The following is a 500,204-nucleotide window of genomic DNA, read 5'->3' as shown; positions in this document are numbered from 1 at the left end:
AAACTTTCTATTACAAAAGAAAAAAAAAGATTTCCCCAGGAAGCATATTTTGGTTCCACTATAAATTAACATGACCAGAATTACACTGGCTTCTAAGGTTTTATACAGGGAAAAGTTTTCATGAAAAATAAAAAGTCAGAAAGCAACATCTTTCCCTCAGGTGTTTCTTAGTAGCCTCTCAGCTTCTGCACCTCGGAAATCACATGCCTTGTGCTAAGATTCCGACTGTTTGCCAAAAGTTGAGTTTCCTCTCTTTTTGGTTCCTATTTTTGGCCAGCCTGCCTTTCCATCACCAACGACCTCTGGTATCTTGGTCACATACACCTCACAGCAAGAAGCTGACTAATCCTAAAGCTGGAGCGGCTTATTAAGCAATCTTTCACATGGTGCCCATTGCTACTCATTGCACAATATATTTGACTAGGGATGATAAATGCCATAGTTTACATTTGACTCCAGTCACCTTGTCAGTGCCAGCCACTGAAGTGTGTAAATATCACCCACTGCCTTTAGAAAGACACTGACATTATGTTCCGGGCTTCCTAATGTTGTGTAACATGAGAGAGGGAACCCGGGGAGAACATATGAGGGAGAATCAGAAGCAGATGAGGATATTAATCACTTTCTGCTTTATTTCTGAAAGAAACAAAAAGCTGGACGCTTGTGAGTTGTAGCTACAAATACACTTATTTCTAAGATGTAGAATTTAAGAACTAGAACAAGTAAACAAATCAACATTCTTAATATGTTTCTATTAACCCATTAACAAGAAGAAATAAGTAAGTCTGTTTGAGGAAGGAATATTTTTTCAGTGACTAAAATAGGTCAAATGGGGAAAAGCAATTGTCCTATTATTAAAAATTTTATCGTAATTTTATCTATGTTACAATACAGAATGCATTTGACTGAAGAAATCACTATGAAAAGAAGGTTCTGTGTTTTGTTTCTTGAGACTACAAGTTGCCTCTTAAAAAAAACCCTACAGCCATTCTCAGGTTGGAGGGGAAAAATGTAAATGAGAGGAGAATAAGAGTTTCAGGTGTGATTTGTCCTCAGAATAAATACTATCTTACCCAGATCGTTAAGTCTGTGGGAATATGCAGCACATATAGTTTGGTACATTTACTGAAGCTAGATTAGTTATTCTATCTCCCTGATGTACACAGTATAACAGTAAAGCTAATATAAAAGCCACATGCAAATTTTGTTTGCTAATAAGATTCCAGACTACTAATGAAAGGCCATGGGGTTCTTTAGCTAAAGAAAACAAGAATATCTACCTATAGGTTCTTTTGAGTATGAAAGAAGAGCAAATCTACTTCTTCTTTATTTGGTTACAAATGTGTTTTTAAATAGTGTAAGAGAGTAAGGCAAAGGCTAGCTTCCCTCTGATAAGGTAGGATCATATGGAAAGTTATGCAATGGTTAGCAAGATTACACTCCAGTCAGTCTAGCCACAATCCTCAAGATTGAGATGGAGTAAGTCCTTTAGAATAAGTACCTTGGCATAATAGGTGTGAATCATATCAGGACACACTAACCAAATCTCCTACTTTGACCTATTCATTAATATTCAGAAATTACCATGGTCAGAACCTCATCAACCAACAAAATCTGAGTGTAGAAGGTGTTTCCAGCTCAGATTTGTTTCCAACAGAAGCCAAGGGCCAAAACTCACCTACTACTTGATGACTCACCAGTAACTACCTTATTCTAGGTATAACTGGTATCACTGCTAAAATTCAATCCTTAAATTAAATGTCTATGACAAAGAATTTCACCTTTGACCCCTGGGTATACAGGAATTATTTTCAACCTCATTTTATCACAGTTATTATTGTTTTTTTAGTGAGGCCAAAGAAAATGGCCAAAATAGATTTTACGGGTCATACCCTAAATGATGGTGATTCTGGTTCTGGCTCATTCAAAATCACTTACAAGGTGAATATGATTATTTTCTTCCCTAAAACCAAAAAACAAAACAAAAAACTGATAGGAAGAGTAGATCTCACACCTAGGGTAACAGGAGGCTAAGACAACATATTAAATCTGCTCTAAAGACCCAGATATTCCTATTTTTCTCCCAAACACATTTCAAATAGCTGATTGACTAAAGTATTCCTGACCTTTACACTGGACTATGACTGGATTTTTTTAAATGAATTTAGCTGAAGAACAGGTATTTACAATATTGTTGGGAGTCTTCATAAGATCATTATTTTATTTGTATTTTCTTCATAGAAATATACCTATGAAGTAATTTGCAAGTTGAAGGATTTTTTTTTACAAACCATATTACAAACAGCAATAGATCATCTGAAGTAGTTTTCATAATTTTTTATTTATTCTCAGTCATTTTCTCTCTCTTATTGGAATACTAGCCTATAATATTATAAAGGTTTTGACCTTCTTTCTGCACATTAGCTGCTTAGACTAGAATTACAAGAGAATGTCTCTCCTCTGTGGTAGGACCTATACTTGGGAGAGTGGCACATTTAAAATCAGCAGTCAAGTACTGCCAAATGCTATTCTCTTCATTTCTGAATTAAGGAAATTGAAGCCCAGGTCGTGACTAAATTACAAAATTATTCAATGGGTAGCAATCCATTAATAGATGCTAAGACTTTTGATTCAAAACTCAGTCCTTCCATTAAACCATATTATTTTAGATAATCACAGTATTAATAACTATTAAAAAGGGAAAATATCTGAGGGAAATAGAAGCTATAAACTGAATACTTTGAAAAATTTTAATAATAGCTTAAAATGAGCCAATATATGATGTACAGAGCAATGATAAAGGTAAATACATAGGTAAATGTAAAAGACAGTATAAAAGTTATTTTTGTTTGTAACTCTTTTATTCTCATATCTGATTTTAGAGACAACTGCATAGAGCAAGGATTATAAAACTGAGTTGATGGGTTACAATGTATAAAGATGTAATGGGTATGTCAATAATAGCACAAAGGAGAAGAGAGGAAACAGAGCTATATGGAATAAAAATTTTGTATACTATTGAAATTCAGTTGGTATTTATCCAAACTTGATTGTTTTCAAGATGTTAACTGTAATCCCTAGCACAAACAGTAAGAAAAGGACTCAAAAACATACAATAAAAGAAACAACAAAGGAATCAAAATGGTATACCAGAAAATATCTATTTAACACAAAAGTAGTAATGGAGAAATGGAGGAAGAAAGTTGACACAAAACAAAAAACAAAATGGCAAATGTAAAAACATCATAATTATATTAATTGTAAATGGATCAAACACTCCAATGAAAAGGCATAAATTTGCAGAATGGATAAAAAATGATTCAACTATATGCTGTCTCTAAAAGGCAAATTGGATTCAAAGACACAAATAACTTGAAAGTAAAATAATGGAAAAATATATATAATACAAAGACAGTACCCAAAAGAGAGCTGGAGTGGCTATTTTAATTTCAGACAAAATAGATTTTAAGACAGAAATTGTTAATAGAGGCAACAAAAGATATATTATAAAGATAAAAGGGTCAATCTGTTAGGAAGATGTAACAACTATAAATGTATCTGCACCTAACAAAAGAGCCCTAGAATACATGAAGTAAAAACTAAATAAATAAATAAATAAATAAATAAAACTTAAATAAAACTAAAAGGAGAAATTGACAATTCAACAATAATGGTTGGAGACTTCACTATTCCACTTTCAATGATGGCTAGAATAACCAAACAGATGATCAATGAGGAAAAAGAAGACTTGAACAATACTATAAACCAACTAGACCTAAGAGGCAATCACCTGACAAAAGCAGAATGCACAATCTTCTCAAGTATATATGGAAACATCTCTATGACTTAACAAAATAAGCACAAAACTTATACACTGAAAACTATAAAATATCATTGAAAGATTAAAGAAGAATTAAATAAATGAAAAGATACCTCATGTTTATAAATCAGAAAACAGTATTAAAATGGCAATACTCTCCAAGGATAGAAATTCAGATCAATGAAACATACTTGAGGATGTGGATAAATCTTCATATTTATGGTCAGTTGATTTTCAACAAGGGTGCCAAGGTAAGTTATGGAGAAAGAACAGTCTTTCCAACAAACAGTGCTGAGACAACCGGATATTATATGCAAAGAAGAATGAATTTGGCCTTCTACATCACAATGTATACGAAAATTAATTCAAAATGGATCATAAACTTAAATGAAAGAGCTCAAAAAATTCTTAGAAGGAAAATCATTTTAAAAAAGGGGAAAAAACAAAAAATTTAAAAAGAAATAATAAAACTCTTAGAAGAAAACATAAACATAAATCTCTACCATCTGAGATTAGGCAATGATTTCTTAGATTCTGAAAGCACCTGTGACAAAAGAAAAAACAGATAAATTGGACTTCATAAAAATTTAAAACATAACATTTCTGCGCTTCAAAAAACACCAGCAAGAAATTGAAAAGGCAACCCACATGATGAGAGAAAATATTTGCAAATTATATCTCTGACAAGGGACTTATATCCAGAATATGTAAAGAACTCTTACAACTCAACAATGAAGAGACAAATAACCTAGTTTTAAAATATGCAAAGGATTTGAATAGACATTTCTTTAAAGAAGGCATATGAATAGCCAATAAGCACATAGAAGACACTCAACATCATTAGTTATTAGGGAAATGCAAATCAAAATCACATGATACTACTTCACACTTACTAGGATGGCTATAACAAAAAAGACACTTTTGGCTGGAACTGCCATCTTCCAGTAATTTGCCAAAATGACCAACAAAAAGGGGAAAGAGGAGAAGGACCTGTTATATGTTCTTTAGGCCTTTAAGAAAACATGTTTCTCCTTTCATGTACATGCAAACCTGTACAGAAGGTAATATTGCAGACCTGACGGGAATGGGCACTCTTCAAAAAAGAATGCCTCACAAACATTACCATGGCAAAATTTTAAAAGTCTACAATATTACTCAGCAATGTTGGAATTGTAAACAAATGAGTTATGGGCAAGATTCTTGCTAAGAGAACTAATGTTCTTGCTAAGAGAACATATCGAGTTTATCAAACACCCTAAGAGCCAACACAGCTTCCTGAAACATGTGAAGGAAAATGATCAGTAAAAGAAGGAACCCAAAGAGAAAGGTACTTGGGTTTAACTAACTTGCCAGCTCGTTCTACCCAGAGAAGCACACTTTGTAAAAGCCAATGGAAAGAAGCCTGAGCTACTGGAACCCATTCTCTATGAATTTATGGCATGATAGGTACAAAGAAAAAAGGCTTCTGGACTGTTTAAAATATAAAGACAGATAACAAATATAGAACCCTCATATACTGTTGGTGGGGATGTAAAATGGTACTGCTGCTTTGGAAAACATTTGTAAGTGCCTCCAAAAGTTAAAGTATATGGCTCAACAGTTCCACTCCTATGTATATATCCCAGAGAACAGAAAACATGTATGTCTACCAAAAATTCTGTACATGAAGGAGCATTATTTATAATAGCCAAAACCTAGAAACCCAAATGTCCATGAGCTGATGAATAAAGAAAATACTGTATATTCATACAATGGAATATTATACAACCATAAAAGGGATGAAGTTCTGATATACGCTGCAATATGGATGAACCTTGAGCACATAATGCTGAATGAAAGAAGCCAGATATAAAAGGCCACATGTTGTATGATATCATTTATACAAAATATCCAGAGTAGGCAAATTCATAGAGAAAGAAAATAGATTAGGTTTCTAGGGACTGAGAGCTGGAGAGGACATGGAGCGACTTCTAATGGATACAGGATTTCATTTTTAGGGTGATAAAATATATTGGAATTTGATAGCGGTAACTGCTGCACAACTTTGTGAATATACTAAAAACGACTGAACTGTACTCTTTTAAAGGATGAATTTTATATGAAGTATATTTCAATAAATTTATTATTAAAAGTATATATACACATAAATAATGTATACATGTATGTATATATAAACTCTATACATAAAAAGGTATACACATATGTATGTATGTATGATATATATGATGCACACACATCAGAAAACTGAATATAAACCCAAAGAAAAGGAATAATAAAAAATCTTAAAATCATATAATCATGATGATTTTCAAAGAAAAACTAGTATAGATAACATTTCCTTGAAAGATTAGTGGTTCATTTCCTTGGTCATGAATCTCCCTGCCTTAATCTCTAGAATACCTCAGCATACCCACATTCCCATATTAATAATACATATATACAGTCTGCAGGTGTTATCAAGTAATTGGCACTTACCTAGTAAATCTAACAACCTGGGCTCCAAATTCATATTAAATTCTGATTTACCTTCCTAGGTGTTATAAACAAGGATTCAGATAATCTATGGCAAATGACCTCCAGAGAAGTAAAAGATAATTTCAGTTTTGAATGACCTAGATAGATTTTTCTGCTAAGCAGCTTTACTTCAATAACTGCTCACCTCTTTCACTGCAATGGCAGACACACTGATCTCTGAGAGTAGAAGTTTAATCTTCAAGGCTGAAGGAAAGCAGCTAGTTTTCCTGGCTCAGCTAATCAAAGCCTGGCCCTCAGTCTTCTTTAGTTAGCTGATGAAAGGGATAAAAACACTCCTTAAATAACACATGAGTTGGGATGGTGATGGGTAGATGAAATTTGGACTGTGGTGATATAAGAAGGTCAAGAAAATAGCTTAAGAATTGTTCAAGGTCATATTAACTTCATATTATTTAATATGATTACAATCTCTAATGTATATGACTTTTATATGCTTATATTTATGTTTAGAAAAAGGCCATATAAATGTTATTGCAATGTTAATAATAATAATAGCCTCAAGGTAATGGGTGATTATTACTGTTTTTTCTTTTTATTCTTTTGGACTTTAAAATTTTTCTGCTGTACATTAAAAACATTTTTTTACTTGCAAAAGTGATTGTAAGAGAAAATCAAACACTGAAAAGAAGTATAAAACAATTGAAGTGCTCTCCCTATTCCCTTTATTCTAATCCACTTTTCAGGGGAAACTAACAGTTTGATGTATATTCTTTTATTTATTTATTTATTTATTTATTTATTTATTTAACATTTTTTATTGAGTTATAGTCAGTTTACAATGTTGTTGATGTATATTCTTTTAAACTTCTCCTTTTATTCATACTATATATAGAGTTTTAAAATGGGATCTTAATGTGTTTATGATTCTGCAACTTTTTATTCTAGTTTAAAATATCTGTCATTTCTCTAAGTCAGTCTTCCTTTAAACATCTGCACAGATTAAATTAATCTATGCATATTTGTTCACTTTGCTATTGATGGGGCATGTGGGCTGTTTCCAATATTTAATAAGTATAAAAATGTTGCAATAAACATCCTGCTGTATTTATTTTTCTGCACTCACACTACCATTTCTATGGACTTGATTCCTCAAGGTGTATTTCTCTTTATCATGGTGTTGGAGGAGAGAGTAGGGGATCATTTAACCCAAAGAGATAGTGCTTCTGCAGCCAGGCTTTCTGGATTCAGAACCTTTGTTGTTTACCAGCTGTATGACTTTATACAGATTACTTAACCTCTATAGGCCTTGACTTCCCCATCTGTAAAACGGAGGCAATAACATTATCTCTCTTGTGGGGTTGTTAAGAGGATTAAATGAGTTAGTAACTATAAAGCACTTAAGGGAGGCAGGGTATATATAGCTCAGTGGTAGAATGCCTGCTTGGTGTGCCTGGTGTCCTCAGTTGAATCACCAGTACCTCCATTAAAAATAAATAAACCTAATTACCTCCCCTGTAAAAATTTAAAAAATTTTAAAAAGCACTTAAAGGGTGCCTGCACATAGTAAGCTCTTAAACACATAAGTAAATATACAAGTTACTTGTGTTTGTAAATTAATTTTTAAAATATCTGTTCCTTTTACTATCCCCTAGAATGTTACCTCTATAATTTATTATATAACAAAACATAAAAGAACTTACTTAAACTATTTTAAGTTTTAAAAAATTTAAGTAAATAACTACAGTAAATCTCTCCATAGACATTAGGTTAAATGATGCCACAATTTAAAATTAAGAAACATTTCCATAAGATTGTCTCAAAATACTGTATGTCAGTATTGCTTTATTTATCTCCCTAGACCGCCCATATATTAAAAAAAATCATTTCTATTATGAGATTTTCAAATACAAAGCACAGATAGTGGCATAATGAACCTCCATGTACTTATTACCCAAATTCAGTAGTTATCCTCAATACATGGCCAATTGTGGTTCATCTGTACTCTACCCACTATCGCCTCAAATTATTTTGCAGTAAATCCTAGTTACCATATTATTTCATCTGTAAATATTTTAGTATGCTTCTCTAAGCGATAAGGACTCTTTTTTGTTTTTTAGGAAATATAACCATTATACCATTATCAAAGATCAATAAAATTAACAATAATTCCTTAATAGTAAATATCCAGAAGGAGAAATTTCTAATATATATTTCTATATAATTACTGTTTTCCTCTAATACACATTTTAAAATATGTGATAAGAAAATAGAATTCTTTACAGAACTTAGGTTCTTGAAAGTTTTATATTCAGTGAATTTTTGTAAATCAGATCCTGCTTTTCCTTTCACTAAGTTATAAAGTACTTATTATGTACCTGAGTATGCTAACGAAGAGTAACAACATTTTTTTTTTAGCCTTGGAGCAAGAACAACTAACTAGGAACATAAAGCACACAAGCTTTACAACTATTACTTGTTTTTTGTCTTCAATACCAAGGGATATATTGTGGATACAGTGAATGCTGTAAAAAATTGTCAAAATTCTAGAATTTATTTTTAAATATATCATTTTTGAAATCTCTAGAAAAGAATGATTCCAAGAAGATGGCATTACTAAGAATTAGTCATCTCAAGCTAAACTTACTATCTTGTTTTTTAGCTTTCAATTTTGAAATAAGTTTGCTCACAAAAAGAAACTGCAAAAAAAATAAAAAGAATTCTTATTTATGTCCTTTACCCAACATCCCCAAATGCTATTATTGGGATGCCACAGCTGAAGTAAGTGGATTTCAAAAAGGCATTTGACAGTATTTTCTTTAAAATCTTGGATACAAATATGTCCATTCTGTACTATAAGACTTAATTTTGGTTTTAATTTTCTTAGTGTTGTCACTTTTTAAAATAAAAATATGTTAAAATTCTTGTTGCCAAGAAGGAGATAAGTGGGTCAGGTGATCAATACTGTTAAGTAAAGTCACAGTTACCTAAACAACTGCACCAAGAGAATGTTAGTTAATGGATAAATAACTGCTTGGTGAAAGGTTTGTGATGTGCCAGAGCCTTTGTTTTGGCCATGTTCTGTCCAATATCTTTATCTAATTGACCACCAACAAAGAATTTGGAGGGATAGTTGATACATTTCACTACTCAATCAGGATTCAAAGAGATTGCCACAGGATGCGGCACTGAGACAGAACCAACAAGATGAAATTTAATAAGTCTAAACATTAAGGACAAAAATACCAACTGCTAAATTAAAAGACTGAAGGAAAGCTGGCTTGGCAGTTTAGGAAGAAAGAAGTGAGGGCTTTCGTTTACTGCAAACTCTGTGTGAGCCAAAAGAGTGATGTGACTACCGCCCTCCCAAACTAATGCAACAGAAGACTGCATTCCTCTGTTCTGGTCTGACCAATCTGAAGCACCGTTTTAGGCTTAGGAATCAGTTAATGAATGTCAGGAGAAACTGGAACATGCTCAAGGAGGGTAAAGCTATTGAAGGAACGAGATTTATTTTGCCTGGAGAAGAGGGGACATGGGAACATGACTGTTGTCTTCAATTGTTTGGTGACCTATCCTATGGAAGAAGGAGCAGACCTAGCACCCTAGAGAGCAGAACTAACAGTGCAATAACATTAACAGCTGGCACTTTTGAGTGTTTAATACGTGGTAGGCATTTACATGCATTATCTTGTTTCATATAATTATTCTAGGGGTTAGTTTCTATTAATACCTTAGTCTTACAGATTAGAAAAACAAAACTCAGAGAGGCCAAGGCCATACAGACAGTAAGTCAAAGTAGCCAATATCCATAATGAATTAATACTTATAATACATTTAGAAGATGTTAGGACATGATAAATGCCTAATAAAATTTAGCTGCAATAATAATAAGTATTATTATAATTATATTTAAATATTATTACTATTGTATTGATGTAGGCCAGTGGTTCTCAGCCTTGACACATTAGAGTCACTTCGAGCACTTCGAAAAGTCCTGATATCTGGATCCTACCTTTAGAGATTCTCACTGAAGTGGTCTGAGGTATGGCCTGAGCATCTGACATTTTAAAAGTTCCCTACGTAGAGAAAATACTTGCAAAAGACATCTGATAAACACTATTATCAAAATCTACAAAGAATTCTTAAATTCAACAAGAAGAAAATGAACAATCTGCTTAAAAAATGGGCAACAGATCTGAACAAGCACCTCATCAAAGAAGACATACAGATAGCATAATTATATGAAAAGATGCTCCACATCACATGTCATTAGGGAACTGCAAATTAAAACAATATGATACACCTATTAGAATGGGCAAAATCCAAAACCAAATGCTGACAAGAAATGTTGAGCAACAGAAACTCTCATTCACTGCTTCTGGAAATGCAGAAATGGTACAGCTACTTTGGAAGATAGTTTGGCAGTTTCTTGCAAAACTGACAGCTAAGGTTGAGAACTACTGGCCTAGGTTCTTTGCATACATAATCTCCTTCAACTCTTCTAACACTCATCTGATTATGTAGCTGTTGTTATCCCATATTACACAGGAGGAAACTGGGGTTTGGAGGGACCAAATAATTAAACCAAGTTGACCCAGCTAGTAAAATGGGAACAGGATCTCACACATTGGTCTGCCAGCTCTCATGTGTCTAGTCTTTTTTTTACCATACCACTTCTTAATAACTGGAGCTGGTAGATCAAAGTAAAATGCATTTCCTCATGAATTATTCCCCAATACTGGAAGTAACATAGAAGAGGTTGGATAACAAGTCAGGGATGGCACAGAGATTACTACATTGTTTTTTTCATCATGAGGGAAGATAGAGTCAGTTATCTTTAACATTTCTTCAGACTCTAAGAGCCAAAGAGTTGAAGGCCTGGGTTTTGAGAACCAGACCTGTCCCTTAGAAGCTGTGAGACCCTGAGCAAGTCACGTAACTTCCCTGAGCTTTCCTTTTATGTAATGATACCTATGCTGTTAGATCATTTTTATACATAATATTATTATGTGAGGATTAAATAATAATATATGTTAAAGTCTTTTGCAAACTGTAAAGCTTTATAGAAATCCATTTTAAGTTTAAGATGGCTAATCATCCTAAAACCTGCATCACATCACAGCACTTCTTTGTTTATAACAACCAAAGTCTCTTCATCGCCCAGAGAGTAGCACTGTTCACCCAAAGTTTGGACTCCTTAGCATGGTGTACAAGGCCCTTAGTTAACTGCTTCCAATTAATCTCAGTGCTCTCTTCCAGCCACTATGTCCACCCTAGGTTCCAGCCAAATTTAATTTCCTACTCTTCCAAAATGACAGGCCACATTCTTTCATACTCAGAGCCTCACAGAAATTCAGGGAAGACAGAGGCACTTCCATTTCCAATTAAAAGTTGAAGAAATGCCCAGGTAGACATCTTTTTTTGTAGAGTGTTTGAAATGTTGACAGCTAACAATGCTTTTGATACATTAAAAAAAAAGTAATGCCATATAACTGTGTTATTCATAAGATAACAATATTTGTTTCAAAAGTAATTCATTGCCATGCCAACTAGTGGGATAAGAGTTTAAATCTGAATGATGAGTATTTCCCTTTTTGATCCTGTGAATGGATCCCAGTGACTGTGTATATATTGAAGATCCTTCATGAAAGTGGGGCCTACACTAAAAGGCAATCTGTTCCCTCTGCTCCCCCCAGAGGAGCCCTCTCCACATCGCTGTGCCTTTCCATGTGGTCTACCTCATCAGCTCCAATTCAATGTCTGAGATCTAGTTCACACACTATTTTTGAAGCCTTCCAAGATGTCATCCCCTTCATGATGTTTCCAGTGTACTTGACAAAATTATGAGATAAGTACAATCATAGAGGCAGAAACGGTAGAGGTAGTCACATCTACTTTCCCCTAGACTTATAGTTTAGTTTATTGAAGATGAGGTCTGTGGTGACTCATTCATTGTACCTTGCACTGTGCCTGGCACATGGTAGTTCTCAAATGTTCATTATTCTTCGATTCTGACATCAAAGTGAAATTGTAACATGTAAATATACCTTGGTTTCTTGGGACACATATTTAAGTATGGTCAGTTGCTTTCATCTAGATCTTCTGTTTTCTTCAGGGATTTATTCCTTTTTTTTTTAATGTTATTATTCTGAAATCTCATATCTGAATTTTAAAAAATGATAATAACAAAATCACAATAAAATTCATAGCATTTTTGGATAAGGTTTCTTTAAAGCATACAACAACATACTCATTAATTTTGGGGGTAGGAAGTGGGTGATATAGATAGAGGGAATAAAGGAAAATACACCTTAAAATCTTAGTACAGTGTAGTCTCTTTTTCTAATTTTTCTATTTTCTGTTAATAGCATCAAAAAAAAAAAAAAAAAACCCTAACTGGAGTTAATCATTTAAATTCTGATATCTTTTAAAAAACTATTTTAAAGACTTATTTCTTATTCATTCTTATTGCCAATAACTAGGCCCTTCCTTCCTCCACTATTGGAGGATTTTAACAATCTCCCAGTTAATCTCTTTGTCTAGGTAGCCCCTTTTAGGCATTCTGACACTCTTGCCCTGTACATCTTTCTAAGACTCTTAGAACTTCTCCAGTCAATGTTCTAGTCCAGAACTTGTACTTGAGCCTAAATTCTGCATCCCACACATTTAAGTCTCTGCTTACTTTAGGTCCTACCTTTTCCCTCTATCATTGCTTAATGCTGGTTCTTTGCTTGGGGCACAGGTTCTTTCTTTTGTCTCAGAACATACCAGACTTTGCTTGTATTATTCCTCCTCCCTTGCAGTGTTCACATTCTAACTATTCTTCAAGGTCCACAAGGAACGCCACTTTCTCCTTGAAGATTTTCCTGGCAGTTGCAAGTCACTTTCAAAGTTCGCAAATAATTATTCTCATGTGTTATAGTTGTGTCAAGATAGTGGAATTCTGTACTGTTTTCTCTTAATTTGATCTGATTGATAACAGGAGACCTAGGGACCCTTACCTGCGACAGTGGGATATTATCTACAGATATCTGAAGTGTAAATCTGTAATTTCCAAAATACTACTTCTTATTTAGCAGCTCCTCTGATTGCTTAAAGGAACACGTCTCAAATATTATCATGTAATATTCATTTTTGTTTAAAAGATTTAAAAGTGAGAAAGTGAGAGTACAGTGGGTGTCTGGGGCATGGGTTTACTTTTCTCACAAACCAAGGGATTCATTATTGATGATAAAAAAAAAAGAAAGCTATATTCACATTTTCAATTAATTACATCCTAAATATCTCCAAGTACGTCCCATAAACAGGTATATTTTGTTTTCAATGCGTGTGACATTAAACGTTTGAAGGGAATTATTACGGACATACTTAGACCACAAACCACAGGAAAAAGTCCAAAGCACACTCGTGGTGCTGCTGCTTACTGGGGATGCCACTGCTCTTGAATTTACGAATTTTGGAGCCTCAGTTCTCTGGTCTGTACAATGGAGATAATAATACTTGATAATATTTACCTTCTAGGGTTGTGGTGAAAGGTTTTCTTTCTCGTGAACTGCGGGGCGGTTTGCCTCCCGGGACCGAAGGGAGGCGCTTTTCCTCCCGCGACGCACTTCCGTGCGCGAGGACAGGTGGCCAGGGGGTTCGCCGGGCAGGGGCGGGAAGCCAGGCGAGGGCAGGTCGGGCCTCAGCTTTGACGTGCAGCGCGGGGGGCCTTCAGCAGGAGCACGCTAAGTCTGTACACACCGTGCAAAAGACGCTGAGCGTGCGTGCACCCGTGTGCGCGGGGTATTGGGAGCGCGCTGGGGTTGACAGCGAAACGTGAATGCGCAGGGGGCACCACAGAAAAGCGACAGGGGACCAGGCTGAGGCAGTCCGAGGCCCGAGTGGGCCAGAGCGCCCGCGTAGCGGCGGCAACGCGTCTCGGGTTGGGGGGAGGGGGTGTCTCCTCAGCGCCCCACGTGGCGGCTGGCGGGATAGCAGCTGGGAAAGCCCGTTTGCTCCGCCTCCGCCGCGCACGGCTGCCCTCCGCAGCTTCCCCGCCTGGTTCTCACCCGTCCCTCCTCCCTTCCCCCTCCCGGTTCGCGATGGACGCGGCCTCCCCCCGCCGCCGCCGCCGCCGGCAGCGCCGCGCGGGCTTCTGAGCTGCTGGGCCTGAGGAGCCGCGTGCCGGGGACGGGACGTGCTGCCGCCGGTCCGGGGAAACTATCGCTTCCCTGTCACCAGGTCCCCGCGGAGGAAGGGGAGGGACGAGGTGCGGCTTTTCCTGTGCCGCCTGCCCGGCTCGACCTGCGCGGCCTGCGGCTTCCTGGGAACTCGAGGGCCGCGGCCGGGCCTGGCTCTGCCCGCGGCCTGCTTGGAGCTGGACCGGAGTCGTTTGGAACGACAAGCCCGGGTAAGAGCTTGAGGGAAGGGGAGTCGGGAGCGCCGTGGGCGGTGGGAAGGGCCAGGCCTGGTTCTGGGATTAGGGATGCTCCGCGGCGGGCTGGGAGCGAGACCCCCGGCCCCTGGTGAGGTCGGCGGGGCTGCTGCCGACTCACCGTTTAGACCCTTTGTTCCCCGCCCCCGGCCCTGCCCGCGGCGGGACCCGGCCAGCCAGAGCCCGAGCCCACTGCGGGCCCCTATTGCCCTTGAGAAGTGTTCGCCGCCCCGCCGGCCAGAGACATCCCGCCGGGCCTCGGAGTTCCGGGCGCCGCTCCCCGGAGACCTATCGCCCTGCTGGGACGGCGGCCTCCTCTCGGGCAGAGAGGTTTGCCGCTTCTCCTCCAAAACTTCCCCTTCCTTCTAGACACAGGTAGCTAACTTAGTCGGGTTTGGTGCCGAGAAACCCGAGCGCGGTGCGCGGCGTCGGCTGGGCCCGGAGTGTTGGGTCATCTCTGCTGGTCGCCGCCGTTGGGTGCCCGCCGGGACCTGCCGCTGGATTTATACACCTGCAGCTGATTTACGTGGGCCCCCAAGCTGTTCTCCCGTGAGGGCGCTTACGAGCTTTTGTAATGACTTGCTTATTGGGGCTGCTTCTCTGTTGCTGCTGCTGTTTTTAACCAACTGCCCCATTCTGTAGGGATGGGGAAAGAGGGCCGTAGATTGGCCTATATTTTGATCCGTAATATGGTAGTCCACTGCACTTACTTTTAGCATTTCTTTTTAAACTTTTAAGAACAGTTGCCAGGACTGCCAGAATTCCTAATCAAGTCTTTATTCATCTTATATCTAATTATCATTTGTATTTGGACAATTTAAGAATAGCCGTAAGTCAATTGAGAAGTCAGCAGAATTTGTGAAATTGGAGGTAATTTTGAATTAGAAACTAAATTTGGAGGAGGTTTGGATCATAGTGCTTAGTCTCCTTAAAATACTGAATGTAAGTAACCCTTATCGGAAGATCAGTTTCGGGTGGAGGAGTGGGAAAGAAGTTTGCTGGAAAAAAAAAAGAACCTTTAGTGAGGTTTTGTTTGCCTTTTGGCACAGACGTTAGTGATAGCAGTAGTGGGATCTGAAGCTTGTTTGACTATCTTTGACAAAGACGGCTCTGGTTTCAAGTTAAGCAGCAACCTAATCAGCTTATACTCGGGCAAAACTGGTTTTTATTTAGAACTATATATGAAGTTAAACCGAAGGAATAAGAAAAGTTGAAAACCTGCATTAAACGGTCTATCCAAACATACTTACGAGTCTTTTCTAATTCCTAGGAGGATATCACGCAAATTTGGTTCTAGCCGATGTAAAAGAAAGATTTTTGAACTCGAGCTGATCAGTCCTGGACATTTAAAGGACTTTTTGCCTTTACTCTTTTAATTTAAGCAAAGAGGCTTAAAAAAAAAAACAAAAAACCATGGCAGATGTGGATCCGGATACATTGCTGGAATGGCTACAGATGGGACAGGGAGATGAAAGGGACATGCAACTGATAGCCCTTGAACAGCTATGCATGCTGCTTTTGATGTCTGACAACGTGGATCGTTGTTTTGAAACGTAAGTACATCCCTTCATTATCTTCCTTTGGGGTTGCTGTAGTGACATCTACACAACAGGTTTTCAACCATTTCCTGATTTTAGTTTGTGTAGAATTTTCTTTAGTTACTTTTGAAACTATCTTTTTAAAAGTTTTTGCTGGGGGTAGGGTATAGCTCAAGTGGTAGAGCGCATACTTAGCATGCATAAGGTCCTGGGTTCAATCCCCAGTACCTCCTCTAAAAATAAATAAAACCTAAAAAAAAAAAGTTTCTGCAGTTTTGCCTGTACACTTTTCTGAGGAATAAAAATTAGTAGGCGAACTAATTCCAGTATTGGTAATTGAGGTGACACAAATACATGTTTGTTGAATGAATAGGAATTGGTAGGGAATACTAATTTTAACCCAGAGCTTGATTAATTCATTTTCAAAACATATTATGACCTGGGAAAGTACAAATGCTTATCTTCTTTAAAGTTGGCTATTTCTATATCAAGAAATTGGCTGGAAATTGACATGAAAATACAGATGATAATGAACATGTTTCCAACTCCCCTTTTTCTTCATTGGTGTTAAGTCACATGACTGTACTTTTGTTAAAGCAAATCATTAGTTGGTGAATTTCAGTTTGGAGGTAAATTGGATGTTACTAATATAGCATACTTTTGGGAATAGTAGAAACCTATTTTGAGGTTCGGAGAGTTTAAAAAGTTTTATTCAGAGGTTATGTAGAATTTGCAGAAATGTAATGCCATGTTTTCCCTCTTAATGTGATACTTGCCCAGTTAGATTAACTGTTCTTCTGAATGCTGAACACGTTTGGTTTTCACTGTTTATTTTATATTTATATTTACAATTTTGAATTCCATTAATAAGTAAATGAAAATGCAGATGTTTCTGTATCTGTTTTAATGTCTTTTTGAGGTAATTAGTAGAAAATGTTTGAGATGTTGACATAAAATTCAGTATAATTATCTAAATTTCTTTGGGATGGGAATAAAGGCTATATTCAATAAATTGACAAAGTAGTTTTAATTGTCTTTATTTTAAATGAATAATTAATGAAGATGAACTAATAAATGAATAATTAATAGTTCTTAGTTGAGAAGCCCATTGAAACAGTACTGTTACGATAAAAATCCTGATGAACAAAGTTTCCAAATCACGATCTGTTAGTGACCCATTTATTTCAACTTGTGATTGTTATTGACAAACTTTGAGAGCATAATAATTTAGACCCTCTGATAACTCTTGCTTTGGCAGAATTCATAGAAAAGTGAAATTGATTTTTGAGTATTCGTAGATTTCATTAGAGCATTTTCATTAACCTGAGAATTATTTTTGCTATTTTAAAAAGTAAGTCATACTTTACAGTCAAATCAACTACCATTTTGTATCTTCTATTGTGTACTGATACATAGTACAGGTATTTGTAATGTTAAAAAGTGTTAACACAGTTTTAAAGAAACTTCTTAAAATATAAAACTCATCCTTATGTAAAATCCTACCATCCTAAAATAATTGTTACTCTTTTCATTTTCCCTTCCAGGCCTTATTCATATTTGATATAATACAGATGAAATTAAAGTCAGATGCAATATATATTTTTTATTTACTAAATGTAGATATAAAAGTATTTAAAATTGGAATGGTTAGCCTTATTTCATGTAGCATACCAGTAATTTGTCTATTCAAAATAGACATTTGATTAAATCTATGACTTTCTTAAGCTTTAGTTTGCTTTCTTCATTCTATAGCCAGATTTTCTTGTCACAAGGAAGATTGTCTTTAGTTTCTTTAAACCAGAGATGCAGCATGTTGAGAATGAGCCTGGGTTCAGATTCTTGGTTTGTTACATGTAATTTAGCCTTTGAGGGCTTTACTTTCTTCCTCTGTAAAATGGCAGTAATCTCATTTTTGGTAGGCTCCTTGTGAGGATTAAAGGAAAATGTTTGTGAGAAGTGTTTTGAGTAAAGTGGGCTACCCACTAATGTCATTATTATTAAATATCTAATTTTGAATTTTATTTTGAGACTTTATTTCGTGAAACTGATGCATTCTGAAGACCCTTTTAAAATTCTTTGAAACGTTCAACAAATAGGGCAGGGGAAAAGCAGGATGAAATATATATTTAAACATTGGTGAAAATCTCCCACTTGATTTCATAAGATAGTAGCAAATAGTCCTTGTGTCAGGTAAAGCACAAGATTCCTCTATGTTCAGATATGTTTTTGCCTGATTAGCTTGTGTTAGTAGTTACATGTATGTTTAGTCAGGAGATGGTGTGGTAGAAATAATGGCCTTTGGAATGAGGTAGGCTTCAGTTAAGGTTTTTGTGAAGATTAAATATGATAATACATGTGAAATGCCTAGCATAGTGCTTTTCACCTAATAGTTAAGTAATTTTTTTTCTTTTAACTTAGTATTGTACATGGCTCTCCATTTTTTTATACCAGTTTTGATAGTCTTTTTGAAGTTAAGAAATATGTATTTTCTGTGACGCTGTGATTCTTCTTATTAATAATGCCTGAACTTATCAAAGTAATGCTCTAGAAAGTAAAATTCAAGTTCAGGGTTAGTTTTTGCTTTCATCTGTGATAAGTCATTGAGTTAAATTTAATATAAGTTATATTTAATATGAGTTAAATTTAAAAAGTTATGAATGAGTACTTTTGCATTCACATCAAAATAGATAATATTGTATATATTGTTATAAATAGATACATCCTAGGCAGTTGTAGATCCTGCTATTAAATCTTCAGATAATGTAATTTAAGAATTATGTCTCCTGGGAAGAATCTGAGATCTCCCTGGAAGATCAAGAAAAATGATTTATTAAGGATAGTGCTTTTTAGATACTAGAAGGGTCTTATTTTAAAAGTAATCATTTTACTTAATTATGAGGCCACAAAAGGACATACAGTACAATGTAAGCCTCTCCCTTTCCTGTCTCCTGGCTAACCAGTTCTCCTCTGCAGAGGCAACCATCATTAAGCATTTTCCCAGTGTATCCTCCCAGAGAGAGATATCCCAAGGAAAGACTGCCTTGAGTCTGGATTCCAAAGTTGTTGAACACAGTGGTAAAAATCTCCTATTATATATTTACAGTTAAAGTTTAAAAAGTACCTACAATAGTGATAAGGCTATTAATCTTTTAAATTGTCTTTCTACTTTTTATTGTTAGGTATTAAAAATATGGTGATGACCTGAACAGATAACAAACTCTACTCTTATGGTAACTAATACTCTAACAGGGAAGACTGATATTGAATTATAAGTATTATATATACCTATATAGACAGGTATTAAATTATAGATTTTAAATCACAGGAATAAAATTGTGGTTGAAAACTGTGGTAAGTACCATGAAGGAAAAGGTCAGGGTGCTCTGACAGCATGTAGCGAGACATGAGCTGGATGTATAGGGAGTGGTCAGAATGGCCTTCTTTGAAGAAGTAGTTTTTCCTAGAGATATGAAGGATGAGTACGAGTTTATGGGATGATGTATGAGGAGGTGGGGTTAAAAGGGCATTCAAAGGGAAGAAGGCATTGTGTAAAGGATTTGAAGTGGGATAAGCATGGCATGATTGATGAACTTGGAGAAAGCTAGTGTGACTGGGGCAAGGAAAGGTTGCTGGAGAGCTGTATTGAAGGTAGAGAGGGGCAAGATCAGGTGGAATCTTGTGAATGCATTTGGTTTTATGTTGAGAGTGATGGGAATGCGTTGAAGTGCTGTGAAAGAGTGATGTGATTAAACTTGTCTTTTAAAACTATTACTTTGCCTGCTTTTTGGAGAACAGATGGGTGGTGAGGATAGAAAGAACCGATGCTTGTAAACTTAGATTTAGGAGGTAAAATAGAATTTGTTGAATGATTGAATGTGAGAGTGAGAAAGGAGGTATGGATGACTCAGGTTACAATAGGTGATGATTCCATTCAGTGAGAGAGAATACTGGAAGAGGGCCATGTTTTGAGGAACTGAGATCATGAGTTTGGATTTGGCTGGATCTTCATATCTGCTTTGCATTCAATGTGTTGTATTATGTTGTTTTGATGGAAATATATGAAAACAAATCATCCTCCATAGATGTAGTTGGGAAAGGGAAGAATGTTGTAATGATTTTTTTTTAAATAATTATGGGTATGCTTTGATATCATACCCAAATTGGGCAAGTGATGGTTTCTTAAGGATTGGTTATAACGTGGGTTCTGAAGTCATATCAATGAGCTTGTCGTAGTCTTGTCACATTGAAGTCTATTGGTCTCTCTGGTACTTTGGTTTTTTTTTGTTTTGTTTTGTTTTTTTAAACCCATGTTTAAGTTTGAAGGCTTATGCACTGTTCATGTGAAAAATATTGGTCTACTGAGGTATACAGATATTCCTATTGTTAACATGTCATTCTACAATATTGGACTCTAACATTTGTTTATACAACTGTTAACCCCAAGAAAAAAAGTCTTTAAATATTGGGACACTGTCAAGCTCATGGTAGCAAATACATGTTTTCCAAAGTTGTGATTTTTGCTTGAAAGCTTGAATGTTATCATTGGCAATGAATACCATCAGTTGTTTTCCTTGAAGTGGAAGGCTTACTTGGTTAGTTTTTGGGAAAATGTTTGCCAGATATCTGAGTCTGAATAACTATAATTTGTCTGAAGTTTTTTCAAGTAAAAATGGTGCTGCATGAAAAAAAGTGGCTAGTTCAGGTCTCTAACAGTTGTACAAGTATTTTTCCTTTACACAGCCATCATTCTTCAGTATGCAGAAGTGCTTTATGCTCATGTCCCATTTCCTTAAGTAGAATTTTTAAAGATTAAAGGGTTGAGATTTAGTTAAGTCAATTATTTTCATTTTTTTGTTTTTTTGGGATTTTTTGCTTCATGAGGTTATTCTGTAGAAAAACTAGCTTTTTTTCTCCATGCTAGAGCTTGGCAGGGAGGAGTATGATTCCTAGTAGTACAGTTTAGGGCCGCTGCCTTGATTCATGCTAAAGCACCAGCAGTTTTACCCACCATTGCTTTTGCATCATTAGTGCATTGTCAACACAGGAAAGAAAGTGATTCAAGAAGGGAAAGGACAATCATGCATACTTGTGAGAGGTCAAGTAGGGTGAAGTCTAAAAGATGTCCTTTAGACTTAGCAACATTGTCAAGGTCATTGATCTTAATGAGAGCTGAGTGGAATGGTGGTGAGGGGCTGATTTGAATGGATTGAGGAGTAACATGAAGAAATGGAGACGGAGTGAGGAAAGCTTTTTTGAGAAGTTGGATTAGAATAGGGATGTAGGACTTTTTCTTTTGAAGGTCAAAGAGTTAGGAGAGAGAATGGATAATTCATAAAGTAAGGATTCTGAGAAACTGGGAGAGAATTTGCTTTTGTCAAGAGTAGTGCTTTTTAAACTTTAATGTGCATAGTGTGAATCACCCGGGGATCTTGTTAAGATGCAAATTCTGGTTCTGATAGTCTGGTGTGATGCATGATATTCTGCATTCCTACTCTGCTGTCAGGTTATGTTGGAGCTGTTGGTCAGAAAAATCCCACGTTGAGTATCAAAGCTCTGATCCACTGGTGGAGAGAGAGTTTTAAGGCAGTATGTTCCTTATAACACAGGGAAGATGGAGAGGTTTAGATGCAGGTGTTTTAGGCTTGTTGGTTAAAAGTTGAAGAGATTCTCTCTGATATCTATTTTCTCCTCAAAGTAGGAGATTAAAAAAAATGATAATGTCTAGGATTGGTAAGGGGAAATGATTATGCTCATATAGTGCTAGTAACTTCATAACAGATATCCTCACCTGTAAGCTAACTATACCCAGAGTTACAGTTTTAAAATATTTTTATGGTCTTTTTTCCAGCTTTATTGAGGTATAATTGACTACAGTCTAAAAATATTGATTTGACTCTATTACTCTCTTTTACAAAATCTTTTATGTCCTTTACCTAATGGATAAAATTTAAATGCCTTCAAAGACCTCTACTGTACCTCCCACATACATCCTACTATTACTTTTGTTTTTCCATTTGCTAAACATAGTGCCTGGCATACAGTAGTTAATATCCAGATATTGAATGAATTGAAGAAATTCTTTATATTATTCCTGTTTTACACAGTGTCTAAAATGCTGATAGAAAGTATTTCTGGAGTCAAGAAACTGGTTAAGGTGTCTGCAGGAGGAAGAGCATTGTGTTTACAATGAACAGAATATGTTCATTGTATTAAATACACATAATCCTAAAAAATTAAGTAAGTAAATTTCCATAAACTGACAGCAACTGTGTATGCACTTTTCAGTGGAGAGCAGAGAGAAGTGCTGGACGATGAGAAACATGCTCTGTCAGAGTTCTTAACCTTGTGCTCTAGGAGGCCCATAGATAATGAGCTTCAGTGAGCTTTATTTTGTTACCAAAGTGTCTGTCACCTTAAAAATGTGAAAAACAAAACACTCTTCTAGTTTATAGCAATATATATGTGTTCTTTGTATACTTGTTGCCCGTGTCATTAGATCTCTTGATTTCCTCAGAGCCCAGCTCTGCCTTACTCATCTTTGTATCCTACTTCCGGCACCTAGCACAGTACTTGGCACAAAAAGGCATTCAATAGTTAGATACCTGTTGAATGAATTACAGTCAAGTTACTATGTGTATTTTAATTAGAGAAAAGCAAGTCTACATATTGGAATTTGACCTCTTTCTTTGAGAGGGAAGGCTATAATTTTTAACTGCTATGCCAGGAATTATTTTTAGTTAAGCAATACACAGTCAAGGCTGGGCACGGGCAAAAATGGAATAAAAGATAAAATGGATCAAAAGATGTTATTTATTACCTTCAAGAAACCATATTTATTAATCTTTTACAGTTAAAATTTTTATTTTTGTTTTTTAAGAAAGGAAGTGCCCAGTTTACAGTATATTCAGTAAAATATCACTACAGGTAACTTCCTATATTTAAAAAAAAAATCAAATTTCTTTATATTGTAAATCTTATGAAATCTGGGCCCTAGTCCGAGTAACAGCGTCTGGAAAAAACTTCTTGTTTTAAGTTACTTATCTCTACTTCCGTTAGGGAAAGATTCTTAGGTCATTGCGGGTAACATTTTGGAAATTTCTGCTTAAATTGGATTCATCCCAAGATTCCTCTTAATCTCATTTGTGTGGTTAACTGGTCTAATAGTAGTTGTATATAGACTGAGTGGGTTTTTTTTTTTTATAATTCGGGGGAGGTACTTAGGTTTGTTTGTTTATTTAACGGAGGTACTGGGATTTGAACCCAGGACCACCTGAGTGCTAAGTACGCATTCTACCGCTGAACTATCTGGTCCCCCTGAGACTGAGTGATCTTAGTTTCCTAATTAGGTTACCTTTGGGTCTATAAATGGGTATTATTATATACTACTGGGTTTAATATATAAAAATATTTTCTACCTGTAATGTAGGAGGGAAATATTTACAAGTTTAAATTTTTAATGGTAATGTATATAAACTTTTATGCCATACTAATATTCTTTTAGCACTGTTCAGGGAGAACTTTGATTATTATATGCATGCTATCTTAAGTGTATTTAAATTACCTATGGTAAAATTTGAGTTTTGAAAAATGCATTGAGTTGTATAACCATCACCATAACTGAAATTCAGAACAGTTTCCATCACTCCCAAAAATTCCCTAGAGTTTTCTTTTTGAAGTTAAACCCTCTCCCAGTCCTAATGCCTGGCAGTCAGTGGTCTTTTCTCTGTTGCTACAGTTTTGATTTTTCCAGAATGTTGTATAAATAGAATGATACTTACAGTGTACAGCCTTTTGAGTCTGGCTTCTTTCATGTAGTGTATTATATTTGAAAGTCATCTGTTACTGTGTGTATAATAGTCCCATTCCATTAATTGCTAAGTAGTATTTAATTTTACAGACGTACCACAGGTGGTTTATCCATTCACCTCTTGAAAGACATTTGGGTTTTTCTTGTTTTTATGATTATGATCAAAGTTACTGTAAACATTATAGATTTCTGCATATATTTGAGTTTTTATTTCTTCTGAAATTCTTTTTTTCTTTTGAAATTCTTAAAGATAAATCTGACAAGATGTAGAAATTGACAAACTGATTTCAGAATTCTTGATGGAAGTGCAAAGGACTTACGTTACCCAAAACAACTTTGATAAAGATTAAAGTTGGAGGACTAGTGCTGCTGTATTTCAGTTCTTATTACATAGTTGCATTGATCAGAACAGTGTGATATTGTTGTAAAGGTAAATTGATCAATGAAATGGAATAGAGAGTTCAGACTGCCACCTTCCTGGACAACTTATTTCAACAAAGGTGCAAAGACAGTTCAGTGGAAAAAGGAGTTTGTTTTTTTTTTATGCTGCTGGAACAATTGGATAGCCATATGCAAAAAAGAAATAATCTTTATCAATACCCTATACCATATACAAAAACAAATTTGAAAGGAATCATATACCTACACATAAAGCCTAAAACTATAAAACCTTTAGAAGAAAAAATAGGAGAAATCCTTTGTGACCCTAGTTTAAGCAGATATTCTTAAACACCAAAAGCATGATCCATAAGAGAATAAATTGATATATTTGAAGATTTTTACTGCTAGTTCAATTTCTATAATAGACAGAGGACTGCTTGAGTTGCTTAATTCTTTGTGAGTAAATTGTAGTAGTATATCTTTTAAGGAATTTGTGTATTTAATATAAATTAAAATTTATGGACATAGTATTGTTTATAGTATTTTTTGTCCTTTGGATGTTTGTACAATCTGTAGTGATAATTCTCCTTTTTATCCTGATACTGGTCATATTTATCTTTTGATCAATCTGACTAGAGGTTTATCAATTTTATTTATCTCTTCAAAGAACCAGCTTTTGGTTTCATTCATTTTTTCTGTTTTTCTGTTTTCTGTTTCATTGATTTCTGCTCTTTATTATTTCCTTAGTTCTGCATTGGTTTGGGGTTTAATTTGATTTTTTTTCTAATTTTCTTAGGTAGAAGCTGAGATTCAAGACCTTTTCTAATATAGGCATTTAATACTATAAATTTCTCTTTTATACTTTCATTGCTGTTGTATATTCATTTTCATTTAGTTAAAAATATTTTTAAAATTTCTTTGAAACTTTCTTTTTTTACTCTTGGGTTATTTACAAATATGTTGCTTAATTCCCAAGTGTTTCGGGATTTCCCAGGTATTTTTGTGTTACTATTGTGGTCAGAGTACACACTTAATATTATTTCAGTTATTTTAGATTTATTAAGGTTTGTTTTATGGCCCATAATATGGTCTATTTTTGGTGACTGGTCAGTATGCACTTGAGAAGAATGTGTATTCTGTTGTTGAGTAGAATGTTCAACAGGTGTCAAATTAGGTCAAATTGATTGATAGTGTTCTTCAGTCTATATTCTTGTTGATTTTCTATCTGTTGTTAAGGTTACTGAGATGGGGGTGTTGAAGTCTCCAAGTACAATTTTAGTTGTATCTATTTCTCATTAATTCTATCAGTTTTTGCTTCGTGTATTTAGCAACTCTGTTAGGTATCTATAGTACTGTTAGGTTTTCTTGATGAATTGACCCTTCTACCATTATGTAATGTCCCTCTTTATCTCTGGTAATTTTCCTTGTTCTGAAGTGTGCTGACATACATATAGTCACCCAAACTTTTTTTGGGGTAGCGTTTGGTATCTTTTTTTCCATCTTTTTGTCTTAACCAGTCTATATCATTATATATAGTGTGAGTTTCTTGTAGACAGTATGTGGTTGGCTTGTGTTTTTCTTAATTCAGCTTGACAACCTCTTGTTTTTATTTGGTGAGTTTAGACCATTTACATTTAATGTACTTTTTGGTATGGTTACATGTATGTCTAACATTGTATTATTTGGGTTTTGTTGTTCTTTTCTTGTTTGTTTCTGTTTCTCCTTTCCTAATTTTTTTGAATGACTTGAGTTTTTGTGATTTTTTTTGGTAGCATTTTATGTATTGGTTTTTTTACTTTGTTTCTTTGTATTTTTAGTGGTTGCTTTAGGGATTATAGTTAATTTAGAGTTCATGTTTTACCATTTAAAGTGAAATGAAGAAGCCTAAAACCATGCAGATCCCTTTACCCTCTTTTCTTTTTGTGTTATAGTTGCCATATGTGTTAAATCTATAAATGCTGAAGATCTCAAGATAAAATGTTATAATTTTTGCTTTCAACATTTGGTAAGAGGAAAATAATCTATTATATGTACCCAGATATTTATCGTTTCTGCTGTTCCCTTCATTCCTGAAGTTCCATGTATCTCTGTGGTATCATTTTCTTTCATCTTGAAGAACTTTCTTTAGCATTTATTTTAGGGGAAGTCTGTTGGTGATGAATTCTCTTAGTTTTGCTTCATGTGAGAATGTCTTTTTTTTTTTTAACATTTTTTATTGATTTATAATCATTTTACAATGTTGTGTCAAATTCCAGTGTTCAGCACAATTTTTCAGTCATTCATGGACATATACACACTCATTGGCACATTTTTTTCTCTGTGAGTAATCATAACATTTTGTGTATATTTCCCTGTGCTATACAGTGTAATCTTGTTTATCTATTCTACAATTTTGAAATCCCAGTCTATCCCTTCCCACCCTCCACCCCCCTGGCAACCACAAGTCTGTATTCTCTGTCTGTGAGTCTATTTCTGTCCTGTATTTATGCTTTGTTTTTGTTTGTTTGTTTGTTTTTGTTTTTGTTTTTTAGATTCCACATATGAGCGATCTCATATGGTATTTTTCTTTTTCTTTCTGGCTTACTTCACTTAGAATGACATTCTCCAGGAGCATCCATGTTGCTGCAAGTGGCATTATGTTGTCAGTTTTTATGGCTGAGTAGTATTCCATTGTATAAATATACCACATCTTCTTTATCCAGTCACCTGTTGATGGGCATTTAGGCTGTTTCCATATTTTGGCTATTGTAAATAGTGCTGCTATGAACATTGGGGTGCAGGTGTCATCCTGAAGTAGATTTCCTTCTGGATACAAGCCCAGGAGTGGGATTCCTGGGTCATATGGTAAGTCTATTCCTAGTCTTTTGAGGAATCTCCACACTATTTTCCATAGTGGCTGCACCAAACTGCATTCCCACCAGCAGTGTGAGAATGTCTTTATGTTGCTTTCATGCTGTGAAGATATTTTTGCTGGATATAGAATTCTGGGGTGCCAATTCTCTTCAGCATTTTAAAGATGTTCCACTGTCTTCTGGCCTTTATGGTTTCTGATGGGAAATCTGCATTCATCCTTATTTCTTTGTGGTATTTTCCTCCTTGCTGCTGTCAAGATTTTTTTTTCTTTACCTTTGACTTTTTTGCAGTTTGATTATGATTTATCTGTACATGGTTGTCTTTGAATTTGTCTTGTTTGAGGGTTGATGCGCTTCTTGAATCTATGTCTTTCACCAAATTTGGAAAGTTTCTTCAAGTCTATTTTCTGTACCAGTTCTTTTCTCCTTCTGGGGCTCCAGTGGCACACAAATGTTACTGTTAGATATGATTCCCTCAGGTCTCTAAGACTCTGTGTTCCTTCCCCCCCATTTTTTTTTCTCTGTGTTCTTCAGATTGGATAAGCTTTATTGATCTGTCTTCAAGTTCACTGACTCTGTCATCTTCAGTCTCTTCTTTTTTTTTCTAACTGAAGTATTGTCAGTTCATTCTCTTGAGCCCACCCAATGAAGCTGATTTTTCCCCCTACAAATTGTATTTTTCATTTCTAAAATTTTCATTTGATTCTTTTTCATACTTTGTTTTCCTGTTGAAAACTTGCTTTCAGTCATTTCAGAAATGTTCACATTCAAGAATGTTCATGGAGTATAGTTAAAATAGCTGACTTAGAATCCTTTTTGATAATTTTAACACCTAGGTTGTCTCAGGGTTACATCTGTTGACTGTCTTTTTTCTTGGATAGGTCAGATTGTATTGATTTGTGTGTGTGTGTGTGTGTGTGTGTGTGTGTGTGTGTGTGTGTTTTAAGTTGTTTTGGATTTTATTATAAACATTTAGCATATTATATTGTGAGACTCTGGATTTTATAAAAATCCTCTTTAGAATTTTGATTTTGTGGTTTTCTTTTACATGCAGTCAACTTGGTTAAATTTAGATTGCAAGTTCTGTTTTGCTCTCTTTGGGTGGTGGTTCCAGTGTTGGTCTTTGTTATGGTGTTTGGGTCTGCACATGTGTTACTCAGAGTTTAGTCTGGGACTTGGGTTGTGGATTATGGCATAGTGCAGTTGTCAGAGTCTTTGCTGCTGTTCTTTAGCTTTGTCCTCCACTTGTACAGATTTGAGGTGACATCAGGACTTGTGTCAGGGATCATTTTTCTAGTTCTTTCCTTTCTTGAGATTTCCTCTGCATCTTTCAACTACCAGGAGCCCTTTTTCACTAGTAAGAAAGCTAGGGATCTCTTGAGGTTTTTAACCACACTTCACCACTCCTCTACCTCCATCCTTCTACCCTTTGTACTGTCATACACTTACTGGGACTGGGTCTACCCTCAAGGTGAAAGTAGTAAGAGAAAACAGAGAAAAAAAAACGTGATTCCAATGTTTAAAAAAAAACAAAACAAAACATGATTCCTTTCATGCTCTATTGACTAAAGGGACTCCTTTTCTTAGTTCCCAGTTCTTCCGTGGCCTTAGATGCTCATGCTACCTCTACTGTACTGTGCATGTATCATTAGGGTTAGTCTGGGGCTGGCTTTGGGACCGGACTGAGAGGGAAAAACTCCAGGAGTTTCTCCCCACACCCTCTGGCTCATGGAGTCCCCTTTTCTTGGTTTTCTCAGAGTTTTTGTTGTATCCTCCCGCCACATGGTTTGGGAGTTATCTTATCCAGGGTCAAGGCTGGAAAAGAAAGGAGAAAAGGAAAAAAGCCCTTGAAACTCACTTCCATCATGGGTCGTTAAATTTTGACTTTCTTCCCCAATCCGTCTGCTGTTGTCTAGCTTTGTCCAATTGACTAGCCCCAAACTTTAGATTTATTTTTGACAGTTATAAAATATGTTTGTTTCAGAAATTTGGAAAAGTCAGAAAAGTCTGGAGAATGAAAATTATGTATAATTGCACCGTCTAGAAATAAGCAATTGTAACTTTTTGCTCTAGTTTCTTCTTTGCATATTCTTACATGATAAATACCATGATGGACATATTTTTTTCCTTTTCTTTATTTATATTATAAGTTCTTAGTAAGCAGCTTTTAAAAAGCCTGGACTATCATATACTTGATGATGCCCTTGTTATTTGAGATATAGGTTATGTAATAGTGAGCATCTTTATACATACATTTTTGCCTGATGACATTTTTTTGAACTGACTTCAGAATTACATATAAGAAACCAAAGTTTCCTTATCTGTTTGAATTCATAATATTTAGTTATTGTAAGAAGTCTGACAAAATTTTCATATATAACTATCTTCTCATAACTAATTTCAGAATTAAACTGTGCTTGATAGACGACTTTGTGGTTTTTGATTGTTTTGAGATTTAGAGTTGATTGGAGGGGAATCTATTTGAAGATAATGTTACATGTTTTCATTCCTTGGAGGAATGAATGAGTAGGTTAGTGAATTTCGATTTTTATCTTTTAAGAGAAATTGGAGTGGAAGTTTTAAAATGATGTTAATATATACTCAGTTTGGTAGTTTAATTTTTTTTATATCTGCCTTAAAGTACATGTTCATACAGAAAAAAAGTCTGTATTAGAATTACAGAAATAAAATAAGAATGTTGAATTTATTGGGGATTTATTTTATGACTTTTGCTATTCTAATAGAGACTTTGTATATCCTGAAGTATTTCTGTGTATGTGTATATGTATACAACTTGAGATTTTTGTCTGTTTGTCTTCTTGGTGGGAGTTCAAATAGTCTGTATTTAATTTTAAATGTTTGTTAAATTCTGTGATAGCCAGCCAAATTTTATGAAATAATGTTTTAAAATATTTATCAATTTAACAAAAATTTAAAAGTAACGTTATTCTTTGTGGCCTAGGAGTGGGGAAATAGGTACTCCAAAATGCTTCTGGTGGGATTATACAGTGTATAGCCTCTTTAGAAGTCAGTTTGATACCTGTCAAACTAAAGATGCACACGCAGAAATACACATGAGAGTCTTTCCATCATAAATACTGGTTCAAGTGTGCAAAGATATATACCTCCAGTATTGTTAACTGCAGCATCATTTCAAATAGTAAAAAAACTAGAAACTGTCTAAATGGTTAACAGTGTGTGGCCTTTCTTTAGATGGGATATTATGTAGAAAGATTGAGCTATACCTGTTTATATTAATCTGGAAAGGTGGCCACAACACATTAAGGGAGTAAGCAACTTATAGGATAGTCTCTGTAGTATGATCCTACTTGTAAGTAACAAAAGCTTGATGACTAGGCACTAGAATCATCTGATGACTTGTTCTCTCACATGCCCTTGAGTACTGGCTTTTAATTGGGTTTATTACTTGAAACACCTACTGACCTTGCGATATGGCTAACTGGGCTTCCTCACAGCATTGTGGTTACATTCCAAGAGCAAGAGTCCTAAGAGAATGCGGTAGAATTGGCTTAGCGTTAGAAGTCACAAAGTGATAACTTTCACTGTAATCATAAACCTGCCTGGAAACATAGGCCCTCTCAATGGGAAGAGTATTTAAATCACATTGTAAAAAAGAATATATGGATATGTGGGATGGGAGATAATATGGATATTGTTGGAATATACAGTCTACTGTGTCATAAAATTCTTTAAGCCTCTATCCTTTGCACATACTATTCTCCTTACTTACCACACAAGAGCTGGTCTATTTGGCCAACTTCTTCCATGTGGTTTATATGAGCATCTTTTATGTGCTAAGCACTATATTTTATATACTCTCAGATCCTTGCAGTAACTCTTCAAGGCAGAGAATGCCTTGATTTAATTCAAATTTCTTCCTTTTTTTGTGAGGTTTTCCTTTCCCCAAATCCCCTGAGTTGAGCTTTCCCTCTCGGAACTTGTCTTTTTAATTGAAGTATGGTTGATGTACAATATTACATAAGTTATAGATGTACAACATAGTGATTCACAATTTTCAAAGGTTACATTCCATGTATAGTTACTACAAAATACTGGCTATATTCCTGGCATTGTGCAATACATCCTTGCAACTTATTTATTTTATACATAATAGTTTGTGTCTCTTAATCCCCTACCCCTATCTGGCCCCTCACCCCTTCCCTTTCCCCACTGGTAACCACTGGTTTGTTCTATGTATCTGTGAGATTGTTTCTTTTTTGTTGTGTTAACTGGTTTTATTTTTTAGATTCCACATATAAGTGATGTCATACAGTACTTGTCTTTCTCTGTCTTACTTACTTCACTTAGCATAATACCCTCTAAGTCCATCCATGTCTATTTTTTAGTTTTTTGAGACCCCTCCAAACTTTTCCACAGTGGCTGCAACAGTTTACATTCCCACCAACAGTATAGGGGGTTCCCTTTTCTTCACATCCTTGCCTGCATTTCTTATTTGTGTTCTTTTTAATGATAAGTCGTTCTGACAGGTGTGAGGAGATATCTTACTGTACTTTTGACTTGCAATTTTTGTTGTTTTTAAGTTATTTATGGGGGAGTTACTAATTAGGTTCTGGTTTTTTGTTTGTTTTTTTTTTAATGGAAGTGCTGGGGATTGAACCCAGGACCTCATGCATGCTAAGCAGGCCCTCTACCACTGGGCTATATCCCTCCCCCCTGATTTGCATTTTTCTGATGATTAATGATGCTGAGCATCTTTTCAAGTACCTGTTGGCCACCTGCATGTCCTTTTCAGAAAAACGTCTATTAAGGTCTTCTGCCCATTAAAAAAAATTTTTTTTGATGTTGAGTTGTGTGAGCTGTTTATATATTTTGGATAGTAACTCCTCCCTCACAGAGCTCTTTATGAACTTACTTCTTTTAGATTTTTTATTATAGCACTTATTATACTTATTCTTACTTAATTGTATTATATTTCTTTCTATTAAAATGAATATTTTGAGACTGGCATTATTTTCATATATTTATTTATCAAATATTTGAGTGTCCACTAGGTAACAAGTACTGAACTTGGTTGTAGGAAAACAGAGATAGATAGGATACAGATCCTGCTATCACATAGCTCATGTTTTCATGGGTGAGACAGATAAATGGGAAAATATAATACAGTTTGACAGACGGGTTTCACTGAATTCTCTGAAACCACCCAAGAGGAACATAACTGAGGCCATCCTCAAGGTTAGTCTAAGGCAGACTTCCTAGAGGAGGTACTTTCTGACCTAAGCCTTATAAATTTTTTTTTAAATTTTAATTTTAAAAGTCGCTTTGAAAAAGGAACACAAGTGAAAAGGAGGAAGAGAGGATAAATGTTTCTTGCAGAAGAGACGGATGCAAGGGCATGAGGATCTGGAAGTTCTAGTGAGAGATTCTGGTTAGGAAGCCATTGTCCTAATCCAGGTAAGAAATAATGAGAGTTGGAATTCAAGGGGAGGGACAGATATTAAACAGATTTAGAAGCTAGAACCATCAGGATTAGGTTTTGAATTTTGTATTTTAGAAATAAGAGTTTGGAAGAATTTTAGGATTTTTACTTGAGTGACTGTTTCGGTGGTAGATTAGAGAATAAGTAGTATGGGTTTTGGTAGGGAAACTTTGTATGGTTTTGAGCAGGTTGTGTTTGATGGTTCCTGAAACGTCACTCGGTATGATAGATGAGTAGAGGAGGCAGCTGGGTCTGTAATTAATTCTGGGGTTTATGAGAGGAGTTTAGGCTAGAGTCTAGAGTTGGCATTTTGCTCTCTGTGGGAAATGAGAGATGGCAGTGGATTCACTTATTTGTGTTGTGGGAAGGTGTGAAGTATGGGAAGGTGATGGGTGACCTGATGGGGGTTGGGACAGGGTGGAGTCATGTTTGTGGAGGGGTGTGGGCATATTAGTGAGGGTTGGGCTCAAGAATGGAGAAACAGATCTCTAAGGGAGCAAATAGAATTCTTTCTGTTTGGTTTCTCTTTCCTTAAGCAAAAAAAGTTCTTGCTTTTTTCTTGGTATCATTTATTCAACAGACAAAACTTAAATGCCTTCCCGTGTGCAGAGAACCCTGCTGGGTGCTGTATGAAATACATCTCTATTCCTAGGAGAGAGTTAAAATGGACAGAAAATAATAAAAATATAAATAAGTAGTAATATTAAACAATATATATATAAATACATGAATATATAAATTATATAATAGTTATATATTATACTTAATATAATATATAATATAATATAAAGTATATAAAATAAATGTAAAAACAAATTAATAATTTAAAATAAATAAAAATAATAAAAATTGTATGTATAATTTATATTTGCTCTCTATATATCAAGTAAATTATGACAAGAAATAGTCATGTTTTGGGTAGTTAGGAAAGGTAAGCCCCGGAGTTGAGGCAGTGGCATTTAGGCTGACAGGAAGGATGACAAAGAGCCAGCTATGGGAAGAGTTGGGAAAAAGCATTTTTGGTGGAGGGATCAACACACACATTAGCATCTTTATCTTTATCTTTCTGTCTATTAAAAACCATGAGTTCATACCAATATCTCCAGTTCCAATCTAACACCACAGGGTTCATTTTAATTTTCTCTTTATGTGTTTCCAACTCCAGTCTGCAGTGAGAAACCTGGTTCCCGTTATCCTCATTGTATTTATTTGATCACACTTCCCTTCCCCCGTATGTGTCAGTTGCCCATAACTGGGGCATTGCCCTATGCCGATGCCCTCTTTACTTTATGCATGCTCTTGCATCTTATTCCAGATTGACCTCCTCCTTCCTTTAGAAATAGCTTCCTCAACGCTAGTGCTAGACGTCTCTTTCGTGGATGTCAGAGTGACTGTTTCAGTAGTCCAAACATGAGTTTGAAGTTGGCTTAGAGTAGGGTTGTAAACGATGATGTGGAGAGAAGTGGAGAGATTTAGGATATATTTTAGAGAGAAAATTGGTGGGATTTAACTAACGGGTTGGATGTGTAATGTGAGGAAAAAGAGGAAGAAGCTAAGGATGATTCTCAGATTTCTGGCTTTCTGGATGGTTGTGATATTTACAGAGGCAGCAATTTGGAGGTGATAGCACATATCAGGAATTTTGTTTTGAATGTATTCATTTTAATATACCTGTGGTAATTCTAAATGCAGATAGTGGTAGTGAGTTAGTTGGCCTGGGTGGAGATAACATTTTGGAAGTTTTCATAATATGTGAATGTGATTTATAGGTATGGTGTATGAACAAAGGGAATAGAGAGAGAAGAGAACAGAGTTTAGGACTGAGGCTAGAGTGGAAAAAGTCAAAAAGCCGAGAGAAAATTGAGGAAAAGGTGTGAAGTACTCACTGCAGACAGTGGAAGAAATGTAGCAGAATGATTGGACATTGTACTCATTTAATGTTGGTGATCACAAATTTATAATGAGATCAGTTTTCTTGATTATGTAAATTTGTTTCTTAGTTAATCTCTATTGACATGGATTCAGACCCATGGAAAGTGTGATTGTGGTTGTAGCCCAGGAAAACGGCAAGGAACTTGAGGGTCTTATTCATAGGAGGTAGTCAAGAGCTTATTGAATAACCATGAAGCTCAAGTTGAATTTAAAGACTGAGTTGAAGTATCTATCAACGCAGGGTGTCTTTGGAAATTATACTAAGAAATTCCCTAACCAACAAGTGAAAAGATAGTTTTAAGGTCTTATATGTTTATATCACAGTGACTATGTTAAAGCAGTATATCCAGCAGAGTTTATTAAAAAAAAGCACTTGTTAGTAATTTGTTTTGTTGCAAAATGAACTTTTAAGTATCATAACAGCGTTCTTTCAACTATTCTGTACTTTTCAGAATTCATTATTTAATACTGACATGTTTTTCCCTACTTTTTGCTTAATTTATAGTTAACTTGTATTGTTGAGATTTTTGTAATTTGCTTTGGTTCTACATTGAAAGATTAGTGAATATGCCTAAAATACCTTCTCATGGTTGAAAAAGTTAACTCAAGAGCTAGAAAAAAACTTTTTTCTTGTCCAATAGCCAAAAGTTACAATAGATGTTTGTACCATACCTTTAAGAAGTTTACAAAGCAGGTTTCCACTATACTTGACTTAGAAATAAGCTCTTACTTATGCAGACTGTTTTTATTTTCCTCTTAGAAATAAAACTGATAAAAGTTAAAAGCTGAGAACCTATGTTTAAAACTTTCTGTCTGGGATGGGTGTGGCTCAGTGATAGAGCATATGCTTAGCATGTGAGAGGTCCTGGGTTCAAGCCCCAGCACCTCCATTAAAAAAAAAAGAACGGACTTTCTGTTTTTGTTTTTTTAAACTGGCCCTTTAACAATACTTGTTCAGATTTGTCATGTTTTAGGGAACACAGCAGGGAACATAGTTATTCCCCAGATAAGCAAATAACCGCATTTCCCCATGAAACACAGAAAGTTACATTAAACATTTCTCTTCAATTTTGTTTTTTGATTTGCAGTTTTTGTACTGTATAAGGTAGATAAATAATTTTCTCATTTTTAATATAAAGCATATGGTAGATTCATTCTTGTTATTTGGTGTTAGGATTTTCAGCTTCAGCATTTTATTCTTTATTCAAAAGCTACTGTTTTCTAAGGAAAAAAACATTACTTTTTAAAAGACTGTGTTGTTCCTTAATAGTATTAACACTCTTACAGTCTTTTCTTTCAGTTTACTACTTATGCCAATGTAGATAGTGGCAAAAATGCTTTCAGATTCTAATAGCTAGCTAGTCTTCTGATCTTACCTGAGAACTGGTGGAGTATCTCCCATAACCTAGTCTTAAAAGCATTTCTTCCTTAGAAAAGTTACAAGTAAGGGGGGTGGGTATAGCTCAAGTGGTAGAGCACATGCTTAGCATGCACCAGGTCCTGAGTTTAATCCCCAGTACCTCCTCTAAAACTAAATCAACCTAATTACCCCCCAAATAAAATAATTAAATAATACAATAATAAATAAAATGTTTTTTAAAAGAAGTATCTCAATAAAAATATAGAATTTGGATTGAAAAGATACTTACTTGTTACTCCAGATAAATGACTTATGGGTGGGGGAAAAAAAGAATTGGAAGATGAGGAAATAGAAATCCACAGAATAAAATTTTTAAAAAGTCTTTCACAAAATGATGATAGTATGCCATGAACTGAATAGTGTTATTAAAAAGAAAAGAAAAGAAAAATTACAAGTGACTATGTGACATAAGTTGCCAGTGATGCTGGCTAATAAAAACCACCTGTATTTAATCAGTGACTGGTCAATCATTGAATGCAAGAGGTTTTCTAAAATCTTTGATAATATTACGGCTGCTGAACCCCTTAAGTGAACATCATCCAAGCAGACACTGAAGGATACAGGTTCTTTGACATTCATGTAGATTTTTCAGATGATTTTCATTGAAGTATAGTTGATTTATAATTTTGTGTTAGTTTCAGGTGTATAGCAGAGTGGTTCGTATACATATACATATATAATATATTTTTCAGATTCTTTTCCATTATAGGTTACTGTAAGTTATTGAATATAGTTCCCTGTGCTATACAGTAGGTCCTCGTTGTTTATCTATTTTATATATTGTAGTTTGTGTATATGTTAATCTCAAACTCCTAATTTGTCCTTCCTGGCCCCTTTACCCTTTGGTAATCAGAGTTTGTTTTCTGTGAGTCTGTTTCCAGTTTGTAGATAAGTTTATTTGTATCTTTTCTTTATTCCACATATAAGTGGTATCATATGATATTTGTCTTTCTCTAATTTACTTCACTTAATATGATAATCTCTTGGTCCATCCATGTTGCTGCAAATGGCCTTATTTCATTCTTTTTTATGATTGAATAGTATTTATACACACACACACACACACACACACACACACACACTCACACACTCACACACTCTTTCTTTATCTAGTCATCTGGATATTTAGGTTGCTTCCATGTCTTGGCTATTGTAAATAAGTGCTGCTGTGAACATAGGGGTGCGTGTATCTTTTCGAGTTAGAGTTGTCTCTGGATATATGCCCCGGAATGGGATTGCTGGATCATATGATAACTCTGTTTTTAGTTATTTAAGGAACTTCTGTACTATTCTTATAGTGGCTGCACCAATTTGTATTCCCACCAAATGGTGTGGGAGGATTCTTTTATCCTATACCCTCCAGCATTTATTATATGTAGACTTTTTAATGATGGCCATTCTGATTGGTGTGAGATGAAACCTCATTGTAGTTTTAATTTGCATTTCTCTAATAATTTGTTACATTGGACATCTTTTCATATGCCTGCCGGCCACATACAAATATTTTTTAAAAGCTACTAAAGATATACACACTCTAAAAATTGGAGGAAAAATAGTTCCACTGAAATGTTAAAGAGTACAATCAGCCCTCTGTATCCACGTATTCTCTGTATCTGTATTATTTAATATAAGGGACTTGAGCATCTGCAGATTTTTGTATCCATGGTGAGGACAGAGAGGCCTGAACTCAATCCCTCTTGGATACTGAGGGACAACTGTAGTGTCTTTTGTGTTTTCTGTAGCCCTTTTAAAGTTTAGTCTATGCAGAGAAGTTAAAGTATTTGTTGTCATATTACTGAGATTTCTACTAAATGTAATTTATGGTCTTTTATAATATAAGTGTTGATAAAATATTGATAAAAAAGCAAAATCTGCTTTTGATAAAACTGTCTTATGCAAGTTTAAACAGCAGGCGTTAGCTTTGCATAGGAGGAAAGGGCAACTGAAGTTAGTTTAATATGGTGCCAAGGTACTAAGTGTTTAATGTATATAATTTCAACTAACATACATACATATAAACATAACATACATATAAAGTAGGCATTGTTTAGGTATTTGCTTTGCTTTACAAATGAGGAAACAGGACCAGAAAGGTTACACAGGTGTCTTTCTGTGTTTTACTTTGGTCTGTTAAACCTCACATCAGCACTTGTTCCCATAAAATATGAATTGAACGATGTGCTTGGCATTCAGAAACGCTTAATGTAAATAAGGGAATAAAATGATATATTAAACAGCGTGGGCACTGTTTTAATGAGGTTTTAGGAACAAGAAAGTGCCACTTAACTATTTGGGAAGGTTAGAGAAGGTTTTACAGAGCAGTTGATGTTTGAGCTGAGTACTGAATAAGAATTTTTGTACTACATGGTTTCAAGTTAATCCTGCTACTTTAAACTTTACAAGTTGATATTTTCGGCAAGGATGAAATTAGCATGTGAGTATTATTACTATGGTAGCAGAAGCAATGTGAGAAATATTACCTAATACACATGCAAACACAGTATTGAGCATGTATTATATTATAGTTTTTATTATGTTATTTTGTTAATTTTTTGATGTTAAGAATTTAGTAATCCTAGGTGTAATGTGATTTCTTTCACTACAGATGTCCTCCTCGCACTTTCTTGCCAGCCCTCTGCAAAATTTTTCTTGATGAAAGTGCTCCAGACAATGTGTTAGAGGTGACAGCCCGTGCCATAACATACTACCTGGACGTATCTGCAGAATGCACCCGAAGGATTGTTGGAGTAGATGGAGCTATAAAAGCGCTCTGCAATCGTTTGGTTGTGGTTGAACTTAACAACAGAACTAGCAGAGATTTAGCTGAACAATGTGTAAAGGTAAGTCTTAATGATTTGTTGGGCCATTATAAGATCACTTAGAGAATAAAAAGTATATTTTGAAAAAAAATATTGAATTCTTTCCATCATCAGTCTTACTTTTTGAGAGTGGTTAAGAATAGTGGAAGTCACAGTCCTTGTGGTACCAAAGGAGAACTCATAGGACTTGGGAAAAGAAATCTAATCTTTGAAGGAAAATTGTAGGTCACTAATATGCTCTTCTGTGTTGCCTCAATGCTTTTTGGTTTCTGTTAGCCACTAACACTGTAAGATAGGTTATCCCTGTTCTCACCCCAAACAATTTTGTATGCATATAGTAACAACAATAACCATGACAACTAATACTGATGCCAGCAGTGCTGGGCATTATTTTAAACACTTTGCATGTATTAACTCATTTAATCTTCATGACAGTCCTATATAAGGTAGGTGCCACTAATATCATCACTTTTATTTTATAGGTGAAAGAAATTCAAGCATACCAAGTTTAAGTAACTTGCTTGGGGTAATAAAAATAGTGGCAGAGAGCCAAGATTCCAAGAGTAGATTTGTCTGGTTCTAGGGCCCGTGGATTTAACTATTTTGCTGTATATCCTTTAGAGTTGGCTGTTTTGTTTTATTCCTGAGAGGATGAATTATAAATTTTATGTGACTTTAAAAGCATCAGTACTGGTCAGTAGTTTATTGGAACTACTTGAACACATTATTTGATATGATACTCTTTTATGATTTTTGTTTCATTCTTTTTATGATTCTTACTGCTCTAGGTCAGCAGATTTCACAATTTTTTGTCTCAGGATCCCTTTGCAAGTCTTAAATTATTGAGGAGCCCAGGGAGCAATATTTATTTATATTTGCCATATTAGATATTAAAAGTGGAAATTTTAAAATATTTATTAATTTATCATAAAATAACAAACTCATTATGTGTTAACATACATTACATTTTTAATGAAAATGACTATTTCCTGAAGAGAAAATTAGTGAGTAGCATTGTTAAGCATTTTCGCAAGTCTCCTTTAAAATACCTGGCTTAATAGAAGACGGCAGATCCTCATATCTGTTTCTGCATTCAGTCTGTTGCTATATCACACTTCATATAACTTTTGGGAAACTCTGCCCTACACTCCTAAGAAAATAAGAAAGAAAAAGACAATTACTGGTACAGTATTATGAGAAATGTTTTAACTTCAAGGATCCCTGAAAATATCTTCCCTCTGCTTTGAGAGTTGCTTTTTTATGTGTTACTGTTTGACTTTCTGCATCTGTGTTTATAGATTTATTTCTGTCTGTGTCTGGTCTCAAAGGAAGAGGTATTCATTTTTCTGTTCAGAGCTTTTCACCCTCTCAGCCCTCTCTTGATCACATCACTTCAGTTTTCTTCCAGGACTGGGATTTTGCTCTATTGCTTATTCACTGACCTGTATTTTCAACCTCTTTCTTTTCTGTTAACACCTTGCTCTCCCTTTCTCAGGTTTTTTTTGTTTTTTGTTTTTTGGGTTTTTTTTGGCAGATTTTTTAATTCATTCTTTAATTGTATTTCCTAAAATTCTGTTTTACCTTCTTAAAACTATATAAACTTTGCCTTGACAGTCTCAACTCTGAGCATCAATACCATATATATGTATGTATGTGTGTGTGTGTGTGTGTTTATTCTTCACATCTTTATCTCTAGAACTGACCTCTCTCTTGAGTCCATATTCAGAAGCCTGTTGGACGTATCACCTGAATTTGTGAATTCATTATTTTTCATTACAGATAAGCTCTTATCTTGATTAGTGGCATCAACTTGTACCCAATCACTTAAGACAAAAACCAGTGCTTTGTCTTTTATTTCCTTTTTTCTATTCCACACATTTAATTATCAAGTGCTTTTCTAGTTTATTTCTTCCTGTTTGTTCCTGCTCTTTTTTCCTTAGTTAAGCCCTCATCCTCTCTTGAATATTAATGCTTGAATTTTTGCATGTGTGTCTACAGTCTCCCTGTCCCCCATGTGCCACAGTATTAACTGGAAATCTGATCATGTCATTTCCCTGCTTAAAACATTTTCTTGCTTACAGAATAAAGTGTAAATTTCTGATATGCCTGTAAGACCTATGGATCTTGTTAATGCATTCTACCTGAACACGTTAAACATCAATATAATTTAGAAAATAAAAGCTGATTTTTAATGTCTTAATATTCATAGAGTAAGTGTGAGGATGATGAATAATGTAACAGCTGGCATTTGTTGAAATATATATTTTTTTAATGTCTAGGACCTTTAAAATCTTTTGCTAAATTACTTGTATTTCTTACCGTGCCATTCAGGTTTCACCACCTAAACCTGTACTGTCCAATATTGTAGCTATATATGACTGTTGAACACTTCAGATGTGGCTACCCCAAATTAAGATGTGTTGTGAATAAAATATACATGGAAGTTTGAAGACTTATTGCACAAAAGAATGTAAAATATATCAATAATTTCTATATTGATTATATGTTGAAATAATGACACCTAGAATGTATTGGGCTAAATAAAATACAATATTAAAATTAATTTATTCTGTTTTGCTTCACTTTTTTTTTAACAAAAGTTTCTTAAGTGTACAACAGGCTTCAAGTCAGCACTTCATTCTAGCTACAGGTGGCAACAGGTGTTATGGAAAGGAATCCAGATGTTTAAGCAGGAATGGAATTAAGGATCGCCATTGCCTCAGGCACAAGGAACAGCTTTTTGCCAGACTTCTTAATTCCACCTGTGGCCAGGGAACTCTTTACCACAGCTTTTGTTTGTAGCTCCTTTTTTCTACTCTTCTTTCTGTCTCTGAATGCCTTATCTTCCTTGTCCATCTGCTTGGCTGCCTTCTTAGACTGCTTCAGGGGTTTCTTCTTGCTACCTTCACAGCCAGACATGGCACCTGCCACCTCTATCTCAGACCCTGCCCTTTTAAAAATGTGGCTACCAATAAATAAATTCTGTGATTCTAGAAAATTAAAATCGGGCTTTTTTGTTGTTGTTAATTTTGTTTTACTATTGTAGGTGTTAGAACTGATATGCACTCGTGAGTCAGGAGCAGTCTTCGAGGCTGGTGGTTTGAATTGTGTGCTTACCTTCATTCGTGACAGTGGGCACCTGGTTCATAAAGATACCTTGCACTCTGCCATGGCTGTGGTATCAAGACTCTGTGGCAAAATGGAACCTCAAGATTCTTCTTTGGAAATTTGTGTAGAATCTCTGTCTAGTTTATTAAAACATGAAGATCATCAGGTAAATAATCACTGTTGCATACATTGTTTTCAAAAAATGATTTTATAGTGTCCACTATTTATAACTATGATATACAGTTGACCCTTAAACAACATGAGGGTTAGGGGTGCTGACCCTCTGCATAGTTGAAAATCTGCGTATAACTTTGCATCCCTATTTGGGGTATATTCTTTACATCATTAGGTTTCAGATGGAGCTCTGCGATGTTTTGCATCACTAGCTGACCGATTTACCCGTCGTGGTGTTGACCCAGCTCCATTAGCCAAGCATGGATTAACTGAGGAGCTATTGTCTAGAATGGCTGCTGCTGGTGGTACTGTGTCAGGGCCATCATCAGCTTGCAAACCAGGTCGCAGCACCTCAGGAGCGCCTTCCACAGCTGCAGATTCCAAATTGAGTAACCAAGTGTCAACAATTGTCAGTCTCCTCTCAACACTTTGCAGAGGCTCTCCAGTAGTAACACACGTAAGACTATTTTTGAATCTCAGATTTTTAATCTTTCAGAAGAAGTATTTTTGTATAATGCAAATATATTAAACTCATTTCCCCCCATTCTCTTTCCAGGATCTTCTGAGGTCAGAGCTTCCGGATTCAATTGAAAGTGCATTGCAGGGTGATGAAAGATGTGTGCTTGATACCATGCGTTTGGTTGATCTTCTCTTGGTGCTATTATTTGAAGGACGAAAGGCTTTACCAAAGTCTAGTGCTGGATCCACGGGCAGAATCCCAGGACTCCGGAGATTGGATAGTTCTGGAGAGCGGTCACATCGGCAGCTTATAGACTGTATTCGAAGTAAAGACACTGATGCACTTATAGATGCAATTGACACAGGAGGTTGGAAATTTTTTTTTTAATATAAAGAGAAAACTGAGATAAGGAATTATATAGGCAATTTCTAGTTTCTTGTATTTTTAGCAGTTACGTCAGATAACAGAATGGCCAGCCTCTTCCATATCCTCTCCTCTCTCCATGTATATAAATTATCAGCCTGGTGCATAGTAAGACCTGAGTAAATGTTTGTTGAATAAGTAAATGACATTTACCTGTTTGATTGCCAGAAGCAGATCATACCAATTCTAAGGTTAACTACAGATTGAATTTAGGGCTGTTGTTTTCCCAAGATTAATGGAAACTGACACAGTGAATCATCATAATATATAGTAAATGTTTTTAGACTGCTTCATGAAGTGAAGTTGGTGAAAGATGCCTCTGGGTCATCCGACTTGTCTTTTGTTTTCTTTTGATTATAGATGTGGTTTAGTTCTTTTCCATATTTATGTTATGAGGCACATAGTACTCTTGAGTTTTATTACATATTTTGTAAATTTTTTTCTTATTTTATGTTTATTTTTAAGGCTTAAAGCCTTGTGAATCCTTGGGGATTTAAACATTTTAGAATACTTTTTCTTAGGAGAATTTGTTTGCTGATTATTTACTACTTCATAGTTGACCTAAATGTTTAAAATGGGCTCTCTATTTAGTGATTATTAATAACAATTTCTAAATGGTTCCCACTTTAGAAAAGTTTATTATTATTTTGTTGGCTTTCAAACATTAATTTTTTCCCTTCAAACTTTCAGCCTTTGAAGTAAATTTTATGGATGATGTGGGTCAGACTCTATTAAACTGGGCCTCTGCTTTTGGAACTCAAGAAATGGTAAGCTAATAAATAAAAGCTAATGTTTTAAATCAGAGTTAGAAATATTAGTAGGGCAACTTTATGACTCTTCATCATTTTACAGGTAGAATTTCTTTGTGAAAGAGGTGCTGATGTTAATAGGGGTCAAAGGTCGTCATCCTTACATTATGCTGCATGTTTCGGAAGACCTCAAGTAGCAAAGGTAAAATCCAGGCTTTTAAATTATTAATTTATTGTTTACATGGTTCCAAAACTAGAATGAAATAAAAACTTTTATTCTGATAAGATGTGCTTCCATGGTAACTCCATTCTCTCCATTTTCCCTTGCCTGCTATAGGTGTTTTTAATTGGTTTTTTGTTTATCTTTTCATTGTTTCTTAATATAGATACAAGCAAAAATAAATGTGTATGTTTAGACAAAATGTGATATATACACTGATCTATACTTTGCTTTTGTCATTTAACAATATACATGAAGGCCTCTTCCTATTAGTATATAGAGAGCTTTTTTACATCTGTATACTTACCCTGTGTGAATGTACTGCAAGTTTATTCAACCAGTCACCTGTTGCTGAAAACTTTTCTTTTTACTCCAATTTCTTACTCTTGGCAATGAATAACTTTACACATGTTTTTATTGTTTTTCTTTGTCAATATAGTAAATATTCTGTTTGCAGAAGAATCAGTATCCTTGACTCTTACAAAAAACTCTTGGATTCTAACAAAAAAGGCATTAGCAAAGGACTTTGGAGAATTTTTTTTTCCTATTTTATTATATTTATTCCTTTGTTTTGTTTTTTAGATTCTACATATAAGTGAAATCATACAGTATTTGTCTTTCTCTGACGTTTCATTTAGCATAATACCTTCTAGGTCCATTCATGTTGCTGCAAATGGCAAGATTTTATTCTCTTTTATGGCTGAGTAATATTTCAATGTATACATATACCACATATTCTTTATCCATTCATCTATTGATGGGCATTTAGGTTGCTTCCAAATCTTGGCTATTGTAAATAATGCTGCAGTGAACATAGGGGTGCATATATCTTTTCTAATTAGTATCTTCATTTTCTTCATTTTCTTTGGCCCAGGAGTGGAATTCCTGGGTCATATGGTAGTTCTATTTTTAATTTTTTGAGGAATCTCCATACTGTTTTCCATTGTTGCTGTAGCGTTTTTTTCACAGTTAGGAGAAAGTGAGGTCCAGAAAAGTCAAATGATGAAGATTGAACCAAATGTATGATCTAGTCTCTAGAATCTTCATATTGTGAAGTAATTTGTCATAATGCATTGCTAAGAAGACAGGGACACCCGGATTCAAATCTCAACTCATTAACAAAAAAGGCTGTGTGGCTGTGTTCAGTTTCTCAAGTTTGACTTACAGTTTTGTTTTATTTCTCATTTTATTTTTTTTTAATTGAAGTATTGTTGATCTATATAATGCGTTAGTTTCTGATGTACAGCAATGTACCGTTTTATTAGTAAAAAGTATGTATACTCCTAGCATTATTATTGTGATGATTAGAAAAAAAATACATGAAAAGCATTTATATGTATAGTATTTGGCACATTGTAGGTATTTAAATGGCAGTTGCTATTTTCATCTTTACATTGTAAGAAAATTTTTGTTAGTAACTTAGCTTTCTAACCTGAAAAAGGTGGTCTTCTCAAGCCCAAATTCTGTCAGTTTGACGTGTTTAATTTTTAGAGAGAATGATGCCTCTAAGGATGGTAAAATTTTTATTGAGCCTTTGTTTTTGACCTATGCTAGTTTACAGTTATGGGTAGCTGAGTGGGAAAGAATGAGCCAAATGAATTGTAACTAACCTTAACCTATCTTGATTATACATCAGCCCACAGTGAGCTATGGTTGCCATTACTAATAATGATAGAATAGGTAGTACACAGTAAGCATTTATTCCCACACACACCCCCATACACATTTTAACGTCTTTTCTTTTTCTCTTTTATTTTTGGTGGGAGAGGGTAATTAGATTTATTTATTTATTCATTTCATGGAGGTAGTAGGGATGGAACCCAGGACCTTGTGCATACTAGGCATGCACTCTACCACTGAGCTATATCCTCCTCCCTTAACATCTTTTAAATAGGAAAGTCTTATAATTGCTGTTGGCCAGATAGAAATGCAGCATAGTTATCATTACTTGTTCATGCAACAAAACTGTGAAATAGATTTTAGTAACTTGAATGAAAAATCTTGTCTGTTGGAGGAGCACTCTCAGAAATGTTGTGTCACTAAACTCTTTATGGCACAGATGACAGCATTGTGTGTAGATACATAAATATTGATGACTTTGAATCAAAAGTGATTAATTATGAATAGGAAAAGCATGAGATGTGTTCTCTATTCAAAAGAGCTTACAGTCTGCCAGGGAGAGAATCCAGTGTCCATTTAAAATTGGTAAATTAGTATTTAAGACCTAAATTTTGTAGTTCATTCTGGAAGAATAGATTTAACTTGGTAATTCATAGTATATAGGAAATGATGAGGATGATCACAAACTGAATACTAGTACCTCTGGTAAAATAAAGAAATTGGGAAGAGGAGTTTGAGGAAGATGACAGGTTCAGATGTGAACGTACTTAATTTGAGGTGTTAATCCATTAATTTGAAATTAATCCATAGTTTTTTCAAGATACAGATAAACTGCTTTTAAGGTGTTATGTGCAAAGGCAGAGATTTGAATTGGTACTTGCTTGATTAAGTAATTCTGTAAGTCTGCAATCTAAAGTATATGGGTGCGATCTAATGGTTACAGAGTTGGATATTGAAGAAATAAGATGTTAATTGTTTTATCCAAATTAAATGCTTTTGTTTTCTAGACTCTCTTAAGGCATGGTGCCAACCCAGATCTGAGAGATGAAGATGGGAAAACGCCATTAGATAAAGCTCGGGAAAGGGGCCATAGTGAAGTGGTAGCTATTCTTCAATCTCCAGGTGAGTGATAAAAATCTTTCCTTTTAAGCCATCTGCTATTATTTTTCAGCTTCATTTCCATAGAAGTAGATTTTTTAGACATATTAACATTATGTAAACAAACCATTCCTATAAAGTCAAATAATTATGAATGTAATAAAATATAATATAAATAAACACAGAAACCCTGACATTTGATAAGCCTTTAATGGTATACTGTTTTGAGACTATGGCTGCATGATTCTAGAATGACGAAATCAAAAGTTTGAGGAGTATGGGAATGTGATAAATAATATTTGTTTACTGTATAGATCAAGTATTTTGACCAGTAAGTTTTCACAGAATAGATGAATGCAGAGTCTCTGTGAAATATTTTTTGGAATCAAGTAGAGTATCCAGAATTATCTCCTTAAGTTGTGATTCAGCTAATTGGAGGCACTAACGTTCTTTAGTATTTTTACAAACACCTTTGGTAGATACAACATTCTAATATTTGGGCTTTTTTTTTTAATTAAAATTTTTCTTATTTTAAGTTTTATTTATTTACTTTTTTTTAATCAGTCTTTTTTTTTTGGTGGGGGAGGTAGTTAGGTTTTTATTTAATTAATTTTTTAATGGAAGTACTGGGGATTGAACCTAGGACCTCATGCATGGCCTATAAGTACATTCTCTTCCATTGAGCTATACCCTCCCTCTCCTCTAGTTTCTGTTTAATTATTGTTAATTAGGGGTAATTATAGTTGGGTACGTCTTAATATTTTTTCATTGAAAGAAAAATTTTTCAAAGAAGTATTCTATTGAACAATATGTGTCTGCAGGTGATTGGATGTGTCCAGTTAATAAAGGAGATGATAAGAAAAAGAAAGATACAAACAAAGATGAAGAAGAATGTAATGAGCCGAAAGGAGATCCAGAAATGGCACCCATATACTTGAAAAGGTTACTGCCAGTATTTGCACAAACATTTCAGCAGACTATGCTGCCTTCAATAAGGTAGTTATTCATACTATTTGTATTTACTAGCTCAGTTATGCCAATTACATAGTTTTATTTATCTCCCTTTTCCAGAAAGATCTGAGGTTTATTTCAATATTGAAAAGGTATGGTAAGAATGAAAATTAGATTAGAGAGTTAAATCTTTCCTTCTGATGATCTGCCTTAAGAGAAGGAGTTTAGAAATTCAAGAAGACTAGTCTAACACAGTTTTCATAGCTTTCTGCATATCAACCAGAGAAATTTGTGTAAGTACAGCAAACATTTATTGAGCTTTATAGAGGCCTTTTTGGTAGAGTCAGTGTAGGATGGCCATTGGAGGAGTTACCCAGAGAAGTAAAACTTGGCCCTTGTTTACTGTATCCTTGTACGCTAGTGAGGAAGATGCAAGTAATAATATAGAGTGGTAAGTGATAGATTAGACATATATTCCTTGAGAATATGGAGGATTTAACAACTAATTGGGCTGGGTAAATTGGAGATTTTATGCAGAAGTGAGATTTAAATTGGAGTTTAAAGGATACTTGGAGATTTTCTAGGCAGACAGATTTGGAAGGATCCGTGGGCAACAGTATGTACAGACATGGAGGTATGAGTCAGTTCATCTTGGTGCAGATCCTGGTGGCTCTCCATCCATAGTCTGCTGTTTCTATCCATCTGCTGCTAATACTCTGGTCCAAGATACCGTAGTCTGTAGTTGGACTACTGCAGTTGCCTTTAAACTAGTCTTTCTCCTCGCTTTCTCTCTTATCCCTCTACAATTTGCTCCTACATATTAGGCTGAAATATTTTTTTAAATAAAAATTGTCATCACTTTCTGATTTAAACCCTCTGGTAGCTGCCAGTTGGCCTTCACTAAAACCTAATGCCTTAACACTTGGGCTTGCAAGGTCTTGTATAAGTCCCGCCCAGCTCTCTAACCTCATTTAGTATTGTCTAACCCCTAGTCCACTATACTTACACTATGCTGGCACGTACATCTCCTTACCTTAGGGCTTTTGCATATATTTCCCTTATTGGAAGCTTTCTGTCCCCATGTCTTTTGAATGGTTGATTGCTTCATATTTTCAGGTCTCAGTTCAAATGCTACATCCATTGTTTGGCCACCTAATTTATATTGACCTGTAGGACATTTTTTATTACATGGATCATGATGTTTTACTGTCTTTACAGAGTTTACACTGTCTGAAATCTTTCTGTCCTTTTACTTTTTTGTTTGTTTTATTGTCTGTCTCCCCTCTAAAGCTCCTTTAGAGCTGGCCTTGTGTCCTGCTGTATTCCTACAAATATCAGGAGATAGAGAATAGGGCTTGATATTTAGTAGATCCTCAATGGATATTTACTGAATGATTGAATGAGTGTGTTTTGTTAGCAGTTTGGAAGTATTTTGGTATTAATGGAATGTGGGATATGTTTGCATAGCTTAATGAATAATGTTAAAAAAGTAGACAAGAGTGTTTTATGACCTATGAAGACCTTTGTGGTCTAGGTAATGAGTGTGGACTTTACCTCACAGTTAAAGCAGGATCATTAAAGATTTGTGAGGAAATTTGTCACAGTCAAATTTATGATTTATAAAGATCACTTTGGCATCCTGGTGAAGAAAAGGATTGGAGGACAAGAATGAAAACAGACTACTTAAGTGTTAATTGCCAGTGTGAACTCAGACAGTTGCAAAGGGACTGGATTGGTGGGAACAAATTCACCCACCAATAGGGTGGGGTTGATGACCACCAGTTGGATGTGAGTGATAAAGGAAAGGAAGGGGTGAAGAATGAATGCCAAAATTTTGGTTCAGTGGTTGAGAATTTGATTTTGGTCATTTTAAGTTCAAGAGGTCTTATAACATGTAGTTTTGTAGGGTTCAAGTGCCTTAAATACCAGTGTAATGAGTTGACATTAAAGTGAAAGCAGTTTGCTTTAAATAGGAGAAAAGTGACAGTAAAATAATTCACTGTGAACATTTAAGAGCTTAGTTTTTATTCTTCCCCAGATAGCTACAGAGGGGTAAATGTTAGTGGGGTCACTTTGTTTGTTGTTTTATAAAAGATTTAAATCATTTTTAGAAATGAGCAGGTTCAGTTTTGAGCAGGATAATCTTAAGATATATTTGGAGTTAGAATTGCTTCATGATAGGGTCATCAGAAAATTATAAAGTATGCCACCATATAACAAAGTTCCCTTAATGGATAGTTATTTTCTATCATTCTTATAAATGTTTGAAGATTGTCTAAACACAGTTTTAGTTATAGCATACTTGATGCTAGATTTTTCCAGGTAATAATTAGCTAACATTTAATTGTGGTGAGTAAGATAGCATGTCTTAGTTCAAAGCTCAGACTTTGAAGTCAGCTCAAAGTGGGTCCAGATGCCAGTTTTGCCACTTGATACACAGGTAACCATGGGCATTGTACTTAATCTCTTGATCTTAATTGGTTCATCTCTAAGATGGAGATAATTATACTTAATTCTCTTTAGATGTGAGAATAAAAATTAAATATGTGTTAAATGCTTAGCATAGTGCCTAATATTTTAGAGGTATTTGAAAAAAGATAAGCTTATTAAAAATGTTTTATTAGCTAAATTAAAACATATTTGTATGTTGAGGTAATAGTATAATGAACTCCATCATACAGCTTCAATAAGTTTTAACACACATCCCAATCTTACTTTATTTATACCACCCCAACTGTAGTTTTTTGAGGCACATCCAAGACTGAGTTTTATCCATAATTTTTCTGTATATATCCATAAAAAATAAGAGTTCTTTTGTAAAGCTCAGGGAATATAGCCAATATTTTATAACAACTTTAAATGGAGTATAAGTTTTAAAAATACTGAATCAGTATGTTGTGCACCCGAAATTAATATAATATTATAAATCAACTATATGTCAATAAAAAAATTCATAGTTTAAAAAGGGTTTTCTTTTTTAACACAGTTGCAATACCATTATCACACCTAAAATAATTAAGATAGTTCCAAAATATTGCCAAATATCAGATCAACATTCATTTTCCCCAATTTTCTCATAAATGTTTTTCTTAACAATTGGGTTCTTTTGGGGGGGATGTTAATATTTTCCCTGCTTCCTTTATTTTTGTAATATTTTGCAGGAGTATATAGCAAATATATAAATTTATCTGTAAATGATACATTTCAGTATTTTGTAAGTTAAAGAGTTATATAAATGCTATCTATCATATTGTATGATTCTTCTTAACTTTTTTAACTGAAAAGATTTTTTTTTTTGTAAAATTCTTTCTTGTAGTTCATCCATTTCTGCTTCTGAATCATTGTTTTCTTTCTTCTTTTTTCAAAAATGAAGTATAATGACTACAGCACTGTGTTAGTTCCAGGTGTGCAACATAGTGATTCGATATTTCTGTACATTACAAAATGATAACCACAATAATTCTAGTTACCATTTGTCACCGTACATAGTTTTTACACTGTTATTGACTATGTTCCCCATGCTATACATTTCATCCCTGTGATTCATTTATTTTTGTAACTGGAAGTTTGTACTCAATCTCCCTCTCCTATTTAACTCATCCCCAGACTTCCCAAGATGGTTCATTAAAAAAAGTTACTTGGCAATGTTAAAAAACAAGTTGCAGTAGTTACAATCTAAGTTTTTGCCTCTTCAATTTAAAATTTGATCAGAAGAGTAAACATCTGTACTCTGATCAGGCAGTTAAAAGAGGGTCTATATATATGGACTTAAGCTATTATCAGTCAGTATTGGCCTATGCAGTGTCTGTTCAGGAAATAAAAGGCAGATAACAGATCAGAGAAGACTTTAAAACAGAGTTGGATAACAGTTTCACTGATGCTGTATTTTGTAAAAACCTGATTATTCTCTCTAAGATATTTTTCTCCTACTTTTATTGGGATATAATTGACATAGAATATTGTGTTAGTTTTGAAGTATATAACATGATCATTTGATATATATATCTATAATATTAGACTGAGGACATCACACTGATTTTGAAGAAAGGCTACGTAAAATTTTGAAGAGGTGTGGTAAATACACATCTTTGGAGTTAGTGTCAATAACTGGACAAAAATTGAGTTCACTTCTAGCAGCAGAAGTCCTTGAGGATCTTTTTTTTTTTAAATCACAATTTAAGAGAACAGTAGACTTGGTTGGATACAGTGGGAAACTGTTCTAGGATAAGAATATTAATCTAAAGATATAAATTCTTCTAAAATTAATTTATAGATTATGCAGTTTGAAAGAAAATAACTACAGAATTTACTTTAGAACTTGACAAATCTTAAAGTTCTTCTGGAAGAATAGGTGAGATTATTAAAGAAAAATCTTAATAGCTAGTGTAAACTTTAAGTAATTAAATGTTTTTGGTAACCAGCACAATAGTTTATAATTCATTGAAGTAGACGAGCCCTCCAAATATAACCAATTATATGTAGGAATTGAATGTATTATAATGGTAAGTTATATGATATGTTACTATTATATATTAATATAATGTATTAAATGGTATTAGAGTATCTGCTTTGGGGTTTGATTTAAAAAATCAGCTTAGTCCTTAACATTGTATATTTAAACAAATTCTAGACTGGTTTAAAATAAATTAGTAAAAAAAAAAACCTTAGGAAAACAAAAAAAAATCCTTGAATGTTTATAGTACTTAACTTTAAAAGACTTTAAGACTTGACTTTTTTAAGTCTTTAAAAGGTTGTTTGTGTTACTCACATCTGTCATTTTAAATTTACTCTATGTAAAAAACGTAGTTACCCGCAGTATTACCCACAGCCTTCGAAGTGACGAATATGTTTGTTTTCCTCACAATAGTCTAGCAGACTGATATTTGTTAGCACGTATGATCAAGGGGTACTAACTTCATTATACAGAGAACACATACAGATTTTTGGTCAAAATATAACAGCCAATTTAAATAAATTAGCCAATGACATCTAGCCAAGAGGAAACATAGAAAACTAACAGGGAAAAATGTATTCCCTTACTAGTAAAAAGAAATAAAATGTTAAAGAAACTTGATGTCATTTTTACCCATTAGACATTTGAGAAAATTAATAATATTGTAGTGAATTAGCGCATCCATATCTGATGATGATTCAAGCTATTATCAGCCCTTTTGTCCCCCCAGCTTTATTGAGGTATAACTGGCATATAAAATTGTAAGATTTTTAAAGTGTGCTTCTTGGTGATTTGATACATGTATACGTTGTGAAAGGATTCCCCCCATCTAGTTTATTAACACATCCATCACCTCACGTATTTATCTTTTATGTGTGTGTGAGAGAGAACATTTAAGTTCTACTCTCTTAGCAAATTTTAGTTATACAATATGGTTTTATCAACAAAGAACAAGCTGCTTATTATGAAGGTGAGATTAGTTTGTCTGACTTTATTGAGTATCTCCTATGTTCTAAGCAAAGCAGTGGATAAATAGAAGGGAAAGTAGTCATGCCAAGTTTGTTAACAGTGGGAATATTTAGGGGTATGGGGTTACAAGGATCTACTTGTACAACCCTTGAACTCAGTAAATGTTGCTGAAGGAACAGGGGGCAAGGCAAGCTGGGGGCGTCTCTTGTGAAGACTTTAGAAATCTACTTTGTGAAGAGCTTTGTGGGGCTCAGCTCCTTTTCTACTGTTTGTTTGGTTTTGGTCTGATGGTACATATTTATTGTTCTGTGATCTGATCATAGTTTCTAAATGTAATAAATGCATATGTTGGTGTAGCCAGTCCCAAGATACTGAAAAAAAAATTTGTATGACAATGTAATTGTAATGAACATGTTTTAAATTTGACAAAGAACACAAATGCTTAATTTGAAATTTGATTTCCATATAAACTATCAGGTGTTTTAAATTGTTAATAGTTTTGTATTTAGGGATATAGATACTGTTTATTTTCTTAGTAATTGCATTACTCTTGATTTTCTAAAATTATGGCATGTTAACAGTCATGCTGGTTAAATATAAAATAGCACATTTAAGAAAATTATAAAAGTAATTTATTTTATTGAGCTTAATATATTAATAATAGAAAATAAATGAGATTACATAAACCTACTGCTAATATTGTCTTAATTTTTTGTATTCTTTTATTAAGTGCATTATTTAGCAGAGTATTTAAAACTTAGATATTTTAGTTTCATTTATATATGATTGGATTTTGTTTTATTTTAGCTTCTTACTGTGGCTTCCTAAAATTCTTTTTTTTACTTTTCAAGGAAAGCAAGTCTTGCTCTGATTCGAAAAATGATCCATTTTTGCTCTGAAGCACTCTTAAAAGAAGTTTGTGATTCTGATGTTGGTCACAATTTGCCTACAATACTAGTGGAAATCACTGCAACTGTCCTTGATCAAGAGGTCAGTTCTTCGTCTTTTTTGAAACTCCTGTAGTTTTAAGTCTCGTTAGTGATTAGTAAAATAATTTAACTTTTGTTCTACTTTTATTGAATCATTTTGCCTGTGCAGATTGTATTTTTCTACTCCAGGAAGCTAAACTTATTTTTATCATGTTTCCCTTAATTTCTTTCTGTCCCTTCCCCCTCTCCAGGACGATGATGATGGCCACTTGCTGGCTTTGCAGATCATAAGGGATTTAGTGGATAAAGGTGGTGATATTTTTTTGGATCAGCTAGCCAGACTTGGTGTGATCAGCAAAGTGTCAACGTTGGCAGGTCCTTCCTCTGATGATGAGAATGAAGAAGAATCAAAGCCTGAAAAAGTGAGTGGTCTTAATTACAGTGGTATTAGGAATAGAGTTTCTTTTGATGAAATCTAGTTCCACTTATGATGGGCTTTGACAAAATAATGACAATATGAAGTAGTTCTATAATTTTAAAAAATTTGGTCACTTCTCTTTTAAAAATATTGTTCATGATTTAAAACTTGCAGAAATGCTGCAAGTGAAGAATATCAGCACATTTCTGTCCAGAATCACTAATTACTGATATTTTACCCATTTGCTTCATTACTTACAAAAACGTATGTGTGTGTGCTATGAACACATTTATTTGAAAGATGCTGGATACAAAGAGCCTCCTTTTACACCTCGAATTTCCACCAAAAAACCAGGACATTCTCTTATATGATCCTAGTATAGTTATCAAAATCAGGAAATATAATAGTTATAGAAAACTGTATCTAATCCAGGGACTATTCAGATTTGTCACTGTCCCTAGTAGCAATTCGTGCCTCTCCGCTCCCACCCCCTCCTCCTCACCCCACCCCCAGAATCCAGTCGAGGAGGACATTTTATTTAGTTGTCATGTTTGTTCCATTTCTCAGCCTTTCTTTCATAGCTTTGGCATTTTTTGAAGAGGACAAACCACTTAATTTGGATAGTGACCCTCACATTGTATTTGTGCCATGTTTCTTCATGATTACATTCAGGTTGTGTGTTTTTAGCAAAAAGAGGCAACGTTACAGCCTTCTCAGTGTAAGTGTAAAATGTGCCTTCTTAAAGGCACATGACGTCTGTTTGCTCCTGCTGATAATGTTAACTTGGATCAGCTGGTTGTGTTTGTCTCTGCCAGCTTTCTCCATTGCAAAGTTACTCTTTTTCCTTTTGTAATTAATAAGTAATTTGTAGGGAGATAATTTGAGACAGTATAAATATGCTTTTTCTCATTAAACTTCTATCCACTCATTTCAGTATCTATTGGTAATTCTTCCCTTAGAATGCATATTAAGAATATACCTTATCTGTCTCTACCAATTGCCAGCAATGATTTAGTCCTAACACTTAGTGAATGCTTCCTAAATATTAGTGACAGAGAAGTAGTATTTTTGAGAGAATGGTAGAGTATGGATTGTAATCACAGAATTCTGAGTGAGTGACTATGTGTTTCCTAAATTACAGGGGATTTAACAAAAAGCAAAACAAAACAAGAAGTGATTATCTGGGTTCATCCCTCTAGAATTCTTTTCTTCAAGAAATAGGTAGATCAACTAAACTTCAATAAAATAAAAAAAGAAAGAGATTACAGATCCCAGCAGTCTTTTTGTATAAATTAACAAGCAAATACTAACATATGTATGAAATGTCGGAACCTAGAAGAGACAAAGCAACCTTGAAAAAAAAGTTGAAAGACATACACCAGCAGATTTCAAGTCTTATTTATAAAGGTGTAGTAATCAAGAAAGTGTGATAGTGGTGTAAAAATAATGACCCACATATATATTGTCAATTGATTTTCAAAGTGCTAAGGTAATTCAATCAGGAAAGGATGATCTGTTAAAAAAAATGATGCTTGAACAAGTAAACAGCACTTGCAAAAATATGACACCTTGGTCTTACATTTACAAAAATTAGAAAATGAATCAGACTGGAATGTGTGGTCTAAAATTGCGAGGCTTCTAAAGGAAAAAGAAGAAAATCTTAGTGACTTTAACCTTGATAAGGAGTTCTTAAATAGAGCTTTACAAGGTTGTATTATAAAAGAACAAAAAAATCAGTAAATTGTCTTCATTAAAATGAAACTTTTGCTCTTCAAAATACATTATTTAGAAAATGAAAAGATAAGCCAGAAAATTCTTTGAGATTTTATTTGTCTGAAAATATTTTTATTTGGTCTTCACTTTTAATGGACATTTTCAGTGTCTACAAGGACTCTTGGCTAATCATTTTCTAGTACTTAAAGATATATTCCATTGTCACCTTCCATGCCGAGTCTCTACTGAGATATTTGCCTTATTTTTTCATCTTAGTTCCTTTGTATATAATAGATTTTTTTCCTCTGACTATTTTTAAGACTTTAGCTATTTGACTTTGCTGTACTTAGCTGAGTTTGGTGGGTGCATGTATGTGTCCACCTCTGCTCAGGATTGTTTAATTTTCTTTGATCTGTGGGTTTATGGTTATTGTCAAATTTGGAAAATGTTTGAACTATTGGTATGAGGATTTTTCACTCTGGCTGTTTGGAATGCAAATATCTGACCATCTTGTGTGACCTCTGGGAATTGTTCAGCTTTTAATTTTCAAATTGTTCTTTGCCCAGCTTTATGGAATATCACCTATAAATGAATGGCCTAGTGCTCAGTAGAGATGTCATGGTGACCACTTTTCAGATTTCTGAATTGTTTTTTTATTTGTTTGTTTGACTTCCTAATCCTGACCTCATCCATCACATATTCCTTTTGCCTTAGTCTCCTCAAACACAGATCTTCATTTCCTCAACTCATATTGAAGGACTCTGCTCCCTGTTCTTAAGACCTTAGCCAGAAAACTGTATCTGGGCCTAAGTGGCTTACTTTATTTGTTTCTACTTTGTAGGGGATCACACAACCCTATGTTGCTTGTTGTCCAGTATTTGAAAATGGTTTTTAATATATTTTGTGTAGTTTTTTAGTTATTTACAATGGATAGTCAAGTCTGTCCTTGTTAATCTGTCATGGCCTGGAGCACAAGTACTTTAGAGAAATTTATAATCCATATTTTACAATTTTCTTTTAGTGTTATAAACTAACTACTACTTCAGGGAAAAAGCATGTAAAAGATACATATTTTAAAAAATTTTAAATATAGTAAGTCTTTATAAGTTTAAAAGTGCTTTACCCATATACACATGCATGCACAAACATGCCAAGATGAATATTCTTAATATTGAAATGTTCAACAAAATGAAAATTCTTAGGGTGCCAGGCTAGGCAAACAGTGTTTACAAATTGTTGTTTTTTTCTTTTAAACATGCTATAATTAACATTTTTATGATCATAGGAATGATTATGTTTCATTCACTTGGCTAAGGATAGGACCTTACAATTTATAATTAAAAAGCATCTCTTGTTATTCCATTGCACTGCTGATCATTGACCTAGTGTAAACATTTATTTTTTATACGTATTTTATTAGGCCCAGGTATGTGGTAAATTTATCAAGTCCTGAATAATTAGCTAATTATAGATCTAGTGCACTTGTCTTCTTTACCCTTACACCTGGAAATGTTATAACTTAGGTCATTATGTGAATTTCTTAACATTTTTAGGACTTGTAAGATTTAATTATGGGTAATTGAATCAGAATACATATTAAACTACAGGCGACTGAATATTATATTCAGAATGTTTTAATTCTAAATTTGATTCACAGTCATATTTTTTATAAATAAGAATATTTGGAATAGGAGTTATTTTCCATGTTTCATTGAATAATTTTACACATTTTAGGAAGATGAACCACAGGAAGATGCTAAAGAATTGCAGCAGGGTAAACCGTATCATTGGAGAGACTGGTCAATCATTAGAGGAAGGGACTGCTTATATATATGGAGTGATGCAGCAGCCTTGGAATTATCTAATGGCAGTAATGGATGGTTTAGATTTATCTTGGATGGAAAACTTGCCACCATGTATTCAAGTGGTAGTCCTGAGGGTGGTTCGGATAGTTCAGGTAATATTTTGTTTCTATTAAAATGTTTTACTAGTTTCTTTAATTTTGATAATTTATTTTTCTGCTCACATTTTTACTACTATTGTCATAGAAATAACAAACATGTCCTTGATGATCATATGGCCATTTATTTAATATCAAGAGAGAAATTATTGTACCATGAAAGCATTTCATGTTTTTTCATTGTATGAGACAAGGAATAGCATCATATCTACTTTTACTCTCCCCACACTTTTAGGTACAGGGCTCCTTATGTAATGATGAATTCCATGTATGTGATGCTGTCTCAAATTAAATCCTTTCCCAGAAGCCTTCTACTTAAAAAAAAAAGCAAAACCTAGAGGATCACTTTTATGCCTGAACCTGAATGTATCAGACCAGTGAGAGTATACCAAAGAATAAAACTTTAACTTAAAAAAATTCTTAATGGAGGTACTGGGGATTGAACCCAGGACCTCACTGAGTTATACACCACTCCCCCTCACCCCCAAATTAAGTTTTTTAAAATAAAATTGATATTCCATTAGGGAGTTTCATTTTTTTAATGGGATATTTGAAAAGAATGCGGTTTTAAAACAATCCTTCTTTCTTTATAGAAAGCAGAAGTGAATTCTTAGAGAAGTTACAAAGAGCTCGCGGCCAAGTAAAGCCATCTACTTCAAGTCAACCTATACTCTCAGCGCCAGGACCCACTAAACTCACTGTCGGGAATTGGTCATTAACATGTTTGAAAGAAGGAGAAATTGCTATTCATAACTCAGATGGTCAGCAAGCAACAATATTGAAAGAAGATTTACCTGGTTTTGTATTTGAATCTAATAGAGGAACCAAACATTCATTTACTGCAGAAACTTCTCTGGGTAAGTATGTAGGGATGTAAGTTTAGCAGATAAGAATAAATGAGTATGTTAAATCATAATAAAATATGTTCTGTGAAATGTCCTTTTTTTTTCTTTAAGGTTCAGAATTTGTGACTGGCTGGACTGGCAAAAGAGGCAGAAAACTAAAATCTAAGTTAGAAAAAACAAAGCAAAAGGTATATTTATGGGATTTGCTCTGTATTTTGGCTTTTATACTGGTGTGGTAAGGTTTCAGTGGTAGATTGTAGACATTTAAAGAATTGAGCGGTATAACAAGCTACCCTACTCTTACGTTTTTTAGTTTTCCTTTTTCTCTGCTCCTTATTTTATTTTCCACAGTATGTGTACATTTACTTAATAGTTTTTATACATATACTGAGCACCAGCATTAAAATAAAATGTAAATGAGACAGAGAATAAAATTTAAATTATTTGAGTTTTAATGTTACATAAACTAAATTCATGCTTTAATTATTAATGATAGTAGTATTTTTAGTCATAGAGTGGGATTAAAAAATGCATCATTATATTTTACAATCCTCCTTGTAATGAAGCAATTTGAATGCCTGGTTCTAAATTGAGATTGTTTTGATCGTATAATGGCCATCTTAGATGAAATCACTGTTTCAGAAAGATATAGGAGCAAATATATTCTTTTTTTTTTGGAGAGTGGGAGGTAATTAGTTTTATTTATTTATTTGTTCTCGGAGAAAGTCCTGGGGATTGAACCCAGGACCTCTTGCATGCTAAGCACGCGCTTTACCACTTGAGCTATCCCCCTCTGCAACCCCCAAGGAGCAAATATATTCTTAACTCCACCCTCAGAATCACAATACTAATTTTAAAAATTCTATCCAATTTTTACGTATTTTTTTAAAATGACACCATTATATATCTGTATTATATCAACTGTTACTGTATTTTTCATTTTTAAAAGAAAATAATCTCATAGATTCAGTATTTTCTGGTGACACTTTTATTTTACTTATAAAAATGATACGAAATAGTTTTTTCATACAGTATATGAAGAATGCTTCTGGCTGATTGTGATGGGGGTGGAACTTATGTTTTCATAGGTTTGGCCCTAGAAATAGTAGTAATGGTTTATTATTTGGAGCATAAATAAAATGTTCATGCTTTCATTTCGTTATTAATGTGCTAGGTCATACCAAAGATAACTTCCACATGTTAGACCTTAGAAAGAAAATAACTTACTTCCTCACTTTATTTATTTGTTTAATAAATATACATTATCTCTGTAACTCTGTATGTTATTACATGATTGCTTTGTGGTTTTTAAAAAGAGTGTGAGGTCACAGATTTCTTCCAATTCAGAATATCTTAAGGGCATTAAGGAAGAAGTATCTCAATTGAAGATAGCCATTAGCTCCTAAAAGGAATTTGAACTAAATACAGTTTTTGTTACTCATGGTAGTTATGTTCTAAAAGTTGCCATGAATACTGAATCATTGCTTTTAGAAGTACAGGTTTAAGTTACTGTGTGGCTCTGGTCACATTTTTAAAGTTTTCATTGCTCTGTGCATGCCCACAAATGACTGTGAAAAGCACTACAAGTCTGGATTTGTGGGTTACAAATTTTAGTAACTAGTTGATTTCACAATTATGAAATTCTCACATAATAAAGCTCAACTGTAATTCTCTTTAAAGCTACCTCTTAGCTGTCTCAGAAGTTTCTTGGAATAACTAATATATTGTATTAACCAACCAAATCTAGAACTAACTCACAGGGAGCTGAACTTTTACAATCCGAGAGAAAAGTAAATCAAGGAGAACATCGTCTCAGTCCTATCTTTTCATTTTCTTAAAAAAAATATGATTGTTGATTCAGTTCTTTGAAATCAGTAGAAACTCAATGATCATGTGGCTATTTCGTGTTGAAAGCAGTACATATCAAAATACACTAATTTTAGGTAAAAATAATTTTAACTCTTAGTTTTGGCCTCAGTGTTTATTCCTTAATACTGTTCATAAAGAAGTAATTTCTTCAGTGTTGTCTTATGTCCAGAACTTAGTTACTTTGTAATTCTGAAAGGCATACTAAAATAGAGTGGTAGGGAGAGAGGGTATATATAGCTCAGTGATGGAGTGCATGCTTAGTATGCATGAGGTCCTGGTTTAATCCTCAGTACCTCTATTCAAAAAATAAACAAACAGATAAATCTAGTGGGGAGGGTATAGCGCAGTAGTCAGAGCATATGCTTAGCACTCACAAAGTCATGGGTTCGATCCCCAGTACTTCCATTAAAGTAACTAAATAAATAAGCCTAATTACCTCTCCCTCCAAAAAACAGAAAAAACAAAAACAAAAACAAAAACAAAAACCCACAAGCAAAATAAATATCTTTAAAAAAAAATAAATCTAATTACCACCCCCCTGCAAAAAATAACCAAGCAAACAAAAAATAAAATGGAAAGATACTATTAATTCATTTAGGGGTAAAATTTTTTCTATTACATTAGAGTTTTGCTGGGTTAGTTTGTGATTTAGGTGAAATCATATAAATCTTAAATTTACATTCCTTAAGCATATGTTTTTAAAGAATTTACTAAATTTTGTTGGACCCAAGCCTGGACATGTATATGTTGTTCTCTCAAATAATATTTATTTAACTTAAATGAGAGGTAATTAGTGCCCAGCCTGACAGTATAGTCATTCTTTCTCAAGATGAAATATATAAATACATGAGCATCATATATACTTTGTATGAACAATACACATAGAAAAAGACATAAAACTTAAAGTATACTCCACAATGTTAAAAGCATCAGCTTAGGTTAATGGAATTATAGATGGCTTAATTAGTTTTCTTTCTTTTTCTTATCTTTTTTTTTAGCTTATTTGTATTTTCTAATTGATTCATCATAAAACAGATTAGTTACATTAAGAAAAAGAGCAGTTACTTTTTTGTTATCAGTAGTTTATGTAGACTCTTAATAGATTTTTATTAAGAGATTGTAGTAGCGTTCGTTATCTAATCTGTTTAAATTTTATTATAATGTAGTGCAAAGTTACTTTTTTATGGGTTGTTTAATTTGGTTTATATGAAATAAACTCCTATTTGGTATATGAATACAAAGTTTAAATAACCAAAAATTAAAATGTTAAGTTCCTTATTTTGATACTACTAAAATCTTCTTGAGTACTTTTTCAACCATTGGTACATTTTGATATTTATAAATAAAAATAGTAACTTTTTTGGAACTTGATAATGGCACAGATATCTTAGTTCTAAAGAATGCATGGATTTATGAAAAAGGAAGATTTGTTAAAATTATTAATTGTACTAAAAGTTCACATTTGCTATTTTTATTTTGGTAGGTACGAACTATGGCTCGAGATTTATATGACGACCACTTTAAAGCTGTTGAAAGCATGCCTCGTGGAGTAGTAGTAACACTCAGAAACATAGCAACTCAGTTAGAGTCATCTTGGGAACTTCATACAAATAGACAGGTATGTTAGCTTCTAGATTTTATGACACAGTGATCTTGGTTTAATTTTTCCCCTTTATCCTTTATATTCTGAGTATTGAGTAGGGGTCAGCAAATTGTTACCCACTGGCTAAGTTTTGTAGGTTTTGTGAGGTAAGAGGGGTTTTTACATTTTAAATGGTTGAAAACAGATCATAAGTAAGAATAATATTTCATGATACCTGAAAATTATATGATTATGTGATGTCAGTGTCTATAAGTAGCTTTATTTCTCACACCCGTGCTTATTTATTTACGTATTGTCTGTGACTTCTTTAGTGGTTACAATGGCAGAGTTAAATAGGTACAACCAAGATATGTGGCCTGTAAAGGCTAAACTGTTTACAATTGGCCCCCTTTAGTGAGTTTGCCAACCTTGATAGAGTTAATTTGCGTTAATAATTTGAATTTCTTAATCTTGTTTAATATATGATTTTTTGCATGGTAATTGATGTTCTGATAGATAAATTAAGTATATTAAGACCTTTTTTGGATTGTTTTCATTAAAAATTTTTTTTTTCTTTTAGTGTATTGAAAGTGAAAACACTTGGAGAGATTTAATGAAGACAGCTTTAGAAAATCTAATTGTACTTTTGAAGGATGAAAACACAATTTCACCGTATGAAATGTGTAGTAGTGGCTTGGTGCAGGCACTTCTTACTGTCTTAAACAATGTAAGTTGATTAGTACAGAACGAAGTACATAGTTTAAAAAATTATTCGTAGCTACACTTTGGTAAAGTGAAATTTACTGTGTTTTGTCAAGAAATATTAAAAAACCAGGTAATAAGTGTTAACATTTATAATTTCTCTAGCCTTTAAGTTTTCTCATTAGTTTGAGCCAAGTGAATTAAATAATTGCATCTATTTAGATTTTTGAGATACCCGATTATTATTTGTTCAAGATTCTGTTGAATAAAATACTTACTTGTAATAGCCTAAAATTTAACTTTATTCACTGCTCTGATTTCTTCATAACTTACATAAAATGAAGTTGGTGTAGAGACCTTTTCAAGTATCTAAAATAGTTGCATAAAATTAGTTTAGGAGCAGTAACAGTTAAGGAAGTTCATGTGAATATTTGTCAAACATTTGTTAATAATAACCTTCTATTCCTCTTCGATTTAGTCTACTGATAATATCTTTTTATTGTGATAAATTTTTTTCTTTTATTTCAATGAAATATATATACACACTTATTTTAACAAAGTCTAACAGAATAAAGTATGAAAAGTTAAAGTTTGCTCCCTACTTCAGTTCTATTTGTCATTTTAATTTCCAGATCTTATTCATCATATGTAGTTATATACTCTTAAGATTCACTTTGACGTCAATCTCGTATTTCTTTCATTATTTTTACTATTTGTATTTATTCCCATTTATTAAAATTATATTGATGTATCACTTTATATCACTTAGTAATATCTGTGAAATCATTGTTTTGATATAGTTATTTTTTTTCTAATTCTAATTAATGTAAATAGTACCCTAGTACTCTTAAAATACGAAATGTTTACAAATAATTTGAAATTACCTTGCATACTACTACGCTTTGAGAAAAGCAGTATGATTGCTACTCCATTATAACACTGAAAATGTTTGCCATGGTTTACTAGTCATATAATAAAAAGAATTTTAATTGAAAGAAAATAATAATTTCACTTAGACTGTATTGATAATTTTGTGATATATTAATATTCATTTTTGCAGAATGTGTTTTTTTAACTAATTTCAGTAACAGCCGTAAAAATTTTTTTTTTTGGTACTTCTTTTGTTTCTTTTTAGAGCATTGATTTAGATACAAAGCAAGATTGTAGTCAACTTGTTGAAAGAATAAATGTTTTTAAAACAGCCTTTAGTGAAAATGAAGATGATGAAAGGTAAGTCGCCAAATTTCTGTTAATTTGGTGTTTGTGGTGTTGCAAGTTAGTACACTTCCTTTAAAACAGAGTCTGATACAGTGTTTATACATAAAATAGGAATTTTTTATTCAGTAAAAAAAGTAGCTTATAACTATATTAAAAGTGAAAGATTTTTAATCTAATGGACTAAAAGAAAAATTACATGACTGTTATGAATGTAGCTGACCGCTTATTTTAAATTAGATAATCTTTAGTATACAACTAGGAATTTGAGCACTGGTTAAATATTTGATATTAAGTAGTAATTGTTCATTCCTTTTTAGCTGTGATAATGATATTTTTTTTAAGAAGTTTTCTTTCATAGAGATATGTATTCATAATATTTCTGAATGAAATGATACTTTAAAATACATGGGAAGGAAAGAAGTGGGTGGGGATATAGATAGAAATCGATTGGCCGTTAGCAGGTAATTGTTGAAGCTGGATATGAGTTGATGAAGATGCATTTTACTAATTTATTTACTTCTGTATATGACTGAATTTTTAAAATAATAAAGTTCAATTCCATTTTAAATTAATGTGTAATAATTTATTGAAGCATTACTCTATTAACCTATTAGCTAATCACAAATTATTACTGATGCTAAAATAAACTTGTTTCAGTGGAAACATGTTTTTACATAAATTCCTTTAATGGTATTATTCAGTTATTGATAATTTTTTAAAGATTTTGATACAAATTGTCACGTTATTTTCCAGAAATATTACACCAGTGTTGCCTTACCAACAAATACTGTCATTTTCAAAACTTTGCTGCTTTATATACATATATGTATATATATTTGCTGATTGATATGTATCGACTGTTAACTAGTAAAACTCTTTAAAGTTTGAAAAGTAAATTACACTCTAAATTATACATGACTTTGAATGTAATTAATAAAAGTTTCATAAGAAAAATAAAATATTTTACTCTTAATTGGAGGAAATTGAGTTGCTTTGCTTTGGTATTGAAATTATCTTTGCTTACTCAGATGTAGTCTAATACAAAATTAAACTTCCCTTTGAATTAATAAAGTAGGAGTCTTTGTGAAGTTGGTTACTGCAGTTTCTGTATGAATTATTGCAGGAATTCATATAAAAGCCCTTAACAATTATTTTTTTCTTAGTCGGCCAGCTGTTGCATTAATTCGAAAGTTAATAGCTGTACTAGAATCTATTGAACGTCTACCTCTCCATTTGTATGATACACCAGGATCCACATATAACCTTCAGGTAACCATGAAGAATGCAGTTGCTAGTGTTGCTGAATGCATCTAGGAGCAGTCTTACATACTTTTCTTAAAAACAAAAATTTTTTTTTCATATTTTATTAAATAACAATTGTGCTTAATTGTTAAGGACTTCCCCTTAATGCCATTTGATTGTTCTTAATGACTCTTAAATGTATTGGTATTTCAATGTTTAACTAATAAAGTTTATTTGGTAGATCACAAGTGGAAAAAGACACTTTATCAGTAGAAAGGTGGAAAAAAGAATCCTTTTGTTCTACGATAAGCTAAGTCTCATTGTCTCTGTGTCTCAACATATGAGAAAATATGAAAAATATTTTAAGCACGGTGTTTTTTTTTTGCTTGCTTCCTTTATGTCATTGGTTAGGGCCAAATGGCTTTCCTTAGCTATTTCTATTGATCCTTTTAGAAATCTGTCATTATCACATGGTTTTATAAAAAGCCTGTTTTCTTCCTAAATGTTACTTGGTTGACATTCCCATTCATTCATTAAATTTTCCTCTTTTTTAGCAGCTGGGATCCAGATATGAACAGACAAAACAAATACTCTCACTGCTAATACCCCAGACCAGATCTGTCATATCTTCTATGAGTCACTTTCATATTTTCTAGCAGATTCTTTGGCCTTGAATGTCACCTTTATCTGACCTCTCCTGTATTCCACTGTATCAAATAGTTTCTTTTAAATATAGCCTTTAATAAGTGACTAAGAAACTATATTTGCAAAAACAATTGTTACCTAAGGCAAAAAAACTGGCTGTGCCCCCAAGAACTTAGTAGTACTACCGCAGCCACTAGGCCTCTTGGACTAGAAAGCTTGTCCAGGGAGTTACAGTATAGTTAGTACACCTAACATAGTGTATATATTAAATAAGATGCAGAGGTCTACTGTGTGTTTTAGTTCAGACAGAATAATATAGAGGAAGGAATAATGGGACTTTTGATCTGTCCTTTTGATGAGTGAATGAGGTAGAGATAGGTCTCAAAGACTGGAAATTCCCCTGCTTATACAGTCCTAGGAGCATCAACATTTTTTATTACACATATCTCATTTCAAGAGACTGCAGGATACAAAGACAGGAAGGCTAGGAATGTGCCCTCTGGTAATTCTGCAGTCTAAAAATGCCACCCAGATGTATATGTAATTATTTAATCATGTGACTATAGTAATTAGTTAAGATTTATACAGAAATGAAATAAAATTGCTAGTTGGATACTTGTTATTTAGTAAAACATATTGAATTGGAAACCATCTTGTATTTTTTAAAGTTTATTAGCTATAGATTATTTAATATATTGTAGCTTTAAATGTGTAAGTTAATTAGCTACTTTTTATAACTTACTTGGAAAATTGCAGGTTAATCAATTCAAGCTGTAATATTTCTCTTAAAGTGTACCATAATAATTTTATTTAAGTCAAGTGTATTTGAAGTTGTTTAGAAATTCTAAGTAACTTTGTTTCTTTCTTGAAAATCACTATCATTTATTCAGTGGACCTTTTTTAAAAAAACATTTAATGGAAAACGGACATTGACCCTTCCTTTATGGTTATACTTTGTAAATATAAATTGCTGTGTTCATGTAGTGTTTCTTAATTTTTAAATTCTAAGAAAAAAAAGCAAAGTATTTTCTGAAGCATTTTGATCATTTCTGTGTAGATACTTACAAGAAGATTAAGGTTTCGGTTGGAACGTGCACCTGGTGAAACCGCACTGATAGACAGGACTGGCAGGATGTTGAAGATGGAACCCTTAGCTACAGTTGAATCTCTAGAACAGTATCTCTTAAAAATGGTGAGCTTCTGGCAAGGGCATGGTGAAATAAGCATTCTTTACTGTGGTTTAGTCTTTAGAAAAGTACTTGGAAAGTATGTATCCAGAGTTACGGTAATAAAGTTTGGCCTAGTAATTCCATTTTAGAAAATAATACTTATACACTACAGATGTTTTCTTCATAAAGATGTTCATTATATTTACCTTAATGCCAGTCAATAAAGGAGTATCAACTTGGTAATAATTTCCATTAATTTGAATATTATGTAGCTATCATAATATATACAGACTGGTAAGAGAAAAAATAGTTTTGTGCAGTATGATCAATATTTTGCTTTATTCTATCTGTTGAAATAACAGACTAAAGAAATACTTTGTGATATTCATGGTAGGGTACTATGGTTGTGGAAATTTCTGGGTTTTTTTATTTTTCAGATATTCTTAAATAAGTATTTGTTATAATAAAACAACTGAAACTAAAGGAGTAAAAACAAAGTGGACAGTGCATTTCAAAATAAGTATTATTAAGGTGTCACCCATATTTTCATTGGTTTAGGTAGCAAAGCAGTGGTATGATTTTGACCGATCTTCATTTGTTTTTGTTCGAAAATTAAGAGAAGGTCAAAATTTTGTATTTCGGCACCAGCATGATTTTGATGAAAATGGAATCATTTACTGGATTGGGACAAACGCCAAGTAAGTCATTCTATTTAATGTAGAGTAAAAAACGTTCATCTGCAAAAAGAACTCTACATAGTAGAATAAAATTATTAACCACCCTTGAATGTTCTGCAGTTTTAGGAATTTTGTCTTTTAGGTTAAATATAAGATTATCCAAATTACTTTTTATGAAGGAAAAAATGTCTAAATTTTTAAATGTAGAATTTTAAAAAATTAATATAATTAATTTTTGGAAAAGAGCTAATATGAACAAATGCAGTTATTTTAATAGTGCTAACCACTAACACTGCTTAACAGTGTTTTCTTTTTTTTTTTTTTTTTTTTTGTAGAACTGCATATGAATGGGTAAATCCAGCTGCTTATGGACTTGTGGTAGTAACATCATCAGAAGGAAGAAACCTACCTTATGGCCGCTTAGAAGACATATTAAGTCGTGATAATTCAGCTTTAAATTGTCATAGCAATGATGATAAGAATGCCTGGTTTGCCATAGACCTGGGTCTCTGGGTGATACCATCAGCATATACACTTCGTCATGCTCGTGGTTATGGGAGGTCTGCACTGAGAAACTGGGTTTTCCAGGTATCCAAAGATGGACAGAACTGGACTTCTTTGTATACCCATGTTGATGACTGCAGTCTCAATGAACCAGGGTTAGTTGAGGAGTCTTTTGTAAATTGGAAAACTCAATAAAGAGCTTTGTCTATTTTTATAACTGTGTTCTCTTAGAACTCCCTTTGTGAGATATTGAGGCAAGATTTTCTTTCTAAATATATCACTTGATACCAAAACTTTGAAATACTGACTTTGTCAAAACTTTGTCAAATGCTTTAGATTAAACATTGGTAGAAGCTGAGCCTATTTATTTAAAAAGAAGTTAATATATCACTATATGTGTGTATATATAGCACACTAGTGAAAACAAAAAAAGAATTAGGTTTTTACTAAACTCTTCATATGTTCACGTAATATATGTGAATGTTGAACAAATTAACAGTGGCTATTGAATTACAGAATTATGGTTATAGAATTATGGCTGACTTAATTTTCTCTTATTTTTATGTGTCTCTTTCCTAAATTTTATATGTTGATCATATGTTAAAAAAAAAAGTCAGCATTATATTTCTAAAAAATTTAGTTATGATGAAGTTTAATTGTACATTGTAGTGCATTTTGAGGAACAGAGTGAGGTTTAATTACTTCTTGTATTTGATATAGTATGGAAGGAGCTTCTTAACATTAGGATTACTACATAGTATTTTCAAGCTTTAAAGTTACTATTTTAATGTATCATTAAAAATTTTACAAACATTTAAAAAACCTTTTTCATCATAAAAGCGTATTTGTTACTCATAGAATTTCTTGTCTTATTTCTTTGAATTTCATTAATCATAAATCGTTTAATGTTGTGAGTCAAATTAATAGTATACATTTAAATGTTTCATTTTTAATTTATTTTCTTGGCTGCTGCTTTTCTCCTTTGACTTCTTGATTCTTGTATGACAAACTGTTGACCGAATATGAAAATTTATTTTCCTGTTGTTCTCTATTATGTAAAAAAATCTTAGGCACCTTAAGCAAACATCTTTTTTGTATGTTTTAAAACATTACATAATATTTTCCCTAACACATTCACAGGTCAACAGCAACCTGGCCTCTTGATCCACCAAAAGATGAGAAACAGGGGTGGCGACATGTGAGAATTAAACAGATGGGGAAGAATGCTAGTGGACAAACCCACTATCTCTCACTCTCTGGATTTGAACTTTATGGCACTGTAAATGGAGTGTGTGAAGATCAGCTAGGTAAAGAGATGATAGTATATTTTTCTAACTTACTGAAATAATTATGTTTATATAAAGTGATTTTGTTACATTTCTCTAACTTCTCCCTTACAGGAAAAGCAGCTAAGGAAGCTGAAGCTAATCTTAGAAGACAGAGACGTCTAGTACGCTCCCAGGTACTGAAGTACATGGTTCCAGGGGCTCGTGTGATTAGAGGCCTTGATTGGAAATGGCGAGATCAGGATGGCAGCCCACAGGGAGAAGGCACTGTCACAGGAGAACTGCATAATGGTGAGTAGGTGCTTAGCATTTGTTATGTAGAAACTGAATATTTCAGTAACAGAATACTTTGTTTTGTTATTTTGGGATAATTTTTAAATTGTATAGATGTTCCCAGGATTATGTGAAGAACTGATCTATTGATTTTGTATTTAAAATGGGGCAATCATTTATTTAGAAATAAGGAAAAATTTTTCATTCTTAGGTTTTGACTCAAAACTTATTGTTAATATTTTCAAGTAATTAATAAGCTATCATAAAATGAATACCCTAGACACACTTTCTGCTATTTTTGGTTCTTGCTTTTTTTTTTTAGTTTATTATTTATAAGTTTCTATTGATACTTATCTTAATGTCTTACGCTTTTCTTTATCTTGTTAGCTTGGCAGGAATCAGGCAATAACTTCAATTATAAGTCATATAGAAGAAAAAAGCATTAATGTTTTTAATTAAATATTTTTTAGTAAAGCATAGAACGAGAATTGTAGCCTTTTCATTTATTAGTAAATTATAAGATACTTCACAGTGTTTCTCAGTCTACCAGTTTTCTTTGGGTTATTAAACTTTCATGTTTTGTGTTACTGTTTAAAATCAAGCTCATTTTTAACTCTTCATTTTAAGAAAGTCTATACCCATTTAAATTGCTGTTAACTCCTAGAAGCAACTATAGGGCTAATTTTTTTCTTACAACATAAAAGACTGGTTTATTAGTGGATAATTTGCCTAACCAGTAATGGGTTCTTATGAATTTTGGTTAGCATTTGAAAAAAAAGATAAGTAAAATGTTCGTATTCTCAGCTTACCAAATATTGAAAGAGATGTAATGAAAGTGACAATGCTTAAGAGAATGACTAAAGCTTGATATCTAAGTGATAAGGGCATTTATTTAATTAAACTCTTTGATTTCACTGCATTTAAGATTCTGTTCCTTAAATTACCTTACTATTAAATGAATTTCTGTTTAGTCATACCCTGATTGCAAATCAATGTCATCATAGCAGATTTACAGTGAGTGAGCATGTATATAACTGCTGAGATTCCAAAAAACTAGTAATAGTTGAGATAACAGTAGTTCTAGTCTACTCAGAAATTTCCAGTGTTACTATTTTTAGGTATCTTAATGATACTTAGTTACTTTGTTTCCCCTAAATTGTTTGGCTTTTAAGTATGAGGGCTAGTTAGCAATATGTGAATACAGTGTGCTTTTCTTGAGATGGAATCAAGTGAAGTGACTGCATAGGAAAATTGGAATCTTAATTTCAGAATTTAGCATATAATAAAGGCTTTTTTTCTGCTGATCTGACCAAGATGGAGAAGTCACACCTTTATGTTATGGAGGGTTCTTAGCTTTCAGATATTTAAGCCAAACATTTCTAATAATGGCTAGTTATTACTGACTTTATCTTTTTATTTATCTTTCGAGCATGGGAGGAGTTCAGAGTTTTGTATCTATACATATGCTTATGGATAGTGTGTATGTACTCTTTCTTAGTTCCCCTTGGTGATTAGTTTAAACACATTCTCAAGCATAATATGAATGGTTTACGTTTTAAAATTATTTGTCCATGTTATGTCTGTTAAATCCCTTTCCTTTCTAAAGAATCTTTGTGTTGGTAGGAATATCCATTTTTTTATTTATTCCACAAATATGAGTACCTACTATGTAAAGGTACTTTGTTAGACTTCAGATGTACAATGGCCAACAAACAAGTATGATCCCATGCTTTCTGGGTAAAAACAGATAAACATAAATTTACAGATTTTGATAAGTACTATGAAATAAGTTATCAGTATATTTTAGGACCAATTAATACAATACATATGTAATTTTTATTTGGAATTGGGATATGTTTTTGAACTTTTTCCTTTTCTCACACTTTTCCGCGTTGCAGAAGAGATAGTTAAATGTTGGTTCTTCAGAGGTTATTTCAGCTTACAGAATAAATTGAGACAATTGAAATCTCGTCTAAACTAGATTATATAGATTGGGGGCAGTTTCCTCTCAAACAACATGTATGCTCATAATCCCCACAGGTAATTCAATATTGCTTATAACCCTCTGAGACTCATCATAAACATATATGAATTTGGCATGTGTGTACTCACATGCACATGGGAGTGGGTGTGTGTGGGGGTAAAGTATTTTAAACTTTAAAAAGATCTATACTTTAAAAAAATATATTTTTATGTATTGTTTTTTCCCTGAAGTGGTTAGCTTATAACACTAAAATAAGACTGTAAATTTTCTATTAATTTTCTTTCAAATAGGCAATTTATTTTATTACTTTTGAAAGTTAATAACCATTTTTTAAGAAGAATAAGTATCATTTTTTAAGTATAAGTAAACAGATTGTATGTCATTATGCTCATTAGATCTTTATACGTTATTAGCTTTATCATATAGGTTCTATCTAGTAAAAGAGCTTATCATACTTTAAAATTTTGTTTTTAGAATTTTATGTGCTTCTGCAAATTTATTAAACCTAATCATAAGAGAACTAAGTAACCACTGAACTTTGAGAACACAACCGAAATGCTAACTCAGTGTTATTTGAGCTAGTGACCTAGAATTTCTACAGTAATATATGAATATTTTGTCTGTCAATTACAGGATTTAGCCTAAACTTAGAAATTAATGGTTAAGCCAGCAGTTTTTTCTATAAAGAACATTTGACCACATAATCGTATTTAGCAACTAAAAAATCTTTTCCTTAGATTTCATCTATGCTTGCTGAAGTTGCAGTATTTTACCATCTGTATCAGTCTTTTTACAATTTTTAACAGTTCTTCCCCTTAAAAGATACCCCAATAGATGTAAACATGACCCTTGCTTTTGTTTTTAAATATGACCACAGTGAACAGTTAGGAAATGAGAGGGGAAAAAAAGGGAAGGATTTAACTTTAGTTGGTGGACCTTAGATGACTAGAAATGCAGAGAATTAACAGCACTGATGAAAAGCTGATCCCATATTGTGGAGCTACTGTCTGACACGCTCCTATCTGCTTTCTGCCGGGTCTCACAAACTCCTGTCCCTTTCCAGGCTGGATTGATGTCACCTGGGATGCTGGTGGCTCAAACTCTTACCGTATGGGCGCAGAAGGAAAATTTGACCTCAAGCTTGCACCAGGGTACGACCCTGATACAGTGGCATCACCCAAACCTGTTTCATCCACTGTTTCAGGCACAACGCAATCATGGAGCAGCTTGGTGAAAAACAACTGTCCAGACAAGACATCTGCTGCTGCAGGCTCCTCAAGTAGAAAAGGAAGCAGCAGTTCTGTGTGTAGCGTGGCCAGTAGCAGCGACATCAGCTTGGGTTCGACCAAAACGGAACGGAGATCAGAAATTGTAATGGAACACAGTATAGTTTCAGGAGCTGATGTCCATGAACCAATTGTTGTTCTTTCATCTGCTGAAAACGTCCCTCAAACAGAAGTAGGGTCATCTTCCAGTGCAAGTACCAGCACGTTAACAGCGGAAACGGGAAGTGAAAATGCTGAAAGAAAGTTAGGCCCTGATAGTTCTGTTCGCACTCCCGGGGAGTCTAGTGCAATATCCATGGGAATTGTTAGTGTTAGTTCTCCTGATGTTAGTTCAGTATCTGAATTAACTAATAAAGAAGCAGCTTCACAGCGGCCCCTTAGCTCTTCAGCAAGTAACAGACTGTCAGTGAGTTCTTTGTTGGCTGCTGGGGCCCCTATGAGCTCTAGTGCAAGTGTACCTAACCTGTCCTCAAGAGAAACATCTAGCTTGGAGAGTTTTGTAAGGAGAGTGGCAAACATAGCACGGACTAATGCCACGAACAACATGAATCTAAGCCGAAGCAGCAGTGATAACAACACTAATACTTTGGGGAGGAATGTGATGAGCACAGCAAGTAAGTGAGTTTTTCCTTATGGAACCCAATGCTTTTTCCACTGTGAGGGATGCAGAGTAGGATTTCTTGTTCAGTGGGTTCTGGCTGCAGTCTTCAGATCATTAACCGTGTTAGATACAACTATGTCAAATGTGGCACTTCAGGAATATGAGGTTAATAAGTTCAGTAGAACCATGATGTTTTAAGAATTTGAATCAGGTGCAATGTGATAAAGAACCTCTTATCATGAAAGGATAAAACAGTAACACTTCTGTTTTTCACTCCTCTATGATAAATTGTTAAATACAGTTGCAAGAGGAAATGGTGACTATTAAATATCATCATAGTCACCTGAAATCAGAGCCTAACACTGGCATAATTTTTGCTTAGGTCCTGGATTGATCTTGGCTTCTGAAAGTTTCTTAATTCTAAGTTAAGCTACTAATGGGTCAAAGTAATTCCCTTGGAAAATATCATTGGGAATTATTTCCTTGCCTGTTTCACTTATTTAAAAAGCTAGGGTTAATATTTTTAAAAATAATAGTGCTATGAAAACAAGAATTTTTAGTTGGATTTCAGTTGGGTTCCCAAAGTTGTTGCTTTTCAGCCTTTTAATGATTAATGTTTCATTACCTTGTTCTTTTTTTAAATATACAACGTAGTTTTTCTAAAGTTTATACAATCCCACCTGTTTGTACTGATTTGCTTCATTTTTATCTAATTTAGCTTCACCTCTTATGGGTGCTCAGAGTTTCCCAAATTTGACCACACCTGGTACTACATCAACTGTGACTATGTCAACATCCAGTGTTACTAGCAGCAGCAATGTAGCTACAGCAACAACAGTTTTATCAGTTGGTCAGTCATTAAGTAATACTTTAACTACCAGCCTCACATCCACTTCCAGTGAGAGTGACACAGGTCAGGAAGCCGAATATTCCTTATATGGTAAGTTACTGTTTAAAATATTTAGATATTTGTATAGTGATGCTTTTATTACATTTTTCTGCTGGATTGTTTTTCACTTTCGATTGGAAAAGGATTATTTTCTTTTCCTGCAAATATAGCATCTTCATATATGATGAAAAACAGTGATATGAAGGACTGTTAAGAAATTATCTGATTATAGACGTCTAGGAACTTGTGTGTGTCATCCTTTTTTTTTGCCTTTTGTCACTAATAAAGTTTTATTAGAGGAACCATAGTAACAGAGATATTTGACCCCTTTATCAGAGAAGAATAAAAGAGTGATAGATGAATAAGCTTTGTAAATTGATAGTCTTTGTATGTTGTAATATTAAAGGAAAAACACTCCTGTGTGTCTCCTGTACTTCCAATTCTCTGCTCATGGAATGCTTCACTTCTGGCACCTCTGATTACCAAATGTCTGTGAAGTTTTTTCACATCGGCTGGTGTCTTAATATTTAACTCAATTCTGACGTTACCTATCTAGAGACAGTATCAGATCCCATAGGTTAAAGTCTCAGTTCTGCAACACTGCCCACCCCTCGCACCCATTTAGACACTAAACACAAGTCCAGGTTGTCATCTGTGATTCTGACTGGCTATGAGTTGGAGTTTTCCACGACCCTTTCCTTGGGTTTGATTAATTTGTTAGAGTGGTTTACAGGACTTAGGAAAATATTTTATTTACTATATTACCAGTTTATTATAAAAAGGATGTATCTCAGGAACAGCCAGATAGAAGTCATGCATAGGGTGAAGTCTGGAAGGGTCCCAAGCACAGGAGTTTCTGTCCCCTTGGACATTGGGGACTGTCAACATGTTTATGTCTACCAACCTGGAAGCTTTCTGAACCTATCCTTTGGAGGTTTGTTTTGTTTGTTTTTTTTTTTTTGGAGGCGTCACGATTTAGGCACAGTTGATTAAATTATTGGCCAGTAGTGACTGAGCTCAGTCTCTAGTTTCTCTCCTTTCCCCAGAGGTCCAGGGGAGGGGTGGGATGAAAGTTCTAACTCTCCAGTTGTGGATTGGTTCCACTAACAACTGGCCCCATCCTTTCATTACCTAAGGGCTTTCTGAAAGTCTCCTCATTAAAATAACTGGTTATGAATAGTAAAAAAACACCTTTATTCTTATCACTTAGGAAATTGCAAGAGTTTTAGGAGTTCAGTGCCTACAACAAGACAAAATTTATTTTTCTTATTATAAATCACAATGTCACAACTCTTATCAAGGTCTTTTGGAAATTATTGCTTATTTAGGTAACATTCAAATTTTTCAAATTAATTTTTGCTTTAAAGGATTTATAGTTACATTATTATGGCTTCCATGGTATATAATCAGTGATAAAACCATTTGATTAAAGTATGTTTCTAATCATCTTATCTTAGATGATTATCTTTATTAGAAAAATAAAACTTTTTTTAGAAAGAAAACAAAGAAGCAAATAAAATCATCTAGTCCCTATCTCCCAGAGATAACCACAGTTGTTATTTGATACATACCACTTGTGTGTGTGTTTCTATTTTTTTTTTTTTTAACAAAAAAGGATTGTAACCTTTCCGGACAGCTCTTTTCACTCAGTACATTTGAAAATATGTTCACATTGTTGGATGAGTTTCTACAACATTTGAAATGGCTGCCAGATATTCCTCTGTTTGATTATTTGATAATTATTTAATAAATTCTCCATCTTGGATATTTAAGTTACAGCTTTTCATTACCATCAACATTGTTGTGAATGAGCATCCTTGAATTGTGTATTTGTGTATTTCCTTAAAGTAAATTCCTAAAAGTAATTACTGAATTTCCTTCCCCAAAAGTTGTATTCCCATCATTATTGTTTTGGAATACCCTTTACCACACATCCTTGATCATACTGCCTGTTTTTTTCAAAATCATTTTTGTTAATTTCAAATACAAGAAGATGTATATGGATATATTTTAAGTACTATTTTATGTATACCTCATTTTGATATGTTCTTTTTTCTGAGAATGTGACCTCTCCTTCTCCATGCCTATATGTGTGTAGCAAAATGATGATGATTGTTATACCAAAGTGTTGTAAATTCATTGAATAAGGTTTTCTACTTTTTTTTTTCTCATGGAGGCCCTCTGCTTCTCCTTGTTAATATGTTAATTTTAAGCTTTAGTTCTAGATCACGTGAAGGTTAAGTTTGTGGGTATGCTAGTGGGAAAGAATTTTGAAGAGTTAGGGCTACTGGTTGCCTTTTAAAAATTATTTTGAGGTGGTTAAAACTTCCTTTTGTACATTTCTAAAACAGGACTCTCTGAGAGTGTTGCTGTATGAAGGAGCAGAGTAACACCTTCCTTATAAAATAAGTTACATATATGCAAACTTTTACTGTGTTATGTTTTCAGGGACATGATTTGATTCTGTAATGTCAAATCTATGCAGTAAGGAGCTTTTTTTATGTTCCTCTAGTCTGATAAAGGGAAGATGATGAGTTAAATATAAACCTTTGACTTCAGTGAATTGTAACATATAAGAGATGGAATTTATATATGTATATATATTTTTTTCTCGTTTAAAAATAAACCAAAAGGAGAATTGATTTATTTTGTGTACTACCATATCATGTTCATGAGAACCAGTACCTACCTAAATTGCAGGATGGTACTTTACATACGGTAGGGATGATATATTTCATCAAACTTAAGATGCCATTAATTATAAGATTTATGTCACTAAGGAAAAAATTTTGCCAGTTTAGCTGTGACCTCCCGTTGTTAGACACATTCTGATTTCAGAATATTGAAGTGTTAAAAAAAATGTGTACCTTAGAAACTAATGGAATATAGTATCAGGCCTCTTTCTTCTACAAGCCATTCAGAAGAAGGCATTGAATTTTTATTCCTATGTAATTATTAGACTTAGGGAATTATATTTGGCTCAGAGACCTACAGATACAAGTTTTTACTAAATAATTATAAATTTTTTTCTAGATATTCTTTTGAAATATAGAGTATATATGTCTTTTTATCCATAGGAGGTTTTTTTCTTTTAGATCCAGAAAAACTCCTGTTTTAGTCTTACTCCTTTTTATTTTCAGTTCCTGTGGGGAACAGCTTCTCAGCATCTTCATTATGTGATGCAGTGTCAGTTTGACCTGATCTTCACCAAAGGGTGAAGGGGAGAGATCCTAAGAAGGGAGACAAAGGGATTCAAACTTATTGAACTTTTTTATATGCTAGATAATTTGGATAATATGAAAGATGGTACCTAACATTATTCCATAGTAAACAGGCATTAAGTAGTCATTATCATTAAGTAATCTGCTAGGTCATATAGGTAAATTCAGGTCTTGCTGATGAACTTAATTCTGTTCTTTTCTCTCATAAGATCTTTTTCAGTTTATATTTATATATTCATCTGTTTACTTTTTAAATTATTTTTTAAATTTGGGGGGGGCGTAGTAATTAGGTTTACTTATTTATTTTATTTTTAAAGGAGGTACTGGGAGTTGAACCCAAGACCTTGTGTATGCTAAGCATGCGCTCTACCACTTGAGCTATGCCCTTCCCCCTCATCTGTTTACTTTTTAAATGCCTCTTTCCCTTCTAAGCTCCATGGGGGCTCAGACCATATCTATTTTGTTTACAATTATATATACCTGGTGCCTAAGACAATTCTTGTCACATAGTAGGAACTCAAAAGATATTTATTGACAGAGCAAATGATTCCAGTGTTCTCCTTCCACCATGTTATATTTTCTGTGACTTATGCAGAGAATGATAATAGGATTGTTATTGTTAACATACCCCATACTGTTGAACTTTTATGTTATGATTTTGTAGATAGAGATTCAGACTGGCCATCCCTTATCCCATGTTGTTTTCTGCCATGCTTGTGACTGTTTACCATTGTTACTCATCCTGTATGTGTGGTGGTGGAAGAAAAATGGCATTACTAAATGTGGCCCTTACACTTGTCCCTTTTGAATTTTACTTTTGTATTATAAAACCTATACACAAATTTACTTTGTTAATGCTTTGTTGATTGCATTAAGAGTAAGATTGCTGGTTTTGTTTTCCAGATTTCCTTGATAGCTGCCGTGCCAGTACTCTGTTAGCTGAGCTAGATGATGATGAGGACTTGCCTGAGCCAGATGAGGAAGATGATGAGAATGAAGACGACAATCAGGAAGACCAAGAATACGAGGAGGTTATGGTATAGAGAGTTCCCCATTCTCTTCACTAAGATAGCAAGTTAATAATTAAAATGAGAAGAGGAAAAGCAAAGTCCTGGTTAAACTTTGATGCAAGAAATATGGCACCAGAATGAAAATTGTGGTTAATTAAGAAAAGCACTTTGGGGGGAGGGTATAGCTCAGTGTAGAGTGCATGCCTAGCATGCACGAGGTCCTGGGTTCCATCCCCAGTACCTCCAAACAAACAATAAATAAAAAATCTAATTACCTGCCCAACAATAAATAAATAAATAAATAAATAAATAAATAAATAAATAAGAAAAGCACTTTTAATCTGAGCATTTATGATACTATTTTTTAAAAGAAAATAAGTTCGTTTTATTTGAAAAATACTATAATGCCACATGCTGATGTTTTAACAGGTTTAAAAGTTTGAAGAGCTGCACTAGTCCTAAAGAATATAATTTTCATGGTTCTTCCACAATAGTTACACTTAGAGTTTTTTTGGTACCTGCTGTTTTACAAGTAGAGCCTGTGTGTTATCTCATCAGTCCTTACACAGACCTATGAGATAGGGGCATAGAAAACATAATTTCCCCTAATTTTTTTTAACTGAAGTACAGTTAATTATAATGTGTCAGTGTCCAGTGTGCAGCACAATGTCCCAGTCATGCATGTACATACATATATTTGTTTTCATTTTTTTATTAAAGGTTATTGTAAGATATTGAACAGTTTACTATGCTATATAGAAGAAACTTTTAAAATCTATTTTTATATATAATAGCTAACATTCGTAAATCTCAAACTCTCAAATTTATCCCTTCCCACCCCCTTTCCCCAGTAACCGTAATTAATCAGAGTTAAGTAGAAAAGTAGGACCTAAGCATAGATAGTATGATCAGAACTCCTAGTGTATTAATTACTATGATTGTCTTCAAGTTAACTTTTGCCTGAAAATGTCTTTTTTTTCTTTTTGAAAATGTCTTTTATTATAATTTCTTGTATTATTTTTATTTCTCTTTATAAAATTTTATCAGATTAAAAATTTTTTTTGTAAGTTGAGTTTTAATGAGGTGGAGAACTACAGGAAATGCTTTTATTATATCTTGTTTAGAAAACACATAGAACAGCATATTTCTTTGAAGGTTAATATGTGATGCATGATGAATTTAAAACGTTCAATCTGTAACTTTTCTGAAGATGGCTAATGAATATGAAGTTTTCTAATGACAGTTTTGGTAATATGGGTTGACAGTTTCAGGTCAAGGCTAAATAAGGATTTATATGGATCAAATAATTAGACAAGTCTCTTCATATTTTCTTATTTCAGATTCTGAGACGTCCATCCCTGCAGCGTCGAGCTGGCTCCCGCTCTGACGTAACGCACCACTCTGTCACCTCACAGCTACCACAGGTCCCTGCTGGAGCAGGAAGCCGACCTATTGGGGAGCAGGTAATATCTTCATGTCTGTCTTCCCTATAGTGTATTTTTTACCCTTCCACAATAAAGTGTCAACTAAAATGCTTAGAAAAATACACAGTGTGGGCAGGGTAGGGGCAGGAAGCTATCAAATAGAGTTAAGAAGAAGAAATTTAACCAGCTGCTTGGGTTCCATATTCCAGATGGAGTCTATGATTACTCTGCCATACTTCATAGAGAAGTTTCTTACTTGAAGCCCCTTTATCTTGGCCTTTGGGTAGTAGTAAACACATACTAATATGGTTAACAGTTATTATCTAAGATTATAGTTTTCACAGTAGTAGTAGAAGTAATAGAAGCATTAGTCTATTAGCTAAGATTTATTTATGATTACCTACGCGCGAGTCACTGTTTACATGTATTAACTAATTCATTGCCTTTTAGCAACCCTTTGAGGTTATTATTAGTCCCAGTTTTCAGATGAAGTGATTGCTGAAGGTCACATGTAGTTTTAGATCCAGGAAAAAAACCCTAGACATTCTGGTTCCAGAGCTGTCAGATGTCAGTTTGATTTGTTATAAAAGTTAATTATGTATTTTAGGGATTATATGTACGTATGTAAGCACATATATAATTATTATTTGAAAATTATTATATGAGATAGCTACAATATTTAAAATTCATTGATCTCTTTTTGTTGATACTAAAGTGAAGAAAATACTCCTTAAAAAAACTTTTATTATGGAAATTTTCCAACATGGTAGAAGTAGAAAGATTAGTGTAATGAATCCCCAAGAACCCATCATTTTACTTTTAATAGATCAACCCTTTACTGATCTTGTTTGATCTGTTTGCCCCATAGTAATTTAAAGCTACTCCCAAGCATTATATCTGTTTTGTGTGAAATTATGTATTTAAAAATAATTATATGTTCACAGAAAGTTGCAAAGATGGAAATATAGTATGTGCCCTTTGCATAGTTTCTTCCAATGGTTACAGCTCACATATTAGAGTACAGTATCAAAACCAGGAAATTGACATTGGTACAATGTATGTGTATGGTTCTTTGTCATTTTATCACATGTGTAAGTTTTTGTAACCACCACTAAAGCAACTTACTTTTGATAAGCTTCAATCATCAAGAAATGTATGTACCTATACATGTTTATGTTGGCTCATCTTGTGCATAAGAAATAAGACTAAATAAGGACATATAATAGCTATGAAGAATTACTTAATATATACCTTATTTTATAGATAGCACATCACTTTTGCACTAGTAAAGAGATTTATCTTGTAATGTTTGTCTGTATGTGGAATTTTATTTTAATAGGAAGAAGAAGAGTATGAAACTAAAGGGGGACGCCGGAGAACATGGGATGATGATTATGTGCTAAAGCGGCAATTTTCAGCTTTGGTTCCTGCTTTTGATCCTAGACCTGGCCGTACTAATGTCCAACAGACAACTGATCTAGAAATTCCACCCCCAGGTACAGTATATTTTAGTTTTTGTGATTTAATTTTAATAGATGCTAAATAAAGTAGTTCTGTATACTTAGAAAAGTAGGGTATTAGTTACATATGCAGGGTAAAAATAAAAGATTTCAGGAAAAACTGTGTATCAGCCACAAATCCTTAAAAATTAGAAATTTTTTTAGAGAAACAGATTATATTTTAAAAACACTGTTTTATATTTGTTTAAGTCTTAAAGCAAGGCCTCATTTAAAGGTAGACAATTTGTATTCTGTTTTCTACTAGATCAAAATTGCTAAGGATTATTTCTGTTCAGCTTTTACTTTGAAAAGCTGTATAGTGATTTTAGTTATGGCCCCTGGAGTCAGTCAGCCTCGGTGGCAACTCCATCTCTTTTAACCCTGTTTCGGGTATGGTAGACACACTAATGGATGCCCCAAAGATTTTAGGTCCTAAGCTCCAGAATCTGTGAATATGTCACTTTAACATGACAAAAGAGACTTTGCAGATGTGTTTAAATTAAAAATCTTGAGATGGGAAGATTATCCTGGATTATCTGGGTGAGCCCAATGTAATCACCAGTGACCTCATAAGAGGAGACAGGAAGGTCAGAGTCAGAGAAGGAGATTGGACCATAGGAAGCAGCAATCAGTGATGAGGGGTCATGAGCCAAGGAACATGGGAAGCCTCTGGATGCTAGAGAAGGCAAGGAAATGGAGTCTTCCCTAGAGCCTCCAATAGGAACAAAGCCTTGCCAACCCAGTTTAGATTTTTAGCCTCTAGAATTATAAGATAATATGTTTGTGTTTTAAACTACACAGTTTGTGGTAATTTGTTACAGCAGCAATAGGAAACTAATACACTGGTCAAATCTCCTAATCTATGTAAGCATCAATTTCCTCATCTCTTTTATGGGGAAAATAATGGTTCTTGTTCAACAAGATAGTTAAAAGGATTAAATGAGGTAAAACATACAGTGTCTAGCATAGTTCCTAATTTGTGTCTTAATAAATGTTAGCTATTGTAGTCAGTGTATTATCCTTAAAGAAATCTTAATGTTAAATGTGGGATGTACTTTTTACTTGAGAAAGATACTTAATGATAAGTATGAAAGTAAGTGCACTTTGTAGTATAAGGCAGTTAAGTATATAATGTAGTATAATATGGTGAGGTTGGGTAAAGGCTGAATCAAGATGTTCCAAGTTTCCTTCAAAAAGGAAAACCTATTTCTAGGGAGTATAAATAGGTACAGATTTTTGACAGACCTCCTTGCCAATATATTTCATGTTTTTACTACTACAAATTGGTACTAAAATATTAGCTCTGCACCCAGATTTGTACATTGATAACCATGGAAGTACTGTCACAAAATTGGAAATGACCATTATATCTGATAATAGGGATATGATTCAGTTAAAGTACAATGGGATATCTTTCAGTGAGTAAAATAATACTTTATAGGACTCTATTATATGAGGAAACAATTCCTGAGATAATAAACGAAGAGAGAGTATACCACCAAATACAGTATAAACTTAATTATATTTGTGTATGTGTGTGTGTGTGAGTGTGTTTTTAACTCACAACCCACTCATTCAGTGTAAGCAAAAGTTTGACAAGTCTTTAAGTATCCAGTTTTCTCTGGATTTAGAATTATGAATAATTTTAGTTTTCTGATTTATAAAAATGTTCTGAAAGACAATTGGCATGTGTTTCCTAATAAAAATGAGAGATTCATATCATATGCATAAATTCTACTCTAGTGCTTTCTTTAAGTAACCTAGATGTATTATTTCCATTTTCAAAAAACAAAAATGTTGAGGCCAGAAAAATCTTAAGTAGTTGACATCTTTAGCTAATATATGGCAGAAGGGTTTAGATTTCATGTAACCTTGTCTCCTAGTGCAGTGTTCTTTCTGGACTGCTTGTTTTAGTCTGTTCTTCACATTTCCTATATTTTTAGGAACACCTCATTCAGAACTCCTGGAAGAAGTTGAATGTACTCCATCACCTCGATTAGCCCTCACTTTGAAAGTAACAGGTCTTGGAACAACTCGTGAAGTTGAATTACCACTAACTAATTTCAGATCAACCATCTTCTATTACGTACAAAAATTGCTTCAGTTGTCCTGTAATGGCAATGTGAAATCAGATAAACTTAGGCGTATTTGGGAGCCAACATACACGTAAGAGATTTTATCTTAATATTTTAAGTAGATATTTTCATAGTATATGAGCCAAGAAGTATTGTATTTCTATATGTTGTATTATAGGAACAGAAAAGATTTAGTTCTTTTGGTTTACAGGAATAGAGAAGAGCACTTCTGACTCCTGATGTAGAAGTTAAGGCTTACAACCGGAAGGAACTTTAGAAGTAATCTACAGTGGTTCATTATGTAATAATCATTGAACTCTGACTGGGATTGTGTATGAAGTAGTAAATATTTTCTGTTTTTTGCCTTGGGGTCTGTGAGTTAAATCTGCTTCTCTTTGTTCATTCATTCATTCATTCATTGAACAAATAATTATCAATGACTTTGGGCAGATTTATTTAACATTTTAGCACCTCACTTTCTAATCTGTAAAATGAGAGTGATTGTGAGGAATCAATGAATTAATATATGTAAAGTAGATTCAGTACTGTCTGGGATGCAGAAGGTGCTCAGTAAGTATTACCGATAATAATATTTATTATTTAATAAATTAAAGAATTTAGTGTAATTTAATAATATAAATAATTATTATATTGTAATCATCCCTTTATAACTTTACTTTTTTTAGTTTATCTTCTCATCTTCTGTTAACATCATTGATAATCCTATATAATGTCTGATAAAGTAATCTAGATCCTTTTAAGGTAAAATAGAAAGTCATCATGACATTCTCCCCCTTCAGTTTTTATTGGAATATAAAATTTGATCTCAGCTGCCTTACATGAACATAAGGGCTCTTGGCTCTTGTTATTCTTATCCTTTCCATGTAGACAAAGATGCAAACACATTTTATTTTTACAACAATATATGAAAGTTATAATACAAGATAAAGCAGATTATTCACATCTTTAAAAGTTCTAGATTTGATGTATGTTTTCTTTGCCCTAATGCTGAATTTATAAAACAACTCTTTTCCGGGAATATGATGTCTACTACTTTCCCCTGTGTTTAACAGATTAATATTTTTCTTATAAATGCTTCCTGAGTTCAGTATTTAATATAAGCATATGGCTAATGAATAACCTCATTTATATATATTTTTTAAGAATTGAAGACTTATTGGAAATAACCACAAATCATTTGACTTATGAATTAATTTGAATAATATCTTCATGTTTAGAATTATGTACAGAGAAATGAAGGATTCTGACAAAGAAAAGGAAAATGGAAAAATGGTAAGTTACTTTTAGAAAATGGGTCTTACTCTTAGCTACTTAGTAAAAGGAAAACAAAAACAAAAACTAACTGTTTCAAATGAACAGCTGAGGGAGAAATCAGCACATGGGATTCTTTAAGTTAAATGCATGATTATAAAGCTACCTTACATAATGCATGTGAAATAGCATAGACTTTATAATCAGGAAAGGCCAACATTTAGTTTTTCCTGTTATAGGGTTGTTGGTCTATAGAGCATGTGGAACAGTACCTTGGCACTGATGAATTACCAAAGAATGACTTGATAACCTACCTGCAGAAGAATGCAGACGCCGCTTTCCTGCGCCACTGGAAATTAACTGGCACTAATAAAAGTATTAGGAAAAACAGAAATTGTTCTCAGCTCATAGCTGCATATAAGGTATATATTGGCATCAAAACACTATTTTGATTGGGAATGGCTTTGTGCTGTTTGCAGCTTTTTAAGTATTATTAAGGAAGAGAAATTCATGGGGACATACTAAAAATGAAGTTAAATTAATATTGTTAATATGCCAATGCTAAAATTTCAAATATGGTTTGTGGCATTGGATTTAAGTACATAGTTTTAATTGTGGCTTATAGTGGTTATATTTTATTTGGAAATTTTATTGGTTTAGAACACATTGAACTTGAGTGATACTGTTTTTATTTAAAAAGAAGGCAGTTCTTTGAAGAGTATCAACCTTTTCACAGTAATACACAGTAATAGGATGATATATTGCTTTTCTTGAAAATGATTAATGGCTAGTTTTGCTAATGTTTCTATAGGACTTTTGTGAGCATGGAACAAAGTCTGGGTTAAACCAGGGGGCCATTTCTACTCTTCAAAGTAGTGATATTCTTAATTTGACAAAAGAACAACCTCAGGCCAAAGCAGGCAATGGACAGAATTCTTGTGGAGTAGAAGACGTCCTTCAGCTTCTGCGTATTCTGTATATAGTTGCAAGTGATCCTTATTCAAGAATATCCCAAGAAGGTCTGTAAGAAGCCTTGTTTCGTTTCTATGGCATTTTAAAAAGTAAGTCAGTTTACATTTTTATTAATTTTATTACTTTTACAGAAGGTGATGAGCAGCCTCAGTTTACTTTTCCACCAGATGAATTCACTAGCAAAAAAATTACAACAAAAATTTTGCAGCAAATTGAGGTAATAAAATTAGATTATTGAACTCTTCAATCTTTCGGACTTTGAAAGTATTGCCTCTTCTTCCTTTTCTACCTCCCACCATCTCGCCTGTTAAGAATCAACTCCTTTTTTTTTTTTTTAATAATTGCCTTAAAACATTATTTGTTAATTTGCAGGAACCATTGGCATTGGCAAGTGGGGCTCTGCCAGACTGGTGTGAACAATTAACCAGCAAGTGTCCTTTTCTAATACCATTTGAAACTAGACAGCTTTATTTCACATGTACAGCATTTGGTGCATCAAGGTAGGAAGTACATCCTTTTATATTTTTAGAATAAATGTATTTTTAATGTTATATAAGCTCAAAATGTGCAAATATACTTTATGTCAAGACTGATGGAATATATTGTTTTTTTTGTAAAGAGCTGTCAACATTTAAACGTTTCTTTTTTGTTTCCAGTTGGAAACAAAAAAGAGCAGTGTGGATTAAATACTGTGTTTTCCATCAGCTGCATTTATTGTACAGTATTTAAGTAGTTTAAATAAATGATTAGTTGCTGAAATTGCCAAGAATACCGAATTAAATGCTTGTAAATAGGTTTAATAACATTGAAATATATCTTCTGGCCATGATTTTTCTCTTACTACCATCTAACATACTATACATTTTACTTATTTTCGTTTTTCTGTCTCCTTCACTAGATGAAAGTTTTGTTTACTGCTCTAGCTGCACTTCTTAAAGCACATTGTAGGTGCTCAGTAAATATTTATTGAATCATTGAATACCCAGAGCACTTTGAAAATAGATATAAAAATGTTATAATTTAAATGGAGCTGCCTGTTTCCCTGATACTGTTGTACCATTTTATACCATTTACAAAGCATTTGTACACAGACAACTACAGGCCCATTGTGAGAAATGGCATTGGTTATGATTTCTATTTTATACATGAGGAAATTGATTCTCAGAGTATATAGCTGATTGGCCTGAGATTACCAAAAAATTGTAGCACTCATGAGAGTAGACCTTTCATCTTCTTATTCCTAATTCAAGATTCTTCTCCTACCCTAGATGGGTTAGCTCTGCATTGTTTAAAAAAAAAAAAAAAAGTTTCAAAATCACAATACTGTTTCAATGGTGGCTTTCAGTTAGTATCACAGTAATAAAGATAGCTTAGCCATTTTCTACTTTCTGTGATTCAGGACATACTTGTTTATATTTCTACGTTATTATGAGTTCGTCTGTATTTTTATGTTATGTGGGGTTGGGCCACAAGACCTTTATTTTGTTCTGTTAATTGCTAAAATAAAGAAGGAAAATACAGACTCAGTACTTTCTCAGTTTGTTTAAGGAAGATTATAATAAACGAGGTTTATGTATTTTAACTTAAGAGAGGAAGCAATAATGTATGCAATAAAAAAGATTAGTATATTTGATCACCTGATAAAATACTGTTTTTAAAAAATTGTTAAATTGTTGAACAGTGTTGCTGGTTATTAGTAGTACATTCAATTGTTGCTGTCTGCTATAGCTACATAGATATTTTTCTATTTCAGAGCAATAGTATGGTTACAAAACCGACGTGAAGCCACTGTGGAAAGAACAAGAACAACAAGTAGTGTAAGGCGAGATGATCCTGGAGAGTTTCGAGTTGGTCGTCTTAAGCATGAAAGAGTAAAAGTTCCACGTGGTGAATCATTGATGGAGTGGGCTGAGAATGTCATGCAGATACATGCAGATCGGAAGTCAGTTCTTGAGGTATGTCTGATTTCTTTTAGTGTGCAGGAATGACAGAGAACCAATCTGTATCTTCCACTGCATAAAAACTGCATTAAATAGAAATATAGAGGGATTTCTCTGCCCTCTGTGCAAAAGGCCACACTGCCTCTGACAGAGCATCTCTCATAAGAGGATGTCAGCTTACCTCCTAAGGGGTCAGGATCTTGTGGCTTAATGAGCAAAAAAGAATATCTTCACTCTTGAGGTGGGAAGTGGTCTTTTGAAGTGAAGGACGCTACTCATTTCTTATCAAAGCCTGAACCAAATGATAGTACTCACAAGATTCTTTTCCATACTCCAAATTTTACCTTTATATTAAGCTATGCTACTAGATATCTGCTTCTTTGGAGCACATGTGTTTTGTAATACCGTTTTCGCTTAAATTGTACTTGGTATTATATCATGGGCCTTTGTTGAAAGATGTTATAGCAAATGGCAGTATGAAATTAAATATGTATTTACTGTAGAGATGTTACTGTGAACATTTTTGATTATATACATATTATTCCTTGTATATGAGAGACAATGAAAAATACCTCTTTTGTCACAGATGTCAGTCAGATAGTTTGTTTATTTTTTGATCACAGACTGATCATGACAGATGAGATACATCTCTAGAAAATTTATAAAGATTACGGCTATCACTTTAAAATTTCTTTGCCTTCGGAGAGGGTATAGCTCAGTGGTAGAGTGCATGCCTAGTATGCATAAGGTCTTGGGGTCGATCCCCAGTGCCTCCAATAAAAATAAACAAATGAATAAACCTAATTACCTCCCCACCAACAAAAAGTAAAAAATAAATAAATAAAATTTCTTTGCCTTCATCTTATTTTTCCTACCTATATGTTCCTGTAACCTAGATAATCCTCAGTTACTATTGGTTTGTTTTTTTTTTTTAACCATGGACTGAATGTTTCTGTAAGTTGCCTCAAATCATTTTTGCAATACATAGAGATGGATAAATGCCTTTAAAGTGATTGCCGAAAGTCAGAAATAAGTGGAAGAGTTTAGGTTTTGGTGTCACATAGACACACATACAAACCTATACACCATCATTTCCTCAAGCTAATGATTTAACCTCTTCATTTGAAATTTGGTTTCCTTTGGTGTGAAAAGTATAACCTATTTTGTAGGGTTGTTTTGAGAAGTAAATTGATTATGAACAATGCTCACCACAGTGTTTAAATATGGAATAGTGTACAACAAATCAAGTATCTCTTCTCTTCAGAAAAATTAGAATAAGACTTCTGTGTTTTCTATTATACTGCTGCTATAAACAAGGTATATTACAGTAGGACTAGATTTTGTCAAGAATGGAATCATTTTTGCCTTTTGCTCCCTTGCCTTCCGAGACGGCCCACACACTGTCTATGGAGTGTGTATCTGCTTTTACTTTAAGCTAAGTACCCAACCCCACACCTTGTGGCCTTTCTCTTGCCTTCTGAGACAGCCTGCACTCTGTCTACTGAGGATGTATCTCTCTGAATAAATCTACTTTTACTCCAAAAACAAACAAACAAACAAAAGGAATGGGATCATTTAAAAACAATTTTTTTAAGCTCACTGTCCCCCATAATTTTTTTTTTCCATATTTAGGTTGAATTTTTAGGAGAAGAAGGAACTGGCTTGGGACCCACATTAGAGTTTTATGCTCTGGTGGCAGCAGAATTCCAGAGAACTGACCTGGGAGCTTGGCTTTGTGATGATAACTTTCCAGATGATGAATCTCGTCACGTAAGATTTATTTCCCGTTTTGTGATTTGATTTGCGATTATGCTTTTGGAAAGTTAAAAATAAGTTATACTTTCAGAATATAAGCCAGGCTTTCTGACTCTCCTTTTATTTTTGAATAATCTTGATATTATTAAAATGTTTTAAAGGATAATATTTAACAAAATCTATTTAATAATATGTGTTTATAGATAATTTAAATAGCTAAATTAAGATGTTTAATGTTTGTGGATCTTTTAATTTTATTTGCATTTCTCCTAAAAAATCAGGTCGATCTTGGTGGTGGATTGAAACCTCCCGGATACTATGTGCAGAGATCATGTGGACTGTTTACAGCACCATTTCCACAAGATAGTGATGAGCTTGAAAGGATCACAAAACTCTTTCATTTCCTTGGAATTTTCTTGGCCAAATGCATTCAAGACAATAGACTTGTGGACTTACCTATTTCTAAACCTTTCTTTAAACTTATGTGTATGGGTGACATTAAAAGCAATATGAGTAAACTGATTTATGAGTCACGAGGTGATAGAGACTTACACTGTACTGAAAGCCAGTCTGAAGCTTCTACAGAAGAAGGTCATGATTCACTCTCAGTAGGAAGCTTTGAAGAGGATTCAAAATCAGAGTTTATTCTAGATCCCCCCAAACCAAAACCCCCCGCTTGGTTTAATGGAATTTTAACTTGGGAAGACTTTGAACTAGTAAACCCACACAGAGCCAGATTTTTAAAAGAAATTAAAGACCTTGCTATCAAGAGGCGCCAGATTTTAAGCAATAAAGGTCTTTCTGAAGATGAGAAGAACACAAAATTACAAGAACTAGTGCTGAAGAATCCATCAGGTTCTGGGCCTCCACTTAGCATAGAGGACTTAGGGTAAGCTTTATTTATATGTGTGTGTATATATGTGTGTGTGTGTGTGTGTGTGTGTGTACATTCCTCAGTCTGATGGATCAATAAGTTCTAAAGCTTTTGTTCCTTTGTCCTAATTTGCAGTACATGAATATACAGTCTGTTTAAGAACAATTATATGCTATAGGAAATACTGATTCTTGATTTGAACCTTTGATTTGTTAATATTATAGAGATAACACTTAGAATACTGGAATAGAGTTTAATCATCAAATATCTAGATTATCTGATTTATCAAATATGATAAATACATATGTATATCTTGTGTAAAAAGTCCAAAGCCAATATTTTGACAAATTCATTAGCTAATTAATACATGGAGCCTACTTGAAAAAGCTCAAAATAGTTTGCTTTGTATGTAAGCCTTATTCCCAGTGGCTGCATTATCTAACTCAGATGCTTCAGATCTTTTGATAAAATTCTATTAATTTATATACATGTGATTATTTTACCCTTGGTACATTTAACTGTGATGCTGGGTTGACTGCAAGGCTTTGCTTTCTTTTCCTTTCTTCTTCTTTCTTTGATGATAGTGTTGAGAAGTTGTGTTTGATAAATCATTACATATTCAACGTTTGATTTGGGATAGGGTAACAATAAAACATGAATAACTTTAGTAAAGTAATAGTTTCATGCAATCTTTGCAGAGCCAGACTTGCTAACAGTTGGCCAAATAGTTACATGTGTGCAGGGTTTTTAAAAAGCCCCCATACTTAACATCTAAGCTGGTATACTGATTTTGTTGTTTGGCAGGGGCCAGGGGCAGTTCATAGTTTTGGCAGCAATGTTTTAAAAATGGCTGAATGTTAATCTAATCCTTTTTTGTCCTTTCAGTTTAAACTTCCAGTTTTGCCCTTCTTCAAGAATATATGGTTTTACAGCTGTGGATCTCAAGCCAAGTGGTGAAGATGAGGTACAAATTTTGCTTTTGCTATATTTGTAAGTTCAGAAACATCCTCTTAATGAGGCCAGTTGTACTAGGTGCTACTGAAATATTCCTAGATGTTACTAGTAATGTTGGCAAATTTTCCTTTGCAGATGATAACAATGGATAATGCAGAAGAATATGTGGATTTGATGTTTGACTTTTGTATGCATACAGGTATTCAGAAACAGATGGAAGCCTTTAGAGGTAATTTTTAAGCCTTTTTATTTTAATCTCTCTCCTTTTACTTTGAGACAGTTGAAATTAAGGCACTGCTATGCTCAAGAATTGCTGGTGATTTCTAGATTTGCCCTGTAGTTTTTTGCCTTCCCAGTAGTTAGGTCCTGCAGAGCACCCAGGACAGGATGGAACATTCTCAAGCTGTAGCGTACCCTCAGTTTGCTCCTCCTGAGTAATGGGGGACCCACTTTGGGCTTCCATTTCTTCACTTGTAAGTGGACATAAGGCTGTGTATGTTCCACAGTACAGATCAGGATAATTAAACCATGTTAGAACCTAAGTTCTTCAGCTGAAGATTGAAGCAAAATGTATTAGACTGTTTATCACCTACTAGTTTTGAAAATAAGAACACAGCTTTGGCTGGCTTGTGTGACACAGGGAGCTGGTTGGGAAATTACTAGAATTTGGCAACTGACGTTATCTGAATATTCTCTTTCTGTATACATTTGTGATACTAAGAAGAGATTTCTGTACTTAAAACCCTAGCACAGATTTTATTTCAAACTATTTTAATTTATATTTCCTTTATCATTTATTAATATTTTATTTGTCTTCTGTCCATTTAGTTGATATTGGTTATTTTGATCTGAAATTTGTTATTTTGAAATTGTAACTTAGAAACTGAGTTGTGTGTTTTGTTTTTTTTTTTCCTGTGTGTATAATGTAGATGGGTTTAATAAAGTTTTTCCAATGGAGAAATTAAGTTCCTTCAGCCATGAAGAAGTCCAAATGATTCTTTGTGGAAACCAGTCGCCATCCTGGGCAGCAGAGGATATTATTAATTATACTGAACCTAAGTTGGGTTATACACGTGACAGGTATGTGTTAGTTATTTTCTAAGATCAACAAAATTGTGTATGTCCCAAAATCAAATGGCAAGTTCTCTAAATGACTCCATGAATTACATTCATAAAATGAGCAAGCAGTTAAGTCTTACCATTACCAAGATGCATATCCCGTAATAAGGCTGAGGTCACACAAAACGACAACTGAATTTTGGCTGGTGTTAAGATTCCTTTTTTCACTGTGTTTTAATTTTTATTTTAAAAATTGGGTAAATTGTAAACCTTTAAATTTTATATTAAACTTTATTTTCAAATAATTTCAAACTTACAGAAAAGTTGAAGAATAGTTGAAAGAATTCTTTTATTTTCTTTACCCAGATTCACCAGTACTTAACATTTTGCTGTATTTCTTTTACATTATCTCTCTTTATTTATTCACACACATTTATACATACATTTGTGTCCTTATGTATATATACACACACACACAGGATGCTATTTTTTTCTGAACTATTGAGAATATGTTGCATGTATCATGTATCTTTACTCTTCAGTGTACATTCTTTAGACTATACTCTCCCACGTATCCACACTAGTTGGCAAATTTGTGATGCCACACTATTAGCTAATCTATAGGCTATATTCCAGCTTTGTTTATTGATTATCCCAGGGATGTCTTTAATAGCATTCACTTCATTCCCATTCTCCTTGTGTCAGGAAATTGCATTTAATTGTGATATGTTTTTAATCTGGACAGTTCCTCAACTTTTTTTCTCTTGTGCCATTGACTTTTTTTTAAGACTATAGACCTTATATTACTTTTTTAATTTCCCAAAGTAATGTAACTGAGAAAGTATTACTATTTTATACTTATGCTTACTTACCTTTTTTAAGTAAACTTTTTATTGTAGTATAACAGAAGCACACAAATTGCATGTACAGCCTAGAAAATTTTCACAAAATGAGCACACCTGAATAATTGGTACCCAGAATAAGAAACAACTCCAGAAGTCCCCTTCCCCATCTTATTCTTTTCTAGTTATTAAATCACTGTTGCCATTGATAAATTTTGCTTGCTTTTGAATTTTAATAAATGGAATCATGCAGTATGTATTCTCTAAGGTCTAGTTTCTTTTAATACTATAATTATGAAATTTATCCATGTTGTGGCATATAATAGTAGTTTATTTCAGTGTAACAAAAATGGATTATTTCAGATCCCCGTTGCTAATTTAGCCATATTTGGGTGAATAATGCATGTGCATCTTGAGCTTTTCTGATTTGCTGGCTTTGTTACATACTTGATTCTTATACTCCATCAGTGTTTCAGTTCTTATGATTTATAAGACAGTCTTTGAAGGATATTTTTAAAGTAGTTTGTTTCAGCTCATTTCATACAAGAGTCTCTAGACAGTGTTGTTCTTCTGACATGTCAACATTTGTTTTTTGGGTTATTGCTGGCTTACAAAATAGTAGTAGTGGTTTTCATTTAAATCAGCCATCAAATCAATATATTCTCTTCTTTTAGCCCTGGTTTCCTGAGGTTCGTGAGGGTTTTATGTGGCATGTCTTCAGATGAAAGGAAAGCATTCCTGCAGTTTACCACTGGCTGCTCAACTCTACCCCCAGGTGGACTGGCTAACCTGCATCCTAGGCTCACAGTTGTACGCAAGGTACACACTCTAGCTAACCGGGAATCCAAATGAAGTTTAATTACTTAAGGATTGAAAGGATAAATATTTAAAGTCATGGTCTTCTGTTGTTTTCACTTTTCTTTTTGTAGGTTGATGCCACTGATGCAAGCTACCCATCAGTGAATACATGTGTGCATTACCTAAAGTTGCCGGAATATTCTTCAGAGGAGATCATGAGAGAGCGCCTGCTAGCTGCTACAATGGAGAAAGGCTTTCATCTCAACTGAGCTCTGCAGGGCAATAGGAGACATCAGAGACTTTTAAAATACTAGTGAAGCCTCTTGTGTTTGTGTGCAGAAAAGTATATGATTCTCCACGCTAATGACACTTGCCTTTTTTTCCACCATTAAGGCTTTAAGAACATGTGGAATAAGTTTGTAGCTGCTAAGGACAAAACACATCCTTTAACTACCCAGCCAGCAAGTATATAGCACAGAACACTGTGTGTTGCTACAAGGGCTTATGTGACTGGAATAAGTTGGTCCTACTTGACTGTTCCAAAGAGCAGCTTCTCAGATCTTCAGTGTTCACTGGTAAATTTCTAACAGTGTATTTGTGTAAAGTTTGTCATTTCATACTTCATACACTACAGTTGCCATCACTGATCCCTGTTTTGCTGGCTTTTAAGCTACTTGGTCAGAAATCCTGCTTCCTTAAAACATAAGAGAGTTAATGAGCATCTCAAGCTTTTTCTTTTCCTTTTTAATGATGCCTGCACTATCAAGAGTATCCTAGTGTTCTCTCTTTTGTTTGGCATATAATCATGCACAACCCTTTTATTTCTTTGAGGTGGGAGTACATTTTTATTTCCTAAATGCCATACTTATTAAGATCAAATCCTTAGGTGTGTTTGTGCAGTTCAAAAATAAAGATATATTAAGGGGGGAAAAAAACACTGGTCAGGTTGCAAGGCACACTTAAAGCAAGTTTTACTTTTGGTTGTATTTTCTTTGTATATTATAAACATTTATTTAACTTGTTGCAGTTTGAAGTAAAAAAAAAAATTTCCAAAATGTATGCTCAACAGTAATCATTAAAATGTTTGCAGCGTACAAACCTGTGTCATGTGACTGTTTCACGGCAGCCATCAGACCTAAGCTTAACCAGATAATTTTCATGTTGAGTCACTGAAATTTAGTCTTTTTGAAATTACTACATGAAGAAATGTTTTTTTCTATGTAAATACACTTACTGAAACTGGTAAGCTAGGAGAAATCTATGTTCACATGCTTGTGGTCCAACTGTTGTGTTCTGTCCTGCAGTATTCTTCAGTTAAAAATGGCCAAGTTATTTGTGTTAACTTTTTAAGCACCAGATCTGCTAAACCTACCACTGTATTATCTTCAGGGATGTGTAAGTCTAAGATCCAAGAATGATTTTTGAATGTTGTGTCAGTATGAAAAGAAACCACTGGGATACTGCTATTTCCTGATTTTGAAAAGGGGGCTCTGTTTTCATTTTCCAAATTCCTGTGATTTATCGTATCTATGCATTTAAGTAAAAGAAATGTCACTAGGCCTGATTTAGCCAAATGGCAGTTACAGGAGTGAAAAGCATTTTTTGGAATTGCCCGTTATTACCTATTTAAAAAGGTATGTTCCCTTTCTACATTAGAAGAGATTTCTCCCACTACAGTCAATCATCTGAGTAGTGTTTCTATTCTCTGCATGAGAATGTTGTGACTGTGTAACCAGAGGCAGTATTTAAATAATTTCCCTTATTGTCAGCTTCACAGTTCTCTGTGAGAATAAAAGTTAAAATAAAATATAATAGCAATATTTGAATGTATGACCTATGCTTTAATACAAAAAATGTTGGTGGTGATTGTCTCAAAGTCATGGATGCATGACTAGAACTTTATATTAGGGGCAGAATTAAAATCCAGTTTATGTGTCTCATAAATGTTTGTCAGTCGCCAGCTTTTACTGAGACTACTCTAGCACAGGGGTCAGCAAACTGTGGCCTGCCGTTTGCTTTTGTATGGCCAATAAGCTAACCCTGGTTTTAAGATGTTTAAGTGGTTGAAAAAAATCAAAAGAATAATAATACCTTATGATATGAAAATTTTATGAAATTCAAATTTCAATGTCCATACAGTTTTACATGCTGATTTATTATCTGTGGCTCTTTTGGCACTACAGAGGCAGAACTGAATAGTTAGAGCAGAGACCATATGGCCCATGAAGACTGAAAATACTTACTATCTGGGCCCTTTGCAGAAAAGGGGTGCTGAATCCTGGTTTAGCACATTGCTAGAGCAGGTAAAATTGTCAGGAATCTTCGTGTAGAAAGAAAAGTTCAAGAACAAGGTAAAGCTGACCGGTCTGAGACATAAATTTGATGAGTGTGAAAATCACTTAAAGCCGGTAGCCACAGTTCAACATTAAACCTGAAGTGAGATGGCACAGTGTCGCAGAACAGTCACACATTATTGTTCACTTTGCATGAGTCAAGAATTTTGAGACATCTGCTAGGTCTTGAGTATTCTTTCCTGTGGTATCTACCTAGTATTTGTTTTAATTGTTATTCTCTCAAGGTACTAAAATCTGTGCCAAGATATTATCTGAATGCTATTTTGGTGTGACCCCAAAATTAATTTTATTCACTCCCTAGTTACTTCTGGTGTACCAGTTTCAGCAGTTACCTGAATATGCTACTGATTAAATGCCTACCAACTAGGACAGTGTTTCCCAACTAATATGTCTCAGAAAGACCTCCAAAGCACTTTGATCTAGACTGGGCTTTCCCCAGACCTTGGCGACTTAATGCAAAGTTGGATCTATATATAAATACCATTCACTATTCTGGCAGGTCAGAAACCTTTTCTCTGCCCTCCTAAATGAGTCCAGAACAACTAAGGTTTGCTTTTAGAGTCCATTATTGATATGAAGACTGGATCTTCATAGATGCCAACTTTGAAATATGTAAGTAGATTTTTAGAAATATAAAGAATTTAAACAAAATTCTCTCCTACACACAGACACACAAGAGAGAGAGAGAAAAGGTACTGAATGAATTACCAGTGCCTAGAATACCATTTACGTATGTGTTGTACGTGAAAGAACTCTTGGAATTCCATAAGATGGTACAGTATATTTATGTCTAAGGCTGTATTTCTGTTGCCTCCATTGCACCTGCCCTTCCACCCCTACATGTACATGAACATGCTTTTACCTAAGATGATTTTTATCTTCTACTGCTGACTGAGCAGCAAAAGCATGCATAGATATAGAGCTAGATATAGAGATATACATAGAAAGGTTTGGGAGGAGCAGGGCATTGCTCTTCTATAGTGACTTAGTTTTCTTTGCTTTAAGACATTCCAGGAGAAGGAAGTTGAAGGAATAAAAGGGAGGGGGAGATGGATTCATCTCATGCCAACCTGAACAGAGATAATCTCTTGCATTCTATTTTTAAACTTTAAATTTCATTTACAAATAAGTTAACAAAACACTTTACAGTGTGGCATATGGGGTAGTTGTAAGGGCAGTCTTTTAATGTTTAGCCATTCGTTATTAGGGAGTAACATTCTCTGTAGAGTTAATTACATGATGGCATTGTAATTGTCAAGTACCCATAAGATAGATATCAAGCTTTTAGAAACTGGCAAAATTTAATTCTGCAGTTTTCTTTAGGAACACAAATTTAGTAAAGTTTTGGCTTTTTAAGGAAAAGGATAGCATTCAGAAAACAATATTATTCAAAGTGCTAAATGTGTTCAAGTCAATTTTAAAGTTTATTGGCTGACAGTTGAGACACTTTCTCCCCACCCCATGCTGCTACTCCTGAATTTAATTTGCAAAGGGAAGCCAAGACCACAAAGGTTCCTTCAGTACTCCACAAAATTTAAACAAGTGAGAAAAAAATGCTTATGGTTAGAAAATAAAACTTGTCTAAGTTTTTCTTATACATCATATTTTAAATTACAGTTTTGTTTTCCATTTAGGAGCTGTGGAAAACACTATTTAAAATGTCTTTGGAAGGATAGCTCATTTTGTGATGTGTGGCCTTCCAGATTCTTTTGGGCTGCAGAGGTTGAGAGGTAGTCCATGATGTTCTCTTTCCTGTAAGTCGATGTTGTCTGGCACAGCCTTTCCATTTTCAGCTTTCTGACATCTTATCAAGAATGAGTAGAGGGGCAAGAATTCTTGCCCGATTTGTTTCCACAATGCAGCCGTTTAAGACCATCTCATCCAAAATGATGTGTACTTTATCCAAATTAAACATTATCTAGGGTCATATTAAGGAAATTAGAGTTATAAAAATGTTAACATTCAGTAAAAACTTGTGATTTAGCCTGGAATTTTTTCCGGTGTAAACTGGTCTAAGGATGAAGGTTTTTATTTTTTAACAGAATTCCTGAAATTAAAATTGGTGTTTATGCTAGAAATTATTACTTTTATGTAGCATTACACACCTAGTTTCACCCTGGTTAAGCTAACTGGACAATAAGCATACAAACGGAACAGCCACACCTTGTAGCCAGAGAGACAGGGAATCTACCAAGAGCTACAGAACAAAGCAAGTAAAATTTAGCAAGAGTGTGACCTGACCTCAAGAATGTCTTTCTGGACAATAATGACAACAGTAATAGCCATGACTTGTTGAATACTCACTATGTTCCAGGCATTGTGTTGGGTGTTTTACATATATTACTTCAGTCTTCTCTGCAACTCTGTGATGTACATGCTAACATATTCTCATTTTACACAGGAGCAAACAGGCTCCAAGCCATTGTCCATGGCCACGTGGCTAGTAATTGCCAGAGCTGGAATAAACCCAAAGTCTAGGCTTAACTGCTCTGCTTTCAGACTTCTCAGGAAAGGCCTGAGGCTGCTGAGCATACGCCCTTCCTCCACCTCCAAACAAATGCTTTTACAACACTGCATCTTGAGCATCTTCCATGTCAGACAGGCTCGAGGAAAAAAATAACACGAGAAGTGAATGAAGAAGACAAGGCAATGCTGACTCTATCCCTAAGGAGAGAAAAAATCTGATTTTCAAGAGAGTACCTCTTATAAATGGAGAGTCCTAAAAATACTCATTTGAGAATTAGGGAGCCACTTTAGTTTACTGATGTTCTTACTGTTAAGTCAGTATAGGGCATGGGGGAAAAAGAAAATATTGTTAGACTATGATGTCTAGCTAATTAGAAAGAGCCAAGTTCTTCCCCCAGGAGCCTCTTCATTTGGGTACCTAACTTGTCTTTTGTGAAAAGAAAAGAACTGGAATGAGATGGCGACAATAGTTGAACGTTTCTAAATTCTGTACTTTATCTTAAGTTTCCATCTCAAGAATGATCCTGGTCTGTTATAAGAAAAAAACAAAACAGCTGACAGATTGTTTCAAATAGACAAACTTCATTCAACAAGTGAGTGATTAAATGCACTAGGGGAATTCATAATTAGTGAATCTTTGAAAAATGAGTCATTACCACCTGATCTTTTTCCCCAATAATTCCAGATGTTCATCTATTGTATTTGTTTAGTAAAATATATCAATAGTGAATGAGATAACCCTGTGAATGACTTTTAAGTTTCTATTAGGCTCTGTCTTAATACCTCATTAAGCTCTGTGCAAATAGTCCTTCAGCAGAATAAACTGTTTTTCAGGAGCCCATGGGAACTGTCCTTAAGTGACCCAGAAAAAAAAAGCTTTACTCTGATAGACCTATTAATAATGTCTTCCAATTAGATAGATGATTGCTTTGTCCATGACAAATTGGGACTGGGATATCAGGCCCTTGACTCAATCCTGTTCACCAGACCCAGAAGCCAGAACTGAGAAGCCAAGACAAGGTAGGAATGACAGATAGGTATAAAGAAAGACAGAGCTGGGAAGCACAGGCTGCTGCATGAAAAATGCCCCATAGGATCCCCTTGCATTCACGAGGGCGATGAAAGCCTGGTGCCTTTGAAAATGTCAATCCATCCAAGGTGATTTCCTTTAAGATAGGAGATCTCATCTTAATCTATCCTATTTGAATTGGTCCAGGGAATCAAGCTGCTCTGAAGACTGCTCCATCTTTGGCAAAAAGACAACGAGCAATTCATATGCCCCCGTGAGCAACCAGCCAAATGTTTTGACAGTTGGATTAGAAGTTTCTGCTCAATCGTATCAACCACTGACATCCTCACATGGCCAGGACAAGGTCCTTCAGCAAGTCTGAATTTCCCAACATCCTGGAAACATGAGTTGCTCAGTGGAGTCATTCTGTACTGTGTTCATGTGACTGTCTGTCTTGAGTATCTGGTTCAAACCCCTAATAATCATGCAACTTCCTGGCACTAACTATACAGGGAGGCCACAGACCAAAGCCAACATGAGGCAAAAGCCTGAAAGCTGATTTCCCCCTGGAATCATGTGACTCCTTTAAAATAAGAATCCAGCTGTTGTTCACATCTCGATTTGGTTTAAGAGCAACTTGTGCACACTGGCAAAGCCGAGAGTCATGGCATTTGGGCTATATGCCAGGTGAGCGGGGACCAAAAAAATACCCTATAATGCTAAGCCCCGTGGCAGTGAACAGAGGCAAACACACTTGAACCCTTGAAATAGGACATTTGGAATAGGAGGAAGCAAAAAAGGCACAGGTTGTTGCTAATGCGATGAGGTGAGAATGACTATTTTAAGAGGGTCCAACCTTCAGGATATACTGAACTCGACTAACTTAAAGATCCTTGAGGCAACCTGATTCCCCTCATGGGCACCCTACAGTTGGAGCTGATATGAATTAGAAACAGCGGCCCAAAGAGTAGATTCATAAAGCCCCACTTTCTCCCCACCCTGAAACCTAAGAGCCTTTCCGAACTTCTCTGTAATGTGAACTGGATGAGTATCTTTAGGGCCCCAGTAATATTAGTGCCAATTGAAATCAATTTTTCAATTAAAGTGATTGAAATGTCTCTGGTTCATAAGTTGGAATTTTGATCTCTGGATCAAAAAACACTTTTTCAACGTGGTATTTTAACACCACTGTGGTGGGTGGTCTAGTTCTCCTTTAATAAGAGAAAACTGAGCAGCATACATTCAAATGGGACCTAAAAATTCCAGGGCAAAGCCCAGTCTGGAAACTAAAATTTAATTCTAGATTTTGCTCTCAGATCCCTTGTCTTCTTATTTAATTTTTTTTTTTAAGATCTTAGCTAAGCAAAATTCTTTAAGTAGAGTGGGAAAAAACTTGCTCTCATTTTTTAATATTTTAATTTAATTTCCCATGGAATTAAATAAGTTGCAAAGGGCCAATATTTACACTGAAAATCAAATCACTACTGTATAGATTATCATCATGAAGATTCTGCTTAGCCCTGGGTATACGAGACACAGAATAGAACCTCTCTGGGCCTCAGCCTCTTCACTCTTCAACTAAGAGGTGAGGTTTTAGAGTGGAGGGTATAGCTCAAGTACAGAGCACATGCTTAGCATTCAGGAGGTCCTGGGTTCAATCCCCAGTACCTCCTCTAAAAATAAATAAATAAGTAAACCTAACTACCACACCCCAAAAAACAAAAACAAACAGAAATGAGATTTCAACCTAATGATTGTGTAGTTTTCTTACAGCTCCAAAGCAGTCAAATCCTATGACTCTAAAAGTAACCTTCAGGGAGAATTTCTCAAAAACTTCTCTGGTCTTCTAGCCAGTATTTCCATAGCCTTTAGTTGAACAAGTACTTTTTGTGATTTTTCATTAAGTCAGGCTGAAATTATCTCCTACTTAGAGAAGCCCTATTCTGGCTTCTGGACCTCTAAAGGTGTTCGGGATTTTAGGAAGGTAAAGAAGGAACGACAGATAGATGCCTCCCAGTGTGGCCTGGGGCCTTATGGGGCCTGACTGCAAACTTTGGTGCTGCTGCTTACTGTTGCCTGGGGGCCTCCTCCTCCTGGACGCACCTTGGCAGATAAGAGCTCAGTCACAGAGAGTGCAAGCAGGATGGAGGCCCTTTCTACCCTCTACCCTCAACTGCAGTAAAGAGAGCGTTTTTCACATCACCCACATGAGCTTTAAGGTTCTAGAACTAACTGCTCAGGCTCATAAAATAAAAAGATGAAGTTGCTAAAGATTTTTTTAAAGATAATTTTGAATGAAGAAAACATTCTGGATTCTAGACCTACATTTGTGGGGGAGGGGGCACAAGACAAGGGACCCCAGCCTGTTCCTGGCTTTTCTTCCCACGAATGTATGTGTAATATCCTCGTTACCATCCCAGCCTCTCTATCATTCCTACCCTCCATCCGGTGGTGGGGGTGGGAGAGAGGCCTGCACAGGCCTTGGCAACAGACTTCAGGGTGCCTGGTAAATTCTGGGGACCCAGGAAGCTAGAGAGTGGTCAAGAAGTGGATGGGGGGCCCTGCAGCCTCTGGATGAGCATCCCTACCCCATGGAGAAGGGTGTTGCTGAGGGAGAGCCAGAGTGGGGTCTGTACAGTACAGGGCTCAGGAAGGGGACCCTGGTTGTGCAGGTCTAAGGCAGTCCTGCTGCATTCCACTCTAGCCAAAATAAACCACGTCTTTAAGCCTCTGTAAGGCACCAAATACCACAAAGGGGTGTTCAGGTATCTGGTACCTTCACACACAGTATGTGTGCATGGAATCGAGAAGGAGTTGGACATCTGAACGGCGCTATTCATTGGTGCCATCCCGACTATTTAGCAGAAGTGGGGGAGACTGCTCCTTTGAATGAGGAATCATCTGGAGAATTCAGCAAACCTGGGGCTCCAGAGCTGAGTGCACTTTGAGGAGCTCGTCAGTTGGTTCCTAAAAACTATCTTAATTTGTGGAAGTCTTATCTAAGTCTCCCAAAGTATGAGGGAGGACGAACTTTCCCTACAGAAGTCCTCAAGCATTATTTCGGTCCCTTGAGTGGCGTGGACCGTGAAGAAGGTACGGGAGCTTCTTCCCCGCACACACGAGTGATTTAGGTCATTGATGTGCTTGGCCCCACTGGCGCAGGCTGCCCTACCTGACACTACACTTCGGCAGAAAGTTTCCACTGAGCAGGAGGGCTTTCAACAAGCCAGGATTTCCGTCCTGATTTCTTGTGCTTAGGTTGTTTCTTTTTAATATCCGATCTGTCTTGCTCTGCGACGTTAGTTTTACTAGAAGTAGAACAAGCCTGTATCGGGGAGAAATGTTAAGTGGTGCATTTTATTTCCCAACGTCTAACCCTGCAGGCTTGGGAAAACTGCCCCATTCTTAGGTCTTAGCAGACACAAAGGTTATGTGCTCTGAGTGTTGGGAGAATCGGCTCCAGAAATCTGCTCACCACATAATTGCAATTATGCCAGCTGCTGGTTTTCAGCCTTTCAAGGCTTGAAAGGCTTGTATAGGGAAGCTTTCCTGCACAACGTCAGCAGCTCCGGCAGGTTCCTGGTTACATACTACCAGAGCAGGGATGCGGGATGTCTGGGGCCCTACACAGAGGGGGCAGGAAACTGACGCCACACGTTAAGAAACTTGTGTGTAGAAGTCTTCCCTGGACTTCTTTAACATTATAGTTAAACAGAACTATGGATGAGGCAGAACAGAGTCATGGGTTTTTAATTTGATTTTTTTCAGGTGGCCCAGAGTAGAAACACTTCAAGAATGTCAGTAGAAGAGAGGGGCCCCAGGCCTCCCTGCCCTGCCACCTGCTGCACTTCTGACCACTGGGAGGCCACGTGAAATTACACCTAGAGCAGAGACATATGCTTCCAGGTCTGGAGAGATTTAGTTCCTTCTCTGAGTGATGCAAAATTCCTAATCTGTCAGATGGATATGCCTAACTAACTCCTAAGGAGATTAAATATGTAAGTTGGTCAGAGAGGAAGGGAAGGCAAAAATGAAGCTAAGAAAAATGAGGGGCAAAGTAGAAATTGTGTGCTCTGGTGTGAAAATTAAATTCAAACAGGAATGCTGAAGCTAATTACCTGGACCTATGCTATACACTAGAGGGGTACAAGGACAAGCCCATCTCTACTAATAAACACCCAGTCAACACACAAGACACATCAACACAACCAGTCCAGTTAAGATATACATCCTATTATATCTTATTCACTTTAATTCTCTGAATATCTAATTCAGAGAATATCTGAATATAATATCTAAACTTGCAAGACTCTCTCATCCTGTTCTAGGTGTAAGATAACTCAGCTCAGTTACCTAGAGTCATGGCAACATGAAATACTAAGGCTGAGGGAGTGGTAAGTCCCTTCTAGTTTAATTCTGTCATCCTCCGATAGGGGTGTTATGTGTCTTGTCCAATGCACACCGCTAGTTGGTGGCAGGACTAAAAGCAGAACTGGGTGTCCATACTCCCGGCGAATTGTCTATTAGCTTTTGCTATTTTCCTGATGACTTTTAAAATCAAAAGTCATCGTTCTTATTTCTCTGTATAAGGAGTAAAAGATTTATTTTGAATTGCTTTAAAGGGCTTAGTTAAAATGGAACGTTCAACCTGAATAAAAATACACCCTAATATACAGCCTGGTCTTGGGCCTCCTAGGTCAAAAGAACCATAGATTTAGGTCACTCACCACTAGAGGGCACTCACATTTCCCCAGTCAATTTAAAGAGGTTTCCAAATACAGCCTGCAGATGAAGTTTATCAACATGACATTCTCCATCAGTAGTCAAAGGTAAAAGGCCATTTCCCCAGAATACACTGGCATACTGGCTCTGGGCATAGGTGTCTAATGTGTACGTGTGTATGTCTATACACACACAAATATGTGTATGTGTATATATACACATCAATATAAATATGTTGTAATTAACATATATTTATTATTATTATCGTTACTATTTTAGATTCCAGCCTGATGTTTTCTCAAAGGACCCTTCTATTTATTGCTTTCAAGTGGTGAGCAGATTTCTGAAGTAAATTAACTTTAAAGACAGCTTGCCCTCAGTGCACTCACACAAAGCCGGGGGCTCCTGCCAAAATCCACAGGCCTGCGGTACTCTAAGCAAATCGCCCTTGCTGTTGGCGCCCTTGGATACTTTGATTTAAAAGGGAGAAGAGAAGAAAAGGAGAGCTTCCTTTGCTATAAAAGGAAATGAATACAAGCCAGGCAGTTTCTGTAACCCTCCATTTCATCATCCCTGCAGGCCTTATTCTGATCATGTGGGGAATTTCTGGAGATTTATACCTGGAGCCATGCAAATCCATTCTCTCTAGGAGGACCACACACTTTCTGGCTGTGTTATTTAAATTCTGAAAAAGTCTACTCCATATGTGTAAGTTAAATGAATATACAACAGTTATTATTAACTATACCACAGCATTGCCCTGTTGGAAAAATACAAGAATCGTCTTTGTGAAGAAGGGCAGAGGGTTTCTGCAAAGCACCTGCACCTCTGACCTGCATGTCAGAGCTGTGGCTGATCAGCCTTCCGGGTTCTGGATTCTGCAGAATTGTTTCGCTGCCCCATGGCACTTACCTGATCCGGACTGGCCTGTGCTTTGCCAAGTACTGTGGAAAACTTGGCTCATAGCAATGAAAAAAGGATACATCTAATTCACTCTGGAAAAGAGAAAAGAGTCCAAGGATGAGAAGGAGACACTGGGACACAACGCACTTAGCACAGGCAGCCGCTGCTCTGGTCGCCAGCCTGAAAGCAGATGGGCGAGGCTGCTCTGGATGGAGAAACCTGAGCACAGGAAGGCCGAGTTCGGGAGAGTGATTTAAAAAAAATACGCTGCAGTTGGAGAACTTTTATAGGCTAGAACAATTCACCTTTAGAAGGTAGAGGGGATAAACTAATTTAACCTTTACAGATGATAGGTAATTTGATATGTATATCAAAAAACTTCATAATGTGCACACAGTTTGAATCCATCAGGTTTACTTCTAGAAGTTCGTCCTCAGGAAATAATTAGATAATGGCATAATGATGTGTGATAGGATATTCAGGGTAATGTTATCTATAGTAGCAAATGACCGAAAACAAGCTAAGTGTCTATCAAGGGGGAACTAGTTAAATAAATTATAGCAAATCCACAATGATGACATAGATACATAAGTACTGACATATTGTTAAATAAAAAAGCAAGTTATAAAATGGCATATACAGCATTATCCCTGGAACATACACATATAAGTAGAGAGAGATACAGATATAGTTAGATATAGAAAAATACATACAGCCTAAAAGCAAATGTACCTAATAGTATGTGTCAATAAGTAGTATTTTAACTGATGATCTGCCCTTTCTTTTTGCTCATATGTATTTTAAATTTTTTCCAGTGAACATAGATATTTATGACATGAAAAACTTATAGAGGGAGAAAAAAATGAAATGAAACATTAAATTCACATTTGAAAGGACCTACGGTTTACCAAGAGCACCTCTGAGAATCCTGATCCCACTTCCTCAACAGTTACAGCCCTCATCTCTTGCAAAACTGCCTCTTTTTTTTTTTTTTTTTTTTTTTTTTGGTAGGGGTAGGTAATTAGTTTTCTTCTTTTAATGGAGATATTGGGGATTGAATCCAGGACCTCGTGCATGCTAAGCATGCGCTCTACCACTGAGCCATACCCTCCCCCCTCAAAACTGCCTCTTTTGAAGCTAACTGAGCTGGCTTTTTGTTTTGAAACGTGATGCTGAGATGCTTCTTTCAGCCCAGACAGCATGAGACTGATTTCCAAATTTAAGATTTGGAAAATCTAAGATTAAAAATAGCCCCAGAAAGAATGTTTAAAACTCACAAACCTAAAAATAAATCTTAGATGACAAGGCATTCTCTTTAGTGGGGCAGATTCCATTTCTTTCCCATTGTACTCTTTTCCCTCCTCTTTCTCTTCTTTTTTGCTACAGTCATCCTAAACCGGGCCATCCCTTAGTACTATCCAAGTCCCGTATAATCGTCTGGCTTAAATTAAATTCTAATCTTAACTTCTGTGGTTTTTGTGGTCACCAACTCTCTCCTGAGAATAACAGCTAGAATTCAGCAAGTTGCTATTTATTCTCACTTACCGAATATAATAATTTTAAAAGCCTTGGCAATGATAGTGCCTGTACCCACACTGTATTCTCCCAGGTTTAAAACAGTGCTATTTTGGGAAATTATATTCTTCTTGGTAGGTGTTCCCTTAAAGTGACTAATCATGCCAGCTCTGAATCATAGACCCTGACTTGGAACCAGTCTGCCTTAAGAGAGTAGTTGTCAGCAGATAAACCCGAGATATAACCGGAGCTATGCTGGCCAGTACGGTAACCACCCGCCTCATGTGGCAATTTAAGTTAGTTAAAGTGGAATAAAATTAAAATTCCAATTCCTTACTTCCACTAATCACATTTCAAGTATTCAAGAGCAACGTGTATGTGGCTCTTGGTACAGATACAGAGCATTTCTATCACTGTAGAAAGTTCTACGGGACAGCACTGGTCTATGGTGCTCTCTCCAAGCAACCAATAAGAAGATGGATTTATAGCTGGCCTCAATGTCCCCTCTCCCCTCAAGGCTGGTCTCTGGAATGGCCCTCCCTCTTGCCCCCTTTCAGATTGAGAGGACACCAATCTCTTCCTCGCCAGAAGCACTAGCATGTGGCAGGCCACTAGGCAGCTTCCCAGCTCCAACCGCTGAATCAGGAAACAGCTGACAACCAGCCTCATGCATTAGGGCAGTGGTTTTCAAACTTAAGCATGCCTCAGAATCACTTGGAAGGCTTGTGAAAACACAGACTGCTGTGCCCCAACCCAGCTTCTAATTCAACAGTTTGAGACAGGACAATAATTTATACTTCTACAAGTTCCCAGGTGATCCTTGTGCTGCTGGTCCAGGAACAACACTTGGAGAACAACTGTACTAAGGCAATGAAGACAGGCTAGTTGACTGTGCCATAAGGAACGAGTTTGTTGAACTTCACTTCTGGCATTAGGAGTTTTGCCCTTAGCGGGCTTCAGTACATTCAGTATTGCTAATTATGGATCTGATTCCACTCACTGCCTCAAGAGGAAGCAGCTTGAAAACAGTTCCTTCCTAATCCTTTTATTTAAAAGCAAAATGAAATAAACAAAACAATTCTGAAAAATCAGCTTGTGCGACTATGACTCCTCAACAATGTCTAACCAAGTCTCCAGAAGGCCTTTGGCAGCAGAGTAAGACATCTTCACTGATTCTGTTTTAGAAGACCGTTAGATTTCAAACTAACTGCAAAGCTGATAATCAAATAGTGTGGAACTGGCAGAAGGATAAGCATATAGATCATGAGAACAGAACTGAAAGTCCAGAAATAAAGCCTTACATTTATGGTCAATTGATTTTTGGCGTTGGTGCCAAGACAATTCAATAGGGGGAAAGCATAGTCTTTTCAACAGCTGGTATTGGGACAATTGATTATTTACACGCAAAAGAATGAAGTTAGATCTCAACTTTGAAAATACTCAAAAATTACTCAAAATGGATCAAAGACCTAAATGTAGGAGCTAAAACTATAATGTATATAAAGAACAAATATAACATTGAAATAGATAAAGTCTGAGTTGGGAAAAAAGAGAAGAAGAACACATAGGAGTAAATCTTCGTGACCTCAGGTTAGGGAAAGCCTTTTTAGACATGACACCCAAAACAATAAGCAACAAAAGAGAAAATAATTTAACTGCATCAAGATTAAAAACTATTGATCTTCAAAGGACACCATCAAGAAAGTGAGAAGAAAACCACTGAAAGGAGAAAATATTTTCAAATTATTTCTGATAAGAGATTTGTACTAAAAATATATCAAGAACTCTTACAACACAACAATAACAAGACAAATAACACAACTGAAAAATGGGCAAAGACTGGAACAGACATCTCTCCAAAGAAGATATACAGATGGCCAATGAACACATGAAAAGATGCTCAATATTGTTATCCACTAGAGTAATGCAAATCAAAATCACAATTTATTGGCCTCTGTACTACTTTATACCGACTGGGATGGCTATAATCAAAAAGACACATAATAACAAGGTTTGGTGAGGATGTGGAGAACTAGAACACTCATACACTGCTGGTGGGAATTTAAATCATTAGCCCCTTTGGAAAACAGTTTGACAGTCATCAAAATTATAAACGTAATTCACCTCCTAGGTATATTACCCAAGAGAACTGAAAACATGATTCCACACAAAAAATGTGTACACAAATGTTTATAGAAGCATTATTCATAATAGCCAAAAAAAAAACACCCCAATGTCCATTAACTGAAAAATGGATTAACACAATGTGATATATCCATAAAGTAGACTATTATTCAGCAATGAAAAGGAACGAAGTACTGATACATCTACGAGATCACCATAATCTTGAAAACTTAACGCTAAAAAACAAAGCCAGTCACAAAAGACTACATATCATACAATTCTATTTATATAAAATATCTAGACTAGGCAAACTTATAGAGACAGAAAGTAGATTACTGATTACTTAGGGCCTGGAGCAGGTGGAGCAGATAACTGGGCGAGAAATGCTAGTGGGTATGGTGTTTCTTTTTGGGGTGATGAAATATTTTAAAATTGATTGTGGTGATGGCTACACAACTCTGTGTAAATACTGAACACTATACACTTTAAATGGGTGAATTGTATGTTATTAAATTACATTTCAATACAGCTGTTAAAAATAAAGGACTGTTGGAAAGAACTCGTACTCCTCAAGGGGGATTGGTTTTGACCCTCAAAGCAAGGGTTTGGATGGAAATAATTCTTAAACTAAAAAGGGTCCTGGTATCTTAGGAGGGAAAGCAGAAGAAAGAAGAAAAGAGAGAGCAAGTTAGGTCACAAAATACCTTAATGGAGAGAAAGACACAAGAGGTTCTTAGTCTTGTAGAACTGGTTCATTATAAAGACCTAAAGCACATGCAGGTTTCTAACACTTTGGATGAGCCAGAAGGAAAGGTAAAGAAGATCTGGCATCATTTGAATTTTAACTTTTACACATGAAAGCTCTGTATTAACTCATTTTTTTTTTTTTATATATAGACTTGTTCTGGGAATAGGGCTGAGGACGAAAACCATTTTTCAGTCATTAGACTTACCACTCGGCTGAAGTACTCATCTAAAACTTCCACAAAGTTATGGATGAATTCATAAATTGCCATCTCGTTCTGAAATAAAAAAAGGAAGGGTGCAATCAGTTTTAGTATGACCCCTGTGGCTTGGTAAACTGAGAATGTGAGCAAAGCAGCTTCCTACAGACAAATATTCAGAGTAGGTCTATGGCTTACTTGTTTAAAAGAAGCTTATCAATAGGGGAAGTGTAGAAACTTAACCTCTCACATTTTTAAAATTTATTTGAGGTGGGAAGGTAATTAGGTGTGTTTGTTTGTTTATCTATTTATTTATCTATCTTATTTTTTTAGTGGAGGTACTAGAGATTGAATTCAGGATTTTGTGCATGCTAAGCATGTGCTCTACTACTGAGCTATACCCTCCTCCTGCTTAAGATTTTTTTTCAAAGTCCATGATGAATCTAGCTGAACAGAATCCAGACTGAGTCTAGTGTCTAGAGTTCTGAGCTCTACTCCCTGCCTTCATCACAAACTGGCTGAGGCAACTTTTCAGGGTCTTCATGTCATCACTTTTCCTTCTGTGAAGTGGAGAAACCATCTCAAAGTTTGGTTCATGGAGAAAAAACCAAATCAACTGAGATTTCAAAGTATTTTAGATCTTAAATACCCTTTCAGGGATTCCACGGCCAAAGGTGCTATTCATCTGGGACTGACATTTCTGAGAAGGTGAACTAAATCTGATAAGATGTAATCATAACACAGTCATATTCATAGTTTGCTCTGGCTTCTGATGTGTCAGCCTCTGTTTAATGCCACAGCTGACTGGCCTCTCTACTTGGCTAAGCAGCCCCTCTGCACCACACAGAACAAGGGCAGGGCACTGGTACTGCTTGGTCTCGAGGAGGGCAATCTGTGGTTCTGTGTTTCTCCACAAACTGCTCAACTAATCCAAGAAAAACCCTACATTTATCTCTTCCACACAGCTTTCCCCAGTCTTGATGAAAACCAAGATCCTTCAAAAGAGTCAAGATAATTCTTAAGGAGGAATAAAATCCAGACTGTTATTCCTAATTTTCTTGCATTTTCTATCGGCTCTTCTGTTATCTTACCTCAGTGTCATTAACTCCAACCACAATGAAGAGAGCCGCATACTGCCGATATATCAGCTTGAAATCCTTATATTCAATGAAAGAGCACTAAACAAAACACAATTATATGTTAATTCCTATGGTTGACAGGAATTTCTTCAAAATGGCATGCATAATTTCTAGGTCCTGATTTGAGTATCTGTCAACACATTCCTAGAAACATACAACATTAAAATGTTACACAATTTTTGTTGGCTGCATTCTCCCAATAGTCTCTAGTGGAAAGTGGAGAAGTGGTCTTGGAAAAAAGTCTGAGTGTTCACATGGGTTCCCACCTGTACTCCTCATTCCTTTGCTTGGCTCTGTGTGGAACCCAGCAGGCAAAGAAAAAGTTACTAAATAATCAGCATTTTAAACTGCCTCCAACATGGAAATAAGCTATCACAATAAAGAGATTTTCTTCTTTCCATCTCCTCTGGGCTCTTTTGGACACAATTAGAGATTCCGTTTTGCACTATTTGATAGCCATTGAAGAGACAAATATACGGAGCATACACACATGCAAAAAAAAAAACAAAACAAAAAACCTTTGTTTCTTTTTTCTAGACCCATGAAAAGAATCAATGCAGGCTCTTTTATAAATTATTTAAAGATGGCATATATGCGGCAGATACTAGACAAAAATCTCCCACTGTAAACATTGCTCTATATAAAGTAATAACTAGCTTACCGCTACTGACTTGTGGCAAAAACAATTCCCTTCCCGTGCATCTCTCTCCTAAAGCCACTGTTCAAACGTGGAGGGGAGGGCACTGGGTGGACAGGAATTGGACAGCGGGCTGAAGGAAGGGCTGCCCTTCCTTTGTGCTTTTGGGTGTGCTTGATCAAAAGTGATTGAGCAACAACTGGATGACTTTCTGCACTGGGATATGTTGCTCTCGGGCACTCGGATGCACCTGGGAATGAAGCTGCAAGTTTTGATTATAGAATTTCTTCCGTGGGAAAGCCATTCAACAATCTGTATGATGGAAGGATTTGAGGCTTTTATTTGAAATTAGGATAAAGGTAATAAGTACAGGACCGTTCTGCAGCTTTTGGCTCACTGTAGAGCCAGTACAATTTCTGCTCAGTCAGATCTTTCAAGGAAACAACCTAACTGAAAGAACTGAGGAACATTTTTCAATGCCTCTCAGGTGTTTCTGACATTAAAAAAAAAAAAAAGTATCAAAGCACCTTTATGGATAAAATAAAAATGAAGCTGAGATTATGTTACTTTGGGGCCTGATTATGCCAAAAGCCCAGTGGGTTTCCTTTAAAATCCAAGATAATTCAGAATGCTTCAAAAATATCTAACAGTATATTCATTCCAAAGCATATATTTCAGAGGGTAACAGTGAAAACAGTGTTTGAAATTGTGGAGTGCCTGCACTCTGTAGGAAAATTCAAACAGAAATGCTTCTGCACTTTGTTTACCTTTACTTAAAGTATGTGGCTATTAACACAGCCCTTTAATAGTTTCTGTTTCCTTTTGACAACTACATAAAGCAGTGTGTGCCAAGGCAGGCCGAAGTAGTAATTCAAAGAGGACTCTGAGATGTTCCGACTGGAAAATCAATTTAGAAGCCAAGGGAAACACAGCTCCAATGCGTAACTTCTGAGCACTGCTGTAGCTTAACATTTTATGACCTACCAGTGGTTCCCACAGGCCGCCTTTCTGCATACCTGGTGAAATGGAGCACTGGCAAAATTAATGGGTGATTTAAACAAGCTTTCTGATTTTGCCTTCATTTGCTCAGTGATTTCCAAAGGATTCCAAGTTTAGGGCCTGGGTTAAGTAATTCTCCAATTAAAGTCCTTTGTAAAAATAGACTCAGCTTTAAAAATTCCTATTTATTATGATTTCAATGATTTAATTTAGCCTCAATTTGGGCAGAATGGATAGATCTGCTGTTTCATATGAACTTTTAACTTCTATTTCTCCTATCTACATTATATAGTAAGACAAGTTTAAATCAAGTTTGGTTTGTCTTTAAATTACTCGTTCCAGTAGTATGTTGGTGGTAAATTTACAAAAATGGTAAGCAGGAAAAAAAAAGAAAACTGCACTCCATATGAGAATCATGTTATTATCCCCTGGCACAAAGTGGGTCTTGAGTATTCACCTCTGTACTGGTCATCTGACCTTCATCTTTTGGCTTAAAGAAAGAAAGCCATCTGCTACAGGCACTCCTAAGAGTTCCAAGGGTTCACTCCATATGAGCAAGAAAAGAAGCTGTATCTATTAGCAGGAGTAAATTTGAACTGCCACTTCCAAAATGCACTGAGACAAATATGCTGACCTAAATACGAACCCAAGACTTTTCCTGGTTTTCTTTGTTTTTATTTTCCTTAAGGGGACGTAAAGAGAGCTATGCTTCCGTCTTCGTTTCACTTCATTTGTTATTTTCTCTAATAGCTATTGAAAGAATGTAGTTCAAATAAACCGATGGCCCTTGGGACTCAGTAATAACAGATCTGCCACTGCTGAGTTGAATGCAGAGATAAAAGAGAGAATCAGAAACTTACTTGTTCATTGGATCGAGAGAGACAGCTCTTTATGACTTCTGTTTCCAGAAGTGTACGCTTATTAATCTCCACATGTTCATAGTACTTAGAAAGTCGGGTCTGCCCTTGTTTATTCACCATGAGGAAGAATTTTATCATTTTTTTTCTGGCCAGTATTTTTCCAAATATAGTTCAAAAGTTACGGCAAGGGGTGGCTGTAACCAGAACCTGAAGAATGAAAGAACAGAAAGGCAAGATCAGACGTGTTAAGAATCATACTAAACGTGTTTCAGAGATGAATCAGAAGTAAATACAGTCTTCTGATAACACCAGCCTCCACTCCTATGAACTACGTGAGGTTTTAATAAATAACTGAAGATTCATTTTTATAACCTATCCTCCAAAACATTTTTGAGTATCCACAGTACTTCTAGTCATATTCATTTGATTAGTTCATCCATCTCGCTGGACGCCAACCATGTGTCAAGCACCAGGAGAAAGAATACAGTTATGAAGAAGTAATGATTTCTGCTCTTCTGCTCAGTACACGTAGCAAAGGTGCTGGATAGCTAAACAAGGAGCAGCAGTGCGAGGTGGTGAGTTACAAGTGAGACAGGTATACATCTATGGTGCATACTACGGAGGGACAAGGAGCACCACAGGAGAGTCAGGAATGGCTTCCCAGAGAAGGGGTCTTTAAGCAAGATCTTGAAGAATGATCCAGAGGGAGTGACTCTGAGGCAGAGAACACAAGTCTGAAAGCTCTGGGAAGTTCACTTTGGTTGCAGTTCAGGGGGCAGCAAGAATGGTCACAGAAAATGGAGCTGTTCACATAGGATCAAACTGGCTTTAAAAGTCATGCTAAGGAATATGAACTTTATTTTATGGATAATGGGGACAAGATCTGTAGTGAAGCTTTTCTTTCCTTGGTGGTGGAAGCAGTAGTAATGTCAACTATTTGTCAAAGTCCTCCAATGACACCTTAGAAAAAGTCCTATAAGTTCCTATCCTGAGCAATTTACATACATTATTTAGTTCTCACAATTCGCTGAGGCAGGGGCTTCTGTTAGCCCCACTTTAAAGACAAGTGAATTAAAGTTTATGGATGTTAAGGCACCCACGTCCCTGGATTACTATGTGCCGGGGGTGAGATGCAGCTCAGAGGCCAAGCACATGAGCAGATGCATAATACCCCTACTCCACTCCTTCTCATCATCCGGGGGTTCCTGCTAGTGGCTTTATTTCCAGCTCAGTTGAATTGACTCTCATGTTCGTTCCTCTTGTATTTAAGGTAGCTTTTGAAATAAGCAGTGCAAAAGAGCCCAATGTTGACCAATGGCCAGTTCTCCTTTCATCACAGGCATCAGAGCTGCCTCTCAGGCTTATCTTATAATATCATATTCACATTTTGCAATATCTGTGAAAATCAGTGCAAAATATCAAGGTTAATGATAGTTCCCAAGTGAACTTTTAAAAGCTGGAATAACTTGACAGAAAAATTGTAACAGATTACGGGATAATCTTTGAACTAAGGTTTATATTATTTTTTGCCCTCTTAGCTCATCTCTTTGTTTCCTAAACCCTTTCGGACAGTTGTTACCTCATAACAATTCCACACATGAAGAGCTGGATAGAGCCAGATCTAGCCTGGCAAAGCCTGGGCTGCCCTGTTCATTCAGTGTGCAGAAAAGGATGTCATCTAGACCAGCGCAGCCGGGGATATGACAGCTGTGCCATGGGGAAGGCCCGTGGTCATTCACTCTCTTTTCCAGGAAGATAAACTCACAACCGTAGGCGGGATTGCAACACACTCTGTGTTGTTTAATCATTTGGTATTAAATACTGCTTTTATTCTCCTTACAAGTTCTTGCCAGTAAATTACGGCAGGTGACTAATAAATTAAGATCACCATCCTTTCTTTTATTCTCTTTCAGCAAAGTTATTTTAAAACCATCTTTATGAAAGTTAGAAACTACTGTACCCTGGATTGCAACTGTGAGGTAAAAGAAAAAAATATTTTCTCAAAGGTACCCATGGCCAAATCTTTGCCTTTAAATGCCCTGGTCGCATTAAGTGGTAAAATGAGATGTAAAATGATCCCAATGAGATGCTACACCAAGGGCTCAAATTGGTTTCCACCTTACAAGCACAGCGTTCCTTCCCACTGACCTCAAGAGCAAGGATGACAAACAAGGACGTGCTGAACTGATTCTCATTAGGATGCAAGTCTTGAAAATAGTACTGAAGGCATCTGAAGACCTGAATACATCATTTCTTTTTGCATTCTCATGAACGATTACACAATTTATAACAATAGGATTACATAGTGTAATCAAGTGAAGAAGCAAAACTGTAAACTATTTCTGTTATAAAATACACAACAGCAAAATATACAATGTGGAGGCTCAGAGACAGGTACATGTTTGAGAAATGAAGATGAATGCCTTAAGCACCTATCCTGATTACTAATTATTGGGGAGGAGTGAGATCAAATAAATAAAACTGAGGTAGGGCAATAAGAAGGAATATGCTTAAACAAGCACTGGGAGTGGTCAGGGAGCAGGTATGAACTTCCTCTGTTAATAAACTCTTTACATTCAACAACACACAGGTTGGGGAAGATATTTTGACTGCAAATTAGGCGATTCCACACCCAAGAACTTGTGTGAATGTGCATGAAAAATCAAGGAAGAATAAAGAAAGGAAACTTCACTGGCATTACACAAAGGGTGCTAGGATGCCTAAAGGCTGAGGCTGGCGAGGCTGGTGGAGTCACTGGAGAATACGAACAAATCAACATCCCAGCACCCTACATGGTGTAAATGTAACGCTTAGAGAAAAGAGAGACTGGAAGACTGAAGTAGATGCTGAACTGGGCACAGTTTTCATATTTCTAATGGTGTATTTCTGGGAGTTGGAGCTGGAAGAGTCTTTATAGGTTGTCACATCCAAAGATGACAAATAGATTTCAACTTGGGTGTCAGCTGTGGTTAACTGTACTAACTGCTTTGAGCACTGTGTTGGGCAGGATTCTGAAGCTGCTTTCAGGTTCAGAACAAAACGATGCCATGAATAATTAGTAATGTCAGTTGTGGGTTGGGAGGTAGGGTGTGGTAACATACGCACCTTGTCTCTGTCATCTCTGATGTGCACTCCCTTCATACTGCAGATGGGAAAACCGGTAATCTGAGATGTAGAGTGAAGTCCTGAATTCTTGTCTCCTGACTCATAATATAATGCTGTCTTTAATCCATCACATTGTTTCTGCCTTACTCAGTGTAGTGGTGTCATTAAATGTTCGTTTAAGTCTAATAAGCATCAACTTCTGGTAGCTTTGGGAATGGCCAATTCAATATTATCTTTTCTAATGCTGCCGCACAATTAATTTGGAAAATGCCAAACCATTGACTACATGAAAACAGTAGAGCATGAAGTTTCTAGAAATGTAAATGGTATCTGATGATGGCTAATATCCTTTCTAGCTCTAAATGATTTTTACGTACTCCAGAATCGTAATGTTGTAAAACACACACACACACACACACACACACACACACACACAAACAGCTGATATCAGAGAAAACTTCTTTTTTGGCCCCATGAAAGTGACTGAAATAAAATCCCCCCAGTTAAAAAGCAAATTTCCACCAAGGAAATTATAGTACTCATAGAGTGTAGTAGTCAAAAGTATGAACTAGACCTTGACTGTGTTTGGCTCTACTACTCATTAGCCCTATGATCCTGGGCAAATTACTTAATCTTTCTGTACTCAGTCTGAGGTACAATGGGAATGGTATCAGTACTTACCTTCTAGAAGAGTAGAGGAGTTAGTATATGTAATGTTCTTGGGACAGTGTTTAGCAGTTGGCATGAAATGAGGGCTAAGCAAGCGTCAGCCCATGTCATTATGATAATATATCTATCACCTTTTCTTCAGAGAAGCCTTTCCTGCCTATCCCAATCCCTCTTTCTAAACACAAAAAGTTGGCTATCCTTTCTTTGAACCTATCACTGTATCTTAAAAACCTGTCACCCTGAGTAATCATTATTTGATTACATTCCTAGCTCACCTACCAGACAGTGATTTTCACTTTTTTACGGTGATGTGTTTTACATTGTGATATATTTTACATGGTGACCCAGTATACAGGTACATACATATCTGAAAATAAGTTCATAAAATAATACCTGCCATACTTTATGTTTGGTACTCTAGCATTTTCTATGACCTTTCATTTTGTAAAAACTGCCATTGTGAAGGGTTACACAGGTGTACAGATTTTTCAAAAGTCACCAAATGTACATTGATTCATGCATTTATCATATATAAAATTTACATAAAAATAAATTAATATTCTAGTTAATGATATACATTAGTATTTGGGGGAAATGTACTGATGTTTATAATTTACTTTGAAATGCACCAGAAAACTAAGATAAATTAATGGATGGGTAGACGGATGGATGGATGGTTAGATGTATGATAAAGTACAGTTGGCCCTCCAGATCTGTGGGATTTGCATCCACGGATTCAACCAACCACAGATTGAAAAAATTTGGAAAAAAATTTCAGAAATTCCAAAAAGCAAAACTTGAATATGCTGTTCACTGGCAACTATTTACATAGCATTTACATTATTAGGTATGTATTAGGTATAAGTAGTCTAGAGTTATCTCTACCTTACTTTAAATTATTTCAACACATAGGGAAGGATGTGTGCAGATTATATGCAAATACTACACCACTTTACATTAGGGACTTTAGCATCCATGGATTTTGGTATCTGTGGGGGTCCTGGAACCAATTCTCCACAGATACTGAGGGATGGGCTACTACATAGTAAAACATTATTGGTAGAATCTAGGTGATGAGTATATGGGAATTCAATGTGAAGTTCTTCTCAATGTTGCAGTATATTTAAAAATCGTCATAATAAAATACTGAAGGAAAATGCTAGTTTTGGCCCACTGATTTTTTAAAAACTCGTAGATTTTAGTTTTTAGAACAGTTTTAGATTTATAGAAAAAACTGCAAAGACAGTATAGTGTTCTCATATACTCCACACCCATTTTCCCCTATTATCAGTATCTTAGTATTGTACATATGTTACAATTAATGATTTAACACCTTATTGTTAACTGAAGACTATACTTTATTCAGATTTCCTTACATTTTACCAAACGTTCTTCTTCAGTTATAGGAGCCAGTCTAAGATACCACATTACATATAACCATCACGTGTCCTTGGAGACATTCACTTGGCTCTGATAGTTTCTCACACTTCCCTTGTTTTTGATGACTTTGACAGTTTTAAAGAACACTAATCAGGTATTTTATAAAATGTCCCTCTACTGGGATTTGTATGTTTTTCTCATGATTAGACTGGTTTATGGGTTTCTGGGAAGAAGACAACAGAGGTCAAGCGCCATTTTCATCACATCGTTTCAAGGGCACATACTATCAGCATGACTTATCACTGCTGATTCTAACCTTGGTCACCCGGATGAGGTAGTTTTGGTCAGGTTTCTTTACTGTGAAATTACTCTTCTTCCCTCCCTTTCTATATTGTAACCTTTGGAAGAAACTAATTATGTGTAGCCTACATTTAAGGGGTAGGGGATTATGTTCAGTTTCCTTGAGGTAGGAGTATCTACATAAAATTATTTGAAATTCTGCTGCACAGGAGATCTGTCTCCTCTACCCCATTATTTATTTATTTATTCAACTATTTATATCAGTATGGACTCATGGATATTTTATTTTATACTTTGGATTATAATCCAAAATAACCCACTGGTTTTTCATTTCAGATTCTGCTAGAGGACTGTGACCCAAAGTTTGAAAGATACTATACTAGCCAATGAACTTCTGGGTAGGGTCTATATCTTACTTCAGATAATTGCACAGTGCCTAGTATATAGTGAGCATCTGATAAATGTTTGTTGTAAGAATGAAAGGTTTTTTTTTTTAAGCAATAAATACTCCTTTAAAAAAAATTACCTAAGTATTCAAACAGAGTGGACTTATAAAATGCTCTGGTACCCCAACTCCTGGCACAAATCCTGTTCATCCTACTAAAGATTTAACGAATGTTTTTAAATATGTTCAGTGCATATCCTTCTAGACCTTTCCTATACATTTACATGTAAATATGCATACATCTGTAGCAACTTTATTTTTTAAACATAAATGTGATCGATAAACTCTAAAATGTCAAGAGGCTAGTTTAGTTAGTGTCTGTCCTCTCCTGGTACCTTTAAATGAACCTGGTCCACATACAAAGCTCTGGCTGGATCCTATAAAAGGGCACTAAGGAGATGTATTCTGGAATTCATCAAAAGGACCTCCTGTTGAACCAATTTAGCTCAGGCTTCCCTGGGTCTTTGTCCCCTTGATTCAGTGCCTTGGCTTCCAATCCTTCTCTGGGCTCAGTTCTTAATGAAATGGTTTGGATTTCTGCAGTCTTTCACAACTTGACCTTTGGTATCTGCCCTTTGGCTGTAACTCCAAGGGCCTTTGGCACTCAGCTCTTGCACTGTCAATTGGGAGTAACAGCTAACTTACACAGTGGTGGCAAAGATTAAATAAAGTATGCTGACTTCTTTCATTTCCTCCCTTTATGTGTATTAAACTAGAAAAAAAGTAGGTAAGTCTGTATAAGGAAACAGATATGTATATGTATATATTGTTAGTGGTCCCTTAATTTGTTATAAATTTTCTACAGTGTAACCTGGTAGCAAGCAAGAAAAAATTAGGAAAATGATTCTACTTTTTAGCTCAAGCACTTCAGTCTTGGGACTCTACCCTAAAATATAATTAAAAGTCCATATGTAAAAAAAAAAAAAAAAGTCCATATGCATGAAAATGTTAATAGCAACATTATCTATAATAGTGAAAAATGAAAAAAGCCCAGACACTACAAACTTAGAACAAAGTTAGATGAACACCAAGTTGAGGTCATTTAACCATTTAAAAAATATGCAGAGCATGAAAAGAATGGAAAAATGTAAGTTAAATAATGTTAAGTCACCAGATCAGAACACAAAATTTATCCACATGGATTACAACTGTGTAGAAGGAACATCCGAATAAAAAGAGACCAGACAGAAATCATGCAAAAACAAGAAACAAACAAATAAACAAACAAAAAGAAAAAGAGACCAAACAGATGAACTTTGAAAACACTGTTAAGTGAAAGAAGCTAGTCACAAGGATGACATGTTATATGACTCCATTTATATGAAGTGTCAAACATAGGCAAATCTATAGACATAGAAAACTGATAAAGAGTTGCCAGAGGATGGGGTTGGAGGGTAAGGTCTAAGAAATGTGGGGTTGTGGTGATGGTTGCACAAATACGTGAGTATATAAAAGCCATTAAATTGTGCTCTTTAAATGGGTGAAGTTTATGGTATACAAATTTTACCACGATAAAGCTGTTAAAAAGTGACAGACAGACCAGACAATCTGGAAGAGCTCCCAATAGCCAAAGCCAGAAAGAGCTGAACAATAAATAACATAGTACTGGATTATAATGGAAAATATAAAATATACATTAGTACATACTGATATAACTACATGATTGAATAAACAAACAAGCAAATAAATAAATGGGGCAGAAGCATCCCAAATATATATATTGATACTCTCTCCTCCAGGAGGGAAATCTCAATCCCCCCCATACATGTGAGGGTTAGCTGAACCTAGTGACTCACTTCCAAAGGACAGAGGATGGGAATGGAAAATAGTAACTTCACAACACAAAACCTGGCACACACCACCTTAACCCGGTGAAGATCAATGATGTCATGTCCCCCTGATAGGACATGATGAGAAGGGTACTTCACTCATTCTAATCATGAGAAAATACATTAGGCAAACCCATATTAAAGGACATTCTAAAAAATATCTGGCCAAACTGTCAAAGTCATGAAAAACAAGGAAAGCAAGAGAAACTATCACAGGTCAGAGAAGATAAAGGAGACAGTGATGATCACATGCCATGGTGTCCTGTAGGAGACCATAGAACAGAAATGGACATGAATGAAAAACTGTGAATAGTCTGAGTTTAGTTAATAATAATGCTACTCACGTTGTTTTTTCAGAGTTGACACATGTACCACGGTAATGTGAGACGGTCACGTTAGGGGAGGTGGGTGAGGGTATTCAGAAATCCTCTGTACTATCTTTGCAACTCTTTTACAAATCTAAAAATTATTCCAAATAAAAAGTGTATTAAAATAAAAAAAGAGATGTATAAATATTTCTATCCAAGTGAAGAGAGTTTGTTGGTGTGTATTTAGTTATATTTGGTTATATAAGATGCTTAAGCATCTTAATTATCACTATAATACAGATTTTTAGGTATGAGGTTCATTTTTATTAACATTCTCACTGATTATACTTCAGTCTTTCTTATTTTCTTTTAGCTAAGAGTCATGCTAATTTTACCAGATGAGGTGTACATATGTGTTTAAATGTATACGTTCTGTAAGTGGCTTAGTCTATCCTTTTGTCAGGCTCTGTTTTGACCCAGATAACATCTTGAACCACATCTTTCTACCACGTTATCACCATTTGGGAACTTTTTTTTCTCAGATCCAGGAGTTGGCAAAGTTTTTCTGAAAAGGGCCAGGTAATATTTTAGGCTTTGGGGGCCACGTGGTCCCTTTCTCAACTACTCAACCACTCCGCCACTGCAGGATGAAAGCAGCCACACATGATGCAAATAATACATAAAGAAATGGATGCAGCTGTGTTCCAATAAAACTTTACTTACAAAAATAGTCACCAACTGGATTTGGTCTGCAGGCTGTAGTTTGTTCTACTACAAACCAGTGCTAATCAAACTTAATGAGCACATAAATCATTTACAGAGAGTATTAAAATAAAAAATCTGATTCATTGCTCTGGGGCAGGGACCATACTCAGAGGCATCAAAGTGTTGTTCATTTAAGTACACACCTACAAGATCATGAAGTTCACCTTTCTGCATATCAAATTATATCAAATAACACCAACTGAATGCTTACTAGGTACAAGACAGTAAGGGAACAGAGTAAACAGAAACGCAGGTATTATGGATTTCTTTCCTCTGGTCATGAGAGGGCAATCGGGTTTGACATGTCACCCCAGATTCTCAGGTTTGTCCAGCTGATCTGGCTGGCTGGTGTAGCAGCCCCACCCTCATGGCCCCAGGTGGTCTCTCTCAAAGTTGCTCTTGTATTGGAATGCAATGACATTTCCAGGAGGCAGTGAATCATTCTTTTGTCAAGGATTTACCAGTAGCTGACGAGAATGTTTCATTTCCCCTCAAGAAATTACAACAATGTATTTAGACCTCTATGTCACACCATACACAAAAATTAACTCAAGATAGATCATAGACCTAAAGGTAAGAGGTAAAACTACAAAACTTTTAGAAAAAACAGATTTAAGACTAAAAGCACAATCCACAACAGGAAAAAAAAAATGATAAACTGGATTTTATCAAATTGAAAAAGTTTTGTTTTTTTTTTTTCAGATTGAAAAACTTGCACCTTAAAAGACACATTAAGAAAATGAAAAATCACAGACTGGGAGAAATTATTTGCAAATCATAGATCTGATAAAGGACTTGCATCCAGAATATATAAAAGACTTAATAGGAAGATATGCATCACAATTAAAAAATGAACAATGGATCTGAAAATACATTTGAACAAAGAGGATATGTGAATGGCTAGTAAGCACATGAAAAGATGTTCAACATCATTAATCCTTAGGAAAATGAAAATTAAAACCACAAGACACACTTCACACCCACTTGAATGGCTATAATCAAAAATGCAGTAAATAACAAGTGCTGGCCAGGATGTGAAGACACTGGAACACTCATACAGTGCTGGTGGGAATGCAAATGTTACAGCCACTTTGGAAAACAATTTGGCAGTTTCTTAAAAAGTTAAAGATAAATTTACCATATTATCCAGCAATTCTACTTCTTTTGTTTGGTTTTTCTTTTTTGGGGGGGGAGGGAGCAGTTGGTAATTAGGTTTATTTATTTATTTACTTATTTTAATGGCAGTACTGGGGATTGAACCCAGCCCCTCATGCATGCTAGGCATGGGCTCTATCACTGAGCTTATGCCTTCCTCTACTTCTAAATATATAGAGAAGAGAAAGTCCACAAAAATGACTTGTACATGAATGTTCATAAAAGCATTACTCTTAATAAACAAAAAGCAGAAATGAAACAAATGTCTACTAGATAATGAATGGACTTAAAAAAAGGTGGTACATCTACATACAATGGAAAACTATTCAGCAATAAATGAGAAGAAAATACTGCTATATGCTACAAAATGGGTAAACTTTTAAAATATTATGTTAAAAGAAGGCAGATGCAAAATAATACCTATTGCATGATTCTATTAATAAGAAATGTACAGAGAAGGCTAATCTATAGAGATAGAAAATATATTAATAGTTAGGGCCAGGAGAGAGAGATTTGGGGGAAAACGCTGATGGGGGTTCTCTTTGGGATAATGAAAATCTTCTAACACTGGATTTATTTGCATAACTTTGCAAATTTACAAAAACTCACTGTACATGTACATTATACAAAGTTCAGAGCCTCTACAATAAGCAGAAACAGAAGGAGTTATACAAAAATGTATTTTGCTTAAATGGGGATGGTAGGATTAGGGACAATTTTTATTCTCTATTTTTGCTTTCTTTCCCAAGTTTTAAGAGATGTGTTACTTTTTGTGTCATACACACACACAGAGTTTGTTTTAAAAATACTAAACTGCATTACATAATTTTACAAAATTATCCAACTGAAACATAAATGTTTACTTTGAATAATGAAGCTATTGTTTCATTTATTGTGGCATTTCTAAATGCCACACTCTTTAAAATATGTACTGTCTTTCAAAATGGATGTGCTGAGAACCTCTAATCAGTATGGCCTAATCCAGGAAACATGGAAACAGCAACTGCCACACCAGATTGATTCATTCCATGGGCCTCAGAGTTATTCAGCTGTTTCTAAATCTCTCCATCCTTAAGTAAGAGGAAATAATACTCGTCAGTAGCAGATTTGCACCTAATTTGGAGCTCCTCCCTCAGAGTCTGTAATATGTTATGCATTCTTTTTTTATACACTAAAACAGTTTTGTTTCTTTGCTTCTGAATTTAGTAGAATCCTACAATAATTCAGTTTTCTCATCTGTCATCTGGGAATAATGACAGCTGCTTCACAGGAACTAAAAGAGATAAAGGAAATATAAAGCACTCAACAGATTCCCTGTCTTCCCTCCTCATCCTTCTCCCCAGTGTAGGTTGCAGATTCTCCCTACTGATGTTCTAAGATACTGAAATCTGACTTCAAGAAACCTGTCACCCACCTGCCTTTCCTTCCATCCTTTCTCCTTCCTGCTCCCCATCTCTCTCTCTGTATTTCTTCTTTATGATTCAGAATACATTTTTCAGTAGCTTCAGCTGAGACTTTTACTTTCTGTTCAATCCTTGGGTCACTCAAGAAATATTTCAGCCACATTTGATTAATTTCACATTAAACACATTTGTATATGTGCTGCTTATTTTACTTGAATAGTTTAAGAATAATTAAAACATTAAAAATGTTAAATTCAAATCAAAAGCAGGATTTGTAGGAATCCTGAAGCTACCAATTTTGTGGAAAAATTATGAAAACACTTTGAGAATAAACCTTAATAGTCCTGTCTACCGTTTTTCTAGCAGTATATTTGAAAACTTTCTAAACCTTCATGTGACCCTCAGATCTTTATCTAAAGTCATTTTGGTAAACTGATCAAAAAGTCTCACCAAATTCTGCTTTAAGGTATGATACAAATTCATATAAGTAAGGTTATTTGTACATCAACATTATTAATCCTTAGGAAAATGCAAATTAAAACCACAACAAGATATTACGTTATACCCATTTAAAACACATACATAAATAAAAGCAAAGACAAGTTAGAAGTTTTACTGAAAAGTATAGATGTTGCATTTTTGGAGATGAACATCAAGTATCAGACTTTCTATCCTAAATTAGTGAATTGAAGAATTTTTAAGGTCTTTACTGCAATACAATTGAAGCAGGGGAGAAACGTCATATTTCAAAAACTGAGGATGAGGAATTTATATACTATAAATAGATCATTACATTGTCTGTTTGAAAGTACTTGTTTTATTTTTGTTCGTTAGTCATGTGTGAGTGTGTGTGTGTGTGTGTGTGTGTGTGTAGAGTGGAGGGTGGAGGGATTGAGAATAGATTGTCTATCAGTCATTTGCCAGAGAGGTGATGATTATCAGACCTGGTGGTGGTGGGAGGTGTGCAGTTTAAAGATACAAACTATTAATCGCTAGAGTTCATACGAGTCATCTTAGCGTAGAAAAGCTGTGCTGCTTTAGGGTAAGTAACTGGACTCAACCTTCCCATTACTACACACAATGAAGATAACAATGGGTATCTTTCAAAATCAAAATCAAAATTTTCTTCTAAAATTACCTTCTTTTTGGTTTTAATGTCAAGGGTAACTTATTTTGAAATTTAAAATAGCATTAAAATAGGGAATTAAAAGTTGACTTGGACTAAATGTGGACATGGTTAGAAATAGTGAAGAAACACTTCTGGTGGGTAATCTTATTCTAAATTGTTCAGTTAAAGTTAGCCATATGAATTAAATATTTGTGCTTAGCGGCTAAAAATCTTCACCAAAGTTTTGGATTAACAAAGATATCCAATAGTTTAATTTTAGAGACGAGGCAGCAGGGATCAGACATCTAAGGGTCTTATGGATGGGACCTTCCCAGGACTTGCTATTGTGATGTTACAATGTGTCAATAAGGAGGAATTCAAGTAGAGAATGAGGATTACTATATACTAGCTCCCATTCCTATAAAATGGTGCATCAAGTTACCCCTCAAATTGAAAACATTTCAAACAAGATGTTCCGGATTTTGATCAAATTAACTTCTGTATTTCTTGTTAGGTTTTGTTCATTCTTGTTGGACATCTGATTTCCAGTGCAACCTGTGACTCTTACAGGGTCATGTGCAATGTTACAGATTTTAAATTCAAATTAAAATAAAGAAATTGAGAAGTAAAATTTGAGTTGCTGATGGCTCCTATAGTTTTGTGTCAAACAAAGAAGAAATAAACAAAACCTCACTGGGATGCAGAGGAATCTTACTTTACAGAAAAGTCTGTAGAACTATAAAGTCTATAGAAAAGTTGACTATAAATTTAATTTAAGTGCAATACTCAAATTATGAAAAATGTTTCTATAAAACCATCACTCCATAATTTATCTGCAATTAATTTACTTCAACATTATAAAGTCTTTTACTCTAATGCTCACATTACCTGGGGGAAAAATCAGTAACTATGTGAATTTTTTCCTAAAATATATGTAAGAAAATAATACTATAAAACTACAGCTATATATAGAAATTATTATTTAAGATCTTCCTAATTAAAAAAGGTGTGTCCTGAGTTAAAATCAAACACTATTAAAAGCTATATTAATATTTTTGAGTCCTGAGGATATCACTTAGAAAGTTATGGCTCCAACAACAAATTATTTTTGCCAATTATCACTTTAAAAGAAACAATGAAACAGAAAAATTTCTGTATTAAACTTCAATCTGGGGATCAGTTTACTCAACCAACAGGATCTGCCTTTTTTGTTTAGTTACATGGCCACAACTAACTCTAATTCAAATGAGTAATTAATGCTCCTGATGTTTGATGGTGGTCATGAAAGAACTCCACTGCTATAACCTAAAAGGCATAATTCACCCTTTGTGATACGGTGCGCTAATATGATCCAATAAACCAATTCAGGAAGAGAAATAATAGCAAGAGAAAACACTTACATAGTGCTTAACAAATAGCCAGGTGCTGTTCTGAGCACTTTACCTACATTCATTTAATCCTCATAATAGCTTTATGAGTTAGAGACTGTTATCTCAACTTCACAGATGTGAAAACTTAGTCACTTGCCAAAGGTCACTAAGTAGAATGGGGGAGGAAGGACCCAATCATGCTAGCCTGGCTCCAGTGTCTGTGCTCTCACCCACTGCTCTTTACCTCCAGGTTTGCCTCAAGACCCCAGTAATTCAGTGACGGCTGTAATCTGACAGCAGATGTACAATTTCACTCCCTGTTCACTATCATAAATCTAATTCTGCCCAGTGTACCTTCTGAACAAAAGCTTTCACTGGCTAATACGCATATTTTGGGAGTTTCAATACTGACCCCTGAGCGTATTACAAAACGCACAATTCTAACAGATGATTTACTTTTAGTTGATCTCACCATGTAGCCTAAAATGCCTGAGAAGTGGCTCAATCAGTTAATGTAAAACTTCAAGGACAGTAAAGCTCACACTACTACATTTACTACAGTGTGTTTAACATTTGTGATAGGATCTAAACTTCCAAAATTCTTACAGTTGACTCCCTCTCTTAGTGAGTTCAGCTAATCTCCCTTTCTACTTCCAATAAATAAAACATACACAGCAAATGCTGTCCAAGGCAAGCCTGCAGACATGTATCTGAATTTAGTATCATTCTTGTTCAGATCAGGTTTCAGGTGGCCTGCGTGGTGCCCTTTGCCAGGAGTACTTTTTGCTTTTCTGTATTTCCCAATAAAGTATAGCAACATATTACAGCCCTTGCTGAAAATGTAAATAGGAGATTAAAGCTGGCTGAGAAGAGCCTGCCCAACAATTGTCCAGAGGATTTTTACACTTAAATTTACACTCACTTGTATCTCACAATCTCTAAATAGCAAAAATGTCACAATTACTTTAGTAAAGATCAAATAAAATATTTCAATAGCAGGGCTGTGATAAATAGATTTAGGTCAACTAGCAGGCAATTTAAATTTTAAAATGCCAAGAGTGCATACAAGCAAGGGAGTGGTAACAGTAACAGAGCAGTTTCAGGAGCTCCCAGGATTTCCTCACAAAAAAACAGTGAGAGCAGCTAGGACAGAAAAAAGCAAAATAAAACAAAGCAAAACTGTACAGGAAACATCCTTACCAAAAACCAAATGAAAAACATCCCCTGGAACTCTAGAATACTAACTATCCTTAACAATTAGCATGGGGGAACCACAGCTGTGCTGGCAGAATAGGAGGTTGGAAAATGTGGTCTCATCAAGAGTCACAAGAGCCAAGGAACCCAGAAATCACCAAGTCATCATCCAAAGGAAGCTCCCCCCACAACCACCCACCTTGAATTGGGAACCCTAGGAGGGAATCTAAGTACCACAGCAGACACTCAGAAGAGGCTTCGCTGGATCCCCTTTTGCCCATGAGGAGAGGTCTCATCCAGGGCCCTGAAGGCTTGGTAACCCCTGGTGGAAGCTATTTTGTAGGACTCTGAGCTGAGGAAAAACTGTTGAGACTAAAACACAATTTATGTATTAAAAGACTGCTAGCTCACTAGCTAAGGCTGACAATAACTAGATCGGGCTGATCAAGTTTAGTACATTACAGGACTAAAACTGAGACTAGACATCATGTGCTGCCTGGTGTGATGCAATAGGAAGTACACTGCATCCCCAGTGGAGAAATGTTTTTGCCAAATATTAAAACCTGCATCTGGGGGGAGGGTATATAGCTCAAGTGGTAGAGCTCACGCTTAACATGAATGAGGTCCTGGGTTCAATCCCCAGTACCTCCATTAAAAATAAATAAACCTAATTACCTCCACCCACCAAAAAAAAACCCTGTATCAAAACTATCCTCTAGATGTAACTTCTGATTTATAGGCAATATGGAGGAGAAAGGAATATCCTAAATAATACAATAAAAATGTGATCAACCAAATGTAGGAAATTCTACAAGATAAATAAACTCCTCTTTCAACAAATAAATGGCATGATGATGTGGGGGTGAGGAGAAGACAAATTTAAAAAGACCTAAAGATACAGCAGATAAAGGAAATATGTGAATTTTGTTTGGATTTCAAACCAGTATTTGAAATCACCAACTCTTAAAAAATTTTTTTGAGATAACTGGGGGAAAATGACTATGGACTGGGGATTAGGCTGTATAATGGAATTACTGTTAATTTTGTAGGTTTAATAATGGTATTGTGGTACATTTAAAAGAAAAAGTCCTAATCTGTTAAAGATACTTAGAGAAGTATTTACCAATGAAATAATATGATGTCTGGGATTTACTTCAAAATATTCTCAGGGCCTGCCATGGGAGTTTGAGGGAGGCCATAAATTCCATTCCAAAACATCTTTGAGCTTGTCGAGTAGATGCCATGAGCAAGGCTCAACTCACCCTCCTGAGTTAAAAAAATTTATGGACAAGAAGTTATCATGGAAATTAAATGATGTTGGACAAGTCCAAAGAATCTTGGGGGTTTTGACCCCTTATGAATCTTAAACTAGATGCATGTGTGGAGATGGCAACTAGCAGGTAACAGAACAATACTGGAATGGCAGTAATACAAGGAAATAGTATCATCATGTTAGAAGCCTCGGAATGAGTATAAACAAAGACTGTGTTCACCAGAGAAATCAGTTGCTTCCACACGTCCCATCTCCAAAGAGTCTTTTTACTATGATACAAAAATCGAGTAGGGTACATTTTCATATTAAACTTTTTTAACAGTCAAAAACAATTCCTCACACAAAAAGAAAGTGGAATAGATGAAATAAGAAGGGCAAAATCTTGATAATTGTTGAAAATGTCAGTTCATTCGGCTTTTTTTCCTATTGTTGCCATGACTGAGATTCAAAATAAAAAGTTAAAAAAGGTCTATATGCAACACAATTTTTAATATCTGATTACTATATTAAAGCCTGTAAAACAAATGGAGCAATAGGAAGTATTTCAAAATGCTCCAAAGAATTCTTTAATCTTTTTTTGTGCAGTAATTGTCATATACTTTAGATTAGTCTATTAATAGAAAGACAAAGCTGAAGGTTAACATCTTAAAAGTGTTACTATAAAAAGTAAGTTTTTGTGAATTTTTGCCAAATTTAAAACACTTCGCAAAAAGAACACCATCTTTAGCATAGATTTCCCAGGCAAGGTGTCTTTGTCCATGTCTGGTATCATTCTCCTGCACATTCTCCCCTGCTGCTCCAACAGGAGACAAACTACATTTCTAAGACTGTTAAATTATTACCTAGGAACGTTTTGGCATTTTCCCATTCAGTCACATTTTCCAGTCATTTGGTTCTCATGTTTATAGACCCAGCTCACTTTTAGCCAATGTTCAGAAGGGGCTTGGCTACAGGCAATCTTTTTTTTTTTTTTCCTTCAATTTTGACATCTCTATGAGTTAGTTATTACACAGTAATATCACAGCTTACTGCTTTCTGACTCATATCACCCAGGAGACAGTTCAGGAATGAACTTGGACTAGAATTTTATGTAGCATGCTGAGTTTCCTAAAGGTTTTGGTGCCTATTTTTCTATAATCTGTGAAGGTCCTTTTCCTTTTCTTTCCACACCATATGCTCTTTAAATAGTTCAGGTACCCCTCCATGTATTTCTACAATTTTCTTAGCCACAGGCAACTACTTTAACGTGAAGTAGCTATCTGATCTTATTATGCAGGCTAAACCACGGTGCAGGTCAAAGCTGCCTCATTTTCTGTTCCATCTGCATTATCCAGTTGCTTCTTTGGTTTTTGAACACATGCCAACTCTTCTCAAAGATCTTTCTCTGGGCTCTAATATTTATTTGTTCTCTGTATTTATAAATATAAACACTATGTAATTCCCAAGTGACTGGATCACCCTAAAACTACCTAAAAAATGATTTCAAAAGTGCAAATGATTTGGGAGCCAGAGACAGTAATATTGAATCAATTGATAGGACAGTAGGAGGCAGAATTGTGAAGGGAAGCTTTATTTCTTGTTTCTAAATAAACATATATACTCACTGATGTAAGAGTAGGAACACTTCCTATTCTACTAAGCGTTGCGGAAGTGACCAAGAACTCTTATCTCAGCATTCTCTCTTCCTCATGGAGATAAGGATACTTGTCACAATCTTTTCAGATGATGCAACAAGATGATTAGTGTTTGTGAACCCCTTTGAGCTCTTTGTTAGAAGGATGTCAGGTACTTCATTCGTAAGGCATGAAACGATGTTCAGGTGAGTAATTATAGGAAGTCATATTGTTCTCAAAGGCAAGGTCAAAACACTCTGTACACTAGGTATTGCAATAATTGGGAAGAAGGTATCTGAGTGTTAACTACTCCGACTTATTTAAAAGCCTGCTGATAAAATAGATGCACATGAAGTATGACAGTTCCCTTTTTGGTCAGATAGAATAAGCACAGAGGTGCCTAAGATTAGCTAATGGGAAAAATTCCTAAAATTCTAAACTGAGTAAAGATATAGGCATTTACACACACATGTATAAATAAATATAAACTGCTGCTCCTTTGATGATTGAAGATCAGCAGTATATTGAAACTGAGAGAACCAGTGGGAGTGGAGGAGGGATGAACAAGACTGCTGAAAGGACAGAACAAATATGAAGTTTTCAAAGGTGAGTTTTTTTTCTTTTACTTCATTTATTCCTTTACTCAAACTCATGATGTTTGGACTTATATTATCTCCATTACATAGATGACCAAAGGTGAGACTGAAGAGAGGAAATGACTCAGCCACAGTTTAGGGAGGGAATTCCAGTTAGGTTGGTTGTAAGTGATAATACAGCCTGGGAAAGCTCATTACCTAGAGAGGACAAGATTCTAGGCGCTCACTGCAGAGTGTCCTCAAGAATCATGTACACGAAGCACAATGTCAGTAGTGTAAAACATAATCTCCCAACAGAGGAGAAACTCTTGGTGTCTTTTACTTTTAATACTCAGAACAGTTCTGATCATTGAACCTCAAAAGATAATTGGTACAACAGTAGCAAAAACTAGTAAAAAAAAAAAATTGAGGTGAGGGAAAAATATTCACATTAGTCTAGTCTGAATTTCAGTTATTCATCAAACATTTATTGAGTATCTCACTGTTCCAGACACTGAGGGTACAGTTCCTAACAAGAGGGGCATGGGTCCTGCCCCTCTAGGAGGTTACAATCCTGCAGATTACTAACTGTGATCTGGGAAGAATATGAATTAGAATTGCATTGTTGACATTTATAAAACCATGGTTAGAGTGAATGTAGACATGTTCAATTGGAACTCTTCAAAGAGGGAGCACAAGAGAAATCTTTAAGATAGATCTGGACAAGATACTGAGGAAGTCAGGGTGATTGGTACTAAGTAATTTGCCTAAAACTAGACTGGAAAATCTGTGAAGGCAGAAATTACTGTCTGTTTGGTTCACAATGGATCACCAAGGACTAACAGAGAATCTGAAAAATAGTAGCCAATCAAAAAATTTTTTAAAAAAAGTAAATGAGTGTAGCAAAGATTTTCAGTATCTGTTGTATGCAGGTCTTGTTTTCACAATGTTTAGTATGACTGTCACTGAGGAGTACGTATTTAGACGACATGATGTAACAAGTATTAAGAAATAAGTATGGAATACTATTAAGATAGGATGTCTAAAACTTCAGGGATCTAGAAAGCTTCTTGAAGGAAGAAATACTTGAGCTGAGTTTTTAAGAAAGAAGGGAAGGAAAGCCAATGAGACATAGCATGTGTTAAATTCTTGTGGAATGAAATGAACATTTTGCATTTGAGGAACCCAAAATGGTACAGTTTAGCTGGAGAGAAGAATGGGTTACCATGATGATAATGATGGTAGGTTAGGCAATAAGGAAGATCCAGAATTTGAAGGACATTTACATGTTATGCTAAAATTTGGGTTTTATTCTAAAACTAGAGATCACTAAAATATTTTAAGAAGGGAATGGCAGGATTAGATCTGCCTTTCGAAGATGACTCAGACATTGGTGGTAGTGGAAGGCCAGGGAAGAGAAGAGGTGGGAAGCTTTAAACTAAGACATGTATGAAGGTAATGGACTAGATATAAAAGATGTTACTGAGAAAAGGACTGAAGGAGGGAGCTGAGTGAAGGAAAGGTATTAGAATGACTGCCAGTCCTCAGGCTTGGATGTGGTGCCACTTAATATGACGGTAATAGAAGAGGAGAGTTTGTTTCTTTGAAGTTCGGTGGGAAAGAAAAAGAAGAATTATAAATCCAGTCTTTACTTAAGCTTGACAAATCAGTGGGATATATAAATGTGTATGTTCCTCTTCTTTTGATGCCAAAGTAATGGAGGTCAGCCACACCCTCTCACTAAATGCTTCTTGGTGTATACTGGTCTTGAGGCACCATAGTATTTCTCAATTTTTTATGTGCTATAAGGCCCCTCAAAAAGGAACAGGATTGAATAAGCAGGTTGTATACTGGCTGCTATAAAATGGAGAAATAGTACTTAATAATGCTGTGCTCTCGGACCTCATTTCGTATATAACTAAAACATGGCAGCACAGGTAACAAGTCCAATCCTCTCTCCATTAAGTAATAACAGTAAAGCAGACATGATAAAATAAGATGTACTACTTAATTTCTCTGAAACTACACTATGAGTGGTCGTATATATTCCATAATGAAAACTTAATTGGTAGTAGGGAAGAAAAATATTTCAAATGCAGTCAATTTTATATGTGATTTTCCTACATAGCTGTAATTAATTAATCTTTCTTCCTTATTATGTTGTTAAATATTATTCTTTTCCTATTTTTTAACCAAATGGTTATTAGCTACATTATTATTTAGAAACTTACCAGTTCATTAAGGACGTTTCCTGGCAACCTAAGTACATAAAGATTAAATTTGTGTTTTACATGTATATTATATTCACTCAAACAATCCAGGAAAACATTTTTAGCCATTCATCTATGATTGTAAGTTGTATTCACAATGCTCTGATTTTCTACTTCCATCAAAAGATTCTTCTAAAAATGACAGTATTTGTGAGCTCATTCACTTCTACAACATCAAATTGTTAGTCTTACCAGTCTCCTTCAAAGTTTTCTTTCTCCCTCTGCTCACTGCCAAGATCTAAAATTTTTCATCTTCCCTTCTCCCAACAGAAAAAAACAATCGCTCCTGCTCCCCTCCCAAATTCCCCAAATACAACCCACCCCAGAATAGGAAAGAAGGGAGGCAAATTGGAACAAGTTGTGACGTGCGACCGGGAGCACAGAATTGGGACCAAAGCCCGGAGACAGGGAATCAGTCGCCACGTCCGGAAGGATCTGGGCTACTTGCCAAAAGGGAATGTCCCCAAAGCCCCGAGAACTGACTGGTGCTAAGAAACCAGAGAAAAGAGCGAGTGACAGGCCCGACCCTCTGGGACTGCCTGAGACACGCAAGGAATGCAAAAGAAACGTCAGGAATCCGAGACCGGCTGCGGCCGGCCAGAGCGATCAGCCAGGTTAAAACCCAGCTCCCAAGGCCGACTCGCCGCTGAGACCCTTGGGTGGGGAACGACGCTAGGGGCTGACTGAGCGAGGGAAACGGCTTGCTGGAAACGCAGAGGCCGACTTTCTAAGGTCGGAGTCGGCGGCCCAGGGCTCGGCCCCCTCCGCCAGACACCCAGAGCGAGTCTGAGGGCGGGCCTAGGGGCGGGGCCGGAGTTCCTTCCCCGCCTCTAACGGCAACCCTGACTGCGTCCTCAGTACGCCTGCGTAGGGTGAGGCCGGACTCTATTTGGCTACTGGGCGAGCGGCGGCAGCCGGCGTTCTCTACCCGGCATGCTGTGCGGGAGCGGCGGCCCTACGTCTATCCCCTCCCCAACCCTGCCCCCTCTCCCCCCTCCCTCCGCGGCCCCCCCTTTCCCTAAAGTGAGTGAGTGAGACGGGCAGATGGAGGAGGGACTGTAATGGCGGCAGCCGGCAGCTCCCTGTTCTGACCCACGGCAGGCATACAGCAAAGACCCCCTCCCCGCCCCTCTCCCAGACGGCCTCCGCCCCGCCGCCAGCGCGGGGCCACCCTCCCCGGCCCTTCCCCCAGCCGTCGGCGTCTCGCCCTGCGCCCCGGCCGGGGCCCCACACACAATGGACGAGCTCGCCGGAGGCGGTGGTGGCGGCCCGGGGATGGCGGCCCCTCCACGGCAGCAGCAGGGACCTGGGGGGAACATGAGCCTTTCGCCAGTGGGGAATGGAGCGGCGAGCGGTGGGGGTCCTCCGGCCGCCGAGGGAGCGGGTCCCGCGGCAGGCCCCGAGCTGTCCCGGCCGCAGCAGTACACTATCCCGGGCATCCTGCACTACATCCAGCACGAGTGGGCTCGGTTCGAGATGGAACGGGCGCACTGGGAGGTGGAGCGGGCCGAACTGCAGGTACCTCGCTGGGGTCGGTGTGCGGGACGGCTGCTGCGGCGGGGTTCCCCCGCCGGGGGGGTGGGGCTGGGACTCCTCAGTCGGACTTGAGGCCTTGGGAGGCCGAGAGGAACCTACCTGTGAGGCTCGGGGGGCGATGTACCTGGCGACGGCTCTTCCTAGAGTCCCCCTCCCCCTTTCCCGCAGAAGCTTGTTACCCAGCCCTCACTAGCTGCGCGGTGCGGGCTTCCTTGGGGCAGCCATTTTGGCTTTTAGTATGGCGTCTGCGGGGGCTCCTCCGGAGGCGGCCTGCCGGGGCCTCCGGGGCTTGGGGCCGAGTTCCTCTGTGGGAGAGTCCGGCGTGGGGCTGATGGGCCCTGAGCTTGCTCTTGTTTGTACCTCTTGAGATGCGCAACGCGAGGAGAGAGACTGGGATGGGCATTTTACCACCTTTTCCCGGGTCACCCCCCTTTCGGATTTGGCATGTCTGCCCCCCCCCCCCCCCCGGAGTTGGTAGCCCTTACTCTTTGACAGCCACGCTTCTTTCCAGGGCTGCATCGGAGCACAACGGCTTGCGGCTGACCTGTGAAGTTTTCATTTCCTATCGCCAACTCTAAGTACATTCTTACCTGGGATGCTGCCTTAGTCACTTAGATTGCCTTTGAGTTCTTCCTTAGTGACTAACTCATCAACGCTTCTCTATACGGAATTCTTTTTAGAGTACCCTTCCTCAGATTTCCCTCTCCGCCATCCCCTTATTTACCCATATAAAGCCAAAGCAGACTATCTGTGCTGTGTTTATGAAACGACCAAGAAAAGATTTAATATTAGCTTGAAGTAAAACGTACTTCTCTGATATTACTAACTCACGCAGAGGAAGCAAAGTTAAATGTCCTCGGGATCCTTCAAAATTGAGCCGGACTCGATCTTAAGGTGAAACTTGTGATAGGTTGGTTTACCTAACTTTTGGAAGGTGTTGGTAGTTAAAGGGCTTATGTATTGGAATTCTGAATGGCTACATCTTTTTAAGAAGGTTGTTCAACTCTTGGGTGTTTGTGTTTATTTTTAAATCCCTTTCCAAGGCAAATTTAGGCTTAGAAGAAAAAAAAGCTTCCATCTAAATAGTGCTGCACCTGTTCTTCAAACTGGTATATATTTAGAGTGTAAGTAGTATTGTTCGCTGACATACATGTCATATATGCCTAGGGTGAATGGTTAGGAAAATGTAGTGTTGAAAGAAGGAAGATTGGATTAGCTTAAAAAGGGTGTCCTCAAACAAATATATATATATGTATTCTTTCAGTTTGATTTTGAACTAGTCGACTTTTATTTGACTCTACAAAGTGGGGTAAAGTTAAATTTTTAAAAAGTAAGAAAACATGTATTTTGACACTTTATCAAGTCTTGAAAAATTAATTATAAATTAACACCTGTTAGTCAATTCAGTGATTTAGAATTGTGCTTTGATATTCTATTGGGTTTTTTAAAATACAACTTTTAAAAAGCTTAAGTCAAAACTGTTGTTTCTTTTCACTTACATATATAAGTGAATATCTGGGATTTATAGAGTTCTGTACATAACTTTCTACTACACCATATCCAAACTTAATATTCTCTGTGAGGCACTTATTTTTTAAAATTGCATTTATAAATGCATTGGTACTTAGGCTCACCTAAATAAGACTTCACCAGTCCCTGATACAGTGTTTATAACCTTTGTACTGTTGTAGGAAAGCTTGAATTTAAACACTTTTCAAGTTAGCAAAAGTTAGTCATTCATAAGCTTCACTGTTGTAAGTAGTTGAAACATGTCTGTCTTGTGTCTAAATCTGTAAAATCTATACAAAAGTGACGTCTGTGTATATTGTCTGCCCTAGCCCTTGATTTCCCTTCAGTTTTCTTCTTGGCAATAACAAGAGTCTTTTAAGAAAGATTCATTTTCTTGCTTGTTTTCAGTTTACCTGCAATTGGCATACTCTGATAGACCCATTCTAAGCTTTTTTTGGTATGCTTATTTTGAAGAAGTTTTATGGTTCTACTGTTCATTTTTTTCCAGAGATTTTAATTATTTCACACTGATTCTTTTGGAATGACATGTTCATGATTGTGTTTGTGTGTTTTTGTTCTATATGTTTCTCTAAAATGTTTTATTAGGAGAATTAATAGGGTTTCAGGTTTGCTTGTGGAATACTGAATTTGCTTTTGGTGCCTTCAGTCTTCAGTAAGAATGCTTGTGAGGTACACATTTTAAAATGTATGTGTTGGATAAAAAGTTTATTGGGGGATTTGAGTGAAGCATGAATGGATTTAAACTATAAACTTAAATTTATTTTTTAAGAAAGATAACATAGAAGAACTGGAATATCATTATTGTATACAGCCTTGGGTACACTGTGCATCTATACATACATTTGAAGTATTCAGTATTAAAATTATTTAGTAATGAATACAAAGAGGCTAAGGTATACCTTACTTTGATGTAAAATTTCAATGTGGAATTATATTTTTCCTGGCTTTGGAAAGGATTTTAAATAGGAACTTTGCAGTTTGGTTCTCTTCTCTGTTAAAGAAATTTTGGGTAAAGATCTTTCTTAGAAACTTGGAACTAAACCAGAAGGTCGTGTCTTAAAGCTGTTTTATCTTTATGATAGTTCCTTACCTTGGACTCAGGGAAAGCTTTGTTAATAAGGCTCTAGGACAGTGATTCCTAAATGAGAGTGCTAGTCGTAATTACTTGTAAAACTATTAAAAATGTGCAGGCCTCTGCCTCATCCTCAAGACATTTGGGTTGATTTGGTCTAGGACTTGGGAAAAAAAAATGGACTATTTGTGGGATTTGGGCAATTTACATTATTTAAAAATTGTAACTACCATTTCATCAGCCATACAACCTTATGAGGTGGGTATCATCCCTCTTTTACAGATGAGGAGACACTTAAACAGATTAAATAACTCTGCTAGCTATAAAGTATTGCAGCTGAGATTTGAACCCAAGGTTTGTCTGAATCCAAAGCCTATAATCTTACTACCACTCTTGAAACCATTGTGTTGTATTGCCATCTTGGCATTTTTTTTTTGTAGAAATGGAATCTGACTTGTAATTCTTTGTCTACCATTTTGTGGCATACGCTACGTCAGTACATTTCCAAAAAGTTTTATTGAGCCTCCATGATGTGCCAGGTGTAGTTTAGGTATATTGAGAATATGTGCTTTAATTTTTTTTCTGTAGTAAATATTTAATAAATGCACTTATGTATATACAAAATGCTTGTTTGCCAACTATAAAAATACAGTATAGGTAATATATAGAAAATATGACGTAGGGGAGGGTATAACTCAGTGATAGAGTGCTTGCTTAGCATGCATGAGGTCCTGGGTTCAATCCCCAGTACCTCCATTAAAATAAATGAATAAATACATAAATACATAAATAAACCTAATTACCCCCCCAAAACAACCAAAAAACAAGAAAATACAGTCCTGTAGTTTGTATCCCAAAACTTCTAAGTCTCCAACAAATATTAACTTTTAATTAGTGTTTGTGTTTTGCACACTCTGGCATATAGATCTGTCATAATGTGACAGATATTGCCACCTAAAGATAAGTTTATAAGATACTTCTCTAAGACGTAAGTTGATTTCTTCATTTTTAATGGGGGAACCTTTTTTTAATTTGCATTCCTTTTATTGAAGTATAGTCAGTTTACAGTGTTGTGTCAATTTCTGGTGTATGGCATAATGTTTCAGTCGTACATATACATATGTTTGTTTTCATATTCTTTTTCTTTATAGGTTACCACAGGATATTGAATATAGTTCTTTATGGGAAACAACTTTAACTGTTTTCCTTATAATCTTTTATGTCAGGGTAGTCTAGAATACTGATTTGGAAATCCTGGTTCCTTTTCTGTTACAAGATTTTTATAAACCTACTATGAAATTACAAAAAATAAGAACAGTATAGAGTTTTTTCATAAAGTTATTCCTTTTATCCTGAGAGTTTTAGCCTTTGTAACTTTTGCTGTTATGCAGTTTTCCTATTTTATATCATGGTGACTGTAGAGTAAATTTTTTAATTTGAGTCTATAGTCTTATGTCATATTCTCCCTGTTTCTTTTTGAAGTTCTTGAAAACATAATTTAGGGACCACTAATTTGGATTTCTCTTCTCCATTTACCCCTTAATCCTGCTGTATAGTCTGCTTTTTTTTGCCCTTCTCTCTCCTTACACCTATCCGAACACTTTGTAGAAATTTTTTTTTCTTGGTGGTTGACCTTCAAATTGCCAAATCTTGAGGCGTTACAGAGCATGTGCACTTAACTAACACTATTGACAATTTCTTCCCCAAAATTCTTTTCTTTGGCCTCCACTCTATAATTCCTTATTTTTCCTTTGGTCAACTTACCGTTTTTCTTCATATGTTTCCTTTCCTTTGTTCTTAGTTATTGTTACTTGGAGTTCTAGTTCTCTTGTTTTCACTGTATATTTCATACACAGTGTTAATTGTTTGCTAAGTGTTATTCCAGTGCTTCAATATTTAGTCCTTTAATCCAAAAAAAATTATTTAAAAAAAAATTAGTTTGGCATGATTGATTTCTTTTGTTGTTGAATGTGTTTGTTTGCTTGTTTTTAAAACACTAGAATAACGAGGTTCAGAGGTTAAGTAATCTGTCCAAGATCATTTAACTAGGAGTAGCCCAGCTGGGACTTAAACCTGGGCAGGCTGCCTCTAGAGGCCACGTTCTTAGTCACTGCTATATCTTTGACTTCCACATATCTCAGACATATTTCTAACTTCCTGTTTAACTTTTCTGCTTCAAATTCAGTACATCCACTTTTCAGTTCATTTCAAATGTCTGCTGTTTCTCCCCACAAAACACACTTAATTTGCTCGTTCTCCTTTATTCCCTGTTATTGTTAGTATTTATCATCATCCTTCTCATCAGTAGATGCTAAAGAGATTAGTGGATCCTTCTAAATATGTTGTCTTTGAGTTTTATTAATTCTAGTGTAATTATTCAGTGAATATATTTGACTGTTACTTTGTGCTAAGTATATAAATACTGGGTATATAAAAGATGTATGAAACAACCACCTTGCCTTGGAGGAGCTTGTACTCTAGAAATAATAAAATATGATATATTAGAAATTAAAAGGATGCTGAGAAAATAAATGGTAATGGGAAACCTATGTAGATAGTGAGCTATCAGATAAATAGCTAAGCAATTATTGAGCAGTTTATATATGCCAAGAATTGTTTTAAGTTCTTAATGCATATATTAGCTCATTTAATTTTTATAAAGTCCCTGAGGCAGGTAAGTATACTTCTAGATCTGAAGTATGATTACCTAACCATAGGTATTCCAGTTGAAAAGAAGAGCATTAGAAGTTGCGAAGCAGGAAAGAACTTTGTTGGAAGTGTGAACTGGACTGTAGTGATTCAAAGGGCTATCTAATATAGATAGCCTCAGTATCCTAAAATATGTTTTCATTCAGTGATTACTAATTTGGGGGGATTATAGTCTCCTTTGCATATATAATATATATTATAAGAATAGAGGAATAACCTCTAGTTAAAAAAACAGAAATTTTTTTGGCCTAGAATGTCCCTGACGCCTAACTATTGACCTAAGGAAATAACCCTGATTTAAGCTGTGCTTTTCATTTCTTTACTACCACTGTTTTAGTTTCTGATGCTCCTCCTGCCTGAATTCTCTGGAATAATGTGATGGTTTCCCTCATCCATGCCCCTTTCTTAACAGTATATATCTAAAATGATAAGGGCTTTAAAAGACAGCTTTGTGGTTGTATACCAAATTATTAAGACAAATGGACAATTTCTTAGTTATTATCAAATATTCATTGTTCAAATTTCTAATTTTATCAGTTATCTTTGAATGTTTGAATCAGGATCCTAATAGCACATTGTAATTAGAACCCTCTCCATCTTTCTTTCCTTTTCCTTGCCACTTTTTTATTGATGAAATAAGGTCTTTGGTCCTATAAAGGTTTGCAAAGTCTTTGTTTTGCTTAGTGCTTTCCTGTAGTATAGTTTAATGTGTTCTGTTGTCCTGTTTGCTTCTCCTATAATTTGGTTAGTTGAATCTAGGGGCTTGATTTAAATTGGTTTATTATCTCTTTTGGGGTGGAGAGGCAAGACTACTGCACAGGTGGTGAAGAGGTCTTTCATGGGAAGGCACACTGTGGTTGTCTTTCCTGATGTTAGCATCTGTTGATGTACGTAGGAATATTTATCCATTAGGACCACCCTTGGTTTTTTAAAAAAGTTAAGAAATTGAGATATAATTCACATAGCATAGAATTCACCCCTTTAAAGTGTACAGTTGTCCCTCAGCATCCGTGGGAGGATTGGTTTCCAGGATGTCGACCCTCTCCCGTACCAAAATCCCTGAATACTTAAGTCCCTTATATAAAATGGAGTAGTATTTGCATGTAACCTATTCACATTCTTCCATATACTTTAAATCATCTCTAGATTACTTATAATACCTAATACAATGTAAATACTTGTAAATATAATGTAAATGCTATATAGATAGTTGGCAGCACATGCAAATTCAAGTTTTGCTTTTTGGAACTTTCTGGAATTTTTTTTCCATATATTTTTAATGCATGGTCGGTTGAATCCATGGATGCAGAACCTGTGGAAACAGAGGGTTAACTGTACATTTCTGTGGTTTTTAGTATATTATGTTGGGTAGTCATCATCAGTGTCTAATCTCAAAACATTTTCATCACTTACAGAGGAACCCTGTTTAACCTATTAGCAGTTAGTCTCAATTCCCCCTATTCCTTGGCAACCACTACTTTCTTCTCTGATAGAAAGAATAATCTTTCTATGTCTGGGTTTGCATATTCTGGACAGTTCATATAAATGAAATCATATAATGTGTGGCTTTTGGTGACTGGCTCTTTCACTTAAGATACTGTTTTCAGGGTTCATCCATGTTGTAGCATGTAACAGTACTTTATTCCTTATTATGGCTGAATAATACTCTATTGTATGGATATACTACATTTTGTGTGCCTGTCAGTTAGTGGATATGTGGGTGTTTCTACTTCTGGCTGTCATGCTGTTATTAACATTTATGCACAAGTTTTTGTATGAATAGATGTTTTCAGTTCTCCCAGGTATACACCTAGGAGTGCAATTGCTGGGTCATGTTCAGCTTTTCGAGGAACATGCCAAACTGTTTTCTAAAGTGACTGTACCATTTTACTTCCCCACCAGCAATGCAGGAGGATTCCAGGATCACCATTACTTGTTTTTAACTTTGAAATGTATTTTTATTATTAAAGTTTTTTTTGTAAAATGCATTTCCTTCAAATTTATTATTTTTTATTGCAAATGTGTTTTCTACCCCGCCATAGACTTTATTTTTTAAAGCAATTTTTACAGTAAAATTTTACAGTAAAATTGAAAGTACAGACTGGTCCCAAATTACCCCTCCCCCATCAAAGCCTCCCCCACCATCAAGAGCTCCACTAGTGTGGTACATTTGTTATAGCTGATAAACCAACACTGACCCATCCTTATCAACCATAGTCCATGATTTACATTAGGGTTCACTCTCTGTCTTATACATTCTTTGGGATTTGACAAATATGTAATGACATGTATCCAACTTTATAGTAAGCAGTGTTTTCACTGCCTTAAAAATTCACTGTGCTCCACCTATTCCCTCCTCCCTTGTCTAAACCCCTGGCAACTAACTGATCTTTTTACTGCTTTCTATAGTTTGCTTTTTCCAGGATATCACCTCATTGGAGGCATACAGTATGTAGCCTTTTCAGACTGGCTTCTCTGACACAGTAATGTGCATGTAAGTTTCCTCCTTAAATGTCTTTTTGTGACTTGATCTATCTTTTCTTTTTAGTGTTGAATAATATTCCAATGTATATACATAACACAGTTTATTTGTCCTCTTACCTTTTGAAGAACATCTTTGTTGCGTCCAAATTTTGGCAGTTACAAGTAAATGTTGACGTTTGGGTTTTTATGTGCATGTAAGTTTTCAAGTAACGTAGGTAAATACCAAGGAGCTTGACTGCTGGATTGTATAAGAGTATGTTTAGTTTTTAAGAAATTTCAGTCTTCCACAGTGGCTGTACCTTTGCATTCCCACCAACTATGAATGACAGTTCTTGTTGCTCCACATGCTTGTCAGCATTTGATGTTGTCAGTATTCTGGATTTTAGCTTTTCTGATAAGGTGTGTAGTGATACGTTGTTTTAATTTGCAATCCCTGATGATATATAACATTGAGAGTCTTATTTGCCACCTGTGTTTCTTCTTTGGTGAGGTGTCTGTTCAGAGCTGTTGCCCATTTTAAATTGCATTCTCTGTTTTCTCCCTCTTGACATTTACTTTGGTTTTAGATGGAATGAAGTTGGGCATTGTTTCACTTCATGTATGAGTAATTGTTCAGTAAACGGCAGTCATATTATTACTTATAACACTTATATATTTACCTTATAAGGTACTTTAGTGACTTGACTTAAAAGGAATGGCTAATTGTAATATCACCTTGCCTTTGGCTGTCCTTTCAGGAGATATTTGTAAAGTCTCTAACTATAAGGGACTGAGACCTGTTTGATAATCATAATCACCTGGGATGCTTTGATCATACAGATTTCCACATTTTATCCCTGGCCATTGTGATTCAGTAGTCCGAAGTGGAAATGTGTAGCTGGTGATCCTGATTATCAACCAGGTTTGAGAACTTGCATGATCAGACTCTTAATGATTTGGTATAATCCAGTTCTTCAGCCTCTTTCCCTTCATCATCCTCATTCCTCTTGTTGATATTTTAAATTTCAGAAATTTATCACTCTCTTCTTTGCATTCACAGTGTATGCTTAAAATTGTTGCACGTTTCTTATTTTCACTTTCTGCTTTCCAGTACATTAAAGCTACTTGTTAACAGGAACTTACTGGTTTTGAATATGCTACAAATTTTTGTTGGATTCAATTGAAACATGCTGTGGTGTTTGATCACATAGATGAAAGCATTACATGTCCATAGAAAAACTATTAATAACACCTGTAAACATTTAATGAGTGCTTTCTGTAGGTTTAGAATCATTCTAATTTTTATACCATCCATAAATTATAGATAACAGCTATTTCCATTTTAGGCAGAAGGAAACATGGACAAGAGATTAAATGACTTGCTCAACAGAATGCAGTATATAGGTAATGAAGCTAGGTGCTGCTGAATTGCTTTTGACTAATATTTTATGCCATCTTAAGGTGATACTAGTACCTGGTGTTCATTGGGACAAATGACTCATGAATAGGCTCAGTGTGACAAGATTTAAAAGGCTGTTTATAACTGAAGCAGTTATAATGTGTAGTGAAATTTTGAATCATCTTCAGATAACTTGTGTAAAAAAAGTTTTAAAAATTCTAATTAAAAATTTTTCAAACTATTTTTTGAATAGGTAATGCATGGTTCAAAATTAAATCTTGTGTTCACCTTGAGCCTGGGCACCCTTAGTCCTACATTAGTAACCACTTTTATTAATACAATAAGTATCCCTCCAGCATTCCTTTGTGCAGACAGATGTAAACAGGTATATATACTTATTTTCTTCCCTTTTCTGGTACAACAGTTTGTAAACTGTGTACTCTGTTTTTCACTTTGCTTTTTCATTTAACATTCCTTGGTGATCATTTTAAGTCTGTGATAGAGAACAGTCCCACTTTTTTAACAGCTGCAAGGTATTCTATTATTTGGACATGCCATCACTGATTTAACTACTCCACTATTGCTGGATGATTGTGTTAAATTTTCACAAAACATTTTAACTGTGTTCTTAAATGGGTGAGCATTCAGCCTTCTGCCTCAAAATAAACTTTTGTATCGCTTTTTTGATTTGTAGGATTGTTACTGGTATTTGTAAAAATCTTTAAATTTATGTTATGCTTTGTTATTTCATGGCTTGCATTTAAATCTGAATTTAAATTAGAGGTCACAAATGTTTTAGCTTTGAAAGTTGTTAGTTAACCAGGACTTGGTTCCATTTAAGCTGTCTCTTACTGAAATCCTGAAGAGTGGAGGAGAAAGACAAAGAAAAAAATGAAATAGAAAAAAAGAGGGGTATAGGGTAGATGGAAAGAGGAATAAAGACAGTGGTAGAGAAACACTGGGTGAGTGTAATAATATGCCACCAACAGTTGTTTCAGATAATAGAAATATTTCACAGTGGCTAGACTAACATTTGTTTTGTTGCTTTTCCCCAAAACTTTAAAAAGTGGATCAGACTTTTATAAAGGCTTATATTTTTAAAAAGGGCGATAGTGGGGATAGAGATCCTAGAAAGTCTGTAATTATGAAACTTTATATTGCATATGTCACTGCACCCTGGTCATTTTCTTCCTAATATTTAATGTAATTTGTAATTTTAAGCTTATTTGTTTATTGTCTCCACACCACCCTTTAAGATTGATAGTAAGCTTTTTGAGAGGAGGAGCCTATCTTTTTTAAAACTCACGTGTACCCAATGTGACAGTAGAGGGTCTGGCACATAAATGCCAGAATAAACCATTAGTTTTTGGGACAACTGGAAATGTCTCAACTGGAAATGTCCCCAGACATTTCCAAACACCCTCTGAGGAGGAGGCAGTACTAATTCTTTTGAAAAGTTATTGTAGTCCCAAGTCCTTGGGGGTGTTCAATTGATGATAGACCTTCTCATATAAAACTTTTCTTCTGTCACCTGATTTTCTCTTTTTGGTCAATTTTCTGAAATATTTTCTTCAGTTGCAAGGATGGTTCAACATAGGCAAATCAATCAATGTGATACACTACAATCCACAAAAGAAAAGACCAAAACCACATGATCATCTCAATAGATGCAGAAAAAGCATTTGATAAAATTCAGCACTCTATGATAAAAACTCTAACCAAAGTGGGTATAGAGGGAACATATCTCAACATAATAAAAGCTATTTATGACAAACCTACAGTCAGTATAACACTCAGTGGTGAAGTGTTGAAAGCCTTCCCACTAAAATTGGGAACAAGAATGCCCACTCTTACTATTCAGCCATAAAAAACGACACCATAACACCATTTGCAGCAACATTGTCCCTGGAGAATGTCATTCTAAGTGAAGTAAGCCAGAAAGAGAAAGAACAATAACATATGAGATTGCTCATATGTGGAATCTTAAAAAAAAAAAAAAATACAAAACAGAAACAGACTCATAGACACAGAATACAAAATTGTGGTTGCCAAGGGGACGGGAGGTGGGAAGGGAGAGACTGGGATTTCAAAATTTGTAGATACTGACAGGCATATGCAGAAGAGATAAACAAGATTATACAGTATAGCACAGGGAAATATGTACAAGATCTTGTGGTAGCTCACAGCATAAAAAAATGTGACAATGAATATATGTATGTTCATGTATAACTGAAAAATTGTGCTCTACACTGGAATTTGACACAACGTTGTAAAATGACTATAACGCAATAAAAAATGTTAAAAAAAAAAAAAAAGAATGCCCACTCTCACCACTTCTATTCAACATAGTATTGTAAGTCCTAGCCATAGCAATTAGACAAGGAAAAGACATAAAAGGGATCCAAACTGGAAGAAGTAAAATTGTCATTATATGTGGATGACATGTACTATATATATAAAGCTCTAAAAACTCCACACAAAAACTACTAGAGCTGATAAAAAGAATCCTGCAAGGTAGCAGAATACAAAATTAACATACAGAAATCAGTGGCATTTCTTTACACTAACTATGAAATATCAGAATAGGAAAGTTAAAAAAAAATCCCTTTTAAAATTGCATCCAGAAAAATAAAATACTTAGGAATAAATCTGACCAAGGAAGTGAAAGACTTATACATGGAGAGCTACAAAACATTGAGTAAGGAAATTAAAGATGGCTTAAAGAGTAGAAAGGTATCTCATGTTCTTTGATTGGAGGAAGTGAAGTGGCCATTATTAAAATGGCCATACTACCCAAAGCAATCTGCAGATTTAATGTGATCACTATCAAATTACCCAGGAAATTTTTCACAGAACTAGAACAAATAATCCTAAAGTTTGTATGTAATCACAAAAGACCCAGAATTACCAAAGCAATACTGAAGAAGAAGAATGAAGCTAGAAGAATAACCCTCCCAGACATTCTGACTACAGAGCTCCAGTAATCAAAACAGCATGATATTGGTACAAAAACAGACATATAGATGAATGAAACAGAATAGAGAGCCCAGAAATGAACCCACAAACTTCTGGTCAATTAATCTTTGACAAAGGAGGCAAGAACATAGAATGGAGTAAAGATAGTCTCTTTAGCAAATGGTGTTGGGATAACTGGACAGCTGCATGTAAATCAGTGAAGTTAGAATACTCCTTCACACCATACACAAAAACTCAAAATGGCTTAAAGACTGAAATATAAGACAAGATACTGTATACCTCTTAGAAGAAAACAGGCTAAACATTATCTGACATAAATCTCAGCAGTGTTTTCCTGGGGCAGTCTACCCAGGCAATAGAAATAAACGCAAAAATAAACAAATGGGACCTAATTAAACTTACAAGCTTTTGCATAGCAAAGGAAACCATAAGCAAAACAAAAAGACAACCTATGGAAAGGGAGAAAATATTTGCAAAAGATGAGACTGATAGGGGTTTAATTTCTAGAATATATAAACAGCTCATACAACTTAATAAAAAATCAAACAACCCAATCCAAAAATGGGCAGAAGACCTAAAAAGCAGTTCTCCAATGAAGACACACAAATGGCCAATAAGCACATGAAAAACTTCTCAGTATCGCTAATTATCAGAGAAATGCAAATCAAAACTACAATGAGGTATCACCTCACACCAATCAGAATGGCTGTCATTCAAAAGTCCACAAATGATAAATGCTGGAGAGGGTGTGGAGAAAAGGGAACCCTCTTAACACTGTTGGTGGGAATGTAGTTTGGTGCAGCCATTACGAAAAACAGTATGGAGATTCCTCGAAGGACTGAAAATAGACTTACCACATGATCTAGCAATCCCACTCCTGGGCATATATCCAGAGGGGACCTTAATTCAGAAAGATACATGCACCCCAATGTTCATAGCAGCATTATTTACAATAGCCGAGCCATGGAAACAACCTAAATGTCCATTGACAGATGACTGGATTAAGAAGTTGTGGTATATTTATACAATGGAATATTCTTACTCAGCCATAAAAAATAATAAAATAATGCCTTTTGCAGCAACCTGGTTGGACCTGGAGATTGTCATTTTAAGTAAAGTAAGCCAGAAAGAGAAAGAAAAATACCATATCGTATCACTTATATGTGGAATCTTAAAAAAAAAAAACTTATTTACAAAACAGAAACAGCCTCACAAATACAGAAAACAAAATTTCGGTTACCGGGGAGTTGACCAGTTACCGGGAAAGAGGGTGGGAAGGGATAAATTGGGACTTTGAGATTTGCGGATACTAACTACTATATATAAAATAGATAAACAAGTTCATAGTGTATAGCACAGGATATTGTATTCAATATCTTGTAGTAACTTATGGTTAAAAAATATGAAAATGAATATATGTATTTTCATGTATGACTGAAGCATTTTGTTATACACCAGAAATCGACACAACATTGTAAACTGACTATACTTCAATTAAAAAGTACATATATATATATATACACCACTGTCTGGGCTTCCTCAGGGACAGTGTATTGCTATTGTGCCCCTATCCCACACCCTTATATGCAGACTATACTTTCTTGTTTCTTTGCATGCTTCATAACTTTTTGTTGAAACTGGACATTTTAAATAATACAATGTGGCAACTGTAGAAATCAGATTCTCCCCTCTCCCACAGACTATTTATTTTTGCTTTTAAGTAACTTTTTGATACTAATACTATAAATCCTGGTTTTTGTTGTTGTTGTATGTGGTCACTAAAGCCTCTGCTCAGTTAGTTTAGTGGTTAAAGTAATGAATAGGCATAGATTTCCTTGGATGCCTGGGACATGGACATGTCCAGTCTTTACTAAGGGGCTCTGTGTATGTGTAGGCAGTGTACAAATCTATCTTAGCTATCTTTTCTTGCTTGTGCAGAGCCTAAAGATTAGCCAGAGGAGAGTTTAGGGCTTTCCTTAGAATGTGTACAGGTTATGTGTGAGTGTGACCTTCTAGATCCCAGGAGTATGTTGGAGCTTTCCAAAGCCCTCACTGACTTCTCATTTCCCAGCTTTTCCTTTTAAGCTTTTGATTACCCTATTGTTTGCCCCCAATATTGTTCATAGTCTCAGGCAGCTGCAGTTTTTGACAATTGCCTCCTGATTGTTTCTGACCAGAGAAAAAGCTGTTTACTCTGAATGAGCAGAGTCAGGTCACATAAAGACAGCTTTGCTAGTAGAGTCTTCCAAGGAACCACTAGAGATGTCAAAAAATGGTGGTTCTCTGGGATTGGGACTTTTAATAAGCTCCAGTCCTGTTTTGCCCCCTCTAGTGGCTGCTGATACTCACTGTGATTTCAGGCTGTTGGTTTTCATGGTTGCATGGAACTGGGAAGGGTGGAATGGAAATAGGTCAATAACACCACAAAGCTTGATGTTCTTACTGAAATTTAGCCAGATTACTTAAATTCTCTGTAATTTTAGATTCTTAGAACTTTTGCCAGTTTTGCATTGCTTTTATGAAGAGAATTTCAAAGGTCTTTACTCTATAATCCTTGCTGATGAGAGTAACAGTTGCACTTAACAAAGATATGTGAGTTCCTTCTCCAAACTCAAGGACTCAAGGAACCTGAGAATTGAGGATTTTCAGGTTAAGCAACCCATGTCCCCATCCTATTTTTTCAGGGTTCCAGTTTGTTCTCTTTTCCTATGCACCTTAACCCGTGGCATAGCAGACCTATCCAGATTGAGAGTTTAACTTTCTTTGGAGGCCTGCCAGGATTAAGTCCTGGCCCTTAACCTTTTGTGGCCTCTTGCTTTCAGGGATGAGTTTATCCTACCAAAGAACCTGGCTTTTTCACATACAGTTTTTTATTTCCTGTTACTCACTTTCTTCTCTTGTTGTGTTTTACCAAGGGCTCAGTTAATTGCCTTTAGCAACAATAACCCAAATTCATCGTTTTTATAATTGCTGTTTTCCTTTTATTTTTCAAGTATCTGATACATTACACCTTATAACTTCAGGAATTGGCAAACTGTGGATTGTAGGCCAAACCCATTCTTGGGCCTCTCTGTTTTTGTTATGCCCTATTTGTAAAGAGTTGTAAAACAAAAACAACAAAGAAGAATATGAAATACTGACTGGTCCTTTAAAAAAAAGTTTGCCAACATCTGCATTCCCTTCCACTGTAAAACTACCTAATTTATCCACAGTGGAAATTTTAACAGTTGCACTCCCACTTTGTGCTAGGGTTCTGTTCTGTTCATCACCAGTGGTAGGCCGGCTGGGTGGCTACATTGATGTGTGATTCAACTCCAGAACTTCATTTTAGAGCCTGCTTTCTTGGACCATTCTCATCACCAGTGGCTTCACATTAGGGTTCCCTTGGGAAATTCTGATTAGCTTGCAGAAGTTTTTTAAGGAATGTTCTTAGAATCAACATCTATAGAAGGAATGGAAAGGAAGTGGAAGGGGTAAATTGGTCTGTAATGTAGTATAAACAAAAGCCACTATTGCCCCCTTGAGAAACTCTGAAGCTGGGTTAACTATCTGCATAGTTGTCCAAAGTTGTGGCAAGGTGCTGGGCCCTTAGACCCCAGTTTTGATCAGTCACTTGATGAAAGCTGCTTAGGCATGCAGCTGCCTCTAGCTGAGGCAATTCCTGAAAAGGCCTGACAGGTGAAGGCTTTTTTCCAGCAGTGCTTCCAGCAGCTCGACAATAAATCCTTCATTTCTGAAGGGAGATCTGGGCGGGCACATCAGTGTCTGCTACATACAGGTTCATGTGAGTTCTTTTAGTTATAATTTCTTACTAAAATTTTTTTAATTGTAATTTTCTTTAATGAATAAGTTTTTCTCATGACAAAGCTGTATTCTCTCAAGCACTGTATGTTTTTACTTATAGTAGGATGGGCAGTTTTTCCTAAGGCATTTTTGAAAAACTGAGCTATTTAGTTTTGATTTATGTAAATAATGAGTTAACCATTTTAATACCAGACATGTCATTATAGAACTCTGAAGTGCTAATCACAGGGATTGAAATTTGCAACTAGCAGATCTTAAAAAGACATCTAATTCATCCTCATTTGACACATGAAGCTGAGAATGAGTAAGCTAAGTGATTATAAAGCTACTTAGTAACAAGTACAGATTAGAATGTAGGTCTCCAAACTTCCAACTAGAATCTTTTTATCAGTTCTCCTTATCTTAGTTTCTTAACAGTTTCCAAGAAGAGAGTATTAGGGTTCTGAAACTAAGCAAGATTTTTTTATGACCTTTAAAATCACCTTGTTGCTCCTGGGAACAATAATAAACGATAAGCAGATGCTTCAGTGACAATAAGAACAATAATAATAAAGTCAACTTTTGGAGTATATCATTTTCATCACTTTTGAAATCATTTTGGACAGATGAATCTGATTTATTTTTAACCTTCCTGGAAGATGATTCCACAGTTAGCTTTGGAAACTTCTTCCTGATGACTGTGGATTATCAGATAATGGAAACTCTACACTGTTTATCTACAATGAACATAGGATTTTCAAATGAGGTCTGAAAGTGCTCCAGAATTTTAAAATTTAGTATTTTAGTTTCAATGGTAGATTATCTGGATCATCTGAGTCATAATTGAATACTGTCACTTGATGGTGGGGTTAGAATAGGCATTTGTATTTATTTTGGTGATACCAGATGATACTGTTACGATTGTTAAGGACTAATATTAAGGAAAATAATAGAAGTACTAGTCTTAGTGAATATGATGCTTTCGAGTTAAGACCAAATTTTTTTTTTAACATGTGGAAATAGTGTTTCTTAATAATGTGAAACAGGAAAAGCTATGTGCCTTAACATGAGGCATGTAGTAGTACAGGCATTCCAAACTTGAAGCTTATGGTGGTGCAGTGGGTGCCGTTTTCATGCTGTGAGCAGAGATTTACATTCAGCAATACTATGCCATTCATTTTTTTCAGGTGTTCTTGTTAAATTGAATTTTATTTGGAAGTTTTGTATTTAGTTTTCAGCTTATTTGGCTATATGTAAGATTTGTATGCATGACGAGTTTACTTAAAGGTTTAAGTTTGCATAAGTTTAAATAATGTGAAGATTACAATTTTTGTGAATAGCTAGAAACTACAGGAACAGTTCTCCTTTTAAAGTAGTCTGTATAATACTGAAGTTTGAGAATCTCTGCCTACAGAGCTCTAAGTTAAAGAGGTTGATGTTGGATTACCTAAAGGTACCTAAAGTAGTGAAAGTTGTAATGAATGTGCCTGCTGTGTTTAATGTGTGTGGGCAAGGAAGGAGGAAAGGGGAGACTTTTCTGTAGAAGAGAAATATTATAAGTTACAATAATAGGATTTAGGTTTCTTCTGAATAAAGTGGTTGATGCCATCGACTACTGGGAGGAGGTTTTGGTCTTCAAAACTTCACTCTACTTCCCATGTTATATTGAATTCTTTTGAATGTGCTTATTTAACTCTTGAAAAAAATTCTCTAGTGAGTCTTGTAATGAAAAAAATCTCCTAATTTGTTTTGTAAATTAAAATTGTAGCAGATTGCTATTTAGTAGAGCTTAGTTATTTATGATGGACTAGTCATGAGCTATGTGGTGAGATCTACTGTATAAATCTAATAGTTAATAAACCTCACCTGTCTTTGGTTCAGGTACAGTTTGTTGTTTACTCACTTTGTTATATAATAGGGAAATATAAATGTGTATGAAAATAATTGTGATGAATTTAACTGAGTATAGAAGTTTTACTGAGTGAGTCCTTACTCTTGAAAAGATAGTTCACTAATAGGACATTGTCAATGCAATTTTTATTATGATTGTCATCTGTCTAGGTATGTCATTAAATTTTCCATGGGTGTTTTTTGTTTTTTGGTTTTTTTTTTTCTCTTTTCTTTCTTCCCTCCCCACCTCCCCTTTTTTCGTGGCCTGCTAGTTGTCAGACTGTTCTAAAGGCTTGAAATATAACCATGAATTAAACAAATACTCCTGCTCTCATGGAACTTAGGTTATTGTGGGGTCTGAGAGTACAAGGAGACAAGCAATAACATAAATTATTGAGAAACTATATGAATGAAAAAATAATATTGTTAAAAAGTGATAAGTATTGTAAAAAGAAAAAGTAGACAAGGATTAGAGAAATTGGGAATATATGGGGATGTGGAACAGTTTGTAATTTTTAAAAGGGTAGTTAGGATAGATCTCACTGAGAAGATGACATTTGAACAAAGATTTGATAAGGGAGTTACTTATGTGGATATATGAGGGAAGAACTCACTGCCATTGCAGTTAGTAGAAAGGCCTCAAGGCTAGTAGGTGCTTGATGTGTTCAGAAACTAGCAAGGTGACCAGTGAGGTGGAGATGGAGTGAAGTGTAGGGGGAGAGTAATGGGAAAGGAGATCTGAGATGCAAAAAGGACAAGACAATTAAAACTTTGTTGGCCACTATAAGCACTTAGGCTTTTATTCTGGATTAGATGGGTAGCCATTGCAGTTTTGAGCAGAAGTGACATGTCTGACTTTTGTTGGGGAGGAGTGCACTGGCTGCCAAGTTGAGAATAGGGTGTGTGTGTGTGTGTGCATGCACGGGTGGGCCCTCATGTATGTTTATATCTCCAGTGCTTGTTAGAGAAGTGTGTTGTACTTAGACAAGTGCATATACAAAGTATAAATATAAGCTCTAAATTTCTCTTTAGCCAGGGACCAGAAGTTGGATTTTAATACTTTTGTTTTAACTAGTAACAGAGCTGTTCAAAGTTTGAAATTCAGCAGGTGGACAAATTTTATGGAAGGAAAAAATTATATTTTTATCACTGTGAGGAGAGAGAAGATAAATGAGTAGAGGGAATGTTAAGATTGATAGCAACATTTTTTTTTTTAATGAAGTTACTGGGGATTGAATCCAGGACCTTGTGCATGCTGAGCATGTGCTCAGCCACTGAGCTATTTTCCTCCCCCCCCCGCCCATAGCAACATTATTGATTTTAAAATTTATTTCCTTTAATTGTAGGGAACTATAGAAAAACCTAGAAAAGAAATGAAAATTACTTATTTCGCCACTTAGAGATAACCACTATTAATATTTTGGCATTGGGATATGTGTGTGTGTGATGTTTTTAATATATTTTTGTCTGAACCTGTAAATTGAAGTGTAATATCCACTTACAAGTACTCCAATCATAAATATACAACTTAAGGAATTTTTGCAAATGTATATACCATTATAACTACAACTCAAATCAAGATAGACTATTACCAGTGTCCCAGATATGTGTATCTGGTTTTCACTTAATCCCTCCCCGCAACCCACTAGAAGTAACTACTATTCTGAATTCTGTCATCACAAATTATTTTTGTCAGTTTTTACATTTTAACATTGTAATTTTACAGTAAGTACTTTTTGGTGTCTAGATTTTTTTATTTCACTCAGCATTATTTTTTCTATTCCTGTGTGCCTTTTTTCACTTATGTACAATTCTTCTTGCTATTAAAGTTTCCTTGCTCTTAAGAAACATAACCAAATGGAACATGTGGACATGATTTGCACCCCCACCCCCCCAAAAATCTGTAAAAATATATTAACAGGACACTTGGGAAATATGAATATGGACTGGCTATTTGATAGTATTAAAGAATTGTTCATTTTTTTTAGGTGTGGTATAATGGCATTTTGTCCATGTAAATAAAATATTCTCATTTGTTAGCAAAGTATACTGAAATATTTTGGGGTGAAATAAAATATCTGGGAATTGCATTAAAATACACCAGTAGGGGACAGAGAAGAGGAAAAGGTGGGGAGATGAAACGAGATAATCTCGTATTGATACTCTCTGGAAAGCCAGGTAATTGGTACAAAGGACATGTGGGGTGTGTGTGTGTGGGGGGGGGGGTGTCTGTGTCTGTCAGTGTGTTAGAAAAGTCTGTAACATTAAGTGTACCATTTTTCTAAGTGTATATAGTTCATTGATGTTAAGTGTATTCATTGTTGTTGAACCAGCCTCCAGAACTGTTTCATCTTGTAAACCTGAATACCCATTAAACAATAGCACTCCATTTACCCTCCTCCAAACCCCTGACAACCATTGTTCTACTTTCTGTTTCTATGAGTTTGACTACTCTAGATACCTCATATAGGTGGAATCATACATTATTTGTCTTCTTGTGACTGGCTTATTTGATTAGTATAATGTCCTCAAGGTATATCCAAGTAGCGTGTATCAGAACTTCCTTTTTTTTAAGGATGAGTAATATTCCATGTATGCATGTACGGCAGTTTATCTATCTATGATGGATGGACGCTTGTGTTGCTTCCACTTTTTGGCTATTGTGAATAGTGCTGCTATGAATATGGATGCCCAAATATCTCTTCAAGACACTGCTTTCAGTTCTTTCAGTTCTTTCAGATATATGCCTAGAAGTGAAATTACTGTATCATGATAATTCTATTTTTAATTTTTTGAGGAACTACTATACGCTTTTCCATACCTGCGTCATTTTACATTCCTACCAACAGCAAGCACAAAAGGTTTCAATTTTTCTACATTGTTGTCAACACATTGTCTGGTTTTTTGTTTTTTGTTATTTTTTTGATAGTAGCCATTCTAATGTATGTGAGGTGATATCTCATTGTGGTTGTTTTGTTTTTGTTTTTGTGGGTTTGTTTTTTTTTTTTTTGAGTAAAATTAGATTTATTCAGAGAGATGCACACTCCATAGACAGAGTGCAGACTGTCTGAGAAGGCAAGAGAAAGGCCACGAGGTGCGGGATTGGGTGTTTAGTTTAAAGTAAAAGTAGATACATGCTCCATAGACAGAGTGAGAGCCATCTCCAAAGGTGAGAGAGTGACAGGCCTCATTGTGGTTTTGATTTGCATTTCCCTAGTAATTTGTGGTATTGAGCATCTTGTCATATGCTTATTTGCCATTTTATATCGTCTTTGGGGAAGTATGTGTTCAGATCCTTTGCTCATTTTTTAAATTGGATTATTTGTTGCTGTTGTTGAACTTGTCCTATACTATCTATTCTCTTCACTTTTGTGGGAGGACATCCAGAAGGGATCTTTTAGTGTTTATACATTACATTATATGTACTGATGTATTTCAAATACAGCTTTTTAGTGGTATTCTCTAATAAGCCCTGTCACAATATGGCTTCTGCTAACCTTTGACCTTTATCTCCCTTGTATTCTTCCTTTTCTCTCCCTCTCCTCATCCCTCCAGACATATATGTTCCAGTCATACTTTGTTTCTCTAAACTGGTAAAGTTAGTGTATCTCTTTCCTCTCCAGGCCTTCACACATGCAGTTCTCTCTGTATGGAATACTTCCTCTCCTGTTTGAACTGTCTTCTACTCCTCTTCAGTTTAAAGTTCAGCTGTCATTTACTCTGGGAAATCATCTTTGAGCCTGCAAGTATAAACTCCTCCTATGTGGTGAATTTCCTTAATCATAATATTTATTAAGCTGCATTACACATGCCTAGTCTACTTACTGTTGGCCTCCCATGTCCTCAGGTTCTGCATCCATGGATTCAATCAATCGTACATGAAAAATACTAAGAAAAAAAATTTCCGGATAGTTCCAAAAAGCAAAACTTAAATTTCCATTGCTGAAAACTATTTATATTGTATTTAGAAGTATTTGCATAGCATTTACATGGTATTAGGTAATATAAGTAATCTAGAGATAATTTAAAATGTAAGGAAGGGTGTATGTAGGTTATATGCAAATATTATGTTATTTTATATAAGGGACCTGGAACCAGACCCCTGCAAGATACTGAAGGGACGACTGTACTGTGTCTCTCATAGTAGACTAAGCTCTGAGAGTAGGGATTGTATTGGTTTAATGTGTCATTGTATCCCCAGAGCCATAGGAGGCACTCAGTAAAAAGTTGTTGCTGTGAACACCAGTACCAGTATAATTTCAACAAATTTTTTATATGTGTAGAGCATTCTGGGTATAATACAAAGTTGAACACAAGTTCTTCATTAGATTTTAAGCTGCCTGAATAAAAGGAGAGTGAGGTTTTTCTCTTACTTTGTCCTACTCCACATCACCTTTTAATAGTGAGAACTACAGCCTGTTAAAAGATGAACTAAGGCATACTAAAAAGTTTTTTACAGTTTATTTGAGCAAATATCTATTCAAATTGAGCAGCACCAAACCAGAAGTCGTTAGGAGTACTTTGTCAACAGGAGCCTGAGGAGAAGAGGTGGAGGCAAAGCAAGGTTATTTGATTGGCTATATCTTAGGCAGTTGCTTTATTTGGGAAAGCCTACCTGTCTGTGATTGGTTGTCCTTAGGTTTTGATTTCTTAACCTTTAGGCATTTCAGGTTTAGGTTTTGGTTTGGTTATGCAGGCTACCATGGCATTAAAGCCAACTCAGTCTAATGGCTTCCTTGTTTAATTTAACAAGGCTAAATGATGTGATCATATCGGGTCAAAGGCTGATGAAAATAGAGCCTAGGAATATTGCTAATTTGACCTTGAAGCAACTGGTTAGATCGTGGTTACTGTCTTCTTTCTCATATCAGTCAGGGGTAGGCTAACTCATTATCTTAATCCCAATTCTTTCTTTTTCTAGAACTTTCACAGGTGGAATTTTCTGTGCAGTGTCAGTTTTAGGGAGACAGTTACGGTCACATTTTCTGGTGCTCTTTTTGTGTCCTTGTAGGTTGCAAGAGCAGCCCTCTCCCCCCTTTAAAAAACTTAAATCTACTCTGTCTCTCTGCCCCTGAAGACTGTTAAGAGTACTCTAACATTCTGGTTTGCTGTCACATTACTTCTGTCTAGCTCTGGGTCGTTGGGCCAGGATTTGTGTGTGTGTGAGTTTAAGTGCAGGAGTCTCTCTTGAGTTGATAGCCTCTTGCCCTAAGGCCACATTTCTGAATTGGAATAATACTGATGTTCTTATATTCTCAGCGCTTTATTTCTATTTCTTAGTGTAGCTTATCGTTATTGCCATCATTAAGTCTGTAATTGCACTGTCGCTTCATTTCCTTTATTGATTTTTTCTTTTAAATGTCTAGATTCTAAAGAATAAATTTGTATTGTAACCCAGTTTTGCTTTTTCGTCACTATTCATTTATATGCTTTAATTTTTTTGTATTATGGCTCAGCAGATTTCTACTTTGCATCATATGTATTTGTTTAATAAGTTTATTTGGTAAGATTAAGAGGTAAATAATGGCTAAAAATATGTTGTGGTGTTGGCAAAAATATGCATAACTGAGTAAATATAAGAATTGGAATAAAGAAATAAGCATAGAAAAGTTAATGTCCAGAGCAGCTTTGTGGGTTTGAGAAACACTGTACAAAATAAAAGTAAATTTGTAGTGTGTGTATTAAAATTAACAATTTTTTTTCTTTTGAGAGTTTGTTTGTATTAACACATTCAAATAAATTAGCACAGTTCACTACTGAAAAAAAAATCACTGATACCTTCAATTTAGGAGTGGGGCTATATATCTCAGTTACCTCAAAGTAGGTGTGAGCCAGAATGAATGGTACTTTTTTCTGTTTATTTCCCAGACTTGGGGAAACAATAATTTATTCAACACATATTTCCCTGGCACTGTGTGTTGTACAAAATGGAAAAAATAATTTGCAAGATGCTAGGGTAGTCCTGCAGGAAGATATAATAACAGTATGGGACAAAGTTTTCAAGGAACTTACTTTCTGTGTAGTCTGGAAAATAAAAGAAATATAGGAATAGTGATACTAAGTAAAAAAGATTTATTGCCTTTTAGGCTAGGTATTCATTTTTAAATATATCCTGTCTAGCTATCTCTGTAATATTCAGATTCCTGGTAAATTTGTGGGTTCTTGAATGTGTTTTCAGCTAAATGCACATCATTTCTAAGCAAAACTTGGGACTGTCGCTCTAAGGAAAAACTCACCCCTGTGTGTCTCCTCCACTCTCAGTAATTTATTACTACTTTACTTATGACACCAGATGTTTGGGCTTTTCTACACAGTAAGCAGTTCTACGACACAAGCTGGGTATCCTACAGTTCTGATACTGTATACTTGGAGGTAGCATCAGGTCCCACAGATTGAGGGCTGAGTCTCACAAGATACCCTCTCCTCCCCTGCTCCTTCAAATGCTAATCACAAATCTGGTGTCACCCTTGCTTTGGACCTTCTAGCTGTAAATCAGGTTTTCACTACTCCCTTCTCAAGTTTGATTGAATGCTAAAACAGCTCACAATTTATTACAAAGGCTGTAAAGGATACAAATAACAGCTAGATGAAGAGATACATGGGGTGAGTTTCGGGAAGGGTTTCGAGCACAGGAGCTTCTGTTCCCGTGGAGTTTGAGGTGTTCCTCCCTCCTGGCATGTGGATGTGTTCTTGTTCACCAACCAGGAAGCTCTCAGAACCCAATCCTTTTTGGTTTTCATTGAGACTTCATTTCGTTGGCATGATTGATTTAGTCCTTGGACGTAGGTGACTGAACACAATCTCTGTCTCCCCTCCCCATAGATTGGGGAGTGGGACTGAAAGTTCCATCTCTCTAATCTTGGTACCAACCTCTGGCAACTAGTTCTTATCCTTAGGGATGTTCCACAATTCCCCTCATTTACATATTCAGGTTTGGCTGAAAGGGGCTGTTACAGATAGGAAAGGACACCCTTATTGCTCTTACCACTTAAGAAATTCCAGGAATTTTAGGAGCTCTGTCCCTGGAACAGAGGAAGTAAGATCAAATATATATTTCTTACTATAAATCACAGTATCATAGTCTCTTGCTATTTATCCTAACCTGGTGAGTTAGGCTAGATAATATGAATATGCCTTTAGACACATTCCTGTTTAGCTGAGAACTTGAATTTTCTTAATTGTGTTGGACTCAGGGATGCCACCAGCCATTTTCAAAGCGGTATCTGCTGGCACTTGGCAGCTGCAACTTTATAGTCTCAAGGTCTCTTGTAATGATTACGTTTTTTTGTACTTTGTTAACAGTAATAAGTGAGACAGCTCAAGCTATAAATTCCCAGCAGAAAGCACTAGATTCTTCAGCCAAAACATTACTAGACAATAAAATTGCTTTAGATTAGATTTTAAGCAGGAAAAAGAGACATATTGTGGCCAGGAGCTCATTAGTATATGTTACTACTACATCAAAGTTAAAACCTACTTAGATAAAATTAGGCAGCTGGCTACAACAAGTCTCCTCAGAAGTGTTGAGTCCAGACTGGTTTTTGGGCTAGTCTCCTGAATTCCTCAGGGAATGAGATCTATTTTCCAAGCGTTATTAAAGCTTGGGTTTTCACTCTTCCTCCTAATTCTAATTGGGTCTGTTGCACCAAAACAATGTACCGAGGGACTAAGATCTTAATCATGCAAGGTTCAGTTCCAAGACTTTGAACTCGGGAATTATTTCCAACTCAGTGTTCATTTCCCAGATTGAAGCAGGACTATGCCCCATTTCAGCAGGAAGTGGCCAGAGTAGTTGTTGCCCCATTCCCTTAAAGATTTAGAGAAAGTTAAAACAGGAGTAGGGAATGAAACTACCCCCTGCCAAAATTTATGATTAGTCTCTCTATTTAAAACTTTAGTCCCTTTCTTGTCCTGCCCCTATTCCCCTCAGGATTGAAGAGCATTAAAGAAAAGGGGAGATTAAAACTGAGCAGTACCCTTCAGGGTCTTCCTGGATACTAACCTCACTAACCAGGGGTACTAACAATTTCCCCTGTTTCTTGTTAGTAGAAAAAAATTTTTTTTAGTCTCCTAGCCTTCCAAAGAGCAGACTGAAGCAGTTAATGAATGATTAGAATAATGGCGTCACTGGACTCCTAGTTCCTCCTGAAGGGTTAACAATCTGATGTACATCCACTGGTGGAGGGTGGTGACTGTATGCTGAACTCAATCAGAAGAATGTCCACAAGCTCATCAAGCACCCTACAACTCTTACCTCTAATGTTGCCTTTAAAAACCCTTACCTGAAAGCCATCAAGGAGTTCAGGTCATTTGAGCATGAGTTGCCTGTTCTCCTTTCTTGGTGCCCTGCAGTAAAAGCTGTACTTTTCTTGACCACAACCCAATGTCGGTAGATTGGCTTTGCTGTGTGTGTTAGGTGAGTGGACCCTAGTTCATTTTGGTTACAGCAGTTTATAGTCTTTATCCCACTTTCTGAGCACTCATGTACTTTGTTGTGTTTGTTTGATTTTGTTATTACTGGAACTTGCATTGGGTAAGGTGTTAAGTAATTTGTGGTATATACATTTTAGTAACAACTTCTAGAACACATCTGGCCTAAAAGGTTTTGGCAAAGCAATGTGGACCCCTAATAGTGAAAATCATCCTACATAGCCAAGTCTGTGTTTTTCTCACATTAGTAATTTTAAGATTCATAATGAATTTATAAATAACTTACCTGATCATTATTGTTTTAATTGATTACTGAAAGTGTTTTGGCTTTTAAGAGAAAGAGTAATAAATTAATCTAAGCTGTTGATCTTGAAAACTTACTTGGAAAATTCTTTTTTTATTATTTTTAATTGCTTTTTTAAAATTGTAAAATCTGAAATATTTCTTGGGGGGTTAAAAAATGGTTTTAGGAAACAAACTAGTCTTGAGAACGTAAGTTTGCCCTCCAATAATAAGAAAAATATTTTTCCCTTTGATTATAGTATTGTGAAAGCCATTTTCTATTTGTGATAGTACAGAAATCTTTCATTTATTAAGTCAACATTCTCTTGTTCCTGGCTTCCACAGGAATCAGTCTTATCAGCAGAAAACAAATGAAATAATGCAAGCTGAAAGTCACTTACATAGAAGAAGCTTTTCCCACTTAGTTTTTTTTTTTTTAATTTATACCCAGCCATATTGGAAAAAGAATTTCGTTCTCTTCTCAAAGCTACATAAGTAGCAATAAAGTACATTAGACGTAGTGGAGTCCATTTATTATGACTTTCTAGTAGCCTGGTACAAAATAGAATGAGGAAAAAGGAAAGCTTGTTGCCAGTAGTGTAGAAAACAAGTTTGACCATGAGAGTGGGAGAACTTATTAAAAGTTGGTAGAACGTTGAAGTATAGTAATTCTGATAGGAAATGACTGTGCAACTCAGGAGATGTGTCAATCTATTCTGCAGATTCTGAATCAGTGCTATAATACAGTGTTACTGGCTTTTGCAGTATTTGCAATTTGCAGTGTTTTTTTAATGCAATATTTGAGTTTTCTGAACTCGTTGATGTTACTTACAACAGATTTTTTAAAATGGTCAAGATGTCAGGAAACATGTTTTTAAAGGGTCCATTAAAATGGTTTGTAGTTCTATAACTCAGAGGGAGTGAACTTCCTGTATTTGTAGAAAAGGGGATTACCTGGAGCTTAATGCTTTCAAATGCCACATAAATGAGAATTTACTGAGATACAGATTTGATAGTTAAAAATTGAAGATCTCTTAAGCTTTGAACCAACTATTGCCATGTAAAATTACATTGGGATTTTTTTTCACTTTTTATTTTCTTTTTTTACATTGGGATTTTAGAGGATGGTTGTGGTATTTTTATTAAATTTTGTTGTAGACTCTTATAAATAGCAGGGATTGAAAATGAAATATAGGTTTTATTTGCTTCTGGAAATCTTAGTATTTGTTGTTTTCTCTTTTCCTTGGAATTGTTAGTTATATTAAAAATTGGAATATGTTATTTTTATGGAGAGTCTTACAGGCTATTGCAGGCATGCTCTTTTGTTTATTCTTGAAAAGACAGTACATGTTTTGAGTGTACCTTGCTAAGTGGGGAACTGACTGCTTGTATTACCGATGGTTATACAAAGATTTTTGTACAGTTCCTCAACACGCTGAATTATGAGGCTGTGTGAATGTGTGTGTGTGTGTAAACTCTAAGCTCCTTGATGTTTGTGATAATTAGTTATGTTTTGAAACTTCTATATGTTATGAATTTTTCTTGTATTTTACGTTTTATAGAAAATATCCATAGATCACCTGACTTTATAGTTACACCTTAGATTATTTACAGCTGAACCTTACTTAACCCCAAATGTGTAAGTGCTTAGAATAGAGTCACCTGTATAATTTTAGTTGCCCATTAATGGGAGCGGGTACTAATATTTGTTGAGAGTCTACTATTTTAAATAATAGTGTTATGAAGTTATTATTAATTACTATAACGTAATTTTGTATTTAGTTTGCTTCCAAATCTGAAGTATTTAACACTGACTTTGTTAATTCCTTGGATGTTAAAGTTTGCTCCTTAATGATGTAGTTTCTAAGTATTTCCCAGTTTTTCAGTAAGTTCTAAAGAATGTTTAAAAATCATTAAATAAAATTACCTATATTAGCGTTTGCATTCAGCTTAAATTTTGTTTAAAGTTAGAAATATCTTACAGTAAAACATTTTAAATAATCCTTTGTTTTAAGCAATATATTCTTGTTTTAGAAATACGGAAAACAACAGTAACTAACATACTTCAGATTGATAGTGTTAGCTGAATTGATGTTGAATGTTTTGCAGTGGTGACCTCTAGTGGCCTTGCAGTTTAAAAAATTGTTCTGTCAATGTTAAGTAATTTTTTTAGATTCTCATGTGATAGTCACATACTGATTGTTGAATAATTCAGGTAATAAAATACGGTCCCAGTGGGTACCTTTTATCTATATTCAGAGGAAAAAGTTATCTTAAAAATTAGTAAGATTTTGTTCCTCTGAATTAAGTAAGATTGGTTGTGGTAACAAATTTATAAAAGTTCATTTCTGCCTTACAGTGTGTTTATAGTAATTAATTCCAAGGTAATAATCTAGTCACTTCTATACTCTTGAAATCAAATAATTAAAAACATTAAGATTAGTTGACTCGGGCAAATTAAAAAATGAAAATTTATGGTTATTTTTAAAGTTTATCCTTTATTGAAGTTACTACATATTCCATTCTTGAACCTTTTTCTCCTCTTAACTAAAGGACCTAGGTCTTTGACCTTATCTTCACAATAAAGATATACTTCTTAAATCTAACTCTTAAGAGTGAAATTAATTTTTTAAGGATTTTAAAATTGTGAAATATAATTTATATTCAAAAGAAGTGTGTCAGATATAATTGCACAGGTTAGCTAGTTATTATAAAGAGAACAACCACACAGCACTCTTGGAGAGATCAAAAATTAGAGCACTGCCAGCACCCCAGAATCCTTAAAACTTGCCCCTTCCAAATTATCACTGTCTCCTTCCATCACAGGGGTGACCACTATCTTGACTTTTGTTTAATCTTTTCCTTGCTTTTCTTTTTTCATATGTTAAGTTTTTTTTTATATTTAAGCATGCATTTTTCACATGTATTAGTTTAGTTTTGCCTGGTAGTGAACTTTATGTAACTGGATCATATAGAATTCTGTCTTTTGTGTCTTGCTTTTTTTCTCAACATTATATTGGTTCATCTTTGTTATGTGTAGATTCAGTTTGTTCATTTACTTTGCTCAACCTTAATAGATAATACAAAACTTTCTAAAAAGGCTATACCAGTTTATGGTCCCATAAGTCATTTATGAGAGTTTCTGTTGATTCACATCTTCCTCAACAAATAGTATTGTCAGGATTAAAACATTTTTAGCCAATTTGGTGTTGTATTACTTTACTGTATTTTTAGATTGTATTTCTCTGAATGCTAATGAGGTTGAGAAGTGTTTAGTATCTTGATGCGCCATTTTGATATCTTATGACCTGGTATTGTCAGTCTTTTTATACTATTTCTACCAGGCTGGGTGTTTTTTTTTTTTTTTTTTTTTTGGTTATTAGGAGCAGATGGGAATTATATATATGAACCCATTCTCAGCTATATGTTTTTGCAGATTTCTTCTTCCATCTGGTTTGCCTTTTTTAAAAAAGGCTTAGAAATAGTTTTTAAAACTTGTGCTAAAAAGAAAATATTAACTGTTCTTAAGTGTACAATTTAGTAGTGTTAAGTATATTCACATTGTTGGCAAACAGATCTCCAGAATTTTTTCATCTTGCAAATCTGAAACATTAAACTCAGTAAACAATTCCTCTTTCCCGCCTTCCTCCTCACCTTGTAACTAGCATTCTACTTTCTCTGTCAATTTGACTACTTTAGATACCTCTTAAAAGTGAAATTACACAGTTTTTTTGACTGCCTCATTTGATGTAGCATATCCTGAATTCATGCATATCCTCATTCATGTAGCATGTGGCAGGTTTTCCTTCCCTTTTAAGACTGAATAATATTTCTTTGTATATACCACATTTTGTTTATCCATTCATCAGTTGATAGACACTTGTGTTGCTTTCATGTCTTGGCTACAGTGAATTAGGGCAGTTGTGAATTTGGATGTACAGTATCTTTTCAAGACCCTGCTTTCAATTCTTTTGGATATATACCTAGAAGTGAAATTGGTGGATTATACGGTAGTTCTGTTTTTAATTTTTTGAGGAGCCTCCATACTGTTTTACATAATGATTGCATCTTATTATAATCCCACCAACCATGCACAAGAGTCCAAATTTTTCCACAACCCCACCAACACTTGTTAATACTTTATTTTGAACAATTTTAGATTTACAGAAAAATTAAGCGGATTTTTGACAGATCTCCCATAATATGCTGTGAGGCTGCAGCCCACCCTTCTTCAGGTTTCCTGTTATTAACATCTTGCAGTAGTGTGGTACATTTGCTCAGTTAACCAATTTTGATACATTATTATTATTAATGTTTGTCCATAGTTTAAAGTTCATTGTGTTGTACTGGTTTTTCAGTTTTGGCAGATGCATAATGTCATGGATCTACCATTATAGTACCATATAGAACAGTTACACCATCCCTAAAAATTCCCTGTGCTTCATCTGTTCATCTTCCTTACCCCCAAGTGCTTGGCAACCACTAATCTTGTTGCTATTTTGATAGTTTTACCTTTTCTGAAATGTCATATAGTAGGAATTACGCAGTATGTACCCTCTTCACACTGTCTTCTTTCACTTAGGAATATCCATTTAAGATTTTTCCATGTCTTTTCATGGCTTGATAGCTCTTTTTTTTTTTTTTTATTGATGAGTAATGTTCACTTGTATGGATGTGCCAGAGAATAAACAAAATCCATTCACCTATTAAAGGGTATCTTGGTTGATTTCAAGACGATTATGATTAAAGAAGCGACGAACATTCATGTTCAGATTTTTGTGTGGACACAAGTTTTTTGGCTAATTTAAATAGGTACCAAGGAGCATGATTGCTGAATCTTACAGTAAGAGTATATTTAGTTTGTAATGAACTGCCAAACTCTCCCTAAAGTGGCTGTACCATTTTTGCATTTCCATCAGCGGTGAAAGAGTTTGTGCTGCTTCACATCCTGGCCAGTGTTTTGGATTTCAGCCATTCCCATGGATATATAGTGGTATCTCTTTCTAATTAGCGTATTCCTGATGACACTGATGTGGAGCATCTTTTCATATGCTTGTTTGCAATCTGTATAACTTCTGGTGCCTCCTGCTATGGAAGGTTTCTTTGGAGAAGGGTCTGTTCAGATCTTTTGCGCTTTTAAAAATTGGATTGTTAATAAGAGTTAGTTGTTAATAGTTGTTCTAAGAACTTCTGGTGTGTTTTGGTTACTAGTCCTTTATCAGATATGTATTTTGCAAATACTTTCTCCCAGTCTGTGGCATGTCTTTTCATTTTCTTAACAGTGTTTTTGCAGAGCAGAAGTGAAGTGTTTTCAATTTCTAATAAAGTGTAACTTAACCATTTTTTTCATGCATCATGTGTTTGGTTTTTGTATTTAAAAAGTTATTACCAAACTCAAGATGACCTAGATTTTCTCCTGTGTTACTGTCTAGAAGTTTTATGGTTTTGTATTATACATTTAGCATGTATTATTATATGCTTGTGTATAGTATATATATGTATATACACAGTGTATATAAGCATATATATATATTCATTGATCTGTATATATAGATATAGTAAGTCTTAAAGTCTGGTGGTGTCAGTCTTCTGACTTTGTTCTTCTGTGTTGTGTTCATTATTCTGGGTCTTTTGCCTTTCTGTATAAAGTTTAGAATCAGTTTGTCAATATCTACGAAATAACTTGATGGGGGTTTTTGTTGAGATTGCATTGAATCTACAGGTCACGTTGGGGAGACCTGATGTCTCAAATTATTGAGTCTTCCTATCCATGTGCATTGAATATCTCTCCATTTATTTAGATTTTTCATCAGTTTTTTGTTGTCCTCATGAGATCTCTGTGCATCTTTTTGTTAGATTTATACTTAACCTTTTAAGAGCTAATATAAATGATATTCTGTTTCAGTTTCAGTTTTCAAATTCCAGTTGTTCGTTGTTGGTATATAGAAAGGTAGTTAATTTTTGTATGTTATCTTTGTATTCTGAAATCTTGCTGTAATCACTTATTAGATCCAGGAGGGTTTTTGTTGTTGTTGTTATTGTTAATTCTTTGGAATTTTCTATGTAGACAGTCATGTCATCTGCAAACAGTCTTTTCTTCTCAATCTGTATAATTTACATTTTTCGGGTTTTTTTTTTTTTTGAAATGGAATGCTTCATGAATTTGCATGTCATCCTTGTGCAAGGGCCATGCTTATCTTCTTTGTACCATTCCAATTAAAATGTTTTTTACTTACTTGTTGCATTTGCTAAGACGTTGAGTATGATGTTGAATAAAAGTGATGAAAGGGGATAGCCTGTCTGTGTTCCCCATCTTAAGAGCGGAAGCATCTAGTTTTTTACCATTAAATAGGATATTGAGCTGTAGGTTTTTGGTGGATGATCTTATCAGTTGTGGAAGTTCCCCTCTGTTCCTAGTTTGCCGAAAGTTTTTGTCATGGATTGGTGTTTGATTTTGTCTGATGCTTTTTCTATATTTATTATTGTGGTCATATCCTTTTTCTTCTTTAACTTGTTTAGCCAATTAACAATAGATTGCATAAATAGATTTTCAAATGTTGAACCAGCTTTGCCTACCTGAAATAAATCCCACTTGTTTTAAAATTCTTTGTATATACTGTTGGATTCAGTTTACTTCAATTAATATTTTGTTGATGGTTTTTGCATATATTTTCATGAGAGATTATTGGTCAGTAGTTTAACTTTCTTGTGACATTTATCTGATTTTGATAGTAGGGTAAGGCTGGCTTCATTAAATGAGTTAGCAAGTATACCCTCTGCTTCTATCGGGTAGAATAGGTTGTATAGAATTGGTATCATTTTTTCCCTTAAAAGTTTGGTAGAATTCACTGTTGAACTCATCTGACTGAGCCTGGTGCCTTCTGCTATGGAAGGTTATTATTGATTCAGTTTCTTTAATAGATACAGCTCTATTCGGAAGATGTATTTCTCCGGTGTGAAGTTTGGTAAATTTTTCAAGAAATTGTTCTATTTCATTTAAAGTACCAAGTTTGTGGGCATAGAGTTCATAATATTCCTTGGGATCAGTAGTGGTAACCCTTCTTTCATTTCTGATAGTAATTTATGTTTTCCCTATTTTTCTTGGTTAGCTTGGCTAAAAAGTTGATCAGTTTTATTAATTTTTTCATAGAATCTTGTTTCATTGACTATTGGCTTATTTTCAGTTTCATTGATTTCTGCTCTAATTTTATTTTTTCCTGCTTGCTTTAGATTTATAATGCTGTTCTTTCTCTACTTGCTTAAGATGGAAGCTAAATTGTTGATGTTAGATCTTTTCTAATGTCTACATTGACTGTTGTAAATTTCCCCATAAGAACTACTTTTTCTGCATTCCACAAACTGTGGTGTTTTATTTTTGTTTCCATTTAGTTAAAAATACTTAAAAATGTATCCTGATACTTCACTGACTCGTGTTTTTCAACAGTGTGTTGGTTTAATCTTCATGTATTTTGAGGTTTTCCAACTATCTTACTGATTTGTAGTTTAATCCATTGTGATCCAATAGCTTGTATGAATGAAATAATACAAAATTACAAAAAGGCAAAAAAGAGGGGATGATAAAGAAGCAAAGAACAAGTGCAACAAATAGAAAACAGTTATGAACATGGCAGATGTTAATCCACCTGTATCAGTAATCACTTTAAGTGTGAAGTTAAAGCCAATTAAAAGACTGTCAGAATAGAGAGCACATTTGTATGATTTCTAATGTTTTATATTTGTTAAAGTGTGCTTTATAGTCCAGAATGTGTCCTGTCATGGTGAATGTTCCATGTGACCTTGGGAAGAATGTATATTCTGTAGATGTCAATTTCCTGATTTTCTGTATACTGCATCTGTCAGTTACTGATAGAAGGATGTTGAAGTCTCCAGCTGTAACAGTGGCTTAGTCTATTTCTCCTTGCAGCTCTGTCAGTTTTTGCCTCACATATTTTGACACGCTATTGTTAGATGCATTCATGTTAAGGACTTTTATACCTTCTTGATGAATTGACCTCTTCATCATTATGTAATGTCTCTCTTTAACCTTAATAATTTTCCTTGGTCTGAAGTCTGTTTTGTCTGAGATTAATGTAGCTGCTTCGTCTTTCTTTTGATTATTGATGTAGTAAGATTAACATCTACCATGTTTGTAACTGTTTTCTCTTTGTTGGACTAATCCATTCATCTGTTGATGGACACTTGAGTCACTTGCTTCTAGGTTTTAGCTATTATGAGTAGTGCTACTATTAACATAAGTGTACAAATAGAGCAGGCTTTCAAGTCTTCGGGTATATACCCAGGAGTGAAATTGCTGGGTTGTAGGTAGTTCTATTTTTAATTTTTGAGGAACAACCATACTGTTTTCCACAGTGGCTGTACCATTTTATGACACCAACTATACATAAAGGTTCCAAATTCTTCAAATTCTCACCAACACCTGTTTTGTTTGTGTGTGTGTGTCTGTGTGGTCTTTTTTCTTTTTTGTTGTTGTTATTTTTTAATAGCCATTCTAATAAGGGTGCTGTCTCATTATGGGTTTGGGTTTGGGTTTTTTTTTTTCTCCCATTCTCCAATGATTAATGATGTTGAGTGTCTTTTTTTTTTTTTTTTTTTTTTTTGCTTACTGGTTGTTTGGTTATCTTCTGTGGAAGAAATAATCTATTCAAGTCCTTTGCTCATTTTTGAATTGAGGCTTTTTTGTTGTTGAGTTTTAGGAGTTTCTATATAATCTGGATATTCATCTTAATCAGATACATGATTTTCACATATTTTCTGCCATTCCATAGGTTGCTTTTTCACTGTGTTGACAGCATCCATTTATGTGCAAAAGTTTTACATTTTCATCAAGTCCACTTTGTCTATTTTTCATTTTCTTACCTGTGTCTTTGGTCTTATATCTAAGAAATCATTGCCAAATCCAGTGCTGTGAAACATTTCTCCTATGTTTTTCTTCTAATTTTATAGATGCAGGTCTTTGATCCCTCTGGAGTTAATTTTTGTGTATGTGGTTAGGTAACAGTTCAACTTGATTCTTTTGCTTGTAGATACTCAGTTTTCCCAGTACCATGTATTGAAGAGACTGTTCAATCCCCGTTGTATAGTCTTCAAATCTTTTTGAAGGTCATTTGACCATATATGTAAGGGTTTATTTCTGGTTTCTCTATTCTGTTCCATTGTTATATATGTCTGTCTTTTTGCTAGTAGCATACTACATTGATTACTGTTGCTTTGTAGCATGTTTGGAAGTCAGGAAGTGTGAGGTCTCCACCGTTGTTCTTTTTCAAGGTTGATTTTGCTCTTTGAGGGCCCGTTGAGCTTCCATGTAAATTTTAGGATGGATTTTTCTGTTTCTGCAAGGAATGTCACTGGGATTTTGATAGGGATTGCACTGAATCCATAGATAATTTTGGGTAGTATTGATATTTTAATACTACTAAAATTTCCAATCCATGATGTGGAATTGTTTCCACATATTTATGTCTTTAATTTATTCAGCAACGATTTTTAGTCTTTTTTATACCAGTCTTTCACCTCCTTGTTTAAATAACTAAGTATTTTGTTCTTCTTGATGCTATTGTAAGTGAAATTTTTTCAAAATTTCCTTTCATGATTGTTCATTGGTAGTATAGTATAGAGTTCATTTATTGAAGTGTTTTTGATTTTTGTGTGTTGACTGTGTCCTGGTATTTTGCTGAGTTTGTAGTCTTAGCAGACTTCTGTGGACTCTTTTGGGTTTTCTACATCTAAGAACATATCATCTGTTAAGAGAGATAATTTTACTTCTTCCTTTCTAACTTAGATTCCTTTCATTTTTCTTGCCTCATTGTTCTGGCTATGACTTCTAGTACTTTGTTGAACAGGAGTATTGAAAGCAGGCATTCTTGCCTTGTTCTGATTTTTGAGAGAAGGTTTTCAGTCTTTCACCATTGAGTTTGATGTTTGTTGTGAGTTTTTTATATATGGCTTTTATTATATTGTGTTGGGATAGTTTCCCTTTACTCCTGGTTTGTTGAGTGGGTTTTTTTTTTTTTTTTTACTCATGAATGTGTTCCATTTTTTCATATTCTTTTTCTGCATCAATTGAATGGTCATATGCTTTTTGCCTTTTATTCTGTTAACATGATGTATTATATCCATTGATTTTTTTCTGTTAAACCATCCTTGCATTCCAGGAATAAACCTCACTTGGGCATGATTTGTAATCTTTGTAATATGCTCCTGAATTTGATTTACTAGTATTTTGTTGAGAGTTTTTGCATCAGTATTTATAAGAGATATTGATCTGTAGTTTTTTTGCGGTGTCTTTATTTACCTTAGGCTTTTGGGAAAATACTGGCCTTATTGAATTAAGGAATATCCCCACTTACCTGGAAATATTTTAGAAAGATTGGTGTTAATTCTTTAAATGTTTAGTAGAATTCACTAATAAAGCCGTCAGTCCAGAGTTTTTCTTGTTGGGACATTTTTGATTACTGATTCAATTTCTTTATTACCTATAGGCCTTTTCAAAAAAAAAATTTTTCATTATTCAGTCTTGGTAGGTTTTGTTTATAGATTATGCAATTTGTTGGTATACAATTGGTCATAGTATTCTCTTATAATCCTTTTTACTTATGTAGAATTGATTGTAATGTTCCCACTTTCACTTCAGAGTTCAGTAATTTGTGTCTTTTTTCTTAGTTCAGATAATAGTTGTCAATTTTGTTGATCTTTTTGAAGAACTAAGTTTTGATTTTGTTAATTTTTTTGCCCTGTTTTCCTCTTTTCTATTTCACTTCTCTACTTTAATCTTTATTATTTCTTTCTTTCTGCTAGCTTTGGGTTTAGTTTGTTCTTGTTCTAAAATTCCTTAAGTTTTAAAGTTATATTATTGATTTGTGATATTTTTTGCTTTTTAATGTAAGCCTTTATAGCTATAAATTTTTCTTTTAGCAATGCTCTTGTGGTGTCCCTTAAGTATTGGTAAGTTGTGCTTTCATTTTCATTTTTAAGTATTTTCTAATTCTTTTGATTTCTTTGTTCTGTTAGTTGTTTAAGAGTGTGTTTAATTTCCGCAAATCTGTGACTTTTTCAAATTTTCTTTCTGTTACTGATTTCTAACTTCATCCATTGTGGTTACAGAAAATTTTAAATGATCCATTTTAAAATTGATTAGGCTTAATTTGTGGCTTAACATATGGTCTGTCTTTGAGAATATCCCATGCGTATTTTAGAAGAAAGTTTAGTCTGTTGTTGTTAGGTAGAGTATTCTGTATGTGTCTTTTAGATCTAGTTGGTTTATTGAGTTGTTCAAGTCTTTTATTTCTCTATCTTCTGTGTGGTTCTTCTGTTACTGAGAGTGGATTATTGAAGTCTCCAGCTATTATTATGGAAATATTTTCCCCTTTAATTCTGTCCATTTTTGCTTCATATATTTTGATGATCTCTCATTAGTTATGTAAATATTTATAATTGTATTTTTTTGCTGTATTGAATCTTTTATTGGCATATAATATCTTTTGTCTCTCATAACCTTTTTTGATTTAAAATCTGTTTTGCTTAACATTAGTATAAAAGGTTTGCAAAATTTGATAGTAAATATATTAGGCTTTGCAAGCCACAGTGGATCTGTGCTGCCTATTCTAATTTTGTTCATTGTTTTTTTTAAACCATTTTTTACTCGGGGCTGCCCAAAAACAAGCCTGATGTAGGTTGTCAATTCCTGCTTTATCTTAAACAGAAGTTTTTTAATTGTAGTGAATGTATCCATCCTCTTCTTTATTGTTAGTGCTTTTATTCAAGAATTCGTTCCTTAATCTGAGATACATCCTGAAAGCGTTATAGGCATACCTCATTTTACTGCATTTTGCAAATACTGCATCTTTTACATATTGAAGGTTTGTGGCAATCCTTCATCAAGCATATCTATTGGCACTGTTTTTCCGAAAGCATTTACTCACTATGTCTCTGTGTCACATTTTGCTAATTGTCACAGATTTCAAACTTTTTTTATTATTACATTTGTTATGGTGGTCTTTGGTCAGTGATCTTTGATATTACTACCCTGACTTACTGAAGGCTCAGATAATAGCACTTTTTAGCAATAAAGTATCTTTAAATTAAGCTACATATGTTATTTTGAGGAGCATGTTGCTCTGGTACACTTAATAGAGTATAGTGTAAACATAACTTTTATATGCAGTGGGGAATCAAAAAATTTGTGACTTGCTTAATTGTGGTGATCTGGAATCAGACCTGCAATATCTCCAAGGTATGCCTGTATTGTTCTGCCTTCATATTTAGATCTATAATCCTCCTGGAACTAATGTGTATAATGTATCAGGCATAAGTTCTTCTTTATTTTTCCCTCTATGTATTCATCCTATGTACTAAGTACTATTTTTAAAGTGAGCATTCTTTCTATTCCTATTATTCTAGAAATGAACACATCCCAACTTAATGAGTTAAATTATCCAGCTAAATCCATTTGTTCTGATTGCAAGCTCACTGAAATTTTTAAAAATTAAAAAATATCTTAAGTTAGCTTAAAAAGTAGCCTACTTTCTCTTAATGAACAAATACATTTACTGGTCATCTCAGCAGGAGCATGAGAGTTAGTTTTACTGTAAATGTGTGCATTATGGCAAATATCACTGTACAGATGCTGATCTCTAAATGTTACTCTTTAGTGTGGGTGAATAAGGGAGGCTGACATGCTGGGAAGGGCCAGAAAAAGATGGAGAGTTGCCTCTTTGAGGAAATAAGGCAACTGAAAGGAAAAAAAAATTCTCTCACAGTAGAAAAATGACAGCAGAAAGTAATGAGGTCATTGAACATAATGTGGCTTACGTTAAGCTATTTGCAGTATTTTGGATAATTGTTTCAGAAATTGAAATGATTTGGAGTGGGGTGGGTGGAATGGAAAAGATGATAAATTTTTAAATATTTCATGAAAGAAATACTTTTGAGGTAATATTACTGTTTTTTTAAACAACCAGTATCTAATTTGGGGGAAAATATTTACTTGTGAATGTAATACTATTTTTTAGTTCTTTGTGACTTGTTTGTTAGAAGTTAGGTGCAATTTTTACATATAAAGTTTCCTTTCAATATTATATAATAATTAATTATTAATGCTAGAGATCATAAAGATTATAAACAGCTAATTTATAGTTATCATTATTTTTTTATTGAATTATAGTCATTTTACAATGTTGTGTCAAATTCCAGTGTAGAGCACAATTTTTCAGTTATGCATGAACATATATATATTCATTGTCACATTTTTTTCACTGTGAGCTACCATAAGATCTTGTATATATTTCCTTGTGCTATACAGTATAATCTTGTTTATCTATTCTACATTTTGAAATCCCAGTGTGTCCCTTCCCACCCCCCGCCCCCTTGGCAACCACAAGCTTGTATTCTGTGTCTGTGAGTCTGTTTCTGTTTTGTATTTTTTTAGGATTCCACATATGAGTGATCTCATATGGTATTTTTCTTTCTCTTTCTGGCTTACTTCACTTAGAATGACATTCTCCAGGAACATCCATATTGCTGCAAATGGCATAATGGTGTCAGTTTTTATGGCTGAATAGTATTCCATTGTATAAATATACCACATCTTCTTTATCCAGTCATCTGTTGATGGACATTTAGGCTGTTTCCATGTCTTGGCTATTGTAAATAGTGCTGCTGTGAAGGTGCAGGTGTCATTTTGAACTAGGGTTCCTTCTGGATATATGCCTAGGAGCGGGATTCCTGGGTCATAGTTACCTTTATTTTTAAAGTGATTGTGTTTTCTAACAAAAAAGCTTGGTCAGCTACTTCTGTGAATTTTTAAATCTCGCTGTCATGAGTAAAAGTGCAGGGTTTTACATGAATTGCTTTCCTTTTTTCAATTTCCTATGCATAGTTAAGAAAAAAAAATGAAAATAAATGAACCTTGTATTTTTAGGCCCGGATAGCATTTTTGCAAGGAGAAAGAAAAGGTCAAGAAAACTTGAAGAAGGATTTAGTAAGAAGAATAAAGATGTTAGAATATGCATTAAAACAAGAAAGGTATGTGTGCCTTATTTTCTTATAAGAATAAAATAAGTAGAACAGTATTATTCTCTTATATATTATTATTGTACAGTGTGTTTGGAAGCTTTTTGAAAGGTACAAAAATCTGCCCAAAATAGAAGATACTTTGATTTGATTCTTAAATAGGAAAGGAAAAGAAAAAGAGATTACAATTTTTAAGTTGAAATAGTATCTTTTATTTATAGTGTTTAAGTTTTATTTTTTTCACAAATCAGGAAAAGTTTATTTTTTCTTTACTTGGGTGTATATCTTAGTTGGGTAATTTACATTGTTTTTTTCTTTTATGTGTGGTTCATGCCTTCATTTTCCTTTGCAAGTAAAGTTTAAAGAAATAGATATTCATACTATATTTTATTTGTCATTGGAGAAATATATGCCAGTAGTTACTTAACCTTGTAGAAAAGGAAAAAAAGTTTTTTTTACAATAACTTATTATTAAATTTTCAGGGCAAAATATCACAAATTAAAATATGGCACAGAACTGAACCAAGGTGATTTGAAAATGCCAGCCTTTGAATCAGGTAAACTTGATTCTTCCATTAACCCTTTTTGCCCCCGCATTCAAGAAAAATTGGTTTAAGCTCATTTTTACGTGACAGACATATGTTCTCTTTACGCCCATTTTGCTTTGATAACATTGGTTAGTTAGATGGTTGACCATTGTAATACTGTCTTTGTAGTACTGTGTACAATTTTGGGAAAGTAATAAATGAATAAAAGTAAGTAGCTTCATCTACATCATCAGACTGAGGTTATTTGTCCTATTTTTCTTATTTTGAAACCTGTGTAAAACTGGGTGCATTTTTGGTGGTAATGAGAGGTGGAAAGTGATGAGTAACTCTTTGTACACCTCTAGGCAATTCTTATCCCATTCTACATAAGCTTAATTTTTTATTAAAAGGTTATTTTTATTTGGAGATGCTGTGATTAACTCAGTTCAGTCCTAAAGAAATTAGAAATTTGGATTTGGAAACTACAGAGAAGAAGTCAAATAAGGATAAGGGAAGGAAGAAACTGTATCTAGTTAGCCTTGTTCTTAACTAAAACAGTGAGTTTAAGAGTGGTATCTGAGGAACGATAATTCAGGGAAAAGGGGTTGGTATAGGAAAACGCTAACAGGTTAGTGTTGATTTTAGGGTTTCATATGATTACAATTTGAGTGGTCTGGGATAATACATAAGGAATGTTTTTATTTATGTTAATATAACATTTGGGACTATTACTGCAATTTCTTATTTTTGAAGTGTATGTACAACCCACTTACATACATATTTTTATGTTTCAGGCAAATTGAATTCTGTACTGTTCTTGAATGTTGGTTACTAAGACAAGAAAAAAATGTGTTTATTTGAATATACAGTTTTTCTTCTCCTTCTATATTTATTTCCATACCTAATAAAGTCAAAGCATATATGGTAGGGAAAATAAAACTTACATGTGAGTTTTTTTTTTTAAGTTGAGTGTTAAGAGTACATTTTTAATATTTAGTTAATAGGTTTTTAGTTTGCTGTTGAGTACTTAAACTTGGCAGAAACGCCCTATGTAGAGTACAAACTGCAGTTGATTTATTTTTGGGTCTTTTCCTCTCAACCAATTTTAACAGCACAACACTATCTTCCCAGTTGTAATATATAGAATTAAGAGACCAAGAAAGGAGTGGCATGGGTTTCCTTTGATGCAGCTTTTCAGTGGTTATGAAGACTCAGTGTGATGCTAAGAAACAATATTATGGTCTTCTTTGAAAAGCAATAATAAATGATAAAAGATGAAAGGTCTATGTATTTTGGATCATGTTTACTACAGCAGTCCCCTAACAGTTAGAGGGAATACAGTGGTTTCACCATAGAGAAAATCTGATGATTTCAGAGCTTTTTTTTTTTTTTTTTTGACTCATTTTCTTTCTAATATGGCTGGAATATTCAGAAAATAAACAATTGCTTTGTATAACTTGGTCTGTGTAAATGTGAGGAAGGAGGCTAGTTGTAGCCCCATTGTCCCTGAAACTAGAGTCAGAGTTGGCTAACTGGTTTCAGTGCAAGTTTGTATAAAGCAAAATAATTAGCAGATAAATCTCTCCTGCCCACAACTGAAGTAGATACAAACAAGTCTGGTTTTGTCTGTATAAACTTAACTATTAAAACTTCCTCAAGCTGAGGAATAAAATAACATCCAAGTATTTTACTTATAAGAGACAATCATAACAAAGTAGATTGTTTTTAGTGGTGTAGAAAGACTACTCAGGATGTTTAGTGGAAAACAAAGGAATAAGCAAAAGTATACCATGGGAACAATGTGATAAAATCATCAAAGTATAGATAGAGATAAATGTTAAATACAGTGTTGCTTTTTATATACCTAAAATAAATCAAAATATAAAAAAGAAAATGTGCAAAATACTGTTTTGAAAGAAGTACAAGATAAGTGTGTGTTTTATACCCCATATCAGTAATATCTATCTATATTCTAAACTTAACTCTGTAAAGCGGTTGTATCCATATATGTAAACAGCTCCTTTTCCTTACATTTGGGGGGAAAATCTACAACAGTAGAAATATTGGCAAAAGACTTGAAAAGCCACCCACTTTATTCCTTTGATAACTATGTAAGTTTAAAAAGCTAAAGCTCTAAACATTTTTAGGAACAATGAACAGTACATATATGTAAATTAAAAAATATATGTGCAGTAAAAAAAAAAAGAGCTATCAAGCCATGAAAGACATGAAAGAAACTTAAAAGACATATTATTACTAAATGAAAGAAGCCAGTCTGAAAAGGCTACAGCCTGAATGATTCCAGCCAAAGGACATTCTGGAAAAGGCACAGCTACAGAAACAATAAAAACATCATGGTTTCCAGGGATGTGGGGAGAGGGAGGGAGGGAGGGAGGGAGGAATGAACAAATAGAAGACAAGGAATTTTTAGGGCAATGAAATTATTCTGAATGATACTGTAGTGGTGACTGCATGTCATTATGTGTTTGTCAAAATCCATAGAATGTACATCATCAAGAGGAAACCCTAATGTGAACTGTGGACTTTGGTTGATAATAATGTGTCCATGTTGGTTCATCGATTGTTCCAAATATGCCACGCTGGTGAGGGATGTTGAGGGTAGGGGCATATATATGTGTGGGTGGGGAAGGCTATGTGTGAATTGTCTGTATTTTCTGCTCAATTCTGCTGTGAACCTGAAACTGCTCTAAAAAAATTGTCTAATAATAGTAAAAAAAAAAAAGACTTGAAAAGCCACCCAATATCCAAATGGCCAATAAGCATATGAAATGATACTCAATTTTATTAATTATTGAAGAAGTTTAACTTAAAACCACAGCACAGTACAATTAGACACCTACCACGATATCAAAAATGCAAAAGAGGAAAAGTCAAGTGTTGCTGAGGATGTGAATCAACCACATTTTGTAGACCTGCTGGTGTTGGAATTCTAAATTGATAAAACTGCTCTGAAAGTAATTGTTAGTATAGGTTTCCCCACTATCCAAAAGTAAAGCATTCCTATGAAACCTTTCATAAGCCAAAATGGCATAGAAGGATGAAGCAATTACCTTTAGATACATTTTGCTAACGACACACAAAATAAATCAAGATAAAACACAGATGGTAACAGACACAGTTCAAAGCTTTGGTGGCATGATGCTAAGATGCCTTGTGTAGTTTCTGGGGGCAGAGCTTGGTAATGCCTCTCTTGCTTCTTGCGGGGAGGGAGTGGGACTGGGTGGGGAGGTGGCGGAGTGTGCTGCCACTGTAATGGTTCAGTGCAAAACACTGGAGGCTATTTTTTCTTTACACCTTTTTTCATAAACAGCAAAAATCCTTCTGGGATACTTTCAGTTAGGCTAGTGAAAACAGGTACTAAATGTAGGTCTTCCATAAAAGCAAGGTATACTAAAGGAAACTTTTGAAAAGCAGGGGATACCTGTATTACTAAAGGAAATGTAGTATGCCGTGTGGCCCAGTAATTCCACTCCTTGAATTGTTCATCATAAGGCATATATAAGAAAGTTCATAGTATTGTTATTTTCAATAGTAAAAATCTAGAAACAAATGTTCTTCACCAATAGAATGGATAAATATATTGTGATATTTTAGTATAAGGAAACGTTGAGCAACAAAAGTGAACAAACTATAACGATACTTGACAACATGGATGGGTCACATAAAATTGATATAAATGACTTCATGTATATCAAATTCAAAAATCTAGTGTTTAGGTATCAGGATAATGTTGATACCCTTTTAGAAGTATCTAGTGACTGGAAAAGGGCATGATGAAAGTTTTTGGGGTGTTGATGTTTTGTTTCTTCATCTAGATATTGGTTACATTGGTGTGTAGGCGGTTGAGCTCTAGGCTTAATCCTTAGGAACATTATTTGTAATAGTGAAAAAATGGAAACAAATTTCAACATTAGGGGACTGGTTAAATTAAATAAGTATATACTTCCTATGGAATATTATGTGATTATTTTTATATGATGATAATCTATATTTACTGTCATAGAATGTTCAAGATAATGTCACTAAGTGTCAAAAGCAGCTTATAGTGCAGTAACACATTGGCCCATTTGTTGTTGTTATTAAAGGAAGGGAGAAGTTTGTGTATGTATTTTTAGATGGAAAATGTGGAATGATAAAGTCTCAAGTACTAACACTTCTGGTGATAGGATTTAATGTATTTTTTGGTCAGTGAGTATGTGTTATATGTGTTTAAAAATAAAACGACATAAATAGAAAAATAAGGGGCTGTTAGAATGAGAATTATTTCTAGAAATCATAGATATTTCTGTGTTCAGGGAAGTACAAGAAGATATTAATAATGAATTGTTAGGGCTAGAGGAATAATGCCTGCAGAGAGTATTTGAATTACTACCAATAAATAGTTGTTCTCATGACTCTGAGGAGTCTAGTGAGAGTTCTTAACATTCAGTGCGAGAGCTTATCTTCTATGGCCCTCTCTGTTCTTTGCTTTATCTGAATTTTTATAATGGGAAATTACAGGAAAATATTTTTTTATTAGTGCCAATAAGTAGTTTTTAATTTTACTCTAGAGATACTTGTTGAGAGGTTAACTCATCTGAAATTATACTATTTATTAAACTTTTTTAATGTGTACACTTTATGTTACCTGAGAATAAAATATGACTTTTTACATATAGTAAAAATTAGTTCTAAAAATGAAATTGACTGTATAAAGTCTTGTATATAGACTTAGCATCAACTGATACAGATTCAAAATTAAGTTATTCACTAGTTATATATGTAATATTTTTTAACTGTTGATTTTGAATAATTGATGTAAATAGTAAATATAGTTGTTTAATTTTAAAAGCATTCAACTCAATTCTGGTAGTTAAAATTTATTTTAGTAACATATTTCAAAGCCTGGGCTTTTAATTTTTGAATCCCTTGTAGTAATAGTTAATGTACACTTGGGGTTTTCTCAATTTAAAATGATGGTGGTAACTAATTGTTTGGGCTGTCAGGATAAACATGTTTAAAATGAGTGACCCACAGTAAATGTGCAATAAAGGTTAAGTTTCTCTACCCTATATAAAATATTTAGGTATATTTTTGTGGGACTTCATTTGTAAGAGAACTTTGGCAATATTTTCATGAGTTGAAATCATGTGTATGAAAATTGTCTTGTTTTTGTGGTTTTTAATTTTTAGAAGAAACCAAAGACACGGAGGCTCCCACAGCACCTCAGAATAGCCAGTTAACGTGGAAGCAAGGCAGACAGCTGTTAAGACAGTGAGTAATGGTTCATTTTCAGCTTTCTTTAAGGATCTAGGTATGAAAATGTTTATTTTCAGTCACTTTGCAAGTGAAAAATTATTTAATGATAGTGGGACAATGTGTATAGTTTTCATATTGCTGCTTTTTTGCTTTATTAGATGCTTGGATCTCTTTAAAGTTTGTGTGCTCTTGATTATTCTCTAAATATTCCTCAGAATGATGTGGTTTTCTTATTTGTGGAGTAGATTGTCATAAAGACTGAATGTTTTGAAGGCCAGAACAAAAACAGTGTAGAGTTCATACTTATGGACATTCTCATTCCCATCATTGTGAAATTCACATGCTTGGTTTTAAGTGGAAGTGTGACTGGTTTACAGAAGGAATTTAACTGATTATCTGAAACTTTTCAGAAGAGGCTTGCCAAATCCTACTTTTACTTGAATTTTTGAGGAACCTTTTTGATGTTTGAATTCTTTGTTGTATTATAAGTATGTCTGTGGCAAATCTTACTGTCTTTTATCTTTATGTTCTTTTCTTTTCCCTTGTATTGTGAAAACTTTTGGTACTTTAGTACTACTGAAATCTGAGGTAATTTATAATCATTCAGCTTTTTCAACTCTAGTCGTCTTTACCTTCACTTCTGTAACCCAGTGAATTGTGGTCAGACCCTTCATCTTGTTATTACCTAGCACTTCCCTACCTCTGGAGTATTCCATAATCCAACAGTTTCATATTCTACCTCTCCCACTCCAGTTCCCATGTTTTTTGCCCTCTGACCTTACCTAGATCTTTAGATCCTTAACTACTTTGTTCTCCTATCTCCTCTACCTGTGGTTTGTTTTGTTGTTGTTGTAAAGTTTTTTGTTTTTGTTTTTTGGATTTTTTGTTGTTACTTCCCTAGCTCCTGCTTAAACCCCATGATCCATCACTGTTTTGCTAGTACCCTTAGCTTTCTTGCTGCCCACTCTCTACCCTTCTCCCATCAGTTATTTTATTATACTTACTGCAGTATCCCAGCCTTAGTTCAGTCTTATTATCTATTACTTCTGTTTCTAACTAGTTCTTGGAGAAAAATTCACAGAATTGTATGAATGCCATTATACATTCATGGTTTCCTGTCCAAACATTGCAGAGAGCCTTTTTCCATATCCCTGGTCATCTCTGGCTCCCATTGCCCTCAGTGGATATTCTAAACTTTTACCACATCTCAGCCTATTCTTCCTTACTATCATTAGAAAACCACAGATTCTCCTTCACTGAAAATATGAGGGCTGTCAGGTGAGAACTCTCATAACTTTTTGCTTTCCTTTCTGTAAATGTATTTAAGTCTCATATTCATCACCTCAGTTTCTAATGTCCCAGTCAACGAGTAATTTATCAATCTGATATCTTGGTGACTAAAACCCAAGCAAGTTTTAATAAAAACAGATTATTGTCTGGAAGGATGCTGGGGTAGCTAGCTGAGTTGAGGCAAGTGTTAAATAACTGAGTATCAGGAACGTAGGAGCTGAGGTATTACTGAAGATTTTTCAGGGACTGGAAACACCCAGGATATGTTCTTTTTCTCTGGTGTTTTACTCCTCTGTATATCAGTTTTGTTCTTTTCTCCTGAAAATCACTTCTTTCTAGGTGACAGGGGACCTCTTACTTTAGTCATAAGATTTCTGAGGATTAGATTTGGCTCGACTTAATCAAATAACTGCCCATGAGTCAGTTACTTTTATCTGGGTTGTATAAGATCTTGACTGTGTATTTGGACCACATGGTTAGAGTGTGGTGGGAGTTATTCCCCAAAAAGAGGATTGCATTTTTTAGAGGAGTATGATAACTGTAGAGAAATGATTTGCACAGTATGTCTCTCATAAATGCCTAATCCCATTGCCTGGATTTATATTCTGTCTCTTCTTACCTTTCTCTAAGAGTACTTTATCTCCATTGTCTTCTTTGTTCTTTTCTCAGCTGTCTAGTCTGATTTCCATGTTGATGTTCCACTGAAGCTACTGTCACAGACATATTAATGAGACCCTTTTTGTTCATATTTGATCTTCTAGAAATATTTGACATTAACTGTTCATTCTTTTTTGAAATTTTGTTTTTCTTACTTTCATCAAACTACTCTCTATCTTTTTTTAACCCTAATTTTTCAAGTTCTTTCTTTTGACTTTCTCTTATTCTTCTAGTCTTTTAGATGTTTGTGTCCACAGGCGTTCTGTTTTTACTTATGATTTTTCTTTGAGTAACTTCATTTAAATCCATGGCTTCAAATTCCGCCAAACACTAATGACTCCCAAATCTATACACCCATTCCAGTTTCTTCTGAGCTTTTGATCTTTCTTATCATTGTGCATAATAAATGTTACCATTTTCATAGACACTGCATGATTATCTGATTGTTACCCTCTAAACCAGATTCTGGCCCTTTATTCTTCGTTTTATTGAATAGAACCACCATGTAACATCCCAGCTAGAAGTCTGAAATTTTTCCAGAACTCATCTTCTTTTGTTTTACTGCCATATTTATTTGTGTACCAAGTCACTAAGATTATATTTTATTTTTCTCACATTTCTTCTCCTCTTCCCCAGTTTTGCTTCTTGCTGTGTTAGTGTCCTAACCGGTCTCCCGGTCGTTAGCTTTCACCTAAAAATCCTTTGTTACTTTGTTAGCAGTATATAAGGCTTCTTTTAGCATCTTCTCTTAGCCTGTCAAATACTTCAGGAAGAAGTTCTTTAATTTGTCACATAAAGCCATTCATGACCCATTATCTATATTTATGTCATGATTCAGTCACTTTCTTCCTTTTCAGTCTCATCCTACACCCTAGGTTAAGTATCCTGGTTTAGATACATAGAAAGTTTGAAGACCATGGGACTATAGGAGTGCTGTGAGATCTTAGCTCCTGGAAGGAGAACTAACCTATCCGTCAACCTATGGCTAAAAGCCCAGGTTTAAACTTAGCATATCAGTGTTCTGAGGTTTGTTCTATTCATTCTTTCTGGAATTTTTTAAAAAAATAATACATATCATCAACGCTCAAATGTGTTTTAAGAATCTAGGGCTTTTTAAGCTTTGGGATAATTGGTCCTTAATTAGTGTTAGCCATCTATATACTTTTTTATTTAAATTTTAGTTTGTAGTTGGCCTTGTTCTCTTTGAAGTGGAACTTGTCTATAGAAAAGAAAAGTTACTGAGTCAAAGAAAGTATATTTTATAAGATTATGGCTTTTTCTAAAATGCTTTGATATAATTTTGATTTTACATAAAATTTGCAGGCATTAGTAATAATTGGGATTTAATATTTTAAATTTTCTCTTACAGATATCTTCAGGAAGTAGGTTACACAGATACAATATTAGATGTACGGTCTCAGCGGGTAAGGTCATTACTTGGACTGTCCAATTCAGAACCAAATGGATCAGTAGAAACAAAAAATTTAGAACAGATCCTGAATGGAGGTGAATCTCCTAAGCAAAAAGGACAAGAAATCAAAAGGTATGATCTATACTCAGAGTTTAACATTGCTTGTATAATGGACATTATGAACTCTAGCTTCTTGTTACTGCTGTTAACAATTTTTAAAGCACGTAGAGTTCAGATTTAAAGACTTTTTCCCCCTAAATACTACTGTGGGCAAATAAACTTTTTTAAATTAGGTGCTTTTTAAGGTTATTTATCTTAAGTTTTGATGCCAAGAGAATGGCTTTAGTTCTCAAACTGGTGCAAAATTAAAATTTGAGGGTGATTTTATGTCGTTCAGAGTTATTTTAACATCCTGATTTAAAAAAATTTTGGTAGCATTTTCAGTAAATTATAATACTACTCTATAATTAGAATAGTGATGGTTGTTTAGACGCTAGTGTGAAGGAAACAAGGTTTTGCATTGTGTTTGGACTTAGAAAACTACCAGATAGACTTTTAAATTTTAATGCCTTTATTGACATATAATTCACATACCATGAATTTCATTGAGTTAAAGTATATAAGTTTGATGATTTTTTAGGATATCCACAGAATTGTTCAGCCATTGCCACAATCTTAAGTTTTGAAAATTTTTATCACTCCAAAAAGAAACCTCATACTCATTAGCTGCAACTCCTCATTTTTTCCTATACTTCTCCCACTCACCAATCATAGGCAACTATTATTTTCTATCTCTGTAAATTTGACTATTCTAGGTATTTTATGTAAATGATTATTCTGTGAGTAGCTTCTTTCATTTAGCATAGTATTTTAAAGATTCATCCATGTTACAGCATGTGTCAGTAGTTCATTCCTCTTTACTGCCAAATAATCTTTTCTATGGATTTACCACATTTTGTTTATCCATTTCTTGTCCAGTTAATGGGCATGTTGGTTGGTTCCACATTTTGGAATAATGGATAATGGTACTTTGAACATTGGCATACAAGTATGAATATATGTTTTCAAGCCTCTTGGGTTTAGCCTAGGAGTGGAGTTGCTAAGTTGTATGGTAACTTCGTGTTCACTTTTTTGAGGAATTTCCAAACTCTTTACCAAAGTGGCTGAACTATTTTACATTCCCACTAGAAATGTATAAGTTCTGATTTCTCTGCATCCTCGTCAACACTTGTTTTCTGTCTACCAGATATACTTTTGATTAATACAGACTTAATAAATGGCAGAGTCAAGCAGGTGGAACTTTCTTCATTTTTTACCGCTAGCTATTACCTTGATATAGATTGGATAGACAAAGAAAAGAGAAAGAGAATGGAAAAAACAAAACAAATTCATTGAGTTCATTTAGAACTTCAGAAATTAATTATATTTACAGTTTATAAACTGGCATTGTTTCATACTTTACACATATTTTATGACATGCAATTGTATAAAACATGTTAATAACTTTCAAATTAACATAATAAGCGTTCAGGGTTTTTATTTCTGAGAAATAAGGTCTCTTTAATAAAAACAATTTCACATCTAGCAGAGCCTTTATTTTCTTTACTCTGAATTTCAGGAATCATAGAGTGTTTTCATAGCATAAGAGAAAAAGTAAAAATATGCATTTTAAACTAAACTTGTCAGCTAACCAGGCTAAGTAATTCATAGGATTTATAAATATTTTAGAATAATGTAGTTTACTGTATCATACCTTTTAAAGCCATGCAAATGTATTGCTATGATAAATACAATTTTAAAACCTAAAACTTGAATTCTCACTGTTGACACAGAAATTTTTATCCAAGAGAAGATAATACTTAATTTTCCAAACTTAAAAAGTCTTAAATTTAGTACTTTTAACTTTTCTGTCATTGATGTGCCAATTTTGTCAAATATTTACTTTGCCCCAAATATTTAACACCCAAATATGGAGACATTTTGTAAATGTTGAGCTGAAAGGTATGTGTTTTGTTATTGTGGTAGTTTTTTGTTTATTTTTACTAACTTGCATTTGAAAAAACCCAGCTCTTTCTACATTTAGTTTTTATATAGGTCTTTGAACAATGTGCTGGATTAGGCAGAGTACAATAGACCTATTAAAGCCCTATGTTATGATAAAGTACTATTAAAAAATAGTCTGAATTGTGTTCATTAGTTCTTAATTTGGACTAATGGAACCAGTTTGGGAGAGGAAAAAACCCTATATTTTAGGTTATTATTCTTTTCTGTTCCTTACCCACATGCACTGTTCATGTGGGTAAGGATATTTAAGATCGTCCAGTTTAACTCCTAAAATTTACAGGTAAAGAAACTGAGGCAAAAAGGTTTAAATGACTTTACCAAATTCAGGCAGCTAGTAATGGAAAAGGACTTTCATTGTGAGAGACTATATTCAGCTGAAACTATCACTGTTTTGCTGCAGCCTCTGTTTTTAGACATTTAAACAATTTTAAACAACTATTTGAAAACCCTTTTTGTACATAGAGGAGGAACTCCGATTATAGTTTAAAAAATGACTTCATAAGTAGGTAAAAATAGATGATCACTTACATATTAAATGAGTGGTTCTGAAAGACTTGAAAGTATTTCTTTAGTATATTAAGAATCTTGTTTTCTAGGTAAGAAAACTTGTGAAATGGATTGGAATGTTCTATATCTGATTAACATAACTTTCAATCTGGGCAGCCTGATAAATTAAACTTTGTTTAAGGACTAAATTAAGAATTGAGTCCCTAAGTATTTAGGCCAAACTGTAAGAGGTTGTAGAGCTATAAGAAATGGTTAAGTTTAAACATTCTTGAGTAAAATATTTAAGGGATGCCTTATAAGTAAGTTGTCATTTGAATTTCTCTACTACCTTCAAGTATTGTTTTAAAATAGGAGGCAAAGAAATATTAGAATTAACCATTGGAATATTGGGATTTATCTTTTTTCTCTCTTACAGGCCTTCTGGTGATGTTCTTGAAACATTCAATTTCTTAGAAAATGCTGATGACAGCGATGAAGAAGAGGAAAATGACATGATTGAAGGCATCCCAGAAGGAAAAGACAAACATCGGATGAATAAACACAAAGTAAGAATTCAGTTTTGTATTCTTACTAGCTAAATATATATATATATTTATATTTATGTATTTGGAATAGAAAATTTCAAGATGTCTTAAGTTACATTTTGAGTGATCAGTTTTTAATTTTATTACATCACTTGAAAGTTTTATTATGTCACCTGGAAGTTTTGCATAGTTAGTTCTTATTAAGTTACCTATATATAGTAGAAATTATTATTTGCTGTAATATAGACTAAATGTCAAGAAAGTGTCTGTTTTTATAGGACTGGTCCAGTGGTTTGAAACTTTTAAAAGCTACATCCTCTCCACTCCTGTCACAGTTAAGAATCGCTGCTGAAGTCTGTTTCTTGTGTAGTAAACAAGTGATAAACTGTAACTGAAACTACAATGGGGATACTCCCACCCTGGGTGAAGGAGTAAACTGTGAATTGTAAATGTATGTGTCAACATTCTCATTCTTTGTTAAGGATTAATAAAAATTTGCTTTTGCTCATAACCTAAGAAGCATGTTTATCTATTTTAGTGTTGATACGTGTTAGCTATAAGAGCAAAAGTAGATTAGATGATCAGTGTGTCAATTATGGTAGTAGTATATAGTATTTCAAGTATGTTAAAAAAAAAAAAAGTGGATGGGTTCAGTTGTGATTCTTTGGAATTTACAGTAATGTGGGGGAAATGCCCGTATTCCTCAAAAGCTTCCAGTTTATCAAAGCAGTTTTCAACCTTTCTGCCACATTTCATATTTGTAACATACTCAAATGTGAAACATGAGTGAATAGAGATTTTGGTCCTTTCCTATTTTTGTTCTGGGAAGCACTACTAAAATTACCGTAGCTATTGACTTGCATTAGTTAATGTCCTTATTAGCTATGCCGTATCTTAATGAGTTGTGGACTACAAATGCAGTTCTCTGTGAGTGAGGACAGTTCAACACAGTGTATTAGTATGTGAGTTAATGAGTATTTTAACAGTGGTATCTGTGAATCTATTATAATTAAAGAAGTTTAAGAATCATCATTCTTGCTGATTAACATTTTAACCAGTCTTACTAGCACATTACTTGCATCACATTTTATAACAATCTTCACACGGCGCTGTTGACATCCATTTATGTAGAGTATAATTTGGAATTGATGAACTGTGTGGTAAATCTAAAACTTTGTATCTAAGTAATCTAAAAATAGGAGTACAAATGTAAAGGTAATTGTGCGAAAACAGAAAGAATTCCTTTAAAATTTAGCATAAAAGTAATTCTTGGTTTATGTTCCATTTACAGATAGGTAATGAAGGTTTAGCTGCTGACCTAACTGATGATCCTGATACTGAGGAAGCACTGAAAGAATTTGATTTTTTAGTGACTGCTGAAGATGGCGAAGGAGCTGGAGAAGCACGGAGTTCAGGGGATGGCACAGAATGGGGTAAGGTGATAAAGAAATATGGGGGTGGGAGAACATTTAGCCTAAAGGTGTATTATTAATTAAATATTATACATGGAACATATGTATCTGAATGCATGGTGGCAGTTAAATGGAGGGCAAAGAGAAGAATGGTATTAAATAATTTCAGAGGATTTTGTACCAGTTTATTTCAATTTAGTGGCTAAACTGTTTAATATTTGGCTTTTGGCGGATTTTGGTTTTTGAAATTTGTCTTGATTTAAAGTTGAAACATTTAGTCAGTATAGAAATTCAATTCCTTTCCTTTTAGCAGAATTTTTTTAAAGCATGTATACAGTTTTAAACATTCCCATTATTTTGGTGATGATTCTAGCTTTCAAGAAGTCTTAACTCTTTTCAGCATGCCTTATGGTATTATCTGACTTATTGCTGGGAAGTAATAAAGCTACTCATTCTGAATTGTAGCTCAGTATTTAATAAGACTTAGTGAAAGTGTTAAACTATTACATACAAAATTCAGTGTATAGATGTGTTAGAGCCTAGCCTTTGGAAGTGACACCTATTGCTAATGATAATCCAGTCATAAATTAAAAGGGAGAAAACAGTTCTGTTTATACAGGGTTAAAAAAACTCCATTAGAAAGTAAATAAAATTGTACAAAATATTTTAAAATAATAGCTGAGGTTTGGTATGTTGTTCATATTAAATATGTTCATTCAATCATCTTTTAATATCAGCATGCTATCCTGTAGGTAGAACTCAAATTGTGTATACAGAGCTTTGTTGGAGAAGGTTACTAAGTACTTTAATACATATTTCACATGAATACCAAAGTTGCCTTAGTTATTATTAGCAAGAGGAATAATCACTAGATTTCTTAATATTACTTTGGTGATAAGTAGTTTTATCACCACTTGAGACTGAATATTGCTAATAGTAGAAAAGACAAAGCCTAATAGATAATGTTTATTAACTATCCTGATATAAACTGAATACAAGAAAGATCTGAATTTTGTTACCAACAATCTCATTGTTTATAATTTTCAAGCATTGTTTCCAGGCTTTCACTTCTGTCTTCTAAGTAGAAAGAGAGGAGGCACATAAATTGAAAATATGAAAAAATTCTGCAGTTACTTTCTAGACTTTGATAATATAAATTTTTTACTTACTGTTTGAAAATGGCTATATTATAGAAGTTTACCCTTATTAAGAATTAGCCTTGATTAAGAGAAACAGTAAAAATATCTGTTTTCTTGTAACTTCTCTGTGCAACTCATTAAGTGTTGGAAATACCTTTTTTCCAGTAGTTTCTAAAGTACTGTGTTTTTTCTGGATTTTATAATTATATAAATATATATAATTCATGTATTTTTTAGGAGGTTTAGAACCACAGATACAGGTGAAGAAGAAAATTAAAAATCACCTTTAACACTACTAAGTAGAGAGAATCTTGGTTAATATTTATATTAAGTACATATATATTTATTTTGTGTCTTTATTTAACAAAGGATTTTGCTGTGCTGATTTATAACACACACTTTTCACTTAACATTGTTCTTCTGTCACATTTTTAATAACTGTGTAATATTCTATCAGTATGTTCCATGATTTATTTAACTGGGGCTCTCATGCACATTCTAGGTTGTTTTTATTAAAGGAAAAAAGGATCAAAAACAGTTTTCAAACATTGGTATAGCTAAATCTTGGCACATTTCCATTCCTATATCCTTCACCAAAAATTGCTGGAAATTTCACTGCATGTCAGAAGAATATACAAAAGTTTCAGGAATTTAATTTATATAAAATGGTACTATTTCTATTATAAAAATATTACATTCTATGTAGTTGATTGGTCCTTCTGCCCAAAAACTTTTGACTATAGAGCAAAGTTTCAAGAGAAGACCTAATTAAGTCAATCAGCGTAAAGCTGTCAGTACTTTACTTTTATTTGAGAGTGTCTTGAATCTTTTTGTGTAAATGTAAGTAACTGACAGTCTCCTCCTTCTGGACAAGACTTGAAGCATCTTTAAAGCATTTTAACTTCTTGAGAAGGAAAAGGACCCTTTAAGAACTAAGTGGTTCAAGTAGTTTCTTTCCTTAAGAAATGAAAACTTTCTAAGGATCTATGCAGTATTTCTGAATTTATCATTTCTACTCAACAGATGATATACTTAGTTTTTTTCAAAACAAAGAGAATGGATATAAATATTCCTTTATAGTTATCTAATTCATTTACTTAACAGTTGAATTTACTTATAAATAGGAAGGAGGTTATGTTCAGATTTTAATTATTGAGTAAAGGACACAGATTTTTTAAAAAAAATAGTCTCTCATAATGAAACATATCCCACTATTCACCCATGCTGGATAATCTATATTATTTTATTTATACCAGCAGTCTACTCAGCTATCTCTAATTTTGAATGCTTTTATCCTGTGAAACCACTGCTTTTTAGAAAGCTTTTAAAATCTGTTTTTCTTCTGTCATCTACATTAGGTAGTCTGAGTTTAATTTTAGTAGTTCTTAGTTCTTCTCATAATCAAAAATAATAATGGACATTTCTAATTTTGCTATTTCTCATTTTGCTATTTCTCTTATGGAGACTAGGCATTTGAAGGATGTTTAGTTATTTTCTCCTACACTTTGAAAATGAGATCTGCAGAAATTTATAGGACTACAAAATACAATTAGTACTTGAATGTTTGTATTTAAATATGATGGATAATTAAAGCACTGAATATTTACATAAAGTTAGTTACAAATTTATGCTACATTAAGTAGATTCATATAATTCCTTTGCTTTGGTAGTTAGAATCATCGTAACAGAATTTTATGTGTTTGTGGTTTTGAGTTGTCATGGGTCAATTTTTTGGTGCATATTTGTGTTTTCTTTTAAACAAAAAGGTTCCCATAACTGATTCAACCTCATTTCTTGGTATTTTTTTTCCCTTAGATTTTTTAAAACAGAATTAATATGTAGAAGATTATGCTGCCTCTTCCCTTTTGCTCTTTAACTATTTCTTATAAGCAATATCAAATCAGCTGTTATTCACCAGGCAAGTTTCAGGATGTTGTTTGTGCACATATGCATTCACCAACCTTTTTGCACTGCCTTAATAAGTATACCTTTGTTTTCTAGACTTGAGGTTATCTTGCAAGTAGTATTTGGTTTTTTTTCCTTAAGCTTATCCTCTTTTCTTTTTCACTCCACTACCTTTTGTTACTCTCGTTAGAGCTATTCACAGCTTTATTTTTTTTACAAAGGATTTTTCAAAAATACATTAAACTTTTCTGTTTTATCTAATTTCCTGTATCAAGTTTATGCCACTTTTTTGTTTCTATGAGGTTTAACAAATATTTGCTCAAAATGTGTTAGTTTTTCACTTCTAAAAATAAGAATTGTTAGCTTTATTAAGATGAGTACAAATGATTAATTCTTTAGATCACTTTCTTGGAGTATTTGATAAGTTGACAGAACAATTCCTGATAACAGCTTTGTTTTAAAGAAACCATGATTAGAGTACTTGAAAAGTGAATATTCTCTTTAAATCAGTATTATAACTGTATTACAAACAGTTACAGTTGGCAGATTTGACAAATAATCATGTATATAAATTTCAGACTTGAACAACCTAGTTTCAATTAATTCAAGTTAGGAAATTAAAGTTTTGGATTTAGCTTTTCACATACTGACTATAGTATCCGTAAGGGAGAAAGTGGTGGTAGTTTTAGGAGGAAAGACTCAAAGTACAGTAAATAATTAATTTCAGTGTACCACTTAAATATGGGAATTTTTTATGTTTACTATATGTAACAATCTTTAGACAAAAAAGACTAACATCCACTGTATAGATGAAATCAGTGAGGCCTAGGTAGTTTAAGACTTGTGAGCCAGAATATGAGTTACCAAAATTTAAAAAGTATATTTTCTCCAAAATCACCTTTTACTGTCAGACTTCTTGATTGACTTAGCCTATGTGTTTTGTTACAATATTTATTTAGTAACAGGATTGTCCTAGTTGTTCTGTAACAGAATGTTAAACTTCCTAATAACAGCTACTTTAAAACTGGAAGGAATAACCTTTTAATACCTAAAATAATTCCAATAGATTTATTTTTATCCTGTTTCTTTTTAATGCTGTTTTTTCTCTAGTTTACTATAGGGTAAATTTTTTCCAGGCACAGATATTTACTTAAAACAAGTATGGATTTGTTTATTCATCTAAAATGGCTGAAGTGTAGATATACAGCGATGTGTATTTTCACTTCTCCACGCTTGTCACTGCTTTTATCTTACCCTAAAAACATCAACTCTTAAAAAGTCTTCAGTGGAATTTGAGTTTTGTTTTTTTTTTTGTTTTTTTTTTGTTTTTGTTTTTTTTTGCTAATCTTAGTTGTAGACCAATGGAAGCAGGTAATGAGATGTTGAACTATTTGAATGGGGTGGGGGCAGAGATGGGATTCTCTGAATGCTTTGTATGGATTATTTGAGACATTGTATTTGGAACTATGTATTATTTTGGACTAGAATGCCTCTCCATTAGTGTAGTTATCCTGTGCATGCAGAATCAGTGTGACAGAAGGTGCATGAATATTTTCATCAATAAAACGGCACTGACCTTTCCAGCTTGCACTTTTATGAGTAGTTCGCATGTAATTCGTTCATTTGCTTTTATGATGCTGGCTGAATAATTTTTATTAACATTTTTATAAAGTTGCAGTGATCTATTTTTTATAATAGATTTCTGATGTCAGTCCACTGAAAGAATATCAGTTATTGAAAGAATAACAACCTTCAAATTTGTAGTTCATAGAAATGAAGCACCATTTAACTGTTGTTAGTAGTATTAAATGTTTAGAAACTTATGAGATGAGATTTTAGAGTTTGAGTTGTGAATACCAAAACTGAGACTGCACCTTTAAAGTACTTTGAGTGTATGCTGTTAGTACATTTTTATTATGATCATGTAAAGCTATAACAGTTTACTGCCAACAGCTTGCATTGCCAACTGCTGATTTTTTTTCTTTTAATAATATGCTGCATGTAGATAAAGATGACCTCTCCCCAACTACTGAGGTTTGGGATGTAGACCAGGGACTAATAAGTAAACTGAAGGAACAGTACAAGAAGGAACGAAAGGGGAAGAAAGGGGTGAAGAGTAAGTGCAGATTCTATTATAATTTTTATGTATCAATCTTTGAGAAAAAAACTTCAGTTCTGTTTTTTTGTGTACTTTTTTGTTTCATAAAGGGGGCAACTAACTTTAAACTTTGTCTGTTGTATAATTGAAATTTATTCAGATATAATTAAGGATATGTCACTGATCAAGTGAAAAATAATTTTAAATAAATGGATAAGGATGAAGGAAAGATTTAAACTTTTTCTTTGTTTTTTTAAGCTTTAAAAAATTTACCAAATGGTAAGGAATCAAAATGCCTTGGGATGAAAAATAATAGAAATTTGTTCAAAAAGGAGAAAGTATGAATTTCCCCCTTTTTTGCTGCATAGGACGTTACTGCTATAACCAGGTCATATCCAGGTTACGTTTCTTAGTTTGGAAATCCCAAAATACAGTGAGTGACTAGGAAACCCCTTTCCATAACTTGTGCTTTCGGGCCTTAATCCAACCGCAAACAATAGTAGCAAAAAAAAAAAAAAAAAAAAAAATTCTGGGAAGTATTTTCTTGGCTAGAGGAAGGCCAGAGAAGGTAGTCATGGAGGTAAGGTTTGTTTGGTCTATAGCTGAGTGTCTTTGGGTGCCTAGGTGTATTTTTCACCATGTTATATTCTGCCTAATATATTGCAGAAGTATAAATTTAGCTACAGCACCTTTGAAGGGAGTAATTCGTTTCCAGTTTGTGAACCATATTAAAAACAGCCACATGAACAGCATCTTCAGACTTTTGCATATTAAATGGAGAAACTTGAAATTTGTTTTAGGGGAATTTTATTTTGAACTGGCCATTGGTTCCTGCTTGTCTAACTATTTTAACTGTGTCAAGGAGAAAATAGTAAGTGACACAGGCAAAACCATTTAAGCATTCTTTCATATTCCTTTCTCTGGTGATAAATATATTAGTTTATAAAATAGCAGTCATAATGAAAAAGAGTGTAGGTTTCCTTCAGCATTTTTTGAATGGTTCAATTTATTATGGTGGTTAATACGTGAAGTTTTGGTTATTTTATCTGTTATGCAATTTTTTTTAATAACTTGATGCTAATTTATGGTATTGCATGTGAATAAAAAGAATGTGTTCTCTTAGAAGTTTTAGACTGTGGTGAACTGCTTATTATATTTAAAAACATTTAATACTGGGCAGGGGCTGTGTTCAGCTTTAACATCACTTACATGTATAATTAATGCATGTTGAGTATAAAAATACTTTCGCATGATCGATCATTTTAATATAGACACGACATTAGAATCTTAGGATTTAGGTCTTTTTTTAAGAAAAGAAGTAGTTTATTTTAATATTAGATTACTTATCTTATATATGTTATTCATAAACTGACTTATCTGCTGAAGATAGCTTTAGAAAGTGTTAGATAATATCGCTTTTAATTTAAACTATAAATACCTCATTTTTTTCTGATAGAATATGTTTAGATCTATACAAACATTTTTTATTGCACCTCACATACTGAGTTTTTTACAAATTTGTGGTAATCCTGAGTTTTTAACAATAAAGTATTTTTAATTTAAGGTATGTACATTTTTTAAGATATAATTCATTGCACATTTAATAGAGTACAGCATAGTGTAAACATAACTTTTATATGCACTGGAAAAGTAAAAAAATTATGTCACTCACTTTTATTGTGATATTTGCTTTATTGCAGTGGTCTGGAACTAAACCCTCTATCTCCGAGGTATGCTTGTACCTTTTTGAGGTTTAGAAAGAAAACTTAAGTCAACTTAAGGTTTTTTTAGTTGTAGGTTTTATATTTTTCTAAAAAAAATTTTTTTATCAAAAAAACCTGTTTAACATTAGAAACAGATGAACTGAAACTAAAATCTAAAGTCCCCATAAAATTTTAATTTAATTAATTTTCTTAATAGGATCATTGTATGCAGTTTTGCTATTTTCCCACTTAGCTAACAGTTCACAGAAATTGCCATTTCGTGTTAATAAATATTACTCTGTATAACGTTTCCTTCCTCCCTTCCTTCCTTCCTTCCTTCCTTCCTTCCTTCCTTCCTTCCTTCCTTCCTTTTCTTCCTTCTTTCCTTCCTTCCTTTCTCTCTCCCTTTCTTTCTTTCTCTCCCTTTCTTTCTCTCTCTCTCTTTCTTTCTCCCTTCCTTTCTCCCTTCCTTCCTTCCTTTCTTTAGCCAAACTACCTTGTTATCAAATAGGATATTGGAGAACCTAATATGTGAAATAGGCAAAAGGGAACTACTGTGATTAAATCAGGAGCTGGGGACTTCTGAGCCATGCCTGGAGGTTCTCATGTCTCAATACTATTTTATTATCCAAATATGTAATATGTTATTCAGCCAGTCCCCTTTAATTTTGATTTTGTTTCTATTTTTTTCAAAAAAGAACTTTGTTTATATAACCATAAAAATAAAACATGCTTATTATTCAAAAAATAATATATATAGAAACATAAAGGAAAAAGTAAAAATCACCTGCAGTTCTGCAGCTTAAAGATTAATATTTGTCATATATCCTTACAACTTTTTCTAAGTGTCTTTATACACAAACCTCCTTTAAAATTTTTCAACAGAGCTGTCATACTGTTTTAAACTCATTTTTCTTAATTTTCATAGTCATCTAAATATATTAGTGGTTACATAGTATTGCATTTAGTGGATTTAACCTAGCCTCAATTAGTTAAACCTTTAGATTGTTTCTCATTTTTAGTATTTTTGTAAACACCAGTGTTTTCAAGGTTGCTCCTGTATGTAGATATAGATGAGGTTTCCAGCAGTGTCTCAGGAATGAATAATTAAGAAATAGTAAGTCGTTTCTTTTTACACTTCCTTTGTGAATTAGATAAATAAGAACTTCTTGCTCTTTTGGAGGGGTAATTTATTTTATTTACTTTTTAGTGTGATTACTGGGGATTGAACCCAGGACTTCGTGCATGCTACTCATGTGCCCTACCACTTGAGCTATACCCTCGCTGCCCCAGAACTTTTAGCTCTTAAATAGAGAGTTCAGTATGAAAATGTTGGCTCTGAATCTCTACCATGGAAATTAAAAAAAATTTTTTTTAATTGATGGATAGTAAATTTAGCTCTTAATCCAGGTAGAACATCGTATTAATACTAAGGTAAAATTTTACATGAAAAGATAATTCATGAATTTTGTTAGCATTCTTATTATCTTTGTTGGTTTTTCTTCTGATATTTTCCCAGATGTAGCTTTTTACAAGTTAGAATAATTCATAAAACGTAGCCTTTTCTTTTTCTTTATTCCAAAATGTGAATGAATCACACCTACTGGATCCTAACCCAAGTTTCAGCAGATTTTTTTCCAGCTTCTTAGAAGGAAGAAAATTATTTGCTAGTTTTACTGTATGGAATCAGCAGATGTAATCCAGTCTAAATTTTTTTTTTTCAGGCTAAAAACTGGTGAGAATGCCAACTTTTTAAACTTTGTAGACTCAACCATGATTTGACTCTTAAATGGAAAGGCTTCTAAAATTAAGAGCCAGGAAACTAATGTTTATCTGCCTTCCAGCTTGTTCAATCCGTTCTACCTTTTTTTCCCACCTAAGGTAAAAGAAAATGACTTAAAAGTGACAGCCTTGCCTTGGACTGTAGATACAATTCAGTATTACTTTCTTACTAAGTGAGGTATACTTAAGAGGTGTACTTTTTAAATTAATATTTCTACATGTCAAGACCATGAAACTGAAGAGACTTGATGCAATTATTTTGGTCTCAGGCTTCCAGAGGGTTAAGCTTCCTTTTCCATGTAACTTTTTATTTTGACATAATTTCAAACTTAAGGAAAGTTGCAAGAAGTGTAAAACTAGAGTTCCATGTACTTTCACATAGATTCTTCAAATTTTAATATTTTACTATGTTTACTTTCATCCTCTTCTCTCTGTAAATGTATATATTTATTGTTTTGAACAGTTCAGAAAACTGAGTAAATAGTAGACATGTTGCTCCTGAGATAGTTTAGTGTATGTTACTTGACCACAAACACATTCTCTTATATACCACAGTATAGTCATGAACATCAGGAAATTAGGAAGTGATGATAATTCTGTTATCTAACCTAAAACTCAGTTTTCTATCATCTTTCAATTCTAAGCTTTCTGTAATTGGGAAAGGAAGTGAGGGGGAGGTTCTAAATGTTGTTAAAATCTTGGTCTAGTAGGATTTTTCTAGCTTCCTGTGGTCTCCATGTATTTTATGTCTCAGTAAAAACACGTAAGTCAATAACAAAAATCACACTGTGTAATAACTGAAGTGTGAAGCACCTGAAATTTGAAACCTTATTTAGAATATGAAGTGTGAGTTAAAAATCTTTTTCAGACCTTGATTTTTGTCCTTCAGTTTTTCAACATGGAAAATTTAAATTGTGGATTGTAATATGTTTTCCCTCAATAGATAACTCGTATTCTTGTGGCTTATTGTTAATCCTATGCTATTTTATTCCTGTAAAATTGAGGCTTATAAGGAGGGTTAGATTGCTTTTTGTCCATTCTTCAAAAGATTTATAGGCTTTTCCTATTTCAAATAAAGGGAGGATTTCCATTTCAGAGATTCATATTCTGAAAATACATATATTTACATTTCTGATTCTTGGTTAATGAATTTGTCTTAGTTTGCCTAGTTATTCTCGTTTATCCTCTTTCCTATCTTTTCCATGTATAGAATAAGATTTGTCATTCCCCTCTTTCCTTTATTGGTGTTTTAGGATCACTGTACCTTTCCTGACTTGATTATCAATACATTGGGAGGGGGAAATCTTAATTTTTTCAATATTTCTTTTAATTTAAATTATGAGTGAGCATCCTTGGATCATTTTCTAGTTTTCCTTTTTTTTTTTGTTTTAGAGTTTCATATTAGTTTTTGTTGGTTGCTGTTCCAGATCCAAGATGACAGGCTGTCATAAGGAAATGTCATTTTTGTGAAGTGTGACTTAATTCCAAATATCTGTATACTAGTTATTTTAGTACATTTAAGGATAAATTATTATTTTGTAGCAGTGACTTTAAGTAGACTTTTAAGTGCACCTTGGCACACACTATAAAATGACTGTAATGATTAAGCTGCTTCTATTCAGGAGAGTAAATTTGAAGAATCCATGAAACTAATGTTTTCTTTCCTGCATCAAATCAAAGACAAAAAACTAGTTGTTTTATAACAAAAGGATATTATTTTCATTTAAGAGATACAATTATTTTATATTTCTGGCTTTAATTTCACACTTTTAAAACAGATCATTCAGTTCAACTCATTTCTTTCTCTTTTTTCCCTTCCTCAAGAGAAGATTTAGGGATTCTGACAAAAGGTGAAAAAGTATTAGTTTGATGCTCTTTGAGTCAGTACACATTTTTAAATTTTAAAGTTCAGAATCACTTTGTAGCTGAACTAGTTGTTTTTCCTTAATATTGTGATGCCATTTTTTAAGATGACAGTTGTCATGGAAAGCTTCATTTTAACTAGGATGATAGAAAATAGAACAAATCTAACAAACATGACATAGCTAAATCCTTATTTTAAAATAAACGTCTTTTCCAGATTGCCTTCTACACATTTTGTTTGACTTTAGAATGTAAGGTTGGTTAACAAAGGGAGGCACATTTAAGAAAAGGAAAACATTAGATTCAGTTTTTTTTTAAAGTACTATTTTACTTAATAGAGTATATGGAAAGATAAATTTCTTGTTATGAGTGTGTAAGTTTGTGTGCAAGTGTGAATTTAAAAACACCAACACAATAGTTCTAAGTCCAAAGTTTGCCTTATACATGGCATGTTTTTCATTTTCCTGTAATCTGTTTAAGATTATGCATTGGCAGAGAGTTGGTGTTTTTGATTAAGAGGTAGGTGGATTGTTTTTATAATTCATATAGTAAAAGAAAAGTTTTTCTTGCTGTTAAAATTAGAAAGAGTATTTCTTCTTTTATAGATTCCAACAATAATTGAGAATCGGTTTTTGTTTAATTAATGCTTAAGGAGTCTTCATTTATGCCCTTGAATTATTTTATTTACATATAATATTCTGTTACCCTAATACCATTAAAATTTTCTCTCTGCTAATCAAACTTCAGATTTTTTTTACTTGAAATTGCATTTTGTTACATTTATTGTATTTAGGCAATTGGATAGATTTAGAAAGAGAATGAAGATGCATTAAATGTGTAATTAGTTTAAAGATGTTCTACAAAGTAGATGCTAGGTAAGACTGTTACATCAGGTTATGAAATCTGCTTTAATCAGTAATAATTGTTACATAATTTGGGGCCCTCAGTTTGAACATTAACTTTCATATTGTCTCCTACTTTCTTTTCCTTCATATTTCCCAGTCTGTATCTTCAGGAAGGTATGACTATATTATCTGTTGTGATAAATTTTTTTGTCTCTATTATATTTAGCTATTATATGATAGAGTTATTAATAAGGTACCTAATAAAGTCCAGTTTTACAGTGTATGTGAGTATAATAAGAGTGAGCAGAGAAAGATCAACAAAAGCTTCACAGAGGAAGGAGATGGAAGTGGTATGGAGGAATGGATAGAATTGTGATAGGCTGAGGTGCACGTTAGAGGACAGGAACTTGTATGTGTATGTGCGCAGGAAGTATTCTCATCGTTACGAGAAATAGTAAGGACATATGTAACAAAATATGGTAGTAAGAACCTTTGTGAATATTGATGCTATAGGAAAACTGTTTGGCTTGAAAATTAGGAAGGTTTATATTGTTGAGCACTAAAAGGTGAGATTGGATAGGAAAAATAAGATCACCAAAAAGTACATGCATGGTTAAGTACAAGATTTTAGTTGGCCTTCATTCAAAGAGTGTTGAAGTGCTACTTATGGTTTCAGAGTAAGGACTGATATGATTAAATGTCATAATTTTGGAAAACTAATCTAGCTGTAGTATTCAAATTTGATTGACTATAAATGGAGCTGGGAGGTAGGAATCCCAATTAGGAATCTTCTGCAGTAATTTAAAAGAGTGAAAGCTTTGACTAGAATGAAGTCAATAGAGAAAAATAGATTAATCTGAAGAATACTTTCAAGGAGGATTCTTTTTAAAAACAGGTCCCCCCACCCCCTATTATAAGTTGAAAAGGAATTATTAAGGTGCGGTTGCAGAATTTGTAAGAACAGAAAGCAAATCAATGGAGGTGGTACTCATAAGTGGGAAAGTTATAAAGGAAAGCTACCTTGTGAGAAAGGATAACGTTTATTTTCTCTCATGCTGAATTTCACTCATGATGGACATTCATTTGGCAGTTTTTCATTTATTAGAGAATTTATTTACAGTCACTTCATTGTCAGGGGAAAAGTCCTCAGATAATAACTGAGTTTCTCTGTGATTATTATTTTAGAAAATTCAGGTTACTTGACATATTGCATCCAGAAGTAGAGTTGCTTAGCATTTCTAAGAAGTTAGGGACTACATGAGTCTACACCTATTTCCTTTAAGTCTTATCAGTGGCTACTTGGTATTCTGTTAGGAATACATAGATGAATGATAGCTCCTTTATAGAATTAATAATATTCTAATAGCTGTAGTGAAATTTAATAATTATATAGTCTGATTAGTCCATTAATGTTAACATTAGTAAATGTGGTCATAATGTGTGGCTTAACTTTGCCTATTTTAATTGTTTTTACTTTATATTGATTATAAAGCATTTTCTTTTGTCTTTTCAAATTATTTTTTCTTAAAATATTCTTAAAACTATTTTATTTCAAAATACAAAAGAGAGATGATTCTCCTGTCATTTCTGAAGTTTACAATTAAAACAAAGAGACCCCACAGTTCTATAGGTGCAGCTGAGTTTTGTGTACTTTGGCCTGAATTATCCAGGGAACAGCTGAAATTCTCCCCTTAAACTTTGGGCCTATGACAGTGTTGACTTCCTACTATGATGATAAACTAAGAAAGCTTGTGGGTAAATCAGGTTTTTCAAACTTGGGGAAAGTGAACATTTTGAGAAAAATTGGGGTTGATTTGTTAATGACAGATTTGTGTGAATGTGGCAGGAAAATACCCACATGAACACCAGGGAAAGTTAATTGTTTGTTGCACCCTCATAAAAATCATTTGTGCTTATTTCTTTGTTAATTTTTTTAAATTAATGAATTAAGTTGGAAAAACTCGTTTTACTCTTTACACTGTTAAATGTTAACTTAAACACCAATTTTTTTGTTGTAATGGTTACCTCCTGTGTCTGTGAGCTCACAGAACTTTGGTTGAGTGAAAGACTCAATTTTCTCTCTCTCTCTCTATGTCTGTCTGTCTGTCTGTCTGTCTCTCTCTCTCTCTCCCAGAAAGAATAAATATCTTAAATATTTAAATCATTTCAGTATTTTGGGGGAGGTTGGTATGGAAAATTGAAGACATCTTTGATTATCTGAGATTTTTATGACTGGAACTTCTTAAAAATAGCCCGTGTTGTTAGTAATTTGGTTTTAAAGGCTGTTAGCAAGTCAAGCGGTAGCTGTTAAATGAACCTCTACTGCTGACATTAATTTACAGGGGTCAACAGGACAAAACTCTACGACATGATAGCTGATCTGGGAGATGATGAGCTGCCCCACATCCCTTCAGGAATCATAAATCAGTCTAGGTCAGCCTCTTCTAGAATGACTGATCATGAAGGTACAAGAGCAGAGGAAGGTACAAAATTAGCTACCATGTTTATTTACATTGCAGAGGACGTTAATTCCAAATCACATCTCCTTAATACTGTAAATTTGCTGCTGTTTTTAAAATGCTGAAGATCAGCTTATATGATCTTCCGAGAAAGTGTCGGGCAAGCTCTTTGTGTACTTGTCTTAGGGATTTCGAAATTTTTGTTTCTATGCCTTTATAATTTTTTTGTTTGTTTTTGATGTTAAGTGGAGTTGTTTCTATCGTAGATCATTTCAAAGTACCTTCTAAACTGTGACTAGCTTACATATCTACTAGGAAAATAGTAGTTAGAAAAAAACTTGAAATAGTACATATGGAAAAGAACTTTGTAGTCATTTTGTCACATTGCTTAAATTTAGCAAGTAATAATAATTATCACTTATTAGGAGACAACTAAGTGCCAGGTATTATGCTTGGAACTTTATATATATATATTATTTCTAAAAATATATGTAACAATTGGCTGATTGATTTGATCATTTTAGAATAAGGCAACAGCATTATTCTTTAACGTGGTACCAAGCATATACTACTTGGTAATAAATTTCTAAAATTTGCCTAGACTAGAAATATGTAGAAATGAAGGTACTTCTTTGGCATTTTTTTCCATAATTGATTTTAGCTGAAGATGTGTAGATATACTTGAGTAACTTGTAATTCTAGGTCTAAATAGTTATAATTCTAAATAATGAGACTGAATTCTTATGAAAGGTTTATTTTTTTATGAAAGATTTATTGTAATTTATAATGCATATATAAAAGATAACTCATTATCTACTTATTTGGTATACAGATTGAATTTCATTGATATTTCTGCTTTTGCTTTGTAAGGTGATTTGATTCCCCAGTCAAAAATTTTTATGTACATCTTACTCTCTTCTAAGAATTCTCTACCAGCACATTTTCCTTAAAGTTAAATAATTTTGCATTTTTTCTTCACAGTCATTTCTGCATGCATTTACCACTTGCCATCATCTAAAACAATTTGAGGAAGGATAAAGAAAATCATTAAAGTCAGAACAAAACATACTAAAACATGAAAAGCAACAGGAAAAATAAAATAGTCTGTTGATTTTTCCCAGGTCTCTTTTGCACTGTTAAGCCGTTTTCCTGTTTTACTTTAGGACATATTTTCTAAAGTATATATACCAACTCCATTATTTTTCATTTTATGCATTTAGTAATAGTTTATGTATTTTAGCTTTTGATCTGTTTTACCAAATAAGACATAGGAAAACTTGTTAAAATTTTTGTAGTTAACACTGTAAATTTAAACTGCAGATTTTGTAGCTTAAGGCAAGGTTGTCTTATCAGGAATTAGGGACCCTTTTAAATGCTTTAAACCAGTGACCTATGGAAAAAAGCCAGTCAAAATCCATGCTACACAAAAACAGTTTAGAGCTTGTAGGTATGTTTATGTGTAATTGTGCTCTTCAAAGAAAAAAAATGTAAGTCAGTGATCTCTCTAATAGTGAAAGAGGAGAGGGGAAGATAAACAGGAACTTTACTACACGTTTTAAAGGGTAAATCTTATTAGAATCTGTTATTTAAAAAGATCTAAGTTCAACTTTGACTTAGCGCTAGGAAGGGAACATGAGGGTTTATAGTCATTTATTTTTAGTGACCACCTCCAACTTTATGTATTCCTGTTGAAGGCATGGCATACCTCATTTTTACAAGGAAAAAATCTGTTTTCAGGGAAATAAACTTACACATTACAACCTTTCAGACTTTTTTTTTAGTAAAGACTTAGGATATACCATATTGTCATTGGCATGAATGGAATCAGTTATTGAGCTGTGGTTTTTTGATTTGATAAAATTGAAGGATAAAGGAAAAGTTTAATATGTAAGCTACAGGTTTCCTTAGTCATTAGTGTCCATAAACAGGAGTATTAGTTACAGAAGTATGAAAAGAACCTTGTTGTAAATCTCATTTTGTAGACCCTAGGATTTCCATAAAGGGAAGTGCTAATATGACAATAGTATTCTTAAATTGCTTGATGAAATCTTTTAGGCTGTCTAATAAAAGGTATCATAATCTTCATCATTAAAAACTGCTTCTTTTAATAATTTTATTTTTCTCTGAATTGCTAATAACATTTTTATGCTTATGTAATCATGTGCTGTAGGTTGTTATGTTAACATTAATAAAATGAATTTATAGACTAGAAATTCCCTTTGCAAAGAAATAAGGGCAAATAAATTGAGTATTCACTGTGATTACTGTATGCCACAATGATGGGTGATTATGGAAAGAGTTTTCACAGAGATTTATATATAATAAATGCTATGTGAGCAGGACAGCTTGCTATATATTAGATGAGTATATGTGTACATATAGAGACAGAGGAATGCAGGCGTGACTAATTAGAAATGGGTAGAACGCTAACTTTGCTCACTACGGTTAACGTAAAACCCGAGTGAAAGCAGCTTGTATTGCTTAGGCGTGCTCTTCACATGCTCTTAAATTGGTCAACAGCTGGTCAGAAATAGCTGTGTGAAAAGAATATGTAATAATGCAGAATAACTAGTTGTATGTTAAAGTTTTTATTGAGCTTTTAATAAAAATTTCTGTTATTGAGTGTTTGTATAATTGTGAGTGAGAGGAATTGTGGCATTTTTTTCTAACTTGTCTTACAAACAAATTATGAGCTTAGAGGAAAAATATGTCCTTGTACTGGTTAAAAAATGCTTTGAGAAAATAGTACCTAATAAATTTTATGTAGGTGTTCTTAAACATAATTTAAACCATTGATTTTATAATTCTCAGCTTCTTCTGGTATTACCAGTAGCTGCATACTAGATATTGGTAGGAAAGATCAGTGCTATAGATTATTAGGTTCAATAAGTATAATCATTGTAAAATTAATTAAATTCTACTAGTATCCCTGTATATTCTCTCAGATTTACTCTTGATCAGTTGCTGACATACAACTTCATTTTAGAATGTCATTTAGGACCCTATTTGAGTCAACTTATATAGCTTAACTTTGATACTGCAGCTTACTTTAATAAATAATAAAATAAGATATTCTAAATAAGAATGAATTTTACTTTTGCTATAGTATATATATAGAAGTTGACTTGTATCTTCTCAGAATTCTTTTCAATAGTGTCGATGATGACTGACAAATTTCATCACATCTGTTATGTTTCCTGTAGTATATTAAATTTATATCATTTTTCATAGGAATTTTTCAAAATTGATAATTAGCTTGAGTTTTTATGTTTCCCTTTTAAATTTGCTCATGGATTTTAAGTGTGTTTTGTTATGTTGAGTTGTTTTGTATTACAGTGACTTACGTACTTCCCTTTGTGTCTTACAAAGATTTAAAATTTGCTTTCAAACCATGTTTGAAATGATACTGAGAGTTACTGCTTACACTATGATTGTAATAGCAAAATATATAACAGTATGGTTATCCTCATTATGGCAGTGTTTGATTTTAATTGGTCAAAGTAATAGAAATGGAATTTAAAGTTCTATAATTAGTATAGATTATTTTATTTTAGAAGTATCATGGAAAATAAAAGGGAATTTAAAATTAAAAAGCATAGTCAGATTTTGAAAGCTAGAAGGCTTTCCGAAGATCACACAGATTAATCTTTTACAGAAAGGAAATTGACATTGCTGGGTAGAACTGCTCTTTTCCTAGACCATTGCTGTTACTGGAGGAATCTGAGCAATTGAAGGCTTCATTTCAGTAAACTGATACACTGTATTTTAGATTGGAGATTATTTACATATGAAGGCTTATATTAATTTTTACCAGGTCTTCTAAGCAAATACGATACAAAGCAAAAGGACTTAGCAACAATCATCTAACGTTTAAGAAATACTTAGTTATGCTTGTACCGAAGTGATAAGTGATGTAAATAGATAAAGCTTTTTGTGCCCCACCTCCCACCCTGGAATAATATGTCTTGTGCACATTTGATTTGTGGAAAATTGTGTTTCAGTTCCTAAATAAACAAGTAGACATTGGTTTATTACTACACAGTAATAGGATTTTTTGAGTGGAAGAAATAAGGAGGGAAGTGGGAAAGTTAAAATTAATTATATTACTGAATATTGTAACTGTTAAGTGCTTACATTTCCCCCACAATATTGTCTTGTACTGTATGATTTTTCAGCATTTAAGAAGCGGTTTTGTTCTTTATAGCTGAACCAATAACGTTTCCATCTGGAGGAGGCAAGTCATTTATTATGGGTTCTGATGATGTTTTGTTAAGTGTACTGGGCCTTGGAGACCTTGCAGACTTGACGGTAACAAATGATGCAGACTATAGTTATGATGTAAGTGCAGTTTTATTTTTAATTTTTTAATGACTTAATAGAAGGCTCCTTATTTTTTGGAAACACTTATAAAAGAGAATTAATGTCACGGTGCATGGAAAAGATAAGTTTAAGTTTGACATTGTGTTGATCTGAAGTGACATGTAGTTTTTTTCTTATATACTACTTTGTGGTGTTTAAATTTTCTTAGGTACTGTGGTGGATTAGTTAGGCGTTTGGGGTGATTGATTACCTTAAACTATTGGTTGTTAAATACCTACTCTGAGTAGTCAACTCTCAATTACCTACTCAAATTAAGCCATATTTTGCTGTTAAGAGAAAAATAGGTAACCTGAATCACATACTTGCCTTCAGGATACTTCTCAAAAAGCATGTATTTTTGAACTTTTTTTTTGTTTTAAAGATAATGTTAAACTTAGTTTGTCATTTCCTGAATACATAGTCCTTCATTTGAGAGACAAGGAGAGGATGGAGGCAGGGTGGGAAGGATAGTGTTAGAGGTGAAACTAGTCTGATGTTAATTTTTTTTATAGACAATAAACATTCAATTGAGAGTTAACTATACTTGTTTAGAATCTGAATAAATGAATTTGCAGTTTTTCAGCAAATTAATTTTTTCCCTTTATAACAAATTCCTTTCTACATTTTATACTTATGTTAGCATGCTTTTTAGAGACATCAGCCTTGGTGGGCTGGATTATTCTCATTAATATTTTTAAAGTATGTAAGCAACTGAATTCTGATAAACTTAACTACTTAAGAAGTGGTTTCACAGCCTATCTTTACAGATGGAGAAATGAAGGTAAAAAGATTAAACTCTTACCAATATCAACAGAATGTCTTTAGTTCAGACTTTTGGAAAATACCTTAATTTGCTGCCTTGAAAAATGTCACATGCTAATTTTCTAAATAACTACTGTATTGTTAATATTGTACCCTTGAATTTTTGGTAGTAATTTATATAATTTTTATTGGTTTCATGTAAAATATTGCAGCATGGTAGTTTTTTTGTTGTTCTCATTTGACATTTAATAGGACTTTTAGGTTTAGCCTGATGATTAGGTAAAACAGATTAAGGAATCCTCATTTGATCTAGATATTTGAAAGCTAATGAAATTATTCTTCTTAGTTCTTATTAAATGATAAAGATTTGTTACAAAGTTTTTAAGGTACATTAAATTTCCGCTGGACATTGTAGCAAAGCAGTTTTGAATATATATTTTAAGCACACCAAAACAAAAACTCCACATGCCTATCAATTTACTACTTTTACCACTAAATTTTGCACTCTTTCTTTTTAGTTGCCTGCCAATAAAGATGCCTTTCGAAAGACATGGAACCCCAAGTATACACTACGTAGCCATTTTGATGGAGTACGGGCATTAGCTTTTCATCCTATAGAACCTGTGCTGGTTACTGCCTCTGAGGACCATACTCTGAAACTTTGGAACTTACAAAAAACAGTTCCTGCCAAAAAGCAAGTATTTTAATGTTAGCCTGTGCTTTTTCCCTTCCAGATTTGCTAATAATTATAAGTAATTATTATGGTCTCATATCCTTTATGCAGTCATTTGATCTTACCTAATGACTCTTGAATATCAGCCAATGATTTACAATTATTTGTGTTCTCCCCCTCCTTTCCCCCCTCTTTTAGGAGTGCCTCTTTAGATGTAGAGCCCATCTACACGTTTAGGGCCCACATGTAAGTTTTATTGAATTAGTACTTAATTAACAACTATAGTTATTGTTAACTATTATATATCAATCCTAAAACCTTATATAATTTTCTCATAATGTTTGTTTTATATTAGGAAAGACATATTAGTTGAACAATATTTTATTTGATTAATAATTGTATTAGCGAAAATAAAATCAGTATTGTTCAAATACTGTTCAAATATGTATGTTTTACCTAAACAGTTTTAGATATTAAATAAATTTAGATAGAGTTGGGGGGGAATACAGATTTGAGTGTCTTCTTAGGCTTTTAAAGTAATTTTTCCCCTCTTTTCCTATAATAGTGGTCCTGTTCTGTCATTAGCTATTAGTTCTAATGGAGAACAGTGTTTTAGTGGTGGTATTGATGCAACCATCCAGTGGTGGAATATGCCTAGTCCTAATGTGGATCCATATGATACATACGGTAAGTAAAAAGCTCAAGACATTTTTTTTTTAAGTGAACAGAGCTGACAAAAATATTTATCTCAAATATTTTAAGATTGTTTAAATACCTACTAGTCTCTTCCTTTAGTTTTTCCATTTATCAGTAATTTGCTTTATTAATGGGAAAAATTAAGAAATACCATGCCATGAATATTTTAGCCTGTGAATTAACTTGCTCTGTGGTGTTCAAAAATTAAAAACTGTATTAATTTAAACATTAATTTCAGTACTAGTTACAAAAAGAAAGGGAGAATAAAATTGTATATAAGGAACAATTTTTAAAACTTAAATAGTTCGTGTAGTTCAGAAATAATTAGTGGGAGTTGATAGAAACAAAGAGGGACATAAGGGTGTCACTCATTCAGTTTTTAAGAGGACCAAAAAATTCCCTAATTTAAAAAAAAATTTATAGATGCCACTATTAGCATCTCTCCAGCAGAAGAAATACCTGCACATGTATTCCAGTATTTTGACAAGGACATTGTTTATAATTATAAAAAATTAAAACAGAATGAATGTTTATTAATATGACAGTGACTGAATAAACTAGTCTGTTTAAATGGTTCATTTTTTTAAAATTCAAGAATTCTTTGGTCTTTTTATTTAACACATGCTTGGTGCCTTAATTTACCAGGTATAATATTAAGCATGCATCAAGAAACAAGAATTCATCTAACAGAAAAGATAGACATTAAACACATAAAAAGGTGATTGGTAGTTCCAAATTGTGTTAAGTGGTATGATGCAGTACTATGAGAGAGAGTAACAGGTAGAACCTTTTTTTTAATGGAAGTACTGGGAATTGAACCCATGACCTTGTTCATGCTAAGCATGCACTCTACCACTGAGCTGTACCCACCCCCACATGGAACCTTCTTTAGATGAAATTTAAAATAATAACATACAAGCTAAAACATAAAGAATAAAATTTAACTTGTGGTAAAGAATTTTAAGCCAGGAAGCGACCTGTAAATGTAGGGTTTTAAAAGATGACTCTGGCTGTTGCAGGGAGAATGGATTGCGGATAGAAAGAGTGGAGAAAAGAATACCCATGTAATATTGTAACGTAAAGTTGTAACATACTGATCCAGTAGATTAGGTGAGAGATGATGTTGCCAAGATGGAGTGGTATTAGAGCAATTGATAGCAGAGCAGTTGGAGAAAAAATGGATTTAAGGCATACTAGGGGAGGTAGGGTAGAATAGACAGAAGATTGATAAATTAGGTTGAATAGATAGAGTAATGGATGAGTGAATCCTGTTTTGTTGTTTATTTTTTAACAACTTTATCGAGGAATAATTCACATACGATAAAACACACCCTTTTGAAGTATGCAGTTCAGTTGTTTTTACCATGATCACAGGGTTGTGCAACCATTACTGCTGTCTAATTCAGAACTTTTTCATCACCATTCCTGCATTTTCGACATGAGCAATTGAGTGTATGATGGTAGCATATTGAAATGGGAACAGTAGTTATGAGAAGATAGAAGATGATGAGTTCGGTTTTTAAGCACATTAAGAGATGGCAGAGTCAAATAGGTACCATCAGTGTCATGATGTAAGAATGGATTGTATTACATAGGGATAATGTGTAGGGTAGGAAGGGAAGGCAGAATCCTGAGGAACTCTGGCATTGGGGGCTGGCTGGAGCAAGAGGGCCGACAGAGGAGACTGAGGAGTGGCCTGTGAGGTAGGAAGTGCAAGAAAGTGTGGAATCATGGAAGCATACCAAAAGAAGAAACCATTTTAAGAAAAAAGAAGCAGTCTGCACTTGCAGATGTTGCTAAGAGATCTAATAATATGAGGATAGAAAGGTTTCTTTTTGTAAGTAACAAATAGGTCACCCAGGTTTTGGCCAGACAAAGGTTGGATGATAGGGCTAAGACCAGAGGCTGAAGGGACCTCTGAGTGAACTTTAAAGGCACACTCTGGATGAAAAGCAATGTGATCAGAAGACAAGAGGAAGGGAGGGAGGGAAACTTTATTGAATTTGATAGAATATAGTTCATCAGTAGTGATTTTCCCAAGGGTTGTTTTGGTGTGGTGATGGTATTTAGAGAGAGAGTGATTTAGAGAGTAAATGGGAGGTAAGAAAGCATATTTACTCAATCTGCTTTTCTACTGTTTGGTAGCAGAGTCGTGTAAGGTTTGTTTGTTAGGTTGATAGATTTTGGAGTGTATTTGTTTGCTGTGGTAATGATCCCCAGGAGGATCTGTGTAGTAGAAAACTTGAAAGAAAGTTAGTATGTTCAATCCAGAATACCTGGTGGAATTAGCCTTTGATAGGAAGGATGATAATGACTTACTTGTATCTGGAAGCAAGGAGAGGATGGCTTTAGACACTAGTAGATTTATAGGTTAGGTGGCAGGAAGGTAGGAGAAGGGTTTCTATTTCAGTGCTGTATTTTTCCAGTGAAGTATGAGAGATAATTGTTCATGAGGAAGGGAGGTTGGGGACTATTGAGAATTGTAGAGATGATAAGAAATATCTGAAGAAAGTGGTAATTTGGTAGAGAGACAGGATTGTAGGACAAATGGTCTTCCATCTTGTTAGCCACCATTGTCCATCAAATGATGAATGTATAAATAAAATGTAGTATATCTGTACATGGGAATATTATTCGGCAGTAAAAAGAAATGAAGTACTGTAACATGCTGCAAATGTGGATGAACCTCAGAAACAGTATGCTAAAGTGAAAGAAGTGAGTCACAAAAGGCTGTTTGTATGAAATGTCCAAAATAGGCGGATTTATAGAAACAAAGCAGGTTAGTAGTTGCCAAGGCTGCAGAGAGGAAGATTGGGGGGAAATAGCTAACGAATGATGAATGTGTCCTAAAGGTGATGTGGTGATGATTGCACAACTTGGTAAACAAACTAAAACCCACAGAACTGGCACTTTATAAATTGGTAAGTTTTAGGGCATGGAAATTATATAAAATATATATAAACATATGTATTATATAAAGCTATTTTTTAAGTGTATGTTCTTATGGAAAATTGCAAAAATGTAGGAAAGTATTGGAAAGGAGGGATAAAAACAACCCATAACTCCACAACTTAGAGATGACCACTGTGTACACTTTGGTTTATCTTACTAAGGTTGATATATGTAGTCTTTATACTTAATTATGTGGTGAGTTATCTTTATATACAAAAACATTTCTTTTAAACTTCTTTTGGCTAATTTTTGTTTGTCTCTTTCTTTCCAGAGCCAAATGTTCTAGCTGGCACTTTAGTTGCGCATACAGATGCTGTCTGGGGTCTTGCTTACAGTGGCATAAAAAATCAGTTACTGTCTTGTTCAGCAGATGGCACTGTTAGGTTATGGAATCCACAAGAAAAATTGCCATGTATTTGCACTTACAATGGAAACAAAGGTAAGTAAATTTTGCATCTATGAAAAAAGTTAATTTTTTTTAAATTTGGAAGATAAAAAGGGCAAAGTAGTTGATTTACTATTTCCTGAATGCTCAAAGAGATATTAAAAGAATTTTATCAATCTATGATAATCTTTGTATTCTTAATCATTTTTTAATAAACAAGGTGCTTTGCAAGTATATTCTGTAGCATGGTGCGTTTATGACCCTTTTCAGGACATATCCTATTTAAAGAATAAAAGTATTTATATGTAACAGTAGAGTGGACAAATGAGGCTTCTCATAGGAACAATAGGAGGCCCTCCACCTACTCCTACTCCTGCTTAGGTGACTGCTCACAAAGACTAAAGGGATCACAGTCTCAAGCATACTTGTAAACCATGTATGGGCATACTGGTTGAGAAGTCTAGCTATAATCATTGAAATTGCACCCAGTGCAAGCTAAGTTACTTGCACGGTTTCAAATCTTTTCGTATCGAAGGCTTTAATTTACCTTGAGATGGCATTTATTTACATACATATGTTTATACTTAACTTGTATTGGTCTTATTTTCCAAGTAATTTTTAAAGTTTTAAAAATCATATCTTTTATTTTTACTAAAACATTTTTTGCCTTAAACGTTTTGGATGAACATTTATGCTTAATTTTGTTGGGTCTCTAAATACCTCGGTAATTCTGCTAATTTTTCTATTACCTAAGCTTTTGAGGTAAAAATTCATTTGGATATTTGATCCTTGCTTCATCCAGGTAATTAATTACTTCAAATTTCACATAACTGTGCATTGATCTGGACAGTTGAATTTAATATGTTAAAGAGAAATTGCTGCTCGGGCCACTTTAGAATAGTACTGCATCAGTGGACTTCAGAGTCCAAAGCTTCATTTTCACAGATCCAAACATCTGACTTGTATTAGTTACTTGATAAGGCTTACGGGTCTCCTGTAAACAATCTCCTAAGACACTGATGTGAGAATGCTAATCTGTCATTTTACAATAAAAAATAGAATTGGCAAGTGGGAGAAAAGACTCACCTAAATTTTTTTTTCTCTCTCAGAAAAAAATGCATAGAACAAATAACTTTTTACCTATCTATGCTTACTTAAAGAGCCTTCTAGCTACATTTTTCTTATATTAAGTAGAGTGTTAACAAAAACGTTTAATAATTGAGAGAAAGTTGTCTATTATATTTCACCATCCTAACACAATTGCTTTCTTTTTCATTAACATTATTTCAAAAGTATTCAAATTCCTTTTTCTTATTAGAAAAGCAGAAATTTCTGAATTATTGTGTTTACACTGTATCTCCTTGGCCTCCTTTCAGAGCATGGAATACCTACATCAGTTGACTTTATAGGCTGTGATCCAGCTCATATGGTGACCTCTTTCAACACTGGTAGTACAGTAATTTATGATTTAGAAACATCACAGTCATTGGTGATGCTTTCATCACAGGTAGATTCTGGTAAGTTTTCTGATAAGGTTGAAACCTTAAAAAGGATTATTACATAGTAGAGAATAATGTTTTAATTTTTAAATTTTTTTGAATTTAGGATGGAAAAATAATTACTTTCAATGTGTATTTACACTATTTCTGCTGTTTTCTCAAATTAGGCTTTAAAGCTTGGGTGGTGGGTATGTAGGTACAAAGAAGTAAGTAGACCAAAGTAATTCAGATTTATCTCACTGATTTTATATTTTTGTCTCATTTTAGCACTGCTGATACTCTTGGTTCTCAGCAGAATCATCATAATCTCTCATGTGATTTATCAATAGCAACACTACTACCAACAGTTTGATTATTGATAATAGTTTGTATTTAGGGTATATTCCACCAGGGTTGGACAGTCTAATTACTATGCTTTTAAAAATCACTTGAAATAGGTCATTTTTTTGTGCTTATCCTATTAATTGGCTGTGTGGTTAAATTCATTTATTTAATTTTACTAGTGATTTTTCATGACTGCTTTTTAAAGTCATTTTATAATTACAGTAAAACATTTAAATGGTTCCATGGTGAAATCTCAAACCAAATTATACCCAAAGAAGTGTCTTTTCAACCTTAGTCCCTCTCTTCCTCTTACATGTATATGTATATGTTTGAGTTCTATTGAGTGATTTTATTTAGTCTAATAATGTTGGTGATATTTTCTCATTTGTTCTGATCCCTGTCCTCCTCATCACTAATCTAATCAAAATTAAGAACTTGGTAGTAAACAAAAGGTCTCATCCCAAAGAACATTAATTACAGTTTGTTTTTTTGTCAGTGTGTGGGTGGAATGGGGGTTCTTGTAAGTATCCTGTTATCACTTAGGAAATTTTTTCTTTCATTAAATGTCTCATTCTTTAATGGGCTGTTTATTAAAAGCAATAATTTGTGAATCTTTTAAAAATTCTAAACCACCTGTATTGGTAGTCTGCATTAATCCGTATTATAGGACATGATAAACATTTTTTAAGAAATTGTATCTCTAGAGCTCTAGTTTTATTTCTTAGATTTCTTATTTTATATACAAAAGATTTAATTTTTAGTCATTCTTATTTTTTGGTAAGACTAAAAAGGCCATCATTTAACTTCTAATTGAAGTTTTTGTTTTGTTTTTTTAATTGAAATATAGTTGATGGACAATATTAAGTCAGGCTGACTATATAATGATTCAACATTTGCATGTATTATGAAATGATCACCATTATAAGTCTAATAATCTGTCCTCTTACAAATTTATGGAGACATTATTGACTATATTCCTTATACTGTATATTATATCCCCATGGCTTATTTGTTTTCTAACTGGAAAATTTTACCTCTAAATCCTCTTTACCTCTTCCCCTTCTGGTCCCTCCCCTCCCCTCTGGCAACCACTTGTTTTCTGTATCTGTGAGTCTGTTTTTATTTTGTTTTATTTTGTATTTTTAGATTCCACATTATATTGAAGGTTTGAATTTTAGTGCATTATTCTTTATTTTTCAGGTTTACAATCCAATAATCACATTAACAGAGTAGTAAGTCATCCCACACTTCCTGTTACAATAACGGCTCATGAAGATAGACACATCAAATTTTTTGACAATAAAACGGGTAAGTAGGTTATTTTATTTTCAGTCATATTAATAATACTGTAAATTTAAGATGATCAAATATGCTATTTTATATAAGATTCTGACTCTTAGCTTCGGAATTATCAAGTTAAACTGTTTTAACTCAAATTTTTGCTTTACATAATGTAGCACACTTAATAATGTGTTAATTTTTATCCTTAAGTATGTATAATACCTGTCTACCTTTATGATCTCTTCATGTCATTTGAATTTTTTTTCTTCATATTCTGTTGTGAATTAGTATAGCAGAAAAGATCTCTTTCTGGTGTTTGGCATTTCAAATGTGTTCTTAAAATTATTTCTCAGTAAATGAAATGATGATACAGTGGAAATTTTTTATTATCATCTTTCCTGTAAACATCCTTTCCTGTTGTGAGGAAACATACCAGTTATATAGAAGTCAAATCAAATTTTAATTTGGCTGGCCATAGAATTGTTTAAGGATCTCTATCATCTGTCATTACCTAAAATACTACATAAAGTATTATTTGCGTCTTTCAGGAAAGGGTGGACAGCTAGAGAGGCTTTTTGTTTTTTGTATTTTTATTATTTTTTTTTTGTGTGGGGTTAGGTAATTAGGTTTATCTGTTTGTTACTTCTAGTGGAGATACTGGGGATTGAACCCAGGACCTTCCGCATGCTAGGCATGCACTCTACCACTGAGCTATATACCCTCTCCCTAGAGAGGCTTCTTTGAGAAGCTAAAACAATTTGGTGATATTGAAGGACTTGCAGATAAGAAACTTAAATATTAATTGCAACATTATTGCAGGGCAACAAATTACCAAGCAAGACAGTAAGTCAGAATTACAGATTTCTCTTTGAAGGTTATATGGGACATGGTCGTAATTTTTAGCCTTTAGAGTCATATGTAACATCTTTGCTCAAATAACACTTTCATGGACACATTCCTTTTAACTCAGTAGAACAAGTTGAGAAGAGAACAGATATTCACAGGCCTGTATATTGCACAGGAAAGGAGACTCATATTCAAGTGGATGTTCTCAATTTAACACCTTATCAGATCAATTCTTTGAACATTTTTATGAAGCCTAACAGTCATCCTCTGCTGCCAGAGCAGAGAAATAATTTTCTTCACTGTATTTCTAAAAAGATTCCTTTTTAAAAAAATTATTGAAAATCTAAATTTGTAAGGGGAGATTCAGGAATTTTAGTAGTTGTATTAAAAGCAAAGTGAGTTTCTAGAGTTATTTTACCGACAGAAATCAGAAGTAAGGAGCTTGTGGCTTTTCAAATTGTTTACAAATTCTACGAATTCTTTCTTTTAACTAGTATACCTGTAATGTGAAGATAATTGGAGCAATAGGCTCTAAACAGTGGAAAAACTCTCTCACACATACACAGATACACATACATACAACACTTGAGTTAAATTAAATTGTAAATTGTGTTCAGATGTATTGTTTTCAAAGAAATTCTTTTTTGAAAATTGGTAATTCATTTAAATGTGATAAACTAGAATATCCCCATAACTGGTATTGATGGTTAGCTATGTTATTAATAGGATATTATTCTATCAAATGAGTGGTAAATTTATTGAATTTTTATCTGAAATGTTATAGAAATTGATAGTATGAATGGGTTCAATAAATATTTAGATTTTGACAACAGAAGTATATTTAGTATTTTGCACTGCACTGACTACTATCATGTATAAGATGTGGTTTCTGCTTTCTGGGGGCTTATTGTTGTCTGGGGAAAATTATGGCAGAGGTGCACCCATGCTCATACATACACACGTTCATGCAGTAAGAGGTATGTATGCAGTAAGACGAGCCCCTCTATATGAAGGAGTCTTCATAGAGTGAAAGTTTGAGCCTTTCCTTGAAAGAGTGGTAAGGGTTTTTTTTTGTTTTGTTAAAGTGAGGAAGGTAGTAGGAAATTCTAGATAAGGGCATATTTTGAGTAGAGACATGGCAGTGGAAACTTGGGCTGGAACAGAAGTTTTTTATAGGTGGAACCGAAGAGGTAAGTTTGGAGAACGGAAGCAGAAACTATTGAGGAGAACTTTTCAGAGCTAGGCTAAGAATAATGTATCTTTGTTTACACTATGCACTATGGAAACCACTTAGAATATTTGAGCAGGGGTTTGCAATATTGGTTTAGAAAGAGTATTCAAGTCACACTATATGGCAGATCCTTGACTTTAAAAGAATTTTAAAGTTTCAATCTCTACTATTTGTTCCAGAGAGATCTTAGGGCTCATGATTTTTAAAATTTTGATAGAGGCACAAATAGGAATTGCATATGCTGTCCCTGAGAGACTTAGCTACTGGGTAGATCTGGGAGAAAGTGTAGTACAAGTAAGGAATGTGGAAGAGTTAGAGGAAGGAGATCCTGAATTGGTTATGGACTCAGCCATTCAGCAAAACTTACTGCTGTCTGCCATATCCTCAGCACATTTCTCGATGCTTGGTGAACAAAAATAAAATGTCCTGTCCTCTTGGATCTTACAGACTAGCGGTATGTTGCTTTCTGTAAGAGACATTGTTCTATTTGATTTATGAGTAACATGTTTGATCTTATAATAGCTCTATAAGGTAGATAGATATACTATTGTTACCTTCATTCTACAGTTGAAATAAAAAGTCCAAAAGAAGTTAGGTAATTTGTGTAGTGTTAAAAACAGGAAATTACAGAGTGGGGATTTAAACCTATGCAGTTTGCTTCCAGAGCCTACATTTTTTTTTTTTAACCTCAGACTGTTTCTTCTCCATTTCATAGAGGCCCACAATATTGATTATCCAAGTCAAAGGGTGCTGGGAAAGGGAGAACTAGTGTGTCCTCTATTTCCTCAGTTACAGGAAGAAAGAGTTAATGTTGGTAGGGGAAGGCAGGTGGTAGCAGAGTCATGGGGAAAAGGTGAATTTGGTTAAATGTGAAAAGCTGCAAGTATATGCTGGTGAAGGAGGGGTCTCCTTGTTCTTTGTGATTTCTGTGGTCACTAATGGAATCTCAGCATCCAGCTTGGTTCAGCATTGCACCTCTCTACAAATTGTCCAGTCTAACAGGTCACTCACATTTTGAAGTGAGTTTGTGACTATGTAGAGGAAGGCTGACTCTAAATTGATAACATACCATAGTGAGGGTTAGTTTAGTGCACAGGCAGGAGAACTGGAGTTAAACTTGGAAAATTACAGCACCCTTAAAGAAATGGGTAGATCTGCTATTTGGATGAACAAATTCTTTGATTTAAGATATGTTAAATATAGGAGATACAGGATCGTTCTCAGGAGGAGTCAGAACTAGATCTGTGAATTAAGGATCACCATCATAGATTTGACATTTTAAAGGAAGCTAATGATACTTGGTAGTTAACCTCCTAATGTTTTGAGATTATTTTGCTGGAGGCCAGCCATTTCATACTCCGGGTTGCTGTTTTGTTTTTGTTTTTGTTTTTAATAGAACTGTTGGGAGGAATGGATTCTAGAGCTGATAGATGAATTATGTTGAACTAATAGTATGTTGAATAATTTTTCTGTTTTTTAGGATAGCAGAGAATTGTTAAAATTACTCCGTTGATCTTAGTAATGATGAGAAACAGACAAATGTGGTTTGAAATAATGAGAGACTTTAATTTTGTCCTTAACTGACAAGTGTTTATTTTTAGTATTGCCAGACAGTGATACAACTTTTTATGGTTTTTTTCAGAGTAACTTTTTGCATGTTTGTTTATGTTGTGAGTTTGTATTCAGGTCAACAGCTATAGCCCCATGGCAGGTAACAAAGTAGATTTATTTCATGTCTTACTGTAGAATGTCATCAGGGGACAAGCAGCATGGCAAATGGCAATAACTAGAATTCTGGAGAAAGCCCTCCATCTCTCATTAGGAGCAGCCAGGCACTTGAGTAATAGACTCTATCCTGAATGAAAAGGGAGGAAATCTTTTTAGAGATACCAGTATTTGCTGTTTTATTCCCTTCTTGAGTGAACCAGTTTATGTGTTTGCTTTCCAACCATCAAAAGCATATGTTGCCAGTGCAGAGGCTGATGCCCTTTCTCCACAGTGTTTGTGCAGCACAACTTGCTTTTTAATTTCAACTCACTGTTGAGTCCATTTGCCTGCCAAATCTTCAGTGAAGATATTCATTAAATTACGTTTGCCAGAATAGTGTTTTTGTTGCTATCTGGGGAAATCCCAGAAGAATTTCTCTGATATACTCCCACTCATCTCCCTTTTCTTGTTTCTAATATATAAAATAATTGACATATCTAAAAGATAAATGAATTTGATGATACTAGAATCTTTAGATAGGAATATATTCTCTGGTGATTTATCATTAACCATGTATATAAAATCTTCACATCACTTAATGAGAAAGATTCTTTTTATTTTAATTCCCTTTTACATGATCTTAAGCTTTTCATGCAACCTTGTAGTCATTATGTTTTCCACTGTCTATTAGATACTGTCAGATACATACCACAGAGTTTTTTTGTTTTGTTTTTTTGTTTTTTAGGAAAACTGGGAAAGTTCTATGTCAAAATTAAAATTCTCTTCAGAATATTATTATGGTGAATGAACCTTGAAAACATTATGCTAACAGAAGGCAGACACAAAAAGCAACATGTTATTGTATGATTGCATTTGTATGAAGCGTTCAGAATAGACCCATCTATAGAAAAAGCAGATTAATGGTTACCAGGGACTTGGAGGGATGGCGGGTGGAAATGGGGAGTGAGTACTTAATGGATACCGGGGTTTCCTTTTGCAGAGGTGAAAATGCTCTGAACTAGATAATAATGATGGTTGTATATCATTGTAAATGTTCTAAAAGCCACTGAATTTTACCCTCTTAAATGCCTAAAATGGTCAATTTTATGTTATATGTATTTTACCATGATAATAAATACTGCTACAGTGATTATTTTATGTTGTTGGATTATGGTTTCTGATCTCTCAAGTTAGTAACTGTTTGTGAAAAGTTAATCTTCTCTGTTATATTTTATTTAGGTAAAATGATCCATTCTATGGTAGCTCATTTGGATGCTGTTACAAGTCTAGCAGTAGATCCTAACGGAATCTATTTGATGTCTGGAAGTAAGTCTGAACTTCCTATACTGCCCACAGATTTTATAATAGAATTGTTACTCATAACATTCTTTATTCTTTTACAGGCCATGACTGTTCTATTAGATTGTGGAATTTGGACAGCAAGACATGTGTGCAGGAAATAACAGCACATAGGAAGAAATTAGATGAATCAATTTATGATGTTGCTTTCCATCCATCAAAAGCATATATTGCTAGTGCAGGGGCTGATGCCCTTGCCAAAGTATTTGTGTGAACCAACAAAAACTCGCATCATAACAGATTTGCTTGGACACACAGAGGGTCTACATCACTGCCATCAAAAAAGTTACTGATACGACACTACATGTGATCTGCCTGGTGAAGGCTATTTGGGGCAGGCATAAATTGGTGGAAATCACATCGTAACGTCAGGCTCTTTAATTTAATTTGTAATTACTGTATTTTGTGGGACAGAAAAAGGACTCCATTTTTTGTGGCCTGTACTGGATATGAACTGAGCGTATGTCTGTCTGTTAGGTATCTTTAAGCCAAGTGTGGAGTCTGATCTTACAAAAAGACTTTTATTTTGGACTCTGTGTGCTGCCTTAGGGTTAGGAATGTGGTGCTCTTGTTGGGGGGAAGTGAGCTCCAAGAGTAGCTTTTTTTCATCTCTTAGTGATCTTCTGTTTATCAGTTGAATGCCACAGATTCCCTTTTAAACTTATTTTGCTTTAAAAAAAAAGAAAGAAAATTTAACTTAAAATATTTTAGCATTAGTTGCACAAAATGTTTGGATAAAATTCTAGTTTTTATAAGTCTTTTTATATATTTAGCCTGTCACAACAGTGCTCAAGATTGTATTGAAGTTTTTCTGCATTATACAACCCTAAAACACAGAGATCTCACTTACCCGCTGCCGTGTAACCACACTTGTTCCTTCTTTTGCCTAATACAGCTCAGCTAAGTCCTTCCATAAAGATGCTAAATCACCTTCATCATCACATAATTGTCTTCATAAGCCAAGGACTATTAAGTGTATTAAAATGAAACGGGGTTGAGTACTCCAAATGAACTCTTAAAAAAAGAAAACAACAACAAACTAATCTTGGCATCCTATCACTATGTGATATTTTGTACATCTTACTGTATTTACAAGTTTATTTATCAAGGATTATCCATCTTGCTAATAGCCTATTATTTATTTCACTTTTTGTTGGTCTTTATATCCTTTTATTAATGTGCTAAAGGAACCTATATATCTATTTTGGAACTCTTTGAATAGTCTAAAATAGACTAAAAATGGAGTATTTTATAGTTTAAGTTACAAGTCAAGGTGATTCCCCTCAGATACATATCTTGGTTTACCATGATTCCAAACAAAACTTATCTTGTTTAAAAATATTTGGAGTTAAAATTTTATTTGCATTACAAATAGGATACAAAAATAGTTGAATCAGGATCAGAAATCTGTGTTTGGACTAGTTACCCTGTTTTATTTTTTCAATGTGCTTAATTTTATGGTGTAACTAAACATTTTGTTTGTGTAATGCATGATTAAGACAATAAAGTATTTTTTCTAGTCTTCCAAAAAACTTTTCTGATCAGTTTGCGAGTTTTGATGAGTTTTGTAAGGTTTTTGTTTTACAAACTATGAATCAGCAAATTTTTAAGATTGTACCACATAGCGAACGTACAGCTGTTGAAAAATGTATATAAAATGCATATAATAAATATTAAATTGTGTACCTGTATGTTACTGTTGACTACATTATTTTGTGTTGAATAATAAAGTGCAATACTTTACTCTGCATCATTAAACTAGGAAACGGAGATGATTGCAGTGAGTTCTTCGTTTTTATGCTGTTCTTTTAAATTTTGTACTGTTTATTGGTATTCTAATAAGATTAGAACAGTTAGCCCTATATTAAGAATGCCTTTCTAAGTATTTCACACTGTTTTGGGGATTAAAGAAATCTTCTATTGAAACAAGTTAGATAAATCAAAATAACAGAAAATTGCAGAGATACAATCTTAAATCATTTCCTTGTATCCTACGACTTAATTAAATCTGAATTTCAGTTAATAGTGCTGTCTCCTATCTAGCCATGCTTGTTTCCATGAAAAAGTTCAGTAGATAATAAACTACATTATTCTTTAATTAAAAGTTATCCTGATAAATGATGTTAAATATTGGTATCTTTGAGCTTTTTCCTTCAACAAGGTATTATCATCCCTTTTCTTTGAAGGGAATTGCAAATGGAATTAGAAGGTAACATTAGAAGACTTATGTGGCAGAATTCCGTTTGAATGCCTACTGCAAAAAAAAAATTACGTTGTATGTACATTGAGAAATTTTGTCACCTACCATAAAAATCCAAGTGGCAATCTTAGTCATTGCTGGTGAGACACTAACAAAACTATTCATAAATTTTCTTAAGATATTAGTTCTTTAGTTTTCTGAATTGAAGATTCAAGTTAACAAATTAAAGAGGTACTTTTCTCTTCCTCTTTTTTTTTTTTTTTAATAATTTAATAGCAAGCTTTCCAAAGTTAGTACTGTTTCTGACAGCTATTTTAAACCAGTGCATTACTGTTTCACTGAAATGTGATTATCATCATTGTAATGCATAAGCATTCACCTTTTTTGGAATGTATTAAAACTGAAATGAATAAAAATAGTGTATATATATGTTTATTTTTCTCTTACCTACTTTGGTTGTATTTTTCTCTACAATATTAAAATTTGGAAGAGACTAAAAGGTATCTTATTTTCATTCTATTTGTGTGCTTCCATTTGTGATATATGGGAAATTATGTAGATTAATTTCACTATTAAATGGTGCTTTGTACGTAAAGTTTAAAAATATTGTATGTATATAAAACATGTATAAATATATATAAATGCAAACATGTATACACACACACACAAATTACCTTTTCATTCCCAACCAGAAGTCATGCTCCCAAGGGTCTTGAGGTAATATAAATTTGAACAGAAACTATCTGGACTACAGAATTTAATCTGTACTTTTGTAGAACTCTGAGATTGAGTTGTTCACATAGACATCATAAAGTCCAAAAATACATAAATTCTTGAGACTCCTTCCCCCAATTTCATCTTCTCTCAATGAAACAGTATAGTTTCTTATAATCTGATAATGAAAGATCAGAGGAGAAATAGAAACAAATAGCTTTTATCTTGAGCTTTATTACCCTATTCTTTAATGTTATAAGCAAACCGTAGTCAACCAAAATTCAAAATTTCGCAATTCTGAAATTACAAACAAAAGAAAAAAGACTTCTGTGCTTTTCAGACCTAAGTATCCTACTAGGATGGTCTAACAGTTTAAGAATCAGGGGTTTAGTTCTAGATGCACATTAGAATTAACCACTGGACTTGAGAAAAACTGATACCCAGGTTATATCCCCAAAGAGTCACCCAGAATCTGGGGCTTCCTGGGTTCTCTATATAAATTTCTTATTGAAGTGTGGTTGATTTATGTTACGCTTTTTCAGGTGTACAACAAAGTGAATCAGTTTACATACATACATATCCTTTTTCAGATTGTTTTCCACTATAGGTTATTACAAGGTACTGAATATAGTTCTCTGTGCTGTGCAGTAGAGTAGATCCTTGTTTATCTGTTTTATATGTAGTGATGTATATCTGTTAATCCAAACTCCTAATTTATCCCTCCCCACTTCCCCCTTTAGTAACCATAAGATTGTTTTCTAAGTATGTGAGTCTGTTTCTGTTTTGTACATAAATTCATTTGTATCATTTTTTTAGATTCTACAAATAAGTGATGTATTTGTCTTTCTCTGTGTGACTTCACTTAGTGTGATAATCTCTAGGTCCATCTCTGTTGCTACAAATGGCATTATTTCATTCTTCTTTATGACTTTTATTTATATATATATATATTATATATACACCAATATATGACATCTTTATCCATTCATCTGTTGATGGACACAAGTTGCTTCCATGTGTTGGCTATTGCAAATAGTGCTGCTGTGAACATTTGGGTGCATGTATCTTTTTGAATTAGAGTTTCTGTCTTTTCCAGATAGATGCCCAGGAGTGGGATTTCTGGAGCATATGATAACTATTTTTAGTTTTTTAAGGAATCACCATACCATTCTTCATAGTGACTGCATCAATTTACATTTCCACCAACAGTGTAGGAGGGTTCCCTTTTTTTTGCACCCTCTCCAACATTTATTATTTGTAGACTTTTTGATGATGGCCATTCTGACCCGTGTGAGGTGATTACTCACTGTAGTTTTGATTGGCATTTCTCTAATTAGCAATGTTGAGCATATTTTCACATGACTGTTGGCCATCTCTAAGTCTTTGGAGAAATATCTGTTTAGGTCTCTTGTCCATTTTTTGATTTTTTTTTTTAAATTATTGAGTTGTATAAGCTGCTTGTATGTTTTGGAATTTAAGCTCTTGTTGATCCCATCGTTTGCAGATATTTTCTACCAGTCAGTAGGTTTTCTTTTTTTGTTGTTTATGGTTTCCTTTGCTGTGCAAAAGCTTGTAAGTTTGATTAGGTACCATTTGTTTGTTTTTGCTTTTATTTTATTTCTATTGTCTAGGGAAACTGACCTAAGAAAACATTGCTATGATTTATATCAGAATATTTTGCTTATGTTCTAGGACTTTTATGGTGTCATCTCTTTTTAAGTCTTCAAGCCATTTTGAGTTTATTTTGGTGTATGCTGTGAGGGAGTGTTCTAACTTCATTGATTTAGATGTGGCTGTCCAGCTTTCCCAACACTACTTGACGAAGAAACTAAGAATGTTTTTACATATAAACTTTAATTAATGTTGACTTTCTCAATATTTAATCACATTCTACCTTTTTCATACTTGTTTTCATGTACTCATATTTCAAAGTAAGTTATCCACTGAGGACTAAACATACCATTTAGTGCATTAAAGGTTATAAATGGGCTTAGCATAATTGAAATTGAGGTATGCTTGCAGAAGTTGGATTATCTTTTAAAACCCTCTTTTACTCTTTTTTAAAAAGTTGTTAACCCTTTATATTGATTATATTTTCTTCTAAAAATAATTAATAGTAACAATACATAAAGTATTTAATTCTACTATCTTGCTCCAAGTCCAAATAATTAGCTTCCCTGGTTACCTCAAAACTTTGTCCTTTATAAAATGTTTAAAAGCATTTTTAAGAGGAGGGTATGTGTGCAGCATGCATGAGGTCCTGGGTTTGATCCTCAGTACCTCCAGTAAATGAATGAATGAGTAAGTAAATAAATAAACCTAATTACCCCACAGAAAGTTTTTTAGAGAATTTAAAATTTAATTTTTAAAACTTTTTTTTTAAAAAGGGCTAATGAGTAGAAGCTGGGTTTTCATTTGTTTAATTTTTTAAGAAGTGGCACTCAGCTCAAATTTATTTATTAGGGAAAAACATTAAATCCATTTTTGTAGTTCAGTTAAATGAAAATTCTTGTTAAGTGAATCAGTCATATTTGCAGCTTTTGAAAAAGGCGGAGGATGGTCAGGGGAGTCATTGACTTCCCATATTGTGTTTTGTCAAATTTTTATATAGTGTCAAGGGCAATTTCAGTTTTCCCTCTCTGATACATACTTCTTTCATTCCTTTTACAAAAGCAATAAAATCGTTTAACTCAAAAAAATTCATTGGGATACATAATACTGCAAACAGTTAACACCTTTTTCAGGTCAATCAGTTGTAAGCTATTTGAGATGGGATCAGCGTATGTGTGAAGGGAGATAGTGTGCAGGTGGATGAGGGTGAGGATAGTTGCTGTCTGTAGAGAAGATAGGATGAGATGGCAGTGCACCTCTGTCGGAGGGGAGAGTTCTTGGTGAGGTAATGATAGTTACGGTAAGGGGGTTTTGATCACTTTTCTTGGGAACCAAATTTGCAAGCACGTTTAAGTAAAAATAATGTTAATTACAAAACAATTTTTGTTGAACCAAGTAACCAAAAGCATCTGCGTATTTTCTGTGCATAGTGCTTAATGCCTAGGCATTCACTGAGTAATAGAAAAATAAATATACTTCGTCTTACTGCATGATTTTAAGAAAAAACTCCACACAAAGTAGCTAATGTAGAATTTTTATCATGTTCTAGGGATAGACACTTGAAATAATAAGAACTAAGGCACCTTAGAATAATAGTCACTAGCAGTTTTATTGCTTAGTCAAAGTACAGTTTTTCTTCTTGCAGTTCTGCTATTTGAAAGATGTGCTTTTCATTAAAGCTAAATGTTTAAAGTACAAGTGGTAAGTAAAAATTTACCAACTTAAGATTTTTTCAATATGTGGATGACTTTTAGAGTATAATCCAAGTATATCAATACACATATAAAAAGATATAAATAGAAAAATACCAGGCAGTCTTGCTATGTTGTTCAGTGTAATATTTGTTATAAGTTATTATGAAAATACACTACAAGAGGCTTGATACCTATTTCATCTGTAATAACTTTTTAGCCTATTAAATAACATCTATATTGTTGATTGGTTTTAAGATAATATCTACTTGGGTCAAAATATTTACATTTGAACTAAGTTAAAGAACTGTTTTCTATTTGTTTCACTTTCCTTATATGTTTAACACAGAATTAGAGAAGGAATGTTGCTTTTGGTCTAAATAACAGATTCTTTAATTGAGCTATAGAATTTACATATCTGTACATTTAATATGCATGTTAGAATAGAACTCTTAACATTTTAATCTACAATATCTCCTCTTTCCTGAGTTTCTAAGAGTCATGATTTTGAAGCCTCAGCAGAGTGTTTTGAATAAGTCTAAATTGTACTTAGAAAGATAAGAGCTTTAAATGAATGCTTATTTGTTTACATTTGTTGGCATCTTTAATAGTTTTGTATGTGATCTTAATATGCTATATAGTATTTCAGTATTACTAGGATACAACTTATATATTATATCCCCTTGCACTTTTTTTTCAGTGTCAAAATGTCACCATTATTGCTGGGATTCTAAGAAATCTCTACAGATGCCTCTGATGACATCGGAAACAATTGGTTCTAATCCTGTGAACTCTCTTGTGAAGAAAGCATGTGACTCCTTTGGTTTAGAGGCCATATCTTTCAGGTCATCCAGAGGTGCCCAAGCCACGCCAACAGAGAAGATGGTGATACCTACAATGCAAGTATTTTTAAGTGAATTAAAACTAAGTTCCAGCTTATGTATAAAATGACATGTGTATGTTTTTAATACATCAGTGCATAGTTTCAGACAAAACTGCCTTGTAATGCCTGAAGTACTAAATACCCTGTAACAAATTGTTAGGTAGGTTTTAACATTCACTGTGATGAAAATGGCTAAACAGTTTGGTCAAAACAAAACCAGAGTTTTGCCATCAGTGTAATTTACCACATTAACAGATAAATCATATGATTCCTGAAAGAAAAAATATTTGAGAAAGTTCAACTTCCATTCATGATAGAACACAGTAAGCTAGAAACAGAAGGAAACGTTCTTACCCTGATAATAATACCTAAAAGCAAACAAATGAATAAACCCTTAGCAACCATACTTAGTAAAATGGTGAAAACTTCCCCTCTGAGTTTGGCATGAGAAACGACTGCCTGCTATCATCACTTCAATTAACCGTTATACTGCAGTCATAGCCAGTATAATAGAGCAAGAAAGAATGACACAAAAGATGGGAACATAAATGGTGAAAGTTTTCTAAGGCTGTTGCATTGTCTGGGGAATGATGACTAGTCCTCTGTGAATGATAAATGTTTCTTCTATTTCAATCTTTATGTTACATTGGCAAACTGACCAATAGAAATTGTTAGTCTTTAATCCCCAAGCAAAAGTCTTGTGGTGATTAAAAAAAAAAAAAGACAAAAGTCTGAAGCTGGAATAATTTGGGGGGGGGGGGCTGGTAATTAGGTTTCTTTATTTTTAGTGGAGGTACTGGGGATTGAACCCAGGACCTCGTGCATGCTAAGCACACACTCCTACCACTGAGCTATACCCTCCCCACTGGGATAATTTTTTATTATTGGATAGATAAGCATCCATCTGCATTCCCTGACCCACTAGAAGGCTTTTACTCCAGCTGTACATTTTGATTAGGGTGATATTACATTGATTTCATCACCTCAATCCCAATTGTAGACGCAGTGGTTTAGCAGATTCTGAGTGTAGATGAAACCCCCCATAAAGTTTTTAGAGTTTCTGAAATAGCTACCTCCCTCCTATCCAAAGCTTCATCCTCCTCCTCATCGTAGACAGTACTTAGTGGTGAATACTTAAGATATAAATAAAGCAGGTTTAGATGATGTAAAAGCTAATTGAAACAATATCTGATCTATCACCACTTGCCAGTCCTCCCCTCTCCATGGCAAAGTTGTCAAACAAATTTCTCCACCTCAGTTTTTTCCACTTTTAATTCTGCATTCAAGCTCAGATTGTCTAGCTCAGGCCCAGTATATAATTACAGTTAACAAACAAATCAGCTGTGACCTAGCCCTGAAAGCCTAGCCTATTTTTTGGCTTTTGTTAACTTTCACTTCACTATCACTAAAGGATAATTTTCATGAAAATAGTGTGGCCCAGCCTCCTGAAATTCAATTAATCATACAGGGAAAATATATTTGAATTTATTTAGTTCACTTTATTTAGCCTGAATCCAATCCTGTTAAGCATAAAGTCAGTAAGCTACACTTCAAAGGAGTATGATAGCAAACAGGTCTATCAACATAAGTTAGTTGCTGAGGTATACATTAAGTCAAATGTATAAAAATAAACCAGTGTATAGCTTAAACTGCATGTATCTGTTCTCTGACCTACTTAATAAAAACAGTGTTCCATCAATATCTATAAAAGTCCATAAATGCATTAGCATAGGTGGTAATGAGTGTATAAAAGGAAAAGTTAATTCATTAGAAATTAAGTAGGGAAAAGGAAGTACAGAAGAGTATAGAAAAATATAAGGTTGTTCATCCCCTACTCCCAAGTTAGCATTTTTGTTTTTTCAAATATTGGACTCCCAACCACTCAGTTTTATTCCAGGGAGGGGAACCTCAGCTCTTTGGGGCCTATATGATCTTAGCAACACACATGCTAATGTCTTCAAAAACTAGAGGCCTTTGCCAAAATAAACATTAAAGTTGGGTTAGAGAGAGAAAACTTTTTTATACCCTTTTATTGGTGTTTCATTATCTCAAGGGGAAAAAAGACACTAAAAAGGAAATTTAGATGGAATAGGATTAATGTATTTATTGGTGATCTTAGAAAACTCATGCAAGACTGAAAACTACTGGAAAAAAAAAAGTTAGGATAAATCATCAAATAGCAGAGTCATAGTAAATTATAATAATCTGTAATTTTGGAGGTATAAACTCCAAGTTTGAGCCAAACATGAACACCTGTAACATATTTCCTTGACACATGACATGGTTCTCGTGACAGTTCTCCCAAAAATAGTTATTAGGAGTATGGATTCAGCCAAACTGCATGGGTCTGAATACTGGCCTCACAAGGTTACTCGCTGTGTGATTTGGGGGAAGGTGGTTTCCTTATCTGTAGAATGAGATTAGTAGGGCTGCTTTGACAGTTAAATCAGTGAATATTGGGTAAAGCTCTTAAAACAGTAACTGCCACACTATAGGTGTTTGTTCAGTAAAATAAATACATAAGTTTATATTTACTCCTAAAATTCACTGACCCCTCTTCAGTTCCCTTTCCAGACGAAAGACAAGGACCTTACCTGCATCGTGTGCAGCAGCGGCAGGGCCTCGAACATCATCATAGGACTGCCCGTCTGTGACAATTACTAGGAAGTTCTTGTTGGGGCTGTCCCTCACGGGGCCAAACACATTTCTGACAGTAAAGGAAATGGCATCACCAGTAGCTGTCCCACCACTCATATAGCGGATGTTTCTGATAACCGCTAGGACGTTCTCTTTGGTGGTATAGTCAGTGAAACCGAACTCCATGTGCTGATCGTAGGTGAACTGTACGGCAGCTATCTTGGCACCAATGTCTGAGATTTCAAAAGTCTTAGCTATGTTGGAAACAAATTCAAGCATGAGGCGGAAATTACTGTCCCCAACACTACTGGAGCCATCAATTAGAAAGGCAATGTTCACTGAGTTGTAACAGGTCTTGCTGCACATCATTTGCTCATGAGAGCAGAGCTTCTGTACCAAAGGCTTTACATACTTTGTGGTGCCAAACCAGTTGGGCATGTGGTAAGAGAAGAAGCCGTTACTCCGACAGACAGCCTAATGGAGGCAACACAAAGAAGACATCCAAAGAATCAAAAGTTTCTTTAAAATTGTGAAAACATTAAATCTTGAATATTCAAAGTTAATCCAGAGAGAGGCCAGTTAGCACTATGCCTTGAGGTCCAAAACTGAATCACTACCAAAAGACGACACCTCTCACCTCCTTACCTTGTCAATAAACGCAACATCCTGAACCATCCCCAGTTCCTCAGGGATAGGCTTAGCCACAGAGACTATAAATACATTGACACCAAACTCTCTGGCCACAATGCCTGCTTCCTCGATGTCATCAGAAGGCCAGCCATCAATAAATACCACCACCACTTTGGGAATCCCTTTCCTCACTCCAGCATCAGTTGTGAAGAATTTCTGGGCAGTATGCTTCAGGGCTTTTCCTAGGTTTGAAAAAGAAGCAAACTACAACAGCACTACTGCTCAAAAGACATTTTTATTTCCCTGTACCAACTTGATGCATCCAAGTTTAAGAATTTAACTTATGTAGAACAAAGTTCTTTAACAGATGCATCAGATGGGAAAGTGTAATTATCCATCGGGCCTATTTTTTGCCTTTCAACCCACATTACTTCCCCCATCACCTCCCAGAAACATTTCCTTTCCTTACATCAGTCACCAGTCAGAAACATGAAACTGACTCCCACATCTGTACCTGTGCTATCCAGCCCCTTAGTGACTGCTTAGTACCTCTAAGGACTCAGAACAAGAAATCTCCCTTCAGAAGTTCCAGAGACCTACTCTAGTTCTTTCTGCCACATCTGCTATCATTAGTGGAGTCTTGATCTTTGCCTCTTTTAAACATTCTAAATAGGTACTTCTCTAAAGTGGCATCTGCCCTGTCCAATATGAGGATTTTAAGTCACAATGTTTTATTTTTTTTTAAGATAAGCAATATCAATAAACCCTTTGGTACATTTTCTATTGTCAATCAAATATCTCAGATAATCAAATACAGACCTAACCAAGATCAGTGCCAGGAGGAAGAGTTTCACATATGCTTGTATAAACTAGCATAATACTATCTTACATGTCTGATCATTCATAACTCACTCTGTGTCACATCCCAGGTGCCAAAGTCTACTTACCTGTATTGGAATTACCCCCTCTGAAACCTACTTCCTTTATGGCGAACAAAACATCTTTGGCTGATGTAAAGTTTTTCAAGTAAAATTCTATTTTGGGATGTTCACTAAAGTAAAAAAAAGAAAAAAGGTTATCCAGAGAGAATTGCAAAGGCAAAACAAACAAGCAACATTACATACCTCAAAAAAAAAAAGGTCTTTAAATTGAACAACACCTAAGCTGCTTTCTTAATCCTACAGCATACAGCCAATTAAGGTATAGCATCCTTACTTGAATTTTTAGAAATGTAACAAAAATAACTGCTACCTTGAGGGTTTATTATATTATGGGTAATATGCTAAATACATACTACACGTGTAATCCCATTTCATCGTAACTCTACAGGTAGAAATTATTAGCCCTGTCATATAAATGAAGAAACTGAGGCCTAGAACACTTAGGTAATTTGCCTGACAAAACCACATTTTAAATTCTGGTTTGTCTGGCTCTTAAACTATATAGAGCACTTGAAACCAGGCTTGGCTCAAGGCACTAGGCTTAATGGAAATCTGCAGTTGGGCACCAGATAGTTGGAAGGCAGCTGGGTGTGAGGCCAGGTCTGCTCCAGTGGAGGACCTTGGAAGCCCTGAATAGTCTGTCTATTAATCCAGGTCCCTGGGCAGAAGAGGCAATTTCAGTGACACTAAGGCCAGCATTTTTTTAAAAGAGAAAACTTATAAGGAAACAAATTATAAAGTATTACAACATTGAAATTTTCTTGCAGTAAATGATTTTGACATTTGCCAACCTTACAATTATGTGTAAGAGATTTGGGACTTTCCACATTTAATAGTAAAAGAATTTCAACTACTCTGTGTTCATTAGAGACCACGTGGAGTAAAACAGTTAAAGTACAATTTGTTGTGTTTAGTTTTTAGATAAGTGAAAATTTCATAAGTGCAAAATTTTAAGATCCTAGCATTATCAATTGCCATTAAGTCAGGATTTGTGAGGGACAAGTATAGCACTGATTATATTTCTGCATACCTTGTGTAATATTGGGTCACAAAATCAGATTTCATGGGTTGATAACCTTTTCACTTTTATGGTCACTCTTCAACTATCCAAATTATGATTTATGACATTTAATCTTATTTTGGCATCCTTAATGAGATATTCTCCTATTCTACTTAAACTCCTGGTTATAGTTTATCTATTCTAATGTTCCTCCTAAAACAGAAAAACTGTAAGCCAGGAAGTTTATAGAGAAGCTAGTCTTTGTATGAATCTACAAGGTAGTGTAGCTTTCATCTTGAAAAAGAATTGGATACAAATAGCAAACAAAAAATATTAGAAGAAAAATATTGAAGGGAATTTGCCCTATGAGATGTTAAAATGTTAAAGAAAGCTACAATAATCAAAGTACAGAAAAGATGTAAGAATTAGTATATGGATCAAAGAAACAGATTTGTCTAAACTTATAAATCACAAATCAATGGAGTAAGAAGCTCTTTTTTTTTTAAGGTGTGGGACAGATGATTAAATTATGTATGAAACAACAAAGTTAAAAATTCTCACACTCCAAAAATTTCTGTCTAAATTAAGAACCAATTGTAAAAAATAACAAGTGAAATGTAGATTAATATTTGTAATACTACTGGTGACACTCATACACTGCTGATAGCAGTTTAAACTGGATCAGATTTCTGGAAAGCAATTTAGCTGTTTAGATCAGAAGTCTTAAAAATGTCAGAACCCTTTGACACTGATAGGAATCTAGCCCAATAGACTAATCAGAGGTGGCATAAGGGTGGCATAAGGATGTTCATCACAGTGTAATGGTGAAAAAATAAAATGGTTAAATAAATCATGCTAAGGAACATTATCAAACATCATTTTTGAAACACCATTTTCTGAAGAATATTTGTGGTATGGTAAAATGCTCAAAATACTAAGGGATTAAAAACCCAGGATATAAGACATTTTTATAGTTTGAGCTTTGGAAAAAGAAATACATAAATAGTCAAATATTTGCTTAATACTGAAAGGAAATAAAATATCTTACAGCAATCATCTCTGAGGGGTATATTTGGGAAATTTGTTTTCTTTGTGTTTTATATGTTTTCCAATCTTTCTATAACGTGCATATTATAATCTTTTAAAAGACATCAATACATATTATTAAATGAATAAAAGGTTAAGCTTCAGATCTCCAGTTATGGACTATGGAAAGAGCTAAAAAGAATAACGACAGAATAGGGGGTAGGAATAACCATCACTGCTTCCTCTTGCAGCAAAGAGGAATTAGGAATTGAACAGAGTAGATGTGCAGAGGTAATCTGTATGAGCAACAAGGCTTTTAGCCTACCTTCTGGTTCTCAAATAGATAGCATGTAATTCTCTAAATCCTTTCATTCCAAAAAGGAAACACTTCCACTACCCAGTCTGCTCAGGCAGTCTTAAATTCTGACTTTCCAGTTTGGAAATCCAGATTGTCCACAACTCAATATGTTTATATTTAAGTGAAATGAATGTACCTACTAAAAGAAGTGATCATTTGTCATCATTTGAAATATCATTCAAGTCTCCTCCCATTTTAACAAGATTGGTACCTGGCTTGAACAAGGCCCACGTGCGGCCCTTCTGTTCCAATTCCCAACATTAGAGCCACTTTCCCAACAAAATTCTTCTGTAGATTAAATCGGCGTTGCCCAATATTAAAACTTCCATCGATCAGAAATGCAATGTCTGCTTTACAGTCTGTGAACATCCAAATAAGTTCTCCCATTAGCAGTTTCAGGAGGAGGGAGGGAAGAGATATATTCAATATCTTATAGTGAACCATAGTGGAAAAGAATATGAAAAAGAATATATATATATGTGTGTGTGTGTATAGCTGAATCACTTTGCTGTACACCAGAAGCTAACACAATATTGTAAATCAACCATACTTCAATTTAAAAAAAATTAAATAAAAATAAAGAGGAGACAAGGGGAGAAAGAAAATGTTATATTCCCAAATGGATGTCCAGACTCTCACCCTTATTGCCAGTTTTCTTCTCTGGTGTTTTCTTTAGTCGTTTACCTGAAACAAAAGAAGCACTTGGCATTAGCAAAAGCAAGACAGTTTCATACAAGAAATTCACATGGGGAAAAGCTCATGAGTGTCATTCTTGAAAAGACTTAAAAAAAATTAATTTCCTCATGATTTTCTGGACTGACGAAGCAATGCCCCAACAAAGAAACAAGTCAAGACTGTAGTAGGCCTACATATTTAATACACCTCCAATCCAGGACTTTCATATCCCAAACCCACAGTTGAAGCAGGATTGGAAACTCAGAGTTAGATTCTAATGTTCTCAATTTCTTTAACTTTAAAATTGTCATAGTCTTAAAAGGGAAGATCCCTGGCTATTTCTAATATAGACATGCATTAATTCCTTTGATTTATATGACAAATGGAAGTAGGGGTTCCAGGTAATTTTACTTAGACCAGGTTCTAAACATGATTTATCAAATCAAGGGGAAATGGCAGGACTTCAAGAGAATGTTTGGTAGCAGAGCTTATCTTTGAAAATAGAATAAGGAATCTGAAATATGAAGTTGAATGTTTCCCTATGTAATATACCAGTAAACTTAAGACAGTTGCTTTGTGTTTAACATCAATATTTTTAAAAAGGAAAGCTTCTGTCAATAACACATTTATTTGTAACTTCCTAAATCTGTGTCAAGCAGCTAGGAGATAGGTTCCATATTTCATACCTGTTGCTGGACGTGCTGTGGATGCTGCTTGTCCTGTAGCTTCCTGGGAACCACTTTTGCCTTCTGTTAAAATAAAGAGAAGACTATTTTTTCCTCTCCTGTTTTTACCATCAAAGCATAATGAATCTAATTTAGGGTTCTATAGGATGATAAATGTAATAGAGTGATGGCAATTAGATGAGTATTTGCTGCATGCTAGTTTTAAAACCTTTATTTTTTTTAATGGAGGTACTGGGGATTGAACCCAGAACCTCGCACATGCTAAGCACGCACTCTACCACTGAGCTATACCCTCCCTGCTACTGCATGCTAGTTTTGAAGGACCAAAATGGATTCTTATCTATCATATTTTTAAAAGATCACCCAAAAGTGAATTCACTCTCATTCACTTGTTTTTTGATTTAGGGTACTTGGTAAATGTCAGGGCATTCTGGTTGCAGGCAATTCAAGTTTCTAGTGCCATCTTCTTACAGCAAGATTATTCCTCCCCCGATTCCACCAAATTTGGCTTCAGTGTGTCCTTGACTCTTGGGATCCCCTGACTCTAACCCATAGTTGACCCTTTCAGTCTTGATCACAGGTTTTTCCATCAGAGTCAAACAGATTGCACTGAGAAAAGGAGAAAACTTTTTTGAGGTTGGGGAGACAATATTTACACAAAAGTAAGAACAATTTAATTGTACCTACTTGTCACTGTGAAAGAAGCGGACCATCTGGAAAGCGTCTGAGACTGGATGCCATTGGCAACTACTGAGGAATAGTTTTCTCGACCTGGTAGGCTATAGATACGCACAGGTCCCCCCGACTTGCTGATTACCCCCCTGCAATGCAAGAACAATAGCTAAGATCCTATCAACACCTTTTCAGTGGCATCTGACTTGACTTATACCGCCATGTTGCATCTATTACTCTGATTAATCAAGAAAATAGTTCAGCAGGGAAGAATAGTTCACCACCTAAGGATGCTGCCAAACTTTTAAGAAACTTGCTCACACGGGTATAAAATCTGCCCAGGGAAATGGTTTTGTGCTGTCAAACTTCTTAAGTGTTAATAAGGACACACTTGCAGTATTTTGTTTCCTGTCGCTCAGATAATCAGAGTTAAGAGTGCCAAACAATTTTCTTAGTTTTCTAAAATACCTTAAATACATGTCCTTAGACTTGATTTAAAAAAAAAAAAAGTGTCATATTGGCCATTCTCTCGCATGATAGCAGAGTGGTGATGAATATGGGCCCTGGAGGCAGACCTGGGTTTTCAGACCCAGCTCTGGCTCTTGCTAACCACGGTGGCCTTGGGTAAGATACTTGACAACTCTGTGAATTCAGTTTCCTCATCTGTAAAATGGGGTAAAATTGTACCTATCTTGTACAGCTGTGGAGTTGTGGAAGTTAAAATAATGGCTGTCATATAGTAAAAACTCAGAAATATATTACAAGATTAGGAATGCTTTAGAATCACAGGAATCTAGCTACCAAGAAATAATGCAATTTGCTTTCAGTCAGAAGGCTTCCCTTTTGTAGTTGGTGTTTCAAGAATATCCGGGAAAATCTTTAAAATGTGTCCATCTTTTTACGGCCAAAATAGGCACCGAAAGAAAGAAAAGGGCAGGGTGGGAGGTGTCCTGGTGGCTAAAGAGGGAAAAGAAATAATCACACTTGCAGTGCCCTCCTCTTGGCAGGTCTGGGCTTACCTGTGGATAGCAGCACCACAAATGCTTGATACAGAAGCATAGACTATGTTCCCAAACACGGAGAATTCCTCCAGAGAGCAGCCCCCTGGGCAGAGGACATCTGCTTTCTCTTTCCTAATGTCCAGGCCTCTGGTAAAGCATGTGATAGCAATGGGAACTGAAGAGAAAGGACAGAATGTAATAACCATTCTTAGGACTTTTAGGGGAGTGCTGGTGGGGGAACTAAGATATGAGATTGAAATTTTACTTCCCTAATTTCTACACTTCTTGTTAAGAATATTGACTTAGGTACCATTTCACACCATTCCACATTTTAGCAAGCAAAAATCAGTTTTCCAATTTAGTCCTCAGACACTATAGAGTCTAAAGGGAGAATTTTCTTAGTTCTTACCAATTTACAAATATATAACTGGAAATATAACAGAACTCAAAAATAACCTTAGTCATTGATCACTTACCAATTTATTCTAGAAATATTTTTAAAAATCTCAACTCTGATTACAACTGTGTACATAGTTGACTGAGGTGAAGATATTAAATCTGGGTTGAACCTCTGAGGAACATTTTCATAGACACATGCACAATCTAAGTCATCCTTTGCTTCTGAGAACCATTTATATCAGTTTTCTTTCAAATGTAGTGCCTTAAAATTATATGCTAATTTAAGCAAACCAGTAAAGATGCTTCACTTTATAGAAGGTCATTAAGCTCAATCACTCATTTTACAGATGGAGTAATTAAAGCCATGGGGTTAATTTGCCCAAGGTCACACAGTCCAAGGAAAATTCTACAGCTCCTGCAGGACAGGAAACAGAAAAGTTAGTCCCTTCAGAATGGAGCATTTCAATCTGAACTGAATTTCTTATTTTTGCTCCAGATCTGTCCAGAGAGATATACCAGGCAGAGAATGCATTTTTAGACAGCACTATTAATACTCTCAAGTTTTACATGATCAACCTGTCTAATCATCAGTATTTTACTACAAAAGACGTTAGAGACAAGTCCTTGGCAACATGTAACAATATAACTTAGTACAACATATTAATTCATCAATATACTGTAAATATTAAATTGAGGATAGTGTTACTAAATACCATTCTCCAAACACTGGAAATTGTGGTTATCCAAACCCTTTTGAAACAGATGTTAATAATTAAAAAAATTTTTTTCCAAGACAGAGTAATGCTGTCTGGTGGTATTGCCCAACTGAGTAGTCTGCCTCTAACAAGGACCCTCTTCTTGAGAGCCCTCTGTATTGAGCTGTAACCTGGACTGGACACGTTCGTGGAAGGGAAGACACCATGCCTGGTACAAGGCTGATTCTTTAGCTCTGAAACACTCTAGATGGATGGGCAAGTTAAAATCCTTACCCAAAACAGTAGCCTCATACCTATGAGCTTCATACCTGTTAGCAAACAGCCTTAATCCTGCCTCCCATGTTCGGAAGCATCAGAGGCTCTGACTTTAGCTGTCAACACTGACTTTGGTGTGTGTGCCTGGTGAGTGGGTGGCGCTGAATACAGCCCGCTGCAATACTTACCTTCATTTCTCCTTTCAAGGAAAATCAAGGATAGATTTTGTAAAAAGAGTTTGGTTTTTATACTGTAGAAAACACAACGAACCACACACCCGTTAGTAGACTTCTATATGTGGAACAAACTCTTTTTAGACTCTCTCGAATATGAAATGAGCCCATAAATGCTGCTTTTTAAAATAGGGGCCGTTCCTAGTAACCGCTAGGGAGTCAAACAAGATGGGACAACGACGTAAGCCTCTCTCACCCGGAAACCTCTGTTTCTGTCTCTGTTCCGACAGTCTGAAGGCTTCTCCCTGACCCCAAATGCCGCAGAACACCTGGGACTAGTGTGCCTTTTGGTCGGTTTCAACGAATGCCGGCTGCCTTGACCTTCTGATGCCGCTACTGCGGGGAGGGGAGGCTCACCCAGATACGGGTGTGGATGGGAGGAGGATTCCTTTTCCGCACCTTGAGATGAACGTGCCCTTTGGACCCCAAGGGCACCCTCGCGAGGGAGAAATGGGTAAGCGGGAGTAGATGGGCTGTAGGTATGAACGCGGTGCACCAGGCAGCACTCGAACCTTCGCGCGCTACAGCTCCGGCCCCCCGCCAAGGCCAAGGGCTCCATCTGAGCGCGTTTCTAAGGGCTGGCCCCCAGCCCCTCCCACCACCCGGACCAAGATCTGCCCTCCTACCCGGGAACCCGCCACTCACCGGCTCCTTCGCTGCCCGCGGGCTCTGTTAGCAGCAGCAGACAGACACCTGCGAAGAGAGGACAGCGCGAGGGCTGGCCCCAGCCTCCATCCCGCTTGGTGCGAGGGGAAGGGGACAGTGAGGGGCGCGTACCCACCGAGGCAGAGAACCAGGATCCAGGAGGCAGACATGGTAGCCAAGGGGATGCTCGGACCTGGGAGAGAGGGAGAATGAGGGAAGCTCCCTAGGAAAGGAGACCCCTACGTCCCCACCTCACGGCGTCCGCCGGCCCCTCAGGGATCCCGCACACCCCTCAGAAACCCAGACGCTGCCGAGGGAAGGGCGGGGACCACGGGGCCGCTTTCCCGGAGCTCGCGCCCCTCTCGATCTGGAGGCCACGCTCCGGCTGCAAATCGAGCCAAACCCAGAGTCAGTTGTGCAACCCCGGGCCAGGGTAGAGGTTGCACGATGAAGACAGACAAGCTGGGAGCGGCAAAGGGGAGACACGGATAGGCAGGCATCAGGATCCCGCACGCCCGCGCCGGACGCCTGAGGCTCTGCACCTGAGTCGGATCCGCCCGGCTGCGCCTGAGTGCTGAAAGCGCCGCTCCCGCCGCGGCTATAAAGGCTGGGCGGCGCGCATGAGCACTGTGCGGGGGGCGCGCGGGGAGGGGGCTGGGAGAGTGTCTCCCGGGGCCGGGCGGCGGCCGTCCGGCTCCGCCCCCACCCCCTCCTCACGCCGGGCTGAGGCCTCGTGGAGGCACCACCCCCGCGGCGAGCGGCTCGACCACCTGGACGCCGATTCTGTCCCCGGGGGTGGCGCCAAGGCCCGGGGCGGAGGCCTGGGGGACCTCGCCAGACCCGGGGTTAGGGGCGTCGGGACGAGTGTGGGACGGCGCTGGGCCGTGCCTGGGGCCGCGCGCGGGGCGAGACCCGAGCCCAAGGCGCAGGGCACGCGGGCTGGACCGCGCTCCAGCCGGGAGGTTGCCCGACGTGCGCCGGCCATTCCAGACCCCACGAGGGAGCGGGCCTCACCCCAGCTGGGGAGCGGTGGTCCCCCATGCACAGTCCCCCGGCGGGAGCTGCGCCCCTCGTCGCGGACAGGGGCTCTGCCTGAGCTGAGGCGGCTGAGGGAGCGCGGTGTCGCCGTGGCGCAGAGAGGCCCCAGGAGAGCTACCAGGTACACGCGGCCGCGGAACAAACTTCCCAACTTCGTGCTCCCGTTGAAACAGAGTTCCTACTTCTAAAGTCAAGCCAACCTGGATTTGATAAACGCATGCCCCGTATGGTTAGGAACCCCATCAACGGATTGGTTATTCTTTGGACCTTAGGGATCCAGCCTCCCGACTTCGTTTCTGCGGAAGTCGGATTTTCCCTGGCTGCTCCATTTACTGCCATGGGTAGGACCACGCTTGGGAGGTGACAACTTACATTAACCTTCTCTAATAGATCAGGAAGGATTTACATTTGATTGCCTTTCGAATTCCCAGATCTGGTGTCTGTGGTGATTGTACAAATCTGATTTGGCAATGTGCTCTCGGATCCTCTCTCACCCTGATAACTTTATCCATGTGGAAATGGAAACGCAGAATTCATGGGGAGTAAACGTGACAAACAAATGACCTGCATGGCCTCTGCGGAACCACCCCCAGACTCAGGAGAGATGGCAGCATATCGCTTTTTTCAGACAGTTTTATTATTCCGAAGAATAGGATTTTTTTTAGGTCTGAAGAATAACCAATCATTTATGTACCGTAAAAATCTAGCCCTTTTAAGTGATTTCCACGGTTTTTTAGTGCGTTTAAAGAGCTATATAACCATCACCACAATCCACTTTTAGGACATTTCCAGCTCCCCCACAAGGATCCCTTCTGACTTGTCAAGCAGTCCCCTTTCTCAACCTCAGCCCTAGGCAAGACCAAACTATTTTCCTGTCTCTAAAGGTTTACCTTTATGGATATTTCATATAAGTGGAATAATAACTTTTCCTAAGCATAGTTTTTTTGAGTTTCATTCATGATGTAGTGTGTATGAGTACTTTCTTCCTCTTTATTGCTGAATAGCATTTCCATGTGTTTTATGTTAGGACGCAAACATACCATCACCACCTGGAAGCCAAATATTGCGATGGTCTTGCAAGTATCCTTCCTATATGGAATGAGTCAGTCCTGTATCAGGCAACAGGAGAGTGTTGATTTCTTTCCCTTTACTACCTGAATGTCTGTTGGAGAGAAAGAGACCAAAAACATTTGTAGACTAGGTTTTTGATTCTTATTTTCATGGCTTCCTTAATGATTTAATCTCATGCATGGCAGAGAGAGTTACCCTTTTCTTAGAAACCCAGTGATCTAGCCACTGCCCCTGATGTTTTCCTTGGGAGAAATTTTAACCCTTCAGGATGATTAAAGCTGTCTTTTTCGTTATCATTTGTTGAGTGTCCTTAGTCAGATTTGATAACATCTTCCAATTAGATGGGGCAAATTGTCATGATGCTGTATAATTAGGGAGAGTTCACATCCTGGAAAGAAAGGCTACCACTCCACAGCTCAGCTGGCAGGGGCCCAAATGGCAAAAGGGTACATACTATTCAGAACTCCCGGAGGGTGCAGCCCTCCTGTGATGTAATTTTACTGAAGCATTGGCAGAGTCAAAACTATGCAGCTATTTCCATGATTGACCCTGAGTTTGTGACTATTAAAAAATAAAGGAAATACCTCATAGAGTTTCATGGATTGTTTACCCAAAGATACATTTTAATTCTTTCGTTTTGGAACATTTAAGAGAAGTTAGTCTTTATTTTTCTATTTTGAAAGGCCAACCAAGGATGGTAGGGAAGGGGGGAATGATGTTTCTCATTCTCACTTAGTTTGTACCTCATGCTCAGTATAAGTATTTTGAGGAAAAAAATATCTGCACTTTAGAAGCAGCTGCTTCGGCTGTGGAAATATCTGAAGAAGAGAGGGAAAGTCAAAGCAGTCTGGGTACATTTGACTTAAAAAGACAAATTGTTTAAGTTGTAGTTTTGTATTCAGTTGGGTAACATTGCCCGGTATTGGACTGCTAGGATGCCTGGTTAGTTTATCCTGCTTTAATTAAGAGTATTTGATAATTCAAAATTTAGACTAACTCCCTGTAGACCAGTGGATTCCTAGCTGGGCTGCACAATGGAATCACCTGGGGAGCTTTAAAAAGTACTGAAGCTTGAGTCCTACCCTAGAGACTCTAATGTAATTGGTCTGGGCCAGGGCCAGGGCATTAGTTTTTAAAGCTCTCCAGGTGATTCTAATGTAATGCCCAGGGGGGTATAATTCTTAGGTCAATGTTAGAGGTTAAGCTAATAATTCTAATTTTTCATTCTTCTTTCATTATCTTCTCATTAAAATTCCACCTTAAATGTGTCTACTGTGTTCCCCTGATAAAACATGGAAGCATCTCCTGGCCTGATGGTTGTTTGAAAACAATCCTTAATAGAAAAGTTGAAAACTCAATTTCAAAAACAATTTCTCCTGAGCATACTGTCTGGTCACATATCTAACTTTGTGCAGAATGGGCTGGCATCATGAAGGGAGTGGGCTGCCTCTAAAACTGATACCGTCAGTGGCATCTTCAGGTGTCAGGATGCTGCTGACAGCCCTAAAAGTTTCTCAAGAATAGCATGGTTCTCTAAGTGGATTTACCTCACTACCTACATGGATTTCATAGTTTATAGGTCCCCTCTCTTCTGTTTTTACCTGAGTGTGACTCTGGTGTTACTCTGAGATTTTTATGTTTTTGTTGTTGGTATTTTGTTTTTTATTTTTATTTTTTTTAAAGAAATGTCTGTCCTATTCCATGCTCTACACGGTTTAAGTTCCCCTGCAAACTGTTACTTAGCTAATGCAATACATAGTAACTTGGTTTTATTTTGGTTACAGTGATCTTAAAGTTAGTTTGTTTCCTTTTAGGAAGTGAACTGTTTACCGTGAATTAACTGTAAGTTTCTGGGATAGTTACAGAGGATAATCAGTTTGGAAGCTCCTATCACTTATGTTATTTGATCCACATGGATGTTTATTTTGTACCTAGAATTCGTGAGTCTTTTCCATTATTCACATGTAATACTAAGGATGTATGTACATCTAGCCTTTCAGTTTTTGATGATTCCTAGCAACAGAATAAATGTCCATAGCCTCTAAGAAGTAAATACTGAAAAGTCATTTCACAACATTGCAAACTGACTATACTTTAATAAAAAGAAATATTTTTAAAAAAGAAAAAATACTTTTCCAAGTTGCTAATCAGGCCCCAAGGAAATAAAAAAAAAAGAAAGTTGTTTCAGAGATAGCTCTCTAACCACTAGCAATCATTTTCTTTTTCTGGGCCTCAGTTTCCTTCAGTATAAAGTGAGGGAGATAGACCAAGTGATTGAGGGGACCTCCCCCTGGCTAAATTCTATGGTTTGGCAGATGTTCCCTAGGCATATATAGGATTTAAGGGCTGTGCTGTTTCCTGGGGTTTGGGAAACCTCAGGATACACTGGCTGTGCCAGCTGGCTTCTAGTGCCCATTCTTTCTTCTGCAAGATCTCTTTCTGTTCACCTCCCTCTGCTGAACCATGGCCTGGATCATGTTTGCCCCTTATTTAACAAGAAGCAATGGAGGTCACATTGCCACTGGAATGTCACTGGGACTTCCATCCTAAGGGAGGAAAGCTATGACAGGGAATGTAAATTAGTTCTACAAGGCCTAGCATACATCCCGTGCAAGCTTCTCAAGATCACGGGTATTTCTCTCTTTTGCTCATTGCTGCAACCCCAGTCTCCAGCGAAGTGTCAGCACATAGTAGGTACTCGAGAAATATTTGTTGAATGAATGAGTCAATCCCATTCTGTCTTGTTATTTACTACTTTTTTTTTTTTAACTTTTAACTTGAGAACAGTTTTAGGTTTACAGAAAAAACAGTAAGATAGTAGAATTTCTGTATACCCCACACCCAGTTTTCCCTGTTGTTAACATCTTACATTGGTATGATACAGTTGTCACAATTAATGAACCAATACTAATACATTAATATTAACTGAAGTCCACCCTTTACTTAGATTTCCTTAGTTCTTATGTAATGTCCCTTTTCTGTTCCAGGACCCTATCCTGAATACCACATTACATTTAGTTGGCATGTCTTCTAAGACTTCTCCTGACTGTGACACTTTCTCAAACTTTCCTTATTTTGATGACCTTGACAGTTTTGAAGTGTGCTGTTCAGGTATTTTGTACAATGTCCCTCAGTTTGGATTTGTCTGATATTTTTCTCATCATTAGACTGGTGTTATGTGTTTTAGGGAGGAAGACCATAGAGATGAAGTAACACATTACATCACATCAAGGTGTATACTATCAACATGACTCCACTGTTGATGCTGTACTCGGTCACCTGGCTGAGGTAGTGTTTGTCAGGTTTCTCCTCTGTAAAGTTGCTTTTTTTGTTCCTCCTTTCCATGTTGTCCTCTTTGGAAGGATGTCACTATGTGTTGCCCACACTGTAGTAGTGGGGAGTTATATTCAACCTCCTTTAGGGCAGAATAGCTGCATAAATTATTGGGAATTCTCCTGCAAGGGAGGTTTGTCTCTTCCCACCTGTTTATTTCTATACTGTTTGTTTTTTAGATGTGGCACTTCTCCAAAAGACTGTAAGTTCCTTGAAGGCAGACACTATTTCATGTGCTCCCCAGTATTCCCAATGACCTGCATGATGCTTTGGAGTACAGATCAGATGCCCAGTTACCAGTGTAAAGGATGGTCCATAGCTTCCAGCCCTGGGAATTTTCTGCTGGTGGCTTATCCTTCTTTCTCACTGCAAGATTTGGGCTAGGAAGTTGCATATTTGGCTCTCAGCAAAGGTGTAATCAAAATGCTGAAATAACAGTGATCCTGACACGGTGTCAAGCTCTTTATACATGTTCTCATAGAATCTTTGTACACACTTGCAAAATGGATGTCACTCTGATTTCATAAATGAAGACACTAATGTTCAGATTGATTAAAAGATATGTCCCAGGTCACATAACTAGAGAGCAGAGACAGGGTTCAATTCTGGATCTCTAACCACCAGATTATACTGTGTTTTCCCTCATAATAACTAAATAATGCCATAAGGAAAGGTTTGAATAAATGCTAGAAGGTGAGGGAAATGACAAGGGCTATAAGAGTATGGAAAAAAAAATCCTTCAGTGGATGTACCTGATCACATCTTCTAGGCATGTGTGGCCCTTGAGATCTGCTATAAAATTAGTATATCCTCAAGAAAGCAGTTAATTTGTAGGCATGACAAGGTAATTAGAAAATATTATATGCATTCCAAACCCAAATAAAACTGTTTCTGTTCATTAACATTCAGGTCAAATAATAATATTTCCATAAAATTTATTTCTAAAATAAATTTATATGGAGCAGAAGCCTAATGTGATTTAGTTAGCTTATGTGATAGATGGGCGTTAGTGCTGATCCCAAGCCCTTTTCTCCAGAGGTCCACTCTAGAGATGATGTTTATTATATACATACTGTAGGACTATTTCTTCTCCTCCCAGACCAGGAGATGTGATAGATTTGTGCTGTGGTGGTCAAATGATAGTGACAATAGTGGTTATTTGAAGTCTTTGATCCAGTATGCTTCGTTGGCCATTAAGATATGAAATGAAATATCTTGTACACATGGTTCTGGGGAGTTGTATGTTGAAAGTGTTGCTAAAATGTGAAGCTCACATAACATTTTCTGAAGCTGAATACAAAATATTTCCGAGTAATTATGTACAGCAAAGTCAAATTCCTTCAAAACACATTAATTTTAAAAAGGTGGGGCTTTAAAAAGGTGAGGAACGGCTCTTTGAACTATGGTATAGAGAAATTGAAGTATTTAATAAGGCTTAATTACATTTCCTATTTTTTCCATATTTACTGTTTTGCTACAATAGTATTTTCATGTTACAATTAAAACTGTTGAAGACATTTTCATATTTTGTCAAACCTAAGCTTCAAAAAATATAAAATATATTATTAATGTAATTTTAAATAAGAAAAACTATAAGATGCAGGCTGATTTCAGGGATATAGGTAAAAAGTATATCAATGACATGTTATTGTTACTACTAATTCTTAAGGATAAATTTTTATAATAAATTACTCATATTAAGATATTTAAACCATTTAAAAGGGAAGGGGGGACAAATTAAAAAAACAAAGTAGTAGTTAAATTTAGCTTTCAGTTTTTTTCTAGCCTGGAAGGCTAGAAAAAAAAAAAAAGGAAAATCATTATATTATTTATTATTGAATGATTAAAAGGATGTATCCCCCTTAAGAGACACACTTTCTTTCTGGAACTGAGTTATGAAAAGAATTTCTGATTTGGAAATACACACGAAGAGCTGTAGGCAGTGTAAAGGACATTGTCTTCAACAACAGTTTTAAAGAATACATAGAAACATTTTCATTTGACCATTCCTTCAGCCTTTGAAAGCAGAAATCGTGAGTGAAGATTTGTCCAATATCTTTAGAAATTTTTAAATGAAATTTATTTAAATTGTTTAACCAACATTTCACTCTAAGAACATCTGTGATAGAAGTGCTGTGCCAAGTGTGACAAATGTAGCAGTAAGATTTGCTGAGCTTTATATTACCCTGAAAAGCCACAATTACTTGAAATATAATTGATACTGAAAATCATGTTCATGGATAGCAGAAGAAAAGCATAAATTTCAGCTATTTCTAGACTGAGCTATTTGAGATCAATAGTTTTAAAAATTGTAATAGAAGCTGTTACGTGACCAAAGCTATGTGTTCAAATTATGCATTAGGCCCAAGAGTTGCACTTGGGGTTTTAGTTTTCTTCCTTTAAAGAAAAATTTGTTATGAAAAATTTCAAACATATGCAAAAAGCAGAAATGAACTCCTTTTTTTTCTATTATCCAGTTTGAACAATGATCAGTTTATGATTCTTTTTTCTCCTATGCCTTACCCTTGATTATTTTGAAGAACTCTCAGACGTTATAATCTTTTTAAAAATTTCTTATTTTATTGAGTTATAGTCTGTTTACAATGTTGTGTCAATTTCCAGTGTAGAGCACAAATTTTCAGTTATACGTGAACATACATATATTCATTGTCAGACGTTATAATCTTGAATCTCTAAAGATGTTTTTCCAAAATAAGAACTCTCTTTAAATATAATCAAATTAGTATTATCATACCTAAAAATTTATTCTCTAATATCATAGCCACTTAGGGTTTACATTGCTTCAATTTTCTTAGAAATTTTGTTTTTAAATGGATCATTTGCTGATGAAGATCAAAATAAGGTTTATACATTGTAGTTGTTTGATGTGTCTCAAGTCTCTTTTGATATTTAGGTTCTCTCTTTATCTTTCTTTTAAAATTTTCTTTCTTTATCTGTTTGCTTTTTATTGAAAAATCAGGTCGATTTCTGTAGCTCTCCTCATGGTCTGTATTTTGCTGATTGTATTTCCAGGGTGTCATTAAACATGTTCTGCTGTCCCCTATATTTCTTATAAAATTGGGAATTAGTATAAAGGCTTGATCAAATGAAGTAATTTTGTTGTTGTTGTGTGTGAAATACTTTATAGATGGCAGTTATACTTTGAAGCATCAGAGCTAAAATGTTTCCTTTTGGGAAGTTATCAGCCATTACTAATCATTGTCTTGATCCATTAATTTATTGGGGTTTACAAAATGGTGATATTCTTAATTTTAACATTCTTTCTTCATTTATTAGCTGGAGTACTTCTAAAAAGAGAATCCTCTCTCTCTCTGTTGTTTTTTTTTTTTTTTTTTTTTTTACCCTGAGGTCCAGATCATACAGAAAAGGCAGGATAAATGCTCCATTTTTAACCTTTATTTATCAGTTCAAAATAAGAGATTGACAAGGGCTCGGAGGGAAGAGGTTTGGGGAGTTAGTGGGTAGAGTTTCAGCTTGGGAAGATGAAAGAGCTCTGGAGATGGATGGTGATGAGGGTTTCTCAACAATGTGAGGGTACTTAATGCCACTGAACTGTACACTTAAAAAACCGTTAAAATGGTAAATTTTATGTTATATGTATTTTACTGTAATAAAATTTTAAAAAATAGGTTGATTCCCTTACACCTTCCAAAGGTGACTGAGTTTGGTTTTATCTGTTTTGTTCTAAGTGTTTTTAAGAACTCATAGATTTTGGCATATTTGATGTGTTTCAGTCTGTTGTAGTTATTGTCCTTATTCATACTCAGATTGGTTCATTTTTGATCCACGCCTTTTCTAGTTTGCTCCTGAGTCCTTCTGACATTGACTCTAGCAGTCTTTTTTTTTTTTTTAATCAAACATTTTGCTTGTATTTATTATGGACTCTAGTTTGCTTCCTTCCTCTCTGACATAAGATGTTCCAGGCTCATCATGGAAATTTCCTGCCTGAAACATGGAATTAGCTAGTTCACTTAGGAACTCTGGTTCTTTTTAATGGGAAATGGTATTTAGAGATTATAATCTGGGTGCTAATCGTGCTCATTGATACTGAGTTGGTCATTGTTTCTACGCCTTTTTTAGTGAACAGAACTAGGGATAATTTTTTTTCTATAAACTACATCATGGTTTCATGTGGGTACTTCCAATTCCAGCTTAAGACTATAGGGTGTTTACTTAAACTCATTTTACCTCTTTATTAAATAAGTTTTTCCAATAGACTTAAAATCTTAATTCTCCAGGAATATCAGCTGATAGCCTTGTGGGAATTCCTTTATAAGAGACTCTGTTTTTCTCTTGATGCCTTTAGAAATCTCTCTTTAACTTTTGCCATTTAAATTATATTATGTCTGGGTCTCGGTCTGTTTGAGTTCATCTTGTTTGGGACCCTCTATATTTCCTGTACCTGGATACCTGTTTCCTTCTTCAGGTTTGGAAGCTTTCAGCCATAATTTCTTCAAATATATCTTCAGTCTCCTTCTTTCTTTCTTCTCCTTCTGGAACTCCTGTACTGTGAATGTGAGAATTCCAGAGATTTCTTAGATTGCTTTCATTTTTTAAAATTTGTTTCTCTTTCTACTGTTCTGGTTGGATGGTTTCCGTTAGTTTATCTTCCAGATCACTTGTGCATTCTTCTGTATCCATTAGTCTGCTATTCTATTCCTTCTAGAATGTTTTTTATTTCAGCTATTGAAACTACTATGTATAAAATAGATAAGCAAGAAGGATGTATTATATAGTACAGGAAATTATAGCCATTATCTTGTATTAACTTTTAATGGAGTATAATCTATAAAAATACTGACTCCCTATGCTGTACACCTGAAATTAATATAATATTGTAAATCAACTATCCTTCAATTTTAAAAAAAACCTCAATTCTCAGGGACACTACTTGAATTACTAATTTGATGCATCTCACAATACCTGAAAGCAGTTTCAGAATAATAATACTTAAAATACACAACTCATGATTTTTTTTTTGATTGGTGCCACCATTATCTTAGGCATTATAAAAGTTAACTAGTTTTGAACAAGTTGTGAATAGACAAACAAAATCTCAGCAAAAACTGTATGACAAATAAAATAAAGCTATATGTCTGTGTGTAACATTAAGTTTAAAGGAGCTCAATAAGACTGTTTAATAAATCTATAGAAGCAGGTGTGTACTTCACTTATGTCAGCGTGGCATATTTCTGTGGCTTATGAGAACCACAAACTACTGTGAAGAGGTTGAAGAGGTGGAGTGTAAGGAATGTGAAATATTAAATCTCTAATCAGCCCTTCTGAATCGAGGTTTCAAAAAACGATTCGAGTGACTATTTTCTCAATTCTCTCAAGGTTGACATATAGCAAGTACTTGTCTAGATGCAAAGGAGAAAAATTAGCTCATTACATTGAATGGATGCCTTTGGTCATTAGGGTTTGGGAATGGATTGGGAAGGGCTGCTTTAGATTATTCTAGTAAATTTGAATCCCTTGGGCAGAAGTTGTTTAAGATTAAAGGGACATTTGCTAGCCTAACTTATTTCTACAAAGGCTAAAAGCAATTTCTGGTCTGTTTCTGTTTGTTTTTTGGAGCAACAAGCTTTTCCTTCTGTCTAAAAATTTGTTTTGGATTGTGGCATAATTGAGATGATTTCTGTACTCGGTGATGTTTGTTTTCTTCAACTGGCTAGTAATTGAGTTTAAGTAATTTAACTGTGGTGTGTTAATCACACATTACCATGTTTGACAGACTAATTTTGCTATTTGGTGTTTGTGTTTTAATTTTTTTCTCTGACTTCTTTCTTTCAATCATTTTGGTAGTAAGGTTGGCTTTTTTGTTTTTGTTTTTAAAATTTGTTTTGGTGTTGCCATTTTTGCCTCATTGTAACGGGGACAAATAGGATGGGCTTCGTCCCCTGAGAAATAAAAAACATGTTGCCTCAGACATTAAATAAGAATCAGACTTTAAATGTACTCAGAAGTTGCTGAAAATATGGAAGCAAACAATGTAACAACTACTGTGCTCGCCTCCACCCTCCCTCACATGAACAATGCCCGATGCTGACATTTCCTGCAGACCTTTCAGTTGCAGGTGCCGGCGAATCCCCGTTATTCCTTGAGCTGGTTTGAATTCAGTTTTCTGTTATGTTCATCATAAAATATTTGGATAGACACAGAGCTTTTAAATTCATTTACTTCTCCCAAAATTTGGATTTCTGGCTTCAGATTCAAATATTAGTACCTTCAGTGCTGACCCAGCGTGAGGTTCTTCCTATGTTAATGTTTGCCTTCCCAAAGACCTTATGAAAGAGATACTGCTATGATTGACTTTCCAGCTTTCAGGTGAAGATAGTCATGTTCTGAGAGAACCTGTGACTTCTCTGAAGACACGAAGCTTGTGGGCAGCAGTAGAGTCTGAATTTGAGCCTATTGCTAATACCGTATTGTATCTATTTCTTATAGAAAAGAAATCAGAGCTCAAAAACTTCAGCTTTGCAGGTAGTTGGCAATAATCACAGAGACTTATGAAAGACTTTTGATTTTTCCAAAGCACATTTGAACCAATGTTACCACCATGTTGACAAGTATCAAAAGTAGTTTCTGACTGATACAGAAGCCAGATAGAGATACTACCTGGGAAATGAGGCAAGGAGTTTTTATCAAAAAAAAAAAAATAGATGGAAGAAAGTGCTATCAAAATACACAGTAGTGAAAAAAAAAATACACAGTAGTGATATCAACAGTGTTCTCCGGTGACAGACACGATGTCTAAGCCTCTGGGTCTCCCAAAGAGGGCTTCAACATCATTGTGTATGATTAAGTCTGAGGACTTGTGGGAAGTGTCACTGAGCCATAGGCAGAACCACCCTCCATCCCTGCCCATCCAAACCTAGCTGGGCCTTTATGATCAGATGGTCCCTCTCGGTGTTATACAGTATGGCGGTGGGGACTGGTGTCATATAGCATACACAAGCATCTACACACCCTCTTTTTTTTTTCTTCTAGATTTAAAAACAGGGAATGCTTCATGATTTGTGTGTCATCCTTGTGCCAGGGCCAAGGATGACACACAAGTATTTGTGTGTGTGTGTGTGTGTGTGACATTTAAATGAGGGTTTAATATTCTTAAATATCTACCAAAAGTAGATTACAGTACATGAAGGTCACATAAAATGAACTTCATTTCTCAGCATCACAAACTTTTGGGATACAAAATGTCCAGGGATGGGCATTACAAGAAAGGCACAAGTGAAGTTTGCTTAAGAAATTTAAAAAGTTTAAAAATTGATTTTTCCCCCAAAGTCCAAATAATTATGGTCTAGATGAGTATCAGGATAAAGGCTTTATATGCTCATTCCTTGGATAAGAATCTTCCAATCTTCTCTGTATAGTTCCAGTTTTAGTATATGTGCTGCTGGAGGAAGCCCCACACCCTCTTTAACATACTCATTCTCTCCAGGCTGGCACAGTCCGGTCAGGGATCTTTCCTGATCTTACAGCTGCAGAATCAGAGCAAAAGTCAGTCACCCAGATGTTTCTGAGAATCTTACAAGCCCCAAGACTGCCTATATGTTCTCTCAGAGTGATGATTATAATTTTACAGATGGAAAAATTAAGATAGTTAAGTTAGAGGGGTTAAAACTGGCCTTCCAGTGTGCACAGCTGGGTAGTTACAGAACTGAATGGAAACTGAGGTGTTTTGACTTGCTGTTCAATCTTTGCTTAACTAGAATACATTAGCTTTTTACCCACAGAAAGTTACCTAAGCAAATTTTGTTGTAAGTGAAGCCCAGAATAAAAATCAGGAACGTCATTGGAAAGTCAAGCTTGGATCTGAAAGGATTAAGCCTAAATTAGTTTTCAGTAATTAATGTTGAAGAGCTGGTAATGAGACTAGGCATGTGGTTTAATCTGTCTGTCTTTTGGGAACCCAGAACAGCCACACTATGACCACTGTGACACTAATGAGGAAAAGCATGTCTTCTTGGTTGAGGGAGTGACTGTCGGTCCCCAGGACAATGCTGATTTTCCAGCAAGGTGAGGGGCTGCAGGGCCATGAGGTTTTCCATGGCTTTCTCATGTGTATTTTGATTAGTGAGTTTTTGATGAAGTGGGTAATAGTCTCTTTTCTCCTTACTAATATCCCATTTTGGCACACCAGTAATGGCCTGAGAAATCCCTCACCATCATAAATTCTAAATGCTCTTGGCTAACTTAACCTTACTAGATAGACTAGAATTAGGAGCATAATCTTAGATAATGGCTAATTTTATTTTATTTTGTTTTTTAATGGAGGTACCAGGGATTGAACCCAGGACCTCATGCATGCTAAACATGCACCCTACCACTGAGCTATCCCCATCCCCTGATAATGGCTAACTTTAGACAATTCCTATATCTCACTTTCTCATTCATGCAGAAATATTTGTTGACTACGTTCTGTGTGTTGGGCACTGTGCTAGGTCGTAAGGAGCCAACAGATGTGGTATCTGCACTGCTGGGGCTTGTATTTTAGTGGCCGAGGTAGCATCAAAGGAGGAAACACAATTAAATGTGTAATTATAAAACATGACAGATGAACTGGAAAAGTCTTGGATGCTATGAAGATGTATACCAAGGGATGGTATCTTACGTTGTGATACTACTTTCTGAGGAAGCGATATTTATCTGAGAACTGAAAGATGAGAAAAAGCCAGCAATGTAGAGTGGGAATAGGAGTTTTCTAAGCAAAAGAAAAGGCAGGTTAGTTGTCATGATGAAGGGAAGAACTTGTCCTGCTGGAGTAACTGAAGCTAGACAACGTGAGTGAGGAGGGAGGGAGATGAGCTGGGAGAGGTAGGCAAACACAAGCTCATGCACTCAGTTATTTGAGATCTGGAATCTTGAGAGACCTGGACTCAGATCGTTCCTTCTCTTATTTATGATCTTGGACATGTCACTTCATTTCATTGTGGATCAGTTTCCATTGCACTAAAATAAAGGTAAAATTCTCTCTCGTGCAAACCAAAGCAGTAGTGTCTGTTCCTTTCTGTCCACCATGTGCTTTCTGTTCTCTTCCTGCATTTTCATTCAGAACTATTGATATTGTCTACCTGAATGAGTATTTCACATTGGTCTTCTTTGCCTTCTCCCATTATCTTAGGTGGAAGTTTCTTAAAATCTAAATAATCAAAAGCTGAATAATCCAGAGTTAACTATTATATAAGAAATTTCAGTTGCATCGTTCACATTGCCCTTATCGATTATAACAGATGAATTTAGAATCAGTCATCAAAACTTGGTCTTAAGCTAGCCCTTCAGAGATACAGGTTCACATTTGCTTAATGTTTTGTTACGACATAGCTGTTTTTTTTTTTTTTTTTTAACTCGGGGAAGACTCTTTGTTTTGATGCATAATATGAAAGAGCTGACTGTGTGACTTAACAAACCAAAAACATTTATTCAGAAAACATTTCTTTTCAATTATCTGTCATGGTGAAAAAGGCAGCTTTTTGTTTCAGTGTAATCAGTGCAACACAGTATGTTTTAGTTTATCAGCGCTGTTGGTTGAGCGGGGTTATATGAAAACACTTGGGCATCTATTCCCAAATATAGCAAGTGCCCCAGATTCTCAAACGTTAGGAAGATGTCATAGGATATAATCAGTCTTCCAAGTAAACCAGATTAAAGAGGTTTTCAGTTTCTCTCCTTCCTTCCCCTTATTACAATAAAGCAACTTGTGAGTGAGTTTTCTGAAGTGGGAACCAGCACACATATCATTCGAAAATGCTTTTCTAGGGAGTTTACGTGTCACGCCATCTTTTTTAAAATTGAAACATGATCAGTTTACAGTGTTGTGCATCACCCATCTGAATGGCTACCCCTGTACCTAGAGCTGCTTCCATGGGCCTTAGTGTACAATAGAGCACCATTATGTTTCCTTCCGACTTCACAGGAATGTTGTGGGGGTTAAACTAGATGCCGTTTATAGAATAGTTGAGAGTGGGTAATATCTATTCGACACATCTGCCTGAATGGAAAGGACCAGAGAGCTCTTTCCCTGTCTAGACCAGGTATGTTATTTTGATACTTGTAACAACTCTACAAAGTAATCAGGTTGGATAACAATAAAGTACTAGACAAACAGTAGGTGCTATACAATAAAGATTTTTAAAATTCACTTTTTGTGCTTCTGTGAGTAATTAAATTCCACAACTACTCAACAACTCATTTTGATGTATATCAGCTTGTACTGTCAGAAGGTTCTTTTCCCTGTATCATCCCTAAGCCTTTCATTCTTTACCCCCATGCCTTCTTACTTTATTTGAGTGAATTGTGACACAGTTCTCAAAGACTTGGACAGTCACTCATTTTTTAAGTCATAGTTACACCATATCTTGTATACAGTTTTCTATCCTTTCAAAGTTCTAAGGTTTATAAATTTCCCTCCAAGTCTCCTGAACTTTTCCTCCTAGTTCTTTTTTCTTGCTTGTTGTCTTTGTAGCTTCCTCTCTTTTCTCTGTAAAGGAGTCTTTCCTTCCCAGAAAGTTGTGCTGATATCTTTTTACACCAGTGAATTGTAACCTGTTATTTTTCCAGTGTAATGGGCTGCACATGGCTGGGCCACTTGGGGGAGGGCCCCTTGTTGTCTGATGGAAAACTACCAGTTACATAAAATGCTGGGGGCTGTCAATTCTTACCAGCCCCCCGCCCCACTGCTGTCCCCCACCTGACTCTGGGCAGGGATGCCTCACTGCTGGGAAGCCTTCCTCTTATTAGGTCTTGGTGGGAAAAGGCCAGGGCACATCAGCCAAGTTCTGTCCAAGGGCCTTTAACTCCCTCCCTCTTAACATTATCTGAGGGTGTAATCTGGAGGGACAGGAGAGGGCTAAGGCTGGCTGGGGTGCTGTCTGCTTCCCCTGGCAGGACTCTGGGGGCCTGTGGGAGCCTGTCCTCAGAAGCTGATCTTTCTCCTCCTGGGGCAGCCTGGAGTTTACCACACAGGGGTGTGACCGTCACTAGCAAGATGATAAAGATGAGAACACTGAGGGGATGTCCACACCTGGCAAGGGAGAAAGCAAAATTAGTGACCGGAAGTCCTGAATCTCACACTTTTCTTCAAGTAGGCATCCCAAATAGGAATTCTCTGAATCACACCCTGTAAATATTTTCACCCTTCGGTTATTTTCCTTAGACGTTTTTTGTCAGGGAAAAACAGAATGAGAAAGAAGAGAAGAGATGAGGCAAGAGGAAAGTTCAAAGAAAACTTGGGAACTTGACTCCCAGGAGTAGATGATTCAAAGATAGATATTTAAGCAATGTTGAGAATGACTATACTGAAGGCATTGCACCCAGTTTTACCAACTGTCAAGTGACTGGTATTTGAACATAAAAGACATATAAATAGGTTTATTTCAGAGATGTCAAAAGAATGAAGTGCTCTATGGGGCAAAAAAATTAACTGCTATTTAATTTCAAGAGTAAGCAGAATAGAGTTTAAAAATTAAAATTCTTTAAAACTAGAAACTCCTTGATGGATCACCTCCCTTGATGGCACAGCCTGGCAAATTTCTTTATACTATTTGAACATTGTATTTGAACATTGTGTTGATGTTCACAATCACCTGTAGGCTACTATGGAAATTATAGGTCTTTTTTTTAAAATCTATTTTATGTATACTGGGTAACATTTGTAAATCTCAAACTCCCAAATTTATCCTCTCCCATCCCCTTTCCCCGGTAACCATGAGATTGTAAACTAAGTCTGTGAGTCTGTTTCTGTTTTGTAGATGAGTTCATAGTGTTCCCCTTTTTTTTTAGATACCACATATGAGTGATATCATATGGTATTTTTTTTACTCTTTATGGCTTACTTCGCTTAGAATGACAATCTCTAGGTCCATCCTTGTTGTTGCAATTGGCATTGTTTTATTCTTTTTTGTGGCTGAGTAGTATTCCATTGTATAAATATACTACAACTTCTTTATCCAGTCATCTGTCGATGGACATTTAGGTTATTTCCATGTCTTGGCTATTGTATATAGAGCTGCTATGAGCACTGGGGTGCATGTGTCCTTTTGACTTAGAGTTCCCTCTGGATATATACCCAGAAGTGGGATTGCTGGATCATATGGTAAGTCTATTTTTAGCTTTTTTGAGAAACCTCTATACTGTTTTCCATAATGGCTGCATCAACCTACATTCCCACACTATTTTCTCACAACCTACATTCCCACACTATTTTCTCACTATTTGCACACCTTTTCTCCACACCTTCTCTAGTATTTATCGTTCTTGGACTTTTGGGTGATGGCCATTCTTACTGTTATGAGGTGATACCTCATGGTAGTTTTGATTTACATTTCTCTGATAATTAGTGATATTGAGCATTTTTTCATATGTCTATTGGCCATCGTATGTCTTCACTGGAGAAATGCTTGTTTAGATCTTCTGCGCATTTTTGGATTGGGTTGTTTGTTTTGTTGTTATTAAGTTGTACGAGCTGTTTATATACTCTGGAGATTAAGCCTTTGTCATTCTCATCATTCGCAAATATTTTCTCCCATTCCATAGGTTGTCATTTTGTTTTGCTTATGGTTTCCTTTGCTGTGCAAAAACTTAGGAGTTTAATTAGGTCCCATTTGTTTATTTTCGCTCTTATTTCCATTGCCTGTGTAGACTGGAGAGCTACCCAATTTTAATATGAGTTTCTTTGACAAGCTATGTTTCCCTTGTGACAGAATGTCTCTTTTCAGTCTGAGTCATCATTGCACTTTTATGAAATCTGACAATGCTGTTTTTACACGGCCTTAGACATTTGGGTCAAGGTAATGAGTGAGACGTTGCAAAGGCAGAATGACTTGACTGAATGTAGGTGGTGAAGAAGGTTTACCTGGAGGTGGGAGAGGGTTACAGAAAGAAGTGGGGGGGGTCATGGGGCACCAAAGGTGCACTTTACTGCCTTTCCCATTTTGCCCGTCAGTTGAGTGCACAGCTGCCTGAAGCTGTAGAACCTAATCCTTTGGTTTTCTTTGGAATTAATCTAGAAAGGGACTTTTCTTGTAGCTAAGTCCAGGGTTCTGCTGTTGGGGCCACGGGTGTGTTTGATTATAACTTCAGTATTTCTCTGCCAAGTGCATCACCCATTCTCTTTTAGTTAGTAATGATGGTTATCTTGAAGGATGTAATTTCTTGTTTTTTGTTTGTTATTTTTCTTTTCCTGTTTTCATTGACAGAGTACCAAGGGAACAGATTTCCTGTGCTACTGGAGTCCGAAAGCTTATGGAATCCACTACATAAAGCGGGGCAAAACAAGGCTTTTCCCGTGGTTCTCACAGAGAATGTGTTACTGGCAGCCTAATAATAAGTTCTAGAAGGGGGAAGTCCACAGCTGTGAATGCAGTTAATGGCCCTTGCATTTGCACAAAACACAGGTCCATAAACTGCAATGACGTCTTTTTAAATGTGTACCATATTTGGGGGGCAAGAAAAAAATTCACAGGCAGGGTAGGATTGGACTTAAAGCAGATGGATATGTTTTCAGTGTGTCTTGTTATGGGGTGGAGCATGAGAATGGCCAGTTCTACCATAAAATATTAAAATCTGATGGTGTTCTGGAACTTTTTTTTTTGGTGGTCACTTCTCTGGCCTCTGTTAACACCCCTGCCTTCTGTCCAGATTTGGACCCAGATTCTCGCCAGCTACTTAGACCAGAGAACTAAGTGGTTCCATGTGTTCCTGGCACACAATTCTTAGAAAAGAAACAAACAAAGTAGCGTCTAATGATTACTTTTTCCATCAGTTTGCCATATTCTTGGAATTTTTAGATGTGTGGTCTACCAGGTTGTTTACTGTTATGCTGCTTCTTCGTAATACTGACTATGTCTTTTTAGCGTGTCTTTGATCAGTGGTTCTCAACCATTATTGTGCATCAGAATTACTTGGAAGTCTTGTTAAATACAGATTGCTGGGCCTCACCCCCATAATTTCTGATTCAGTGTGTGGGGGCAGGGTCCCATTATTTGCATTTCTAACAGATACTCAGATAATGTTGATGCCATTAGACTGGGGATCACATTTTGAGAACACTACTTTAGATATTAGTCCCAGCCTTCTAACTGACTTTCTTTCTTTCTTTCTTTTTTAATGGCGGTACTGGGGATTTAGCCCAGTGCATACTAAGCACCCACTCTACCACTGAGCTATATCCCTCCTATGCCAATTGAATATCTTAATTAGCTCCTGAGATTAGCCTCTAGTCTTAATAAGGGTTAGGAAATACAATACTATAAGTTAGAGGAACTCTTATCAGTTCATAAGCTGCCAGACCCTAGGAACATCTCCGTGGAAGGATTTTAAGAACCTATGTTGACCACATGATAGTAACTATACCTTGGAATTTGTCATTGTTTTTAGAGTTTGTCAATGTCCTGGGAAGACCTGGCATTGCCAGGGTCAGAGTTAGACTGGAATATCTCATCACACTCAGACAACTTTTGACTAATCCTACAGACTGGATCCCCACATCTCAATCACTGTTGAACCTAATGAGATGAGACCTCATACAGGCATAGCCGGAGATACTGCTGGTACAGCTCCAGATCACTGAAGTAAAGCGGCCATTGCAATAAAGTGAGTTGTGTGAATTTTTTGGTTTCCCAGTGCATATAAAAGTTATATTTGTACTGTAGTCCACTAAGTGTGCAATAGAATTATGTCTAAAAAGACAATATATATCTTAATTAAAAAATACACTTTATTGCCAAGAATTGCTAACTGTCAGCTGATAATAGAGAGTTGCCACGAATCTTCAGTTTGTAAACAACACTGCAAAGTGCAACAAAGCGATGACAATAAAATGAGATATGCTTGTAGTTGGGACCTTATTTTATTTAATTTACCTTTTCTTGAGATATAATTGACAGATAATATTACATTAGTTTCAGGTGTACAACATTATAATTTGATATATGTATATATTGCAAAATTATCACTGTAATAAGTCTAGTTAAAATCACCACGCATATTTACAGGTTTTTTTTCTTGTGATGAGAACTTTTAAGATCTACTCTCTTAGGAACTTTCCATTATGCAATACAGTGTTATTAGCTATAGTTGCCATGCTGTATGTTACATCCCCAGAACTTGTTTATTTTATAACTGGGCATTTGTACTTTTGAACCCCCTTCATCCATTTCCTCTGCCACTGGTCCCCCACCTCTGTATCTATAACTTTGGTTTTTGTTTTTAAGATTCCACATAAAAGTGAGATTAAACATTTTTTTTTCTGTCTACCTTATTTTACTTAGCATAATGCCTTCAAGCTCCATCCATGTTGTTGCAAATGGCAATATTTCAGTTTTTATAGCTCAATAATATTCAACACTGTATTTTATTTGGTAGGCATAGTATATCTGTTATAATGAGACACTTTTTGGTAATGAATAAAACAAGAGAGTCCTTGCGTTTCCTCTTCTTTAAATAATAGGTTGGTGGATGATGAGAAAGAGCCAGTAAGGTAGAGTGGGAATTAGAGTGTTCTAAGCAAAAGAAAAGGCAGGTTAGTTGTCATGATGAAGGGAAGAACTTGTCCTGCTGGAGTAACCTAACCTAGACTATGTGAATGAGAAGGGAGGGAGATAAACTGGGAGAGGTAAACATTTTAAAAAATGTCATGGAAACATATCCTAGGTCATGAGGCTGATCACCTTAAAACTAAGTTCTCCCAGCCTATTTCAGTGCCCACATGTGCATCTGTGTTTACGATGGTTGTGTTGGGGTCATGCATTTATGGTAAACTGTCATGCATGTGATGAGAAAAGAACAGTGACAGGTTGATATATAACGACATGCTTGTGCCAAGTGAGGATCGGAACACAGTGCAGAGACCCCACGTGAAGGAGCTTGCATCTGATCCTGTAGATCCTGTGATGACGAACCACTGATGGGACTCAGAAAAGGTCGAGGTAGTGAAGATGGAAAGGAGGAGAGGAAAGGTTCATGATGTTAAATCTTCATGACTTGGTATTGTCTCTGTGGGAGGAGGGTTAGGATGGTAAGGGAGAGGAAATAGTTAAGGATGATTCCTCATGTTTCTCAATCCTGAGCAACAGAGAGATTTCCCCTAAAGAAAAAAAATTTTCACAGCATCTGATGTTGACTTGAATTAATTGTATGATAATGTTACTTATATATGTGTATACGTAAATTAGGTATAAATTTCTTTTATTAGTCTTATAAAACCAAAACATATTTATAAATTAAATATAAAGATTTATAAAACCAGTTAATTTAAAATTAACAACTTTAGTGTTATACAACAAATGATATTGTTGTGAAAAAACTAAACCACTACTCACGAACTAAATATAGCACAGACTGCTACAGTGCAGTATATTTTGAGTTAGGATAGGGAAAAGTGGTGAAGAATTGTCAATATGTAGCTCACAAAGGGACCAAACTCTCTTGAAGAAGAGGCCCTACATTTCTCAAGCTTGAGAGACTTTAGATTCTGTTTCAAGGGTTACTTCATTTGAAAGTCTTCTCTGACAAACAGCGAAATTGGATGCCCTTCTCCTGAGTCTGTGCAAGTTCTAACATTTAAAGTCAAGCAGGTCCAGTGATGGGGAGCCTCTTGGTCTGGTCTGTGGGAAGCTGTCTGGCTACTACTACTGTGGTGTGTCTGGCCATAGTGTGTGGCTGCTGTTGGTCAACAGGGTCAGAATTTGGGAAGAACTGGGCATGGAACAGGGGAGAGCAAGGACAAGCTCCATTCTGCAGGGCATCTTTGCGTATTTCTGTCACCAGGTCTGACTCCAGCAGCTTTCTGAGAGTAATGACCAGTGCATCACTGTGCCTTCTTAATCTGACACAAGTTCCTCTTGGTCAACTCAAGCCCACAACCACAGAGGAAAGGGCTTAGGGTTAACATAGTTCCAGCTTAACCATGTTAACCCCATGCAAACCGTCACAGGTTTCTGCTTCTAGTAGTGTGGCTCTCTAGGACACACTCTTTGAGGCATCTCTGGTCTCATAAGAGGCATTAGAAGTCTTCAAAGACCCTCTCTCCACAAATACAACAACCAGTAGATCAGCAGGGCAATGAAAGCATAGCCACAGTGCTACCAAGATACTGGGCCTTGGTCTGGTGGCCAGGTGAGGATTTGAGCCTGGGACATCTAGCATACACAGAAGCAGAAGCAATTGTCTCTTTTGGAGTTTGCAAGTTAAGCAGTCATTTCACAAAGATCACTCTGCACATTGAAAGCTAAGCCATTACGAATGAGAGTCAGCAGAAAAAATAAACAGATTTGGGCCCCCGAGACTGCAGTTGTCAGAATTGTCAGTTACAGAATATAGGGCATCTGTGTTAAAAATGTTTAAAGAAATAATGTAAGCGGTTGCGAAGATGAATAAACAAAAGACTGCGAGGAATGAATAAGTAGGCTTGAAAATAAGAGGGCATTTCTGGAAATAGAAAATACAATTGTTCAAAATTTTAAAACTCAAGAGAGTGGGTTTAACAGCAGATTTGGTACAGCCATAATCACAACAGAGGGATAAAAGAAATTGGAAAATAGGAAAAAGAAGTAGATAAATGAGGAAATCTTAAATGTATCTCATTGGAGTCCCAGGAAGTGAGAATAGAGTGAGAGTGGTTGGGTAATATTAGAAAAGATACAGGCTTTAAGTTTTCCAGAATTAACCTCTTCCACAGATCCTACAAACAAACTGTTTCAAAAGGAATAGAAAGCCCAAATAGTTCTATTTGGCTAGTTTTAAATAGTTCTATTAAAAAACTATTTAAAAATTCAGTTAGCAGTTGATATTTTTCCATGAGGAAAACTCCAGACCCAGGTTATTTTACAAGCAAGTCCTACCAAATTTTCAAGGTGTAAACTTACACAGATTCTTTCAGAAAATAGACTCATTCTATGAGGACACTGTTGCCTTGATACCAAATCCAGGCAAGTTTGAATATGAAAAAGGAAATTACATGTCAATCTTAGTACATAATTATTAACATAATTACAGACTGAATCCATCAGTCGGTAATGAATACCCAAAGGACTCAAACTGAATGAAATGGCTAAGAGAAGAAAAAACAAGAATAGAACTCACCAGCATGGAAATTAGAAAACATTGCCAGGAATAGTCTGTGAACTTCTGCTTATAAGGGGGGGCATGGCCCCATAAGGGGAGGGCACATAAGTAGGTACAAATTTTTGACAATGTTCTATTCTTTGATTGTCAGTCATACGGGTGTTCTTTATTTTGTTTAAAGCTTACATATATATTACATATACTCTTTTGAATATACTAAGAATTATGAATATCGATACATATATGTGTGTATCATATTATGTATATATATCATTTTTTTCAATGGAAAGGTGATGGAATAAAAATAAACTTATAATAGAGCAAAATGGCCAAAAAGAAGTAAATAGAACAAAACTTCATTGGCTTTGAAACTAAGAAATGCTAAACATAAGCCATGTAGTTTTGAGAATTTCAAGCAGTTAAAATACAGTTTGGACCCAGGCAATGGAAGTTGCAGCAAACAAACTAATACTCAACTGCCTTTTTAAGAGATAAAATGCAGTGTTAGAGAAAATAGATGAAAGAAATTCTCTAAACACTTCTAATGTTCCTTGTCCAATGATTCTCAGCTTTGGGACAGGGTATCAGAGTCTCTTGGAGAACTTTTCCAATATGTTTACATATCTTCACTGATTTTTTTTTTAGATTGAAGTATAGTTGCTGTGCAATATTATAAAAGTTGTAGGTATACAATATAGTGATTTGTAATTTTTAAAGGTTATACTCTATTTAGAGTTATTATAGAATATTGGCTGTGTTCCTTGTGTTGTACAATATATCCTTGTAGCTTATTTTATGCATAATAGTTTGTACGTCTTAATCCTTTACCCCTACATTGCACCTCTTGTCTTCCCTTTCCCCTCTGGCAACTAGTTTCTTCTCTATATCTGTGAGTCTGCTGCTTTTTTGTTATGTTCACTAGTTTTTTTGTATTGCTTTTAGATTCCATGTAGAAGTGATGCCATACAGTATGTGCCTTTTTCTGACTGATTTATTTCACTTAGCGTAATGTCCTCCAAGTCCATCCATCTTCATTGCTTTTTGTGTGTGTCTTCTCTTTTCTGTGAGACTCACAGCCCTAATTCACAGTGATCAAGACTGTGTGTGAGCGGTTTGTGGGAGAGAGTATCACAGTGGAAGTACCTCTCCCCGTTACAAACCTGAATGTGGCCTTTGTAGGCCATGAGAGTATGGCTGGAAGGGAAAGTGTGCGGTACCTTCTTGCCATTTTCTGCTGAGCTGACAGCTCCTTTGTACTTGTTCAGGTTTGCTTCAGTGGGGGGAGAAGAGCTGAACTGGAGTAGTGGGTAAGGAGTCTAGGTCCACTGCTTATTATCCGTGTGACCTTGAGCGAGTCTCACTTTCTCTTAGCATTGATTTCTTTTTTTAATGTCAGTTTTATTTTTAAACATCTTTCTATTCAGTTCCAAGATTAAACAAAATTAGTGGTGTAATTCAACCAGAAGTTTTACATATTTTTAAAGAGAATAATAGTCTATGGTATAACCAGTGATCTTCACTGAGAAGCTCCATGGCTGTTTGTCTGTGACATTCTTAGAGTAGAGAAAGGTAAGTCCATCATAACGTGAACTGATTTTGGAAGACAGTAGGATAGTATAGACTAACTCTTGGCAAAAAAAAAAAAAAAAAAAAAAAAAAGATGGGTTTGTGGTACAACCCAGAAATCCGTCAGATCACATCTTGTGTTTTCTAAATGTTCAGCCATTCTCAATGACACCCATCACCTGTAGTCCAATGTCCCATTGAAGTGTTCTGTACATCTCTGTTTTCAATATGAATGCGACAAACTGCCATGGAGCTTTTTAATGAATATTAAAAAGTCTGTGGATTGGGGCTCCAGGATACAGAAGAATCCAGCTCATTCTCTTGGCATGGTGATTACTCTTTAAGATTGTGCTACATACTTGGTATAAAATTATGCAATCTAATATCAAGTGATAAAAATAACCCTTCAACACTATGTCAAACTCATGAGGCATTTCATTCTCCTCCAGAACTCCCCCTCTCTCAGACAAACCAAGTAAATTCAAAGCTTGTGTATTTGCAAACTACATGGTTAGGAGGAGACCTGTTTTGTTTTTTTTACCATTAGCATTGATTTCTTGACTGTGAAATGGGGGAAATAATTCTTACTTACCAGAGTTTCTGTGGGTTAAATAAGTATGTAAAGCCCTTAATTTAAAACATGGTACATAGTAAGCTTTCAGTAAATAAATTTACAGTATATAACAACAAAAGCATTAACTTCCCTGAACCGTTATATATAAAATGTCTGTGTGTTTGTGTACATATAAATACATAAAGGAAAAATATTTTTTCAATAGACTTGGGCTGTTTTGCATGTTCAGCACTTGTTAGTAGCTGTGGGAGGTAACTGTTCAGATGTATTGGCTGAAGAACTTGTTCAAAGAACTTTTGAACTAATTTACTAGAATTCTGATACTGCCAGCAAACTGAGAAATGATGCTGATAAATGATCCCTTGAAGTCCTGATTTGTGCTTCTGGAATGGGTTCTGTGGCTCAGATCTGACTATTAGGACTGAATCCTGCAGCCTAAGTCTTGGTACCAGATGGTTGAATTTGCTTTCCTCATGGGTCTCCCTCTAGCAAAACTTTTAGTTTTCATTTCACTGAGCATTCACAGGGGTGCCAGTCTGCTTATTGTTTTCTCTTTGAAGATTTTATAAGAACTGTAGAAAATTAAAGAGAGCTTGCTGAATTCAAATATCCACTATAATATTTTTGCAAATATATCAACTGTGGCCATGAATTTAATCAAATACAGAACCTAAAGCAAACAAAACAAAAAGAAGGGCAAGCTTCACTACCTTGTCTAAGAGGACAGATGTTATTCATGTAGCTGAAGCGTAATTAGACCCCAAAGTATTGAGATTCTCATTTTGTCCTTTACTTTGTCCATATATCTTCTTCTGAGTTTTATCCTCTCTGATGTTTGGGGTTTTTTAAAATCATGTTTAATATTGTTGAATTGTTAATATTATTGAAGTCATTGTAACAAAGTTTTAGTGCTTTAGTCCTTAGAAATTAAGCATTTTAATTTGCCAATTAATATACTCTTGCATTTTTTTATTTCAGAAGAAGTTATTACAAAGTCATAAGACCCATAAGAAAGATACATTAAAACAATTAGAATTTTTAAAGGGGTTTCCTTTAAAGCTTTTGTTAGAAAGTGTATACTAAGATCTTGCTAGTTTTGGATTAAATATAAGCAATTTTAGGACACTTCACATATTTTCTGATCCTCTACCATCTAACCCTTTCCTCAAGATGATCAAAAAGATTACAGAAATACTTTTACTTATTTAAGAGTAACATTGGATACCTATTGTATCCAATAATTACTCCAGCTCTTACTTTAGTTGCTGAATTTCTCCAAGGACATTCTCTATTGCCATAATACTGAAATATTTAAAAACTGTTTTATTGTATAAGACAGATACAGAAATTGCATGGAACAAGTATATAACATAATGAATTATTATTGATTGAATACCCTTGTAACTATATTTACATTTTTTAGAAAATGAACAGTATAGACACTTTCATGGGTTGCTGAGAAGGTAAATTGGTGCAATAATTTTGAAGGGATTTTGGCAATTTAAATTTATATGCATGCTTTGATCCAGGAAGTTCACTTCGGGAAGTTTACACTAAAACATGCCAAAAAATGGACAAAGATTTATATAGAGATATAGATATCTACAAGGATGTTTATTGTAACGTCTGTTCATTCAGCAAACATTTCAGTGTGTTCACTGTGTTCCACTTTTCGAGGTGCTGGAAATACAGTGAAAAATAGACAAAAAGTTCTCATGGAGCTTCCATTTTAGCAAAACAGACAACAGTCTAAGAAAAACATGAGACATGGGATAGTGATAAATGTCAAAATAAAATAAAAGAGAGGGAAGAGATAGAAAGGGGCTGGGCTGGGAGTCAGGTACTTTATATTTTCTCAGAAAAGGACACTCCAGAGGAAGGATGTGTGAGTTGATGCTTGGTTAAGACAAAGGAGTTAGCCTTGTGAAGATCAGGGCACAGTGTTACAGAGAATGAGCAGCTGCTTTGAGGACCCCAAGGTGAAACTTGTTGGGTATATGAGAAGAATAGCAAGAAGCTAGCGGAACTGAATCCCAGGGAGCTGGGGAAGGTAGTGGAAAAATAGAGGCGGGGCAGTTAGATGATAAGGATCAGGGTAAGAGTTTTACATTCACTTTAAACTGTGATAGAAAATCATGAGAAGGGTTTGAGAGGAGAAAGGATATGATCTAATATCTGCTTTTATTTTGAAATATTTCAGTTTCAAAAATAGTACAGAGAAATACCCTAGACCTTTCTCCAGATTTACCAATTTTTTAATCTTTTGCCACATTTGCGTTCTCATTTTCCTCTCTCTCTATATATATAGATTGGTATATATAGCAGATATAAACTATGTATGTCAATCTTATATACTGTCAGTGTGTAGCTACCATGTAGCTGCAGTACAGTTATCTAATTCAGGAAATCTAGCATTGATACAGTATTTTTTATCAGTCCATATTCCAATTTTGTCACTTGTTCCATAATGTCCTTTATGCAGCATATTTCCACCCCACCCCTCCCCCTTTGGTACAGGATCCAGTCTAGGATGACACAGTGTATTTAGCTGTCATGTCTTTTTAATCTCCTTTATGGCACAGTGCTTTAACCTTTCTTTGTCTTTCATGACATTGACAGTTTTGGAGAAAACAGGCAAATTATATTAACAAATTTTCTTCACTTAGATTTGTCTGTTTTCCCCTCATGATTAGATTCAGAGTATTTATTTCCACTTGGAATACTACATCAGTAATGTTGCATCCTCCTCTAATTGGTAATGTCAATTTTGATCCCCCTGGTTAGGGAATTCTGTGGTTTCTGTGGTTTAGTAATTATATAGTTACTAAAGCTTTTCCTTTCTTCGTATTTTTTTATTTGCTATCTAATGTCATTCTAAAGAAAAAATAAAAACTTAAATTATTAGCGTAAAATTTCCTGTTCATCTTTATATTGTGCAGTGCCCGTTTAAAATGTAAGAGCATATAACACATATGTGGAGTCATCTGACGTTTCACAGTTTGTATTTTATGGCTCATATATGCATATATGTTTCATTCTTACAGAATATTGAAAACATTGCACACAAGCTAACTCAGCTCTTTTTATTTGGCTTCTTGATACGCTCAGATTTTACCAGCACCCTTTACACTCTTTACAACACTTCTGCTAACTGATGGCAAAGACTGAAAGCAAAAACAGCATAGATTGCCGTTTTCCCTTTCCTTCTCTGTCGCTGTTTTCACTTTAAGTGGTTGGCTAACACAAGGAAGTAACACAAATAAGAAAGGACATGATAGATTTCCTGAGTCTTTGTTTCTTAGAATGCCATTTCCTTCTTTCTATATTTGAAACAAGTTCTGGTTCAAACAGAAAGCATGGCCTTTTAGGACTGTCAGTGCCCCCTCTTAGTTGTGGTATCCTCAGGTAAATAGAGGGCCATTTCAATATGTTTAAGTTTTCTCTTATTTTCAGAAATTTTTCTTGAATTATAGTATTAAATACTAGTGAGGTACCACTGTTTTGTTTTCCTTTATCGGGAAGATTGACAAAAATTATGTGTAATTCTGGTTATACACGTATTAGACCTTCTTCGCATGCTTTCCATTTTAACCACTTTCCACTTTCTTTGACGCTTTTTGTTTCTTTCCTAATCTTATTCTCATGTTCATGGGTTTTTATTAGGTTTCCATTAAATTAGATTTCCATTTTCAATATTCTCCCTGGGACACCTTGTAATTTATTCTTTATTTATGAGATAATTTCGTCTTTTTTTTTTCAGTCCATCTGCTCTCATTGCATTTCTTCTTTTGCATAGATCTTTCTGGGTCTATTTCTATTGTTTTTTTGTTTTTTTGGTTTTTTTTTAGATTTTTGATTCTAGACTTTTTACTATTTCCAAATGTTTGCTTTGCATTTTAAAAATCTGTTTGAGTCTATTACGTTTTGGTTGGCATTTTTAGGAAAATCTTCTCCAATTGAAATGTTTTGATTTACCTGTTTTATTTTCTTCCTTAAAATAGCTTTTTATGGAATTTGTTTGATTTTGCTTGGTATTCAGAGGCATTTCCTGGACAGTTTCTGGTTCATGAGCATCCTTTTCTCTTGTTTTAGTGAAATGCATTTTTTTCCCTAGTAGATGATGATATTGGTGGTGATATCACTGCCACCTTCCAAGGGTCCTCACCTCTTCCTTATTTATTGCTTTCTCTCCCATAAATAAAATTTCCTCTTCTGCCTCTTCTGGTTCTATTCACTTTCAATCTCCTTTCCTATATTAGGTTCCATGTACTCCCAACTCTTGAACCTGTGTTCAGTATTTTGGTGCTTATGTTTGATTTTCTTTTCCTGAAGTAATTTTCTTTGTGTTTTAAGTCCTTAACTATCTTCTCCTCTTCTTTACAGAGTGGGTTAAGGTTCCTGTGCCACTGCTCTCTACATCCATAGGTTTGCATTGATGATGGGAACTATGTTGGAATTTAAGTTTTATTTCTTTTCTTTCAGGTGATTTAAAATTCATGGTATTCTCTATTTCATAGTGATGTTAAAGATGGGTGTCACATCTGGTTTTATTTATACTCCTTGTTGGTCTTCCAGCCTCTAGAACTACAAGAAATAAATTTCTGTTGTTTATAATCTATCTGGGCTGTGGTGTTTCATTATAGGAGCCCAAACAGACTAAAACAATGGTCATTCTATTTATTTATCAATTTTCAGAATGAGTTGGTACATTATCAATCTTCATAAGTGACCAATAAGTTATTTATTTTTATTTTTATTTGTTTTATTATGAATTTATAGGGTTTTTTTGTGTGTGGGGGGGAGATAATTCAGTTTATTTATTTATTTATTTTTTTTAAATGGAGGTACCAGAAATTGAGCCTAGAGGTACTTGTGAATACTAAGCAGGCACTCTACCACTGAGCCATACACTCCCCTTAAATTTATGGATTTTATGTTGAATAGAGAAAGAAATAATCAGTACATTCTCTAATATATCCACATACTATTTTAATTTTTGTGTATTCCCTTCTGATTCTGTCCATCAGCTTACATAGTTTTACCTAGCTGTAATCAACAGGTACAGTCGATTTTATATTCTACCTGAACAATGAAATTTGAACTCCATGGGAATAGAAATTTTATTCTGTTTTATTCACTAATATATTCCTAGTGTCTCAGTGACTGGCACATAGTAGCTGCTCAACAAATGTTTGTTGAATGAATAAATGGATGACTATGCTTCAAAAGTGTTACTTTTATTTATTTATTTTTTAAACTTTTTTTTATTGAGTTATAGTCATTTTACAATGTTGTATCAAATTCCAGTGTAGAGCACAATTTTTCAGTTATATGTGAACATATATATATATATTCATTGTCACATTTTTTTTTCTGTGAACTACCACAAGATCTTGTATATATTTCCCTGTGCTATACCATATAATCTTGTTTATCTATTCTACATATGTCTGTCAGTATCTATAAATTTTGAACTCTCAGTCTGTCCCTTCCCACCTCCCCAACTTGGCAACCACAAGTTTGTATTCTGTGTCTATGAGTCTGTTTCTGTTTTGTATTTATGTTTTGTTTTTTTTTTTAGATTCCACATATGAGTGATCTCATATGGTATTTTTCTTTCTCTTTCTGGCTTACTTCACTCAGAAAGACATTCTCCAGGAAAATCCATATTGCTGCAAATGGCATTATGGTGTCATTTTTTATGGCTGAATAGTATTCCATTATATAAATATACCACATCTTCTTTATCCAGTCATCTGTTGATGGGTATTTAGGCTGTTTCCATTGTCTTGGCTATTACAAATAGTGCTGCTGTGAACATTGGGGTGCAGGTGTCTTTTTGAAGGAGAGTTCCTTCTGGATATATGCCCAGGAGTGGGATTCCTGGGTCATATGGTTAAGTCTATTCCTAGTCTTTTGAGGAATCTCCATACTGTTTTCCACAGTGGCTGCACCAAACTGCATTCCCATCAGCAGTGTAGGAGGGTTCCCTTTTCTCCACAGCCTCTCCAGCATTTGTCATTTGTGGACCAAAAGTGTTTCTTTTAAATATGCTTTTAAAAACATCAATCACATTAAACTGTTGTGGCATGGTTAAAGACTACTGTTGATTTTCCTCATAGTAACTCTATTAATTCTTCTGAAACTACTGTTTACCAGTCTTTGAAAAGTGACATTTGTAAAAAAAAAAAAATGCTCTATTACATTTCCTGGAAGTAATTAAGAAAGTTATTTGTATTATGTCAGTCTGGGAGGAACATAACAAGTGATTTAGAGGTCTTATTTTAAAGTTGTGATCCTTGGTATTTTTATTCATATTTGCAATGATTTAGTGGAGAGAACAGCATAAGCTGAATCGGTTGGGAAGTACCTGGAAACTATTATTAGAATCCAACATGGACTTAGTAATTGAAGGAGTGCGAAATGTGGTCAGAATACAATTCAGTGCAGTTAATTGTTGCTGGGAGGGAAAACAATACTCCACTATATAATGAGGACTTACACAAATATGGCTAAAATTTTGAATTTTAAGGGTATGGTACACCTAACTTGAATCAGCAATGTTAGTAGGACATATTAGAAGGAAAAGCACACAATAGTAAAAAGCGTATGGTAGAATGCTTGTGTCAGTGCTGTACTGGGGACTAGACTTAAATTCTAGGACAGAAGTTACAACCTGGCACCTCACAAAACCGCAAAACCTCTCCAGATGGGTTTTATTTGAGTGAAAAAAAGACCTTTAAAAGGTGGGAGATTTGGACGTAAAATTTTCAAAAACTTGAAAATTTGGCAATTCTGGGTCCTCATTCCTGCCTGTCAACAATAGACTGGTACTGACTAGCAGCTGCCTACTTAAGTTGGGGCATGTCCTGCCCTGTCCTCCACGTCCCCCAGCCCCTAGCTCTATGGCACTAAAGCCAGGTACTGTTCTTTCTCCAGATGTTTTACTGTACCAGGTCTATAACCTGTTTTTGTAGCCTCGTATTCACCCCGTTGTTGAGGAAGGGATTCCCATCCTAGGAATATGGGAACACAGGACACCTGACACTGGACAGATGAGATGACCGCAGTTTATTAATCACACATACAGTCAGCCTGGGGCGAGGAGTCCACTGCATGCCATGCAAGGCCACATGACGGTTGCACTCAGGAACAGAGTGCACAAGCAGGCTTTTAAGTGTCAAAAGGATGAGGCCACCCCTGGTTCCCGTGGGAAGGTATGATTAGCTTGTTTGAATAATTCTGCAGGCTGGCAGGAAACTGAAACCTGCTACTCAGGAATAAGCAGGATCTGTACCTGGTGGGCTTGATAAGGAAGGTTGCTGGCTAGGAGACCTTACCCATGGGGCAGAGTGGGGAGGAGAACTTCTGGGTAGGCCATTTGGAGCCCTCCTGATTTCACCAGAGGTCAAGGCCACTCATAATGCTGGGCCTTAGTTTTAGGCCTTCCACCAAACACCATGCTTCACTCATTTACTCAGCTTGCCCAGCCCTGTAGTGAGAAGGAGGAATTTTTCTAACCCTAACAGTTTGTGAAATTGAAATACATTGGCAAGAATGGTTGTATAGTTTTCTTCTCTGAAGATTAAAAATGAATACAATGAACAAAAGCCAAGAATATCTTATTTTTTAAGTTGTACTTCAGCGTAGAGCAGGGAAGCCTCTAGTATCTTTTAGGAATTCTTCTAATCACAAGAAGGCGTTCAAGTTGGTATGAAGAAACACTTTATGACAGGATTGATAGTGAAATAGTTTATCGAGGACACATTTATTCATTCAGCCAATATTTTTCCATTTGCTCAAAAATGTCAGTTAAGCACAAACTGTGTCAAGTGTGAAGGCTTTGAAAATAAGGCTTGTTTTCTTCCCTCAAAGCCTACACTGTGCTTTAAGAGGCAGAAGATTAAAGTAACAATTGTGATGCAATATGGCAGGTGCTATCAAGGATATAATCAGGGAGAACAAAGAAGGGAAAGGGCAGCGTGGTCTGCTTGAAGGGTTACATTTTTTAAAAATTAGGCTATTGACGATCTGGGATGAGTCAGGTGTAGTCTTGAAGGTGAGACAGCTCATCTTTCAGGGTTTTTCCAAGGTCAATGTTTCTGAAATCCTCAATTTAAAAATTAGTAATTTCTTTTTAAAAAAATTCATTTAGTTTTTTTAAATTGAGTTATAGCCAGTTCACAATATCGTGTCAATTTCTGATTTACAGCACAATTTTTCAGTCATACATGAATATACGTATATTCATTTTCATATTCTTTTTCACTGTAAGCTACTACAAGATCTTGTATATATTTCCCTGTGCTATACAGTATAAACTTGTTTATCTATTCTATATATATATATATGTCAGTATCTACAAATCCCAAACTCCCAGTCTATCCCTTCCAAACCCCCCTCGCCTCTGAAAATTAGTAATTTCTTTATAAAGGTATCGCATGTACAGTACAGTTCATGAAATGAGATGATTCCAACAATTGTGTAGTTTCCGTGCTCTTTGTGATAAAATTTATCTACAGTTTATTTGTTTTCCCCTAATACAGTGGGTCTCTTGCAGGCTGTAGTGGTTGAAGGCTGCATATCTCTGAGGACAGACTTCCTTGGTGGACTATGTCCAGTGACCTGCATGATGATTTTGAAGTCAGAGAGGTGGATCCTGGGATCTTAGCAGTGGACTCAGGGCAGGTGCACAGAATATGTGCATGTTTGTGGGAGGATGACACTGTGTGTGTGTGTGTGTGTGTGTGTGTGTGTGTGTGCTGTGCCATCATCAAGTGAGTGACTGGCCATATTTTGAAGCCAAATGTAAACAATTAGAGCTTCTTAGAAATTGTATAGAGTTAAATGTGGCCTTGTTGTCTTATTTCTATTGGTATAAACCAGAATTTCCTAGATATATTCTGTAGAATACCAGTTTCCCCAAATGCTCTCAAAGCAAGGGAGAAGTTATATGATCAAAACAGGTCTCAGAAATGCAGCATGTAATTTTTTGTTTCATCTACTGTTTACAAAATTTTTAATAGCTGAATTAAATTTTTATTTTACCTAATGTATATTTTAACATTAGAATTAGGATTCTGTGGAACCACTTCGAGAAATCATGGCCCCAGCAGAAAACAGAGGAGTAATTTGAGGAGATTTTAATGAAGAAATTATTTGCAAAGTGTGGATAGAATCTAGAGAAATCTCAAGTGGTATTGGAATACCCTGGGGCTGGCCACCAATGAGATACCTCCTCTGGTTCTAAAGGGGCAGGGAAGGAAATTATTCCCAGCACTTGTTGTGGGAGAGCTACGTGGAAGGGACTTCCTTCCTGTGGTCTTTGGATGAGCTATGGATGTAGCCAGTCCATGGTGACCCTTCTTTCTTTGATCCCCTGTTGCTGATTTTCTTTGGCTACACCCTAAAGGGTGCTGGAGGGTAGGGGAGGCACTTGATTTAGTCTATACGGTCAGCCTCTTGAGGCACAGAAAACGGTGGAGGAGAGACCTGAAGGGTCAAACAGATGAGATCCAGCATATAAAGAATTAAGACCTAATTATGTTGGAAGAGGAAGCCAGCTCTTAGCCCTAATAACATTAAAATGTCACTGGAAGAGATTTTGTGAATTACCTGTGAATAAATAGTACCCTAGGTATGTTTTCCTCAGTTTCCTTTTCCTTTTCTTACTTTGGAATACCTAGAATGAGAAAAGACTTAACTTCCACAACCAAATTATTGTGGAACAAACCTGGAGTGCCATTGCCAATAGGAAATGAAAAGAGGGGGTTATTATTGCCATTTGGTCTCCTCTAATTTTAGCCCAGAGTGTTGTTACTACTTGTATTTTCCACCCGTTCAAAAGGCACAGCAAAGCTAAAACAATAAGGGACTTGGAGTTTGGATGGTAGTAGCAGAGACCATTTGCTGCCTGCAAAATTCATTCTTTCCTTCTCCCACTATAATGGCATTATAGTCAGTTACCTGATGAATTGAAGTGATGTGTGCTACTTCTGGACCAGGGCTTTTGGAGAATTATAGGAATTCTTCTTCCATTCTCTTTTATTGGCTGAATGCAGATGATAACAAGACCACAGGGATGCCACAGGATGGAAGAAGCTTTGATTCCTAAATCAATGCATGGAGAAGAGCTACCTGCTGACCTGAACATCTGTTCTGAACTATTATATAAACAAGAAATAACCTTCTGGTGTATTCAAGCCACTACATGTTTGCATCCAGTTGATTCAGCAGTTTGTTTAGCCTACCCAAACTAATACAGATGACATTTAAAGTTTTAATCTCAAATACTTCAATTATTTGTTATATGTTTATAACCCCTATGTGGTAAGCAGGGTAGGCAGCTATTTATAGGTGAAGCAGTGGGCATAGGGCGATTCATTCTTTCAACAAATACTTATCGACCATTAGAAAAATTTGTTGCAAACAATTTATAAAATCATTATTTGGGGAAGGAACTCATTTTTTTTTTTTTATAAATACTTACTCAGGGCTTTTAGTGCATCCTCCAGGAGCTCACAGTCTGGTATAAAGGGCAAACACCAAGTAAAAAAAGTTTGATATAAATTGCTACAGTGGTTAGTATTCATGAGAATAACATAGTATTAAGGAAGTGTTGTATAACAGGGGGATTTGACCTAGTCAGATAAATAGGAGAAGGGATCCCTGAAGAAGTGATGACTGACTTAAGATGTGAAAGAAGTATATGTATTTAAGCTGCTGAGAAAGAGGAAGGGACTTTCCTAACAAAGAGGACAGTGTGTACAAAGGCCCTGAGTTGGTTGGAAGGGGCCTGGTGAATATGGGGGCAGGAGGGAGGCCACTGTGTGTGGAGCTCTACATCTCAACGTGAAGTCAAGGAGGCTGAGGCTGTGGAGGAGATGGAAGAAGTGGGCAGAGAGCCGTCTTAGTCAGCTTGGGCTGCGATAACAAAATGCCATAGACTGGGTGGCTCAAACAACAGACATTCATTTCTCACAGTTAGAGACTGGGAAGTCCACGATCAAGATTCAGTTCTTGGTGCGGGCCCTCTTTCTGGCTTGTAGATGGCCACCTTCTCTCTGTATCCTCACATGGCAGAGAAGCTATGTTGTCTCCTCTTCTTACAAGGGCACTAATAAGGGCACTGATCCTTTCTTGAGGGCTCAGCTCTCTGGTTGATCATAACTAGAGACTCTCCTAACCCTGTGTGAGCTCCAGCATTTGTTCGGCTCCAAGTCATGGTCCTTTTCCCACGAGTTGTTCTTTCCTTGGTGTTTTGTCTCAGCCCAGCCTTGGAAGGTCTCACCCTGTCCATGTACAGTTACTATTTGGCCCCAAACTCAAGGGATCCTATTTAAATGTCTGCACTCCTTCTCTATTCTGCTCTCTTTTCTCTGAGCCCCTGTCCTGCAGGTTTCTGGAGCCTTAGTTGCTTTGCCTTCTACCATTTCTTTCCTCAGTTTGGCAAAAAAACTGCTCTTTTGGGGTATCTACTGGTAATTACATCTATTAACCTTTTTTGGCATTGATTTTCTCATATATAATATGTGGGTTTGTTGAATTAGATTAGATAATCTCTAAAGTTCCTTACAGAAATTCAATGATTGCCTCTAGAATGATGAGTTTTAAGAAGTTTTCAGTACACATAGTCAATGACTAGATTTTACATCTTGAGTCTAGAAATTCTGCCTCTGAAATTTTATACAGTAAACCAGCAAGATGAGGGATAGTAGGAAGTTCTGAGTAGTAACGTATTCTGGTTATAGCTTATCATCAAACATGCCACACACGATTTGAAAACCTAGAACCTGCAGAATTAATAACATATTCAAAATGCTGTATTGAATACAGTTTACCTTACGTGACTCAGAAGGTGTTTCAGGATTGCAGTTCCTCATAGCAACTGTCACAGACATGAATTATCATTGTACTTTCGGCTTATAGAAGTCCCAGTTGAGATTTCTAGTTGCTAGAATCTTGTATAAGCCACCTTTTATATCCTTTTGTTTTCAGTAATTTCAAGATGCCCCCAATCTTGAAGAACAACTACTGGTGCAGACCAACCTCTTGCAGAATCTTTAAAGTATCGATTACCACTTTCTTTTTAAATTTTAAGTTATCAGTCTCAAAGGAAAAGACTCTCTTTATTTCTTTATTTTATATAATACCTAATGCCTAAAGACCATAGATGATTCTCTAGTTGTCAAATTCAGGAGGTACTATTACAATATGAAAAGCAAAAAAAAAAAAAAATTATTAAAAGTATTTCTGGGGGAGGATATAGCTCATGTGGTAGAGTACATGCTTTGCATGCACGAGGTCCTGGTTTCAATCCCTGTACCTCCTCTAAAATGTAAATAAATAAATAAGTAAACCTAATTAATTACCCCCCTTAAAAATAAAAAGGAAGTGTTTCTGGGAATAGAAGAAACATACTAGTTTTTCAGTGGAACATTTACCCATTGTAACTTCTTGGAGCTACTCTCCTATAGAATCTGAATATTGATGGTATAAAAAATTTAAGCAAAGCTTCATGGGAGGGTTCATGCACAGAGGTCAGACACTGATTTATTTTGTAGTTTTCTACAGAACTGCTGGGGAAACTTCTATCAAAATATTTCTTATGAATATGAGAAAGCTCACTGAATCAATGAATTCCTTCAGAATGAGTGGACAAAAGCATTTTACCTTGGCATCTGAGGGATTTAGCAGAATGCCAGGCATGTTTTGATTCTGCAATTTATCTGTTGATTTCTACTATCTAATAGTAATGCAGAGGCCAGAATGAATCTCGTAAAACCAAGCCAGATTCTGCTGCTTCTCTGCCCAGAACCTTCCCCTCTCATTCAGAGTAAAAGCCACAGTGACCTCTCCCCTCATTCTGCTCTTCCCTTTCACTACTTTCTGGCCACTCCCCTCATAGACAGCCATTTCTTGAACCCTGCTGGCCAGCTCTGTCTGGTTCCGCTGGTCTCTCTGTCTGGAGCACTCTGACCCCATATTGCGATGTCTTGCTCTTTCTACCAATTTCAAGCCTTTACTCTGTGTTGTCTTTTTAGTAAACCCTTGTCTGATCACTCTATTTAAAAGTGGACCTTCCATTTAAAATTTTTTAATGAAAAATTTTATTGGGATAACTAGATTCACACACTGGTAAGAAATAAAACAAAGAGACCCCCCCTATACCTTTTACCCAGTTTCCCCTAAAGGTAATATGTTGCTAAACTATAGTATAATATCACAACCAGGATGTTGACATTGACACAATCTATCCATCTTGTTTGGGTTTTCCATTTTAATTTTTAAAGTGTAATTCATTTTTTTCTGTAGCACTTCTTACCATCCAATATATTTGATATTTTATGCATTTTGTTTATTGACTTATTGCACCTCAGTAGAATGTGAGCTCCAGGAGGGTAGTAATTTTTGTCCCTTTTTTTCATACCACCATCTTAGAACCTGGGACAAAGTCAGATTGATTGGATACTTACACTTTTTTGTTGAGTTAATGAATGAATTGTATAGTCTCTTACACTGGATTCTGTGTGAGGGATGATTTAGTGCAGTGACATTGTACACTTAGAGGGGAATAAGTGAGACTCTTTACAGTAAGAAATCCTTCTCTGGTTTATGGTAAGTTCTGTTGGCAGCAGCAGTTATCTCCGAAGTGCTATAGAATGTAAGATCTGTGGTCCAGGAAGAGCCAAAGAAGCCTTTGATTTTCTGCTCTAGAAGCTCCTCTTCTATGTCTTAAGGTATTAAGAAGTAGCGAAGCTGGTTACAGAACTGGAAATCCATTTTTCATTTCATTACTTGCATTACAACCTAGAGACACTAAACAAATCAGATTCAAGTGGTTAAGCTGATTAATCAGAAGAAGAATGAACTAATGACACTACACAGTCAGGGCCACCCTTATTTTAAATTTCCCGGGCTTCTAGTTTACTGGTGTCAATCCAGGATCTGACAGTCAATTCTTACAGAATGTTGGTGAAAAGGATACTGATGGAACTGCACTTTTCCCAGAGGCCTGTTTGGCTAAAAGCAGTGCAGAGAATAATTCTTGACTTACCTCTCAGGATGTTAAGGATACAAATAGAAAAATTAATGCTCTTGATCAAATTTTGACCATAAGATAAAATTTACTGGTAATGAACAAGGTGATGAGGAACTTGAGGGAGACAGGTACTATGTGCAACATGTTTGGGGCACAGTTTGACTGTATTTTTCAATTAATGTGTATTTTCTTTGAATCAGCTTTTACATTTCCAGGGCTTTAACAAACATTACTTGCACATTTGCTATAACAGAGATGTTGACCTGAAGTTTCTTTGTTTGACAGCTCTAAATATGGAACTTTTCACTGACAGAAATACTTTGCTGAGAAGAAATATTTATATCAGTTTTTCCTCATTTCATTGGCTCTGCAGAATTCTGTAATCTGCTGAAAGCTTGGTTTAGAAAATGTAAATATATCCTGTATCCACAAAGGTTAGAATCATAATTAATGAAAATGACAGTTCTCATTACATATGACTTATTAAGGATGATATCTGTTTTGCTTTATCTATAACAGCAAAACTAAAAATAATTTTCTAAAACTTCTGAAATGTATGATATGTGGAAAAGGGAACTATAAGATAATTTATGCTGTATGATTATTTATATACTATATAAATATGTATATAATAGGTTAAAGGCATTTATTCTAGCATGTTTGCAATAACACAAGAATAGAAATATCCCAAAGGAACATCAATATGGAACTGGTAAAACGTATTAGGATTTATTCAAACAATAGAAAATTAGAAATTTATCCAAACAATTGTAAACAAAAATGGAGTGTTATTTGTGCTGATATGAAATAATTTTTCAAGGTATATTGCTAAGTAAAAGGCAACTTGCAGGGAAGTGTGTATGACATGACCCAGTTTGGGTTAAAATGTGATTATGTGCACATGTATATGTTTACAAATATAAATGTGCTTGAAAAGCACAGAGTATTTCCAAAGAATATGCAAACACATAATGTTTGCTTCTGTGAGAAGTAGGATAACTGGATTTTTATTTTTATACTCTGTTTTATACTGTGTATTTCTCTCTTTTTTGTAATCTAGAAGAATTAAAAACTATATAGTATCACCTTGGTTAAATATAGCTAGAGAGGATGAAGGCCAGAATCACTCCATATGAATTTTAGCATGCAGGAATACAGGTTTGGAAAAGTTCACACAAAAGGTGGGCATGATTCTGTGATGTGAGACCCTTCAAAGAAAATGGGGTTCAAACAGGACAGGATTCTTTACACCATATAATTCTGACTTTGTAATCACAAATGATCCAGTTAAAAAACAAGGAAAAGGAGAAGGTATCACTTCTAGAGAGCTCTCTGGTAAACTCGGATTTTAAAAGGATGTGAATAAAAGATGAAAAGGAGGGCATATGCCGAGAGAAGTTTAGAGAGTGGCCCAGAACAGCATGAATGGTGTTAGGAAGAGTCGCTCCCCACCGTGAGTCAGTGTAAGGATACTTGTGCAGGTGTAAGGACAATAAATAGCTACCGGTTATTGAGCACATGGGCCAAACTTTGCATAGATCATCCCACTGGATCTTTACAACAACCTCATGAATTTTTATCACCATTAGAATTCAATAGTTATCTTTTCCAGATGATGGAAACTCTGTAATTAGAAAAGATATGTGCACCTCAATGTTTGTAGCAGCACTCTTTACAGTAGCCAAGACATGGAAGCAACCTAAATGTCTAATGGCAGATGAATGGATAAAGAAGTTGTGGTCATATATATATATGGAATACTTCTCAGCCACAAAAACAGAATGAAATAATGCCATTTGCACCAACATGGATGGACCTAGAGATTATTGTACGAAGTGAAGTCAGTCAGTCAGAGAAAGACAAATGTCATATGATATCACTTGTATGTGGAATCTAAAGAGAAAAATGATACAAATGAATTTATTTACAAAACAGAAATAGACTCACAGACATAGAAAACGAACTCATGGTTACCAAAGGGGAAAATAGGTCAGTGAGAGGGATAAATTAGGAATTTGGGATTAACATATACATATTACTGTGTATAAAATAGGTAGACAACAAGGACCTACTGTATAGCACAGGGAGTTATATTCAGTATCTTGTAATAACCTATAATGGAAAATAATTTGAAAAAGAATATGTATATATACACATATATAACTGAATCTCTTTGCTGTACACCTGAAACATTGTAAACTGACCATATTTCAATTAAAAAAGAATTCAATATTCAATTGGAAATATTATCACAATTATTATCATCTTATTTTACTGACAAGAAAGTGAAGTATAGAGAGGGTAAGTAACTTGTTCCAAGATAATGTAAGCAGAAGGAAGAAGACTGGCCATACTCTTAATTATTACACTATTCTTTTTCCAAGAGCCAAGAATTTGCCAACAGACAGAAGTGATGGGCTTTTTGCCTGACGTCTTAGCAAGGCTGCAGTGGTAACAGCTGCTCTTCAAACTTCACTATTCTGCCCAAGGACAAGAAGAGAAAGAAAGATGCTGCAAAGTCAGCAAAGAAAAACAAATATCCAGTGAACAAATCTGGGGGCAAGACCAAAGAGAAGAAGTTGTCCAAAGGCAGAGTTCGGGACAAGCTCAATAAGCTAGTCTTGTTTGACAAAGAGACATGGCAAACTCTGTAAGAAAGTTGCCAACCATAAATGCATAGCCTCACACACATCTCTGACAGACAGAAGATTTACAATTTTCTGGCCAGGGCAGCTCTTCAGGAGCTCTCTAGTGAATGACTTAGTAAACTGGTTTCAAAGCACACAGCCACCAGGGGGAAGATGCCCCAGCTGCTGGGGAAGATGCCTGAACAGGCTGCACCAGCTGTGCATCTTGAAAAAGAAAACTTTATTAAATAAAAGAAAAAGAGGAAGAAGAGGAAGAAGTAATGATGGCTCTATTCTAACAAAGAAAAATTTAGTAGAGTTAAAGGAAAGGTTCTATATTAAAAATGTTTTGATCACAAATTGTAAGATAAGATGTTTCTGTTGCTCTCACTAAGTTCAGTGAAGGCAGCATGAAACAGCTCCTGTCTTGGGCTGTGTTAATTGTAACAGTGTTTGAAGTACAAAGATGGCAGACTTACCAAATTCAACGACTAGTCACATCACACTTGGAGTATGCTTTAAAAACACCAAACTTTAAAAAATTGAAAGATGACCCATTGATAGCATTGAAGAAAAATTTGAAAAGAAAAACATGCCGGAAATTTCCCCACTGCAATTACTGATTTTAATTTTTTATGTTATTTCCAAGTAACATTTCACAAGCAGATGCATTTTAATGCAATCGTGTGTATAAACTATTTTGCATTTTCTTTTCCCACATACCACATATAATCATTTTAATTACCATTTTTAGAGGATGAATAATTTTCTGTCATGTTGATGCACCATAATTTACTAAACCAAATTGTTGGGTACCTAGCCTGTTTGCATTTTCTTTCCATTATAGGAAAATGTCATTTTGATCAATGGGGATTCTAACTTTTCTGTGTAGGATGCATTATGGTTGTCTAAACATAGCTCCAGGCCGGTTATATAATTTTTCAGAGTCAATGGAATAAAAAAGGAGTGATAGAACATTTCTACATTTATTCTTCATTAGCCAATGATTTTTCTGTCAGTGACTTGAACCATGCCTGAGCAAAGGAACCTGAGGTCAATGGCAGCTATCCCAATGTTGTCTTAATATGTGAAGGCCAAACTGCAGCATTGTCTTTGGAGAAAGCAATACATACACGTTTCTTTAGATTAAAGTAACTGCAGCAGTAGTGTGGGAAATGATTGATGAGTGATGAAATACTGGGATATATTGGTCTGGTCTGTAAAAATTAGTAAGTAGGAAAAACTGAAAATGATTTCATCGTGACCATGGTGTTTTCCAAAGCCATACCCTTTCTTGTCCCTCTGGTGAACTTTAATTCCTTTTTTAAGAGTCAGCTTAGCTGTCACCATCTTTGTGAAGGTTCCTTCTTTCCAGCACAGAACTCTGGAATACACTCCTCTTATTGCTTTTATCCTAACATTCACAATTCTGATTTTCAGAATAAACTATGAGTTCCTTGGGGGCTGGGACTTTGTCTTGCTCATCATTCTGGCTCCAACAACTATCATAGTATCTGATATGTAGTAATGGTTTAAAAGAGTTTAATGAGTGCTTGTGGAGTGCATTACAGAGTTTACAGTAAGAATCTATTTCAGCTCTTGTCCTTTGTCTAACAACTTAAATAACAAGGAATGTTCCAGGTTTTAGTTTACAGTGGGCACTCACACACATGCGCGTGCACACACACACACACACAAACACACTTGCTGCAAGGTAAGGTTGGAAAGAGATTCTCTGACCTGTACATCCTCCTCTATAGAAGAGGTAGGCAAGGAGTCGGGGAGGCTGGGAATGGACATAAATGAGCCACCCTGTGATGTCTGATCAGCACCTAAAACACATTCAGTTATTCTCGGGTTACAGAGCATCCCTCTTAGAACACATTTTTTTATACCGATGGGAATATCTTCATTTTTCAAAGTGGTGATTCACTCCCCACAGTCTCTATACCTTCGTTAAATCTGGAAAGCTTGGAAAGCTTGTTTATTCATCTTACCACTCACAGAGCCAAACTGTTTGAAATAGTTTATCTTTAGAAAGTAATAAGAGATGTAAGGGAAAGGATCACTAAGGTCTGTGTATTGACAGGAAGGAAGTTCCAGACATGCAGGGACATTCCTAGCCTTAATGCCAGCTTTTTAAAACTTCTTTATTCACTTTTCATTTGAATTTCTAAATCTGTCATCATGTCCAGACATCATGCCCAGACACTTGCCCCAATTCTGCCTTTGCAGCTTTATTTCAGAGTCCAATTCCTTTTTCTTAGGTCAGCAACTTTAGTCATCACCCTTTCTTTCTCAAATGAACATTTGAACTTGTACCCTACTACTCTGCTAACAAATGGCTCAGTCCCTGCCATTGTAGCTTTTCACTTCTCTATTCTTAAACAAAAATTGCTGATGGAGCACTGTGATCCTCTTAAAACTTTGCAAGGCTGATCTACTAACAGGTAGCTAGCCTTTGACACTGGATCTGTCAAAACCTCTAATTAGAGACTTCAGGGTTAGATATTTCCCAGGGGCATTTACTTTTAGGATACTGCCTTATTCATATAGAACCAAGGTTTAGAATCCTTAGAGGTAGCCAATAAGTTGGAGGGAGGCAACACCTTGAAGGTTCAGACTCATGCCATGTATCTGTACACATTACCATTGGTATAATAATACACAGGGATATACAGGAGTCACCAGGGAAAGTCAGGTAGTACCCTGATTCAGGGAAATTTTTCTCCCAAATATGGCTGGATTAATAAGCACTCCAGGTTTCAGGCAGCAACGAATACCTTCTAAGAGGCAACTACTGATGGGGTTAATGTCACTTCCTGTCAAGACTGTAGAATGATGGATTAAAAGGATGGATTTCTTGAGCACACAAGGAAGATGCATGATTGTAAGAACATACGATGTCAAATGAATTGAATTAGTTTTTTTTTTTTTAAACAGGTTGCTAATCTGGCAGTTAAGAGGAGTGGTATGTATATATATAGCATGTGGATTTCATCAAGATGTTTACCTGTATCCTGTGCTATTCTTTGAAGTAACATGGAGAGAAACAGGCTAGATAAGAAAGAGTAAGTTTAACAACTTAAAATTATTGAGCAACTATATCCCGAAATGCATATTAATGGATCAGTTTTAGTTTGGGAGACTTTTTTAATGCCAGGTTAGAGGTCTATATATCTGTTGTAGTCCACATTTTTCTAAAATGTAACCCAGATACTGACTGCCCCATCATTCTTCTGTTCCATCATGCTTGCACACTGATGATAAAGAATCCACTCACCCCGGAAAGTGAGCAATGTAGATTTTACTGAAGATTCATAAGTCAGAGGAGAGGTTTTACATTGCATACTCCAAACTTAACAACTTATTCCTTCTATCAGACTTTTCTGAGTCTTGTTATCTCTTTGCTTCTGGGTCACCTCTGAGACTTCTTTCTCTGCATTCGTTCTGATATGTTGCCCAGCATTCCTGGCTCTTGTTTTTCCCCTCTCCTCAATTTTCCCTAGGCATTTCAAATTCCTTTATAAAGCAGAGAAGTTCAACTTGAGCCTACTCTCTACTGCTGGTGCCTACCTCCAAGTTTATGTATCCAAATCCATCATGGCATTTTTCAAAACTAGGAACTCTCTAGAGTAACAGGATATACCTTCTTTGGAAAGCAGGCAGGATTATAAAGAAAAAGAGATTTTCATTATGGCATTGACTTAGATGAAAAAAACTAGAGCATGCATGGAAGAGAATGAAGATGATGCAGAGGCTCAAAACTATATTGTCTGGTTATCTGCTACTGTGTAAAAAATATCCCAAAATGGGGCAGCTTAAAACAAGAATTTATGACTTTTTCTATGATTCTGAGAGTTGACTGTCCTTAGCTGGGCTGTTCTGTCTTGGGGATCTCTCACTCAGTTGTAGTCAGATACTGGCTGGGTCTGAGTCATCTGCAGGCTTGACTGGGCAGGATAGTCACTTGCGTGTCTGGTAACCTCAGTGCTCCTCCACACGCCTCTATTTCAGAAGAGTAGCCTGGACGTTTTACATGGTGGTTGAGGGCTCTAAGAGGAACAGACCGAGAGCACATATTCTAAAGCAGAGGCTGAGGCTTTTTATCACTTATCCCTGGATGTCCTGGAACTTCGTTTTCATTGTATTCTGTTAAGGCAAGTCATTAAAGCCATCCCCTATTCAAAGGGCAGGAAATTGGACTCCACCTTTTGACTTAAACAGCACGCATATGTGAGTAGGGAAGGAATTGATGGTGGCATCTTTGACTCTCTTCATTTTCTCCATTCTTGCCGCAATTCACATCCTACATGCAAAGTTACATTCATTCTCTTCCAAGATCCACAAAGCTTTTTATTTCAGCATTAGGTCAAAGTCCAGGATCTGCTCATCTAATCAGGTACAGATGTAATTCTTTGGATACCACACCTTGAGTATAGTGTCTGTTAACATGAAGAACTTGAGGTAAAGAGAGAAGTGTGTCTGCCCTCTGCACACCCAAGATACTATGGTGATACAAGATTGGATAACTATACCATAAATTAACACTCCTGGCAAAAGGACATAGTAGTTACTGGTCTAATTCTGAAGTCCAGCTGAAGCACATGTCACCTGTTTCTTTAAGTGGGTCCATCCTGCTCCCTGGGGATAATTTAACATGGCTGCTTGGCTCTGAACTCTGTCATCCTTCCTTTTTTATAAGAATGGCTCATGTTTGCAATGAAATAGTTTTCTCAGCCTGCACCCATAGAGAAGTTTGGGGGTCCAAAGATGATCTTAAGTTACAAAGTGATATTTTATTGTGGTTTTAATTTGCATTTCTCTGACTACCATAAATACTAATGAATTTGAATATCTTTTTATGTTTCTGAGTAATTCATATTTTTTATTCTGTAAAATACCTATTTATGTTGTTTGCTTATTTTCCTTAATTGGATCGATTCCAGTGGATTTGTAGCCATGTATTCTGGATTATAATCCTTTTTAGGTAGTATGTGTTGAAAATACCTTTCCGTAGTTTGTGGCTTATCTTTTCATTTTCTTTATCATGTTGTTTGACCAGATGTTATTAATTTTAATATATTCAAATTTGTCAGGTTCCTTTTGTGATTGTGCTTTTTTTGTTTCCTTTTAAAGAAATTCTTCTTTACTCTGAGATCATAAATATATTTATTTTCTCTGAAAGCTCTATAGTTTGATTTTCATATTGAAGCCATTAATCCATAAGCATGGTGTGAGTTAAGGATCAATTATCATTTCTTTAATATGGATAACCTATTTTACCAGCCTCATTCAACACTATGTACAATGTCAGCTCTGCCTTAAATCAGGTCTCCATATATTCATGAGCTCTCTATCCTGTAAGCTGTGACCAATTCTACATTGGTCTCTGTGATCAATACCATATCGCTTTAATTATACATCTTTAACATGAATCCTGTTATCTGCTTTGGCAAGTCCCCCAGCGTGGTTTTCAGGACTGCACTAGATCTTCCTGACCCTTTGTGCTTTCATACAAACTTTAGAATCAGCCTGTCAGTTTCCATAAAAATGAAAGAAAACAAACGACTCTGATTTGTGTTTTGACTGCAGTTACAGTCTTTACTACATTTTCACTGTCAAGTCATTCTCATGTTCTCATTTCCTTCCTCACCCAGCTTGGATTTCATGTGCAGTCATCACTCACTTGCAAACACCCTTAACTCCCTTGTCCCTCTCCCCTTCTTTAGGCTTCTACCACATAATTGCTTTCTCTATGCCTGTACCCAATCAGCTATAATTGCTGGAGAAAAACAAATAACTATACTGAGTGGTTTCACTTAAAGTTCATGACCACAAGTTTCAAATAAGCACTCAGTACCATCTAACGTTTTTCTGCACTTAACCGTTCTCCAAAATTACCTCTATCCTACCTCTCCCTGTCTTCTCAAACCTATTCCTTCCTATTGCTGTCTCTCCTTTTTTTGCTCCCAGCTGATAGTCTTGCCTCACTTCATTGAGAAGTCAGAGCAATCAACAGAAACTCTTTGATTATCCTCTCTCCAAATCTACCTACCACGACAGTGCCAGTTGCTACCCCCTGCCCTCTGCCTGGCTGTCACAGGCCAACTCCTTCCTTGTGTTCTGGGCTTCATTCCCTCTCATCTTTTCAAGATGTCTCCTACTGCATTCTCTCTCAGCTACATCACTAACTTTTCACTTTCCACTGACTAATTTCCATCAGCATAAACACAGGCTCTATTACAAACTGACAAATAAGCAAAGCCTCTTAGGGTCTCTCCTTCCAGCTAATATCCCAGTAGAGGCAATAGGATGTAGTGGTTAGGAACATAAATTCTGATGCTGGATTCCCTGTGTTCAAATTTTATCTCTACCGCTTAGTAGTATTGTGACCCTCGGCAAGCGACCCTGTCCAGTTCGGTAGCCACTAGCTACATGTGGCTATTTACATTTAAGTGTACGTTAATTAAAATTCAGTATACTTAAAAATTTAGTTCTTCAGAGGAACTAGCCACATTTCAAGTGTGGCTAGTGGCTACCATGTTAGACAGTGCATCTGTAGAACTGTTCCATCATTGCAAAAGTTCTGTTGCACACCACTGGTCTAGAACATTTAGTCTTTAAAAAAATCTTTTTAAAGTTTATTTTTACAAATTGCAAAATTATTTTTTCCAGCTTTATTGGGATATAGTTGACATATAACATTAAGTTTAAGGTATACAATGTATTGATTCAATACACTTACCTATTGCAAAATGATTACCACCCTAGCATTAGCTAACACCTCTGTCACATCACATAATCACCCTTTGTTTTTTGTGGTGAGAACATTTAAGATCTCCTTTCTAATTATATTCTCTCATATTACAATTTAAATTTTTGTCATAGCACTTGTCCCTGTTGATACAGTTTATGTTCACTTATTTGTTTATTTATTGCCTGTCTTATCCTTTTGGAATTCAAGCTCTGTGGGAGCAGATCCTGTTCCACCACTTGATTCTCAGTACCCAGAACGGTGGCTGACACTGCTGAGTTCAATCAATATTTATTCAATAATGGCTGATCAGACATTAAAAAGCTTTGGTCTGGGAAGAAAAATGTTTACTGAGACTATAGTGTGCTCATTTTTACGTTGTTGGTGGATATTAGCTATAGTGTACTGATAATGAGGGATATAGTAATTACTAATATTTAGAGTTTGGTGAACGTCAAAAAAAAGGAATAAGCAGCTATACTGAGACTGGGAAACTGGGTCCTGGTCTTGATGCTATGTCAGCTGTGGAATATTATGAACCAGCCTAAGGGCCTGATTAGAATATTTGCAAGTGTAAGAGTTAGAGAACACGTGTGAACCATTGTTGAGAAATTACAGACTCTGTGTGTGGGCTTATTTGTTTTGGAAGTAGACTGCCTCACACTCTCAAGAATGTTCATTGCAATATTGCCTTTGACAGCAAACAATTGGAAACAACTTAAATGTTCATCAGTATGGGAATAGATAAACACATTATTGTATAGTCATACAGTGGAGCATTGTGGAGCAGTAAAATGACTAAATAGATTCAATTTATCAGTGTGAATAGATCTCAAAATCCAATAATTATCTTCAAAAAACTAAAAATAGACTTACCATATGATCCAGCAATCCCACTCCTGGGCATATATCCAGAGGGAACCTTAATTCAAAAAGACACATGCACCCCAATGTTCATAGTGGCATGATTTACAATAGCTGAGACATGGAAGCAACCTAAATGTCCATCGACAGATGACTGGATAAAGAAGAGGTGGTATATTTACACAGTGGAATACTACTCAGCCACAAAAATAATAAAATAATGCCATTTGCAGCAATATGGATGTTCCTGGAGAATGTCATTCTAAGTGAAGCCAGAAAGAGAAAGAAAAATACCATATGATATCACTTATATGTGGAATCTAAAAAAAAAAAAAAAGACAAACTTATTTACAAAACAGAAACAGACTCACAGATGTAGAAGACAAACTTATGGTTACCAGGGGGGAAGGGAGTGGGAAGGGATAAATTGGGAGTTTGAGATTTCCAGATACTAACTAATATATAAAAAATAGATAAAAGAGTTTATACTGGGAACTATATTCAATATCTTATTGTAAATTACGGTGAAAGAGAATATGAAAAGGAATATATATATGTTCTTAGATAACTGAAGCATTGTGCTGTACACCAGAAATGGACACAACATTTTAAACTGACTATATCTCAATAAAAAAAAGTAAAAATAATAATAATAATAAAAATCTAATAATGAGTCGAAAAGAGCAATTTGCAGATGGGTAAATGCGGTATAAACATTTATACACATTTTAAGAACACAAGAAGAATCATCTATGGCCAGATACTTGAGTCATTAAAGTATTAAAACATTAATGATAAAGACACATATCTAAATAAATACCTTTAGGAAAAGAGGATGGAAATGGGATTGGGGAGAGGTACAGAAGACTTCAGCAGCATCTGCAAAGTATTATTTCCTTAAAATTTTGGAAGCAAACGTAACAAGTTAATAATCAGGATGTTTGTTGTTATTCTCTAGAGTTTGCTATATGGTTGAAACATTTTGTAACTAAAAACAAAACACTGCAGGGCTTCAACATGAACTGGGGGGGGGGGGCAAACATTTAGTCCATAACAGTAAGTAGTTTGTCCAATGTTCTCATAGCTATTAACTGCCTTAGCCTGCGATCAAATCTAGATCTTTTTTACTCCAAAGCTTGTGTTGAAATTTTGAAAAATGGACTTGAGGAGTGGTTGGATTTAGAAGGTGAAAGAGAAGGAAGAATAAAAGAACAGTGAGTTTTTGTTTACCAGTAAAGTGCTTGATGGAAACTGGAAATTTGTGAGGTTAAGCTAGTTTGGTGGAGACTAAAATGAGTTCATTGTGGAAGATGGAAATTTGTACATTGTTGGAACTCTCAGATCTAAAGTGTTGAAGGTCATCAGCATAGAGGTAGTGATGAAAATCTGAAGACAGCAGCTCCCAGAAGGAATGAGTAGAAATACAGAGAGGAGCAGACATTGTGCACTTTAAAATGTGTTAAGAGGATAGATTTCGTGGTAAATATTCTGACCACAATTTAATGAGAAGGCGGGGAGGGATGGAGAGATGAGGGAAGGAGGGAGGGTGGGGAAGAGAGACAGAGACAGAGAGACAGAGAAGGATAGAGAGACAGAGAGAGAGAGACAGAGAAAAAGTATCCTTAGAAATGCTCCCACTTAACAATTTTTCATTTGGTGAAATATAACTGCCAACAAGGAAAGCAATAGAGGAGCAATTAGAGGAGAAAAACTGCCTTTTGGGTTCTTGGTTGTTTTGCTTTTTTTGTGCCAATGAAGCCTGTTTATTAAGGGGAGTTTTAGAAAAGAGAGGATGGTTGAATACAGTGAATATAATAGAGTCGGTTAAAGAGAATGACAGCTGGCCCTGGGTGGTTGTAATATTCTGTGATTCAATGAAAAAGCCATAGGATTAAGAAGAAGTCTTGTAGAAAGTGTGGTTCCCAGACTTTTAGATTTCACAAACCAATAATATTTCAAAAACTACTTAAGGGAACTAAGTAAGACCATGAAAAACATCACAATCCCTTATCAACCTCATTTTCATAAAAGGAAAAAGAAACTTCTTAACATAAATTTAGAAGATCATAATCATAGGACAGTGGACGGTTTTGATGTAACTGGCACTAAATCAGTCCCCAGCTGGGGCAGATCTGAGAATCTGCATTTGGGAAACATTGGAACAATATTTGTGGTGTCTCCTCTAACTCTCGCTACTAATAAGTCTGGTGTGTTATTGTTTTTAAGACCAACTTTTGTCTGTAAAACATCTTTCCTCAGAGCACCAAAGAGGACATTCCAGGAAGTTTAGTAGAGTTTAGTATTATACACATAATGAAGGCAGATTAAATTTAACCAAGTGGTGGGGATGCTTGGGGAATATTCTTCCCGGTGAAAGCAACTCTCCTTGTTGAGGAGAGAGTGGGATTGCAGGAGTAATAATAGTTTGCTCCCTCAAATTATAGTTGAATTTTCATACATGGCTAGGAGAAAAAAACACGGATTATTTATTTCTTGACATTTCAGTGTATGTTCAGTTCACAGAAGAAATCTAGGCGTTTGATAATTCTCCAGGTCCAATTACTCTTGTGATATAAAGACAACCCTAATAATTCTGTTCAATGGCTCCTGAGGTATCATTTTCTACCTTCTATCTGCCTGCCCCAACCAAAACTGAGTATCAGAAGCTTGACTTCATCACCAAAGCCATAGGAACTGGGCAAACTCGGAACTGGGCAGACCTCAAGGATGGGGGGCTAGCTTGCAACCAGATCCAATTCAGAGATAAAATTCAAAGGCACTAACTAGGGAGGAGGGGATAGCTCAAGTGGTAGAGGGCATGCTTAGCATGCGTAAGGTCCTGGGTTCAATCCCCAGTACCCCCTCTGAAAAATAAATAAACCTAATTACCTCCCCCCACCAAAAAACAAAAAACAAAACCCAACAACAAAAGGCACTAACTATGCTGTGATCCACTGTAGCACCGGCTCAAATAGAATGTTTACATGTAGAACCTGAAGGTTTATTATACAAAAACAGTTTTCTGCTGGTTTGAGAAAGAAAAAATCAGAGACTAATTATGCAGGCTCAAATAACAACAAAAATGTATTATGCATTAAAAATCTGTTTTGATTTAAAAAAATAAATAGCTTTTAGGCAGGCACTGAAATTAACTGATTTCAGTGCCAAAAAAGATAAAAAATTGCCCATCCACTCACCACAAAATATTATCCTTTATCTACAGCATAGATTTCTGTTGGTTATGCAATTATATTTGGTAGTCATTTTTTTCACCAACTGTTGTCTTAATTTTGAAAATACTGTCTTTGGTCAAGTTTCTTCATTGGTGTTGTCTACCAAAAGTAGATATTTCTAAGTTATGGGAAAAAGCTTGTACAGGTCAAAATAACACTGTGATGACGCTAAGAAAGCCACCAACGTGACAAACATTTCCCCAGACAGTACTTTTTGTGATTAGTCTCTAAAGAAAAAAATAACAACTCTTATAAAACATAGTTACAAAAGCATTGCTTAATTTTTTCCCTTTATTGTGCAATATAAAATATATAGAGAAAAGCACACACAATATGTGTGTACAGCTTGATGAATAATTATAAGGCAATGACTCAGGTAACCACCGTTCTGCTGAAGAAATTGAACACTACCAACGCAAAGAAGTTCCTGTGTCTCTCTCTTCCTGATCACATCCCCTCATCCTCCTCTCTGGAGAGAGCAGATATCTTAAATTTTTAAATAATAATTCCTTGCTTTTTAAAAAGATACACTTCGTAGGTATGCATCCCTAAACAACATAGTTTAGTTTTGCTTCTTTTTGAATTTATATACCTGGCTGTTTTTTTAAAAGAGGATTTTCTGTTTGTCTTTGGTTCTTAGAAGTTTTACTAAGGTGTATTTTGGGGTTGGTCACAGGTCCTGAATCCTCTGCTGGCTTGGAAAGTTCTCAGCCATTATCTCTTCAAATACTGCTTCTGCCCCATTCTCTCTTTCCCCTCATTCTGAAATATGACTATACTTTCTGTTACTTTCTGCTGGGCTAGTTCTTCTCTGCCCCTTGGATGAAATCACAATCAATTCTCTGTCTTTGCTAGTTGTCTTCAGGTAATGAAGTCTTCTGGTCACTTTAGTCCCTAAAATAGTTCAGTAATTAAAATGTTCATATAGCAGTAAAAAATTCTAACTTCTTAAAAATTACTTAACAGCTGTATTGAGGTATAACTTATATACTATAAAGTTCAGCCACTGTGACTGTACAAATTGATATTTAGTAAACTTATGCCGTTGTGGAACCATCAACATAATCTAGTTTCAGAACATGTCCATCATCTCAAGAAGTGCCCTTTTGCCCGTTGGTAGTCAGTCCCCACTCCTGCCTCCAGCTGCAGGCAACCACTCATCTGATTTCTGATTCTATTTTGGCCTTTTCTACAACTTTCCTATAAATGGATGATAGGAATGAGGTATGTGGTCTCTTGTGTCCAGCTTCTTTCACTCAGTATAATGTTTTTGAGGCTCATTCATGTCATTGCATATGTCTGTATCTGTGTCTATATCTGTGTATCTGTAGCAGTAATTTGCTCCATTACGTTGCTGAATAGTATCCTGTTCTATCTCACATTGTGTTCATCCAGTCATCAGTGATGGACATTTGGATCATCTCCAGTTTGGGGCTTTTCTGAATAAGCTGCATTTATGTAAAAGTCTCTGTGTAGACATTTGAATTTGTTTCTCTGGGGGTAGATTTGTAGGAGTGGAATTGCTGGGTGATTATGCTTGAAGTTTATGCTTAACTTTGTAAGAAAATATCACACTGTTTTCCAAAGCAGCTGTACTGATTTACATTCCCACCAGCGATGAAGGAGCATTCTCCACATCCTTGCTGACAATTGTTATTGTCTTTTTAATAGCCATTCTAACACATGAGTAATGTTATTTTACTGTGGTTTTAATTTGCGTTTTACTAATGACAAATAATGTTGAGCATCTTTTTATATACTTATTAGCTATTCATGTGTCATCTCTGGTGAAGTGTCATTTCAAGTCATTTGCCCATTTATTAATTGTTTTTTTTCATCTTCTTATTGAATTACAATATATATATACACACACACACATATACTGGTTATATATCCTTTATGAAATACAGGATTTGCAAGCATTTTCTCTACCTTTTCATTTTCTTAATGGTATCTTTTGGAGAACAAATGTCTATAATTTTGATAAAGTCCAATTTATTATTTTTTTCCTTTATGGATCATGCTTTTGGAGTCATATCTAAGAAATTGAAGAACTGTCAGAGGGTAAAAAAAAAAAACTAAGAAAGCATAATGTCATGAAACCCTAGGGGAAATAAAGTTTTAGGAAGAAGGAGGGTAATCACTAGTACCAAAACCAGAAAAAGATTCAGAAAGGATGAATGAGGTAAAAAGATCACTAAATTTGGAGAATAATAATGATGATGATGATAACTGATGACTGATTTTTATTGAATGCTTATTTTATGCCAGACCCAGTACTAAGTGTGATCTCATTTCTAGTTTCAGTAAATAGATGGAGATTAGCTTCTTTTTTTTAAATTTTGATATCAGCACTCCCCCACCCCATACCTCTAAAATACCGATTCAGAGAGTGTAGCGTAGGATTTAGAGATGAGAAGTTGTATTAAACTTGGATTCTACAACTTATTAGTTATGGGCAAGCCACTTACCTTGTTTTACCTGTAATCTCACTTGTAAAGTAGGAGTAATCATTACCAATTTGGGGGGCAGGGTGTTGTAAAAAATCATGTGGCAAAGCACCCAGTATACTGTCTGGTCCATTGTATGTGCTCTAAAACAGAACTTGTAGTTATAGTGGTCACAATCAGACAAAGGTCTGAAAATATTTTGTAAACTGTTACGCTCTGTAGAATATATTATTTGTACTACTTAGTATTTTTTGGAACCATAATGTGTATGTAATATATTGTCCTATTTTAATTTTTTAAAATCCTGAAAATCTTGCTCATAAAGTATTGGAATTTTCCTCCTTTTTCATAACCAAAGAATCCAAGAATCCAATGCTTTAAAAAAAAAAACAGATTTATTAAGACATGATTCACATACTTTATAATTCACCCATTTTAAAGTGTACAGTTTAATGGTTTTTAATATATTCTCAGACTTATGCAACCATCATCATAATCAATTGTAGAACATTTTCATCACCCCTAAAAGGAACTCTGCCCATTAGTAGATTCTCCATTACTCCCCAAGTCCCCTATCCCTAGGCAATAACTAATTGACTTTCTGTCTCTATAGATTTGCCTATTTTGGATATTTCATATAAGTGGAATCATACAATATATGATATTTTGTGACTGGTTTCTCTTAAAGAAAACCAGAGACGGTAGTTAAAGCGGTAAAAATAGCTTTGATTCAGGAACTATTGCAATAGAGGGAAAAAGGCCTCAGTATAGATCTGGGCTGAATTCTGAATACAGCAGGGACAAGTGGGGATTTATGGCTGAGGAGAAGGTTGTGGTGGTGGTGGGGAGAATTTGGATGGAAAATTACTAAGAGTAGTCATCAAGGGTAGAGGAGTTTCTTACTAAACCGAACTAACAAGATTGCCTGAAGTCAGGCCGGGGTGACCAAATACCACATGGAGGAAGGAGAGGAATGAGAAAGTTGATCAGATATTGACGGGGACCAGATATTGAGGGTGGGAATTCTTGCTAAAATGACTTAGCAGGATTCTGTCTAACACTGGGTTATAAGGACAAGGTCCTAAGATGAAGCCTAGTTGAGAAAAGGCTTAGAGGAGCCTGAATAAATTTGGTCAAGGAGAGTGTCTTTTGCTTAGCATGGTGTTTCAAATTTCATCCGTGGTGTGGCATGTGTTAGTACTTCGTTCTTTTTTATTGCTGAATAATATCCCATTGCACAGATAAACCAGATTTTATTTTTCCACTGTTTGGGCAGTTGGATTGTTTCTGTTTTTTGACTTTTATAAATGATGCTACTATTAACATTCACGTACAAGTTTTTGTGTGGATGTATGTTTTCACTTCTCCTGGGTATATACCTAACAGTGGAATTGCTGGGTCGTACAGTAACTGTATGTTTAACCTTTTAAGAAACTGCCAAACAGTTTTCCAAAGTAGCTGAACCATTTTACAATTCCACCAGCAGCATACAAGGGTTCCAGGTTCTCCACAACAGTTCCAATATTTGTTATTGTCTGTCTTTTTTTTTTTTTTTATAAGCAGGCTTGTGGGTGTGAAGTGGTATCTCACTGTAGTTTTGATTGCATTTCTTGATGTGATAATGTTGAGCATTAACCAACACTTTTTAAAATCTCAGCGAAGTACAGACAGGATCTGGGAGTTTTAAAGATAGAAAACCATCTGAAAATGGCCTATTAGCATGTTGCTGTTGGAGTGCATTTGCCTTAACCTTCAAGGTCTCCCTGAAATGGACACAAACAGTGAAGGCAAATGGACTTACTCATTCCCTTCAGCCTCTGTAATCTCGTCAATTTGTATTCTATGTCATTGTTTCCAATCTAATACACATATTGACCACATGTCACTACATATTACATCACTAACACACTGCCCAAAATTATGAAAATGAAAAAGACAAAAAGGGGGGTTGGTACCTCAGTAAGAGACTCCGTAGAAATTCATGACTTGGTTTGAAAAAATAAATACAATCTTGTATTATTGTAGAAACCTTGAATCATAGATCAAAAGCCTCTCTTCGTGGTCACTAGTAAATAAAGAAATTTCTTCTTCTATTTGTGTAGGCAGGGATCAGCAAGCTTATTCTACAAAAGCCTGGATAGTAAATATTTATAGCTTTGTAAATCATAGAGTTTCTGTTTTTGTTACCGACCCCTGCAGCTGTAGTGCAAAGGGAGCCATAGACAACACATAAACAAACAGAGGTGGTTGTGGTCTGTCTAATAAAGCTTTATTTATAAAAAGAGACATTGAGCTGAATTTGGTCCATGGGTTCTAGTTTGCAGATCTCTGATGTAGAAGAAAGGAGGGATCCTTGGGAAGATCTGTTTCCATAGTAACTTTGAAAATGAGCGAGAGGATGCTTTTTTATTTTTCCTGCACATGTGTTTTACAGCTGCACTTGGCTTCTTACTAGTCTGGGTGGGCCAATTGATTGATTTTGCAGCAGTTGTTTGTCTCTTTCCCTTTTAAATTTTATTTTTTATTGCTAGAATAGTATCTTTGAGGCATTTAAAACTAGATCAGAGAGAACCTTTAGGAACAACTTATTTTCATTATTGACTACTTTTTTTAAAAAGTCTGAGATCATAGAAATATTTATTTACGCATTCCATTAATTTCATCAGTTATTTTTAGAAACAATTTATTTTCGTTATTGACTACTTTTTTTTTAAGTCAGAGATCACAGAAGCATTTACTTACTTACTCCATTAATTTCATCAGTTATTTTCGATCAGTTTAAACTCTTTCATGTGCTTCTCTTATTTCTCTTAGAGTATCATAAAATGATTCTGTTTATTGATATACATAATAGGACATCCAACTAGGGGTGTCCTACACCTCATTCCTACATCTAGATTACTACAACTGTTGTCTATGAAATACTCTTTAAGCTGATTAACTGAATCAAATTTAGAGTAAAGCAGAAGCATGAGGTGAATAACCCTTTGGGTTGAGAGGCTGGGCTGGGGCATGGTTTTAAGAAATTGCTGAACCACATCTGTGATCTTCCCTGGTATCCTTTCTAGCAACATAACCCCAGTAAATTCCTCTTGGGCTTAAGACGCAGTTAAGATGCATTTATTTCAGCTTAAAGAGTCCTAGCTAACACAGAGGATTTCATACTGGCATTGAGATTTGAAGGATAGTAGGCGGGCAAGGGTCCAGGCAGAGGAAAGGGCAGGCACAAGGTACAGAACATGGAAGTAAATGAGAAAATTGTGTGTTATGGGAATGACAAAGACTTTATTATTGCTGGAGATTAAAGTAGAAAGAGACAGATGTAGGAGATGAGGCTGGATATGCAGACCAAGTCATGAAGGACCTTACATGCCCTTCTTTTCTGTGTGTGTATGTATATACACACACACATATATAGATATTTATTGAAGTATAGTCAATTTTACAATGTTGTGTCAATTTCTGGTGTACAGCACAATGCTTCAGTCATACACAAATATACATATATTCATTTTCATGTTCTTTTTCACCATAAGTTACTACAAGATATTGAATATAGTTCCCTGTGCTATACAGAATGAACTTGTTGTTTATCTATTTTATATATATCAGTTAGTATCTGCAAATCCCTTCCCACCCCCTTCCCTCCTGGTAACCACAAGTTTGTTCTCTATGTCTGAGAGTTTGTTTCTGTTTTGAAAATAAGTTTGTCTTTTTTTTTTTTTTTTTTAGATTCCACATGTAAGTGATATCATATGGTATTTTTCTTTCCCCTTCTGTCTTATTTCACTTAGAATGACAATCTCCTGGTCCATCCATGTTGCTGCAAATGGCATTATTTTATTAAGTTTTTTTATGGCTGAGTAGTATTCCATTATATAAATATATGACAACTTCTTTATCCAGTCTTCTGTCGATGGACATTTAGGTTGTTTCCATGTCTTGGCTATTGTAAATAGTGCTGCTATGAACATTGGGGTGCGTGTATCTCTTTGAATTAAGGTTCCCTCTGGATATATGCCCAGCAGTGGGATTGCTGGATCATATTACATGCCCTTCTAAGGTGCTTAGATTTTATTCTGTAGGCAATGAGGAGTCATTAAAAGAACAATATGAACAGATCAGTGGGCTAGGATGCTTGTTCTAATGGTGGCAAAAAGGGACCAGAAATGGAGGTAAGAATGCCAGTTATAGATTAGTTGCTGTTGTCTAGGTGAGAGATGATGAAAGCCTGAGCTAGGATCCTGACAGTGGAAATGAAGAGAAGAGAATATATATGACAAATGTCAGGGAGGAAGAAGTAACAGTGATAAAGAGTGACTAGATGGGAGAATAAGAGAACAGGGAGGAATCTGGATGTCCCTCGGTGTTCTGGCTTGGGCAGCTGTATGGATGAAGGTGCTAATCATCTAGATAGGAAATAAGGTATGTGTGTGGAGGGATATATGTGGAGAGGAAGGACAACGGAAAAAAAGACAATGAGTTTAAGTTTGGATATGTTGAATTAGAGGTGCATGGGGGTTATTTGGTTAGCTTATGCAGGAGGCAGTTGGGTAATTAGATATAAATCATGGTTGTTAAAGAGAATACTCAGAGTTTGTGTGGTGAGAAAAGAAGAGGTCCTGACCTATGGGGTCACATGGGGTCACAGCCATTTAAAATTGTGGGAAGAAGGAGTGGCCGGAAAGAGGGGAGAAATAACCAGGGGGAGGTAATAACCAAAATCAAGAGATGAAATAATTCTAAGAAGGATGGGGAGATTAAGGGTGTTTGATACTCTAGAGAGGGCAAGCTTTGTAAGCGCTGAAAAGAGTGCACTGAAACTGTTCACTACAACAACTGGTGGTCAGTGCAAAAACATGGTTTCAGGAGGCTACATGAAGGAAAGGCCCAGATTCAGAGCTCCAAAGAGGACTGGGAGATGAGGCAGCCATTTTTGACCACTTTTTCTCTGATTCACTGTGAAAGACAAGTGAAAAGACAGCCTAGAAATTGGAAGCACACAGGCCTAGGAATGGTAGTTTTCACTTATGGAAGCGATTTAGCATATTCAAGTGCTAGGAAGAGAGTCAGTGGAGAAGAACAGGCTGAAGATGAAGGAAAGAGAAGGAGTATTAGTGGAGCAAGGACCAAAAGGACGGGTTGGAAGTGGGGATTCAGAGAACAGGCAAATGGATGAGTAGTGGATGAGGTTGTTGCCTGGTTTCTTTTTTCTTCCAGTTTAAAAAAAATGTGGTAAAATACACAGGACATAAAATATACCATCACAATCATTTTTAAGGGTACAGTTTACTGTGATTAAATACATTCATAATGTTGTACATCACCACTGTCAATATCCATAACTCTTCATCTTGTGAAACAGAAACACTATAACCGTTAAACAATAACTCCCTATTCCCCACTGCTCCCAGCCCCTGGCAACCACCATTCTTTTTTCTGTCTATGATTTAGACTACTCTGAGTATCTCATATAAGTGGAATCATTAAATTACTTTTTCTGATTGGCTTATTTCACTTGGCGTAATGTCCTCAAGGTTCATCCATGTTGTAATATATGTTAGAATTTCCCTCCTTTTTAAGGCTGAATAATATTTTAATATATGTATACATCATATTTTGCTTTATAGACACTTGGGTTTCTTTCAAATTTTAGCTACTGTGAATAATGCTGCTGTGGACATGGGTATACAACCATCTCTTCAGGACCCTGATTTCAGTTCTTTTGGGTGCATATCCAGAAGTGGAATTGCTGGGCCATATGTTAATTCTATTTTTAATATTTTGAGGAACTGCCAACTTTTCCAGCAGTTGTACCATTTTACATTCCCATCAGCAGTGCACAAGGGCTCCAGTTTCTCCACATCCTGTCCAGTGCTTGTTATTTTCTGTTGTTCTGATAGTAGCCATCTTAATGGGTATGAGGTATATCTCATTGTAGTTTTGACTTATATTTCCCTAATAATTAGTGATATTTAGCATCTTTTCCTGTGCTTATGTCCATTTGTATATATTCTTTGGAGAAATGTCTATTCAAGTCTTTTGTCCATTTCTGAATCAAGTTTTGCTGTTACTGAGTTTTAGTTCACTCTATATTCAGAATATTAACTCCCTTATGAGATGTTTGCTAATATTTTCTCCCATTCTGAGGGTTGCCTTTTTATTCCGTTGATAGTGTCTTTTGATGCACAACATTTAAAATTTTTCATGAAGTCCAATTTGTCTATTTTTTGTTGTTGTTGCCTGTGCTTTTGGTGTCATATCCAAAAAATTATTGCCAAATCCAATGTTATGAAGTTTTCCCCTGTTTTCTTTTAAGAGTCTTATAATTTTAGTTCTTGCACTATAGGTCTTTAACCTATTTTAAGTTAATTTTTGTGTATGGTGTTAGGTTAAGGGTCCAACTTCATTTTCTTGAATGTGGATATCCAGTTTTCCCAGCACAGTTTGTTGAAAAGAATGTTCTTTCTCCATTGAATGGTCTTGGCACTCTTGTCTAAAATCATTTGACCATATATGGGAGGATTTGTTTCTGGGCTCTCTGTTCTATTCCATTGGTCTGTATGTTTGTCTTTATGTCAGTACCACACTGTTTTGATTAGTATAGCTTTTTGATAGTAAGTTTGAAACCAGCAGGTGTGAGTCCCCAGCTTTGTTCTTCTTTTGCAAAAATAATTTTGGTTATTCAGGGTCCCTTGAGATTCCATATGAATTTTAGGATGGTTTTCTCTATTTCTAAAAAAAAACTTCATGGGATTTTGACAGGGATTGCTTTGAGTCTGTAGTTCCCCTCACTTTTGAAGGACAGTTTTGCCAGTCATAGGATTCTTGAATGAGTTTTTTTTTTTTCTTTGAGCACTTTAAATATACTGGCCCAGTGTCTTCTGGCCTCCAAAGTTTCTGATGAGAAATCTGCTAATAATCTTACTAATGAGCCCTTGAATGTGATGAGTGCTTCTCTCTTGCTGCTTTCAAGATTCTCTCTTTGTCTCTGTCTTTTAAAGTTTGATTATAATGCATCTTGGTATAGGTCTTTTTGAGTTCATTTTACTTGGAGTTTGTTAAGATTCTTGGATGTTTATGTCTTGCATCATATTTGTTAAGTTTTCAGCCATTATTTTTTCAAATATTCTCTCAGCCTTTTTCTCTCTCTCTCTCTCAAGGTTTTCAGGTCTTTTCTGAGCCTTTCCCTGGGCATGTGTAGTCACTTTCTAATTTTCTTCATATATGCAGTTGTTCTTGAATATCTTAGTTTGGTAATGCTTGGTTCCCAAAAGAGTTAAAGACAAATGACAGCGGTAAGGGGATGGGCACCAGCATTTAAAATCCCCTGGGAATCACTTCAGCCATAGGGAGTGAGGCTTGCAACAATGAGGGGATGGGCGACAACAGGGGCTGCCCACCTCTCTGCACATCAGCAGTCAGTCAGAGCACCAGTCACTGACATTTGGAGGACAGGATCCTTTTTGCCCACTTAACTCCTGCAAGCCACTCCAGGAACACATGCATAGCTGCCTGACACATGGCTGGGGGTGGGGGATAGGTGGCTACTACTGTGGTGAGAATTGCAGTGGACTGAAGTGAATCAAAATTTACCATCCAGGTTTTCCCCTGGAGGTTGCAAACCTTCAGCAGACTCCAGGATTCCAAAATAGTTACATCAGACAGATTCTGCCAGCATAATTATTGTCTAGGTAGGGAGACAGATTCCTGGTGCCTCCTACTTTGCCCTCTTCCCAGAAGCCTTCTCCCTGGCTACTTCTTGTCACATTATTGTGTGTTCATATAGTTCCTAGTACTGTGCTATTTTGGGGGAAGGCTAAATAAGTAGAAGATACCGTGCTGATGACTTGTGAAGCTCTTTTTAGCTGATGAGACAAACATGAAACAAATATTGATCAGTGCTAAGCAGTGAAGAATGCATAACCCAGTACAAGAGTTTTGACAGGAACAGCCAGAATGTGACACTCTTACCCTTACTTGTCCCTTCTTGACCCTCAGCAAACAACAATAACTAACTAACCACAGTGTCTTTTCTGGGGCCCAGTCTTTGGTACATAATTCATTCCAGGGCGTTCAGCAATCTCTAACGGTTTATTAGAGTTGGTGCTTGAGTTGAAAGCTATTGACCATCCCTAGTTTATGGCAAAAATGGTGAGAACCATAAGAAAGTAAAGAAAGTTATCTGGTTTCCTAAATTGTGTGTTTTTCAAGGAAAAGAACATGTTCTATTTCTTTAGTACTTTCCACACCATTACAATCAGAGGCTCCATTAGGGCTTGTTGAATTAATTTAATAATTTTAAGAGATCTTATCATAAGGAAATACGTCAACTTAAAATATGTTAACACATTGTTTAAAGCACTTCTATAAGTGCTAAAGAAATGACACTTCTTTGAATGAGGTTATACTCCAGCATCTGACAGCTTTTTTGATCCTTGCCAATTAAACTAATTTCTCTCGTTTTCTTTGTTCTTCTGGAAGATGGAAAACAGCTGGTCAGTATTCTTAGCTAATACTTGTTAAATGCATTCTTTAAAATCATCCTTTAGCTTGAGGACATCATGCTACATGAAATAAGCCACTTACAGAGGACAAACATTATATGATTCTACTTCAGTGAGGTACCTAGAATAGTCAGACTCAGAAGGCAGAAGGTAGAATGGTGGTTGCCAGGGCCGAGGGGGAGTGGGTGATGGGGAGTCAGTGATGGATACAGAGTTTCAGTTTTGCAAGGTGAAAAGAGTTCTGTGGTTGAATGGTAGTGATTATAGCACAACAGTGTGAATGTACTTAGTGCTACTGGAGAATACATGTAAAAATATTTCAGAGGGTTAAAAACTTCCATGCGTAGAGATGCATGTCTTTACCCTGTGGGGATATCAGAGAAGCCATTACCCATTACCCAGCAACCTCATCCCCTGCAGCACTCTGCTCTGCTTCCATTTGTTTCTCATCTTTGTTTGTGGCCCCTCTTTCCATTCCTCTGCTCGAAACTATATTCAAGGCTTCCACAAACCAGGTGTATGTAGTTCTGGAAAGATGGCAAAGCTAGTGTAGTGGGGAGGCTGTCCTCAGGTTGTGTGCAGGATTAGGGTGAGCCGTTTGCTTGATAACAGCCTGCATTGCCCGTGGTTTGCACTGATCCACAGATACACGAGGGTGGATGGAGTAGATGAACTCTAATGGAATTTACAGCTCACTCTTTCCTTGAGACTTTTTCACTGCGAACTTAGTAACGTCGTTATCATTTTTTGATTTATGTAGTGAATTGTCATACTTCGGTTTTTCAAAATTATGAATTCAATACAAGCTAAAACCACCAAGCTTGTGAACTTGTTTTTCTGTTTTCCCCATCTCTTTTCTGTGCTGAGCTTAACTCTGTTGAACTGACTTTCTGAAAACACATCCCCCTCACTTTTTAATTAAGGACTGTGATTCCTACATAGAGCACCTGAACACAATCGGGCATTACGTCTAATTGGTGTGCTTTCTTTTACCCCCAGATACACTGAGCTGAGAGTCCTTAATTACCTGGTTTGTAAACTACGATTCAATGTTATAGGCTGCATCCTGGAATGCTCATCAGTAAAGCAGTTCAACCTGGCTTAGCTTTAAATCTGTTTCCTTTCCCAGAATCCCCAGAAGCGCCTTTAGGTGAAGACTTGAAAACTTGGAGAGGAGCTCCTGCTCTGTTATGGTAAGTGAGTGACTATTTTCTAGCTTCTTTGAGGAAAAGAGAGATGCTCTTATGCTCGTGTTCACATGATGTGACAGTACTGTTGTTGGTTTGGTCAGAATTTGCTTTCACTTATTTGCTGTTTCCGTGAGGTGTAGAGGAGGAGGACGAGGAGGCGTTTAGTAGAATTATGGTGTTGAGTAAGAGATTAAGATTCATCCACCACCCCTAAAAAAAAATCTACCAGGAAACCCAACCCAAACTTTCTAGTTCTCTTTCTGAGAAACAACAATTAATGTGAAATTGTTGTTGTGCTGGTGAGAAATCGCATATGTGTGTGTTTGTGTGTGTCACTGCCGTATCCACCATCTGGAAGGCTTGCTCATGCCCTCTCCCAGCTAACAAGTCCCCCAAAGGTGATGCTGGAATGAGTCAATGTTGTAGCTGTCCAGTCTGTGGGCTCACACTGCAGTAAATGTGGCTTTAATTTTGGTAGACCGATCACAGCCCAGTCCTTACGTGACTTTGGATCTGTCCTGGTTCTCACATTCAGGGTGCTGAAAGGTAACACTGGTGGAACTGCTGAAGAAGGCAGATGTGGCATCTGTGGCAGGTCCAAGTTTTGCCCTGTACCAGAAGAGGTTAGATGCTACCACTGATGTGATAGAAGTTGATGTTGGTCTGGCGTGTGATGACGTGCTGGCGCCACGCTGTCTGCTGGCCTTTCAAAGTGAATTCTAGCCTTATTAATTTGGCTTCATATTTTTTAGATGACCCATGTATTTTGGACAGTATACTGCCTGTATGGCAGAGTTTAGTGGTGCTGTTGAGTTCTGTGTTACCAGAAAACACTGCTGACCAGGGCCTTACATGGGCTGGGTGCTGCATGACCATAGTTGGCCTTAGGCTTCAGTCCTTGTTACCAAACTGATGCTCCAAATGGACCTGGATCAATTGTTGGTATTGTCATCCGTATACAGTCAACAAAACAAGGCAGTTTCAGTGTCTTGACAATCTCAGGTTAAGGAGAAAGCTGTTTTCCTAGGGTCTCAATATGTGCGAACTTGTACTCCCAAGGGAGATGGCGTCGCGTTTGTTACATAAAATCTATTACACCGCAGTGTCATTGTGTATGCTGATGAAGCTAGAGAGTTTCACATGTGCAGACAATGCTGGGGAAGATTGTTATGCTGGTAAGTGAATCACAGAAGCTGTTTACCAGTTCCTAGCACAATGTGTGACAATGAATGTGCACTCAAATACGTGTGAATAGATGTATGAACAAATCAACAAACAAATTTAATTAGTAGCTCTCAAAGTCTTGTTCTGCAAATTATTGTATTTGTATTAAAAGCTTCCAGAAAGCCTTGATGTTGTTCCTTGCCATTTTCTTCTACCTGTTATTTAGCAAATATCATATTGCCCCAACTATTTTGTAGTCCGAAGCTACAGAATGTTTCTCAGCCACTGATGTTGAGAAACTAATCCAGGAGACCTTTTCCTGGGGTTTTTAGAGAGGGAAGGTGCATGACTTCCAGTGCCTTCTGAGGATTTACCTGAGGTTGGGAGAGGGCTACTCATATCAAAGCTGCAGAAGAGAACAAAATAGCTCTGAGAACTCAAGAGAGTAAGGTTCAGTAGTAAGTCACACATGGGAATCATCAGCACAGAATTCAGTACCATATGCATGTCACTGCTAGACTTTATTGGCATATCAAGGAAAATATTGTTGTTTTCAGAAGATTGCTATAGATATTGAAGCTGTTGGAGAGAAAGGCTGCAGGAAGAGATTTCTCTCAGTGAGAAAGGGCACAGCCACTTAAAAGGTTTCAGAAAAATAACATGTTCAGAAGAGCAGTTTCTAGGGAAAAGCCAGTGCATCAGTAGCAGTGATGGAAGAAATGAGGACCAAACAAATATGAGGCGACAGGGAAGAGTCTGAACGTGCCTTCTTCCCCAACAAGTTTACTACATATGAAAGGGACACAGGAAGAAATGTTGATCCCGCACACTTGGGAAGAAAGGGAGAGAAGGATGATTTCCGATCAGTGTAAGGGACTTTGAAACACCATGTAAAGATAAAATCCTCTTAGAAGGCGCATCTGCTTTAGACTGGAGGATGATTGTTCTTCTTCTTCTGCTTCTGCTCTTCCCCCTCCTTTGGGTTTTGTTTTTTTTTTTTTTTTTTAGTTTCAATCAATGTGATCACAAAGGGTTAACACATTTAAAAGAGTGAGAAGTAGTGCAGTCTATTTGTTTTCAGTTATTTCCTCTACAGTGGTAAACAAAGCCTTTCCTTATACGTGCTACTCGGGATCTTTTAAAAATCAAAGGGAACAGTGGGAAGTCCAGGTGACATGGAAATAATGGGGGATTGTATCTGAAAAGGCTCCTGCCCCAGCGGGCGCATCCTGGGTTCCATTACCGGCTGTCCCTGCCCCTCCCTGCTTCCCTGTTTGAAGTGGCTGGGCGGACTGCCTACACCTGGAAGCTGATAAGACATACTTACTGCACTCTCTCATAGTTTTCCAAGAAAAATAGCAAAGAATGCACTTGTGTTGAGGTGCAGGAGTTGCTGACTGGCAGAGTCTCTCAAGAATCAACATGCCCACATTGCTGCCTCCTCTCATGTTCCCAAGCTGATTCTCAGCTCGAAATGAGTAAAATCGATGTGTTTTTGTAAATCAACAAGTACAGACCCTCCACTCCTTCTTTAAATGGCAATGTGCCAATTTAAAAACATTCCCCACTGCTCAGAAAATTACTCTGCTGACTGTGTTTGCAGGAAGGGCGTTGTCCAGAAAGTGGAAGTAGATAGTTGTAACTTTGTGTACGTTTATTCATATTAGCGATAATTCAACTACTATTTCTTGAGCACCACTATGAGCCTGGATCTGCGGGTGGTACTGATTAGAGGTGGTGAACGAGTCTCTAAGCCAAGAAGCTTCAGTGTTCGGGGAAAGGTTATTTTTGAGGTAGTATTGCATAGAAAAACTGAACATTGACAGTGTGGGTTTAAGAGTGTTGTGTGGCATTATACACTAAAAATTTTCAAAGGCTTTCTTCTCATTGTTTTTTCGGGGAAGAATATTTAATATCAAAATTACTATTCTGAGCAGCCATAATTAAAGAGTAGAAAACTTAAACTGCAGAGGCTTGTGATTGTAGCAAGAGAATCCCCTCCCTCCCCGATTTCTGCTCACAAAGCACATCTGTGGACACATTCTTATTGGAAGGAATTTTAACTTTGGTCCTCTGAGTTAGTCTGTGTTTTTGGATTGAGAAGCAGCCATTTGTAGGGAAAGTTTCTATACTTATATTTCAAGCAGATTTACATACACAAAACGTAAGCTTTATGCACTGTTCAAGTTTCCTTCCCACTAGATTGTACTGAATTATTTTGCAAAAGAGCAACTACATTTTAGAGCAGCATGGATTTTAGAACTGTTTGCTCGGGTTCATCTGAAACATCTCATTTGAGATTAAGTAGGAATTGAACCAAATTTCTGTGGAGTGTACCTCTCTAAAACCGCTGTTCTCTTGGAGCTTTCTTCGTTTCTTTTTTTGGTATGTCCTTTTACCGGAAATACTAGCCTCAAGGCAATTTGATGTGTTTTACCTGGCCGTTGACTATTTCATCTTTTCTTCCCTTTGCCTGATTGCCTTTAATGCTGTCAGGCTGTATGTTCCTTTTCTGAGTATCATTTACTTGGTCAGCTTGCCTGTAAAGTCACCCTCAACCCTGCACTCCCATCTGCCTTTGTGTCCTTAGTAAGAAAGAGCTTTGATTTGAAGAGATCCTAAGTGAATGGATGAGAGCAAGCTGGTGCTCCTTGAGAGCCAGGGCCAACACGTGCCCAGCTCCACGCAGGTGCAGCTCCGTCCAATCCCGAGCGCACGGGGGAGCTGATTTTGATGTCCCCAGTGAATGCGCATAATCTTAGGCAAACAAACAGTCCCGCCAGAAGGGGCATCCAACAGCTTCTCCAGGCAGAACAACAATTCTTGGCTCCCGGATCAGTAAAATTATCTATTTTCAAAACACTCTTAAAAAAAAAAAAGAAAAGAAAAAAGAAACCAACAAAGGGGATAGTGTTGTTTACGTAACTTTTTTGTAAGGTTATAAAAAGTTTTTCTCTCTGGGTACAAAATGGGTACGGTATGTGTTCCCAAGCCTGCGGAGATTGGGAAAGCATGATATCTCTTGGGATTTTCCTTTGCTAATGATTTCAGCCTCTCTCCCCTGTGGGGAAAAAAAAATTTTTTTTAAGGTTCAGCTCTGAAAAGTTCTGAGGAATGGTTGCTGGGAGCTGGGTAGGCTGGATCTCCTCTTTTGCCCCTGAGAGCTGTTCTCGGGCCCCACGAGGTGGACAGGCAGGGGTGATCTTTGTCGAAGGTGGGAAGAGGTGTGGCAGGGAGGTTTCAGCTGTTCCTGGCCTGGTGCCTCCCGCCTCTCTGGAAGCCCAACATGACTCACGTAACCTGGGCTGAACACGTTTCTCTTTCAGGTTTCCCTTTTCTCACTGCTCCTTGGCCATCAGCTTCCACTAGTAGTTGTTGAAATTAGCCTGACCGAAGCTCACCTGGAAAGCGGGCAACACACAATGTGTTGGGGGAGGGAAGGTCTCCATAATAGCTTTCAAGAAGCCTTAAAAATGGAATTGGAAATGTAAAAATGCACAAATAAGAGATTCAAAAGCCTTATGTGCTCAGAAGGCTACTGCAGAGGGAAAAGCAAAGATGAAAGAGAGCAAAGGGCGCACTGCCATCTTAAACAAGGAAGGCAGAATAAATTGCAGTGAAGGGATCTTTGTAGAGGGAAGAAGTCCAAACAGAAAGAGGAATACAAGGCTGACGCGAGGTCCAGGTGAAATGGAGCTGATCGGCCCATGGCTTCCCACGTAGCCCAAGGCCCAGTGGCACAGGCTGGGGCTGTGAAGTCGGGGAGGCCATGGGATCCGGCCCCAAACCAGGCATTCATGAGCTGCCAGTGGGGTCTTCCGTCCCCAGAAGCTGTGCCCTGGGAGTCCCCCCACCCCAACCAGCCCCTTCATGCTAGTTTCCTGGGTCAGTCGGTGGGGGCAGAAATGGCTAAGGCAGCCATTTCCGTTTTAGGTCAGCTGTTACCTATTAGCTACATTTTGTTTGTTTCTTTTGCAAGGAGTAATTTAGGATCTCCAATCAAATTGTTGACTTTGCTAGTTATCAGTGAGAAGGATTTCACAACAATTTTCAACTATATACCATGTTCCCATCTGGGCTTCAGGCTTAGACTGGACCTGGTCTTGGCCCCTCAGGGATCTGAGGGTGTTTCGTTTCTCTGTGTTTCTTGGCTTAGTAAGAGTTTTCAGATATGCCTTAACTTTACTCATTTACTCAGGGAGATTCTTCAGGACACAGTGAGGAATACGGATATTGGGTCAAAGGTCATCTGTTGGTTCAGAAATTTTGGAAAATATAAAAAAATTTATTACTTTTGACTACATGAGTTTTAAATGTTATTTAATTTTATTTTTAAAGTACATCTTTCTCTTTTTTTGATTTTGGAGGATGGTTCTCATTTGTCAAGCATTTATTAATTTCATACCTACTAAATGCTACTGTAGAGCAGAGTATAGAGAGGGCCTAGTTTGTGTTGACCATAGATTTGGGTAAGGCTTCCCTGAAGTGGGCTTTGAGAAATGAGTAGGAGCTCCTCAGACAGGGATGGGGGAGGAGGATCCTTCAAGCACAGCAGAGTCCATGGTAATGAATGACCTGCAAGGGGCAGTGACCATTCCTGAGCGATTAGAGCCTGTCAGGTGGTAAGGTGACAGGAAGACAGATCAGCGTCAGGCACTGGGCTTTCATCTAAAATCCTTAGAGTCACTATGTGGGAAGTGTGGTGGACATTGTTTTACTCCTCTTGGCTGCCAAGCAGAGAATTACGCTGGAGAGATGGTGGGGAGCCTGCTTCGTGTGTGAGAGGAATCCTCTCCCCGCCCTTAGGACGCAGAGTCAGCCTCACTGTAGAAGCTGAAAATGTTGGGTCCTCTCTTTCTCAGTCTCACTTGCAGTTGAGGAATAATGGACTTATGATCTGGGCTCTGCCAATCAGACACCTCCACTTCAGACCTTAAATAGGGACATGAAGAAGCAGGAACCGCAAGAAAAATCCACTCCTGGAGGTGGAGCCTTCAGTTTACAGAGGCAGCAGGGGGCAAGCACTTGAGGGTCAGGGCCAAGCGTCCCCTGGTTTGGGGCAGTGGTGGGAGCTGTGGTGTCTCTGCTTGGCAGCAGCGATGGTCTCTACCTCACTGTCACTGGCTACATTGCCTCCAGACCTGGTTCTCTGACATTCCAAGAGATACTGTGAACTGTGTAATCCAGTTTTCTTTCTTTCCTTTTCTATTTTCCTTTCCTCTTCTTTCTCTCTTCTTCCTTGGTTCCTTTCTTATTTCTTTCCTTTTTTCCTTCCTTGTCATGCGTTGAGGTATAACTTACTGGCAATAAGATATATACCTTCTAAAGTGTATAATTCGATGAGTTTTGCCAAGTGTATTCAGGTGTGTAACCAGTCCCATAAGGCATAGACTGTTCCCATCCCCCCAGAAAGTTCCCTTGTGGCCCTTGGTAGTCAGCCCCCTCTCCCTGTTACCAGCCCCTCCTCTGATCTGACTTTTTGTCCTTGGAATTTTGCCTTCTCCAAATTCTCATTTAAATAGATTATGAAGCTTTTGTGTCTGACTTTTTTTCACATAGTATATAATGCTTTTGAGATTCATCTATGTTGTTGTGTGTAACAATCCATTTCTTTTTTACTGTTGAATAATATTTGAATATTTGGTTTTATCACAGTTTATCAGTTCACCAGTTGATAGACATTTGATTTCTTTCCAGTTTTTGCCTCTTACATATAAAGCTGTGAATGATCACGTACAAGTCCTTGTGCAGACATGTTTTTGTTTTTCTTAGTAAATACCTAGGAATAAGATAACTGGGTCATATAGTAAGTACATGTTAAACTTTATAAGAAACTGCCAAATTGCTTTCCAAATTGGTTTTACCATTTTGCATTCCCATCAGCAAAACATGAAATTTCCAGTTGCTCTGCATGTTCGATAGCACTTGATATTGTCAGTCTTATTAATTTTAACCATTTAGTAGGTATGTGATGGTATCTCATGATAGTGTTAATTTTTTATGTTTTATAACGTGCTTGTAAATGATACAGTTTTAAAATTTCAGTTTGCAGTGTCCATGACTCATATATACAATTGATTTTTGTATACTGACCTTTAAAATTTAAAAATTTTATTTATTATTTAATGTTTTCTTTAAAAATTTTTTTTTTTAATTGAAGTATAGTCAGTTACAATGTGTCAGTTTCTGGTGCACAGCACAATGTCCCAGTCACACATTGTATGTTGACTTTGTGTCTTACCTCCTTGCTGCAGTCACCTATCAATTCTTGCAGCTCTTTTCTGTAGTGTCTTTAAGATTATCTGTGCTGATAATCTTGTCAACTGTGAATAAAGATGGTTACACTTGCTCCTTTGTAATCTGTAAGGTTTTTATTTTTTTATTGATCTGGCGACCACCTCTTGAAGGTTGTTGAATGCAATCAGTGAGAGTAGACTTCATTTTTGTTGTTGTTTAATGTTTATTTAGTAGTAAAACTTGAAATTAGTCTTTTTAGTATTTAAACATAATTTACAAACTTAAAAAATCCTTAAAATTTTAAGCTGCAATTAAAGTTTTAGTATGACTGATTCTTACGAATACTTCAGATATCTTAAAGAGCAGATAAAACGGGCAAAAATGAAGGACTGTGAAGCTAATGAAGTTTAAGCTTCAGGACCCCTCACTTGCACAGCTTCATATAAGACCCCTTTTGTCTAGATACACATTTACTTTTATACCTTACTTTGTGTGACCCTGTTTCAGAAAAAGAAGACAAACTGTTGAAGCTTCAAGTCCCCCAAAATCTGGAGCCTCCTGCCCTCTGCTTCCTTGGATCATTGCTTTCTTTATTTTGTTATACTTTTAGGCTTTCTGTAATGTTCTTTTTTATTCTTTTCTGGGCTTTCAAAAATCTGATCAGACTGAAAAAAAAAAAAAAAGAAATGTCATCTTAGTCCAGTTAAAGTTACTGAACCTGGATGTTCAAGCAATTGATTCTTAGTCAGGACTCAAAACTTGCTTGTGTGGTCCAAGGGGACTGTCACCAGGCCACAGCTCGCCAGCTGAGCTTCCCTTTTGTTCTGTCTATTAGACATTTTAAGTCATACCTTTCTCTGAGGTTTTAATTTTTTGCAACCTGATATCCTCCCTCAAAATTATGGGCTTTCAGTCTCACTTGGGCAGCATTATATAACCTGTTGTCCTATTTGATACATTGATGGGGTCGTTTGCAATTTTGAGAATTCATGTATTCCTATTGCTATATTATTGTTATATTTATTGGGCCATCTGAAGGCTTTACTTCCTGGAAGAGGAGGAACTGTGCCTGTGGAGTTAGTAGGACTCCAGGACAGTTGGTTAATTTGTTCTTGGAATGTGCTGGTGTCCTCACCTGATACTTGGTTATTGCATGCGAGCAGCTCAGTCCTTGAGTCCTCCTTGTTCTGCTCACAGTTCCCTTCGGGGACTCTGACTTCCAGCAAGTCTGTGAGTTGCTTTCCTTACCCCGGTGAGAGCAACTAAGTACATATACTTTATAAACAGATGTCTACTTAACAAAAGAAGCCAAGTACTCATATGTGTTAACATTATTTGTCAAAATAAAAAAGGTTAAATCTGTCCTGCTGTAGTCATCATTCTTGTGTGTTTCAGCTACCTTTTTGCATTCTTTTTCTATTTGGAACTTTTCTTTTTGGATTGTCATCATTAACTCATGGTCTTTCACAGGTTCAACTTGTTCCAATAACTATGACAATAACGAAAAGAAAACAAGGATCATGTTATTACTGATGCTGTAGTGAGAGGTTGGTTGTTTTGTCCTGTTAGCAAAGCGGATGTTCTTTAAAGCCCTGTGGCTTTCTGACAACAAGAAGATGTTCCAGTGCCATCTAACCTGGTTTATTTTCCCCCAAGATACGGACTTAGTGCCCCTCCTTTGAGTGGAGAGTGGTACCCATGAGACGTATGAGAGCTGCTGACAGGGAGCTGACTTAATTTAAAGGGAAAGCATTTGGCTTCTCACCACTAAGTATGATGTTAATTGTAGGTTTTCATGTGTTCTCTACCAGTTTCAGACATGCCAGTGATACTACTTTGCTGATAGTTTTTATCATGAATGGATGTTGAATGTTGTCAAATGTTTTTCCTGCATTTTATTGAGATCATCCTGGGACTTTTTCTTTCTGTTAATATGGTGAATTACAATGATTGATTTTTTTCAAATGTTGAACCAACTGTGCATTGACCTTACTTGGTCATGATGTATTATCCTTTCTTTATTGGGCTGGATTCAATTTGTTAATATTTTGTGAGTGATACTAATATTTAGTTTTCTTTTCTTGTAGTGTCTTTGTCTGATTTTGGTATCAAGGCAATGCTGGCTTCATAGCATTAATTCATTCTATGGAAGAGACTGTAGAATTGGTATTATTTCTTCCTTTAATGTTTGGTACAATTCATCAACGAACTCATCTGGGCATGAAGTTTTCTTGGTGGGAAGTTTTAAAACTAGGGCTCCAATTTCTTTAATAATATAGAATTATTCATATTATCTTTTTTAAAGTGGACTGTCAAGTAAATTATGTAAATTATCCAATTTATCTGTTATCAAATTTATTTGCCTTAATTGTTCCTAATTTTTTCTTATTATCCTTATAATATTCATAAGATCTGTGGTGATGTTTCTTCTTTCATTCCTAATATTGATAATTTGTATTTTCCTTCTTTTTTCTTGATTAGTCTGGCTGAAGATTTATACATTTTATTGAACCTTTCACGGAAGTATCTTTTGGTTTTATGAATTTTCTGTATTAATTTTCTCTTTTTTATTTCTTCGGTTTCTGTTCTTTATCATTTGCTTCATTCTGCTTATTTTGATATAACATACTCTTCCTAGTTTTAAATATAGAATTTAAGCCTTTTCTTTTTTCCTAATATAAGCATTTAATGCTATAAATTTCTCTCCAAGTGCTGTTTTGCATTCAACAAATTTTGATACATTGTGTTTTCATTTTCATTCTATTAAAAATATTTACTAATTTCTCATATGATTTCTTCTTTGGATCAAGGGTTATCTAGGAGTCAACTGTTTAGTTTTTAAATCTTCAGGGATCATTCTATTATTGATTTCTCATTTAATTCCTATCTGTTCAGAGAACATACTTTCTGTAATTTGAATGCTTTTAAATTTGTTAAAATCTGTTTTATGTCCCCAAATATGGTCCATCCTGATGAATGTTCTATGTTCACTTGAAAAATATTTATTCTGTCTTTGGCCATACCACCCTGAACGAACCCAATCTCGTTTGATCTCGGAAGCTAAGCAGGGTCGGGCCTGGTTAGTACTTGGATGGGAAAAATGTTTATCCTGCTGCTTCTGGGTAGACCACTCTGTTAAGATCAATGAAGTCAAGTTAGTGATGCTGTTGTTCAATTGTTTATCATTAGTTTTTTTTTTTTTTTGTACTTGCTATCAAATACTAAGAGAAAAGTTTGTTGAAGTCTTTGTATATAATTGAGGATTTGTTTGTCTTCCTTTTAGCTCTGTCAGTTGTCCCTCATGTTATTTTGAAGGCTTTGTTATTAGGTGCAAAATCATTTAGGATTGTTATGTCTTCTTGATTAATTAACTCCATTATCAATAGATAATGCTTCTCTTTACCTCTGGAAATATTGTTTTTTGTGAAGTCTACTTTGTAGGACAATAATATATTCTCTCTAGCTTCCTTTTGAGAAGTACTCACATTATAGTGTATCTTTTCCCATTCTTTTACTTTTAATGTATCTATGTCTTTATATTTAAAGTGGCATACTTTTTGATGGCTTTTTCTTTCAGTGTGACGATCTCTGCCTTTTAAGTATGGTAGACCATGTACATTTTATGTAATAATTGATATGGTTGGATTTACATCTATCATCTTGCTAGTTATTTTCCACTTGTCCAATTTATTCTTTGTTTTTATTCTCTTTTCCTGTGTTCTTCCAAATTTATCGGATATTTTAACACCTTTATTATGATATGATTCCTTACAGTAAACTACACATATTTGAGATGAACAATTTGATGAGTTTTGATAGATGTATGTACACCGATGAAACCACCACTACAATCAAGATAGCTAATATTTCCATCATTCCTCAAGAGGTTCAAATTTCGAATTCAAATTTATTGGGTATTTTAAAAAATTCCATTTGTCTCTACTATTGGCTTATTAGTTACTTGTATTTTTAAAAAGATTTACTCTTGGGTTCACAAAATACATCTTTAACTTTTCACAGTTTACCTTCAAATAATGTAACAGTATACTTTCATTTCTTCTCTTCCATCCTTTGTGCTATTGTTTTGCTTTTTGCTTCTACATATGTTATTAACCCCAAAATATATAGTTTCTATTTATACTTTAGACAGCCAATAATCTTTTAAAAAGTTTAAAAGTAAGGAAAAACTTTTAAAAAATTTGCCTCCATTTTTTACCATCTTCAGGACTTTTCAGTTCTTTGTATAAATCCAAATTTTCATCTGGTTTCAATCTTTCTGCCTAAAAAACATACTTTAACATTGTAGTACATTGGTGCTAGCAATGAAATCTGTTTCCGTTTGTCTGAAAAAAGTCTTTATTTAATCATGACCTTTGAAAGATTTTTGCTGGATATAAGATTCTCAGTAGACTTTTTTTTGCTTTTGTTTTTCAGTACAAAAAACACATTTTCACTTCTGTTGTCTTCTGGCTTTCATATTTTCTGACGAGAGTTTGCTGTATATTTTGTCTTTCTTTCTTACTATGTAATGTTTCTTATTTCTCTGGCTGCTATCTAGCTTTTCTCTTTGATTTCCAGCAGTTTGATGTGTCTAGATATCAAACTGTGTGTGTGCTTGCATTGTGTACATTTTAAATTTATTCTGTTTGGGGTTTTCTGAGCTCCTTGGTTCTGTGGGTCATTAATTTTGGAAGTCTATGACCATAACCTCTTCAGATATTTCTTCTGCCCCATTCTTTATGCCTTCTCTTTTTGTACATTCAGTTACTCCTATTTGATGTTCTACAATATCTTGAATGCTTTTTTTCCCCTCACCTTTTTTTCTCCTTGTGCTTCAGTTTGCATAATTCCTTGTTTACCTATCTTCAAGTTCACAAATTCTTCTCTAGTTGTGTTTAGTAGGCTGATAAACCCATTAAAGGAATATATCATGGGGTTTTTTTTTCCCCAGAATTTCTGTCTTTTAAAAATTAATTTCTATCTCTTGGCTGAAATTCTACATCTGTTTATGCATGTTGTTCACTTTTTCCAGTAGGTGTTTTAACAAATTAATTATAGATGTTTTCAATTTTCTTTCTGATAGTTTCAATATCTGGTGAACTGGATCTGGCTTAAAAGTCTGGTTCTGTTTGTTGCTTTGTATCTTGAAAATGGCTTATGCTTTTTGTAATGCTTGTAATTTTCACTGGATCCTGGACACTGTGTATAGAACAGTAGAGAGTGAGATAAACTAGAATCAAGTATAGTTTTTGTTCTTTCAGTCCACTGCTGTGGAGGATTGAGTCAGTCTAGTCAGTGGTTTAGATGAATTTGAGTTTTGTTGTTTCTGTGGTTACACTGAATGCGCCACAGTCTTCAAAGTCCTCTAGTGGTGGGCTACCGTTACTTATGCCTTGTTAAATGGCCTAGGATTCTGGAGGACTTTTCTTAGTGTGTGTCCTCTACCTGCAGCTTTTAGCAGGCCCTTTTGATTTGATAGTCTCAACAAAAGTTGGTTTTGTCCATGACACTATTCAGTTTTCTATATTGTTAGTGTCTTGTGATTTTCTACATCTTAAGTGGAAGCAAAACTAAACTTAATATTCTCTTAATAAGCCATTTTTCTGTTTAAATCAGTTCTATGCAACTAATAATTTTGGCTAATAGAGGAGGCAATGTATGGTAGTAGTTAAGGTCAAATGAAACAGTGGGTTCAGACACAGTTGGTTTTGAATCCCGTCTCTACCACTTACCTTATCACTAACTTTACTTGCTAGGGTGATCTTAAGCAAATTATTTAACTCTGTCAGTCTCCTCATTTGTAAGGTAAGGATGGCGTGAAGTAGGTATATGAAATGCTTAACACAACTCCTGGCCCATATAAAGTGCTGAGTGAGTGGCCATTATTATCAGATTTGAATTTTTATGAAGAAGTCTGGAGACAGAGTAGAGAGTAGCCTGTAGGAAGGAGAGCCTAAGAGGTTAGAAGTTCAGTTAGCGAATAAATTAGAAGATCAGATGAGAGTCATGAGGGGTTGAAATAGGGCTATGAGAAAGGAAACGGAGGAGATGGACTCAGTAATCCACAGTCCTCTTGTGTGATGTCATGTGTCTTCCATCTTCTCTCTACCTCTCTAACTTCTCCATTAACTTCTGTCCAGTCTGGTATCACATAACGTTATAATTGTTTGGATGTCTTTCTGTGTCTGCTAGATGAGAAATCTTTGCGGGATGAGCCAAGTCTGATTTATTAGTGCTTCATACAGTGTCCAGCATATAATCGCATCAACAAGTTTGTTGTATTAAACTCGAGAAGAAATTTGTATTGTTTTCTTTCTTGCTACCACAACCACTGTTAAGATTGTAGTTGTCTGTACAATTCTTGGAATATTTCCATCCCAATAGCCGTGTCAAACTGAGTAACTCTTCCATTTTAATTCTAGTTAGATTCTAGGCTTTCTGGTGATCTCGTCCCATCTCTGGTGATCTTGTCCCATCTCTGGTGTTCTATAGGAAAAGCAAGGAGGGGATAGAGGCTAATTGTGAAATATGTTGGGGACGTAGGCTCAAACCAAACAGCTAGACTATCCCACTGTTTTGTTTGGGAACCTTATACTCAGGTATGCCAGATTCCCCAAAGAACCTTTTCTTAAGTCCCAATTTCATTGACTCATAGTGCACAATTAACTAATGGGTGACCTGAGGGACAGAAATTAGTATGGTCTGTGAGTGTTTTTCCTCATCATAGGGAGCCCATGAAGATTGTGTGATTTCTGGCTTCTTGAGTTTATCAGTCTGTTGCCCCACGCCAGTTCTGCAGAGGTTCTTATGTAACAAAAAGAAGTAATTCTATTCAGCAGAATTCCTTTCAGCAAGAGGGATGTTTTGTTTAGAAGAATTTCCTTGACAAACTTTCTTGGTGTTTAAAAAAAAAAAAAAAAAAAAAAGACCTCAAGGAACCTCATTGGGAAAAGAACAAATCTGAGTGGAAAGATGGGAGATTTGTCTGTGGTCCCTGCAGGAGACCAAGATTCTGGAGCCAGAGAGTTGGTAGGAAGCCGCTTGCTTTTCAGTGTGACTCTTCATGACTCCTCCTCCTGATCTCCCATGTCATCAGCAAAGTTACCAATTTCATATTGTGCTTGGAATGAGAGGCTTTAAACACAAAAACAAGTAGTAAAGGAAAGAACTGAAAACAGGTGTTCAAACAAAAAACTTGTGCATGAATGTTGGAAGTAACCCAGATGTCCATCAATGGATGAATGGACAAATAAATGTGGTATATCCATACAATGGAATATTATTAAGCCATTGAAAATAATGAAGTTCTATTACATGCTACAACATGGAGGAACCATGAAAACACTATGCTAAGTGAAAGAAGCCAGACACAAAAGGCCACATCTGTCATTCCATTTATATGAGATAACCAAAGTAGGCAAATTTGTAGAGATGGAAAGGAGGTTACTGTTGGTTACTAGTGTGTAATGTGGACTGACTGCTTAATGGTTATGGGATTTCTATTTAGAGTGGTGAAAAAATTCTGGAACTAAATAGTGATGATAGTTGCACAACATTGGGAATGTACTTAATACCATGAATTGTACACTTTAAAATGGTAAATTTTGTGTTGTGTATTTTAACACACACACATAAATAATGTAGTGGCTAGGCTCTGAAGGCACATGGGTTGGAGAGGGCCAGCCAGGACAGACGAAGTAATGTAGAATCATCGAGAAGAAGTAGACTTCAAGAACACCTAGAAAGAGGTGGAGAACTTTTGACCATTTCAGCCTAAGGCAATGGGGTTTGAGCCAAGGTTAACCAGATCTGTGGCAGCTCTAATGGAGACCCAAAGAGAAAGGAGAACATTACAGAGGGTTTTTTAAATTTGAAAGTGCAAACAACATCTGAATGATATGTAGTATAATGAAATCCAAAGTGTATAGACATTTATAGATTTACTATTAATCTAAGTTTATGATGTTAAAAATAATTTTTGTAGTGTTATGAACTGAATGTTTGTGTCTCCTCAAAATTCGTATGTTGAAATCCTAATCCCCTTTGTGGTGTTAGTAAATGGGAGATAATTAGGGAATGAGGGTGGACCCCTCCTGGATGAGATTAGTGCCCTCATAAGAAGAGACTTGAGAGAGCTGGCTTCCTCTCTGCTCTTCACCATCTGAGAATACAATAAAAAGACAGTCATCTGCAAATTAGGAAGCGGACCCCTGTTAGACACCAGATTTGCCAGCACTTTGATCTGGGCTTCCCAACCTCCAGAACTGTGAGAAATCAGTGCTTGTTGTTTAAGCCACCCAGTCTGTGGTAATCTGTTCTAGCAGCCCAACAGACAAGACAGAGTTGAGTGATCACTCAGTCTACTAAGCATTATCAACTATGGGTGTGGTTTAAGTCTCTTCAATGGCAAAATTCTGAGGTCAAAATTCAGTTTTGTGAATCTGTAAATAGGACCTGATTATCCGTTTTCATCATTACTATATTTCAAGTATGGATATACAAGTTTGTTTAATAAGAATGGGCCTAGTATAAAGATCCTCTTACACTTGTCTATGGAGGATGATGCTAGAGACCCAAACGTACTACAGAGGCAGCTGGGAGCAGTGGGCAGAGAGGAGACTTTGTCACTGAACACCTGCTGGCAGCCCAGCTCACTAACAACTCTGACAGGCATGGTTGGAATAGGGCCAGCATCTTACCCTCATGAAGAGCAGAGGAATGCTAGAATTGTTCACCTGTCTTCTTGTCATCACCCCCAGAGTCTCCATTGGAATCCCAAGGGTCAGTTTATCCTGGGTGTCTAGGTCATGGTGGAGACTCATTTCACGAAGAGATCTCACAGCATTTCTTGAAAGCTTCATCTCCTTCAAGTCTTTGTTTGACTGACCATCCCTGACTACTTAATACTACTCTTCCCAATGTGTTTTCCATTCCCAACCCTGCAGCACCTTTTCTTTTTCCAATGGAACTGGTCATCTCTTAACATCATAGATACTTCATCCCATGGTTTATCTTCTACGTCCCCTCTCTGGGATACCGACTCCACGAGGGTGATCCTTCACTTACGAGGGATTGGTATCCTTCTCCGTGTACGTTGCATTGGCCTTCTGCCAACTTAGAGATGACTTTACCTCCTTGATGCCATCTTGCTACGTTAGCCCCAGGGATACCATTCTCACTATTCACCTCACCAAAGTCAGTCCTGCCGAAAACCCAGTTCACAGATATCTGACTTCTGTGGAAATCTCAATAAAAATTAGCTTTTCTTTTCCATGTTAATAATGTTGATTTTGGACTTCAGGGAAATAGTTGAAAGTGCAGTATGTACTAATTTTCAACCGCATTGGAAAAACTAGATTAAAATGTTGCCAATTCTTAAAATAGAGCTTGTTTGGCTAGTAAGAGTCTTTTTTGTTGTTGTTGAAGTTTTAGCTACATAATTTAACATTTAAATTTTAGCTTAAAAGTAATTCATGTGCTTATTATAGCGAGTGTAGCTCAGTTCTAGAGTAACTCTCAGTGGGGGGCATTTAAGAGGACACCCAGTAAGCCCAGTGACATCTCCAAACATTTCCTTCAAAACATGAAGAGAATAGCCCCGTTGTTATAGACACAAACAGCTCAGTTCTGGTCCTGCTTAGACTCTGAGGAGTTTTGATGATTTAGCTTGTTTTTTTATATCACAAAATTTACACATTCAAAGGATAATTTGACCTGAAAGAAGACTACGGGGTGAGGGGAGGGGTCAGGCCTAAGACAGGCATTTTGTACTTCATCAACTTTTCACCTGGTGATGGATGTGTTCAGGAGACTTTATAGTATGAAATTTGCAGTTTTGATGTGTGCTTCTAAAGTTCGTTCATTCATTTGCATTCATTCAGCCCTCTCTCCTCTTCCTTTTCTTTCTCCCTCCATCATTCCATCGCTTCTGAGCCTTTTTTATGTGACAGGCATCATGCTGGTGGGGAGACTGAGACGAATTAAACTTTGACTCTATACTAGAGGGGCTCACAGTGTAGTAACACTTTATGGTTTAAATGGGTAGGTATGTTTGGATATTGCAGACTTTTATTGCTTGCCACTGTAACAGGCATTGTCAAGATCTGGCATGCTGGAAAGAGACTTAGGAATAGTACATTAACAGTTTCACACCTGAAGATACATTATTTTCTTCAAAATAAAATTTTAAATACTTTCAGGCCTTCCTAATAACAGCAACAAATCAGAGTCCAGACTAAGGGGTCACTGAGATTTTCCTAGCTCTCCAAAGTCCCGGGCATGAGTAAAGCACCACATGTTTCTTGGTTGAGGCCAGCAGTGTGCCTTGGAGGTGGGACGGCTGTCATGTTTGTTAAGATTCAGAAGAAAATAAATACTTCAGTGGCAAAACTTGACTATCATGACATGTTCTGCAGGGCCTGGAAAGGAGGCCAGACCACTGTTGCCTTTGTTTGGTCGTCGATTGGCCCAGGGATGTAGACAAAAGCCAACAAAGACAGGGATATGTTCTTAAGAAGGAGGTGGCTGTAAAAGACTCCAGCTAATGTAATAGTTGTTTTTTTGTTTTGTTTCCCAGTGCTTTTCACTGCCCAGCTCCCAGGAGCGTCAGAATCTCATAGTCAGATAGAAAGCAAGGTTATGAGTGTGGATAAGTTGATGGAGATATGGGGGCTAAAGAGAAGTGCTCATGAGATTTGGGATGCAGACCAGGAAGCTAACAAGGCAGTAACAGCATGGAAAAGCCGAGCCAGACGCGTTGCCCGTAAATCACACCGTCCACAGCTATTGATTGCTTCTGGCTTTGCCACTGCTGAGTCTTAAGGTTGCTTTGGAAGAAAGTGACCGTTCCCCACATATTTTTATTGAATTATAAACTGTCTCTGAAGAATGTTGATTTAACAGTATTGTTCTTTTGATGGTTGCTAGCTGCATGATTGGAGACTCACTCAGACTAACTTACAGAATGGATGGCTTCACCCTGAGGATTCACACAGACTCAGCAGAGTGTAGTCACAACACCAGGCCCGTGGAGACCCAGGAACTGTCCTGTAGCCAGGCCTCCTGAGTCTGGAAAATAGTTCAGTCCCCGAAAAGTCCGTCAGGATGCCATGTGACTCCAGTGGCAGAGTCTTTCCTTCTCCCTTCACTATCAGGACTTCACTAGATCAACTCCCGTTCTCTGCCATCGCCCGCCCGCACTCAGCCCCTCCAGCTCTTTGTTCTGACTGCCTCTGAACGTCACTCTGCTTTTGCACCTGCTACCAACTGCGCCTTCTTTCTACAAAACTCTTAAGAGGGAGGATCGTTTGGTTCACCCACCATCCAATATGGGATTCCCTTCTTGGACTGGGTTGCCCTCTGCCAGCTTATGTGTTGAGGCCACTCCAACCCAATCACTGATGGCCAAGGTGGTAGGTCATGTACTACAGAATGTGTGCAGGGTAGCAGGGCCTGTAAACATGGCAGTCTCCCTCTGAAAGAGCCAAGCAAGAAATCGGTGCTCAAGTTTCTTGATGGAGCCATTTCGTTGTGACTGGAAGGCAACTAGCCATAGTCTTGTGCCCAGGGTTGGAGGGAGGAGCTCACATACCAAGGACCTGGGATGGCCAGGAGTCAGACCCCACCCTGCTGGTCATGAACAAGCTGTGATAGGGCTGAATTCATGCTAACAGACCACTAGTCTCCCTAAACATGTCTGAGCCTTCATCCAGATAGTCCAGATGCTAAGAGGACAAGTGGCAAAGTGAGGTGAAGGGAAGCTTTGGAATCATAGTCTTGTCTCCTAACCCAGCCTTTGGGACTGTGGAAAGGCAACTGTGACTTGTCCTTCTATGCCTGTGATGCTAGAAAACCTCCCTATGCCTCAGTTTTTCTCACTTGTAAAGTGGGTATATGAGTACCTGCCTCATGGAGTTGTAGTGAGGCCAGAGGAGACAAAGAGTGTGTGTGTGTGTGTTTTTTAAATGGAGGTAGTGGGGATGGAACCCAGGACCTTGAGCATGCTAAACACATGCTCTACCACTGAGCTATATTCACCCCCAAAAGTATATATTTCGAATGTTCCAGGCTCACCAGCATAGTGCGAAACATAGTTTGCTGTTTAATGCCTCCAATGTCACCTGCTCATCCACCCTGTCTAGATTACTTCCTGTGAATCTGTAATTCTTTTTGATATGACAGTTATTTTAGTGTCTTTTTTGCCAGCCACCTGGCCATTTTCCCCCTGAACTCTCTCTCCAACCAGAAGGAAGATACCGTCCCTCTTTTATGTCCGGTTTTAGTTGGGAGATGCAGGACCTACAGTGGTAGCAGCTTTTCCCACCCACCTCACCTTGAAACGAGGCACTTCCAACAGCAGTGGTAAAGGTTGGCCTTTAGTGGCATAGTTTCCTCTGACCCCAGGATCCTTCCTTTCCAGCACCCCTGGAGAGTCCCCAGAGGGCTGCTTTGCCTGTATCTCTTCCTCATGTATTGGTGATTTCCTTCCTCAAGTAACTTCTCTTGGCTCTCTCCCTTGTTCATTAGCCATTTCAGAATTCAAGTGATGGACAAGGATACGCTTCTGTCTCATGTGGCTCAGAGAAAACCAAGGAGGTGCCCCACATAGGGAAGGAATCTTTGGCTGTGTTGTGCACCCAGGAGAACTCTTGAATAGTGGTGCTTTAACTTCACAGCCAGCGCCTTTAAATCCTCTCCTGCCCAGCTGCAACCTCTGGGTGCGTGTGCAAAATGCATGGCCAGGTCCCAGCCCAGGGGAGATGCTCAGTCAATAGTTGTTACAATCATTATTTTTATTGATGCCCCAGGCCTGCTTTGAAATTATTTCTCTCTGGTCATATCTTTCTGTCTCTCTGTTTGTCTATGTATCCATCCATCAACTATCTGTATTAGGGTTCTCCAGAGAAGCAGGAAACAGAATCGACAATATATATATGTATGTATATCACCTATATATATTTATCTTTATTCATATAAATGTGTGTATGTAAAGGCATACATTGTTTTATTGCACTTTTAAAAATTGTGCTTTGCAGACATTGCATTTTTCAACAGATTGAAGGCTTGTGGCAACCCTGTGTCAAGTAAGTCTCTTGGCACCATTTTTCTAACAGTGTTTGCTCCCTTTGTGTCTCTGGGTCACATTTTGGTAATTGCAATATTTCAAACTTTTAAATTATTATTATATTGTTATGGTGATCTGTGATTAGTGATTTTTGATGTTATTGTAATTTTTTGTTTTATATTTTTAAATTACAATGTGTACTTTTTTTCAGACATAATGCTATTACACACTTAGTAGATCACAGCATAGTGTAAACTTTTATATGCTCTGAGAAACCAAAAGATTCAATCTGACTTGCTCTATTGTGATATTTGCTCTGCTATGGTGTTCTGGAACTGGACAAGCAGTATCTCCAAGGTGTGTGTGTGTATATATATATAGTGTATATTTGTATGTGATATATTCTTCCATATATATTTCCATATACATGTGTATGTATGTGGGTGTATTACTGTTATGAGGAACAGGATCACATGATTACGGGGGCTGAGAAGCCCCGTGATCTGCTGTCTGTAAGCTGGAGACCCTGGCAAGCTGGTGGTGTCGTTCCAGTCTGAGTCTGAAGACAGGGGAGCTGGTGGTGTCAGTCTCAGTCCAAGGACAGGAGAGGACCAATGTCCCTGCTCAAGCAGACAGGGAGAAAAAGGGGCAAATTCTTCTTGCTCTGCCTTTTGTTCTATTCATGCCCTCAAGGGATTAGGTGATGCCCCACCCTCCACACTGGAGAGGGCAATCTGCTTTACTGAACCCACAGATTCAAATGGTCATCTCATCAGGAAACACATTCGGAGATACACCAGAAATAATGTTTAATCTGGACACCCCATGGCAGAGTCAGGCTGACACAAAATTAACCATCATGCTATCTGGTATGTGTGTGTATATCTATATCTGTATCTCCAGAACACACACACAGACACATTTTATATGTATATATAAAATAAATAATATATATATGTATGCGGGGAGCTGCCTCAAAGACTGAGGGTCGAGCACTCAGGGGTTAGCAACCCTGTTTGCAAGACATAGCCCTGGGAAACTTGCTCTGCAAGGATTCCCTGTCCCGCCACCCCACCTTAAAGATTGTAGATTAACAGGTGTTTGTCCTGGAAGAGGATCTGGACTTTGTTCCTTGCCCAAGGAAGACAAGATAAGGAAAGCTTGACATCTTAACTTTATGACTACAATAAATATGTCCAAAACAGCATTGTAAAAGATTTTGAGGCACACTATGTAATCCTCCTTGGTATGCAATATTTTTTCTTCTTAAGCATTATAAAAAGAATTGCTGAATAAACCACGGCGGCGGTGTCTGGTCTTTGCCTCGGCAGGATGCAAGACCCGTCCCTCTCGATCCCATTCTTTGTGTGTGTGTGTCTGTTCTTTTTTCCTAGTTGTGGCGACCGCGTCTTCAGACCAGTTCGTTTTGCCGGCTGGCTCCGGCATATATATATAAAGTTACATGCATACACAGCTATATGTAATCAGTTCTTCTTTGAAATAACTGCCACTCCTGCTGATTCCTCATACTTCGTATTTTCATGGCTTTCTTGGTGGTCTGTATGAAGCTTTTTTTTTTTTTTTTTGATTCCACATATGAGCGATCTCATACGGTATTTTTCTTTCTCTTTCTGGCTTACTTCACTTAGAATGACATTTTCCAGGAACATCCATGTTGCTACAAATGGCATTATGTTATCGGTTTTTATGGCTGAATAGTATTCCATTGTATAAATATACCACATCTTCTTTATCCAGTCATCTGTTGATGGACATTTAGGCTGTCTCCATGTCTTGGCTATTGTAAATAGTGCTGCTGTGAACATTGGGGTGCAGGTGTCTTACTGAAGAAGGATTCCTTCTGGATATATGCCCAGGAGCGGGATTCCTGGGTCATATGGTAAGTCTATTCCTAGTCTTTTGAGGAATCTCCATACTGTTTTCCATAGTGGCTGCACCGAACTGCATTCCCACCAGCAGTGTAGGAGGGTTCCCTTTTCTCCACAGCCTCTCTAGCGTTTGTCATTTGTGGACGTTTGAATGATGCCATTCTGACTGGTGTGAGGTGGTACCTCATTGTAGTTTTGATTTGCATTTCTCTGATAATTAGTGATATTGAGCATTTTTTCATGTGCCTATGGATCATTTGTATTTCTTCCTTGAAGAATTGCTTGTTTAGGTCTTCTGCCCATTTTTGGATTGGGTTGTTTGTTTTTTTCTTATTAAGTCGTATGAGCTGCTTATATATTCTGGAGATCAAGCCTTTGTTGGTTTCATTTGCAAAACTTTTCTCCCATTCCGTAGGTTGTCGCTTTGTTTTACTTCTGGTTTCCTTTGCCATGCAGAAGCTTGTAAGTTTAATTAGGTCCCATTTGTTTATTCTTGCTTTTATTTCTATTGCTCGGGTAGACTGTCCTAGGAGAACATTTTTTGAGATGTGTGTGAGATAATGTTTTGCCTATATTTTCTTCTAGGAGGTTTATTGTATCTTGTCTTATGTTTAAGTCTTTGATCCATTTTGAGTTTATTTTTGTGTATGGTGTAAGGGAGTGTTCTAGCTTCATTGATTTACATGCTGCTGTCCAGTTTTCCCAACACCATTTGCTGAAGAGACTGTCTTTATTCCTTTGTATTTTCTTGCCTCCTCGTATGAAGCTTTTGTTACTTCAGCAGCTCTTATATGAGGCAGAAGTTTTTTAAGGAGGAAATAAGTGAAAGATCTTCATCATTTATTTTGTATGTGTATGTAGTTGGTATAATTTCTACTGACAGAACCTTGTACCTTGGAGTAGAGATGAGGCAGAACTTTCCCAGGGCGTCTGGAATTTCCTCTTTCTGTTCTCCTTTGCACACGACTGAACATCTCCACCGAAACTCACATTGTGTGAAGTGCTGAGCCCATGTGGCCTTTGGCTGCTGATGACCACAAGGCCCATTTCTTTAGGTACTTGGGGCACCAGGGAAAACCCAAGTCAGATCAGAGGAAGGTTGGCTGCAATCTGATGCCTGAGTTTTCCCATGCTGACGAAGCATTCCTCGTGGGGAGTGCCTTTCACCTGGGAGGATGCCAGCAGACCTGTTGACCGTGTGAGTATGCTTGTGGGCGCTGCTCTTCACGCATCCCCATGTTACTCTGCTTTCAGTAAGTGGGGCTGGTAAACACTGCGTCAGGATCCAGGGTGGCTGTGAGCATGAAGACTGTCAGAGGACCAGGCAGGCTTCCCTCTTTAGGAAGACTTGTGCTTACAGTGCGGCAGCAGTTCTAGGATCACCTGCTCTCTGATGGCTGATGGACAAGCATTTCCTTCAAGCCCACTTGGTACCTTTATAGTTAGGTGAGGAAGAGAAGCATGGTGTCAGAAGTCTGACCTGCTCATGCACATGTGAAGGCGGCATTTCCTGAGCTTTCTTATAGTCTGGATCTGTTTGAGGATGTCTCTGGTTGCCTCAGGAAGAAGGTACTGAAGGACTGCTGGCCTGGGTAGGGGTGGGTTGGTGGAGGCTTAATAGCGGGGAGTTGAGCAGTTACACTGGGCCACTTGGGGGTCCCTTCCATCCTGAGCTTCTTCAGTCTTACAGTTTCAAAGTTTTTGTTTGAGAGAATGAACAAGGCGATGGCTCCCAAACCCCGATGCTCTTTATTCACTTATTACCATCCTCTCTTCTTTCCTCTGTCAAAATTAAGTAATTTCACTATAATTTTTGAAAACAGGACATGCAGTCCCACAGGCAGAGATGAGGACACAGCCTGAGGTCAGATGATATGATGCTCTAGCTCCTTGGTAAGTGTGCACGAGGTCCGTCCTAGGTTGGAAGGAAAAGTGAATTGGAGTATTTAAAAGCAGTTGGGAAAAGCTCCTTTAATTTTGCTTATCCTTGGGCATGTGTTTTCTGGATATATTTGGGGGTAAATCTATCAACCGTGGAGTTTCCCTGTTGCTTTGAAAGGTGGAGGATGTGAGGAGGTAGAGGAAGGAAAGAAAACGTCAGTGGAGAAGGGCGTTTGCCTAAAGAGGGCAAAGGACAAAGGTCTCCTTGATGTGGGAAGTTACTTCTATGTTTTGCAAACTATTTTCCTTATTTTTCACCAACTTCAAATTCAAAGTGGTCTCTTTCATTCTCGCCTTTGGATGGCTTTCCTTCTAAACACAAGCAGTTTATTAGAAACCTGAGCACCAAGCGCTTTGGAGCCAAAGGATTGCCTCTGGGGCTGGATCCTGATGTCAGCATCAGGGGCTTGGACCACCACACAGTTCTCTGAATTCAGGGCGCCTGAATGCCGGGGATCGTGAGGCTGAGTCCTGGTCTTTGTTGAGAACCAGGGTTGATGTCCTGTTAGGATTCAGAGTCCATGCCAAGGCAGGTCCATGGGGTGTAGACGCTGGCAGGTTTGGCCACACGAGCAGCCAGGAGAGAGGTGACCTCTGGCACTCATTCTGCACACGAAAACCACACTGGGGGGATCACGTCAGACCCTGTGCCAGGAGGGAGGCAGAGCAAATCAGAGATGACACCTGAGGAACGAGAAAATATGTTGACTTATTTCTTTCCCTTCATGTTACTACATCATGGGGACAACTTGGGGCATTTTGTGGTTCTCCAAGAGGAGATACTTGAACAGCTGCCTACAGAGAGACTAGTGAGGGTCTTACCTTCCTGACTGGAGGAATAGGATCGTGTACACAGAGGAGAGCTGTGCCTTTGACACCAAGTTTTAGTAGCTGGGAGAGGTGCAGAAGAGGGCAGAGAACTTTGCTTTGCTGTCTACAGAATCTTGCGCCTGTGCCTGAGGGCTTGTGTCTTGGCTATAGCAGCCTTCTGGAACAGCAGAGTGACACCAGAGTCTTTAGGAAGGTCTCAGGCACGTCCGATGTAGCCATTGAAGCCTCAAAGTGTGCAGAGCTGAGGGCCTGGCTCCTGCGTCCTTGTCTGTGAGAACCACTCCCAAGGCACTCAGAGCGCCTTGTGGCGGGAAAGGTCTCTGCTGGGTCAGTTAGCAGCCCTCTGAGTGGACTGCAGTGTCCTGCCCTTCAGAAACTTACAGTGCAGGGCTTAGTCTTAGCTGACAGGCGCTGCGGGCTTTGTAACTAGCACCTTCGTGGATTATGTCATTTAATCTGCACAACAATCTCATGAGGTTGTAAATTTATTTCTCCTTTGTAGAGATGAGGAGGTTGAAGCTTACAGAAATCAAGTACCCTGTTTGCAGTCACACCGTTGATAAGAAGAGACTGGGATTGAATTCAGCAGTCTGGCTCCAATGCTCAGTTGTAGATTAATACATTTTTTCAATGGAGGTATAGGGGATTGAACCCAGGACCTCATGCATGCTAAGCACACACTCTACCAATGAGCTCTTCCCGCCCCCCACCAAATATTTTAAAATACAGACATTAGTATCAATCTGTGTAGTGTAGAATAGCTGTTGTTATTTTTTCACTACTGGCAAGATAGGGTAGAAACCAGCTGTTCCTACACAAAATATTCTGTGGCAAACCCAATGACATTTTCTTACCTTGATTCTTACCCAGAATGTCTGAATCTCAGGAATGACAGAAACAGACTGCAAATCAAATGACTCTTGGTATTTTAAGTCAAAGAGGCTAAAGAAGGAGGATTTCAAGAAGGGAGTAGACAACACTGTTAAATGCTACAGCGAGAGGATGTAAAATGGGAACTTAAAAGATTCCATCAGATTTGCAATTAGATTTTGTGAGTCGAAACAATCTATTGTCTCCTGGAATACCAAAAAAGGTCTTTTTTGAAATAAATAATATACACATGGTACTATATTCAAACATATAGAACATAGACAAGGAAAAGCTCTCCCATCCCTAGATGGGTCTCCCTCCCAAACACCAGGCACCCAGTCTCCTTTCCAGAAAGCAAACGCTGCTACCAGTTTATTGTGGCTCCTTCCTGAGCTACTCTATGCACATACAATAAATAAGTGTATATACTTTTTTTCTTTTTCACAATAGACTATTATACTATATGCAGTGTTCTGCACCTTTTTTTTTTTTAACTTAACAATATATCTGTAGTCTTGTAGACTGTCCCATAATAGTACAGCTGGAGTTTCTTTACTACTTTTTGCAGCTGCACAGGGTTCCATGGTATGGATGTATTCTAATGTATTTAATAAAGAAGAGTTTTTATTTGGCCCTAAAAAGAAAAGCACCAATATCTAGGAAAGATACTGGAAAGGGCTTTTTCTTTTGAGAACAGAAAGGTACTATCTGAAGGAAGTAGATAGAGCTGAGGACCGTTCACGTGTTAAGTGGTACCTGTCCTGGGTCCAGTTGAACCCAACAAGGACTAGCTTACTTCTGAGGAGTTTTCTTACAGCCTACCTCCCTGCACCATGATTTAGAAACTTCATTTCTGAAAATGGTGTAACTTCTCCTACGTTGGCTAGAAGAAGTCCAGATACCGTCTCCAATCTTTTGGGAAATGAGGGAAGTAATAATTCTGTCTCTTTGAGTTTGTAACTCTAGTGTCCCCAGAGTATCTTGGACATAAGCAGCTTTTAGCAAGTGTTTGTTTACTTGAATGAATGAATGAGGGCACATGGCCACGTTGGATTTCTGAAGTAGAGTCAGTGAATGAGGGTCTGTGCATTCATCTATCATCTGTCCTTCTATCCAGCAATTACTTTAAGTACCAGAGTCTGCTAATCAGTCCTGGCTATTGAGCAAACAGCTGGCCCTCCATATCCTCAGATTCCACATCTGTGAATTCAGCCAATTGTGGACAAAAAATATATTTTTAAAAAATTCTGGAAAATTTCAAAAAGCAGAACTTGAATTTGCTGCATAACAGCAGCTATTTATATAGCCTTTACATTGTATAATGTGTTGTAAGTAATTTAGAGATGATTTTAAAGTATACAGGAGGACTTGCATAGGGTATATGCAAATATTCACATAAGGGACTTAAGCGTCTGCTGATTTTTGGTGTCTGTGGGGGGTCTTGGAACCAATCCCCCTAGGCAAGTCATCAGGCTGAAATAGCTCTTAGCATCTCTAACCTCTACTTTCTCTAATTTCTAATATCCTAATCAGAATATCCTCTAATTCCTTATGTCAGTTGGGAAAGTTTCTTGTCTCAGATCTGATCAGTACAAGTTCCACCACTTAGTAATTGTGAATGACCTTGGATAGTGGCTGAACTCTGAATTTGCATTTCCTTATTTGCAAAGCAGGAATAGCATTACCTATTTTCTGAGGGGTTTTATTAGAATTAAATGAGCTAATATTTAAAACAGCTAACAAAGTCCTTGTCAGATAACATAAGTTTAAAGCTGTTAATTTCCTCTTCTTTGCTCTTCTGCCTCTCATAAGGTATGACCCATGCAGTCGACCAATGCTGATTTTTAGTATGTGTTACCTTATAAATAAACTGGACTACAGGTTTATAAATACCTTTTCTGTGAGTTTGGTTGTAATCTTTGAATATTAATGATGTGTAGAGCACTTGAAGATTGTCTAATCCAAGTTTTTGTTTAAGTAGAGAATACATGATCAGAAATTCATTTGTGTATAAACTGCATAATGTAAAAAAATCACTCAGAATTAACCACTAAAAACATTTTAGCAGCACAAAGAGAGAGTAGCCCATAAACAGTTGAGTCATTTTTATTCTCACAGAGGTTCATAGTTGTAGGCCTAGTGTAAGTAACTGGTCAAATGAAGAAATCAGTGAGTCTGATGTGTAACAGGTGAGGGGGTTCTTGAACTGTGGCTTGTGTTCTGCATGTCTCAGTTCTGAGTCTGCTCAGACTAGGTGTCAGCAGTGGTTTTAGCAGTTCTGTGAAAGAGAATGTGTTTTTCTCAGAATTGGTTAAACTATATACTTCCCAGCATCTATTTCACAAATATTTTTTGCAAATGACAGGTATCTTTTCATACTGTCTTAAGCCAAAAAGTTAATTTATTGACTCAGGTCATTGGCGGGGGGAAAAAGAGCTTCAAGTATTTCTTGATGCTGTCAGTTAAAGTTTTGGTCACAAAATATTTAGAAGTTATTTTTGTTTAAAAAGTTGATTTTTGGTTCATTAACCCTAAACTGAAGAAACCCAGGTCTTCTTAAGCTTTAAGTTCAACTTATAAATATTATTATTCTATAAATATTTCTAGTGAAGTTTTAATGTTGGACTTTGAATTTTTTTATTTCTAGAATTTAACTTGGGGCCTTTTTATATCTTCTACATCTCTACTTAAAAATGCTTAAACTTTCTTTTACCTTCTTGAGTATATGGAATATAGTTATAATAATTGTTTTAACATCTTAATTCCATCATCAATGGCATTTCTGGATCTGTTTCTATTGAGAATTTTTTGCTTCGTTGTGTTCTTTATTGTCCTATATCTTATCTGGTAAGGTTTTTTCTTTTGTTTGTTTGCTTGGTTTTTTTCAGGGGTGGGTGTGTAATTAGGTTTATTTATTTATTATTTAGTGCAGGTACTGGGGATTGAACCCAGGACCTCATGCATGTTAAGCAAGCACTCTACGACTGAGCTATACCCTCTCCACACCTTATCCAGTAAGTCTTGATTGGATTTTAGACTACTGTAACTTTTATGTTCTGGGCTTAGATATTTTTGGATTTCTCTATTTTTTTTTCTATTGAAGTATAGTTGATTTACAATGTTGTGTTTAGTTTCTGGTGTACAGCTTAGTGATTCAGTTATATATATATATATATATATATATATATATATTCTTTCATATTTTTTTCATCATAGATTATTACAAGATATTGAATATTGTCCCCTGTGCTATACAGTAGGACCTGATTTATCTATTTTATATGCAGTAGTTTGTGTCTGCAAATCCCAAACTCCTAATTTACCCTTCCCCGACCAACTTTTCCTTGGTAACCATAAGTTTGTTTTCTACATCTGTGAGTCTGTTTCTGTTTTGTAAATAAATTTTTTTGTATCATTTTTTTAGATTCCACACACGTGATATCATATGGTATTTTTCTCTGTCTGACTTCACTTAGTATGATAATCTCTTGGTCCATCCATATTGCTGCAAATGGCTATTTCATTCTTTTTTATGGCTGAGTATGTATTTCTATATTCTTGAGTTTTCTTGTATATGGTTAAGTTACTTAGAAACAATTTAATCCATTCGAGTCTTGCTTGCTTGTTAGGTGAGGCTAAAAAAAAAAAATAGCATTTAGTCAGGCTAATTTTCCCCATTACTGAGTACTTTTGAGTACTCTGCCAATCTCCCTTGAATTATGAGGTAATTGGTTGATGGGAACAGGCACTCTTTCTGGCCCCGAATGAGCAAAGAAAATTATTCTTGCTCCCTGTATAACCCTCTTAGGGAGTTCTTTCCCGGGCCTTGGGTAATTTCCTCACATACACACACTGATTAGCATTCATCTGACCCTCTGCAGATCTCTAGAACTTTCCCTGTGTAGCTCTCTCTTTCCGTTCTCTACCCTGTGACCTTGAGCTGCCTTGACCTTCCCAGATGCCCAGCTCTGTCCCCTCAACTCAGAGAGACCTTTGGACGAGCCCTGCCTGCGCTGCAGCCTGCACAGGCTCTCCTGGAAGTAAGCTGGGCCAGGGGCAGGGCTCACCTCATTTGTTTCTCTGCTCTTAGGGATCGCTGTCCAGTGCTCTCGACACCCATTGTCTGAAAATCATTATTTCTTATGTTTTGTCTGGTTTACATTTTTTTGGCTCTCATAGAATGTTTAAATCATCCATTGGATTTTACTGTTTTCGCCTCTGGCTCCAATATTCAGATTACACCGAAGACCAGGGGGTTCAGATGATGTCATTAGGATGTTTCTGGGCTCTGCATTGGCTTCATTCTCATGCATCTTGTGGCAATGTCTACAACCTCATGTTGAAGGCCCCCCAGTTTAAGTCCGGCAGAAAAGAGAATGGCCCTGTTGTGACCTCAAGGAATGGCCTCAGCAGGAGTCTAAGTGCCACCTCTTGGCTGGGTTTGTCTACTTACCTATTGCTTAACCATTCACTGTTATCAGGAATGGTGAAAGAACATAAGGTTGGGGTGACAAAAGTCAGGGGAAATTATGCTGGCAGAAAAACCAGTGTATGTTGTTAGAGTCACATTGACTTCAGGAGAGTCCTAGAGTTGATGGAGCTGTCTCTGGAGTCTTAGGATACCATGTCATCTTGGTACAGAGTTTGTTTGCTTTAAGCAGAGTCAGGTATTCCTCTTGAAATAGAGCCACGCTGATGGGGTTCATGCTTGATAATTTAGAATCATCCTGAGGTTTCCATTACAAAAGCAGCTACAAACATTTAAAGCCTAGTACACACTCATTAACATCCAGAAATTTCTTTGGATATAAACTTTTGAGATTCACAATTCTGTCGAAACCAGGGCAATTCAACAAAGTGAAGTTGAAAAAGCCCCTAGTTCTCTCTAAGTCTGTGTCTACCGGGATGTGGTCACTACGACAAACAGCAATTCAGTTTCCGGTTTTCTTTAGGAACATGTCACCTCAGTACAGTGTCATCAGCCCCTGGAGTCAGGTTGCTCCATGCCTCGCAACTTTCAAAAACTGAAAAAATTTCTCCAAACGTCCAGTGTAATGATCTGAGTATATTTAAGTAAATTAAAATCACATAGCTTCAGCGTCCTTTGATTATACCCAAAAAACTCTACATTTTAAGGGCATGAGTTGAACATTCACGATGTTGATCACACTGGGACGGCAGGCTGTCTTGCAGTTTGTTGCTGTACAAAATTACCTGGCGGTGATCAAATGTAAGCTTCGGGTTCAGGGCAAACTTCCGTTTTGACTTGAATTTCCTCTCAGTCCTTTTTTATTTTGCCTTTCCATTGTAGAGCCCCATCTATGCCAAGTGAGCTGAACTTTCCTATGTTTATGCCAAACTACTCAAATTCTTTCAGACAGGTGGCCGAACCTTCCGGTTCCTGTGTGTGAGCTCCTTGGGAAGGTGTTTGTTTTATTGAACATCCTGAGCTGGCTGGTTCAGGTGCGCTGCATTGCCTGGAGGGCCCCACGTTCGATGCCCCTACTCTGTACCACTCGTTACACACACGAGGAAAAAGGTGGGGTCAAGTCACTGATGTAGGTGGACCAGTGAGGAGTGGCTTGGCTTAGACCCCAAGCTTCCGGCTTCCTCAGCCAGGTGATTCTGAGTAGTGGGACTTGGAGCAGACAGATGTGCATTCTGTCTTTGGCCCCACCGTGTACCAGCCATGACTTTGAGCAGGGTACTTAACCTTCTGAGCTTTGTTTGCATCTGTAAAATTGGAGCTGTACCACCCAGCCGACAGTGCTATTGTGAGGGTTAGTTGATGCAATTTTGGTAGATCACCTGGCAGAGCAGTTCCCTTTCCTGTGGACCTTTATCTCTCACCTGACTTTTCTAAGGGTAGGAATTCATTCCTCTGAAGAGGATCACCCTTATGGAGACTTAGATAAAACTGGTTTCTGAATCAGCCAAGCTGTGGGCCTGCTGGTCCAGACTTGCTGAGCTGCCCAGCCCGAGGCAGCAGCACCTGTGCCCCTGGCAGTGCTGCGGGTGGCCGTGCCGGGTAACCCACACCAGGGTGGCTGGGCTGGAGCCACGGACGGTGGGAGAAAGGCCAAGGTTTCCCCAGAGACTTTTTTTTTAAGGCCCAAAACCTTCACAGTCTCACAGAAGGGTTTCTGTCTCAGAACCCTGGCAATGACTTTTTATGTGAACTTAAGGCAAGCCTGAAAGAAATTATTGTACATTCATCGATAAGACTTACTTTTCTAACTCATTTTTAAATGCAGAGATAACATGAGAGACCACCTCCTTTTGTCTTTCGTAGTTTTAATCTAGTGACAATTTTCTGAACATTAAGGTCTGCCTTCCCCATTACTGAGGAGACAGGGGTGTCACTTTTTCTTCTCTGGAGCTTATCACCTTGATTAGTCTTGTCTCCACAGACTGTTCTCTCCTGAAGCCGTGAGTGCCAGCCACTTTGATCACTTTGACAGACGTAGTGTAGGGACTGAACGTGTCTCCCACAAGTTCACACACTGAAGCCCTAACCCCCAATGTTATGGTATTTGCAGGTGAGGCTGCTGGGAGGTAACTGGGTTTGGATGAGGCCGTGGGGGTGGAGCCCCCATGATGAGATTAGTGCCCTTAATAGGGGATTAAGGGACCAGAGCTGCTCTCTATCCTGTGCCGTGTGAGGATACAAGAAGGTGGCTGTCTACAAACCAGGAAGATTCTCACCAGACGCTGGATCTGCCGGCACCTTGATCTTAGAATTCCCAGCATCCAGAATTGTGAGAAATACATGTTTAAGCCACCCAGTCTATGATTATTTGTTACAGGAGCCCAAACGTATTTTAAATTATATCCCAGGACTAAATCAGGTTAGCCAGCCACCACCCAAGCAGAGTTATTTTTCTTGACCTGTGACTTGGTGTGAGGGCACTGACCCGTGGCGGGTGGAGGTGCAGAAACAAACAGTGCTGCCAATCCTGCTGTTTTCTCTATCGTCAGTGTGTCTGTTGTCTGTAACGCTACAGATTGCTCTCGATGAGGCTCATTAGGAGGAAAAGTCCCTGGCCTTTACAGGAAAAATTATGTTCTCTCTGGAGCAATGGGTTTGCTTTTATCTTTCTGCTGCCTTGAGGGATATGATTGACTAGCATCTCTTCTTAATGCTGCACGCCAGGCTGATAGGAAGGTTAGAACCAAATTTAACACTTACTCTTTCATATTATTTAGAACTTTACAGGATAAGTGTTTTGTATTTGTCTATTCTAGACACTGTTAATGCCTGACTTTTGCTACTATGTCAAGGAGGGATTTTATGTGGGAAAAATGTACATAGGTGTGTCACATGGAGAAGAGACATTCAAGCGGCTTTTTAAAATCTCCACTTAAAATCTAGAGGCAATGTGGGAAAGTATGGGAAGGTAATTTTACAATTAAAATGTATACAAGTAGGAGATTCATGAACCAATCAAATAACACATCTGCTCAAACTTTCACTAGCTTCAATCATAACATTAGTTATTATATTAATATTTTAACATAATATCCATATTCAGACAGAGCTTTCCTTCCTTCCAAAGTACTTTCTCATTCGTCAAACATAACAGGAGAGAGACTGCACAATGTTAAAATTTATTTCTGAAATGCTTTTATTCTTTCAATCAGTACACATTATATTAAGTATAGAATTTCCTTAAAAATTAACAAATAACTAAGTTTTACTGTTAGGACATTGATATGGAGAAGGAAACATCTGGCTCTTTTGACTTTTTACATTTATCCAACTTCTAAGTAGATTTTCATGTTAATGTTCTTCTGTGTTATTTTTGTCCAAGTTGTGACAGCTAAAACAGAACAAAAAATCAAATATTTTTTTTAAATCACAAAATAAACTTATGTATTCAATCATATTTGTAAACAGTTTAAATGCACACTTTTTTCATGGTAAAATTCAGGCTTTCAGTTTCATTCACTGTATTTTTAGAACAATATACTTTCACTCAATTTTCACCATCATCTCAAATGTTTATGATTTGTAAATATTTAAAAACTGTCATGGCACAAAGATGTATAAACATTCTAGTTGCAAATTAATGGAAAACAAAAACCTGAGACTAAAGAAAATTAGTATTAACTCAGTATTAAAATATAAAGAAAAATGTCACGTGTGGCTTCACTGCTGACAGTTCACTTTTATATATATTTTAATATATTTCTAATACAAATTCTAATAGAAATTAGAAATATAATAAGATTTTCAATTCTGGAAGGCTGGATAAACTCCTATTGGACCAAGTCTACCAGAGATAGAAATTATAAACTTTAAACAGAACACGAAAACCAACTACCTGAAGGCAAAGAAGAACAAGTGAGATCACGTGGAAGGAGGGAATAGCGCTGGCTGAGTTCTCTGATTCTACGGCTCTCAGCCTGAAGGCAGGCCACAGTGGGTGCTATACTAGAGCTAAAACTTACAGAGAACCTGCAGTCTTTCTGGCCTGAAGAACCAGAAGAGTGAGTCTGGGGGCAACTAAAGCTACCGAAAGGTGAGGCGGAGATCCTGGAGAGAGCCAGTGCGACAGACCCCAAATTCTGTGTATAGACTTTTCTCTGAATCTCTGGTGAAAGTGGGATTTCAGCTGCTGCCCAAGAGACAGTTTGAACTTTGGGCCTGACCAACAATCTCTGGGGAAAAAAGAACTCAGTTTCCAAAACACAGCATTCACAATGTAAAGGATACAACCTAAAATCAGTCAATATATGAAGAAACAGGAAAATGGGACCCATTCTCTAGGAGGACAGACAATGGAGACCATCAGTGAAATGATCCATGTGTGGTAGTTAATAGTACAAGGTTTTAAAAAGCAGCTAGAACAATGAAATAATGGAAAAGTGAAAAATAAGAAATCTTAACAGAAAAATACAAACTATTTTTTAAAAACCCAAATGAAAATTCTAGAACAACTGGTAAATACACTAATATTCAAATAGCAGCATGGAGATAGCATGAGAAAGACTTAGTGAATCTGAAGACAGTGCAACTTAAGTTATAGACTTTAAGGAACAGAATCCTTAGGGGCTTGGGGGACACTATAAAAAAGTTAAACATTATATATAAAAGGACAGGAGAGAGAAAAGTGGGCATAAAAATATTTGAAGAAGTAACAGCTGAAAATTCTCTATATTTGGTGAAGGTATAAACTTATAGAGTGAGGAAGCTCAGTGATCCCCAAGCAAGATACACAGAAGTCTTGTATTGATACACTGTAATTAAACTGCTGAAAACCAAAGATAATGAGAAAATCTTGAAAGCCCCAGGGAGAGATTACACATTACATATAAAGTTACTATATCAATCTGAATGACTGCTGACTTCCTACCAAAAACAATGAAGGTCAGAAGACAGTGGACTAACATCTTTAAAGTGCTGAAAACCTGTCAATCCAGAATTCTGTATCCAGCAAAAATATCATTTAAAAATACAGGTGAGATAGACATTTTCATCTAAAAGAAAATTAAGGGAACTCCCCAATAGCATACCTGAGCTACAATGAATGCTGAAAAGAAGTTTTTCAGTCAATAGATGGAAATTAAAATCTGTAAGTAGGGATGAAGAGTACTGGAAATCATATCCATAAAAATGCAAAAGAATTATGTCTTTATTTCACACACAACTGTCTAAAACACAAATAACACTGTCCACTGTCTTGAGGTTAATAATGTATATAGATATAAAATATGACAATCACAGCATAAATGCTGAGGGTCTACATGTTTGCAAGTTTTCTACATTTAATACAAGTGGCATAATATTAATTAGTCTATGAACAGTTAAGATGTATATAATGTGATCTGCAACCCCAAAATAATGCAGAGATATACCTAAAACAAATCTGTGGATAAATCAAAGTGGAATTCTAAAAAGTGTTCAAATACAAAGAAAGGCAGGAAAGGAGGAACAGGAAACAGTAAAATGGTAGACCTCAATCCAATCATGTTAATAATTACATTAGATATTAATAGACCAATAGACTCCAATTAAAAGACAGAGATTGTCAGAATGGTTAAAAAAAAAAAAAAGATCCAACTATATTCTACCTACCAAATATACACTTTAAATATAAATTCATAGACAAGCTGAAAGTAAACAAATGGAAAAGTTTTAACTTGTAAACTGTAAGTAACTGAAGGCTAGGATGGCTATCTGAATATTAGATAAAATAGACTTCAAGACAAAGAGCATTACCAGAAAGTACAGGAATACTGCATAAAGATAAAAAGGTCCATTCATCAGGAAGATACAACAGTCATAGATTTGTATATACCTAAATAATAGAGCTTAAAAATACAAAAAGTAGGAAATGACAGAACTAAAGTAAAAGACAATTCCATAATCACAGTTGGAGATTTTGATACCAGTCTTTCAGTACTTCATTGATTTTTCTTTTGGTCTAGTTCTGTTAAGACATACAGGAGCTAAGTAATGCTATCAACGACTTTGACCAAATTAGTATTTTAGAACCCTTCCCCACAACTTCTGCATAATATACATTCTTTTTTTAACTGCATATGGAGTCCTTAGCAAGACAGATCATATGTTGGGCCAGAAAAGGAATTTAAATAAATTTTGAAACAATAAACGTATGTATAGAATGTCCTATGACAAGAGAATTAAATTAGAAATCAGTTAAGAATAAGGTGTCTAGAAAATCCACAAATACTTGAAACAACAAAAGATCTCCACACATGTGCTAAAGAATAAACCACCAGGTAAATTAAAAATAGTTCAAACAATGATAAGAAATGTATCAACATTTGTGGAATGTGGCTAAAGCAGTGAATGGCAAGAGTTTTAATTTTATGGCTTTAAATGCTTATTTTAGAAAAGAAAACTAAAGTTAAGGACTAGTAATTTTCCAATATTAGGAGCTAGGAAAAGAACAAAGTAACCCTAAAGTAATCAAAACAGAGGAATAATCAAGAGTAAAAACCAATGAATAAAAAACAAAAAAAGAGAAAATCAACACAAACACCATCTGGTTCATTAAAAAAGATTAACCTCTAATTAACCTAACCAAGAAAAATTCCATTTATGTGATGTTCTAAAGTAGGCAAGGCTAATCTATGGGGAAAAGCATCAAGACAGTGTCTGGGGGGCAGGCTTTGACTAGGAGCAAGGATTGACTGGCAAAGGCCATAAAGGAGCTTTGTGATGTGATGGTTCTCTGTCTTGATGGGGGTTTGGGTTAATACTCAGGTGAACAAGACATCTGACAAAATTCAGGAAAGTACACTTAAGATATATGTATTTCACTGTAAATTTTACGTCCAAAGAGTAATACAACGACGACAAACTAAACCAGTAATGAAATCTAGTTAATAATAATGGCACTGAAGTATTAAGGGGGAAGTGTACTGATAACTACTACTTACTTTGAAATTAATAAAGCAAGCTGGAGCAAAGAATAGAATGAAGAATGGGAAGATGGACAGGCTATTGTATAAAGCAAGGACAATAAAATGTTAGTGGGGAGTGTACATGTGTTCACTGCAAATTCTCTTCAGTTTTCTGTATGTTGAAATTCTTATAATACCACTGGACCACTACACTGAGGTTGAAAGTACAAGAACCGTATTACGTGGGTAAGAAGGTTGTACTGGAAAAAGACACTAGGAAGAGCTGCTAAAAACAAGTACTGGGTACAGTTATGATTTTTATGGGAGCCACGGCAACTACCCCAATTTAAAATTTTCTGAATTTACCTTCTCATAGATTTGGGATAAGGGAAATAATGTTACTTATAAGAGTTTTCTTCATAGTTGTCCATGGGCAAAACCTTACATTCTCATAACTTTATGGCTTTTAGTTGAGCTGGTTCAGATGAATATGATTACCTTACTCCCTTTTGAAAAGTAGCAACAGCAACTTGGGGTATGCTAAGAAACAAACTAAAAGGTGCACTTTACCTGTTTTATGAACTGAGTAGCATTAAAAAGTTCACTGCAGCCATACAAAATGTGCTTGCCTTGTTTCCCCTGTAAAAAATCAGAGACAGAACTCAGATACAAGTAATATTTTCAGTGTTCCCAAGAAGAGGGATTAAACCTAGTAAGACTTTTTGTTAGTTTTTTTTTTTTAGGGGAATACTGGATTTTAGTGTACACATGTCTATCCTAAAATTGCATGGAATAAAGTAGTGAAATGGGCATAGTTTTTTTTTTTTACTTCAAAATATGTTAGGTACACTTCTAATGCCATTTACACTGAAAATAGAAGGAATGTCATGACCGATACATTTCATGGGAGCAAAAATTTATAAAATCTTAGGTCAATGAGGATCTGTAACTACTTGAAGTATTCCTAGGGTTTGGTCATGCTGAAAGCAGGAGATGGCACAAGCAGCGCAGACTGTCACTTCAGGCTCATTTGTGACAGTACAGTATTTGTGTGTTAATATACCCCATTCCTGTGAATTTCATTCTTAATTTTGAGAATTTCATACTTAATTTTGAGAATGTTGGGACCCAATTACAGCGGTCAAAACTTTTTGACTGGAGAATTTGGTAACTCTTTAATGCTGAAATTTATATATGTATTGTGAACTGGAATACCTTTGTAAGATTTGTAAGATTTCTTTTGTAATGTCAAAAGTTTATTCCATAACAAAGCAAATACGATAATTCATCAAGGAACAAAAAGAATTATGGCTTTGTAATACAAGAGCAGAACATCTCTCTGTGATATATAAGCTGAATAAATATTGCTGGCTGGACGTCCTAGCTGGCCTTCTCTGAGAATAAATAAAACAAAAGTTACACCTCACTCATCTCTTTTTCAAAATGAGACGGTGAGTGTAGCAATTATATAGGGTCATATAACTGGGATTCTTGAAGCTATGATCACGTAATGGTAGAGGTCACAGTACACAGGGAAACAGTAGAGGGATTTGAAACTTCTAGCCACAGATCCCAGGACCCTATCTTAGTAACACAAGACATTTCATTTTCAGTTGTGAACCACTAAGATACAGTGGAGATAACCTCGGTCTCAGGGGAGCCGCAGCCCTGTCCAAGGAGGGGTCTTTTATATCTCACTGACCACACAGCCAGAATCAGGTTGTAGGACCCTGCTTAACAGCAGAAACAAGAAAACATGACATAAACCAGGTACAAGCCATCAATCAATCTGTACATTTTCTGTTAAAAAATGTCAACAAGCAAGTGCAAGTTGCCCCCTTGTCTATCTTGGACCCTAGTACAGGCCTGTATTAATGACTAGTTAGTACATTTCACTCAGGGTTGGCCAAACATCAGCACAGGATATTCACTAGCTGAGATTAATCCTGTACTTATATAATCCACATTTCCTCCACCCCCACTCCACTCTTCATCAAGCTTTCTTAATTCTAATCATTTGTCATTATTTTTCATCTTTTATAGCATTTATAGAATACAAAAACAAGGATAAACACAAAAATTCTAATCTTTTGTATCATCCAGTGAAGTGTAGGTTTAATTTTTAATACTGCAGTTATGTAAACTTAATTATGCACAAACCTGGTATTTTCTCCTTCCATTAAAAATTGAACTTTATGAAATGTCCCAATATTTGGATTCAGCGTAACAATTATTAACTAAATCTAGTTCATTCTCTAGCCAGTCACCTTCCATCAAAAGAACAACTTGTGGTGGCTTTAAGTCAAATTCCCAAAACATCTGCTCATTGTTATCAGTATTATCAAATGTCTTGTTAAAATCAACCAAAGTAATTTTATCAAATATATCAGTGTTATGCCAAATAGCAGTTACATTATGAGTTAGGTTAACATCATTACTAAATAAATCAGCTGGAATTATTTTAGTATTTTCTTTGCCTTCCCAACAAAGGTGGCACTTGCCCACTGTTTTATGAACTGGTGTCAGTCAAGTGTCGTGTTAGGTAATTCTCGATTACAAGTGTCTTGTAGGCATAGCCATATGTTTTGTTTCATACTACAAGGTTGTACTAACTTGGGATTTCTAACATCATGAGGGAAGCTGTCATAGACCTTCTAGCTCAGTTTCCCCTGAACAGGGCGGAATGATAGGAAAAAGGTGAGGATTATTCAGAAGAAAGGAAACAGTTAAGACCAAAAGGGATTAACAAAAAACTTCTTAGGATAATTGAACTGGGTGTCTTACTAGCTACTAAACATTCATAGTTCTAAAGGGAATCTATTAAAAACCCAGAGTTAACATCAAACTTAATGGTGAAAGATTGGATGCTCTGCCCCTAAGATCAGGAAGAAAATTAGGGGGTATGTTCTTGACTCTTACATTAAACACTGTACTGGAGGCTCTAGCCAAAGTGGTTAGTCAAGAAAAAGTAGGAAAAACATTCCAGATACATTAGGAAGTTAAACTAACTCTATTCACAGATAACATACATGATCAGGTATACAGAAAATCCTGAAAATCCATTAAACAATTAGAACTAATAAATGGGTTCAACAGGTTTGCAGGACACAAGATCAAATTTCTATACACTTGGAATAAACAGTCTAAAAATGAAATTAAAACAGTTTCATTCATAATAGCATAAAAATACATAGGAGTAAACCTAATGAAAGAAATACAAGCTTATACTCTGAAAACAACAACAAACTGCAATGCAACAAAATTTAAAGAAATGAAAGATCTACTAAACAAATAGAGACATTCAATGCCATGAATTAGAAGACTTCAGTGTTCAGATGAAAATACTCCCCCAAACTTATCTATAGGTTCAATGCAATCCCTGTCAGAATCCAACTGACACTGACTGCTGATTCTAAAATTCATAAAGAATGGCAAGGGACCCAGAAAATCCAAAACAATCTTGAAAAAGAAGGATGAAGTAGGAGGACTCATAGATCCTGATTACCAAACTTAGTACAAAGCAATGATGATCAACATTGTGATGATCAAGGACAGACCTATGGATCAGTGGGACAGAACTGAGAGTCCAGAAGTAAACCCAAAAATGTATGGTCAACTGATTTCCAGCAAGGCTGCCAAGACCATTCAGTGGGGAAAAATAATCTTTTCAAAAAACAGTAGTGGGACAACCTGGGTAGCCATATGTAAAAGAATGAAGCTGGACCTTACTTCAAACTATTAAAAAAAAAAATTTGCTCAAAATGGATCAAAGACCCAAATGTACCATAGGGGTAAATCTTCATGACCCTGGCTTTGGTAAAGAATTGTTAGATATGACACCAAAAGCACAAGCAACAAAAGACAAAATAGATAAAGGTCTGTAATTTAAAGGACACCAAGTAGAAGGTGAAAAGAATGGGAGAAAATATTTGTAATCATGTATCAAGATAAGGGACTTGTATCTAGATTATATAAAGAATTCTTACAACTTTCTAGTAAAAAGGCAAAATAATTCAATTAATTAAAAAATTGGCAAAGGATCTGAATAGACATTTCTCCAAAGAAGATATACAAATAGCCAATAAGCACATGAAAAGATGCTTGACATCATGTTATCAGGGAAGTGTAATCAGAGCCACAATGACACGACTTCACACCCACTAGGATAGCCAGAATCAGTCAGATAACAAAGTGTTGGCAATGATGTGGAGAAATCAGAACCCTCATACACTACTGGTGGGAATGCAAAAAGGTACATTCACTTTAGAAATAATCTGGCAGTTCCTTACATGGTTAAACGGTTAGGATGACCCAGCAATTTCACTCCTAGGTACATACCTAAGAGAAATGAAAATATATGTTCACACAGAATTACAATGGCCTATTATTACCTATGGTTCCAGGTGGACAGCACTAGGTTTTATCCAGAATAGACACTCACTTTGGGTTTGAATTTATACACCTGGTGACTAAAGCAAATACCTTTAACACTGTTAGGAGCCATAGGAGAAACGGTTTCAATTTGGACTCCCTTTATATATGTCACTTGATAAAGAAACCCATTTTGCTGCAGGTGCAGTTCAACAACATGCTAGGCAGCATCCTATACAATAGACTGGCATCGTACACCTTACCAAACACAAAGTAGTGGACTGGCTGAAGATGAAACTGACAGTGGAAACATCTACTTTTTTAATTAGGCACATCTCTTTCTAATAGGAGAGAAAGAGTGGCTTGCATGATATAATGTGTGTTAAAACGTAACATGCGTTTAATTAAAGGAGGAATCAACAGTGGAGAGATTGCTGAGATACTGTAGGAAAAACGGCAGGGAGGAAGTGGGGTAATAACATAGGAACCAATACAAATTTCCTCTGCATTTCTAAAAATTTCTCTTTTTCTCTGCCCGATCCTGTAGCACAGGGATATGAATTACATTTACAAGGTCTGAAGAAGGGATTAACTACAAACAGGACATCAAGACAATACCTTGAAATCTGTCTAAGGAAGGAATGGGCTGTTTCTTCTTTTCACCTGTGTAAACTATCATGAATAGTTTCTGCATCTTTACTAACCAGTGGACAACACAGTCCTATAAACTTGCACTTAACTAACCCTACTTCCTACGACTGGGAGGGGACAAAGGGCAGAGTACCAGCCAGTCTCACGCTGCTGCCAGCTCTATGGTTCAGTTGTCCTTCTGAATCTGATGATCTTCTAAACCAAATTCTGGGTAAAAATTGACACATGGAAAGATGGAGAAGTCTTGATTCTCAGAAAGGGAGCCATTAAGTGAATAATACAAAAATAAATGAAGCAAACATTATTTTGGTGCCTTGTAAGAGGCTGAGAGCAAGAATGATACTCTTAGCTGTATTTATAGATGCCCTTAAGACCTGCAGAAATCACCTCCTTTAGTTGAAGCTGAAGGTCCAAGATGGGTTCCAGGGGGGTTATCTAGGATTTAATCTGTACTTATCCATGTGTTATATCTTGGTGATGCTAATAACATCTAGGGGATAAACACTTAGGAATAATTTTAATGCTTCTTTTTGTTTTACAGATTCTCGTTTAAAGGTTTTACATATTCCAGAGGACTCCTTTTGGGAGGCAAAACCACAATATGGTTGCTGCTCAAATGCAGACAGAAGAATTTGCTCAACAAAAGAGTCAAAGACATTATGTAACTATGAACCTAAGTGATGATGTTAAGAAAGCTGCCTGGATACAGGGACATAAAACATCTGCTCCATGCCTGATCAGTCATAGTGTCATGTGCCCTACTGCCTGTATACACCATGTTTTTGTTGGTGGAGGGTAATAATCAAGGTTAAAAAAAAACTTCGTAAATGGAAACCAAGTAAAGGGTAAGTTGGTGGGCTTACATATCTGTCACTGATAACCCTGATGCTCTTCTGATGGAGGTGACTGATCAGAGAAAGAACTAGACTTAATAAATGTTAAGTGTTACACTGAATCAATTTATAAACACACTTCACAAAATTAAAATTTCTGTGGTGGAAAGAGGTATAAGTTGTGAGGCTTTTGCATGATTAGAAACAAGTTTTCACTGGAATATTTGGTAAACTGCGTCTTTAAAGTTATACCTGTGTTATAGTCATTACAGTACACAAACGATTAGTATTTTGCTTTTTTTTTTTTTAAATCCTTCTTGTTTTTCTGTTCTATATGTAAAAAAAAAAAAAAAAAAAAAAACCAGAAAGAATGCTGACAAAGGTAATTAAGGAAGCTCAACCAAGGATGGAGTGTAAGTACAGTCTGCTACAACCCTGTGTTTAGCACTGGCAACACCTGGAACCAGTCATGCTATTAACCCTTGGCCAAATCTGAATGAAAATGATGAACACAGTCCTGCGCAAAGGCCAAAAACAGACTAAGGGACAGCTTGCCCTAGCTTGTCAGCACTGTTTATAGAAACTGTACAGATTGATGGTTTGCACCTGGTTTCTGCTCCTGAGCCTAGTCACGCAGCCCGATGCTGGCTATACGGCCAGAGAGGGGTGTAAAAGACCTCTCCTTGCACAATACAGATGCTCCCCTGAGACAGGGTATCTTACACAGGTCTTAGTAGTGGTTCCCATTCTGAAGATGAAGCATGTTCTGTGCAAGTGAGATAGGATCCCCGGAGCTGTGCCTGCTAATTTTGAAGCTCTGTGACATCTAACTATGTATTTTTTCCTCCTGCTGTATCAAAAACTCTGTCTTTATTGAAGCCTTATGTAATATAAAACATAAGGAATAATCATTATTTAATGTTAAGTGAATAACTAAAGATTACAAAATGTCATTCTAACAATCGCTAATTCTATTGCCCCACTGGTGTTTCTGCTCTTCACGTCACACCCTTCCCTTCATACTCTTGCTGAACTGTCTGTCTTCCCTGCCGCTGTGATCTCTGAATAGCACTCCACTTCTAACAGGCTACCTCTAAAGCTCCTGTTTGCTGAAACACCAGACATTCCAACTTTGTTAGAAGTATGTTGCTGACTTAGGTCAATAAGATGACAGAAAAGTGCTTAGTAAAGGGGGGTTCAGTAATTTCACCAAGGGAGATGTTTTTGGAAGAGGAGCTTATTTGAGGTCTCTAAACATTTAAAGTCAAATTAAGACAGATGCAAAAGCACATTGTATCAATAAGATACATTGCTTTCCAGATCAAGTACAATTTTAGGCCAGAAATGTGATAGGAATAGGAAGACAATGAACATACAGGGGCATTTCCCCCTCTCTGCTGGATTTTTAACCTACCTGTAGAAAATGGGTTATGTAAGAATCCGGAGAGCCACCAGAGAATGCTAGTATTTAAAAGACATGGAACAACTGAAACCTCATGATAAAAGAATATAAAGGCCAAATGTACCTTTATGTAGTCAACAAGATTTTGATATTCAATGTAGTTGCCTCCTCCTACCACAAAAACAATTGCCTAAAAATGCAAAGAGAAAAAAATAGGTAAGTTGAAACAAACAGTTAAGCAGTATTTTAGCTTTCAAGCAACACGGTGTTTAGTGCGGAGCCCATACCACAACTTACGATGTGACCTTTTGCTGGCTAGTTTTTTTCTGCCTAAGTCCCTGGTGCTACTTCAATTATAAAGAAATTTATTTCTAAAAAAGTCTATACACTTATAAATTTCTAATGTCTATTGACTAGTAAAATGAATTTAGATTTTTCAGAAACAATTCAGGACAATAAACCTCATCCTTCAATTAAATAATACCAAATAAATCCAGAGGGCCTTCTCCAAAAGTCATTTTTGAATTTGATGTTATTTATAAAGTATCCTGGATACAAAGAATTGGATTTATCAAGACTGCCACAGAATAATCACCATAAAACCACATTTAGGACAAAGATATTCTTCAAAACTGCACGGTCTTTTCACCTTTCCATTTTAGGGGCAGAGAATTTTTACATGAACTTACCTCTTGGAATGGATTTTTGTTCCTTGGAACTGAGCTGTAACAACAAAAGAACCATACTGAAAATTTCACCCAAAGCTTTTCTTATGGATAAAAATAGGCATGAGAAACACACACACACACACAATTAGCTGTGTGTTTACAATTCTTCCTTCATGTTCTTTGAGCCAGGTAGTGAGTGAGGATGCAGAGCAACACGCTAGACAAGGTACACGTCTCAGTGTCTAAAAGGGAATGGGGCAACCTGCTGACATTAAAATAAAATTCCAGAAGACGGAGAGGGAAAAGGAAAGACTGAGCAGCGGCTCCCATGGGGAGTAGAAATCTGGGTAGAAGTTAAATTTATAAAATATATACTTTAGTGGTAAATTATGTAAAATTTTTACCAAACTGAACATATTATAGCTAGTGGACATTTACATTTGTGAAAAAACTACACAAACACATGCGTGGAGAGAATAACAATTTAGGAAGGAAAGGGGGATGGTAGGAGGGGTCTGTATTTTGCTGTAGTTTCTTTATATTTATATATTATATTAATACTACCTATATTGATTACATACTTATAATTTATAACATATTTCAAAAATACTTTCTTGGTATTGAAGAGATCTTTTAACAAAGAAAAATTTCAAAGCTTTTTTGAGTCAGATATGTATTTGTTTTGAGTGCTAAAATCATCCACACAAAGATAACACAGGTTTTCCTCACAAGCCATTTTTGAAAATCTTGGCCAAGAGGAGAGAGAGCTCTTATAACCTCTCAATTATTCTGAGGCTGATTCCACAGTTGTATCTTTTCCTCATTTCTGTGGCCTGTCTGCATATTCCCCAGAAGGGGCCAGTAGCTGCCCTGATTAAAACACCTCATCAGTGTTTAACTTCCTTCTCAAGTGCTTTGGGTTCCGCTAAGAGTAGACATGAGATGAGGAGAGGTGAGGAGAGGTGAGACTTAAATAGTACAGCATTACCAGTTATTAAAAACCAAGATCTAATTGTGATGAGACAGCTCAGAAGGCTGAATCTATTACAGATGAAATTCTGTGTTTCTCTGTCTTATCAGTGCTAATATTCCTCCTCATTATCATGCATAAACTACAGGGGGGATTAAAAGAGTTCCTCAGATGTTTCTAAGAAGTAAAATGTATCTACCTATGCAAATGCAAGGAAGGAAAAATTGTAAGCTGGAGAACATTAAGATAGGAAAAGAGTTGTAAATCCACAGTTTTAAGTACATTTGCAGAGCTGTACAGCCGTCACCACTAATTTCCGAGCATTTTACTCACCCAAAAAGAAGCCCCATACCCATTAGCTGTCACCCCTTGTTCTCTCCCTTCTATAATTTATTCTCTGTCAAATCCTCTCTTTCCAGCTGCAGTTGCCATCAGTAGCTCTTGCAAATTTGGCAGTATTTCTCGTAAGTTCAGAAAAGAGAATACCCTTTTAGGTTACCGAAACAATCTAATTATCAACTATCTAATGACAAGATTATCTGTTCTAACTACGAAGATGTGAAAGCTTGCCATAAAGCAAAGACAAAGGTCTAAAGATCCTAAACAAAAGGTATAGGCAGGAAACCAGCTTCACCCGAGTTTTGTTGCTAAAGACTATCCATCCAAAAGGTTTTTTCCCTAATTCTGCCTATTCTTTCTCTGTATCTTGTAGGCTATTTTTTCCATACCACCATGGACTAAATCTTGAAAAATATTATCTATTATAATAAAGGTAACAAATACCTTATCATACCATGTTTATCATAAAATATAGAATTATTTGCAGAATGTTTCTTTGGTATAAAGAACTATTAAAGCAATGACTCTCAAGGGGACGAGATTTTATGGACCAGTTAAAATGTAAAACATAAACAACAAAGCTCCCATCTTTTCATTTGGTCCAATAACAATATTCATTTAAAACACATAGTTTGTAACACCCTCATCATTTCATTAAAAACAACAAACATTTAAATGTATCTTTTTGTGGTATATGCTTGGAAGGAAAAGCATCAAAATGTTAAGCATAATTACTACTGATTATCTCTGGGTCATGAGTTTATACATACTGTTTACTTGCCAGTTTTCTATGTAGTTTGAATTTTTAATAATAAGTAGTTATTGATTTATAACAAAAAGTTATTTTCATTTTTGGTGGGAGTGGGAAAACCTATTAACAACTTCACAAGAGCTGCTTACCTGTCATTGCCCCGCAGCATTTTGGGATCAAAATATCTATAGTCATCAGTTTCCTATTAAAAAAAATAAAGAACTTTATTTACCATGACTATGGAATTTCTCTTTTGAAAGTTAAAGTTTGGCTTGGAGTATTTTGAGAATACTTGATGAATCCACTGATGAATCTATTAATTTGTCAGAGTGGGTAACCACCACCACCATTTACTGAGCATTTACTATGTGTTAAACATTATGCTACAAGCTTTAGATGAAATTACATAACCCCCTAATATCTATGAGGTAGTTATTATTGTTATCCCTGATTTTCAGATGGATAAGTTGGGGTACAGAGAGGTTATATAACTTTCCTAAAGTAGTATGACAAGTAAGTGTGAGAACTCCAGGATATGAACCTGGGTAGTCTAGTTTCAATACCCAAGCTCTTAACCACTATGCACACTGTTTTCTCAAAAAATACGTGTTTCAAGCCAAAGCTGGAAATGTTCTTAAAAACAATAAACAGTACATATATGTAAATTTTTAAAATATGTGCAGTATATTGTGTATATGTATTTACATGCAACGTACTATACATGTGCAGTCAAACTGTAACAATTCTACCTAATAAAACTGAAAAATGAAAAAAAAATCTGTTTTATAAGCTAATGTACTTAAGTATTTTTGTTTTTAGAATTTTATTATATTATTATTATATGGCCATGATTCTACTGAATGTGCAGAATACCTAGTACAGGTTCATAATCCCTCTTAACTGAAACCCTCTGGAGTTAGATGTATTTTAGAATTTTGAATTTGAAAAACTGTAGATAGATACTATCATGCATAAACTGTAGATAATACAATATTCCCACTGGGCAGCACCACATCATCTAACACATTAATATTTCTGGCGTCAAATATATGATTATCAACATAAAGCAGGGTAAATAAAAACCTTAAAGAGCCTCAACTTGAGTGAAGGTTAGGTTTTGCCACCAAATGAGTTATACAAAATCTTCTAGTTTTCAGAACTTCTTGGATTTCCGAAGTTGTGGATAAAGGGTTGCTGACTTCTATATTAAATTGGAAACTAACTTCTTGATATTAAAGGAGTTGGAAAGTATGGCCTTACTGCTTGTAATATAATCACCTCCTACTCTCGGCCTCCCTCTCCTTTCATAGCACAGTCAGCCAAAGGAACTCAATTCTTGTGTGGAATGTTTTCTGGTTCTTTTCCGGTTGAACCTACCCAAACGTGATCAATGACAAACTATGCATTGTTGCCACTACCTAGTCCTGTACTCAGTGGTGGACAGTGCTAATCAATTAGAGAACTTTCACTGAACCCAAATGCAGTGTCATAATCTTTCAACACTTTGCTCCAGGAAACCACTACTAGCCAGATATACAAGGCAAGATGAAACCTGTCTAGTACCTTGCCTAATCCCTTTCTTTCAATTTATTCAATCAAGACAAATCAAAGGAGAACACTTTCAATAAAGTGGTAAGAATGCATCTAGAATTAGGTTATAGCACTTTGAAGTCTTTGAGATAATATATATTCAAGATTACTAGTCAGGTCTAATTTAGTACACTTTGCTAACCTCTTCAATGCCTTCAAATCAATCTGTCAATACGGGAACAAGACAGGGATAACAGGCTGCATGCATCTGCCTCATCTAGCAAGATGGATGAAAAAATGCTTTTAAAGCAGAAAATTTTTACTTTTTCTAATTAACTAAAAAAATTGGTCTGTAGCAATGTGCCTTCAGTTATAGAATGAAAGTCAAGAGAGCTGACAACTTGGAGAAACATCTGAATCAGACCCATAATTTAGTCATCCATGTCTATGACAGAAGTGAGGAGGGCATGTGTATTTTGGAATAAGCAGTAGGCACGAATACAGGAGTAGTGGGTTTTTTGGTTCTAATTCTGCTACTAAATAGTATGCTTTGGGACAAGTCACTCAACTTCTCTTGGTTTCCTCTCCTTCACTGTTAAAATTACTTCTAAAGTTTCCTTAAACCCTCAAGTTCTAAGATTCCATGAAGGGTATGGCTCTTGCCCTAATCAACAGAGTATGATGGTGAAAATGTGGCCTGCCCAGCTCTGCCATTTATTAGCTGTGTGTCCTTGGGCAATTTAACTGACCTCACTGTGCCACAGTTTCCTCATCCATTAAATGAGAATAATAAAAAAAAAAAATTTTTTTTTTAGAAGTTTCCAATGAGGATTAAATAACATGTGAAAAATGTTTTGAATGGTTCCTGGCACAAAGAAGTACACAATAAATGTTAGTTATTATCATTACTGTCACTTCTCATCATCTCAACTTCTAGATTAGGGACAGTAACAAAATACCCTGACCTTCCTTAACACTTGTGGATCTGGGATCCAAAACTTTGCATTTATTTATATTTTTAATCTTTTTTATTGTTTGGGTAGTGTCTTCCAGAATTTACTGCCTACTATGAAGTAGTTTTCTCTAAAATGATTAGTCATAAATGTGTATTTCTCTCAGGCTTTTCACGAAGAGCTCCTTCTTCATACATTCTAGGCTGTAGTAATAACAAAGTCTACTATTACTACATTGTATACCGCTTTTTCTGTACTGATTCACAGATAGAAGAATCCAGTTCTTTTTTAGCTTATCATTATAGACAATTCTCTCATTCCTTTCATAACTGCAATCGCCCCTTTGGGGGCTTTTTCATAAAACCGTATCTTTGTTTTCACACGGGCAGACTTTAAAATTTCTTTTTGCAAATTTCCTTTAGTGTTATCATAATCATGTTTTAACAATGACCAAAAAAAGACACATTAATCTGAAGATTCTGTTCTCATTTTTTCTTAGCGTGGAATTCTAAGTCTGGATGCCAAGTCTGTAGTGATCCAGATCAACCCAAACTAGGGTTCTGATGGAGAAGCATGTGGCCTTTCTCTATTCCAGATAACCACCCTCTCTCTAGTTGCCACAGTAACAGGATGGGCTGTTTCATGAAACAGATTGTGATGATTTTTACATTCTTTTCTTGAATTATAAACAGATAGCTTGAAAGCCCATTCTTTAAGTAAATGCTAACAATATTTACCCATTTGTCTCTTCATCAAACAATTCATCTCTCACTTTTTTAGCCTAAAAGAATTTAGTGCCATCTGAACACATGCACTTAAGAGTTTTTACTGTGTATTCCTCTCCTAATTTAATTTTCACAAAATTAAACTGATCTGGTATTCTTCATAGTACATCAACTGAGGCGCACTAGTTTTTTGTATTTATAGAAACTTGCTCCTTAGGATATACATGGGATATAAGCTACATTTACTTTGGATGGGAGCTGGCCAGAATGGATGTAGCAGCCGAGAAACCAATTCCCATGATCTGTGATAATGGCTAAAAAAGGCTGCTTGAGAAGATGGACTCCTTCCTTTTCTCATGCCATCCGCTGTGATTAAGCCTATGACAAACTGACGTTATTACCTTTCCTATAGTCCTTTTGGCACGTACAAGAATTTACAAGTAAAACATTATATTACTCACAGGGTTTGACTTCATCTCCATCAGATTGTCTAAAATACGAGTAACAGGTAGATTCTGTGGAAGAGATTAGTGATTATTTTGTTAACTATTAGGAGAAATAACAAATAAAAATCCTTCTCTAGTAACAAAACCTAATCATTCTATAGTTAAGTATCCCTACTTTTCAATTAAATACACTCCAGATTAAGTATTCTGTGAAAGGTGTCAGAGATGTAAATACCCCTGGCCTGCTCAAGTTTCCACAGAAAAAAAATATAATTTTAAGAAATGTGCACGTGTATACAGGTTTTAGTACAAATTGGGCTTTTTACTTTGTTGGATGTTTGCTTTTTAATAATAGTAATTGTAAGTTTTTGTTTTGATTGAATAAGAATGCCATTTTTTTCCATTTCCATTCTGCTGATTTAAGAGTTTCTTTAAAAACATAGTACTTAAAAAGTTTGTAAAAATACATGAGATTAAATGATCTAACAGTTTTTTTCATTTCTAATGTATATATTCTTCCAGCCAAAAAGATACTTGTGCTCTTTGAAAAAATGGGGAAGTGGATGCATACACAACTCTTCAGTGACACAGTGACACAGTACATTGTCTTCTTACAGAACAAATTCCACTTTGAATATGAAACCAGTGTTGGCAGAAGATTGGCTCCCGACATGCTTACATGCCTTGGGATAAGAAATGTTACTGTTACATTTCAGTCTGACCATTTAAATCATTATTTTGAATATAATGATAAATGGGGTACAGAAAACTGACTGACTATTATGCCTATTCAAAGTACATTCCTACTGGAATGGTATTCTGTCTGCTCTGAATTCATATTTCCTTAGTGAACTGTACAGAATATTCTGGAAAGAACAGTTTCGTATCTTAGAGATTTCATACAACAGAGGCAACATTAAATGTGATTATTCAAATAACTGTAGATAGCACATTACTATTTTACAATTTTACTTTCTTTAGGTCATAAAACATTTTATTGTTACTAAAATGAACTACCATTAAGGAAAACACTGCTTTGGCCAGACAGAAAATATGCACTTCTTTTTTTCTTTCTCTTTCTCTAAATTGGCAAGTAAAAATCTTTAAAGATAATCTTAGGTAAGTAAAATTAAAGCTATTTCATTATTCCTGGATATTTCTGTTGGCCAGGAATTTCTTAATGTAAACACAAGCACCACATGTTCAAGCTGACTGAATGTACTTCCTGAGCTCTACTTAGAATTTTTTAAAAGGTAGCTCAAAATTTTGCCCTTTAAGTTTTGTTTTAAATAAGCTTGAGTTAGTTCATGTAAGAATAAGTCTAAACCATAAGTTTATCTAAATAACTGGATGCAGATTTATATCTGTAAGAATGCTTTATCCAAAAGAAAAAACTAGTTATATATTTGTACCAAGTTACACTAACAAAAGATGAAATACTTTACAACACAATAGGAAGAAATAATAAAAAAAATTCTGGAACAAGGGAACATTATAAATTATAACATTTTACTAAAACTTATTTTATATTCATTTTTCTATTTATATTTAACTCTCTGGCTTGCTACCTAAATTGTACTAGTAGATATGTGCAATGGAGAAAAATTCAGAAAAGATTTTATGTAATGATAAAGCCATAGGAGTCATATTACTTTTATTGTACTTGTGAAAATAACTGGAAATTTGAGTATTTATATCAATATCTCATGATAATTCTTCATTTAGTATAAAAATAAGATTTTTCTGAAATGCACAATTAAATTTTACTTTGTATTATATAGCTCTGCTGTATCTGAAGATAAGCCTGCCAGCGAATAGGTCATTAAGCAACATAAGAAACATTTCTTTCTAGCAGAATAGTTCAAAAACTTAAGAGCCCAGAGACAATTCTTTATGTTTTTGTTTGGTCCTTAAGACCAGTTAACACCAGAAGAATTACCTACCACTGCCACACTACACCATATACACATACCGTCACACGTTAAGGAAAACTTGCACTGTAGAGAATGATAAAAGAAATAGATAATGTCTTTAAAGGCCTAAGAAAGAATACTTCATAAAGCAGCTTTTGAGATCTGTCACCAACTAATGCACCACCTAGCCTAAATGGGGACTTGAAATGAGTTAATCATTTAAAAAACAATTTTATATTAATAACAATTTATATACAAGATAATTAACTTCTACTGATTGAAAAGACAGAACTGTGGCAGTGGAGAAAACATATGAACAAAACCACACAATTTTCTTTGCTCAACAAATGGTCTGTTACTTTGCTCGTCTTTACAAACACACAAAAATTACGCATCTCAGTAAGAGGTATAAAGTTAATCAAATAAAGAAGCCCATTAATTGTTTTCAAAATTCCCAAGCATATTTTTCATTATTTTTGGAAACTTTTAGAAATAAAATAAAAAACATTACTGTATAGGTTAGTAACTAAATTTTTATTAGTAGAAAGTCTATATATAGATTTTAGAGACAGAGTCCCATACACATGAATATCCTAAATTAAGGATCACTATTTCTAAGATCTTCAACATTCAAATATAAGAACTAGAAATATTACTTGGAGGAAAAAATACAGGGAGAAATCCATTTGTAAAAGTCCTAAATGGTTTTATGACCATAGTCATGTTTTATTATTTTAGTCACTGGAAAAGTTTAAATAAGAACAATGTTAATTTTGTCTCTGATGGTATAATTGCTTAAAGACAAAACTGAAATAAAATATGCACAGAAATTAAAAAACAGACAATCTAAAGAAAAGTAATACAGCCCTATATTTAAAACAGTTAAAACCATTTTTCCTCTTTAGTTCTCCTAGAATAAGCCACTTGTTGCCCTATATTGTCATCTGGTCTACAGTGACTATTTCCAACTCCCCTCACCCCATGTGACTGTGGGCTTAAGATGATACTCTGATGCTGAACTAGACAGTGAAGTTAGGACAAGAGTTGCTGCTGTCTTGATTATCAAAGCCCTGAGGAAGGAAAAGCAGTATGTGGATCTCCTTGAAGAGAATACTTACACTGAAAACTGTATTAGCTAAGGGAAGAATAAGATGAAGTATGCAGATACTGGAAAGTTGTCAGTGAAGTAGTTAGGAGGAAGCGGATTAAGATGGATCATCTATTTCCAAAATTTTAAGATTATAAATCAGAAAGGGATCTACAGAGTGCATCCAACATCCACATCTTACAGATGAAGAAAGAATAAAATATATAAAGTAGTATTTTTTCCCCAAATCATACCATATTAATGGCAATAAGATCAAGAAACAGGATTACATGGACCCAATAAAATACATCCAATCTTCTATCATTCAGCTTGAACAATTACCAACTCATGGCAAATTCTTATTTTATCTATACTCTCACCTACTCCCTTCCCCCACTAGGCTGTTTAAAACAAGTTCCTAATAGCAAATCATTTTAGCAATAAATATTTCAGTATATATCCCCAAAATATAAGAATACCTTAAAAAAATTATACTACTATCACACTTAATAAAATCAACAATAATTTCTTAATACAGCTCAATATCCAGTCAGGATCAAAATTTCATGCTCTCTAATTTTTTAGTTTCCTTGTTCAAATTATAATCCTAGTAAGGGCTATATCACTGTAATTAGGCGATATAGCTTCTAAGTCTTTTTTAATCTACTAAATTCCACTGCTTGCAATTTATTTTTTTAATTCATTTTTAAAAGAGGGATTATTTCAGTGGAGGGACTGGGATTGAACCCAGGACCTTGTGCATGCTAAGCACACACTCCACCACTGAGCTATATACCCTCCCCTAAAAGAGGGATTATTTTAGCAAACAAGTCAAAGAACGTGAAATAGATGACTTCTAAATTATGCAACTTTGCACTACATTATTCATCATCACATTCTTGTACAATTATCCTCACATAAATATATTCTAAATCTGTGAATATCATTCAAATGGTTTTATGTGATAGCTGATACTTGTGATGCAGAAAATTTATGCTTCCCAAAAAACAAAAAAGTATAAGCAGCTCTTATAAGTGACCTACAAAGCTGGACATGACAAGACATCCTATTCTGTCTAAATTATTTATAGCTTAAAATATTTATTCAGATAAGAAAGAGATTTAAGAGGCATAAACTAAACAGAATGTTACGAGCATCACACAGACAGAATTCCTCTCTACCAGTCTCTTTTCCGACATCTTTTTTTCAGTTCCCAACATGCCTCAGATCTCCCCATAGCAGTTTCTCTAAACTTTACAACATTAAGACAATATAACTTTTAAAATGGCCTTCTCTGAGTTTAAATATTTCTAGAAGAACAAGAAACTTTTTGGAAAGTATCAAATTAACAAAGATTACACACATACACATACACACAGGTCCATGTTTGGGAACGACGTAGATAAACAGGCACTGTAAATCACTGCATACTGATACAACTTTCCTGGACAGCAACTTGGCAATATTTACTAAGAATAATTAGAAATGTTCACCTTTTTGATTCCATAATTCAATTCTAGTAATTTATCATATGGAAGTAATCAGAGATAAATACTCTCATTCAGAAAAAAACGAACACGTCAAACCTAGTTGTATATCCTCTATTTTTTCTTTTTTTTAAACAACAACAAAGAGATCATATTGAATTTACTACTTTATAAAGACTTTTACTTTTACTTCACAATATAAAATGAACCACTTTCCCCCAATCAATAAATATAATTCCTCTAATTTTGAACCTAGGAAGTCTTAATTAACATCCATTAAAAAACAGAAAACAAAACCCCAAAACAGCCTGGCTCTTCTCGTCTAGTAGTGGTGACAAAAGTGTGATACAGAGAGAGGTAACCACCAATCATTTCAAATTTGCCTTCTGTAAGTGAGAAACAGCCTATTGCAAAGCAGTATGTTATTTGCAATGATAATAAAATCAAAGGGATTTGAGGTCACAGAGGATAATCTGTTTTTATATTTTATAAACTTAACCCTAAACCAAACAAACCTTTGTGTTAGCACAATATAATATTTAAGTCAATCAGTTCAGATACTTCTTATAAACATCATTCAGGGACATACATCATGTGACTCTAAGGTAGTAAGTTCAAAAAGTAAGTATGACCATTTCAGATTAAAGCCTGTACTTTCTCAACGCAATCAGTTATTTGTGATAAGGAATCCTTTATTTAGGGAATCTTACTTCTGGGATTTCCTTCTAATAGTGATATATTAAGTAAAATATATAATTCTCCTTAAATTTACATTTAATTACATGTAGTTATAAAATAGCCAGTCTGTCTAGCAAAAGGCAGACAAAATCTTAGGAACTGGTGGTCCCCCTTTGTCTCACATAAAACATCATCTTGTCCATAGCTGATAAATAGAGTGGTGTGACAAAGATTCTCTCCCAGACTCTACACTGCTCAGGCTCTTCTGAGCTCTTTTTCAAGTGGGTCTCGACTTTTGGACTTCCATGTCTGTCTCTGCATTGCCCCATTTTAGAAAGAATCCTGCTAAGTCAGTTTAGCCAGAACCCCTGCCCCGCTCTCTTTGGTATCTCTGGTGTCAGGTTCCTCAGCTTCTACCATCTCATCTTCCAGGTGATGTCCAATCACACTAGCCTGCCTTCAGCAAGACTCCTGTTAGTTGGTTTAGCCAGAATCCTCCCCCTTCATCCCTTATGTTTCCTCTTAGTAATGTTCCATCCACTGATCCCTACACCCTGCTCCTTGGCTATAAATTCCCACTTTTCCCTGACATATTTGGAGTTAAGCCCGAGCTCTCTCCCAGACTGCTAAACCTCACTGTGGTGGTCCCGACACCTTTCACAATGGTCCTCCTGAATAAAGTCTGCCTTACTGTGAGTGTCATGAGTCATTTTTTCTATAACATGTGCTAGGTTAAACTGTAAAGTACAGTATGTGGGTCTCTGCTGTGTCCCCAACCTCCTATTTTTGTGCCTCTTTACCTTTAGCAGTCCAAGAGAGTAAAGATAAACTGCCTCAAGGAAATACTGCGAACCAGCAAAAATGTGGATTAAGTATTTAGTAGTAGCCCTTTACCAGCAGAGAGACAGAATGGGAAGGAGTGAAAATAATTTCTAAGAGGGATAATAAAGCTAAAATGTCTTCCCAAGTACTCAGGAAATGATGCAACCTACAACGTCTGAAGAAAAGCTAGGAAGCAATCAGCCTTTTAGTTATAGACAGCAAATTAGGATTTTTCACTATCCTTTATACATTACATGATTTTTACAATGAAATTTTATCTACTTATTCAAATAAAAATAGAGTACCTACTTCAAGCAAAGTGCCATGAAAAATTCAAAGATGGGGAAAAAAATTCCTTGCCCTCAAGGAACTTATCATCAAGCAGTAAAACAATATATGTCAATTATATATCAATAAAACTGGAAAACAGAAGTAATACATAAATAAATAATGTCAATACAAAATACCACAGGTAAACATCATAAGAAAGATAAAAGCTACGGAGGAAACTCAGAGAAAGAAAAGATCTAGTTTTTTCCAAAAACAAGTAAGTAAACACTTAATATTCAGTCTAAATAACTAACAATTAACTCCACTTCTTTTCTTAATCTGGCCCTTAAAATCCTCATTACAAACTGAAGTATTTATGTGTGAAATAATATGTCTCAGATTTGCCTTAAAATATCCTAGTAAAACTAAATAAAATAATACAAGTGAGGAAGATGGAACAAAAATGGCAGGATGCTGAGTGCTGAAGCTTGGTGAAGGGTTCAGGGGAGTCTCACATACTAATGTGTATTTAAACTTTCTGTAACAAAAAGTAAAAAACAAGTCCTTTTTGAAAAGAAACGAAATCAAAATTAATGATGCCTCTGAAGCAGAAATACCTACAAATTAGAATAACAGAAAACAGCAGAAATACAATAACATTAAAAAAGAAGTCTTATGTTTAAAACTAAGACTGTTATTCCAAAATGAAGTGTGAAATCAAGCTCGTAAATTCTACTTAAAATATTTAATTTACCCAGGCCTTTAGACTACTAAGACATTAGCTTGTTAATATTCTCTTAATATATGTTAAAACTTAAATGATATGCATCTATGTAGCAGTTCATTACTCTAGGGTTAAGGTCACTTTTCTCAATTATTATACGTTCATAAACCTCATAGTAAAGGAAATTGGAATATAAAGTCCAATGAGCAAATTAAAAAAAAACCATAAAATTACAGAGTTCTGAACTACACATGTCAAAATACCCTCATATTCTTAAACCAGTAAAGACCCTTTGATTTTACTTTAATTCTTAATATTTACAACTTGAATACATTTAGAAGTTGCTCTAGCTGAGCAATCAACCAACCTGTTAACATTTATGTTCAAAGGACAAAAACAGTGTGTTTCCTAACAAGTGTACTTACTTGCTGTTTCAAAACCAGGTTCTTCACTCCTTCCATCACAAACTGTGATCCTGTATTCATGACTCGTGACAAGAGACTAGGGGCAAAAGAAGAGGATCACACTGTGTACAAATTCTCTCTCCAACTTATTACAGATCAAATACTTGTCTGACTACACCAGGCGTGCTGGTGCTCTCTGTGCCTACCACCTTTGTTTTCACTAAGCAGAAGTAACCTGAAAATTTCTGCTTCCATGGATATCACCACAATTTTATTTAACAATAAAATAGTGATGAGACATTCTGACTAGTCATTAGTCATAAAATGTAAAAATAGAGAGCTGCCCTCAAAATAAATATTTTAATTGCTAAGCCTTAGCTATAGTTTTAAGGGAAATTATTTTTTGAAGAGAATTCCTTGCTTTCCTGATTAATGCTAAAACAATAAAGACAGTAATTCAGATGACTTGCTTTAGGAGTTCAAAACACACTAACATATTGAAAATATATGTGCCTGTAAGTATTACGAGTAGGTCGACAGTCACTACGTTCTCTGTATCACAGCAGCTAGATCCAAACCTGCGCTGTGTGCTCTCTCCTCCCATACACAGTCTATCACGTACAAATGAGAAGCACAGCACACCTACTGAATTTTACCTCAACTCTGGAGAATGTTTATGGTCTGAATTTTTAACAAAAATAACACACACAAATGACTTGCCATATTGGGCTTACATTTGTGGCTCAAACAGTCTCTCACATGGGATCAAAGGATGCTTTGTGGTCTCGCATGTTGATATCAGAAGGCTAGGGAAAGCCTTCAAATCATCCAAGATTGTCTTATAACACATTTTATTAAAATCCTGAACTACAAAATCCATAAGAAATCTAATAGATCTTTAAGATTCAGTAAGATTTTAAGATATAAAACTGAAAAGTCCATTTTATTAAATCACTGAGAAAACTTTCCAAATATATTTTCATTTTTCCTACCTTGTCCTACTCCCCTCTGAAAAGAAGAGATGGACAGGATGAAAATCATTTCCTTAACAGAAAGAAGAGAAAGTAATCTCTGTTGCAGTGGACAGTTCTGAGGCGATCCCCCAGCACCAGGTAACTCCAGGCAGTGAGAGCGCAAACCTGCACAGCACTGTCTGAAGGCGAGCCCAGTGGGATTCATTTTGCCTTGTGCTTACAAGGTCCTGCCTTGGGTCCAGTGCTTTCGTTTTTGGAAACTGTTTCATTACAATCAGCAGCAGGGTAGGGCCAGGATAAACCTATTTTCCTCTGGGCTTCATGCTTTTGGTCTAAATTCTAAAAAAAATAAGCTAGGAATTTGACACTAGAATGGTGGGAAAAGAGCAGGTAGAATCACTTTGTTCCGCGACTTTGAAGATCACACACACTCTAGAGGGTTCTCTGGAGTCAGAAGTCATACCCAGCCCCGAGGACCTCCTCTCTACCTATCATTCAGCAGCATGCTTAGTTCCATCCTGAAGCTAGGTCTTGTGTGTCTAGCTTCAAGTCTGTATTATCACCATTGATAACAGAGTTTTAAATTTCATGTATATTCTGAGAATGAAAAACATAATGTTTTAAGAACAAGGAAGCACATGAAGCCATACCATGTAAAATACACTAACTGACATTTTTAAATGAGAAATTTAACTATCTCAGGAAGTCAAAGGCATGCTGGCTTGTTCTGTAATACAACGAACACATTCTGCATTCAAAGTGTCACACATTGTGTTTTGAAGGTGTGAAAGCCCAGTTATGGTCTGGAGTACCAGACTTATTCAATCAGAATTATTAAAAATACTCACCCCATTGGTTTAGTGGTAGTGCTGCCATAGCTGGTAGGAGCTGAAGCCATCTTGGCAAAAGCTCTATGAAATAAAAAAGTTATATTTAAAAGCTGACTATTTGAGCCAACATTTGTTATCACGGCATTAAAATATCTATTTGACTAACCATAACTTTTACTACGCAGACAGTTTATGAAAAGAAATACCTTTTCAATTAATATAATTCATTGATATAATCCATATTATGTAATTTGTAACCATGTAAAATAATGTCCAAAGTACAGAGCAATTAGTACTGAAAACACTGAGATTCTTTAAAAAACACAAATGCATTAGTTCCCCAAAGTTTACAATTTTTCTTTTTCCTTTTTTAAAATATCTGATCATTAACATGAAATAGACACTTTCTGTTTTAAAAGAACAATCATGTACTCATTAAGTTTAGTCTCTTCACTGTTTTCCACATTCCTTACTCCCTCATTCCCAGACGCATGCCTCTGCTCATGCTGGCCTCTGGGGGTATAAACTCACTGTCTTCTCCAATAAAAACTGTGCATTTCCTTTTAAGATTCAGCTCAAAATCACTTTCTTCATTAATGCTATCCTAATTCTATTGCTCAATAATTTTTCCTTTTAGTTATATACACACTTTTATACTGAATTGCTTATAGTTATTTACTTTCATATCTTTCTAAACATCCAAAAGGTCTTCAATTAAACCATAGAGATCTTGAAGCCTGAGCAAAAATATGGCACTTAGCTACATTTTAAAAAATATTTTCCTTCTGGGAATACATTCACTGTAAAGAACCCAGAAAACAGAATGCTCCCAGAAGAACTCTACCACTTACAGGTAACCACTGATAGGATTCTGGGATATATTCTTCTAATCTTTGGATATGTGTATATACAACATGTATAATTTTAAAACAAAATGAGTAACATATTATACACACTGTAATATAACATTTTAATAGTATGCCATCAACATTTTTATGTGAATATTCTTTTATAATGATTCCTAGTTATTTCAAATGCTTTTGTCAATGGAAAAAGAAACTACCTAAATACAAGAAAATCCTACAAGCATAGAAAAAGAATGGGAATCACTAAGACGTGGAAGATGAAATGCTAAAAATATCCTATTTCATTCTGGACAAAATTTGCTGATAATACCATAGAGAAATCTCAAACACAAAAATCAGTTTTGTTCAGAAAGGAAGACGTCAATTGTTTTCAGCAGTAGACTGAAATTTCTGCCTTTAACAAGAATTTACTTTTCATCAGAAAAAAATGTTTAAATAACGTATATCTAAATAATAAAGAAGGGTTAAATAAAGAATATTTATATGGCTGAATATTACACAAACACTAAATACTACCATTGAGGCTACTGTTGATCCTTGAGCAACATGGGTTTGAACTGTGTGGGTTCATTTAAACTCATACTTTAACCAATAAATATGTACTACAGTACTACACGATCTGCAGTTGGTTGAATCCGCAGATACAGAATCAGGAATACAGAAGATCGGACAACTGTAATGTAATATTCAGATTTTTTGACTGGGTGGAGGGTTGGATGTTTAAAGGTCAGCTGTATTTAAGACAATCAAAAACTGGCATGATGAAAGTTTGCTTATTTGTTGATTTACTGTTCCCTTAACACAAATGTAAATTCAATGAGTTTAGGGGCCTTCCATGGCATGTTCACTACTGTATTCTTAATATCTACAAGAGTCCCTCATCACTAAGACAAAGAAAATACTTACCAAACAAATCACTGAAGTAAACTATATTTTCATTTTACAACCTAACATGGCCATTTCCCAATGGTCACTAAATAAGTCTTCCACAACATGATTTTTAACTACTCAGTTGCATTCTTTTATGGAAATGACATAATTTCAATCTTATTGCTGGACATTCAGGTTGATTCTCAAAATTTTATTACAATTGCTTCTAAGATTTTACAACTTCAGTTACTTCTTTGGGATTAATTTTTAACAGAAGTGCTAGGTCAAAGCTAATCTTTAAAAAAACCTTTTATACCATCCAGCAAAATTTTGGTAGAGTATGAATGCATCAGTTAATTTCCTGGATCCTTGACACAATATTGTCTAAATCTTTGCATTATATGAATCTGCATTTCTCTGATTACTAGTAAAATTTTAAAAAATTTTAAATGTTTTTGAAACATTTGACCCAAAACATTTCAATCTTTGGCTTTCTCATCACATCAGTGAAAACATATGAAAAAACATGTCTACGAAAGAAAGGCATCATTATTTTATATAAAGTTGTAGATAAGGTTGGGGAGATAAGGAAATACTTACACCACTGAATAAAAAAATACTAACTGTTCAATTTTCTTAGTAACATTCCCATTTTCTTGGGAAACTGACTTCCACTATATTCTCTTAAATGATAAGACCTGAAAAATAAAATAAAACTTACTTCCACTGTTTGATATATTGTAAGGGATTAAGGTTGCATCCTGCATCAGTTAAAGCTTTTTTGTATTGCTCCAAATCAGCCTGAATTAAGAAAAGAATGATATGACAGAAAATTTTACTTTCATGAAAGAGAAGACCATTTTGTTTGTTGTCATTTGATTAATTAAGAAGTTAGACCAAAGGCATGAGCACCTAAACAGAGTGGCGTGATTATCTTCAGTGAGTACCCAAATGAACACCTAAGATAAAAATCACATATATGAAAATTCCCTTCGATAGGCTCCCAAATCACCTATAAGTTACAGTACTTTGCCATCCCTCAGTAAGGCCAACAGAGGCAGTTTTTCCTCCACTGTTGACAGAGATTGCCTGTCCTTGGGACAAGCATTAAATGAAAGATTTGGCTTGACCAAGAATATTTCAAAACTGGAAATACAAGGAGAATGACATCAGTTTAGGGGAAGTACAGATTCAGGTTATCCCATTTCATATTCACTGTAGAGGTCCAAATTTATTAACTGAATAGCAGGTGTCCTATAATTTTTAGATCATTTTCTTGTTCTTTTTGTTTGTTTGTTTTCTTGTTCTTACTCTTTTTTATTTCTTGATGAGTAAAGTCTAGTTGAATTCATGTATGTTACAGGAGCCTATCATCATAGTGGCTCCATTATAAAAATTTTATAAGAAAGAAACTTTTAAGCTCACCATAATCAGAGATGTTCACTACTTTGCATTTTGGGGGCTATTAATCTGACATCAGTAGTCATAATTTGCTTCAAGCCTCTTAATGATCACTTAAACTTATGAAAAGACATCATTTTTACCAAGAAAAAATAATAAAAGAAAAGAAAAGAAAGTGATTAAGTTAAGGGAAACTCAATTAAGTTTTAAAATCATATATTCCTAAGGAAATATAAATAGGCTTTAAGGATCCCTTAAGATGAAGGTACACCCTCATTAATGAAAGAGATAGTTCTAGAAAGAAGACTCTAGAAACAGCCTCTTCTCATCAGCAGTTTCACTTTTCATGGTTTACCTGTGGTTAACCAAGATCTGAAAATACTAAATGGAAATTCCTAGAAATAAACAATGCATAAGCCTTAAGTTGCATGCCATTTTGAGTAGCATGATGAAATCTTGCCCCTTCCCACTCAGTCCTGCCCCAATCACTGACATCATCTGCTCCTGATGTCTAACCATCGACATCATCATGGCTTAATGATACAGAATCACCTGAAGCAGGTGATCCTTCTTCAAGTCAGAAGATCAACAGTAGCCTAATGCTACATCACAATGCTATGTCACTCGCTTCACTTCATCACAGAGGAATATTATCAGCTCACATCCTCAATCGTCAGAAGAAGGATGAGAGAGCCCACATTCACATAACTTTTATTATAGCATATTGTTATAATTATTCTATTTTATTATTTGTTATTGTTGTTAATCTCTTACTGTGCCTAATCTAGAAATTAAACTTTATCATAGGTATGTATTTATGTACAGAAAACAAACAGGATATATAGGGTCTAGTACTATCCATGGTTTCAGGCATCCGTGGGGGTTTGGGACATATCCCCTTGGATAAGGGGTGACTGCTATACTTTCTTACCGAGTTAAAAGTGAAGAGATGTATTCCCAGGATAAAGCAAAACTGACCTAAGGCAAATACTGGATTTAGTTTGCTGTTTTAACACGCCAAACAAAAAGAAGACTTACAACTTACTGGACATGAGAAAAATAATTGCTACCAGCAAAGGAAAGGTGTTTGCTAACAGCTGTATCATTCTAGATGTCATCCCTGAGGTCCTTATGCTTGTTGCTCATCCAGTAAAATTATACTAAGTTAACATTAGAAAGAGTTAAAAGGTCTCTAACCCACCAACAAGACTGATACCAAAATCACTGCTTTCCTTCACAGTAAGTCAATTACCTATATACACTTAATTTTTTTCCCCCAAAGCAATTGATGGCTCAATACAAAAAAAGAAAACAACCAATATCTACTCTTCCAGTGAGAAAGAAATCTTACAGAAAGGAAAATTTGTCATTTTCCAATAATTCTTAGAAATTTATTCTGATATAAAAGTAGCTATTTTATCATAATACAAAGTATCTCAATTTTATTTTTATATGAATCATGACATTTGTGAATTTGAAGTTTAATTTTATCAAATTAAAATATTTATTTAACTTTTAGAACTTTAGGTATTTTCCTCCAAGTGACTTCTCTATATTCTATAGTGGACATTAGTCTTAAAATTTAACCACAAAATATTACCAAATTTCTATTTCAGGTTAAAGATAAATTCCTTGGAAGGAAAATATGTATTAATGGCTACAGCTTAAAGAAATGGAACTTCTAAGGTTATCAGATGATGAGAAATGATAAAACCAACCTTTCAAAAAGCAAAGTAAACTTGGTTTACTTAGTTTAGAATAGTTATTTTCCAGAAGAATTTTGGCCACTGAATTCAGTTCATATTCCAAACACTTAAAAGTCATTTCATGAGGAGATAGTTCTCTTGGTGAGAAAAAATAATGCTATAAAAGTTAGCAGTAAATAGAACCAGCCTTAACAAATTGTTTTTCTTTTAAACAAAGGAATGAAGTAGTTATTTGGCCACAGTGAGTTTTACTTCTATTTTCAAAACAAATGAGTACTCCCTCTTCCTCCCAATAACTGAATTCAGAGGACATACCTCAGAAGGTGCTTGCTGTGCACTTATATAATAGATAAGAAACAGCCTCATTTTATCTTCCGGAGTTCCTGCTACAAAGGGGAAAATAAATTAAATTAAAAAAAAGACTTTCATAATTCTGGCTGTTATCTATTATAGTCAACACTGAACAGAAGGCATATATAAATGTGACAAGACAAAATAAGGTTCTTGATTCAACTGATTTAAGGTAATAGGCACTAAATTACAACAGGGAAAAAGAGCACATGCTATGGGACGACAGGGATGAGCTATGGAAGTATCTCCACTCTATCTTCCAAACCGTCTGTAATGTTGAGACTCACCTTTCAGATATAAACACACAAAGAAAAGAAAGGTACAGGTAGGATAATCATACAATTCTAAAATAGCATACTTCTGAGGTAAAAAGGGGATGCTAGTAATAATTACGTTAAAGACAACTGGTATAAAAATGGGACTATCCTGAGAAACCAGCTGTGTGGTCCCCGTAGGTACTGGGTTATGAAACCTTGCTGGCTAAAACCATCTAGCTGAGCCTGAGGTCATACTTCTCATATGGGAGCCACTGAATATACATTTTTCTTCTTTCTGAAGGGTCTATGAAGATTTGGAAAAAACCATGGGTTTACAGTAAAACAAACACTGTTATATTATGCAGACTGTATTTGTTTGAATTTAAGACAATATATAAGATTTCAGAGAGATTTCTTGCTTTCAATGGGTGCTTTGAGCTACTACTCCTATTACTCAAAGCCCAAGACTGTCTGGAGAAACTTATTCTCCCCTCAGTTACTAGGTACACGCTGGTGCAAAGTGATAAAGCACTGGTCAGGAGTAACTCAGTTTCACTATTCAACAAATATCAACATGTACTCTCATTTTAAAGTGCATCCTAACATGTAAGAACTCAGAATTGTTATACTTTATCATAGAATAAAAACAAGGATAATTTTTAAAAAACATAATGAGTGATGAATCACTGATTTTTTATCTTCAAATTTTCCTTATCTGTTAAATATGACAGACTGGTAGTAAAGATCAGTGACAGGTTCTGCAAAGACCTCATGTTTACAAATAAATATTTTATTTTAGACACTCTGAAATAGGTTATGGGATTCAGGGTCTTGTTACATCCTAGGAGAAAGCTGATTATTTTTGTTTTACTAGGTAATTCACCTGGCTAGGTTCAGGCCAAAGTTCCTACCAGCCTCTGTGAGTTGTGGTTCCATCATGGATTCTATCTTCAAAACGTTTGCAGTGCTACTGGGATCTGTCCCATTGCTCAGTGGCCAATATGGGAAGTGGGAGGTCATCTGGGCCTTCACCTCTCAGTCTTTGGAATGCTGTTAGGATCAGATTCATGCATATACAACTCAGAGGTAAGCCCAGGAATTCATAAACAACTTTATGGAGTTGCTTTCCTAAGCTCCTTCCTTCTGCAATCTCCTGGTACTTTCTGGTTTCCTTGGCCTTCTCTTTTTGGTGCTCCAGCCAGAAAGCTTTGATTTTCGTTACCCCGCTCCGTTGTGCATTTCCTGCAACTATGACCAAGCAGCTAGAGGACAAAGAAAAAGAGGAACGGGGCTTGCTGTTGGCTCTTGGGACAATGGTTTCTAAGATATAAGGGAAAGGGTTCCCCCTCCCTTATTGTTTTAGGGGCCTGTGGGTCTTGCTGTTGTTTTTAATATCCTCAGTATCCAGCATAGCCTTTTCTAAGACTAGGAGATTACTCTGCTTAAAGAAGGAACAGTTCCCACTCTCCTTCAAGGAGAAACGTATTTTATAATTGCTACAGTGTTAATAAGTGCCCTAAAACCTCTGCTAAGGTTTTTAAGAGTTATATGATGCTAAGAAGTGAGGGCATTAGATGTTTATAATGACATCAATCACAGGGGAACCTAACGGAAATTGTCAAAATGTATCCTTTACAACTGTGAGTACTCTAGAGCCTGCAGCTACAGCCTGGATCCTCTTGTCACACATAACTGTCTACTGCAACTGCTATTTTAAAGTCAGAAGTTACTCACTGAATAATCTCAGAGAAAAGTTGCAAGAATAATTCAGTGAGTTTTTCTCCCCGGATAATTTGAAGGTTGTTGATCTGCTGTCCCATTATTTCCAAACGTCAAATAGTCTCCAATAAAATAATTTCAATATAATAACTATCAAAATCAGAAAATTAGCGTTGATACATTACTACCATCTAATGCTCAGATGCCATTTCAAGTTTCACCTATTATCTCTACAATATCCTCTATGGGAAAAGGATCAATTTCAGAATTGTGTTTCAAAGAGCCGTCATCCCTTACATACAGTTGTCTTCTTCTGTATGAAATAGTTCCTCAAGTCTTTCCTTGACTTCATGGCCTTGATAAAGATTACAGGGTTTTTGTTTTTTGTTTTTTTTTTTGAATACTCCATAATTTAAGTTTTGTCTGATTTTCCTCATAATTAAATTCAGGTTGTACATCGTCGGCAGGAACATAACGAAAAGTGATACTGTATTTCTTTGTATTGCATCCTATTGGGTGGTATATTTCAGTATGTCCACTGTGACTGTCTAATAAGGGATCTATGAGGCTTCTTCACTGTCAAGTTAGTTTTTCTTCCTCTATAATGAATAAGTATTTTGTACGGAGGTATTTTGAAACTGTAAGTAACCTGTAAAATTTCTTCATTCATTTATTTTATCCACATGGACTCATGGCTTTCTATTTCATTCAGGATGTTATCATCTGTTATTGTCATTATTTATTTTGATACAGTCCTGATCTGGCCACTGGGGGCCTCTTCAAGCTGACTTCTGGGTCCTTTGACATGTTTCATCATGTTTTTAGTACTTTCCTTACTTTCTGACACAACAAAATGTTCCAGGCTTATTTTGTACTTTCTCTCCCTGGAATCAACTACTTCTCCAATGAGTCCTAGTAGAAAGTGGAATTTATAAGTTAAGATCTTTATCTTGGGGTATGCATGTTGCCCTTAGCTCTGCTCAGTTGGCAGAGCTAGGGAATACATATAGATGTGTATACATACACACACGTGTATCTATATTTGTTTCTCTATTTGACAAATACTTAACAAAAATACCAAGTCCACATCAGTACCTCCAATTCCAATCCAATAATACAGGGGTCATTCTAGTTTTCTCCTTTTTCATATTTGTAACTTCCTTCTCTGATCATAGGCTACCTGGCTCTCCTTATATTATCTGATTTATTTACTTATTTAACCAGTCTCATGTATGTAACCAATATCCTATCTCTACTATGTCCCCTTGCCTGCATGGATGTCATGTCATTCCACTTGGTCTCTGATCCCCCACAATGGACCCACCCACATGCCTGGCTATAATTTTCACCCAACCTGAGTCGATGCTTGATTTGTCCTGTGCAGGGTCACCCTTCTTAATCTGATAAGGCTCTTATACTTTGGGCTGAACTGCTCCCACACGTGGACACTCTGCTCACTCCACCTGGACTCTGATACCTCATGCTAGATTACCAACCCTCCCTCTAACCCAACATATGCATGTCCTTCTCATCCTGCTCAGGTTCTGACTCTTGTTCTGGGCTCAAGTGGTATGACAGTGCCATTCTGCATGAACGCCTACCTTGCTCTTCTCTACTTTACATCTTTAAAAATAAACGGTTTGAGAACGTAAAGGGAAGGAAATGGAAAAGTTCTGATTGCTTTTTTAATCAACATACTTATTTGCTTCAACTTTATTCAAAACTCATTATAAATAACAAGGAATAGCTCTGAAGTGATAGACTCAAATGTATTTTGCATTTTTCTCATTGTGAAGTGCATACGCCTTCAAAATGCTATGTTCTCCCCACAAATCTAGCTTTTAAAAAATGTGAGCAATACTATTGCTTCTCAGATGTTTTTATGAATACAATTCTTTAACTACAAACAATTTGGATTTTCTCTATTACTTTCCAAATTGGAATAAAACCTAAAAGTCATACCAAAAGTATAACTCAAAACCCACCATCATTCAACTGAAGATCTTGTACATAAAATATAAGTTGAATAGCTTATATGTTTTTTATTCATTTTGGAAAAGAGCTGAGATTTGAATTGAAAACTGTTCTGAAATTATCAACAACTCTCTAGGGTTTAGAGAATTTTAGAGCCTAAAACTCTATGTAAATCTTATAATCATAATTGAAAGCAATGATTAGATTATATTTCCAAAGTACAAATAGTTACATCTTGTCTTAAGAAAATCTAACATACATATATTTAGATAACTATAAATATAAAGGGATAACTACAGAGTTTCTTTAAAAGTGAATTCCCTAAATATTTAAAACAATTCAGCTTTAGTACATCTTTTTAGGAAACTCTACAGAGGGTTAAACCAAAGTTATTAGAAAGTGTATCAATTAGAGATGCTTGCTTTGAATGTTACACCTTCAAATCTTGCTGGAACCAGCAGAAACTGAGCTTCAATTGTATCACTTTAAATGAATATAAAAAGCACTTAAATACCACCCCCTAAAAAAAGCCCTTGGACCCCAAAGTACAATAAAATAAAATGCAAATAATTTTTCTACATTAGGAACTGCTATGTTACAAACTTCTCAACAGGAATAGCTCATTTAACTATCTCATTAATAGCAAAGATTGTGAGAAAAATAGTAATTCTATTCAGATTTTACTCAAATTGGAAATCCTGGATTCGTCAGATGTAAAACTTACATTAACCTCAAATTTATGGTACGTACCATCAGGGTCTGATATAATATCTAGAAGAGATTTATCCAGAGTAGTTTTGCTCATTATTTTTTCTTCATATTCAAAATATACATCCAATTTTCTTGCCTGTTTCAAAGTAAGTATCTGATTAGAATACATCAAGTAATAAAAACACACTAAAGGTCACTCAGCTTACAAGTTTCTATTTTCTATGATCAATTTTAAAAACAAATGTTCATTTCCTAATAGAATTAAAAGTTTCTTACTTTTGATCATACACTTAATATAAAAACAACAGATTGAGTATTTTACCATATTTGACTTATAAATTCAGAATGAACTCTTCATGTCCTATATATTAGCAAAGATAAAAATCATACAAATCTCAATTATTGTATTAATTAGCAAACAGCATACAAATCACACTGTATTTCATGCAAATTAATGTCAGGTAGTCATGTTATGTTTACTTTTTTAGTGGGTAAATCCACATATTTTCATCCTAACTGGACAGAAAGTTACCCTAATTCAATTATTTTCAATGGTTTTAAAATAAATTATTTTCCTCATTAATTTACCTATTAAATATTTTGAAACTTATATAATGGAAAAGTTGTCAAACTTTGCTTTTCTGTATGGCAGTTTTTCTAATTTAAAATTATCCAAGTGAAATTAATGGGTTAGGACATGCCAAGGTAAATAAAAATTACTATCAAGTATCTATTAAATTATGTTTCAGGATAAGATAAAAGAGAGAAAAGAACATGCTTTATTATTGAAGGTATTAACAACCTAAGCCAAAGTAGAAACAATTCATGAAATAAATAAGAATACTTAGAGATACCAACAAAAAACCAAAATATAAATACAGACTATAGATAAATATATTAAGCTAAGATGATACATTGAAATACATAGTTAACCAATGTGGAGAAGGAAGTGATGAGTTCTGAGTTGTTTTAAAAGTGATTTGGGGACATGGACAGACAAAGTTCATTTCAGTTAAACGGATCAGACCAAGGCATAATCAGAGTGGAGATACCAGAATGGTAGACTAAGGAGTGATTTCACATATTAGGCAACAGGCAACCAATCAGAGTCCCTCAATCCCACTCCCCTGCAGTGGCACACAAGGCCAGAGCTTTAAACAGATGAAACATAGGGTTTAAAAATCAAAACAACATAAAAAGGTATACAGATTGAGACCTGTCCTCACCCCTGTGCTTTCCCACCCCATTTCCACCTGCTTCTTTGGATATTCAGTACTTTATTTCTTCTATGGTTTTTCAGTTTCTTTATGCAAATGTAAGCAAATAGTATCTATATCCTAATATCCCTCTGTTTTCTGACACAAAGGTAATAATACACTATTTCTTCTGTGCACTCAACAATATATTCTATACCAGTACACAGAGAATTTCCTTAACAGTGAGTTCTAGATAAGAGTTAATCAACTCTAAAAAAGTCTTCCTTTTTATAAACTCTTTGGCCTTTCATATTCTTCAGATTCACTGATATAAGAACTATTTTAACTACCCTAGAAAGCTACTTTGAATAACAAAATAGGTAAGAAGTGAAGTCATAGGAATGGAAAAACAAAAAAGGAACAAAAGAAATAGAAAGGAGATCCTAGGAAAGAGACCATGGCCATAACTGTGGGAATGGAAAGGAAGGGACTTAATAATTAACATGAGAATGTATATGGAAGCAAAATAGTGAAAAGAGTCTAAGATAACTCCTGGGGAACTAGGATGATGGCACTAGGGACTATGTTAACATAAATATTCATTTACTCTGTAAGCTAGGAATGGAAGGGGGAAGGTGATAAAATAAGGTGTCGCGCTGACTCCCAGGCCCTCACAATCTGTTCCAGCCTACTTTTCTGTTTCACCATTATTCACTAGATTTAGTTCCCTCCAGTCAGGTCAATTTATTTACTGGCTTTTCATTAAACATAGCATATGCCTTTAATCCTCAAGGCTTAGGCTCCCTTAGCTTTTTGAGAAGGTATGTCTCTTTCATCACCTGCCAAAACGAATTCTATTCATTTTTCAAGGTACAGCATCTCTGCAGCTTCTCTGAACTTTTCAATCTCTGTTCTTTCCCCTTCCTGCCCCTCTCTCAATCTTCTTCACTGGGAGAATTTATTACTCCCTTAAGTATGTACTGATAGGAGTTAATATATACACTTCTCCATGATAACAATGATCACACAACATTTCTCTTTGGTTTACATGTACCCTTCTAAAACTAACTCCTTGGAGTGTGTCTAATTAATCGTTTAACCCTAGGAGTCTAACATAGCACCTGGCTCATAACAGGTACTTCACAAAATACCTGTTAAATTTCTAAGCTAAAAGCAGGACATATACAGATGAAGTAGTCATCTTTAAAGATTGTGAATGTAGATAAGTGAACTTCTAGAAGCAAAAAAGGTAAAGAATTAAGTCTTCAGTGATTTAACATATAAAATTAAGTATGCTAAATACCATAATGGGATCTAATGCCTGTACCTACATAAATCAATGAAAAAACATGGTTCACTGATGAACGTAGGTACAGATATTAGATTCATTTTGCTCTTCTTGATGTATTAACTTACCCACAGTTTAACTTCTAATGAACAATGGGAATAGAATTCAAAAGCAAGTTAATCTGATTGCTAACGGAGTTTCTTTTGGAGGTGACGAAAATGTTCTAAAATTGCATTGTGACTGTGGTTGCATAACTCTGAATATATTAAAAGCCACTGAATTGTATACTTTAAATAGGTGAATAGTATGGTATGTGAATTGTATCTCAATAAAGGAGTTAAATAGAAGTAACGTAGCATTTCAAAATACTGACTGGGAGGCAGCTCCATGTAGGAGGGAAAGGAGTGAAGTAGAGATTTTCTAACCAGCATAGGAGAACTAGTATCTGTTCAGTGTCTATTATGTGCAAGGCACTTTACTTACAACTATGGCTTTCATATGTTTTTAAACAGAACCTCAGGACCCTCTTTCTCAAACCAAATCTTCTGCAGACCCCTAAACATAAAATAGATACAAGTGACCCATTAAATGTCTCTGTAGAGCTCTAAGGTACCAGAGAACAGTGTTTAACAAATACCAAGTTAGATTATCTCATTTAATTCTCCAGATAACACTCTGAGGTAGGAATTATTAGTCACATTTTAAAGATAAAGAAACAGACACAAAGAAACATAAATTTATTCAAGGTTACCAGAGTAGAAGTAGTAGAGAGTTGAGATTCAAATCCAGGTCAGACTCCAATGTACACCACAGATAAAGAGTAGGGAAAATTACATTTTCCTCAAGAACAATTTATTGCTTCCTTTGTATATGCTTTATGAAAGAAAGTATATTTGTCAATTAGCACATATTTGGTTTTTTTGGTATACACATAATTTATGTATATGTGGTAAATGGGTATTTTACTCAGAGATATAATATCTACAGGTTTTTCTTAATTTATTGAAATAAGGGAAAATACTAAGAGAAACAATTTCCATCCCAAAGACTGATTATTCTTAAAAAAAAAAAAAAAAAGACTGATTATTCTTGTATAATATGGGTTCAAGGGAGAATACAAATTGGATAACAAGAGTTTCATGGAAAACAGACAAATTAAAAATATAAAACAAAATAACAAGGTCAAGATAATAAACAGATTTTTGGTAGCTTCAATAAATATCAAGAATAAATGACTAAGGGAATATTATAGAAACACAAAGGACTATGTATGGAATAAAAATTATATCTAGTGAATATAAACTGAGAGCCATGAATTTCTTAAAAATCCCTTTAGAAGAGCTAAGGGGAAAGAATCTGGTTTTTAAAAATTCTAGTGTTTTTCTCCAAATTTCAGAGCTATCAGTGGACAGTCATGCTGATGTTTTTCTGTTTTCAGTGCACTACCTCAACATTTACATCAAATTTACCATATATATATTTTACAATTACCAAGTAATTGTACTGAATTGTCATTTACCTGTAACTTTGTTTATCATTTTGTTAATTTTAAATAAAGTATAAAGTATTATATATGTGCTTGTGTATATATACATGTATGTGTCTATATGTGTATATATACACATTATATATATGGCTTTTTTTTTGACTGGCGACAGCTGACAGCCTACTGGGTTTATAAAGAACAAAAGAAGGGAGCACTTCTAAAAACTCTTAAGAGTCATCTGGGATGTGTAAGTAGTATGCCTATCTTGCCTTCCGAAAACCCATCACTTAGGAAGATTTACTGATGACCCAGACAAGACACAAAAGAAATTTCCTTTTCCTTCCTATACCTGTGGGGGTTTTTCCTTCTCTTTACCACTCCTCCATCTATTCTAGCTACAGACATCGCCATATTGGGGGCCTCCCTATTCACTGCTAGCTACAATTCTCATTTCTCACCTCAGTCTGTGACTGGATGATGACAAAGACTACAGCAGTATTTCTTGACCTTCCCTCTCCTCCAAGCCCCAATTCTATTCCCTTGGCAGCAGCGTAAGTAAAGACAAGAAGGGATTAGACACTTAAAACTTCCTTTTACTATTAAGAATCCGAATATTCTTCTCTCTGCACTTCTTACAGGAGGGAAAGGGGATGATAAACCCTTCTCTGCTGCAACACAACATTAAGAATATCTGAGATTATGAATCAAATTAGGGTTTGTAGGACAGGGACCTATCTATCATGTTACTATCTATAGGAAAGTATATCCCTAGGCTAAAACAAACTTAGAACTATACTTTTAAGGATATAATCTGTACCTAAGTTGAAGTTCATTTATACTCTAGCCTTTCTTGCTCGTCTTTTCTTCATTACATGTTTAGTGCCTATCATCATTCAGGGCTGTATCTGGATACCTCTTCCTCCCGTTGGGTAGCATCTGTATGCTGTATTATAACAGTCTGAGGTCTGTATATGTCACTAGAGTATAAAGTTTAGTTTATACTAGGCTACCTGTTCATTACTGTACACCTTGTGTGCTACAAGATGACTGGAGTTCTCCAAAACTCAATTGCTTTTTATAATATAACAAAATAGCATGTTAATATATTTCCAGTTATTTAGGTGAATATTTTGCTGAATTTCATACCAGTGGGTTTGTATGGGCTTACTAACATGAAAAATTATGTTGCACAAAAAAACTGGATGATCCATGAAAATATACCCGGAGTGTTCTATAACACAGGTGGCTGAAAATATTCTGGAGCACTTGCTCATATGCCAGAATGACTTAGAAATCTTGAATAGAATTCATCATTATAACTCTACCTCAGTTCTGTGTAGAAATGGGACAGCATACGGAACCTGATGAGAATCTTCAACTTCTTCAACAGGCTATCAACCTTACTAGCTGGTTATCTCATTTGAAATATGTGCATTTTTCTCTCAACCAAGAACAATGACTTTCTAGCATACCAGGCCCAAATCAGAATGTGTAATCTCAGCTTCTATGCTACGTAACTCCTATCAAAAGCCTAATCTTAAAAAGCCATATTAATATATTATTTAAAGACTATGAAATCTTTCTACTCTAGATACTAAAAATTCTATTTGTAGTTTAAGATAAAACACTGGAACGCTATAAACTTAGAATCTTATTGCTTTGGTTACTCATAAAACTGCCTTCATTGAATTATATTTTAATATTACACCCTTGACCATGACTTGAAACCCATGATAGTAACTTGATATTAAAATTATTACATCACTCAATTTACTCTATATAATGCCCAATATGAGCAATGTCTGTTGTAATATGACACTAAGGAACATTTTGCTTAGAATAAAGAACAAATTCTCCTTTCTGGTAAGTTTTTTTTTAAAAATTAAATATATCTTTTTTTTTAACCTTGGTTGCCAGAAAATTCGAAGCCAAATTTGAAAATTACCATTATGACTACACAGCAACTATTCTGAGTTTTTATTTCACGGTTTCTGTTGTATGTGCTATTTGTGGAAGCTGCCTTAAATCTCTTTTAGAATAAGAGAACAACTTCATTTAATCTATAAAGTTATCTGATATATTGACTCCTATTAAGAATATTTAAATTTTGACTAAAATTATCTATGTAGTAAACATTTTTAAATGTATATGAAGTGATCTTTATAGATGACAAATACTAAAAATACTAACATCAGCAACCTTATTATAATGAAATACCTAAAAATGCTTTACCTATAATATTTCTGGAGAAAAGAGAGGTTTATATGGCACTTGTAAACTATTATGTCTTATTTTATCATAACACTCAGACCTATTTAATTTATACCACCAATGTGCTGAACTCTTAAAAGACATACCCAGAAAAAAGAGCAAATTAAATCCAAAGTAAACGGTAGAAAGGAAATGATAAAATAAAAGCAGAAATCAATGAAATTAAAAACAAGAAATCACTAGAGAAAATCACTAGAATCCAAAACTAGTTCTTTGAAACCATCAATAAAATCGATAAACTTCTAGCCAGGTTAACTAAGAAAAAAACAAGAGAAGATACAAATAATTAACTTCAGAAATGAAAAAGGGGCCATCACTCATGATCCCATGATATTAAAGGATGATAAATAAGTATTTTAAACAACTCTGGGCCCACAAACTTGATAACTAGATGAAATGAACCAATTCCCTGAAAGACACAATCTATAAAAACTCTCTTATGGAGAAATAATCTAAAGAGGCCTGTATCTATTAAGAAATTGATTAATAATAGCCTTCCAAAACAGAAAGCATGTCTAGGTGACTTTACTAGTGAATTCTACCAAACATTAAAGAAAGATATCATTTGATTCTCCACAATCTCTTTCAGAACACAAAATGCAAATGAACTAGATGCTTTCCTGCTAAGATCAGGAACAAAGTAAAGATGTTTCCTATCACACTCCTCTTCAAAACTGCCCTAGAAGTCCTAGCTTATGCAATAAACAAGACAAGGAAATAAAAAGCATACAGATTGGGCAGGAAGAATAAAACTGTCTTCATCTGCAAATGACACAATTATCTCTGTAGAGAATTGCAAAGAAACACAAAAAAAACCCCTCCTGGAACTAATAATAAGTGATTAGAGCAAGGCTGTAGGATACTAGGTTAATATACAAAAGTCAACTGCTTTCTAATATACTAGCAATACAACCAAACAACTGAAATTTGAAATTAAAGCACAGTGCCAGTTTTGTTAGTACTCAAAAAATAAATGAACGAAATAGTTATAAATCTAACAAAATATGTACACAATCTACACAAGGGAAACTACAAAACTCTGATGAAAGAAATAAAAAAAGTAAATAAAATGAAGCTATATTTCTTATTTATGAATAAGTAGACTCAACATTGTCAAGATATTGGTTCTTCCCACTTGATCTACAGATTCAACACAATCCCAATCAAAATCTCAGCAAGTTATTTTGTAGATATTGACAAATTCTTCCTAAGGTTTATATGGAGACATGAAAGACCCAAAATAGCCAACACAATGTTGAAGAAAAAATATGGAGGGCTGACAACACCTGATTTTAATATTTAACTTAAAAGGTACAGTAATTAAGGCAGTGTTGTGTTTATGAAAAAAAAAAAGACATATATATCAATGAGCCCCACACAAATACAATCGACTAATCTTTGACAGAAGAGCAAATGCAATTCAGTGGCGGGAGGACAGTCTTTTCAACAAATGGTGCTGGAACAACTGGACATTCACGTGCAAAAAAAGTGAATCTAGATGCATACCCTACACCTTTTATAAAAATTAACTCAAAACAGATCACAGACCTAAATGTAAAATGCAAAACTAAAACTCCTAGAAGATACTATGAAAAAATTTAGATGACCTTGAGTATAGTGATGACTTTTTAGAAACAACACCAAAGGCATGATCCATGGAAGAAATAATTAATAAGCTGGACTTGATTAAAATTAGAAGCCTCTTTTCTATGAAAGACACTACCAAGAGAATGAGAAGACAAACCACAGACTGGGATAAGATACTTGCAAAAGACACATCCATTAAAGGATTTTTTTCCCTCAAAAATACAAAGAACTCTTAATAGTCAAAAGACAAAGTTCAATTTCAGGCTCTGGCAGTTGGTCTCAAGTCAAGTATTCAGTACCTCTGAGATCTGTTTTTCTCTACAGAATTAGTGAACATACTATTATGTTAAATTATCTAATATACAAATGCACATAAAAAGTTTTTTCTTTTTAAAAGAAAAAAATACATCGCACATTCATACTTTTCAGCCAAGGATTATGATCTGAGTATGCTATGCTTGATAATAAAATATTTGTGAAGTATAACGCACTCTAGAAGGCAGTGTAGCATAAAGAAGCTCACTTACATTGCATCTTAAAGTACATGCTATTTTTAAGGTACTCTAACACTCACGTGACAATCAGGGTGTGAATATTTTCACTAAGATTAAAATAAGAACCATTTATGGAATTGTACATTGTAGGTAATCAATAAATATATAGGAAATAAAGCAAAAATGCACTATCAGAAGGAGTCAGGTAAAAGAACGAAAAATTCTTTAAGGCATTTCTTTAAATGAGATATTCTTGATTTCACCTGATGAATTGGACTGAAACTGAATAAAAATGATAAACGGCATGGCAAAAAGATAGCACAACACAATACAAAAAGTTCCAGGTTTAAGTTTCGACTCTGCCAGTAACTGGGGGACATTTAGCCTTTTTTGATGAGAGGGGTATCTTAGTTCCTTCACTCATTAAATGAAGATTATTTCACAATAGATGTTATGCAGAATGCTAGTTCTCAGAGTTGGTTATAAGAAATAATCCCTAGAAGTATTTCAAAGTCAAAGGGGTTCTGAGAAACACTGGTTAAGTAAGTTTTAAAAATGCATACATTATACTGCATTATGAATCTCCAAGAGGATGATACAGCAAATTTTATTTCTAATCTTATTTGACCAAGGAAGAAACCTCACTTATCTGTGATATCTACTTAGAACTCTGTTCCAAGGTTCCTCCTAGTGTGTAAGTCCTAAGTTTCACAGGAAGTTCACAAAGGACTCTGGAAAGTGGGGGCCACAGCACTGAGGAATTATAAGGGCTATGTTTGATTTTGTTTTAGTTTTTACACTCACTCGTATGTCCCTGGAACTAACTAATTATTCTCTATTCTGCTATTCTGTGTGTTGTCATTGTAAGTGACCTCAAATTCTGTAGAACAAATCAAGGTATAAATAAATAAAATGTGAGAATTTTATTTTAAAAAATAAGGAATGCATGTGTCCTCTCCTTTTATTTTAAACATTTTACGCGCCTCAATTCTGCTTCCATTCTCTGCATTTATCCTACTGATATTCCTAAAAGGGAAAAATCTGTAAAATCTCCCAGGTTTACCCACTCACAAATTATGCACTATAATCTCTGTTTCTTGCTATTCTATGTCACTTAAAAAGTAAAGCCAAAAATTCACATTACCAAAATTAGTCTTTGGCTTTCTCAATGACTTAATAAAAATCTGTTTTCTTATCTATAAAATAAAAGATCTGAATAGATGAACAGTAAGCTTTGTTTGAATTTTTTAGTTTTATTCAAGTACAATGACATATAATTTGCTTAGTTTTAACATGTGTATATGCTCATGAAACTACGAACACAATCCAGATAGTAAATATATCATTCACTCATGAAAACTTCCTTGTAATGTCTTCCTTTTGGCCCTCCAACAGCCTTCTCCATGTCACTAGGCAATCACTGATCTGCTTTCTGTCACTATAGATTAGCTTGCATCTTCATGAATGTTATGTAAATGCAATTATAGATTATTACACTTTTGCTGTGTGTGTGGCTTCTTTCACTCAGTGTAATTACTCTGACATTCATCCATATTGTTGTATGTATTAATAGTACTTCTCTTTTAACTGTAGAATAGTAGTCCATTGTATGGATAGCTCATAATTTGTTCATCAATTCACCTGTTGATAGACATTTTGGTTGTTTCTAGTTTTTGGCTCTTACAAAGAGCTGCTATGAATATTCATGTACAATAAACACATATGCTTTCATTTATCTTGAGTAAATACCTAGGAGTGGAATAACAAGCATATAATGAGCTTGTGTTTAACATTCTAAGGAACAGAGATAGTTTTTCAAAATGAGTGTACCATTTTACATTTTTATCAGCAGTATATGAGAGTTCTAGTTCCTCTGCATCCTTGCCAAAGGTTGGCATAATCAATATTTTAAATTTTACACATATTAATAGATGTGTTGTGGTGTCTCACTACAGTTTCAGTTTGCATTTTTCTAATGACTACTGATGTTGAACTTATCTGTCATCTGTATATCTTTTTTAGTCAAATCTTTTGCCCTTTTAAAAACTGAGTTGGTCACATTCTTTTTTATTAGGTTTTGAGAAGTCTTTATTTCTTTGAATTTAGCCCTTATGAGCCTATTAAACTGGGTCTCGCTAAATGACAATGCTTCATCTTCATAAAGCAGATGGCAGAAAAGTGAGAGCAAAGAACTAGAGAAAGGTCATTTCACAATCGTTTTTTGAAAATGTGGAAATAGTCTCCAAAAATTCATAGTAAGTGAGAAACTGTAGGGTATTTCACTAATTCAAGAGCTGTCTTTGATCATACTTGAAGTAAAGAAAACTTCTTCAAGTTCTGATAGTGACTAATCTTATTTGGGATGAAAAGAGGTAGAAGACAGTGATAGTGTGTCCACTGGGGACTTCCTGCTACAAGATATATTCTCCCCTGCCTTGAAGAAAAGACACCAAGGTCATATGAACATTCACTTGGTATGTGTACTGGATAAGAGGTCATTTTAAACAGATCAGTCAAAATCCAGCCAGAGAAATGTTCTAATTTATAGTGCAGTAAAATTTCTTCCCTACTTGATCAGGGGAGTAGTGATTAGTTAATCAAAGCCAGTTATTGCAAAGAATAAAAAAGGATCTGTGTGGTATATATACATTTTAGTCACTACTTTTTAACTTAAGACCTAAAATGTACAATTTTCTGTCAATCCTGAGGTAGCTCCAAGACTTTTCCTTAATTTAGTACTGAGGTTCACTGACTGAAATTTTTTTTTTGTCTTGCATAATGCACACCTATAAGGGAAACCTATAATTTCCAGTTTGTTTCTTCGAAGTGAAATTCAAAATTTTATATACATTTACAAAGCGATTTTAGTATTTTTCAAGGTTTTCCAACATTTTAACAGTTAAGTCTTTTTTTAACCTGCTACTAACTTAAGCAATAATTAAATGACCATCTTCTTTGAGTCTAAGGCGTATCACTTAGTTTTCCAGAAACAATCCTTTCCTACTCATAAAATTGACACAAACAGATTGGAATCAAATACAAATAACTCGTTGGTAAGCAAAAAATTCAGCTTGTGAACATTCTAGCTGTCAACTGTCAGCATGTCAATAATGTGACAAGCAACTCGTTTTACTGAGGGAATAAAGGGCTTTGGTTAATCTGATGCGTTGACAGGTGAAGATGAGTTCAGTTTCTACTTTATTCTGAAAGCTCATTTTCCCCTAAGAAAGATAAAGAAGTTGAACCAAAGAAAAATTAGCCCCTTGAAGGAGGGGCTGCAGTCAAAAGCTAGCATTGCTAGCAACGGCTAAGCCTTGTTCAGAATGTAGACCTAAGGCAGGACATGTTTGCTCGATCAGATGATGTCCTTAGATCTAATTCAGTACCTCAACTTTCTTCACAGAAAGCAAAACAAAAATGAAGATTCAGCACCAGTGAAGCCATGATCCCCAACAGCTTATTAACAGCTAGTTCTCTGCCAGCTACCTGGGGATGGAGCTTTCAGATGTGAGAGCTCCTCCTCTCGGGTGGGAGCACTGAGGGAAAGTGCACACAAGGCCACTTCTCTCTCTCATCTACTATGACTTACACTTGGTGATTTTTCCTTTTCTTAGGTTTCTGATGTAGAGAACAATTACTTCAGTTTGACTATGCAGGTGGAATAATAATTCAAATAAATTAAAATTTGCCTCCAAATTATTTAAGTAATCTTAGAATCTATACCCCTACAACCAGCAAGTGGGGAAAAGTTTCATTTGTATTAGAAATGAAAAAACTGCTAAAGAAGAGGTTTCAAAAGATACGGATTACTTTAAACAATAAAGGATTCAACTTTGGTCTAATAGATTAAGAGTAAACTGTTAACAACCCAAGCCACTAAAATCCTTAAGTATCAATCAATTTACATGATAATATCTGCCAAAGTTGTTGCAAATTGTGATGCTCCTTCTAACTTTTCAATGAAACATCAACTGCTGGATAAATGCCAGGACTTCTAAATGATCTAAGGAAATATAAGCAGCATCTATAATCTAAACATCCCAAAAGAAGAAATATGCAAAACAGTAACAAATACCAAGAGAAGAGTTCTAAGAGCTCTGCATAAAAAAGTCATAATATTCTTGCTAAGAATAATAATAATATTTACTGCTTAGGTGAATAAATGTTTACAAAGAAGTAAAGCTTAGATGGTCAGCAAATTCTAGTGAAAAGAGTAACAGATAATGAAGAAAAATGCTTCTTTAATTATTAACATATAGCCAAAGGTAGATGGTGTAACAAATGGCACAAATAAACATGTGACTTAAAAGTAAATATTTTAAAGTTGCAAATGTAATAGTTATTAAAAACTGTAAGAAAAAATTTATAAGTAGGAGTAATGAGAAAAAAACGGAAACAACAGTTTAAACACTAGTTCTGACAAGGGAAAACAACTTAAAGACAGTCAACCTTAAAAGAGGACTCTTCACAGAAAATATTCCAATTTTTTTATACTAATAGAATTTCTTATATCAGGGTAATTCTTAGAGTATGTGGTTTATTAAATATAACTATAATTTATACATAAATATTTAAAATATGCCTTTTGATTATTAAAAACCCTTATGATATTAACTGAGTTTCCTAGAATGACCCAGTGAGGAATACTGTGTCCTATACATGACATTATTTTACCTCTGCAAGTGAATGACCTTTATGTAAAGCCCTTTATAGTTTTTTTTTAATATCAGATCCTATTAGGAAAACAGTGTCTTCCTTAAGTTACAGCAAAACAATTATTTCAAAATGTATAGCTTTTACATACAACTACTGAACACCTTGAATGGCAAATTAGTTTCTTAGCATAAGATGCTCTGCCAGACAATAAGCAGCCCTGGAAGAAACAAGATCTGTTATAAAGAGCCAAGGGGCCAGGGCTTAAAGCAGAATTTCCGGGCCAGGCATGATGGTATAACAAACTATCTCAGACAGATGGCATCCATTAGGACAAACTGATTCTCAAAAACTCATATAAAATCATTAATATAAAATTATAAATAAGCATCACAAACAGGTTCATAGGTAAATTTTGCCTTAAAAAACACCATTTTTCACCTCGATGGCTATAACAGCCATCTTCCAGTTGTCCACTAATTTCCAGAGCTTACCTATCCCTCACACTCCTCAGGCTATTCTCCAGTTAAAACAAATCAGACCATGGCATTAACCTCCACCAACCTCCCATCATACTTAAATCCCTGTTTCTCTTGACCTCACAGTCTATCACTCTTTAAGCACATCAGTCTTATTCCAGGTCCTCCAGTACTCAACTTGTTCCTGTTTTAAGGCCTCTGCAGCAGTTACTAGTCCCTCCTGGAATGTCTGGCCCTGAGTTTCATTAATTGGCCTCTTGTGATTCAGGTCTCAACTCAATCATTACCTCATCAAAGGTGATTTCCTCTGATGGTGATTCCACTTACTCTAGAACAGCCCTCTGAGCCACTGTCTATCACTTCATATCACCTAAATGCCTGAAGTTACGCTGCTTTCTAATTTGCTTACTTTGTTTATTGTCACTACAATATTATCTCCGAAAGAACAAAGAATTTGTCTGCCCTGTTTACTACAGAACCTCTAGGGCCCAGCACAACACCCACAGAGCCACTTGATAAACGTAACTGAATAAATTACTTTAACCAGAATTTTCTCCAGTCATAAACTCTAGTCTCTGGCCTAGAGTATATTCATATAAATTTGTGGCAGGATAATGTTTGTTAAGTTTTATGAACAAGATGAACCTAGGTACTTTCCACAGGTACAATAATTAGTTACTTTGGGTTACACAATTCAGTTTGGAAGGAGGAACTGAGCTTTCTGGTTTCTAGCTATGAGAACTGAAGTCAGAAAGTAAAATCTAAGAATTAATAAACTTTTAATAATGAAAAAAAAATCCCAAAAAACTATGTGTCAAAAAAATCTATGAACATTCAAAATTTGTAGATACTGACAGGCATATGCAGAATAGATAAACAAGATTATACTGTATAGAACAGGGAAATATATACAAGATCTTGTGGTAGCTCACAGCAAAAAAAAATGTGACAATGAATATAGGTATGTTCATGTATAACTGAAAAATTGTGCTCTACACTGGAATTTGACACAACATTGTAAAATGACTATAACTCAATAAAAAAATGTTAAAAAAAAAATCCACAGAACAGCTTAAATCTCAAAGCACACATACGACTATTAACAACTGTCATAAACAAAACTTCAAAAACATTTGTTTAATGGATCATAAGATCTTGATTACATAATTATAGTTTGGTAGATGTAAACTTAGAACCTATATTTTATTTTAGGGCAAAAAATTTTTATTTAACCTTTTATATTAGATTCATAGTCTTCATATTTGGCCTTGTAAGCAAAGCCTTTTCCCTCCTTCTGAAGGAAATTCTCTGTATAGCTCTCCGGCATTTCACCTGGTTATGTATATTATCTCCATGGGAGACATCGACCTCCGGTAAACAAATCTGAGCAGTCTTTTTCCACTTCACAGAGATGCTACATATGGAAGTGAAAATATCAGCAGAAATCATCTACAGACTGCACAATTATGTGTCTATTCCTGTCACATGAAAATAACAAGTACCCATATCAAGATGTGCAAACAAAGGAAAAGATCAGGTTGTCAGCCTAATAGAAATTATGTAGTTTAAACTTCATGGTTGTACTCATTAACTATCTATATTACAGGAGCTCCTTTTTAATGTTCTATGACTTTCTAAATCATTAAAAAAGAAAAATATTTAGATCCCTTTTCCAGAAATCCAAGTTGTTATCAACATCTTTGACAGCCAGCAAACATATTCAGCTTTTTTACACTGCTTTTTCAAATATGTCATCTCAAATGGAAAGTAGGGGTCAGTAACAACCATATTCTAGCATACTGTCAATCTGTCACCAGAATTCAGTTCCATGTCCAGAGAATAAACGACAGTAAAATACCGAAGAACGGATTAAGAAAAACTGATTCGGAGTAGTCAAGAATAAAGTAATGAGAAAAAAGAATTATGGTAACAACATATAGATCCAACATATTTGTTTCAAAATCACAATATAGTGGAAGACAACAAGAAGCTGTAATACTAACAGACTAAGCTAAAACTAAAAAGTTCAGACCCAAATTACATAATGAAATAATGTTATTAATAGATATTTCAGATAGTACTACAGTAAAATGGGTATCTAAATCTGTATTACTGATGTTTACAGGTGTACTGTTAACAAAGGAATAAGTGCAGAGGCAGTACTGAGGCAGTAAAACAACGAAAATATCACAGATGTTAACTTCTCTTTACTGAACATGTGATCTTTGGCAAATCACTAATCTTCCTGGATTAGTTTCCTTATTTACAAAAATGCAGGTAATAATGCTGCCTTCAATAATTATACCTCATAACATTACAGTGAGGGCTCAATGAGATAATGACTATGAAAGAATCTTACAAAGTCTGAAACCCTACAAAAATAGTAGTTATATTGCGGGGAGGGAAAAGTTAAACTTACCTTTATGTGTTCTAAAACAGCTGTGGCAACATTTGTATGGAGATCAATAAGTCTTTTTTTTTCAAGGAGTTCTGGCAAAGAACTACAAGCATCAAAAAATTGAAAATTAACCATTAAGTTTTCTAAGGAAATGACATAAATTTTAATAAAATCCACATATGGGTGTTTCCTCTGAGGAAACTTGGAACAGTAAAATAGTAACAAAATGACATATTAAACTATCAACTGAATTTAATCTCTAGGCTTGAACACCAACAGTATTTACTACTTTGATACTGTTGAAATGCTTCCAATTTTAAAATAATCTGCCTCCCAAGTATCATTATTCCACCATTTCACTTCCTGATTCTAAAATTTGGAGGTTTAGAATAAAATTAGATTAATGGAAAAATTTTACCTGTATTTCTAAAACATGAAACTCTCTCTCCTTGATGGCAATTAAAGTATTAAAAAAGATACCGCTTAAACTTTACCTAATAAAATAATAGCAGCAAAGATAAAATTACCAGTATCTCACATTACTTTATCACTAATACTATCCTGTTGGTAAAATTACCCCCATTACATAATCCTAACTAGCAAAAGAAACAAATGATCTGCTCTGTAAAGGAGGGAACTTAAATCAGCTTGAATATGCTAACAAAATTTAGTTCTTTAGACTTAAAGGTATATGCTATTACTATTATTTCCTATCATGAAAAATATTAACCAATTTTTTAACCTCCAAAATAAATCTAATCAACAGAATGATTCTGAAGAGGATACACTGCTGACTTACCTAACAGCTGATGTGAGCTTAGCGGTATTGTCAGAAAGCATACTTATGGCTCCTTCATCTTCCCCTTCTAGTCCCTGGGAAGGAAAAGAAGGTCCCAGTAACTACTGAGAAATTCCAAGATCAAGCATAAAAATCAATATATTCCTGAGATCACTGATAAACAGTAAGATTTAGGTCACCCAGAACAGTAATTCTTCCCCTCCAAGGAGCAAGCATCAGCAGTTTTGACAGTTATGGAAAAGTTCTAGTCACCACAAATCTAATGAATGGTTGGATGACTACAAAAATGGATCTTACATTCTCAGATAAGGAAATAGGCCCAAAGACTTGCCACAAGCCACACAGTAATAAACAGTAGAACTGAAATTTGAAGTTAGATCACAGTACTAGTACAATGAGCAGCACTGGAACATCTATCTCCAAAATAAGTCACATTCTGTATTTTTCTAATCATAAATCCGTATTATTCTTTTAAAAATGTTTTTTCTTCTCAGAACTTAGGTTTCTTTTTTAAAATGATCTTTTATATAAGTTGACAATGTTTTTGCTGTTATTAAAGCAGTGAATGGCCTTGAATTTTTTTTAAGGAAAAAAATGTTAACCTCTTTCTCCCTCTAGTTGTCCTTCCATTTCCCTGTATTTCCAAGAAAGCAAACAGAATCTTACCATAATGCTTTTAAGTCGTTTAACCTCATCTTCCTGTGCTCTGTAAGATTCTAGTTCTTGCTGAACTGATTCTGCAACTTCTGGGAATGGACTGAAACAGTATTGTACAAGAGGAACTGTTGAGTATGAGATTAAAAGATTGACTTTTGTGTGATTTTTGAAATATATACAATGAGAATTTATTATTTTAAATGTACTTATTTGGATTTGAATGTATTTTATATATAATACAGGCAGGAAACATTTAGGCTGAATACATCTATATCCTTGTGATATCTATTTATATTGAAAATACTATTTCTTTAAAATGCATATCATAGTATTTATACATGTAAACACATTTAAATTTTATGTCTATTCTTTCCATTAACTGTATTACATTTTCTCTTCACCTATAAGCTATCAGGAAAAAAAATACTTAAGTGACTGAAAAAAAAGGAACAGAAGCCATGGTATATCAAACATCAATTAAATATTACCACCCAAATAACTAACATATGGTGTCAAAGGGTCCATGTAACTATAAAGATGTATTTTAAAATACTACATGTAAATAACTGTGAAAAAAAATCTTAATTCTGTACACCTGATAGAACACCACTGGTAAAAATAGAACATAGGCCACAGTTTTGTTGGTCCAACCCCTGATCTCTTCCCTGTGAGTGCAGTTTAGCAGTGATTTCCATAGACTTCAGACACAACTGATCTGCAATATCGAGCAGCTTGGTAGAAGAAGTGTCCTGAAACATTAACCTTGAATAATTCTAGATGAATATACGTTGACCATGAAATGGTTCCTAACATGAGTATTTTTCATCTATAACATTTGGGGAGGCCAGAAGCTTTTCTCCTTTAAGAAAGAAATGGTTGCATCTCACCAGCAATGAAAGCTTTCCTCCCTTCCTCCACTCTGACACTTGATAACACTTCACCATTGATTAGCACAGAAATGACCGAAGTTCCAGAAAGGATTTTGAGGAACATAATCCAGTTTTACATGTCAACTGTAGGCCCTAACCCCAGGTCCAGCAGAGTCTATGCTGGCAAAAGATAGCACTGAGCATGTAAAATGTGCTGGTTGAACTAAATGATCCTTAAAATCTACAGATCTTCAGGTCTCAGAGCTAACAGACAACAGTAACTGCTGACATTTATTGAGAGCTTATTATATGCCAAACACTATGCTAAGAATCTGTCTCTACCGTCTCATTTAACCCTGACTAGTCTTGGTGAGGGACATACACACCATCAATAGTTAAGATCAGAGACTTTGGAATCTGCCAGAACTGGATTTTGCCAAAGAAAGCTGGATGACTCTGGGCAAGTTACTTTTTTGTATTATCTCAGTCTTCACAATAACCTTCTGAAATAGGACAATAGGTAGAATTATCATCCCACATTTTACTGATGAGGAAAATGAAGCTCAGAGAGACTTAAGTCGCTTCTTTAACTCTATGTCACCTCCCAGTGTCTGTGCCCACTTTACTACTGGAGCATGATACTTCAGAGTGAAGACTATTCAGGGCTATTCCTACTTAACAAACAAAAAATTAAAGTTCTTACTATCAACTGACCTCATGGTTCTCCTGTTCCTAAACACATGGTTTAAAGACAACATTCAAAAATTTCCATATTTGAATAAAAAATTGTTTTCCTAAGCTTTTTTTTTATTAGGGAATGTGAACTTTAAAATATCCTGCATGCTCTATAAATAATGTAAATTCTTGTACTTCACCATTCTAAAGGGAAATGTAGACTATGGAATACTAAGAAGAAGAAAATCATTTAAAATAAGTTATAACAGCACCCAAAATTGCTACAGTAAGAGAAAGGAAGATAGTGACTTTTCACTACAGACAAACTTAAATTCTGTTATAGCCATGTGATTTTCCAGTGTTCAAAAAAAAGTTATAAATAAAAAAAAAAGTGAAACAGACACAAAAACAAGCATGTTGAACCAAGTCTATATCTTACTTCTCTTTAAACATAAATGAAACCAAAAAGAACATCTTTATCAATGACACAGACACATAACAGTTGAAACAGTCAAAATAGTAACATTGTATTCCCATAACTGTTGATGAGAAACATTCTTCTCTCAGAGGAATGATTTTTGGGGGTTTAGAATGATTTCTCTAGCCATAATGACCACTAGAGAACTTTTCTATCAATTACTGAGCTCACAAAGTACCCTAAATTTTAGGGGATGTAGCAATACATAGGATTTATGTCTACCTACAATAAATCACATGGCAAACTATTACAATTTTTTCACCTATTACTTCTAGCATATCTTGAATAAATCTGCTTTTCAGGCTTAGGTATTTTCCCCACAGATATCTAAAACTGAGTTTACATGAAGAAAACATGGAACAAAAAGGGAAAAATCATCTTGATGTTTCCCTGTCACGAAAACTGATTTTAGCGAAATGCAGAAATGGTGCTGCAGAGGGTCAATGGGGATACAAATGAAATTCAGAAAGATTATCTGTAAAATCTACAAAACCATATGGCATGAACTTACTGAAAAGGAAAGTGGTTCCTACAAAACAACTAATAAAAACAGCACAGAAATTAGAAAATCAAGCAATAATGACACAGCCCCATAGACTAATTATAGTTCTTATTCATTGTGTAGATGAACCACCATGATTTGTTTCGATTTTTTTAAAAAAAAATCAAATTCATTAAATCAGATGACATCTTCATTTTTTTTTATGGGGTGAATCTTTTACTTATTAATGTTTTTCATACTTACCTTCCTTTATGTTTCTGCCAAAACTTATCAACTGGAGTTAAATCATAAGACTTCTTGTTTTTTCTCTTTGGTCTAGCACCAGCGGGGGAATTCTCCACTCCTGAAGACTCTTCCAAATTAACTCTGTTCAAGTGGAAATCCTAGGAAAAGCAATCCTGTTTTAAATAAGAGTTTTTTTAACTTAAGAACCATAACATTTCCTACAAGAAAAATACATGGATTCTTGCTGCCTTTTCCACTATTTCAAAGGACAAAATACAGATCTCAAAGTTAAAAGAACTCTTTCCAACACTTTGTTACATAAAGGTATTTTTAACTACGTATTTTAATTAAAGTAGTAGATGCATATGACTACAGTTTTTAAAAATACATAAAACCATGTTAAGGTTCTTCTGTATCCTTCTAGAAAAATATTTTTGCATATGTCAGCAAACACATCTCCCTTACATTTTAAAATGGGATTACACTACACATACTTTGTACTTCACTTTTCTTATTTAATAATGTATTTAGAGCTCTTCCTCTATCTGTATATGTCTGTCTACTTCATTTTTATCATGGCTACATAGTAATCCAATATCTGGCTATATTTATCTGAGCAAGTTTTTTGATGCTTAGTTGTTTCCAGTAAAAAATATAATCTTAAATGTAATTTTTAAACTTTTAGTCAAACTCTGATCTGTTACTTGGATAGACTGCATTAAATATAGATGCAATAGAAGCTACAATAATAATAGCACTCCCTTTCACATAAATTCTAAGAGCCAATAGTTGGTAAAATTTTCTGCCCTAGTCATAATTTTACTCATGTGAGGCTTGATTTTTTTTTTGCCCTTTCTCAAAAAACAAACGTACAATAAACAAAATAAAAGTGAGTTATCTTTTCTATTCTTTTTCCCTCCTTGCATTAGACTCGTGGGTTCCTTCATGTAATAGCAACATATGGTTCAGCTCTACTCTGAATAGTGAGGTAGAGATAAAACATTAATGTTAACAAATGAGTTAATGAATGAGCAAGAAAGAAACTGCATGGAGAAATCATCTAGCATGACTGTGATACAATCATCTTGATTTTAAGATAAAAGTTCTTAATGATTAAACTTCTAGGTCTTAGGAAATTAAATGTACTGAATACAATTTAATCTCCTCTTGATAAAAAAGGTCATTAATACTGAGTCTGAATTGTTAGACTATACTGTGTAACTTTCTCAAATAAATCCTTTACAATAGCTTATTTTCTTGCCATTTTTCCCCATGATGTTAAAAACAAGAGAGTAAAATATATAGATGTCTAACAGCTAGTAAAGTAACAAGTCTACTGACAAAGACTAGGATGCTATATTATATTTCAATCTGTTAATATTATGTTTTCCTATACATTCTTCATATTATCATTGGTTAAACATAACATAACCCTATTTAATTCCTTTTCCCCATATCTTAACCTCACTTCTCCACAAAACTCATCTATACAGGAAGAAAGTAAAATACATAGATATTAATAGCTACATCTGAGAAGAATCTTTGTTTTTAAAAATTATCTAACAAAACAAAGATACTAAAGAAGATTTTAAAATAGCTAATCTTTATTAACTGGAATTTCTAGTGAAGTAGTATTTCCATAGTAATGACACAGATCACTGAAAACTAATTTGCTAGCAAAATTACTGCTCTAAAAATAGGAGAGCATATTTTTACGAAAATATTGATGGAATACTTAAAATGATAAAGGAATAAAAGATGTTACAGAGTTTTGAGAAATAACATCATAATAGCAACAAGAACATTCTCATTGTTTGCATAATAGCCAGGCAAATAAAGAAAAGTAATTGCAGTCTTGAATATTGGGAAATCAGAACATTCTGTGCTGTACTGAATCATGTTAAAGAAATCGAACAGTTATACACAAATAAAATACAACAGAATTAGTTTTAACATGGTAGAGTCTAATCTATTTCCACTGACTCAGAAGACTGGACAATGGTGTACCAAATCACCAGGTATAAATAAAACCTATTTCAGCAGTCTTGTTTGCCTTTCATAAGTTAAAGCGGATCAGCAGAGGTAGACAGAGCCAATGTTAACAAAATTGCATTTGGGTAATATAGGTGACACCTATTTATGCAGAGCTAAGATTTATATTCACGTGAGAAAAAAGTCATGTAAAGTAAAAGTAACTTTTATTTTGAGAAGGAATTGAGCCAAATCTAATTAAGTCTCTAGATCTATTAGTTAAGAGAAACATGTGAAATTGTACCCCGCAAAGATACAGTCAATCAAACACAGAAATGTCATACGTCTTTAAGGGAACAAGTACTTCTAAAATGTTTTTCTAATAACCTTTAAAAAGCATATATGAACTTGGAAACCACTGTTTTTTCTTGAGTGGTAAGAAAAAAATAAACTTTAAGTTCTTATGCATATTAGTATAAATTCTGATTTCGTGTTTTAAATAATGAGAGTCAGAAGAGGACCAAAGGCACAAAAAGGGCACTAAAGATTAGAAAAAACAAAGGCCAACTGAAGGACAAGATATTGTGATGAAATAATTTCCATCCCTTTGCCTATAACTACTCACTGTAGTTGAACAATCAAATCCACCCCTCCTGCAACCAAGACACAGTAAAAAGGAATCATGACTTTCTAGTTACTAATTTTGCTTCTTATATTCTGATTTTAAAAGAGGACACTGCAAAGGTTTTCATCGGAAGAGTATATTTCCCATGTTAAATGACAACAATCACCTTCCTGACACACAGGGAAGCTGTATGAATTTTCGTAGTCATTTCCAAGGTCTGATAATATAAATATTACCAACGTTCTGGATTTTCAGGGCAGATATTTAATATAAAAAGCAAGTTCCAATTACAAGTTAACAGCTCCTATCTAGAACTTTTACTCCATCTTGTGGAGATAAAGGGTATAATTATTAAGAATTTTAAAAGCTCGGAACTTATAAGCAGCAGTTTTAATCATCAACAAAAAATAGCTTGGTTACAATTTGTATCTCAGTTGTAGTTTTTTCACATCTAGAAACTGTATTAAAATTAATTAACAGAGTAAGTCAATGTAAGTTGTCTAGGTTATTATAACCAATCTTTTTAAAGAGACTATTTTCCTAAGACTTAAATATTCTAATGATAATGTTACTGAGAAAAGACTGCTTAAAGAGTAATAGGGAATCTGAGACATTAACCTAAGTAAGTTAACTAGAGATGTGCATTGATATATTATTTATAAAAATACAAAAAACAGAAACAGTAATAATCTAAATGTCCACAGGAATCCACTACTCTAAACTCTAAGCAAGCAGGGATCACATCTGCTTTGTTTACCTTGTATCCCAGTGACCAGCAGTGTCTGCTAGAGAGAAGGCACTTTGTTTCACTCTGGAACAGTGAAAACTTCAAAAACCTACATTAGCCTTGTCTAGTATGGCGGAGTGTCTGCCCTAGGTTATGTCTCCCAATTTCTCTTCTAACACGGAGATTCAGCATATTCCTTCATCCCACAATGACTTGTATGTATGTCGTATCTCCTGCACTCAAAGCATCATGTACTTTAATTTCCTCTAGCAAATCTTCAAGTTCAGGAATTAGAAAGGATCCCAGTATTTCATGCTCTATATATCCTCCACACACCACTGGTAGGAGTGCAGAGGTGACCCCTGACCTATATGCTCTTACTAAGACCCTTGCCCCTGGCTGCCACCCAACAGTTAGGGCTCTACCAACCAAATCTGAAACTATCAAAACTATCTCATTGTGCCCATTAATCCCTGTTTGGCTCTTTATACCACTACTGCCTCCTCTCCATCCCTCACCCCCTCAGATGCCATTCGCTCATTCTTACTGGGTTCCTGAAACCATTCTGGGTGTCATTTGGAACTCATGCTCAGTCATCAGCAAAATCTCCTGTTCTGAACATCTACTATCAATTTCCACTGTACTTTCTTGCTTCAGTTGAACTCCAACTGCTAGCCCCTATAGCCTTCTCAGATGGTTACTTTTTTTTTTTTTTTTAACTTGTCACACATCTCACACTACCGGACCTGGGATTGGGCTAGTATCTTCCTTGCTGTTCCCAGACTCTTTACTTGTCCTCTTTCCTAAAACAACTTCAGCTTTGAAACTCCTGTCTTCAGCCTATAACAGTAGTTCTTAATCAGAGGCAGTTTTGCCCCTCTCCACCCCCTGGGTATATTCGGCAATATGTGAAGACATTTTGGTTGTCAGAATTAAGGGTTGCTACTGGTATCCAGAGGGCAGTGGCCAGGGATGCCGCTAAATATCCTGCAATGCACAGGACACCCTCCTACAACAAAGGATTATCAGGCCCAAAATGTCAATAATGCCAAGGTTGAGAACTCCTTGTCTATTCTGGTCATTAACGACTCCTAAAGGCCTGCAGGACACTCCTGTGTCCATAATCAACTTTTCTCTTTCTGTCATTCCGCAATGTGGAACACACAAACTTGCTGTACTGTCTCTCATTTAAGAATTTTTTTGATCCCAAGTCCCCTTCCAGAAGTCACCCCTTTTCTCAGCTCTCCTATATAGCTAAACTCTTTTCAGGTCTGTCTATATTCACTCCCTTCCAATCTCTTAAACCTACTTCAGTGTTCAGTCCCTACTCTATGGAAGCTGCTCTTACTAAATTCACTAATAAACCTCAACACTGCCACACACAATGATTACTTCTTAGTCCTCAGCATTTGAACAAGTTAATTCCTGCTTTCTCTTTGAAATATTTAATTCACTGGCTTCTAAAACAATACAGACCTAGTTCTCATGCCTCATTGGTTGCTACTTCCTACATTATACCGTTTGTTGCTATGCATCACCTCAACCTCTTACTGCTGAAATGCCTCAGAGTTCAGTTCTTAGACCTCTTCTCTCTTCCATCTATACTCATTCCCTTGGTGACCTTGTCTTATCTCTTGGCTTTAAAATGGCTTTAAATACTTCCTATATATGGGCTATTCTTAACTTTATTTCTCTAGACCAGATGCTTCTCCTTAAATCCAAGCTCATATACCTAACCACCTATTTGATATCTATATTTGAGTATCTTAATAAGCATCTCACAGTTAACATGTCCAAAACTTAATCTCTGGTCTCCCCTCTCCCCTAACTGCTCCTTTCACATCTTTTCCGTCTCAATAAAGAGTAACTGTTCATTTGCAAAGGCCAAAACTTTGGAGTCATCTTTGACTCCCCTCTCTTACATCTTACATCCAATTCATCAGGCAGTCTTACACTCCACATTGAATAGATTATCACAACCATCACCATTTTCACCTTGCTGTAAATCACGATCATCTCTCACTAAGATAACTGCAACTCCTAATCGGTCTCCTTGACTATTCCACGCCCCCAAGGAGTCTTTTTCAACATAGTAGCTAGAATGATACTCTTAAAATGTATAACAGGCATCACTCCTTTACTCTAAACTGTGTGTGGCTCTCCATGTCTTTTAAATTAAAAATCAGTGTGCTTACAGTGGACACTGCATCCCGTGTCCCATTTAACTTCATCTCCTGCCGCTTTCCCCCGCCTTACTTGCTCTGGCCACCTTGGCTGCCTTGCCATCTTTTAAAAATATCAGGCATCCTTCTGCCTGGAATGCTATTCTCCCATGTAGCTATGTAATTCACTACCTTCTCTCCTTTAGACCTTTCCTCAAATGTCTTTTTCAGGGAGGTCTTCTCTATTTTTAATTCACATGCAATATAATGTATATGTGCAAACTGTAATAATTCTACCTAATAAAACTAAAAAAGAAAAAAAAAAAAAACCCTGCAATCCTGTTCATCATTACCTACTTTATTTTTCTCGAGTACTTTCTACCTTCTGAAATGTTATATATTGCCTGTCTCTACTACCAAAATGTAAGCTATAGGAAGAAAGGAATATTTTCATTTGCTTTATGTATTGCTAAAACCAGGGTCTAGAACGTTCTGTCAGAAAGCACGCACTCCAACAGTGGTTCTTCCGCCTCTTACTAACCTCCTAAAACTAGCTTCCATGTTCCATTACTCAGGGTTTAATTCAGTGGTCCCCAATTCTTCTCGCTCTCTCTGCTGAAATCAGAGTTGCCTACTATCATTGACACTTATCCTAGAGTCCAGAATGGCACAGGACTCTAGGATTAAGAAGTGTGCAGAACCGCCAATTTCCATCAGTAATCCTGAAATCTGATTTATTTAACTACTTTACAGCTAGAGTCTGGGTTTTAAAGAAATAAACCATTCAACCAAAACCCTCTACTGTATGTCTTTCATTTTCTTTCTGTACGACAGTTCAGGCAATCTTTGCAATAATGATGCTATTATACACTATAACCCTTACAGGCCTGGGCTAGGAGTCAGTGAGTGCTAGTCTTGGCAGAGCCAATAATTCGGGTTCAAATCCTTTAACTTCTACGTCTCAATTTTTCTATCTTACAAATGGGGACAATTCTGGCCCTATTACATAAGTCTTGTACAGAAATTATTTGGGTACATCTTTTCTTCCCATTGCCTTTGAAGACTGGGGCTGCTTTTATTTATCTGTGCCTATCACATGCTATTTACAGTATTTGGTAGATGAATATAGGCTAGTAGCTGAATATATGCACGGATACAGATTTTAGTTTTAAGCATGAAATTACCTATGTGGAATTACTTCAGCAAACATACTGTGTAATATAAAACATACTATTTATTTTTACCATAAAATGAGGCTTAACTGATTCCTAGAAAAAAAGGGAGAAATTATAGCTTTTCTCCCAAGGGAAAACAAATTTATTTACTTAGTATGAAAAAAAAAAAAGCCACTCATTTTCTTCCTTTCTTTTTTTCTCATCTTTCCAACAATACCACTGATTTATCCTATAATTTAAAGGCCATAAATTTGGAACTTTAAACTTCAAGGTTTCACTATTCTCCAGCATCTACATCAAGTGGATACTAAAGTCCATCACTACTTTTGTTCCAGTTTCTCAGCTCCATCCTTCTCATCTGTGTTTCTGTAGCCATGTTAATTTTAAATAAAGGTCAGACCTCTGAATGTTACTACATTTTAGTAAAAAGTGGTATGCTTAGCCTCTTACCAGTACATCATGCACCAATGCTTGATACGTCCAAGTATGGTGTAAAGGAGTTGCCAAATCTATGTTTCTGTCAACAAGGACTAATAAAGGCCTTTGGAAGCTGTAAATATATTGAAAAAAAATGTAACTCTTAATGCCAGTGTACACATCTAAATGCATCTAATACTTTCAGTATATGTCATTTTGATATGAACAATAAGTATGCTAATGCTGACATTCCATAATACTTTGCTTTCTAAAAAATTTTCAAGTACAGTCAGTCAAGTAAAGTAATGCTTTGGACTATTTAGAGCCTGTATATGATGCTAGATTATAAGTCTCACCTAGGAAACTTTCTTAAAGGAAAGAAATCTATACAAATACTTTCACAGAATAATTTTTATAGTAAGAATCAGTTGTTTCTACTCAGATTTATATTTTACATTTTTGAATAAAAGGAAAAAAAGAAAAGCCATTGTCAGCTTCAGAGAAAACAATTACAGGGAGTAGAATCTTACAAATTTATACAAATATTTGATAGCTTACATAAATAACAAATTTCAATTCTTTCCTGTAAACACAAATTCAAAGAAGCAGACAAAAGAAGAGCCTCACAACACCCTATCCCATTATAACATATAAAACTAAAACATCATGCCACAATGGTAACTAATTATATAATTATTCACTTACCAGACACTTCATATATTGTTTAACCCCATCATTATCATTTAGACGTGAAATAAAACACATTTAAAGCGAACTGAGGCACAGTCATCTGATTATCATGTCTGCACAAATGTTAGAGGTTTTGCTTTAGTGGCACTACTGTATCAAGAGTACACATCAATTTTCAATAGGCATTGCTACCTGATAATATTAACTATATCTATTTTCTCCTGCAAGAGAACTAAGACCATTTCAGTAATTCATTACATCCTAATGGGTGTAAGACAGTGAACTCCCAACTGCACTGATTATAAGATTTGGTGATAAAAAGTAGGAGTGGCACCCTTACCACCTACTAGCATTTATTACTCCAGAGCTAGGTGGAAGGCAGGGAGGACAGCCTATGACAGGGTTTATTAAGTCAGCACTATCGACATCTGGGGCTGGTTAATTCCTTATTTTGGGGAGTTGTCCTGGGCAGTGCTAGGATGTGCAGCAGTATCTTGTAACGCACCCCGCCAGATTCCAGTAGCATCTACCCAATTGTGACAACTGACATGTCTCTAGACATTACCAAATTTTTGTTGAGAATCATTAGCCCACAACTGGATTCAAACATATTTTACAATAGTCAACAATGGTTGCTGGCTCTTAATTAAAATAATTTAGAAATGCATCCAACAAACTAGAAATAAGACAACTATATTATGCTTATGTAAATACATTTAAAAATTATCCAATTAAAATAATGTCTTTGTATTGATTTCTAAGGCCTATATACACCAGAGCACAATAAAGAGGGAACTACTAAGTAAGGTATGACATAGTGGTTGCTTCTGTTAAAAAAGCAAAAAGTCAGGTGAGAATTTGATGTTTCTGCTCTACTTAATAAGAAATATTTTGAAAAATATTTAAGACCAGTAATGAAATCATAGAACAATTTAAAGTAACATGGGAGGTGAAATAGTTCGATAATTGAAACACAACTTTAGTGTTAACTCCAAATTATAGAAATTGTATATAAGACTATAGGAGCCATTAAAATTGACTTGAAATGAAGTCGGTGGAAGGTTACCATATAATTATTATTCCCAGAAGGCAGCTACACTCTCTGAGTATCAATTTATTTTCACAGGCTTTATTTATTAATTCACCTAAACTAGGGATAATAATTAATTTTCCAAAATACAGTCTAGTCTCCTTGAAATAATTTTCAGCCACTGGTGTGGGTTTCTTTACTTTTTCATCCCAATATTGTCCCAATATTGTAAAGATTATTATCTTTAATAATCAAAAGTTAAATATACTGTAATAGATCTTTTTTAAGTATTTCTATTCCTTAATAATTGAGCAGTCAGTAACTTTGGAATTACCTACTCATGCTAGACATGGTAACAAAGACGATAATACTTTGTTGGTATTTTAATGCAAAAATGGAAACCAGTAAATGGATAAGTAGAAACAGATACAGGTATCACAGGTTTTTCACTTACTTTTTTCTCATTACCAAGAGGCTGAATGATAATTAAAAGGAAATGGCTTCTGACTGTTAAAGCCATATATAACAGAAAATTTTCTCCTACAGATGATAAAAATACAAAACAAAATTCTAACAAAAGAAAGTAAATTAAATAAAATATTCCATTTGTATTTTCAAGAACAATTTGAGTCAAAGCCCTGATTCTGATTTTCTCATTAAAAAGAAACAAATTTCAATTACAAGTATAAGGGTTTTCTATCAGAGAAGAAAAACAACCCCCAAAACTCTACAGATGTTTCATTTTGAAGTGTGTATTAACTAACATAATACCTGAATTGGCCAGCTCCAAGTGTGTCACCTGTAAAAAGACTGTTTCTTGCATCTCTTAGATTTTCCCGAAGTTTCTTATCTAATTTCTGAAAAATGAAGTTTTACATTAATTCTTAAAGAACAGTTTCAGAGAACTTGTATACAGGGTAATACACAGTGTGTTCTTAATTTCATAACTAAAAACTTGGAATTTCTTTATAAAACAGCAATTCTAATATTTTTGCTTCTCATCCTAACTTGGACTTGAAAAGACCAATGCTTTTTCTATTGTGACTCAGACCTGATTTCACTAACAATCACTTTTGTTGACTACTTTTACTTTAGGTACAGGAAACCTTTTGCAGTAATAACCCACCCTCTCTCCCAAAGCATAACTCTGCTTTACCAAGGAAGTGATCTAAATAGTGCTGGCAGTATGAGGCTCCAGAATACAAACGGAATATGTGAAAGAAACCAGCCCTCTATCAGTCAGATTCATCTGGGCTAATAAAACTCAAAATTGCTAGTGTATCTTCCTCCATATTTCCATACCATTTACCTTCTTTTCAGTGACTATAATTTCTCAAATCTCTTTATTTTTTAATCTTTAAAGCAAAATTTTGAATAGTCATTTTAGACTGAATGCTTTACTCCAGTATTGTGGGATAGCAAAATATACTTCACCATTTTAAAAATGATTATGATTGTTAATAAATGTTTGCTAAATAAAGTTAAATATTAAATGACTTGCGGGATCAAATAAGTGTAAGACAAAGATGAATGAGGAACATACATTTTAGTAAAAAAGAAACAGCCTGGAATAGCACATTCACATTGGAGTATATCATTTTACCCCATCACATGGAAGGATACAATGATTATTTTTTATTTTTGGAATCCCGATGTTATAAAATAAAAATAGTTGCCTTTGGTACTTCAATATAGAACCCATAACAATTGTATACATACTTTCTATTAACAGAAAGTACACTTCATGTACTTAGGGAAAACAATTGACACAGTTATTTATCCCCAATGGATATTTGCATGAACTCACCACTGCTACCATTTCTGCTGCTGTTCCTCTTGAACACCTGATGATAGGAACAGCACCTATTTTAACAATAGATGTCGGCAATGATTTCAGCTCTTAATAATTACAATGGATACTTATATATATCACCGTCAAATAATAACACACATTTTCTTTAAAAAAACAACAAGAATCCCGTTTGAAGGTACTGAGAGCAATCAAAAGCAGGCAGAAAGTGGGGGAGGGTAAAACTCTTGAAAGAAGAGATACACACTTGAAAAGTAAGAGATACTTTTAACCAGTTTTCCTCCTAAGGGTACTTTCCAGTCTGCATGGTACACAGGAGAAAAAGCTCAAGCAGAAAACAGATTTACTGAGCTGGGAAATCAAAGATTTCATTTCTGGGCTCAAAATTAAAGGGAAAAATCCCTGAAAAGGAGGGAGCCCCAAAATCTACACACAAATTCTCCTCAAACTTTTGTCTGTATCCTAAACTACACATGTATCTCCTTTAATTTTCTCATTTGTGAAATGGAGAGAAATTTTACTAATCTAGTGTGAAGTTTGTTTTAACTGAAAGGTGTCTGCAAAATTAAAACTGCAATTAGGTTTTTAAACAGATCTATTATTAATAGTAAAGAATAAAGTCATACATTAAATTACTAAACACAATTTATAAGTAAATTTAGATATTCCAAAGACATGTTTAAAATTTTCAGAGTATGCTGGATTAATATCATATGTAAATTTCATGTTTTCTGGTGCCTTGGGAATTTGCCTTAATAGTACCAGGCATGTATCTCTCTAATTAAACATGTATTTTGAGATTTTTCATAATGAAATATTAAAAGAAAATTAGCAGGCACATAGGTAAAGTCACCAACAAACATACAAACAATATATTAGAAAGTTACAATTGCCAGAGATGACTTGGGTGACAACAGATCTGCTAAATGATAACTACATTAAATTATTAAGAGAATTGTGGTTTTATATAGTACAGAATGTGTATTTTATCACAACTGTGGAAAGAGGGCCTGCAGAGATCCAGATAGATAACTGAGGATCATATTACAGTATAACAGGTTAAATGAGTTGTTAAATAATTAATTTGCCTTGAAGAAATAAATAGAAAGATTTGAAAACTTACCCAGTGTAACAAAAAAGCAGAAGAGGCTATCAACAATAGTGTCCATAACAGTTTCCATTTCCGTGTCTGTGATATCTGGTCTGTTAATGGCTAAAGTGACATGGGGAGCGGGAAAAAAAAGCAATTAAAATTTATGCCTTGTTTTTAATAAACTTAAAATTATTATCAAATACCTATCAATTTGCAGGTTGATAATATTTATAATATTCAAATAAGTAAAAATTTTTATGCTGTAAACCTTAAGTGAACAACTATCCACTTAAAATTGTAATACCTCAGGAAAAAAAAAAAAACCACCTCTGTATCAGTAGTAATAATGAGTAGTATCAATATTAGAGTAGTAATAAGAAAACCCACCACAAAAATTATACAGAATTTTTGCTAGAGCAAATAGGAAAATAAGTATCATAGTCCATAATTTTATTCACAAACATTAGATGGCCTCAAGAAACTACTGATCTTATTATCCAACTCCTGTCAGAAAAGGATAATATAAATCAGTTATCGCAAGACCAATATCATATACATTTTCTTTGTATTATAACAAATTATTTGAATTTCTTTTTCTGATCTGTGAAACTGCATGGAGTGGTCCTCAAACTTTAGTGAGTATAAGGGTCACTCTAAGAATATGAGAGAAGAGAAAAAAGCTTTTCTGGAAGCTATTAAAAATGAAAGGTTCTTAGCCCTTTCCCTCAGGGATTCAATTCAATAGATTTGGGACAATTCTAGGAAATCTGCAATTTTGACAAAGACTTCGGGTGATTCTTGGGGCTACATTTTTTTTCTTTTTTGTCCCATTTCTTTCTTGGAACTTTAAGAACCAACATTTCAAATGTTTTAAAAGGTAAGAGTAATAACGGACACTAGTCAGGAAGGAAGAATAAATGGGGAGGTGGCAGGCCGACTTACTAAGCTGATAATCAGTGACTTTGCTATCTTGTCTACTTTACTGTACCCTGGCTTCCACATTTGAAACACAGTTTGTTGGGCTACACTTTTAGAAACATTGCTGTGAAGGCTGTCCTTGACAGTCAAAGACCTTGCCTTATTCATCTTCCTATCTCTCACAGTACCTAGGCCCAGTGTCTGACAAGTAGATGTTCAGTAGCTATTTGTTAAAAGACTGACTGGACTAAAATATTGTCTGTATAATATTTTTAATTTCCCAGAATCCTGAATGCAAAAATAAATATAAAATTCACTACAACTTGTGATTAGCATGAGAGGAAAGCAGAATCCAATTAGATATATCAAAGTATTCAAAGAAAGTATGGCACATGCAGAGAACATAAAAATAACAATGACCTTAACCAGGCAACAGAGAATCTGGACGAGGAAATGTGCCGCTATTCAGCATTGCAGACTGCCATCTATCCAAATCAGATAATAGAAATGGCATAAGAATACAATGTGAATGATATAAATTCAGGGGACACCAAACCAGAGAAATACTCAGCTCATTCTGTCAATCACTGGTTCAGGTAAAATCTATACAAAGCCTGAAGCCTTCAGGTCCTACACCCTAGTCCCACACTGACCTGAACAGTCAAACACTGTCCATCAATAACTTCACCTCACTTTCGATAACCTGGTTTGCCTGAGACATTAGCCTAAGTCTAACTGAGGTGACAAATCTGGTTCTTTTCCTGGATAAATAAATTCCCAATCCATGGAAATAAGGTGATACAAATTGAATCCATGGTATTAATATATTTGATTTATGTTTAGAATTATCTGTTTAAGATTATTAGTTAAAGTACTTGGAATGTTTGAAAGGATGTGGCACATAATTACAGTAATTGTTAAGAGCACTATCTCTAGAATGAATGCCTGGGTTTTGTAACCTGGTTCTACCATTTCCTTATTAAGTTACTTAACATCTGTGCCTCAGTTTTTTCATCTAGAAAATAGAAATAATATTAAAACCTACTTCATAAAGGTATTCTGAGGAGTAAATGAACTTATATTGTGAAGTATGTACAGGGCAATCTATTATTATAATTATACTATTGAGAATCTGGGCGATTAATCATGTGATTATACTATAAAATTAATAAATTAAATTTATACTTTAAACTCAATAATTAATAATTTCAGACTTGTGATTTTTAAGTTGAGAGATCAGAAAATACATTTATAAATACTTAAATATTTAATGAATTTAGACTCAATGTAAATTTAATTATTTTAAATAATTATTTGAATATTTGGGTAGATTTTGTTTGTTAGATTTGTAAATTTGCCTGGTCTGGTATTTGAAGTACTTAAAACTATTCAGCCATTAAAGTCATGAAATTCTGCTGTTTGCAGCAACATGGACTTGGAGGGTATTACACTAAGTGAAATAAGTCGAGACAGAAAGACAAATACTGTATGTTACTTATATGTGGAATCTAAAAAATACAACAAACTAGTGAATGTAACAAAAAAGAGGCAGACTCACAGCTACAGAGAACAAATGAGTGGTTTCCAGTGGGGGTGGGGGTGGGCACATAGAGGGAGGGATTAAGAGGAACAAACTATTACTTATTAAATAAGCTACAAGGATATATTGTACAATACAGGTAAAACAGTCAATATTTTACAATAAATATAAATGGAATATAACCTTTTAAAAGTATGAATCATTATATTGTATACCTGTAACTTACATTAACTATTCATCAATTTAAACAAATTAAAAAATTAATATACTGAATTTATAAATGCAACTAAACTGTTTAAGGGAATTTAACAAGCTAAGCTTGTTGACTAAGTTTGTTAAATGGGACTGATTAGGATTTAGCTGTTCAATCTGAGTTAATCGATTAAAGAAAAAGTAAAGGTGCTTATCTCTATGTAACTAGATTTAGAAATAAGGTAACAAAATTTATAAATTTAGCTTAAAAGCTTAAGGGAAACTAGGTTTTAAACATGTAACTTAAGTAGCTAATTAATTTAAAAGTCAATTAACTGTAAATAGATGTCTGTTAGTAACTACAGTACTGTCAAAAATCTCTTACATAGTCAATTCAGCAAATACGTACACCCATTTAGAGACGCTGCTTAATTTCAACAAAAGGCATGCTGTGGAGCTCAATGAAATCAAAAGATTCATGTTCTCTTCTCTTAGGGAGTTTACCATCTGGTCCAGTGTTTTATAATAGGATACCACTGGCATTTTTTGCAGAACAATTTTCTGTTTGAGTATGGTTTACACACTGCAAAACATCTAGCATCCTAAGTCCCTGTTCACTAAATGCTAGTGCTAATTGTGACAATAAAAAACTGTCCTCACACATTTCCAAATGCCCCATGGTGGGGACATACCCCCTACTTTAAAACCACTGAAATTTTAGGCATCCCCAAACATCTCAATTCCTAAGTATGAAGTTAATAATTATTTCACTGAATTGGCTGATCACATCTGTGGTCTGTAATTTTCTTTAAAATATTTAAATAACTAATCAATGGGCATAGATTTTTCAGTTAAGTAAAATGATTAAGTTCTAGAGATCTGCTATACAAAATTGTACCTAAGTCAATAATACTGTATTGTATACTTAAACATGTTAAGAGGGTAGATCTCAAGTTATGTGTTTTTACAAAAAAAAAAAAAATCAACACAGACAATAAAATGTGGTGTGGGTGTATGCATGTGTGTGCACATGCATGTCTGTAAATTTTAATCTACATTCAAGGATGGTCTGTTTACCAAAACTGGAAACACAAACTTCAGAGGTGGTCCAATAACATTTTATCAAATACCAATACCCAATCATACTACTATAAGAAATCAAGGGAGTCTAACACTTGGGAATGGCACTTATATTTCATTCTGTAACAGTGCTTTAGTAGCTGCTGACTCTGTTGTCTGATCTTAACAAAAAGCAACATTAACCAACTTTTCTGAATGCTTATTATATGCCAGTAACTGTTCTAGGCATTTGACACACATTAATCCATTTAATTTCCACAAAAACTCTGAGGTAGGTAGCACTATTATTCTCATTTTACAGATGAGGAAACTAAAGCAGAGTAAACTTGTTCTTACCCAAGAGTCAAAGTATTAAAAGACTGACTACATCCTACCACTAAAATACTGTCTTTCTTGCCATGAGTGAACCATTCACTCAAGTTGCTGTGGGGTACCTAAAAGGCCAGATAATTGGTACTGCATTGAGCTTACAAAACAGATTCAGTGAATGTTATCTATACGTGACAGAATTCAGTCTGAAACTTGTTTTCCTTGTGTGCTTTAAAAAAATCTTTCATAGCTCTACTGCTGTAAACAAAGCTGCTTTTGGAGTACACTAAACATGTTCTTTTTTTTTTACAGTACACTGTTCATTTTGTTAACAATGAATTACAATATTCCTATTTTTACATACCACGATATGAAACAAGCTCCTTATTTTGATTACATAATACAAACATATCATCTTCCAAAGTAATAAAATTCAGATACTGATCAAAAACCTAGAAACAAAAAGAAAAGGGTTTCAAGTCAGTTTTACAATATTGAATGCACATGTAGTTTGATTTAATCTACAAACGGTAAAATGTAAAAAATTACAATTACATGCAATAACTAAGAATTATACCATGTATCAGATTGCCTATTTGGCAAGAATGAGAAGTTAACATTAAAAAGCAATAAAAAACAAGCCTTTAGGAAATAAATTATCAAGGAGAGTAACATTTTCAGGAAATAAAATTTAGGAATATATAAAAATTTTTTTAAAATTGTGGTTGGGATGGAGAAGGATATCAATTTTGAAGAGAAGCCACAATTTTATTTTTTATATTCATTTTAATCACACTTTCCTAAGTCACAGTAACTATTTTTGCACTGTGAACCATATTTAGAGGAAGGGGAAAAGTTTTTTGGTTTTTAAAACAATATTCCTTTTCTAAATTAAAATTAAAAAATTTTTAATGGAGGTACTGGGGATTAAACCCAGAACCTTATGCATGCTAAACATGTGCTCTACCACTGACTATATCCTCCCCACTAGGTGGGGAAGGGTTATACTAGTTCTTTACTAGTGCAAATTAGGAGAAAAATTAAGAAATCTGTTTGAGATATGTTAAATTTAATTAAATTGAAAACTTCTATTATTTCATATAAAATTAATGATAAATTTTGGAAGAGAAAGAAGATGTAAGCCTCAAGAACTAATCAGAAGTAGTAGTGAACCATGTAAATCTAAGAATAAAAAATCTATTAGTGGTGAAAAATGGAAAGTAAGTGCATGGTTGTTTAGTCTTTTATTTGCTCTATATCATTCTGTAGAATTTTCACTTATAACTTGTCCAAATTTCAAGAAGCACAGGGCAAAACAGGCCTATAACCAAAAATATATTTTACAGATTTATTTATAATTAAGCTAAACCTGACTAAAAGTCACTGTGATATAGAATTGCTGGCCTGCTGTGAATTCCTTCTTTCTTATAATATGCAACATAGCACCTTTGGATACTCTCCTAACTAAAAAAACATGTGAAGATAGTACGGTGACTATAGTGATTATAGACAAAACAAAGTCAAAATATTCTAAGTATAACTTATGATAACACGATTGTCAAACTATTTCTAAGCTGAGCTAAGAAGTTTATAGAAATCCCGGCCTAAAACAAAAATTGATTCATCTTTTTATTTTTGTCTTTCAAATTCATTGAATTATAAGTTCCTTTAGTTTGGTTTATTTGGCCTAGTTCAAGTTGAAGATAATTTACATTAACAGAACTCTTTCTAAAAGTACTGAGTCTAAATATTTCTTAGGTTGTTCTGGTCCTCTGTAAATCAGACACCTATGTTGATTAACAGGTTTCAGAATATTGCTAAACTTTACATTGACAAAATTTTGAGTGCAATCAAATCTCTTACCTTGGCTACTTGTGTTACTGCACTAGCTGCTAAGGCTGCATTTGCAATATCTTCCAGTTTACCTCTTGAGATGGCAGAAATAAAATTTAAATAATATGATTCATAGAGTTGGTTTCGAAGATCCTATAAATACAATGAATATTTCATTCTTACAGGATAGCATGAAGGATGATGACAAATAAAAACCTTTTAGATACAATAAGAACAAGGTTTTAAAGGATAATATACATATTTAAAAGACAGGTTTTACAAATGATACAAAAAAAGTATCCCCAGAGAACAAAGTTATGAAGAGGTACTGGTTATTTGGTTACAGAAGTAACTGACATATATTTTAATAATTAAAGTTATGATATTACAATTGTATTATCAATAAAATCTTATTAATTACAATACTGCATAAAACTGCTTTGAAACAGCTTATCTAGGTTTTCTTAAAAGTATCCAGAAGTGGTTCTCTTATATAGTTTAAATGCTAAATATATTTGGCAGATACTACCTTCTACTGCTGCAGTCATGTGACAATACAACAAATACTTCCTTCATTGTACACAGACATGTTATAATTCCAATGACTGATTCTAGAAGTATTCCTTCTCGACCATCCAAAAACAGAGTCACTTAAAGTTATGTTAACTCTTCAATGAAATTTACTTATCTTCTTTAATTCTATCCAAATAGGTCTCTAAATAAGCATATTTCTTCAAATCTAAGATAATATCAATTGTAACAGGTAGTGTTATTTAAGTAACGCTAAGAAAGAATTAATGCTGCCAATAAAATTTTATAACACACCATCAATTTTAAGATGCATATGGTTTCAGAGATGTTGAAATGTGAAAACCTGAGGGTCTGGAGCCTGTGTGAGGAAGGTGACTGATCAGGACAGTGGTTCAATAAATCCTGGGAGACTGATTAAAGGAATGAGGATTGAGAGAACTGAGAAAATAAGTAATTATGCTGAGGCTATTGGAAGCCATGGTTTTCGTTGTCAGAGAAAGGAGTTACAGATTTGAAAAAAAAAAAACCAAAAACAAAAACAAAAAGCTAGAATGAATCCTGCATTTTTTAACTGAAACAATTTTGGAGGTTATCTGTTTGTCTACATATCTAGTGAGATAAGTTGGAAGATTTATAGCATTAAGTATTGATATAAACATACACATATGTACATATATATATTTCCTAGCTCTGTTCATTGAGAGGGCCTAAGAACTGTGACCCTCTAGTAGCATTGAGTACCTAATGCTCAGACACTGATTTCTAAATACTATTCTCTACCAAAAAGCAACCAGGGCTCCTTAGACAAATGGCTGAAACTTGAATTGGGACAGAGAAAGTAAAAGATGAGACTAGAATAACTTATCACACCAAAAAGTAAGGAAATGATCAAAGAATGATGGAGACATTTCAAAAGGACACAGAAGTTCAGAAATGTTGCAGGATACAAGATTAATATAAAGGAGTCAACTAGGTATCTACAGACTTGCAATGAGTAATCCTAAAAATGAAATTAAGAAAACAATTCCATTCACAATAGCATTTACAAAAATACAAAGGAATGCATTTAGCAAAGGAAGTGTGTAACTTACATTCTGCACACTACAAAACATTACTGAAAGGAATGTTAAAAGATCTAAATAAATGAAAAGCTATTCCATGCTCATGGATCAGAAAATTTAATATTGTTAAGATGGCAATACTCTCCAAACTGATCTACAGGTTCAGTGCAATTGCTATCGCAACTCCAGGTGTTTCTTTATGGAAACTCACAAGCTAATCTTAAAATTAATATGAAAATCCAAAATATCCAGAAAAGTCAAAACAATCTTGAAAACAAAGTATAAAGTTGGAGAGCTCAAGTTCCCAATTTCAAAACTTGCTACAGAGCAAGAGTAATCAAGACAGTGTCATACTGGCATAAGGACAGACACAGAGATCAATGGAAAAAAAACTGAAAGTCCAGAAATAAAGCAACTTATCTATTGTTAATTAATTTTTGACAAAGCTGTCAAGACTGTTCATTGGGGAAAGAATAATCTGTCCAACAAATCATGCTGGGACAACTGGACAGCCCCATGCAAAAGAATGAAGTTGGACATCTACCTTACAGCATATAAAAATTAACTCAAAATGCATCAAAGACCTAAACACAAGAGCCAAAACTATAAAAATCTTCAAAGAAAACAGAGATTTGGCAATAATTTCTTATATATGACACCAAAGGAACAAACAACTACAGAAAAAATAAAGTTTAAAATCAAAATTAAAAATTTTTTTGTGTTCCAAAGGATACTATTAAGAAAGTGAAACGCTAACCCACCACAGGAGGGAAGAAAATATTTACAAATAATATACTTGATAAGAGTCTAGTATTAAAAAAATATAAAGCACTTTAACAACTCAAAAATAAAGACAACCCAATTAAAACCTGGACAAGTGTTCTGAATAGACATTTCTCTAAAGATAATTATGGCCAATAAGCACATGAAAAGATGCTTAATATCTTTAGTCATCAGGGAAATGAAATCACAACCAGTTAGATATCATTTTGTACTCACTAGGACGGTGACAATCAAAATGTTGGATAATAAAAAGTATTGGCAAGGACCTGGAGAAACTGGAACCCTCAAACACTGGTAGAGGGAATAGAAAATGATGCAATCACTTTGGAAAATAGTCTGTCAGTTCCTCAAAAGGTTAGCCATGGTGTTATCATCCGACCCAGCAGTTCCACTCCTACGTGTTCATGGACATAGGAAGAATGAAAACATATGTCTATATGGAAACTTGTACACAAATGTTTATAATAGTATTGTTTGTAACAGCCATCAAAAGCAACACAAATGATAAATGAATAAACAAAATTTGGTATATCCCTACAACAGAATATTATTCAGCAATAAAAAGGAAAGAATACTGATACATCTACAATATGGATGAATCCTGAAAATATTATGCTAAGAGAAAGAAGTCAGATATAACAGACCATGTATATAATTCCATTCATATGTAGTATTCTGAACAGGCAAATACATAGAAACAAAAAGTACCTTAGGGGTGAGGGTGCAGGGGTTGAGTATGTAATAGTTACGGTGATGAAAATGTTAGAAGGTTATTACAGTGATGGGTGCGCAACTCTGAGAATTATACTAAAACCACTGAATTGTATACTTTGTACACTTTGGGTGGGTTGTATGGTATGTGAATTACATTTCAATAAAGCAGTTATAAATAAAGGAAAGATGAAGGGATGATAAATTGCACCTCTTTTAAAAAAAATGGCAGTTTTGTTTATGCAGGGTAAAAGAGAAAGATGGGCATCATTAGCTATGCAGGACACAAAATATGTGACCTTCATTAACAAAAAGCAATTTGATTCAACAGTCAATAACAAGTAAAGATGCTTGTGACCTGTGGCAGACACTGTAGCTACCTATCCAATGTCTATTTTCCCCTTCTTCCTTACTAAAATAATACAGATTTTATTTGGGTGGCAAAATACTCTAAATACTAACTTTCGCGATCTCCCTTGAAGCTAATTCTATGCAGTGAGACATTAATGGAAGTCTTCTGGGAGTTTCTGGAAAAGTTTAGCTTTCCTAATAAAAATGAACAGTCAGGGCTGGCACAATCCATTTCCCCCTTCTTCTCGCCTTGAACACAGATGTGATGTCTACAGCTGCAGCTACCATCTTGCATCCATGAAGCAACAAGCAAGACAATAAAAAACAACAAACTAAAGATGACATATCAAAAAGACAGAGGGAGCCTGAGTCTTTGATTACTTTATAGAGCTGTTATACCAACTTGGACTCCTACTCTGACTTCCCATTATCTTAGAATAATACAAAGGTAATATAGTTAGGTTTTCTGTTTTTTTGTTTTTTTTTTTTTAAAGCTGGACTCAGTCTTAATCAATATAATGTTTCTCAGCCAAAAAAAATTTAAATCTTTCAATCTATTTAAAATTCACAGCTAGTCTCAAAAATCAAAGTGGGAAATTGAATAAGCAGATTTCTGATTTTTTTGCCCAGGACATCTAACAATTTTTTTGGAAAAATTCTGTTTCCACCTTCAAGAATCAGGAAAATATGAACTCATATTACCTGGCACATTCTGTCAATATTTTCCTCGGTTGGCATTACAAAGTACACTGCAGGAACATCCGGAATAGGATCTCGATCAGAGTGCAAAAGCCTAGAAGACATAAAGAATATAAAACTCACTTTTTTCTTAGTCACTTATCTAAAATGAAAGTTTAAAACAGTATTTCTCAAACTAGGAGTTGAACAGTTCAAGGACAGTGACCAGTACTCTAAAAGCTCTTGTGACAATCATTTAATACAGCTTTCTCCTTATATCAATGTTAATATTATTTATTAGTAATATCCTAAATCTCAATCTTCTTTTCTTCTACTCCAATCACCTTACTTCTAATACCACTTATGGTCAGACAGTCTCCTTAACCAATATTCTCCTTGGGTGAGAACTAAAGCACATTTAAAGTCAGTTTTATTCCTATGGTAGGGGGTGGTAAGTGGGAGGAAAGTGTAGTTCCCCAAGAGAGGGAAAACAGAAAGCTAGAACTATCTTTAGAAACAATAAAAAAAAATTAACCATAAATAAAATCAAATATAATTTTTAAATGAAAGGTATATGATAGCTTCCTTAAAATTTTAAGAGAATCTGTATTTTTTTATTTATTGCTTCATAAGAGAATACACAAGAGATCATCTAAGCATTTCATAGATTACATCACTTGACAGTTTCCTCTTTTATAATTCAGGAAGCATTTCATTCAAGTATCCCAGTATCAAATGACAAGATGTCTTTATTCTCCACTGTAAGATTTTACCAAGCTTACATCAGGAAATACAACCAATGTTCAATTTTTACATTATTCCAGTTATCCTCCTATAAGCAATATTCTGTATACAACCTTCTATATTCAACCTCCTATATATACAATATTTCAGTCATCCTTCTATAAAAAAGAGAGAGAAAGAGGCACATACTTCCAGTGAGTCTGCATTTAATAACTTCTTTCCATCTGTTTGGCTGCTGCTAACTGACACCAGAAAGATTATAATGTGATGGCAGTCATTGGCTATTGTTTTCTTGCCCTGGCTGTCCAACTACCTAAAGGGCTACAACCACCATTTCATACAAATCAGCCTAAACCAGCCTGCACAATATATATTGATGAAGTATTCTCTAGCAAACAGGGAAGAATATTCAGAGGTAGGGTGTGCAGGAATTTACCAGAGTAGCCATGTAATCTTTTCACGCTCTGGTGGCAACAGCAACAGGCGGGCAGAGAGAACACACAACTCTTAATCTGGCAGACTATCGTGTCACTCCTTAAGGAAGTAATGAGTTAGGCCTCACTTTTGTTAGTCACTGTTACTGAGCCACTATGGTTCAGAAGACAAACAGCCCAGAATTAGTGGTCAAGCAATCTGGCCACAACTATGCTCTTAATTACCTGTATAATTGTGGGACAATCTCTTAAACTCTATAAACTTTAGTCTTTTCATTAGTAAAACAAAATAAAGGAGTTAATCGGTAAGGTAGCAACAGTAACCAATGCTTATAATAAACCATTATTTTGAAGGATGGCATCAAGCTTAACTTCAGTTTAGATCATAAGCATTAATTAACATGTCACCAACAACAAATTTGTGTTTCAAGACTGACATAAAAATGAAAGGAAAAACATGTTGAATGCCATATTTCATCAAACCTAAGGTGCTATCAATTTTAAAACATACTATTATTTACAACATGCAGAAAAATAGAAGTAATGCAATATTCTACTAATTTAAAACCAATATTCAATATAAAATTGAAGAATTTAACCAGATTCTGGTATGTTACTCACTGGAAATCTAAAACCACATTCCCAATAAAAGAGCACATTATAATTCAGTATGTTATAATATTACAGAATAAAAATTGGTTATAACATCATAAAAAGAACAAAATGCAAATAGGTTAGAACACCATAAAACTGGACTCTTTCAGTACATAAAAGTATTGGCATCTGTTCCTAAATATAGACCCTCTCCAAATGTTCTATTAGGCCAAGTCTACAAAGTAATGCAATTTGTTTTATACATCAGACATATAAGCAGTATAATCAAATAAATATAGCAGTTAAGAAGACAACATAGATAGCCTCCTATGGTGATTAACAGTCATTACTTCAGTTACTTAAATTTTTGATATTAATGATAAACTAATTTAGATATTCTCCTTTTTAAAAAGTAAATCTGAATTAAGGGAATAAAAATTTTTCAGAGCAGAAAGAAACCTTGAGACAACCAGTTATTTTCCTTTACATAAGAGGGTAAACTGGTCTGTAGGAAAAGACACAAGGGAGAAAATTTAAATTCTGTAATTTTAAAGCCTCAGACTGAGGATTATTTTTAACTTCAGAAGTAAAGGTTGAATATAAGAAGATAAGGGAAAAAATGTTGTTCTACATATACAAGTAATATATAGCCTAACACTATTTTCTTTGTAAAAATCCCTTAATTTGATTTCAGAGGGGAGAAATAAAATTTTAACAATGTATTTGAAAACAAAAGCCATTACTGGAAATACATTAAAACTCACAGATGCAGAGTGATTCCCATGTCTCTTAGCTCCTTCACAGACAGAAGAGGAGAGATGATATCTTGGCCAAATCTGTCATAAATGAGCACCTACGTAAAAAAAAAATTATGTGTTTCTTAAATATCATTAATAAAGAACAGTGAACAGCCAGTACAGAATCCAATATTAAGATAATGTTGAAGTACATTTTATTTTAATATACTAAATTCTTATACTTACCTTTATCTAATATTTTCCATAATTATTTACCAAAATGTCCATTCATTTAGTAATCCTTCTTAAAAGCATTACTCTTAAAAGCATTATTACTTAGGCTAAGATAATTATATAAGCTTCTTACAAAATACTTTTACTAGGTTAAATAACATACTTGAGACTAGAGAATCTTCATCTTAAGCTGTAATAAACGACTTTGAACATACAGCAAAGTCACATACACTCCCCTACCCAGTTCATACATATCCTTTCTAAAAAGAGAGAAGTAAAAATTAGTCACTCTCAAAACTAATGCTTAACAAGTTCCAAGACTGTAAAGAAAATTTAGTAACTTAAGCATCTCAGGTTAGTAAGATACTCATTTTAAAAATTAAGTCCCTAAAAAAGACCTGCTATCCTTGTTCTGTCATGTGCATTTCTTCATATTCTAAAAGTATTAAAATGGACAACTTTGATGAGAAGTAAGAATTCCAACTGGATCTTCTAACTCAAAATTAGTTTTAGAGTTAAGGCAAATAAAATAGACACTTCAACTAACAGGTGTTTTTCACAACTGCGTCAATAATTCTTTATGGAGTAAGAAATTGCTAATGAGAGGATAAAACATGCTGTTACATAAAAACACAGTTTTCTTGAATGCCAGCATTTCCTTTAGAAAAGCTACAAATCTTCCTGCTCTAGTTACAAAAGGTTGGATGCTGCATCCTTTAGAAGTCGTCTTCTTAGACATATGGGTCAGTGGAATAGAATAGAGAGCCCAGAAATAAACCCACACACCTATGGTCAATTAATCTTCAACAAAGGAGGCAAGAATGTTTAATGGATAAAAGACAGTCTCTTTGGCAAGTGGTGTTGGGAAAGCTGGACAGCCACATATAGATCAATGAAATTAGAACACTCCCTCACACTATACACAAAAATAAACTCAAAATGGTTTAAAGACTTAAACATAAGATAGGACATCATAAATCTCTTAGAAGACAACATAGGCAAAACATTCTCTAACATAAATTGTAGAAATGTTTTTATAGATCAGTCCACCAAAGCAATACAAATAAAAGCAAAAAAAAACTAAAATGGGATCTAATCAAGCTTATAAGCTTTTGCATAGCAAAGGAAACCATAAGCAAAATGAAAAGGCAACCCACAGACTGGAAGAAAATATCTGCAAGTGATGTGACTGACAAAGGGGCTTAACCTCCAGAATATACAAACAGCTCATACAACTCAATAACAAAAAAACAAACAACTCAATCAAAAAACAAGCAGAAGACCTAAACAGACATTTCTCTAATGAAGACATACAAATGGCCAATAGGCACATGAAAGGATTCTCAGTATCACTAATTATCAGAGAACTGCAAATCAAAACTACAATGAGGTATCACCTCACACCAGTCAGAATGGCCATCATTCAAAAGTCCACAATGATAAATGCTGGAGAGGGTGTGGAGAAAAGGAACACTCCTACACTGTTGGTGGGAATGTAAATTGGGGCAGCCACTATGGAAAACAGTATGGAGATTCCTTGAAAAACTAAAAATAGACTTACCATATGATCCAGCAATTCCATTCCTGGGCACATATCCAGAAAAGCTGAAAATTCTAATTTGAAAAGGTATGTGCATCCTAATTCGAAAAGATATGCTCACAGCAGCACTATTTACAATAGCCAAGACGTGGAAACAGCCTAAGTGTCCATCAACAGAAGACTGGTTTAAGAAGACATGGCATGCATATATATATATATAAATGGCCTATTACTCAGCCACAAAAAAGAGTGAAATATTGCTACTTACAGAAATATGGATGAACCTAGATAATATCATACTAAGTGAAGTCAGTCAGACAGAGAAAGACAAACATTATATGATATCACTTATATGTGGACTCTAAAAAATAATATAAATGAATCTATATACAAAACAGAAAAAGACTCACAGGCATAGAAAACAAACTTATGGTTACTTAATGGGAAGGGGAGTACAAACTAGGAGGATGGGATTAACAGATACAAACTACTATACATAAAACAGATATGTAACAAGGATTTACTGTGTAATACTGGGATATTCAATATCTCATAATAACCTATAATGGAAAATAATCTGAAAAAAATACATATACAACTTAATCACATTACTGTATTTGTGAAACTAACAATTTTGTAAATCAACTATACTTCAATTAAAAAAAGATTCATTTTAAAAAGCCATGTTAAATAAAAGTGAAACATTCATACAGTACAACTAAAATGTGTTACTGTTTAATATTAGCAAGAAATTCCCTCCAATCACCACCAATAAGGGCTTAGAAAAAGAAAAGTCCCCATTAATAAACTTTCTTACCTTCCATACTGGTTCTCCAGTGCTGTTTTTAACATGAGGCACATTAAAATTCAACATACGCTTCAAAGCCACTGAAAATGAAAACAGCCTTATTATAAGGTTTTTAGGATTTCATCCCCTCACCCCCTGCCATATTTATTACTTACTACCTCAAAACAAAATGAGTAAGTCACTCTAGTAAAAGTGATTAATCAAATAACTGGGTATGTAAAAGCAGGGTCAGACTTTTTAAGACTATTTCATTAACAGCTAATGGGCATGTGTTTGAGAGACTTTCTAACTTACTATTAGCATCTGTCTCCAGATGAAAATATGAAAAATGTTCAGGAAGAAGCCAATTTTCTATAAATCCTGATGATACCAAACTACATTTTATATACATGAAAAAAGAAATTTTGCCAATCATGAACTTGCAGTGGCCTCAATAGATAACTGCTGCTGTTGTCTATTATCTGTGTGGCTGAAAGCATAGATTAAGTTCAGGCTTTCTAAAAACAAGTATCGTCTATGATATATTTAATTGGTTCATATACAAAAACTTAATACAGCACATCTATTTTTCAGTTATCCTGGCATGCATTCTAGGACTGACTTATCCTATCAGATTCACTATGAAGTATAATGCTTAATATTATATGCCCCATGGAAAAAGTGAGACTTCCTTATAGGTAAGGTGGATAAATGATAACTCCTGCTAAAAAAATATACAATTCCATAATCACAGTAGTTATGCTCTATATGTTACAGTATTTTGTGGTTTTCATTGCTCATCTATTTACATGTTACAGCAGACTCAGAAGTATTTCTAAGGAAAATAAAAATCTCATACTTTTATGTGAAAGTGAGATGGCCAAATATTCAAGGGAAGGAATTAGCCGATTTAATTTTTAAAAGATTGGCAACCTTAAAACGTACTTGGTTGATTTTTAAAGGCAACTAGATTAGGTTTTATTAAGTAAAACAGAATAATCTGCAAGCTAAACTCCTACCAGAGAACTTTGTAAAATTCAAATCACCTGGGTATCAATTTATAGCATAGTCATTCATTCACTTGAAAAACTTCTATTAAATGCTTGTTTCTTGCGGTGGGTAAAATAATAAGAGATTACACTTCAATGACATATTTGTATATTTATACAATACAAAGATGATTTCTTGGTAAAATGTTAGTACCTAATGTCCAGCCAGTAATACACATTGCCAGTAATTTACACCTACTTTACTCACAGGTGTTATGATATAACAAAAATATTAACAAAAAAAAAAACTTTGGTAATTAAAACTGAAATAACACAGGAGGCATAGAGGGTCTCCAGAATTAACTCTCCTACTGTGCTTTAGCAAAGCTCTTCCTCCCACCACAGACACCGCCACGCTGACACTCATAGCCCAAAGGAGAGGAAATTTTGTTTCTAGGAACAGCTGTTTGCACTCTTGACAGAGGAGAACTAGGAAGCAGCAGAGCTTGGGCTACATATAAGCCCCAGGTGTACAGTATTCTCTAGAGCTAGGCCTTCACTAACTGAAAGAGGCCAGTATCAGCAAATAATTCCCACAATTACCTTCTCAGCAACATCTAGGTGATCTCCCTCATTCTGAGCCTGGGCTAACTTATTAACGGGAATTCTGACACACTGGGTTTGTTAATAAAGTACATGGCTTATGTTCAAGAATATATAAGAATGTGATTTTACTTTTTTAATCACTGCTTAAATCGCTACTTTTAACTGAAATAAACAAACATACTATCCACAGTCTTTGACCTGGCTAATGCTGTTTCACCCTTACCTGGAATGTTTTCTTTGCTCATTATATATTCACCTATATTTATTATTCACTCAACAAACACTGCCAGACACTGCTCTCGCTGTTGGCACTAAACAAAATAGACAGAATAAAATTACCTATCCTCAAGCAGCTTTCATTCTAGTTGAGGGAGAAAGACAACAAAATAAGTAAAACAGGGATGTGAGATCATGCTAAGCGCTGTGGCGGAAAAACACAGAGAGAATGGGGAAGAGGGAGTTGTGGTGTAATTTTAAACACAATAGTCAGGAAAGCTCTCCTAAGAAGGTAACATTAAAGACTTAAAGGAGGTTAGGGAGTGAGCCATGCAAATATCTTGCAAAGAATATTTCAGAAAGAGGAAATAAAAAGGCTCTGATGTTGAAGAATTCTGGTGTGTTCAAGGGGAGAGTAATAGAGAATGAGGTCAGAAAGTTAAGTAGGAAGCAAATCATAAAGTACCTTGTAGACCACTGTGAGATCACTTTGGTTTTTACCATGATTGAAACAGGAAGCTGCCAGAGGGTTTTGAGCAAATATGTGACACGGTCACTTTGCGTACTGTGCGAAGAAAAAGGAAAGAGAACAGGAAACAAAGGCAAGGAGATCAAATAGGAGGTTACTGCAGAAACTCATGATAGCTTGCACCTGGGTGTTAGCAAGGATAATTGTCAGATCCTGGATATATTTTTCAGAGTAGAGCTGGCAAGATTTACTGACAGATCTGATTTGGGACATAAAAGACAGAAGTCAAGGAAATTTCACGGTTTCTGACCTGAGCAACTGCAAGGATGGAGTTGCTATTAACTGATATGGGAAGGCTGAGATGAGGAGAGGTCCAGGCTACAGATACAAACATGGCGATCATCAGCATATAGAAAGTATCTAAAGCCAAGAGGCTACATGAAGATCCCTGTAAGAGAGAAAGTAGTTGATTTGGGGCTCTCCAATGTTGAGAAGTGGGGGAACTGGCCAACAACCTGCAATGGAGAGGCAAGTATGAAGGTCAATAGAAACACAGGATTCTGCCTATTGAACTAAAGTTCAGTCTAGAGAGAAGAATGATTCAGGAAATCATCACCAAAGAGATGATTTTTGAGGTAACCTTTAAAAGATGAGTAAAGACTGTTCAGGCAAGCAAAGACAAAAACAGGCATGCTAGTTAACCTCTCTATACCTTAGTTACCTATTTTGCGAAATGGAGGTAACAACACATATAAAAGTCACTTAAAACACTCTACGGCAACACTAAATGCTCAATACGTATCAGCTGTTATCTACCCAAATAGATTGCAAACTTCTCTGTATCACAGTATCTTGTACCTAGAATATTTACGAACCAACTGATTTATTTCCCAAAACATTCTCAATAGGCATCAGGGAAATGTCTACTTCTGCTACTATGGCACATACAAAGGTGGTTTACTCTTCTCCCAACATAAGACAGAATTCAACTAGAGTACTAATTTGATAAATGATTAATCTGGCATAACCACTGCAGTAATGATGTGAAATCTTGCTATAATGAAGTTTGTGCAGAAATCAAAATTAAACTATTAGCTTTAATATTCTACAGTTTCTTCATATAAAAGTTACATCATATAAATTTCATTTTTTCAAAAAGCTCCTCTGTATTGGTACAGAGCCTTCCTTGACATGTTATTTTCTTTAATCTGTAGTATGACCTAATTCCTTGAGATTCATTAAGCTGTCAGAATCATACTGCAAAGATACGTGGTGCTTCTATTTGCTTACACAGATAAAATGAATGGCAGGTATTCCCCAAATTTTATTTGGACTTTCATATATTTAAGTTATCCTGACTTTATCTGATAGCCTACACTGAATTATTGATTGGGGAAAAGCTGAATACAACTCATTATGCACTGTGTCTTTACTCGACTAAAGTCTCTCATTAACTTTTCCTTTGAATTCCAAAGGAATGAATCAAGCACAGCCAAAATCCTTTATGTAGATCATATTAATTGTAATCAATTATTTTCTGATTCAGATTTATATGCAAAAGAACAAAATTACAAGAGACAGAATTTCCAAATATGCATATTCTAGATGTCTTGTTTCTATTAGCTCCTCAGAATTAATAGCTTGCCAACTTTCAAGACAATTAGCTAACAGGTGTAAACCATTATTTGTAGCTAACAGGTATTAATCACATTGTCATCACAAGTTTCCAAAAAACGCCAAATAAAATTACCTGAGATGGAAAAATATTTCACGGTATAAATGGAAGCTACATAACCATGCTCTATTAAACCTGAAAGTAATAATCCATAGTTTTAAAACACTGATTTGCCAAATAATTAAAAGCTGTTAATTTGTTTGGCCATTCTTATATTCCACACCAGCATGCTGAAAATGAAATCTTCATCACCAGGCATCTTCTCTTTAGGTACCCCCAAAGATTTGTCACAAGGAGAGAAATGGCAGAAGGTAACCTACTCTTTAAAAAATACCTGTATTTTGTAATTGTAGTGGAAGTGCCAGAAGATGAAACTCTCAATATTAAAACTGGGAGAGAACTGAACCACGCACAGAAAGAAACCTGAAAACCTGAGAGGTGGCAACATGGGGAAGAATGCCAATCTTGTGGTAATGGCCTTTTGAGGACCAGTAGGAAAGAGACAAGAACGGGACTGTAGCACCCGTTCTCGCTCACCCCTGAAGACCCTTCGGCACCACATCTTACGGGCCGAGTTCTCAAGCTAATGGCATCTCTACCCTAAAAACTCAAAAGGGGACGGGCTCTCGATGCTCTGAGAACCGGGTTAAACTGCTGGAGGTCCGTCTCCGAGCTGCACGCACCGCGACCGAGTGAGGGCGACAAGCAGATGTCCTCAGGGCAAGCACAAAACCGCAGGGAGAAGGGAAAGATCAGTACCTGTTTGTCTCTCTCGAATGCTAGCTGCTGCGGCCGCCGCCATCTTGACTCCCACCATCCACTGCCCGGCTGGCGAGCAGAGCCCGACGATGACGTGGCGGCCCCGACCGCCCCGGAAGCAAAGATCGGAGGGGCGGGGCCGTAGGAGGCCGGACCCCGCCTTCTCCAGGGTGACCCTCCTTAACCTTTCTACGCGAAACTTGTAGACCCAATGAGGGAATAAAACCTAGTAGTGTTAAGCATTTATGACAGGTTTGGGGCAGTTAATGTCTGCTGCTAAGGTTTCTACTACAGATCCAAGAAAAAAGTGTCTTCGTGGTCATTATTGTTTGGCGGAATAGTAGGAATTTTTATCCTATCTAATCAAGCCACAGCTTTCCAAAACGTAGCGCTTAAATTGAGCTCTTAGGGCAAGGAACGTGGTGTAGTGCTAAGAACCTAATGATCTGAACTGTTAGTTTGGTTGTCTGAAGATGACGTAAGTGGTGTTAATACTCTAGGGGCTTAAAGATCACAGGACTAAAGTAAACGAAGCTCCTGAAACAAAAACGACGCGTAAATGCTTGCTCCCTCTTCTGCTTTCCCAGCGCAGCAAGTCAGGTCTCCCCTTTGTTCTTTTTTTTCTGGGAAACAGGTGGTTCTGGAGTGATACTTTAACCTGGAAGATTTCTCAGTCTCATCTCAGGCAAAATGGTCCGGCTTTACGGTGTTGTTTTGCCTACATGGACACCGGAGCCAGGAAGGTGGAAAATGGCAAACTGGTATTTTCCCCCTTGTAGTAACTGCAAAATTACAAGCATTATTTGTGGGATAGGGGATAAGTGGATAATGCAAATGTCTTAACGTACACTTGAAGCCACGTGATGACAAAAATATATCCGATATTGATGACTTCTAATTTAATCCACAGATATTTATTGGATGTCAAAAATGAATACACAACCCATTTCCCATATGTTCAACAGAATTCACTGATACTGTATTAGCTATTTAATGTTAATTCTGACGCTGTATCAAATTCTGAAATTATACTGTGCCTCAAAATTGGTTTGAAAACTTAGCTTTTCAAATTTATGACGTTATCCTAAACAATTACATAAAAAGCAAAATTATGTAACACTGCTCTATTTTACAAAATTTTTTTGAAACATAAGTGATCTTATTCTTAATGTCATCATGAAACACCCCAAACCAAACCTACATTTTCTCCTTGTCTAAACTTTGTCAGCTTTATTGAGGTATAACTGACAAAATTGGGAAGATACTTGAAATGTACATTATGATGATTTTATGTATATGTTGTGAAAGGACTGCCCCCAACTAGTTAATTACCACATCATCACCTCACATATTTATTTTTTGGTGAAAACTTCTGAGTTCTATACTTTTAGCAAATTTCAACTACACAAAAGTTATCACCTGTAGTCACCATGTTATATAATTAGACCCTCAGCCCTTACTCATCTTACAGCTGAAAGCTTTTTACTGCATCATATGATGGAATCCAAAAAAAAAAAAAAAATCAAACTCATGGAAAGAGAGAGAAGAGGTTACTAGGATTACGAACCTACATTCTTTTAAGATAGGCATTATTTTTATAATTATCATTCTAGTCACTAAGAAACTAACTATAATATTTACTGTTTTATTCATTGTTATCACTAATATTTTGAAGGAATCATCAATGATCTAGATGTTATAATTTAACAAAAATGACAGTTCCTGTCCTATTGGAAAGTTCTACTTCATTTTTTGTCTTCATGGAAATAAAATAAACAGGCTTTCCCACTTTCAACATCTTAGAGCCCAATCTTGTTAATTTGGGTACTTCCACTCTCAAATGCAAATCTATTAGCTAACCATTTCGACTCCATCACAGACTTCCTAAAACTATGTGAGTCATAATGATATAAAATGCTAAGAAAGACAGGTTTAACATTTATGTGTAGTATATATGTATGAAATGGTAAAACCTGTCCTGACCAAGGAGTGCACAAAGTGTGGGCAAATGTACAGACAAATATACCCCACAGAAGAACAGTGGCTGTAAACAAATAGTCCCTGTAAGGCTGAAACTTGCATAGGGTATTTGTTACATATTAGAATAAGGAAGAATCAAAATAAACTATGGCTGTCAGAGTGTTAGTTAACCTAGTTTAATGTATAACCTTTTAACTGATTCTACTTAACCAGATTTTTGGTTTAAATAATTTATTCCAGCAAACTATTATTTTACATTAGGGGGTAGATAGTTTTAACACAGAATACCTCAGAACAGCTCATTCAAGAGAAGTTGTTGGCCACCAATTGCTTGCAGGATCTCTCAGATGTGGAGAGGAAAGAATCTTTTAACTACTTAGAATTATCAGAATCGTAACCTTGTTAAATCCTAACAAGTTACTTAATTTAGTTTATGTAAGCACTTCACATTTAGTAGCATCTTTATTTAGAAAACTTCATTGTAAGTGTTATGTTTTTTGGTTATTTCTGAGGTCTTTTTAAAAAAGGGGAACCAGGCTGACAAAGACTATCACTTAATACCTGGCATACAGTAGACACTGGAATACGGCAATTTGAAAAGATAACAGTCAAAATGAGAACCTGAAAATTGGGTTTCTTCAAAGCAATCCAAATTTTTCTAAACTATAGGTAATACACATTTCAAGTAATCCATCAATTTGTTTTTATCCTTTACATTGCATTACTTAGAGCATAAAACCTAGTTTAATAGCTTATTGCAAAAGTAACAAAATGAAGCATGTGATAATCACTATATACAAGAATCACATTTATAAATAGAATCTTGCTCTCATCATTTTCTTATAACCACGGAATGTAAAAGGCAAAGTCACTGAGAAAACTTACCTATTATATACTCTCCTTTCCTACATATTTAGCATTGAGTATAAAAGTTCCAACAGCTTCCATATAGTTAGGGGAACAAATTATAGTAAGTTTGGAATAAAGTAAAAGCCAAAGGGAATTCTCAAGTTAGTAATCAAATGAAGGCTTTTTACTTGACTCAAACCCATATGGAAATTAAATATTACAAAGTATAAAATCATGAGCTAGTTTCTGATATTTGAAGAATCTTTATCTTAAATACTAAGATAGTAAAATGACTAAGTACAAGAATAGTAGAGAATTATATAAAATGCCTTCAGATGAAGTTCCCACACCAAAAAGTTTAAAAATTGTTTAAAAACAATGAATATAAAACTAACGTTAAGACCATTAATAGTAGATGTGTAAGAGGCAAGTTTGTACTTTTTCTTGATAGAGCAACAGAAACATGCTTGAAATATACAGCATTTAGACAATTGAAATATTTAAGAAATACATGTACATATTTATAAAGGTTTATAGCATAATTCCTTTTTTAAATCAATGTCAGTAAGAACTGTGCATTGGCTGTAACAATGAATAGAAAAAGAACAAACATAATACCAATCATTTGACACAGCAACACTGCAAAAGATAACCTATAGGACTCTCTGATATACCTTGATGATACACATTAATCTAAAAATCATACTAATGGAACATTCTTAAAACCAGAAAATATTTTGCAATATGAATATATATGCTTCACTTTAAAACGTGAATATCCTAAGTTATTATTTACACCACCTTATCCCTAAGGCCCTGTTTACACATAAAATAAAAGATTTGAAACACTGCTTTTAACTGTAGCCACTGAAGCACACTGCTTTCCTACCAGCCCTCTCCACTCTCAAATTATGTGTTTAACACCTTTACTTACTACTGTAGGGAAAACTAATTCAAACAACAAATAACTAGAAAAAAGGTTTAATTAGGGTTTTTTGGTTTGTATTGGTTTAATGGCTTTTTAATTTTACAAAAACTATTTAGATTAAGAAATAAAATACCCAATTTATCAATACATCTGGAAGAAAAGCTATTATGGTGAGGCCGAGGTTTATCTTATATATTAAATCTCTTTTTTACTGATCCTTTAATTACTTTTGATAATTTAACAGAATTCAACACAAGACAAAGAAATGACTTGTTTAATGTTTTAAAATCTTCCAAGTTAAAGTGAAATTTTAATTTGTGGGGTCTGTTAGTAAATGTAACAAAGAAAATTATACTAGGATTATGTTTCATTTTTCCTTTGGTATTCAGAGACATATTACCAGTATCATATCAATCCTGTCTTTTGTCTTTAAAATTATCAGTAATTTAAGGATACTTCTTGGGGACGACGAGAATATGACAATGGCTGATATCTGCTTTGTGTAGCAAGAAAAATGTGCTTAAAACCAAGCAATTTACCTCTCATTTGACTTATTCTGGTGAAAAACCCATTTATATTTGATAATAGATTAGGGACATTAGACTTCTCCAATTTCTTCCTTTGCAAGAGTATAAATTTGGAGATACAACTATGGGATTATGTATCTTCAAACTGTTATTACATAATTTGTTACTTTTAGAGATTTTTTGATTTTTAGACCATTAAAAAGGAAAGGAAACATTGAGAGTTTATAAAAGAATATACAGGGACACATTAGTTAATTCTGCATGGTGAGATTAGAGTGGGTTTTTCATTCTATTTGTAATTCTTACACATTTCTATATTGTTTATATATCTTTCAAAAGCAAATAAGATAACTGTATAATGCAATGGAGCCAACTTAACTATCATACAACAATTCTGATAATAAATGTCAAATAGCCAAACCTACCAAATGTCAATCTACAGAGATCACTCCATTCAGATACCTAAAATGATTCTGAATCAGACATAACATGATTTAATATCACATATGAGATACAGGGGGGGAAAAAAATCCCATGATTACAGCCAAGGTTTTAAAGAAGACACTTAAGAATCTTCAACTATATTTTATCCACCTCAGAAGTGTTTTAATACTACGGAATGTCCATAGATTCTAGAATATTTGTGCAATTCTGCTTTTTATATAATACTTCCCATTAGGCAAAGTCTAACTGCAGCGTGGGTCTATTTTAATACAAATCAATCATCTAAAAACATTTTAAGCTAATTTAGTGCTATCCTAGAAAAGGATACATAAACAGATACCCCAAAATATATGCCTTTGATTTATATAACAAGATTTATCATTTAGCTTTCCTATTTAATGCTTTAAAATAAGTAATAATTTGAAAATTGCATAAAACAAGGAAAATCACTGTGGCAACCTATAGCTAATGCTAGTTTACAAAAACAGTGAGTTCAAGTTTTCTTCTTATATACCATGCTACTATACTTGAAGAAAGTCTGTACATATATGTTCTAAAAGTATTTATATTGAGATTTATGAAGCATGTATATTAAGAAATAGAAAAATATTAACTCTGACTGGTATACCTTAACAAAAAAACTTTTTAGCTTAAATGGCTAAAACATTCCTTATGCTTATATCATAAATTTTATTGGGCCAAGAAGCTGACAACTTTGTTTAACAGTAATGATGAAACAGACTTCTTAAACAAAAAGTATCAATAGCAAGCAGCTTTTAAAGAAACACCTCTTTGTTCAAAACACTTAATGTCCAATGAAGTGGGAATTTTCTTCCTTTTCTAATCTTAGCGTGTTTTTTATGGCAAAGTCCATATTTTCTTGAAATTCTTTATATGTACTGGTGATTGGAAGAGCTAAAGAGTTATTACAGTTGTTTCCAACAGGAAAGTCCATATGAAGGCACTCAATTGAAGGAGTGGGTTTAAATCCAGCAGGTGGAATGGAATTGCAACCAGTTGCAAAAATAAGAATGTCTTCCATTGTTACTGTAGATTTACCATCTGGAAAGTATACCAAAAAAAAAAAAAGAGGGGGGAAAAAAGTCATGTTATGTATTGATACCAACGTAGATTCTTCCCCAACTAGACTAAAAATGTCAAAAGAGAGAGCCTCCCATGTTGATCCTCAGCAAACCAAATCACTAAGTCAAGAGTAATTAACAGGAAAACAGTACATTCAATAAACGTTTATTTGTATCTCTAAGTAGGATTTATAAAATCACTTGGTTGACCTACTCACTGTGTATTTGAATGCCTTGCTTAATTTAAAATTATCATATAGTCCAAGGCGTTCAGTGGGTTTTAAAACTCCATCTTTTGATGATATGTAATACAATTTAAAATCACTTCTACATCATCACTATTTGATAAACTAGCTCAGTAAATGCAGAGTGAAAACTAAATGGTGTAGAACATCCAAACCACCTAGCTAAAATTTTTTTTAACTGAAACTTAATTGTTTTTACACCCTACTATATGGAATGAATTTACATTGCTAATGCTCAGTGATAAATATCATTATCATGCTCTGACCAAGGGAAGAGGAATAATTCAATTTAACTTAAAATTTAAAAAAGACAAAGTAGATGACTAGCTTTAAGACTACTCTATGCTGTTGCAATCACCCAAATATTTAAAGTTTTCTAAGAGAATGCCTTCCACCTCAAATTACCTAGAGGAAAACAACTGAGAATCATAACTACTCTGTAACCTTTCTTCACCACCTTCAACTCAGTCATATAAAGTTGTTTGGAAATAAGTTTTGTAAATATGTAGTTAGCAGACAAAAGTCTTATTATCAAAAAGCAAAACTCAATGAAATTAACTAATAACCCAAAACAAACATTCTAAGACAGTTAAATAAAAATAAAATATCCACATACCCTCCACAGCCTGTAAGTAACTATTCCAAAATCCCAAGGCCTGTACGTCAGATAATGTGCGTACTGTAAAAAGATCACTAAGAATTTTTGCAGAAAGATTCTCAGGTTTATGACAGAAGATGCTAAAAAATGCTTCTGGGTAAGTCTGAATTTTCTCCAAAACACCAAGAGTTTTCAGACCCTGTTTAAAACTTAATAGAAGATAAATAATGAGCCAACATTCATACACATCTTGGAATAACATTTCTAGCTAATTTACTATCACACTTAGATGTGAGGAAAAAGACAGAATATGGATATACTATATGGGGTATGATACTTTCAAATTAATAACAAGCAAATATTAATATAAAATGAGTATTTTACATGCCTACATTGTTTGGCTTTATAGAATAATTTGAAAATTAAGCTAACAATTTTTTATTAAGAGGAAAAAGTAGACATTTAAAATTTTACACTTCAAAGCTAATCCATATAAAAATGAAGTTTCTTAGAGATTGCAAAGGAGTGATACATTTTAGCAACATAAAATTTTAAAACATATGTACTGCTAAAAAGAAATTAATAAGGACAAAACAGAGGGAAAATATTTTTAGTATACAAGATAGAAAAATAATTTCTCTAATAAACCAAAATACAAATCATTTTTCTAAAAGAACAATCCAATGGGAAATGAACAAAATATGAAAGCATTATCAACAAAATACAAGTAACAGATTAATTTGAAAAACGCACATTCTCACTATGAAGAATGGAGGTACCATTCTTAGGCGCGTAGCAGACTGACTAAATCCTAGCTGTAGCTTTGGATTCCCTACCCACCTCCTCAGGCACCCTGCTACACTGACTCACCTTCCCTTCTATTAGCTCTTCCTCAAGAACACAGAAATGTGCTGTCTTTCCCATTTTAGAGTAAGGAAAACGTTCACTCAATCCTATCTGTTTTCTTTCAAGACAACCTACATGAAAGACTTATCTACAGTAACTGTCTCCTTTTCTTAATTTCCTATTCACTTTCCCTCCACTCTTTTGTCTCAGGTATAACTGCCCTAAGTTCATGAATGACCTATGGCACTAGTCTTCTGGTTTTCCCTTATTTCTCTGGCCAGAATTTGAGTCTCTTACCAAGCTTCCTTCTTTGCTTTGCCTTAAATGTTACTGTCTGTCCCTCATCAATCTGTAACAAGGTCAATTTCTCTTCTCTCTTACCCTATCCCATCTATTATCTGCAGCCCAGAAATATACCCAGCAGACTACTGGGTAAACATATATTCCAAGCACCCAAACTTATTAAGTCCAAAAGAAAGCTAATCACCTAACTACCAAAGTCTGAACCATAAGTGATAATAAATGCCTTCGTTATCCATCCTATTGGTATAGCTATATCTGAATGTCATTCTTCACTCTTCCCTCTTCCATTCCTAATTACCAAGTCCTATGATTTTCTTCTTCTGAAATCCCTTTTATCTGCCTATTTCTCCATACACATGTTACCATCTTATTACATATCACCTGGAGAGGAACTCTTATACCAGGTGTGTAGGTCTCCAAGTTCGTTTTCCATGCTGTAGCCACAGGGATGTGCCAGAAATAAACCCCAATACTGTCATTCATCCTGAGGTAGGTTGGATGGAGGCCCCCAAAAGATATGTCTACATCCTATTCCCTGGAACCTGTGAATGTGATCTTATTTGGAAAAAGGGTCCAGACACACGTAATTAAGTTAAAGATCTTGAGATCACTCTATTTAGATTACCTGGGCTGGCCCTAAATTCAGTAACAAGTGTCTTTATAAGACACATTCAGAGAGGAAAAACCCATATGATATAAATTCAGGGACTGGAATCATGCAACCATAAGACAAATAATCCCTGGAGTCACCAGAAGCTAAAGGAAGCAAAGAATAATGGATTCTCCTCCTCCATTCCCAGAAAGAGTGAAGCCCTGCCAACACCAGGACTTTGGGCTTGTAGCCTCCAAAACTATGGAAGAATAAATTTCTGTTCTTTTAAGCCACTCAGTTTCTGACAGTTTTTTTTTGTTTTTTTTTTTTACAGCAGTCCCCAGAAACTAACAATACACACTCCATGGAATAGAGTCCAAACTCCTTAACATGGCTTTTAAGATCCTCCACAGCACTTGCCTATCCTTCTTGCTTTTAACTTTCATGGTCTGCTTACCTTTGAAGCAAATTTCAGCCAAACTTAAGTTCACTTTTAAAATTTTACTTTTAATTACAGTGAAGTATTTCCAGCTTATATAAAAATCCAGGAAATAACAGAAAACCAGAGTCACTTGATTTTAAAAATATATTAATATTTTGATGTTTGCTGAGATTATTTTTAAGAAAAAATATTCTATTCACTCAACTAAATCCACCCAATCATAACTTTCTCTTTTCTTCTTCTACAAAGGAAGCCACTTGAAACTGTTAATCATTCAGAAATTTTTACTATAGCTTGCATTTCATTTGTTTGATTTTATGTGTCTCCCTAAATAATTAGTATTGCTCTGCTTATTTTGAAATTTTCTATAAATGGTGCCATACTGTATATTTTGCTGCAATTTGCCTTTTGGAGAGTAATTTTCTCTAGTTAAAACTATTATTGTATTAGGAAACTAGTTTCATCACTTTGTTTTGGGCAATTGTACTGAAATACCTTCATGCCAATTTTTCTATTTTCTAAAATTTTAATTTACCTTCTATTCAAAAAGTTATACTAATTCCTGTTTTTTTGATGGTAACCTCAAAATTTTAATTGGCAAATTTGAAATCTCGAGTTCCTCTTCCTGGCCAATATACAGACTCTAGAACACGTAGCTCTCACTCTTCCTATGCTAGTTAAACACTCTTAGTGCCACTTTGTGATGTAAATCTCCAAATTAAACATTAACTTTTTGTACAATCAGTGTTTAGTTACTCTAATACTAACCAATTTCTTTCTTTATCATTTCTTATCACTTGCAAACCTCCCTGCTAGAATCCTTAACCTCTTGTATACAGTAACCTTGCTATATGCTTTATAGAAGAATTTCTTGCATTATTTGTCGGTCAAGCATATAGACTACCAATGATAATTTTAGTTCTTCCAATCCTTAATGACATTCACTTATTCATTTAGTCCTATTGGTCTGCTAGGACTTCCAGCATATTGTAGAAATGAAGGGGATAATTATATGTATCCTAGGCTTGTCACAACCCTAAGAGAAATGTCTCTCATACTTCACCATTAAGGATAATGTTTGCTGAATGTACAGAAGATTTTTGTAAGGATATTTCAAATTGTCAGTTTAAAATAATATATAAATGTTTAAATGTATCAAACCTTTTTTTTCTATACTTGTATCAAGATTGTGATTAGTTTCTCCTGTAATCTATTAGTGGAGTGCACTAAAGCAAGGTTTTTGTGATGTTGTACTTGCCTTGCTTCCTTTTAAAACCCTCCACAGAATTTAAATTTTGAACTCATGTTGTTAGATACAAATAGATTCAAGATTGTTCAATCTTCCTAAAGAATTTGTTCTTTTTAATACTATTAAGGTCTTTAAAGGATAAGACTAAAAAAAAAAGATTATTACAATCCCTTTTTTCTGCTTTAAAGTCATTTATTTAAAATGCAATTTAAGATCCTGTCTCTAATACAAGAATTTGAGCTATTTACATGTATTATAATTACCTATATTTAATTATTTTTCTACCTTATATTATGCTTTCTCCGAACATGTTTCCCCTTCCTTGTTTTTAATCCCTTTTTCTGTTCACTATATAATTAAACGTTTTATTTCTACTCCATCGAAACTGGTTTGAAAGTTACATATTTTGTTACTGTTATTTTAGAATTTTCTCTTATAAGATAAATACTTGTTTTAAGACTCTAATTAATGCTTTCCTACTACTATCTGAGTAATACAAGTCCTTTAAAATAATAAATATGATGTCCCTTTTCTCCTTACAGATTAACCTTTCTCTAATATTTTAATTATTTTAATCATTTCCTACCAAAATTTAGTTAATAGCCAATGCTTATTTTTACTTAACCAGGTTTTTTTCATTTCTTTCCTTACTGTTGCTGCTTGTATCTTTCTCCTTCTGGGTTCAGTTTCCGTCTTCCTTAAGTATGTATTTTATTAATCTCCTTAGGAAAGAAGTAAACCTGTCCCAAAATGTCTTTATTTCTTCCTCTCTCTTGAATGATAATGTAAACAGGTCTGTGAAGTTATTATTTTGCCTATCTGTTTTAAACGTTGATGTGACTGGAAAAAAAGGCTTTCAGTATAATTGATGCTCACCTTTACAACATTTTTTTCCTCAGAATGCAGTTTTATCACAAAGTACACTACATTTCAGCAAATTAAGTCCTGGGAACCTGAGGAGCTTCTCAAGCAGTATTTTCCATAATATCAATCTACCTTCATCTTTTTTAGTTAAATATATGTATGCGTGCTCTTATCCTAACTTTCATGACAATTCTTTTCAATTTCTTTCTCTTTTATGAGAAGATCCTCTTACTAAGATCCTCTGGAAGATCACTAGTTTTCTCTTCAACTGCCTAGCATTTAAACAATCACAAAGTTTTCATTTCCATGATCATTTTTGTTTCCTCTTCCTTATTTTCCTGTGGGTTACTTGAATATTTTTTGGACTCCATTTTTATTTATAGTGTTTTGAGTGTATTTCTTTGTACAGATTTTTAAAAAATATGATAGTCCACTGGTGACAACATTTTATCAGTTCAAGTATAAAACATCACTTTCCTTTAAGTCCCTTTGCCTTTATGCTGTTTATAATTCCTAAACATTTCTTTTATATCCATTGTGAACCACATTATAGAATGTTACAATTTCTGTCTCAATCATCAAACACAATTTAGCAAACACAAGAGGGGAAAACATGCTTTTATTCTTTTCATTATCCTTTCTTCCTTCCTCATGTTCCAACATTCCACGTTAATCTTTTTCTGTTTTAAAAAATTCCCATAGCTATCCTTTTAGGGTAGGTCTGCTGGTGACAAATGCTCTTAGTTTTCCTTCATTTAAGACTGTCTAGACATCTTCTCTCTGCTATGTCCTTTCTGAGATCCCCAGCTGGTCTGCCTTCATCCTTCCACTTTTCAAAAGTCTTAAGTCTGTTTTACACATAGTGTCTAGGGTTTTTAACTGTACTTATCAGAAAGAATAGAGAGAAGTGTGTCTATTTCACATCATCCAGAACTGAAGTCTGTGTTCATTTTGCAACTTAGAAGCACTATTTGATTCATTTCACAGTTCACATTTTATGTTTTGTTTTGTTTTTTTCTCTTTTAAGTAACTGTAATAGCACTTTTTTGTCTCATTTAATTTGTTCTGCTATTTAAATTCTTGATGTGCTATTTCCCAATACTTGCTGTTGTGAATGGTTGTATGGTTTGTCTTTTATTGGTAACTCCTCTTCTTTAGCATTGTATCTTCAGTATTTCCATTAGGCTCAGCCTGTAGAATGCAGAAGCTTCCCTATGTGTTTGCTTTTGCCTGGTAATCTTTAAGTACTTTGAATCCCAAGACAAATTACTTTGTTAATAACTTTGCTTCACACTGGAGTCTATGTAGGATGCCAAATCCAACTTTGGTGCAAAGATTCTGATTTCATATGATATCTGGGGTACTGTGGCTTCTGATTTCCTTATTTCTGACATCTATAGGACTCTTTTCTTATGAACTCAGATATATTTAACATAGTTTTTGCTGCATGATTTATCTTTTACATAAAAAGAGGTTTCAGTCTTCACTTTCTATTCTCTTGCCCTGTTCATCTTAATCTGCCTAACTCTTATTTATAATACAGGTTGTAATTTAAACACTACTTACATAGATAGGGAAGCCTTTCCTAACATCTAAACTATTCATATCTATAAAAATAAATAAACTAATAAACAAACAGCAATGAATTATGACTTAGCAACAACAAAAAAAATTATCTGTAGATATTTGAGCTATTTTGGGGAAAAATATTGTGTATATCTATGTCATTAAGAGATATATTTCAAATAATTTCTTAGACAATCATACCAAAATACAAAATGTTTGGATTACTTTGTACATTCATCATAACTATAAATGGTAATTCTAACTGTAATAAAATTTTACTGTTGAAGAGTCTTACAGTCAGAAGATACTTTTTAAAGAGTTATATCTAACAGTATTATTTTAAATTTCAGTATTAAAAATATATTGGGAATTGTATCATTTACAGGCATTTAAACTTATGTCATATTTTAATTTGGAAGAGGGCTGGAATTCTGTAGAGCTCTAAAAAAGAATGAGGACCATGTCTATATACTATCATGGAGGGATCTCCAGAATATACTGTCAAGTAAAAACTGAGTAGAAAAAAGGGTGGATAATATGTTACTATTCATCTAATAAAAGAAATGAGTACACATACACACATATACTCAATCTGCTGTCCTTTTAAAAAAAAAGGAAGGATAAACAATAAAAGTCACCAAAATAATTACTTCATAAGGGGATGGAAGGTGGATATAAAGGTGAATAAACTTATTTGAATACAATTTATACAACAGAGCTGAAATGTACTTTCATTATGGAGTTGACTTTGGAATCATGCAAATACTTTACATAATTTTAAAATAAAATGAAATTAATAAAAATCACTAAAAATTAAAAAATAAATAAAATGTATACCCAGTTGTAGTATAATAACAGAGAATAACTATGCCAAACTGACTTTAAAACACAGTACTCTGACCGTATAGCCCTAAAACAAAAATACGAAAGAAATTTTAACCTGTTTTCAATATTATGTTAATGATAATGAGGGTATTGTTAGTCTGTAACTATTATTTATGAAATGTGGAATAAATCAAGTAATTACTTCATACTCTAATTCTCTAGTGTCTTTGAGAACTGAGATTCTCAACATGGGAAGAAGAAAAAGTTAACAATCTTACACTAGTGAGTTTGAAGTATCATTATAAACTCATGATGTATTTTATCTTAAAAAAACAAAATAAACAAAAACAAAAACCTCCCTAAATCTCCTAGTTTTAGTCCACTGGAAAAGCCTAGAAACAATGACCAATCTGGCAAAAGTAAGCATCCCTAGCACCCAGATTGTGATTTTTGAAATACCATTTCCCATTCAAAGAAACAAATCCTTAGGCCACAATGTACAAAAGGAGCCTAAAACACCTTGTCATACCATACAGAACTGAACTTATCAAAGTATTATTTTAAAATAACATCTAAATTTTGTCAAATCTCTCTAACATTATGAGACAACCACTTTTAACATGTAATTTGAGAGAATTTTTCACATATAAACAACTTACCTTTCAAAAGGTGCTTGGACTCTCTTTATTACATGATAAACAAGTATGTCTTTTGCCAACATATATTTATCACTTATTGATGTTATAAGTCTTAGACATCCAATAAGCTCCAGGTAGTTATAACATTCATTTACTAAAGAGTTTAAGTCAGCCACATTTGTTGCAGTATTTATCTGTAATGAAGATAATGAATAACACATTACTTTATAATCAACCCTTCAGTATACTAGGGTAAAGTGAAAGTACACCAAGAATTATTTTTCTACAATAAATGAAAATCCAATTTAATAAATACTGTATACTTCTGCCTTCAAGAAACAGAATATAACACTACTTTAATACAAAAAGCTATTTACATAAAAGGCAGTAATTGACATAGACAAGTTACCTAGCATTAGAGAGGCAAGAAAGATGACCTGTGGAGATTTCATGAAAGAGAAAGAACAGCTGAGACTTAAAAACCTGGATAGACTCAAGAGTATTTCAGGGAACAGTATAAGCAAAGATACTTGACTTTATTTATGTGTCAGACACTTTCATACAGGTTAGCTCTTGAACAAAGTTACAGATAAAAATGAGATAAAAATAGGAGGCAGTCAAGAGTCCACTTGAATGGAAAATTTCCTTGTTATTTTTTTTTCAAAAAAACCTCTTCTCCTAGGTATTTACATGATTCCCTCATTTATTTCAAATCTCTACTCAGCTCTCTGAGGTTTCTTCCTTTCTACTCTGTTCAAACTACCTTTACACTCTGATAGTTGCATATATGTTGTGTCATCCTCCCAAACCTACCACCTTCAGTTTTAGCTGGGCACATAGCCAAACCTTCCTTGCAGCTAGACATGGCCTTATGTGACTAAGAGCTATCCAACGGGATGAGTGAAAGTTTGTTAAATTTCCCTGCACTCCACTTCTACCTTCTCCCTTAAGAGTGCTTCAGCTATGAAAACAATATCCTAAGTAATAATACAATGAGAGGAAGGAATCCAATACTCTGGATGACTTGGTGTATCACAATTATACCTCTAAAACAGGAGGAGCCATTTCTGTAGAGGCCAGATAGCATTTTATGCTTTGTGGGCCATATGGCGCTTGTCACAACTAAACTCCACCATTATAGTGTAAAAGCAGTCATAGACACGTAACAAATAGGTGTGGTTGTGTTCCAATAAAACTTGAAAAAGGCAGCAGGCAAGACTTGGCCTTCAGCTATAATTTGCCAACCCTGACTATAAAATCTAGACTTTAGAGAAAAATTAATTTCTTTTTTGAGCCATTGTCTTTTTGGGTCTCTCTGTTATAGAACCTTAGCCTAAGCTCTAACTTACTATACCCTTAGTATTATCTTGAAAGAGATATTCTCCCTCTTATTTTGTTGCATTTTTATAATAAATTTTATTACATAACAGTATATTATATATTTGTTTATCTTGCCTTTCCTCTAAAATGTGAATTCCAAGGAATTTGTTTGGTTCAGTTTATCTTCAGTGATAAAACAGTAAGGGGTACCAAAGCATTTGCTAAGTAAATCAATGAAGAAACATTGGACAGGAGTACAGAAACTGGAGAGATAAAGCCATCAGGAGAGCTGAAAGTCTTAAGTGCCCTAATGAAGAGCTCAAACTGATCAACAGGCAATGAGAATCCATTGAGGATTTATGAGGAAAAAAGCAGTGTGGTTAAAACTACCTGTGAGAGAATCACCCTGAATAAGAAGATTAGAATATCTTAACTGTTTAAACCTAGACATAATCTGAGTTTGCTAAAGTAGGCATACTGAAAATAAGAAGGAAACGCCACTCTTAGAGACAGATGACTTGACACATACTGATAAATGGAGTATGGAAGAATAAAAATGACCTTGTCTCTAGAATAACTTGGAAATAAGAAATCTCTTGAAAAGAAAAGGAAAATCAGGCAAAAAAAAAAAAAATTCTAGGAAAAAAATTAGTTCTGTATTAAGTATAGTGTAGTAAGAAGATCCAGATTTTACCTAGATATTAAAGTGTAGGGGGTCAAAAATACAGGTCTGTGAATCAGAAAGGTTATGGATGAGAAGAAGCTTTCCAAATAGTATAGAAAAAAGACTGTTAAGACAACACTAAAAATTATCTAAGTTTCACTGGTAAGAAGAAACAGCATTAGAAAAGACAGTAGTTGACACAACATTGCAAACTGACTATACCTCAATAAAAAAAAAAAAACCCTAAAAAAGAAAAAGACAGTAGTAGTCAAAAGTAGAAGGAAGGAGAGTATTAAAACAGGAGAGAGGAATTCAAAGACAGTGGTGATTGTGTAAGTCAGAGGAGATGAGGAAGTAGGAAGGAAAGGCCTCTGTCCGTGGAGATTTAGATCTCTGGACATCAGCCATGAACCAGCTAATTTGGATGAGTTGTGGTAGAAACAAAAGCCTGACTATAAGTTAAGAAATGAGTAGGGAAGAGGAAGTAGAGACAATGACGCTAAATTACATTTTTTTGGTAAAGAGGAGAAAAGGAAAAATAAAAGAGTCAAAAGGTCTATTTTAAATACCATTTTAGAATGAGGACTCTTGGGCAAAATAGGTAAAATTGCTGTAACACAATTCCATCTTTCTGACTTGGTGGTTTAGAAACTGAGGCTTAAAAAGATTAACCAACATTCCCAAGGTCACATAGCTTATATCAGTTATTTCAAATTAAAATGTGACTTTGGAGCATTTGTTTTTAACCATTAAACTATACTGCCTATTCATTAAGACAATGGCTAGAGTAGGCTTACCTAGGTGGGAGGTTAAGAGAAGAAAGACTGAATGGATTTCACTGTCTCAGTTTCTAAATCAGTAACATATAGGTAATGATACTTATCTCAGAATATTATAACTAAATTGAGTTTGTAAATTAAACATGTGTAGTACAGGGCTCAAAAAATGGTAACTATTTTTAGGCATGAACATTAAGTCTCCCCAGTTGTTTCCATAGAGAAGAAATTCAGCTTGGGCTTTTTCTCCACCTATCAATCGTATCTCCCTGTAGGAGAAAGGATAATATTCTGCTGGTAACCTTCCACTCTTGAGATCCACCTGCATAAAGGAAAGAGTACTTTCATCTGCTCCCTAACATGCAACAAGGAATCTGCCTTATATTGTCTGGTAGGGCAGATAAATTCATCTAGTTTTTAGGAGTGTTAGCAAGCCATTCTGACCACAGATCTAAGTCACATTATCTAATTGGCTTTATCAACATTAAACTGGGCACTTTGATCTCTAGCTGTCTGACCTTTACATTTATCTTTCAAGTGGTTTTTAACATTGCTAGTAAACAAAAATACTGACACCCTTTACTCTCTACAAAGAGTATTATTCTATTGCAGATCCATCATTTATAGTAAATATACCTAGAACATAGTCTATATCTGAACAAACAGGTACATTTCTTACCCTGATTATAATCTGTGCCACATCAAAGTCTGAAACATCGTCTAAAATTGGTTGGGTATTTTCTGGTCCATAAACAAGGCAGTTAAATAAGGTTTTAGAAAAGAAACCAGGTGAAGGACCACCATGAACCAAAGAAATGGCAAGCATTTTGCCAGCCTCATAGTAAAGATTCTCTTTCAGAGCTGTAAATAGATTAAAAAAAAATCAAATACATAAATGCACTGTTTTTTACTATGATAACCACCATATGTAATAAACACATATATAATAAGGTAAAACATATAACAAATTAAAACTTAAAATCTATGCATTAGACAAATGTAAAATAGCCTAACTCATAGAAGCTATAATAATGTAAAAAACAGATTTCAACTAAAATATACAATTTTATGAAAAATATTTTTCTGAATAAAAAGTAACAACCTATTATAGGAAAAAATGTGAATACAGAAGATCTTTTTATAAAATCACCTATAATCCTACCACCATAATAACCAGTGTACACATTTGGGTGTATTTATGTCTCGTGTGTATATAAATATATAAAAGTTTGACTTCTGCTTTTTTCCACTTACAGTATTGTAAACTTTTAAAGTATCATTTGAAAGTATTCAAATCTACAGTTGTTGAATGCATTAAGACTAATTACTAGCTACCCTGGCTGATGACGTTATAATCAATATCTAGTTACATATTCTTATTTATATATCTTTGACTATTAGGATAGACTCCTACATATGGTATTGTGGTCCAAAGGTGATGAATAATTTTAAGGTTGTTGATATACAAAATGGCACAAATTTATGGCTCTCAATATATATGCTGTCTTACTACACCATCACAGCTTTCAGAACTTTTCAATTTGTCATTGAAAGGGTTTCAGCTACTTTGGTAAGTAAAAAGATATATAAATTTTCCTTTATTTTTTTTAAAAATTGTTCAAAGTAACTTATTAATAAATAACATTAACAATACTTGAAATAATAATTAAATCCCCTCAACAATAACCTTATATACTACATATTAGTAGTCACATCTTACAGATTAAGAAACTGAGATCCAGAAAGGCTTTGTCATTCACCTAAGGATATAAAGCTACTGAACTAGATGCATACAAACTGAATTCACATTTTGTGACTTAAATCATGTACTCTCCACTGTAACAAAACTGTCTTGAGTTAACATACTGATTATTTTGAGTTTTTTTTTCCAAAGGGAGTTTAGAATTAAGACTGTATATCCTGTACATAGTACAAACGCTCCTTGGGAGTTTTCTCAATTATTTCAATGATATTTCAGGCAATGGTGAGGAATTCTAAAGAAAATATAAAAGGAAATCAAGTGGAATAAAGTAAGTCTTCTCACTCCATTTCAGATTGCCCACGACAGCAAAAGTGGTATAAAAGTGTATAAAAAATAATGCTAGAATTAACCACTGTTTTGAGATGCCTGTTTTAATCACATTAGTTCCTCACCAGAAGTAAAGACAGAGAAGAATCAAGAAAAAAAATTCTGAATGCAAAAGTATGTTAAAACTGTTACATGTGGACCAAAAAATTATGTTATAAAAATCCTAAGTTGTAAAGAAACATGACAATTCCAAATTTCAAATATATGAACAAGCAGTGCTCAAATAATCATCCATCCCATTCGGTCACTCTATTCAAACGAATTAAAATGAATATAAAGCACATTTTAAAGAAGTTATAATTAATTACGGGAATCGCTTCAAGGAAGATATTGTTATAAATAAATTAAGGATATTCTATAAAATGTTTCACTAAAAAATTCAATTTAAAAAATTACTTCCCCTCTTTTCTATGATTCTATCATTATTTTATTAACAAAGTGATTATCATTTTGACCACAGGTATTGAATATCAATTCTAACCAGCTATCTCTTTCTTTACACATGGCATATTCAGTATGCACAATAATAAAGAAAATAATTACCTTGAGAATTTAGAGACAAGTTCTTTGACAAGGACCCTTCAAACAACGGTGAGTTCTCAAGTTGCTGCATTAAGAGACACAGGAATTCTTGCTTTGATCCAGGATGCTCTCTTCCAAAATGATCATTTTCATTAACATACACTACTTCAATTGAGTACGAAGGATTAAAGTTTTGATTTCTGAATCCATCTAAGGCACTATTCCAAATATTAGCTTTGTTGATATATAATCTTTTAGCTTTTTTTTTAATTTGGAATCCTAACTCTATTATTAGAGTCGAAATATCTCTTTTAAATTTGCTGCCTTGCCTATAAAACATGAATTTAAACATAGAAGTAAGTACTCTAAAGTACTTTATGTCACACAGCAGTTACAAAGCCAATCAAAAAATAGAAAAGAAGATTAGAAGGAAATTCTTCCCCAACACCCACCCAAAGGCAGACAATGGCTGCCACTAGAACTAAAAATAGTTATTTGATAACCTTTGTTCTAAATTGATTCCCCCTTCCTAATCTTCTATCAAATTAAAATCATCTAATATCATAAATTATTTATAAAAATGGTGACAGATGATTATCTCAAATTTGATCAATTCAGCCGATTCAAAAGCTCAAACTCTCATCTCCCTGGCCATACTTGCTTAACTGTATTTTATTTCATGTTCACTAAATCCTTTAAAAATAAAGCAAATGTAATGTCTGCTTTCTATACAAGAGAAATATAGTTTTAAGAGATGACATGATATAAACAGAACTCACAGTCCTTTAAATAGTACTTTTTAGTCTATACCAGTCACCCTTAAACTGTGGTCCCAGATCAGCAGCAGCAGCAGCATCTGGAAACTTGTCAGAAATGCAAATTCTTGAGCCCCACAGCAGATAAACAGAATCAGAACCTCTGAGCAGGAGGCCAAGCAATCTGTGTTTTAACAGGATTTCCACACCATTTTATGGACTAACTCAATTGTTCTATGCCTCAGTTTCTCCATCTGTAATTGGAATTAATGAACTCAAAATAATCCTGTTGGGGCAAGGTTCATGGGATCATCTTTCTACATCAAGTTGGAAACTGCAGTTTGAAAAACCCTCTTCCAAAACTACTGTAAGATGAGCTAATACTCTAAATGTACATAGCCACTTTCTGTTGTAATTTTCTCAAAGCATGAGTTTTATATTTTTCTCCAATTCAAAATACAAACCTCAGCAGATCTTTACGCTGGGCTCCAGGTGACTGTCTGGGTAATTTAGGTGAGGATTCCTCTAACAAACAATCAGTTATTCCCACATTAGTGTTGGGTAATGTGTGTTTTTTGGGTTTTTGGAAATCACCTGCAGAAATTTAAAACCCAATGTTAGCATAATAGAAATATAGATAGAAACTTTTTAATAATATGCATTTGAATAAAAACTTTACTCAAAATTACGAAGTATTACCTGAATTGTAGAGAATACTTCTACATTCCAAACACTCCCAATTCTGTTCCCAGGATTGTAGTGAGGAACAGGCTAAATGTGTTCCGCTAGAACCACAACACTGACAGCGCTTTATTTCCCATTTGCTGAGGACATAAAGAGAAGCAGATGTTTACATCTGGTATTAACTTAGTCTAAGTCCAATCACCAGCACTGCCACAGGCCTCACTGTCCACCTCACACACACACGACCAACCCTTTTACCAAAGGAGAGAAAATAAATTAACTGCTTTAATATTGCATTGCATTTTCCTAAACTAGTTTTTTTTCCTACTTCATTTATTATGTTTGCAACCACCTCCTTTAAATATTCTCTATCTTAAAATAATTCAACTAAATATCAAAATGTAATTGCACATACACCCAAAGAATATAAATACCAGAAAGAACATGGTTAAGAAAAAAAAATTTCTTTTATATTTGGAGATGACCACGCTCAAAGGAAGATTGCTGTGTCAGTGTGTCTGATATGAAAGCAGCATTCAGTAAATACATTCTTACCTAAAACACTCTTTCCCATTCAAGGTGAGGAATCATTTCCTATAATGAGCTCGCTCACATACCTCAGTTACTGTGCATCTCAGCAGGATCTAGACCTACTACCTGACTCATATTCATATTCTCTGCCATCTGTTCCCCTCAGAATCCTATTTCCAATGTTTCCCCACTGCAGTGTGTGACATGTGCCAGTCCGCATTCACATCTTCTGTAAGGGTGAGGGTGACACGGGTGTGGGTTATGATGTGTGGCCTTCTCTTTGTTTCGTTATGAGTACACCCTCTGTATAGAAATGGATATACTCCCTGAGTGTATGGATATGTGGGTGATGAGAGGTAGCTGGATAACCTCCCTTCTGGTAGGTGTGGGAGAATCTCTCTATGTGGATAAAGGCATGTAGGTAGGTGCTCTCTCTGTGTCTCCCTCTCTGCACCAGATAGTTCTGCCAACTGATGATGAGAAAGAAAGATAACAGCTAACATGAGTGCTTATACACCAGGCCCAGTTCCCACTCCTTAGGTGTAAAGTTTAATCCTCACAATTTTGGAAGGCTGGAAAACCAGTTTCCCCCATTTTAAAGAAGAGGAAACCAAGGCAGAGAGGGGCAGAACTTGTCCAATCAAGTTCAAAGAGTGAGGCTTCCAACCCACTTTACCTGGCTTCAGACTCATCCTCCTAACCACTACACCATGCTGCCTTTCAGCAAAATTACCTTCCTATCACTAGGATGAGAGGCAGTGAGATTACAGAAAAAGCATTCAGATATCAGGTATCTGTGTCCCAAGAGAAAAGGCAAAGTAACTGCCAGAAAGAAAAGGGAGTTTAGTAGCAAATGATTAGGTGACCAGTGGTACACAAGAAATATATATTGATTAATCAAAATAGCCTAAAATGAATTTAGAAAATATCAGCATTAATGAATACACTGTTTCTTGGAACTCTAAAGTGGTTTACTGTTTACAAAACACATTTATATATATTATCTCATCTGTTCCTCAGCACAACCCTTGAGCAGGGTATTTATTAGTCTTTACAAATGAATACTCAGGGTCACCAGATCAAGTAACACAGGCAAGGATACACATTACTTTACGTCTTTAATGAGATCTCTACCCTTAAAAGATCATATACTCTAATGGCAAAGACAAATTTAAATAATGTCAATTATATTGTAATAAGCACAATGAAGGGAAAACCCAGCCCAGAATGGGGAATCAGGAGTAGTTAAGAGTTGCTTAGGGGACACTTTCCAAAGCTGGCAAGACTTTAGCTAAGTCGCTGAAAATTAGCAGTAGCTCACCTAGCCAAATCACACTTTCCATGAGAAATAAGGCTCCCAATACTCTGCTCTGCACTTTAAGTTTCAGTTTACCATGTTAATTAATACTCCACAACAGGGATAAAACTTTATCAAGATTTCCTATATAAGTTTCCTATATATAGATTTGTTACTTTTTATTCTGCATCTTAAAAAATGAAAATACTCTCAATTTCTAATATTCCACACATTACAGTGTACATAGAAGGCACAAAATGATCATTAAGATTACAGCCGATGTCTACTGATACTATAAGAGTAATCAATAAATTTCAGATGCCAAACCCTTTTTATGGTGATCCAAAAGAAACACTGATAGATTAATCCAGTTTCTTAATTTCTAGAAGAGTGTCATCCAACACAAATATAATGCAAATCATACATGTAATTTAAACTTTTCTAGTAACCAGATTTTAAAAGGTAAAAGAAACAAGTGAAATAAATTTAAATATTTCCAAAATAGTCATTTTGTTTGACATGTAATCAATATAAAAAAATATTAACAAGACATTTTAAAGTTTTTTCTTAATGTTGTGGGCTAAACTGTGTCACCCCCAAAATTCGTATGATGAAGGCCTAATACGCAGTACTTCACAATGTAAACTGTATTTGGAGATAAGCCCTTTAAAGAGATAATTAAGATAAAACGAGGTCACATATGGGGAGGGCCGTAATCCAATATGACTAGTGTCCTAATAAGAAAAAAAGACAAGGACACAGACAGAGGAATAGTCAAGTGAGCATACAGCTAGAAGGGAGCCATGTGTGAGCCACACAGAGGCTTCAAAAAAAAAAAAACACAATACTTTCCTCTTAGATTTCTAGCCTCCAGGAATGCAAAAAGACAAATTTCCGTTGCTTAAGCCACCCACTTTGTGATATTTTGTTATGGCAGTCCTAGCAAACTAAGACACATATAAGTCTTTGGTGTGTATTTTACACTTACAATATCTCTCAATTTGGAATAGCCACATTTCAAGTGCTCAATATTCACCTGTGGCTAGTGGTTACCATACAGAACAGCAGAGCTCTAGAAAACAAAGCCTCATGAAAATACACCACAAAAGTCACAATTATGCAAACTGCAATAATTTCTCTGTAAACAGATGTAAATATACATTTAATAAACATACCTTTATCTCAAGTTACAACTTCAAACACCCCAAGAGCAAAACTATATTTCACTAACTAGAACACCTACTTTCTCAGCTGAAGGTCTAAAAAAGGACATTAACCACACTAAGCATATGAACTTCTCCATATACCTATCAGGCACATTATAGTCTCGCCCTTCTTTGCAACGGCATCTTCGGACATCACAATGCTCATAGTGCTGCAGAAGGTCTTGATAAGCATTTTCCTCTAATTCCCAAGACGCATCTCTGTAAATGAAGCAAAATATAAAATATACTTTGGTTTAAAATGTTACATAAAAGGATTGGTAATCAATCTAAAAATAAAAACTTCACAAACTTAGGAACAAGGATAAAACTTGTTCTTCTTTAGGATTAATCATTCACTTCAAGATATAAATCCATTAGTGTCATTTTACCCTACAGTTAATCAGTCTCACAGTGAATTTCAAATGCTAAATGAAAAATCAAGCAGAAATTTTCTAAAATTTACATTTTTCCTAATATTTCATTTCCTATTTTTAAAATTTTGATTTTAATACCATTACTTCTGGATTCCTCATCTTTAAGTATTAAGAAAATCCTTATATATTTTTAACCACATCTTGATTCTCTTAAGACAATTTACACATACCACTTTGAAACCTATTATACTTGTGTATAAATCAACCAATTAATATTGTACATAAGTGAGGTGTACAATTATTAAGAGAGTATAAACCACTAATGAGACATTTAAGTCACAGTGCCTGGTCTTAACAACTAGCAATCTGAGGAGGAGGAGGAAGGGGTGGGGAGGGAGGCTTCACATTTTCCTATTTGAAATGGCTGCTTGTCTGTGAGTACTTAATCAGACATACATGCTTATTTCCAGAAGTAGGGGTTTGCTATTAAATCCTACATTTAAAATATCTTTTTGTCAAATGGCTAAATGCTACTCACTTTTCAGGAATATGAATTCCCATTCTCAACATCTCTTTCTGAAATATATCACTATTATTGCATACTGTGCACCTAAAGAAAAACACTCCTGCATTTATTGCTTGAACCTACAGTGGAAAATAGAAAATCTATTGTTAATAATTTAATAGGTTATCAAGTTATGAATTATATAGCTAATAGAACATGTGTTATTTTTCACATATTACGGAAAGTTATTTTTCTATGCTAGTGGTTCACAAACTTTGATAAACTAAGTTATCCCACTGCTAAAATTTGGAGATATTTTTCCCAAAGGAAAAAAAATTAAGTCAATGAACTGACTGTTCTTTACATCACTCATATATATTTCTCAACCTTTTGTATCTAATGTCATTTCTGTTCCCAAATACTGTGTTGTTCATTACTCTCTGTGAATAGAACAGTAAAAATCTTCAGTTACTTCATCTAGGAAGGATGTTTAAATAAATGTTACATAAAAAGTATCCTTGGTTCTGTTTTTAATTCAATGTCTAAGTCAGTTTTCATCCTAAGAGAGAACCTTAAAAAGTATTCTCATTGCCTCAGCAAAGAGAAATACAGAAGCAGCAGGCAGAGAGTATCCAGAAAGAGAGGGAAAGGGTAGCTAATCTCTAATTTAAAAAGCTAGTAGCACACAGTCATTTAATAAATATGCATCTTTACTATACAGGTGCCAAACACTATGCTAGTACCAAAACAGAAACATTAAGTGACTTAGATCCTATTTCAAGAAATTCTTGTGAGTAGGCATATGTACATACAATTATAAAAGTGTTTTTACTGTACTTCTTTTAAGAAAAGGATATACATCGAGAGAGGAAGTAGCACTGAAGTTTAAAGAGCCTGACAAAAATGTCACAGGGATGATAAGGTTAAAGCCAAAGTTGGAAGAAGCAGGGGTTTGTCAGGAAAATAGGACAAAAGACACTACAAGGACAGGGAACAGCTCATATATCAAGTCTCAGTGGCAAGAGAGAGTACATATGATTAGGAAACTAATTAATAATATACTTAGGGATTACAAGCTGAACATAATGCACTAAGTAATGAGAATAGAGCAAAGCTATTAGTGTGAAGAATTGATGGGGAATAAGGCATGCAAAAGAAAGACTAGTTAGTAAGCTCCAGCAAAAATCTATTTAAAAGGTAGAGGGTAGCTACAAAAAAGGATATACACAAAATATCTATTAAGCAGACCTCACAGACTTGGGGAATGACTTGTGAATGGTGAAGAAAGAAGTGAACTAAGAGGAACCCAGGTTCAATGAACTAGCAGGTTGCACACACACAGCATGTGAGAGGGAAGCAACAAGTTATTGAAATCTCTGAACCTAAAGGATCTTTGAGCAATTGTAAAGTGATACCAAGATCTTACTAAATACAGCATATGATACAAGGAAGTATCTAGTATGGAGGAAGAAAGAAAACCAGCATAGGTCATATGAAAGATATCAACAAGACCACAGTAATGACAGAGAAATCCAAACTGAACAAGAATAGTGATAATCCTCTGCATACACAGAATGAAAGTTTCCATCAACTTCTATGATATTAATTTGTAGTCTCTCCTCACAAAAATCCCAATGTATTTAGCATTTGTAGTGGTCACAAAGAGTCTACGGCCATACCACCCTGAACGCGCCTGATCTCGTCCGTAGTGGTCACAAAGACAATTTGCTTAACCACATACAATTCTCATTCTACTGCATGGATTTGTTCTTCCTTCAACTCTTTTTATATTAATGGAGTTCAGAGATTAAAATATATGTATTTTTCAGGTATTACTGTAGCTACCTAAACAGGGTAGACTCCATTTACTATTTCAGTTAAGAATTTTACCAGAGTGGAAAAGTCACTGGAGCTCCTTTAAGGAACATGACTCAGAATGAGCTGCCTTGGTGTGGTAATTGGTTGTTAAATATTTTAATAGGCACAGCAATAACTGCTCATCCATGTTTATATCATAGACAGGTATCCAAGCGGCCATGATCTTTAATTATATTTGCATAAAGTAGACCTATATTTTTGTTAGTAGTACTATTTCTCATTTTTAATGACAGAATTAGAAACCTAGTATTTTCAGTATTCACAAAAAATCCTACAAATCCTAGGTCTAGTTTGAGAACCTCTGTTTCATTATTAATGCATAATGAAGCAAATCTTATTTGTCTTGAAAAATAACATACTGTTAAACAAAGTTTGTAAAATGATACAGTTGCCTGCAATTACATTCATTCAAATATAAACCCTTAATTAAGATAAATTACTTAAAGATTCTCATATACTGTGAACTTCTTCCTCAATAGGTAAAGATGGCACTTCATGTTTATGAACTGCACTCTCTGGATCCTTTTATAAACACTTCTTTGTAAGAATTAACAGGATTTCTAACATTTACCCAACAAAATAGACTATCCTGCCACTTTTAACTGAATAATCCTAAAAATAAGAGTTCAAGGTTCATACAAAAAATTAGAAAGTATTTAATAATAAAGCTTTACTACTTTGACAATTGTTAGTACTTTCAAGACTATTGAAATATAAGAGGATTTACAGTATCTCCTAGTTTAAAAAAAACTTTTGCAGATAACCTGTAATCAATAATAACATTTCATTTTACTAACCAATAATTAAAGCCAAGCTTTTAAGGAAACAGTATAAACTTAACTGAAACCTTTGTTATTTGGCATTCTATTAATTCTAATTGTCTATCAATTGGTACTTTCACACATGTATACTACATATTGGATGTTATAAATAACTGGGATCTTTAAAAAATTTTTAAATTATCTTATGAATTGAAAAAACAGTAAATTGTTTAACATATGTTTTATGATGTTTCATTTACTAGAAAACTTGTCATCAGGTTTAACATACAAGGTAGCTTCTCAAACAGCTAATATTAATTTCAATTCATTAGACAACAATCAGTTCACTGTCAAAAAGTTACGATAAAGTGTTTACTGTAGTAAAATTTTGATTCAATAAAGCTGTTTTAAAAAGTTGCAAGTAGTAAGAGCTAAAATATACATGTCAATTCTTTCTAATTTAACATTCAAATTAGCAAGCAACAAATTTTTTATCAGGAGAAGCTTACAAAACATCTTACCTGTAAACAGTCTCTATGAAACCAAGCATTCTTACAACAAGGACTTCGTAATACACTGTAAGTTGGAGTAGGTGCAATAAATTCCAAGCAAATGGTGCACGGTAAGGAGTCTCTATAATTATTAGATGTAATTATTTGAACAGGTCGATGGTTCCAACAAAATGACCTAAAAATATAAATTATTTTAAAAACAACATCTAATAAAGTATAAAGCACAGCTAGGTTAGCCTTGCAAGTCACATTTATAAGAGAAAATTCATTCATCTTTCTTTCATAATTAACCTACAGTAGACTGGAACAACGGCACTATAAATCAGTTTTAAAACCTATGACCAAGGAGAGCTGGACTTCCAAATTGTGAACCTTTTGGTAGTGAGACTTACCTCACAGAATTTCAGTAACATTATGTTGAGAATCCTACGTAATATTATTTGCAACAGAGTATATACACCATTGTACTCAACCTTGCACAAACTAAAGGAACAAACTTACACTTAAAAATAATAAATATTTTAATCATATAATGAAATGCAAATAACTTATTCCTAACCCACTAAATTCATTTCCATTTGTATTTTCTAAACTGCAGTTTCATACATCATAGCAATCCATTAAATACGTCAAGAACACAAAGACTAAAAGAAATAAAACACTCATGATATCAAATACTAAAATTCATAAAATTTTGGTATTTAAAGCTGAACTTAAGAAGCAAGTATTTTTAGGGGCATCTCAGGAAATGCTATTAATTTTTTGGACTCCACCAAATTTATATGACTCCTTCAGTTTACTCAATGAGAAACATATATGGCCCTGTGAAAGAAAAGTGGATTATTAAATCTAAAGAGCGACATAAAATCTAGAACTGTGTAAGGTGGAAATTTTCACTGACTATGAACAAATTAACAGTTCCATATTACATTCTAGAGCTGAAAGCTAGAGGTGAATACTAATCATTAAGCCCATTATAGACACTGCAATTCTCAAGACTTTGAAGATAGATATGACCATAAAGAAGGGGGGAGAAATCATAAACACACACACACACACACACACACACACACACACACACACACACACAATGTATATGCATAAACTCAGTGTAGCTTTGAAAGGAAATTTTACAAAGGAACTGTATCATTGGGAGACCCATATCCATTTCCCACTTTAACATTTATCTTTCATATTCAATAGTTAATTAACTCACGCAAAATTGCCAGTGAACTGGAAAATACATTCTTTCTGAAGTCCACATGGGAAATGATAACTTCGTTTACATCGGGGTGCAACACATCCAATTGAAGCACCAGTTTTCTTGCAAACACTGCATTTCTAGAAGAAAATATAAAAATAGGAGTTACAACATATACAAAATTTGAGTACTATATATATATATAAGACCAAGGTATAGATGAATGTTCATTGTGGGGAGTCTGAAGAATATTTTTATCATACAATAGCTGTGATGATGGTATATTAAAGAAATTTCCTAAAAAAAATGATTCTACTCAGAAATGATCTAAAGACCACTAAGGATTCACTTCTATAACAATTTCTGAGAAAGGAAACATCTATAACCTAACATGTGGGTGAGACAATGAAGTTTCCTTTCCTTCCTACCTGCTAAAATATTTTAAACTGCAGGGTTTGTACACATAGTGGTTGTACATGAAAGTCTCATTCAAATTTCAATAGAAAACACATAATTAGGAAACATTTATTAAGGAGAACAGCAACAATATTGAAAACCAACCTGTAAAAAACTTGCTAGGATCACTATCCTAACCAAATGAAAAAGTGTTAGATACTCAGAGAAGGTTAAGTAGTGATTCCCCAAAAGATATGCTCAAGTCCTAATTCCTGCTACCTATGAATGTGAACTTATTTGGAAAGAAGGTCTTTGTAGATGTAAGTTAAAGATCTCAAGATGAGTTCATCCTGGATTTAGGGTAGTCCCATCCTTACATCAAAAGACAGGTGTCCTTATAAGTGAAAGGGGAGGAAAACTTAAGACACATAGGGGAAAACCACATGAAGATGGAAACAGATACTGAAGTTATGCTGCCACAAACCAAAGAATGCCAAAGGTTTCCAGCAGCCATCAGAAGTTCAAAGAGAAGCATCGAACAGATTCTTCCTCAGAGCTTCCAGAAGGAATCAATCCTGACAGCTTGATTCGGAACTTCTATTCTCCAGAATTGTGAAAGAATAAATTTCTGTTTTAAGTGACTCAGTCTGTGGTAATCTATTAAAGCAGTCCTTGAAATGAATTCAGTGGCAATGCCACTGCCACTAACTTAACAGTGGTATATAAACAAAGACTATTAGATGCACCAATCATTACTAAAATACAAAACAGTACCTAAAGCATCTTGGAACCCTTGAGATGACCATTACAATGGACACAGATGAAAAGATTATTCAGTCTTACTGCTGCCTCCTCAATTATCATCAGGCTGTAGGAGGATATCTTGCCAACCTGAGGCTGTCCCAGTAAACTGACATTTGGAATTCCAGTTTTAAGGTCACAAATAGAGCACCTCTTCAGGATTAAGATATTCTCAAACGTTCACAATATATTCAGAGAGGATACAGATATTTTAAGATAACATTTCCAAATCTGACAGGGATATCTGGAGGCCATCTATCTTTCATTATTATCAGGAGGTTAAGGAATATTGATACTAATATTCTCACATGGTCCTTAGATAAAATGCCGCTGCTAAACTTTTCCCCAAGGTTTTCCCTTCTGCCTTAGAGCCTCTATTTTACCATTAACTCCCCTGCATCTTCAACAACTTTAAAAATAATTGCCTCCATCACTTTGCCTCAACTAAAATAAAGTTCTCTGAATGCTTTCCTTACAGAATTTCTTGACTGACGCTGCTTATTTCTCCATCCTCCTTAAATTCCAGACTTAGCAAGGAGTAGGAGTGGGATATGGACAGAAGCAGGAAAGGGGAAAAACAGAACATTATTTTAGTTCCATATTACAGACTGTAGGCCACCACTCTATATTCATACTTAAAAAGATCTAGTCCTTTGAGCCTAATGACGTCTACCCTCTGTCACCTACTACTTTCCTGGTCATTCTACCTCCAGATTTTGGCATCCTTCTCTGTATTTTAATTCTTGCTATCATTCTAAACAACTTTAGCATCAATAGGACAATCCTTTCACTTCCTCAACTAAAATGTGTCAAGGCACTTCATCCATGCCAGTGTAACAAAGAATCCTCTCATCACCCAAAACTGCTCCTCCACGGAACTCAATTCCAGTATCACATTCTCTGGACCAAACCCCCTAGACTTCCAATCTTCTCGTTCTCTAACTCTCATTATTTATACTCACACCACACAGAGACCTACAACAGTCCATTCCTTGCATGTGATATAATAACTATCACACAGAAGATCCACAAATTATAACTGAATGAACAGGGAGTTAAGGTTTAGAATACTTTTTCTGGAGAACATGAGAAGGCACTCAACATAATCACACCACGCCACAGAAGAGCCACAAGAGACGTGGAGTTCATAAATTACTGGTCTTCACAGTAATTGTGTAATTTCCACCTCAATCCATCATTCCAACCCAGCAACTGAGGTATAAGAATAAAAAGTGAACAGTTGGGTTGACTGAGGATCGAAGGTTTGAAGAAAAGCACAGTGGAAATACGGTCATAATTCTGATGGTAAGAGCGGCTGGAATGATGGTTAGGTTGGAATAAGATAAGGAATTGAAATCACTATTGTCACATAACTTATCCAGGATCAGTTGAGCTCTTTCACCTGGAAAAATACGAAGTATTCTTTCTAAAATGTACTGGATGTGACAAAGTAAGCATTGGAACATAAAATCAATGTCTTATAAATTTCTAGTAGAAAAAGTGATGGAAAAGACTTCCCTAGTATTGACAATATTTGTGGTATTTAGCATAATGAGTAAAATAATTTACTTACCAGTTTAGAAGCCCTAGTCACTTCTTTCCTGATATCTTCTATTAGAAAACCATAAACTCCTTCTTCTTCTTTACCCCTCTGCCAAATTCCACTTGACATCAACTATGAATATATTCTCAATTAGAAAATAAACTCTAAGAAACTAGTATGGAATAAAAAATATATATCTATAATATTCCAATAAAAAATGGGACATAAAACAACTCAAATTTCAAGTATCTCTTATCTATAATAGCTATTTTTCATGGTCCAAGTAAGACACTACTCACATTCTTTGATTGGGAAGACACTGGATAGTAACAGTTCATACAACCAAACTGGCTTCTAAAAGCATTCCAGAAAATAACAACAACAAAAAAAGGAAGTAAAGCATAAAACACTTATAATCAAGCTTAAAAAAAAAGTGGTAAATACTGAAATGTGAATGTAACAATAATAAATACTACAGGGACAATTCAGATTATCAGTGATATTTCACACTAACTTTAAATTTAGCTGGATTCTGAATCATAAAAGGCATATTTACAGGGAAATCTACTAAATTTTACTTAAGGAAAATGTTTCAATTTTTAAAAATCTGTTTTAACCTCAGTTTAAATATGTTAAGGAAGCATGAATCAAGAAAAAGCATGAGACTATGAATACGAAATTCTGGATTGCAAACTCAGCTCTGTGTCCAACTTTCTGGAACCCTAGGCAAGTAATTTCGTATTTCTGATATTAAACGCAAAAAAATAAAAACACTGGGCTAGACTGTCTCCAAATTTTTCAGTTCTAACATTCCATTATCATTTACAACATTACTATACTTCCCTATTCACAAGAAAATAGAACCTTATAAATGCTGAGCCTAGGTAGGATCAGTATGTTTTTAGGTTATTACTCAGTAATGAAATAAGGCAAAATATAAGGGAAATTCTGATATGACCAACTGAAATATATTAAATAATTCAAAAATACTTCCAATTTGTGATAGAAACTTATTTTAATCAGTATAATATACCCTAAAGAAAACCCAAAGTGGTATCTATTACTTAAGAAATATGAAAAAATAACCCACTAATAAAACAGTTCTCCTAACTCTACTGCATGGAAAGTAAAATAAACTCTTTAGAAAAATAAAAAGGTTTTCTTTTGTGATACAAACTGTAAGACTCCACCTTACAAATAAATCTGGAATGCCAATTTCATGTTCCCTTAAATCTTAGTACAAAATAGTTAGGTTCCTAGACCAATCTACAAATCTTAGCGAACCACCAAGAAATATGTTAGATGATTTCTCAAGGAAGCATCTAAAGAGTTTTAACATGAATGCTGCTGTGGGCATAAAAATACGTCCACAAAGAGGTGGGGCCTAATTCCCTTCCCCTTGAGTGCAGGCTAGAATTAATGATTCACTTCTAACAGAATAAAGCAAAGGTGACAATGTTATATGACTATGAAAACTAGATCATAAGGTTCTGTCTAGGTGCATATTTATTTCTCTCTCTCCTTTATCATTTGCTCTGGGAGAAGCCAGATGTCACACTGTCAGCAGTCCTACAGAGGTGCCCAAGAAGTAAGCAACTGAGGCCTCCAGCCAAAAGTAGGAGTAAATGAGGCCAAAAGCTACGTCAGTCACTGGAGGTAGATCCTCCAGTCCATCAAACCTTCAGATGGCTGAACCATGGCTGACATATCAATTGCAACCTCTTGAAAGACATTGAGACAGAACCACCCAGCTTAGCCAATACCAGATTCCTGTCCCTCAGAAACTATGAGATAATAAATGTGTACGCTTCTGTATTCCAGGATAATTAGTTAAGCAGCAATATATAACTAAGACAAGTGCCAAGAAATATTGTGTGTACTCATGCAACCCTGGCATGCTAAGGCAGTGATGGTGCCACTAATATCTTAAGGTGGATTCAGTGAGGTGAGAAGTCTGTGGAGGGAATGGGGAACAAATGAGAACTAATTCTCAAAGTGACACCACTTTTTCTTCCTTCTGAGTGACCCAAAAATTAACTTTTCTTTTCCCCAAGTATGTATTACCTTTAGATAGAACTTTCTAGGTTCTCTGTGAAATAAAATACTTTTCTTTTAGTTCCTGAACTTTCAAGCAAGTCTTTTCTAAGATTTATCACCAGCAACAATGGAAACAACAAAATGATAAAAAGAACAATTCCATTAGAAACCTAACCATTTTTTCCTTTTTCCACTTAGGCTCTAAAGGGTTAGGCAAAAATAAACAGGTAATGATGACAGGTATTTCTACATACCAAGTAATTTCAGACTCTTAGAATTTGATAAATGAAAAATCTTATTTTTACATTGGCAAAATGAGATCCAGAGAAGTTAAATGACTTATCCATTTCTCAGAAACCAGTCATCAGGATCTAATTCTCTTCTTTAGAAGAAAATCAAATTTCTAGGATTTAATTAAAATTTATACTCACCAAACAATAGTAATGTACAGTGAGATCCCATTTCTCATTAGTTTTCTTTTCTCCATATTTAATAGGACAGTCATCATTTTTTCGACAGAAAACACAAGCTAACAGTAAAAAAAAGTAAATAGTAAATATTTTTAAATTTAAAAATAACTATGGAATTAGTGCTCCTCTCATCTGATGTGTTCAATTCCTTCTGAGAAAGCAAATCACATTATACTGTTATCAGTAAATTATATCTTCCAATACCTACTTCTAAACAATGTGACTTTACATTTTTTCCATGAATCCTCAATGATGAATTCTAGCATGTAGTTAAAATAGCAACGTGTAGGATAACACACTGAAAATAACAGATTGGGAAACTCCATCTCTCCACTACAGCAATGTTTAAGCTGCCAAAATCATCAGAATTAACTTTTCAGAAACTCAGAAATCTGATTTAAAAGCTTAAAACGAGAAGAATGCTTAATAAAGAAACAAGTTGCCAAATTTTGATGAGAGATTTGTGGCATTTTAATTTCCTACCATCCCCCACTCTCTAGTTAGGCAAAGGCCTTAGGCCGTGTTCAATGTGTGATGTTCCTAAGGCCCAAGTTCCTGGTGTGAATTGTCTAAGAAGAGGTAATACGGACCTTGTTGAAAGAAGTCTGATTGAGTGTTTTGACCTACGGGGTGACTCTCCAAGGGTTGGGCTCAGATGCTTGCCCTGTTTCACCTGCCTCAGAACTTTCTCAGGGCTGGAGCTTGACTGTCAAAAGCGTTTAAGACAACTACTCTGGCTGCAGCAGCTTGGAACAAAGGATAACAAACAGGGCAAGCAGGTAACAGATCTAAGAGTCTAGGAAAGAAGAGGCTGGGAAAGGGGGATACAGAGATAAAGGCTTTGAAAAGCTCCCATATATACCAGAGAATATAGAAGGACAATACATGCCCAGGGCTGGATGCATGCTCAGAAGCAACCTTAGAAACCCTAAGCTTTCGCCTCTGGCTCATCTTTAGGCTTGTATGCTCATATAGCAAGGCTATATGAAAAAGGAAAGATCCTAAATCAGTCATTTTTAACCTTAAAGAACTAGAAAAAGAAGAGCAAACAAACCCCAAAATTAACAGAGGAAAGGAAATAAAGACCAGAGCAGAAATAAGTGAAATAGAGAATGGAAAAATAGAATGAAAACAAAGTTATTTCTTTGAAAAAGTCAACAAAGCTGACAAACCTTTAGCTAGAAAAGAGAGAGAAAAGAGAGAAGACTCAAAACTTCTGACAAAGCTATAGAAATCAGAACAGTGTGGTACTGGTATAAGGATAGGCATATAGATCAATAGACGAATTTTCATTGATCTATATGTCTATCCTTATGTCAGTAAAAGAGTCCAGAAATAAAACTAGTACATCTATGGTCAATTAATTTTGAACAAGGACGCCAAGATCACTAAATGGGGAAAGAACAATCTCTTTAACAAACAGGGCTGGGATGACTGGATAGCCACATGCAAGACAACAAAATTCTACAGAATGGGAAAATTTATTTGGAAATCACATACCTTCTAAGGGTCTAGTGTCCAAAATGTGTAAGTTTTACAACTCAACAATAAAAACATAAGTCAATTTTAAAATGGGACAAAGGATCTGAATAGAGACTTCTCCAAAGATCTATAAATAGCCAATAAACACATTAAAAGATGCTTAATATTATTAGTTATCAAGGAAATGCAAATCCCACAATGAGATACCACTTCACAGCCACTAAGATGGCTATAATCAAAATGTCAGATAATACCAAATGTTGGCAAGGATGTGGTGAAATGAGAACCCTTATATACTGCTGGTTGAAATGTAAAATGTAAAATGGTACAGCCACTTTGGAAAATAGCAGTTCCTCAAAAAGTTAAACAGTTACTGTATGATGCAACAATTCCACTCTTGGAATGAAAACAAATGTTCAAATAAATACTTGTGCACTAATATTCACAGCAGCACTGTTCACAATAGCCAAAAAGGGAAAACAAATTAAATGGCCATCAATGGATGGATAAATGGATAAACAAATATAGTATATCCATACAACAAAATGTCATTCAGCTCTAAAAAAGAATGAAATACATGCTACAACATGGATGAGCCTAGAAACATTATGCTAAGTCAAAGAATCAAAGACAAAGGGTCACATATTATACAATTCCATTTATACAACAGATTACATTATGAAAAATAGGTAAATCCACAGAGACAGACAAAAAGTAGATTGGTAGTTTCCAGGGGCTGAGGACAGGAGCAATGAGAAGTGACTGCCTAATGGATATAGTTTCCTTTGGAGGTGATGAAAATGTTTTGGAACTAGATAGCAGTAATGGCTGAACAAAATTGTGATGTACTAACTGCCACCAAATTATACACTCAAATTAGTTAAAATGATGAAATTCCATGTTATATGTATTTTATCACAATTATAATAATTTTAAAAAGGCAAATTGTGGAGTCAGGGAAATCTGAGTTAAGACTCAGCACCACACTTTTGCTCTGTAACCTTGGACAGGTCTTATAAACACATTATGGCTCTGTTTCCTCATCTTAAAAAAGAGGACAACATTACTTACCTCAAAATATGCTAATGAGGATTAAATGAGATAGTATACAGTAATATAATTAAATGGGTATGGCACACAGGTAGAACTGAATGTTAGTACTATAATCACCTATCCATTCTATCTTACGATACTTACTTGTACAGCAAAATTCCAATTCTAATAAAATAAGAAAATCATTAGCTGAAGAGAAAAGACTGAGCATCTCAAGGTGGTAGATCAACATAACTTGGAATGAACCTGAATCTCTAAATGAATTCATGGAGCAGAAACTCTTTGTCCAATTGCCCCTAACCAATCCACACTGGACTGTAACATGAGCAAGTAATAAACTTTTATTATGTTAAACCATTAAGACTTCAGGGTTTACCTATTACAGAAGCTAGTCTTATTTACGTTAACTAGTACATGTACTCAAGAATGGATGTTGGAGAAGGATATAGTTCAGTGGTAGAGTGCCGTGCTTAGCATGTACAAGGTCCTGGGTTCAATCCCCAGTACCTCCTATGAAAGATCAATCAATTAATGTAAAACGATAATATAAAACCTGATTATCTCCCCCCACAAAAAAGAAAAAAAACAAAAAAGAATGGATGCTATCTGTTGGAAAAGGTACTATATTGTCACCAAATAGATTCCAGGACTGGAAAGAAACAGTATGAGTTAATATTTAATGTTGTGAAATATGCCCCCTATATTTGCCCTCCCTCACTTGTTTAATGAAATAAACAATAACTGAAAGTCCCTTTCCCCGATCTTTTAAAAACTTTCAGCTCCCCTTCTGTCCTCACACAAATTAACTGACCACATAAATTCTAGCAAATTGCTGTTGTTTACTGGACATATTACACCAGGAGCTCCTGCATTAACTTGTTCACCCCTAATGCCTATACTTTAAGCCATTAAGTGCATGCAGCTATCAAGAGGAAGAGGAAAACAAGAAATTAGCCAAGACAACAGAAGAGGAGTCCTCAAGGTGAATGCTGGATGCAGCTGCATAGGCTATATGTTGTATGCTGTGGACCTGTGCTTTCCATTTGTTCCCCTCCTCCCTTTGCCCAGTATGGAGACCTTGGACACATGACAGACAGGTTTCAGGCATGCATTTTTATAAGCAGGTTACTTTTTTTATTTGTACTTTACTGTTTTTTAATTTTAATGTTTAAAATTCAGTAAAGTTGTTCTGACTGTATCGTATTTATTAAGACCACCTTCTATTACACTATAGCAAATGATACTATTATGTTATGAAAATGAACACATTCATGTAAGTAAAAAACAGTCAATCTTAAGACAAATACTAATAACAGTACAGGTAGTATCTGCATTTGGCAAATACATGAATGTAGTCTGCAAATTACTACGTTTCACAACTAATAACACAGCTGACACAAGTCTGTAGGTAAAAGCAGGAAAGCAAAGGAGAGAGAGATTTAAGAGCACAAATTTCCTTATCCAACATGACTGTGGAGTTATCAGATACTCTCCGCAGTGCGAGTTAAGATATAGGGTTTTAAGTGTAATATTTTGAGAATCAAAAAATAAATCTTACAAAGGATAGATGAAGAAGTAGTAACAAAAGAGTATACAGTAACAATTTAAAATTTTTATCTTCCATAATAGCAAGTCAATATATACTGTTTATAACCAATCAATGAACAAAAAGCAAAGGTCTATATCTCTGAGACTGCTGTGAGCGCTTACAAGCAAGTTTTCCTTTTCATGCTAAACTTCTGTGTATTGTTTAAATTATTCTCATCTGCATTTTATCTTTTGTAAAAAAAAAAACACACATACAAAAAGATGGAAAAAACCATATTTATTAAATAATACTGTTATTCAGATACAAACAATACCTGATAAATACACAGAGAATACAAATAAAATTTGGCATATTATCCTCTTCTAGAAGACTTTCATTAATATGAATACATACAATACTATAGTGCATAGAAACATGAACTAAGGATCAGGGAATTCATTCCTAATGTTTGAGTAACAGTCTAAAAAGATTAATAGTAATGAAAAAGCAAGAGTAAAATATCTTAATATTTTAAATTGTATTTGAAAATATTTTAAATACGGTTACTTACCAAGATTCTGTGACCCACCAGGTTTATTTTCATTCATTGTACTAGGAAAAATAAGAATAAATAATACAGCCATCTTAACTTTAAAATTTTCAAGTTATCCATTTTAATTAAATTCAGTCCATACATGATTACAAATAAGCTGCATGATCATTTCTCACTCTAGTACTTAATTTCCTCACCTCTCACACATTTAAGACCAGTAGTTCTCATCAAGGGTGGTCAAGTCTGGGGACAGTGTCGAAATTGAAGGTAATGTTTTTTAGTTATCAAAAAGATTAAGATGACTACTGGCATTTAGTAGGAAGAAGCCAGGGGGGATATACCAAGAAAAAAACAGACCTAGACTTTCAAATTTCTAGCTGGTCATTCAAGTAGGTTAAAAAAAAAAACCTACCTACAAATACATTAACCTAGAACTTAAGCCCATTTTACATATAAAGATCAAGTCTTTTTTTTTTCCCCTTGCTATTTTAGGACAAAATGAATTCTTTCTAAACGACAGTTCCTATGTAAGTCAAGGAAATTTGTCTATTTTTTTCATAACTTACCAAGAATTGTTCATTGTTCAGGAAAAATCAACAACAAAACATCATCAATAGCAATGTCATTCATATTTAAGCAGCTTACAAAACAATCCTTTATCAGGCTATATTTGCCGCTGTTGCATCTGCAGGGATTCTATATAAAGCTGCAAACATCTGACTGCTACATTGTATCTTCTAGCACAGTGCTCAAAACTATTTACAGATTGAAAGACATGAGCTGCCTCTGTTTCCTCACTCCCTACTAGCTAACAAATAAAATTATTTGTATTCATTACTGAAATACAACTTTTATTCTAACTGTTCTCCAGAGCCAAAAGATCAACTGGAGGAAGAATAGTATCTTAATAACATTAAAGTTTCACTTTACCAAGGATATGTGAACAGCCTGCTTAAATGTTCGTTATGAGATCCAAGTATGATAACATGTGTAAGCTCTTGGAATTTAAGTGGAAATGGGTAAACATAATAATTAATGCTGCTAGATAAATGTAGCCTCATTTTATAGTTGCAAAACCTATGCTCAGAGAATTTAAATACTTGTACAAGGTCACAGAGCTCATGGGTGGGAATCAACTAACTCATAACTGAGTGACTATGCCACTTCACATGAAAATAATTAAAACACAATAAATAAATATATTAAATATCAAAGAAAGGACAAAGGTACCCTATAAGATTACTATCAAACTGTATCAATGCTTTCTTACAATTTAGAATTCATATTTCATTCTAATTTTAAGAACTGTTTTGGGTTTAACCATTGGTCTTCTCATATTATCATTTTTGTGCTTTCATAGAAAGTCACAGTCCAAGTCTTTTGAATCACTTTTACTCCAAGCCTTCAGTATTTTCTGCTTCTTTCTTACAAAATCATCTGTGCCATAAAGATAGGTATTTCTTAAAAGAATCTGTAAAACAACTGAAGAGCCCCACTTTAAGCAGGCTCTGCAATTAAGTGATCTGGCTTACCTTTCCCATTCCCTCCCCACAACCATTAATGTACAGTTAAAGGAGTCCTCCTTTAGTGTTTCCTGGATTTTTTGTTTGTTTTTTAGAGGTACTGATTATACTCCATAGGCACATATAACAACACTTTTGATGTTTATACATGTTCATGAAATGATTGTGGACTGTCCTACTTGGTCAAAATTGATTGAGGATCACAACTGACTTTAAACATGCTAAGGTATATCAGGGCGTTGGGGCAGGGCCCATCTTAAAACTGATGAAATACAATAAATAGAAAGATAAAATGCCTCTTTTATTAGGACTTCTTTATAATTCAACTTCTGATGATGAATTCAGCATATCACAAACTATACATAGGTAAGAACTCACTGCAGAAAATTCTATAAACTCAGGATAAGAGTACTTAACCTAAACATAAAAGTTTTAACTTACATAGTCAGCATCCCAACAATACAGATTTATATTTGAAATCCAATCTCTTCCAGTTTATAATTCCTTAAGCTTTCTCCTCTGTAGGTGAATTGCAACTACTACTTACTTTTAGACTCACTGTAATTCAGAATAATGACAGCTCCACAGAGGTAACTTGGTTCTAGACTAATTTTTCTTTATAAAGAAAGCACAATTTCTATGCAGCTATGTCTTCCCCTCTTCCCCTTCCCACTACAAGGACCCAAGGCTATCTCTCTTGGTTGGACAACATAATGAAGTTCTGTCTAAATCTTTATAATACATGTACAAGTATGCTATTTAAAGAAGGTACCTGAAGTTTCTTAATTACCAGGCTCAGAATTCTGTATTACACAGTGCTTTCTTATCTTTAAAAATAAATAGAAAATAATACAAATGAACATCAATCTCACATGTCACAAAAAAAGTGGCACAGGAATATGGAAAAGACAATACTAAAAACCCTCCAAGTATCAATGACTACAAGCTGATCGTTAAGAAAGATCTCCAGTGCTATCAGAACATGTACAGGAAAGGTTTTTCCTGTTTACCAATCTAATAAGTACTTCACTCAGTTTTTCAAAGTGTATTAATACACAATATTCCAGATAGACCAATGGAACAAGAATAAAAAACCCAGAAACAGTTCCACACTTTACCAGTTACTTGCTTTACAAAAAAGGCACCTAAGCAATTCAATGAGAAAAAGAGAAATCATTCCAAAGAACGGTGCTGAAAAAAATGGATATCCATACAGAAAACAAATAAACCTTGACTCATACTTTACACCATAAACTAAAATTAATTTGAAGTGGATTATAGATCTTACTATAAAAGCTAAAACTGTAAAAGTTTTAAAAGAAAAATAATGCATTATACTTCATCGAAATTAAAACTTCTACTCAGCAAAAAACACCATTAAGAAAGTGAATTATGCATGTCACACACTGGGAGAAAATATTTGCAAATGATGTGCCTGACAAGACTTGGATCCACAGTACATAGAGAACTCCTAGAATAATATGAAGCAAACAATTCAATAATGAGATGGGCAAAAGACATAAACAGATACTTCATGAAGGAAGATACATGAATAGCCAATAAACACATGAAAAGATGTTCAATATCACTGGTAACTAAGATAATGAACGTTAAAAGGACTATGAAAAACAACTTTACTTTAAACCTGTAATAATGGCTAAGATTAAAAAGACTATCAACACCAAACATTGCAAAGGACATGAAGCAACCAGGGAACTCTCATAAATTGTTGATTAGAATGCAAAATGAAATAATCACTTTGAAAAGTTTTCAAGTTTCTTAAAAGTTAAATATATATACTCATGCATGTAGCCTTTGATGCAGGAATTTCACACCCAGATATTCATCCAAGGGAAGTTAAAACATATACAGATAAAAAATTTTATACAAAAATGTTCATAGCAGCCTTTTTCATGATATTCTAAAACTGGAAGCCTACAAGTCCATCACCAAGGAAGTGCATAAACAAATCGCAGTATATTAATAAAATGCAATACTATTCAGCAATGAAAAGACAGTAAGTGCTGCAAGATGCAACAAAACAGATTAATCTCACAAATATTATGCTGAGTGAAAGAAACTACATCCTATTCTCATCCACATTATTCCATTCATACGAAGTTCTATGACAGATAAAACTAATCCATCATGAAAATTATCAAAACAGTGCTTGTCTCTCAGGTGGGGAGATGACTCGAAGGGACTTAAGTAAACTTTCTGAAATATCCTACTTTTGCTAGGATTATCTAAGTAAGCAACGTTGATACAGAGAAGAAATCTCAATTTCCAACTGAGGTACAGAGCTATAGATACTGACTTCCTAACACAGCATTCCTCCTCTTAATTTTGTAATTTTCAAAGAAATACCACTCTAGGCCCACTTTGTAGCTCAGACTTGATGTTGACTCTTACACACAGCCTTAGCTTTGCTTTGACTCTATCAAAACACTATTTCATTTAAATTTCACCTCAATGCCACCCTTATCCAAATGCTATAAAAAAAATCTATTTTATCCTTTGCCTGGTGAAAAGCCCACTGTGGTTCTTCTGGTCTGCAATTTCTCTCATTGCAATGAATCAATAAACCTAACTTTATCACACTGCAGGTTCCTTATCCCTGGTGGTTTTAGGCTGACTGGAGTAGGATTGTTAAAAGAAAGCAAATGTCACAAAACATTAATAATTGGTGAATATGGATGGATAAAGTGTATACAGGAGTTCCCTTTACTATTCTTATAACCTTCCTCTAAGTTTAAAATTATATCAAAATTAAAAGTTAACCCCCAAATCAGATAATGTTCTAAAGATGTAATAAAAATCATATTTTTGACCGGTTCACATCAGGTTTCTTCCTAATCCACAACACCTGAAAGAAAACTTTTGTTTCTAAATCCTCACTGATGATTGCTTTATTTCAAACAACAGTCTACAAAACACAACTACAGAAAAAAATTCACATATTTTCAGTTGGATTTTTATCATTTGTTTTCTTTCTAGTATATGAATTTTAAGACTTCCTAAGAGGAAGGAGGAAAATAATGCTACGTAAGTATATATCTCAGTAACAGCCTAAATCTTAACAATACTCTTGGTCTTAGAAATAATATCCAAGTATTCCCCCTTTCCTTGAGAAATCATTAACAACTTGATGAAGAGCTCCAGTATGGCACTGTCAAGAGCTATTCTGAGTCTTCTGCACTACTTACCTCCACTTGCTCAGTCAGTGACACTCAGTTTGATATGCCTTCCTTCAAAAAGTGGAGCCTGATTTCCTTCTCCCTGATTATGGCCCTGCTTAGTAACATCCACCAAAAAGCCTGGCAGAAATGACAATGTGTAACTAGGTCATAAAAGGCATTATGACGTCCTCCTTGCTCTCTGTCATGGATCACCTGCACTGCAGGAAGCTGGCTGCTGTGCCATAAGGACTTTAAAGATGCTCCCTGGACAGGTCCACTTCGCAAAGAACTGAGGCATTTACCCACAGCCATGTGAATGAGCCATTTTAGAAGTAAATCATTCAGCACCACTCAGGCCTTCACATGACTGCAGCCTCTCTGACAGTCTGAGAGCAACTTCATGGGAGACCCTAAGTCAGAACCACCCAGCTATGCTGCTTCTGAATTTCTTATCCACAGAAACTGTCAGATAATAAATGTTTGTTGTTTAAAGAATCAAGTTTTGGAGTGATTTGTTATACAGCAATAGATAACTAATACAATAAAGTTAAGCCAGAACTCCCTCTCATTCTAACTGGGTGGCTGGTCTAACAGTTTTTGGTGGGATCTTTAGGATTTTTAGTATGTAAGATCATGTCACATGCAAACAGACAATTTTACTTACTCCTTTCTGATATGGATGCCTTTTCTTTCTTTCTCTTGCCTGATTGCTCTGGTTAGGACTTCTAGTACTATGCTGAATAGGAGTGGTGAGAGTAGGCACCCTTGTCTTGATCCCAACCTTTCACCATTGAGTATGTTAGCTGTGGGCTTGTCATGGTACAACCTTTATGATATTGAGATATATTCTTTCTATACACAATTTGTTGAGAATTTTTACCGTGAAAGGATTTTGTTAAACACTTTTGAGTATGCAACTTTTGAGATGATTAATTTTTTTCTCCTTCTATTAGGGTGATGTGTCACATTTGCTGATTTGCATATATTGATCCATCTGTGCATACAGGGATGAATCCCACATGATGATAATATATGATCCTTTTCATGGGCTGAATTCAGTTTGCTAGTGATTTGCTGACAATTTTTGCATCTACATTCATCAGGGATATTGGCCTATAGTTTTCTTTTCCTGTAGTGTCCTTATCTGGCTTTGATATCAGGGTAATGCTGGCCTCAAAAAATGAGCTTGGGAGTTGAACACTTTTTAGAAAAGAAATACAATATGGCCAACAAGCAAATGAAAGAAGGAATGGTGGAAAATTCACAAAAACGTAGAGATTAAACAGCACAATATTTAATAAGCAAAAGAGTGAAGAAACCACAAGGGAAATTAGAAAATACTCAGAGATGAATGAAAATAAAAATACAACATGCTAAACTATGGTATACAGCAAAAAGTGATCAGAGGGAAATTTATAGCTGTAAATGCAGACATTAAAAAAGAAGATCCCAAAACAATAACCTAACTTTATACCTGAAGGAACTAGAAAAAAAGCAAACTGAAACCAAACCTAGTAAAAGGAAAGAATTCATAAAGACTAGAGAAGAGAAAATGTGAATAGGAAAACAATGGAGAATAAAATCAAAAGTTGGTTCTTCAAAAAGATCAACAAAATTGACTAACCCTTAGACAAGCCATTTGACAAAATCCAACACTTGTTCATGATAAAAACACTAATCAATCTAGGAATAGAGAGGAACTTCCTCAGCATGATAAAGAGCATCTGTGAAAAACCCATGGTTAACATCAAACTCAATGGTGAAAAAACGAAAGCCTCCCACATAAGATCTGGAGCAAAACAATGTGCACTCTTACCACATCTACTCAACATTGTATGAGAAGTTCTAGCCAGAATAATCAGGCAAGAAAATAAATAAAAGGCTTCGAAATTGAAAGCAAGAAGTAGCTTTATTTGCAGAAGACATACTCTTACATAATATATATAATATATAATATATATATATAATAATATATATAATCTTACATAATCTTAATCTTCATAGGAAATCCTAATGAATTCATAAAATACTGTTAGAGCTAATAAATTCAGCAAAGTCATAGAACATAAGGTCAAGACAAAAAAAATCAGCAAAATACCTATATAATAGCAAAGAACAATCCATAAATGAAATCAAGAAATCAATTCCATTTACAATACCATCAAAAAGAATGAACTACTTAGGAAGAGATGTAACAAAGAGGTGCAAGATTTGTACACTGAAAGCCACTAAAAACTGCAAAAAGAAATTAAAAAACCAAAATACATGGAAGGAACTCTCTGTTCATAGTTGGAAGACTTAATATTGTAAAGATGGCAATACTCCCCAAAGCTATCTACAGATTCGATTCAATCCCTATCAAAACCCAAGGGCCATTTTTGTAAAAATGGAAAGCCTGATCCTAAAATTCAATCAAAATTACAAGGGACCTCGAATAGTCAAAACAATGCAGAAAAGAAAAAGCTGAAAGAGTCACACTTCCCAGTTTGAAAACTTACTACAAAACTAGAGTAATCAAAGAAAGCTCCTAATGGTATAAAGATAAACACAGAAATAGAAAAGAAGTTATGAGTCAAGAAATAAACCCATGTATCTATGATCAATTAATTTTTAACAAGAATGTAAAAACTGTTCAATGTGGAAAGAACAGTCACCTCAACAAAAGGTGCTGGGACAACCAGGCAGCCACATGCAAAGGAATGGAGTTGGGCGTCTACCTTGCACTATATACAAAAATTAATTAAAAAAGGATCCAGGACTGAGTATGCAAGAGCCAAAACTATAAAAATCTTATAAGAAAACATAGGATTAAATAAATCTTCATGACCTTGGATAAATTCATAGAGACAGAAAGCAGATTTGCGGTTTCCAGGGATGTGGAAATAGGAAGTGCAAAGTGACTGCCTAATAGGTATGAGTTTTCCTTTCGGGGTGATGAAAATGTTTTGGAACTAGATAGAAATGATGGCTGCACAACACTGTGCATGTACTAAATGTCACTGAATTGCACACTTTAAAATGGTTAATTTCATGAACGTGAACTTTTTTTCCACAAAAAAGTTAAATGTACACCTTCCATATGATGCAACCAAGAAAAAGAAAGGCATATGTCCATTGTACACAAATGTGCATGGCTGCTTTATCTATAATAGCAAAAAACTAAAAACAACCTAAATGTCCATCAAGAACTGACAAAACAAACTATGGAATATTCATATAGTGAAATACATTTACTAAAACTCATTGAACTGTACTTCTAAAATGGGTGCATTTTATTCTATATAATTATATCACTAGACAGATATTCAAAAGTTAATAACCTTCATTAAAAAATAAAAATATCTATTTAAATTGAAAAGAAAACCAGCATTTGAGAAACTTGTAAGTTGCCCCTCCAACCTAAGAAAAAAAGCTGGAAAGACTGAAAAATCAATGCTTCTTGGATCCGTAATATGAAATTAACACACACTGTAAGTCAACTATACTTAAAAAAACAAAAACAAACAACAAAAACAACTAATAGAACTGCAAAGAGAAACGGATGAATCCACTCCCACAGTTGGAGATTTCAACAACTCTCTATCAGAAATGGGCAGATCCAGAAGATAGAAAATCAGCAAGGACACAGTTGAATTCAACAACATCATCAATCAACTGGATGTAATAATCTACTTCATCCAACAACAGCAGAATACATTCCTCTCAAGTTTCCCAGGCAACATTCACCAAGATAGACCACATTCTGGGCCATAAAACAGATCTTAACAAATTTAAAGGAATAACAATCATACACTGTCTGCTCCTAGACTAGAATTAAACTAGAAACCAGTAACAGAAAGATAACTGGAAAATCCCAAAATACATAGAGATTAAACACGCTTTTAAGTAACACAAATGTCAAAGAATCAACCTCAAGAGAAAATACAAAATATTTTGAACTAAAAAAAATGAAAAAAACAAGTTATCAAAATTTGAGGGATGCTGTGGAAGTAATGCTTAGGGGCAAATTTATAGCATTAAATGCATAAGAAAAGATCTGAAATCAATTATCTAAGTTTCTATTTTAGGAAACTAGAAAAAGAGCAAATTAAATCCAACAAGGATTAGAGCAGAAATCAATGAAAATTAAAATAAGAAATCGATAGAGAAAATCAACAAAACCAAAAGCTGGTTCCTTGGAAAGACCAAAAAGATCAGGAAGCCTCCAGGCAGGCTAAGAAAAAATGAGAAAGGACATGAATTATTAATACCAGAAATGAAAAAAGTGGTATCACAACATATCCTACAGACATTAAAAGTATACTAAAGCAATACTATGAACAACTCTGCCCACAAATTTGATAATCTAGATAAAAAGGACCAGTTTCCTGAAGGATACAATTTTTTGCCAAAACTAACACAATAAAAAACAATCTGAATTGACCAGTATCAAAGATATGGAATCAATAATTAACAGCCTTTTAAAACAGATATCACCAGACCAAGATGGGTTCACTGGTAAATCCTAACAAACATTTAAGGAAGAAATTATACCGATTCTCTACAATCTCTTGAGAAGACAGATGCAGAGGGAATACTTCCTAACTCATTCCATTAGGCCAGCATTCCTCTAATACTGAAACCAAAGACATCACAGGAAAATTACAGACCAGTATCTTTCATGAACATAAATGCCACAACAAAATAATAGCAAATCAAATTCAACATTTTATAAAAAGAATTATACACAACCAAGCACGATTTATTTATTATGCAATCATGCATTATCTGTTATGCATACCTGCGTAACATTATGCAAACCTGTTATGAAAATTATGCATACCTGTTATGAAATCATGTTGGTATTTACCCAAAGGTGGTAAAAACTTAAGTCTACCTCAAAACCTTCTCATGGATATTTACAGCATTTTTATTCACAATTGCCAAAACCTGGAAGCAATTATGATGTCCTTCATAGATGAACACATAAATAAACTATACATCCAGACAATGGAATATTATCCAATGCTAATGCTAAGAGGGAAAAAAAAAAAAGCTATCAAGCCATGAAAAAACATGGAAGAAACTTAAATGCATATTACTAAGTTAAAGAAGCCAAATAGAAAGGCTACATACTATACAATTCCAACTATATAATATTCTGGAAAAGGCAAAACTATGGAGACAATAAAAAGATCACCAGTTACAAAGGGCAGAGGAGGGATGAATAGGTGGAGCAGAGGAATTTTAAAACAGTGAAAACACTGTTAGGACATCACACCCATAGAATGTACACCAAGAGTGAACCATAATTTAAATTTAGACTTTGAGTGATTATCATGTGTCAATGTAAGTTCATCAATTGTAACAAATGTATCACTCTAGTGGGGGATGTTGATAATGGGAGAGGCTACGCATGTGTTGGGGTAGCAGTACGTTGGAAATCTCTATTATGTTCTCCTCAATTTTGCTGTAAACCTAAAACTGCTCTAAAAAATAGTTTTTAAAAAAGGAAAAGCAATAAAATTATAAGTTTACACTGACTTATTTTATAACTAGTCCTCTGGCAATAGGTTTTTCCCTCCCTCTCTAGGTTTTGGCTCCCTATGTCCGTTGTTCACATTTCTTCATCATTCTATTGTCATCTCAGCACCTTACCAGCTTGGTTCCCAATAGTCTCTTGGTATTCCAACTCCAAAACTCAGAAAGAAATACTGTGAATACTCTAGCCTGCATCAGATATTCAGCTCTGATTCAAATACCTGGTACAACTTTGGCTGGAGAAGGTATGAAGGATGAGAACATATCAGGATCACATGCTCCTTGGTCCAAACCCTTACTCACTGGTCCTTAGAATGATATGCTTACAACACTGACAGGTTTCTAAAAAGGTTGTGGGCAAGGAAATCAGGTAACAGTCTTAACTGTTCTAATTGAAAAGGCAAACTTCTGTTTTTAATTTCCCGATATTTTCTTAATTTAGAATTGAATTAATGTAGAAGTCAACATTCATGTAAAAATAAGGTTAATTTTGTTACAACATTATTTTTAACTTACACTTAACATATATTATTTAATAGTAAAAATAAATACTGCACAGGAGGAAATTAAATGCAAAAAAAAGCCACGAACTTTTTTTTTAAGTAATAAATCTTTCAGTGCCTCAGTTTCTTCACCTTAATATAGGGATAATAATAAAATGGCTATAAAGGTTAAGTAAAGATTTTATGTGTAAAGCATTTGAAGTTCTGTGAATATCAGCAAATACTAATCTTTTTTTCTCATATGAAATGTCTTCTGAGCCTCACAATTCCAATACTTATTTTTCCATATTCTGTGAAATTTACAAACTATGTATCACTAAAATCTCTCTACTAAGCTGCATAGAAGTATATTCTATCATCTTTTAATTTTTAACTTTTTCAGCTTAATAAGATATAATGTGTTAAACTGTTAAAATAACAAGCACTTGAACATACACAGTTTCAGATACTCACTGTTCTGCACCTAGATTTGCAAATACAAAGACAAAGAGGACAAGAGCTCTCAGTCTAGTGCTAGTTTGTTTACAATTAAACTGCACTGAGGAAGAAGCAGTCGGCTTGGGGAAGTCTTGGAACGGTATCTGAAACCCACTTGGTAAAGATTTAAGGAGAAATAAAAAAGGTCAATGGCTAAGCATGCATAAATATAATAGAGAATAGATCTGGAGAATTGTAGTAGTATGACAAACATTACAGGCTGGAAAATGGTGGAATATTATGAAGATGATTCTTGAACACAAGTTGGAACCAGACTGAGAAGGGCTTTGTGAAAAAGAGAAAGAAAGAAAGAAGGAAAGAAAGAGCAAAGAAATTTGAATTATACACGGTAGACAATGGGAAGTCATCAGAGATTTTTATGGAGCAATATTTGGAGAGACTGCAGAGAGGCAGGAAGCATTATAATCAGTCAGTTAACCAATAAGAGGTATAAACTTTCTAACTAAACCTAGTTTCTGACCCTAGCTGAAACATTAGCGTGTGAAAACATGACTGAACCCCCCTCAGCCTCCATTTTCTTACCTGAAATTACCAGTATGTATCACAGTGTTGTGACAATTAATGAAATAATGTACATAATAGTTTGCACAATGCTTAGTAACTCAAGAGGAGATATATGTATCATTTACTATGTGCCACATACTAGTCTAACGTTTTTGTATGTACTGATTCATTTTATTCTCACAATCCTACAAGATAGGTATAGTTCAGGGAATTAAAACACTGAAAGGTTAAGCAACTTGCTTAGAGTCACACAGCCACCAAGTGTGGCTAATGAAGCAGAAGTTCGTTAGCAGGGATGGGAGAGTAGGAGTGGCCAGCACTGGATGAAGGAATGTCTATTTTGAATATTATTAACTTCTACTTTAAAAAAAAAAATTCATACAGTTATATGGTATGATAACCTGGTGTTAAAATCTTAAGAGAAACATAAAATATCTTATCCTATAAAGCAGCACAAAATTAGTCCGAGAGTTTTCAATAAGGCAAGATATAAAACTTCTACACATTTGAATGCTCACTTGTATTTTACAGGTAGGGTACACATTTAATTTATTCCAGAAGGCATGACTTTGTTAGGAGGTTAGATAGAGCTTGATATTTAAGGTAGTTAGTCATTATTAGTAAATATAACAAAAACCAAACAAAACAAAGGCATCAAAAAATCAAAACAAAGAAAACCCGACGCTGGAAACATTAGTAGAGTACTTTCAAAATGACTCCACAATAACCTAGCTGGCCAATGAATGAAAGGGGTGAAAAGGCAGGTCTGTTGTTAGCAAACTAAGACCCTTGTGAAAACCGCTGTTACTATAGCCAGTTTAAATAAGCAAGAGTCTCGGATTTTTGCGGCACAGGAAAAATGTCAACCGTGAAAGAAAAATATCCGGGTTTTGAATACAAAGGATACTCAGATTTCAGTTTAAATCCCCACCAGGCATTTCAAGGACTGTCAATTCCCTGCGGTCCAGAGTAATAAAATCTACTCCGAGTAGGAACTCGGAGCCACGAAGAGCATCTCTTCATTCTAAACCTGCTCCCAACCTTCCACCTTTAATAAAGAAAGATTCTTTTGCTTATGGTAACGCTTTCGCAGTAACTGTTGAAGCGTCAGCATTCCAACCGAACTGGCGGAAATACTCAACTACGATTACCAGAAAGTTTAACAACGTTTAACCTTGGGGGCGGTCGGGCCTCCAAACCCCCAATACTCAAGAGTTAGCTTCTGAGCGCCTACCGTCGGGAGCGCTGGCCCGGGAGAGGCTCCCCCCGCCCAGACTTCCCAAAGTCCCCATGTCCGGCCCCTCCACCCGACCCCCGCAAAGGCACACCGAGGCCCAGGTATCCTGTCCCGCCTCCCAGTCTCATCCAACGATCCTGCTTCTTTCCCTGTAACACTCCGTTTCTTCTCGTTACCCATCCACTCACCGAGGCGCGCTGGGCAGAAGTTCCAGGGCGGCCGCGTCACTTTTCCCTTCCCGCGCAGCGCCACACGCCATCCGCGAGCTGCCCCATGCAACGGCCCACACGATTCAAACTCGCCCACTTCCGCCCGCAACCCGGAAGGGGCGCTCAGCCCCGCCCGCTGGACGCGGCGACGCGGGAGGTGGGGGAGAGCGAGGTGCGCTGCTGCCCTTTACACGCCCCTGGGTTCTCTCTCTGCTGTATGCTCTTCGCTTTAGTTTCTTTTGTCCCTCTCCTCACATAGGTCCACAGAGAAGTGCGGGCGCGGGTTTGGTTTCTGCCCGGTGGCTCATGAGAGGATCCTCTTGTTTGTGAGATGGATTGAGACTTACTGAATTTTCATCCCTTCAAGGAAAGGAGAGAATAAAAGCACGAACCGAGCCCGGACGTTCTTACCCCTCCCCTGGTCCTCGCGTAAACACCAGACACTGCCAGGAGCAAAGAACAAGCCGTCCACAGACTTAGTACGGGGTTCCCTGGGCCTCCTTGGACCTGTCCGGGCACAGTCAGGACTTTTAACCTCTTTCTCTCCCCTGTTTGAGAAAGACAAAATGCCAAGTGCAGCCATCACACTTTTTCCAGCCACAAATTGAAAATAAGTGGTTGTAAAAGTTCCTGGTGCCAAGTAATATTTATGAGGTTAAGTGTTAGAAAGTGACTTTTTTTCTCCTCTGATAGACAATTTTACAAGATTACTACGTAGTTGTCCTGTGAGATTCTTGGGACAACAGTGTAATTTTCCTTTACTAAGGACCAATATATACTCAATACCAAAAATCTCAAACTTCTTAAGGTATACATCTGGAAACTTTAAGAAAGGAAGGACTGAACATGTTCTTAGGCAAAAAAGGAAAAAAAAAAAGGAAACTATACAACTCTGATCTTGAGGTTGCCACCAGATCATCCTCACATCTAATAGCATTGATTTATCTAAACTTATCAGTAAGCCCCGATAGAACACCTTCAGTTTCCATCAAAACTGCGATTTGAAAGGCTTCTAGATTTCTAGGAATTTATAGTATAGATAATCTGACATAAAGGGATGTAAAGCTTTTGACTGATGAGCTGTTTTGAACTGTAAAATAGGATAACTTATGACAGTATCTGATATACTTAGTATCTGATATACTGACGCTGTGCAGGCATGAAAAATAATGATGTAAAGCAGTGGGTACTCACATGAAATAATGAAAAAAATCAGCTTCAAAGGACTATATATAATATCATTTCAAAGTGTGTGTCCCTGAATGGCACACAAAGTTTCTGTATGAATGCAAAGACTAAAAAGTTATCTGTGGGAGTCATACTGGTGAATGGGGATGGGAAGAAACTTTTTAATCTTTTGCTTTATGACCAGTTGAATTTCTAAAATAATAAGCATGTTTATTCTTGCAATTTTAATTGTTTTTAAAAGAAAATTGTTAAAAATTAAGTGTATTCTAGATACAAAATCAGGTTTAATAAATGTATAAATGTATAATGTTTGAATAGTCTGTATCCATTCATTCATTCATCGATTCATTCAGCAGTTATATAGTAATGGTTTGACCACACATTTTGTCATTCATGATATGCTGTATTATTTAATGTCCCACATTTCTAATATTGCCCCATTAAATATATTGCTCCTTCAAGTTCCTTGAAGGCAGAAACTATGTCATTTATTTTCCTGTGTCTTTCATAATTCTTGGCACATTCCCACCATTAAGTTTTATCCTTCACAGGAATTAAATTCTCAAAAAGTTAAATATACTCAAATTGCCCTTGAAAATCTCCTAAAACAATAATAAAATATATATGTGATTTTTTAAATATGACTTATAGGCAAGTTTTTGTTTTGTTTTGTTTTGTTTTTTTAATGTTTGTCCTCTGAGTTTTTTTTTAGTTAGTTCTTCTTTAGGACCTTTAATGAATTCTTCAATTTCTTCCACCAAAGTGCTGACAAAATTATCACCCAGCAGCTCTGCCATCAGTCAGTCCAATGAGATTAATTTCTTATTAACAGTGGAGAGCTACTTAAAGTCACTGACATTTTTCTCATGAGACTCGTCAGGCTTAAGTATAAGTTGCCTACGGATAGTGTTTATTGAATGGAAAATCAGCTTATTTGCATATTTAAACAGTTATTCTTTTCCCCCACCCCAGGGTGAGTACAGGTGAATTTGAATACAATCAGTATTCAAGTAATGCTACAGCATTGCAAGAACAAAGAAGATCTGCAATAAATACTATATTGAGGAGCCAGAGTAAACCTGGACTTTTTAAAGAAACATTCACTACAGGACATATTTAAATCTAACAAATCCAGCCACCAGACTGGACATTCCTGACAGCCTAGTAAGATTTTAAATTAACTGAAATACATCAATGTGAGTGTTTTACTTAATAAAAACTACAAAGACTGAAGAAAAAAAAAGGACAAAGAATTTTAGTTTCTGATACCCTCTCAGTAATCTGAACTAGCTGAAAACTGAATTTATAGAAAATCTGAGTCATAGCTAATGTAACTTTCTCTCTTCCCTGCTTTCCTCCTCCCATTCACTCCTTAAACAGCAGAAAATGAAACAGAAATACTCTTGGGACCAGTGGTCATCAGCTCACACACAAGAGTCAATACAAAGTGCTTTGGCAGAAGAGCTCCTAGACCCTACTTCGAAAGGTTCTTACCGCAACCAACACGAATTACAATAACAATAAAATGCCTAGAAATAAATTTTAAAGAAAAGTATATGACCTGATACTCTTTAAAAAGTAAGTAGAGAACACAAGTAATTTCAGTATTTGTAAATGGAGAATTAGTATTTAAGAACTGTTAAGACGTTTGGAAAAAAAAGACAATTAGCAGAGGCTGGGAGTAAACTAGATACTACTAGATAGTAAAACTTACCACAAAGCTACTATGATCAAAGAGTGATAATGAAAAAAATTCAAATACAGACAGAATCCAGAAAAATTCAATTATACATGAAATATTGATATAAAGGTGGCATTTCAGTTTAGTGGGAGAAGGATGTTTTCGCTCATAAATCAATGACAAATGGTAATAACTAGCTATCTATATGGAAGACACAAAGTTAGGCCTCTCCCTTGCACCATATGCAAAAATAAATTCTAGAAGGATTACAGATTGAAACATAAAAAATATAATAAACATGTAATAGGAGAAATATTAGAAGAATAATTGTGACTTTAGGTGAGAGGAGACGTCTTACAGAAGGAAGGAAACTGAAGCAATAAAATAAGAGATGTATATGCCACTCCAAAATATGCTACTTTGGCATAAGGATTATTTTAAGTTGAAGACAATTGAGAAAAAGCAGACACAGTCTCTAACTAAGTCTCTGCCCCGTCTCTAACTAAGAGCAGGGCATAAATTTCCTTCACTGAAAGTGTCCCCTCTTCTCTCTTTTATACCATGAAGAGAAAAACACACCTTATCATCAGAGATGATGATGGCACCGAGATAAGTCTGCATAAAAAAGCCTTACTAAAAAACACTTATTTACCATTAGTTTCCCTCATATATTTACTTTCCTACAATTTACTGCTCCTAGAAACCCAAACCCTTCTTTTTTGTCTAGTCACTTCACAAGTACTGCCCTATGTTAAAATGGTATATAAGCTTTCAAGCACAACCACTTCTTTGGGTTTTCACTTCTTTTTTGTGAATGTAAAATTACCACACACACACAAAAAAGTATACATCTTTTCTCCTGTTAATTTGTCTTTTGTCCGTTTAATTTGCAGAACTCCCAAGTACTACACAAAAGCAGGCAGAGGAAATATTTTTCCTCCCCTATAAAGACACATGACTATGTTAAAGTTTGAAGTATTAAAGTATTTCTTTGGCAAGATTTACCATGAAACATCAAAAAAGAAATGAGAGACTGTGAAAAACAATTATAGTACATATGATACAAAGTTAACAACTCAAATGTAAATGCTTTTTTACAATTTGATTTCTTCAAAAAGTAATAAAAATGGTCAAAAGAAACAAGTAATTCATTGCAGAGGAAATGAGAATGGACAATAAACAAAAAAATACTCAACCTCACTACTACACAACGAAAAAACTAATTTTCCTTTCTTGGATTGGCCAAAATTAAAACAAGTTACAACATCCAATACTGGGAGGGTGTGGTAGTAAAACGTACATACTCGTACTAATGGGAGCACGCACTGCTACAGCTCTTCTGGAAAACAATTCTTTGACCAAATCTTCTCAACTTTGAGGCCCTCCTATAGAAATAAACATGCGAGTGCTTTTGAAGCACTTCTAATTAGCAACAACTGTCTATCAGGAGAGGTTTTTGAATAAGTTAGGGTATATCCATACTATTTAAGGAGACTTCACAAAGCTGTGTTGCTTTGCCCCCTAAACTGGTGCCCCCAAAGTTAGGGCTGTTGAATCCCCAAAGACATACAAATGAAAATGAAGAATGGTATTATTTTATCAGAAAAGTAACAATATTCTGCCAGACAGTAATGCTGATACACCTGGCCCTGCAGCATGGCACTAATTCTTACATTACCACTCACCTAGAATCAATACACATTGTAGACTATAAATTGCCCTTTATAGCAACTCATCCTCCCACTGGGTTAGCCATACTGAACTTCTGCTAACCCTTTCTGTCTTTCATTTGACTCAGATTTTCTTGATCCTCATCTCCTACACATACTTGAAACAAATATTTGACCCATATTTTTGGCAAATCTTGGTCTCCCCTTTTTAAGCCCAGATAGGTTCCTGAATGTCTGTCCACCTTGACGATAAATTTCTAGCTTTTTGCCCTTAAAGCACTCCTTATCAATTCCTATCAATATTCTGTCTAGTTCCCAAGGTCACCTCACCTATCTCCTCCCCTAATTAGTGACCACCCCTAAGATCTTGGAACAAAACTTTTTATTATATTAAGTTTCCTGCTACTCAGAACCCTAGCAGAGCCATACAAAGAAAAAAACACTTTTAAAAGGGACTATTCAAAAAGTCTAATCAGAGGCCTATTCAGGGTCCAATAATAAGACAGTTGACCTAGAAGTGGGGCATGGGTATGTGTTGGAAGGGGGAGGGGGACAGGGAGAGGGTTGTTGGTAGACATCTGGGAAGTGAGCAAACATGTAAAAACACTTCTGTATCTCCCACTTTTGCTTTCACACTTCTTTCTTCAACATCGTTTATTGTTATCATTTTAGACAACTGATGTCAACAAAGTGCCTTTATAAAATATGTACTTTTTTGGAGGTTATACTACTGAGGCAACAAATAGGTCCTCTATTCCCCTCTACTCCTATCCCTATATGCCACTTTTTCTCTCTTCCAGTTACTAGTTTACTATGTACAATGGTGCTAAAATAACTAAAAGGAGGAAAAAAAAAATGTAGGCAAGGTGTCTGTTTCTCCTTTCAGGAACTCTAGAATAGAGTCCATTTAGTCTCTCTTTAGCAATTTTTTAGACCATCACTGCCCAATACAAATGTTAGCCACATATATAGTTTTCAATTATCTAGTAATCATATTAAATTTTTTTAAAGGTAAAGTTAATTGAAGTAATATATTTTATTTAACCCAATGTATCTAAAGTACTATGATTTTAACATATAATCAATGAAATAGATTGAGATACTTGACATTTTATTTTGTACTGAGTCTTTGAAATTAGTATATATTTTACATTTACAGCACATCTCAATTTGTACTAGCCACATTTCAAGTGTTCATTAGCCACATACATTTAATGGCTATCATACTGGTCAGCACAGTTTAAAATATGTCTCAATTATTCTCTCCTAAGAATATAGGCTACCATGGGATTCTATTCCCAAAATTCTATTTCACCAACTTCTAACAAACATTTGAAAGCATGAAGGAGAAATAATTTTTTTCCCGAACTAACTTTATATCTTAACTATTCCTACTCTATCCATGATCATGTCACTGCTTCCATATTTACCTCAGATTTGGTTTTTTTCACTTCCTCCTTTAATGAAATTTTTTCTTACACTCTCTATTCTTACTTTCCTTGTCTATTCCTTAGGCTTTCTTCTATACTTCGCAGCAATATTTGAATGCTTTGGAATATACTTAATATCTGTAATTATGGCATTAATGCTACATATAATGCTTTTATCCCATGGTTGTAAAACAAATTAGTCCATTTAATTGATCATCTCGTCTACAAATTATAATAAGAATATTGTACAAAATAAGCATATGACCATTATTAGTGTCTGTCTACATGATTGATAGGAATTTGTCAAGTATCTACTATGCTATGAGTAGTGCTAATGAATTTCTGAATGGAGTTTTCACTGTGTACACTAAAATGTTCTTTATATTAGTTTGCCTGACCAGTCTTTTTCCCAGAAAAATATCCAAATATTTTTATTCATAAATAGCCTGACCCACTTCTACAATCTTTTTTCTTCTTTTTTTAAATACACTTTATTTTTGGAGTAGCTTTAGGTTCACAGCAATATTAAGCAGAAGGTACAGAGATTTCCCGTAAAACTCTTGCCCCCATTCTTTTTTTTTTTTTTTTTTTTTTGGATGGATAGTTTGCCTGACCAATCTTTTTTTTTCTTTCTTACTTTTTATAGTATAGTCAGTTTACAATGTTGTGTCAATTTTTTATGTGAATTTTGAACTTGAATCAAAACAGATTTTAGGAAAAGCAGGCTGTTGTTTGCTACCAAACAGTATTCCTCTTCTCAAAGTCTCAGTCACATGAATGTTTTGATCTAAACTTTTAATCTAACTCTGGTTCAGCATCTTTTAAGTCAAACACACCACCCCAAAACAACAATTTCAGGTCTTTTGTTTCAGGGTCGTTTGAATAATAAGTAGGTTTATTAACAGTAGTTATTTGGAATGATACCGTTCTTGCTGGGTAACTGCACGATTTTAGCAAGAAGGGCTCAAAGGCTGCTTGTAGCCAGTATGAAAACACGGTGCTCTATTATAGGTCAAAGGTATGATATGTTTACATTAACTTTCCTCCTCTCCAGCTTGATGTTTCAAACAAAAGGCTGTCTGGATTGCTCTTCTTAATTGCTGTCTTTTGGCCTGAAGTGTTTATGTAGAAATCAGAACCTCTTTCCAGTTAAGAGCAACTCCAAATGCAGGCATACACACTGGTAATATCACCCAGAATAAATCAAGTCAGGAACAACATGTTTGAACTGAATCTTAAAATTCTTGGATACAATTGCTGGCAATCAAAACTATTTTCTGTTTATATTGTGTACTTTGATTTTTTAATCCCTCCCAGAATACTCCAGGAAAATGACTTCTCAAGTGAAATGATAAAGTGATTCAGTTATAATGAGCCCGATTCTCACCTACGTATCTTGATAGTGGTGGAAGAAAAGCAAATTCTCACAAAGTGTCAGGGCACAGAATTGCCATTTAGGAAGTAGGCACTTAAATCTTGGCTTCGACTTTTATGGCTGTTCTTTAGGGAAAATTCTTCAAGGACACCAAATAGTACAAAGTTAAGAGCCTGGACTTTAGATCTAGAAAGGCTGAAATTTAAATATTAGTACTATTACCTACAAGCTATGTATGAAGATGCCAACCCTCTGAGTGTCACTATTAGTTTAAAAAAATGTAAATTCTACCTCATAGGTTTGTTGTGAACTTTAAATGAGAGAATGCTTTTAATGGTAATTATGATTAGGCAAAACATGCAGCCAATATCCCCTTCCTTCTCGTCTCCGTGGCGTGTAGCATTTCATGTCCAGTTCCTTTTGGCTGGTGCTCCACTTTAAAGTCGCACAGGACTTTGTTCTCAAGTGGATCTTAGCCTCTTGCTCCCTTCTTCTCTTCAGTGCCTACAATATATTCCTCAGTGAATCGCCCTCCACTTTCCACTTTAGCAGCTAACCTGAAAAGTTTAACAATGTTAATATACAGAGCTAATAATAGATTAGCGTTAACAAGCTATATCTGCAGCTCCAACAGATAGTGAGAATTTGGGGGGAATCAGATGTTATGTTTGCTATCCAAACCTTCCTACTCCTTTTTCCACTAATTTCAGTTTGCAATTTCAGTATGTCAGAAGTGGCTTATGTCTTCTTTGGTTATTTGTACAGTAAAAGATACTAAATTTTATTATGTGGACAGTGATCATAAATGGCAATCAGATTTCCCATTAATGAGATTAACTAATGAAAAGAAATTGGAAAAGAGAAAGGGAACTAACATTTATTCAATACTTTCTATATTCCAAACATTGTGCTAAAACTATCCAAAGCTGATTTACTTAATACTGAATAATATGCTAGGTGATGAAACTAGCATTTCATTTGAGTAAGTAATATGCGCAAGGTCACAGTAGGCAGAACTGATATTTTTTTTATCCTTCCCCCCAAAACTGGTATTTTAACTCTAGCTCGTTTGCATACAAAGCCTATTTTTTTTTCCACCACAGTATTTTAATTCATACAGCCCAAGAGAGAGATGAACAACTATAAGAAACCTAACATTAGCCTCAAACTATAGTATAGTTTGGATTTTATAGGAAGTCTGTTTACTCATCTATAGAATTGTAGAGTGTTAATTTGGTAAAGGACCTTAGATATAATCTATTCTTTAATTAATTAATTATATATTTTTTAAATTGAGGTGTAGTTGATTTACAATATTATATTATTTTCAGGAGTACAACATTGTGGTTCATAATTTTTATAGGTTATACTCCATTTTAAGTTATTATAAGATATTCACTATATTCCATGTGCTGTACAATATATCCTTGTAGCTTATTTATTTTATATATGGTAGTTTGTACCTCATAATCCCCAAGCCCTATCTTGTCTCGTCTCCTTCCCTCTCCCCATCAGTAACTACTAGTTTTATAATAGAGGAGAACAGATCTGACTCTATATTGGATCTGTTCCTTTGGTTTTAACCACTGTGCCCTTTTTTCTCGGTTCATTCTTGCTAGCTCTGCAACATTTGTATATGAATGTTGCCTTTAGTCTGTCTGATAAACAGAAGAGCCTTTTCTCAAGGCTCTGACCTTTAAGGATATTAACACTTCTGCACTTATACAAAGATAACAAGTTGCAGAATAGAGGGTAGCCTTTGTTTTGTTGGGGGTTTTACAGGAGCACGGGACCTGGCCAAGTGGACAGCTGCAGGAACAAAGACTTCCTACACCAAGAATTTTACAACAACCAGTCTCACCCAGTCCCCTGCTTTTTTCTGTATAAAAGGAGCCTGTATTCTCACTGGAGCAGGATGGTTCTCCAAGACATTAGTCTGCCATCCTCTTGGTTGGCTGTCTTTCCAAATAAAGTCACTATTCCTTGCCCCAACACCTGGTCTCCTGATTTATTGGCCTGTCCTGTGGCAAGCAGAATGAATTTGGACTCGGTAACAGTTTGCTCTCTATATCTGTTAGTCTGCTTCTGTTTTGTTATATTCATTTGTTTTATTTTTTAGATTCCATATATATGTGATAACATATATTATTTATCTTTCTTGTCCGACTTATTTCACTTAGCATAATATCCTCCAAGTTCATCCATGCTGTTGGAAATGGCAAATTTTCATTATTTTTAATGGCTGAGTAGTATACCATTACCACATCATCTATATCATCTGTTGATGGACACTTAGGTTGCTTCCATACCTTGGATATCGTAAATAATGCTACTATGAACACTGGAGTGCATGTATATTTTCAAATTAGTGTTTTCATTTTCTCTGGTAGAAGTGAAACTGCTAGATCAATGTGGTGGTTCTACTTTTAGTTTTTTGAGGAAATTTCACACTGTTTTCCACAGTGGCTGCACCAATTTACATTCCCATCAAAAGTGTATGAGGGTTCCCTTTTCTCTACATCCTCATCAACATTTGTTATTTATGGTCTTTTTGATGATAGCCATTCTGACAGATGGGAGGTGGTATTTCTTTGTGGTTTTAATTTGTATTTCTCTGGTGATTGGTGATTAGTGATTTTGTGCATCTTTTCCTGTGCCTGTTAGCCATCTGTATGTCTACTCTGTCTATTCAGGTCTTCTGCCCATTTTTAAACTTGGGTTGTTTGATTTTTTGATATTGAGTTGTATGAGATTTTTGGTTTGTGATACCACAAGGTTTACATATAGCAATCTATAGATAGGTAAAATCGTTCTTAATATTAGTTCAGAGAATATTTCAGTACTAGGTTAGAGTTTGAATTATATTGGCAATTTTTAAAATGTGGTCCATGAGATCAAATCACTTACATAATGATTCTAAGTTTATTTCCTTTTTTCACTTGAATTCTTTCATAGGTGTACAGTGGAGTTTTCTGGAGGCTACATGAGGCGTGATATTGTGACATACTAAATGCAAAAATGGATATGAGAAGCTAGTTGTTTTTACTAAGTTATACATTAATGCATAAATATACAACATATACCATGACTGGCACTAAATTATTTTTGTTTTGGAAAGTAAAAATATTTATGTTAACACGTAGTGGGTTTTTTATTATTATTATTAAATGAATTAAATATCCATTTAAAAAACTTTGAAAAACTTCTCAGTTTTAATTTCTAATATGATAAATGTCAATAGATGTAAACTACATAAATAAAAACTTTTAGGGGCCCCAGTTTTTAAAAGCATAAATAAATCCAAAAAGTTTGAGAGCTTCAGAATTAGATAATGTCTAAAGCTTAATTTCTAGGTTTTTAATTTTTAAGGGCCAATAAACACAAGAAAAAGAAGGCAAAAAATATTCCCCAAATTTTGAGGGCCGACACTATTTTTCCAAGTGTTATGAGATTCCTTGGGCTATGGTTCAAAAGTACTATAAACTGAGAGGCTTAGACAACAGACACTATTTCACCATTCTGGTAGCTGGAAATCTGAGATCAAGGTGTTGGCAGAGTTGGTTTCTCCTAAGGGCTGTGAGGAAGAATCTATCCTATGACTATACCCCAGTTTCTGGCGATTTACTGGCAATCTTTTGCATTCCTAGGTTTGTGGAAGTATCTCTGCTTTCATCTTCAGATGGCATTCTCCCTTTGTTCATGTCTGTAAACAAAATTTCCCTTTTTATAAGGACACCTGGTATGTTGGATTTGGCCCCACCCTTAATGATCTCATTTTTACTTGATTACAGATTTATTGGTCTGTAAAGATCCTAGATACAAATAAGGTAACATTCTGTGATGTAGGGAGTTAAGACTCCAACATATTGTTTTTGAGGGCATACGATTCACCCCAAAACACTAAGTGAGAATATTAAAAAGAAAAGAAACTTCTTCCATCATTATCAGGAGCATACTTTCACAAAATACAGGGTATTTTACCATCAAAAAAGTTGGAGAGAACTGATTAAGAAGACCATATTTTGTTATGCTTACTTTTTAGGAAAAATTCAATATGGTGAAATCACATTTTGCACAAGAATTAGGCTCTAAATTTACCACAGAATGTTAACATTAAGCATTCTAAAAAAAATTACCATTAATTCCCATGTACAGCAATATGACTATATAAATGAATAATGTATACAGTAGTGAGTGCCTCAATTTGCTGGGCCTATTTAGGCATTGTAGATCTAAAGCCAAAGAGAGGTGATGTATCTTATCTGTAGAATCTGTGGCAGTGAGACAGCCTCCAAATATACACTATTTGCTCCTTAGAGTTCTTTGAAGTTTTTTTTCTGTAATTAATTGATTACAAAAGCTAACTCCTATGAAAGTACCCTAATTATTATTTCAGCAAAGATACAGCACCCCATTCTTTTCATAGGAATGACATGATGGGAGATTTTAGATTTATGGCTGTCTGGCCTATTATATTGCTTACCATGTAAATATTCACATAATGATTGAGTCCAGTTGCCCAGGAAACCATCTGATTCATTGCAATAAACTAGTGCCAAGGAAAGCTGAGTGTCTTGCAATGGAAAATGTATACAAACCCGAGTCAGTAAGATTGTATGCTTTAGTCAACGCCTAAGTAAATTGCAGCCAGATGTTAGATTCACACCAAGCAAGTGACTAAAAGTACAAAAACTAATAGTAAGAAAAAGGGCTTTAAAGAAAAATAAAAGGCATTAAAATAGAAAAGAAAGATAAAATTTCATTTGTAGATGACATGACTGTCTCTGTAAAATTTTGCAGGCATCTACAAACAAGCAACTGGAGGTAATACATGAATTTAAGAAGATCTTTGGCTATAAAATCAGTACACAAAAATTAGCTGTATTTTTATATTTTAGCAATGAATAATTAGAAATCAAAATTTATAAAATTACCAAGGTAAGTAGTAATTTCTTAGATTCAACACTGAAGTATAAATGATAAAAGGAAAATTTTATAAACTGAACTTTATCATTAAAAACATTTGCACTTCAAAGAATACCACAAGAAAGGCAAAAGACAAACCCACAAACTAGAAGAAAGTATTTACAAATCATATCATTTGATATGGGACTTGTATCTAGAATATATGAAGAACCTATAACTCAAAAATAAGAAGGCATAATCCAATTAAAAGATGAATAAAAGATTTGAAAGAACAATTCTCTAAAGAAGATACACAGTCAACATGCACATGAAGGAATGCTCAGTATCATTAGGCAGTAGGGAAATGCTGATTAAAACCACAAAAGCTACTGAAGGAGGTTAATAAAATGGCCGCACTTAGGCTAACAGATTGCTTATTCTTACGCTTGCCCTTAAAACGGTCAACTGACGTGACTGACTGGTTGCTACTCACAGTTTCAGGCCGATTGTTAAAACTAAAGCTATTGATCTTACTATTTCTACTTTATTCCAGTAATTGAAAGTAATAATCATGCTTGGTCTCTGAGTCATTCTCCAAGGAGAAGGTCACAGGACTATAACCTTACAAAATAGTCTGAATTACCAAGAAGACCACACCTTGAGTGCTTATGAGATAAAGAGATCTAACAGCTAGCCTCTATAGAACCCAAGGTGGGTTCACAGTTTTGAAGGCACTAGCCTGCTGTGAGTCCCCTTTGCCCGGCAAAGCAATAAAATTGCCTCTTTTCTTCTAAGCTCCAAGACTTTGTCTCTGGGTTATTTGGCTCATCAGGGACAGGGGCCGATCTTTTGGCAACAATACCACAAGAAATAGAGCCGCTAGAATAGTGATAATCAAAAAACAAACAGAAAAGAACAAGTGTTGGCAAAGACATGGAGAAATCAGAACCCCTATGCATTGCTGGTAGGAATGTAAAATGGTGCAGCCTTCTTGGAAGAGTTTGGCAGTTTCCTAAAGTGTTAAACATAGAGTTACCAACAATTCTACTCCTAGGAATTTCCATAAGAAAAATGAGATTACATGCTCACAGAGAGGCTTACACACAAATGTTAACAGCAATGTTATTCATAATAACCAAAAAGTAGAAACAATCTCAATGCTCATCAACTGGTGAATGGATAAAGAAAATTTAGTATATCCAAACAAAGAATAGTATTTAGCAATTAAAAGGGATGAAGCGCTCATACATTTTATACCACGAGATGGGACTCAAAAAACATTATCTTTAATGAAAGAAAAAAGACACAAAAGATCACATAGGTATGATTCTATTTATATGAAATGTCCAGAATAGGCCAATCTATAGAGACCTAAAGCAATTAGTGGTTACTTAAGACTGTCAGGAGGAGATGGGGATTGACTACTAATGGGTACAAGGTTTCTTTTGGGAGTAATCAAAATAACCTAAAATTAGATTGTGGTGATTTTTGTACAAGTCTATAAATATAACAGCCATTGCATTGTAGATCTAGCATGGGTGAATTTCATGGTACATAAATTATACCTCAATAAAACTACTTTACAAATATTGTTTGTAACTTTAACTTTTTGGATAAGCATTTCCTGGAAGAATAGACCGTGTCAATAAAGATGGAGGAATAAAGTTTTGTTAGTGAAGACAGCAGAATAGTAAAATCATATTATTTAGACAGTAACTTATGGGTGTATATGGTTTCAGTTTCTAAAACCAACAGAATTTTTAACATCATAAACATACCAGAAAGTTAAAACAGCAGTGAAAGAATTAAAATATAGTATGCGGCAGAGAATGAATGGGTAGGTAGTCTGGATTAGCATTCAGAGAAGACTTTTATGAAAAGGTGATATTAAACCAGAGATACAAATGATAAAGAGGAGCCAGCCTTGTGACTGTGGAGGTGGGGGTGGGTGGAGGAATGGGAAGAGCACTCCAGCAAAGGAAATAGCTAGTGCAAGTGGGGAGCTTTTTGTTAGTTAATACATTTTTAAGACCCTAAATTAACTCTTTAATATCCACCCATCTCTCCAAACAGCAGAACAATTCATTTCACTACTTTGTCAGAGCTCAGCAAACTCTTTGAATTTTTCAGTCTGTCTTTGTTTATTTTTTAACTTTAAAAAAATTTTTTTGATTGAGCTGTAATTTACATAACTGTAAAATTCACTCATGTTAGGTATACAATGTAATGATAGTGTACTTACAGATTTGCTCAAAAATCACCACAATCCACTACAAAAAAAAAAAAAATCACCAAAATCCAATTTTAGGACATTTTGATTACCTCAAAAAGAAACCCTGTAAATAACATGACTCCTCTTGACACTCTCCTCCTATTTCTTTCCTTCTCTCTCTCATTAACCAAAGGTTGGTGAAAACTTTCTCACTCTTCTGCATTGGCCCGCTGACCAGCAGTTAGGAACCACTATTTTACAGCATCTTCCGACACAAAGATTTTATGATTCTCTGACTTATGGATTACTTCCTTGTGTTCTTCTTTTTTTTCTTGAACTTCCTAACTTGTTCTCTAGTTGAGAGTGTTATCTTTATTACTTGGGGAAAATCTAAATTGTTATAGCAGAAATCAACGCAAGTTTCATTATATTCAGACTTCAGCTAAGTCTCTTGAGAATAAAATATCAGGGTCCTGAAATAATAGAAACACATAATTAGTGCCAAAACAAAGATAAAAAACAGGCGATGTAGATATACTTAATCTCTTCTGAGTCCCCTTGCCACCTCCTCAGGACACCTACTTCTGCTCTGAGACTTTGTTGAAGATCCAGTCTAACACACTATATAAACATTTTCCTCATATTAACAAAACACCAGTAAGCTCCTTCCTCTACTGGAAGATGGGATTCTTTACCTCCTAAAGTTTCTCTGGGTGTGATGGGTATAGAAGCAGAAGCCCTGGTGGTATCAGAGGGGTCAGAATAGTGGGGAAACCTCCCCAGTTTCTAACTCATTTAGTAAATATTTACACCAGGCATTCCAGGCTCTGACTGTGCTAGGACTCGATGACAGTGAAATTTTAGGTGAACAATGCACTGTAAAGAATTATAATTTGGTAGATTTTGCAATAAATATTCATGAAATTTATTGTTTATTATATTCTGGAATAAAAGTTTCACTACGTTTCCACCTATTCAAGTAAATTAATGTCAATAGCCCTTGTCAATGTTTTTACACTGAAAGTAAGCTCTTTAAAAACTGTTTAACATTCCACGAAATAAATTCCATACTTCCTTATTTGCCTTTTGAAAACAGTCAAACCAGCAGGAGGGAAGTCCTTGCCAGCATTTATTCAGGTTCCCTCCTGCTATCCTTCGCTTGCCTCCAATCAACCCTTGCTAACTCTTGGTAGCATTCTGTTTGCAGAAAGAAGATGTAAACAAAAATTTTCATTGTAGAAGAAATAATAGGCTTATTCCAATAAAAATTCTGATTAGAGGCCAAATACTACACATGGTATTTTTCAAGGCTCCTAATTTTAAGTGAAAATTTAAAGCAGATTTCTCTAGACAGCTAATGCATTAGATCTTCCATAGAAATTTAGTCAAATACATGCCAGAAAAATATTCCTTTATTTTCCCTGTACTGTACTACACATGCTCATCTTTTTCATCACATAGTTATTAAACAGCTACACCCAGCCGACTATTAGAGAAATGTGAAGATGTATAAAATTTGGGCATAGCCTAGAGGGAATGCCAGACTCCTCTCCTCTTCCTCATCTTCATGCCTTACCCCACCTCAGTTTCTCCTGAGTTTTAGTTTCTCTGAGCTTTTTGTCTCCACCATGTGGCAGGTGAGACAAGAACTGTGTAGAATGTGCCTTAGAATTACCTGCTGGAGAGACAGAAGAGAAGGGTATTTACCCTCAAACTCCTGTCCTCCCATTTATCAAGGGTTCTTTTACGTACACCAGAATGGCTAAGAGGGCTCCCAAAGGCATCCCACTTGGTGACAGAAGAAAGTCTGGCAGAAAGCATCAGAGCTTGGTTGCAGCCCAGACAAGGTGCTGACAGGCTACACCTTACAGCTTGCTGTGGCAACAGTTCTGGAACCCAAGTGAGCCGAGAGGACTTAAGATGAGACATACAGGATATCCAACGTGGCCCAAAGTTTCTGGACCCAACTCCAATGTGCGTGTGTACATGGGGGTGGTTTCCCACACAATCAAACAACTTTCAGAAGCAGCTCGGTGCCCTGCAATTCAACTCAATACTGACACTACCTATGTGGAGAGAGCATCAGCTCCCACAGGTTAAGGGCTCTGTGTCACGAGATCCAATGCTGGATAACAGTTGCAAGCCCAGGTTACCATCTGTGCTTCCGATCAATTGGCTATAAGACAGAGGTTCCTACAGCTCACAGAACTCAGGACATCTGTTTACTCACTAGATAATTATTTTACTATAAAAGGTTATAACTCAGGAACAGCCAGACGGAAGAGACGCATAGGGCAAGCTATGAGGAAACGGCCTGGAACTTCCATGCCTCTCCAGGCACCACTCCAGGAACCTCTACGTGTTCACCAACCAGGAAGCTCTCCAAACCCCATTGTTTTGGGTTTTTATGGACGTTTTCATTACTTAGGCATCAATCATTCAAACTCCACGCTCTCTCCCCTTCCCTCAAATCACATGATTGATTGGATCTCCTGGTAACCAGCCCTCCTTAGGTGGGAGTCCAAAAGTCACCCCATTAAAATAACAAAAGATGCCTTTAAGCTCTCATCACTTAGAAAACGCCAAGGATTTAGGAGCTTTGTGCAAGAAACGAGAGGAACACCAAATATATATTTCTTATTATAAATCATAATTATTATAAGTTTGCTTCTAACCTAAGCAAAAGATGACATTAGGGGTCATGCCCATCTCAACTGAGGTCTTTTGAGTTTGGAGCAAAAGCCTCATGGGAGCAAGAGTGTATGTTTGTCTGATATCATCCTCTCTGCATATACATCCCTAGGGACTTTGGCAAGGAAGTGTAGCTGTGACAATAGGAGTAGGTGTTTGGGGGCCATTTCTCAATCTCATTCTACCTAATAGGTGTGACTGAAAGAGGCCATGGCCCTGGACCTCACACAGCACAAGTGTTTCTGGTATATTGTCAACAGAAATGTGTTAAGGAAAGTATGTTATAACCTCCTTGAAAAATACACCTCCATTACAACAAACATTTTTAAATGTGTAAAGTTATTATTTTGGTATGACTAAGAGGAAAACGTCAAAGATAAAATTAAAGTGAATTATTAATGTTCATGATTTTCTCTTGAGGGGCTGGCAATATAATAAAAATAAATAAATAAAATTTTATAGTGAATAATAAACATTTATATCTGTATCTATTTTTTGTCAAACACACATTAATTACCTTAATTTTAGAAATTCCATCTTCAATCACTTTACAAGCTTTCAAAATAATATTTCTTTAGATAATATCCAAGCATTATATGTCAATTATATTTCAATAAATCTGGAAAAAATTGTTTTAAATAGCCAAGCTATTATTTGTCTTGATAAATCCATTTTAATAGCTTATTGAGATATAATTGACATACAATAAATTGTACATATGATGTATACACTTGTGAAACCATCATCACAATCAGGTATTAACATAGCATGAAAATAAGCACCATCTAAGTTTCCTCTTACACCCTTTGTAGTCCTTCCCCTCTGTTCCACCCTGTTCTCCTGCCCTACCCTGTCTCAAGGCACCACTGATCTGCTTCCTATCACTGTTCATGTTTTCCAGAATTTTATAAGAATGGAATCATAGAGTATACTCTTTTTTGTTTTGTTTCTTTCACTTAGCATAATTATTTGGAGATGCATGCATTTTTTTGTGTGTGTATTTTTGCTGTATGGATATACAATTTACCCTACTAATAGGCGTTTACATTTTCCAATTTTTGGCTATTACAAATAAAGCTGCTATAACATTTATGTGCAACTCACAAGTATGGACATGAGGTTTCATTCCTCTACAGTAAAAACCTAGGATATTGTAGGTGTATGTTTAACTTTTTAAGTTTTTCAAAATGGTTGTACTTTTTTACATTCCATCAGCAGTGTATGACAGTTCCAGTTCTTCTATATTCTTGCCAACACTTGGTATGACTAGGCTTTTAAATATTACCTATTATAGTAGGTGTGTAGAAGTTAAAGTTCCAGTTACTCCAGTCTTTTAAAATTATAGTCATTCTAGTAGGTATGTAGTGACATCTCACTGTGGTTTTAAATTTCACTTCTCTGACAACTAATAATGTTGAGAATCTTTACATGTATGTACTTACTTTGACTGTATGTACATGTTTAAATCTTTCATCTATTTTTATCAAATTGTTTATTTTCTTATTTCTGAGTTTTGAGAAGTTTTTATATATTCTGGGCTTAAGATTTTATCAGACATAAAATTTTCTCAGACAAATTTTATCAGACAAATATTTTCTCCCAGGCCATAGCTTGCCTTTTAATTCTAGCAGTGTCTTTTGAAAAACAGAATTTTAAATTTTGACCATGTCCAATTCATCAATTTTTTTTTTTTTTTTTGCAGGGGGAGAGGTAATTAAGTTTATTTATTTATTTGATTTTTCAGTGGCGGTACTGGGGATTGAACCCAGGACCTCAGGCATACTAGACATGCACTCTACCACTTGAACTATACCCTCCCCACCAATTCATCAATTTGTTTTAATAGACTGTGCTTTTGGTGCTGTATCAAAGTAATCTTTGTCTAACCCAACATCACTAATATTTTTTTCTATATTTTCTTCTAGAAATTTTATACTTTTAGGTTTTGCATTTTTTTCTATAATTTACTTTTTAGCTAGTTTTTATACATGGTGAGAAATATGGACTGAATTTCATTTTTTTTTTTGCATATGGATATTTAATTGTTCTAGTACCATTTGTTGAAAAGATTATCCATTCTCCACAGAACTGCCTTTGCGCTTTTGTCAGAAATCAGTTTTCAGAGTTATTAAGAGCTTAGGAAGATGGCAGAATAGAAGAAGCTGGAGCTCACCTCCTCTCATGAACACACCAAAATCACCACTAACTACAGAACAACTATCAATAAAAAAGACCAGAGCCTACCAGAAAAGATCTTCCAATGACTGAAGACATAAAGAAGAAAGCATAACAAAATGGGTAGGAGGGGCTGACTTGTGGTATAATCAAATCCTACGCCCCTGGGTGGGTGCCCCACAAACTGGAGAATAATTATATTGCACAGGTTCTCC

The 500,204-nt window shown here is 35.2% G+C and overlaps 8 protein-coding genes, 1 long non-coding RNA gene and 3 pseudogenes across 31 annotated transcripts; 5 read left to right on the top strand and 7 right to left on the bottom strand.

Moving 5' to 3' along the window:
- Positions 1 to 4,768: 4,768 nt before the first annotated feature.
- LOC102517077 lies at positions 4,769 to 5,877 on the top strand (annotated as a pseudogene).
- An 8,183-nt stretch (positions 5,878 to 14,060) lies between these two features.
- On the top strand, positions 14,061 to 95,727 carry HECTD1 (HECT domain E3 ubiquitin protein ligase 1). 5 transcript variants are annotated; one of them, XM_032481827.1, is made up of 43 exons: positions 14,061 to 14,687; positions 15,982 to 16,264; positions 38,708 to 38,942; positions 41,968 to 42,195; positions 42,379 to 42,660; positions 42,760 to 43,030; positions 43,777 to 43,853; positions 43,939 to 44,037; positions 46,683 to 46,797; positions 47,595 to 47,769; positions 53,998 to 54,136; positions 54,327 to 54,497; positions 57,941 to 58,163; positions 58,760 to 59,023; positions 59,123 to 59,199; positions 62,364 to 62,498; positions 63,043 to 63,189; positions 64,300 to 64,394; positions 65,546 to 65,651; positions 67,327 to 67,461; positions 67,997 to 68,136; positions 68,451 to 68,774; positions 69,760 to 69,926; positions 70,020 to 70,196; positions 73,226 to 74,062; positions 74,768 to 74,989; positions 79,063 to 79,190; positions 80,510 to 80,632; positions 81,933 to 82,089; positions 84,036 to 84,258; positions 85,406 to 85,460; positions 85,679 to 85,861; positions 86,251 to 86,458; positions 86,543 to 86,628; positions 86,784 to 86,911; positions 88,165 to 88,366; positions 89,984 to 90,121; positions 90,388 to 90,995; positions 91,866 to 91,944; positions 92,070 to 92,163; positions 92,864 to 93,014; positions 94,510 to 94,654; positions 94,765 to 95,071. In XM_032481827.1, exons 2-43 carry the CDS (start codon positions 16,125 to 16,127, stop codon positions 94,900 to 94,902), a joined length of 7,827 nt encoding a protein of 2,608 aa, XP_032337718.1. In that variant the 5' UTR covers positions 14,061 to 14,687; positions 15,982 to 16,124; the 3' UTR covers positions 94,903 to 95,071. The 5 variants fall into 5 exon arrangements, with proteins under 5 accessions (XP_032337718.1, XP_032337720.1, XP_032337717.1 ...); XM_032481826.1 differs by having other exon boundaries at positions 14,062 to 14,687; positions 79,063 to 79,196; positions 94,765 to 95,727; XM_032481828.1 differs by having other exon boundaries at positions 14,062 to 14,687; positions 73,367 to 74,062; positions 79,063 to 79,196.
- LOC116664216 (translation machinery-associated protein 7-like) lies at positions 41,256 to 41,840 on the bottom strand. Its single transcript, XM_032481847.1, has one exon. It carries the CDS (start codon positions 41,838 to 41,840, stop codon positions 41,607 to 41,609), a length of 234 nt encoding a protein of 77 aa, XP_032337738.1. The 3' UTR covers positions 41,256 to 41,606.
- A 2,609-nt stretch (positions 95,728 to 98,336) lies between the features above and the next one.
- On the bottom strand, positions 98,337 to 137,168 carry AP4S1 (adaptor related protein complex 4 subunit sigma 1). Of its 6 annotated transcripts, XM_014564804.2 has the most exons (7): positions 136,703 to 137,002; positions 122,378 to 122,492; positions 114,306 to 114,512; positions 111,762 to 111,848; positions 110,680 to 110,748; positions 106,097 to 106,179; positions 98,912 to 103,787 (listed from the first exon to the last, which is right to left on the bottom strand). In XM_014564804.2, the coding sequence occupies exons 3-7, from the start codon at positions 114,441 to 114,443 to the stop codon at positions 103,631 to 103,633; spliced, it is 534 nt and encodes a 177-aa protein (XP_014420290.1). In that variant the 5' UTR covers positions 114,444 to 114,512; positions 122,378 to 122,492; positions 136,703 to 137,002; the 3' UTR covers positions 98,912 to 103,630. The 6 variants fall into 6 exon arrangements, 5 of the variants coding, with proteins under 5 accessions (XP_032337735.1, XP_032337736.1, XP_014420290.1 ...); XM_032481844.1 differs by lacking the exons at positions 98,912 to 103,787; positions 122,378 to 122,492 and adding an exon at positions 98,337 to 98,905 and having other exon boundaries at positions 106,168 to 106,179; positions 136,703 to 136,987; XR_004320615.1 differs by lacking the exons at positions 98,912 to 103,787; positions 122,378 to 122,492 and adding an exon at positions 98,769 to 98,905 and having other exon boundaries at positions 106,168 to 106,306; positions 136,703 to 136,991.
- On the top strand, positions 130,485 to 130,806 carry LOC116664439 (annotated as a pseudogene).
- On the top strand, positions 135,988 to 224,468 carry STRN3 (striatin 3). Of its 3 annotated transcripts, XM_032481838.1 has the most exons (18): positions 135,988 to 136,585; positions 177,074 to 177,177; positions 177,649 to 177,722; positions 182,885 to 182,966; positions 186,268 to 186,441; positions 189,296 to 189,425; positions 190,696 to 190,837; positions 195,866 to 195,976; positions 204,494 to 204,634; positions 208,815 to 208,948; positions 210,250 to 210,425; positions 210,603 to 210,650; positions 210,970 to 211,091; positions 214,324 to 214,491; positions 215,814 to 215,954; positions 217,461 to 217,568; positions 222,565 to 222,651; positions 222,729 to 224,468. In XM_032481838.1, the coding sequence occupies exons 1-18, from the start codon at positions 136,304 to 136,306 to the stop codon at positions 222,896 to 222,898; spliced, it is 2,394 nt and encodes a 797-aa protein (XP_032337729.1). In that variant the 5' UTR covers positions 135,988 to 136,303; the 3' UTR covers positions 222,899 to 224,468. The 3 variants fall into 3 exon arrangements, with proteins under 3 accessions (XP_032337729.1, XP_032337730.1, XP_032337731.1); XM_032481839.1 differs by lacking the exon at positions 204,494 to 204,634 and having other exon boundaries at positions 135,998 to 136,585; XM_032481840.1 differs by lacking the exons at positions 195,866 to 195,976; positions 204,494 to 204,634 and having other exon boundaries at positions 136,020 to 136,585.
- Positions 169,277 to 169,389, bottom strand: LOC116664501 (annotated as a pseudogene).
- Positions 224,469 to 228,793: 4,325 nt separating the features above from the next.
- Positions 228,794 to 242,866, bottom strand: COCH (cochlin). Of its 3 annotated transcripts, none has more exons than XM_032481820.1 (12): positions 242,672 to 242,866; positions 241,794 to 241,850; positions 241,658 to 241,705; positions 239,428 to 239,584; positions 238,424 to 238,557; positions 237,737 to 237,799; positions 237,015 to 237,059; positions 236,587 to 236,734; positions 233,998 to 234,101; positions 233,066 to 233,292; positions 232,378 to 232,894; positions 228,794 to 229,792 (listed from the first exon to the last, which is right to left on the bottom strand). In XM_032481820.1, exons 2-12 carry the CDS (start codon positions 241,825 to 241,827, stop codon positions 229,617 to 229,619), a joined length of 1,653 nt encoding a protein of 550 aa, XP_032337711.1. In that variant the 5' UTR covers positions 241,828 to 241,850; positions 242,672 to 242,866; the 3' UTR covers positions 228,794 to 229,616. The 3 variants fall into 3 exon arrangements, with proteins under 3 accessions (XP_032337711.1, XP_032337710.1, XP_032337709.1); XM_032481819.1 differs by lacking the exon at positions 242,672 to 242,866 and adding an exon at positions 242,200 to 242,313; XM_032481818.1 differs by lacking the exon at positions 242,672 to 242,866 and adding an exon at positions 241,947 to 242,113.
- LOC116664215 (translation initiation factor IF-2-like) lies at positions 242,243 to 350,351 on the top strand. 6 transcript variants are annotated; one of them, XR_004320614.1, is made up of 5 exons: positions 242,243 to 242,816; positions 306,935 to 306,998; positions 330,404 to 330,546; positions 331,172 to 331,241; positions 349,927 to 350,351. XR_004320614.1 is itself a non-coding variant. In XM_032481824.1 (3 exons), the coding sequence occupies exons 1-2, from the start codon at positions 242,278 to 242,280 to the stop codon at positions 306,957 to 306,959; spliced, it is 564 nt and encodes a 187-aa protein (XP_032337715.1). In that variant the 5' UTR covers positions 242,243 to 242,277; the 3' UTR covers positions 306,960 to 306,998; positions 349,927 to 350,351. The 6 variants fall into 6 exon arrangements, 4 of the variants coding, with proteins under 4 accessions (XP_032337715.1, XP_032337712.1, XP_032337713.1 ...); XR_004320613.1 differs by lacking the exon at positions 306,935 to 306,998; XM_032481824.1 differs by lacking the exons at positions 330,404 to 330,546; positions 331,172 to 331,241.
- On the bottom strand, positions 340,592 to 428,691 carry SCFD1 (sec1 family domain containing 1). Its single transcript, XM_006191253.2, has 25 exons — positions 428,575 to 428,691; positions 423,891 to 423,961; positions 421,327 to 421,415; positions 418,815 to 418,905; positions 414,706 to 414,828; positions 413,207 to 413,294; positions 408,834 to 408,923; positions 407,708 to 407,763; positions 406,672 to 406,757; positions 404,214 to 404,313; positions 397,122 to 397,261; positions 394,364 to 394,454; positions 393,698 to 393,771; positions 392,920 to 393,001; positions 377,086 to 377,182; positions 372,350 to 372,420; positions 369,649 to 369,728; positions 367,210 to 367,272; positions 365,409 to 365,484; positions 358,018 to 358,071; positions 354,498 to 354,550; positions 352,310 to 352,343; positions 351,745 to 351,810; positions 344,934 to 345,002; positions 340,592 to 340,810 (listed from the first exon to the last, which is right to left on the bottom strand). The coding sequence occupies exons 1-25, from the start codon at positions 428,630 to 428,632 to the stop codon at positions 340,787 to 340,789; spliced, it is 1,926 nt and encodes a 641-aa protein (XP_006191315.1). The 5' UTR covers positions 428,633 to 428,691; the 3' UTR covers positions 340,592 to 340,786.
- Positions 428,692 to 429,472: 781 nt separating this feature from the next.
- G2E3 (G2/M-phase specific E3 ubiquitin protein ligase) lies at positions 429,473 to 481,167 on the bottom strand. Of its 5 annotated transcripts, none has more exons than XM_032481813.1 (15): positions 480,642 to 481,167; positions 467,508 to 467,548; positions 462,835 to 462,932; positions 460,397 to 460,498; positions 457,642 to 457,766; positions 456,435 to 456,600; positions 453,308 to 453,414; positions 452,498 to 452,614; positions 449,378 to 449,502; positions 449,143 to 449,272; positions 447,945 to 448,141; positions 445,992 to 446,173; positions 442,574 to 442,746; positions 435,246 to 435,436; positions 429,473 to 434,364 (listed from the first exon to the last, which is right to left on the bottom strand). In XM_032481813.1, exons 1-15 carry the CDS (start codon positions 480,710 to 480,712, stop codon positions 434,108 to 434,110), a joined length of 2,082 nt encoding a protein of 693 aa, XP_032337704.1. In that variant the 5' UTR covers positions 480,713 to 481,167; the 3' UTR covers positions 429,473 to 434,107. The 5 variants fall into 5 exon arrangements, with proteins under 5 accessions (XP_032337704.1, XP_032337705.1, XP_006191313.1 ...); XM_032481814.1 differs by having other exon boundaries at positions 447,945 to 448,054; XM_006191251.3 differs by having other exon boundaries at positions 447,945 to 448,252; positions 480,642 to 481,166.
- Positions 436,716 to 442,558, bottom strand: LOC116664214. The gene is made up of 2 exons (XR_004320612.1): positions 440,383 to 442,558; positions 436,716 to 440,299 (listed from the first exon to the last, which is right to left on the bottom strand). It is a non-coding gene; the product is annotated as an uncharacterized LOC116664214 (long non-coding RNA).
- Positions 481,168 to 500,204: the final 19,037 nt, after the last annotated feature.

This window comes from Camelus ferus, chromosome 6 (assembly GCF_009834535.1).
Source record: "Camelus ferus isolate YT-003-E chromosome 6, BCGSAC_Cfer_1.0, whole genome shotgun sequence".
NCBI classification, from domain to species: Eukaryota; Metazoa; Chordata; class Mammalia; order Artiodactyla; family Camelidae; genus Camelus; species Camelus ferus.
The sequence above is the reverse complement of the archived record's forward strand: the minus strand, read 5'-3'. Positions and strand labels throughout refer to the sequence as shown.

Excerpts from the sequence above, each read along its gene's own strand:
- HECTD1 (XM_032481826.1), top strand. The coding sequence starts at position 16,125 with ATGGCAGATGTGGATCCGGATACATTGCTGGAATGGCTACAGATGGGA. Across the intron at positions 47,770-53,997 it reads ACTATGCTGCCTTCAATAAG|GAAAGCAAGTCTTGCTCTGA; the intron begins GTAGTTATTCAT and ends TTACTTTTCAAG. Across the intron at positions 79,197-80,509 it reads AAGAATACGAGGAGGTTATG|ATTCTGAGACGTCCATCCCT; the intron begins GTATAGAGAGTT and ends TTCTTATTTCAG.
- LOC116664216 (XM_032481847.1), bottom strand. The coding sequence starts at position 41,840 with ATGTCTGGCTGTGAAGGTAGCAAGAAGAAACCCCTGAAGCAGTCTAAG.
- AP4S1 (XM_032481843.1), bottom strand. The coding sequence starts at position 114,443 with ATGATAAAATTCTTCCTCATGGTGAATAAACAAGGGCAGACCCGACTT. Across the intron at positions 111,849-114,305 it reads TCTCTCGATCCAATGAACAA|TGCTCTTTCATTGAATATAA; the intron begins GTAAGTTTCTGA and ends TGTTTTGTTTAG. Across the intron at positions 110,749-111,761 it reads TTGGAGTTAATGACACTGAG|AACGAGATGGCAATTTATGA; the intron begins GTAAGATAACAG and ends TTTTTATTTCAG.
- STRN3 (XM_032481838.1), top strand. The coding sequence starts at position 136,304 with ATGGACGAGCTCGCCGGAGGCGGTGGTGGCGGCCCGGGGATGGCGGCC. Across the intron at positions 189,426-190,695 it reads ATCGGATGAATAAACACAAA|ATAGGTAATGAAGGTTTAGC; the intron begins GTAAGAATTCAG and ends TTCCATTTACAG. Across the intron at positions 217,569-222,564 it reads ATTTTTTGACAATAAAACGG|GTAAAATGATCCATTCTATG; the intron begins GTAAGTAGGTTA and ends TATTTTATTTAG.
- COCH (XM_032481820.1), bottom strand. The coding sequence starts at position 241,827 with ATGTCTGCCTCCTGGATCCTGGTTCTCTGCCTCG. Across the intron at positions 233,293-233,997 it reads AGGGGGTAATTCCAATACAG|GAAAAGCCCTGAAGCATACT; the intron begins GTAAGTAGACTT and ends TTTCAAACCTAG. Across the intron at positions 229,793-232,377 it reads CGCTGCTGCACACGATGCAG|GTATCACCATCTTCTCTGTT; the intron begins GTAAGGTCCTTG and ends CTTGCATTGTAG.
- LOC116664215 (XM_032481821.1), top strand. The coding sequence starts at position 242,278 with ATGAGCACTGTGCGGGGGGCGCGCGGGGAGGGGGCTGGGAGAGTGTCT. Across the intron at positions 242,817-330,403 it reads GGCCCCAGGAGAGCTACCAG|GTACTTGGGGCACCAGGGAA; the intron begins GTACACGCGGCC and ends CCATTTCTTTAG.
- SCFD1 (XM_006191253.2), bottom strand. The coding sequence starts at position 428,632 with ATGGTGGGAGTCAAGATGGCGGCGGCCGCAGCAGCTAGCATTCGAGAG. Across the intron at positions 404,314-406,671 it reads CTTGGAGCTGGCCAATTCAG|CTTCCAAAGGCCTTTATTAG; the intron begins GTATTATGTTAG and ends ATATATTTACAG. Across the intron at positions 377,183-392,919 it reads CTGTTTTAGAACACATAAAG|GCAAGAAAATTGGATGTATA; the intron begins GTAAGTTTAACT and ends ACTTTGAAACAG.
- G2E3 (XM_006191251.3), bottom strand. The coding sequence starts at position 480,712 with ATGGCGTGTGGCGCTGCGCGGGAAGGGAAAAGTGACGCGGCCGCCCTG. Across the intron at positions 448,253-449,142 it reads CAGCGTAAAGATCTGCTGAG|GCAAGGCAGCAAATTTAAAA; the intron begins GTTTGTATTTTG and ends CATGTTTTATAG. Across the intron at positions 442,747-445,991 it reads TGGCACAGATTATAATCAGG|ATAAATACTGCAACAAATGT; the intron begins GTAAGAAATGTA and ends TCTTCATTACAG.